The sequence below is a fragment of the Oryctolagus cuniculus genome, chromosome 5 (assembly GCF_051225735.1).
Source record: "Oryctolagus cuniculus isolate XC-2025 breed Fujian yellow rabbit chromosome 5, ASM5122573v1, whole genome shotgun sequence".
Taxonomy (NCBI): domain Eukaryota; kingdom Metazoa; phylum Chordata; class Mammalia; order Lagomorpha; family Leporidae; genus Oryctolagus; species Oryctolagus cuniculus.
Genome location: NC_142871.1, coordinates 151,893,043 through 152,462,162, shown reverse-complemented (window position 1 = coordinate 152,462,162; position 569,120 = coordinate 151,893,043). Strand labels below are relative to the sequence as shown.

Genomic DNA, 569,120 nt, shown 5'->3' with positions numbered 1-569,120 from the left:
CCAGAAGATGGAAGATCTTTTTCTCTCTCTCCCTCTCTCTCTCTCTCTCACTGCCTTTCAAATAAATAAATCTAGTTTTTAAAAGATAAGAAAAATTTTTGCATAATAAATATGTAGTACCTAAATAAACAATCAGCTCACAGGCCTCAGAAGCATGTCATTAGTAAATTTCAACCCTAGAAGAGAATGATACTTCCTGGGGTGACAGAAACAAAGGCAAGCTGAGTCACTTAGAGATGAGACAAGGCCGGCGCCGTGGCTCACTTGGCTAATCCTCTGCCTGTGGTGCCAGCACCCCGGGTTCTAGTCCTGGTTGGGGCGCCGGGTAGTAGTCCTGGTTGCTCCTCTTCCAGTCCAGCTCTCTGGTGTGGCCCAGGAGGGCAGTGGAGGATGGCCCAAGTGCTTGGGCTCCTGCATCCACATGGGAGACAAGGAGGAAGCACCTGGCTCCTGGCCTCAGATCGGCGCAGTGCCAGCCGTGGCGGCCATTGGGGGGTGAACCAATAGAAGAAAGACCTTTCTCTCTGTCTCTCTCACTGTCTAACTCTCTGCCTGTCAAAAAATAAACTAATTAATTAATTAAATTAAATGAGACAAGGGACCAGTGCTGTGGCACAATGGGTTAATCCTCTGCCTGTGGCACCGGCATCCCATATGAATGCCGGTTCTAGTCCCAGCTGTTTCTCTTTCGATCCAGCACTCTGCTATGGCGTGGGAAAGCAGCAGAAGTTGGCCCAAGTGCTTGGGCCCCTGATCTCATGTGGGAGACCCAGAAGAAGCTCCTGGCTCCTGGCTTCAGATTGGCACAGTTCTGTCCATGTGGTCATCTGGGGAGTGAACCAGCAGGTAGAAGACCTCTCTCTCTCTCTCTGCCTCTGCCTCTCTGTAACTCTGCCTTTCAAATAAATAAATAAATAAAAATAAATAAATCTTTAAAAATAATTATATGACTTTTTACTACAAGTATGTTTTTTGTCACTATAAAAGGTTTCTGGAGATTGGCGATCACGGAAATATTATTAATTTGTGAAAAGCTGACAGGAGTCCAGGTCAGCTTGCATCAGCCTCTGTAGGTCAAGCCGCTGAGGCCAATGCAAGAGTGGATCCTGACCAGGTCTATCAGTGTATCTGCTTCAGTCACTCTAGGCTCCAAGCGGGCCCCCTTTCTTGGACTTAGGTAAAAATAATGGGCGTTTGTTGCGAATTCCTAGGCACCACAAACCATTCTAAGCCTCTTTAAGCATTACCTCCTTGAATTCTCTCCACCAGCCTATGAGCTAGGTGCCGCTGTATCCTCTGTCTCACAGATGACAAAGCTGTGGCACAGAGACCTTAACTCACTCACCATGGCTGCAGAGTTAGCAAGTGGAAGGCAGGGATTAGAGCGGGATAGGGCTTCAGAGCTGTGGTGTTGCCTCCTGAGCTAAACGCACCAGGTACAGGTGGTGCAAGGCCAAATGAGGTTTGGAGGCTGCCAGGAAGACCCTGGGCCCACTTAGTACAGAGCTACACTGCTCGTTCTGCAGCCAAGAACACTCAGCAGCCGGCGCTGCAGCTCAACAGGCTAATCCTCCGCCTGCGGCGCCGGCACCCCGGGTTCCAGTCCCTGTCGGGGCGCCGGATTCTGTCCCGGTTGCCCCTCTTCCAGGCCAGCTCTCTGCTGTGGCCCAGGAGTGCAGTGGAGGATGGCCCAAGTGCTTGTGCCCTGCACCCCATGGGAGACCAGGAAGAAGCACCTGGCTCCTGGCTTCGGATCAGCACGGTGCGCCGGCCACAGCGACCATTGTGGGGTGAACCAACAGAAAAGGAAGACCTTTCTCTCTGTCTCTCTCTCTCTCTCTCTCACTGTCCACTCTGCCTGTCCAAAAACAAAAAAATGCTCAGCAAAGACCTGGCTGGCTCTCCTGGACCAAAGGCAGGGAGATCAAGCCCTTCCTCTGCTAGGTACCTTGTCAATCAACCTTATCTCATCCCTTCCTAACTTCAAAATTCCTTTTGCTTTAGAGGGGAAAAAGCTGGGGGTGGAAGCATGAATTGGTGCTGACGGCTTTCACTGTAGAACCCATTGTGGTTCCATGGGGAAGGGACCTGGGAAAATATTCGTTTGAGTGGTAAGCAGTTTCTCCTTACTCCAGACAATCCCAAACTCCAGGACATAGAAAGCAACCACGGATGGCCTTATCCAAAGATAAAATTCTTTATAACCCTGTTGGCATTCACCCAAACCCTCCACCCTTTTGTTCGAATAGAGGAGAGCAGCAGCAGTGGCAAAATAGAAAAGAATTTCATCTATGTGAGACTCTCCCCTGCTTCTGCGTCCCAGAGCTTGGTGGAGAAAGTTAGCCTGCAGAGAAGGGAAGCAGAGGAATTTGAGACAGAAGCCTGGAACCATCAATGAATGTGTTCATTCAGAGGACTCGGGGCCTGTGCGCCCTCTCTCCACGCTCCTGTGTTTGGTCAGCTGTGCCCTGCCTCTCTGCTCCAGACCTGGCCACCTCGCTTCCGTCCCTGGAGTCCAGTTCTTGTGCCAAGGAGCGCCTCTGATGTACTGCAACAGGGGGCGGGGCTAAAGGAATGGAGCAATAGCGTCAATGCCATAAGCACCCCACCCCACGCCTCCGTGACTCCACAGTGCCCTTCCCTTTCCCTGCTTGCTCCTGTGCGCTTGGAGAGTTACTGAGCTCTGTGTCACCAGCCATCCTCATTCACAGACCAGTTGCACCTATAGCTAGAACGATAGCTATAAGGCTATAAGCTACAAGGCAGGGAAACCACAGCCTTAGCCATGATCTCATTTTCCCACCTGGGAAATACACAATTCTGCTTTTTTTTAAAAAAAATCTATTTACATAAAAACGCATAGATAGGTAAAACATTGTATAGTTGGGTCCATTTGAGATGACCACGTGTCTGGACTGGGCTCACTGTTGGTGACATGTGAAAGTTGCATGGGCTAAACTGATAGCTCTATGTGTTACATGCTTTGTGGGGTTAATGTACGTGCTCACTTACAGCGAGTCCGAGGAGGCTCCCGCTAGAACTGGTCAAGTCCCCCTCTCCCCCCCTCCCCCCTCCCCCTCTCCCTCTCCCCCCTCTTCCCCTTTCCCCCTCTCCCCCTTTCCCCCTCTCCCCCTCTCCCCCTCTCCCTCTCCTTCTCTCCCTTACCTACAGCGTTGCAGTCATATTTCTCATTGAGTTCCCACCGTGTGGTAGATGTTGCCTTTACTTCATTTAACGTCTCTGGGGGAAGTCCAGCTAGCCCATCATTCAAAGGAGGGATCTGCAGCTCAGAGCCTGTTTACTTACAAAGCTAGTAAGTCACTACACGGACACTGGAATGCAGATCTGTCGATCTTAAACTCTGTGCTTTTAATCTTCACGCTATGCCACCAGCTTGCTTCCAGGACTCACACGAGACATGTTGTTTTCCAAATTAGCACTTGCCATGTGGACGGCAGATGGACCATTGCTTTGGCTCTGGGTCCAAACAGGCATGGAGGAAGCGGTGAAAGCTGGCCTTTCCCTTCCCCAGCGAAGCAGCACTGGAGGCTTCTCTTCCACCTGCCTTAATAACCCTTGTGCAAAATTCTGGAAGGCTGCTTTTTTAAACACCAGCTAAGTGGTTACAGGGAAAAAAGAGTAAGGTACGCTTTCATGTTAATCCCACCAAAACCTTTCCATGTGTGTGTTTGTAGATGATTCATCTCTGCCTGGTGGAATGCACTGGCTACTGCCTGCCATTTGTGGGTGATTTGCAAGAGGGCACAGCCTCTCGCATAGGACAGTGCATGAACAGTGTGGCTTTTAAAAATAAAACAAAAGACTGTCATGTTGAGGCTAAGAAACCAGAAACAGAATTCTCTATCACTTCAAGCAAGCAGTCCTCCACAGCTGGCTCCATCTGTGGTCCTTCTTCTTCCAGGCATAAACCCAGGGGCAGTTTGTTTCTGTGCTGGGGAGAATGGGTGGAGAGAGGAGTCGTTGCAACCTACAGATGGGTGCACCATCACAAAAGAGGGCGAAGAGGCTCAGTGTTGCTCATTACCTGTCACGCAGAGACGGACAATGTGAAGGGCTCAACTACAGATGAGAGTTGGGGATGGGAAGGAACTCATTCAAAACAATAGAGAAAATCCTATTAAACCTTTATCCAAAGCTACATACACCTCAACAGCAAGTGCCTTAGGCCTCAGCAGACGTTTCCAGTAGGTGAGGTCTGGTCTGCTTCGTTCTGTCACCATCTCCACATTGTGCCCTGAGATGCCCACGCTGCTCTGAGTTCTCGCACCAGAAGAAATCATAATGAGCGTGTATTGAGAATTTCCACATAGTTCCAGTTAACTCTTTTTATTTTATTTATTTTTTTTTGACAGGCAGAGTGGACAGTGAGAGAGAGAGAGACAGAGAGAAAGGTCTTCCTTTTGCCGTTGGTTCACCCTCCAATGGCTGCCACAGCAGGTGCATTGCGCTGATCCGAAGGCAGAAGCCAGGTGCTTCTCCTGGTCTCCCATGGGGTGCAGGGCCCAAGCACTTGGGCCATCTTCCACTGCAGTCCCGGGCCACAGCAGAGAGCTGGCCTGGAAGAGGGGCAACCGGGACAGAATCCGGTGCCCCGACCGGGACTAGAACCCGGTGTGCCCGCACCGCAAGGCGGAGGATTACCCTGTTGAGCCACGGCGCCGGCCCCAGTTAATTCTTGTTAACAACCCTCTGAGAGCGCTACTGACTTTAGCCTCTTTTGTGGATGAAGACATGGAAGGATGTGTGCCCAAGGTCACACAGCCAGTGGAATCTAAAATTTGAACCTCGGCAGTCTGACCCCAGAGCACACCCCACCAGCCTTCATGCGCGTGCAGCACTAAGGACAAAAAGTGGTCACATCGGGTGGGTGTTTAGCAGAGCAGGTGAGATGCTGTCTGAGACGACTGCACCCCTTTCCGAAGGCCCTGCGTTTATGTCCCACCTCCTCTCGCAGTTCAGCTCCTGCCCCTGCACACGCTGGAAGGCAGCAGATGATGGCTCTGGCATGTGGGTCCCTACCCCTCAGGTAGGAGACCTAGATTGTATGCCAGGCTCTTAGCTCCAGCCTGACCCTGCTCTGGCTGTTGTAGGCATTTGGGGAGTGAATCAGTTGGTGCAAGATCTCTTTCTCTCTCTCTCTCTCAAATAAACAAACAACAATTAAAAAAAAAAAAAAGGATCACACTTAACCCAAATGATGTCTCTGAAGATGGACTCTCAGACACTCTGATGCCTGGCGTGAGAAAATGCACAAATGCACAGAGGTTGGGTGGGGAGGCACTTCTTCCAGGGCCACAGGGTGGGGCTGATTGTCTGGTACATTCACAGGTCGTTGGAATCAGTAGACCCGGATTCTCAAGCAGCCACTGAAACTGTCATGTATTTACATGTTCAGGCGAGGGGTGTGTGGGTGGCTGGGTGGGGGGATGAATGAATAAAAGCAGTATTTTCAGGGAAACCTGCAAGCGCCCTCATATTGAAAATGAGGGGCCGGCACCGTGGCTCACTTGGTTAATCCTCCACCTGTGGCGCCAGCATCCCATATGGGCGTCGGTTCTAATCCTGGTTGCTCCTCTTCCGGTCCAGCTCTCTGCTGTGGCCCGGGAGGGCAGTGGAGGATGGCCCAAGTGCTTGGGCTCCTGCATCCGCATGGGAGACCAGGAAGAAGCACCTGGCTCCTGGCTTCGGATCGGCGCAGTGCCGGCCGTAGCAGCCATTTGGGGAGTGAGCCAACAGAAGGAAGACCTTTCTCTCTGTCTCTCTCTCACTGTCTGTAATTCTACCTGTCAAATAAATTAGAAAAAAAATGAGGTAATTAGGGCCCTGAGAAGGGAGGGGTGAGCCCAGAAGCGCTCAGGTGATGATCTGCTTGGCACAAGTAATTCCAAAGCTGCCGTTGGCTGGCCTGGAAACGGAACCCTGGGCCCAGTTCAAGGTCAGTAACAGCCCTGACTCCCCCTGTGGCAGCCACCCATCCACAGAGGGCTGCCGACTCTCAGGGTGCCAGGGAGCCCATGGGTGAATTCATAGCTTCCCATTCCTGCGTGGCACTGGGGAGGGAAGCTCCGTGTGCTGTTGAGTAAACACTTCTTTTTTTGAAGTGCTGATGACTTGAGTTCCCAAAACATCTCCATCCTGAATAAGTAGGTGTTCAAGAGCATAAGGTTCATAGAAAAGAACAGAAACTCAGAGCAGCCTGTCCGTCGGCACACCAGACCTTACTCTTTCCATCCCTCGGGATCTCAGTCAAAACCAGAAGGAATTTATTACACATAATTCCCCTGAATTTCTCATCTTTGAACAATAAGGTGGGGAAGTAGCATGTCTCATTTCAATATTTCAATATTGAAGACAACGTTTGGTCTCAATTGCCATTAATGTTTCAGATATAACTGTCTCATAAATGAGGAAAAAACTATCTTATCTGTGTCCCAAATCTCTTTTTTTTTTAACTTTATGTATTTATTTGAAAGGTCAAGTTACAGAGAGAGAGAGAGAGAGAGAGGGAAAGACAGACAAAGCTGTTCCATCCCCTGGTTCACCCCTCAAATGGCTGCAACAGGCTGAAGCCAGGAGCCTGGATCTCTATCTGGGTCTACTACATGGTTGTCAGGGTCCAACCACTTGGTCCGTCTCCTGCTACTCTCTCGGGTGTATTAGCAGGGAGCTGGATCGGAAGCAGAGCAGAACCCCAGCACCCATTTGGAATGTCAAGTGTCACAGGCAGTGGCTTAACCTGCCGTGCCTCAGCGCTGGTCCCCAAATTTCTTTGTTTTGAATTAAACACACACCTGCATTAAGATTAAAAAGGCGTACCACACGCAGGTGTTTGGTGCAGTGGTTAAGACGTCCCATATGAGAGTACCTGGGTTCCAGTCCCCACTCTGCCTCCAGTACCCACCCTGAGAGATGTAGCAGACAATAACCCCAGTGCTTGGATCCTACCACCCATGCCAGAGAACCACATGGAGTTCTGGGTTCCTGGCTTCTGCTTGGACTGGCCCCAGCCATTATAGATAGTTGGAGAGTAAACTACCAGATGGAAGGTGTGTGTGTGTGTGTGTGTGTGTGTGTGTGTTCTTCCCTTTCAAATAAATAAGGAATAATTTTTTAAAGCATACAAAAAAGAGAAAAAAATACATGTTCATTGCAAACCTATTAAAACATTCAGAGATGTTTCAAGCGAAAAACAGAAAACATTAGTCACCCAACCAAGCTTTTCCTTTAGGGATGGCTTATTTCCCACAAAATCAATGCCATGTTACACACGTTCAGGGGTTTTGTCACTCAGCACTGTACTTTCTAGTCAACTTTAAGGACCTAATTTAAATGTTTGCCAGCATTCCAAGAGACAAATGAACCACAATACACATAGGTCAGACATTTGGTTCTCAGCTGGCTTTCTCCGTTGCAAACAATGCCACAGTGGTTCTGTTTGCACCTGTTGTTTCCTTGTGAATTTCTAGATTGTATCAATAGGGATGAATATTTTTAAGATTCTTATAGCGGATAGCCACTTTACTCTTCAAAAAGTCTGGAACACTGCTGTTTCACGAACTATTGATACATTTGCTTCTTTTCTTTTAAAAAAAAACTTTTCATTGTGGCAAAATACATACAACACAAAATTTAGAATTTTTATGTGTACAATTCAGTAGTGATAATAATTTTGCATTTTTTTTTTTTTGACAGGCAGAGTGGACAGTGAGAGAGAGAGACAGAGAGAGAAAGGTCTTCCTTTGCCGTTGGTTCACCCTCCAATGGCCGCCGCTGCAGCCGGCGCACCGCGCTGATCCTGGCAGGAGCCAGGAGCCAGGTGCTTTTCCTGGTCTCCCATGGGGTGCAGGGCCCAAGCACCTGGGCCATCCTCCACTGCACTCCCTGGCCATAGCAGAGAGCTGGCCTGGAAGAGGGGCAACCGGGACAGAATCCGGCGCCCCAACCGGGACTAGAACCCGGTGTGCCGGCGCCGCAAGGTGGAGGATTAGCCTATTGAGCCACGGCGCCGGCTATTTTGCATTGTTTTAAAAACAATCCCCAGAGGTTTTTTTACACTTGCAATGTTTTTAAAAATTTATTTGATTTTTTAGAAAATTTTGACACATGGTACTGATATGTATGTATTGGGTACAGGGTGACATCTCAATACATGTTTATAATTGCAATGATCAGATCAGGGTAATTGCCATATCTACCACCTCATCTACTGTCTTTCTGTTGGGAACATTTAAAATCTTTTCAATTAGCTATCTTTTTTAAATACTCAGTTAAATGTTGTCAACCCTAGTTATTCTATTGGGCCATAGTGTACCTGCTAACCACCCCCTGTCCATCCTCCTCTTTATACCCTTCCCAGGCTCTGGTAGTTACTAGTCTACTCTCTACTTTAAAAAAAAAAAAAATTTATTTTTTTTTTATTTGAAAGGCAGAGTTACAGAGAGGCAGAGGCAGGGAAGAAAGAGAAGTCTTCCAGCCACTGGTTCACTCCCCAGATGGCCTCAATGGCCAGAGCTGTGTCGATCCAAAGCCAGGAGCCAGAGTCTCTTCTGAGTTCCCCATGAGGGTGCAGAGGCCCAAGGACTTGGGCCATCTTCCACTACTCTCCTAGGCCACAGCAAGCGCTGAATCGGAATTGGAGTAACCAGGCCTGGAACCAGCGCCCATATGGGATGCCGGCACTGCAGGCCTCGCCCGCTATGTCACAGCACCAGCCTCTTACTCTCTTTGTCTATGAGATCAACTTTGTAGTGTTCACATCTGAGTGAGAGCACGCAGCATTTGTCTTAAGGTGCCTGACTTTTTTCACTTGGCCTAATGTCCTTCTGTTCCATCCATGTAGCCTCCAACAACATGATATCACTCTTCTGTGCCTGAGTAATTTCCCATTGAACATAAATACATATTTTCTTAATGCATTCATCCGTCTGTGGACAACATAGGTTAATCCTGGATCTTAGCTCCTGCGAATAGTTCTGTGAGTGCAGCTGATCTCTTTGAAATACTGAGTTCCTTTCCTTTGGAAATGCATGGCAGTGGAGCTGCTGATCAGAAGGAGTTTTTTTCCAGCTTTGTCGAGGTATGATAAATACAAATGGTGTCAATTTAGAGTGCATAACATGTATACAAATATACATTCTGAAATGATCATTGCAGTCAAGTTAATGTACACATCCATCCCCTCAAATAATTACCTTACATCTCTCTTATCAAATTTCAAGCATATAATACATAATTATTACTTGTGGTCACCAGGCTGTGCAGTAGGTCTCCAATATTAACTCATCTAGTGTTGAGGGTTTACAACCTTCTCCCAGTCTCTCCCCTCCGCAACCCTGAAGCTCTTCTGAATTTACTGTTCATATCCTCTTGGTTATTGTGCTCTTGCGCTAGCTTTTTGTTTTGTTTTATTTTTCCTTTCTTTTTTACTGTACATGTTTTTGCTACTTTTTGTTGTTTGGAGGAAGAATTCTTTATTAAAGAATATTTCTCATTTGCTCTTATACTTGCTGTAAATCTCTGAATTCTTTTTTAAAAAGATTTATTTATTTATTTGAAAGTCAGAGTTACACAGAGGGAGAAGGAGAGGCAGAGAGAGAGAGACAGAGAGAGAGAGAGAGGTGTGTCTTCCACCTGCTGGTTCACTCTCCACTTGGCTGCACAGCCTGAACTGCACCGATCCAGAGCCAGGAACTTCTTCTGGGTCTGCCAGGCAGGTGCAGGGGCCTAAGGACTTGGGCCATCCTCTACTGCTTTCGCAGGCCATAGCAGAGAGCTGGATCGGAAGAGGAGCATGCGGGATTCGAACAAGTAGCCATATGGGATGCCGGCACTGAAGGCTGTGGCTTTACCTACTACTCCACAGCGCCAGCCCTGCTGTCTGAATTCTTTATGCTTTGTTTGACTATCAGAGTTAAAAGTTAGTAGTAGGGTGGGATTTCCAAATGAAGATCAGTCGGTGAATAGATAGACAATTTCAACTTTATCGACATTTGATTCACATCCCATACAAGTCACCAATTTAAAGTACATTCAAAAGTTTTTAGAATATTCAGTTATACAGCCGTCACCACCACCAATTTTAGAATACTTTCACTACTCCAAAAAGGAGCCCAGACCCATTAAGCAGTCATTCCCCAGTTCCCCTTTCTCCTTAGCCCTGGCACCCATTAATCCACATTTTGTCTCTATAGGTTTGCTTCCTCTTTACATTTCATGTCAGTAGAATCTACAGTGAGGGCTGTTTTGTGATTGACTTTCCTCGCGGAGCATAACATTTTGGAAGTTCAGCTACCACCCTATAGCATGCATCAGCACTGCCCACTTCTTTATTGCCTAGCGATCTTGCACAACATGACTAGACTACACTGTGTGTGTTCATTCATCGATGAACACTTGAGTCGCTTCCCTTTCTGGGCCTGATGATGAATGATGCTGCTATGAATATTCACACGCAAGCTTTGTGTGTGGATGGCGTCTGTACCTCCCTCGGGTCTCTACCGAGGAGAGAATCGCTGAGTGCAGGGGCAGCTGCTGGGGAACTGCCAAACTACTTTCCCAGAGCTGATGCTGCACTTGACATTCCCACCAGCCATGCACAGAGACTCCAATTTCTCGTCTCCCTCAATACTTGGGATTATCTGTCTCCTGGATGTAGCCTGCCTAGCAGGGGGTGAAACAGGATACTGTGGTTTTGATTTTCATTGTCCCAACGATTAATGATGTTGAACATCTTCTCATGGGCTAACTGGCTATTTAAATGAGTCCTTTGGAGAACTGTCTATTCAGATGGATTGAATACCTGTTTATAGATGCTGCCCTCCCTCCAGTCCTGCTCCGCCTCTCTCTCTCTCCTCCTTCCCCGTTCCTTCCTTCCTCTCTTTCCATTACTTTATTCTCAGATGTGTGCCATGAGACATTCCCAAGAGCTGGACCGTGCCGATGCCCCTTAACAGCGGAGCAGGTGCAGGTCCAGCACGAGCACTAGTCCATGGTTTTCGCTAATGTTTTCTATAAAGAAATTCTACCCAATAAAACAAAGTCATTATCCAGCATTTCATAATTTATTAGTAAAGCAGATTCCCCCTCTCCCTGCCCCGGGTGAAAGAGCTTTCCAAAATTATGCAGGCCAAGCCACCCATGATTCCTTTCCTAGCACAGCCTGCCAAACGGCAGGGGATTTATTGCCCCCTGCAGCAGGGCACTGTATGGCCAGAGAAAGAGCTTCATTTCTGGAGAGTGCTTTGCTATATTGAGATTAAAACGTCCTATCTAAGCTTCCACCTCCTAGCTCTGCTCCATGAAGCAACTGAACATCCCTTTGAAATACCATAAAACACCAAGGCCAACCCATGTATCTCAAGACCTCGGTCTCCCTACCCTCCTGTGCGATTTCTCTTCTGCAGGGTAAATATGCCTCCACTTGTCCCTCCAAGATGTCAGTTCCTGCACAGCCTTCACCAGGCTTCTCTGGATGGGCCAGTCCCCCGCTTTCCTAGGTCAGCGTGACCTCAAGATGGGAGGTGCGTGCAGACCAGGAGCAAGGAAGATGGGAGCCTTCTAAATCAGGCAGCTTAAGACACACTTGCTCTTTCTCAGTTGACATGTACGCTGAGTGTCAGTGCCACCTAAAATGCCTACTGGTTTGTCCTCCATGGATTGCTAATTAACTCCAAGGCTAGAGCCCTGCATATCTTTGTAGGATTGCAACACAGCATTTTGTCTTTACCCTGCTACCTGTCACCTTGCTGCATTTGGTTCCGCCAAGTAAAGATAATCGATGGTGATATTAACAACAACTTGCCAACATCTCTATGTTCGTTATTATTCCGTTGGAACCTCACAGATAGCCAGTGAGGTAGGTGCAACCACTCTCCTCACGCTATAACTGAAGAACCGGCAGCTAGCTTGCCAAGGTCATTACCTTGCACCTGGGTTTGCTGACTTTAAAGGGGAGCTTGCCACCTCCTCCCAGGGCTCTGGACTTGCAGCATTCCCACCGGAGAACCTGGCGAGAGCAGGCTCCATGCTTCTATCTAACTCAGAAGTTTCCAGATCACGGAGCCCTAAGGATTCTGGAGCTGCTTCAGGGGCTGAAGGGCACCCTCCCCAGAGCTAGCCCAGTCTTCAGTCAGAGCAATTCGACTGCCATCTGTTTCCTGGGATTTTCTCTTCACAATGCTTAGGAAGAAAAATACTGCTGCCAAAAATAAATGTGCAAAACACAATCCGAAACTATCGATCAAAATGGATAACAAGAGAGAGCCAAGCAGGCTGCATTTGCATTCAGCCAGTTCTTGCTAACCTGCTCAGTCATCCTTAGAGCCCACACATTGTCTCCATCTTGTCTATGGGCAGAGCCAAAAAGTGCTTGACCCTGATTTGCCGAATCCAGATCCAGCCTGTCAGCTGAGCTCTCCCTGGTCTGGGTCTAGTCGCTACACTTGCCAGCAGCCTTGGCTTCCTCTTCTGAGCCCTTATGAATCCCTTCAGGGGTCAGCCAACACCACCACATTGTCATCCTCAACAGCAGTGGGCATAGTGCTGTCACAGCTCACCTGGCAGGTGTCCCAGGTACTGGTCTTCTCATCTGGTTCTCGCAGGAGCCTCATAGATGAGTCCTGTCCTTGTCCTCGTTTCCAGGTGTGAAGCCAGCGTTTGGAGAGGTCAGGTAGTTTGCTCAGCGTCACACAATCCAGTGGTAAAGGTGCCAGGCTTCGAAGCCAGGCCACCTGCTGACAGTATGCAGCTGCCTCACCTCTACACAATAAACAATAGAATAGAAACGCCACTGAAATCCCTCCTGTCACCTCCCATAGAAAACCAGTACAGTATTTCCCCGGCTTGAGAATTCCCTCCCTTCTTCTGACTCCACTGTTCTTTCTGCACCCAAGCAGTTCAGTCATCCTTGCTTCTTTGTGCTCAGTACCCAGATTGCCATTCAGGAGGGTCTAGAAACTGTACACTGGTTGGCCTGGAGTCCCCCACAGGCTACTGATACAGCTGCTACTTCAGCACCCTCTTGGGCTCCTGTTGATACAGCTGCTACAGCTCCTCTCTCTAGTTGAATCCCCAGCCTCTGCCTACCGGATGCCAGCAGCACCCTCTCATTCTATGCCTTCCCAATCTTGACGATGGAAAATGCCCCACCTCTTCCCCCACCCACCCACCCCAGACACTGTCATGTGTCCCTGGCGAGCAAAATTTCTCCAGCTGAGAACTTCTGGTGTAGTAGGAAGCCTGAGAATTAGTCACAGAGTCGAGTTCTAATCCACAGGTCCTCTACCTGGAGGCAGGTGTCCGGAGGAGACAGTGCTTCTCCTGGGCAAGGAGGACTCCATCAAAGGAGACACTGACCACACCGAACGATGCTCTCCAGGACAGGAGAAGCCGCGCCTCCCTTTTTCCTGGAAGTGGCAGCTCAAGTCATTGTCAGATATTTGAAAGGGCAGAGAGGTCACCTTACTGTACGTAGCCTTGGTGTCTTGCAGCTGAGATGCGTGGCCCAGAGTGTAGGGTCAGAGGACTTGCGCTCCAGCCCCAGTTCAAGTGCTGGCACTTGGTCTCAGTCACCTAACTTCTTATTTTATTTTATTTTATTTTATTTTATTTTATTTATTTTTGACAGGCAGAGTGGACAGTGAGAGAGAAATACACAGAGAAAGGTCTTCCTTTTGCCGTTGGTTCACCCTCCAATGGCCGCCGCGGCCGGCGCACTGCGGCGGGCGCACCACACTGATCCGAGGCAGGAGCCAGGTACTTATCCTGGTCTCCCACGGGGTGCAGGGCCCAAGCACTTGGGCCATCCTCCACTGCACTCCCTGGCCACAGCAGAGAGCTGGCCTGGAAGAGGGGCAACCGGGACTAGAACCCGGTGTGCCGGCGCCGCAAAGCAGAGGATTAGCCTAGTGAGCCGCGGCGCCGGCCCTAGCTTCTCTTAAGCTTCAATCTCCTCATCCACTAAAGACAATAATGGAGACGCATCCCTTACGGGGTTATTTTGAGAATTTAATTAGATCTCATATTATCTCACAAGAAAACAACAAAAACGTTCTTTAATTCATCCTATAACTCTTGCCCTAGTGGAAGCTTACAGTCAGATGGAAGAGGGGCCAGTTATATGTTGCAAATGGATTTCTCGGATTCCGTGAGTCACCCGGGAATTGTGCACGGCCCGCGTTGGTGCCCTGGGCCGCGGCAGCTTCCCCAGCTGGCTCATCTCCATTGTCCCCTTGAGCCTCAGCTTCTCTCTAGCAGAGTGGAGGAGCTGTCCCCGTGGCCTCCAAGGTCCTGCTTCCTTTGCCCAACCGTGATGCTGTGGGTCCTTATAGTGGGCAACATGTCTGTACCTTTTATGCTGCGACTGACCATATCCTAGACTGAACTTCCTGAAATCCTTCTTCTTATTCCCCCACCCTCCTTGCAATGCACACAAGAGAGCTCTGTGAGCATGCGCTCACAGTGACCCCCCAACCTGCAGCAGGCTCCTTCCCCCCCCTCAGTGTTCTGAGCACTGGGGGACCTTGATGCTGGTTTAGGCTCTGCAGACTTTCTTCAAGCCTTTGACCATCCCCCCAAGAGGGTACCACTTCCCTGAGGGGACACAGCCCCGTGTTTGAACAGAAACTTGATCCATCTATAGAGCAGAGGGAGGAAGACTCCCTGGTCCCCGCCCAGTCTGCCACCAGGATATGGAGAATTCTGGAACCATCAGGGAGCGTGATGAGTCTGAAGCAGGCCCACCTCTCCACAGCTCCGAGTTCCCCTTAAAGGACTCTCCATGGAGAAAGACACGGATCTATGGAGCTCTTAATATGCACCAGATACAGTGCCTTCCAATGATCATGGCCTAGATACAAGTGCCTATTTAATTAGATACAAATTCTTTCCAAGGCCAAGTCCAGAGGAAGCCAGTTTCAACAGAGACTTCATCCAGCTCATTAGTTGACCCTAATGTCTCCCTGGCTGCGTAATGTGGGCTCACCTGGCAGCTCTGCGCCTTGGATCGAGCCTCGCTCTCCTGCCTCCTTCCCATTTAGACAGAAATAAACACTGGGATGAGCCTCCCACGTAATGTGACTTCACCATGCATAATTGCTGGAATGAAAACCTCCTGGTTGCATATCTGCACAATGCCAGTGATTACAGTGATTAAATCAATCAAGCCCAATTTCATAATCATCAAATGTATAATTTCCCCACTCGGCAGGGCCCTAACACGTGGCATGCCAGCTGTCTGGTACAGGAATCAAAAACACACGATTCAACAGAACGCGGTGGGGGAGCAGTTAGGGAATTTTCAAAATTTAATGCCATATTAACGAGGATGATGAGACGCAACAATAAGCCACGAAAATTTTATATTATGATGGTTAAGTATCTAGCGCATGATTTCCCTAGTGGTGACTTACTTCAGTGGATCAAGTATGAAAATACACCTCACTTCCCACTCTCCCAAGTAATTGCTCTACTGAATGTTTTATTCTCAGAAAGAATTGTTCAGCCAATTATACATAATAGGGAAGATTTTTATCAGCTAAAGCTTACTCCTGAGAACTAAGACCGTCCATTTAAGTTCTTTTAAAAGCACAGCCCTATAAAAATATGGGAGGCACATACACAGTTACGGGCATAGAAGGAGCTTTGCAGGATGCATTCGCTGCACTTCCGCAGAGAGCTTCCTGGTAGTCTGTCAGTGTCACGTGTGTGATGGCCGCTGCTCGTGAGGTCACAAGTTGAGGTCTTTGAGCACCACATTTAAGAGAGCAGACACTCAGATGAGGCTTTGTCATAGCCTCTGTTCCTTCTCCGTAGCTACAGAGGAGGAATTGTGCTGCTGGCAAAGGAGCAAGACGAGAGATTACAGACACCCAACGCCACTCTGGTTTTCCAGTGGGGCAATCATTTCGTTTCCTGCAGCCATCGCGTGCAGACCTGCTCCCGAATTCTCAGTTCCTCTTCTGTGATTGTCTGAGATCCTACAAATTCTAGAGTTTGGGACCCTTGCAAGACAGAGGAGGACGAGTTTGTCCCCACTCGTGTCTACACAGCTGTGAGAAGTGAATTAGAGAGTTACTGACTGGGATTCAGCAGAGCCCACGGAGGAGCTTCTACGGGGGCTGGCAAAGTCCACATTCTGAACCCAGGTGGGAATGACAACAGTGGTCACCTTATAAGAACTCATTAGCCACACACATGTGTGTGCTTGTAAATCTACATTTTTATTTTACAATAACACATTTTTTAAAGCTACCAATTTGTAGACGATTTACAAAAGAAACTACAGATGGCTGAGAAAGTCCCACCAAGACTTTGTATAATAAAATCATCAGATACAGACTATGAAATGACCATGTTCAATAGTGTAAAGAAACACAAAGGCTTGAATATATGTGTAGGAAACCTGGGACTATATAGAGCAAGCAAGCTTGAAAAAGAACCAGCTCAGTACTTCTGGAAATGAAAAATACAGCAATAAAATACAATGTCACTGGATGTTTTCATCAGCAGATTAGGCACTATCAGAAAAGAGATCTGAAGACAATAGTAAGAAGTCAGCTTAGAGAGACAAAGAAATGGAAAGTATGGGCCGGCGCCGTGGCTCACTAGGCTAATCCTCCGCCTAGCGGCGCCGGCACACAGGGTTCTAGTCCCGGTTGGGGCGCCGGATTCTGTCCCAGTTGCCCCTCTTCCAGGCCAGCTCTCTGCTGTGGCCAGGGAGTGCAGTGGAGGATGGCCCAAGTGCTTGGGCCCTGCACCCCATGGGAGACCAGGAAAAGCACCTGGCTTCTGGCTCCTGCCATCGGATCAGCGTGGTGCGCTGGCCGCAGCGCGCCGGCCGCGGCGGCCATTGGAGGGTGAACCAACGGCAAAGGAAGACCTTTCTCTCTGTCTCTCTCTCTCACTGTCCACTCTGCCTGTCAAAAAAAAAAAAAAAAAAAAGAAATGGAAAGTATGAAAGAAAAGTTAAAAGACATGGAGGATAGAGAATGAAAAGACAGGACAAGACAATATCCAGAATGTATGTGAAGATATATATATAAACTTCAAAAAGTTCGTAGAAAATAGTATTGAAGCTTAGTTTTATTTTGGTACAAAAACATTTTGAAATCCATGCATACATAATGAACTCTCAAATTTTATAAATAAGAAAATAAAAAAATTTTAAAGCAGCAAAGATTTGAGCAGCCGCATCACCAAAGAAGATATATGAATAAATACACAATAAAAAGATATTTAATATCATTAGTTACTAGGTAAGTAGGAATTAAGACCACAATGAGATAGCAATCCATACCTATTAGAATCATTAAAATAAAATATACTGACAGTGCCAAGTGCTGGTGAAGAGATGAAGAAGATGGGTATTTCACACATCGCTGGTGGGGATGTAAAATGATACAGCCACTCTGAAAATGAATTTCTCATTTCTCAAAACACCAAACATTCACTTAACACATGTTCTATTCATCACCGTCAGCATTTGTGTCACCAGTTCAAACCTGCGTACACAAAAGACCTGTATACAGATGTTGGTGAAAGCTTATTTGTAACAGGCAAGAACTAGAAACAACCACATCACCCTTCTAACCAAACTACGATATAGCCCAGCATAGAACACTACTCAACAGACAAGGAGTGTCTAGGAGCGAGTCCACTGTATCCTTCTCCGAAAGCTCAAGGAAACCTAGAGACACATCCCTGTTCCCTCCATGAGCCAGAAACCAGTGGAGCCTTCGCCAAGGAGATAGGCAGGAGAGGAGAGCCTCACCTGTATTGGCAGACAGAGGCCCAGTTGGCAGTTATGGCCTAGGTCCTGACCTCCCAACCTCCTAGCTACACAGACTTCCCCTCCCAGCCATGAGCAGTACTGGACACACACAGCCTTCCATGGGATGCTGCCCTAACACCGTGTAGTGTGTGGAGGAACAGAGAGGAATTGGGCAGTGCATTCCAGAGACCTCCCAGCCAGACAAGTCCAGCTTCCTCCCCCATGGAGAATGCAGTAGGGGTGAGGAGGACGGGAAACTTTTCCCAATGTGCTCCTCTGCATGGAAATCTAAAATCAAGGACAGAGAAGTTCCCCTACAACAGTGTCTAGCAGACTCCACCGCTGGGCTTCAACTTTTGCGTTCGTGGTCAACCGGAAGTGAAGCCCCCCCTTATGGAGAAAGAGATCAGTGGAGTAATTCTCTGACTACCCTGAGATCGTTCCCCCATTCTCACCATTCTCATTGACAGACAGCCCAGATTGTACTCTGAGAAAATTCTGACACGAATCAGAACAAGACATGAATCAGTTCCACCAGTCATGAGTTCAGTTTTGTCCTCCTAAAAAGATGTTGACGTCCTACCCTCCAGTACCTTATCTGGAAATGGGGCCGTTGCAGATGTGATGGGCTGAGTTACAATGAAGCCACACTAATCTGTATGACTGAGACGCTGGGAGAAGCCAGGTGCAGACGCACATGGAACGCAAGCCAGGGAAATGTCGGGCTGGCCGCCATCACCAGACGCTAGGAGAGAGGCGAGGACCGCAGTGCTCAGATGCCTTGAATCTAGACTCCTGCCTCCAGGAACAGGAGAGAATAACTTTCTGTTGTTTTAAGCTACCTGTTTGTGGTGCTTGGTCACAGCTGCCTTAGGAAATGAATACACCTCCGTTTCTCACCCTGTATCTGGGCACTTTCCCAGTGCAGCTCCTCGAGCGGCAAAACATCAGCACCTCATTAGGTGCGGGTTACACTTCTCAGAAATAATAACTTTCATAGCTAAATTCTGAGAAATCGGAAATTCATTGAATTGTTTATTCCCCCCCCTTCAGATATTAAAATGAGGAATTAATGCATTGGGAAATAAGTCAGAAAAATGTGGTGAAGAAATATAAAGGTGTTTCTTTCAACTTTCAGAAAGGGTCTATTTTAATTTCCATTTCACATTTAAGCAGCCTTTGGGATGGAAATGGGTCTAGTGGATATTAGTATTGTGTTAATTTTGACCTGTCAGCATATATCTATCCTGAGACCATTTATTTTTAAGGGGTACATATAAATTCTGCTCTGTTCATTTCAATATCATTTAGTATTTGCATCTGTGCATATTACCGAACTATAGTACAAAGATCATAGTTACTATTTAGAGTTCTATAGCATTTTGTTGTGAAACAGTTTGTTTATTCATTCCCCGATTCTTGGCACTAGGGATATTTCTCCATTTTTGCCCAGCATAAATAGCACACTCTGTGTGCATTTCTCTTTTGTTCTCTTTGATTATCCTTAGGTTATTTTCCAAAAGACATTATCCCATATCAAACTAATTTTTTAAGATTTATTTATTTATTTATTTGAAAGGCAGAGTTTATGGTGAGGGGAGACAGATCTTCCATCCACTGGCCCACTCCTCAAAATCCGCAATGGCTAGAGCTGGGCTGATCCAAAGCCAGGAGCCAGGAGCTTCCTCCAGGTCCCCCATGTGGGTTCAGGGGCCCAAGCACTTGGCCCATCCTCTGCTGCCTTCCCAGGTGTATCAGCAGGGAGCTGGAGTAGAAGTAGAGCAGGCGGGACCCAAACCGGCACCCACATGGGATGCCAGCATCACAGGCAGTGGCTCCATAATGCCAGCCCTGGATTTAAATATTCTTAAAGTTCCATTTGGCAACTGCATACTACTGAGTGTTTTTCTTCAACAAACTTAAAAACATTTTTTAAACTGGCAATATGGTCAAATAATTTATGCAGCTTATACTACATTTGTCCCCTGTCTGGCACAAGGGTAATTTCTCAAACATATCTGACATGTGAAGTCCCCTGGGGAAATAATTTGCTATTTGCATGGGGTGTTCACTTTGCTGGTACAGTTAAAAATTCGCCAAGCCGTTCTGCCACCTGTGTTGCAGACTCCCACACAGTGATATCAAGAGGAGCCTGGCTATTTTGCCACGGAGCTGAAGAAAAAGAGAGGCTAGGATTCGGTGTCTGCAAAGAAACCCAGCTAAATCCAACTCCCTTCAAACCTTTTTCTCCGTTGCATTTCTACTGCTCTGGTTGAAGCCAGCGCCTCCTCTCTCCCTGATTGTACCAGGGCCCCTTGGGCTTGCTCTGCCCAACACACCCTACTGATGCCCACGCTTGCTCAGCAGCCAACTGGACTCAACTCCCACTGAAAACACTTCAACGTCTCCTTGGATGTTTGGACTCTGGTTAACATTCCCGAAAGTTCCCCCTAGGGCCCAGGATGATGGGCCTCTTAGGACCCTCCCCAGCCTGGGACTTAGCACCCCATCCCCTCCCTCCCACCTCCCACTCTGTTCCAACCACTCTTCATTCCCTCAGCACTCAGTACACAGCATTCTCTCTCTTCTCCAGGCCATTGCACCACTGCTTTCTCCAGCCTAAACATTTCTACCCATGGCTCCCACTTCCCACACACCATTTCCCTCTCCAGTCTGTGTTCCGCCTACTCCTTCTCACACTGTAGCAATCATTTGGAAGTCACTGCCTCCCAAACTCTATCCTGACTCCCACGGCCCCATGAAGTGCTCTTGCTGCCACAGAACCCTGTACTTCCTCTATGATAAATAGCATGTATTACATATAATTGGACTTGCTATTAACTTCACCAAGCCCTCTGCACAGCTAGTTGACTTTGGGAAATGTAATCTCTCCACACTCCCTAGCCTTGTACGAAAAATGGGGATAAAGCATGGGGCATTATATATGCATCGTAAGGGATGACATTGTGGCGTAGCAGGTTAAGCCACCTTGCAATGCTGGCATCCCTGGTTTGTGTCCTAACTGCTCTGCCTCCAATCCAGCTTCCTACTAATGGACCTGGGGAGACAGCAGCAGATGGGTCAAAGTGAGGAGCCCCTGCCACCTATGTGGGAGGCCAGGATGGAATTCTCGGTTCCCAGAATCCACCTGGTCCAGTCTTGGTTAGTGTAGGCATTTGAGGAATGAACCAGAGAATGGAAGATTCATTCTCTCTCTCTCTCTCTCTCTCTCTCTTTCTCTCTCCCATCTCCCCTCCATCCCTCCTCTCTCTGTCACTCTGCCTTGCAAACAAATAATTACATCTTTTTAAGACATGAAGCACAAGTGTTTTTTTTAAAGATTTATTTTATTTATTTGAAAGACAGAGTGACAGAGAGAGAAGTCTTCTATCTGCTGGTTCACTCCCCAGATGGCTGCAATGGCTGGAGCTGCGCCGATCTGAAACCAGGAGCCAGGAGCTTCTTCCGGGTCTCCCACATGGGTGCAGGGGCCCAAGGACTCGGGCCATCCTCCACTGCTATCCCAGGCCATAGCAGAGAGCTGGATCAGAAAAGGAGCAGCCAGGACTAGAACTGGCGCCCAAATGAGATGCCGGCACTTCAGGCCAAGGCTTTAATCCACTGAGCCACACCGCTGGCCCAAGTGTTTTTAAATTGTTATAGACATCTCTAGATTCTTAAGTCCCAAGAAAGTTGTTTCAATCTTGCTCACTGTTTCATTCCCTATTAATGCTAATGAAAGAGTCAGTGTGTCAATCTACCACTCAAGTACATGTACAGATAACCCAAAGCTAATTCACACTTTCAAGACTCAATAGAGGGTGGATAAGAAATGAAACAGGTTTCCAAAGAAGGCAGGAGAAGACTGAAACAAAAAACGAAGGTAGCAGCTTAAATCAGTTGACAGATCATTCAGTGATTAAATTAGATACTTGTTAACCATTTGGAAAAGACTGAAGTGAGAATCCACTGATAGCCTAAACAAAGTAATTCCACATGCAAGTAGTACTAGAGAAACAAAAGATCCACAGGGAACCACACTGGATATTTGCTCCCGAAGGAGAGTAGATCGCCTCCAGCCCGGGGCAGACAGCGACATTTCAGTGTTGAAAGATCACTCTAGGCTGAGCGCGCTGGAAGGCAGTTGTTAAACTTCTGAAGGCAGCTGCCTCGGTCTGTCCCTCACCTCTGCCACCTACAAGGCTCACAGATGCAGAGCCTCTACAGAATGGAGGCTCTCGTCATAGTGGCATCTACACAGAGTATCATGGGGTTGGAGTAAGAATACTTGGACATCACCGATGATGTAGAATGAAGCCCAGCTCAAAGGTCTTTATAAAATAGAGTTCTTTTTTTTTAAACTTTTATTTAGCAGATATAAATTTCCAAAATACAGTTTATGGATTACAATGGCTTCCCCCCCCATAACTTCCCACCTACCCACTACCCTCCCATCTCTCGCTCCCTCTCCCATTCCATTCACATCAAGATTCATTTTCGATTATCTTTATATACAGAAGATCAATTTAGTATATATTAAGCAAAGATTTCATCAGTTTGCCCCCACATGAACCACAAATTGCCAAATACTGTTTGAGCACTAGTCATATCATTAATTCACATTGAACTACACATTAAGGACAGAGATCCTACATGGGGAGTAAGTGCACAGTGACTCCTGTTGTTGACTTAACAAATTGCCACTCTTGTTTAAGGCATCATCAATCTCCCCAGCCTCTAGTCATGAGTTGCCAAGGCCATGGAAGCCCTCTGAGCTCGCTGACTTTGATCTTATTTCGACAAGGCCGTAGTCAAAGTGGAAGCTCTCTCCTCCCTTCAGAGAAAGGTACCTCCTTCTTTGATGGCCCGTTCTTTCCACTGGGATCTCACTTGCAGAGATCTTTCATTTAGGTGTTTTTTTTTTTTTCCAGAGTGTCTTGGCTTTCCATGCCTAAAATACTCTCATGGGCTCTTCAGCCAGATCCGAACACCTCAAGGGCCGATTCTGAGGCCAGAGTGCTGTTTAGGGCAACTGCCATTCTATGAGTCTGCTGTGTATCCTGCTTCCCATGTTGGATCGTTCTCTCCCTTTTTAATTCTATCAGTTAGTATTAGCAGACACTAGTCTTGATACCATTGGTTGAGCTATGTAATTAACACACAATTACTCTTAGGTGTTTAAAGTTAACTGAAAAGTGATCCCTGTTAAATATAAGAGTGGGAATAAGAGAGGGAGGAGATGTACAATTTGGGACATGCTCAATCAGACTTGCCCCAAGTGGTGAAGTCAGAAATGTACCAGGGGATTCCAATACAACCCCATTAAGACTGCATGTACCAATGCCATCTCACTAGTCCAAGTGATCAATTTCAGTTCACAATTGACCATACTGATAGGTCTAAGAGTCAAAGGGATCATATAAAATAGAGTTCTATAAAAATGTTGTCACCTGGCTATCCCTCAGAGGTAGGCTTATAGGGATTTGGGTTTTTCTTTCTTAACTATAGTTTCTAATTTTTATAGGATAAGCATGCACTTCTTTTAAAATAAGGAAGAAAGGTATTTTAAACTTGGAAAAAAATAGTTTTAAATTTCATTGTTGAAGACTGTGTTTGTGTGAAAATCTTATGATCTATTATCAGAGAAATATGATCTATTATAAGAGAATAGAACATGAAGAATACCATCAATTGCATAAAAGTACCACTTGATGGACAGATAAACACAATCACGCATGTGAAAAACAAAGTATTTGCTACTTTAGCAGTAATTCTCTCTTACTGTTCGAGTTTCATGTGATTCCAATTTTCTCCCTTGTGTTTCCTTGAATTTCCTCAAGGTTTTTATTATTATTATTATTATGGACAGGATTACATATAACACCAAAAAAAATTTTTTAAAAAGAAGCAGCACAGATGTTGGGCAACGTACAGAGAGGATGTCATCTGAACAGAGGGGAGGCTAAGAAGGTACAGACTTAAAGGTGGGGGAGGAAAGCAGGAGTCGGAGAATTTTGTCTGCAAAAAGAGGAAAGATCCGGAGAGCAGTCTGAGCTTTGAGAGCCTTGGGAGGGCTGAAAGGGGCTAATTAGAGGTAGTTAGGGATGGATATTTGACGCCGTGGTTAAGATACAGTGTGGGATGGCCACATCCCGTCCAGTCCTGGTGGCACCTCCCATCCTTGCGTCCTGCTAAGGTAGCTCCTGGGAGGCAGCAGCCCATGTCTCAAGTCCACGGGTCCCTGCCATTCACGTGGGAGACCCGGACTGAGTTCCAGACTCCTGGTTTCCACCAGGCCCAGCCCTTGGTGTTACAGGCATTTGGGGAGTGAACCAACAGGTAGAAATTCTCTCTCTGTCTCTCTGCCTTTCAAATAAATGAATTTTTTTTAAAGATTCAAATATTTTTGAAGAAGAGAAGTTTAAAAATGTGCGCAGGGATGGAGGGTCTACTCTGCTGCAGAATCTATCCCAATAGTGTAATCGGCGAGACGCTCACCCCCATGCTCCGCAGTGCGTGTGCAGAGATGGAAACAGATGACTCCAAGGCTGGAGAGAGAGTGAGATTACAACAGAAGCAGGCCATACCCAGCACACGGTCTGGGGGCCGGGCACCAACACATTAGCAAGCGGTGGTTATTCCTGGCTCTTGGAACTACACATGTGGTTTTCTCTTCTTTCTCTCATTGTCTATGTTTATTTATTTGTTTATATATATTTGAAAGGCAACACAACAGAGACACTCCCCCAAATGCCCACAACAACCAGAGCTGGGCCAGATCAAACCAGGAGCCAGAAACTCCATCCAGGTCTCTTAGGTGGGTGGCAGGGAAGGACCCACCTCTTCCTTCTTGAGACTTATTTTCTTTTTTTCGTAATTGGTAGTTTTTATTTATTTTGATTAATTTTGGTCAAAAAATTGAGTTATTGAAAATGCAAACAATGCAAGGAAATATATAGAATTAAACTCTCCCCCCAAAGCTTATTAGCATTTTGATCAACGTCCTTTTCTTGAAGCGTGTCTACACGTACCTGGTGGAGATGCTGTTACCTGTGCCATGAACTGCTCACAGTCCTCAATATCTCTTTACTGTTGACTCAGGTCCACACACAGCACCTTGGAAAGATTTCCCTCGGATTCTCTGCAGCCTCCTTCTGTCCAAGATTCTCAACCACATTCTCTTCCTAAAGGACATAAATTACGTTAGCAAAGCTGGGAATCCTGAGGCTTGTGAGATGTTATTGGTGCCACCTGAGCTGTCCATCACATTGGAATGAGAAGCCACTGTTGCAGGCCGCCTGCACGGGTCCCCAGTGGGACTCTCTTAGAGTGAGCAGTCCCCCAATCACCCCGTCCTCGCCTGCCTGTGGTGTTTCTCAGCCTGGGCGCCACCACGAGGGTGCCCCCTGCCCAGCCAGCACCTGCCGAGAGTCACGATTTGCCAGAGACCTGAGCTGAAGACACTGACTAGAGCCACAGAAAATGTCCCTCAGTAGGAAAAGGCCAATGACTGAGCTCAGACCCACCTCCTCTGTGTGTGTGTGTGTGTGTGTGTTTAAGATTTAGTTATTTATTTAATTGAAAGGTGAAGTGACAGAGAGAGAGAGAAAGAGAGAGAGAGAGGGAGAGAGAGAGATCTTCCATCCATTGGTTCACTCTCCAAATACCCACAATAGCCAGCCAGACTGGGCTGGGCTGAAGCCAGGCTGAAGCTTCATCCGGGTCTCCCACGTGGGTGCAGGGGCCCGAGCACTTGGGCCATCTTCTACTGCTTTCCCAGGCACATTAACGGGCAGCTGGATACGAAGTAGAGCAGCCGGGACTTGAACTGGTGGCCTTATAGGATGCCAGCATCACAGGCAGTAGCTTAGCCTGCTGAGCCACACCCCCTCTGTGTGTTCTCAGGTGCTTGGGTTGAGTCCAGGTTGCCAGCCTCTTCGGAGGTAATTTTGCTGTAAAGCTGTGTATTATTGTTCTCAGCTGCCACAACAAAATATCACAACTGGGTGACCTAAACCCCTGCAAGTTACCTTCCTCACAGTTCTGGAGACTGAAGTCGGAGATCCAGGTTCCAGCGGCAGCAGGGGAGATAACTCTTCCACCTTAGGCTCACGGCCAAGGCCCCTATAATAACAGACTAACAGACTAACAGACTAACAGACTAACAACAGAGAAGCATGCAAATTTATTTCTTGGAGGTTTTACGTGACATGGCAGCCTTTGGAAATGAAGACCCAATGATCCAGGAAAGCCTGCGTATTCTTTTTTTTTTTAAGTTTTATTTATATATTTGAAAGGCAGAAATATGGAGAGAAGGAGGGAGAAAGAGAGAGAGAGAGAGAGAGAGAGAGATCTTCCATCCTCTGGTTCACTCCCCAAATGGCCGTAATGGCTGGAGCTGGGCCAGCGAGAAGCCAGGAGCCAGGAGCTTCTTCCGGGTCTCCCATGTGGGTGGTAGAGGTCCAAGGACTTGGGCCTCCACTGCTGCTTTCTCAGGCACATCAGCAGGGAACTGGATTGGAAGTAGAGCATCCGGGAGTCGAACCAGGGTCCCCACGGGATGCTGGCACTGCAGGCGGCGGCCTTACCCACTACACCACTGCGCAGCCCCAGGCCTGCGCATTCTTATGCTGAGGTGTGATGAGGAGCAGGCAGTCACACAGGAGGGCCACTGGATGGAGGGTTGTGTCCAGTGATAACAAACCGAGGGACTTGGCAAAGCTGTGTGTCCATGTTCTCCTCTGAGTCTCTGTGTCCCCAGAGACAGGGAGGGCACCTCTCATGTGAGGGAGGCAACCCACTTCAGAGATTATGTGGGGAAGGTGGGCTTGGTCTTTCACGCCTCCTGTCTTCCCAGGTGGCAAGGGGCCACACTTTGGGGCGGCGAGTCCCGGAGCGCATCAGAGCAGTTTCATTTTCTGGAAGGAGCTCCCTTCCCGGCTTGCAGGCTGCTCTTGTCTCTGTGCATCGTGGCAGAAGCTTTCCTGGAGCATGAGCTGGGAGGGAGGAGGGGGAGCACTCCGGTATCTCCTCTCATGAGGACCCTGTCGTAGTCTGTTCTCTGTTGCTGTGACAAAACGCACGCGACTGGATGCATTATGAGGAGAAGACGTTGATTTTGGCTCAGGGTTTTGGAGGCTGTGAAGTCCAAGGTCGGGCAGCCGCGTGTGGTGAGGACTCTGTGCTGCCATACATGGTGGATGGCAACAGCCTGCGTGAGGATGCTGAGCCGTGCATGCAGAAGGGGTCAAACACGGGCGGTGGCCTCACGGTGCAACAACCTGCCCTCACGGCACTAATCTGCTCTCGTGAGACCCAAGCCACACCCATGAAGGGGGTGACGCCCCACGACCTGAGTACCTCCCACAGGGCCCCCCACCTGTTGAAAGTCCCTCACCTCTCACTTCTGCACACCTGGGACCCAGCTTCCAGCACAGGAACCTGCTGGTCCTCTTCTGACCCCGTTTAACCTCAATCCCTTCCTTACTCCAAACGCAGTCACACTGGGAATTAGGGCTTCCTTGTATGAATTTGGGGGGGGGGGACAACCATTCTGTCCATTACTGGGCCTCGTGCTGCTCCTCGCCCTGATTCTCTACCCAGCACTTCCCCTGCAGCCCTACCACAGCAGCTGCACAGCCACTGCGTATTTACATATGCACGTCTTGCTTTCCAGATAAGAAAAAAAGAAAACTTTCATAACACAGCCAACACCCATTGTTTGTCTCTGTCCAGCACAACCCGATTATGGAATTCCGTTGTTAAAGTTTCAGCAGTGTTCTGCAATGTTTGGTAAAACAGCCCGGAGTTAAAATTAAGTTGCTTGAATTATAAATATGCAATTAAATAAATGATCTTTGAAACAATGTCAATGAACGCTCAAAGCTCATCAGTTTGTAACTGCTCCACTTTACAGCTATCTGTGCCCTAAAGGTTGTTTATATGCATTGTATGCATTTGCTGGAAACTATATGTAACGGTGAGATGCTGGACCTCTCTTCCCAAATTTGTGTTCAGTGACATCGTGTTAGTAGGATGAAGTCACTGTGGTGGGAGTATTGGCGGTATATGAACCAGTGATCACTGCAAATTGGCTCCCCTGCCCAAGAGCTAGTCAATTAGTCTTTATGAGCACATCAGCAGCCAGCATGAAGGGGAACCCAGTAAGTCCTGGGTGGATGGGAGGGCGTCAGATGGATGGATGGATGATGGATGGATGGACAGATGGATGGATGGATGGATGGGTGAATGGATGATGGATGGATAGGTGGATGATGGGTGGATGAATGGATGGATGAGTGGGTGATGGATGGATGTATGGATGGATGGATGGATGGATGGATAGGTGGATGATGGATGGATGATGGGTGGATGGATGGATGGATGGGTGGGTGGATGGATGGATGGATAAGTGGATGATGGATGGATGGAGGGATGGATGGGTGGATGGATGGGTGGACGGATGATGGATGATGGATGGATAGATGGATGATGGGTGGATGGATGGATGGATGGATGGATGGCTGGATGGATAGATGGATGGGTGATGGGTGGCTGGATGGGTGGATGGATGAAAAGAACACTGGGACAGGAGAAAGCAGGCACGATGTGAAGACAGGAATAATTAACGAGAGGATGTTGGCTGGGTGGGGCATTTAATATTCTGCCTCTTACCTAGCAACCTGCCCAGCCAACAACCTCAAATGTTTGTTTCCTTCTTTTCTGGGTTTCTCACATTGTGCAAAAAGAGTGCAATACGGTACAGAAAATGTGGTCATCCCATTTCCGAATTCTTTGTTGCTTCATCACATTTCAAAAGAGCGTGCATTTTTGCACTCTGGTTCAATCCGCTGGAGATAACGGTGTGGCAATGCCGGCTGCAGAATGCAGGAAGCCCCACAGTTGCCATTCACTACTTATTTGTGACTTGCTCAGTGGGAGGTAAGCAGGGGTGGAGTCGTTTTGTGGCAAGGTAGTCCTAACCACAGCTTCCGTTCCCATGTACCCTCTGATCCCAGTGAGCATGAAGAAAAGGGAACTTGGTGTCACTCCTCAAACTGCTGAAGTGTGTGTCAGCACCAGTGAATGTGCCACCCAGAAAAGGGAGCCTGGACTTGCTCACCAAACCTCTACAATGTCTCCCGCCAAGTTGTATATCCCTGTACCAATTTTTAATGCTTCTATTATGTGTCTTATACAGGTTTTTTTTTTTCAGTGCATTAAAATAGGAGAGGAACCAGGCAAAAGAATATAGCAATCGAAGCCTGAGGCAAAGGAATTGGAGAAACATTTATTATTCTTATAAACTCAATTGCTTTGGAATTCTTTATTAACTTACTCTCAGAGATCCTTTTATGGAAGTCTTATCTAAGTCCATACAGTTTAAAGACTTCTAGTCCATTAGTGGGCAGACAACAGAAATGAAGGCATCGATCCAACCATAAAACTCATGAATTAGCTGATTAATTTATATGAGAAAGTGTCTATGTGTCCTCTTTCACCAGGGACTGATAAGCTGGAGATGATTCCAAGTACTCAGGAAGGGGCAGGCATTTGGCATAGCTTTCAGGATGCTATGGGACACCTGCGCCCCATATGGGAGTGCCTGGGTTTCAGTTCTGGCTCCTGTCCCCACTGCATTCTAGACTCGCAGCTTCTGCATGTGGGAGACCCTCATTGCATTCTGGGATCCTGGCGTCAGCCTGACCCCTATTGTTGCAGGCATGTGAGGGGTAAGCCAGCAAATGAGAGAGTGTTCTATCTGTCCCTCTTGTCTCTCTGCCTTTCAAATAAATAAATGCTGCAAGTTTTTTTTTTTAAATGTAGTGTATGGGAGGATTACATAAGTGATATGCAAATTGGATACCATTTCATCCAAGAGACTTGAGCATCCACGGAATTTGATATCCACTTGGGTCCTGGAATCCAGTGTTCCTTCCTCCCTCCGATATTGAGGCATGGCTGTATTTTAAACTCTTGCCTTCACAAGTCCTTCCAAAGAGAAAATCCCTGGTCAGGGAGTTTTCTGGGCTCCGGTGGTCTGGCAGGGTGGACTGGCTTACAACCCGGCAGGTAAATGAGCCTCAGTCCTGTAACTTCAGGTCCAAGGCCTGGGCTGCAGAGGTCAGAGAACAGCAGGGAAGCCAAAAAGATCGGAGAACCCAGCACCAACACAGCCACCCCTGCTCACCCAGTCCTGTCCTCCTTGCACCTTAGGGGCTTTTGACCTGACCCTATTTTCCCTTTCTTTAGTCACCCCCATATGGATTTCCTGGTGTGGGTTTGCGGTGCTGACTCCCTGGACGCTCCCAGCGCGCCCCTGCCACATCCCATGTGCCTTACCACCCAGCCACCTGCTTTCTTGTTCCTAATTTCCCCTCAGTAAGTGGGGACAGCCATTCTAAACGCTCTTTCTCAGCTCACTAGGGCCTCAGAGAGCAACAACACATACTCTATGTTTCTTGATGGAAAAACATGTCTTTACTGGCATGAATATTGACATCATAAAGTAAACCATGACACCCCAGGAGTGTGCCCCAGGGAAGGTAAGACCCAGTGTTCCCAAGGTGCAGAAAGGACTGTGGGAGAGGAGAGAGGAGGGAAGAAAAGAGAATGCATTTTGCTTTCAGTACAGGCATTGCCAGCTCCCTCCCCTCACTGAGATACCTGGGCCAAACAAAAACTCTACAGGATCGGTATCATCTCAATCATAACACTATTTCTGCATGAAGTTTTTCTTATTAGATACAACCAATGAAACGAAAGAACCACTACTTGCTGCCATTCCAGAAAGCTTGGGTACTCTGCACCCTGTCCTGTGTTCATACCAGGGACATTTATACTATTCTATAAATAACAACCGAGCCACGTGAGTGCACCAGGCAGCTGATTGCACTTGCAGTGTTTCTGACATGAGGTCCTATCTGGGTTCAGCAGTGAATACAGAGGCCAAGTAGCCCTGCCCCTTCCCCGGGCTGCGGTCTCTACCACACCCTCTCAGTCTTTAACACCTCCCCTCTGTGGTACTTCCTTAAAACACTGGATGAAATTTTGCCAGGAAGGAATTCACCCAGCATACTGACATTCCTCCAGTGGCTACACCTTGTTGGGGAAAGGAGCTGCCATCCCCCAACATACACACACACGAACACACACACACGCACATACACACACACAATGCTTGCTTTCCGGCTTCTGATCTTGGGGGAGGGGAGCCTCTCCTTCATCAGATTGGCTCGTGAAGCCCCTGCCCATCACCACCATGATCTCCGTGATGGCAGAAGATGGGGGCTGATATTGACAGTGCTGTTGACGTCTGCGGAATCCACATTGGAAGAAGTGCACCTGTTGTGGGGATTGAGACCCCCACATTATGTTGTAGGGGGTTAAGAGCTCTGGCTGGGCTCAGAAAGACCCTCAGTTAGAGCTAGTGTAGGCTCTTATCTTCCCATATGTGGGAATACAACTGGGACATGTAGACAGAGGTGAACAGAAAGGTAGGATTTATTGAAAGGCAAAGGCATGGTGCACACTCAGACGAGAGTGGGCAGCCCCGAGGAGGAACTGCCTCCATCCAGACTGGGGTTGTCTTTTTTATAGCCTATGTAGTGGTGGTGCTTGGGGCAGGGCCTGATTGAAGGTTCGAAGGAGGCAGGGTTTGGGTTTGTGCAGCAGCACACATGGTGGTCTCCAGGAAGCTGTCCTGGTGTCTGGTGCATGACGGGAAGTGAACCTCAGCTTCATGATGAAGCGTCTCCAGCCATACAGGATCGGCTCGGAGGCTGACGGGATTTTGGTGGTGCACACGGTGTGGGTGTTGGCGGTCCTTAGCTCCCTGGACCTCACTGACTCCCTGTATTAGCCCATGTCACACCCACTCGCCTGTATTTGCCCTGCCCCATTTTCTCCAAGTTTCTCTCTTGATGTCCCAGCAGGATTGAGTCCCCAGAGAGCTGTCCCTCTTTCGCAAACTCTGAGCTTGAGGGTATCCTGAAAAGCACCAGACCTTTCACACCCAGGGACGGAGAGAAGAAACACACACCTTCCCGGGACCTGATGCTGTTTGCAAGGATTTGGGCTTATACCTTTGTGTAACACTTGGGTAGCCCAGAGTCACTGGAGAAGTCTCTGCCATGTTCAGTGCAAAGAGTTTTAAAAGCTTCAACCTTGGCTAATCCTCCGCCTGCAGCACCAGCACCCCGGGTTCTAGTCCTGGTTGGGGCGCCGGATTCTGTCCCGGTCGCTCCTCTTCCAGGCCAGTTCTCTGCTGGGGCCCGGGAATGCAGTGGAGGATGGCCCAAGTGCTTGGGCCCTGCACCCCATGGGAGACCAGAATAAGCACCTGGCTCCTGCCTTCGGATCAGCGCAGTGTGCTGGCCGCAGCGCAACCGCCGCAGCAACCATTGGAGGGTGAACCAACGGCAAAGGAAGACCTTTCTCTCTGTCTCTCTGTCTCTCTCTCTCTCTCACTGTCCACTCTGCCTGTCAAAAATTTAAAAAAAAATAAATTAAAAAAAATAAAGCTTCAACCTTGTTATGATAGCTTCATGAGATTTGAGCTCGGTTTTTGGTGTCTTGGTTTTTGCCCCGGGGGAGGGCACTTCCTGCTCCTCCCACTCAAAACCCCCATGCTTTTTGCTTCTTGTTTTCTTTCTCCTCTCTGCCCCAGCATCTCTCGGGTCTACACCCTTGTTTGTGAGTCTGGGTTCACTGCACTCAGCTGTTTGTGGTCTCTGAGAGGATGGGTGGCACCTCTCAATCTTGCACATCACACCAGAGAGGTTCTAGGAAAAGTAACCTCAGGTCTTATTTTGAAGAGGTGCTGGATGGACACACACAGACCAAGCAAGCCCTGGACTGCGCAACATACTCTCAGCAGGAGAGAGATTGGGAATGGAAAGATTTAATTATTTATTTGAAAGTCAGAGTTACACATAGAGAGAAAGAGGGGCAGAGAGAGGCGTCTTCCATCCATTGGTTCACTACCCAATTGACCACAACGGCCAGACCTGGGCTGATCCGAAGCCAGGAGCCAGGAGCCAGGAGCCTCTTCCAGGTCTCCCATCAGGGTACGGGGGCCCAAGGACTTGGGCCATCTTCTGCTGCTTTCCCAGGCCATAGCAGAGAGCTGGATCAGACGTGGAGCAGCCGGGTCTCAGACTGGCACCCATATGGGAAGCTGGCACTGCAGGTGGCGGCTTTATCTGCTTATGCCATAGCGCCGGCCCTTGAGCTACCATTTAAAATGGGACTTTTTTTTTTTAACTATGCAGAGTGATTAAGAACCACAAACTCCTGTGCAGTCATCTTAGAGGGACACAGAGCGGAGGAGAGGAAGCTGAGCTATACCTGATGCTCAGAGGTTTCTCCACGGTCAAGGGTAGCATCCAGAATCCAGGCAGTGCCTCACTGTTTTCCTGTTCTCTTTCCTTCCTCCTTCCCCTCCTCCCCCTTCTCCTCCATCTCGGGATGGCTTTTACTTTCAGCTAGAGAGAAGGGAGGAAAAGGCATCTCCATTTTTTTTTTTTTCTGAAGTTCAAGGCAGCAGGTGGAACTCTAAGGAACTGGAGAAAACTTGGACCACCCTTTTTCTCGCCAGCTTGGTGTTCTTTGGGCCACACTGTGTTCGGGAGGGGAGCAGCTTTTGCTGCTGAGTTCTTTAGAGGTGGACACTGAGAAACCCCTGCGGAGCTAACGATCCATTCAGAGTTCCGGAACCTTGTTCCCTCCTGGGCAGGACTGTCCCCCAATTCAGTAGGTAGGACCTTTGTGTCCCTTCTTTATTCTGTTGTGCATCTCAAACATTCAAGGAAGGAGGAGACTCGGGGTGGTGACAGCCGGTAGGCTAAGGAGGATGGTGACTTCCTGGCGCAGGAGTCTCCATTTCCTGCCTCCACACAGACCCACATGCATGCGGTCTTCCTGGGTGCCTGACAAAGCAGACTTGGCACTCTCTAAGGTGAGCAGAAGCCGGGAATGCGAGCTGAAGTGTCAGTAGTCAGGCTCGATCCAGGACCACAGCCGCCTCACAGCAGTTAACAGGTGCGGAGACTGAGTCCCTGCAGAGCTAAGGTTTCAAATGTCCCCCCACAGGAACTTTCCAGAATCACAGATGCAAGCAAAGAAATATTTTACTTCCAAAGGGGGAACATTCTGCCCTCCCTTCCCTCATGAGCTTGAAAACATCTTGAGGCCAGGAAGAATTGGGCCAGGAGATGAAGGGGTCACTACTGATAACCCAGCATGGGTTCAGTATCCCTTATCTGAACGCTTGGCACCAGATTTCAGCTTTCAATTTTGGTTTGTTGTGGGTTTGTTTGTTTGTTGCTTTTGTTTGCATTTTGGAATACTTCCACTTCTATAATGAGATATCTGGGGAATGGGACCGAAGTCTAGACAAGAACTTATGTTTCATATAAACTTTATAGGCATAGCCTGAAGGTGATTGTGTACATATTTTTAGTGTGCCTGCATTTTTACTTGAACCCCTTGTTATTGAATGAGGTAGGCCTGCTACCCGATGTTCACAAAGAACAATCTGATACCAAGGGCTGGCTGGGGCCGAATTCTCCTCTCCAACACAAGAAAGAATTCAAGGTGAAGGTCATCAAAGAAGCAAGCTTCATTTACATGCAAAACAAAAATATGTACTCAAGAAGGGGAATGGGCATACTCAAGATAAAGCTGCACTCGAAGAGGTTTGTGGCCATTCCTTTGTATGAGCTGTGGGCCTAGCGGGTGGTGTTTAATTAAATATCCACTAGGGATGGAGTTTGCAGTGGGACTCGGTGCTGCCTGTTTCCTTGCCCTTCCTTGGAAATCTTGGAAGTGTCATGGTGTCAGCCACAGTGATTTTACTATGACAGTAGAATTAGCTAAAGGTCATGACAAGGACACAGCTGGCAGCCATATTGGCTATTTTTGGTCAGTGCTGATTCTGAGCAGTATTTTCACAGAAACTACAGTTTTCTGCTGTACAGGAAGGGGGGAGGGTTGGCAGTGCGGGCAGGTCTGCACCTGCAGCGTAGGTGAGGTTGCAGCCCAGGCAGGGATGCTGGGAGGGTCCGGCAGCCTCAGCTCCTCTTTGCTGGCTACTGCCTTGCCCGCTTTGTCTTTCCCCATCAGAGACTTTCATCCGTTAATCTGTATGTGAGCCTGAGGAAGGAAAGTCCATCTTCTGTGACTTCTTCATGCTGCCTCAGAGCGTTGTCCCTTCCTGGCCAGGGAATGAGAATCCCTGGCTAAGTGGTCTAAAGAGTCCACTGCAGGAGCTAGAGGCCCACCACTGGTCACTGGAAATGGCTAGAATTCCTGGATGGTTATCATTTGTACATGAAATTGTTGAATTCTGAAAGAGATAAATTTGACAGGATAGGCACACACAGGGCGAAAAGGAGCCTGAATAAGGACCATATGAGAGAAGGGAGAACACTTGCTGCTGCTTCCCAGGTGGTAGAAGCCAAGCAACTGCATTACCAGAATCATGGAATTACTTGACTTGATTGTAAGTCCTTTTGATTTTTTCTTGCATGAGCCTACTGTCGTCATGCAAGTATAGCAGATGTTATTAATCACCATGCATCCTCTGCCCTGTTCCATCTGTAGGTAATCCAGGGTCAGTTAGTTGTCCATGACCACTTTAGCTGGGGAACCTAAAGAATCTTGTAGTTCCTTTAGGGTGTGGCCAACAGTCTGGGTTAACTTGCCCAAGACAGCAAATGTTCTCAAACTGGCCTCATGGTATACAGTACGACTTCCTCCTTTTGCCGTTAATGTGGGAAACTTTACTAAGTGGTTTTCCTGCCAGTGACAATTTCCCAAGGAAGATACGAGAAGAAGTAAGAAAAACACATCATCTGGGAAAGGCCTTAATATCTCTCTTTAGGGAGAAGTTTACAGTAACACAAAAATTCAGGTATCTGGGCTAGGATAGTAGCGGGATTTGGTACGAGAGAATAAAGTGGGATTACAATCTAATTTATGGCCCTGATGTTCTGAATCATTGATTGTTTCCCATTTGGTTTTAAAACTGGCTTAAGGGGATACTGCAAGGTACTGATATGGAACCAGGACTTCCGAACTGAGAAATTTATCAATCAAAATTTGGAGTCTCTGGCTTCTGCTTTTAAGTGGGCCTTGGTGTCAACAAGGATACCTTGCCTTGTCCATTGGGAGGACCATGATGGGGACAGCATGCGTGGGCCATCCAGATACACCCTGATACCAGACCCAAGGTCTAGTCTATTTTGATTTCAGTAGGGAAATTGTCCAAGTTGGGTTAGACATCCTTGAATCACCAAAAACTCTCGGGAAATGAAGAAATCTGCTATCGGCAAACCCGGGTCAAAGTAAATTGTGGGGAGCAGACCTTGACGTCACCTCCCATGATGTCACAGCTCTGAGGACAGGTGTCCCGAATGGGGATTCAGAAGAGCCAGGTGACTCATGTGCCATTTAGAACATTGGTGTTATTACTACCTGCAACATCCCAATTGCCCAGGGCTCCAGGACTGTGATGGCCGCTGTGTATGGGTTGTGGGAGCTGACTGAGTTCCGGGGCCCATCAGTCCATGTAAGTGCCCCCCCTTCAGAGCTGAGGGCAATCCCTTTTCTAGTGTCTCTCTTGTGTATGCTGGGGACAGGGGCCATGTGAGCTTTTCAGGTGGGGACATTCCTTGTGCCAATATCCTGGCTTCCCATACCCGAAACATTCTCTCTTGGGTTTTTCATCCATGGTTGGATACCCCCTGTGTTGGCCCTGAGGTTACAGCACACTGGTTACAGCCACTGTTGTCACATGGGCTTGCTGATTGCATGGTTGCTTCTCACCCTGGAGCCTTCTCACCTCTTCAGCCTTCTTTCCATTGTTAAAGACCCCAGTGCTCTATCTCGCACCTGGTTCATGGGAGTTTGCAATCCCATGTCAGTTTCTAGAGTTGCCTCTGAATTTCTGGGACTGCCTGACTGATGCCTGGTGACATGTGTACTCTCAAATGGAGTATTTCTTAGGGTCCCCATTAGTCGTGTCCCAGGTCTGCAGTCTGACCCTTGCATTCTGGGCCTTTCCATGGTTATGGGAGATAGTAACACTGTAGCAAAAGAAAATGGAGCCCCAAGGTCAATGGGAGAAGGTGTCAAGTGGTGTAGGTGTTGGAGCCAGGAATGTGATGATGGTGATATACCAAAAACACGAGTTCTCGGGAGCCAGAGGATGACAGAGGCTTACTGCACAGGGACCAAGCAATTCATCAGTAAATGTCATCAAATGTGTGATGGAGCACTCACCCATCCTGAAGGAGCAAAAAGCCTAGAGGCTTAAAAGATGTAAGTGAAAGAGAGGTTAAGCAACATTGAAAGCTCATGGCCAGATGGCAGTAAAAACAAGGACACTCTCCAAGCACTGCACGGCCTTGGAGCAAGTCTCAATCACTCTTAAAACCTTCTTCATGAAGGACCCAAAGATGTCCGATCTACATGGTGTCGGCACCCAGCCTTCTCATCTCCCACAGTCCCCAGAGGAAGTAGGCGTGGTTAAAGAGGTGTTAGTCCATCGTGGATCAGAAAGAAGAGAGAGAATACAACCGCTTCCTTCAAGCACAGGGAGGTAGGAGTGAGGAATTCCAAAGGCTCGCTGATGTCTGGGTGGACCTTCAACCCCTGCTTCCTCCTCACTGGCTCTGCACTGATGTCAGGGGGTGACTGCATCTAGGTTCTTGTCTCTGAGGCAAGAAAGAATTTGAGGGCTGGCGCTGGGGCTCAATAGGCTACTCCTCCACCTTGCAGCGCCGGCACACAAGGTTCTAGTCCTGGTCGGGGCGCCAGATTCTGTCCCGGTTGCCCCTCTTCCTGTCCAGCTCTCTGCTGTGGCCCGGGCGTACAGTGGAGGATGGCCCAAGTCCTTGGGCCCTGTACCTGCATGGGAGATCAGGAGAAGCACCTGGCTTCTGCCTTCGGATCAGCATGGTGCGCCAGCTGCGGCGGCCATTGGAGGGTGAACCAACGGCAAAAGGAAGACCTTTCTCTCTGTCTCTCTCTCTCTCACTGTCCACTCTGCCTGTCAAAATAATAATAATAAAAAGAATTTGAGGATGAGACACAGGGTGAAGGAAGATGGGTGAAGAAGCAAAATATATTCACCTGCGAAGCAAACGTGTACACTCAAAAAGGAGTACAGGCGTATTCAAGAGTTTCAGTTACCAAAGTTTGGAGCCATTTCTGTATATGATCTGGAGTCAAAGGTAGTGGTGTCTGTGGTGGGCTCTAATTGAGTTTTCATCAGGAGTGGAATTTGGTGCAAAGCTTCAATGCTACCCATGTCCTTGACCTTTTTTTTTGGAAATTTCAGAAGTGTCACAGTGTCAGGTATGTGGTGGGAGTAGGAGTGTCAGCCATGGTAATTTTATTATAATCACCTTCTAATTAGCTAAAGGTCATTGCAGGGATGCGGCCAACAGTCATGTTGGCTATTTTTGGCTGGTGCCAGATATAAGTGGCAGTTTTGCAGAAGCTGTGGTTTTCCACTGCACAGAAAGGGGGAGTGGCTGGGGTGGAGCAGGCAGGGATACAGGAAAGGATTGGCGACCTCAGCTCCTATTTGATAGCCGCCTCCCTGCCTACCTCACGTGACATCGGTCTCTGGAGAACAGAAAGGTTGGGTTGGTTGGTTTGTATGCATAGCTGGCCAGCAACAGAGGCATGAGGTATGACACCAATCTGCCTCCCAATGGGGAGATCGTGAGAAAGTTGTACAGATTGGGTAGAAAAGGCTGGTGCTTGGGAACATTGGCAAAGACAGTTCTGTTTGCGCATTGGAGGGGCGTGGAGTCAGGCAGTTTGTGGTGAAGTGTAGTGAGATGGGCTGCAGCCTCAGTGTCCTTGTTCAGTGTGTGCTCCCCTTCTGCAAGGGCTCTCACGTTTACATCAGCTGTGCTCCTGCCTCTCTTGTTCCACAGGGTAGGTTTTCCTCTTCTTCTTCCCAGATCCCTCTGCATCAGCGCCACTAAGTCTTAAACAGCTCTCTTTACAAAACACGAGCTATAAAGTGATCAGAATAGGAATTTAACCTAAGACACCCACATCCCGCATCAGGGTACCTGGGTCCAAGTCCCAGTTCCAGCTCCTGACGCCAGCGTCCTGTTAATGCAGACCCAGGGAGGCAGTGATGTTTGCTTAAGTAGCTGGGTCCCTACTAATTGCGTGGGATGCCTGGAATGAGGTTCTAGCTTTGGCCTCCTGGCCATCATGGACACTTAGGGAGCAAACCAGTAGATGGAGGATCTCCCCACCACCACCACCACCTGGAAGCTCTCATTAAAGCATAGGGCAGGGGAGGAGGGATAAGAGGAAACCTGATAAAGAGTCAGCTCGGATTCACCCTCACAGGAGCAGTACATGGAATTTTCCACCAGTGGCATCATGCCAGCATTCAGAAAGTTCCAGATTTTGGAGGGTTTCATATTGCTAGGCCTACCTTCTGTATGACCCAGACCCCCATTGGGCTCCCAATTTCCTTAGCTTCTCCCAAGGACCGCTGATGGCAGTGTGTGGCCTCCAGGTTCGGCTCTGATCCTGCTCTGCTCAGTGTGAAATCTGCAACAGGGATCCCTGACTGCCTAGTTTATAAAATCTAATGTAAATTTTGAAAAACGATGTGCCTTTCACAGATCTAAAAAGATGTTTAGCTTAAGTAAAATTTGGAAAGATATAATTTACAGAATGATAGATATAAATATCACCATTGGGATTTGGATATTTCTATTATTCCTTTTTCTTGTTGAATTCATGTTTCCATTTCATTTTCTCCATAGAATTTTTTTTTTTTGACAGGCAGAGTTAGACAGTGAGAGAGACAGACAGAGAGAAAGGTCTTCCTTCCGTTGATTCACCCCCCTAATGGCTGCCACAGCCAGCACGCTGTGCAGATCTGAAGCCAGGAGCCAGGTGCTTCCTCCTGGTATCCCATGCCGGTACAGGGCCCAAGCGCTTGGGCCATCCTCCACTGCACTCCCAGGCCACAGCAGAGCTGGCCTGGAAGAGGGGCAACCGGTACAGAATCCGGTGCCCCAACCGGGACTAGAACACGGGGTACCGGCACCACAGGTGGAGGATTAGCCTAGTGAGCCACGGCACCGGCCTGTCCCCCATAGAATTTTAACCTAATTGTTAAAGCATAAATAATTTCTATTGATAGAGGCATTTAACAAGAAAATAAAGGACCATTAAGATGTTATATTTTTTATTTTTCAAGACAATAAGAATTTCTACTTTAAAATCAGTTGACCAATATAAGACTGAAAGTAGGTCGGCGCCGCAGCTCACTAGGCTAATCCTCCACCTAGCGGCGCCAGCACACCGGGTTCCAGTCCCAGTCGGGGTGCCAGATTCTGTCCTGGTTGCCCCTCTTCCAGTCCAGCTCTCTGCTGTGGCCTGGGAAGGCAGTGGAGGATGGCCCAAGTGCTTGGGCCCTGCACCCCATAGGAGACCAGGAGAAGCACCTGGCTCCTGCCTTTGGATCAGCGCGGTGTGCCGGCCTCAGCGTGCCAGCTGTGGCGGCCATTGGAGGGTGAACCAACGGCAAAAGGAAGACCTTTCTCTCTCTCTCTCTCACTGTCCACTCTGCCTGTCAAAAAAAAAAAAAAAAAAAAAAAAAAACTGAAAGTAAAGTAGGTGAAACAAGTCAATATTCCAGAATGATTCCAATCTCATTAAAAATTGGTCAGGAAATTGATAGGAATTTTTTAGTAATGCTAAAAACATTTTTTAGGAATGCTAAATATGTCCCAGAAGGTACTGCTTTTACCATCACACAAAAAGATCCACTTCAGCCCAGGTTTGGGGCACTATCTTTTCTCATAATGTAAACATTCTTTTGTTCTTGGAAGACTTTTAGTGTGCTATTGTATTTCTCAGTAAGAAAAAAACTGTGGCTGTGTGTATGTAAACACATATAAACACATATATATTAAAAGTTTTTCTTGTAGCTAAATGGTTTTAAATTTTTACCCATATAGAATTATAAGTATCATTGATACACAATTGATCAAAAACTATTAATATATTACACATCTTGGTAAACAATGACCATCCTCCAGCATGAAATCACAATTTCATTGGAAATGGATCTCTTTATAAGGCGGATGGAACTGACTTTCATTCAATTCATTCATTTACCCTTGGGCGAATATTGCTCTTTGCCATGGTGAGGCAGGACTTAGTTGCATATATTCTTACATTTTATCTCTCTGTGTGTAAGCACTGAGAAGTCAAGTTTATGTTTATATAAAGTAACAAGTGAGAATGAAAAGAAATGTTTACCAATTAACAGTGTTACTTTTTCAATGTCACTCACTGCTAAGTAGATATCTTCTAGGGTGCAATATTAGTTTCCTTGTAACTTTTTTACTATTTTTATTGTTATTTTCTTAGTGATTGCCTTGAGGATTATAATTAACATCTTAATTTCCAACAATCTAGTTTGGATTAATCCCACTGTGATTTCAATTGCATATAAAAATTTTGATCCTCTATAGCTATACACTCCCCCACCTTTTGTGCTGTTATTTTGTCTAAAATACATATTTACACATGGTAAGCCAATGAACATAGACTTATAATTCTTGCTTTATGAAGTTTTAGCTTCTGTAAAGATGGAAGAAAAGAGTTCCAAATAAATACTTTCATAGTTTCTTATGTTTACCTGTGCAGTTACTTCTACTGGTGTTATTTTTTTCTTCAAACCACCACCTAGGATCCTTTTATTTCAACCTACATGTCTCCACTTAACATTTCCTACAGTGCTGGTGTGCTGGTAACCAACCGCCTCAGCTTTTGCACGCCTGGGAACGTATTCATTTCTCCTTCATTGTTGAGGGATGAGTTTGCTGGCTATAGAATTCCTAATTAACAGGCTTGGTCCCCCCACCCCCTTCAGGACTTTCAATGCCCTCTGTAGTTTCCAACGAGAAAGTGTCTGTTAGTCTTCTTGAGGCCCTTCAGCCTCAATAAGGAACGTTACTTTGCTCTTGAAGTGGTAACCTTCTCTCCGCTTTTTAGCCTTTGACACTTGGATCATGATTCCAGCTGTGGATTCCTTTGAGCTTCTCCTGCGTGGAGTTCCCTGAGCTTCTTAGGTATACAGATTAATATGTTTCATCAAATCAGGAAGTTTCCTCCATTGTTTCTTTTCCTTTTTCCATCCCCTTTTTCCTCTCTCCTTTCCTTCTGAGACTCCTGTTATTTATCCCAGAGTTCTCTGCAGCTCTGTTACTTCTTTTTTTTTTTTTTTTTAATTTATTTTATCTGAAAGTCAGAGTTACACAGAGAAGGAGAGGCAGAGAGAGAGGTCTTCCATCCTCTGGTTCACTCCCCAATTGGCCACAATGGCCAGAGCTGCACCAATCTGAAGCCAGAAGTCAGGCACTTCCTCCGGTTCTTCCCATGTGGGTGCAGGGGCCCAAGGGCTTAGGCCGTCTTCTGCTGCTTTCCCAGGCCACAACAGAGAGCTGGATGGGAAGTGGAGCAGCTGGGACTCGAACCGGTGCCCATATGGGATGCCGACACTGCATGCGGCAGCTTTACCTGCTATGCCACAGCACCGGCCCCAGTTACTTTTTTTTGTTTTGTTTTGTTTTGTTTTTGTTTTGTTTTGACAGGCAGAGTGGACAGTGAGAGAGAGAGACAGAGAGAAAGGTCTTCCTTTGCCATTGGTTCACCCTCCAATGGCTGCCGCGGCCAGCACACTGCGCTGATCCAAAGGCAGGAGCCAGGTGCTTCTCCTGGTCTCCCATGGGGTGCAGGGCCCAGGCACTTGGGCCATCCTCCACTGCCTTCCCAGGCCACAGCAGAGAGCTGGCCTGGAAGAGGGGCAACGGGGAAAGAATCTGGCGCCCCGACCGGGACTAGAACCCGGTGTGCCGGCGCTGCTAGGTGGAGGATTATTAGCCTAGTGAGCCACGGCGCTGGCCCCCTGTTACTTCTTCATTCTTTTTCCACTTCCATTCTTCAATCTGGATGACCTCAGTCAACCTCTCTTAAGTTTGCTGGTTCTTTCTTCTGCCAGCTGAAATCTGCTGCTAAGAATCTGTGATGAATTTTTCATGTTACTTATTATGCGTCTCCTTTTCAGTATTTCTACGTGGCTTGTGTTATAGTTTTTATCTTTTTACTGATATTATCTATTGTTGATACATTGTTCTCTTATCTTCTTTGAGTTCTATAGGTGTCGTTTCTTTTAGCCTTTGAATATATTTTTTAGTTTTAATTAATACTTTTTTATGTAATTGAGAGACAAACAGACCAAGAGCTCCCATCGTCTGGTTCATACCAGATGCTAACAACGAGCAGGACAGGGTCAGTACCACAGCCAACAGATCAGATCATAACCCAGGCCTACAGTGTGGATGGCAGGAGGCCAATTACTTTAGCTATCACTGCTGCCTCCCAGGATCTGCATGGGTGGGAAGCCGGAGGCAAGACCTGGAGCCAGGAATCAAACCCAGACACTCAAATGTGGGCCATTTAACCACTGGGCTAGCTGCCCACTGCCCTTTGTACATATTTTAAATAGAAGTTTAAAGTCTTTGTCTAGGAAGCTCAATATCTGGGCCTCTTCAGGGAGTTCTATTGATGGCTTTTTTTTTAAAGTTTCGTGTATGGACCATACTTACTTGCTTCTTGGCATTTCTCATAATGTTGTGTTGAAAACTAGAAACTTTAAATAATATAATATGGCAATTCTGCATGTTAGACAACCTTACATGTGCTTGGACAGCTAGATTTCTGAAAATATGTTGGAGCTTTTCAAGCCCCCATAAACATCTCATTCCCTATCCTTTCCCTTTAATCTTTTTGGTTAGCCCATTATTTGGCCTCAAACCCTTAGTTACTGCCTCAGGCAGCCACAGTGTTTGCCAACCCATGGCTCCAACCTTGCCGTAGGCATTGATTTTTGCTGGGTTTTTCTGTCTTGAGTGGAAGGATCGGTTTCATTGAGTGGGCTGTCACTCCCATTGTTTCAGTCCTGTTGAAGAAAAGCATCTAGGGCTTTGACAGGCTTGTCTACCTGCTTCCCTGGCACCTGCAGCCTAAAGATGGCCCTCAAGCCAAGGGAGGGGCAGAAAGGCTTCCAAAGGCCCTGGGAGTGCTGCTGTCGCATGGGGTCGCCACCTCTCTCAGCAACATGAGAACAGGAGCACTGTTAAAATCAAGTTAGTGGCGTCCCAGCTCTTTGGGTATAGCATTTTACATTTTATGTGCGTTTTTACTAGAAGTTTCCCAAAGATAAGATTATTTTTGGCTCTGCAGTTTTGTTTTGCTTTTTTTTACCTTTCTTTTTCATTTTTTATTCCAACCACTCTTCACAGTTTCAATTCCTCTGTCCTACTTTGTTCTCCTTTCTGTTTCTGGACACTTTACCCCTAATTAGTTCAGATTCTTTTCCCCCTGCTCTGAAGTCTGTATACATGGAAATCGGGTTTTGAAAAACACTCTTCGGGCCAGCGCCACGGCTCAATAGGCTAATCCTCCGCTTGCAACGCCAGCACCCCGGGTTCTAGTCGTGGTTGGGGCGCTGGATTCTGTCCCGGTTGCCCCTCTTCCAGGCCAGCTCTCTGCTGGGGCCCAGGAGTGCAGTGGAGGATGGCCCAAGTGCCTGGGCCCTGCACCCCATGGGAGACCAGGAGAGGCACCTGGCTCCTGCCTTCGGATCAGCACGGTGCGCTGGCCGCAGCACACTGGCCAAAGCAGCCATTGTGGGGTGAACCAACGGAAAAGGAAGACCGTTCTCTCTGTCTCTCTCTCTCTACTGTCCACTCTGCCTGTCAAAAAAAAAAAAAAAAAAAAAGAAAAAAGAAAGAAAGAAAGGAAAGAAAGAAAGAAAAAGAAAAGAAAAACACTCTTAGGGGGGTTGGGAAATTCTCCAGAAATAGAGAGAGAAGATGGTGAAGTTCCCCTGTGATTGAGTAAAAGCCCACAATGGAAGACATTTCCCCCCAATCAGGGCTTCCCCCTCTAAACACTTCTTCACAGACAGCGAAGCACACAGAAATGTTTCAAGTTAATATATAAATCAATGATCAGTATAATCTAAAATTGCATGCCACAAAATATTGTTCTATTGATTTTCATATGTTCAACACAGCACATACACAGTCACCTCTACACACACTAAAATCTTTTTGACTATACATGAAACAGAGGGGATACTTGCTATAGCTTGGATATAATTTGTCCCCAAAGATTCACGTGCTAGAGGCTTGGTCCTCAGTGTGGCAATGCTGAATCATGGATTCTTTAAAAAGTAGGGCCTGGTGCAAGCAAGTGGGTCACTGGGAGTGCTGCTCCGCTCCAGCCCTCAGCTGCCCTCACAGTGAGTAAGTTCTCTCCAGAGTGGACTGTTATAAAATGAGGCTACCATGTGCATGGTCACTTTGTGTATGAGACTATTTCTCTTTCCAATTTTTTTAAAGATTTATTCATTTTTTTGAAAGTCAGAGTTACACAGAGAGAGAAGGAGAGGCAGAGAGAGAGAAAGAGAGATCTTCCATCTGCTGGTTCACTCCCCAAGTGACCACAACAAAGCCATGAGCTTGGAAATCCATCAAGGTCTCCCACGTGGATGGTAGGAGCCATCTTCCACTGCTTCCCCTGTCACATTAGTAGGTAGATAGACTGGACGTGGAGCAGCCAGGACTTAACCCGGCTCTCATATGGGATGCCTGTTTCACAGGCAGCTGCTTAACCTGCCATGCCACAACTCCAGCCCCTCCCTTTCTGTTTCTTTACTGTGTTGTGATACAGCCAGACTGGCTCACACCAGAGGCTAACAGATGGGACCACCTGATCTTGTACTTTCAGTCTCTTTTCCTGGTAAGTACCAGGCCTCAGGGATTTTGTTACAGTAACAACAACAGCAAAAATAGACTAATGAGAGCACTCATTATTAATTTTATAATTTTATTTAAGAGTCAGAAAGATGGGGAAAGAGAGAGAGAAAACCCATTTGCTGGCTCTCTCCCCAAGAGCCTGCAACTTCAGGGCTGGGCTAGGACAAGAGCCAGAAGTTGGAAACTTACTCCGCATCTTCCATGCGGGTGGCAGGAACTCAGATACTTCAGCCATCACCACTGCCTCCCAGGGTCTGCATTAGCAGGAAGCTGGAGTCAGAAGCCAGAGCTGAAATCAAACCCAGGTACTCTGATGTAGGATGTAGGTGCATTAACCACTATGCTAAAAGCCTGGTCCCTTGTTATTATTTCTTTTTTAAAAAAATGAATGAATGAACACAGAAATAGGTGAGTCAATTTTCTGAAATCAAAAAGCTTTGCATTTCTTTGTGGTTCACAGAACTAACATGACACAAATTGGGCACCAACTGTTTAGAGAGTAAAAACTTTCCCATGTTGCTATGCTTCTGGCCTTAAAGGAGTTCTGTTGTGAAACTTAGCCCAGGTTGTCACAAATCAGTCTTTGATCAAAACAGTCGTCTCATACTTTTTTTTTTTCCTGCCACAATTACTGAAAAGCCAGATCCTTTGGTGACTGTTCCAGACTCACTCCTAATCAGAGCTACTCTCTGTTACCTACAACCCCCTTAACTGAGCACTGAGTTACCCAAGCTTTAGACTTTCATTTCTAGTATGGATGAAGGGAATCAAAATATGCCCTGTAAAATATGCCATGGCAGTACAAAGACCATTCTGAGCTGAAGGCAGTTGAGAAACAAGAAAAACTCTCTGTCTTCTTCTTTCCTGCATAAAATTAAGGTATAACTCTTCCTTGAGTTTCTATTTGTAAAGGTGTTCCCCTCTCTCACACCAGGAAGAATAACTCCCAACCACTGGGGATGACAGTGAATTCAATGAGCCTGCATAGCAACCCTTACTCACTATACGTTTCCTAGTCACTTCCTCACAATTTCACACCCCTAGGAGCTCACCTCCACATCCCACTTGCTTTATCTAGGCACTTCTTCAGAATTTATTACCCTTTGTCAAAGTAGTATATAAGCCCAAGTCTAACCACTTTGGGGGGGGGGGTTCACTTCTTTTTAGTGAGATAATCGATGAGCTTTGTATGTCTTTTCTCCTGATAATCTGCCTTTGGTCAGTTTAATTTGCAGGCTCTGACTATAGAACAGAAGAGGACAGAGGAAGACAATTTCCTCATCCACATATACCAGGACTAATTCCTAAGTAAGAATTATTGCTGTCTCATATTCAGTTCACACTAGAGCTTTCTTCCATGCATTTGATCATTATTTTCTCATTTAAAAATGCATGTTGATCAAGGACTATGCTGAGGGACAGGAGGTGTAAAATATAAGAAGAAACGGCCCCTACTCTCAGGCTGTGAAGGGCAGGAATGAATACGTAGCGAAATGAATAACTGACCGAGGGGAGGAGGGCAAGCATTTCTACTTGGAGATGTCAGAAAAGGTTTCACAGAGGAAAAAGGCCACGGGTTAAAGAATGAGAGGACATTCCCAAGTTGGTAGGACAGAGGGGAATAGGGGAGACTTCGAGGCAGAGGGAGCCACGTGAGCAAAGGCTGGGAGTGCTTGCCGGTGGGGACCTGCAAAGAGCTGCACACCCCTTTATGCTCTGCCTGTGTGAAAGGCAGGGTAGTAGTGCTTAGAAGTATAGACTTTAAGGAAGGCTCAAATCCCAGCTGCTCCACCATTTTTGAGCTGCATGACCTGAGGTAGGTCATTTCACCTCTTGGGTGAGGTTACATAGCACAATGATAGCTGTGCCTACAGCATAGGACTGGTACGAGAAACAAGCAAACCTGAGGCTTTTAGAACTGCGTCTAGCACGATTTTACTTTTTGTTTTCATTTTTCCCATTTTGAACATTTATGTAGACACAATCATATGATTTATGTTTTCATGTAACTACATTATGTTTTGTTTTGTTTTTGTTTTTTAACCTAGTGAGCCGCGGCACTGGCCAACTGGCTTTTGTTTTTTGTTTTTGTTTTTGTTTTTTTGGTAGGCAGATTGGATAGTGAGAGAGAGAGAGACAGAGAGAAAGGTCCTCCTTTTGCCTTTGGTTCACCCTCCAGTGGCCACCGCGGCCAGCGCACCGCACTGATCCGAAGGCACAAGCCAGGTGCTTCTCCTAGTCTCCCATGGGGTGCAGGGCCCAAGCACTGGGCCATCCTCCACTGCACTCCCTGGCCACAGCAGAGAGCTGGCCTGGAAGAGGGGCAACCGGGAAAGAATCCGGCGTCACGACTGGGACTAGAACCCAGTGTGCCGGCGCCACTAGGTGGAGGATTAGCCTAGTGAGCCGCAGCGCCAGCTCTACATTATGTTTTGAAGTTCATCTGTACTGATGCGTGCATCTGGAATTCACTCATTTTCCTTTGTTAACTCGTCGTGTGTCCGTGTCCTAGCGCCCTGGGGTGATCGTCGACTTTAAGGAACAAGGACTCCGGCTCTACATTCCCGGGCCACTTGTGATTGGTTCTCTGAGAGTGTTTGCTGTGTTTTCAAGATTGGAGAAGAGACTAAGGTTCTTGAGATTTTGTAAAAAGCATGGGGACTGACCATTCTCAATCTTCATCAAAGTTTCAACCAAAAAAAAATCCTCGCTTCCCCACGGGATGGTTGAGTTGAATAATTATAACTGGGTATCGCTGGGCACCACGTGCTGTGTCAGCTCCTTCACGTGAATTATCCTACTTTAATCTTCAAAATTAGCCAAGTGAGCAAGTGCATTTGTTGGCTAGGGCTGCCATAAGAAAGTACCGCAAACTAGGTGTCCTAAACAGAAATCTATCGTCTTGCAGTTCTGGAGACCGGAGGTCCAAGGTCAAGGTGTTGGCAGGGTCGGCTCCTCTCAAGGAATGCGAGGAGAATCTGTCCTAGGCTTCTCTCCTGCCTTCTGGTAGTCTAGCACCAATCTGGTGTTCTTGGCCTGTAGATCTTTGCCTTCCTCTTCAAACAGTATTCTCCCAGCATTTATCTTGTCTAAATCTCCCTTTTTATAAATAAAACCGTTATCTCAGATTAAAGACCCACCCTACTCCACTGCGGTTGATAGGCGATCATTTGATGAATTACATCTGCAGTGACCCTGTTCCCAAGTAAGCTCACATCCCGGGTTATGGGGGTTACGGCTGCAACAAATGATTAGGTGCAGAGAAAGTGGTAAGGACACTATTCCACCCATTCGAAGATAAGGAGACCTAGAGAGGCTATGTTAGTCAGTTGAAGTGGCTGGTGGGGGCTCTCAGGGTTCACATGGTACCTGTTGGCTCTGAGATGGGAGGGGAGGGAGATGCTGTGGACCTCCAAGAACCGCTGGGAAGCCACAGTAACCTGGACCATCGGCAGCTGCCTGTGGAGCTGTTAAGAGGGGCGGGGCAAACTCTGCAGTTAGACAAATCTGCATGATCTTCAGAAAGTTATTCAAGCTCTCTGAGCCTCATTACTTCCTCTGTAAGAGGAGACGATGGCAAACGCCTGATGAAGCTGTGAAGACTGAAGGACACAGGAGAACGGCTGAGAAATGTAACGAGGCTCTCACGTAGACACCTAGCGCTCATCCACCCATACAAAAAATGGACCGTGACCAACATCCAGATCCCCACATCCGGGGCCCTTTCAATTAACTTAATTTATGTCATTAAGTGCGATCTTTGACCAGAAACATTCAAGTAGCAATCAAGGCAGGGAAGGGTCATTTCCCAGTGGGGAGTGCTGCTGGTTTCTGGGGCCGGACGCTTCTTCCTGAGCCACTGTTCCATGCAATGCAGGAAGGTTGCCAACCCTGGCCCTCAGGCACCAACACAGCAAATTCTAGCAATGACCTTCAGTCATTGTGCAGCACCCAACACCACACACATTTCCAAGCTCTACCCCAAGGATGATTCCAGCCACGGCTAAGACCCATCGGACATCCCATCAGGACTCGAGCCTGCACCCTTTGGGAACCACACAATCATGAGCACAGGGACAAGTGCACTGTGGGTGCTCAGCTGGCACTAAGTGAGTGCTCTTGACTTCCTCTGGGGTGACGCCTCTCACTGCTAGACTTCTCCAGCCCCACCATCCACACCCTGCTCTGGGAGAAACCGGGGCAGTTTCCAGGGCACAGTTCCAGGAGGTGGGAATGGTCCCTCAGGTTGGAAGGCAGCACTGGGAGCCCCTTCAAAACCGTGCAATAAGTAAAGTTGCCGGATATAAGCGCCTTGGGACCACAGCTCCTTATCACCACCTCTATTTGCATTTCTTGAGCCTCTGAATCCAGGAGGTCTACACAACACAGAGCTCTGGAAAGTCCCAGCTGAAGCCACCACATCACGCAATCCTGTTTATACTGTGTGTGTAGACATTAGCATGGTACGGTCATGCCAGGCACTGGTACTCACGCGAAAGCTTAGTGGTGACTCCTCCCTTGGAGAGAAGCTGTTTTTTGAATTACATCTCACTCTTTCCCCTTTAACAATAAAGTCTGATGTTAATAAGTATTCCGAAATGGAAGGCCGCCATCCATTGATTTAATCAAGCAAATGAGTGCCTACCCAGATGTGTTAAATTTGGTTTAAACACGGTCAAGTTTCCAATACTCAAATGCAAGAGGTTAAAAGAGAAAGAAAAACACAACTATTACTGAGTGAAACAGAAACACTGCCCTGCGAATGCCGGCTGCAGCTGAGCATAGTGGCTCGCTTTACTTTCAGATAAATTGTCATTAAAGCAAAACCTAGATAGGAGAAATGCGAACCCCCTCTCCTTCAACGCTATCCATTGTGTTCAAATTCATAAGCAAGAAAGCGAAGAGCCAACCTTCCTCTTTAAGAAAATATGAAAGTTGGCGCTTTGAAACAGAATTCCCCGCGCTCACACTGTGAGTGATAACTGCATTCAGATCCAACCGGATCTGCAGCCCCTGTCCAAAACGTTCATTCTTCTCAGCAGTGAGAATTACCCCACCTGGCACTCACTCTTCAAAAGACTGCTCGTATGAATGAAACTGCTTTCCTGGGGCCCCCGTGCGGAAGCAGCCCTCCCCGCAGGGCTTGGGCAAGCCAGGGAGAGGAAGTCGCTGGGGAGGGGGCGCGGTGGCCAGCTGGGGCTGGGGCTGCCCTGACCGCGGGCTGCCTGTGCTCGCTCTCCTGCCCGAGATGCAGTCTCTCCATGCAGAGGAGCTCCTGCTGGACGAAGAGGATGACATTTTCGGGGAAGGTAAGCTCGTCTTTCTGGCAGGAGCCATTCAGGTCCTACTTTGCTCTGTGTTGACACCGCTGGAAACTTTTTGCCTGGCTTGGGCAAGGACTCCAGTGTTGTGAAATGACGAAAATCAAGCCTTCTGAGTGCGACAGGCATTGCAGGCATCAAGCTGCCTCCCAAGGACCACGAGGCAAAGGGGGGGGACAAGGGAGTGGAGTGGTTTCTCCAAATGCTTACTGTTAAAAGCATGACTTGATACATATTTACTTTAGATTGAAAGATAGTCCTAAATCTCTCTCCAGTTCCTCTCCTGTGTTGTCTTGTCTAACACCTTGAGGGATGCCTGTCACAGTGCTTGGTGTGCCTGCACTTCCCATCTCTTCCTCTCTCTCTCTCTCTCTCCCAATCTTTCACTCCCTCTCACTCTCTTACTCTTCCTTACACTTATTGACACCCACTCTCTATTAGCCGTTCCCTGCCCCTTTTCTCCCAGGCAGGGGTGCTGAAGCCTAGAAGCTTCCATGACACCCACTGGCACTATCTGATCATCCACTCTCACTTTGTTGTTCTCCCATAAATTGCCTCTGCAGTGGTATTTAGCTATGAGGGCTGCGATTTTGAGTGGCTGGAAATCCATGGCTGCCTTTTCCAATGCATTCCATGAGGCTGGGTCCCAGGCAAGATCTTTTCTTATATTTGGGACTGCGTAAATAATTGGGAATCTGGACTCTATGACTTCATGAATTTGGCTAATTTCCATAGGAATCCATTTAGGCATTAAAAAAATCTCTATCAAGTAAATATTTTAAAGGACCAGTAGTAAGTTTCTCTGTGTATATGTGTGTGTGTGTGATTAACCAAGTAATACAAAATCACTGAAGAACAATGAAAAAGTATTACATAATAAGAACTCCTTGTAATCTGGTTATCTAGAACATAGCTACTGTCAACAGTTCATGTCAGTCTTTCCATTATTTTGTTCCAGCCACAGATATATTGAAAATCATAATTTTAGATTTTATCACAAGTTAAGTAACTTGCAGAATGTCTGCTCAAGCCAGATTCTCAAGTGCATTGCTTTACTTTGATGGCAGGCATTTAGAGATATCATGACTTTGAAGTTTGATTTTAGGCTAAGATCTTCAGCTCTCTCTTCTCCCTGAAAATGTTTTCTCTAGGTTATACCCTCCTGGGCACTAACTCCCTGTAGGGTTCACAAGATGTTCCCACCTAGGATGGTAAGCCTGCACGAGTCAATTTGGTAATTATTCACCTGACCCTCCCTTCAGGCACGGGGTTCCAGGCCATGCAGCCCACATTTCTGCACACAGAGGGATTTTCTCCTTTCCACCTGGCTGTGGTGCTAAACAGCACCACCTACAGACTGAGGGGGCACTCTGCGTGCTGTGTGGCGCCACCCTGAAGGGAAGCATGGACACCTCCCCAAAACGGGCTTGAGCGAACTGTAGGACCCGTCTCCTGAACACTCCGGGTTAACAGCCACGGGGTGGAGTCCAGCTGGGAGACGGGGGCTGCCTGTACCACAAGGTTTCCTCAGTTGTGTATTGGGTCACTAATGCCTATCCCGTTGAACAGACTGTCTTCAGAGCAGACTCAGAATACGCGCATTGAGCTTCACTGTGAGGTGCATTGCCCCTTGCAACCTGGGCATCTCATTTAACTGAGTCCTAGAGATGATGGACAGAATCCTGGCAAGGCCAATATCTGGTGAATCCTTACACAGAGTCACAGCTCGTGTTGTCTAATATGTGGGCAGGCTTACCCGGCAGGCACCTGACCTTCAGTGTGTTCTGGGTGGGGTCACCTCCGGGGTGCATTGCCTGGGCTCTGTGCCTGGGCTCTGTCCATCCATCCACTCTGTGCCCTTACAAGGTTGTTTCATCTCTCTGTTCTTCCACTAAATTTGCACTAAAATGGGGTGCAAATTTCATGGAGCAGTGTGCTGATTACATGTTGCTATAGAGAAAGACTTTAGTATAATGTCTAAAATATGGCACAGACTCAAAAGATACGAATTTCTCCTATATTTACAAGTATGGGTTTATAAAATGGTTATGATTAAAGGGAATTCAGCATTTGTTCACATGTCTATTTAACGTAGTAGGTTCAAAGTAGGATTATAAGTAACTTTTCAGAGGTTCAGCATGATAGAGACACTGGACAAGCTGTTAGGAGCCGGGATTGTAACGGTGCCTCTGCTGATACACAGTTGTAGGTTCTTGAGGAAGTCATTTAACCTCTTTGAGCTTCATTCTTTACCTAAAGCAGAAGGGTTGATTATGCACTCTTTAAGAGCTCATTTTTTAAATTCCAGTATTCTACTTAATCTTTTCTGCAGTGTGACATATGAGAATACCTTTAAAAGTTATTGAAAAATGGAATTACAAGTGTAAAAATTTATGTGGGTGCAATTTTTAAAATGCATGCATACTTTTTCATGATATGCTTTTTCCACATTTTATGAAAAAAAATTCTACCAAAATAAACTCATACTATTATTTCATTCTTCGATGAACTTTTTGAGGTGCCCTTGGCTGTCTTCCTGGAATAATTCATGCTTGTCGTCTGTTTCATCTGTGCTTCTACTCACTTAATAACCAAGAAAACAAAAAGGTTTTGGTACAATGAGTATCTACTAACTCAAAGGACAATGCTCAGAAGCCTGTTATCATATGTATATATTATATAATATACATATAAATATCATATATATAACTTATTTTAGAATTATGGATGGCATAAAAATCTGGAAAGAAAAAATAAGTCACGCTCACAGTGTATTTTGTAACTGCCTTTCTGAGGTCCTGTTTGCATCAGCTATTGTTTTCTGTGGTTAAAGAAAATGTTGAGGTTCACAGAGCCAAGACGCATTGATGTGTAACTTTGCTCTTGTTACAGAGCAGGCTTGCGTACGATCAGAGAGAGAGCGACCGCAGACCTCAGTATTTATTCTCTCTCACTCTGTCTTCTACACGCACACCCCCTTAGGTTTGCTTTCCAAACCCCACTACCAACATCATCGTGTCATTTAGAAGATGGTTACTATTAAGGAAATATCCTCTTTCTTGGGAAAATGATCGATTTGATTATCAAGGTACTGAAAAACCAGCACTCAGAATCATAGGCTCTTCTCCCTTGTTGCTTCAAGCTTACCAAATTAAAAGGCTTTCATTGGTTTTGTTCTGTGTCATCTGGACAGCCAATCTGATACATATTAGTGGAAACAGCTGGATGGGTGAGAACGGGAATGAGAACTCTAACAATGATGAGGATCATCGTCATCATTGGAAAAAGAAAGAAGGGCCTTGCAGAGGGGAGGCCTCGGCCAGCTTTCCAGAACAGAGCAGAACTCATGTGTGGGAGGCAGCAGTTGGCCGCGTGCTGGTCAGTCAGTGTTTCAGCAGCCAGAATTTCCCCCTGGCACACGTTAAAGCTGCGACACAGTCTCCCAAGACACCCCAGTCCTCATCGCCTGCTTTGCAGCACTGCTCAGTCATCTGCCGTCAAGTGCAATGATTAGAACAATAAGACACCGCAAGTTCACAACATGTGTGCCAAGTATTTCTCAGGCTCTTATAGTCTCTGCACATTTGCATGCCTAGATCTTGCTCAGAAAGCCAAGGGGAGCTTCCAAGCTTCTGCCAGATCTTGGAATGCCCCCTTGCACCTGGCAGACCAACTAGGAACATAGAGTCCCCCTCCCCTGAGAGGGAAAACTCTCCCGGATGGAGACAACCCAGCAAGATGCAGCCAACTCAACCATTAGCTGCCTGATGCTCTAAGAAACAAACAGATGAGTGGAAAAAATGCCACTGCTTTTTAACCAAATCACTCCTTTCCCCAAACCAAGGAGTTAGCGCTCGTTCTGCTTCAGTGGAAACCTCAGCTCAGAAGGCGCGAGAGAACCGACACACGCCGATCAGAACTGGAATTGTAATTGGGGTAAACGCCTGCTTTTTGTCTTTCTTAGAAGACCGCTTACAAAAACCAAAGTACTAGTGTTTTTTAAAAAGAGGTAAATAATTATGTAGCCTGTCATAATCTGGTATATTTCAGTAGTGTCTACTGAATGACGTTTGCCCCTCCCAAAATTAAAAGAAGATAGAAAGGAAAGGAGAGAAATTCAACCAGGAGTCTGAGCAAAACCAATAAATCCTGGAAGTTCAGACTGACTAGGCGAGGCTCCACAGAAAGAGTAGAGAAACAGGATGGAAGAGCCCGGCCAGAGAGAGCTGGAGTGTTCTGTTTCTGCCGCGTTGTACATCTTAGATAAATGCAATCCTTGCTATTTAACGTTGTTGACCATTTCACAAAAATTACCTGGGGTTCTCCACTGCACCCAAGCAGTGGTTTTGGAGCAAGGATAGGGAGCAGCTGGTGTAGTTTCCTGGGTTGAAAAGAACTGACTGCTCTGCTTTCCCTCTTTGCCGGACTGCTTAGATCAGTTTCCACCCCTGGATTCCTGGATCAGCGCTTTGGTTGGAACTCATTTTCCTTGCTTTCTATGTCAAGTGGTGCGGAGCAGACACAGGCCTCCCCACAGTAATTCATGCCTGGATGACCTCTGCCTGGGATTACTGCAAAGCGTTCTCTTCCCATAGATGTCTAGGAAGCTTTCTTTGGCTGGTGCCAAAGAGATGGTGTCATTTGAGGGGCACAGACTAAAATAGCACGGTGCACCAAAGCTATGCAGGCTGTCGGCCACCAGCCCACCCCTCTGATTCACGCCCTCCGGCGACCTCAGGGTGACTTATTTATGTCAGAGCAATGCCAAAAGGGGCCCAATATTACAAGGAAAGCATTTCAAATGTTTATTTTTATATGTCTATGAGCAGCCAGCTAAGTCTCCATTTTTTAGGAACCTTCTAGAATGTGTCTTCTGGAGCCAAAAACTGAGAGAATACACACACCCATTGTATGTATGGCGATTTTAAAAGAAAAGAAAAAACGTGTCGTTATGGCTAAAACATTGAAATAAGTTATGAGGATTGCTCTTTCTTCTCCCTCCTTGATAGGAGCCACTTCACTTACTGGAGTCAATGTATTTATTAACGAAGGAAAAGTCATGTATCCAGTTAGCTGTGCCACCGGTGTTTTACTGTGTTTAGCAAGTGTCAGCTTGAACAACTTCTGATTTATTTTTGGATGGCTAAATTCTGCTTGTGACTGTTTGCTGAAAACTGTGATTTTAGCTAAGATTTTTTTTAAAGATTTATTTATTGAAAAACTGGGAGGGGGGGACAGAGAGAGAAAGAGAAGTCTTCCATCTGCTGGTTCATTTTCCCAAATGGCCACAATGGCTGGGGCTGGGCCAATCCAAAACCAGGAGCCAGAAGCTTCTTCCCAGTCTCCCATGCGGGTGCAGGGGCCCAAGCACTTGGGCCATCTTCTACTGCTTTCCCAGGCCATAGCAGAGAGCTGGATCGGAAGTGGAGCAGCCGGGTCTCAAACCGGAGCCCATATGGGATGCTGGCGCTTCAGGCCAGGGCGTTAACCCACTGCGCCACTGCGCCACAGTGCCGGCCCCTAAGATGTTTAAAATTGGGTTGATTTCAGAAGAGTTTTTAAAGGTGGAAAAGGTATCAGTTGAGCTGAATTCTGATGACTGTTTCAAGTCCCAGAAGAGGGACACAGAGAAGTTGGAAAGGAGAGGGGATAGACTAGAAATAAGTAATGAATTGACCTGCCCCGTGAAACTAGAGGGAAATGAAGCCAGAAAAGTGAGTGCTGGAGGACGCTGAGCATTCTCATGGCTCCTCTCCATTGAGTTTGCTCCAGGCTCCGTGCAGTGCTGTCTATGGGGAGGCTGAGTATGGATGTGGTTGGCTGAATGTCAGGGGAGTGGTCCCATAGCCTCTGCATACCCAAAGTGAAGGGGACACATGAAGAACCTGGACTGCTCCATGCCTGTTGATAGGCAAACCAGGCCTAGTGAGCTGACAACCCACTTGGTGCTGTGTAGACAGAACATATCCCGTTAATCAGATGGGATAGCCCTTTGAGAAGAGAAGAACCTCCCTGCTCACTTTTAGACATTTTTAAGGGGGAGATCTTGGCCCATGCTGGAGGAGAATCCAAAGGCGGATAGAATGATAGATTTTACTCCAGAAGGAAAAGGAATAATTATTTCTCTCTATTACCATCATTCTTTCACATGTGGACTTTCTGTCCCAGACTTTTCCATACCTCAACTTTGTGTCACAACTGCTTAAGGCGTAAGACACCTACGGAAAAAAAGTTGGATAGGGTATAAAAACCTTGCACCTTAAAATGGAAAATGTGAATTTTTGGGTGGGCAAGGTGTCTATTTTATCACTTGAAAGAGAGAATATGCTTGTATCAAAATTTTCATTAAAAGAGAACCTAGTAAACTGAAAAAAGACCCTGTAGGCATTTCATTTCCTTCTGTATTACAGAGTTAGCCCTAAAAAAATAATCATTTTTGCCGGCACCGCAGCTCAATAGGCTAATCCTCTGCCTGCGGCACTGGCACACTGGGTTCTAGTCCTGGTCGGGGCACCGGATTCTGTCCTGGTTGCCCCTCTTCCAGGCCAGCTCTCTGCTGGGGCCCGGGAGTGCAGTGGAGGATGGCCCAGGTCCTTGGGCCCTGCACCCGCATGGGAGACCAGGAGAAGCACCTGGCTCCTGTCTTCAGATCAGTGCGGTGCGCCGGCCGCAGCGGCCATTGGAGGGTGATTCAATGGAAAAAGGAAGACCTTCCTCTCTGTCTCTCTCTTTCACTGTCCACTCTGCCTGTCAAAAAAAAATCATTTTTAAATGAAAAGAAAAGAAATAAGTTCCTGCCTTCTGGAAAGTTACGTGGTTTGGTGCCACCTTTTCACTACACATTTTTCTTTCTTTCTTTCTTTTTTTTTTTTTTTTTGGATTGTTGGGAGTTAAAAGTTTAATTAAATATGTACATTCTGCAACTCAAACTGCATGGGAAGATCCTCCTCCACCTGGACTTAGAATATTTTAAATCGTTCATTCAGTGTATGAAGTAGTGAGCTGAAAACAAGAAGAAAACAGCCTACCTTTCAGGTCACAAGTGGAGCCAGCTGGCTGAGCTGTTCAATAGAATGTTTTATTCGTACAAGGCAGGCTTCAAAAAAGCCCCGAGAGAGAGCATTAAGTAAGAAAGCTTCCTGTGATGGGATTCTTTTCTATTCATAATAGCACAATGCAGGGGGGTGGTATTTAATGAACATGTGTAGCATAGCAGGTAAAGCTGCCGCCTGCAACACCAGCTCCCTGCTAATGCACCTGAGAAAAGCAACGGAAAGTGGTCCAAGTTCTAGGGCTCCTGGTACTCACGTGGGAGACCTGCAAGAAGCTGCTGGCTCCTGGCTTCATCCTGGCCCAGCCCTGGCTTTTGAGGCCATCTGGGGAGTGAACCAGCAGACAGAGGATCTCTTCATCTTTCTCTGTTTCTCCCTCTCTCTCTGACTTTCAAGTAGATAAATAAGTCTTAAAAAATGCATCAAGGATTCAAATATGCAGATGTGAGGAGTTTTCCAAAACTTGGTGGAAATGCATATTATGAAAAAAAATACATGGATTTCAATACTTTGTGCACCAAAATGAAATTATCTTTGAATTCCATTTTCCCAAGTTTTTCAAGTGCACTTGTATTATTTTTAAGAGGTTCTCTAAACTGTGTTCAAATAAACTACGTGACTGAAATGTTTGGGGTTGGGGGAGACTCTCCTCCAACTTCTGATGCATCCACTGAGGTGCCCAAGGACGCCTTTGGGGTGACATGTGCCACAGCCCCCTATTAATTTCCACTAGCATCTCTAAAAACTGAAAAATAGCCTAAAAGTTTAAATCGTAACATAAAGCATTTTCAAAAGCCTTTTTAAAGAAAATATTGATGTTTTAAGTAATCCGAAGTCTACAATATGAATAAAAAATTCGTGACTGTTCTTATTCTACAAACGGCTTCCAGAGAGGGGCCAGACCCTTTTCCCAGCCACATTGCTATCCTGAGCACTTTGCATACAGAAATTTTGAAGCCACTGTTGTTGTTTTCTTTTTTTTTTTTAAAGATCTATTTATTTATTGAAAGTCAGAGTTACACACAGAGAGAAGGAGAGGCAGAGAGAGAGAGGTCTTCCATCCAATGGTTCACTCCCCAATTCGCTGCAACGGCCGGAGCTGTGCCGATCCGAAGCCAGAAGCCAGGAGCTTCTTCCAGGTCTCCCACGCAGGTGCAAGGCCCCAAGGACTTGAACCATCTTCTACTGCTGCCCCAGGCCATAGCAGAGAGCTGGATCAGAAGTGGAGCAGCCAGGACTCAAACTGGCACCCATACGGGATGCTGGCACTGCAGGCCAGGGCGTTAACCTGCTGCGCCACAGTGCCGGCCCCATCACTGTTGTTTTTAATCTTTGATTTTTACCGCTCAGACTTCCAAACTAAGGAAAAGTAGCAATACAGCAAAAAGTTTCACCACAAAAGGCCTGGTTCAACCGACCAGTTGTTTGGTTTTAGGCAAATTGCCTAACCCCTCTGCAGCTTCAGTTTGCTTTTCCGACCCGGGAATGATGAGTGATGATGTGCTGATGGAGGTGATGATGATGGTACTGGTGATTGTGGTGGCAGGAATGACAGTGATGTGGGGTAGAGACATGGTCATGGCGGTGGCAGTGGTGATGGTGGAGGTAGTGGTGATGCTGGTAGACGTAATATGGTGGCGGCGGTGATTGTGGTGATGGTGGTGGTAGTAGCGGTGGTGATATGATGATGTCAGTATTGGTAGTGGAGGTGATGCTTATAATGATAGTAATAGTGATGGTAAAGACGACACCGATAATGCCCCCTCGAAACTTGCTGGTGCTTAAGGCAGATAATGATTGAGATCATTGAAAACTATTGAGGATTTAATACATAAATGTCATTCATTATTTAACTGTGATTTTTCTCAGCTGTCCCAGCCTCCCAGTTCCCTTCTTCTTCCCCTGGCCTTTGTCGCAAACGAAGAAGAGCTGGCTTAATCAAAGATACAGGGTTGCCTTCCTGGGAACACAGAGATACCTCTGGTTCATGAATTAGCAAGCCTGATGCCCATTTGACCAAGACAAGGCTTAGGATAACCCCACTGCTGGGCTCAGAATAAGTACCTGATTTCGTATCCATTGCCTAGTAGTTTAATCAGTCCGGTCTCCCTCTGACACTTCCTTGGATACCAAACAGCATTATAAGCTATGGCAGTGTTCTTGTAGAGCAGGGCCCCTTGCTTTGTCCAAAACTGCTGAAGATGAACAACTTTATCAGTCTACAAGACCTACTTCCTGGACAAATATTGACTTGCAGTAAATACATCCCAGTCACTGCCTGCCCTGTCTGCTTCACAACATTCTTCTAAAAAGGGGGATCTAAGAAAGACTAAACATTCTCTATGTTAAAACATTTCTAATCGATAGATAGCACCCACAGGAAACTTTAATTAAATATAGGGTATATGGCCGGCGCCGCGGCTCAATAGGCTAATCCTCCGCCTAGCGGCGCCGGCACACCGGGTTCTAGTCCCGGTCGGGGCGCCGGATTCTGTCCCGGTTGCCCCTCTTCCAGGCCAGCCCTCTGCTGTGGCCAGGGAGTGCAGTGGAGGATGGCCCAGGTGCTTGGGCCCTGCACCCCATGGGAGACCAGGAAAAGCACCTGGATCCTGGCTCCTGCCATCGGATCAGCGCGGTGCGCCGGCCGCAGCGCGCCGGCCGCGGCGGCCATTGGAGGGTGAACCAACGGCAAAGGAAGACCTTTCTCTCTGTCTCTCTCTCTCTCACTGTCCACTCTGCCTGTCAAAAAAAAAAAAAAAAAAAAAAAACAAAACAAAAACAAAAAAAAAAAAAAAACAAAAAAATATAGGGTATAGCATTTTAGGACAGTAATTAAGATTTTAAAGGTGGCCTCTACAATGGCCCCTCTTAGTGGTGTTTTGTTTTTGTTTTCACTTCCTTTGCTTTCTAAATATTTTCAATGGTTAAGCCTCCTAGAGGAAATCATGATAATCCATTTATGTGCATTTGTATGTAAATATATTAATTGCACACAGATGTACAGGAAGACAAGCATTAGTGCAGTTGCTCAATGATAATATTACATGAAACACAACAAATGAATAGAATCAACTCACTGTGAGTTAATCAACAAGTATTTACTTAGCGTGGCTCATAAAAGTTTTAAACTGTAAACAGCACCAGCTATGGTAGAGGGAAACAGGCATGGGTCAACTCAGAGCCTCCCCAGTCCTAGAAAGAAACTTCCCCTTCTGTCTGTGACAAGGCAGCACATCTTATCATTCACAACTCAGACTGCAATGCCAAAGACAGAAAAAAAAAAAACAACCTGTGGGTCTCCCCCCACCTTGACGCCATGCCCAGAAAAACAGGGGCTTATGTCTTTATGGCCCAACAGGAAATGCTGAGCCTGCAATCAGACAGTCATTCAATGGCTCTCCACATATCTTTAGCCTGCGAGTAACCACCGGTTTTACAGACATTTGCAATTGTTCGGGTGATCTTGATAGCTAACTTTGAACCCTAATTACACAAAGTGTTATCACATAGAAAAAGGATTCCATTTTCTCTTTAATGAACCATCATTACCAAAAGATGAAGCACTCAACTATTACTGTAAGTTGAACTTTGTCAATGAACAATATGTGAAATTTTGGTTTCTTTCTTATTGTATAACATTTTTATCTCTTGCTCTACGAAGCCAAAAATATTTACTCTCTGACTCTGTAGAGGGAAACCTTGCCTGCCTTTGGTCTAAGTCATCAGCTTCCAAATCATTTTGCTTCCTCTGATCCTTGTTCCTTAACCATCTCACTATCTCTTCCTCTAGTTCTTCCTCCTTTCAGGAAGAGAATGGTCTTATCGCTATTAAATCCACCCTATGGCAATTTTAATAATCTCTTAAGGAAAATAAATGTTCTGTTACATGGCTTTGTAATGCCAAGTAGAAGGCTAACCCAGCAGTGGACTGAGTTGGAGTGGGAAAGAAATCAAATTCATGGACGGGGAGAAACAGTAGGACCAAGGATCTGTTCTAAGTCAGCACTAGATTGGGTGGGAGAAGACAGCACCCAGGAAGTAGCCCTTCCCATGTATTCTCTGTGTCATTTCAAGGAAAGGGGGGCCCTTCTTCCCATCTGACCCTGCAGATGCACACATCTCTCAACTCTGCAACCCTTGGACCTACTCATGGTGAATGACTGACATGCGAGTGTGACCCCAGGTTGTTGTCCTAGCTTTTCCACACACACACACACACACACACACACGTTTCCCAGTTCACCAAGGAATGGTGGTACCGGGGTCTTAGGGAGCACCTCCCAAAGGAACCACAAATGGGAAGTGCATTACCTTTATGTTAGGAGATTACATAGGATTAGCAGAGCTTTGATCAGCCCCAAACCACACTGGCTCTTGCCCATTGCCCTGCGACTGTAAGGCAGAGCAGCGTGTGTCTGCTCAGCCTGAATATTAATTCCAGAACAAGGAACCCTTTTCAAAATCAACACAACAGGAGAAAGCTAAGAGCACTGCCACACCCCCTGCACATTTAGCGGGGGCCACTCAGCTCCTGGTTGCTAAGCATTAGAAGAAGCAGGAATGTTTAGCTCTCTCGGGCATCTCTGAGCAGTTCTAACTTGCTGGGGGTGGGGACTGGGGTTCGTGGTGGGGCAGGGATCCTGCTATTAAAGAGAGTTAGGTAACTCTCGTGCACTGTTGGTGAACTGCTACAGCCGCTGTGGAAAAGAATATGGCATTCCTCAAAAACTTACAAATAGAATGGCAATATGATCTAGCTATTCTACTTCTGAGTATCAAACCCAGCAGAATTGAAGAAGTCTTGGGAAGATGGATGCACACTGGATTCATGGCAACATTATTCCAAATGGCAAAAAGGTGAAAGCAAGCCCAGCCTCCATTGGTGGAGGACCAGATATACAAAACAGCACATACACATATAATGGAATGTTATTCAGTCTTGCAAAGGAAATAAACTTAGAGACATACTACAACATGGATGAAACTTGAGGACAAAATGTTAAACAAGCCAGTCACTTAAAGCAGGCACATTCAAAAAACAACAAGTAGGTGGTTGGTCGCCAGGGGCTGGGGGAATGAGTGGATAGGGAGTTGTTTAATGTGCATATAATTTCAATTTTGCAAAATTAAAGTTTTAAGGAGATTGATTACAGAACAGTGTGAATGTGCTTAATACCACTGAACTACACACTTGGAATTGCTAAGATGATAAATGTTGGTATGTGTATTTTGCCACCATTATTGCATGTGTGTCCACATTTTCTAGAAGGCATTTGGAATGGGCACAGCAAAAGCCAGGAAAGAACCAGGCTGTCCCTGAGAGCCTGCAGAGCAGCTGTTTCCCTTTAAGCCACGTAAGTCCAACAGGAGGGAGCTGAGGTTTCACAAAAGCCAGAAGTGGCTGTGGGAGCTGCCTCCAACCAAGGCCGCGCACGTCTGCACTCCCTTAGGGAGCCTGTGTGAGTATTGGGAATGGGATTCTTGCTGCTAACTCCTGCCCGGTTAGGAATTGGTTGGGGATCTCTGTGCAAATACTCTGAGGCTGGCACTCACCCCAGCTGTCTAAAGAAGAGGCTAACTAGAAGGTGTAACCCCAGCAGGAGCTTAAGAACTATGTACGGATATCTACTTATTTCTTCACCCGTTCGTTGAAGGGATATCTGTTGGAAGCCTGCCACAGGCTGGGATTCATTCTTTTCCGGCTTTTAGAACATGGCAGTGAACAGGGCAAAATCTCAGGCCTTGTGGAATTTTACTGCATTGTAGTGGAGGGAGCCAGACAAGAGACAACTGCGTACAAGGTCACGTGTTCATGAGAAATTTTACTGCAGCGTAAGAGGGGCAGGGATGGTGGGCTGGGAAGACTGTGTTGACAGATTCCCAGAGCCTTGAAGGTCAGAGTCTGGCCATCTGGGCGTGTGGGGAACATGCTCCGGGAACAGCAAGGAGGCATGGTGTGGCCGGTGAACAGTGTGGGTCCAAGAGAGGTAGGGCTCTGCCCTTCTAGCGATGTACAGGCCTCTGTGAGGACTGCAGTTTTCACTCCGTGTGAGATGGGGAGACCCTGGCCAGTGTGGACCAACTGATGTCATCTGATTTGCCTACAAAGAATCATTCTGATCAGTGTAACCAAAGACGGCTCTGTGGACTCAGCCTGGTGTCTGGAAGATTGGTGTTGCTCCTTCCTGACACAGGGCAGGCTGCTGGGGGAACAGGCATGGCTGAGGAGGGGGTGGCTGTGTGGGGCAATCAGAGCTCCAGTCTTGGACAGATCCAGTCTTGGATCCTTATAAACAGTGGGTAAGTTCAGAAAGTCCTGTTCTAAGTGGCCAGAGCAGGGGGCACTTGGGAGACATCTGTTGACATGTTGACTGCAAAGCAGCAGGTACACATGTGAAAATGATCCATAGACGTATCCCAGCCTCTGGGCGCTGGGTGCGGAACCTAAGTGGGCTGTTGCATAAGACCAGGAATCATGCGATACACTCTGCTCGACCCCATCGGAGACCGCAGGAGAGATCTGCAGGGAAGGGCGGGAAGCCTCTGGGCAGGCTCCTTGGAGGAGAACCTTTGAAGATGAGAGCCTGCGCCGCCTTGGGAGCAGGGTTACCACAAACACAAGAACCGAGCAAATGCACATGAGTGCTTACCTCCCTGTGCTCTCCCCGCACGGGGTGCTGTAGGCACCAAGCTCCAGCTCAATGGCTCTAAGGCTATGCACGAGGTTTGCAAAAAGCTTATGAAAAATGCCCATTGTGCATGGATTTCAAAAATGTTGTGCTCCCAAATCAACTTATATTTTAATTCCATTTTCCTTTAAATGTTGGGGTCCCCTCGCCCACTCATAGACTCTCAGCTAGAAGCAACCTAGAGGATTGTGAATACCCCCAACAGAAGGCAGGGTCAGCTCCATTACTAAACTCCCTCCCTTTCTGCCTTCGCAGGCTTCTGTGAGCCTCTCTGTCACACATCCATTTAACAGGCAACAGCCAGCAGGCAGCACATTTGCTTTTATTTTAACTCAAATCCCACAAGCCATGTCTTCCATCACTTTCTTTATTCTAATCCTGGAGGGGAAAAATTGTTCTTCCTCCTTTGTATTCTCAAAAACCATTAAAAGAACATGAACACACCAGCAGCTCTCCAAACCCTGAAATAGCCAGACCAATGCTGGTTTTTTCCTCCAGGCACTGGAGTTGAATAAACAATATATCCGCTGCCGACAACAGGGCAAGTGTGTTCTGAGTGGTGAAGAAGCCCGAGTGTCTGGGATTTGGTTCTGAGCAGGAGGCACATGGCCCACAGCTGTTGGACTTGGATCCTCTGTGGATGTGGTCCCGGGGCTGAGAGGTACTTGTCAGAGGGGCCTGTGTGCCATCACAGATCCAGCATCCAGGGTCATCAATCTGACTCAGCCACTGGCGTGTGTGCAGAGAACAAATGAGAGCAGGCGGCTCACTAGGCTAATCCTCCACCTTGCGGCGCCGGCACACCAGGTTCTAGTCCCCGTCAGGGCACCGGATTCTGTCCCGGTTGCTCCTCTTCCAGGCCAGCTCTCTGCTGGGGCCCGGGAGTGCAGTGGAGGATGGCCCAAGTGCTTGGGCCCTGCACCCCATGGGAGACCAGGAGAAGCACCTGGCTCCTGGCTTCGGATCAGCGCAGTGCGCCGGCTGCAGTGCACCAGCCGTGGCAGCCATTGGAGGGTGAACCAACGGCAAAAGGAAGACCTTTCTCTCTGTCTCTCTCTCTCTCACTATCCACTCTGCCTGTCAAAAAAAAAAAAAAATGCGAGCAGGCAGCCACTTGTGTCCCCCTACCTCCTCCCCGGAGCCCCTCGAGGCACTGTGGGGAAGGGTCAATGAAGGCTGAAGTAGAGCTTTGCATCCCCTAATCCCCACTTCTGCAGGGAGAGACAACGGATTCTGCCGCTGCCTACAGCCACTCTGTAAATGCAGCTTGGATTCCATGAAGGTACCTAATCCAGGATTGCTTGGAGAAGCAGCGCCTTTGGAGATTTGCTTTAACCAAAGCCCTTGGATGTGCTACTCTTGCTGAGAATTGTTCGCCTCCAGCAGCCTTTGCGCAGCTGACCTATTTTGAACGTGACAGCCGATTACGCTTTGGCGCGTGCATAATTCATTAGGTGCGAGAGCGCTGTCAGCGCGCTGATATTCCAGCAGCTTGGCTTGCCCGGCTAATTATGGAGGGTGACAGCGCCGCGTCCTGTTGTCACAGCTCGTACCAAAGCTGCCAGAACCGGGCCTGTGCGCGCGCACGGAGGGGAACCCGGGCCAGGGCCCAGCTCCTGCTCCTACCAAAGGCTTTGTGGGTAGAGCGAGCCGTGCTGGGGGAATTCGGTTTCCACTTTCACCTCTGCTAAGTGAAACCCTGCGCCCTCGGGATGGATCTTGTATCCAGGATCCCAACTGTGCATAAAACGTGGCTTCAGGGGGGAGGGGCGGGCTGAGAGTGGTGGGGGGCGGGGTGGAGGCGGCAGACCCTCCGCAGTTTGGGGGCCTAATGCTTCCCAGGCCTGTGCAGGAGGCCCCCAACCAGGAGCCGCGCTGTGGGAGCTCCTGGGACAGGAAGGTATTGCACAGCTGGCCAGGCCTCCTCTGTGGCCTCACTGTGTCCCCGAGGTTCAAGCTCTCTAGCTGCCTCTGACTTGGCCTGATCCTGCTCAGACCCCGGTTCCAGATGCGAACAGGGCTGTGAGGATTAACAGCCAGCAACCAAGTTTTAAGGAGTCAAGCTGCAAGCCCGTAATTCCTCCTAAAATCGCCTCCTTAAATGAGTGGGCTTCAAGTTTCTGCATTAGGGAGGAACTGACTTCTGGAACGATCTTTGCAAAGTTGGGGGGGGCAGGAAGAGGGAAGAAATTGAGCAGGAGTCCAAGCAAAAATATCCTTGGCCTAAATGGAAAGGGAAATGAAAATTAAAGGAGCTAGCTGTGGAAGAAATATTAAAAATATAAACAACTGCATCGAAGCACATTTTATTATTTTCCAATAATCAATAGGTAGTTATTAATGAGTATCAAATCGGGGCAGTGTCAGGGAGATTGGAGCAGGAATTTGGCCTAGTGGTTGAAATGCCACTTGGGACACACACCTCCTTACAGGAGTCCCTGGGTTCAAGTCCCAGCTCCAGCCCCAATTCCAGCGTTCTGTTCATGAAGACCTATCTCTGACCTACCATCTGATGGCAGACGATGGCTCAAGTAACTAGGTTCTTGCCCCCTTACAGACATAAGCCTCAGCCATTCTAGCCCCAAAGAAAGATAAAATCAGAATGCATCCCTTGCCCCTGAATCTCAGTTCACTCTCAGGCCCTACTGTTTTCACTCCACCTCCCCTGCATTCTTCCCCAGGTTCTCTTTTCCTTGAGACACCCTATGGGAGCCCCAAACTAAATTCCCAGTTCTCAGCTTGAGCCCGACCCAGTCCCAGCTGTTCTGGGCACTGGGGAGTAAACCACTGGGTAGAACACACTCTCTGCCACTCGGATTTCATTAGTTAATGAATAATTTAATAATGTTTCAAAATTGGAGGAAGATTTATGTATTTTGTTTGAAAGGCAGTTACAGAGAGAGATCTTCCATCTGATAGTTCACTCCTCAAATGGGGGCAACAGTCGGGGCTGGGCCTGGTAAAAACCAGGAGCCTGGAACTCCTTCTGGGTCTCCCACAGGGGTGGCAGGGGCCCATATGCTTAGATCAACTGCTACTGCCTTCCCAGGCTCATTAGCGGGGAGTTGGACTGGAAGCGGAGCAGCCGAGACTTGAATCAGAACTCCAATATATTGGGATGCCTGTGCATTGCTGTTGTCATGGGTAGCGGCTTAACCTGCTGCACCACAACACCAGCGCTGAGGAAGGTTTCTTTATAAAGAGATGACTTACAAAGGTGGGGGGCATGTCATAGGGATGGGGGCCAGGTGAGAGAGGAAGACGTTTCTAGAACCTGCAAGAAGAGAGCGCTGTGGAGATAAGGCTGCCCGAGGGAAGCATCCATCTTTTGTGGAGGTGCTGTTGGATGACCACAGTCCAGTGTTGTCTCTGATGCAAGAAAAGAGTTTGAGGTCAAAATGTAGGTAACGGTCAATGGAGAAGCAAGATTTATTTGCAAGCAAAGCTAAAGGATGCATTCAAGGAGTGCAGGCATGCCCAAGAGACAGCTGCACTCTTGGGTCCATCCTTTTATATGATCTAGAAAAGGCAGGGGAAGGGACCTTATGATGTGGTAGTTATGCTGCCACATGGGATGCCCACATCCCATATCCAGGTGCCTGTTCCCATCTCAGTCCAATCCGACTTCCTGCCGATAGGTCCTTGGTTCCCTGCCACCCGTGTGAGAGACCCAGATGGCATCCTGGGCTCCTGGCTTCAGCCTGGCCCAGCCCTGGCTGTTCTGGGCATCTGGGGAGTGAACCACAGCTTATATAAGATCTCTCTGTCTTTCCATCTGTCTTTCAAATAAAGAAATAAATAAATCTTTCTAGAAAGAGACAACGGAAGGACTTTATTGTAAAGTGGTAGTGAATTTGGACTTTTAAAAGCCTGTGTTACCAAGCAATTAGCACTGTGCACACACATGGATATTAATAGTATCCGATCACTTCTACTTCATTTTGAGTTATTTTATACTCACTTTAATATCTTCAGGCAATAATGCTTGTTGTTTAAATGTTGGCTGTTTCCACCCATGAGGTTCAGAACTCTAAGAGTTTATAAGTTAATATTTTACCACACGTTCTATCAGTCTAGAAAACTGGTTCCTCACATGGGATCTGAGGACCCCGAGGTCTCTAAGACCTTTTCCAGGAGTCCCCAAAGGCCTCAATATTTGTTAAAAGCACAAAATATTCCTGGGATAAAAATGTTTCAAAAAGGCTGATCTAGAATATATTATTGTATAAATTGGTCTTGAGATTAAAAAAAAAATTGGGGAACTACTGATTATGTTATGGCAGAAAATGGCCACTATGTGTAATGCAATAATAATGCCTGAAGAATCCAGTCTTTAAAAAAAATAGACTTATTTATTTATTTGAAAGGCAGAGTTACAGGGGTGCAGGGGAAGGTGCTCCCCAAATGGGCACAATGGCTGGGCTGGGGCCAGGCTGAAGCCAGAAGGCTGGAATTCCATCTGAGTCTCTCACATTGGGTGGCAGGGGCTCAAGTACTTGGGCCATTTATGCTGTTTTCCCAGAAGCATTAGCAGAGATCTGGATAAGAACTGGAGCAGCTGGGACTCAAACCAGCACTCTGATATGTGATGCTGGCATTGCAAGCCTCGGCTTAACCCAATGCGCCACGGTGACAGCACCACGAATCTGGTCTTGAGTTTCTAGAGAGGAGAGGACTATTTGCTCTATGTGGGGAGCATGTTACTTCCCAGGAACTTTGACAACTTGCTGGCCATCGTCCACCCACGCAGCCCTCCAGGTCACAGGGCACAGAAGTGAGAAGTGGGGGCACAAGTGGGGCTTAGGACTAGGGTAACTTGCCAGGGGACATAGACCTGATTTGGGCACATTCATTCCTGGGACATCATAAAATGCTAAGGATGTTGGCCAAACAAATTTCCCATTATGCAAGCAGATATGTATGATGTTGGTAAGGAAACAGCTCAAGACATCTGTCCCCTTGAGGGCCTTATCCTAGGCACCAGACACAGGCAAAGACAATGGATGGGGTCTTGTGCTCAACAGTTCAGAAAGCAGTATGTGAGCCCCGGCTGTCTCTTGTGTTGAAACACGCTTCTGCAGGTGCAGCTCAGATGCCCATAAATGCAGCCTCGTGTGCTTCCTTCAAAGGAAACAGCGACAGAGCCAGCAGGGCAGCGGCACTCTCATCCTTGCTAGTCAGTGCTTCCTATCCTTGACATTCATTGAAACAGCAGTCACTGCGCCATCGATGGCACAAGCATAGATGCTGACATCCAGGAGCTTATCAACTTAAGAGTGGAAGGGTTTGAAGTACCTGCAGCAGAAGGAAGGTGTGTGATTGGGGCAGCTGGTGGACAGGTATCACAAAGAAGACAGTGTCTGCACAGGGTTTTAGATGCCAGGCAGGACTTTTAGGGATGATCGCCGGAGGTAGAAGAAAACGTCATGGGTGAGGGTTTGGCAGAGAATTTCCAAACCTGCACGAAACATGGGAGCAGGAAACACTGGCTCCTGGCTTCAGCCTGGCCCAGCTCTGGCTGTTGTGGCCAGCTGAGGAGTAAACCAACAGTGGGAAGACCTCCGTCTCCCCTCTGTTACCTATATTTTTTTTAAGATTCATTCATTTATTTATTTCAAAGTCGGAGTTAGAGAGAAAGAGAGGACAGAGAGACCTTCCCTACATTGGTTCATTCCTAAAATGGCTGCAAAGGCCAGGGCTAGGCCAGGCCAAAGCCAGGAGCCAGGAGCTTCTTCTAGGTCTTCCACATGGGTTCAGGGGCCCAGGGACTTGGCCCATCCTCTACTGTTTTCTGAGGCCATAGCAGAGAGCTCAATCGGAAGTGGAGCAGCCGAGACTTGAACTGGTGCCCATATGGGATAACAGCACTGTAGGCAGTGACTTAACCTACTGCACCACAGTGCGAGCCCCTAAATAAATCTTTTTAACAGAAGGAAAAGAAAGGTGCAAGCAGCAATTGTCACATGACAGCCAAAAGGAAGTGTGTCAGGCAGGTTTTCTGAGCCCTCCATTGACAGATGAAAATGCAGAGCTGACAAAGGTGGGATTTTGCCCTGTGTTCCCCATAGCAACACTGAAATAGAATCACGTGTCTGAACTCAATCCAGCACCCTCTCCAGGACTGTTCCCTGGATATGTGGCAGGAGGAGCAGCGCTTAGGAGCTTAGGAGGGTGAGGATGCAACCTGACAAACTTCTCAACCACACTGCAGTGCAGGGTGCCGGGGGGAGAGGGCTTTATTCAGACCAGCATTTCCAGAAGTGCCTTCCAAGACGAGTGTGCCACAACCATCCGTGTGCCTATTAAAGCAATATGGGGGGAGTGGGTACTGAACACCTCCCTTATTTTTACTTTTATGTTTTGTGTTAAGAGGTGGAGAGACAAAGACAGAGAGAATACCCGTTCACTGGTTCACTCCCTCAAATGCATGCAACAACGGGGGCGAGGCTAGAGCCAGGGACTCCGTCTAAGTCTCCTGCATGGCTGGCAGGAACCCAGTCACTTCAGCCATCACCACTGTTCCCCAGTGTATTAGCAGGAAGCTGGAGTCAGGAGCTGTATCCAGGAATCAAGCCCAGGCAATCCAATAGAGCTTGCAGGCATCTTAACCGCTCCATGTCTGCTCCATAACTTCTATTCAACTCCTCCCAGGGTGACTCTTGTACACTTCATAACTTAAAAAGCTAAAATAGAGACAAGGATTTGTCAGAGCAGCAAATGAAGAAGTCAGTAGTCATGAACATGGTAGAGAAAGGAGTTCAAGAATCCGGGACTACCAGCAGCATTCCTGGGTCTCATTTGGCCGTGCATTTGGGTGGCCATGTGCCCAGAGAGGAAGGTCTCAGCATACAGTAGGGACTGAAATGTCAGCGTGTTAGGTCTGTCCACATGGATATTAAACACCATAGTTCCAAAGAGCAATTAGATCTCAAATGTGTGTGGTTGCCTCCCTCCAGAAGTCAGAATTCACCAGCATCACAGGCACGAGGTATAAACAGAAATATAAATGAATAAGAGTCAGGAGCTACAGCCGAATCTCTAGAGACCTTTCAATTCCCGCATCCACTTCCTGGTGGCTGTGGGTCTTCAGGTCTGTTCTGAGGTCTGTATACAGCCCTGAAGCTCTAAATCAGGAAATCAAATTGGTTTCACCTGGATGCTCTCCGGCTTCCATCTGATGAATGGAGCATTTACTGGCATTCCCTGATGGCAGAAAGAACAATCAGGTTGACAATCAACCAATAACTGGCTTAGCGAACACCCACTAGAGGAGAACAGGTTACAGATCAGTTATTGAACGACCATTTTCAGAGCTGGTGAAGTTCAAACACCTTGTTTTCTGGTACCAGAAATGCCTGTTACCCCAGCACTTCCTCTTTCAGGAGACACACCTTGCTTACTTAAAAAAAAGAAAATTTATTTTTATTTATTTGAAAGCATTACCAAGAGAGGTAGAGACAGAGAGGCCATCTGCTAGTTCATTCCCCAAATGGCTCCAACGACCACACTGGAGCTGGTCTGAAGCCAGGAGCTTCTTCCGGTCTCCCACATGGGTGCAAGGGCTCAATGACTTGGGCCATCTTCTACGGCTTTCCCAGGCCATAGCAGAGAGCTGGATTGGAAGAGGAGCAGCCGGGACTAGAACCGGCACCCATCTGGGATGCCAGCACCTCAGGCCAGGGCATTTTTTTTTTTTTTGACAGGCAGAGTGGACAGTGAAAGAGAGAGACAGAGAGAAAAGTCTTCCTTTGCCATTGGTTCACCCTCCAATGGCCGCTGCGGCCGGCGCACCGCGCTGATCCGAACCCAGGAGCCAGGTGCTTCTCCTGGTTTCCCATGGGGTGCAGGGCCCAAGCACTTGGGCCATCCTCCACTGTACTCCCGGGCCACAGCAGAGAGCTGGCCTGGAAGAGGAGCAACCGGGACAGAATCCGGCACCCCGGCCGGAACTAGAACCCGGAGTGCTGGCGCCACAGGCAGAGGATTAGCCTAGTGAGCCGCAGTGCCGGCCCAGGCCAGGGCTTTATAACCTGCTGTGCCACAGCACCGGCCCCAACACCTCGCTTACTTCCAGCTGTCCTCCCTGCCAGACTTCATGGATGGCCGAGGGTGGCTCCCAGCTGCCAGGCCCTCCCCCGCGGCTCCTGCCCACAGCAGAATGCCTGGCACCTGAAAGGCACCCAATTGCCTATTGAAATAATACCTACCATTTGTACTAGGGGTGTTTTCAATTAAGATTAATAAAGGGGAGATCCGATTTGTTACACTATCTCTTCTTTGGAAGGAATAGCTCCTTTGCAATGGCATGAGAGCAATGCAAGTCTGCCACATCAGGCTGTCCTCTAACATCTCAGACTCTCATGCCTGACAAGCTGTGGGCCTCACTCTTTTCCTGGAAGAGGTTAGAGGACCCGGCCAAAGCATCTAAATGCTCTGCTCAGTGACATTTCTAGGAGCTTAGACTCCAGCTTGAGGGCCAGGAGAACCTAGAAGGAAGTGAATGGCGTTGTAAGAGAGCAGAGACTCAGAGACATGAACCGCCAGGAGCACAAGGTAGGGGACCACACGGGAGCAGTGACTTAAGAGGCATGTGAAGACCTTAGGACCATGGCTCACTTGGTTAATCCTCCACCTGCGGCGCCGGCATCCCATATGGGCACCAGGTTCTAGTCCCGGTTGCCCCTCTTCCAGGCCAGCTCTCTACTGTGGCCCAGGAGAGCAGTGGAGGATGGCCCAAGTGCATGGGCCCTGCACCAGCATGGGAGACCAGGAAGAGGCACCTGGCTCCTGACTTCGGATCGGCACAGCGCCAACTGTAGCGGCCATTTGGGGGGGTGAACCAACAGAAAAGGAAGACCTTTCTCTCTGTCTCTCTCTCTCACTATCTGTCAAAAAAAAAAAAAAAAGCAACTTTGGACAAATCACTTCACTTCTCTAGGCTTTGGACCAGGCGAGCTGACAAGAGGCAAACAAAGCCCTTACAGTTACAACAGCCACTAGAAAAGACCCCAGAGACTGGAGGGGAGAGTAAGGGGGGGGGGGTGTACTGAAAGACCAGGGTGGTCAGGGAAGATCTCTGAGAAGTGCTCAGTATAGCCAAGGAGCTGACAGGAGGTGCTGGTGGCTCGAGTTGGTGGCGGGGGGCTGGGTGGGGGGGGACAGGAAGGATGCGAGGGGCTCATAAGCCTTACTGTGGAGTTCAGAGCTTTTTCTGGACTCCAAACGGGAAACCAAGGCAGAGTTTTCAGCAGGAGGGGATCACAATATAGTTCATATTTTTTAAAGATTTTTCTTTCTGTAGTGCAGATGGATAAAGTACAATTGGTCACAAATGTAGCCATTTAGAAGAACACTTGTTTATTATCTCAGGGTTTCTGTGGGTGGGGAGGCCGGACAGGGAGAGTGACTCCACAGCCCAGGTTTTGCATGTGCCCGGTCTCTGCCTTTGCCTTTTAGGTGTGTGAAGTTGATTAAACCGTGTCATCTTGGCCCAGTCACATTAGGTATTTTGAACCTTGGTTTGATTTCTCCATGTAGAAAATGGGAACAGTAGCGTCTGGTGCAGGAGTATAGTAATGAAGAAGTGACAGGACGCTTCTGAAGGATCTGCTCTGGAGCCAGGAACACGGAGCCAGTGAGCTGTGGTGTGGAGCAGTGGAAGGGGCTGGCTCAATAGGCTCGCGTAGTGGCCAGAAAACCCATCTGGGAAACATAAGAGGCACAGCTTTCCAGGCAGACTGGGGCATTCATTCATGTGGTCAACGGTTTGCAAGGCAGGTGTCCATGGGAAGACTGAGCTGCCCTGGCTGTCAGAAGCGATGATTTTGTAGGCTGGGAGAAGGGCAAGTGGTCGTTGGGAAAACCCGCTGTGGTAATGCATGAGGCCGGTCAGGCGCTGCCCAGGCCGAGGTCATGGTGTCAGGCAGAGGCATCCTGACCAGTGCGCGGTCCTGGTTGTTCTTTGCAGGCATCAAGCGGCCCCCGCCCCTTCCGTTGCACTCCTCTGAGAATAGGGCTGTGGTTTTTGGCTGCCTTGCGCAGGCCTGAGGACCCAGCCTCTCGCCTAGAGAGGGTGTCTAACAGCACTGATTCTTACTAATCCCCCAACAGAAATGACTGACTCCCAGCTTGCACCTTGCATTGCTGTGCTACCGAACGTATTCTAAATCACAATGCATCCCATACGATGGCTGTACCCATGAACAAACAGGCATGGCCCGGACCGCCTACCGAAGGGTGGGAGGCGGAGTCCGGACCGGTCCTGGGGTCCCTGTAGACTCCCAGTCCCATAGTCTCCACTGCAGAAGGCGCTTTTTAGGGAATGCTTTTGTCAGGGAAACCCATGCTTTTGGATTATGCATAACAATTCAAATCTATCAAAACAAAACAAAAACAGCCCTGCTTCTGCCCATCCTTATGTGTGTCCCTTCAAGTCCCAGGAGAGGGCCCGCACTCAGCGGCGCTCCCAACGGGGCTTCCGCGCGCAACCCTAGCCAGGAGCAATCCAATTCCCCGCGCCCCCCGCCCCGCCCCACCGCCGCATTGTTCCCCACGCGCGGCCTCCTGTGGAGCCCGTCCCCAAAGGCTGGCCCCCAAGGCCGGTCCAGGCCAGGTTTGCTCCCCGGCTCTCCCTCTCTGTACACCGCGCTTGCCCGCAGCGCAGAGGCCAGGCAGGGATCGCTCCAAACCGCGGTCCCGGCGGTCGCGGAGGAGCCCGAGTGCGCGTGACCGGCTGCAGGCGGCGCCCAGGCGCTGCAGCTCGCGCAGTCGGGCCCGAGCGGCTGTCAAGCAGCTGTCTCGGCCTCCTCCTCCCACCCAGAGCCCGCACGCTGACGCCGCGCGCCCGCCTCCGGACTGCCGGCTCACGCCCTCCGCCGTGCGCGCTGCGCGCTCCAGTCCCGCGGCCTCGCTGGCAGCTGCGCGCGGACGCGGGAGAGCCGAGCCGGGACAAGCCTCGCGGGACCCGACGTCTCCCGCGGCCCTCGCCACCCGGCGGGCGAGCTCGGACTGTCCGCAGAGGCGGAGGTGCGCGCAGCCCGGCGTCGCGAGGCACCCAGGCGTCTGCACGCCGGAGCCCTGCGTGTCCCCTGTCATGACCCGGAGCCCTCGTCTTTAGGTAGGTGCACGTTTTCATGAGCTCTTTGCTTTTGCTTACGACTCGGCGAGGTCTGTGTCCGCGACCTGGGGGAGCGTTGCCTGTCTAGGAACCCTTGGGACCGGGCGTCAGACCGGCAAGGCAGAGACGCGGAGCCCCCCAGAGCGCCAGGGGCGCACGCACTGTGTGCGGGAGAAACTGAGGGATGCTCTCGTGAGTGCAGGGCCAGCGGTGGTCGGAGTTGCCCGCGGCAGTGCTGGGGCCGGGAAGCGCCTGGAGAGGGGAGCCTGGACAGGGGTCTGGGTGTCCCCGTTCCCTAAAGACGCCCAGCAGGAAGGGTCTGCAGACAACCCCTCGAGGCCCCGGGGCTCACAGTCTCTGGGGTCTTCACTTGTCCTCCGGGCTGCCCGATTGTGCTCAGCGATGAACCAGCCCCTTCCTCACTATGTCTGATTTCCAAATTGGCCTCCTGTTGGGAGCCGAGAGGGAGGAGGAGGAGAATTGGAACAAGGGGCAGGAGAGAAGAATCGCATTGCTTGATGCCGACCTGAGCCTGGAAAGAGGTGTTGCGGGGTGCACCCGAGCGCGCGAACACTCTGGCGGGTGTCTGTGACGTGGGAGGGGGTTGGAGAGATCAGCGCCTGCAGCCCAGGCCCCCCCTCCCCCCCGGAGACCACGACCTGCGTGCCTTTGCCCAGACTAGCGCGCAGCGAATAGAGAGACCCCCGCTCTAGCAGGCTAGGTGCTGTCTGAAATTAGAGAGGCCAGCCAAGGCATTATATGTGGAAGAAGCACTGTGTGGAGTGACAGCTCCCTAAGGAGGAGAGAGCCAAGGGGAACCCGAGGGCTGCTTCATTTCTGTCCTGGACAAGCCTGCAAGAACTGGAGCGACTGGGAGCAGTGTTGGGGCTCCGTTTCTGAGAAAACAGTTGTGATTGTCTCAGGAAACACGTTGAGGCTGGCTTTCCTCCCTGCTCCCCGGTTCCTCTCTCGCTGTCCATATGCGTGGTAGAAGGTCTAGGATTGTGACAACCATTGCCTCCCTTCCCAATTGAGATTGTACTGGGCTCTGGCTACCCGCCTGGCATGTGGTGGGAGCACCTGCCCCATCCTTACCTGACGCAGTCATTTGTTCCCACAGGCACCCCAGGGCTCCTGCTGGTTTACTTCCCCCTCTTCCTCCCACTCCTCCATTGTGGAGGAGCCCCTCAGCGTGCCCACCCACAGTCTCCTTCCATCCTACTGTGACAGCTGCCGTCAAGGCGCTGGGAACTCTCGGAGAACTAGCGTCATCACACGGCTGCTCCCTGGCAGCCAGTGGCCGCGCTCCCTTCTGTAGGAACAAATCACAGGGGTGTGTACTCAGGGTACCAGCACTTGAGGAGAGGGCTCCCCAGCCCAGCCCTCGAGATCAGCCCCTGTTTCAGCTGCCCCTTCCGTTAAAGGCTTGTCCTGTCCCGAAGTGTACTGCATCTGAAAACCCAAACACTGGGGAATGTGTTGAGCAAAAACCGCGTATGTTGCTTCTCCTGAAGACCCCCCCCCCAGTTGGAGCTGCCTCCCTCTTCCTCAGCATGCTAATGTGAGATTTTACTGTGAATATTTTATCCTCACTAAAAAAATATATAAAGAAATACCAAGCACGCGCACAACAGAGAACGAACTGAAAACATGCACTAGGGACTTGTGTAGAATTCTGATTACCCAAACACACATTCCAGAAATGGCTGCTCTTCCTTTGGTTAACAGGAAAGTAAAGTTCTTTCCATTCCATTCCCAGAGTGACCTGGAAAAGTCAAACAGGCTTGGGAGAACATGTTTATGTCTATCCATCTTGGGAGCTACACTTCTATAAAAATGCCACTCTTTAGTATTGAACTGCATTGACATGAACCCCTACAGAGGGTTGCCAGCTGTGCTACGCTAAATCTGAGGTCAGGATGTTTGGCACAGCAAGGAGATGTCACTTGGGATGCCGTGTCCTACATCGGAGTGCCTGGGCCCATCTTCTGATTCCAGCTTCCTGCTAACGCACACCTGAGAGGCAGCAGGTGATGACTCAAGTGCTTGGGTCCCTGCCATCTGCAAGGGAGACTCAGACTGAGTTCTAGGCTCCTGGCTTAGGGCGGGCCCAGCCCCAGCAGTAGCAGATATTTGGGGAGTTAATTAGCGGATGGAAGATTTCTCTCCACGGCCACTGCCTCCCCACCCCGCGCCCCACGCCTTTCAAATAAACAAACAAAAACTGAGGTCACTAAAATGGAAACAGCCCTACTATAAGAAAGCTCCATAGTGTAGCCCTGATGCCAACCACACACCTGCTTCTAAATATAACCAAGCCACTTCTCAATTACATTTTGGGTAAATTCACAGATTATTGGTTCACTGCTGTCAGGAGACTAAACTGCAGACAAAGGCAGCTGTGGACTTTTCGGATTCATATTAAATGATTGCCTTCTGCCAACAGCAGTCCCTTGGGTTGAAGAGTTTGCAAACCAGTGCTTTATTTTATTCATTGCATTCAATGAGCTGGAAAAAAATTAAAAGCTGCCTTGTTTTTAGCTCTGAAAAGAAGTGAGAGGTCTAAAAGCAGATTCTTGCTGTTCTTGGGAGGAAGTGGTGGTGGAAGTGAAAGTCCATTTTATCTCCTCTGTGGGAGTTCAATGGGCCAGGGCTCCCCGTGCACTGGTGGCCATGCACAGGGCCTCGTGCTTGGGCTCAGCTCCTTTATCAGGGGTATTTTCATCTGCCAAGCTGAGCTCCATGAGTGGGGGGAGATAGACAGCTTGTGTTTGTGGCCATCCAACCAGAAAAGGATACCAGCTGAAAACAGACAATGAGGCATGGGTGGGGGTGGGGAGAGAGGGTGCAGCCAGCCCAGCCTCAGTCACCATAATTGGTTCCCCAAAGGCACACCTAGGTGTGGAAGGTCTCAGGAAGCGGTTGTCACGTGCACAGCCCACAGCACGATTAGGAGAAAGATCTGTTCAGAAAAGGAAGCCCCCTCTGGGTGCACCCTTTTCATCTGCCAGGAGCCTACCTTCAGACAACATTTCTCTCCTGTTCTTAGAGGCAGTCTCTCAAAACAACATTTTTCTCCTGAAAATGTTGTTGCATTTTGTTAGGCACCAGGGAGCCTTCAACAGAATCACTCAGGTCGTCATGTGCCTTGAGCGAATTACTCCTTCCTCTTGATCCCGTCTGTCTGAGGCCAGCTGATGCCTGGGTCTCAGTGGCCCAGGTTTGGGTCTGGTTTGGTGTAGTCACAGCAAGCTCATACCATGCGGCTCAGAAATGTTCCCCAACTCTAAGATGTTCCTGAGCATAGCAGAATATAGATAGAACTGTCTAGAAAAGGTCGCTTTGCCCATGGCCTCATGACCCTCAGGCTGGGCTACCCCTTTCCCTATAGAAACACAGAATGCCCACAAGAAAAAGAGCTGGCCCACATTTAGTTTATTGTGCATTGTTTACCTGCCACTGGCGAGGGCTGTGTGGAGATGAATGTTTTTGCATGTTAGCTACACTAATTAGATTTTTTTCACCAGTGAGAGCAAATGAGGTGCCATATTTCTATGCTGTGTTCCATAACAGCAAAAGGGGCTCTGTGCCAAACCAAGGAGAGAGGGGTTTAAAACAAAGGGAGTATTTTTCACACTGTTTGGTATTCTAAAACATAATAAACAGATTAGCAATCATTTTACATTCTCAGACGGATGTTAAGTCAAGTCTGCAGGGATTATGTAATTTAGAAGACTATCACTTTTTTATTCAAGTTAAGCATGTGTTTGCTAATTCTGGGACGTGGCCAAAGTTAGATTTCGTACTCAGGATAAATGTGTAAGATACCGACTATGCCTTCTAGGGAGCACAGACTGACAGAGGAGTAGGAGGTACCAGTTGTGTGGGGCAGTGTGTTCTGGGTGACCCCATGGCCTGGCTTGCCCATATATGTGCCTATCGTTGCAGCGTAATTATAATCAGTACACACCCCCGTCCTCCCCCCCAACACACACACTCAGAAGTGTTCAGGTTTGGCTGATTAATCTCAGGGCCACCCTGGAGAAAGGCCTATGGGAGATCAGAGGGAGGGGAAGGCTGTGCTGGGGTGGTCAGTGAGGATTTCTTTCTTGGGTCTGTTATAAGATTACAGACAATTGGAGGGGGAAAGGGAAGAGTGACCACACCAGAAGATACACAAGGCTGTGAGCCCCCTGAGGTGCGGGGAGTGCGTTTCATTCACAAGTGCATCCCATGGCGTGCGGGCCTCCTAGCCAGTGTAGGCATCCAATGTGAACCACCTGCCTGAGAACCGAAATTGACGGTCAAGGCTGCAGGTGGAGAAGTTTGGGACAGTGAGAAGAGTGGTCAGATGGGAACAATTATAAACCAGGGCTGTTCATTGACTGATGGTGCTAGAACAGGGTTGGACAATGGCTGTATCAAAAAACAACCTCTTGGGCAGACAGAAAAACATTTGTTAACTCCTCTTGTCCTTTGGGTTTATTGCTATTGGCCTTTACCTGGAGCTCTGAAAGTGATCTCTCTCTTCTCAAGCAGATTGATCGGGAAGGAACTGTAGTAACAATGACTCCATTCTCCAGTCTTGTCTCTTTGTCCTTGTACCGAAGCAGAGCGCTTGGAAGGAAGGCAGGAGGGAGGATAGTACCCGAGACATACAAAAACAACACACACGCGAGGAGCAAGGCTCTTTCCTCCTCCTAGTAGGAGGAATAATTCAAAGTGACAGTTTCCTGGAGCTAGTGCAGCTCCCATGAGGCTAATCCTGGTATGACACTTGATTTCCCATGGTGTGCTACGTATGAAGTCCTGGCATGACTTGGCCTTGGCCTTAACGGTGACAGTCTACCTTGCAATGAATGTGTACCCCACCAGGTGCCCGGCTGATAGGCGAGGTTGCAGAGTAAGCACCTAGGTGAAGACCCCAGGAGTTACCACAGGCTAGAAATCCTTGCATGGCAAACTCTACTTTTTGTTTACAACATTATTCGTAGCATTTGGCCACTTTTATATAATCCATATCCTCCCAAATCCTAATATAATTTATTGTTGACTTGATGATGCTTCATTCTCAGAAAAAAAAAAGAAAAATAGAGCTTAGGGGCTGGTGTGGGTGGCACAGTAGGTTAAGCACCAGTTTGAGTCCTAGCTACTCCACTTCCGATCCAGCTCCTTGCTAATGGTCCTGGAAAGCAGTGGAAGATGGCCCAAATGCTTGGGCCCCTGACACCCACATGGGGGAACCAGATGGAGTTCTAGGATTCTGACTTTGGCCTGACCCAGCCCCAGCTATGTTGGCCACTAGGGAGAGAACCAGAGAATAGAAGATCTCTCTCTCTCTCTCTCTCTCTCTCTCTCTCTCTCTGTCGCTCCATCTCTGTAGCTCTGCCTTTCAAATAAATCTTTTTAAAAATTGTGGCAAAATATCTGTAAGATAAAATTGTTTAAATGGAACTTAGAAAATACAGATACAGAGCTGGCATCGTGGCACAGTGGATAAAGCTGCCACCTGCAGTGCCAGCATCCCAAATGGGTGCCAGTTCGAGACCTGGCTGCTCCACTTCTGATCCAGTTTCCTGTTAATGCACCTGGGAAAGCAGTGGAGGATGGCTCAAGTGCTTAGGCCCCTGCACCCACATGGGAGACCAGGCTTTGGCCTGGCCTAGCCATCTGCTGGAGTGAACCAGCAGATGGGAGATCTCTCTCTCTCTTTCTGACTCTGCCTTTCAAATAAGTAAATAAATCTTTTTTAAAAAGAAAATAGACAGAGAATTGATGAAAATTGTGTTGTAGTAGTTATGCATTTGCTGTGATCCTGAGTCTCATGTATTCCTTAAAAAAAGAAAAAAAGAGAGATGGTGCTGAGATGATAAACACACACAGGGAATCCAACATTTGCCAGGGTTCTTGTACAGAGAACAGAATGTGAAAGGATAGAAGACAAACTGGCTTACAGAATTGTTGGGTCAGGAGACCAAGGAAACACTCTTGGTGGACCTTTCTAGAACAACTTCGAATTGGGCTATTAAGGGAACTGCTATGAGGCTACCACTACTGTGACCAGGAAACAGCCAACCAGGAAGCCACCACAAAAGGGAAAAAAAATGGCTGCCTGCAATGATAATAGGAGGAGAAGCATGCCCCCATCACCCCAAAGGTGTGAATGTCCCAATCCTTGCAATCTGTGGTCCTGTCACCTACTTGGCAAAAGGGACGTTGGCAGTATCCTGCCTTACCCAGTGAGGTCCCATCCAAGGACATCATTCATTGAGAGTGGAGAACCTTTCCCAGCTGTGGTCAGGGGGAACCGTGGTCATGGAAGAATCAGTGGTCTAGAAGATGCAATGTTGCTGGCTTAGAAGGTGGAGGAAGGGCCCACAGGGAAGGAATGCGGGCAAGCCCCAGAACTTGGAACAAACAAGGAAGCAGATTTTCTTCTAGAGCCTCTGGAAAGAACTCAGTCCTGTAGCACCTTGACGTTTGACCCTGAGCTTAGTGGCTGGCGTTTGTGGCACCATAGGTTAAGCACCAGTTTGAGTCCTAGCTACTCCACTTCCGATCCAGCTCCTTGCTAATGGTCCTGGGAAAGCAGTGGAAGATGGCCCAATTGCTTGGACCAGATGGAGTTCTAGGATTCTGACTTTGGCCTGACCCAGCCCCAGCGATGTTGGCTACTAGGGAGTGAACTAGCAAATGGAAGGTCTCTCTCCCTGTCTCTCCATCTCTTTCCAGCCCCAGGCTCTAGAAGAAAATCTGTCTCCTTGTTGGTTCCAGCTTTGGGCCATCTCCAGGACTGTGTGCTAATAAATGTGTGTGGATTTAAGCCACTAGTTTTATGGTCATTTGTTGCAGCAGCCATAGGAAACTGATACCCGTAGCCTCCCCTCCTCTCTCCCTTCAGACCTGGGGCAAGTGTGTCTGAAAGAGGCCCTGGAGTGCTAACTGTAGGGGATTCTGTGAAATGATTCTGGGGTTTCTCTGATGCTGGACGCCAATCAAGTAAATCCCATGCAGCTGCCGAGAGAGAGGAGAGCCATGCGGAGCTGGGGACCTGCGGTTGTCCATACTCCCTTGCTTAGGACTCTCAACCACCACCTGAGCTACAGGCCTGTGTCAGGACAGACTGGGATGCTGGGACTTTTAGGATGTTGATCAAGTGTTATGAAGTCATTAAGATATAACACAAGGGGGAGGGGAAAGAAGGTGGTATCAGAGCAGTTGCCTATTTTATCACATTAGAAGTTACTAAATGGAGATTAAGGAGAGATCATACTTAAGTATCAGTATCAGAGATAAATGTTGACTTTCTCCAGTGTAAGCCTTAACTGTTTAGAGTCTGTCCATATGATAGAGTATTTTTTCCAAAGATGGCCTCTACCGTATCTCCCACCCACATGATCTGATATAAGCGACTCTGACACTTTTCCCATTGAGATCTTGGGTCTGTGTTCCCTCCCCGCAAAATTGTAACTGTCTCTATCAGTAGAGAAAGGCTAGCTCTTAAATACCAGCTCTTAAATCTCAGCACCATGTAAGCTGTCTGGCTATCCCGAGACCACCGTGCTGCAAGGAAGCCCAAGCCAGCTGACCACATGGTCAGACTGAGACACAAGAAGAGAGAAGGGTGCTTGGGCAGCCCTGGGTTCCTGCAATTCCTAGATATCATCGGATGAACCTGCCTGGCAGAGCCCTGTCCAATTCTGACTCCCTGTTGCTGTCCTGGGCACTATATTTTGGGGTGATTTGTCACACATCAATAAATAGGCAGATGGGCCCGTGCAGGCAGATGCAGAAAGGGTCACCTAAGACCACAGTCCTGTGCTCTTCCTGTCACGTGTTCACTGGGAGGTGGATGACAGTCGTCAGAGGTAGAACAACCTAATCCCATGCCCATCTTCTCCTCTCGGATATTGGCTCATTCTTAAATTTCATGCCAGAAGCAGTCACACATTTGGATTTGTTTTTAGGCAAGGATTGAGGAAGTGGGATGAGTAGCTTGAGAAGGAGTTTCACACTGGCTGATCCAAACCGTGAATAAGCAGGAATCCAAATAACTTCTTTTTTTAAAGATTTATTTATTTATTTGAAAGCCAGAATTACTCAGAGAGAGGAGAGGCAGAGAGAGAGGTCTTCCATCCAATGGTTCACTCCCAGATGGCTACAACAGCCGGAGCTGCACTGATCCGAAGCCAGGAGCCAGAAGCCAGGAGCTTCCTCTGGGTCTCCCACGTGGGTGCAGGAGCCCAAGGACTTGGCCATCGTCTACTGCTTTTCCAGGCCTTAACAGAGAGCTGGATTGGAAGAGGAGTGGCCGGGACTAGAACCGGCGCCCATATGGGATGCCGGCACTTCAGGCCAGGGCTTTAACCCGCTGCGCCACAGCACTGGCCCCCAAATAACTTCATTTTAAAGTAGAGCCACCTCGCTGAGCTGTAGAGTCACCACCAGCCTTTACTTTGGGGAGGGCCACTAGGAGAGGGAGTGCGGTGTGATGGTGCTAACAGCAGTGACCTGCCTCAGCACAGTCTCCGGACCTGGTGGTCCTTGCGCCCCCACCCTCCCATGGTCGCCGCGGCCGGTGCGCTGCAGCCTGCGCACTGCGCTGATCCGAGGCAGGAGCCAGGTGCTTCTCCTGGTCTCCCATAGGGTGCAGGGGCCCAAGCACTTGGGCCATCCTCCACTGCCCTCCGGGGCCACAGCAGAGAGCTGGCCTGGAAGAGGGGCAACCGGGAAAGAATCCGGCACCCCGACCGGGACTAGAACCCGGTGTGCCGGCACCGCAGGCGGAAGATAAGCCTAGTGAGGCGCGGTGCCGGCCCACCACTGGTTCTGTTTTCTCTACCTGCCTCCTTCGTTTTTGACTTTGCTTTTTTTTTATTTTGATTTTTCATTTTTGTTTGAAAGGCAGAGTGACAGACATACAGATATTTTGTCTGCTAGTTCACTGCCCCAAATGTCTGCAACAGCTAGGGCTGGGCCAGGTCAAAACCAGGGGTGAGGAAGTCAGTCAAGTTTTCCATGCGGGTGACAAGGACCCGGCTACTTGAACCATCACCACTACCTGCCAAGATACATGTTAGCAGGAAGTTAGGGTTGCAGGCAGAGCCAAGACTAATCCAAGCGGGGCCTGCACCGTGGCACACTAAATTAGTCCTCCGCCTACGGTGCCTGCATCCCACATGGGAGCCGGTTCTAGTCCCGGCTGCTCCTCTTCCAATCCAGCTCTCTGCTGTGGCCTGGGAAAGCAGTAGAAGACAGCCCAAGCCCTTGGGCCCCTGCACCCACATGGGAGACGGGGAAGAAGCACCTGGCTCCTGGCTTTGGATCGGCGCAGCTCTGGCCATTGCAGCCATTTGGGGAGTGAAGCAATGGAAGGAAGACCTTTCTCTCTGTCTCTTCCTCTCACTGTCTGTAACTCTACCTCTCAAATAAATAAACAAAATCTTAAAAAAAAAAAAAAAAACTAATCCAAGCACCCTGATTTGAGATGAAGAGTGTCTTAACCCCTGCACCAAATGCCCACCCCTTCCTTGGCACTTAACTCTAGCTGCTCCTTGAGTGTAGATTTGAGGTCCTGTTGTGAAGAGTACCTAGTAATACTTTCATCTAAGACATAAGACTTTGTATTTCTGTGGGTTTTTGTGGTTTTCTTTTCTTCTGTTTTTTTATCATTTTTTTGATAGGCAGAGTGGACAGTGAGAGAGAGAGACAGAGAGAAAGGTCTTCCTTTTGCCGTTGGTTCACCCTCCAAGGGCCGCCACGACTGGCGCGCTGCGGCCGGCGCACCGTGCTGATCCGATGGCAGGAGCCAGGTGCTTCTCCTGGTCTCCTATGGGGTGCAGAGCCCAAGCACTTGGGCCATCCTCCACTGCACTCCCTGGCCACAGAGAGAGCTGGCCTGGAAGAGGGGCAACTGGGACAGAATCCGGCGCCCCGACCAGGACTAGAACCCAATGTGCCGGTGCCGCAAGGTGGAGGATCAGCCTAGTGAGCTGCGGCGCCGGCCTTGTGTGTGTGTGTGTGTGTGTGTGTGTGTGGTTTTCAATAACTTTCACATCCACTGTCCCATTTAAACCCTAGAACAACTCCCTAATATAACTTCAGTGTCCCTGATTTTACTAAATAGGAAACAAAATAAAAGGGTGACCTGGATGATTGTCCAAGATCACGTGCTAGTGTGTGCAGAGGCTGGGCTGACTCCTTCTCCAGGGTCTTCCCAGGCCAGGACAGCATTGGACCAAAATATGGCCTCTGGCCGGCGCCGTGGCTCACTAGGCTAATCCTCCACCTGCAGCGCCAGCACACCGGGTTCTAGTCCCGGTTGGGGCGCCGGTTCTGTCCCGGTCGCTCCTCTTCCAGTCCAGCTCTCTGCTGTGGCCCGGGAATGCAGTGGAGGATGGCCCAAGTGCTTGGGCCCTGCACCCGCATGGGAGACCAGGAGGAAGCACCTGGCTCCTGGCTTTGGATCCGTGCAGTGCACTGGCCGCAGTGGCCATTAGGGGAATGAACCAATGGAAGGAAGACCTTTCTCTCTGTCTCTCTCTCACTGTCTATAACTCTCTCTCTGTCTCTCTCTCACACTAACTCTGCCTGTCAAAAAACAAACAAATAAACAAACAAAACATGGCCTCTGTGAAGCCAGGATCCATCAGGGTCCTGAACTGTGGCTCTTCTCCCTTATTACCTGGCCAAGGCCCTTCCCTAGACACTTTCTTTTGCAAATGGAAACCTGGCCCTTTGGTGATAGAAGAAGGTCAGGAACTGTTCCCTTTCCAGACTCCCATGACATTACAAAAAAAAAAGTTTGCCCTTTGAGTTTTGTCATAATGCTCTTTGGCCCAAAATAGGATCCAAGTGGCACGTGGTCTTTCTTTTTCAAGGGTCATTTTTTTTTTTTAGATCCTCAATGTGTGTTTCTTCATATGAAGATATTTTCCAGATGTAATTTTTTTTCTTTTAGCTCTCTGATTGTCACAAAATGGCTCTTTCTCCTCTGGTAGAGGAAAATAACCAAAACAAGAAGAGACTCAGAGGTTACATTAACTCAAGAGGTTGCCTTCAGTGCGAATATACAGTGATTAAGCCAGCAGTATTTAAAAAAAAAAATACTGTGTGGATGTGACATTTTCCATTTAGGGACTAATTTCTCTCCTTTATAATCCAACTGTAGAAAACAAATCTGGTGAGCCCTACATGTTAGAAAAAGACCTTCCTTCTTTAGGTCAGGGTTGGGGAACAACAGCTGGCAGGCTGTATAAGGCCCACAAAATAATTTGATCTGGCCCTGCCAAGGCAGCCACAGGTGGGACTCAAAGTTCAGTAGCAGACGACTTTTTAATTGGATAATTTTGTATGACCTGGGCTTGGTGTTAAATATCGAAATGACCCTTGGCAGAATAAAGGTTTCCCCACTCCTGCTTAGGTAAATCCTGGGATCCTGAATGCAGGTACAGAAGGAATTGTTAAAAATGAATGCCAGTTCTGGATTACAGATGTGCGTCCATGTGTTTCGTATTGCATGTTGACACAAAGCCTCTTACGCAAGACCAGTGAGACCCCCAGTCTAAATGAAAACAGTTAACACAGTCATAGCTATCATTTAATAGCATTTCTAATGTGCCAGATCCACGGATGAATTCATTGAGTCCTCACGATAACCTGACGTGACCACTTTTATCATCTCCATTACGTCCATAAGAGACCTGAGCCCTCCGCGCAATTAATGAGAGGCAGAGCTCCGTTTTAAACCGAGGCCATCTGGCGTGAGAGGCCGGGCTGTGGCTGCGGATGTAAACACACGCAGACTCCAAATTCAGAACGGCAGTTCCCCCAGCAACTCCCAGCTAGGAGCCCGTTCAGTAAGCCCGAGTTCTCCCACGTAACGGAGCAGGGTGATGGCCGCCAGTCGTGGCTTGCACACTCCAGGCACAGCCTGTCCCTGCAGGCTGAGGTCCCTAATAATACAAAGGCTCGTTAGGACTTGTTTGGGACCCCAGAGAGGCTGCTTCACACTGTTCAGCTGTAGGTCCATCATTCTGCCAAGTCAGCATTGTGTCTGCAAAGGTACCCTCTTCTCTGGAAATGAGAGGGACATTTTTCCTCCAAAGAAGCAGTGCATCCTGATAAATAATGCCAGGTCACCGTCTTCCTCTGGGCAAATGACTCTCACAAAGCCCCAGACAGCTGAACAACTCCACAAAGGGGTGGGAAATGGAGAACAAGCAAACTTTAGCAAATAAAGGAGCTGTGCCTTCTCTTTTGCGAGGGCTGTTGTCCGATCCATGCCCACACTTAAGATAGCCCTTGATCGATCTCGTCTTGAATCCTGAATGTGAGAAAACAAGATTATTGTTAATTCATGCAGTTTTAATTCATGCAGAGGAGAACCATCCGGGATAATTACCTGCAGTTGAAGAAAAATGAATAGTGTCAAGTCTGGTCTCCACACGCATGGCTTACCCTTCTGTCTCTCAGAAAAGAGTTTAAGTGGCAAGTGATCTAAGCAGGAGGCAAAATTGCATTGGTGTGTTAAGCAGAAGTATTTTCCCTTTGATTTGCATCACAAATAGAGTTATCAGATTTGGACTGGCTAGATGTGAATAAAGTTTCCAGAAGAATAGCTGTGATTCACTGACTTAACTCATATGTGAGCTTTTCCAGAAGTGTCCGTTTTTCCAATCAGTGCAAAAGAAGTTATCGTCACAGGCTCTGTGTTAGCTTGAGAATAATTTCTTTCATGGAGATAATTCAATGGAAATTATTCTTCCCTTTATCAAGACTTGCAGGGGATTCACAGTAATGATACCACTGCTGGGTCTACTTTATCTCTGAACCTCTATAATTCAGTCAGTGGCTTCCAAGAACTAAAACTAAAACAACAGCTGGAAGGAATGATGGGGCAATGAATGGAGGTGGATGGATGTTGACTTGTGACTTTTGCTGTCAGGGCCTCTGTGAGCTCACGTGCAGGAGCTGAGCGAAGACTAAGCTTTGGGTAAAGCGGATGAAAAGATTGTATTCGGTGATGACGATTTGAGACAAGCTACAGTCATGTACAATAAAGAGAGAAAACTCGATATCAGAGGGAAAAACTAGAGAAAGTAAATACACTGACTTCAGAGAGTCAATGTTATGGCTGTGGTTGAGCAGTAAGCTTTGCTCTGAGCTGCCTTGCAACCAGGCAGATGGGAACAAAGTAAGTTATTGCTCTTGGATAAACCTACAAAATGCTGCCGTACGTTGGGGCTGGCGTTTGGCACAGCGGTTAAGATGCCACTCGGGATGCCTGCATTGTGTTTGCGAAGGTACCCTGTCCCTTTGAGTCACTGAGTCATAACCTCATACTCCTATTACTGGGCCAGCATTTATCATGCAAGACTTCAGTCTGCAACAAGGACTATTTGACTCGCAAAACGTTGCAAAGCAATTTGGTTTTTTTTTTTTTTATGAAGCTTCTATTGTGGAGGAAAGGCCATTTGTCTTTTTGTCCTTGACAATGGTCATGATGGTGTCAGGGGTCAGTTTCACGGGAGTTCATCCTTTGTGCTTCCCAAGTCTGACGTCCCAGAATCCTCACAATGTGGAGAGATGCGATTGTCAGGGGCCCCACCTTTCACAGGAGGAAGCCAAGCAGAGGGCATTGCTGCAAACAGAAGATCCACACCAGTTGTGTGACTGCAAACTGTTCATGTAACCACATACCACACACCTTGGTGTGTGTGTGTGTGTGTGTGAGAGAGAGAGAGAGAGAGAGAGAGAGAGAGGAGGGAAGGAGGGAGGGAGGGAGTTGTGTACTCTGGATTCTGCTCCCTGCTGGCTGTTTCTCTCCACCCTGTGCTAAAGACAATGGCTGTGACAATCTCTAAGGTTTTATGTAACTTAAGGCCCTCCACTAATTAAAGCTGCGATGGCACAAAATGGTGTCTAACTCTTGGGAAGGAGGTACCATCTACACGTGTGAAGTTAAGGTGTACTTTCATTTAGTAAGACAAATGCTCCCTTTAAAATAATTTTCTTCCTCTCTGGAAGAGCTAATGGAAACAGAGCTGGTAAACCCGACACTCACTCTTTCCTACTGTGAATATTAATTGCAGCACACAATAAATAACCCAAAATCCAGCTCTGGATGGTGGCAGAAGGGTAGGGGTGTGGCGGCCGCCTGTGTGCAGCCACCTGTCCACGCTGTGGCCCCTCCTGTCTTCGCCCTCGACACCCCAGGCTGCGTAGTCAGAGGGCATTTGTTTGGGCTTGGTCACCACGCTGCTGGCCCCCAGCTCACACACCCGTCCCAGGATATATTTTTGGAACACAGAAAAATCCTACCCCTCCCAGGGATAAAAACACATTCTTGCGTGAATGGATGTCATTTCTGGAAGACATTGCGTAGCTCACTGTCTGAATTCTGCTCTTCTCGTTGGATTAGACCCGACACCCACATTCAGTGTTCCCCATACATTCCATTCCAAAGTCCTGGGATGAGGTCTGAGAAACGGGCAGTGTGAATGGCATCCTTCAGAAAGAAAAATGTTCAGAGTAGCTGTTTGGGTGGGGTTGCAGAGAAGCTGACAAATCATGTCAACTCAGAAAAGCCTGCTTCATGGTAAAATACCCTAGGACTTTGGCACTGGAATAAACATATCTTTTAATAATTCCAATTGCCACAAACATTTTAAAGTACTCTCATATTTAATCCCCACTGCAATTTTTTTTAAATAGAAAGAACCAAATATTTTGGCCTCGTCTACAAATACTGTTTCTTCTGTATAGTTGAAGCCTACCTCAACTTACTATTTTTTTCTTCTTCTTTTTTTTTAAGATTTATTTTATTTGTTTGAAAGGCAGAGTTACAGAGAGAGGTAGAGACAGAGAGAGAGAAAGGTCTTCCATTCGCTCGTTTACTCCCCAAATCGCCACAATGACCCAGGCTGGGCCAGGCTGAAGCCAGGAGCCAGGCGCTTCTTCCAGGTCTTCCATGTGGGTGCAGGGGCCCAAGCACTTGGGCCATCTTCTGCTGTTTTCCCAGGCCATAGCAGGGAGCTGGATCAGAAGTAGAGCAGCCAGGACTTGAACCACTGGCACCTATACAGGATGCTGGCCCTGCAGGCTGGGACTTTAACCCACCACGCCCCAGCGCTGGCCCCCTCAGCTTACTATTTTAACACTCATTATATCTGAGAAAGTCCAATGCTTATAAATGAAAGCCCAAGTATATAATGAAATTCATAAATTCAACCTCCTTTTACAGGTTTTCCCCTCTGGGAGATGCACAGGAAGACTCACTGTAGGCCTTATAACACTGGAATTCACTTAATAACACAACATCTTTATCACTGTAACGAGAAAAGTGTGAAGACCCAGCCCCTGTTCTAAGCACTTTAAATTCTTTAATCCATTTAATTTGCACAGCAACCTGTGAGTTTGGTCTTTTTATCACTCCCATCTTACAGCTGAGGCATTTGAGTTCTAGTGAGATTTGGCAACCCATCAAGGCCACACACCCAAGCAGGCTGGAGTCTTTGGTCTCAGCACCCTTGGGGTGGTGGGCATTTGTTTTGTCAGTGTAGCATTGGAAAACAGGGGAACAAGTAACCACAGGCTCCAGTCCTGGAGCTACTTCCAAGTCCTCTGACAGTGGGAGAGTTCTTTCAAATGCTAAGATTCCCAGAACCATGCCTTATCTGCCACTAAACAAAATATACAGTTTTATCCTGTCTCTGGCTAATGTGCTTTTTTCAAATATTTTTTGTAGTGAACTCAGAACTTGAAGTTGAGTCAATTGACTTAAGAACACTAACAACTTGGTTTTTTATGTGTAGAAGAATGGGAAGTGACTAGGACTAAGACTACTGCCTACTGTGTGCATGGAGAAAAATTAAACCCATGCCCAGGACCACCCCAGATCAACTAAGTCAGAGTCTCTGGGGCTGATGCCTAGACAGTAATATTTTGGAGAAATCTCCCTTGGTAACTCTAATACTCCTCCAGCTTTGAGAACCCCTCAATTAGATGGTGCATTTTCTGAGTGTCTTTCTCAAGGTCCTGTCAATAGGAAGATGTAGAAGCCAGGGCATACGACAAATAGCATAGCTCACCCATTTATTGCTGTTGAATCTAAAATGCTCTTATTTGTGCCAGCATTTGGTGTAGCAGTTAAGGTACTGCTTGGGGCACCTGCATCCCAAATCGGAGTACCTGGGTTCAAGTCCTGGCTCCAACTCCTAGCTCCAGCTTCCTGCCAATGCACACACTAGGAAGCAGCAGGTGATGGCTCCAGTACATGGGTCCCAGATGGGAGACCCACACTGGCTCCTGACTTGAACCTGGCCCAGCCCTGGCTGCTGCTGGCATTTGGGGAGTGGTCCAGCAGATGGAAGATCTCTGTCTATCTGCCTTTCAAATAAAAATATATACAAATAACAAGAAACACAAAAAGCTCTTGCTACCATTACACTGTGTTGCTTAACCATTAACAAGTGCCTCATGGTGGGAAATGGTTATGGGATAAGGAAGTAAAGGCCAGGAGGTGGTGGTAGGATACCAGGACCTATTGATAGTGACGTGTGTTGGTCCTGGGACACTCTGAGGACTGATGGGCCCCCATGACAGGTTGATGGAAAGTCACATTAAGGAATGGGAAAATGAAACTAGTGGGGGAATTCTGTTATCTTGGTTGAAAGATGCTGGTGATGAAAAGTACAAGGCCACATGTAGGGTAGGAACCCTAGTTTTGGTTCCTGCTGACAGCCTGGTCAGATCAGCTGCCCACAAGTCAGTTTCCTTCCCTGGGTCCTGCCAACAGGGTGTAGAGGAGGTGTCAAGACATCTGCAAAGTGCACCCTGCAAACATGACCTGCTGATGCATCTCACTCACCCAAAGAGGTGTTTCCTTGAGGCCTCTAAGTGACATTTAAGATGCAAATAGCTGTGCAGCTCCCAAAAGATGAACCAGTGTTTCTGTTAACTTGGATCTCTAAGGGGTCACCAGCTGCACCTGGTAGCACCTGGTACCGAATTTTTGGCTGCTCCGTAGGGTAGCGGGGGGCCTCTGTCAATCGGCTTGAATGCATGTGTGACTCCCCTGCAGGGAGAGGATTTCCTGTTTTCATTTTTCATGGCCCACGTGACACAGCTTGGTGCTTCCTGTTGGTTCAAAGTATGCATTTGTTTCTTCAATTGCTGACAACCTGAGACCTCAGTCACCTTGTCTATGGTGAAAGTCCCAAATCCTGCCACAAGCCAGAGGACACAGGCGAAGTCTGAGGCTCCCCAACAGTTCCCTTTCCCTGCGGGTCTGTTGCACGTCCGGGAGAGGGGGTCTCCAGGCTTTGTTTACACAGATGTGCAGCTGAGGGGAGTGGAAAGTTGGGCAGATCTGGAATTTATTAAAGTCAGTTAATTTGACCACACTGGTGGTCAAATTGCAGGCTTCTTGTTTACTTTGAAGTGGGATAGAGTAGACCCACCAAGCTAAAAGGCCAAGCCAGGTCACCTTTTTTGGAGAGAAAACAGACAAGCTTCCCTTCGCCGTGACCTTGTCTTTATCCACACCGAGGTTTGAGGGCCTTCGTGACCGTCTTCATCATGCATCCCCAGTTCACGGTGAGCCGCGTGCTCCATAAGGGCATAAAGGCCAGGAACCAGCAGCCCTGGGACTGTACTTGCCTGCCTGGTGCCGACCAAGCATCCAGGTTCCTCTCAGCTCTGTGGGATGGCCTTATCTCAGCACTGGGCCAGCAGATACCCAACAAGTCAACTAAAGGTTCAGATACATCATACGTAATCGACTGAATGGGTAACAAGTCCCTGAATGTCTATCTGCCAAGGCAAATGTGATCCTAATTTTTCCATATTTGTTTCATGTATCCCTTTGGCTATTGTGGCTGGGAAGCACCTTCAGGCAGACCCAGAACTCATGCTCTTTTGCTCCTACATGCTCCAGTTTGCAATTCAAGAGCATGGGCATTGATTTTCTTATGTAATCCTAATGTCATTTCGTGCCTAATAAAATTAGTGATACTCCATTGGTATCACCTAATATCTAGTCCATATTAAAAAGTCCCAACTGTCTCAAAAAGACTTTTCAGTTGGTTTGCCATCATGAGCCAAAGCAAGATCTGCATACTATGTCCCTTGTATCTCTTGGCCTTCCCGAACACACACACACACACACACACACACACACACACACACTTTTTCTCATGAATAACTTATTTACTCAGTGGAGAGTCTGAAGCTCTGTGAAGATCTGTCCAGAAAAAGTCTGGTCCCTGCCTTATTTCTCTCAGGCTGTGCAAAGAATCCACGCTTGTCATTCTGCTGTGTATGACTTCATCCGGGCTGACATGATGAGCTCACAAGAAAATGAGTGAAACCGCTTTCTCCCCGGTGAACCAGAAAATGTACGGCCAAGACAGGTGCATGAGGGCACACAGAGGTCTTGGGGGGAAGCCTTCCAACACCTCACCTCATTTTTCTGCTCTATAAAAACAGATGGGACTCACCTCCAGGCCAGTTGGCTAAGGATAACCAGCAGGCAAAAGCATGGTAGACAGCTAAGAGTGGCAGCTACCTGACCAGCCTGCGAATTTGGTATGATTATAGGAGTTTTGGGTACTTGGGAGAGGCGACAAAATGACAGTGCCTTCTGGGCTTAGAGAACAAGTAACAGGACACTTCACATGTGCGTAGATGGCCTCTCGTGCATTCTTTTGACTTTGCCGTTGAGAATGTGCTGTGTGTTGATGGATCCAGACTTGGATGTACAGGCATTTGTTCTTCCTTCATACTAACTTGTACTTAAAGTCAAAGATTAGCTGGAGCTTTTGCCTCTTCCCTGTTTTTATCACTTCAAATCCTTTAAACAAAGCAAAGGTTAGCAAGAAATCATTTCAGAATCTTGGTGTACAGGCCAGTGCAGCCGTAGCTCACTAGGCTAACCCTCCGCCTAGCGGCGCCGGCACCCTGGGTTCTAGTCCCGGTCGGGGCGCCGGATTCTGTCCCGGTTGCCCCTCTTCCAGGCCAGCTCTCTGCTGTGGCCCGGGAGTGCAGTGGAGGATGGCTCAGGTGCTTGGGCCCTGCACCCCATGGGAGACCAGGAGAAGCACCTGGCTCCTGGCTTTGTACCAGCGCAGTGCGCCAGCCGTGGCGGTAAAAAGTAACATAATCTTGCTTTGTTGAAAACCTAGCCATTGATTTTCCCATAGCTATTTTATCTGCTTTGCATTCTGATGATAAATTACTTGTTTTGGGGCACCAAAAATATCTCAGCAGATGTTATGCATGTGGCCACCTCTTGGTATGCAACAGCCAGGACTAGCAATGAAACCACCATCCCCATTATAGCAGTTTAATTTGCTAAAATTACTATGCAGAGAACATGTGTACTGACCTTTGGGAAGCCACTCAACTTTGAAGCTGCTGGTAGAAGGTGGCACGTGCGAACTTGGCTCTGACTTCCCCGAATGACTCTGCCCCTGGATTGTTCTGCCTTGAACCCATTTGTGACAATTTTCTTCCTCCACTTTCTTTTTGGACAGCTGTTCTTTGTTCAGTAATAACTCACGTGACTTCCTACCAAACCCCTCGAGTGAAGGAAGACCAAGGTAAAATTGCCAAATTCTACCTCAAGAGACGAAGAGTTAAGCATGACCTGTTTCTCTCTATTAATACATGATGACTGGGAAGTGCCAGCATTCGGCTAGCTCATTTTCTCAGTAGAAATATCTTCCTATTTGCAACATGCTGAAAAAAATAGCTTAAGATGTTAAATTTAACAAACATGACTAGGCTTTTATACACACAACAGGTCACTGATTAGGAGAGCAGGTTACTCCATCAGTATCCCTTTAGCAATTATACATGTTCATGATAATTCTGAGAGTCTTCCTTTCTATAAAGTTAATTTTTATAAATGAATCATTCTAATAGTTAATAATAAGCAACTGCAGTCAACTGCAATGCCATCATTCCTTTACCAGCTTTTAAAACCTGCATGACACGGGCTGTAACCAAGAGAGTGAAATGTGGCAGGTCATGGAAAAAGCTCTGCTTCACATGTGCTACCACGGAGTACACACCGTGAATGATGCCATCTTCCCACGCGGGTCCTTGGCGCTTCCACCCCTCACCCCCGAAATGGCCTGTCACTTTCTTGAGGGCAGAAGGAAACCAAAACGCCAAGGCCAAGAACAGAGTCCAGGTGTTCGACCTCGGTGTCTTGACCAGCAGCCCCTTTTGAGCCCCCCCGAGCAGCACTGAAGACCCTCGCGTCTCAGCTCCAAGTCCACAATAGGCTGCCTGAGCGCTGAGCACGGGAAGTGCTGTTTTTAAGTGTTGTCATAACAACAGGAATGAAATGACGACTGTAACTGGAATTTGAAAGGATGCCTTAGTTTTAACGCTGTTGCTGTGCCTTTCTGTGACAAGGCCTTCACTGGGACCTCCCCCTTTGAATGAAGGCCACAATTCTATTATGTTACCATAACTACATCTGTCTTCAGCTGTACTTGCCATCCCATAATTTCTGGCCAATGCTCCATCAATATAGCTTGCTAGTTAGAATAGCCAGAGAGATATTCATTGACCAAACGAAAAATCTATGAGTTCGATTATGTAGGCCATATCTGAAAAGCTTCCATTTAAAATGACTTCTTACTCATTCTGCAAAAGAAAATATGGCAATCAGCCTTATTTATAAGGCTCAGTTCCTTCTTCTACCTGGCTGTCATGCCAAGATTGTTCATATGACACTGGGCAAGAAAATAGGCAGGTGGAGTGTAAAAATACCTCTCAAGACACTGTTGGGTACCTTCTCCCAGAACCTGGTGACTTTCAATTTAGGATTTTTGAAGTTGCAACTCAGTTCTTGTGAGAACAATAAAAAATATTCACTTAGGGGCCAGCATTGTGGCAGAATGGGTTAAGCCTCCATGTGCCACACCAGCACCCCATATGGGTGCCAGTTTGAGCCCCAGCTGCTCCAGTTCCTATCCAGCTCCCTGCTAATGCACCTGGGAAAGCAGGAGAGGATGGCCCAAGTGCTTGGGCCTCTGCACCCACATGGAAGACCCCAGATGAAGCTCCTGGCTCCTGGCTTTGGCCTGGCCCAGCCCTGGCCATTGCAGCCATTTGGGGAGTGAACCAGCGAATGGAAGATCTCTCTCCTTCTCTGACTTTGTCTCTCCCTCTCTGTAACTCTACCTTGCAAATAAACAACATTAACTCAAAAACAAAGATGCACTTATAAAAATGATCATTTCAGATGAGTCAGATAGGTGCAGAGATGCCGGTGTCGTGTGGAAGCTGCTGTAGTAACGCAGCAACAATCACTTTCAGCTCAAACGAGCGGAAGCTTCGGGGATCAGCAGCCTGCACGCAGCCCTTCCCGAAGGTGCTGAGTTTCTTGTGCATCTGAGTGTTGTGTTAGAACCTAGGCCAGCGCCGCAGCTCACTAGGCTAATCCTCCACCTGCGGCGCCGGCACACTGGGTTCTAGTCCCGGTCGGGGCGCCGGATTATGTCCCGGTTGCCCCTCTTCCAGGCCAGCTCTCTGCTGTGGCCCCGGAGTGCAGTGGAGGATGGCCCAAGTGCTTGGGCCCTGCACCCCATGGGAGACCAGGAAAAGCACCTGGCTCCTGGCTTCAGATCAGCGCGGTGCACCGGCTGCGGCGGCCATTGGAGGGTGAACCAACGGCAAAAGGAAGACCTTTCTCTCTGTCTCTCTCTCTCACTGTCCACTCTGCCTGTCAAAAAAAAAAAAAAAAAAAAAGAACCTAGTGATCAAGAAGTGAGAGCTGGTGATCCGCCTGCTTTTCTCCAAGCAGGATCAGCAAAGCTGTCTCCAAAGAACCATGTCCTCCGGGGACGCTTCCTTTTTGATGTGTGTGGGTTTTGCTGGGGGAGGGTTTAGTAGGTAAATTTACTTTTTCTTGCCAACAGCTTGAGCCTTCATTTAAGCATAAAATGCTGTTTCCTTCTGACCAAGAAACAGTTGGTCTTACGTCTGTGTGGCGCGTGCACCAAAAGAAGGGCTGCACGCCTTCTCGACTTTGCATTTTAAAGTGAGTTATGACATTAGTCAAAATCAACTCGGCCCCCCGAGAGATTGTAGAGAGCTTTTTTATGTCCCGAACCATTTCTCTTCTAATTATCAAGAGGCCAGCTGCTTCTCCCGCATTTATTTAATCCACCAGAACAGATGAAGAAACAGCGATTTCATTTTCCCCAGGGCAGAGGCAGTGTCAATTATGTAGAAGTTCCCTACGATTGGCTGTCCCGATGAAGAGACACGCTATTAACATTTCCTCTTTACTCCTCAGAGGGTTCAGCCAGACCCTTAAGATGGCTTCAGCGTTCTCTGCTCTCATTGGTTTGAGGAGGAATAAAAGAGAAAGGAGAGAGCAATGATGTCAAATTCCCTCTTCCCCGTGTGTTTCTCCACCTGGAAATGTGGCTGAGTTTATGATCAGCACATTCCATTTGCTTGATAAAAGTCAGGGATCTCTCTCCATTGCAAGTTCTAGTTGGTAGCAAAGCCAATTAGTCTGCACTGAGCCCTTTACATAGTATCTCATTTTTCCATCACAACAACCTTGGTGACTTACATATTATTATCTTTGTTTTATTGACAATAAAGATCAGGGCTCAGAGAGGCGATGTGGGTGAAACCTGGGTCAACTATCTCCATGGCCACCAACTTACTCCGTGGGTGGGCATCAGAGAAAGTTCAAAAGCCAGCTGGTCTCCACCCTCGAGGAGGGTGTAGCTTCATTAAAGGGATGAGATAGTCAGGAAGATCATTATCCCCATCAGCCATTCAAAATGTTGTTGTTTACAAGGTGCGATGCCTGTGGCTGAGCTGCTCAGAAAATGTTTCCCCAAACACTTGGCTTTTGCATCACATGATAGGAATGGATTGTAACCCAGTGAATGAAATAAGAATTCATGAGTCCATACTGATGATAAAAGACTAAATGAATGAATGCGTAAAAGGATTAGGGAAAGGTCGTCTTTACATAGGATGGAGCTCAAAGAGGACCCTTTTGCCTTCACCATGGTAATAGCTGATTGGGGCAAAAATCATCAATAGATGCTAAAAGAATCGTGACATTAGCATAGACTTCAAGTACCTCCTTACCAAATACTTACCAATTACAGTGGCAAAAATAGCAACTCCAGAGGACAAACTGGCCAACACCTTAACCAAAGGGTCAAAGTTAACATCACCATGGGTAGCTTAGCCTAGCACTTAAAATACCTGCATCTTGGGGCCCACACTGTGGCATAACAAGTGAAGACTCTGTCTGTGACACCAGCATCCCATGTGGGCACAGGTTTGTGTCCCTGCTACCCCACCTCCAATCCAGCTCCCTTCTGATGGTCTAGGAAAAGCAACAGAAGAGGACCCAGGTGTTTGGGCCCCTGCCACCCTCATGGGAGACCTGGATGGAGCTCCTGGCCCCTGGCTTAGCCTGGCTCAGCCCTGGCCCAGCCCTGGCCATCTGGGAGGTGAACCAGCAGATGGAGGATTTTTTTTCTCTCTCTCTGTCCCCCTTTAGAAGAAAAAAAAAAGATACCTGCATCCCACATTAGAGTAGCTGGGTTCAATTCCTGACTTTAGCTTCTGACTACAACATCCCTGCTAATGCAGACCCAGGGAGGCAGTAATCCAGTAATTGGATTCCTATGGGAGACCTGGGTTGAGTTCCCAACTCTCAGCTTTAGCTCAGCCCAGCCCCAACTGGGCAATTTGGAGTTTACCAATGGATGGGAAATTCTCTCTCTCCTTTTCCCTCCTATACCCTCTTTCTCCCTCCCTCACTCCCTGTCTCTCTGCTTCTCAAACAAAAGTAATTAAGAAGAAAAAAGAAAATAGTGTCACTAGCAATGGAGCCAGCTGACTCTTTGGGCCTCCGATGAGTGCGTCAAGGAGACAGCATCACTTACATGGTGACACAACTAGAACACAGGGCCTGGCTTATGAGAAAGCATTAGACTGACTAACCCAATGTGAGAGACATCCTGCCAAACAGCTGGCCTGAACTCTATTAAAATGTCAACGTCAAAGACAGAGAATGGCAGGGGAACTGCCCGGATTCAAAACTAACAGCACGTGAGAAGAGATGCAGTGTATGAGCCTGTGTTGGTCCTGGAATGGAGTTGATGAGACAATACCCAGAACAGTCCGGGGCCAGTTGGTGGAATTTGAACGAGGTCTGTGTATCAGATACTAGTACCGTGTTGATGTTAAATCTGTGATGGTCATCGTTGGTCTGTGGTGATGCCGTGAATGTCCCTGTTCTAAGGAAACACACACCGAGGTATTTAAGAGTAAATTTGCATCATATCTACAGATTACTCCTGGGAGGTGAGACATGTGGATAAATGTGTAGATGCAGATTCCTTTCAAAGGGTTTGGGGGGAAATAACACGTATGTGTGTATATATGAGGGGAAATTTAAAGTAAAGTGCAGCAGGTGTCCAGATAGGACACTGAGTGGAGAGCCGAGGAAAGCTTTTTGTACCTCTCTCGAGACTTTTCTGTAAGCTTCAAATTGTTTCAAAACGGAACAATTTCTTTCAATCGATTTTTGTTTTGGGCTTCCAATGTATCCATCTTTTTTCAGTCCCTGTCAATATTTTATAATTATCTAAAAATGTTTCTCTTCCAAAAGATACTCATTTCTCATTCCCCTAGTTTTCATCTGCTCAGCTTCCTCTGGATGACACCAAGGTTTTATCTTCTTTTTTAAGATTTACTTTATTTATTGGAAAGGCAGAGTTACAGAGAGAGAAGGGAGAGACAGAGAGAGAGAGATCTTCCATCTGCTGGTTCACTCACCAGAGGGCAGTAATGGCCAGTGCTGGGCCAGGCCAAAGCCAGGAGCCAGGAGTTTCACTCGGATCTCCCACATCAGTGCAGGGGCCGAAGCACTTGGGCCATCCTCTGCTGCTTTCTCAGGTGCATTAGCAGGGAGCTGGATAGGAAGTGGAGCAGCCAGGACTCCAACTGGCACCCACGTGGGATGCCGGCAACGCAGGTGACAGCTTAACCCACTATGCCACAGCGCTGGCCCTAGTGTTACCTTTTTTGTGAAACCTCCTGGCTGCTCCTGCCGCACTAGCTATGAACTCTTTATTATTTTTACTTATTATTAAGTGCTAGCTTTAATAAGCACCTAGCTCACACCAGGCCTTGTGTAAAGGATCACCGACCTCCTCTGAAATGCTGGTTTTTAGAAACAAACCTGGAAGCCGGGATTGGGAGCAGGCAAACAGCATGCACAGGGCCGGGCAGCTGTGAGCTGTGGAACTGAAACCAGGCCCTGTTGGTCTGACTTTCAGATCCACGTTCTTGTCATTTCTGCTCTGCAGCTTCCTTTGGAGCAGGAAGAACTAGGTACCATTTAATCTCTTTATTTCCTTTTTTTTAAAAAAAGATTTTATTTATTTATTTGAGAGGCAGAATTACAGGCAGAAAGGAGGAACAGAAAGAAAGGTCTTCCATCTACTGGTCCACTCCCCAAATGGCCTCAACGGCCAGAGCTGGGCTGATCTGGGCCAATCCAAAGCCAGAGCCAGGAGCTTCTTCCAGGTCTCCCACACATATGCAGGGACCCAAGCACTTGGGCCATCTCCTACTGCTTTCCCACACCATAGCAGAGAGCTGGATTGGAAGTGGAGCAGCCTGGTCTCGAACCAGTGCCCATTTTGGATGCCAGCACCGCAGGTGGAGGCTTAGCCCACTACACCACAAAGCCAGCCCCTCACTTTATTTTTGCATCCAAAATTGTCTCCCATGTGCTCTGTCTACAATCATAATGTCTTCTTCAATTATTACAGTGACGATTTTTGAAAGCAGAGCTCACTCTTAGGTTTGGATCTTGGACCACACGTAGCATACTGCGGGTAGTATATAACATACTTAATAGTTATGTGTTGTGTTGTTAACAGTCTTAGAAAACATGGAAAGAAAATCAATATCAGTCTACAGAGATTCTGAAAGTCATCTTCTTTCTCTTCCTTTGTCTCTTCCAGGCTAGTTGAAACTTAAGTATTCAGTATAGCAATCTTTGTGTGTTTTAGGCGTTTACTTTTTATAAAGTACTTCCTCTTTTCCTGTGGGTTTTTAAGTGAAAGTCCTGGCATCTACAGAGAGGGCGGGACCTCAGCTTAGAAGACATCCAGGTAGCCTTGTGATTGTGAGATTGGATGATGCTTTGACCTCAGTGGAAACTTCCAATGCTTATCCTTTGAAATGGGGAGGAATTACCTTCTTTATTCTACAGATAGAATCTGGGGTTCATCAGCGTTAGTTCATTCCCAAGAGGTCAGGGAGGTTACCTGACTTGGGTCTTCTATGTTCTTCTCTGAAGAGTGAGCTATGCTGAGTTGTTCTGTGAGTTTTTTCAGCCATTCACATCATTTGTCTTAGTCCATCAGCAAGTCAAGTATGTTTGTGTCACTTGGTTAGCAAACAATGTTGACAGCTGAGAAGCAAATATTAGCATTGCCTTGATTTATTTTAGAAGCAGCCATTTTTTTAAAAAAATAGCTAATGACAAATATATCTACGCTTTTTTTTTTGAAAGATTAGTCAACTGTTCTGTAATAGGTACCTTGGGACCATGTAATCAGCAGATACCTATTTTTAGGATTCATGTTAAATAAATAATCATTTAGCATGGCTGGCTGTTTACATCTGGCCCACACACCTCTTGCAGACAACTGAATCATATGTGGGGCAGCGTGAACACGATGGCTGTGTTAGGAAAGGAGAAGGGAAGAACCAAACCAGGCATGAAGAAGTGACTCAGAGAGCACAGGAGGCCAGCATGCTGCATCTGATGGGGCCTCGAGGGGAGAAGGGAGATCAATGCTCAGCTCTTCTGTCCAAGTCCTGAATTCTTGCCACTGCCTCTGGTGGGAAGAATGATCACTTTCCCCTCTGGAAATTGATAGTTGTTTTTTTTTTTTTTTAATCAACCCTATTGATATTAAATCCACATACCATAAAGTTTTCTCATCTTAAGTATACATTTTGAGTTCTAGTGAATGCATCCAGCTGTGCAGCCATCAACACAGCTTCTTGACCTGCCCCCAACCCTGGCCTCAGGCAAACACTTGGAGAAGGCTTTACCTTTGCCAGCCACCTGCCAACTGACCTATTAGTGCATTGTCTTCTCTCAGCCCTTTGGCCTCAGTCTCCCTCTGTAATTAACTGTGACAACCTTTGGTCTCCAGGTTGACATTCTATCCCCAAGGAGCAGTGCTTGGGGAGAACTGAGGTCTCCTTGCTAACTTCAATCTGCCATCCTCATGGGCCTTTCAGAATTACCCACTTATGTTCTTGATAAGAGGAGTTGGTTAAGTAAGGAAAGGAAAGCACTGTGTGGGTGAAGACAGCAGTGTCTAGCCTGGCGTGCTTGTTTTCATAATTTCAGGTGATTTGGGGTCCCGCAATCCACACCTGTTCAAATGCCCTTTCTCCTGGAGGAGGGGGGTTCCCTTTGCCTTTGGCGAAACTTACTTACCATATCTTAAAATCAGAAAGAAAAAGCACATGTGAAGCAGTTTGGTTAGTTTTCCTTTTATTTTCCAAAGAAGCAAATGGAATATGGAGTCAACTTAAGTATACTCTGTAAGATAATTTACAGTGTACTCTGAAAGATAATGTAAGGGAAAAAGCCCTTGACATGGAGAGGAAGGAGCTGAAGGAAATTCAGCTCACCAGCATTCTGCTGGCAGTTGTCTAGGGTTGATAGAAACATGTGGTTCCTCTCCCCACCCTCTCACCGTCTTTCTCCTTTCCTGTCTTTTCCCAGGGAGGAGAATGCTTTAACTTGCAAAAGCTAGTCTAGCAATTCCTGTTTCTTTCATAAGTCTCTCATGACTGTACTTTTTTTTTTTTTTTTAAGTTTTGTTTGCAAGGCTGAGTGTCAGAGAGAGACCTCCCATCCACTGGTTCACACCCCAAATGCCCACAACCCCTGGGGCTGGGCCAGGAACTACATCCACATCTCCCTCATGGATGGCAGGGACTTAGTCCTTGAGCCATCATCTACTACCTCCCAGGTGCATTAGCAGGACTCTGGATCAGAAGCAGAGATGGGACTTGATCCCAGACACTCCGATCTGAGATGCGGGTGTTCCAAGAAGTACCTTGGCCCACTGCATCACAACTCCCACCGCCAATATACTTAACTTTAATGGTCAGTAGCAAGTTTCCTTCCCAGTGACCCATTGGTTTGCTGGTTGCTTTATAGGCTTACCAGTGACTCCAGCCTGCCCATCCCACCTATCCCATGGTGGAAGTGCTGAAGATTGAGGACATAGACTTGCTCGCTCAAGCTAGCCAAACTCCTAAGAAAGTGTAAGCCAGAGTGCCCATCTATAAAAATGCAATGGGAAGTTGAACTGTACACAGACTGGGCTTTCCAAACATTTTCCCTTCACATTTATGACTTGCACTCTAGGCTGCATTGTAGAGCCTGCATTTTAGGACTTTCCCTATTCATCAAGCAGACCCCAAGGTGGATTCCTACCGCTTATTCTTTGGAGTCAGTTTATCTCTACATTTTCCAGGGACCTGTCCCTTTCTGTCTCTGAATTGCAATCATATTCCACTTTGGGTTTCTGCTGCAGTCAGAACATGTCCTCTGGCAGAGTAAGGAGGGGGTCTCCTGGTCCCTTGGTCAAGGTCAAGTTTTATCTGCCTCTGCCTCTGCCTCTGCCCCTCCCCTCCCATCTGCAGGCTCTGTGTGCTTGTCCCACACTGTCTGCTGATGTGATGGGCTACCTTCTAACTTGAACAGTCTCAAAGTGTCAGGTCAGGCAACAATGAACTAGTGTCCACCTATATCATTGTGATCATAATACAACAGGTAAAATCTTATTCTTGGAGCTGGCACTGTGGCATAGCAGATAAAGCGGCCACTTGTGGTGCCAAGGCTCAGGTTTGAGTCCTGGCTGCTCCACTTCCTATCCAGCTCTCTACCATGGTGGCCCAAGTCCTTGGGCCCCTGCACCCACGTGGGAGACCCAGAAGAAGCTCCTGGCTCCTGGCTTCGATCAGCCCAGCTCCAGCCGTTCTGGCCATTTTAGGAATGAACCAGCACATGGAAGACCTCCCTCTCCCTCTCTCTCCTCTGCCTCTCTCTAACTCTGCCTTTCAAGTAAATAAATATTTTTTTAAAAAAATCTTATTCTCATTGCAAAGGTCCCTAGCATGAGTTTAATTATAATTTAGCTCTGCAGACCCCAGAGAAGTTTTTTCGCTGTGTGAAGAGTCGAGGAGAGAAACCACTGTGGCTTCTGCACCAAGAGGTTCCACTTAGAACAGCAGAGGTCATGGAACTCTTGGCCAAGAGGCTTTGAATTCTTTCCAGAAAGATCCTGTCATTCCCATTGGTAGTGGCAGAGCAGGGCAGGGCAGGGTGGCTGCCAGGGGTGACCGCAGGGGCAGAGAGGAGCATGGGGCTTCTGCAAAGTGCAAAGCCGGGTGAGGACCAGACCTGCGCAGCTTCATTGCTCTCCTAACATGTGAAACCTCTCTGGAATTTAATGCACAGAAAGAGACGTTGGTTCTGCTGGAATTTTCGGAAAGATCAGGAGAGGACTCTGCCTCAGGGACCAGAAACACTTGTGAAAGCCTCAGAGATTCGGGGGGGGGGGGCAGTTTCTAAAGATGAGTTTGTTGTTTACGTGGAGTCTTGCTTGTTCGATGTTGTCATCGGAGAACCTTAACAACACGTGTCAAGTAGGGTGCCTACAGCCAGCAACACAGTCCACCTCTAGAAGTTTCACAAATGAAAATCATGGCAGTGTTACAAGGCTGGGCGCTCATAGGAAGGACTTCATGGGGGGAATCTAAATTGTCTGGTTTTATGAAAGTTACGGAACCTGATGCTATTCTTAGAAATCATCTCCTTTGCCAGACTTATAAAAACGCTTTAGTTGTTACCTAACAGGCAGTCTTGAATGTGAGCTGTCTCCTCTGCTCCCAACTCCGATTTCAAAATAATTTTTTGTATCATATGAATATATGACTGCATTTCCTCTATAAAAATTACTATAACGTAGAAAGCATTAAAATGTTCCTGACAGCCATTCAGTCCCACCTCAACACAGACCCTGTGCACTTTCAGCAATTTTATCTTCGTGTGCATAGTTGTACACGGGTTTATTTTTAAGCGTTCTGGATCATCCTCTGTTTTGCTTTGCTGTTTGTCGTGGAGATCTTTCTACATGGGCATGTTATTTTTAGCTGCTGCATAGTATTCCATCTCGTGGTTATGCCTAATATCCCGGCCATTCCAGCAATGTCTAGCATCATTTCCTGTTTCCATTAGAAACACTGAATGTGGTAAACACGCTGTATGTGCGTCTTTGTGCACGTGGGCACTTCTCGGGGGGAGATACCAGATGATAAGTGTGTTCCTTGTTTTGTTTTTTTTAAAAGATTTAGTTATTTATTTGAAAGGCAGAGTTACAGAGACAGATCGAGAGAGAGATCTTCCATTAATGGTTCACTTACCAAATGGCCACAAGGGCCAGGGCTGGGCTAGGCCAAAGCCAAGAGCCGGGAGCTTCTTCCAGGTCTCCAATGTGGATGCAAGGGCCCAAACACCTAGGCCATCTTCGCTGCTTTCCCAGGCGCATTAGCAGGGAGCCGGATCAGAAGTGGAGCAGTCAGGACTCCAACCATCGCCCATATGGGGTGCCACAGGTGGCAGCTTTACCCACACTACACCACAGCGCCAGCCCCATAAGTGTGTTTTACATTCTAAATAGATACTGCCAAATTATCCCCCAAGATTTTCATCCACTTCACACCCTGCGCTCCCAGCAGTGACAGAGTCTGCCATAATCCTTTCTCTGAGTGGAGGTTCTTGGTCCAATGGAGCACCTGCTCTTAAAATAAAAATGACTGTAGCATGAGAATGAACTCCTTCCTTAAAAATGTGGAAATTGGGGGTAATTCTTCTGGAAGCTGGCGAGAGAGCAGGTCGATGAGACTTCCTGGGAAGCCAGGGAGGAACGTAAACACAGGGCACTCCAGAGGTGGAAGTGGGGTGACCAAGAACATGAATGATAAAGATGGAAACAGAATTGCAAAATAACTTGCAACTGAAGAACCGCTGGGGGTGCTGGAGGAAGCGGGGCAGAGAACTCTTGCCCTTCTCAGCATCTGGGAGGATGGGGAGTGGGATGCTTGCCATGCTGTTGTACCTCTCACTCCAGTCGGCCCCAGCCCCAGCCCCCTCCTCCTATTTCTCCACTGGCAACTCACGCATGCGCATGCGCATGCGCATGCGCTGCTTGTTTTATGATTCTCCCTGGGCTGTGTGTCAGCGCCTTCAGGGGAATTGATGGCAGGATAGAGATCTCAGCCTAAGCCAGCCCTTGGCCAAATTCTTCCCTGATAGATAACGATCATTTCTAAGACCACAACAACAAAACAGAATGTTAGCAAAAGCTCTCAGCCCCAGCTCATTGCCCCGAGTCATCTACTTCACATGTAATAAGCTTAAAGAAAAGTTTCTGAGGGTTTCTGCCCTTCCCAAAGCATTTTACAATCTTAGGATCCTGGAGGAATTTGCTTTCTTCTTAGATTTTCCTACCTGGTAAAGGAAAACAAAAAGACGGAAGATGATTTCTCAATCTGGTACACACGTATAGGTTTTAATTCTTTAACTTTGCCAAAAGGGGCTTAACACTGAATGCCATTTTTTTTTAAAGCTGGATTAGATAAATTGTTGCAGACTATTTTAACAGAACTTTTAAGTTTGCAACCAAGTCACCACGTCTTTTTCTTATCTCTCTCTGCCTATCACTGGTGCAGCTGGTTGTGTAATAAAAAACTTCTCAGTGGTTCCCAGTCTTTGCTAAACATCAGACTCACCTGAGAACCTTTTCCAAAAAGTCTCCAGACCCAGATCAAACCCCATAATAATTAAATCAGAGTGCCCAGGGATGAGACTCGGGCACCCATAGTTTAAATTAACTGAGATGGGGGAAGGAATCTATCTGGTTTAAAATATATAATTTCTAGGAGGTAGAAGACAATAATTCAGTTAAATATTTTAAATATTCTAAGTCCTTTCCTATAACCAAAGAATGTCCATGATGCAATAGTCCTATTGAGTAATTTACAAAATGAGGTACAATACTAATAAGAGTTGCCACGCTGTGTAAAGTGGGTATTTGTGAACCTATTAAGGATGGAAAGAGCATGCATTGCATTGCTTTCTTGCTAGTTGTTAGAAGTTTGTGTGTGATCCCATGATCGCCCGCCCTAGTGTGCTTTTCCATCCGGGGGAAAGGTGTCCAGACCCCTTACCACCAGCAGAGAGCGCTTCGGGAGCCTCGAGAAGGAATCAGAGGAATTAGGGTTGTTGCTGAGGCTGGGGGTGGGGAGAACTACCCAGCGGGAGCCTTGTCTGCACCTGTGTTTTGTCTGGCCACTCGGGACTTTACTGCTCATACAGACCTCGCTAACTTTCAAAAATCTAGAGAGTGCGTCAAAAGTTAAGCTTCCCCTCCGCACTGCTGGGAGATTTGTGTCCCACCCAGATCAAAGAGCGAGCCTGTTCCCAGACCCCAGGCCCTGTGAGTCAGTACCTGTGCCCTGCAAGAATGCAGAGGAATCCCAGAGCCTCTCTCCTGGAGAGGCTGGGAGGGAGGGCGGGCGGGAGGGGCCATAAAAACCTGCAGCCGCCAGGGGGAGGGGGCTGCTCACCCTCCTCCCTCGGGGAAGTAGTTCCTTGCAGCCTCCTTCCTCCCTGAGCCTGCCGGAGGAGGGTGGGTCTCTCCCTTGCAGCTGGAGACCTGGCTGCTGTTGGTTTTCAGCCTCTGTTCCTTTCTCGCTGGCTCTGTCAAGGGCAATTGTTGGTGGCTCCTCAGTCGCCTCAAGGCTGTCTGCCTGGTGTGGAAGTCCCCCAGCCAGGCAGTAGCCTGCCTCCGCTTTCTCCTGCTAGCCCATCCTGCTCTGGACTGAAGTCACCAGTCAAGACAATGGTATGTGTGCTGACCCTGCCGGTCTAATGGGAATACGATTACCCCTTACCCTGCAGTTCTAGGGCGATCCAATCCCTTGGGGGAACTGACCTGGGGCTTCTGTCCAGCAGAGCTGTGGCGTTGTGTCTTGGCCATCTTGGCTGTCCCCGGGGCAGGGGGAGGGGGACCTTCACAAAAGCCCAGCTAACACCTGAAATCCGGGCTGTGTGTCTCCTGCACTGGATTTTCCTCCTGAGCTTTCTTCCCTCTCCTGCATCCTTATCTCACCTAGATTATCATGTCTTTTGTGACTGTTCCCTGTACCCTTCTCATTGTGCCTGGGCACAAAGCTTATCTTTCTAAAGACGGAGAGAGACTGCAAGTTGAAGTAAGTTCATCGCTCAAGGAGCCCAGTGTTTTCAGCCTTCTGATTTCTGAGTGTAGAATTCTACCTTAAGACCTGCGTGCTCTGGGTTGAATTTCCACTCAGGGCCTACCTGAAGCTCTGACGTGGCCTGTTTGTGTGTTTTTGTTGTTGTTGGATGGAGGTAAATATTGCAAATGTTTTCATGTTTTTGAAGGTAAAGGTAAACTTTGTTTAAAAAATTCCTGAGGGACTGATGATCTTGCGTGATTTACATTTAGTTCGGTCGAGGCAGGTGGGTCTCTGTTTTATTCCCAAGACCTGAACCTAACGAGCTGCATTTCGTGAGCATCTGAGAGGCTGACAACTCGCTTCAGCTGTGCCAGCCTGCTAGCGTTGCGGGCTGCACCTGCCTGTGTCACACCACGGGTTCTTCCCCTATCTTCCAGGACTGCCGACCAGACTCCCAGAAATCATGCTGGTAGGATCCCAGTCCTTCTCTCCAGGAGGGCCCAATGGGATCATCAGAAGCCAGTCTTTTGCAGGGTTCAGCGGGCTTCAGGAAAGACGGTCCAGGCAAGTGCTGTGTGTCCCCCCGGGGCTGCGGCTGGAGGGGTTCGGGCTGGGCGCATGCGGTTTTGCACACGTGCTGTGTAATCCCTTTCATGAGAAGGATGTGACACACCAAAACTTAGGTGCTGTCCTGTCTCTTCTGTCACTTAGCATTTCCCCTGCAGAGAAGGTGGCTGAGGGCTTAGGACAAGCTAGTGATGGGGTTTAGTAAACTTCCGCTCACCCCCATTCCCAGCTTTGGAAGCCCATTTTCCATTACGTTGATACTAGGGAGATCATGTCCGGTCGGAAGTTATGCCATGGGTAAAGACCGCTCTGTGCATAACTCTGGGAGCAGATGTCATTCAGACAGGGGCTGGAGAAGTTAGCCTTCCATCATTTAAACCTGGACTGGGGGGAGCTCAAGAGAGCAAGCCCAGGTAAAGTGGGTAACATCTCTGCAGAAGTCTCCATCTCTGTGATCCCATGTGGCTTACATGGTGGTAGCAGACACTGAAGTGACACCACCTGCAGGGAGCTTAGCAGGCACCTGTTGGTGTCACGTACCCTGTGTTCCCACCACTGGCCAGTGGACAGTCCGGCCAGGACTCTGGTTGATTCCATGTCTGTCTTATCACTGTCAGCTGCATCTCTGCCATGAGCAGATACTGAATTTTTGCAAGTTATACCTAAACATTATCTTTTATGAGAAGAAGCCTTGAAAGAAAGCCGTCAATCCAGCTATGTGCGCTTTTCTTTGGTGCCGTGCAGAATTAGCTATTTGGCATGCGTACAGCCCCTTAGCAGAAAAAAATTCATTCACATCCTGGTGGAATGTAGCAGACACTTGTCCCTGATGTTGCGTAGTGAGCATTTCCTGGTTTGATCATCTTCTGCCTGTTCGTTATCCACCTGGAACTGTTTGCCCTTGGCTTCCCAGGAGGGACAAAGGAACAGCACAGCGCCCAAGGCTGGGCTCTCTGAGTGGCCTCAGTCTGGCAGAACTTTCAGATTCCTGTAGTTAGCAAATATCAGGAAACTAAATGTAGGGTGGCTCAGCTGTGTGGCTGCACAAGGGATCGGCACCTTTCCCAAAGGACAGGAACAGGAACACAGGGTGGTTGAAAAGACATTTCGCTGGTCAAGTCCTTTCGGATGCCTGGGGCTCATGGTTTCTTGTTTCTTTCCGTAGGTGTAACTCCTTCATCGAAAATTCCTCTGCTCTCAAGAAGCCCCAGGCCAAGCTGAAGAAAATGCACAATTTAGGGCACAAAAACAACAACCCTCCCAAAGAACCTCAGCCTAAAAGGGTGGAGGAGGTCTACAGGGCCTTGAAGAATGGACTTGAGTAAGATCCGTGACCCTGACAGTGCACTCCCTGGGGAAAAGGAATCCTTTTTCCCTTCTAAAATCACCAGGGGGGGATTGGAGAAAAAGCTGGTCTTTGACCGCCATAGTGGGAATCTTGTTTTTGCACTATAATCCGGGGAAGGCTTAACTGAATCCTAACGATGTGAAAGTACGGTGACTACCCACATCCTATTTGTGACATTGACATTGAAGGGAACCCAAAATAGAAATGTGCTTATATTATGGATTGCGTTTTATTTAAATAGTGGACAGTCATGTCCATTCTAGAGATGGCCGAAGAAGGGTTTTTCTTTTCTTTTCTTTTCTTTTCTTTTTTTTTTTTTTTTTTAAAGAGAAAGCTTTATTTGAAAGAGGGTAAGAGAGAGGGAGGGAGAGACAGAGAGCTTCCATCTGCTGGTTCACTCCTCAGATGACTGTAACAGCTGGGACAGGGCCAGGCTGAAGCCAGGAACCAGGAACTCCATCCAGGTCTCGCATGTGGGTGGCAGGGACTCAATACTTGGGCCATTTTCTGCTGCTTTCCGGGCACGTTAGCAGGCAGCTGGATCGAAGTAGATCAACCTCAATGCCGACTGGCACTCAAGGGGACGCTGGCATTGCAGGCGACAGCTTAACCCACTGCACCACAATGTCGGCCCCCAGAGAAGGCTTCTGAAGCTTGCTCCCCCGCACATCTTAGAGGGATTGTATGCCCCTTCCCCCCAGGAAGAAGCTTTCCTGGTGTGTGGTGAGACATTTGCAGCCAGTGTTGTATAGTAAGACAGAGCCTGTGTGCCTTGTCCCCATCAGTTACTCTTCCGGACTTTCATCCTCACTGGGGTTCTCCTTGTGTACCAGCTGGATAGTAACAGATGCAACTGCTGCGCTTTTTTTTTTTTTTTCTTTTGACAGGTACAGTTAGACAGTGAGGGAGAGAGACAGAGAGAAAGGTCTTCCTTCTGTTGGTTCACCCCCCAAATGGCCACTATGGCCAGTGTGCTGTGCCGATCCGAAGCCAGGAGCCAGGTGCTTCCTCCTGGTCTCCCATGTGGGTGCAGGGCCCAAGCATTTGGGCCATCCTCCACTGCCCTCCCGGGCCACAGCAGAGAGCTGGACTGGAAGAGGAGCAGCCGGGACTAGAACACAGCACCCATATGGGATGCCGGTGCCTCAGGTGGAGGATTAGCCAACTGAGCCACAGCGCCGGCCCCACGCTGCGCTTTGAAATGCTGAAAGATGGGGGGACACCCCAAGCCCTACCCTTCCCCTTCGGGAGGGAAAGGTCATTCACGGCGGGTACGTCTTGGAGCTCATGGCCCCCCTTGTCTTTGCAGTGAGTATCTGGAGGTTCACCAGACGGAGCTGGACAAGCTGACGGCACAGTTAAAAGATATGAAGAGAAACTCTCGCCTGGTGGGTACCGTCCAGTCATTAGGATGCTGACTCAGCGGGGTCGGGGCTGAGTTTCTTCCTGCACTGGATGCGGTTGGGGCTGGGAACATTAAAGAGAAGCAGATCCGAGGGCCAAAGCATTGTCTGCATCCTGATATGCATTTTTTTTTAACTTTTATTTAATGAATATAAATTTCCAAAGTACGACTTATGGATTACAATGGCTTCCCCCACATACCGTCCCTCCCACCCACAACCCTCCCCTTTCCCACTCCCTCTCCCCTTCCGTTCACATCAAGATTCATTTTCGATTATCTTAATATACAGAAGATCAGCTTAGTATACATTAAGTAAGGATTTAAAAGGAAGAGGGAGGTTGGGCTTTCTTCTCAAAGCTTCTGTCTTTAATCCTTTTCAGTGTTTTTCAAGCCTGTTTTATGAAGATAAAATGATTTCTCTAAGGAAATGAAAAGTTGGAGTAGCATATTGTTAGTACATACAGAATTTGGAACCCAGAAGTCTCCAGTTTTTAAAGACTATGATAGGACAGTGATGTTAAGGAGGGAGTAGGGACTTGGAGGCCAGCTGTCCTGGGGCCGGTTTGATTATATATACATCGTATTGGGAACTTTCTCTGCTCTGAATTGGTGAGGGCTTGCCTGGTGGGAGAGGTGTTTCTAATGTCTGCTATTCTGATTGTGTTCAGTTTTGATGTCCTTGCACCTTAATGTTTCCATGCATCTGAAAGCCTGGGAAAAGCCTCCTTATACTGGGATTGCAGGTAGATGAGAAGAGCTGTCAAGGCTGCCAGGTGTTAGGTGCTGCTGAAGTTGGAATCTAAGTCGCCCCATCTGTGTGGAGCTCCTTGTGGGGTGGCCAGGTGGCCTTCAGAGCACTCGAGTGGCCCTGACCAGCAAATGTTCCTCCTTAGAGAATGATGGGGGAAGGATGGAGGGGCTTCTGCAGGCCCGGTGCCCCCTAGAACATCAGTAGAGAGACAGGTCTGTGTTTCCACATTATCTCAACCCTGCAAGGTTCCACTGGATTTTCTGACATTTGCTTCAGAACAGCAAAAATGCAGGTTATTTTAGAAACCAGGAAGAGTAGTTCTAGGGGCCAACGTCGATTTCGCTGTTTCCTGTGTACCCCTGTGTCTCTATTAATGGTAAGGACAATTTGGTGAGAGCGTGTTTTAATGCCGATATTCCTTTCTCTGTTTTAGGGTGTGCTGTATGATCTAGACAAGGTAAGTTTGCCTTCTGTGTTTCGGGGTGTCGATGAAAAAAAGTCTGCATTTTTGAGTAGATTCAGAGACAGCCATGTTGATGAAACACTGGTTTTTCTAATCCCAGAAAAACCTGTGCTTTGTCTGAGGTTGCAGAGTGACTACTGTGACCTGCAGACTCTGTAATGGGTTGAAGGTCACTTCCAGAAAGTGCCACTGGGTGGTAGGGTTTCTCGGTGTTCTGGTAACTTACTTCGCAGGTCTCAGGAGGCCCTCATCGGTGTTGTCTCTAGGTTTAACTATTGTATTTCATCAGATCTCACACATCTTTGAAAAATGCTTATCAGTTTATATGCCACTAAGAAAAAATTCCAGTTGAACTTTGGTAGTTCCTCCTCACTTAACATTGGTGTTTTATTGCTGCTCAAATTCTTTTAGACCTATTTAGACGTCGTGGTTTTGTTTGTTTGATTTAATGTATGTATGCTGCTGCTCTTTTCATGCCTTTCTGTGTATGCAATAACTTTATTTCCATGCTGAATCATAGTATATTCTTCTTAAAGACATTTTAAAGGCAATTACATTAAATGCACGTAATAACAATAATATTTATAACTCAAGGAGATGACACATGAATAATTGTGATTATCCTGAGCGTGTGCAGGCAGCTGTCTGCCCCTTGGCCAGCAGCAATTATAAAATGCACCTCAAGTTCAGAGTCACTAAAACGTGGAGGGGAAAAAATGTCCATCTTAGACCAGATAAAATATATAACGAAAAAATTTAAATGCAGTGCTCTTGCCAGAAATCCAGTGAATTCCATCAAATTGGCTTTCCTTTATGTTAAATACAAGGTTTCCAATAACTTACATTCATCTCTCAGAATTTTCATATTAAAAAAATACTTTGAGTAGATATTAGAGAATCTGAAATAGCAACAAATACAGGAGGAAGGGGAAATAGTTAGCATTTCCTGGTCCTTTTAAGAATGGGATAATAAGATATGCTCATAAGTCTAAATTGTCGAACTGTAAATGGCTGACCTGTCCAACTTCTTTTTAATTCCAGCAAATTAAAACGATTGAAAGGTACATGAGACGCCTGGAGTTCCACATCAGCAAGGTAACCGAAGCTCCTGTTTCGCCCTGTGTTTCTCCGTGTCTGACCAGTGCCGTCAATGGGCCTGTGCATCGCATCTAGTCTACGGAGGGTTTCTCTGGCCCCTGTACTGATGAGCGAGTAAGGCTTCCGACAGGCAGCAGAGCTGGAAAACACAGGCCAGACTCCACAGCGGTCTGCAAACATCTATTCGGTGCTTGTTGCAGAGCATGTACAGTCCCTGTTAGACTTAGGTATCTGGGTGGTGCTGTCAGAAATGAGATGGAGCCAAACTGACCCTACAAAATGTCATACTTGCCCGACTTTGCTCTCTGTACCACACATAACTTGGTGTCCCCTAAACATCTTCATGAAGCCTCTTGAGGACAGCCAGCCCTGTGCCCCCTTCCACTCATCCGCACATGGCATGGCTTCCAGGTGCCTTTGCATCCTTGTTGTCTCTGCACATGCACAGGCAGCCCTGAATAGGTAACTATTTCACAGGTGGTCCAGCCAGCCTAGTACGAAGGGGACTATCGCCCCTCTGTGCGAGACACTGTCAGGAGTCACCGGTGCAGCTTAGAGGAGATAGCCCTTTGTGGGCAGCTGAGTTACAGCACTAGTAATTCCTGGTCCCGTCACACCCATCGTCCTCCCTCCAGCTGCATCAGCGTGGGTTCCAGCAGGTGTACAGTCTAAGAGTTGGAAGCCTTGGGTTCTGGTCCCCCCACTCTGCTGCACACCCACTGGCCAGGTCATCCGTGGAGACTTTGGCTTACCCATTCTGTGAAATGGAGGTGGGGAGGTACATACGTTGGATCTCAGTGACCCCAAGAATCCTTGCTGGTTTAAAGTTCTGTGGTGATTTTTACATACTCAAGTCTGCTCCTTGGAGGACATATGTTATCTTAGCAAATCTAAAATTGCTCCCGTTTATGCCAAACTCAATAAATAAAACATGACACCCATTGGAAGGTATCTGTGTGGCAGGCAAGCTTGGGCAAAGTATTCTGTTTAGTTAATACTGGTTCTATGTTCTGCTTTTTTGAGTAGAAGTTGTATTCATCCGTCTTGTACTGTTGTTAGATGCAGTAGTCCCAATGGTTTTTACAGCTTGCTAGGGCTCTACGTTAGCACCTTACACTCAAGATTCCTAACAAATTATATATGATTAATGAGTCAGTTAATCAGTTTATTTGAGGAAAGCCACTGCTGACTTAGGACAAATGCTTGCCTACAAATGGTGTATAGGATCCTTTATTTTACAGTTTAACTCACTGGGCTAGGATAGGTCGGTACAGAAATGAAAACTTTTCTTTCAAGGCAAGATACTAAGTCATTAAAGTGACACCAGTGGCCTGGAGGGCTTGCCACTTTGGGATACCCAGGAATGGGAGAAAGGATGGAAGGCACAATGTCCCAGGAGATGGCGTGGGTGGACCAGCCTGGCCCACACTGGAAGAGGGATCAGCACTGTTTGTGGGGATCTTCCACATCGGAGCCATCTGCAGTGCTCATGTAAAATTCCAGGTGCCTGGCCCAGCCCCCACCTACTAAATCATAGGCCGTGGGTATCAACATTCTAACAAGCTCTCCAGGTGAGTCTCCACTTAGTTTTACAGCCTGGAGACCTTGCTCTAAGCCAGTCACCCAGCAAAAGATTTTTATCAGTAGCCTCCCTGAGTCTTGCTCCTCCCTCTGCATCACAGGTAAATCCTTTCACTCTGAGGACTTCACAGACTAATCTTTTCTGAGGTTAGGAGGTCCTGGTGGCAAGTTGAGTGAATGACTGAACTAAGTCACAACCAGAAATCCTCTGAACTGTGAGAATAATGTTCAGTCCCTTCATGCTCACAGTCTAAGCTCGGTGTTAATGAGAATTGGTTGTGGGGAGCTGCCAGACGTCGGCCTGCAGCAGAAGAGGGGGCATCCTAAACTCTGAAATGCAGTGTATGCATCCATGCCTTCTAGGTCCTACAGCCTAAGCCTCCTTATCAGGCCCAAAGTTTGTACTGAAATGAAAACACAGATAGGCCTAGGTGGGTAGCTGCCTCTGGGATTTAATGGGTTTCGTTTGGTTCTGCAGATGGCTGGTCTTAGTGTCCTTGTTATTTGCCTGAAAATGTCTCTAAGTTTACTGCCATTGGTGTCGTGTGCTGAGAACTGAAGGTGGTCTGAGACGATGGAGAGGGGCACCATCAGAAATGACTAAAAAACAGGTTTCCTTCAACCTCCACACTGTTGATATTTTTGCAGTCACTCTATGCTGTTATAGTAAATCAAAATAATGAAATACTTTGCATTATAGGGTGTCTAGCAGCACCCCTGGCTTCTACCTACTAGGTGCCAGGAGCCCCCTGGAGGTCAAAATCGCCCAAGGGTTGATTGAGAACCACTGCCTCGGAAGTATTAAGTGGTTATCAGGTTTCTATGATAAAGGGTGTGTTATGGGGCAGGCATTTGGCTGAGCAGTGACGCTGTGGGTTGGGACTAGCACATCTCGCCTCGCAGTGCCTGTTCAAGTCTCAGCCCCGTTCCTGAGTCCAGCTTCCTGTCCGCGTGCACCCTCGGAGGCTGCACTGATGCTCAAGTGTTGGGGTCCCTGCCACCATGTGGGAGACCTGGATGAGTTATTAACTTCCACCCTGGCCTCTGGTTTTGACCCAACCCAACCCTGGCCATTTAGGCATTTGGAGAGTGAGCCGGAAGATGAGGGTTGGTACCCTCATCCCTCCTCCCCCACCAAAAAAAAAAAAAAAAAAAAGAAATTAGTATTTTACTATTTTCAGGCATGAATGTAGATAGAGCAGAAAGAGAATTTTCATTGTGTCCACTTTTAAAATGTGTGATAATTTCTAGAGAAAATAATTCAGTTCTAAAAATGTTAAGTTTTAACAATTATTTCACCCTAATTTTAAGAGTAAAATAATTTTCATTTTTTCCTTATTGAGCCAAGAATTTACAAGAATTGTTTGCAATATATAACATCAAGTTCTTTATGACAATGCTGAATGCAGAGATAGAAATATCACCTGTGACAATACCTTGTAAAGTAATGATAGTCTAGTCTGTTCATCCTTGTGTGAAACTCCGGCAGCTGTCCCGGTACCTCAGAGCCCTGCGTAGCCAGATCTTCATTACCCAGCTCACAAGGGCCACGTCAGACCCACAAAACCCCCCAAGATCATTTTAAACAATGCCAAACAGAAAAAAATGAGATGCATTTTTACTTTCCAGTTATTTGAAAACAGGATCAAAGCATAATCTGTCTTGAGACAAGTGGATCATAATGTCTAAAACAGGGATGCTTGGTCTCTATTTCAAAAAACAACACTTGGGCACAGCAAGTAAGACACCTCCTGGGACGCCAGCCAGGCCCATATCCCTGCACTTGGGCTTGAATTCCAGCTGCACTCCGATTCCAGCTGCCTACCAGGGTGGACCCTCGGAGGCTGCGGTGTTGGCTCGGGGTTCAGGTACTCAGGTCCCTCCTTCCCACGTGGGACGCCTGGATTGAGTTTCAACTTCTACCTTAGCCCGACCCAGCTCCAGCTGTCCATCTGTCTGTCGGTGTGTCTCCCTACCCTTCTCTCTTTACCTTTTAAACAATAATTAAAAACAGTTACACGAGGTTTTCCCTGTTAAGTTCAGAAACATAAAGCATCTCAAGCACATAGCAATGACCCAGGGAGCATCCTTCGAGAGTGACAGTGTTTTTATTCCTGTTTCCTGTGTGGCTCTGGCAGGTAGATGAGCTCTATGAAGCTTATTGTATCCAGCGACGCCTCCAAGATGGTGCCAGCAAGATGAAGCAAGCCTTTGCCAGTTCCCCAGCCAGCAAAGCCGCGCGCGAGAGTCTGTCCGAGATCAACCGGAGCTTCAAGGAGTACACAGAGGTATGCTTCTGGCCCCGCCTGGTCTGATCTGAATTGCTGGTAACTGCCCAGGGCAAGGCGAACAGCAGCCCACAACCTCCTTCCACTGGCTAGCAGGAAAAGTTCCGGTGGCCTCAAAATATTGCAAGAGAGGCCATTAGCGAGGTTGTTTAAAATGGATGGGTTGAGCAGCAGTGCAGTGATTCGGTCATCTAAGTGCACTTGCAAGTATTCTAGTGTGTGCTATCCCCGACAGTTAAACAGTTCAGATGGTCAGAGCTGGGTCTCAGGAACCCTTCTGCATGCAATATGTGTGCGGGAGAAACTTGTATAGAAGGAGGCGAGATAAAAACCTGAACACAAGTGAGTTCCTCCCGATTTCTGACTCTCTGGAGCCCAAGCATCGGACACACAGAGATCTTCCCTCCCACCGGGGTCACCTAATGCCAGTCTCTTCCGTGAAACGACTGAATGATTAAAGCCGCCCTCCTCGCCATCCTGTGAGTCTGTTCGGAGGTCGCAGCTTGTGGATGACGTCACTGGCCTGAGGCAGGTCTGTCACATGATTCCCAGACGTGAGCGCCAGGCTCAGCCCTGGGACCGCAGGGCCTCCCGGTGACCTTTGGTGGGCCGGGGGCGTGTCTGCTTGGCACTGGCTCTCGTCTGAACCTGGAGGTCTCTCTAAGACCTACAGCACAACTTTACCTAATATTCCCTTCCCAGAATTATGTTTTCTCAATGCGTAAAATAGATTCCAAAGAGAAAAGTGATATGGCAATGGCTCTAATGATGGCTGAAAGTTCGAAGTAGTGAAAGATATAAATGTGTTTGTGTTATCCACAATAAATAAGGCAACAAGAAATGCATATGACTTCTCTCAGTATCAAAGTCACAGGTATTACTAATACTGCTATGGCTTTTTTTTTTTTTTATTATTTGAAAGACAGACTTACAGAGGTAGAGACAGAAAGCAAAAGAGAGGGAAAGAGGTCGTCCATCTGCTGGTTCACTCCCCAGATGGCCACAATGGCTGGAGCTGAGCCAGTCCAAAGCCAAGAGCCAAAGCCAAGAACCAGGAGCTGCTTCTGGGTCTCCTACGTGGGTGCAGGGGCCCAAGCACTTGGACCATCCTCAACTGCTTTCCCAGGCACATTAGCAGGGAGCTGGATCGGAAGTGGGACAGCCAAGACTTGAACGGACGCCCATACGGGATGCTGGTGCTGCAGGCCAGGGCTTTAACCCATTGTGCCACAGTGCCAGCCCCTGTTGTGGCTTGTTTTCTACATTCATGATAAGTAGAAGTGCTAAATTTCAAGTGAAAACAAAGCTGCGACTCTTTCTCCCCATGCTCACCCAAGTTTGTGGACATGCGAGTTGAGATTCTCTGTTTAGAGGCCAGCAGAGTTAACAAGACCTCATTTCTACAGGCCTCTGAAATCCAAAGAGCAGTTTCCAATTATAGAGGCTGTTCCCAGTACACAGGCAGATAACTGAGCAGCGGCTCCGTGTCCCAGAATATTTGCAGGTCACCTCATAAATAGCCACCCTTGGTCAAGTGCCAAGGATATGCGATCTCGGCTTTGCTCATAAACTCACAGTACAATCTGAGCGAGAGAGGAAGGGCTGCCTTAGAGGAAAATGCAGGGCAGGGCTTCTGTAGCTTCACACCGCACTTGGACGTAGACGCCAGGATTGCATCACCACGAGAGTTTGGGGCAAGATGGCTCAGGGCGCTTTTGCTTGTGCAGCAGTGTTATCAATGGCTGCCATGCGTGAGACAGAACCAGATTCTGATTATGCGTGTTCTCATCGGTTAACCTCGCTGCCCTGTACGTTTTTCAAAGATGCAGTGAGCGACCTTGACCTGCACACTGACGTAGTTGAAATTTCTGGAAACTCTGACCTGTTCCTTCACGGACCTGCCCAGCCCGCTGAGTAAATTGGTTTGCAATGTTAAGGTTGTTTTCAAAAGTGTTCAAGCTGCATGGGCTTCAGGCTTCAGAAAGTGTCCCCCAGCATGGCTACGCTATTGAGGTACTGAGAATTTACGAGGGAGAAAGGCGACCACGACAATGACCATTTGGAGCAGAACAAAAGGAGAAGTAAGAACTGGAATCTCTAGTCTTACAAAATCCATTCAGAAGAGCTCTGCACACAAAAGGAGGGTGGAATCCGTATCTGACAGTGCCGGCTGTGCTGTTTCTGGCCATGCCTTGGTCGGAGTGGCCACCCCGAGCCTCCAACCTCGATGGAAGCTAGCGCCACAGGAAAAGCCTACTGGTGCCACACAGGACCGTGTAGCAGAGCTGGCCTCCCAGTCTCCACTGGAAAACACTGTGGATACGGTGGGACAAGGGCTGGGACCGGGGGTCACATAGCCGACAGCCTGCAGGACAGTGTGGTCTTCTGGCTGCGCTGTTCCCTCGACTGTGGCATGATGGGAGAGGACCCTTGTCTGATGCACCCATCATTTTCAGGCACTGGGCACCGTAGCGGGAATCCTGCCTCCCTGACAGGGTTGGAACTGACTTCCTGTGTTCCCTCTGTCCCTACTTTGTATTAGGAAAAATTTCAAATGTGCGAAGTTGAAAGATGAGTAGATTAAAACCCACAAACCTAGATTTACCCTCTATTTGCTTTCCCTCTGTCTCATAACTTCAATTTTTTCTTCTCGGTCATTTGACAGGAAAGAAAGACATCTGTGACATTTCACCCCATAAATGTTTGAGTGTGGGCCTCAAGTAAATATTGTATATGCTTAAGATGTACAAATGATTTGGAATGTGTACGCATTGTGGAATGGGTACAGCAAGCTGACGGATAGCACGGATCTCTGAATAGTAGCCCATTAGGGTGTGTGTCTCCTGTAAAAACACCTGCCATTATCCCAAGTCAGGAAGCTAGTAATCATCCTACAGAATTCTCTAGTACTGGTCCATTTTCAAAGTTCCATTATTTGGTCCAATAATGTCTTTTTTTTTTTTTTAATTATTTATTTGAAAGGCAGAGTTAGGGAGAGACAGAGTGAGAGAGAGATCTTCCATCCACTGGTTCACTCCTCAAATGGCCACAACAGCCAGAGTTGAGCTGTTCAAAGCCAGGAGCCAAGAGCTTCTTCCAGGTCTCCCACATGAGTGCAGGGGCCCGAGGACTTGGGCCATCTTCTGCTGCTTTCCCAGGCCATAGCAGAGAGCTGGATCAGAAGAGGAGCAGCCAGGACTCGAACCAGCGCCCACGTGAAATGCTGGTTCTGTAGACCGTGCCTTAACCCACTACACCACAGCGCCAGCCCCAGTGATGTCTTTTCCTTTGTAGTTTATTGTCTTTCAAGTCAGGATCCACTCCAGGTTAAGGGTTGCTTTGGTTGTTATACCTTGTTAGTCTCTGTCTCGGATTTTTTCCCCCTCTGTGTGAAGCCCAGGCCAGTTCTGATGGAAGATCCCCCTTTCCGGATGTGTCTGTTTTTGATATAACTTGTTTATCCGTGCCCTGAATTACCTGTGTATCGGAAAGCTTGCTTGGACGCAGGTATGGGTGTCGTCTCACACACTGGGCTGTGCGGGAGGGCGGATGCCTCCCACTGTCCGTGCGATTACCGTGGCTGTAAAACGTTGTGGACTTGAGCTGCTGTGTGGAGGGAGTCCTGACGCTTCTCTCCCGTCCTCCTTGCAGAACATGTGCACCATTGAGGCGGAGCTGGAGAACCTGCTGGGGGAATTCTCCATCAAGATGAAAGGTACTTTTCCCCTTTTGCAGAACCTGTGGGGCCAGCCCTGCAGGGGTCCTTGGGGCGGGGGCACACATTATTGTTTTCCTTGCCAGGGCTGGTGCCCCGCATCCCAACACTTGCCTACCCACTTAATCCATTTATGATGAGCGAACCTTGAACATAAACAGAAGTAGAAAGAAATGAGAATGAATGCCATCAGATAGATTTAATCATCTGCAAGATTTTGCCACATTTGTCTCATCTGTGTTTCCCTTGATGGATGAAACACAGCCCAGATAGATCAGTCTGCTTAGTCAGACTTGAAGAAATTGTGTCCCCACCATCCTGAGGGCTGTCACGCTGTCCCAGCCTTTGTTAGTAACCTGTTCCATTGTCAAGGTTCCCCAGTTGTCTCGAAATGGTTCTGTACAGATGATTGCTCACGTGGGACCTGCACCAGGCGTGAGAACTTCAGTTGTTAGGTGTATCTTTGTGGTTTGTTTTCCCGTGAAACAAGCCCGCCCCTCTTTTCCTAACACTGCCTGGTAGAAACCTTCGTGCAGAATGTCCCATGTGCCAGGCCAGCCTGTTGGCATCTAGGCGGTGTCATTTAAATTGTTCCTTTCTCCCTTGTGTGTCTGTTACCTTCCTACCATTGCACTTCAAAGGGTTTCTGGAAAAACGGAAATGAAAAGTATATTTTGGTCCAGCAGTTTTTTTAAATCCACATGTAGTTTTTTCATAATAGGCATTTTCCATGAACTTTTTGGAGTCCCTGCCTCCCAGTTTTTGATCTTGCTGTTGAATCCCCCACTCTGCCTTCTCCCTTTCTGGCAATGCCCTTCTGGTGTTTATTCCAGAGAGTTCCCGCCCAGAAGCAGAGTGACCTATCCCCACAGCAGCTTCAGAACAGAGAGGCAGCCGGGTGTTTGGCAATGGAGCAGTGGCCGGGCGTGGTCAGAGTGACAGCTCGGGGGGGCCCAGTGGGCGGGGTGGGGGGAGAGGCAGCCAGCACAGAACGAGTGCGTTGCTCCCCCACGTGCCAGCCCCTCTGCAGCCCGAAGGGCCTGGGCTTGTGCATTTTCCTTTAGGAGGTTTCTCTGCAACTCTCCCTGGGTGACACAGTCACCCTCTCCTGGGCTTTCTGCCATGAAGGGCACCAGCAAGGAAGGCCTTTAAAGAGGGCTGCCCAGGAGAGCCTGATTTGGCAATGCATCATCTACCTCAAGTGGCTGCCTCCGGTGAGAACACCTGCCCTCCGCTTCCAGTTGGCCACTCCGTGCTCAACCCTGGCACTTACTACTGAGTCACGTCTCTGTGCGCCCTCGGTCTCCAGGTCCAGCCACCTCCTGAGTCAGTGGCTCCAAAACCACCCAGCCCCTCTGCCTCTTCCAAACAAACAGCCCACAGTCCTAAGCATGGGCCCTGGGCTGTTTTTGTTTGTTTTAAAGATTTATTTTTGAAGTGGAGCAGCCGGGACTCAAACTGACGTTCATATGGAATGCCTGCGTCACAGGTGGCGGCTTAACTCGCTGTGCCACAAGGCCAGCCCTGTGGCTATTTTTTTTTTTACTTTCAGGATGATGCTATGAGCAGCCAGGCTGTGGAACACACAGCAGCCCTGAGTTCATGTTGGGAAGATGCATTTCAGAGTAGCCTGAACAGTGGTTTCTCCAATTGATAGATGGGAACTGGGGCTGCCCACCAGAGGTTCATTGACTGCACCGGGAAGTCACACAGGAAGTTGGTGTACATACTATATACTGACAAGCTGAGACTGTGCCCTTGTATTCTGGGTCTTGGCAACCCCTGACTTCCTCCCATCACACCCATCCACACCAACTTCCCTTCTTGTCCCACCCCTAACACACAGACAGCTCCGTGAGGGTGGGCAGTGAGGATGGTGGAGACAATGGAGCGAGCACTTAGCACTCGGTTCACCAGGCTTCACCCTAATGCATGGTCCCTGGCCTGAGCTCCATGAAGTCCCATGGTGAAAATGGCTATGTGAGCCAGTAACCCTCTCATTCAACAACCCAATGACCCATTGGAACAGGGACCAGTAGTGTGGCCAGCTTGCTGTAGAAGCCAGAGGAACAGGTTGCCACCTGGCTGCCGGGGGAGGAAGGGAGCAGAGGAGGAAGGCTTCCCAGCGTCACTGTTGGATCATAATGAGCGGGGTTGTGCAGGTGGATGGACAGACAGCACAGGAACAGTGCTCACCAAGGGGGAAAGCATTGTTCAAAAATGACAGGAAGACTGGAGGGGCCAGAGCACTTGGCGAGACGAGACTTTCTAGAGAGTTCGTTGTAACCAGATTAGGAAGAGAGCCAGGAATCCCGTGGCGGTCGTTGGGGCTGAGGCTGAGAGATGCGGTCCCTTAGGGGAAACTGATTCACCCCTGCCCACCTGTAATTTGGGTCAAAAGAAGTTCCACGCGGTGTGGACATCCAACAGGCTATGCTGGAACCCCACAGCTCGGAATGCCAGTGAGCTGGGAAACCTGCATTGCTATGCCTGCCGATGACCCAATAGGGCCTGTAGTGGAAGTCTACCTACTGGCTCTTGTTCTAGAGTAGGAAGTGTGACTCTTAGAAAAGAAAATCACTGGAGAACTGGAGGAAAAAATGAGGGAGAATATTCCTTTTCATTTTTTGAAAAATTTGGAAGAGTAAGAGGGAAGAGTAAATTCTTACATCTGCTGGTTCACTCCCATATGTCAGCAATGGCCAGGGTTGGGTCAGGCCGAAGTCAGGAGCCTGGAACTCCTTCCGGGTCTCCTCATGGGTGGCAGGGGCCCAGGTACTTGAGCCATCAGCTGCTGCTTTCCCAAGTTCATTAGCAGGGAGCTGGGTCAGAAGTGGAGCAGCTGGGACTCAAACCAGCGCTCTGATATGGGATGCGGGTGCTGCAAGCAGTAGTACAGCTTAACCCATTGTGCCACGACGGTGACCCCAGCAGAGCGCTGTTCTGGCAGAGTGGTGCCTGAGCTAGAACACAAGGTCAGGCAGCTGCAAGCTGTGGCATCTGGGCCCTGCAGATGAGGCTGTGGGAGAGCCTTGCACAAGTGGCAGCACTGGCTTTGCTGGCTGTGGCTGGCTTGTTTCCTTACTGCTTTGTGTGATCAGAGTATCTGATGCCTGACAAGCAGTCGTAAGGTACGTTGCTTTAATAATATAAACCGAGCAGTGCAGAAACTTCAGTACCAAGTGCCTGTGTCCCATCTGGTTAGGCTCTTTAGATGTGAAATTTCTGCTGATTTTTTTTTTGCAAAGGGAAACAAACCTTCGAAAGATTTGCCCCTGGGTTCCCCTTTGCCAGGTCGGTTGCTTTTTCATCAGGCTCCCATTGTCGTGATGTGGGTAAACAGGCACTGGATTAATCCCAAACTAATTTGTAAAGGTTTTTAAAAAGCACTTTGGATTTTATTAGAATTAGCTCGTCTAGCTTTGGATTTGTAAAATCCAGCCATTTATGCTGCCTTTCAGAAGCATTTTTTTAATTTTTAATAAGCGTTTTCTAAAAAAAAAAAAACGTTAAATGCTCCAAAAATTATTAGTGAAAATAGGCTTCTTTAAATCTGATTTCAGTAAGTGGCTTGTTAACGTACCTATTAACAGTGAAAGCGTAGCTACGTGGGCAGGCTGGTGAGCTACTGCCACCTACTGATGGCAATGGTAACTACATGTGCATTTTGAAAGCTGCCAATCAGCCTTTGCTATCCTGGCAGAGTTCACTGTGGGCTCCATCCCCACTGTCCGAAACCATATTTAAACTCACGGAGAAGGCTGAGGACCAAGAACCTGTTTGTCACGTGGACACCTTTGCGTGCGAGGTCATCTCAGCACCCGCTAATCAAAATTATTTCCTCTCTGGCTCCCTCTGAAATCTCTGGCTAAGCTGGCAGGGATTCTTCGGGTCTTCTTGAATCTGTGTCAGTATTTGGGAGTGGTAGCTTCTCGCTTTAAAGAACATGGAGAGATACTCATCCCAAACTAACATCACACAGTCACTCCACGCAGCGCTAGACTTTAAGATTTCACAAAATGCAGCCATATGTTTGCGTGTATATACTGCCTGCCACATTAGTAGTCCTTTTCTCTTTTTTCCTTTTATCACAAAATAAATGCACTTTAAAAAAATTACAACTTATTGCCTGATACTTAACTTTCTCCATAATCCCATTCTATGCCGTAGTTTGGTATGCTTTTCTAGATTTTTCTTGCGGATACATTTATACAGAGTTGAGGTCCTATTTTGTCTAAGATTTTATACCTCGCCTCTGAGTGTACACTTAAAATTACAGTTTAAATATTGCCTTTTATTGCAAGTTCACTGTAAACATTTATGATAAAATTTTAATTAGATTTTATCATAAAATTTTATTGGTTTTTTCATCAGAAGATTAAAAACTGACAAAGATTCTCTCCCCCATTTTTATTAAAGTTGTTCCTCGACTAAACCTTTCACTCTTTGGGTCCCTGTACACGTTCCTGGCTTTGCTTCGTGGTTGGCACCCAAACCAGTGACAGAGGCTGGAGCAAGTGGTGACGGCGAAGCTGGGGTTCTGTCAGCCCCTTGCTGAGCCGCCTGCCCTCACCGTGTTCGTGGGACTCGCATGCCTCCCTCCCACCCCTCTGTGGCTGCTGGACAGACAGCAGGCATTGAGGCCCTGCTGAGTGCACCCTCCCCTTCCTTGTACCAGGAGGAGAGTCTGTGGCCCAAGCACTTCTGGCCTCTCCATGTCAAAAGAGACAGACTTTTTCTCTGAGTTTCAGTTGTGTGGGTAGGATGCTGCTCTCAGAAAAATACCAGACATAGCAGGCATTGGGCGTCAGATGCGACAGTGCGAGGGACACCCAGAGGCCCTGTCAGAGTGCCTGGCTTAGAGTCCTGGCTGCACTCCTAGTTCTTGCGTCCTGCCAATGTGCACCTGGGAGGCCGCAGGTGATGGCTCAAATACTCGTGCCCCCTGCCACCCACACAGGACATCCAGAATAAGTTCTGGGATCCTGGCTTTGGCCTAGCCCAGCCCTGGCTGTTGTGGGCATTTGAAGGTGTGTGTGTGTGTGTGTGTGTGTGTGTGTCTTTCAAATAATTTAAATTTTTATTTTACTTATATAAGGTGAACAAATTCCATGTACTTCATATATTCAGATTTAAGAGTATCATGATACTCCCCACCCATCTTCCTTCCTCCTCTCATTTTTTCTTTTAATTTCTACAATGACATACTTTCAGTTTATTTTATAATCACAAGCTTAACCCTGGACCAAATAAAGAATTGTCTTTCGAATAATCGAAAGTAAACAAATCACTAATCTTGGATCAGGAAGACCGGTTTATTTCCATGAGGATGTGCTGAGTAGATAAAGGACCACACCTTTCTGGCTGCAGTACCCGGCTCCAGGAGCCACCTGCTGCTCAACACCCCACCCCACCCCACCCTGCGTTTGCAACCAGAATGTCCTCTGGCCCCCACACAGTCCCAGCAGAGGCTCTGTGAGTCCTCACAAGAGACTGACGCTGGGTTTGAATCCGTGGACGTGCCCTGGGAGTGCCCGCAGAGGGGTGTTCCGGGACTCATGCCTCACTGCTCACTTGCAGGCCTGGCCGGCTTCGCTCGCCTCTGCCCCGGAGATCAGTATGAGGTAAGTGCCCGTGAAGGGCGGGGGCTGCACCTGGGTGCTTTGCTTTGCTTTGCGTTTTGTTTTTTTTTTTTTTGTTTGTTTGTTTGTTTGTTTTTTTTGGTAGCATTTTGAGCCAGTGAGAGGGTTTGGAGACTGGTAGGAGACCTTCACTGCTCTCACTTTCTGCCACACTCGCATTATCACCATTAGCTGTGGTTGCAGCATCAGTCAGGCTGATATTATTTGGGGGAAATACTTGAAGATGCACACATGGTGACCCTTGGTGCCTCATTCCTCCTCCTAAACAAGGCTGGGCATTCCCCTGTGTCAGCCTCACACAGGTTAACACTGCAACTTCAGCTCTTAGCCACCTGTCCCAATAGTATACTTTGTAGCAGGATTTTTTTTTTTTTTTTTTTTTTTGGATCCAATCCAGAGTCATGACTGAAGAGTAATGAAACTGTATTTAAAAAAAAAAAAAAAAAAGCCTTTAATCTTTCCTCCTTACAAAAGGAAACTGGCATGATACTGTCATAGAACCATCTCCTCCTCCAGAACCTTCTATGGTCCGACCCCTCTGGGGGTGGGGGAGGGTCTTCCCTAACATCCCAGCTGCCTGACCCCAGGACACCTGCCCTTCCTCTCCCCAGACGCATTAGGTTTTAGTCCTGATGCGGCACCACCTTCCTCATCTTGGTTTCTTGCTCCTGACTTCTCGGCAGGAGGTGGTTTAGCCAATGGTTTCCTGTCTCTGAGGAAGTGAGAGCGGGTAGAGAACTAGTTGCGGTGGCTGCCCTAAGGCTGTAGGACCAACCGGAGAAGCAACGGACAGCAGGGAGCAGGAGTACCCGGGGCCGTGACCTTGTGCTGGAGCAAACCTCCCTGCCCTCTGTTCGTAGAGGAGCAGGGTCTCTTCCCCTTTCGTCACAGCTCCTAAGCACCAAGAGAGAAGCCTGGGGGAGCGGAGGTGGGGGTGGGGGGAGCAGTGGAACGTGGGTGGGCCACGTGACGTCCTCTTCCCAGATTTTCATGAAGTACGGCCGGCAGCGGTGGAAGCTGAAAGGCAAGATAGAAGTCAATGGCAAGCAGAGCTGGGATGGAGAAGAGATGGTTTTCCTGCCCCTGATAGTGGGGTTCATTTCCATTAAGGTACAGGATTGTCATGGCCCTTGTTGGTCTTGCCTGGTGCCGCGGCTGCCCAGTTCCTCCGGGGGTGGGGGGGGCTTTTCCCATCACAACTGTCACCACCCCTCCATGCACACACTCCTCTCTGCACCGCACATTTTCCCCGACACAGCCACCCTTGCTTTCTCTACCAGGTCACAGAGCTCAAAGGGCTGGCGACCCACATCCTGGTGGGCAGTGTCACCTGCGAGACCAAGGAGCTGTTTGCAGCCCGGCCTCAGGCGGTGGCCGTGGACATCAACGACCTCGGCACGATCAAGCTCAACCTGGAGATCGCCTGGTAGTAAGTGGCAGCTTTGACTTCATCCCGCAGAAGCAGGTGCCATTGGCCAGTGCCACTCATCAAGTGGGTGCATGGGCCACCAGCGTGCCCGAGGCACTCGTTAGAACAGCAGGTGCTCAGGCCCGAGAGTGTGTGACAAAGCAGGTGACACGCACATGTGGCAGAGGGGCAGAAGCCTGGCTCATGGCGCCGCTCTCCTCTTCTGCTTCCTGTTCTTAAATATTGTATGCCACCTCCTTCCCTTTCTCTTTGCCTTTAAACATACACAACTAAATATGTCTCTCAAGTAAATTACTGTGAGAAGAATTAACTACCCAGGTTGAGATGCTGTGCCCTCGGCTAGGAACCTGATTCTCACTGGCACTCTGATTGCTTAGCACTCATTGTTTAAGATTTATCTATTTTGGAAGCCAGAGTTACAGAGGGAGAGACAGACACACACACACACACACACACACACACACACGCACAGAGAGAGGGAGAGAGAGGGGGGGGGGGTCTTCCATCTGTTGGCTTACTCCCCAGATGGCTGCAACATCCAGGTCTGGGTCAGGCCAAAGCCAGGAGCCAGGAGCTTCATCTGGGTCTCCCATGTGGGTGGCAGAGGCCTAAATACTTGGGCCATCTTCTACTGCTTCTCCCAGGTCATTAGGAAAGAGCTGGATTGGAAGTGGAGCAGCTGGCACACGAGCCAGTGCCCACACAGGATGCTGGCATCGCAGGCTACGCCACAATGCCGACCCCTGCTTAGCACTCCTTAGCTCATGTACTTCATGCTGTGCTGGGAAACTGTGGCTCTCCTTAGTTCCTCCATGTGCTAGTTATTGAAATAGAATATTCCCAACGCTCAGGAGATGTCCGTCAAAGGTTTCCCAGAGTCACCCCCTGAGAAAGGAAAGTCTTGATGAGTTATGAACTCGGGCAGTTCACCGTGTTTGGAGTTCTGTCCCTGGTGTGTTGCTGTCTTAATCCATTTTCAGTTTATAGCAAAATACCTGAGCCCAGGTAGTATACAAAGAACAGAGGCTGATGGGCTCACACTCCTGGAAGCTGGAAGTCCCAATGACATCCAAGCTCCGTTGAAGGCCCCATGGGAGATGGCAGAGGAAGGATCCGCGGAGCCCAAGCAGAGCGAGAGACTGGCTGGGGCCAAAGGCAGTCTCAGGAGTGCGGCCTTCCCAGCACACTGTCCCAGGGGCCTGCGGACCACCCACCAGACCCACCTCCTGACAATTCTACCACCCCCCAATAGCACCAGCCTGGGGATGCTCAAACCAACATCCAGACCATAGCACCCATTAATCAAGACGGAGCCCTGAACCCAACTCTCAACACCACTGCCCTAGGGGCCAAGTTTCCAACCCATGAAATTCGGAGGATATGTTGAAACCAAGTCAATGCGACGTGGTGATGGGAACGTTCGGGGTCTCCTTTACAAATTAGACATGTCCGTGTAGAAGCAGCGGAGCGCCAGCCACCTGGCCATTGGATGGTGTCCGCACTCTGCCCAGCCTTTCCCTCCTAGCCTGGAGACAGGAGGCCACTCCTCTTGTTGGATGAGCAGAAGCAGCTTCCCTGTGTACAGACCTCTGGCTCCTTCCCAAGCACGCAGGGCCCTCCGACACCTGGGATGAATGGGATCCTGTAGTTGAGTGTTTTCTTTGGAACTGAACAGTAATCTGCTGTCCTTTTACATTATTGCAATATCTGCCCTACAAAGTTCAATGGATTTTTTTTTTCTGCAGACTTCCCCCCATCTTACATTGGAGCAAGCATGCATATGTTTATGTTCATCCGCCCCACTCAGTTGCCCCTGGTTTGCATTTCTGTCTGTGTAATGAGATGCTTGCCTGGCCTGCAGGCCAGCGGTTAGAGGGGATCTGAGCAGATGTGCACACGTGAAACCCATTGTCTTGCAGTCCCTTTGATGTGGATGACACGGCGCCATCGTCCGGCGCAGGGAACAAGGCGGCGGCCCTACAGCGGAGGATGTCCATGTACAGCCAGGGCACCCCCGAGACGCCCACCTTCAAGGATCACTCCTTCTTCGTAAGTTCAGTGTGACTTAACCTGAGCTAATGCTTGCGACCCAAGATTGGCAGTGTGTAACAGATAGCGTCAGCGGTCGCCACTAATGCCTAGCCGTAGGATCCTCAAAGCTCGCCGTAATCTGTAATGCCCGTGGGAGGCCCCTCCGAGATGCCTTTGGCCCTGTGTGTCGGCTGGCAGAGCTCCTCTGTCTTCTCCCCTCACCCCTGCTTTGCCTGTGGCTTGGATGATCCCGGGTAGACGCTTCTGGGCGTTCCCTGAGATGAGTCTTTTAAAGCAGTGACTACGGTACTGGCCTCCTTGTGGGCATCAGAAACACTTGCTACGAAGCTAACGCGAACACGGTAACCTGGTTCTCTCCGCTAACTCCCTGTCTTGCTTTGGTTTCTGAAGAGGTGGCTGCTCCCTGGCCCAGACAAGCCCCGCCGGCTGTCTGTCTTGAGCACTTTGCAGGACGCTTTGCTTGCCAAGCTGCGCCGCAGCCGCTCCTTCAGCGACCTGCCCTCCCTCAGGCTCAGTCCCACGGCCGTGCTAGAGTTTTCTGTGAGTGGTGCCTGCGGCGGGGAGAGGGGGGTGATGTGCTTGACTTTGGGGCCGGTGCATGTCTGCCCAGCATGTCTCCTGTTTTGCCTTGCTGGATCTTGCTCGCTGGACAGTGGTGACAGCTGTCCTGTGCTGGATGGGACACGTGGCCATGCGTGTGACGTGGCTGTCCTCCTCTTCTCGTGGGCCCTCTGTTTGTGCCGTGGTTTTTCTCCACTGTGGCCGAGATCTGGGGTGACAGTGATTTTCGTTTTTGAAAATGACTGTTGCACTTTGGGTCAAAGACTATCTTATTTCAGAAAAGATAAAGGAGTTTATCACTGATATCAGCCCTTGGAAAACTGGTATGCAAGGAACTCAAAGGGATTAGCCCAATTTTACCACGAACCCTTTCCCTATAAAGAGGTTCTTGGTCTGAGTTTGTTGTGTTGCGTATTAATCCTGTAACACTTCAGTAAAGAAACCTACAAGGTGTCACCACTACACACACGCCTACATGTAGACATTTAATAAACTGTTCATCACAGACTTATAAAAGTAATCTTGGGATGTCCAAGTGGGAAAGGATTGAAATTATAAGGATACTTCAGAAAGTTCATGGAAAATCAATATTACAAAAACATGGGCTTGGATTTAAAAATTTTTTACACCAAAATTTATCCCTTTTTTTAGTCAATTGTTTCCTTTTTAAAAATTATTTATGTAGGCCGGCGCCGCGGCTCAATAGGCTAATCCTCCTCCTGCGGCGCCGGCACACAGGGTTCTGGTCCCAGTCAGGGCGCCGGATTCTGTCCTGGTTGCCCCTCTTCCAGGCCAGCTCTCTGCTGTGGCCTGGGAGTGCGGTGGAGGATGGCCCAAGTGCTTGGGCCCTGCACCCACATGGGAGACTAGGAGAAGCACCTGGCTCCTGGCTTCGGATCAGCGTGATGCGCCGGCCATGGTGGCCATTGGAGGGTGAACCAACGGCAAAAGGAAGACCTTTCTCTCTCTCTCTCTCTCTCTCTCTCACTATCCACTCTGCCTGTCAAAAAATAAAATTAAAAAAAATATATTTATTTTGAAAGCCAGAGTTCCAGAAAAAGAGAGACAGAAAGAGGGATTTTCCATCCACTCGGTCACTCCCCAGTTACCCACAACTGCCAACGCTGGGCTAGGCTGAGACCAGGAGCCAGGAGCTTCTGGGTCTCCCATCTGGGTGCAGGGGCCCAGATACTTGGATCATCCTCTGCTGCTTTCCCAGGCCATTAGCAGGGAGCTGGATCAGAAGTGGAGCAGCCGGGACTGGAACTGGAATCCATTTGGGATACTGGCACCACAGGGGATGGCTTTACCCACTGTGCTACAATGCTGGCCCCTTCAATTTATTTTCAATTTTTTTTTTTTTGCAAGGAAAAGAGACAGAGATCATTCATCTGTTAGTTCATTTCCCAAATGCTCACAACAGCCAGGGCTGGATCAGGCTGAAACCCGGAGCCAGGAACTCAGTCCGAGTCTCATACATGGGTGGCAGGGACTCATGGGACCCAAGCCCTTGAGCCATCTCTTGCTGTCTCCTAGGATGTGCACTAGCAGAAAGCTGGAATGAGAAGTAGAGTCGGCACTTGAACCCAGGAGCTTCAACAGAGGATGGGGGCGCCCCAAGTATTGTCCCAAGCTGTAACATCATACATACCCACCCTTAAATTTATCTTTTAATTTAGTTTCTCCACAAATTTTGAAAGTACCCCCATAATTGCATCTTATTTATTGAATCACAAAATGTAGGTGATAAAGACCAGGCATTTCAAAAGAAAATGGGAAGAATATGTAGGGGGAAGTACCCATGAAAACATGCCCCCAAAACAGTAGAACTGACAAAGCTGTGGGTGTAGCTATCAATGTATGTGTATTTTCATGCTTATAAGCGTGATTTGGAAGCTTGTGGTAGAGAATCGGTAGAGGTTTGATTGCATAATTTAAACAAGAGCGTGGCTAGAAAAAGCCTGGTGGCTTCCTGTGCCTGTGGATAACGCAGAGATCCTCAGAGAGGCCATCCTCATTGGCCACAGCCCACCCCTCTCCGTCCTCTCCTCCCTCTCCGTCTTCTTGCGAGCTGCCACGCCCTGCAATGCACCACAGCCTTTTAGGATCTCATGTCTTTGCTCCGTCTGGGAGGTACTTCCTCCGCATCTCCTCTGCTGCCCTCTGCCTCACCATCCTCCAAGGCTGCGCTTTCTCAGGCAGCACAGGGTGTCACGCCCCAGTGACAGCACGCAGCTCCGTGCTGTGGTGCACCTGCTGACCCACTGCTCCCGTGGAAGACTAAGCCCCTTTCAACACAGCATCTCCACTTTCTATAAATCAGCAGTTCCCTCTGAGTGGGTGCAAATTGGGTTTGAAAATGTGGGACTCCAGAGAGGTGGCTGGGGAGGGCTTTGGACATGGACCAAGGATCTTGGGCACTGAGTCCCCCAGCCAGTGCTACTCCGAGGTGTGCACCCGGAAGAGCAAGCAAGGCTGGGTGGGCGGCAGCAGGGAGAGGAGGACCAAAAAGTGAGGGAACCCCATGAGGAAGTCTAGCAGGTGGGGCTCCAGCCCTTGCCAAATTCCCCCTTTTATCTTTCCTGGAGACACAAGGTATTTGGGGAGGGGGCAGAGAGAGGAGGAAGGACCCTGGAAGAAACAGGCTGGAGGGGAAGTGGAGGTGCATCCTCAGGCTCCCAGCGGCACGGACAGGAGTCACTGACGTGGGGAACAGCCTCCATGGTAGGCAGGAAGGGCTGAGCCTACAGAGTTCAGGGGCGTGGCCCAGCAACTAAGCATTGTATCCATCCTGCAGCTAAAGCAAATCGCCTTCCGAGCAGACCAGAGTGGATGGGCTGGGTCAGACTGACCATGCGGGGATCTAGCAGCCTCAGCTCCAGCGGCCCTGGGACCGGGACACCAGCAGAGGAGGACAGAGGGTCTCTTGGTCTTTCTGTCACCCCCATTTCACTTGCTGCAGCCTTTTTGCTTGCTGGGCTTACACACTAGCACACTTGGGAGACTTTGTGATTTCGTGTGTTATTAAAAGATTTGCTAGCTTGATTCTTACCATTTACACTTGGCCCTCAGTATCCACGGGGAAATTTGTTCCAGGACCCCCGACAGACACCAAATCTATGGATGCTGTATTTACTATGCAAATACAGTGGGGCAAGATATGGGCGTATCACCCACGTGCAGCCTCCTGTTTGTTGCTTGCACAAATGTGCTAGGTTTTTCTTGAGAATAGCTGTGATTTTAATTTTGGACATATTTATGGGGTACAGTGTGATAATCCAATTCATGTATTCAGTGTTCCTCCCATCTCCAGATGATTATCCTACTCAGTGCAATGGATCAGCTATGTAAATAGCTGCTGTACCATATTAAGTAGGGAATGATGACAAGAAGAATGTGTATGTTCAGTGCGGATACTACAACCTTTTAAATTATTTTCAATTTGCCACTGATTGAATCCACAGACATGGAACCTGCCAATGTGTGAGGCTGACTAGATTTTAAAAATCTAATCTGGAAGCCAAGAAAACAGAACCGTTTTTGAAAGGGTTCATTTCAAATAGCTAGAAGACCTTGCACAAAACAACATTCCGCAGCCGGACACCGACCGCAGGGCACAGGAGGCTGCGTAGACGTTGTAACGCCCACATAAACGTGTGGTCTTGGTTCCTGGGGTATTCCTGGCCTGCCTCTTCAGAGCTGGGTGTGATGACACGGCCCAGGTGTCATCTGGCCACCCCGAGAGCCCTGAGGTCGCCCCCTGGAGGGCAGGTGTTCAGCTCGGTAATCTTCTATTGCCAGAAAAGTTCTATTGCTGGCATGGTTGCTAAGTTAATAAAACATTTTCAAGAGCTCAGCATTTGTGGGGAGAGAGTTTCAAGCGATAAACTTGGAGAAATTAAGTAAAACACAGTATCGTGTCTTTGGAGCAAAATCGCATGAATGAACAGGCTTCTAAGAAGCCTCACTCCCCCAAGTTAAAAAAAAAAAAGAACTCCCTCTCGGTCATGGGTTATAGCCATGGCCACCAATACTGTAGGATCCAAGGATTTAGGAAACAGGCACCAGTCCCTCCCTCCCATAATCTGTTGTTCTGAAAATGTGAAACCTAAGAATAGTGTCGTGACCTTTCATCCAGTGATTAATGGCTGCTTGCTTTTTGCCAGATGCATGTGCACACACACACACCAACAAATAAAATGTTCATGGGAAAGGCTCTGGGTTTTGATTTTGGTTTTCTCTGAATTGCTTTCTGCTTTGTCTGGAAATCAGCCATAGCAGCTGCAGCCTTTGCATTGAAAGTAATCCTGAGGTGCCTCTTGTCCACAGTCGAATCTGCCCGATGACATCTTCGAAGATGGGAAGGCAGCCGAAGAGAAAATGCCGCTGTCTCTCAGCTTCAGTGACCTCCCCAGCGGGGACTGCTCCCTCACCCCCGGCCCAGCAGGCTCTCCCCCGAGCCCCGGCCGGGCGAATCCCGAAATCACCATCACCCCTGCAGAGCTGACCCCGAGCGAGGACCCGGATGGCAGCGGCTCAGCCTCTGCCAGGAACTCCACGGGAGAAGGCTGCGGTCCCAGGCCCCGACCGAGGGGAGACACGAAGGTGTCCGAGCCGCCCGAGGCTGCCGGGCAGCTGGCAGGGGCTGCGCCCGAGCCCCTGTTCCTGCAGGATGCTGTCGCCCAGGCACTTCTGCGAGAGTCCGAGGAGGCCTCTGAGCTCAAGCCCGTGGAACTGGACGCCTTTGAAGGGAACATCACAAAGCAGCTGGTGAGGAGGCTCACCTCGGCGGAGGTGCCCCTGGCCGCCGAGAGGCCGCCTTGCGAAGGCTCTGTCGGGGGCGACTCGGAGGGCTCCAGGTCCTTTCTGGATGGAAGTCTAGAGGATGCCTTCCATGGGCTTTTCCTGGCCCTGGAACCACACAAAGAACAGTATAAAGAGTTTCAGGATCTGAACCAAGAAGTCATGCATTTGGATGATATTCTCAAAGTAAGTACCTCTTCAGAGAACGTGGGCTAGGTCCAAGGCCAGCGGATCTTTCCGGAAAAATCCCAGCCAATCACAGGATCAGCAGAGTCATTGCACTAGTGTTGATTTTTAACATCCCTGGGAATATTCATTTTTCACTTTCCTGATAGCAAGGGAATCCACTTAAATTGATTAGGGGTTAAATTATTTACTAATTAAAAAAAAATGCCTACACTTCTGCAGGCCTGGGTTTAATCATTGTAATCCCACATGGGAAATGCTGGCACAGAAGTTCCCAGACAGGGTCCCTTTTGGGGTGTCAGGACTCCCTGGTGGGCGACAGAGCCAGCCCGCCCCGGTGTGAAGGCCACGAGCATCCTTACCCGCTCAGCCCTGCCCACTAGAGGGCTCCTTTCTCCTGGACGTGGCCCACATCAGGGAGGCGGAGTCTCAGATTAATCACCAGCAGACAAGCATCTTTCACCCTCGAGGGGCTGGGACACCCCGAACTCCACCAGAGCAGTCTTCCCCAATCCACCGGAGGAGTGGGAGGGGCCGTCGGGGGTGGGGGCAGGCGGTCCTAATGAGCTCATTATTGCTACCTCAGAATGTGCGTCTCCACCCAACATACAGATTAAATGTTTTTTTTAAAACACCATAAGAAGATAGAGCTTTTGTTTTTGTCTCGAATCTCACTGCCACCTCTTAGATTCTTCGTTTTGCCACTCTTGAGTTGCACGGTCATATAGAAGTGAGCCTGGATCCTTTTCCTTGGGAAAAGCAATTCTTCAGGGTCCTGTTCTAGAAAATAGCCATGAGCTTTTGTGCCCTCCTGAGTGTCAGAGGCAGATCCCCACAAAGCCCGTCCTGCCTCGTGCTAAGAAATCAGCAAGGAACGCACCCAACTGTGCAGAGGACATTTAGTGCACGCAGGGCTTCAGCCCATCCCAGTGCCCCCTTGAATTTTCAGAAAAAGTTCCATCCCTCTCCTGCCCCCAGCAACAGGCAGTATCCTGTTGGCGATGCTTCTGCTTAAGTGCAGCAAGACACAATTCTGCAGGCCACAGAGCGGTCTTATTCCCCTAATTCCGGGGCCTGGTAAGGGCGGTGGGGAGGTTTGATCCTTTCAAAGCAGAGCTACAGAGGAAGCAAGGCTACTTCTCATCAGCCCCTGCCGATTGTGTTCTCAATACTCCAGGGGAAGATGATAGGCTGTGGGTGGAACCTTAGGAGGTGGGACTTCCCGCGGGAGCTTGGGCTTGGTGAAGACAAGCAGTGCCCCGATTCTGGGATTGGTTTTGCTCATTCTGGGAGCAGATTCCTTAGAGAGCTTGCTCCTGTCCGTCTTGGGACACTGAAGACCTAGCCACTTGGAATGAGAGGTGGGTTGGTGGTCAGCACTGGCCCAAGGACTCTTCGAACTTGTCTACTGGTTGTTTTTTATTTGGGGATGAACATTAGGGGGCAGGAATCTAGCAGTTCTGTTTCCTGAGGATTTCTGGTTACCTTATTTTTTAAAACATTTTATTTTAAAAATTTCAGATCCAAGTAGATGTGCCCATTTCCCAGCATCCCCAGTGATCAACTTGAGAACAATCTTGTTTCGTCTGTTCTACTAGTTGTCTTCCCCCTGGATTATTTTGGAATAAATCCCAGATATTGTGCCAATTTAATCTACGGTTGTACTCTTCTTTTTTGAACATAAAGATTTTAAATGCATTTTTAAATTCCCAATGAAAAATAAAGGCTTGGAGAAAAAAAGAAAAAAAACAAGAAAGTGTGGCATCTCTCTCTGACTGCCCTGGGTGCTGTCTGTCGGGTATGATGATGTTCTCCTTGGTGCCTTGTGCCTCTGCAGTGCAAGCCCGCAGGAAGCCACAGCAGGTCTTCCAGTTTCAGCCTCACAGTTGAAAGTGCTTTGGAGAGCTTTGATTTCCTGAACACCTCTGATTTTGATGAGGAGGAGGATGGTGATGAGGTTTGTAACATTGGAGGAGGTGCAGACTCAGTATTTTCTGATACTGAGACTGAGAAAAATAGGTAAGTCGGAAGTCAGTGTCTGCTTGTACCGCTTCCCCCCAATGCTGGCTCATTGTGGTTGCAGACAGAGGGGACCTGGTGCACATCTCCGGAAAGAGAAAAATGCCCTACAGGGGTGACCAGTTGGCTCACTTTTTATTGCCAAGTACAACTTGGCAATACTTCCCTCTTTGGGATTGCTAAAGAGAAACCACTTTTCTTACAAACACAGGGGAACATTTTGTGCTTGTACACACGTACATCTTGCAGGGGTCAGTGTCTAAAGCTTGACCCTAAATAATTCATTCTGAATTAACTAGGCTTACTACACTTCTGAAGAACTCTCACAGCACGGTAGATTTGGACCTGGTTCTCCCTGGTTTTTGTCTTATTTCTCGTGCTTTCGTTTGGCTGGGCTTGCTTTCCCTACACCGTTGTCTGTCTGTCTGTGTTCTTGAGTCTTGGCATGAGATTAAGCTCATCAGTGCACATGTCAAAGCCAGGTTTAAGCCCATAGCACGTGTTTCCCTTCAAATGTAAGAAGAGGGTGAGTGATGATGATTCTTTGCCAGATCTACAGCTTTTACGTGGAGAATTTGACCATATCTGGGCAACTAGGGAAAGAGGATGGAAGGGAAATATTACCACCTTCTGCTTTAGGCTTCTTGCATAGCCAAAGGACATTTTTAGAGCCAGAGCCTGGTTTTGTAACTTCCAGTGAAGCAAAAGAAACATGGGACATACTCACCTCCAGCAATTGCAGCAAAAGAACAGACCGATACTTTCCCAAAGGAGGTTGATGGGTTTCCCACCCATCTGTGCCTTCGACACACCATGACGTAAACAGACTTCAGAGTTACATTCAGGGTTTCTTTTTCCAAATATAACCAGGAAGAAGATGTGAGAATTTGCATTTGTCCTGTGCACTAATATGATAAAATAAATGTATGAAGTGTCATGTTTAAGTTATGCTTCTGCATTCTACTTTGAGGTTTTTCTAGCTTAGCTGAACCTGTGAGGTGCTTCTTAACAAAGTTTTTATATATATATTTGTTAGCTTACACTTCCATAATACTTCAAGGTCAGACATCCATCTAAATTTTTTCTTCCTGTTATAAGAAGCATTTAAACAATGAGACCAATGTAGCTGTTATACATTTTACAGAGTTCTGATGTAAAGTGTGTCTAATTCAACCACTCTTCCTGCATGAGGGATTTTAACAAAGTTCATGGAAAACCAGAACCGAAAAATGAGTCCATTTGGGGGCAAAATAATTGAAACCTATGCATACAAGAGTTCTTCAGAAAGTTCGAGGAACATGGATGTTACGAAAAAAAAATTATGCACGAGTTATCTTTTAATTCTGTTTTCCCATGATCATTTTGAAGTACTCCCTGCATGTCATCAAAGGCATTAGGAAAAAGTGTGTGTGTGTGTGCACGCGTGTGTGCGTGTGTTTATGTGTGTAATGTATCAGCTGCTACATGTTGACCACCAAGGTACATTGACCCCATGGAGCCAACCATGAATCGGAGCGAGGCATCCACAGCCTCTGAGCTTCAGTGCCTGATCTTGTTAAATTAGGGACAGTGGGGAGCAGAAGGCTAGCAAGCAAAGGTGCCAGGCCACTCTCATTAACATCCCTGCTGGGCACTCCTTCCATGTGTGGGGTGAGATGCTGTTCCCTCCCTCCCTAGCACACAGATTCAGGTTCAGAATCAAAGTAGATGGTAAATGCAGTGGATCCCTTATATAGGTAAGTGCCCATCATGCTATGTCTTTGGGGAGCTCAACGGTGGGATTTAACGCACGAGAGGCAGAACTGGGCAGTGCTCTAAATACTCGACACCACTTCCAGCTTCTGTCTGGAGCAGAACACCTTGGCAACTTTCCTTTTTCCCTTTTTCTTCAAGTAGCAATTGATCTGAGGCCAGGAAAAAGCCTTGACAGATTGTTTCTTAATGGCATTGCTCGTGGGAAACCGCAAATAGAGGACAGCCGAGTCCCAGAAAAATCTGGCAACCGACCCTGTCCGGGGAGCAGGAAGGTGCAGCAAGCAGAGAATGAGGGCGCTTTTTGAAGGCTTCTTGATGAACTTCATAAATGGTTCCTTACGCTTGAGAAGCAAAGGGAGACCTCTGAAAGCAATTTGTTTGTGTGGCCTTTGAACACTAAGCAAATTAGTGGCCAGGTTGAATTCAATCCTTTTTTTTTTTTTTTTTTAACTCTATTTTTTAAGATAGGTAAGGGAGAGACTATATTCAGCAGGTGCTATCGGGGTCTGGACAGGACACATCCTGAGTTAACCTGTGGTTTGTACGAAGAAATAGCTAATGTCTTGGCCGTCTTCCTGTCTTACCAGTTACAGGTCAGTTCATCCAGAAGCTCGTGGGCACCTTAGCGAAGCGCTGACCGAAGACACCGGAGTTGGGACGAGTGTGGCAGGAAGCCCTCTCCCTCTGACCACGGGGAATGAAAGCCTGGACATCACCATTGTCAGACACCTGCAGTACTGCACCCAGCTCGTGCAGGTGGGACTGGCTGATTCTGACCAGCAAAGGGGGCTTCCATTTGTTAGCTTTGCCAAGGAAATGAGGAGGAGTAAGAGAACAGTTTTGCTTTTTATTATTTTGTTTTTATTTATTCGAGTGAGCAAGAGAGAAAGAGCTCCCCTCTTCCTATTCACTCCCCAAATGCCACAACCACCCAGTCACGACTGGGAGCTGGCAATCCAGGTCTCCCACATGGATGGAAGGAACCCAGTTAGTCGCCACTGTCCCCCAGGTCTTCATTGGTAGACAGCGCGAGTCAGAAGCCAGAGCTGGAAATTAAACCCAGTCACTCCCGTGTAGGATGTGGGTGTCATAACTAGTCTCTCTCTCTCTCTTTTTTTTTTTTTTAAGAAAAGATTTATTTATTTATTTGAAAGAGTTACAGAGAGGCAGAGGCAGAGAAAGAGAGAGGTCTTCCGTCTACTGGTTCACTCCCCAGATGGCCGCAGTGGCCAGAGCTGCGCCAATCCGAAGCCCAGAGCCAGGAGCTTCCTCCAGATCTCCCACATGGGTGCAGGGGCCCAAGGCCTTGGGCCATCTACTACTGCTTTCCCAGGCCATAGCAGAGAGCTGGATCAGAACTGGAGTAGCTGGGACTCGAACTGGCGCCCACATGCTCTGCCCCTACCAAGCATCTCCCTGGAAGTCCTCCTTGCCTGGTGCTTTGTCTTCTCCCTATGCTTCCTGCAGATGAGATGTGGGACAATGAGCTTCACCGCCGCATACACAGATCTTCGAGGTCTCAGGCAGTTAAGGTGCTGGGGGAACCCAGCTGGCAGCTGTAGTTCTTGCCACGTGGCTGGTCAGCACCCCACTTGAACTCTCCTGTTGTCTGTTGAGATTATAACCATGATGCTTACAACCAGTCTGGCAAAAGGTTGCAATTCTTTCTGATGAAAGTGGACAAGATTTTTGTCTGCCTCCAGTTAGTCTGTCTTTACTGATCATTTGAAGTGAGACGGTTGTCACAGCTCACTGTGCTAAGCAAAACACCTGCTTGCCTACCAGAGTGAGGAAGGAAGTAGTTCCTTCTTTATGAGACCGAACAGAATTCTCTTCCATAAGGGATGAGTTGGCATGCATCAATGCCACGCTTCTCCCTACGCTGAGGCTGTGCCTGTAACATCTCAGCCCTTCTGTGGGGGAGGTCAAGGCTAGCAAAACAGACACAGGCTAGAGGAGTGACGGTTAGAAGCTTCGTTTCTCATTTGCACTCCTTGAATACGTGAGTTTACTTACTGATTTGCTATATAATTGCTGAGAGATAAAAATTGTCATCCAGTAGGAATCATAAAAGCTACAATTATTGTTGAAATAAAGAATTCATTTCTAGGGCCAGCACTGTGGCAAAATGGGTTAAGCTGTTGCCTGCAATGCCGGCTTCCCATATGACCGCTGGTTCGAGTCCTGGCTGCTCCACTTCCAATCCAGCTCCCTGCTAATGCACCTGAGAAAGCAGCAGAGGATGAAACTGCTGGGCCCCTGTACCCACGTGGGAGACCCAGCTGGAGCTCCTGGCTCCTGTGTTCAGCCTGGCTGTTATGGCCATTTTGGGGATGAACTAGAAGATGGAAGATTCTCTCTTTCTCTAATTCTACTTTTCAAATAAGTAAAATCTTAAAAAAAAAATACATTTCTATTGTGTGTACTTACATGAAAGACATTGGCATGTATATGCTGCACTCTGCTTCTGATTTTGAAAATCCTGTTTATTTTCAAGTCCGTGTGCTTAGTTGGCCATTATAGCCTCCTTCGTCCGCACGAACAGGTGACCAGATCTGGTCCCTAAGAGACACAGAGAGCAAGTGACTTTCCTTCCTCTCTTGTCTTCTGCCTCTACACACACAGTGAGACCACTCAGTGCTTACATGGCCGTGGGTAGACACCGAGCCTCTCTGGGCCTCATCTCCCTCGACTGTGAAAAAGGGGATATGGGTAGGATCCACCTCATTGGGTTGTTGTGAGAAATAACATGAATAATGCAAGTATAGCGTTCAGACTAGCAGCACAGGGTGAGCACCTGCTAACTACGAAGTAGCTCTAATGATAGTGAAGAGAACCGTACAATCTGCTTCTGATTTTTTCAGCTTGAAAACAAGGAAATAAAGCCATGTAAAAAAAAAAATCACTACAGTTGTAAAGCAAGTCTTCTGCTTACACACCAAGACTTAGCCTCAAAAGGCTCTCTGAGTTTTGGAGATCAGATTTACTGTATGTACAAGGAAAGACAGCTTTATAATAGCCATTCAGGTCTACAGCTGAGAAAATTCTAGAACTTATATAGGCATGAAAAGGTTGATAGCAACAAAAGAAACCACATCTGATTCCATCAGAGCTGTAATTGGCAGGGAATGAGGGCAATGTTGAGCTGCCCTGTGGCTTAGCACCACATGCAGGGAGCGTGAGGCTGGGTGGGGAAGGCTCTATTCACATCAGTGTGATTGTTAACTTTTTAACGTGATTATTAACTTTTTTAAAAATATTTATTTTGAAAGGCAGAGTTACAGAGAGGCAGAGAGAGAGAGAGAGAGAGAGAGGTCTTCCATCCACTGGTTCACTCCCCAGGTAGCCTCAATGTCCAGAGCGGAGCCAATCTGAAGCCAGGAGCCAGGAGCTTCTTCTGGGTCTCCCCCGCAGGTGCAGGGGCCCAAGCACTTGGGCCATGTTCTAGTGCTTTCCCAGGCCAGAGCAGAGAGCTGGATCGGAAGAGGAGCAGTCGGGTCTCGAACTGGTGCCCATATAGGATGCCGGCAGTGCAGGCGGCGGCTTCACCCGCTACACTGAAGTGCCGGCCCCGGGAATCGCATGATTGACACCATGGTTTTGTTTGTTTTATCAGCAAATTGTCTTCTCAAGCAAAACCCCATTTGTGGCAAGAAATCTCTTAGAGAAACTTTCAAGGCAGATCCAAGTGGTGGAGAAACTGGCCGCCGTCAGTGATGAGAACATAGGGAACATCAGTTCCGTCGTCGAAGGTGAGAGTCTGCCTGCCCCCCGCCCCGCCCCGCCCCCTGCGTCAAGGGTGACCCTGCTGTCCACGCCGCCACCTGCACCTGCTTGTTGCTTTGGAAGGAAGACAGAAAAGAGTTCTTAGGATGTGTGAGACGTCCCCATATTGGTTGGCCTTCTGAGTCAAACCAGAAGACCCGTGACTGTTCCTGTGGGGTCTCCACGGGCAGAGAGAGGCAGGCACTGTTCTAAACAGGGGCAGCTGCCAGTTCCCAGGCGGAGTGCCACACCTGCAGAAGCAGGTGCATTTCGCTTTAGGGCGGATGATCAGGGCTGCTCCGCCACGCCAGCTGCTGTCAAACGGGAGCAGCTGGGGAAAGGTAGAAATGAGCAGAGGCGAAGGCCCCCAGGAGGGAGAGACCCCAGTTCTGGGAAGAGCAGCGGCAGAATGGGCATGGGGACGGTGCCTTTGTGTGGTCTGGGCTTTCTTACATCAGATGTTCAGTGGAAATGCAGCCTTCCGCATCGTCTCTGAGTAAGCCTCGGGCTCCCGAGTACCCGCTCCGAGAAGGCACGAGTGACCTTGGCAGGGCCTTGGGAGTCACGCCCCCTCCCCTCCTGGCCCCCTCATGGTCACGGCCATGCACAAGTGGACTGTGGACCATGTGCCACCTGGCATAATGCTGTCTCCTCATTGCACTGTGCAAAGCCCTAGGCAGAGGGGAGAAGGCTCAGCCAACCACCCTGGCCACGTTCCACTCCCTTCAGTAGAGCGTGGGCCTCTGAGGCTGCACAGAGGACCAGTTCCTGGCCGTAACTTCCTTGCTCTTTGGCCCCTGGTCCCCCTCCCCCGCCACCCCAATGCTCGCTTCCTCTACTGTGTTTCTAACACCTGCCCTGGGCTGGGGGCTGCTTCTCTTTTCCAGCCATTCCAGAATTTCACAAAAAGCTGTCTCTGCTGTCATTCTGGACCAAGTGCTGTGGCCCGGCTGGCGTGTACCACAGCTCGGCTGACAGGATCGTGAAGCAGCTGGAGGCCAGCTTCGCCAGGACCGTCGACAGAGAGTGCCCGGGACTGGCAGGCCCAGGTAGGGACAACAGTGCTCACTGCCCGCCTGCAGCCGGGGCAGGGCACCCAGAGGCCAGCTCACTTAGATGTAAGAGAAGAAAGAGGTTGGCCAGGTTTTAAGCCATGGTATCAGTGGAGACTTTTTAAAAGCACCATGTATCAGTACAGCTGTTTAAGGATGTGGAGTTACCTCCTGGTGTCCACAGGACAAAATCTGCCAATGCCCAAGGCCCTTATCTATAACAGTGTAGAAGTCTAGTATCTGCTAACACTACCCGATAGAATAAATAAAGGGGAGAGTGATCCAACATGGGAAGTGAGATACTCAGCAGACTCATAGAATGGCGGATGTCCTAAATAGCACTCTGGCCTCAGAATCAGCCCTAAAGGCACTCGGATCTGGCTGAAAAGCCCATGAGAGTATTTCAGGCATGGAAAGCCAAGGCACTCTGGCAAAAAGATCTCTGTGAGTGAGATCCCAGTGGAAAGAACAGGTCTTCAAAGAGGGAGGTGCCTTTCTCTGAAGGGAGGAGAGAACCTCCACTTTGACTATGACCTTGTCTAAACAAGATAAGAGTCGGAGAACTCAAGGGGCTTCCATAGCCTTGGAAACTCATGACTGGTGCATAGGGAGATTATTGATGCCATAAACAGGAGTGTCAATTTGTAAAGTCAACAACAGGAGTCACTGTGCACTTACTCCTCATGTAGGATCTCTGTCCTTAATGTGCTGTACACTGAGGCTTAATGCTATAACGAGTACTCAAACAGTATATTTCACTTTGTGCTTCTATGGGGGTGCAAACGATTGAAATCTTTACTTAATGTACACTAAACTGATCTTCTGTAAAAAAAAAAAAAAAAAAAAAAGAAATTATCAATTCCCAACTTGACTCTCACTGGGATTAAACATGACAATAGGTCTGATCTGATTTCATCATGATTTAAAAAAAAAAATCATCTATTATTTTTCACTTTATGTTTCTGTGTGGGAACAAACTGTTGAAATCCTTACTTAAGGTATACTAAGCTGATCTTCTGTATATTAAGATAATCGAAAATAAATCTTGATGTGAATGGAAGGGGAGAGGGAGTGGGAAAGGGGAGGGTTGTGGGTGGGAGGGACGGTATGGGGGGGAAAGCCATTGTAACCCATGAGTCGTACTTTGGAAATTTATATTCATTAAATAAAAGATAAAAAAAAATAAAAAAAAAAAACAGTGTAGAATGTGCACAGAGCCTACACGTACCCACCCGTCTACTGTCAATCATCTCTAGATCACTTGTAATAGTAGTTACACTGTATTGCTTAGGCACAGGGGGAGGAAACCTCTAGCTTGAAGGCCAGATAAAACCCAGGAAATCACTGGGTGTGGCCCCGCCAAGGCAACCAAAGGCGGGACCTGAAATTCAATCAACACCGTAGCAGGCTGATTTTTAAGTTGGTCATTTTGTATGGCCCACGAATGATGTTGTAAATATTCAAATGGCCCTTGGCAGAAAAAAGGTTCCCCTTGTCTGGGGCAATAAAGACATGAAAAAAAGTCTGCCCATGTTCAGTACATGCACAACTGTTTATCAAATATTGTTGAGCCACGATCCGTGGAGCCAGAGATACAGAGATACGATCTGTGGACCAGAGATACGGAGTGCCAACTGTGGGTTTACTTCTTTCCCTAAAATGTCACCAACAGAGGAGGGTTGATAGTACAATCACTTTGGAAAAACTGGCGATTTCCACATAAGCTCAGTATACCCCTACCCTATGAACCAACAATTTTATTTTAAATATATGAAGGTAAATAAGTGGATGAATGATGATATATTCAAAAATACACTGCTGCTAAAAGCAACCGTTTGGATGAATCGCACAGACACTTTGTTGAATAAAAGGAACCAGATGCAAAATGTACGTATTATACAGCCCCATTTACGTGAAGTTGAGAACAAGCAAAGCCTTTACTGGATGTTGATAGAAGCCAAATAGATGATTAAGTCCCTGTGGGAGGGGGCGGGAGGAGAGCTATAGGGTGGGGAGGGGTGTAGGAAAACCTTACGCTGGTAGGCTTCCATACTTACATGGCCGTGACCTAGGTGTGCGACTGTGCAGAAGTCACCCGGCTGTCCACGGAAGCTTGCTTTTATACACTGCACGCTGTGTCATCCGCACAACACTACAAGACTAAAGAAAATATCAAATGAACAGCTGTCACGTTTCTTAGGTTGCTTTGTGTGTTTCCCTTCCACGTAGTGTTCCGAACACTCGTGTCCCAAATTCTGGACCGGGCTGAGCCTCTGCTTGCCACCAGTCTCTCCTCCGAAGTGGTCACCGTGTTCCAGTTCTACAGTTACTTCTCCAGCCACGGCGTGAGTGACCTGGAGAGCCACCTAAGCCAGCTGGCCAGGCAAGGTGAGACACCTTCTTTCCCAGCTCAGTTTGGAGTTCTCTCTGCTCTTTTGCATCAGGGCTTTGGGTGGTGGGAGCCTCGTGTTCTCAAGTCCGCTGCTGAGCTGGGAGTCGCCTGTTGGAGAAGCAGGCGCTTACTAAGAGCGTCTCCACCACTCAGCGGCGCTGTGCTATCTGTGGCCGCTGGAACATGATCCCATTCACTGTCATTTCTGTCTTTCCTTGCCGTCTTCGCCATTTGTAGGACCAAGCTTAGAGGCAGCAGGACTTTCTGCTGGCCTTGTTGGAGTTACTGTTACTGTTAGGCAGGGATGGGGATTTGGGAAGGCAGGCGGCGTGGGCACGGTGGGAACGGAAGGGGAGGAAAGGTGGAGAAGCAGGTGCAGGGCTGCGAGTCCAGGGAAGTGGAGAGCAGGCGCCAGTGTGACGTGGCAGGGAAACTCCTGATAGCCGTGTCCTTTGGCCCTCACATCCGAAATTTGCAGTAATATCTGTGTGGAGCAAAGACCTCTTTGGAACGGGCGCCAGGAGTGAGGGACTTCTGGCTCCCAGGCCTGGGCCCTCTAAGTCCACAGCGCCTTGAGTGTGTGGTTACAGTGATAGGGCAATGAGACGTGCTCTGTGGGGAGTGAACCAGCAAATGGAAGATATCTCTCTGTCTCTCCCCCTCCCCCTCCCCCTCCCCCTCCCCCCCTCCCCCTCCTCCTCCCCCCCTCCCTCTCCCCTCCCCTTCCTCCTCTTCCTCTCCCTCTCCCTCTCCCCGTCTCTCCCCCAGCCCCTCTCTCTAACTCTGCCTTTCAAATACATGAGTAAGTCTTAAAACAAAAACCCTAATTGGCTTTTAAAAAAAATCAATCCTAAGAATTTTTTTTCTTTCACTATAAAACAGAAAGGCCTTCATTACAGAAAATTTAGAAAATAGTGATGAATAAAGGGAAAAGTTCAAATTCTTCCTTTTCCAACTTTTAAAATTTATTTTCAGTTGAATATGCATAGGATTCAGATCTCAAAATTATGACTATTCCTTATATTTCTTATTTGACATTCTGGTCTATTTTATTACATTTTTAAAAGATTTTATTTATTTGAGAGGTGGAGTTACAGAGAGGCAGAGGCAGAGAGGTCTTCTCTCTGCTAGTTCACTCCCCAAATGGCTGCAATGGCTGGTGCTGAGCTGATCTGAAGCCAAGAGCCAGGAACTTCTTCAAGTTTTCCCATGTGGGTGCAGGGGCCCAAGCACTTGGACCATGTTCTACTGCTTTCCCAGGCCATAGCAGAGAGCTAGATGGGAAGAGGAACAGCTGGGACTAGAACTGGGGCCATATAGGATGCTGGCACTGTACACAGAGGCTTAGTCCACTATGCCTCAGCACCAGCCCCTGTTACATATTTTTGAAAGCACTTTTATTGATTTTATAGTATCCCTGCCATTTAATATATACTAATGTGTTTGATTCTATTGTGTTCTGAGTTTGTTAATTATACAAGATACTTTCTTGAGGAATGTTACTTAGGGTATTTATTTACAAATAAATAAATAAAGTAGTGAAATCAATAGCACATCCATAGAGGGGAAAATAGCAAATTGAAACAAAGAAAAACTAGATAATTTTTAAAATGTGCGCAACTGTCAAAGATGTTGTTTTATTGACAGAACATGAATCTTAGCTTCTATTTTCCCATCTGTACTGACCAGGCACACTCTCATCTCATTGTTGTGACTAAAGGATATGCAGGCTGGAATCTCATTAAAGATTCAAATGTATTCCTTAGTTGTAGGTCATGGTCAGTTAGTCCAAGTGGGACTTCAAAACCACGATGTTTAGATAAAATGATCTTGATATTCCAACCAATTAAGTGAGTTTCTCCACTAGTGCCTGGTTACTTAAGTGTAGACCTGGATCACCCAGAATTAGAGTTTTGCAGCATGGGTATGACTGAAAGACAGAGGGGAGACTACGCTGGATGTGTATATATAGATGTGAGATTGTAAAAATTTTTTACTTATGCTTTCTTCCCTGTATATTTGTACATTTGACTGTGCCGCTCATCTCCAGGTTTCTATATCCCTTGGGGATCAGAGATCCAGTTTCTTTTTTTCCCTATGTGATTTGCCTTCATATCATTGCTGAAATCACTGGTCCTTTTCCTAATTTGAAATGCTAGTGTGCCAGTCTGTCAGATGCACTTTATCACAGACCAGTTCTCCAGATACATGGGGTGTGTTACTCTACTTTCCTAGACGCTGGGGTCTCGCTGGTCTTTGGTTGCTTGTTCTGAGAATGTCACTGTGGTCTCTCTTCTCGGTGCCCCGCAGTCTCTGTGGTTCAGGCTCTGCAGTCGCTGCGAGGAGAGAAGCTGCTGCAGACTGTGAGTGACTCGGCTCCGGGCCACCTCCCCGCCCAGCAGGAAGTCCTGGGGACCTTGGCTGTGCTGCTAACCGGGGGCGATAGCGAAGTAAGCGAGGCTGTGACGCTGTACTTGGCAGCTGCTTCCAAGAATGAGAATTTCAGGGAAAAGGTAAGACGCTCCGTCGTGGTCATCCGTCAGAAGCTTACTTCATTTTCTATCGCTTGCTGTTAGCATCTTAGCATCCATCTTTGATAAAATAGTTGTCTTCTGCTTAGTGTGAATGTAAAAACACTTAAAGCTACAGAAATCCACCATATATAATCAAGTGCCCAGGAAGTTCAGCCCCCAGAGAACAGTTAGCAACTTAGTGTCTGTTCCTTCAGATTTTTTCCATATATGTGCTAACGTGTATCATTATCTTTCTGTTTCACAGCTGATTTTTCCAAATGTGGTTATTTTCCATCCATACCTAACCTATTGATCTGTTCTATTACGTGTATGAAGTAAGGCACAGCAGCTTGGGGATTTCTCATCATTTCTTAGTCCATGTTGGTGGGCATTTGTGTAGCTTCCAATGCTGATTAATGCCAAGGTGGACATATGTGTGTCTGTGTGCACACAGACATGTTTGGTGAGTAGTTTGGATCAGGCCATCGAACTGTTGGGTGAATGTGCTACAGTATTTTTTTAAAGATTTATTTATTTTATTTGAAAGGCAGAGTTACAGAGAGGCAGAAGTGGGGGAGGGAGGGGTCTTCCAACCACTGGTTCACTCCCCAACTGGCTGCAGTTTTCGGAGCTGGGCCAATCCGAAGCCAGGAGCCAGGAGCGTCTTCCGGGTCTCCCACGTGGCTGCAGGGGCCCAAGGACTTGGGCCATCTGGTACTGTTTTCCCAAGCCACAGCAGAGAGCTGGATCAGAAGTGGAGCAGCCAGGACTCAAACCAGCGCCCATATGGGCTGCCGGCACTGCAGGCAGCGGCTTTACCCACAGAATTTTTTATTCTAAAACTCGTCACCCATTTTGCCAGGAAGGAAGTGTTTTCCCTCAGCTTTAATGCAATGGACCGGCAGGTGTAACTGAAATCTACAGTTCCCACAGGGGGCCAGCAGGGGGCTCCTCTGGGAGCCCTTTACAACTCAAATCAGCTCCAGAGAATCACACATGGCCCCTTCTCGTCCTCGAAAAGAAAGCTCACAGTGCTCTACCCTTTCTAAGGCATCACCTAGGTTAGTGATGGTGAGATGTTCGTGTCTCAACGAGAGGAGACTCCATTCTCATGTCATCTGGGGCCAAGAGGGGGAACTTCCTATTGTTCTTTCCTACCAAGTCCAGGACTTTTAGTGGAATTGACTCAAAAGGGTGTTCTAGGGAACGACCTCTCTCAGCCCCACCGAGAAGAGGAGAGCGCTGAGCGCTGCCAGAAGCCGCGGACACACACCTGAGCGTGCAGGATGCTGACCCCAGGTCTTGGCAAAGCTCGGTGTTGGCGTGTGGCCGCTGTGACGACACAGCCCTTCTTCAGCTCCTCTGTGCAGGCCTTTTGCTTTTAGGACACGCGCCACGGGCTAGAATCTGTTTGTGGTCTCAGTCATCTGTCAAGTTTGTTCTCTTACACTCATGTTTTATGCGTAGCCTCCTCTGGGTGGCTGCTGGGCCCTAGCACTCTCTGGAAGGTTTCTGTGGACTCTGGAAAGAAAGGGAAAACGTAGTCTCTGCCCTCGAAGAGTCTGCAGTCTAGTCAGAAACACAAGACATAAGAATAACCGCCAGTTACTGTGCACTACACACCAGCACGGAGCTACGTCACTTGGATGCTGTTCCTGTGTACTACGCACTGGCACTGAGCTATGTCACTTGGCTGCTGTAAGATGAGCAGAAGGAGCCACCAATGATTGATCTTGGCGAAGGTGATGCACTGGTTAAGCTACAGGTTTTCCATTACTACCTGGAAGTGTCTGACCTTCAAAGCCTGACCGCTTTCCACGTTTCCTTAGATGAAATAGCCAAAGTTAACTGCGTTCAATTCTTGAAACTGTATGTGAAGCATAAAAGCAACGCAGAGATACCCAGGTGATGGGGCAGGCGTTTGGCACAATGATTAAAACACTGCTTGGGGTGTCCGCATCCCAAACCAGAGCCCCTGGGCTGGAGTGCTGGCTCTGCTTTTGGTCCAGCTTCCTGCTAATACACATTCCAGGAAGCAGCAGGCGATGGTGCACGAATCTGGGCCCCTGCCACCAGGTGGAAGACCCAGACGGAGATCCTGGATCCTGATTTGGGCCTGGCCCTGTGCCAGACGTTGCAGGCATTTAGGGAGTGAACCAGAACATGGAACATCTATCAGTCTGTCTCTCTCTCCTCTTGAACTTTTTTAAAAAATGCCCAGCTGGTGTTACTATAAACCTTCAAAAGCCATAGCTATTTGGGTCAATGTTGTGGCACAGCTGATTAAGCCACCAACTCGGGATGCTCACATCCCATAATAGAGTGCTATTTTGAGTCCAGCTACTCCACATCCAATCCAACTTGTGAATGTTTCTTGGAGGCAATAGATGATGACCCACGTACTCGGGTTCCTGCCCCACATGTTGGAGACCCTGATGGAGTTCCTGGCTCCTGGCTGCAGCCTGGCCCAGCCCTGGCTGTTGCAGAAATTTGGAGAGTGAACCAGCAAAAGAGGGGAAAGATCCCTCTTTTATCTCTCTCCCTGACTCTCTGTGTCATTCTGCCTTTCAAGCAAATAGATAAATAAATCTTTATAAAGAAACATAGCTATTAAAAAATACGAATTGTGTGTGTTGGTTCATTGCTTTATGCTTTCTTCTCAGCCAGGCAAGTAGTAAATATCCACTCTTCTCCAGCTGTGCTGTGTACTAACTGCTTCTTTCATCGTCCCACTTGACGGAGGAGATACTAGAGGGCTCTGCGTTGTGACAGGGGTTGTTGCTTTGCAAGTGCCTTGTATTGGTTTCCTGGAACAATCATCAGTCTGAATGGTGAGGCAGCCACCATGTCTCAGGCAACAGCTCAGACTAAAGCAAGCAGTGTGTTGCTCCCCTTTGGTGCCACTGTATATCTCTGCAAAACATAGGGAGAGGCAAAGCACTTTGTCTGGTTGTGCGTCCCAAGTCTTCACTCAAGCCAGCGGAGGGTCGGTGCTCTGCTCCAAATGCCAGTGTGACGCAGAAGCCATGTACTTGGGAATCCCTGTGACCATAAGTGAGCACAGTGCCCAGTTAGAAACCGTAACGGAGGGGTGCGGGTGGAGGACGCGGCGCTGTGGCACAGTAGGTTAATCCTCTGCCTGTGGTGCCGGCATCCCATATGGGTGCTGGTTCTAGTCCCAGCTGCTCCACTTCCGATCCAGCTCTCTGCTGTGGCATAGGAAAGCAGTGGAAGATGGCCCAAATGCTTGGGCCCTGTACCCCTGTGGGAGACCAGGAAGAAGCTCCTGGCTTCAGATTGGCGCAGCTCTAGCCATTGCGGCCATTTGGGGAGTGAACCAATGAAAGGAAAACCTCTCTCTGTCTCTTGCTCTCATTGTCTGTAACCCTGCCTCTCAAATAAGTAAATAAAAATTGAAAAGAAAAGAAAGAAACCCTAACAGGGTCAGGTAGCTCCTAAGAAGTTGACATAGATAGATTTTCTCTGTCACCTAGCATAGGAAGGTGCTACAAAAAGTTCATGTAAAAATGGAATTAAATAAGCTTATTTTGATGTCAAAAAATTTTGAACGTAGAGTTTTTTCATAATACACATTTTCCATGAACTTTTTGAAATTCCTGGTATTAACCCAGCACATAACAAATGACTAGTTGTTTGTACATTGGCAAAAATGAATTACTATCATCTATTTACACACATGCTTGGCTTGTAATATATGTGTTCCTGAAACTTAAGATACAGAAATGATATGGCCACCCAGGAGACCACGTTAAATGGATGTTGACTCTGCGTTTTGTGTAGCCATCATTGATGGGTTTTTCACCTCCAGGACCAGCTCTTATAAAGTGGAGGGACTTTACTACAGGGTCCCTCTGTGACCTCCCTAAGGGCATCCCAAGTTTACACTAAACCGAGCATTTAACCCTTCCTAAACCACACATTCTGAGACTTCAGTGGCATGTTTGCATTATAGGAGCGGCTTCGTGGGAATGAATGCCGGATGACTGGGCCTCAGTCCACGTGGGTGATGGGGGCTTTGGAGGGACTGATGGGAGCTGGGGCCTCAGGGGCAGCCTACCAGGTTCTGTTGGTAGGGCAGGCTCACCCCGTGTAGCCTCCCTGCTGTGGTTCCAGTGGGATTTCCTCCCCTTCTTTCTGCTCACCCCAAGGAGCAGAGCAAAAGCCAAGCCAGGGGGAGGTCCTCGGAAGCCAGAGCCAGGCCCAGCACAATTAAGAGCCAGTTGCTATTATTCCTATAATAACCTGTGTGGCATCTCTTAAACCATAAGTCCACGCAAAAATGTTCATAGCAATATTATTCACAATAGCCAAAAAGTAGAAGCAATCCAGATGACCCTCACCTGATGGATGAATGAATAAAACATAGTCTAGTCACACGATGGAATATTATTTGGCCACAAAAAAAAAAAAAAAAAAAGAATGGGGGCTGGCGCTGTGCTGCAACAGGTTAAAGCCCTGGCCTGCAGCACCGGCATCCCATATGGTCGCCAGTTCAAGTTCCCGGCTGCTCCTCTTCTGATCCAGCTCTCTGCTATGGCCTGGAAAAGCAGTAGAAGATGGCCCAAGTCCTTGGGCTCCTGCACCCACATGGGAGACCCGGAAGAAGCTCCTGGCTCCTGGCTTCTGATCAGCACAGCTCTGGCTGTTGTGGTGTTGTGGGGAGTGAACCTGCGGATGGAAGACCTCTCTCTCTCTGGCTCTACCTCTCTCTATAACTCTATATTTCAAATAAATAAAATAAATCTTTAAAAAAAAGAGAATGAACTACTGATACATGCTACAACTGGATGCTAAGTGAAAGAGAAAAATAAACATCACAGATAACAGAGGAGAGAGAAAAAAGAAACATAAAGGAGACCAGCCCCATGGAGACATGGGATTCCCAGCTCTGCAGCCCTTCCCCCTGCATGCCCCACACCCAGGGAGCTTTTGCTGCTTTTCACAAATAAACTTACTTTCCTTCTTGCAAAAAAAAAGAAAAGAAAGAGAGAGATAAATGATGGGCTGCACGTATGATTCTGTTTATGTGAAATGTCTCGAATTGGCAAAGCTGTGCAGACAGAGACTGGATAAGTGGTGCCAGGTGTTGGATGAAGGGGCTATGGGAGTGACTGTTAGTGGGTATCTAATGGTGCAGGTGCCTCCTGAGCATGATGGAAATGTCTGGAAGTAGGCAGGCAGTGATGGTTTGTGAATCAACTAAAAGTTGCATACTTGCAGGGGTGGGGAACTTTTTTTCTGTCAGGGACCACTTGGATTTTTATAATATCATTCGTCAGCCATAGAAAATGATCAACTTAAAAATCAGTCAGCTGGGGCCCTGCACTGTGGTGTAGTGGGTAAAGGCACCGCCTGCAGTGCCATCATTTCATATGGGTGCCGGTTCTAGTCCTGGCTGCTCTACTTCCCATCCAGCTCTCTACTATGGCCTGGGAAAGTAGTGGAAGATGGCCCAAGTCCTCAGGCCACTGTACCCGCGTGGCTCCTGGCTCCTTGTTTCAGATCAGCCCAGCTCCAGCCATTGTGGCCAACTGGGGTGTGAACCAGCGGATAAAGACCTCTCTCTGCCTCTCCTTCTCTCTCTGTAACTCTGACTTTCAAATAAATAAATAAATCTTTAAAAAAAAAAAAAAGAAAAGAAAAGAAAATGGCCCAAGTGCTTGTGCCCCTGCACCCATGTGGGAGACCTGGAAGAAGCTCCTGGCTTCAGATCAGCTCAGCTCGGCTGTTGCAGCCATTTGAGGAGTTAACCTGTGGATGGAAGACCTCTTTGCCTCTGCCTCTCTGTAACTCTGCCTTTCAAATAAATAAATAAAATAATTTAAAAAAATTTTAAATAGAGCTTTAAAAATCAAAAATAAAAATCAATAGAGGGGCCGGTGCTGTGGCGCAACGGGTAAAGCTGCCGCCTGCACTGCCAGCATCCCATTTGGGCTCTGGTTCCAGTCCTGGCTGCTCCACTTCTGATTTAGCTCCTTGCTGAGGATGGCCCAAGTGGTTGGGCCCCTGCACACAATGGGAGACCCAGGGAAAGCTCCTGGTTCTTTGGCTTCAACCTGGTTGGCCATTGTGGCCATTTGGGGAGTGAACCAGCAGATGGAAAATCTCTCTCCCCACCTCCCTACAGCTCTGCCTTTCAAATAAAGAAATAAAATAGTTATTTATTTCTTTACTTGAAAGCATCAAAGAGAAACATCTTCAGTCTTTTATCTTCTGTTTAATTCTCCAAATGGTCACAATGGCCGGGACTGGACCAGGCTGATGCCAGGAGCCAAGAACTCCATTCGGGTGTCCCATGTGGATGGCAGAGACTCAGGCATTTGGGTCATCTTTTGCTGCCTTCTCAGTGCATTAGCAGGAAGCTGGATTGGAAGAGGAGCAGCCAGGACTCAAACGGAAACTCTGATACGGGATGCTGGTGTTGCAAGCAGTGGCTTAACCTGCGATGCCACAGCGCTGATCCCTACAGCAATCTTTTTTGAGGGTTTACTTTGTTTTTAGTGCTGGTTTTCAGTCCTGGACAGGTGTCACCCCATTTAAGATTCACAGAGCCCTGGGAGTGGGTCTTACACCCATTTTGCATGAGAAGTTAATATTCATATGCCCAAAATCATATGTCCAGGGAGTTGAGATACAAATTGGAGATATATCTGCATATACAGATGGATACATATAAGTAACAACACTTAGTTTAAAAAACATAAGAGCTGCTGAGGTGGACCCGTCACAGAGGGAAATGGGGTGGGTGAAGTATGTAGGAAAAGAGCCCACAAGGGAAGAGGAGCCAGCTGGGTCAGAGACGCCCCTCAGGAGCACCTGTTGATGTCAGGTGGGGAGGGGGGCAGGCGGGAATGGGGCTGCTCCTGGCTGGCACAGCCACCCTGGAGGAGGAGATACCTTGTTGCCAGTGTGCTGGGGGCAGAGATACTGTGGGCATGGTCCGGGCATGAAATTGACACCTCAACAAGCCCCGCGGCCACGGAAAAGGGGTCCATCTCGGTGAACGCTGTGGTGTAAGAGACACCGTGGCACCGTTTAGTGATGCGTGAGAGTGTGCTGATGCGACTTGAGTTCTGCTTTTTAAAATGAAGAGAATTCAGGCACATAGCCCTAAATGCACAGGATGGTCTAATAAAACGAGTTAGCTCTTCCATCCCACCCCCAATTCTCTTCAAAAGTAATTCTTATTTTTTTAAATATTTATTTTTTTTGAAAGGCAAAGTTACAGAGATGAAGGGAGAAACATAGAGAAACCTTGAATCTGCTGGTGCACCCCCCAAATGGCCGCAACAGCTGGGGCTGAATCAGGCCAAAGCCAAGAGCCAGGAGCTTTCTCCAGGTCTTCCACGCGGCTGCAGGGGTCCAAGCACTGGGGCCATCTTGCGCTGCTTTCCCAGGCACAATACCAGGGATCTGGATTGAAATGGAGCAGCCAGACTTGAACCTGCACCCAATGGGATGCCAGCACTGCAGGAAGCAGTTTAACCCACTGCACCACAGGGCCGGCTCCATCATTAAGTTTCCTATGAACTACTAGGACTTACAGTGAGTTTTGTTCATCAGAATTCAGATTAAAGACGGGGACTACACATGCGATAAATCACTTAGGAAGAAATAGGGAAAAATTAAGAAACTTTACTGTTTAAAAGTTTGTTTATTTGAGACACAGAGAGACACAGGAGAGAGCAGAACAGCCAGGCCTGGGCCAGGCTGGAGCCAGGAGCCAAGAACTCAGTCTGGGTCTCCCATGTCGGGGGCAGGAACCTATCTACTTGGGACATCACCGGTTGCCTCCTAGAGTGTGCATTCATAGGAAATTGGAGGCAGGAGCCAGAGCCAGGTGTCAAACCCAGGCCCTGCATAGCGTAACTCTTTTCCATCTCTTAGTTTTCTTATGGCATCTAATGCATTCATTCCCTGTGGTTCCTGGAGGAAGCTCCTGGCTCCTGGCTTCAGCCTGGCCCAGCCCTGGTCATGGCAGCCACCAGGGGAGTGAGCTAGCGGATGAAAGATCTCTCTCTCTCTCTCTCTCTTTCTGACTTTCAAAATAAATAAATAAATCTTAAAAAAATATTGGATTATTATTTAGAAGGAGCAGGGGTAGAGAAAAGTTAAAAAGGTTAGATAATAGGTGCCAACATACAGGTGAGAGGAACGAATTCTCACAGTAGGACAACCATCATCCACAACAATTCATGATCTCCTTCAGCCTAGAAAGGAAGAGATGACTCCCATTACTTAGAAATAAGAAATGTTTCAGAAGGCAAAAATGCTGACTACCCTGATTTGATCATTACAGATTGTGTATATGGATCAAAGTATTGTATTGAACCCCATAAGTAAGCACAGGTTTTGCATGTCAACTAAAAATTTAAAGATCACATACTGTTAAAATAAAAGCATTCAGTCACTGTTGGAGGTTTGCTAATGAACCAGCTCATTCTTTTGAAAACCAACAAAGGGGGAAAAATCAATTTTTTTTAAACAAAAGCTAGAAATGCAACTTTCCATATCCCAACTTCATATTCTCCAGACTGTATGACTGGTAGACTAAAAGGGACCAGTTTGTTGAATACACAAATAGTTTCTTTTAATCACCATGAATTTCAGTGGCTTTTTTTTTTTTTTTTCTGAAAGCAGTGTGAAATGTGAGGTTTTATTCTGGATCTCTCCCAGGATGGAAACATCTCACAGGCTCGCTCCTTGTCTTTCAGGCCTTGCTCTATTACTGTGAAGCCCTGACCCAGACAAACCTGCAGCTGCAGAAGGCGGCCTGCCTGGCCCTGAGGAGCCTCCAGGTAAAGCCCAGCACCTGCCCTGCTGTCTTTGAAAGCACCTGTTACAGCCTTGGCGCTGTAGGTTAGTTCTCAGATCCGTTTCTGCCTTTAGGACTTTGTTCTGTGCAAGTCCACAAGGGACAGAAAACAGTGATGTTGTGCCAGAGCCCACAGGAGTCATTTGCCTTTAGTCCCGTATTAGGAATGGCTTATCTTGTCCCAAAGGAGAGATGATAATGTTGACTTCACCCATTTCTATTGTACACAACAAATAACAGGGACAAATACAATTTGCGAAGAACTGCTAACGTCCACCGTGCTGCTGAATTCTCAGGCCCCTCGCCTCAAACTCTTTTTTTAGGAAACAACTAACCAAGCTTAGTTGTGTCCGAGGGAGATTACTGGGCAGGGAGAGAGCTAGAATGTACAGGGAAACCTATGAGGCTGAGAAATCCCAGCAGGAAAGACTTGTCTATTCAACAGGCCAGGCTTAATGTTTGACCTGCCTATATCAGCAAAATAATGGGTCATCAGCCTGCAGAGCTGAATGAGCAGGCCACCCGTGAGAACTCGCTTAGGTCCTGGCTGGGCGGTGGGACAAGAGGCAGTGGGCCTGCAGGCCCCACAGAGCTGGGAGAAAGGAATTAGTGCCTCCAGAGAGAAAGTCAATGAGCTGTGAAGGCAAACAGCTCTGGGGAAGGCCGCATTCCCTGTGACTGGGTCCAAAAACTGCCTTCAGGTGGCCAAAAAAACCCACGCTGGGTACTGTTTGGGCACTCTCCTGCTGTGCGGTGTGCGTGATGGACTAAGTGTAGGTAAAGCCAGGAGACGGTGACCTGTGGCTTATAATGGACGGATGTGCTGCGGTGAGGAGGAGAGCAGGTGTAGACTCTGGCCTGACCCAAGGGAGAGATCCAGCTTCCTCCCCTTTGTCTCTTCTGCTAGAATGTAGGCCCCAGCTGCTGAAAGGGGCTCATGTAGCATGGTGTGAAAAACAGCAGGGCCCGGCGCTGTGGCACAGTGGGTTAACTGCCTGGCCTGAAGCGCCAGCATCCTGTGTGGACGCCGGTTCGAGACCCGGCTGCTCCACTTCCAATCCAGCTCCCTGCTAATGCAGCTGGGAAAGTAATAGAAGATGGCCCAAGTCCTTGGGTCCCTGCATCCACATGGTAGACCCAGAGGAGGCTCCTGGCTTCTGTCTTTGAATCTGCGAAGCTCCGGCTGTTGCTGCCATTTGGGGAGTGAACCAGCAGATGGAAGACCTCTCTCTCTCTCTCTCTCTGCCTCTCCTCTCTCTGTGTAACTCTAACTTTCAAATAAATAGATAAATCTTAAAAAAAAAAAAAAAAAAAACAGGGCAGACTCAAGATCCCCTCCCCCTGGGCCCATTAACCCTTGCCAATTTGTCAGAAAAGGTGATTACTTTTTTAATGAGTGGTGGCAGCAGGTACCCCCCCCTGTCGCTCCCCCTCTTCGTGGAGGAACAACACAGGACCCTGCGCTGTTCTTTCGTCTGCTCGGCCCTCTCCGGGTTTGCTGCTGGTTCTTCCCGGGTTGGCTACTATCCCTTCCACCTCCGTGGAAGGGCAGTTCCCCCTGGCCACATTCCCCACTTCCGCAGGGGAGCGGCACACCGCCGGCCGGGTCTCTCGGGGGGCTGCACAGGTGTTCCTTCAGCTAGATGTTCCCCTTAGATGTTCCTGGTGCATGCCGTCTCTCTCCTCCTTTATAGTCCTCCTCCGCCAATCCCAACTCGGCTGTCCACACGCCGAGTACGCTGCTCTCCTCCAATCAGGAGCAAGTCCTACAGTTTATTAGCTGAACTGGAGGCAGCTGTGTGGAAGCTGTTTACTTCTCTCCCAGCGCCATATTGTGGGAGAGCAGATGCATAGAATAAGTCTTAATTCCAGTAACTCAGTCCAGTCCGGATTGCTCCCCACACCCCCCTTTTCCTTTCCTATGTTCTGCCAGCCTGCCTGCCTCTTCGGCTCACCCTCTCCAACTAGAATGCTCATGATAGAACCGAGTCCTGCTGTCACTCTTCTGGGGCTTCCTGCAATATTATGCTCAAGATACAGACACCAAGTAAGACAAAAACTTGGGATTAAGTCCAGAACCCTTGACATGGCATGTAAGACTTTCTCTGATTTCTCCCTGCCGCCTTCTCCAATGTCTCTCCTGCCACCTCTGGCTTCTGAGTCCTACCACAGCTATTTTCCTGGTCTAGAATTTATTATTTTCTCTTTTCTGTACCCCAAATACTCCCCACCTCCTATATGTGCATAACATGTACCTTCCATGCATCCTAACCTAACCCTTAAGATATCAGAAGGCTTCCCTGCCTAGCAGGTTCCCATTCTTGTTACATTAATTATTCAAAGTTTTAACAATCTGTCCTTCCACTTCACTGTAAACTTTTTTTTTTAATTAAAGGTTTTTTATGTATTTGAAAGGCCGAGTTAGAGAGAGAGAGAGGCAGAGAGAGAGAGGTCTTCCATCCACTGGTTCACTCCCCAAATGGCCACAACAGCCAGGGCTGGGCCAGACCAAAGCCAGGAGCCAAGAGCTTCATCCAGGTCTCCCATGTGAGTGGCAGAGGCCCAAGCACTTAGCCCACCTTCTGCTGCTTCCCCAGTCATATTAGCAGGGAGCTAGATTGGAAGGAGAGCATCAGACTGGTGCCCATATGGAATGTCAACGTCAGAGACGGTGGCTTAACCTGCTGCAGCACAGTGCGGGCCCTCAGCTGTGAACTCTCGAGGGCCAGGACTGCGTGTAATTCATGGAGAAATCTCCTTGTGAAGGGGCTGGTTCGCAGGGTGGTCAATGAATGTGTGTAGAAGGGAAGACTTCCCATCAGTGTATAAGCTGAATGCTAGGGATTCTCTAAGTTTTTACTTATTTTTAATCAATGAATAATAATGGCGTGTATTTATGGGGTGCAGTGTGATTTTTGATATTTAGACAGGAGAACTGAAACTGTCATAGAAAGAATGGGTTATCCTGGAAAAGCAGTCACTGCACTCTCCTAAGCGTGGCGTCCTCCTAGAGAAGTGAGAAATTAACTGATGCTCAGAGCGCCTTCAATTACAAATCTAGGGCGACAGTGGTTGAAATGCAGTGCAGCCAGGAGTCTATATTTTTTAAAATTTTTTATTTTCATTGTATTTGAAAGGAAGAAAGGGAGGAAGAGATGCGGGGAGAGAGAGAGAGAGAGAGAGAGAGAAGAGAGAGATGAGAGAGAAGAGAGAGAGAGGTCTTCCATCCACTGGTTCATTCCAAATGCCTGCAACAGCCAGAGCTGAGTCAGGTGGAATCCCAGAGCCTGGAGCTCTGTCCAGGTCTCCCACAAGAGTGACAGGGACCCACATACTTGAGGCATCATCTGATGCCACATTAGCAGGAAGCTGCATCAGTAGTGGAGTATCCAGGACACAAACCAGGCATCCCGGTATGGGGTGTGTGTGTCCCAAGCAGCGATTTAACCATCTTACCAAACACCCTCCCCAAGGAATCCACGCTTTCAAGGAAACTCTCGGAGTGAACCTGACATTCCGCTGTGTGTGGGAGGCCCTAGGGAAGACGACTTTTGGAGTCCCTCCCAGCTAAGAAATGAAAAGTCTCCCTGATCCCCAGGCCGAAGTGTCGGAGCAGTAACCCTCTTTTCTGCCACAGGCTACGGAAAGCATTAAGATGCTGGTGACCCTGTGTCAGTCGGACACCGAGGAGCTCAGGAGTGTGGCCTCCGAGACCCTCTTGTCCCTTGGTGAGTTCTCTCTTTCTTTCTTCTATGTTGGTGGTGGTGGTGACTGTCCACCTCTGACCCCCTCCAAGGCAAGCATAAAGAAAAGCTTCCTGCGCCCTGTTTGAGCAGTGTTTCCCTCGGAGGCTGGTAACTCACGCCCAGAATGTCGGGAACCCCAGAGTGTCTGTCCCACTCCGGCTGCCCGTCCTCGCTGTCTAGACGCTGACACGGAGGTCACTCTGTCGGCCTCACTTTGTGGCTTCTTCAGTTTGTGTGCTATCTGGAACCCAGAATGCAGAGGTCAAACCCGAAAGTAGAGGCAACAGGAATCCAGGCTGGGTGGCCAGCGTGGGGTGGCACTCCCTACAAGACAGTGGCCAAGGGGCCTGGGATGTGTCTCCAGGACGTGCTGTAACCCCAAACCTCAGCCTTGCCCTGACTCCCAGTTCTCTCATGGCCCTCTGGTCTAGGCCCACCTGAGCTCTGACGCCCAAGGAAAGATCTGAAGTCTTCAATTTATTCTAGAGTGTCAGATGACCTTTCTCCTTCCCTTTTCTTTAAACTGGTTCATGCCCAGCAGGTTTCATACTTTGATTTGGGGACTTGGGAAAGTGGGGAAAGCCTTCCAAACTCTGCATTAAAAAGTATAAAAACTCTGCATTAAAAAGTATATTCGTAACAATAATTTTACTATAACCCTTAGAGTGTAAAAACTATACCCCTGCAAGTGTTTAAACATAATCCAGCCATTAATGCTATTTAGAAAAATGCTACCCTCTTTTGTAGTAGCTTAAGGAGGTGCCAGAGGTTCTGGTAGCATTTACAGTCGCCATGAAAATCCCACTTATTGTTAAGCCTTTTTTCTTATAGGTATAGGTTTCATAAGGCTTCATTCTGCTAGACAATTCTCATTCATTGCACAGAAATCTTAACCAGTATGTGTTTGTTTAAAGGATAAAATAGTTATTCCTCATGAAAGTATTTCAATATTTTAACCTAGGGATGTCCAATAGGTCCCTCTGTTAGGATGGGGATATTCTATACATGGTAGCTGATAATCACGAGTGGTATTCAAAAAGTTTGTGGAAGACAGATATTATGAGGAAACTATGCATGGATTATAACAGTTTTTCTTCCAAAATTATGTTGCATTCCATTTTTCCATGAACTTTTTGAGGTACCCTCATATGTGACTACTGACCACTTGAACTTGTCCACTGTGACTGTCTTTGATGGACAAAAAGCCGTAGACAGAGAAAGATTTTCCACCCACTCCTTCACTCTCCAGATATCCACAACCACTGGGGCTGGAGGAGACCAAAGTCAGGAGCCCAGATCTCCATGCAGGACGCTCACCTAAGTGGTAGGGACCCAGCTCCTTGAGCCATGGCCTACTGCCTCCCAGGGTGTATTCAGCAGGACGCTAGATCTGGACACACAGCTGAGACCCAAACCCAAGCTCTTCGAGATGGGACGCAGGTATCCCAAGCAGCCAGATGACCCCTCCAGATTTTTTTTTTTTTGAAAGATACATTTATTTGTTTGAAAGGAAGAGTGACAAAGAGGGGGAGAGAGAGAAAATCTTCCATCTGCTGGTTTACTCCCCAGATGTCCACAACTGAGCTGGATCCGCCTGAAGCCAGGAGCCGGGAACTCCATTCATCTCCCGTGTGGGGGTCAGGGACCCAGCCATTTGGGCCATTATCCACTGCCTTCCCAAGTGCACTAGCAGGAAGCTAGAGCAGAAGTGAATTAGCTGCAACTCCAGTGACCACTCCAAATGGGGTGCTGGCTTCACAAGTAGCAGCTTAACCCTCCCACCACCTTAATCTGCCCCAGATTTTTTAAAATCATTATTTTCTAAACAATTCAACTCTGTAACTTCATACCCAGCATGTACACTGTATTAGGTACTGTAAGTCTTCTAGAGATGAAATAAAGTAAACAGAAATGCAAATTATAGGGGCCGGTGCTATGGCACAGCAGGTTAACGCTCTGGCCTAAAGCGCCGGCATCCCATATGGACTCTCTCTCTCTCTCTCTCTCTCTCTCTACTTCTCCTCTCTCTGTGTAACTCTGACTTTCAAATAAATCAATAAATCTTTAAAAAAAAGAAATGTAAATTTTAAATGCAAATACTACCCCATTTAATATAAGAGACTTGAGCAGCTGCAGATTTGGGGTTATCTCAAAGGGGTCCTGGAACCCAATACCCACAGATGCCATGTGACAGCTGTAATATAAAATCCATGATTTTGCTCCTTTGCTAAAGCTCATTCATAATAATATGCTTCCAGCATTTCATGGGTCTTCTTTTTTTTAAGATTTATTTATATTTTATTTGAAAGTCAGAGTTACACAGAGAGAGAAGAGGCAGAGAGAGAGAGAGAAAGGTCTTCCTTCCATTGATTCACTCCCCAAATGTCCGCAACAGCCAGAGCTGCACCAATCCAAAGCCAGGAGCCAGGAGCTCCCTCCGGGTCTCCCACATGGGTGCAGGGGCCCAAGGACTTGGGCCATCTTCCACTGCTTTCCCAGGCCATAGTAGAGAGCTGGATCGGAAATGGAGCAGCCAGGTCTCGAACCAGCATCCATATGGGACGCTGGCGCTTCAGGCCAGGCCTTTAACTTGCTGTGCCACAGTGCCGGCCCCATCATGGGTCTTTGTCTTTTGTTTTCCTCCACAGTGAACTTTGGATTGAGCCAACTATTTCTGTCTTTGTCTCACTTACATTAAACGTGTGTCTCTGAACTTCACCTTCCCATTCTCTCATCATCAGAAATAGGAAGAAAATGGGACATAATAGTAAAGTTATTTACACATACCCCTCGACTGTGGCAGACAGCCGGTGCTGCGGGCAAAGCTGAATTAGTTGTTGGCTGTAGGAGGCACCACCATAGGTGTATGTGGCGGAGAGCCATTTTTAGCTGAAGTTTGCAAGTCTACATTGGCCTTTTGTCACTGATCATGTGGGTGCTGCAATATGTGGTATGTACAAGTAGAAGTTGAATGCTCTGAAGTCAGGGGCCAGCCGTATGGAAATCCCTCAGGCACTTAGAACAGAATCCATGTGGTCCCTTAGGTGTAAAGCTATTCTGTGGAATTATCCACATCAAATGGCCATAGGACTTCCTGTTCGGTTTCACACTCTAGCATTAACTCCAAAGTTCTTTGTTTGTTACCTAGAATACAATGACATAACTAAGAATAACAAAAGATAACTTTTCCTTACCTCAAGTTAACATAGAACAAGGTAGCCCTCCATACCTCCGTGTGTTCTGTGTGATGATCGGCAAACGTTAAACCGGAGTTGGTGTTCATGTCTGATGTTCTGTACCCAGGGGAAGCTGGCCGCCTGGCCTATGAGCAGCTGGACAAATTTCCTCGAGACTGTGTAAAAGTCGGAGGTCGGCATGGGGCCGAAGTGGCCACCGCCTTTTGATGACGCGTCCGCTCTGCCCGACAGCCGGCTCACCGCCTGGCCCCTGCTGCAAAGTGTTTCCAGCGTGAAGGGTTCGCCGCTGAGGTTGGCTGGAAATTGAACATGTGGCCGGAAGCCTTGTGAGTTCAGATTCACAGAACCGATGTACTTTCCCTTTGGCTGACAGCACAGGGCTGTGTGTAACTCAGTAAACGACATCATCGGTTGTGTCTACAGTACTCGATGCAAGTATTTACCGTCTTACCTTGATAGGTATGAAATTTTAAAATCGCCATCTTTGTACTTTTTTGGAAATTCTATAAGCTTGAAATAGTCACGCGGTATTTCCATAAATATCCAATGCCTTGCTGTTTGTTTTTTTTTTCTGTCGTGGTCTCAGGGTTGTGTGATCCCTTTAGTGACCTGATTTTACTTTAAATATGAAGCACAAAAAAAAAGAGAATTTCTTTAGACAAAAATTTGCCTGCAGAACCTGGCAAAATGGCCTACTGTAAGAGTGTAATTTTTTAACTTCACTGTTGTAAGCTCCCACTGTATCTTTTGTTTCTTTTCTTGATCTTGAAAATTCCAAACCTGTGTTTCCATTGTGCAACAAAGACAGGTAGACCTCCCTTAGGGAGATGACGTTCATACTCTTAAAAGCAAACAGGAAACTCAAAGCTTCGGCTTTATTTTTTTGTTTAATTAACAAAAGCCATTTTTTTATGATACTCTTACCTTAGAGGTATTTTGCTGCTAAGACAAATCAAAACCAAAAGCTGTGCATTCAGAAAACTGTGATACTCCTCCAGGCGGAAGAGCCTGGCTCTGAAGGACCCAATGGGGCAGGAGTGGAGGGTCAGTAAAAGTGGGCCCTGGCCGGCCCCGCGGCTCACTAGGCTAATCCTCCTCCTGCGGTGCCAGCACCCCGGGTTCTAGTCCCGGTTGGGGCACCAGATTCTGTCCCGGTTGCTCCTTTAAAAAAAAATAAAAGCGGGCCCTGCTTCCGGCGCTGAGCCAGAGGGGTGCCCTGAGGGATGGAGCCTGGCCGCAGAGAACTCACTCACAGCCAGGTGGGAGCCACTGGCCAAACAGAACAACTGCTCCTGGAACTGCTTCAGCGTCAGGGTAGCAAGTGCATTAAGCGAAGTGGAAACCGCCCAGTAGCTTTTCCTAAGCCACTTTTCTTCCTCTGAAGAGTATACCAGGTGAGGTATGCCAAGGTATTAAACAGTGTGCGTGACCGTAATTTAAACTGTGGAATATCAGCTGTTATCTCTGGATGTGTTCATATAAAATATCACTTGGATGTCATTTTAAATATTTACATTTTAGCAAGACTTTTAAAAAAGGATTCATTTCATTTTAAAGTGGGAACTGCTTGCCAAGCTTCTGGCAAAACAGTTCTTTCAACTGTGAAGTCATAATGTACATATTTGTATATTTATAAATATTATATATACACACATCTATGCTTCATTTTAAGGTACACTGTACAGTCCATAGTTGGTGTGTATAATTTGTGGTCTAAATGGTTGAAATGGTTCTTTTTATAGAAAGTCAAATCCCAGATGTTCCAGGATTTCTGTTTGGTTTGTTTCTGTTTGGTTTTTTAAAATTTTTCGAATATCGCATGCATAATTCCGTGACTTTTGTATTCACTTCTGCATATTATTTTTGGTTGATGGGTGCTTTTCGTTTTGTGGCATTTGTATTCATCACTCAATCATGGAAGTTAAAATAAAATTATTTTTGAATTACTATTCTCATGTGGAATCGGATGTATTTTTTTCCACACACTATTTAGGGACAGAGCAGGCCTTATTATCTCAACTTGAGTGTACTCTCCTCTTGAAATCCCTCCAGCTACAAATGGGGATAATAAATATTTTTTTTAAATGTCAGATTTCTTGTAAAGCTGTTTGCTGGAAAAAGAGCTGCGTTTCACAGTTGCTGTGTCCGTGTATGGAGACCCTAAGCTCACTGAGGCCAAAAACAGCCCTCACTTATTTGTCTGTTCCCAGGCCAAGATCTTACCACGCGCACCACTGGGTTCAGCTGCAAGTGTTTACCAAGAGACTCTTTAAGTACCAGTGATGGCTTTTATTGAGTCTGTGGCATATACAACTTCCCCTGTATCTTTTGTTGCTATCCTGCTTAGCTGAATTACCTTGGTTACCTTCAAAATTATAAAGTCAAATCATCAATCTAAATGCAGCATAAAACATCAGTGCTTCTCACTGTATCAGAAAAGCAGTTGACTCAGATAGAAAAAGAAATCTTTCTACCCTTGACACTTTCCTGGAGTCAATACCTCTTATTAAACAAAAACTATTTTTGATTTTTAAGGAACAATTTTTTTCTTTCTCTGGAATGTTCATCAGATCTCTTTTTTTCAAAGTGTATTTATATAGTTTGATTTATTTGAAAGGCAGAGCAACAGAGAGAAAAAGAGAGAGAGAGATGACAACAACAACCAGGTCTGGACCAGGCCAAATCCCTGAGCCAGGAACCCCATCCAGGTCTCCCATGTGGGTGGCAGGAAACCAAGTTCCTGGGCCATCATGCACTGCCTCCCAGGGTGCACATCTGCATGCAGCTGGATCAGAAAGGCAGATTAGCTGGGACTTGAACCAGGCACTCATCTAGGGAATGTGGGCACCTCAAGTGGCAGTTAGCCTGCTGCACCCCAACAACTGCGCCACTCTTTTGCTTTTGAAAGAATTTTAAGTATACCTTGTGTGGGGGGAGTGGACAATAGTTCCTGCTAAAAACTACATCTCCGGCTTCTCATTTATTCAGCAAGTATTGGAGCATATTGGCTATGAATAAGGGATGTGCCAAGGCCTGTGACTTCAGAGGTAGAGCCATGAAGAAAAGGCAAAAGGCAAATGAGCATGCCTGCCTTCACAGGGTTTCCATGTGGGGAGGAGGGGACAGTGCGACAGAGGGGATACTGATGCCACCAGGCCAGGTTGGAGGCGGGGAGGGCAGTCAGGAAAGGCCTCACAGAAAATTGCAGTTGAAGAACAACCAAAGAACTGATGGTGCAGCCACGTGGGTCACCCCTGGGAGGCGTGGGCCAGCCACAGGCAACATAAGTACAGAGACCTAGAGAAGGGGCCATGCCTGGTGTTGTGGATTTTCTACTTGCCACATTGTTAGAGCTTTTAATTTTAAAAATGAGAAATAAACTTCACTGATATATTTTGTTGAACGTAATATGTCTAAAAGATTTCCAAATGCAAACAGTATAAAAATTGCTCATGAGGCCGGCGCCGCGGCTCACCAGGCTAATCCTCCGCCTTGCGGCGCCGGCACACTGGGTTCTAGTCCCGGTCAGGGCGCCGGATTCTGTCCCGGTTGCCCCTCTTCCAGGCCAGCTCTCTGCTGTGGCCCGGGAGTGCAGTGGAGGATGGTCCAAGTGCCTGGGCCCTGCACCCCATGGGAGACCACAATAAGCACCTGGCTCCTGCCATCGGATCAGCGCGGTGTGCTGGCTGCAGTGCGCCGGCCGTGGCGGCCATTGGAGGGTGAACCAACGGCAAAAGGAAGACCTTTCTCTCTCTCTCTCTCTCTCTCTCTCACTGTCCACTCTGCCTGTCAAAAAAAAAAATTGCTCATGAAAGATTTTACATTCTGTCATTCACGCTAAGGCTTTGGACTGCAGTGCGCATTTCACACCTCCAGCACCTCTTAGTTCACTTAGCCACATTGCAGATGCACGGTAGTCACCTTGGCTAACGTTTACTCTACGGGAAAACAAAGGTCTAGGCTTCCCCAGTTGTCCTGGTAATGTCCTGTGTTTGTTTTTTGCTTTCTCACAGTAATATATTTGAAGAGTATAGACAGGGATATATTTTGGATGTGTTTTGAAAGTAGAGGGTTAAAGCTCTGGCCTCTGGTGCCGGCATCCCATATGGGCGCTGGTTCTAGTCCCAGCTGCTCCACTTCGATCCAGCCCTCTGCTATGGCCTGAGAAGGCAGTAGAGCTTGGTGGCCCAAGTCCCTGCACCCACATGGGAGACCCAGAGGAGGCTCCAAGCTCCAGGCTTTGGATTGACCCAGCTCCGGCTGTTGCAACCATATGGGGAATGATCCAGAGAAGGGAAGACCTCTCTCTCTCACTCTCTCTCTGCCTCTGCCTCTGCCTCTTGGTAACTCTTACTTTCAAAATAAATACATACATATTTTCTTTTTTAAAAATATGTATGTATTTATTTGGAAGGTAGAGCTGCAGAGAGAGAGAGAAGGAGAGACAGAGATCTTCCATCTGCTGGATGATAGAGTCATGAGCCTGGCTTCTCTCATCTAGGACATACAGCAAGAAAAACAAGACTCAAGGAGGGAGCCTAGGTTCACTCCAGTATTTAAAGACCCCAAAAAAGGGAAGCCAAGGAAAATGAAGAGGGGCTGCTAGAAGCAAAATATCTGAGAAGCCAGATGACAGAAGTGTGTCGAGGCCGGTGCCGTGGCTCAACAGGCTAATCCTCCACCTAGCGGCGCCGGCACCCTGGGTTCTAGTCCCGGTCGGGGCGCCGGATTCTGTCCCGGTTGCCCCTCTTCCAGGCCAGCTCTCTGCTGTGGCCAGGGAAGGCAGTGGAGGATGGCCCAGGTGCTTGGGCCCTGCACCCCATGGGAGACCAGGAAAAGCACCTGGCTCCTGGCTCCTGCCATCGGATCAGCGCGGTGCGCCGGCCGCAGTGCGCCGGCCGCAGCGGCCATTGGAGGGTGAACCAACGGCAAAGGAAGACCTTTCTCTCTGTCTCTCTCTCTCACTGTCCACTCTGCCTGTCAAAAAAAAAAAAAAAAAGTGTGTCGAGGAGAGGGGAGTGACAAATGCTGAAGAAGTGAGACTTGGATTCAGCCAGAATAAACACCAACTGTGAACCAAAGGGGAAGTTTCAGTGGAGCCAGGAGATTAAAATCCTATTTGGATTCCAAAAGAGAATGGAGGGAAAAAAAAGACATAAGATGGTCACTGTGGCAATTGCTTGAAGAGTCGTCCGACGAAAGGGAGCAGAGAAATGCAAGTGCAGTGCGGGGGAGGGGGAAGAAATATACGTGGTCAAGAGTTACTTTTTCCGGTGTGTCTGTTGATGATGCTAATAATCCAATTGAGATGGAGGAATTATTAAGACAAGCTAAGAGCATAAGCACAGCTTCCTGAATGGGGTGAACGGGCTGTCTGAAACCAGCAGAGAGGGAGGGGCTATAGGAACAGGAAGGAGCAGCATGGAGGCACAGGTGCAGTCGGTGGCGGATGCACTGGTGAGAGTTAGGGAAGTTCTCTTGTGATTGCTTTGATCTCACAAAAATGCAGTCCATCAATGAAGTAGGGAAGAACTCTGGATAACACACAGAAGAGGTGCCATCCTGTGAAACATCAGTGGAAAGAAGCACTTGCATGTTAGAACAGAGTAGAGGCCGGCGCCGCGGCTCACTAGGCTAATCCTCCGCCTGCGGCGCCGGCACCCCGGGTTCTAGTCCCGGTCGGGGCGCCGGATTCTGTCCCGGTTGCCCCTCTTCCAGGCCAGCTCTCTGCTGTGGCCCAGGTCCTTGGGCTCTGCAGCCGCATGGGAGACCAGGAGAAGTGCCTGACTGCTGGCTTCAGATCAGCGCGGTGCGCCAGCCGCAGCGGCCACTGGGGGGTGAACCATGGAAAAGGAAGACCTTTCTCCCTCTCTCTCTCTCAGGGTCCACTCTGCCTGTCAAAAAAAAAAAAAAAAAAATCGGAGTAGAGTGGGCCAAGGTGCCCAGATAGGCATGAGTCAGGAAAGCCGTGTAAGCTGAGGCTTTGTGAACCAGATGAACCAGAGAAGAGAAAGTAAAGAGAGTTTAGTTCAAACTGTAGATGGTCTTCTACGCTTAAGGCACGTGTTGCTTTCCCTAGGTTTGCACTTGTATGTTCCTCTCCACAGTGTTGCTAAGCAGTGCATTCTGGAGTTCCTGGCTGTTAAGTTCTGTTGCTGCTGGTGGATACCAGAAGCACCCTTGACCTTCACGCACAATGAGGAACAGCCAGGTTTTTTGAGTGTGGATTTGTGCTGCGATGGAACAGTGTTTTAGGGGGCTGTGTCACAGCCTTTGTAAATTCTGGAGTGTCTCTGTGAAGGGCTGTTTTGTTAAGAAAAAGGAGGAAGAGCTTATCCCTTCGTCTGAAAGTATTTTTCACAAAGAAAAAATTGTGCTCCTTGGCTGTACGTTGAAGGACAGTTCTGCATCCATTGAAAAGAGAGCTCAAGCCGCCCACAGAATTGGATTGTTGGCTTTCACAGGTACTGATCTTAACCAGCTGTGCTGTTAAGTAGGTGTTTCGGGAGCGGCTGTTTGGTGCAGCTTTTAAGAGGACGCTGGGACACCCACATCCCATGTCAGAGTGCCTGGTTTGAGTCCTGGTTACTCTGCGTTTGTAATCCAGCTTCCTGCCAGTGTGCACCCTGGGCACCCTGAGCAGCCGATGATGGCTCAAGGCCTTAGGTCCCTGACACCCATGTGGGAAACCTGGATTGATTGATCTTGTTCTTTTTCTTTCTTTCCCATTTCCCTATTTCTCTGCCTTTCAGATAAAGTTTTTATGAGCTGACATAATTCTAATCTCATGATAGGATGCCAATGCAGAGTAAAACAGCCTGATACATTACTACTGTTTAAAAAGTTTATTTATTTTTATCTATTTGAAAGGCAGAGAGAGAGAGAGAGAGAGAGAGAGATCTTCCACCTACTGGTTCACTCCTAAAAGGCCCACAACAAGCCAAAGCTGGACTCCCCAAATGGCCACACCAACCAGAGATGGGCCAAGTTAAAGTCAGGAGCCAGGAGTTTCATCCGGATCTTCCACGTGGGTGCAGGGACCCAAGCACTTGGGCCATCCTCTGCTGGTTTTGCAGGCACATTAGCATGGCTCTGGATCAGAAGTGGAGCAGCTGGGACTCCAACTGGTGCCCACATCGGATGCCAGTGCTGCAGACGGTGGCTTAACCTGTTGCGCCATGGTGCCAGCCCCAGCTGATATTTTTTGAAGTGGCAAAGTGAATTACTTGGATGTGGTTTGATGGACTCTAAGAATGGCGTCCATTAGAGAAAACAGTAAAAGGAGCAGTTGGTATCAGAATTGTTGGGAACCAAGGTGCACAAGGCTGGAGAGAAGACCAGAAGCTCAGGAGATACTCCCAAGCGAAGGATAAGTGGTGCCCACCCCGGCAGGTGGGGTTCCCATACACCCTCCCTTCCAGGGGTCTCTACCCAGCACCTTCCTGGCTAGTACCTTGACAACAGAGTTTGAGCTTGGAACCGCAACAATCTGGGGCTCAGGAATGTGGCACAAGTGGGGTTGAGGGCCAGGCTGGCGGTGGAAGGAAGAAAAAGCTGGTAAGGTCACACTGCTCCAGGTCTGCTCAGGAGGACGGGACAACAAGGGCCTGTAACAGCTCGTGAAAGCCACAGTTCTCAGTGTGTGCTGCGCTCTCAGCCTGTTGTGTCCTCCTCATTCCTTTATAACACCCACACATAAATAACTGTAGATACAATGTATACTCCTCAAATCAGGGGAACTAACAGTCCCTCTCCTCGCCAATGATTTGAAGCCTTGGAGCTCTTCTCCTCCAGTTCTTTATAAAACATAGAAGAAGCTGCTGTAAACTGTAGGTGCTGTGCTGTGCCAGGAACACTAGAACTTACTGCTCCTGTCTAACTGCTTTGGTTCTTGGTACCCAACCTCCCTCTCTCCACCCTCGCCTCGCCATCACCGTGCTACTCGCAGCTTCTGTGTGGTCAGTGCTCATCGAGCTTCCACGTATGAGGACGATCAGGGAGTGTTTGTCCCTGGCCACTGCTGCTCAGCCTTTGGCCATTCTCTTTGCTCCTTCCATTCTCCGCCTCCCCCCCACCCCGCCCCCGCCACCCCCTTGATGCTGGAGAACTGGGAATGAGACTCTGATGGCGATGTGCTGGACAGACTTAGCCAGGTTTTACACACCATGAAATACTCCAAGAAACGCGAAGAAAGGAACCTGGAGGGGAGGCTTAGGCAGGCAGTAACCACCCCATGCTTTGCACATCGCTCCTTGCTTATCAACACACAGGTTCTGTCTACAGCAACACAGGAGCAGAGGTAGGGAAGAGAGGAAAGTTCAAAGTCCCCACGCAGTCGCCTACCTGGCAACAGAACGTGAACACATAGCTCCAAGACATTGCTAGCCACTAGATACACCAAATACTTCTGGAAATGTGCGCGCGCTCTCTCTCTCTCTTTTTATAGGAGGACCCAATGCTGGGAAATTCGCAGCTGAGTACATGCCAGAAATAGCTTTCTTGTTGCAAGAGGAGATGCCGTCCAAATCAAAGATCCTGCTGCTCCAGAGCGTAGCATGTTGGTGTTACTTAAACCATGCCAGCCAGAGAAGTGCCAGGCATCTGCAGTTTGTTCCCATCCTCGTTAGGTTTTTCGAAAGCAATCTTGAGCCTGCTGTCAAAGGCGACACACAGAGCAACCTCCTCATTCAGTTTTGGACATGCTATACTCTCTCCGTCATGACATGCAATAACCTGTCTATCATGAAAGAGCTGAAAGACTGCAATAACCTAAAATATCATTTGCAAATGTTGGCTACTGAGAATTGGTCCGGATGGCCTGAAAATTTTGCGGAAGTGTTGTATTTCCTCGTTGGTTTTCACCGGAGTTAGTTTCTAGAAATCCAGTTGGGGGGAGCAGCTGTCTATACCCCTGTATTACCCTGGGAAGTTGAATAAAAGTTGAGACAGTATTCTGAAGTGTTTTCTGTTTTGGTTAAAGAAGTTCTGCGTAACTTTTCATACAGTGAACAGCAGTAACAACTTCTAAGAAGCACTGCTGTTTGAAGCATTCACACCACCCACTCTTATGGGAAATTAAGCCATCAAAGCATGTGTTATATACAGAGGGGACCAGGCAGAGCTGTAAAGTTACAGAACTGGAAGTGCTTCGGTCCCTGCCACCAGTGTGGGAGGCTCGGATGAAGGTCCAGGCTCCTGGCTTTGCCATTGCGACCATTTGGGGGCATGAACCAGCAGATGGAAGCTAGCTCTCTCCCTGTCACCCTGCCTTTCAAATACAAATACAAAAATCCTTAAAAAATTTAGAGAGCGGGAATATAATTCTTGCCACCTGTCATAAAAAAACATGATAGATTGACCATCTCCAATATCTACCATTAAAGCAGGAACCTCCTATTTTCTAATATATCTCCTAACCTGATTTAAAAACATCTATTTCACTATTGATTCCACATTAGAAAAAAAAGTCTATACTGGGTTTTCATATTATCACATTTATTCTGTTTTAATACACTTATTCAAAATAAAAAAAAAATCGGCTCTCAGCCTTTTGGCTAAGATCAAGTGTAAAAAAAAACTCATGGGGCTGGCATTGTAGCACAGCAAGTTTTTTTTTTTTTTTTGACAGGCAGAGTGGACAGTGAGAGAGAGAGACAGAGAGAGAAAGGTCTTCCTTTGCCGCTGGTTCACCCTCCAATGGCCGCCGCTGCAGCCGGCGCACCGCGCTGATCCTGGCAGGAGCCAGGAGCCAGGTGCTTTTCCTGGTCTCCCATGGGGTGCAGGGCCCAAGCACCTGGGCCATCCTCCACTGCACTCCCTGGCCATAGCAGAGAGCTGGCCTGGAAGAGGGGCAACCGGGACAGAATCCGGCGCCCCAACCGGGACTAGAACCCGGTGTGCCGGCGCCGCAAGGTGGAGGATTAGCCTATTGAGCCACGGCGCCGGCTAAGCACAGCAAGTTAAACTGCCCCCTGTGACAGCAGCATCCCATAAGAGTACCAGTTGGAGTCCTGGCTGCTCGACTTCTCATCCAGCTCCCGGCTAATGCACCTGGGAAAACAGCAGAAGGGTGGTCCAAGGCCTTATGCCCCTGCCACCCAAGTAGGAGGCCCAGTTGGAGTTCTTGGCTCCTGGCTTTGGCTGGGCCCAGCCCCAGCCATTGCAGCCATTTGGTGAGTGAACCAGTGGATGGAAGATTCTCTCTCTGTGCCTTTCAAATAAATAAATCTTTTTTAAAAAAACATAAAATTTTTAATTTTTAATTTAGTTGTTAAAGATTTATTTATTTGAAAGTCAGAGTTACACAGAGAGAGAAGGAGAGGCAGAGAGAGAGAGAGAGAGAGAGAGAGAGGTCTTCCATTCGCTGGTTCACTCCCCAAATGGCCACAATGGCTGGAGCTGTGCTGATCCAAAGCCAGGAGCCGGGAGCTTCCTCCAGGTCTTCCCAAGCAGGTGCAGAGGTCCAAGGACCTGGGCCATCTTCTACTGCTTTCCCAGGCCATAGCAGAGAGGATAGGAAGTGGAGCAGCCAGGACTCAAACCGGCGTCCATATAGGATGCTGGCACTGCAGGTGGTGGCTTTACCCGCTACACCATAGCGCTGGCCCCAAAACTCATAAAATTAAGTTCATGAAATGAGAATTCATTGGAAGAAGCATTACATAGGTAAACATTAGGGGCAATGGTACAGTTTAGAGGTTTTTACATGACAATAAACCAGGGCACCCACAAATGCCAAATCATAACCCAGTCCACCGGGCACTGTGCCCCACCTGTACATCCTTTTGGCTCTACGTATTTCAGGACGAGACTTCCACCTCCATATTTCGGGCTGAGGTTGTTTCCTGGCAACCTCCCTTGCTGCTCAGAAGGCCTTGGGGACCGGGGGCTGTGATGAGCAAGCATTTGGCCTAGTGGTAAGGACACCCTCCCACATCCCACACCACAGTGCCTGTGTTCCATTCTGAGCTTCTTCCTGATTCCAGCTTCCTTCTGATGGTGACCCATAGAGGCAGCAGTGATGGCTCAGGTATTTATGTCCCTGGCCACCCACCCACGTGAAAGATACGGATTGAAATTCTGGCTCTCCGCTTTGGTCCACTGATTTAGGCATTTGGGGAAGTGAACCAACAGATGGAATATCTCTCTGCCTCTCAAATAAATAAAATAATAAAATGGATAAATAATATGATTTTTATTAAAAAAAAAAAAAGAGGGGGAAGACTGGAAGTGCAGCGGAATGCACACTCGGTGGGAGCAATCCACAGCTCCACTGGTACAAGTTTGCAATTCCAAGGAGCGCCGTGTGCTCATGTTGCAGGGTGGCCCCTGGCTAAGTTTGGTCCATGTTCTCGTCTCCAGGTGAGAAAGAATTCAAGGGACATAGAAAGAGATGAGCAGGAAAGTATGACTTTTTAAAGTGAAAGTACATACTCAAGAATGAGTGTATGCAGGTTCGGGAGAAAATGAGCTGCAATCAACAAGGTTTGGGGCCATCCTTTACGACCTGGCGGCATAGAGGTGATGTCTGGGGTGAGGCTTCATGGACTATTCAAAGGGGGCGGAGTTTGGGGCAGGGCTTTGAACCCCACCCATTTCCACACGCTTTTTTGGTTATCTTTCAGCATGGTGTTGAGTGCATGATAGGAGTAGAAGCGTTAGCCATGGTAATTTATTTTTTGTTTTTTAAAGGCTTATTTATTTGAGAGGCAGAGTTGGAGAGATATCAGAAAAGAGAGATATCTTCCAATACTGATTCACTCCCCAAATGGCTGGGGTAGCAGGATCACCTGGGTGTCCTTGGGGGTGCAGGGGCCCAAGCACTTGGGCCATCTTTCACTGCTTTCCCAGGCCATAGTAGAGAGCTGGATCGGAAGTGGAGCAGCTGGGACTCGAACCAGCGCCCATGTGGGATGCTGAAGCTGCAGGCCACCGGCTTAACCCACTGAGCCACAGCACCGGCCCCCAAATCCCCTTTCTGTGTGCTACCCAACATCCCTTTCTGTGCACTGTCCAAATGCCCCTGCTGGGCACTGCCACAACTTTCTCCTCCTTCTGTGTACAGGAAACTTAGTTCCGTGACGTTGCAAACTCAGAACCATACCAGCAGAAAACAGCCAATACAGCTGTGTGCTGGGTCCCCGAGATGACCCTCAGGTGACCGTAACGTCATCATGTCATTAAGCCCAACACTCTCACCTGACGCTACTGATGCAGTGTAACTAAGTGGTTAAAGTTAGGTGGGCGTGGAACTCTGCAACTCTTGTGCCGGCAATGTAACCCGCTTTCCCAGGAGGCACCTGTTGCGGCCAGGACCAGAGCGCATGCTCGAACCCCACCCGGGTTGCATATCCGACTGGGAACCAAGCCCTTGCTTATAAATAGAGGCGGAAGTCGGCAGTGGGGAGGGGGGGGACTCTGCTTGCAGGTACTGCTCGCCTTGTGTCCGCTGCAGACGACTTGGACGGCCCTCCCCCGCGGTAGCTTGGAGGTACGGTTTTCAGGTTTTTTTGTTTGTTTCAGGTTTTTTGTTTGTTTGTTTACGAGCACTTCTTTGACCAACTCTGTTGGGTATTTCTCTGTGGGGCTGCCCACACTCGCATGCATGAATGTGTGTGTGTTACCTCTCTGGAAGATAAAGTCTGTTCCTGGGACCTTCGCTGTGGCATAGCCCGTTAAGCCGCTAAATGCCAGTTCGTGTCCTGGCTGCTCCACTTCCCGTCCAGCTCCCTGCTAAGGCACCTGGGAAAGCAGAGGGAGATGGCCCAAGTGCTTGGGTCCCTGCACCTACGTGGGAGGCCCGGAAGAAGTCCTGGCTCCTGGCCCTGGCCCTGCCCTTGAGGAGGAAGGGGAGTGAAGGAGCAGGTGGAAGCACTTGCTGTCTCTGTCTTTCCCTCTCTTCTCTGTAACTCTGCCTCTCAAATAAGCCTTCAAAAATTTTTTTTAAATAATTACATTTTCTGTTCCCATTCACAGATGGTATCTGTGTCCACTTAGTATTTCTACTTCTGCAGGAGGCAGCCTGGGATGGAAATTAATAAATTCATTGCCCACACTGATGCTTTTAGAGATTTCCCAAAAAGGCATGGAAATAGATGTGGCCCAAGCCCTGCCCCAAACTCTGCATAGTTTGAATATTCAATTAAGCCCCACTCCAGACACCACCTCCTATGCCTCCAAGACTGATAAAAGGATGGCCCGAACCTTGTTGATTCCAGCTCATCCTGTCGTGAGCTTGCCCACCCTCTTTCCCTTTAAATAAATCTTGCTTTCCTGTTCACCTTTCCCTGTGTCTCCTCCCTGAATTCTTTATTGTGTGGAGACCAGAAGGTGGGCCAAGCCTAGGCAGGGACCACCCACAGCAGGTGAGGCTCCTGTTAGAAGCCTGCCAGTCACATCAGGGTAACTGAGTTCTATTTCCGGCTTCAGCTCCTGACTCCAGCTTCCTGCTGATGTGCAGCAGAGAACAGCAGGGAAGCAGCAGCAATGCCCACGTAGGAGACCTGGCCAGCTCCAGCCGTGGTGGGCATTCGGAGAGTGAGCCAGCAGACGAGAGCGTCCTCTCCTCCCCGCCCCGCCCCTCCCCTCCCCTCCCTCTCTGTCCCACTCTGCCTCTCCAATTTAGGAAATTTTTGTTATATTTTTAAAAATCCAAATTAAATGCCAGCGCTGCGGCTCACTAGGCTAATCCTCCGCCTTGCAGCGCCGGCACACCGGGTTCTAGTCCCGGTCGGGGCGCCGGATTCTGTCCCAGTTGCCCCCCTTCCAGTCCAGCTCTCTGCTGTGGCCCGGGAGTGCAGTGGAGGATGGCCCAGGTGCTTGGGCCCTGCACCCCATGGGAGACCAGGAGGAAGCACTTAGTTCCTGGCTTCGGATCAGCAAGGTGCGCCAGCCGCAGCGGCCATTGTGGGGTGAACCAACGGCAAAGGAAGACCTTTCTCTCTGTCTCTCTCTCTCACTGTCCACTCTGCCTGTTAAAAAAAAAAAAAATCCAAATTAAAAAGGCAGGTAATACAGGCTCTCTCCCAAGAAGCAGTGGTCCCATGTTCCCTGCTGTTTATACTCCCAGGGGTAACCATCTGAACCCTGGCTGTTAGGTTTGTATTATTTAGCACCATATTTCTGAGTGACTCATACCGCTGTTTCTTTGCTGTTCGTCTTCAATTGTAGCATCTTTCTTTCTATCGCCTTACGGTGAACGAGGACTGGGCACCTCCATCTGTCCTCCCCTTCCTCTCTTAATTGTCACAACTGCTGATTGCAACACAGTTAGTTCAGTGGTTTTCATGGCTAAGTCCTATAGTACAGCGTGATTACATTTCCTTCCTGTACAACTCTGTTTTCCCAGGGTTTTGTTTATTTGTTTTTGTATTCCACATTCTCCGCCCTGTGTTTAACATCTCTCAACCACACACTGAGGAAGTGCTGGCTCCAGTTTCTTCTTCTTTTTTAAAGACTAATTTATTTGAAAGAGTTACTTACAGAGAGATCTTCCATCCGCTGGTTCACTCCCCAGCATGGTGCAAGGGCGGGGGCTGGGCCAGGCTGAAGCCAGGAACCAGGAGTTGTTTTTTTTTTTTTTTTTTTTTTTTTAAGATTTATTTATTTACTTGAAAGAGAGTTACACAGAGAGAGAAGGAGAGGCAGAGAGAGAGAGAGAGAGAGAGAGAGAGAGAGAGTCTTCCATCCACTGGTTCACTCCCTAGTTGGCCATAACGGCCAGAGCTGGACCAATCCAAAGCCAGGAGCCAGGAGCTTCTTCTGGGTCTCCCACATGGATGCAGGGGCCCAAGGACTGGGGCCATCTTCCACTGCTTTCCCAGGCCAAAGCAGAGAGCTGGATTGGAAGTGGACCAGATGGGACTCGAACTGGCGCAACATATGGGCTGCCAGCACCGCAGGTGGCTGCTTTACCCACTTTGCCGCAGCACCGGCCCCAAACCAGGAGATTCTTTCAGGTCTCCCATATGGGTGCAGGGACCCAAGTGCTTGGGCCTTCTTCCACTGCTTTCCCAGGTGCATTAGGGAGCTGGATTGGAAGTGGAGCAGCCAGGACTTGAACCGGTACTCATGTGGGGTGCTGGCACTGCAGACCATGGCTTAACCCACTATGCCACAGCACTGGCCCCTGTAGCTTCTTCTTGATGACAGCCCGGCAGCACTCAGCCCAGCGTCCTTTTGCCTTCCACACAGCGACCCCATCCATATTATAGGGGTCCCCTTTAGCATCCAGCAGCCCCCATTACCCTCTCATGTTGGAACCTCTGTTTGCTGTACAGTGTCTCTTCCTGGTTCATTCTCAAATTTGAATTTGGACATTTTTCAAGTACTTTCCTGAAAACAAATGGGAGGTAAGTTTTTGGAAAACTGTACTCCCAACTGTGTTGTTTCCATCACTTAATTGATAATTTGACTTCAGCCTGTCTGGAAGCAAGCGGAGCAGCAGAGCACACGCCCACGAGAGCCCTCAGGCTCAGAGAAGGGGGAAGGGCTGGCCAGACACTGTGTGTTCTTCTCAGTGTCACCAGTCAGGCACACCACCCACACAGCAGGAGGCCCTGAGTAGGGCAGCTGTAAGAGCTTCCTACTTCAAGAAGAAAACATGAAATAGGCATGAGCAGCGAGTATGCTACAAATTAGAAGCAGATATGGATTTGACCTAGCGGTAAGGCTTGCGCTGCCCGCCCAGGAGTGCCAGGGCCCAGCATCCAGCTCAGTGGTGAGGGCGCAAGTACATGGGTCCCTCCCACTCACGGGGGAGACCCGGCCCAGCCACCATTGTTGTAGGTATCTGGGGAGTACACCAGCAGGTGACTGATCTCTCTGCCACAGAAATGGATGGATTGATGATAGATAGATCTATGATTGATAGATACGATAGTGTAAAGAAGTGGTTTCTAAATCTTTCCAGAGATGTTCTGTGTGTATACAAGAAAATTCAGCACGCATCCCTTTCTTAGTCCTTTTAGTTTTAGCACATGGAAGCATTCTATACACAGCAGTGATTTATCTGCGATTTGGCTCTACATCTTAGAGTTCACTCATTCCTTTCTACTGCTGCAGAGTATCCCACTGTGTAACTGCACTATAATTTATTTAGCCAGTCCTAGAGTAGTGGATTGTTTGGTAGTTCGGAGTTCTCATAATAACTGTAAGTAATGTCATTGCACACATGTGAGATTGTATCTGTAGGATAAACTTCCAGAAATGGAAATGCTTAGCAATACCTATGTTTTCTTTTTTGTTTTCTTCTGTAGCCTGGATTGTCACTTTTGCCTCACCTTAAGTTTTCTTTCTCGTTGTGGGATTACATCTTTGTTGTTTGCTGTCCTTTTAATGGAGTTTGGGGATAAAGAGAAGCTAAATGTCTGTGTTCAGTTAGCAGGTTTAACCAGAAACCGCTGAAGGCCTGTCTTCTTGGCAGTGCTTTAAGAATCTGGTTAGTGGCCAGCGTTGTGCCATCCCATATGGGCGCTGGTTCAAGTCCCGGCTGCTCCACTTCTGAACTGGTGCACCTGGGAAAGCAGTGGAGGATGGCCCAGGTCTTTGAGCCCCTGCACTCACATGGGAGACCAGGGTGGAGTTCCAGGTTCCTGGCCTGGGCCAGCCCTGGCTGTTACAGCCATTTGGCAAATGAACCAGCAGATGGAAGCGCTCTGCCTCTCTATAGCTCTGCCTTTCATTTCTAACCAGCATTCCAATATACTTATATCATAATCGTTTATCCACTCACTTGCCAAGACATTTTGGATAGTACGATTAAAACTAATAATGTGTGAACCAGTCTTCAAGTGAATGTATGCTCTCATTTCTCTTGGGTCTCACACAATACCCTTAGGTGAAAAGGCTGTTGTATAGAATAACACTGAGTATTGCCACCAACATCACAGAATCTCAATGCTTCACATTAAAAAAAAAAAAGAGAGAGAGATATTTATTTGAAACAGTTACGGGGCTGGCGCTGTGGCGTAGCAGGTAAGGCTGCTGCCTGCAGTGCTGGCATACCATATGGGCACTGGTTCCAGTCCCAGCTGCTCCACTTCCGATCCAGCTCTCTGCTATAGCCTGGGAAAGCAGTGGAAGATGGCCCATGTCCTTGGGCCCCTGCACTCATGTAGGCGACCCGGAGGATGCTCCTGGCTCCGGATTGGCATATTGGCTCCAAATTGGCTTCGAATTTGGAGCTATGCAGTCCAAAGCCAGGAGCCAGGAGCTTCTTCCAAGTCTCCCACACGGTTGCAGGGGCCCAAAACATGGGCCATCTTCTACTGCTTTCCCAGGCCACAGCAGAGAGCTGGATCAGAAGTGAAGCAGCCGGGACTTGAACCAGCGCCCACATGGGATGCTGGCACTGCAGGCGGCAGCTTTACCTGCTATGCCACAGCACTGGCCCCACATTTTTTTTTTTTTAAAGATGTATTTGAAAGTCAGAGTGAGGGTGGGGTGGGGGTCTTCCACCCACTGATCCACTCCCCAAATGACCATGGCTGGTCCAGGCTGAAGCCAGGAACTCAGAGCTCCATCTGGGTGTCTTGTGGGTGCAGGGGCACAAGTTCTTAGGCCATCTTCCACTGCCTTCCCAGGCATATTAGCAGGAAGTGGACCAGAAAGAGAGCAGCTGGCTCTCCAGCATGGGATGCCAGCATTGCAAGCAGTGGCTTAACCCACAGCGCCACAACGGCAGCCCCTCAAAAGCTTGGTTTTTTGTTTTTGGTTTTGGTTTTTTTTTTTTTTTTTTGAGTCATTTGGGGTTTTTTTTGAAAGGCAGAGTTACAGAGAAGGACACAGAGAGGGATCTTCCATCCGCTGGTTCACTCCCCAAGTGGCTCCAACAGCCATAGCTGGACCACTCTGAAGCTAGGAGTCAGGAGCTGCTTTCAGGTCTCCCATGTGGGTGCAGGGGTCCAAGCACTTCAGCCATCTCCCACTGCTCTTCCCAGGCACATTAGCAGGGAGTTGGATCAGAAGCGGAGCAGCTGGGACTTGAACTGGTGCCCATATGGGATGCTGGCACCCAGGCAGCAGCTTTACTCACTGTCACAGCCACGCCACACAGTGCTGGCCCCAACTTCACATCCTTAACACTTAAGTCATTCTGATGGGTACTTGGCAGTACATCACTACACATGGCATAATTTCCACTTCCCTAATGGCAAATGTTAAGCATGTTTTCATGTGTTTGCCATCTACTTACTGGGTTCTAAGAGTTCTTTATAGATAGAAAACCCTTTGTTGGATGCTCTGCAAATATTTTCCCTGTAGTGTGGCTTTTGGTCTTTGTTATTTAGCCCAACGTATTGATACCATTCATGCTTTTGGTGTACTATTTAAGAAATCTTTGGTAGGACGGCACCGCAGCTAACTAGGCTAATCCTCCGCCTGTGGCGCCAGCACCCCGGATTCTAGACCCAGTTGGGGTGCCAGATTCTGTCCCAGGTGCTCCTCTTCCAGTCCAGCTCTCTGCTGTGGCCTGGGAAGGCAGTGGAGGATGGCCCAAGTGCTTGGGTCCTGCACCCGCATGGGAGACCAGGAGAAAGCACCTGGCTCCTGGCTTCGGATTAGCACAGCTCGCTGGCCGTAGCGGCCATTTTGGGGGTGAACCAACGGAAGGAAGACCTTTCTCTCTGTCTCTCTCTCTCTCACTGTCTAACTCTGTCAAAAAAAAAAAAAAAAGAAAGAACTCTTTGGTAAACCCAAAGTCACTAAGAATTTCTTCTACATTTTCTTCTAGAATCCTTTGTAATTCCCTCTTTTGTCCCTCGCTACTAAACCCTGGCAATACACTTTGGACGTTTTTTAGAAACACTGTTCTCCAAGTGAGTCAGTCTAGTCTACTTAACGCTCCTCTGACTCATCCTTGTAGCCACTCAGCTGAGTCCCCTTCCCAACACAGAACAGTCTTTAATTCCTTCTTTAAAAATTTAATTTTGTTATTAATTCTTTAGGTTAATCAAAAAATTTGCAGAGCTGCCCTGTGTAATACAGAAGCTATAAATTCCCCTTTGTAAGCACTTAGTTCAGGAACCATAATGGTTACTCATTTGAAAGGCAGAGAGTCTTCCATCTGCTGGTTCATGCCCCAGATGACAGCAGCCTGGGTTGGGCCAGGCTGAAGCCAGGAGCCAGGAGCTTCTTTTGGGTCTCCCACGTGGGTGCAGGGGCCCAAGAACTTGAGCCATCTTCCACTGCTTTCCCAGGCCACAGCAGAGAGCTGGATTGGAAGTGGAGCAGCCAAGACTTGAACCAGCGCCCATATGGGATTCTGGCACTGCAGCCAGCAGCTTTACCACTACACCACAGTGCCAGCCCCATTTAAGTAATCTTTTAAAGCCTGACATTGTTCTATTGCCAATTTACAAATTATTTATATGCTTCTCAGAATTTATTGTCCCAAAACTGTAACTCTCACCATGCCCCATATTTTGTCCTTATCTTACCTCAAGACTGTGAGACCTCTAATTAATCTCGAGTTCTCAGTAGTACAGATACATATGCTACACAGCATGAGGCGTGAACCATCAGCCACTCCCCCACCTCTTCAGTGTGTTCCCCCGCCCCCACTCTGCTTCTTGTGAGAACATTCACCACCACCCATCATTCAAGTTCCCAGAATGACCCCACTAGCTGGCCAATCTAATCGTGTCCTCTTGAGGAGTTTGATTTCCATGCTCCACTGCAATAGCTACTCAGTAAGAAACCTGGAAAAGGGGTCTGGGAATCAGTAGTGTTCACAGTGAACATCCCTGAACTTAGGGCAGGCGTTTGGCACAGTAAAGATGCTGCCTGGGGCCCCCGCATCGCTCGCTGGAGCACCTGGTTGGAGTCCCAGCCCTGCTCCTGACTTGGCTCCTGCCAGTGAATACTCTGGGAAGCAGCAGGTGATGGCTCGTGTGCCTGAGTCCCTGCCACACAAGTGAGACTCAAAATCTCAGATTTTGGCTCCTGGCTTTGGCCTGGCCCAGTCTTGGCTGTTGCAGGCTTTTGGGGGAGTGAACCAGCAGATGAGAGATGTCTGTTGCTCTTGTTTGCCTCTGCCTTTCAAAGGAATTTTTTATAATCAGGAAGATTGATTTCCCCTGGTTTCCTCCAAAACAGCAAAGAATTAGGAAAAAAGTAATAAAGCATAAATACAGATCTTTAGACTTATACTTCATTCTTCCAACACACACACAATGTTCAACAAGAGATTTAAAGTTTATTTATCATATACAAGTCATGTCTGACAACTGAGAAAATGCTATTTACATAAAACATCACAGATTAAAAATACATGGTATTTTTAATCCAATACAGTAGGGCCCCAGGAGTCAAACATCAGAGTTTGCTGGCAGAGTCTGCAGGATGTGGTCACTCTGCTCTAGAGAATGACAGCAGAGGTGAACTTCGGCAGTATGTTCCTCAAGAGTCACGTATTAGTGAAGTTCACGTTCACGTTCACGTTCACGTTCACGTTCACGGGTTGGTATCCGTGGAGGAAGACACTATTTCTTCAGCGCATGTGCCCGTTTCTGAGTCTTCCCCTTCAGAATCCTCCCCAGCTTCCTCTTCAGAATCGAATTCCTGACTATCCGGCGATTCAAAGTCATGGAGAGTTCTATCACTCAGTGTCTTTTAAATAAAAAAATAAATAAATAAAAGTGAACATTTTAAAACCCGTGTCCATTATCACAAGGCGATATAGCTGACCTTCAGTGCTGTCATGAGATTTTTCATCTTGCTCTTTTATAAATTGTGTTCTATCAGTCTCTATCATGCTAGATATTTTAGCAAAATCAATGTTCAATAATCTGCCAAGTTTTTCAATAAGCAGTTTCATAGTACAATGTAAATGAGTACTTTTACACCATCAAGAACCAGGTGTTCTAAATTTCCAATCAACTCTGGACCCCTACTTTTAAGGCAGTTAAGAGTAAGTGCGACCACAGTACTTCCAAATGAAAACTTTAAACATTAATTCCATCATGGCCCTAAAATGTCAAGGCCACAATGTGGCACCTGAAAAGTTTCAATTTGAAAAAACTTTCTTCTCATCAATAAGGTAGATTTTCTTAACCTTTAATACCTATTCTGTGCCAGTCTGGTACTAACAGTCATCAGGCCAGTTCTTCTAAACACACTGCCTACTTCCAAATCTTAGGGGCCAGCACTGTGCTGCAGCAGGTTGAACGGCTGCCTGTGATGCCAGCAAGATCCAGCTCCCTACTGATGCACCCGGGAAAGCATCAAATGGTCCCCTAACACACACAGGAAAGACCGAAATGTGACTCCAGCCTCCTGGCCTGACCTGGCCTAACCTGGGCTGTGCAGCAACTTGGGGAGTGAACCAGCACGTAGACGGTATCTCTGCCACTCTTTGAACTAAATAAATCTTAAAAATTAAATAAATAAATAAAACCACCAAACCTATTCAGTATACCAATTATGTTTTATAAACTCTTTTGCTTGACAATAAATATCCATAGCTAGCAGGCATCCAATTTTACTGTGTGAGTACTTTTCACAACTGTCCATCTATTCTAACTCATTTAATTCTCACAAGTCTGTGAAGCAAGCATTTTTACTCCCATTTCATAGATGAGGAAAATGAAGCCAAAAGGATAAATAACATTCTATTCAACAAAGTTAATGAAGACTCAAACCTAAGAAATCTGATTATAGAATCTGAACATTAATCATACTACACGAATATTAAATTACTTACCTCTATTACCTGTGCCATATACTGAACATGTTCTGCTACTTCTGCCAATTCCTTATTCTCCTTTTTCAAGCGGGCAATTTCATTGTCCTTTTGTTCAATCTCTTTATGAAGCTATTTAACAGAAAGTTCAGGTATTCAGATTTATATCCTATAAACCAAGTTACATGCCTCCAAGGACATAACTGGCAAGACACATGTAGCACCAAGCTGGCTCTGAACACAAGACTGATTTGTATGTTCACTCTGGTAACAGCTGCCTTTGCACGTAAGCTTAGGGCATGGGATTTGAAGCAGTAGCTAGGATGCCACTTGGGATACCTGCATCCTTTATCAGAGTACCTGGGTTCAAGTCCTCGTTCTGCTTCCAATCTTCCTGCCTGGGAGGAAGCAGATGACGACTCAAGTAGTTGGGTCCCTGCCACCCACGTGGGAGACCCTGATTAATTTTCTGGTTCCTGGATTCAGCCTGGCCCTGTCCCAGTTGTGGGCATCTGGGAAGTGAACCAGCAGACTGGCAAGTCGTCTTTCTCAAAATAATGATTAAAAAAAAAAAAAAAAAAGCTAACCTTTTGTTAGGCTAACATTAAAGCTAACTATAGCACTATAATCAGATTTGCTAAGCAGCAGGAGGAAAACAATCCAGAACAGTATTACATAGTACAAATTACACTCGGTACATACTTTCTCATTTTCCTTAAGTGTTTCGTAGAGAGCCTTCCTCCGGTTTTCTGCCACTTCTTTCCAATATTGAGAGGATGCATTTTCTAAAATAAATCAATGTTTTACAAATAACTTTAAAAAGTACTGTAAAGATCTAACAATTTTTTCTAAATTTTTCAAAATTTCTGACCTTACTCATTACTACCCATAATAATCATCCTTTCCTATTTTATTTCCCCTAACATTCCAAATACTTTAATACTTGAGGAAAATTACAACAACTACACTTATCTCTTAACTACATTGCAGAAATGATTTTTGCAACATTTATTTTGTGCATTTGTGTATTTGTTCAGCTCCATTTTTTTGTACACTGTCCTTGTGTCTGGGCTTGTTTCCCTGATTAGATTCAAGCTAAACATCTCTGGTGGGAATATTACGTAAATCTTGTATCCATGGAAAGCACAAGCTAATTTGTCCTAATACGAGGCTACTGGTTAAGATGTCATCTGCGTTCTCTCTTGGGAAGATCCTACTTGCCCTTAGTAACTAATAAATGATGTGTGGAGTATAACTTTTGAGTTTGTGTTAATATCTTGTTCTCTAACAACTTTTCGTATTAATTAATTCCACTGATGTTTCTTGCTTAAATCACCTCTGTAGGTGAAAAATAATGATTTCTCTGTTTTCGTAACTCCTTCTATATGTAGTAGCTGACATTATTCTGTAAAAAGAACTCTGCCTACCCCAATTTAAGAGAAAACTTCTGAGTACAGATTCATGTCCTTTTTAAATTTGATGTATTAGAATCTGTTCTTGACATTATTCATCTTGATGTTCAAATTCCTTCAAATGATTTTCTCCCTGCTCCCATGCATCATTTTTGTCTCTAGGCTTTTCAATAGTAGAGCCAGAAAATAGAATACTTTATATGAAAACCATTATTTATACGGATGGGCCCAATTCCAATTCAACAGAGTTCTTCCTCTCCTTCCTCATTCTCTACTTGTATTTCCATGCACCATATTATGAACCTGGCTCCCAGCATCAACGTATTACTTATGTGCTCAATCTTAAAATATGCACAAAACTTTTTTTAGAATTACCATATCAATGCCACTGCCAGCATCAAAGCTAATGGTCTGTCAGGATCCTTTGCAGCTCTTTAAATTCTAACACTATGACCATCCCACTGAGGGTCTGCAGAGTTCCGTGATCAGCTCTGAAGGGTAAACTTTTTTCACCTATGGCTTTATTAATAGGACTCAATTTTAACCATATCAGATATGAGTATCACAAATCTTATTGTTAAAAAACCTATTTCTAGGTCATGAACTTTACTTGTGTCTAATAAAACTTTACTAACTATACTCCCACCATGTTTCTATTGGCACCATTACTTCATATTCTTCTGGGATATTCAATTTTCTTACTCCAAATTCATTCCCTAAATATTTTTCTTCTGAAGACAATCTTTATATCTTATAAACCCTTACAAGGCAATTTAGTAACATAGCCACCAAATTAGCTACTATCACCTTTCTTAATATATCATATACATTTGTTTTTTGGGGTTTTTTTTTGTTTGTTTGTTTGTTTTTTGACAGGCAGAGTATACAGTGAGAGACAGAGAGAAAGGTCTTCCTTTGCCGTTGGTTCACCCTCCAATGGCCACCGCGGCCGGCACACCGCACTGATCCGATGGCAGGAGCCAGGTACTTATCCTGGTCTCCCGTGGGGTGCAGGGCCCAAGCACTTGGGCCATCCTCCACTGCACTCCCTGGCCACAGCAGAGAGCTGGCCTGGAAGAGGGGCAAATGGGACAGAATCCGGCGCCCCGACCAGGACTAGAACCCAGTGTGCTGGCGCCGCAAGGCGGAGGATTAGCCTAGTGAGCCACAGCACCGGCTATCATATACATTTGGATTTAGTCAAATGTTCATACCTGTCTAATTTTATACTGTTTATATATTTATAATCACAAGAAAAATTCATACTATCAAAATGTTCAAGCAAATATCATGCCCATATTCAAAGTTAAAGGCAGGGGGCTGGCGCTGTGGCCTACAGGTAAAGCCACCGCCTGCAGTCCCAGAATCCCATATGGGCACCAGTTCAAGTCCCAGCTGCTCCACTTCCGATCTAGCTCTTTGCTATGCCCTAGGCAGACAGTAGAAGATGGCCCAGGTCCTTGGTCTCCTGCACCCGCCTGGGAGACCAAGAAGAAGCTTCTGGCTCCTGGCTTCAGACAGGGGCAGCTCCGGCCATTGCAGCCAGTTGGGGAGTGAACCAGCAGATGGAAGACCCCTCTCTCTCTCTCTCTGTGTAACTCTGACTTTCAAATAAATAAATAAATCTTTAAAAAGTTATAGGCATAATTCACAATATCTTTTACCTTATATTCTTAAAGACAGCAATCATATATCTTTTCATACCTTTAACCATAAGATCAAATGCTTCTTGCGTGACTCCTTCAAGATTTTTGTTTTCACTGTGTTCTGAGACAGTAACAACTCCAGGACTGGAAGTCTTCGCTGTTAACTGGTCATTTCGATGTTTCCTTTTTGATAAGCCTTTGGCCAACTATAATGGAAACACCCATTCATCTCATCAACTTTGATTTAATTAACAAAATACTGAGTGGTTTTGTCATCTGTATATTACTGTGTACACACACACACACACAGCATCTTTGATCTTCAAAAAACTTACACAACTCAGAACTATCAAAATGTAAAGAAACCTAAGAATTTTGTTCCAGAAGGTATTTTGAATTATACTTGTATCAAAGACTTAGCTAAAATTATTTTTACTGTTTTTAAATACTGTGTAAGTTGACTATCCCTTATCCAAAGTGCTTGGGACCAGCAGAGTTTCATATTTCAGATTTTTTTAGACTTTGGAATATTTAAGATAAAACAAGATATCCTGGGGATGGTACCCAGGTCTATACATGAAATAAATTTATGTTTCATATACACCTTATACACATAGCTTTAATGTAATTCTATAAATATTTTTAGTGCTCCTGTATTTTAGTTGCAACCTATCACTTGAGGTCAGGTTTAAAATTTTCTACTTTTTGCATCATGTCAGCACTTGAAAAGTTTCAGATTTTAGAGCATTTCACAACTCTGATTTTGGATCCGGGACACTAAACCTGTATTTAAATTTAGTAGCACAGAGCAGCAGTGTTTTCAGTCTGCAAGTCTAGATCTGCTCATCTATGATTTCATCATTTACATACAGGGATAAATGAAAGAATCCAACATTTTGTTCTCAAAATATCAAACATTACTACCATGGTTAATTTTTAAATTACTGCATCAATCCAGCAGTACTAGACTTGTGTAAGTATTCACAGCAATTTTGAAGATCACAAATTGAAGAAATAAAACAAACTACTTCCATGGGGACATGTAATTATTATTCTTAAATTATTTCAAATTTCAACACTAGGTATTTCGGACCAAGAATATCTTGGAAATGTGTTTAATGTAGAGGGAGTATCATCTGCATACCACTCTAGCCCTGTAACACATACCTCATTTTCTCTTCCAACAAGAGATCCAGCGGCTGAAGGCTGAATCATCTTCAGCGTTCTTCTTGGGACAGGGCTATTCTAAAAGTGAAGATAATTCATTATTTGGTACTAAGTTGTTATAAAGTTGTCTAAAGTTAGTGAATTTCAATATAGATTATTAATCTTAAACCTACTATAAATTGAAAAGAGTAAACACCAATATTCTGCTATATAATTTTTCATGTATATGAACAAGCTAGCTTTACCAAGAAACTTATTTCCCAAAATTATAATAAAGTTTGAGGAAATTCTTAAGAATGATTCTTATCACCCAAGTTAGATACAAACAAGTACATTTTCTCATTTCAATTTATGCTTGCTATAATTCTGCCAACTAATTATATTTAAAAATATACAAAATTTCTAGGTTCTAATTCTCCAAACCAATTTAACAGGAACTGAGGAACTGTATTCTCTTTAAAAATTTAAAAATTCCAGTTTAACAGGAATATCTGTACTCTCTTTAAAAAGACCTTCCACACAGAAACTAGACAGGTATTCTGTTTTATAAAACTGAACATCATAACACTTGTAGCGTGAATTCATAAAAGAAACTGGGAGAAAAGGTTAATTATTTATACTGCAAAGTAATTGTTTCTCTAAAAGATTCACCTCAGACTTCTTTTTAAGTTTTAAATATTCCTGGAACACATGTAAATGTATTCACCAAAGTTACATAATTTTCAAGAACATACTTTTTTTTAAAAAAAGATTTATTTTATTTATTTGAAAGTCAGAGGTACACAGAGAGAGGAGAGGCAGAAAGAGAGACAGAGAGCCAGAGAAAGAATCTTCTGCCTGCTGGTTCACTCCCCAATTGGTCACAACTGCTGGAGCTGTGTCGATCCAAAGCCGGGAGCTAGGAGCTTTTTCCAGGTCTCCCACATGGGTGCAGGGGCCCAAGGACTTGGCCCATCTTCTACTGCTCCCCCAGGCCACAGCAGAGAGCTGGATAGTAAGTGGAGCAGCCGGGACTCAAACCAGCATCCATATGGGATGCTGACACTGCAGGTGGTGGCTTAACCCGCTACACCACAGTGCTGGCCCCCAAGAACATATTTTATACAAAACCAAGTACCCATGAGACACCCCCTCAATTGTTACCTGATTGTAGCAGATTTGCCTGAAGTAGACAACTTAAACATCAGTTTTTGATGCATACAAAGGAATCGAAAATGCCCAAGCTATTGTTTTAGAAAAAATATTGCCTTCTTTTAATATGTAAATACCTTCCTGTGTATTTACTAATCTGAAAGCTCCCTCTATTTTTACAAAAATCATTAGTTATACTGCCACCATGGGATAGCAAACAATGGTGAATACTCAAACAAGGTTAGCAAGAACATGACACCATACCAGCGTGAGAAAGTTACTGATTCCACACTGTACTTCACATGACAAGAGCTCACCTTTCCCACGGTAAAGCTTCTACTGCTGATTATTATCTAACTATTTAACTGAAGAACAAATGCCAACTACTGGGAGAACAAATATTACACCAACATTTCAGACATAATTTAGATTATAGATTAGTCAACAGTCTCCAGACAAACAGGAGAAAAATTAACCTTGGAACTTGAATAATACAAGCTATTAATTTATTTAAATGCTTGCTGTTAATAATGGTCAAAAAAACCAGTTAAGTTACTGCTATGCACAAAAATGACTATTTCTAAGACTTAACCTTTATGCATGTAAGCTTTATAGAATGTAGCCTAAAAAAAGAGTAAGATGATTATTTTCTGCATACTATGCATTACAATAATAGAATTTTGAAGCCTGAAGTTTCTTATATGGTAACGAGTGTTAATTTCTTTAGAAAGCAATTTGACTTTCCACTCACAAAAATGTACACAAGCAGCATACTGGGACACAGTTTTGCACATAACTGACATAGAATCATGGAATACATCAAACCTCAATTAAAATTCACTTTTACACATCTAGTTCTAGTCTGGAGATAAGCAAACTGACAACTACCTAACCCACCCATGGTCTCTTGGAGGCAGAATCAGAACCAAAGAGAACCCAGGTTCCCTTTTTAAGTTCTGTTGAGCTAAAAAACATTAGACTTTTTTTTCTTAAATATAAGGATCTGCTGGAATTATATAAACAGAGATTTGCTTCAAGCTTGCCCAGTGGAGAAAAGGAGAAGTAACAGAAGAAATTAGACTGGCTGTCCATTGATAAAACAGTCATGATTATACTACTGACTCCATTTTTTAATATTTGAAAATTTTCCATAATAGGTTTAAATAAACACAAAGCATAATAGAAAGAAGTTATCAAATTCAAAATATTATTTGAGAAAAATAATGTAAAGATCCTGGAAAATACCAAACAAAAACATTCTATGAAAAGCCACTTGATTCTATATATTAATGGCTTTTATTTAAATTTGCAAGTTGATAGTTACTAAAGATGGGGCCCAATTACCAGGATCCTCACAGTGTTTTAGTTCTGGGGTAGAACTCAGCTAAATTAAAGTTTTCAGAATCATAAATGTGGACCCAATCAAAATCACAAACTCAAAAATAAACCAACTCTTTTCTATTGTTATAAGAGTAAATATTTAGAATAAGATTTCTAGTGAGTGTAATACAGGAATTCAAAAGGCATTGTAAATAAAACAGGTTAGATGATAATATGATGTACTTTGAAAATGCGTAATATAATACAAAATGTGTCTCTGTGGTCAAAGATACTGATTCTTATGAAATATAAAAACAGAAACAAAGCAATAATCTTACATATAGAATATCCTAAAGAGTCTACTAAAAACCTATTAGAACTTATCAAGTTTGGGAAGGTTGCAGGAAAAAGATCAGGATATGTATTTCTATATGGTACCAATGATCAGAGAATCAAATTAAGGAACAACTCCATTTACAATAGCATAAAAAAGAATAAAATACCCAGGATGAAATTTAACAAAAGTAATGTAAAACACCAAAAGCTGCAGAGCATTGTTGAAAGAAAATGAAGAGTAAAATAAAGACATCTCATCCCATATAAGTTCTCTACTGTATAGTTGTCCTCTAAGTAAAAAGCCAGTAGCTCAAAGTTTATAGAAATTATAGTCAGGTTAAATTGGTCTAAATTATGCCAAAGTACTATTTTTTTAAAAAAGACTTTATTTATTTGGAAGTCAGAGTTAGAGAAAGACCTTCCATGCACTGGTTCACTCCTAAAATGACCACAACAGCCAGGGCTGGGTCAGATGGAAGCTAGGAACCGGGAGCTTCATCCACGTTTCCCACTCGGGTGGTAGGGGCCCCACGCCACAACACCAGCCCTACCAAAATACTTTTAACCACATGCTTTTAATCACAACAGATTAAAGTGATTCTATTACATACCTTTACAGTCTCCTGGATTCCTTCTTGTTTCTGCTTCATACTGGGATTCATTATAAAGCTGGTGAAGCACAAAAGACTAGTAATTAAAAAGCAGAATATGGGTTGCACCTGGAGGAGTCTAGATTCACTTATTTATAAACATCACACCACCACACAGCACAAGAGTCCTTCAGAAAGTTCATGAAAAACAGCTGAAAGGTAAGCTGTGGTGCAAAAAAAAAAAAAAATGCTTTAATCTATGCATGAGATCTTCAAAAGGTTCATGAACATGCATATTGTGAAAAAACGAAGCATGGACTTCAAACATTATGTGTTCCCAAATAAACTGACCTTAAAAAATTTTTTTTTATTTTGGCAGAGATCCAAGCATTTGGGCCATCTCCCACTGCTCTCCCATTCCATTAGCCGAGAGCTGGATCGGAAGTGGAGCAGCCAGGACATGAACCTGTGCCTGTATGGGATGCCAGTGACCAGGCAGCAGCTTCATCCGCTGCCCCACAACTCTGGCCCCTAAGCTTATCTTTTTTCTTTTTTTAAGATTTTATTTATTTATTTGAGAGAGAGTTACAGACAATGAGAGGGAGAGAAAGAGAGCGAGGTCTTTCATCCGCTGGGTCACTCCCCAAAAGGCCACAAAGGCCGGAGCTGCGCTGACTGAAGCCAGGAGCCAAGAGCTTCTTCCGGGTCTCCCACACAGGTGCAGGGGCCCAAGGACTTGGGCCATCTTCCACTGCTATCCCAGGCCATAGCAGAGAGCTGGATTGGAAGAGGAGCAGCAGGGACTAGAACCGGCGCCCATATGGGATGCCGGCGCCACAACACCGGCCCCCGAGCTTATCTTTTAATTCTGTTTTTCCATGAACACTTTGAGGTATCCTAGAATTACCCTTCTTCCTCTATACTTTACCCTGTCAACAGCTAAGGTGACTATAGTGACTCCTGGTATCTGCATCCTACACATACACAATAACTCTGACAGTAAAATATTCTCATTACAAAAGGAAAAGCGTGCATTTGAAACAAATTTACAAAACACGATGATGTCCAGGTTTAAATACAGGGCTCTCAAAGAAATGAGAAATCAGCATGGGGAAAAGCAAAACCGATTGCTTGGGTGTGTCCAAGTCCATCCGTAAAGAACAGCATCCGAACTTTACCGTCAAAGGCAGAGTTGAGCTGTAACAAACTCGGCTTTCGAAATAGTTTGATGCGAGTTAACAGGGGTCTAGGGAGATTACGCATGTTACACGTGCACGGAATGTGCACCCCACGATCTGAAGGAGTAACGGGCAAGGAAGAGGGGGACCTAAAGCCGTCCAGCGGACCGCCGGCCAGACTCCCTGCAGACCCGCCCCCCCCCCCCAGTGCCCCCAGCCTTTACTCGGTGTGCTCTGAGCACGCCCCCACCCCACCCCACCTTGCAGGAACACATTCCCAGTACGCCCTGGGACATGCACACTCAGGCGATCGGAGAAAACTTGTGCAACAACGCCTCAGGCGTGTGTGTGTGGCGCCGTCGGGATCCACTAGCGGGTCACGAGCAACGCTGGAAAAAGGTAACCCAACGGCATGGAACTGGAGGGGCTTCGTCAAACCCCTAGCTCAGGTGAGACATAAAGCGGGCTTTATGGGAGCCACCGATCATGTCTAACCCCTCACACGTTCACCCGCCCCCCGGCCCCTTACCTGCTGCTACTCTCTAATTCCTTTACACAACTAGAATAAAAGTCCAGCGCAGGGCCGGGCGCCGAGGAAGCGCCGAGGGGCAGGGGGGACCACTAACACCGACAGCAGCCACGATTCCAACCCGAGGGGCAGGACCCGCGACCTCCCCCAAGAGCCAGTGTGAGACGCCCAGGGGCTGCAGCTGGTACGGACAGGCCCAGGCGCCCGCCCACCGCGCCTCGGGGCCAATGGGGAAGGCGGGCAGCCGCCAGCCAGCCAATTGGAACGCGGAAGGGAGAGCGCGCCAAAACCGACCGGCCAATGGTGCGGGCCTTGTCCCACCGGCTCCCCAGGTCGTCGCCCCCGCTACCCCGCGATCGTTTCGCAGCCCTGGCACCCCTAACCCCCGCCGCCGTCAGAACAGAACACGGCCTCGCGCTGGCAGGCGCGACAGAGACTGACACGGCAGCGCACACCCCGCTCTCTGCCTCCTCACCTCCCGCTGCCTCTCTCACACTTACTGGGTGCAGGCGCACGACCCGCGTGGCCAGCGCACGTAGCTGTGGCGGCAGCGGCGCCCCGTACCAGGTTCACAACCAGTTCACGCCGGTCCCCACGGTCGCCGCAGGGGCTAGCGCGCGGCGGAATACCTCTACCTAGTCCGCGCCCGGACTCCCGAAGACCACGTGACGCTGACGCAAGGCGAGGGGCGGGGCTTCCGCGGGCCGGCGGATCCCCTGCGCCCGCCCTTTCCTGTGTTTGCGCCTGCGTCGTAGGCAGCGGCGTGTGCGGCGCGCCCATGGTTCCCTGGCGGCCTGCCCTCTGACCCCGCCCTCTGACCCTGCCCTCTGACCTTGCTGTCAGAACCAGATCTGGGACTTGACCAGCGGGACGAATCTCCTACCTGCCAACTCAACCCCGGAAGACTTCTGTTTGCAGGAAGCCCGAGTCACACGGACTCTGTGTTCTGTAGGTCGGTTTTGCGACTTGGGGATTTTGGCTGTCTTTGTTGTTGTTTTGCATTTTGCCCGGGATTGCAGCCCGAGCCCAGTTACTGTTGCCTGAGCAGGAATACCGACAGCTTTACTGCAGTCTGGCGGAGCGGGGACCTTCGCGAGGGCTGCGTCTAGGCTTTGTTTCCCCGTGCGAAGTTCTCGGGTGGATTTCTTTAGGACGGAATGCGGAGGGCGCCTGGGAGTCCGCTTGGGAGACCCTGAACGGTCCCTGGAAGGAACGAGAAAAGGGACCGAGCCCCTTTAAGAGAGGATAAAGTGCTTGTTTGTGCCCCTTTTACTGTCAGGATAGGCTAGACCGGATTACCAATCCCAGCCCCCTGATGGGGCTTTTATGCTGCCAGCGCTGTGATTGGTTGTTAGCTGTGTTCTGCTATTCCCCTGATTGGTTAAACCTGGAACCCGCAGTCTTCCCGGGCACCTCCTCCCTGGGAACCCCACTCCTGTCCCGCATCGTTCCCACCTGCCCTGGTGGAAAACGTGAGACAGGGACCCAAGGCCCAAGATCACTTCATTGCGTACTCATGACACGTGGGGCTAAGCACCGCGTTGGACAGTAGTTCCAACCCTGCGCTCCTGTGACTTTGGGGGTGCTCCACTCCCTGAACCCTGCTGCTGCCCCCTGCCTCCCAGGCCTGGTCTTCCCTTTGCACAGAACTCAGAAAGTTCATGGGAAGATGGAATGAAAAGATAAATGTATATGGTATAAAAGGTCCTTAGCTCCATGAATATAAGGGGACTTCAAAAAATATATGGGAAATGCACATTATGAAGAAAGTGAGGGGGCCGGCGCTGTGACTAGTGGGCAAAGTCTCTGCCTGCGGTGCCAGCATCCCATATGGACGCTGGTTCGAGTCCTGGCTGCTCCACTTCCTATCCAGCTCTCTGCTAATGCCTGGGAAGATGGCTCGAGTCCTTGGGCCCCTACACCCTCGTGGGAGACCCGGAAGAAGCTTCTGACTTCTGATTGGCCCAGCTCCAGCCATTGCAGCCATTTGGGGAGTGAACCAGGGGATGGAAGACCTTTCTCTCTGTTGCTCCCTCTCTCTGGTATAAATAAAATCTTTAAAAAAGAAAAAAGTGCGTGGATTTTAAAACTTTTTACACAAAAATAAACAATTTTTAATTCTGTCTTCCCTGAACTTTTTGAAGTACCCTCCTACAAAGCGTGGTTGTGTGGTTCTAGCTTTTCCAAGGGAGTATAACAAAATCTAAATTCATAGGATGGGTTTTGGCTAGCAGTTAAGAGGCCAGTTAACCTGCGTGTGTCCCACATCAAGAGTTCTGGATTTGAGAGCCAGTTCTGCTTCCGAGTCCAGCTTCCTGTTAATGCATTCCCAGGGAGGCAGCAGGTGATGTGGCTCAGGATCCTGCCACCCTGTGGGAGACCTGGATCGAGTGCTCAGTTCCTGGACATCTTGGGAGTCAACCAGCAGGTGGGAGCTCGCTTTCTCACATAACACTCTGCCTCATGAGTAAATAAGTAGGTTTTTAAATAACAAAATCTAAATTCAGGAAGTGAGCAGTCCACTGACTGAAATCTGATCAGAAGACTAGGTTTCCAGAACCAGTGTTAAGTGTTGTCTTTGAAATTGGAGACACCAGCCTGCCAAAACAGTAAATCTGACCTCCACTGTTCATTCATCCATTCGACCAGGAGCACTTGAAAAAGACCATGGAAGCAAGCTTGCTGATTTCCATAGAGCCAAAATGCAGAGTATGGTCCTATCATTAAAAACTGTATAGAAAAAGTGATTTTTTTCAGGTATTCTCTAGTAGGTGTCGCTCCCCGTCTTCGTGGAGGAACGACACAGGACCCTGCGTTGTTCTTTCGTCTGCTCGGCCCTCCCCGGGTTTGCTGCTGGTTCTTCCCGGGTTGGCTACTATCCCTTCCACCTCCGTGGAAGGGCAGTTCCCCCTGGCCACATTCCCCACTTCCGCAGGGGAGCGGCACACCGCCGGCCGGCTCTTCTCGGGGGCTGCACAGGTGTTCCTTCAGCTACATGTTCCCCTTAGATGTTCCTGGTGCATGCCGTCTCTCTCCTCCTTTATAGTCCTCCTCCGCCAATCCTAACTCGGCTGCCCACACGCCGAGTACGCTGCTCTCCTCCAATCAGGAGCGAGTCCTACAGTTTATTGGTTGAACCGGAGGCAGCTGTGCGGAAGCTGTTTACTTCTCTCCCAGCGCCATATTGTGGGAGAGCAGATGCACAGAATAAGTCTTAATTCCAGTAACTCAGTCCAGTCCGGGCTGCTCCCCACAGTAGGTAAAATATAAAGCAGAGTTCATATTGATTGTTACTTATTTCCAGAACTAAAATGCTGGGGCGGGGGGAGTGATTGTGTTTTATATGAAAATGGTAAGCAAACCAGAGGAGTAGAATCTAGTCTGATATCATTAAAAGTCTACAGAGTGAGAACCAGTGTTGTGGCATAGCAGGTAAAACCACCACCTACAACACCAGCATCCCATATGGGCACCGGTTCGAGTCCTGGCTACTCCACTTCCAATCCAGCTCCCTGCTAATGCACTTGGGAAACTAGCAGAGCAAGGCCGAAGCACTTGGGCCCTGGCACTTACATGGGAGACCTGGATGAAGCTCCTGGTCCCTGGTTTCTGCCGGCCCAGCCCAGATTGTTGATTGTTGTAGCCATTTAGGGAGTGACCAGTGGATGAAAGATTTCTCTCTCTCTCTCTCTCTCTCTCTCTGTCTAACCCTGCCTGTCAAATAAATTAATTAATCTTTTTTTTAAGGGCTATGAGGGGGACAGCATTGAGCATTGTGGGGCAGCAGGTTAAGTTGTTGCTTGTGGTCCCCAGCATCCCATATTGGAATGCTGCTCTGCTTCAGTCTTCCTAGCTAATGCAGCTAGGAAGGCAGTGGAAATGGCCTAAGTACTTGGACCCCTGCCATTCATGTAGGTGACCCAGATGAAGTTCCTGTCTCCGGAACTCAGCCTGGCCCAGATCTGCTGTTGCAGTCATTTGGGGAGTGAATCAGTGCATGGAATATTTTGCTGTCTTCTCCCCCACCCCCACCTTTCTTCTTGCCTTTCTCTCCCTGCCCCACTTTTTTCTTCTCCCCTTTCTCTTTCCCACCCTCTCTCTCTGGTGCTCTACCTTTCAAATAAATAAATCTTTCAACAAAAAAAGGCTACAGGGAAGGTGGAGAGGGACAAAGCATCATCTCCTCAAATCTGTATATAGTAAATGCAAGAAATTGTATTCTTTAAACAAAATAAATTTAAAAAAAATTAAAAAGGCTACAGAGGCACTAAGAAAACTGATCATTCTTCCAGATACATCACAAAGCCCACTTAACCAAATGTAATGTGTAGTTAGTGCTGATAGTATTGGTTAGCTTGGAAATGATGAAGAGAGATTTTTGCTTTCTGTATTTCAGTGTTTGAATTTGTTTTTATTCAGTATATACCAAAGGAGATGATGCCTACTTTAGACAAAATTATGAAGCTCCTATAAGCCAAGCAGCCATTTCAACAACTTAGGTTAGATGCCTTCTGCTTTGCTTGCTAAACGATCATCAAGTTTACTGGACAAATTAATTCAGATCTGGACCAGTGCTGCTATGCGGTTGGGTGGCCAGTACCCATTTAATGGCTGTTGAGCACTTGAGAAGTGTTAGTCTTCATCGGAATATGTTGTAATATACAATGTACACTGGATGTCAAAGATTTAGTACAAAAAGAGTATAACATACCTCCATCGTTTTTGAATTTACTGTGGCTCACATTTGTGCATTTTATTTCTGTGGAACAGAGCTACACTGATGTGTCATGATGCTCTTAATCCCATTGGCTGCAGCCCTGTGTGATAGCTGTTTTCACTTCCTTTTATCCAAGGCTGAATGACTAAATCCAGGGCTGGCATCATGGCGCATCAGGTTAAGCTGCCTGCGATGCCAGCATCCCATGAGTGCCAGTTCGAGTCTCAGCTGCTCCACTTTCAATCCAACTTCCTGCTATAGCAGAAAAGCAGCGGGAGATGGATCTTGGGTCCCTGCCACCCACACGAGAGACCTGAAGGAAGCTCCTTGCTCTTGGCTTGTTGCGGCCATTTGGGGAGTGAACCACCAGACAGATTCTCTCTTTGTCTTTCTCTAACTCTGCTCTTCAAATAAATAAATCTCAAAAAAAAGAAAAAAAAAAGACTGAATCTGAAGACCAAGATCCTACACAATTTGGCAGTGGCAGTGGCAGTTGGAGACCAGATCTGACTCCAAGTCCATACATGAAAGCAGAAGTTCTTTTTATTTCTTTTAAATGTCACTCCCCCTCTTCATGGAGGAACGACACAGGACCCTGCCTAGGCTTCATATCCGAGTCACGGCACCATTATGTCGCTCCCCGTCTTCGTGGAGGAACGACACAGGACCCTGCGCTGTTCTTTCGTCTGCTCGGCCCTCCCCGGGTTTGCTGCTGGTTCTTCCCAGGTTGGCTACCGTCCCTTCCACCTCCGTGGAAGGGCGGTTCCCCCTGGCCACTTTCCCCACTTCCGCAGGGGAGCGGCACACCGCCGGCCGGCTCTCTCGGGGGCTGCACAGGTGTTCCTTCAGATAGATGTTCCCCTTAGATGTCCCTCATGCATGTTGTCTCTCTCCTCCTTTATAGTCCTCCTCCGCCAATCCCAACTCTGCTACCCACACGCCGAGTACGCTGCTCTCCTGCAATCAGGAGCAGGTCCTACAGTTTATTGGTTGAACTGGAGGCCGCTGTGTAGAAGCTGTTTCTCCCTTCTCAGCACCATATTGTGGGAGAGCAGATGCATAGAATAAGTCTTAATTCCAGTAACTTAGTCTAGTCCGGGTTGCTCCCCACATTAAATATTTATTTGTTTATTTGAAAGAGTTACGGAGAGGCAGAGAGAGAGAGAGAAAGGTCTTCCATCTGCTGGTTCACTCCCCCAGATGGCCACAATGGCCGGAGTTGTGCCGATCTAAAGCCAGAAGCCAGGAGTTTCTTCCAGGTCTCCCACACGGGTGCAAGGGCCCAAGGACTTGGACCATCTTCTACTGCTTTCCCAGGCCGTAGCAGAGAGCCAGATCAGAAGTAAAACAGCCAGGACTCAAATTGGTACCCATTTGGGATGCCAGCACTGCAGGCGGTGGCTTTACCTGCTACGCCACAACACTGGCCCCGAAAGCAGTGGTTCTGAAACCGTTCCTTTCTGGAAAGACATAGGATCCTCAGGCCCCCAAACAGTAGGGGAATGTCTCCCAAATCTGTGCTTTCCTGTTGATTTTAAAGAACATTTTTTTTGTTGTTTTTTAATTTTTTTTTTTAATTATTATCTGCTTGAATGGCAGCACAACAGACATAGAAAGAAAGATCTTTCATCTGTGAGTTCACTCCCAAAATGCCTGCAAGATTTAGAGCTGGACCAGGCCAAAGTCGTGAGCCCAGAACTCATCCAGGTCTCCATGTGGGTGGCAGGGCCCATGCACTTGAGCCATCTGCTGCCTCCCAGGATGTATCATCAGGAAACTGAACAAGAACTGGAACTCAAACCAACACTGATAGAAGATGCAGGTGTTGTAAACAACAGCTTAACCCAGTGTGCCATGATGCCCACCCAACAACAAATTTAGGGAAAAATTATGTAAGGATCAGGAAGGAAAAAAATGTACTTATCATTTGATCCAGATTTTTCTCTTGGCAACCAGATAAAAGGGTATTTCAAAAAGTCAGTGGGGGAGCTGGTGCTGTGGCATAGTAGGTTAAGCATCCACCTGCAGTGCTGGCTTCCTATATGGGTACCAGTTCGAGTCCCAGCTGTTCCACTTCCAATCCAGCTCCCTGCTAATGGCCTGGGAAAGCAGTAGAGGATGGCCCAAGTGCTTGGGCTCTTGCACCCACATGGGAGATCTGGAAGAAGCTCCTAGCTTCGGATCAGCTCAACTCCAGCCGTTGTGGCCATTTGGGGAGTGAACCACTGGATGGACAATCACTCTATGTTTCTCCCTCTGTCTGTAACTCTGCCTCTCAAGTAAATAAATCTTTTTTTAAAAAAAAGTTAATGGAAAAAATGGAATTAAAAGATAATTTTATTTGGGTACCAAAAGAAAATTTGAAATCAGAAGCCAGTGTTGTTGTGCAGCAGGTTAAGCTGCTATCTGCAATGCCGGCATCCCATATGGGCACTAGTTCAAGTCCCAGCTGCTCCATTTCTGATGCAGTTCCTTTCTTATTCACCTGTGAAGACAATGGTGATGGCCCAAGTACTTGGGCCCCCGCCACTGATGTGGGAGTTCAGGCTCCTGGCTTCAGCCTGGCCCATCCCTGGCTGTTGCAACCATTTGGGAGTGGACTAGTGGATGGAAGCTCTCTCTCTTTCTCTTTGTCTCTGTAAAAAAAGTTTGAAATCTATGGATTTTTTTTAATAACATGCATTTTCAATGAATCTTTTGAAACCCCTTTGAATGCATGGATTTCTTTTTTTCTTAAGATTTATTTATTTATTTATTTGAAAGTCAGAGTTACAGAGAGGAGAGGCAGAGAGAGAGAGAAAGAGAGAGAGGTCTTCCATCTGCTAGTTCACTCCCAAATTGGCCACAACAACCCGAGCTGTGCCGATCCAAAGCCAGGGGCCAGGAGCTTCTTCCAGGTCTCCCATGTGAGTGCAGGGGCTCCAGGACTTGGGCCATCTTCTACTGCTTTCCCAGGCCATAGCAGAGAGCTGGATCGGAAGAGGAGCTGCTGGGACTAGAACCGGTGTCCATATGGGATGCCGGTGCTTCAGGCCACCTGCTGCTCCACAGCGCCAGCCCCTCGGATGCCTGGACTTCAAAGCTTTTTTGCACCATTTTCTGTGAACTTCCTGAAGCGCCCTGGTATTCGATGGCCTTTCTGCAGTAGAGACTCCGTGGGTGTTAATAGGCTTCCACTTATTCAGCAGAGCTCAGGTACACTCCTTTAATGCGATTTTACATTATACGATTTTTTCAAAAATTCATGGATATTTGTCTGCAATCTTTTTTTTTCTATAATCATCTAGCCCAGCATAGACACCATTGCTGCGTTCTGTTGGACTGTTTTGTCATATCTTGCTCAGCAGCATTTAAAATCAGTTTGTGTAAAGAGGAGGAAGGAAAGAAATCACAAAAATGTGTAATAATAGAAAAATAAGACTAAGACAGCATAATTTAAAGCATAATGATAAATGGAATTGCCAGTGAAAAGCAGAAGAACCAATTTAAATGACAGAGAATAAATGTAGCTTTTTAAAATTTGTCACTTACTGAAGCTAAACTAAATTCCCAAGTTCTACAGCCACATTGCAGAAATTACCTGTTGCATGATAATCTCTATTCTGGGAGAACAAATAACAATTCATTATAATCTTATTCAAAAGGCTCAAATAAGATCATTTGTAGAGCCATCTATTTTACCCAATTCCCCAACTCTGAATTATGTTCAAATAGTTTAATACAGGTTTTAGGTTTCCTGTGACACACATGGCTTGGGAAAAAAATGAGAGGAAAAAAAAAACCATCAAATTCAAGCAGTGTATCGGTAAGGATTTTTATTTGTAAAGTAATATTTTAGTAATAGACAATGTGAGACTGATTTTGTAGATAAGTCAGCTTTAAGATAAAAGACAGATGGCCGGCGCTGCGGCTCACTAGGCTTCCTCCACCTGCGGCGCCGGCACACCGGGTTCTAGTCCCGGTTGGGGCGCCAGATTCTGTCCCGGTTGCCCCTCTTCCAGGCCAGCCCTCTGCTGTGGCCAGGGAGTGCAGTGGAGGATGGCCCAGGTGCTTGGGCCCTGCACCCCATGGGAGACCAGGAAAAGCACCTGGCTCCTGGCTCCTGCCATCGGATCAGCGCGGTGCGCCGGCCGCAGCGTGCTGGCCGCGGCAGCCATTGGAGGGTGAACCAACGGCAAAGGAAGACCTTTCTCTCTGTCTCTCTCTCTCACTGTCCACTCTGCCTGTCAAAAAAAAAAAAAAAAAAAAAAAAAAAAAAAAAAAGATAAAAGACAGGAGTGTAAAATACCAAGAAAAATGACAAAACACAATAATGCAGTCATTGAGGAACATAAAGCTCTTACTGAAGCCATGGTAATTTTCTAGATGTTGATTAGACTCTTGGATGCTCTAAGAGTGAGAAAGCTAAGGCCAGTGCTGTGGCTCACTAGGCTAATCCTCCACCTGTGGCGCTGGTGGGTTCTAGTCCCGGTCAGGGCGCCAGATTCTGTCCCAGTTGCTCCTCTTCCAGTCCAGCTCTCTGCTGTGGCCTGGGAGGCAGTGGAGGATGGCCTAAATGCTTGGGCCCCTGGATCCACATGGAGACCTGGAAGAAGCTCCTGGCTCCTGGCTTCAGATCAGTGCAGAGTATCCACTTCTTTTTCTTTTTTCTTTTCTTTTCTTTTTTTTTTTTTTAAGATTTATTTATTTATTTGAAAGGCAGAGTTACACAGAGAGAGACAGAGAGAGAGAGGTCTTCCATCCACTGATTCACTCCCCAATTGTTGGCAACAGCCAGAGCTACGCCAATCTGAAGCCAGGAGCCAGGAGGTTCTTCCTGGTGTCCCACGTGGATGCAGTGTCCCAAGGACTTGGGTCATCTTCTACTGCTTCCTCAGGCCATAGCAGAGAGCTGGATGGGAAAAGGACAGCCAGATCTTGAACCGGCACCCATATGGGATGCTGGCACTTCAAGCCAGGGCGTTAACCTGCTGCGCCACAGCACCAGCCCCATGAGTATCCGCTTCTGACACAGTTTCCTGCTAATGTGCACCCTGGAAATCAGTAGATGATAACTCAAGTACTTGGGTGCCTGCCAACCAAATGAGAGACCTGGATAGAATTCCAGCCTCATGGCTTTGGCCTGGCCAGTTCTGGCTATCACAGTCATTTGGGGAGTGAATTAGCAGGTGGAGTATCTCTCTGCCTTTCAAATACAATAGAAAAAAGTTTTTTTTAAATTTTCATGCTAAATGTAATAAAGGTTTTTAGAAAAGAAATAATAGTATATATGCAGGAAACCAATACAGATCTTTTTAAAAAAGATTTATTTATTTATTTGAAAGGCAGAGTTATAGAGTAGTAGAAGGAGGAGAGAGAGACAGAGACAGAGACATCTTCCATCTGCTGGTACACCCCCCCAAATGGCCACAATGACCAGAGCTGGGCCAACCTGAAGCCAGGAGCCAGGAGCTTCCTCCAGGTCTCCTAAGTGGGTGCATTAGCAGGGAACTGGATCAGAAGAGGAGCAGCTGGGACTTGAACTGGCACGTATATGGGATGCCAGCACTGCAGGCCACAGCTTTACCCACTACGCCACAGCACCAGCCCCTACAAGACTGGTTAAATGCCTTAAACTATACTTGTAAAATAGTCTTCAATCTAACTGGGAAAGAAAGGAGCTGAGGCAACACAGATGAGTCTACAGCAAATCACTAGTCAGGCAGGGTACAGCTTGGGCTAAGAAGAAACTTCAAGTAGCAGAGTCAGGGGGGATAACACAGAGCCTGAAGCCAACCAAAGGCATCTTTGGAGCCAGATCCTTTCTAACCCTAGCTTAACACGTGTACTTTTCATATGATATTGCACGTATGCTTTTTACATTCATCAACATATAAACTCTGCTAAGTGAACAGTGGGCCAAAATACTAGGTGGCAGAATGACACATGCCAGGTACTGATTTGTGCTTTCAAGACCACTGGCAAGTTACAGAGGGAAGACTTCCCAGGAGTTCCACGCAGTCAAGCCATGGCCACATCTTTGCCAGCCTCACCCTCCCCGAATCCATCCGGATGATCCATACCCGGGGGAAGGAGGAGACTCTCCCTTGAGTGTTCTGTCTCAGAACTCAGGAGAGTAAAGAAAATTCTAAAGAATGTGCGTCACACAGAACAGGCTCTACCGCTCCACTGAGACGCAGCATCCAAGGGAGAGCCCACTTGTGCTGCTGAGCTCCCGACGTTGTTGGAGAAGTGGCGCGGCAGTGCTACTTCCGGAAAGTGCTAGGGTGCTGCGCCCATGATTTTGCCAGAAACCCACTCCCTGGGGCAGCAGAGGCAGCTGCTTACCAGAAGGTATCTCCTTGGAGGCATTCTGTGTTGCCTGTGGGAGCGTGTCTGGGAAGCCGCTGGCTACCGGATGCTGCAGACTTCCGCAACCACAGGAGCCTGTTGCTACAACACCATGGCACCCCAGGAAGCAAAACCTTTCTCCCGCAATGTCTGTCCAGCCCCATCTTTGACAAAGCTTCAGTGCCAGCATCAAAGAAAAATATATTTAGGGTGACCCACTTTCAAACAAGCAGACAGAAAGGATGAACTGGGCTCTGAGACACACAGGTGTCATTGATAACCCGGCTGCATCTTCAGTCTGCCACTTGCCTCTATGTCCTTGGATAAATTTATTATTCATTTTGACTTCAGTTTTTTTTTTTTCTGAAAATGAGAATGAGTGAAGTGTGAATGCAGTTCACAAAAAAATAAATCCAAATGTGCTTCAAACATATGAAAAAGGCTTTTTTTTTAATAGTTATGTATTTATTTGAAAGGCAGAGTTACAGAGAAAAAGAGAGATTTTTCCATCTGCTTGTTCATTCCCCAGATGGCCATGATGGCAGGGCTGGCCCAGGCTGAAGCCAGGAGTCAGGAACTTCTCCCCTGTCTCCCATGTGAGTACAGTGGTCTAAGCACTTGGGCCATCTTCTGCTGCTTTCCCAGGCGCACCAGCAGGGAGCCGGATTGGAAGTGGAGCAGCGGGTCTCAAACCAGCACCCATATGGGATGCTGACACCATAGAAGGCAACTGTACCCGCTAAGCCACAGCATCCACCCCACATAAAAAGTTTTCACTTCACTACAAAAGAGAATTACAAGTCAATATTGAAGTATTATTTCTCATCTATCAGGTAAGCAAAAATCTCCAAGTTTGTAAACAGGCAACCTCGGGAGGCAAGGTAATATCTCCCTCCAGACAAGAACAGTAGCTTTGACTTACTTGAAAGCTGTGACCCCTGTGGGCTGTGTCTTGTCCTGTTCCACATCCACTGTATGTGCGGGTGTCCTCACAGGCTCATCTGGGTCACTCCATGGACCCACGGACCTCGGGGAACTGGCCGAACTGACGCTCTGGCTGCTGCTTCTGCTGTGGGTAACAGAGTCCTTTGTCTCTGACCCAGGAATCGTGTGTCTTCTGCCAGAATCCACAAAACACGAACAGAACAGCTTTCTAACGTGAAAGTAGGGTAAAATCCCTCATGAATCGCGGTTTTCAACTGGTCTCATCCACAGAGAATTTTCCCCAACAGACTGAGCGTAGATGCGTGTGACTATGAACACAGTAGAGGCCAACAAACATAACTGTAAATACAACTGCTCGGCTGTTTCTGATGGGCTTCCCAGCTTAGATCCACTGCATCAAGTCATCTCAAGGTGACTTGCCTCTTAGCTTACTCAGCACTTTTTTTTTTTTTTTTTTAAGATTTGTTTGTTTATTTGAAAGTCCGAGTTACACAGAGAGAGAAGGAGAGGCAGAGAGGGGTCTTCCATCCGCTGGTTCACTCCCCAGATGGCCACAATGGCTGGAGCTACACCGATCCAAAGCCAGAAGCCAGGAGATTCCTCTGGGTTTCCCACGTGGGTACAGTCTAGTGCTTTCCCAGGCAGAGAGCTGAATGAGAAGTGGAGCAGCCGGGACTTGAACTAGCACCCATCATGTGGGATGCCGGCACTGCAGGCGGCATCTTTACCTGCACGGCCCCAAGCTTACTCATCTTTGTATGGTTTTCTGTCTTTCCCTTTAGTTGGGCTTTCAGCTACAATTTTTACTTGTCTCTGTGGACCTCAAGCAGACCCCTCTTCATTTTAATTGTTGCTGCTATAGGGGAGAAGTCAGATAACCACATTTCTTGAAATAACTATTAAACTAGGCAAAAAGTTCTGCTTGTTTATTCTCATTATCTGATTTTCAGTGATGTCTCAAATCATCAAGAGCAACTGATTTATGTGAATTGTTTTTTTTAAGATTTATTTATTTATTTGAAAATAAAAGTTACATAGAGAGAAGGAGAGGAAGAGAGAGAGAGAGAGAGAGAGAGAGAGAGGTCTTTCATCTAATGGTTCACTACCCAGTTGGCCGCAACAGCTGGAGCTGCGCCGACCCGAAGCCAAGAGCCAGGAGCTCCCTCCGGGTCTCTCACGTGGGTGCAGGGGCCCAAGGCCTTGGGCCATCTTCTACTGCTTTTCCAGGCCATAGCAGAGAGCGGGATTGGAAGTGGAGCAGCTGGGACTTGAACCAGCGCCCATATGGGATGCTGGCGCCTCAGGCCGGGGCGTTAACCCGCTGTGCTGCATCACCGACCCCATGAATTGGTTTTTAAACAGTGAATTTTTAAAATAAAATATGACTTTATGAAAATGATCAATGATTGGCAAAGACTTAGAGATTTAAACTTTTTTATCAGGAAATTTCATAATGGCTAAGTGATGTCTATCTTCAAAGTAAAGGGAGAAGAGTCAGTTTGTTTTGCTCACATGTTTGTTTTCATGCTGGGCTGTGTGATTCCAAAGTACAAGTGGTAGTCAATCAGTTTGGCTGATACTTTCTTTTCAAGCTCTTGTTTGTTTAAGGCAGCTTGAACTTTTAAGATTTCAGATCTTTTGACTTTTTGCCTTTGACACAAATGACTGCTTTGAAGCATTTATCTGTAGTTGGAAACTTACCAAAAAAGAGGCCTAGAGCAAAAAGTACCCCTACTCCCTTGCTTATCTTGAGTAAAATTATGGATTGCTTGAGAATAATCTTTGAGCCGGCGCCGCAGCTCACTGGGCTAATCCTCCGCCTGCGGCGCCAGCACACCGGGTTCTAGTCCCGGTCGGGGTGCCAGATTCTGTCCCGGTTGCCCATCTTCCAGGCCAGCTCTCTGCTGTGGCCAGGGAGTGCAGTGGAGGATGGCCCAAGTCCTTGGGCCCTGCACCCCATGGGAGACCAGGATAAGTACCTGGCCCCTGCCATCGAATCAGCGCGGTGCGCCGGCCACAACGCACCAGCTGCAGCGGCCATTGGGGGGTGAACCAACGGAAGGAAGACCTTTCTCTCTGTCTCTCTCTCTCACTGTCCACTCTGCCTGTCAAAAAAAATAATAATAATAGTAATCTTTGTGACGAGACGATCTTGGCATGATGAAATGCCACATCTTTTGGTGAAATTCTCTCAGCAGAAACCAAGGAGAATGTGACTGCAGACTAGCTAGAAGGGAGCTTTGTTCAGAGAATCCCGACCTGGAGGTTACACCCAGGCAGATCACAATCATCCAACTCCCTCTCGTCTGACGGTGAACATTCTGTGTCCCAGCCCCCAGGGTGAAGCTGGGCCTCTCTGCGCAGACATTTCTGGCAGGAATACAGAGCAGCCCTCTGGTGCCCTGGATCCTGACGAGCCAGCTCCGGGTCTAACCTGGAAGTCTGGCTGCTCGGCCTCGTCAGCACACTGCCTTCACATGTGCACTCAGTAATGTTTGTTTGTTTTAAAGGTAGAGAGACAGCTATCCCATCAGCTGAGTCACTCTTCAGATGCCCACAACTGCCAAGGCTGGGTCAGGCCCATGCTGGGGGCCGGGAACTGAATCCAATTCTCCCTCATGGGTGGCAGGGACCCAATTGCTTGAGCCATTACCGGCTGCGTCCCAGGGTACACGTTAGCAAGAAGCCAGGATCAGAAGAGCTGTAAAGACAAATCTCCCATACATAACAAATTCTGTCCCCAAATTGAACCTGAATTGGAGATTTACTGCCAGTCTAAGAAAGTAATGAGGACAGAGAAATATTTTAACTATATCATGAGGGTGCCATCTGCAGAAATCTAAGTGTAGGAAATTCTATAAGATAAGTAACCTGTTCTTTAACAGTTAAATGGCACCATGGAGGGCAGAAAAGCAGAAAGAAAAAATTCTAGAGTACAAAAAGAGACATGTTAGCAAATGTGATTATGGATTTTTGTTGAACTAACCACTGTAAAAAAAATTTTGAGGAAGAAACAGGTTAACTTTGAACACTGGATGCTTCATGATGTTGATGTTAGATGTAATAATGGCATTCTGGTTTTTTGGTTTTTTTTTTTTTTTTTAGATTTTATTTATTGGGGCCAGTGCCATGGTTCAGTGGGTTAAAGCCCTGGTCTGAAGCGCCAGCATCCCATAGGGGCGCTGGTTCTAGTCCCAGCTGTTCCTCTTCCAATCCCCCCTCTCTACCATGGCCTGGGAAAGCAACAGAAGATGGCCTAAGTCCTTGGGACCCTGAACCCACATGGGAGACCCAGAAGCTCCTGGTTCCTGGCTTTGAATCGAGTAAGTTCCAGCCACTGCAGCCATCTGGGGAGTGAACCAGCAGATGGAAGACTTCTCTCTCTATCTCTACCTCTCTCTGTAACTCTGCCTTTCAAACACATAAAATAAATCTTTAAAAAAAAAGATTTTATTTATGTATTTGAAAGGCAGAGTTACAGACAAAGAGAGGGAGAGGCAGAGAGAGAGAGAGAGAGAGAGGTCTTCCATCTGCTGGTTCACTCCCCAGATGACTGCAACGGCCAGAGCTGGGCCGATTTGAAGCCAGGAGCCAGGAGCTTCCTCCAGGTCTCCCACGTGGGTGCGGGGGACTAAACACTTGGGCCATCTTCTACTGCTTTCCAAGGCCAAGGCCATGGTAGAGAGCTGGATCGGAAGAGGAGCACGTACATGAACCAGCACCGGTATGAGATGCCAGCGCCATAGGAGAAGGCTTAGCCCACTGTAGCACTGCGCCAGCCACAGCATTCTAGTTTTTATTGTCATGGTTTTTACCTCTAGATAATATTAACTGATGGAATTATATGCAAATTTATTTGTAATAATCATTGAGGGAGGGTGGGGAAAGCGTAAAGCAGGCTTTCTTGATCTGGATGCTGTTGACACTTGGACTGGGTGTTTTTTTTTTTGTCATGTGAGGCTGTCCTGTGCACAGTGGGCTGTTGGGCAGTGTCCGTGCCCTCTACCCACTAACTACTAGGAGCTTTCCTTGCTGTGAACACCAAAAATGCCTGGAAGACATTGCCAAATATAATTTTTTTAAAGACAGCAACAAATGCTGGAGAGGATATGGGGAAAGAGTTTTTTGGGTTTTTTTTTTGTTGTTTTTTTTTTGTTTGTTTGTTTTTTGTTTTTGTTTTTGTTTTTTTTTTTACTTCTTTGAGAGCTAGAGTTACAGACAGAGAGAGGGGAAAAAGTCTTCTATTTACTGGTTCACTCCCCAAATGGCCACAACTGCCAGAGCTGGACCAATCCAAAGCTAGAAGCCAGGAGCTTCTTCCGGGTCTCCCACATAGGTGCAGGAGCCCAAGTACCTGAGCCGTTTTCCACTGCTTTCCAAGGCCATCAGCAGGGAGCTGGATTGAAAGTGGAGCAGCTGGGGCCGGTGCCGCGGCTCACTAGGCTAATCCTCTGCCTGCAGCGCTGGCACCCAGGCTTCTAGTCCCGGTTGGGGCGCCGGATTCTGTCCTGGGTGTTCCTCTTCCAGTCCAGCTCTCTGCTGTGGCCTGGGAGGGCAGTGGAGGATGGCCCAAGGGCTTGGACCCTGCATCCACATGGGAGACCAGGAGGAAGCACCTGGCTCCTGGCTTCGGATAGGCACAGCACGCCAGCTGCAATGCGCGGGCTGTAGCGGCCTTTTGGGGGATGAACCTACGGAAAAAGGAAGACCTTTCTCTCTGTCTATCTCTCTCTTTCTCTCACTGTCTAACTGTGCCTGTCCAAAATAAATAAATAAATAAGAAAGAAAGTGGAGCAGCTGGTTTATGAACCAGTGCCCTTATGGAATGCTGTCACTGCAGACAAAGGCTCAACCTACTATGCAACAGTGCTGGCCCCAATGATAAAGTTTTTAAAACATTAACTTTCAGAGGATTAAATGACTGGATAAGAACATAAGAAATACCATAAAATAACTATGAAACTTTAGCAACCACAAGTATTTGAACTCATTTATCTTTTCAAGTTTTTTTAATTTTAATTGACAAATTATAATTGTTTTGCACTTATTTTTTTGTGACAAAGTGTTTAATGTATGATAAGTACAGCTAAGATGTGAAATGGTGTAGTAATGGGTAGTAATGGAGGTTTTGGAATTTAAAATTCAAGTGATATGAAAGATATAGACAGTGAGGAAGAGAGACAGAGACAAAGGTCTTCCTTCCATTGGTTCACCCCCAAAATGGCTGCTACAGCCGGAGCTATGCCAATCCGAAGCCAGGAGCCAGGTGCTTCCTCCTGGTCTCCCATGCAGGTGCAGGGCCCAAGCACTTGGGCCATCCTCCACTGCACTCCCGGGCCACAGCAGAGAGCTGGACTGGAAGAGGAGCAGCCAGGACTAGAACTGGCACCCATATGGGATGCCAGTGCCACAGGCGAGGGATTAACCAAGTGAGCCACAGCGCTGGCCCCTGCACGTTGTCTTAAAATTGATTCTGTGTACCAAGTTAGGCTGCCACCTGCAGTGCTGGCATCCCATATGGGTGCTGGTTTGAGTCCCAGCTGCTCCACTTCTTTTTTTTTTTTTGTAAGTTTTTTTAAATTTTTTTATTTTTATTATTATTTTTTTTGACAGGTAGAGTGGACAGTGAGAGAGAGAGACAGAGAGAAAGGTCTTCCTTTTCCGTTGGTTCACCCTCCAATGGCCACCGCAGCCAGCGCATCGCGCTGATCCGAAGCCAGGAGCCAGGTGCTTATCCTGGTCTCCCATGGGGTGCAGGGCCCAAGCACTTGGGCCATCCTCCACTGCACTCCCTGTCCACAGCAGAGAGCTGGCCTGGAAGAGGGGCAAGCAGGACAGAATCTCTGTTGCCCCGACCGGGACTAGAACCCGGTGTGCCAGGGCTGCAAGGCGGAGGATTAGCCTAGTGAGCCGCGGCGCCGACCCCAGCTGCTCCACTTATGACACAGCTCTGTGCTATGGCCTGGGAAAGCAGTGGAGGATGGCCCAAGCCCTTGGGCCTCTGCACCCATGCAGGAGGCCTGGAAGAAGCTCCTGGCTCCTGGCTTCGTATCAGCTCAGCTCCAGCCATTGCAACCATTTGGGGAGTGAACCAGTGGATAGAAGACCTCTCTCTCTGCCTTCCAAGTAAAATAAATAAATCTTAAAAAGGGGGGGGGGGGGGGATGCATCCTGTATCAAAGTACCAGGGTCTGATTCCAGACTCCACCTCTTGCTTCCTGCTTCCTGCTAATGCAGACCCTGGGAGGTAGAAGTGATAGCTCAAAAAAAGCTTGGTTCCTCGGCCGGCACTGCGGCTCAATAGGCTAATCCTCTGCCTTGTGGCGCCGGCACACCGGGTTCTAGTCCCGGTCGGGGCGCCCAATTCTGTCCCAGTTGCCCCTCTTCCAGGCCAGCTCTCTGCTGTGGCCAGGGAGTACAGTGGAGGATGGCCCAAGTGCTTGGGCCCTGCACCCCATGGGAGACCAGGAGAAGCACCTGGCTCCTGCCATCGGATCAGCACAGTGCGCCGGCCGCAGCGCGCCAGCCGTGGCGGCCATTGGAGGGTGAACCAATGGCAAAGGAAGACCTTTCTCTCCGTCTCTCTCTCTCTCACTGTCCACTCTGCCTGTCAAAAAAAAAAAAAAAAAAAAAAAAAAAAAAAAAAAAAAAGCTTGGTTCCTGCCTCCCACGTGGAAGACCTGGTTTGGGTTCTGGCTTCAAGCTTCAGTCCCCCGACTACCCCTCCACACTCCTTTGCAGGCTTTTGAGGAGCAAACCAGCAAATGAGACCTCTTTCTCTCTCTCTCTCTCTCAAAGATTTATTTATTTAAAAGATTTTTTTATTTATTTAAAAGAGTTAGAGAGAGAGAGAGAGAGAGGTCTTCCATCCACTGGTTCACTCTCCAGCTAGCCGGAGGAGCCAGGAGCTTCTTCCAGGTCCCCACGCAGGTGCAGGGGTCCAAGGACTTGGGCCATCTTCTGCTTTTCAGGCCATAGCAGAGAGCTGGATCAGAAGTAGAGCAGCCAGGACTCAAACCAGCTCCCATGTAGGATGCCGGAACTGCAGGCGGCGGTTTTACCCATTATGCCACAGTGCCGGCCCCTCTCTCTGTCTCTCACTCTCTTGGTATTTCTATCTCCCTGCCTCTCTCTCAAATTAAAAGAAAAAAGAAAACTTGACAGCATACCTACGGTTGGCAGAATTCTAAAATACCCTCATTATCTCTGACCTCTGGTGTTACATCTGTGATTCAGTTATATAATAATGCAAAGGGGTTGAGATTTTATGAATGCAATTAATACCCCAAACTGGTTGACTCTAAATTGATCAAAAGGCAGATGAAGGGATTCAGGAAATAGCATCCCCAAATGTGTCACCTTGGTGAGCTAATCACTTCAACCTCATGGAAACAGCAGGTGCATTGGAGGGGCTTTCTCTGAATTTCCTCTGATTGAACGTAGATCCTTCAGATGCAACCTAATTGTCAGGAAAACCCCTCCCTGGGATCCTGTCTGTCAGGGAAGATCAACTTGCCATTGGAGGGAGAAAGTAGAATTTTACATCTGGTCCAGACAGGCAGGCTACTACCTGTATTCATCTTACTGCTCATCTCTCTTCTATAATCACTCTCTCTCCTTAGAGGACCTAAGTGGTCCCCCTTTTCTCTCTTAGGGACAGGGTATATAAATATTGTAGGTTACACTGGGTTTTTGATTTGTTCACATTTTCTTCATGTGATGGCCCTGTGTGTAATAATAAACTTTATGTAAGTTTTCTGTCCATTGTCAGTTTTTCACAGGCTCAGTTATCAAAGCTACAGAGTCAGGGTAAGGAACTCCAACCCTAGAGATTATCACGGTGGCCCTGGTTAGCAGTAGGGGATCTTTCGCTAGAAAGGTTAGACAGTTCCTGAGGTCAGAGACATTCTTTCCGTGCGATTGAAGAAGCAGCAGTCGTCCGTGAGTTTTACAGCCCCAAATAAATGAGCGGCCCCTACAATCTGAATAGGCTTAGCAGCACATTGTTCTCCTGTGGAGCTTCCGGATGACAGTGCAGCCTGGCCATCAGCTGTCCACAGCCCTGTAGGATCCTGAGCGAGCACAGGGCCCAGCTAAGCTGTGCTCAGACTCCTGCTGTACAAAAACTAGAACCAATAAGCACATCAAACAAAAATGTGTTTTGTGGCAATTTCTACACAGCAACAGAAAAGTAATAAAGCACTCTATTGGTGAGAATGGAAGACAAGCTCTCCTACATGGCTAATGGGAGTGCCAGAGGTTGAAAGTGCAACAGCAGGGAACTTGGTTATAACCGATAATGCATTTCTTTCTTTCTTTATTTATTTTTTTTATTTTTTTTGACAGGCAGAGTGGACAGTGAGAGAGAGAGACAGAGAGAAAGGTCTTCCTTTGCCGTTGGTTCACCCTCCAATGGCCGCCGCGGCCGGCGCACCGCGCTGATCCGATGGCAGGAGCCAGGAGCCAGGTGCTTTTCCTGGTCTCCCATGGGGTGCAGGGCCCAAGCACCTGGGCCATCCTCCACTGCACTCCCGGGCCACAGCAGAGAGCTGGCCTGGAAGAGGGGCAACCGGGACAGAATCCGGCGCCCCAACCGGGACTAGAACCCAGTGTGCCGGCGCCGCTAGGCGGAGGATTAGCCTAGTGAGCCGCGGCGCCGGCCCCGATAATGCATTTCTACAGTTGTACAACAGTACTTCTAAAGTTCATGGAAAGTTGAATTAAAAGATAAGTTTAGGGCTGATGTGACACAGCAGGTTAAGCTGCTGCCTGCTGTGCAGAATCTCATCTGAATGTCAGTTCAGGTCCAGGTTGCTCTGCTTATGCTCCAACTCCCTGCTAATTTTTTGGAAAGCTTTTATTTAATAAATATAAATGTCATAGGTACAGCTTTTGGATTATAGCGGTTCTTCCCCACATGCCCACCCTCCTACCCCCACTCCTGTACAACCTCCTACTCCCTCTCTCATCTCATTCTTCATTAAAGTTCATTTTTAATTATCTTTATATATAGAAGATTAACTCTATACTAAGTAAAGATTTCAACAGTTTGCACTCACACAGACACACAAAGTATAAAGTATACTGTTTGAAGACAAGTTTTACTGTTAATTCTCTTAGTACAACTCACTAAGGACAGAGGTCCTACATGGGGAGCAAGTGCACAGTGACTCCTGTTATTGATTTAACAATTGACACTCTTATTTAGGACATCAGTAATCACCCAAGGCTCTCATTGTGAGCTGCCAAGGCTATGGAAGCCTCTTGAGTTCACAAACTCCGACATTATTTAGACAAAGCCATAATCAAAGTAGAAATTCTCTCTTCCCTTCAGAGAAAGGTACCTCCTTCTTTGATGGTCCCTTCTTTCCACTGGGATCTCACTCACAGAGGACCTTCATGTAGGCCATTTTTTGCCACAGTGTCTTGACTTTCCATTCCTGAAATGCATTCATGGGCTTTTTAGCCAGAGCTGAATGCCTTAAGGGCTGACTCTGAGGTCAGAATGCTGTTTAGGGCATTTGTCATTCTATGAGTCTGCTGTGTGGCCTTCTTCCCATGTTGAATCATTCTCTCCTTTTTAATTCTATCTATTGTTATTAGCAGCCACTTGGTCTTATTTATGTGATCCCTTTGATACTTATTCCTATCTTGATGATCAATTATGCACTTAAAATGATCACTTTAACTAGTACCATGGCATTAGTACCTGCCAACTTAATGAGATTTGGAGTTCCACGGCAAGTTTTTATTTGTGTAAGACCATGGTAACGTGTGCCTCCCTCTCTTATTCCTACTCTTATTTCTTACAGACTCCCTGCTAATTAATACATCTAGGAAAGCAGAGGATAATGGCCTAAGATCTTGGGCCTGTGCTACCCATGTGAGAGACCCAGATGGAGTTCCTGGTGCCTGGCCTCTGCCTAGCCTAGCCCTGACCCTTATGGCCATTTTTGGGAGAGTGAACCAGCAGATGGAAGGTTTCTCTCCCTCTCTGTCTCTCCCTATATTTCTGTCACTCTGCCTTTCAAGTGAATAAAAATAAATCTGTATTTTGAAGAAAATATTTTAAATTTATATTTTAAAAAAGGACAAGGAGAGAGAAAGGTCTTCCATTCACTGGTTCATTCCCCAGATGGCCACAATGGCTGGGGCTGGGCCAGGCTGAAGCCAGGAGCCAGGAGCTTTTTCCAGGTCTCCCATGTGGGTGCAGAGGCCCAAGCACTTGAACCATCTTCTGCTGCTTTTCTAGGCCATTAGCAGGGAGCTGGGTCAGAAGTGGAGCAGCCAGGACTCAAACCAGAACCCATAGGAGATGCCGGCACTGCAGGCCACAACTTAACCTTCTATGCCACAATGTTGGCCCCAGTAAATACATCTTAATTTTAAAAAAAGGAAAGAAATTAAACACAGGGGCAGACATTTGACCTAGTGGTTAAGACACCACTTGGGGGACTGCTGCTATGGCACAGCAGATTAAAGCCCCAGCCTGTAGCGCTGGCATCCCACATGGGTGCTGGTTCCAGTCTAGGTTGCATCACTTATGATCCAGCTCTCTGCTGTGGCCTGGGAAAGCAGTGGAGGATAGCCCAAGTGCTTGGGCCCCTGCACCCGCATGGGAGACCTAGAAGAAGCTCCTGGCTTCGGCCTGGCCCAGCCCCAGTTGGCGGCTGTTTGGGGAGTGAACTAGCAGATAGAAGATTCTCTCTCTCTCTCCCTCCCTCCCTCCCTTCCTCCCTCCCTCTTTCTCTCTTTCTCTCTGTCTCTACCTCTCTCTGTAACTCTTCCTTTTGAATAAATAAAATAAATATTGAAAAAAAAAAGATACCACTTGACACCACTTGGAACTTCCATATCCCATATCAGCGTGCCTGCATTCCAGTCCTAGCTCTGCTCCCAATTCCAATTTCCTGTTAATTCATACCCTGGGAGGCAGCAGGTGCTAGCTCAAGTAGTTGGGTCTCTACCACCCATGGGAGAGACCTGGATTGAGTTGGCCAGTTCAGCCCTGGCTATTACAGGCATTTGGGGGAATGATATAGCAAATGGGAAATTTCTCTCTAACTCTGACTTTCAAATAAATAAATAAATAAATAAATATTTTTAAGTCCTAAATTTAAAAAAAAAAAATAAACAGGCTAAATCAGAAACTAATACAAATAGAGTATGGCTACCTAAGGAAGTGGCAGGAATCACTGGAGAGGTAGGAAAAGAGTGGCGGGTTGGCTCTGTGGCATCATAGGTAAAGCTGCCGCCTCCAGCGCTGGCATCCTATACGGGTGCTAGTTTGAGTCCAGGCTGCTGCACTTCCAATCAGCTCTCTGCTGTGGCCTGGAAAAGCAATGGAAGATGGCCCAAGTCCTTGGGCCCCTGCACCTATGTGGGAGACCTGGAAGAAGCTCCTGGATCCTGGCTTTGGATCAGCACAGCTCCTGCCTTTTCAGCCATATGGGGAGTAAAAAAAAATTTAAAAGGCTATTAGTACTTACTTATTTTGTTTTTTTTTAAATATTTATTTTTTATTTATCTGAAAGACAGAGTTATAGAGAGGCGGAGGCAGAGAGCAAGAGAGAGATGTCTTCCATCTGCTGGTTCACTCCCCAAATGGATGCGATGGCTGGAGCTAGGCTGATCAAAAGCCAGGATCCTGGAGCTTCTTCCAGGTCTTCCATGTGGGTGCAGGGGCTCAATGACTGGGTCCATCCTCTACTGCTTTCCCAGGCACATTAACAGAGAGCTGGGTGGGAAGTGGAGTAGCCAGGACTCAAACCAGTGCCCATTTGGGATGCTGGCACTGCAGGTGGTGGCTTTAACCACTATGCCACAGTGCCAGTCCCACCTTTTTCTAAGGACAAGAGAAATTCAAAGAAATCTTGAACTTTTATTAGAAATCTCCACTGACTTCATGATGAGTAGTGACTGCAAATACAGTGCCAACAGAATTCTTCCCGAAATAGTCTGTTTAGACTCAGTTTCAGAATGTTTATAACCTTATTCAAGAAATAGTCATAGCATGTCATCCCAGGAAAATTTTTCCTACTATCCACTAGATGGCAGTGCTACCTTATCTAATTAAAACCAGAACGCCGCCTCATCCAACAACCTATGTTAGTCTACGTTGAGCGAACTAGACTCTCATTAATGTCTATGTAATCTTCATCAAAATTTAAAAACTAGGAAATCTGGATCCTACTTCCCCACAAAAGAACTGTATTGAAGAAAACTCAGAATCATTGCAATCTTGGGACACCCAGAAGTCAGTTAGTCCCTTGCCTACCCCCAAAACAGACTCACCTCCTACTCTTATTATTATTTTTTTTTTGAGATTTATTTTACTTATTTGAAAGACAGAGTTAACAGAGATTGGTAGAGACAGGGAGAAGTCTTCCATTGCTGGTTCACTCCCCAAATGGCCACAGGACCGGGGCTGGGCCAGGCCAAAGCTAGGAGCCAGGAACTTCTTCCAGGTCTCCCACATGGGTGCAGGGACCCAAGCATGTGGGCCATCCTCTGTTACTTTCCCAGGCACATCAGCAGAGAGTTGGATCAGAAGTGGAGCAGCTGGGACTCAAATTGGCCCCCATTTGGGGGCTGGCACTTCAAGCCGGGGCTTTAACCCACTGCACCCCAGCACTGGCCCCTTCTCTATTATTTTTTACCTGCTTGGGAAAGATGACATTTCTCAAAGTTCTAGTGCAGCATGGAACATAAAATGGTTTGTTCATTTATTCTTCATAAAACGAGCAGTATTTGAGTGATCCCCACATGCTGAGCATTGGGTGGTTATCAGGGATCCCAGGGAACCACAGCCACAAAGCTACTGCCCTTGATAAGCTTATCCTTGCTTGCCTTTGGCCTTGGCCTTCCTGGGAAAATGGAAAAGTGGGTGCAGTTCCGGATGACATGGTTTCTTCTGCCCGTCTCAGCTCAACCAGAGGAAGAACCCTGTAAGACAGGGGGGCCGGCGGGGTAGAGCAGATGAGTGAAGTTACAAAGCAGTGTGGGAAATGCAGGGGGACGGGAGGGAGCTGTGACGCCCACCGGAGGGCAAGGAGCCCCATCAGTCTTAGGAGTGGTCAGGACGAATCTCCCAGCAGAAGCGACATCGAAAGTGACCTGCTGGGGACAAATGGAAGCTGGACAGATGGGATCAAAGGCGACATGGAGAGGTCACACAGATGGCTAAAGTCGGAGGGGGAATGGCAGTCTTGTGTGTCTGTATCTCCGGGGTCCAGCACCAATCAGGCCGAGCTAAAAGCCAGAGCTCATTCTCACCCTGACATTGACCTCTCGCTGTCCTCACTAGAGATGACTGAGGCCACTCAAGGACACTGTTATTAGGGCTCGGGATGAACTCTGAGGATACAAGACAGGCAGAGAAAAGACAGGAAGGGAGGCTGGGGAACAGCGCTGCGGAGGTGAGAGAAAGTGGGGGATGCCACAGCTCCGAGGTGAGTGTGTCAGAGGTCACCTGTCAGAAGTCAGGGCACCTCAGCAGGGCGGGAGTTCATTCCTTTGTAATGAGAAGAGGCCACTGGACTTGTCAAGAGAAGACCCAGTGGTGGTGGGGGGGGTCACACAGCAGGGGGTCCAGGGCACAGCAGCAGGTGAACCTGTGAGTCAGCAGGTGCAGAAAACTACAGGAACCTGGCAGTAAAGGGCGGGTCATATAGGAGACTGCCCAAGTGTGTGTAAAGGCTGTAGGGGAGGAGCGGGAGATGGGCAAAGGTTGAAGGTGGTGAGGGAGAGGCAGATAAGGCTGTGGAGCAAGCGTGGGAGCGAAAACAGGTGGTCTGGAAGAGGGACACCCAGAGAACAGTGAGCCTGTTAGACACCCAAGGCGAACTATTTTTAACACATACCCCAGTGTGTGAAAATTATTTTCAGAAACGCAATCAGCCCCTCGATATCTGTGGATTTCAGATCCTTGGATTCAACCAGCCATGGATTGAAAATATGAAAACTAAAATTGCATCTGTACTGAACATGAATGCACAGACTTTTTTCCTGGTCATTCATTATTCCCTAAACAATACAGCAGGGGAACTGGCGCTGTGGCGTAGCGGGTAAAGCCTCCACCTGCCGTGCCAGATCCCCTAGGGGTGTTGGTTTGAGTCCCAGCTGCTCCACTTTTGATCCAGCTCTCTACTATGGCCTGGGAAAGCAGTGGAAGATGGCCCAAGTCCTTGGACCCCTGCACCCATGTGGGAGACCTGGAAGAAGTCCTGGCTCCTGGCTTTGGATTCGCATAGCTCCAGTCATTGCGGCCATTTGGGGAGTGAGCCAGCGGATGGAGGATCTCTCCATCTCTCTGCCTCTGCCTCTCTCTGCCTTTAAAACAAATTTTATTTATATATATATATAAAATGTGTGTATACAGTATGATAACTAATTAAATAATATTCATAATATTCACATTGTACTAGTTACTGAAAGTCATCCAGAGATGAGCTAAGGTTCATGGCAGGATGAGCATAGGTAAATGCCAATACTATACCATGTTATATAAGGGACTTTGACGTCCTGGATTGTGGTATCCAGGGGGTCCTGGAACCGATCTCCCACACATGCTGACAGACAACTGTAATCATGAAATGAAAGGAATAATAAAGTTACATAAAGTAAATACAGAAATTAGCATTTTCCTGTTATTGAACCTTGTACACACAACTATATGAGTAAAAGAAAAAAATGTAGATTAAAAATTCCAGTAGAGGCATGGGCATTTGCCTAGTGGTTAAAGCACCAGTCAAGATGCCTGTCTTCCACTTCAGAGTTCCTGGCTTTGATCCCTGGTCTGGGCTCCTGATTCCAGCTTCCTGCTAGTGTGGACCCTGGGAGGCAACAGTGATGGCTCAAGAAGTTGGGTCCCTGCCTCTCAAGTGGGAGACCTGGATTGAGTTCCACCTCATGGCTTCATGTTCCAAACCCAGCCCTGGTCACTGAGCGCACCTGGGGAGTGAACGAGCAAATGAGAGATCTCTGTCTCTCTGCTTCTTAGATTTAAGGGGAAAAAAATCACAGTGCAAAAAAAAGAAGTGAGTAGTATGTTAATACTTGTGTACTACATGTAAAAGGTTCAATGCAGGGAAAATAAGTCACACCACTGAGGCAGACATGCTCTTGAGTCATTAAAAATGTATTTATTTGAAAGTCTGAGTTGCAGAGAGAGGAAGAGACAGGGAGAATCTTCTATCCACTGGTTCACTCCCCAGTGGCTGCAATGACGGGGGCTGGGCCAGGCCAAATTCAAGAACCTGGAACTCTGTCTGGGTCTCCCGTGTGGGTGGCAGTGGCCCAAGCACTTGGGCCATCTTCCATTGCCTTACCAGGCACATTAGCAGGAAGCTGGATTGGAAGTGGAGCAGCTGGATCTTGAACCAATGCTCATATAGGACGCCGGCACCTTAACTCACTGCACAGCAATGCTGGGCCCTGTTAAGGAATTCTTCAATGTTAAGCACTTAACAACGAACAAAGAAGGAATGTTGATGTCAGAAAATTTATTCAGGGGCTAGCGCTGTGGCACAGAGAGCTAAGCTGCCACTTGTGATGCCGGCATCCCACATTGGAGTGCTGGCTCAGGTCCTGCCCGCTACAGCCCAAGTGCCTGGATGCTTGTCACCAAGTTGGACATGTTGGAGACCAGGATGGAATTCCTGGCTCCTGGCTTTGGCCTTTCCCAACCCTGGCTGTTGAGGCCATTTAGGAAGTGAACCATTGGATAGGAGATCTGTCTCTACAGCTCTCCACCTGTCTCTGTCACTCTGTGTTTCAAATAAAGAATAAAAAAAAATTATTCAAATTCAGTAAAATACTTGAGTATGAACTAAAATTTGTACCTACCAAATAAAATATCACACCTGTCAGTTTCACGGGGTTTTAAAACAGTTTTTCATTTATTTGAAAGAGAGACACAGAGAGACATATCTTCCATCTACTGGTTTAGTCTCCAAATGCCTGTGACAGCCCAAGCTGAGTCGGACCAAAGCCAGGAAGTCAATCCGGGTATCCCACATGCATGTTAGGTTCCCCGAGTACTTGCGTCATCATCTGCTAACTCCCAGGATGTGCATTAGCAGGAAGCTGGAATCTGAAGTGGAGCCAGCATGCAAATCCAGGCACTCCCACGAGGAATATGGGCGTCCTAACTACTCAGTCAAACGCTTGCCCTATCTCACTGTTCTTCAGTCTAAATGCAAGTAAAAATTCCAGGACGTCACACATACAATGATAGGGTTGAGGTAACACCCTTACAACCACCCTGCTATCTTTGTCTAGTTAACACCTGGTGTTTAAAAGCAGAGCTACGGTACCTCAAGGAGTAGACACAGGAATTTCACCAAGGATGAACTTGGAAGATTCCACTAGAAACTTCTACTCTAGGGGCCGGTGCTGTGGCACAGTGGGTTAAAGCCCCAGTCTGTAGCGCCGGCATTCCATATGGGCACCGGTTCGAGTCCTGGCTGCTCCACTTCTGATCCGTCTCTCTGCTATGGCCTGGGAAAGTAGTAGAAGGTGGCCCAAATCCTTGGGCTTCGAATAGGCACAGTTCTGGTCTTTGCAGCCATCTCTCTCTCTCTCTCTGCTTCTGCCTCTCTGTGACTCTGACTTCCAAATAAATAAATAAATAATTTTAAAAAAAAAAAACAACCTTCTACTCTAGACCAACTGTATGTGAGGCTGGGCGTGATTGGGCCAGCTGTGTGCCAGCGTACTCTGAGTTTTCTTCTGGGCCAGCTGTGTGCCAGCATACTCTGAGTTTCCTTCCGTGTAGCATTCTACAGTGTTTATCCAGGCTGGAATAATAGAAATGTTCCAGTTCCAGGCTGACATGTGCATTGCCAAAACTCAACAGTAACTGCTGCGGTTGCGTAGTCTTGACCAGCGAATGACTCTTCAGTTAAGAGTGTTTTGTAACTCACTGTTTTTACTTTGCCACAGAGGGTTTGGACTGCCGTTTAATTTTGATAATGGGTAAAAATAGACCAACTGGGGCAGACACTTGACCTGGCAGTTAGGAAACCGCTTGGGATGCCTGCGTCCCATTTCAGAGTACTTTAGTTCAAAACCTGGCTCTGCTCCTGATTCCGGCTTCCTGAGAATGCCCACCCTTGGAGGCAGCAGGTGCTTGGGTCCCTGCCACCTGGGGGGGGGGGGGGGACCTGAATGTGCTTTCTCCTTCTGGTTGTGGCCTAGCCCATATCAGGCTGTCGCAGGCGTTTGGGAAATGAGTCGGCAGATGCGAGCTCTCTTTCTGTTCATCTCTTTCTCTCTCCCTCCCTTTCAAATAAAGTGAATAAATTTTTTCTTGAATAGAAAAAATAGCAGGCCAGTGGATCAGTTTTGCTTTGAAAGTTCAGCCCTCAGGGTCTCCCCCGCGTAGACTGTTGCCCCCTCTCCACTCAGGCTTCCATGCGGCAGAAGAAAGGCCAAGGGCAAGCTGGGTAAGGGTGGGCTTGCAGCTGAGGGGCGAGGGAGCCAGGTCATCTGCTAAGAATGAGGGGAAGTCGGCACTGGGGAAGCGAAGGCTCCTGCAGAGAGCAGGACAGAGACCCACGTGGAATTACACAGGCGAGATACGCTGGCCCCAGAATGGCTGCCCAGTCACTGTGGCTCCCAGAACTTCTAGAGTGAGATGACCCACAGGCCTCCGGGAATGGGCCAAACAACCAAGTGTTGCAGGGCTCTGCTCTTGTGAGCTGGATGCCATGTAACCAGGAGGCGGGTTTAGGTCTGTAGAAGCTCAACGTCTCTGCAAGCACCCCAATGATACGCAGTCCTACACGTCCATCAAAACGCCCCCTTTCCCCGGATCTACCTGCTACATCCGGGACCTGAGGGAGGGAGCGCCATGAGAATATGGAGATTAAGTTCCACATGGAGTTTATGCAGGGACCACAAAATTCCCAGGTGGCTTCAAGCGTGTAGAGGCGCCAACCCCTACCTCACAAAAGAGGCCGACATTGGAAGGAAGCTATCTCTCGCTCTCTTTCACCACGGACTAAGGCTGGAGGTGCTGCACAGAGACTCTCCCCCTCCCCCTCTCCCCCTCTCCCCCTCTCCCTCTCTCTCTTTCCTCCCCCACTCCTCCTCCCTTCAGGCAATCCTCTGCTCATAAGGGGTACTTCTTTATGCGGGGCAACCCACACTCGTGCATGTGTGTGTGTTCCCTTGTCTGCTATTGAATACATTTTAGCACTTTGTGCACCTTATACATGTCTGCACTTAGTTATCTTACCTTTGTGTAAGACAAGAGCCTGGAGTAAAATGAACACACCCATGTCCACATCAAGTTCACCTAAGCCTCTGCACTCATTAAAAGAGAGTGTCCTCTGATTTGAGGGAGCTCCACTGGGCAGAGTTCCTGTGGAAACCTCTCCCTAGGAGTGCGCCTCCCCGCAGGCTGGGGGCCTTAGCTCCTGGCTGGGGCAGCAGCGGTGGCTTCTGGAAAACCCTGCAAACCACAAATGATTCACTTGCTAAGCCTCATGATTGGGCTCCTCTCCTTGGTGTGGTCTATGGTTCTGCCCAGTGGAGGTCCCTTAAGCCCAGCAGACGTGGTTTGAAAGAGCTGCAGGAGAGGGGGCAGTGCTGTGGCGCAGTGGATAAAGCCGCTGCCTGCAGTGCCGGCATCCCCTATGGGTGCCAGTTCCAGACCCGGCTGCTCCACTTCCAATCCAGCTCTCTGCTATCCCAGAGCATAGCAGTAGAAGATGGCCCAAGTCCTTGGGCCCCTGCACCTGAAATTGGAGATGACCCCCTAAAATTTATACAAAAATGTGGCCCTTTAAGGTTCCCCAGAAGTGCTATCTGGGGTGCTGCATATGCTACTGGAATTTGGGGTGCCATACAATATCACCATATGCTTACTAATAAATCCCCAATATTAGTAAGCCCAAGAGAGTTCTTGCCTAATATTTAGAGAAGAATTCTAAATACCGGCACAGATAAACGAGGCAGCATGGCACATCTTAGGGTTTTATTTAGTGAGAAAAATGCATAGGAGAGTGAGAGCTTTATTAAGAGAGAGGTAAATCTGGGTTCATACCGAGCACCAGGAACCAGCCCCGTGGAGGAGCATCTAGGCCAGGAAGCCTAGGGTGGGTGGCCCGAAGGCCACGTGCCCTTGAGGCACGAGGCTACAGCAAGCCCCCTCCTGGCAAGAGGCCAGGGAAAAAGAGAAGGGCCAGACACACCAGCTTTTAACCCACTTCCAAAAGGGAGTGGTTAATTAACCTGATTGGCTGGTGGGCACTCAGGTGTGGCCAGGTAGGGGGATGAGGTCACACAGGGGCGTGGTGAAGGTGTGGTCTTCCAGCTCACAAACCTAATCGATTTTAACCTGTATGCCTGCCTACTTCACACCTATGTGGGAGACCAGGAAGAAGCTCTTGGTTTTGGATTGGTATAGCTCCGGCTGTTGCGGCCATCTGGGAGTGAACCAAAGGATGGAAGACCTCTCTCTCTCTCCGCTTCTCCTCTCTCTGTGTAACTATGATTTTCAAGTAAAATAAATAAATCTTAAAAAAAAAAAAAAAAAAGAGAGAGCTGCAAGAGAGCCAGAGAAAGAAAGGAAGGCACTCCAGGACCAAGGGTCCAGCAGAGGTGGACAACCACGGGAAAAGAACACATTTTGGACAAAATAAATTTAACAGTTTCTTTGAGCAAGGCATAATTTGCAAGGCAGGCAGCCTGAGCAGTAAGAATCAGGCCAGAAAAAGGCTGAGGAAAGCAGAAACCAGGGACAAAAAAGGATCAGTTGTTTCAAAGTAACTCTTGAGAAGATTAGAGCAGAGGCAACTTCCTTATCATGTTGGCTAACATTTGCTTGTTTCAGGTTTGACTGTTTTCTCCTCTTCCTCCCTGTCCTGCTTCCTCTGTCTCAGCTTACTTGGCTGGAGCGTTCAGGACTTTAGCACAAGTGACCCCATTTTGGTTGGGTCTGTTAGAGCACGATACAGGGGCTCAGTCCAAACCAGTGGCCGCCAATCAATTTAACAGCTATGAGTTCCTTTTGTTACCGGAGAAATTGCAGGGTTCTTGTCTTCGCACAAGAAAGAATTCAGGCGTGAGACAGAGAGTAGTGGGAGGTAAAATAGCAAGGTTTATTAGGGAAGGGACATCCATAAGGATGGATGGGCACCCCTCCAGACAGAGCCTGAGAGACTGGGGGGGGGGGGAAGGAGCGAGGTTACATGTTGAGAGGAGAGATTACACCTGGCCAGACCAGGTGGGCGGCTCAGCAGAGAGGCAGAGGGCAGAGAGCCCTGTCCGGTTGAGGCCGGGGGTTTTTAAGGAGATGGGTCTCTGTCTTCACACATTTCCTCCTGAAACAAAGAATTTTATGGCTGTAAATACTAAGAAGCTCCTATCTGAGTTTTCCCTTGAAGGTATCAGACAGGAGGAAGCCTAGCTGGCGCCATCCCGGGTTCAGAGGAAGGGTGAGCAGGACCCCCTAGAGAATGGGGATCAGAGCAGGGTGTTTGAAATGCAGATCCTGGGCTGCATCTGGGAGATTGTGGAAGATTCGTCAGGCAGAAGGGGCGGGGACCCCCACCTGGCAGGTTGTCAGGTAGAAGGGGCAGCCCAGTGTTCGCATCCTGCCCTGCCCCTGAAGCATTATCGGGATAACTTTGAGATGTGGATGCATATGCTGGACGTAGAAGTCTTCTCCGGAGGCCTTTGTCACACACACATAAGCTCATACCTAACTTCCTGCCTAACACTTTTACCAAAGTTTAGGATAATTCCTATTCTCTGACTTAGCTGGAGAGAGAAGGGGAATTATTGACCATTTTCTTTCAGAGCTTAGCAAGATTCTTTCTGTAAAGAGCGAGGGAGCAAATATTTTATGGCTTCTCTATTGATAGCCTTTGTTCATTTGTTTGTTATAATCATTAAAAAGATATAAAAGCCTTTCTTAGCTCCCAGGCAGCCCCAAACACGCCTTCGCCCAGAGTTGGCCTGAGCGTTGTATTTACGTTGGAGGCTTAACACCTCAAACTAAACGGAAATCAGAAGGAATGAAGCTTTAGAGATAGTGTAGCAGGATTCATGTACAGAGACAAGACACCAAGGCCTTGAACAGCAAGTAGTCTTTATTAGTTATGCTGGCATAAGGCCCAGGTGGAATTTCTTATCCAAAAGCCTGAGCCCAGAACAAAGAGGGGTTTTTCCTTATACATGGTTTTAGCCTTTGTCTCCCTTATATGGCTACATGCATACATTTGATTGCATATTCTTTTTATTTTATTTTATTTTTTGCAGAGAGACAGAGAGAGAGTTATAGACAGTGAGAGAGAGAGAGCAGAAAGGTCTTCCTTCTGTTGATTCACCCCCAAATGGCCACTACGGCTGGCGCGCTTCACTGATCCAAAGCCAGGAGCCAGGTGCTTCCTCCTGGTCTCCCATGCAGGTGCAGGCCCAAGCACTTGGGCCATCCTCCACTGCACTCCCTGGCCACAGCAGAGAGCTGGCCTGGAAGAGGGGCAACCGGGACAGAATCTGGTGCCCCGACCGGGACTAGAATCCGGTGTGCCGGCGCCGCAAGGCGGAGGATTAGCCTAGTGAGCCACAGCGCCAGCCTTGATTGCATATTCTAATGTTACATGGCAGCCATAGGAATTGATACAATGCGGCCCATGTGTAGGTAGTTACTAATGATGGTTTGTTTTTCACACACATACTGAGCTATCTGGCGAGGTTGAACACCATTGCTCTGTACTGACGAGCAGAGCCTGAAATGGTTCCATATAAGCAGACAGGGACAGCAGCTGAAGCACTCATAGGCAAGCGGATAGCAGCCACATCTCATTCCCAGGACAGACTCCTCCCTTATTCTTCTTCTGACCTTGGGAAGGCCTCTACCGCAGCTTCAATCGTGTCAGTTAGAAACACGTGTACACCGGCGCCATGGCTCACTAGGCTAATCCTCTGCCTTGCGGCGCCAGCACACCGGGTTCTAATCCCGGTCCGGGCGCCAGATTCTGTCCCAGTTGCCCCTCTTCCAGGCCAGCTCTCTGCTGTAGTCAGGGAGTACAGTGAAGGATGGCCTAAGTGCTTGGGCCCTGCACCCCATGGGAGACCAGGAGAAGTACCTGGCTCCTGCCATCGGATCCGCACGGTGAGGCGGCCATTGGAGGGTGAACCAATGGCAAAAAAGGAAGACCTTTCTCTCTCTCTCTCTCTCTCTCACTCTGCCTGTCAAAAAAAAAAAAAAAAAAAAAAAGAAAAAGAAAAAAGAAACAAGTGTAACGAAAAGACCAAGGCCTGCGGGGCCACAATAATGGAGTTACTTTCTACCACTTCAAGAAAGACCATTTTCTTGCAAAAGGACTGGATAAATAAGTTTTAAATGGGCACCTGAATGAAAAAGGAGTTCTAGTGGTAAGCAAGGTTCAGCTAAACAGGCTATGAAATGACAAAGGCAGGTATCCTCAGGTGCGAGGACAGTTAGGGCAGGTCGTTCAATTTCCTATTTGCTCAATGCATGTTTCCTCTTTCCAGAATTTATATATAGGATTGATTTCTGGAAAGTAGATTTCTAAAAATTCCATGAAGGGCAGCATTTAAAGGTGCTGCATGGGACACCTGCATCCATAATTAGTGTCTGGATGCAAGTCCTGTCTCTGCTTCTGATTCCAGCTTCCTGCTAACGCACCCCCTGGGAGGCAGCGGGTGATGGCTCCAGTACTGTGGTCCCTGCTACCTATGTGGGAGACCTGGATGGAGTTCCGGGCTCCTGGCTTCAGCCTGGCCCAGCTTTGGCTGTTGTCAGTATTTGATGAATGAACCAGCAGACAGAACATCTCTCTCTCTCTCTCTCTCTTCCTGCCTTTCAGATAAAAAATGAAAATAAATAATAAATGCATTTCTTGCTCTCTTCCTTAGCACTGCCTATGGAGATGACAGTCTTTTTTTTTTTTTTTTTTTTTTTTTTACAGGCAGAGTGGACAATGAGAGAGAGAGAGAGACAGAGAGAAAGGTCTTCCTTTTTGCTGTTGGTTCACCCTCCAATGGCCGCCGCGGCCGGCGCGCTGCGGCCGGCGCACCGTGCCGATCCGATGGCAGGAGCCAGGTGCTTCTCCTGGTCTCCCATGGGGTGCAGGGCCCAAGCACTTGGGCCATCCTCCACTGCACTCCCTGGCCACAGCAGAGAGCTGGCCTGGAAGAGGGGCAACCGGGACAGAATCCGGCGCCCAGACTGGGACTAGAACATGGTGTGCTGGCGCCGCAAGGCAGAGGATTAGCCTAGTGAGCCGCAGCGCCGGCCTGGAGATGACAGTCTTATCATCGTCATGGCTGTCCTCAGGCCCCTGTGAAACCCAAGATCCTCAAAAAAAAAAAAAAAAAAAAAAAAAAAAAACAACCAAGAAGTTCATCCAGCATCAGCATCAGCCAGACCTGTATGTCCAGATTAAATGTAACTGGTACAGACGCTGAAGTATTGACAACAGGGTGCAGAGAAGATTCAAGTGCCAGATCTTGATGCCTACCGCTGGTTACAGAAGAAACAAGAAAACAAAGCACGTGCTTATCTATATGAATAAGTGGATAAACACTACTTTTAATAGAGAGGCTGGCATTGTGGCATAGTGGGTTATGGCATAGTCTGCAATGCCAGTCTCCCATGTGGCAGTCAGTTTAAGTCCTGGCTGCTCCACTTCAATCCAGCTCTCTGCTAATGTGCCTGGGAAAGCAGTGGAGGGTGGCTCAAATGCTTGGGCCCCTGCACCAACGTGGGAGACCTGGAAAAAGTCCTGGCTCCAGCCGTGGCAGCCATTTGGGGAGTGAACCAGCAGGTGGAATATTCTCTCTCTCTCTCTCTCTCTCTCTCTCTCTGTAGCTCTACCTTTCAAATAAATAAAATAAGTCCTTTTAAAAAAAACTTCATAAAAACAAAAATTCAATAAAAATAGGCAAACAGGTTGATATTTTGACAAGAATAAATGTAAAGAAATGAATTCACGGTTCTGGTGCTGTGGCATAGTGGGTAAAGCCACTGCCTGCAGTGCCAGCATCCCATATGGGTGCCAGTTCAAGTCCTGGCTTCTCCTCTTCTGATCCAGCTCTCTGCTGTGGCCCAGGAAGGCAGTGGAGGATGGCCCAAGTCCTTGGGCCCCTGCACCCACCTGGGAGACCTGGAGGAAACTCCTGGCTCCTGGCTTCGGATCTGCGCGGCTCCTTTGCAGCCAACTGGGGAGTGAACCAGCGGATGGAAGACCTCTCTCTCTCTCTCTGCCTCTCCTCCTCTCTCTGTGTAACTCTGACTTTCAAGTAAATAAATCTTTTTATAAAAAAAATGAATTTAGATTTTTAAAAATTCTTTTTTTACAAAAACAGGAAAGGGGTGGCCAGGCTTGTTTACAGCTCATAAACATGACGAATCAAATTAGAAGCTTGGGGTAGGCATCAGTTGCGATGGTTGAGATGCTGCCTGGAATGCTCACAGGGTTTGAGTGCAGCTCCTCCAATTCCAGTTTCCTGTTACTGTGCACCCTGGGGTGCAGCAGGGATGACACAAGTACTGGGACCCCTGACAGGCGATGGGGAGACCCGGATGGCATCCTGGGTTTCTGGAGCAAGCCTGCCCCAACCTTGGCTGTTGTGGGCATCTCAGGACAAACTAGTGTATGGGAAAGGTTTCTCTTTCTGCTTCTCTCTGCCTTTCCTTCCTTCCTTCCTTCCTTCCTTCCTTCCTTCCTTCCTTCCTCTCCTTCTGCCTGGGCCAAATTTCTAAATTTCTGCTACTGAGTTCCTGTGTTTTTTATTTATTTAAAATTCTATTTTTTTTTTGACAGGCAGAGTGGACAGTGAGAGAGAGAGACAGAGAGAAAGGTCTTCCTTTTTGCGCATCGTGCTGATCCGAAGCCAGGAGCCAGGTGCTTATCCTGGTCTCCCATGGGGTGCAGGGCCCAAGCACTTGGGCCATCCTCCACTGCACTCCCTGGCCACAGCAGAGAGCTGGCCTGGAAGAGGGGCAACTGGGACAGAATCCGGCGCCCCGACCAGGACTAGAACCCGGTGTGCCGGCGCCTTAAGGCGGAGGATTAGCCTAGTGAGCCGCGGCGCTGGCCCATATTTATTTGAAATTCTATAAGCAATCTGAAACACATACACAAAAAAATTGTGCGTGTAATGTTTTGATACATGTATACTCTGTGTAATGTCCAATCAGGGTAAATATATTTATCTCTTCAAACATTTAATAATTTACTTATGGTAAACATTCAAAATCCTATCTTTTTCAGTTATTTTTATAAATAAGCATACAGTACAGTATAGTCACCTAGTATGCAATAGAACCTCACGATGTCTTACTCCTATCCAGCTGTAACATAGTGCCTGTTAGTGAACCATCCCCCACTCCCCTCTGTGTCTTTCCTTCTCCAGTCACTGGGCTCAAAATTCTATTTTTAGTTTCTGTGAGGTCATCTTTTTTTAGACTCCACATATGAGTGACATCATGTAATACTTATTCTTCTGTACTTGGGTTACTTCACTTAACATAATGACCTCCAATTCCATCCATATTGTTGCAAAGGACAATATTTCATCTTTTAAAAAAAAAAAAAAGATTGAGCTTTTTATTTGGAAGGCAGAGTGATAGAATGAGAGATTTCTGTCTTCTGTTTCACTCCCCAAATGCCTACAACAGCCACCGCTGGGCCAGGGTGAAGCCTGGAGCCCAGAATTCCATCCAGGTCTCCCTGTGGGTGGCAGGAGCCCAGAAACATGGGCCATCATCCAATGTTTCCCAAGAGCATTAGCAGGGAGCTGGATTGGAAGCAGAGGTAGAACTGGCATTCTACTATGGGATATCAGAATTCCAAGCAGTGACTTAACCCACTGCACCACATCGCCAGCCCCTTATTTACCATTTTTTGTAGTTGTATATATACACCACACTTCCCATTCATTCCTTAAGTGGGTAGATAATTAGGTTGTTTCTATTTCTTGGCTGTTGTGAATAGTGCTGCAATAATACCCACATTACAGGGTACTTTTGAATACTCCGTGAGGTAAGCTATGTAAAACATTTAGAACACAGCTCAATAAATGTTACCTGTTACTGGGCCGGCATCATCCCTTGTGGGTGCTGGTTCAAGTCCCAGCTGCTCTACTTTTTTAAAGATTTATTTGAAAGGCAGAGCCAGAGAGAGCGAGCAAGAGAGCGCAAGCGCCATCTTCCAAGTAGTTGCACTATCCTCTGCTTTCCCAGGCATTAGCAGGGAGCTGGATTGCAAGTGGAGCAGCTAGGACTTGAACCAGTGCCCATATGGGATGCCGACAGAGCCGACAGTGGCTTAATCTGTTATGCCACAGTACCAGTCCCTGTTCCACTTCTGGTCCAGCTCCCTGCTAATGTGCTTGGGAAAGCAGCAGAAGATGGCCCTAGTGCTTGGGCCCCTGCCACCCACATAGGGGACCTTGATGGAGTTCCAGGCTCTAAGCTTTGGCTATTGCAGCCATTTAGGATATGAACCAGTGAATGGGAGATCTGTCTCCTTCTCTCAGTAATTCTTTCTTTCAAATAAAATATTTTTTAAAGATTTATTTATTTACTAGAAAGAGTTACACAGGGAAAGAAGGAGAGGCAGAGAGAGAGGTCTTCCATCTGCTGGTTCACTCCCCAGTTGGCTACGATGGCCAGAGCTGCGCTGATCTGAAGCCAGGAGCTTCCTCTGGGTCTCCCACGCATATGCAGGGGCCCAAGCACTTGGACCATCTTACACTGCTATCCCAGGCCACAGCAGAGAGCTGGATTGGAAGAGGGGCAGCCAGGACTCAAACCAGTGCCTATATAGGCAGCAGCTTTACCCACTACTCCACAACACTGGCCACCTAAAATAAATCTTTTTAAAGAAAACTTACTGTTTTGGGAACTTTACACATGTTTGCATGTGTAGCTGTGTGACATTTTGTTTAATTACGTGTCTTAATAGAAAAGTGCACACTGGAACAGCCCTAAAAAGTATATACAGAAAAAATTCTCCCTCAATTATCAGTCCTTCTTTGGAGAGAACATAGAAATGTGTCTTTCAGGGTTGTGGGCATTTGGCCTAGCAGTTAAGATGCCACCTGGGACCCCTGCATCCATATTGGAGTGCCTGGGTTCCAGTCCCAGCTCCACTTCTGATTCCAGCTTCCTGCTAATGCACACCCTTGGAGACACAAGTAGTTGGATCCCTGCCTCTCTTGTGGGAGACTTGGGTTGAATTCCTGACTTCAGACTTTGATCTGGCCAGCCTGTTGTTGGCATTTGAGGAGTGAGACAAAGAATTGGAGCTCTGTCTCCCAGATTTTGAAAACAGTGTCTCATGTTTATATATAAAGGAGTACATAGGTGTGCCATGTTCTGCACTTTTGCTTTTCCTCCTCACCTACTGTGTTTCTCAGAGACTTTTCTACATCCACACATGTAGAGCTATTCCATTATTTTTAAAGCCATGTGGAACTTCTTTGTATAAGATATACCATAAATTTATTTACCCAGTCCTCAAAGTAAGGTCATTGAGGTCTGTGTTCAGTCTGTTTTCAAACAGTACTGCTTTGGACTTCCTTATAGCTCCACACTGGGGTCATAGAGTTTAAATCCCGGTGCTTCCACTTACTAACTCTGAGACCAGAGGCAAACGTCTTAGCTTCACCATACTGCCTCAAGTGTAAGATGCAGATAACCACAGCACCAAACTCATAAGGTTCTTAAAGGATTAAACGCACAAAGCCTTGCCTGTTGCTCATACATAGCAAGCACTCAACAAGTAAGAAATACTGCTGTCTTTTAGATTCTAGGTTTATATACTTGAGTTTATCTGTAGGGTGAATTCTTAGACCTGAGACTGAGCATCTACATAGGGCCTTTGAAGCCAAGAGCCTGGAACTCCATCTGGGTCTCCCACATGGGTGCAGGCGCCCAAGCACTTGGGCCAGCTGCTTCTGCTTTCCCAGACACATTAGCAGGGAGCTGAATCAGAAGTGGAACAGCCAAGTCTCCAACCAGTGCTCATATGAATGCCAATGTCATAGGCAGTGGCTTAACCTGCCATGTCACAACGCCAGCCCCTAGAAAAAAATCTTCAAAACATTTGACATGACTTAAAGTGAAATTGTGGGAGTGTAACTGGGACAGCCTAACCTTCACATCACTTGTTGAAAGCGTCATGGATGGAAGACTGTTTACAGAGCTGCGTGGAGGGTTCAGGTGAAGCACCCAACGACAGGCAACCCCAGGTAGTAGTTTCCATCAGACCTGACTGGGGAAGGTGAGAGCTTGTGCTGGTACATTGTGGAGTAGGGGCCGCCGGCTGGGACCGCCTCACAAGAGCCATGCACCTGGTCAATTGGAAGTTGGCAGCAAAGTATCAGAGATCAGCCCTCTGGGGTACAGAGCACTGTCGAGGCGGGAGTGAATTCCTAGGGGACTATACCAGCACTGAGGACATCTGAGCACTCTGTCAATGTCAAACAAACACCCTTGGATCTGGCAACTCCACTTCTGCGGCAGAACCCACCCATCTGGATCCACTCACCCCACACACAGAGAGCCAGTCACTGATAGCAGAGAAGCAGACTTCGTTATTACAAAGTGCAGAGCAAGGGGCACAGCTGCAAACACTTAACTCCTGGACTGCCCTGGGGTTAAGGGCAAGCAAGGGCTCTTAAAGATTGTGAAACTGGGGATGGGAGCTGCACGGTCAGCTCATGGGTAGATCTCTGATTGGTCCACAGTGTTTGTGGGCCTCCTCTGATTGGTCAGTAATATGTGTGCTTTTGGGCATGTTGATGCTGGCCAAGTGGACTCTGGTCAGGCTGAGGGTTATGTGCAGACTGTTGTCACTGTTTGCTCAGGGCCTAGTGTTCCTGGGGTTGGGGGAACCCTTAATGGCATGGTAGGTCTGGTGAGCTGGAGATACCTGTAAGGCACCATGCCCCACCTGCCACCACCCCATGTGTATCCTTTTTTTTTTTTTTAATTTTATTTAGGTTTATTTATTTATTTGAAAGTCAGTTACGAGGCTGGCACTGTGGCACAGTGAGTTAATGCCCTGGCCTGAAGCGCCGGCATCCCATATGGGCGCCGGTTCAAGTCCCGGCTGCTCCACTTCAGACCCAGCTCTCTGCTGTGGCCTGGGAAAGCAGTAGAAGATGGCTCAAGTGTTTGGGCCCCTGCATCTGCCTGGGAGACCCAGAAGAAGCTCCTGGCTTCAGATTGGCTCAGCTCCGGCCGTTGCAGCCATCTGAGGAGCGAACCAGCGGATGGATGACCTCTTTCTCTCTGCCACTCCTCTCTCTGTTTAACTCTGACTTTCAAAAAAATAAATCTTAGAAAAAAAAAAAAAGCCAGTTACACACAGAGAGAAGGAGAGGTAGAGAGAGAGTGTCATGGATTCCTTTCCTGCTTGCCTTCACCCCCACCACACAGCTTCTCTGTGGGGCCCCCCAACCTCTTAAGCGAGTGACAGCCCTGTAGTTCCCTGCACCTGCCGTGCGCTCTCCCGTCTGGTTCTACCCCACAGCCATTCTGACACTGCTCTCTAAGTCAATGGTGACCTCTCTTTAGCAAAATCCATTATTTTTCTGGTTTCTCATCTTCTTGAACTCCCTGCTGCATTAAAAAAAAAAAAAAAAGCCAACAACCTTTCTTCCCCATAAAATGCCATCTCCTTTGGCTTTTGTCCTCTTCGCTGACGGCCCTTTCTCCTCCTTCATCCCCTCTTGCTATTCCTTTACTGCACGTTTCCGTCTTTCACTCTTGGGTTACGTCATCCTTCCAACAGTGATTTCTTCTTTGCCAAAACAGGCCTGTGCTGTTTTCCAAGGACCCACCCACTGGTTATTTACTCTTGCCTATTTCACTGGTGCTTCGATGTTAATGTACTTCCCTGCTCAAACTGGCCTCACTCTCCATTTTCCTGCCCCTGGGCATAGTGGGTTTTAGTTACAACATTAGTTCCCTTGTGTTGCCATAATAATAGACCTGGGCTGGGTACATTAAAAAAAAAAGGGGGGGTTGGGGTTGTGGTACAATGAGTAAAGTCGCTGCCTACAATGCCACCGGCATCCCATATTGGCGCCAATTCATGTCCCAGTTGCTCCACTTTTGGTCCAGCTCCATGATAATGACCCAAGTACTTGGGTCCCTACACCCATGTGGGAGGCCTGGATGGAGCTCCTGGCTTCAGCCTGGCCCAGCCCTGGTCGTTGTGACCATTTGGGGAGTGAACCAGCAGCTGGAAGAGCTCGCGCCCTGTCTCTCCTTCTTTCTCTCCAAGTCAGACTTTCAAAATAAATAAACTTTAAAGAGACAGTGCGAAATCTGACTTCTCACTTATTCAACAAGTACTGGCAGTGTATATGATGGCTGTCTTTCTGTGTCCTCGCGTACTCCTCCTGTGCCTGTGTCCCTCCCTCTTCCTTTGAGGAATCCAGTCATTTGGACTGGGGGCCACTCTTGTCTCATTTCTTCATGATTACATCTTTAGAGGCTTTATCTCCAAATACTGTTGACTTCTGAGGTGCTGGCAGCTAGAACTTTAACATACGGATTTGGGTGGACACGATTCAGTCTATAACAATCACTCAGGCCAAGAATGTGATCATCTTCACTCATCTCTGTCATTTTTTTTAAAAAAAAAAAAAAGATTTAATTATTTATTTGAAAGAGATACAAAGAAGGAGAAAGAGATCTTCCACTCACTGGTTCATTCCCCAAATGGCCGAAACGGCTGGGGTGGGGCCAGGAGCTTCTTCCAGGTCTCCCACATAGGTGCAGGGGCCCAAGCACTTGGGCCATCTTCTACAGCTTCCCCAGGCCATAGCAGAGAGCTGGATCAGAAGTAGAGCAGCCAGGACTCAAACTGGTGCCCGTATGGGATGCGGGCACTGCAGGTGGAGGCCTAACCTACACCAGCACGCTGGTCCAACTCTCATTTTCTACCCACACGGTTCATCTTCTGGAATTCTCCAAGTGGCTAAGTCCATCTCCTTAGCTGCATGCTCTGTGCCATTTTCAGGCGTCAGTCAAGTGTAAGTGTCCTTGCCTAGGCTTTGTCAGATTTTTTTTTTTTTTTTTTTTTTTAGTATTTTAATCAGAGCAGCTTGTGTGCCCTGAAAACACATGAAGAAGACCAGCAGTCTTCTGCCCTCCGCCAGCCCCATTTCCCAGATGCAGACTTCATAGACTACACTTGAAAAATTCAAAAATGCGGGCCGGCGCCGTGGCTCACTAGGCTAATCCTCCGCCTTGCGGCGCCGGCACACCGGGTTCTAGTCCCAGTCGGGGCGCCGGATTCTGTCCCGGTTGCCCCTCTTCCAGGCCAGCCCTCTGCTGTGGCCCGGGAGTGCAGTGGAGGATGGCCCAAGTGCTTGGGCCCTGCACCCGCATGGGAGACCAGGAGAAGCACCTGGCTCCTGCCTTCGGATAGGCGCGGTGCGCCGGCTGCAGGGTGCCGGCCGCGGCGGCCATTGGAGGGTGAACCAACAGCAAAAGGAAGACCTTTCTCTCTGTCTCTCTCTCTCACTGTCCACTCTGCCTGTAAAAAAAAAATAATAAATTAAAAAAAAGCCAAAATCTGTGCTGCAAAAAATCGCCCCCCAACACCTGTTTCCCTGACCCAGGCCGTCTCTCCACAGGTCACCAACGTGAAACCGAGCCCCCAAATGTGCTTGGATGCAGATGCTAGATACCATCTGGCCCCAGTCTCCTATTCTCTCCCTCAGCTTAAAGTTGTTCTTCTCTGCCTTTTTTTTTTTTTTCTTTTGGACAGGCAGAGTTAGACAGTGAGAGAGAGAGACAGAGAGAAAGGTCTTCCTTTTCTGTTGGTTCACGCCCCAAATCTGCACCCAGGAGCCAGGTGCTTCCTTCTGGTCTCCCATGCAGGTGCAGGGCCCAAGCACTTGGGCCATCCTCCACTGCCTTCCCGGGCCACAGCAGAGAGCTGGACTGGAAGAGGAGCAGCCGGGACTAGAACCCCGGGGTGCCGGCGCCACAGGCAGGGGATTAGGCAAGTGAGCCGTGGTGCGGCCTCTTCTCTGCCTTTGATAACAGTAAAATTAACCGGCTCTGGGGAGTGGGACAGCTGGCTCTCCAAGGTCCTAACACTGGGCTCACGAAGTCCTTTGCTTTTCAAATAGATGAGCACCTTGATGTCTCAAGGGGACTTCTAGGTCCAGGCATGGAAATTTCAGGCCCAGGGCAAACAGTACCAAAGCCCACTTGGCCGTCATAAAAATTCCCTGTAGAGTACAGTACGGCTGACCAACCAGGGACTTGCAAATGAATTAAAGATGCGAGCAAACCCAATCACCCCTGTGACTCCAGCCACCCGCTCGTCACCCAGGAAGTCCAGCTAACAGCTGTCCCTCGCCTTTGTCCCCCTTATTTCTTGCTCCCCTCTGTGCATTGTCCTTAAAAAACACCGCAGCCCCCTCCTGCAGCAGGAAGGTAGTTCTGCAGATGTGCCTGTGCTACCCTCTTCATCTATTGTGGATCAAACTTCCCTTTATCCTCAAGCATTGTCCACATGAATTTGATGAGGCACCACGGACGAGGACTGAACTTTTGGTAAGCATTGTTGTTAGTTTCTTATGTATCTTGATCCCACTGATAGTTTTTGCCTATCCGGGAAATGGGTGTATCGAATCATCTGCCGCAGATGGCAGTATCCTGTAGATGTTGTTCTTCATAAGCATACTGCTGTTTTCACTTAATGAAAACAAACATTTTCTGAGCACTTTTTATTTCTAAAATTTTTTTCTTCTGGGAATGCTTTGCCTGCATCAAATCGTTTAATCCTCATAACAACTCCACATTTTACAAAGAAACTGAGGCACAAAGCTTGGAATTAGCAGAACTAGACTCTCAAACTCGGGTAGGCCAGCCCACAGAGCTCATGTGCTTGACCATGGTACCATGCTACTAAATCTTAGAGATGGATTTAGGTTTCCACGATTTTTAACGTCTTTTGTTGACTATATGTTCAGAAAAATATACAAATAGGGGCCGGCACTGTGGCGTAGCGAGTGAGGCCACCACCTGCAGTGCTAACATCCCAGGTGCTTCTCCTGGTCTCCCATGGGGTGCAGGGCCCAAGCACTTGGGCCATCCTCCACTGCACTCCCGGGCCACAGCAGAGAGCTGGCCTGGAAGAGGGGCAACCGGAACAGAATCCGGTGCCCCGACCGGGACTAGAACCCGGTGTGCCGGTGCCGCAAGGCAGAGGATTAGCCTAGTGAGCTGCGGCGCCGGCCGCAGAATGGCTTTTTAAAAGATTAATTAATTTATTTGAAAGGCAAAGTTACAGAGAGAAGGAGAGGCAGAGAGATTTTCCATCTGCTAGTTCATTCTCCAAATGGCTTCAACAACCAGAGCTAGGCCAGGCTGAAGCCAGGAGCCAGGAGCTTCACCTGGGTCTCCCACATGGGTACAGGGGCCCAAGGACATGGGCCATCTTCCACTGATTTCCCAAGGGCATTAGCAGGGAGCTGGATCTGAAGTGGAGCAACCAGCATTCCAACTGGTGCCCATGTGGGATGCCAGTGCTCCAGGCCACAGCTTAACCTGCTGCACCAGAGTGCCAGCCAATAGCAGAAATGTATGCTGTCACAATTCTGGAAATCAGAAGTGTGATATCAAGGGGACAGGACCCAGCTCTCTCTGGTCTCTAGCGAAGAACCTTCCTGTCTCTTCCTAGGTTCTCACAGCTCCGGGAAATCCGGTGTCTGCTCTTCCTTGACTTGTGGCTTCATTTCTCCAATGCCGCTTTGCGCTTCCGTGCCTTTCTCTCCATGTGTCTCTGTGTGTCTGTGTCCTCCTCGCTCCTTGGAATTAAAGTTTTTGTTCATTTATTTGAGAGAGAGAAAAACAGAGACAGAGAAACAGAGCTACCACCTGCTTGTTCACTTCCCAGATGCCCATAGCGGCTGGGGCTGGGCCAGTGCTGCAGCTCCCAAGGGCGGCTTGGCTAGACCTTGCGTGGCTCATCTCTGCACCCAGCATGTGGCCAGGCCCAGCAGTCACTGAGGTGGTCAACTTGGGTCAGAAGCCCACCCCTGATGTTGAGAGGTGAGAATACCTCACCAGAACCAAAAATGGGGCAGGAGTGGTGGCCTGAGACTCTTGGGAGGCAAAACAAAACAAAACAAAACCTGCATCCATTATTGCTAGTACAAAACAGCTTTATTTCGTCTTTACGCTAGGTTGATGGCTTAGCTGTGCATAACATTCTAGTTTTATGATAAAGTATTGAAAGCAAATTTGCTTTTTTCCCATTTTATTATGAAAAAAAGTGCAGAAAAGTTAAAAGAATTTTATTGTGGGGCTGGTGCCTGCAGCACTGGCATTCCATGTGTGCACCAGTTCCAGTCCCAGCTGCTCCTCTTCCAATCCAGCTCTCTGCTATGGCCTGGGAAAGCAGCAGAAGATGGCCCGAGTGCTTGAGCCCCTGCACTGGCATGGGAGACCCAGAAGAAGCTCCAGACTCCTGGCCTAGAATCAGCCCAGCTCTGGCCATTTCAGCCATTTGGGGAGTAAACCAGTGGATGGAAAACCTTTCTTTCTCTCTCTCTCTGTCTGTAACTCTGCCTCTCAAATAATTAATTAAATCTTCAAAATAAAAAAAATTTATTGTGAACACACATATACCTATTACCTACATTGTAAAATTAACATTTTCAAATCACATATGTTCATCTGTTGATCTTATTTTTATGCGTCTTGAGATCATTTGCAGTTATCACCACACTTTACTCTCAAGCACTTTAACATGCATATAATTACATGGAGTTCAATATTTTTCATTTGAATTAAAATTTGTACATAACAAAATGCACAAATATTAAGTGCATGTTTGATAAGTTTTGACCTTGCAACCCAAATCAATGTCAAGATACAGAACATTAACATCCCCACATAGCTCTTCACAGTAAATCTCCATGTCTATCCCCCCAGGTGTAATATGGCTCAGTTGTGTCCTTATAATTATTCATAAATTACTTATGCCTATTTCTTGACTTTTTGTGTTGGATAGGAATGTAGACATTAGCCTGTGCGTGGTAGAGGGGCTGAGGAAGATGGGAATTTTTGTGAGGTAGAATGAGGAAAAATGCAGAAAAAAACCTTGAAAGTGGACCAGCAGTTATACATTGAGTTCCAGCTTATTCCTGGGGGCAGCTTAGGAGAATCTTCCCTGCCCTCCACCAAAGAGGCTGTTAGTCTAATAGCACTGTGCTGATAAAGTCCTGGGAGGAGTTTCAGGAATTCCACACCCAGAAAGCCCTGCACCCAGGGGTATTCCAAAAGGGAGTGGGGAGGAGAAACTGGGCAGGAGAGGGGGCCCAGACTCATACCGTTGAGTCTGAATGCAGCCTGGCTGGGCACTCAGTTCTTTCCCGAGACACCTGCTTGGCCTTCAGGTGTATCCTTTTCATTAGCCTGCTAGCGTGCTTGCCGCTGCTCTCTGCTCAGCCAGAGTCGTCTTCTTGGGTGCAGACAAGAACCTCTGATCCTGTAACACGTGTAGCTGAATTCATACAGTATTTCAGTTTTTCTGAAAGTGTTCTGTTCAGCATGCTTTTGAGATTTAGCTATTTTTTTAAAAGATTTTATTTCTTTATTTGAAAGGCAGAGATAGATATCTTTTATCTGCTGGTTCACTTTCCAATGGCTGCAATGGGCTGGCCCGAAGCCAGGTGCCAGGAGCTTCATCCGGGTCTCCTACAAGGGGGTCAGGGCCCAAACACTCTGGCTGTTCCTACTGCTTTCCCAGGTACATTAGCAGGGAGCAGGATCAAGAAGTGGAGCAGCCGGGACTTGAATCTACGCCCAAATGGAATGCCAGCACCACAGAGGGCAGCTTTACCTGCTATGCGACAGCCCCAGCCCCAAGATTCAGCCATGTTATATTCTGTATCTTTTATTTTTATGAATACACCAGTTTATGTATCCATTCTCCCATGGATGGACATATGAGCTTTTTCTAGTCTTCAGGTACTACGAAGAAAGCTGCTGTAAATATTTTCTTTTTTAAAAAAATTATTATTTATTTGAAAGACAGAGCTAGAGAGAGGGAATCACTCACACACACACACACACACACACACACACACACACAGAAAGAGAGAGGTCTCCCAACTGCTGGTTCAGTCCCTAAGTGGCTGCAATGGCTGAGGCCAGGCCAGGCTGAAGCCAGGAGCCAGGAACTCCACCTGGGTCTCCCCGGCGGGTGGCAAGGGCCCAAGTGGTGTGGGATAAATAGACATGAAGTAGTTAATATTTAGGCAACATGGAACTCTTGTTTTGCTTCAGTGTAATGCTGTCTCTTAAACTGTCAATTTGATATGCACACCTTCCCAGAATGCACCTGTCACACCTGGATTTGAGACCAGGAAGCCTGCTGAGCCCCCGCCCCATTTGCATATCCAATTGGCGTCCTACCCCCTCCCTTATAAAAAGGAGTGGGGGAGAGAGAGCTGTGTCTCTGTGGGCCCTTCTTAGAGTTGCCGCTCTCCTTTGCTCTCTTTCCACCCCGCACCGCACTTGCAGGTCCTCATCCTGTTTTCTGTTTTACCACGGAACACACTCGGACTCTCCTGCATGCCGTCCCCCGTGGAGCTCCAACACACCTGCTCTCCCCCCCACCCCCCCTCCCCCTCTCAGAGAGGAGGGACGTTCCTAGTCACAGGTTCCATTTTTATTTTTTCTTTTCTCTCTACTTTATGGGTATATTTTTTAAAAATATTGGGGCCGGCACCATGGCTCACTTGGTTAATCCTCCGCCTGCGGTGCCAGCATCCCATATGGGCACCGGGCTCTAGTCCCAGTTGCTCCTCTTCCAGCCCAGCTCTCTGCTGTGGCCCAGGAAGGCAGTGGAGGATGGCCCAAGTCCTTGGCCACTGCACCCGCATGGGAGACCAGGAGGAAGCACCTGGCTCCTGGCTTCGGATCGGCACAGTGCTGGCCGTAGCGGCCATTTGGGAAGTGAACCAACAGAAGGAAGACCTTTCTCTCTCTCTCTCTCACTGTCTATAACTCTACCTGTCAAATAAAAAATTTTTTTTAAATATTTATTTATTTGAAAGGCAGAGTTACAGAGAGGCAGAGGCAGAGAGGTCTTCCATTTGCTGGTTCACTTCCCAAATGGCCTTAACTGCTGGAGCTGTGCCGATCCAAAGCCAGGAGCCAGGAGCTTCTTCCGGGTCTCCCACGCAGGTGCAGGGGCCCAAGGACTTGGGCCATCTTCTACTGCTTTCCCAGGCCATAGCAGAGAGCTGGATCGGAAGAGGAGCAGATGAGACTTGAACCAGTGCCCATATTGGAAGCTGGAACTGCAGGCGGTGGCTTTAATCGCTATGCTACAGTGCCGGCCCCTTTATGGACAATTCCTTGGCCCACTCCTGCTGGGTGTTTCTCAGTGTGGGGCAGCCACCCTCCCACCCTCACTGCCCAATAAACGTTCATATTTGCCCATGATTACAGCCTTGGTTGGTGTCTCTTCAGGAGGCAAGAACCTGAATCCAAAATTGATACATTCATTGCCCATGTGATAAGCACTTGGGCCAGCTTCCACTGCTTTCCCAGGCCTGTTAGCTGGATCAGAAGTGGAGCAGCCCAGGACTCAGCTGGCGGTACCTCTAAGGGCCATGATGCCAGCCGCCAATATTCTTTTTATTTTTATTTTTTGACAGGCAGAGTTAGACAGAGAGAGAGATAGAGAAAGGTCTTCCTTTTCTGTTGGTTCACCCCACCCCCCGCCAAGTGGCCGCTACGGCCGGCGCATCTGCGCCGATCCAAAGCCAGGAGCCAGGTGCTTCCTCCTGGTCTCCCATGCGGGTGCAGGGCCCAAGCACCTGGGCCATCCTCCACTGCCTTCCTGGCCACAGCAGAGAGCTGGACTGGAAGAGGGGTAACCAGGACAGAATCTGGTGCCCCAACCGGGACTAGAACCTGGGGTGCCGGCGCCGCAGGCGGAGGATTAGCCTGGTGAGCCGCGGCGCTGGCCAGCCACCAATATTCTTGTACATGGCTTTTGTATTCATAGTGTTGTAGAACAGCCCAAAAACTGGTTGGAGGAGTTGCTGTAGAACTCCCCGAACCAGATACCTTTGCCATACTTGAATAGCAAGCCAGACGCGGACAGCTGGGCGGTGAAAGAAAGTAGGAGATTTTTTTGCAATGCCCGGAGCAAGGAGTTGGGCAGCTGTCACTCAATTCCAGGGCTCGCTGAGAGAGAAAAGGTGGTGGGGCTTGAGCAGTTCCTGATCAGCTTGTGTGTGGGCCTTTCCTTGGTCCAAAGTGCGTGTGGCCTGCCTTTGACTGGTCAATAGAGGGGCCGTGAGGTTCTTTTGAAATGGCAGAGGTCTAGGGGTGGATTGGGTATTTGATCAAGGGCCTGTGAGGCTCTCGGCATAGAGGGTAATATTGACACCTTAACTATTGGGGTGATCCGAGTCTGTAACTCAGAACTCTGCTTTTACTCCCTGGGTCACTCCCTTAATTGACTGAGTTCATCTTAACTACAGATACCGGGGCTAGATAAAGTCTGCCTCAGAGGTATTAGCTCCAATAGCTTTCTTTATCTGGAATGAATACCTAGCAGTGAAGGTGCTGAGCCATAAGGCAGGTTTAGGTTTCACTTTATAAGAAACTGCCAGTCTTTTCCCTAGTGGATGGACCATTGTGTAGTCAATCAATAATGTTTGCGAGTCCTGGAGTTCTGGTTGCTCCACATCCTGGACAATATTTGGTGTTGTCAGTCTCTTACGTTTTAACCATTTTGCTGAGTATATAATGGCATTTCATCTTTATTTCAGTTTTTACTTCCCTGATATTGAATGATTTGGGACTTTTTTTCATGTGCCATTTCTCGATTTCTCTTGCTTTTATTGAATTGTTAGTGGAGATGAGTGGAATAAGTTCTTGTCTTTGCATAAGAAAGAATCCAGATGTGAGACGGTGACTGGTGGTCAGCAAGGCTGCAAGGTTTAATGGGGTTGGGCACCCATCAGAACAGATGGGCACCTCTCTGGACGGAATCTGAGAGGGCCCAGTCATCGAGACTGGGGAAGGCAAGGCTACAGAATTAGTGGGGAGAATACAGCGGACAGGCCTGGTGGCTTCTCAGGAGAGCCCAGAGCACAGTCTGTACTCAGATTCAGTCCTGAAACGCCCACAGCATTTGCAGTTGGGACAGGCCAAAGCCAAGAGTGAGAAACGCAGTCCAGGTCTCCCACACGGGTATCTGAGCCATGACCTACTGCCTTCCAGGGTGTGCATTAGCAGGATTGCAAGCAAACTTGGGACTTGAGCCAGGCAGTCTGATGTGGGATATGGGCGTCCCACGTGGCCTAAGTGCTGGGCCAATTGCGCCCCGTCAGTCTAATTTTTAATCCTTTGTGGGTGACCTGCTTTTCCCCCATTCTGGGTGCTTTCTGAATCTTCTGTCTCCTGATTACATCTAGTATTACCTTGTTTATTTTTCTGTATGCTCTTCCCGTCAGAAGATCCATGGCTATCTTAGCTCTGGCATACTGTCTTCAATGATTCTGCAGTAACTTCTATTTTTACATTTTCTCTGAGCTCTCTTTCTGGAACTCCTATTGGATAGTTCTGGGGCCAGGATTGATCTGCCATATTTTCTAATTTTTGTCTCTCTGTCTATTTGTAATGTCACGTTTCTACTCTTCTGGTGAGAGAATCTTATTTTAAGTTTCCACATGCTCTTTCTTGTTTGCTAATGGTGGTTTATTTGTAGCACCCCATTCTGATTTTATGTGGTTTTCATCTTCTAAAATATCTCTGAGAATACTGATTGGAGGTTTGAAAAATCCTTTTTCGGTTCCCTAATTTGTTTCTTCTGTAGTCAGCTTTTATTTTTGCATTTTTTTTTGAATGTAGCTGATGTCCATCATCCACCAATGACTTCAGGGTGCCTTTTTTATGCTTTTTTTAAAAAAGAGGAAGTGAGCTGATTTTGTTCTATGTGCTTCCTCTATGATTGCACACAGAGCTGGTTTCCTGCTAGTTCACTGCTCAGAAAACTGGAGAGGCCCCAAGAAGTCCCATGTTCCCAAGCGGAGCTTGCCCTTTAGGACAAAAGGGCAGGGAGTCAGAGAAAGCAGCTTTAACTGGTCACCAGCACTCAGCTCCTTATCTTTTAAGAGCATCTAGTTACCAGTTATGGCCTGTGGGGCCTCCTCTCTTTGTCTTTGTTGCCATGACCTTGTTCACTGAACTTGTTTACAGTTCTGATTGTCCACTGTGAGGGGAGACAGATACGTGCGTTCTTGCTGCCATCTTGAACCAGTGCTTTGTTCTATTTTATTATTTCCTGTTCCTTCTAAATGTTCATCATCTCTTGCAGTATTTAGGTCGGAATCTGCGCTGTCTCGTGGATGAACCAGGTTACTATCAACCGTCATGCCCTCAGCCTTTGGGTTTCCTTTCCCAGAAACTTCATTCTTGGGGACTCTGTTGTGGCACAGAGGAGTAAGCTGCCACCTGAGATTCCAGCATCCCATATGGGCACCGGTTCAAGTCCCGACTGCTCTTCTTCCAAATCAGTTCCTTGCTAATGCACCCAGGAGAGCAGCAGCAGATGCCTGAGTGCTTGGGCCCATGCCACCCTCATGGGAGATCTGGATGGAGTTCCTGGCTCCTGGCTTGGACAGCCTAGCCCTGGCTGGCCATTGCTGCCATCTGGGAAGTGAGCCAGCAGATGGAAGATTCCCTCTCTCTCCCCTTCTCTCTCTCTCTCTCTCTCTCTCTCTCACTGCCTCTGCCTTTCAAATAAATAAATAACTCTTAGAAATACTTTATTCTTTTCTTCCTTCTGTGTTCCCACATAAATCTAGTGAAATTCTCCCCAACTTTCAAAGCTTAACTAGGCCATACTTCCTCCATGAACCCCATATATTTGACCCCACATTCACTGATCTACTTATCTTACTAGTACTCCGCTCAGTGCCTGCCATTCACATTCAATTCTTTATCATAGGCTGGTATTCCTCACTCTTTTTATCTGCCTCTGCCTCTCTATAACTCTGCCTTTCAAATAAATAAATCCTTAAAAAAAAAAGTTGAGCTGGTAGAGTTCCATTTCAAACAGAAAGATGCTAATTCTTCTGTATTAAAGAAAAAAGTTGGCATAAACATTGACTGCTGAAAGCAGTGGTGATAGGCAGAGCCGCCAGAGTCAAGCAAGTGAGAGAAGAATGGGCAAAATCAAAATAGGAAAATGTGATTAAAGTTTAGTGTTCTCACAGTGAGTTCTCTGAACATTGCTGTTGGGGTTGCTTTTTTGTTGTTGTTGTTAATGTTTATTTTATTTATTTGAAAGACAGCGTTAGAGAGAGAGGATGAGAGAGAAATCTTCCAGCCACTGGTTTACTCTCCAGTTGCCACAATGGCTGGGGCTGGGCCAGCGGTGGCTTAACCTGACACACCACAACACTGGCCTCAAGTGTTACATCAGTTAAAAAGAAAAGAATACTTGGGTGTATCTCATCCATGTGGGATTCCTGGCTGGAGTTCCTGGTTCCAGCCTGGCCCAGACCTGGCTGTTTCAGCCATCTGGGGAGTGAAACTATTGGTAGAAGAGCTCTCCCTCTCTCTCTGTTACTCTGCCTTTCAAATAAATAAATAGACCTCAAAAAAAAAAAAAGTGTTGTCTGTTTTCTGCTCTAATGATCAGAGAAGTAAGTGATGCCCCCTAAATCTGAATGCCACAAAGCCCATTATAAACCATTTCCCTGCACACCTGTGTGAGTGAGCAGTAACCTCAGTGAAATCACTGAATGGGGGATTTCATTTCAGTTGAGTCCAGGGACTGGCAAACTACAACCTGCAGGACAACTGCCTGTGTTGGTAAAGCTTTGTTGGAACACAGACGCCAATGGTGTTTATATCCGGGTATTATCTAAGCTGCTGTCATGTTACCCCTGAGTTGAGTTGTTGAAACAGAGAGAGTATGACCTGCAGGGGTACTTACTATTTCCCTGTGAGGAGAAGTTTGCTGGGGAGCCAGCACTGGGCTTCAGTGGGTTGAGCTGCTGCCTGTGATGCAAGCATCCCATACGGGTGCTGGTTTGAGACCCGGTTACTCCACTTCCCGCTCAGCTCCCTGCTAATGCACTTGGGAAAGCAGTGGAAGATGGTCCCTCTCTTTCCTCTCTATATCTCTGCCTTTCAAATAAATAAATAATAAATTATTAAAAAAGAGTTTGCTGACCTCTGGTCTAGATAATTCTTCTACAGAAGTGGAAGTCTTTGGTAAATATCCTTACATAGGCACTGTGTACTCAAAAGATGTTGACAGTAGTCAGCCAGTCTCTAAGTACCTCTGTCTCTTCCTATTCACACCCACGTGCAGCCACTTCCATGCTGATTGATTTGAAAGAGCGCATGCGCAAGAGAGGAGCGCCAGAGCCAGAGATCTTTCACCTGCTGGTTCACTCCCCAGATGGCAGCAACAGCTTGGGCTGGGCCAGGCCAGGGCCAGGAGCTTCATCCTGGTCTCCCACATGGGTAGGTAGCAGGGGCCCAGACACTTGGGCCATCTTCTGCTGCTTTTCCCAGGTGAACTAGCTGGGAGCTGAATCAGAAGTGGAGCAGCTAGGACTTAAGCCAGTGCCTATATGGGATGCTGGTGCTTCAGATGGGGACAGTATGCCATAGTGCCAGCCCCTGAGGCATTCAGAGAGAGAGAGAGAGAGAGAGAGAGAGAGAAAGAGATCTTCTATCCACTGGCTGACTCCCCAAGTGGCTAAAACAGCCAGGGCTGGGTCAGACCAAAACCAGGAGCCAGGAGCTTCTTCCAGGTCTCCCATGTGGGTGCAGGGGTCCAGGGACTTGGGCCATCTTCTCAGGCTGTTAGCAGGGAGCTGGATGGGAATTGGAGCAGCTGGACATGAGCCAGAGCCCATAGGGGATACTTGTGTCTCAGGTGGCCGCTTAACCCACTGCATCGCCACAGTGCAGCCCCAGTCCACACATCTGTAACTGAGCTAAGTAATACTGTTGGATAATGATGGTAGGCACAAAGAATGAGAAGTGGGAAAGGAAAAAGGAAGAAAGAAGATAAAGGAGCAGTTTCAAAATAAACTTATGGAGATTGGCAGTGCGGCATAGTGGGTTAAGACTCTTCCTGTGCTGCCTGCATCCCATATTGGCACTAGTTCCTGTTCTAGCTGCTCCACTTCCTACCACTCCACTTCCCACCCAGCTCCTTGTTATGGTCTGAGTAAAAGCAGTGGAGGGTGGCTGAAGTGTTTGGATCCTTTCACCTATGTGGGGGACCAGGATGAAGCTCCTGGATCAGCCCAGGCTATTGCTGCCAACTGGGGAGTGAACTAGTAGATAAAAGCACACTCTGTCTTTCTCTTGCTTTTGCTCTCTCTCTCTCTCAACTCTTTCAAATAATTAAGTAAATCTTAAAAACATATGGTAGGGGTGTGAGTGTTCATCTGCAGGTTTGACTGGGTCTCAGCTCTGTGCCAAAGTCCACTACGAGGGCTGTTTACCTGGTCAAGCCTCATTTTTGAATCCTACAACTTGTTCTAGACTCTCAGGAACTGTTCATCTATCAGCCTGCAAATAAGTAAAGACTTCCATAATTTGGGTGTGCGTGAAATAGGGGGAGACTAAAGGAGAAAAGAATGAGCTGTCCCGACATCCCTAAATAATGGGTAAGCAAAGACCTCAAAATAAAGCCTCTCCTTTTTATGTCTTTTTTTTGTTTAGTAACATGTGACGTATGGGAGGTCTTAGTGTGCTAGAGTCCACAGCAGGAATGGTTCCTACTGGACCATGAATGTTTATTTGACTACATGATCATGGTTGTCTGAGACCGCAGATCTGTAGGCTGAACTCTGAAGGCCTGGTGCTGCTGCTGTTAGGAATAAACTGTTGAGAACCAGAAGTAGTTCTCTGGGTCCATGGAGTCAAGGCAAACAGCTGGTCTTTGTCGACGTCTTTCACATTTATTGAAGCAGTCATCATAAATGTGGCCAGACATCAAGACCCATGACTGATAAGCCTTAGAGCAACAAGGAAAGAACAAAATATTTGAGAACTCCTGAAAAATCTAGTATGCTTGTTGGTCATACATATGGGGTGGGGTGAGAATGTTGAGAAAATTAGATTTTTGTAAGAGCAGAGAATGTGTGTATGGATTTTTTTTTTAAGAATTTTCATTTATTTTCCTTGAAAGTCAGTGTTACACAGAGAGAGAAAGAGAGGCAGAGAGAGAGAGAGGTCTTCCATCCAATGGTTCACTCCCCAGATGGCCGCAATGGCTGGAACCGCACGGATCCCAAGCCAGGAGCCAGGAGCTTCTTCTGGGTCTCCCATGTGGGTGCAGGGGCCCAAGGACTTGGGCCATCCTCTACTGCTTTCCCAGGCCACAGCAGAGAGCTGGATCAGAAGAGGAGCAGCCGGGACTCAAACCGGCGCCCATATGGGATACCGGTGCTTCAGGCCAGGGCATTAACCCACTGCGCCACAACACTGGCCCTGGATGTTGTGTTTTGAAGGTAAGAGAAGACTGGTTCTTTTTAAAATACTGAAGAACAATTGTTAAATAACTGGCTGTCTTACTGTCACATACTTGTTACTGGGCAAAATCACCAGGCCCTTGCTGCTCACCAGTTGAACCAGAGACCGGAGTCAGCGAGAGGAATGAGTTCACTTCAAGAAGTCTTGGAGAAAGAGTGTGCTTCTCTGGTGTGCTTTCTCTGTCCCAGGAAGCCAGCAAATAGAGCTTTTAAAGAGAAAAGGTGTTAGGTTTTAGGATTTTAGGGCTTGCAGAGGCACAGAGATGACAGCTTAAAGCCAAAGAGACTTTTATTGTAGAAAGGAGGCAGAGATGAGGTTTGGGATAGGATTGTAGGCCGCCCAGGGAGCCGGTGGGGAGCTGACATTGAGTCTACTTCTGTCACCTTTTTTGGGAGGGGTCCTGTTGCAGAAGGGCCTGTTGGTAAAGCCACCCCCCCCCTTTTTTTTTTTTTACAATGTCTTGTTTCAGCAATTTGGCACATCCAGGTAAGGGGCTTTCCTAAGTAACAGACATTCTACTAGCCTTTAGATGGTCTGTGCTGTGGCTTAATAGGTTCTAATCAGGGGTAGCTGCAGATGGAGGTTAGAAAAAGACTCTAGTCGATTGACAGACCCTCAGGCTGTGTTCTTTTTTTTTAAATAAGATTTATTTTATTTTATCTGAAAGAGTTACAGAGAGAGGTAGAGTCAGAGAGAGAGAGGGAGGTCTTCTATCTACTGGTTCACTCCCCAAATGGCTGCAATGGCCAGAGCTGAGCTGATCTGAAGCCAGGAGCTTCTTCCAGGTCTCCCATGCTGGTGCAAGGGCCCAAGCACTTGGGCCATCTTCTACTATTTTCCCAGGCCATAGCAGAGAGTTGAATCAGAAGTAGAGTGGCCGGGACTCGAACTGGCATCCATTTAGGATACTGGCACTGCAGGCTGGGGCTTTAACCCGTTGTGCCACAGCGCCCACCCCAGGCTGTGTTCTGATGATGGCATCAGCCAGGTGGAGGCCTCCCAGCATGGAGCTCAACTGTCCCCAGTTCATGGCTGCATACTTTCTCTTTAGCTGGGTGTGAGGTCTGCCATTCCAAGCCATCTCCTCTCAGTAGCTCCTGAAATCCTCACGCAACCTTTCCTAATCAGTCACAGGCCATTCACAGCACCAGCAGCCGGCCCTTGTCAGCCAAGGCATGGAAAGGGAAGGGAAAATGCCTTCATCAGGTTACATATTTAGGCCAAGTAAGCACCTGCTTGAGTCATCCTTTCTTAACTTGGTATAAATACGGGAGATTGGGATGTGCAGGGTCAGCTTTCCTTAAGGTGGGAAGTTAGCCTAGGAGCCCTCCCGGGCTGGGCTGGATGTGTTTCTGCAGGCAGGAGGAAGGAATAGAATCTGTTGAAGTTTTGTTAAAAATGCTTCCTTCAGGAGCAGGAGGATATTTAGACCAGCAGTTAAAAAACTGGTTAAGATGCCCTTGTTCCACATCTGGGTTCCTGGGTTTGAGTCCTGGCTCGTGACTCCAGCTTCCTGTCAAAGCAGACTCTGGGAGGCAGTGGCGATGGCTCAAGTAGTTGAGTCCCTGCCACCCACATGGGAGACCTACATTGAATTCTTGGCTTCCAAAGTAGGCCCAGGTCAGCCCTGGCCTTTGTGGGCATTTGGGGAGCTCACCCGCAGATGGGAGATCTGTCTCTCAAACAAAACATTTTTTAACTGTAACTTCTTCATTTCAGCCAAGAAAATTTGACACATGTATCTAACAATGGAATTTAAAATCCCAGAGGGGATATAAGCAGATACTTTTAGTCAACACAGTCATCACTCCACAGATCCCATTGTGTTTGAAGCAGTTCAAGTAAGTTAGCAAAGCTAAATCTGGGGTATTTCTGGCTTTCATTTGAATTTTCTTGAGGAACTGTTACAGAGTGGCTTTTAAGAACTGTTTTCCTTCAGCCATCATTCCTATTTATACCCTTTGTGCCTCGTCGGGGAAAACAAACTCCAAATGTTTTCCTCCGTCTGGGCACAGTGCTGCTGTTTCCTGCCTCATCTCACCAAGAGCTGGCACAGCCCCATAGTCCACTAATTCATAGAATTTGCCCACCTTGGGGCTGGTACTGTGGCACAGTGGCTCAGTGGCTCAGTCTCTTCCTGTGGTGTTGGCATCCCATATGCGTGCTGGTTTGGGACCCGGCTGCTCCACTTCTGATCCAGCTCTCTGCTATGGCCTGGGAAAGCATTCAAGATGGCCCAAGTCCTTGGGCCCCTGAACCCACGGGGGAGACCTGGAAGAAGCTCCTGGCTCCTGGCTTCGGATTGGCTCAGCACTGGCCATTTAGGCCATTTGAGGAGTGAACCAGCCAATGGAAATCAGTCTCTCTCTCTCTCTTTCTCTCTCTCTCTCTCCCCCTCCCTCTATGTAGCTCTGCCTTTCAAATAAATAAATAATCTTAAAAAAAAAAAAAAAAGGAATTTGCTCGCCTTGCTGCCAGGTTACCCCCATCTTTGTTTTTATAGTAACCAAGACTTAAAACTCCATTGTTTCTTCAACATCTTCTCCAACCTGTTTTTTTTTTTAATGATAATTATAGTAGTGTAAAAATACTTCAAGGTGTCTTCGAAACAATACCAAACACAGAGGACACGAAAGTATAAAAAAAAAAGGTGCACTGCAATTTAAAACTAAAGGACACAAGAAAGTGAAAAAAAAAAAAAACCCAAATATTTGAAGTCACATTTCTGGTAGGGGGCTTATATCTAGAATAAAGAACTCCTACACTTCAATCATTTAAAAAAAATCCTTGAATTTAAAATATAGGCAAAAGCTCTCAGCAGACATCGCTAAAGATAGAATGGCCGATAAATACACTGGGGAAAGGCAAGCCACAGTCGCTCCAGCTACAGCGCAATCAGCAGAACTGCAACACGGGTGTAGAGAAATGGGACCTTCACACACTGCTGGAAGCAATGGAAAATGGTGCTTGCGAATGATTTGGAAAGCCAACTGATAGCTCCTCATGTCAACATGATAACTTGTCAACATTTAACTTGACATTTCACTCCAATAGAATTGAAAAATGTGTTATCTAGGAGATGGCTTTGTGGCACAGCAAGTTAAGCTGCTGCTTGCAATGTCAGCATCTCATATCAGAGTGCTGGTTCAAGTCCTGGTTGTACTGCTTCCCATCCAGCTTCCTTCTGGTGGTCCTAAAAAGGCAGAGCTGATGATGGACCCAGGGCTTGAGCAAGATGGACCCCGCTCCTGGCTCCAGTCCTGGCTGTTGCAGCCACTGGGGAGGGAGCCAAGGGGTGGGAGATATCTCTTTCTCTCTTTCTTGCTGTGCCTTTCAAATTAATAATTTTTTTTGACAGGCAGAGTTAGACAGTGAGAGACAGAGAGACAGGTCTTCCTTCTGTTGGTTTACCCCCCAAATGGCCGCTATGGCTGATGCACTGCGCCGATCAGCAGCCAGGAGTCAGGTGCTTCCTCCTGGTCTCCCATGCGAGTGCAGGGCTCAAGCACCTGGGCCATCCTCCACTGCCTTCCCGGGCCACAGCAGAGAGCTGGACTGGAAGAGGAGCAACCGGGACAGAATCCGGTATCCCAACCGGGACTAGAACCCGGAGTGCCGGCACCGCAGGTGGAGAATTAGCCTAGTGAGCCACAGCGCCGGCTTCAATTAATAAATTTTTAAAAAAAGAAAAGTAGGGACTGGTACTGTGGAGTAGCGGGTTAAGCCTCCACCTGCAGTTTCAGCATCCCATATGGACACCAGTTCAAGTCTGGGCTGCTCCACTTCTCATCCAGCTCCCTGCTAATGTGCCTGGGAAAGCTGCAGAAGATGGTCCAAGTTCATGGGCCCCTACATGCATGTGGGAGACCTGGAGGAAGCTCCTGGCTTCTGGGTTCAGATGGGCCCAGCTCTGATCGGAACATTTGGGGAGTGAACCAGTGGATGGAAGACCCCTCTCTTTGTCTCTTCTCTCTGTGCCTCTACCTCTCAAATAAACAAATACATCTTTAAAAGAGAAAGTAAAATACAACTATACAAAATTTTAAACAAATGTGCAGAACAGCTAAAAAACAACAACCTATTAACTGATGGATAAACAAAATATGCAATAGCCATTTAACAATTAAACATAAAAAGGAATTATTTATTGATTCATGCTACAACATGAAACTTGAAAACATGCTAGGTAAAGAAACCAGTCGCAAAATACCACATATTCAGTGATTTCCATTTATATGACATTTCAGGAAAGGTAAATCTACAGACAGAACTCAAATGGGTGGCCGCCCAGGGCTTGGAGAGAGGAAGGGGAAATGGTACAGGTTTTCTTCCTGAAATAAGCTGATGCCTGCACAATTCTGTGGCCACCTTAAAAACCACCAGATTTTCAAGCAGGTGAGTAGTATGGTACATGAACTGTATTTCAGAAAAAAGCTGTTATTTGATTCTTCCATGATGAGGATCACATGAAAATTAGGGCCAGTGCTAATGTTACGGGAAAACGGCGGCAGATAAGATATTATTGCCTAGGTTCTTTGTCTTCCGTGGAAGAATTGTTTCCAAGCGGACGAGCAGAGTTTTAAAAAGCAAGATTTATTAGTCAAAGACCTCCAGTCAGAGCGGAGTGGAGGGGGCTCCCAAGAGAGGAAAAAACCCGAAGTGGTCCCCGGAAGTGAATATTTAAGCACAATTTTGATTGACATTCAGTTACAAGGCAGGGACAAACACATCAAAAGACCTGACGCGTTACAGTCCTTTATGCTATCTGGCTTGCTCAAGATAAAACAACAAGCCATCCAGAAGGGCGGATAGGTAACTTGGAGCTCAGGAGGATGGAATGACCACTCCCTTGCTATTCTCATGGCAAATCTGGAAGCTCCCAAGGAGCGGGCAGGGGGCACTTCTGACCTTGCCAAGGGTAACTTTTGAGGGGGACATTTCCCACCCTCAATTTCCAGGCTGCCTATTACACCATCTGACTCTTCACACTATTTCTCTCTCCTAACCTTTTTTTTTTTTTTTTATTTTTCCTAAACCAGTGCCATAAACTACATATCTTCAGTTTTACCCAGGAGAGTTTCCCACTGTTATGTGATTGTGCAAATGAACCGTAGCAAAATGCGAGCTCTGTTTCTAGGTTGGAAATACCTTGGTTTTGGACGATTCCCACCACTCTACTGTGGTTCACGGGTGAAAAGGGTGCGTGCAGCTCATCTATTTTGCTGTCACCAACAGAAAGGCAGCAACTTGGGGACCCGGTGGACCTCTACCTTTCAACGCGGAGCTGCTAATAGAGGAGCCACGGGGCTGTACTTGGAGAAGAGACCTTTGTTGATGACTTGTGCAACTCCGTTTTTACCAGAACGTTAGCGCTCTCGAAAACCCACTCGACGCGATTCCTCCCCAAGGACGTTAGATCCGTGCTGCTGGGAGATCCTGGTGGAGAATGTCTGACGGTGGGGAGAAGCTCCTGCGGCTTCTCTCCCAGCTCGCAGAGCGCGAACCCCGCAAAGCCCGGGACAGCCTTCCCCGCCCGGGCACGTGGCGCGGGGCCGTGGCCTCAACGCCATCGGAGGCTGCAGACGCCCGGGGGCCGACCTCCAACAACCAAGTGAAAAGGGAACTTTCTCCACACACTTTCCTTTTCCCCGCCTCGCCCCGCCCTGGCCCTGCCCATCCCCCCCGCCACTGCGCGGCGTTAGCTCCGTTCCACGCCCCGCCCGAGCCCACATGGAGAAGATCCGGGACGAGGTGAGACTGCATCCGGGTGCTTTGCCAGGGCGGGTGCGGGGCGTGTCTTTATGACGTCAGTGGGAGAGGCGCCCCCCCCCCCTTCTGGAGACGGGGACCTCCTGACGGAGGGGGGCGGAGAGAGAGGCAAGGAGCCCCTTTCCCCGCCCACAGAAAGTCCATGATGGAGAAAAGGGGATTCTCTATTGTCAAACTCACTTTCGAGGTTGGAATACTAAGTAGAAAGGAAAAATTCAAAAGTTCACAATTTAAAAGTGTTTATAATATCTTCTCCTTCTGATATGATTTCCTCTTTTCTTGGTGGCCCTGCAGAGCTTTCCGCCTCCAGGCTCGCTTCCCCCCCACACTCCTGCACACATGGTGCAGTCCCGGGGTAGGCGCAGCCGCAGAAGGCTCGGGGCGGTGCCGGTGAGGGGCGGGTGACGCAGCGTCGCTCGCTGCCATTTTAAGTTGTTTGTTCTCGCTGCTTCGCTCAAACGCGACTCTGCCCCGGACCCGGGAGCCGCCCGAGTCCGCCGCCGCTTCCGCAGCCGCCGGTGGGGGCACGAGGCTGTGCCACTGCGGACGCTCGCCTTTTCTGCGGCCTTTCCCCCATCCGGTCTCCTCGGCCTCCTTTCCAGAGAGCGGAAGCCCGCCTGTTGGGGGGAGGAGAGACTCGCGAGCAGATGCCTGAACTGAAATAACTTTATTCCGGGGCGTCCTCGGCTGACAGGCCGCTTAGCGCAGGGCCGCTCCCTCCCCGCCAGCGCCGACCTCCCCCTCTTTTCCTCCTCGTTCTCCTTCTCTGTCCCGTCGCCTCCGTCCCTCCCTCCTCCTCCTCCTCCTCCTCCGCCGCTGCCGGCGCCGAGCCAGACTATGGGTCCCAGGCGGGGGCTACGCGGCGGCAGCAGCGCGGGCGGCCAGGCCTTAGCGCGCTCTGCAGCGGGCATGGAGGGGCGCAGTCGGCTGGTGGTGTTCTCTTGACATGGCTCCCGCCCGAGCCGCCAGCAGCGCCGCCGCCGTCGCCGCCTCCGCCGCCGCCGCCGCTCCGCCCGCGGGCTGCGGCTAGAGGCCCGAGAGAGCCCGGCCCGCCGCCCTCGGGAGACAGACCAGCGCCCCCGGCCGTGCAGACTCGGGAAACATGGTCTGCTCGACGTGAGCGCTCCTCCGGAGTCCGGGAACTTAGTTTTTTTTTTTTTTTTTTTTGTTGGGGGTGGGTGGGAGGGCGGGCGGGCTTACTTTTAAGAAGTAATTGCTATTAACACGATTATTTTCTTTTCTTCCCACTGGTCCTCCCCATTTACCCTCTCCCGCCTCCTACCCGGGCGGGAGTTGTTTCCACGATGAAATGAGTGCGAACCCGAGGGATCCTGTGTCTCCCGTGGTGCGAGTGAGTCGCTGCCGCTGAGGGCGGGGGCGGGGGTGGGGCCTGGGCGGTGGGAGCAGGTGGTCCCCGGGCGCCGCCTGGGGCTGGGGCGACGAACCCGCCACCTTGGCCCCGGCAATGCTCACGCCAAGATAAGACCGCACATCCCACCACCTCGCACGGGGACGCACTCGCAGGGAAGGCTCCCCTGGGGAATGTAGGGCTCACCGCAGGGCTGGGGGCGTCAGGATCCCGGGCGTGAATTAGGTCTGCCCACCGCCGGAATAACTTCACCCCGTATCACGTACCCCCCTCTCCCTCTGCCATCATGATTCTCCTTGGCAGCAGCGCTAGCAGCCGCCTGAGGGTGGAGACGTGGGTGTTGGGGAAGTGGGTCGTGACTCCGCTGTTTCTTCTCATGGCTCCCTCGGGCAACAGCTGTCCGCCCCCGGTATACACTGTAGTCGATTGCGGGGAAACCCTGGACCTCGGCCCTTCCTTCTCTGATTTTGCACTTCTCTCTTTGCTCACCACCAAGTGTAATCAATAACAAGCACTGACAATACATAGCAATAGTGAAATCTGAAATAACTAAGAATTAATTAGGTACTACAGCCATGGATCTGGCTGGGTAAAATCCAATTGGATATTTCAGTTTCATTCCCTACCCTGTTTTTTTTTTTTTTGGTGTTTTGTTTTTGTTTTCGTTTTGTGTTTGGAAGGCAAGGATCACATTCCCCCCCCCCCCCCGTTCCTTTTCTTTAGTCCCTTTTCTTAAAGGGGGGGATACGGATGGATTTTGAGGATTGGACTGGTGTGGTTTTATCACACACCTAAATCCTGATACTAGGCTTTTCATTCCCCCCCAAAGCCTTTATTTTGGCATTTGAGCCAAATGTGTTTTCCAGGAAGTTAGTTCAAGTATTTTCTCCTTTTCTTTCCTTCCTCCTCTTCCTTTTCCCCACCTGATTCCAAACGTTACTGTCCAGACATGACTGGACAGCGGCTTTTGTTTCTTGACCCTGTAATATGACAGTCTGCTAATATTGCCAGAAGGTGCAGTTTTGGGGATACAGTTGTGATTTTAGCTATTATATTAGCAGGAAAAAAAAATGACTTGTTTCTGTTGTACTTGAGTCTTAAGAAAAAGTGCCCATAGTTTAGTGACAATTTCCAAAGGCTTTAGTACCACCTGTATTTCAAAATGGGGGACCCAAACTCCCGGAAGAAACAAGCTCTGAACAGACTACGTGCTCAGCTTAGAAAGAAAAAAGAATCTCTAGCTGACCAGTTTGACTTCAAGATGTATATTGCCTTTGTATTCAAGGAGAAGGTAATTTAAAGTTCTTAATGTGAATTAGCACAAGTGGTTTTGTAAGTGTATATTAAGTTGTTACTCTTAAGTAATTACTGATATTAGGTTAAAGAGTGGTTGATAAAAGTTTGCTTTGTATGCTTTTATACCTTTACGGATAATTTTTTGACGTGAGCACAGTAGTTGAATGTGACTGTATTGAAGGTCCTTAAGTACTGGTTTGGGAAGATTTGTTTCCAGAGGTCAGGAGGATCCACTTGCAATTAACCTGGGGTGGGAAACTTTGTAAAACTACAGTAATTTGGAGTTACATATGAAGTTTTATAACTGAATGTAGAAATTATCTAATAAAAAGTATAAAGAGGATGGAGTATTAAATTGGAATCAAAATGTATGTTTAGGTCAGTCTATTTAACTTCATGAATCAGGTGCCTTTTATCATATATTTAATGAAATAGACTACACTTTAATTTTTAGGAGCAGTTAAATGCTGACATGGTTAATTTTGTGTTTAGAAGTTTGCATTTTTGAAAATTCAAATTGACCCAGAGAGGAAGTAATATTTTGGTCAGAGTTAGTTTCACAGTTAAATAGCAGATGATGACATGAGTAGTCAAGGAGAACGTGATAAAAGTAATATATTTTTTTGTGCGTGATTAAAAGGGACTGCTTAAATTGTCAACAAGACTCTCTGACATGGGGTTAGACTATGAATATAAGGAATTGCCACTTTGATTTTATGCTTAAATTATGACCTAGTTGTAGTGGTATGTATTTAGTACTTTTGGGAAGGCTTCTGGATTGTTACTTATTTGTAATTTTTAAATGTTATTTCTATTTAAGAACACTCTTGCTTGTTAGAGTTTGGCTTTTAAGATGATTTTAAAGTGAAGTGTTCTGGATAGGTTGTCCCAGTGGGTAGCAGCAAGGATTTTCTTACCCATTTTTTTCTTTTTTTAAAGCTAGTTGTCTGCAAAATTGAGATCAGATTTTAGTTGGAGATATTAACAAAGAATAGCTCTTAAAATCCGAGATGTAAGTGGTGAGGCTAGATCTTTACATTTAATCTATTAAAAAAAATACCCCAATAGTACTAATCTGTAATGCCTGTGAAAATCGTTTTCTATGAGTGAATAGTACCTGGGCAGTTACCCTAAATACTTCACAATCTGTCCTCCATTGTACAGAATTTTATAGGTGAGAATGTCTCGAGTAATTTTAAAACAATTTGGTGTACATTTTCCCCTCCTTTTCTTAAATTGATAACGTGTGGTTACACTCAGGAGATCCAGAAGATAATGTAAACTGGCCCACTTACAGGATAAGACAGTTGATTTGAGCAGCATTTTGTTTAAGCTGGCAAGATTTTAATGTAGCTGTATGCAGAACCAGTTAAATCATCCAAGGCTTCATCACTCAATTTTTTAAACTTTTCTTTTTAAGTCTTAGCAGTATTTCTTATATATTAAGAAGTGTTGTCTAAAATAAGTACTTGGTATAAATACCATAATAGTATAAAACTGAAATTAAGCATTCTGGTAATAGCCTGTTTGTATAAAGTTGTGGGTAGTGTGGGGGGAGAGAGAACTGTCTTAAGTATTTTTGGTGTAAAATTTAGATATTTCTAAGAATTTTGCTGAGTTAAAGTACTTGACCTTGTTAGTATGGACTGGGTGTTAAACAACAGTGTGCTCTCGGTGGGTTAATAACCTTTTTTTTTTTTTATTTTTTAGAAGAAAAAATCAGCACTTTTTGAAGTGTCTGAAGTTATACCAGTCATGACAAATAATTATGAAGAAAATATCCTGAAAGGTGTGCGAGATTCCAGCTATACCTTGGAAAGTTCCATTGAGCTTTTACAGAAGGATGTGGTACAGCTCCATGCTCCTCGATACCAGTCTATGAGAAGGGTAAGTTCTGTCTTTTTTTTTTTCCCTCAAGATTGATTTATTTAATTTGAAAGAGCTACATAGAGAGGCAGAGAGAGCTATCGAGGTCTTCCATCCACTGGTTCACTCCCCAATTGGCCACAACAGCCAGAGCTGTGCCGATCTGAAACCAGGAGCCTTGAGCTTCCTTAGGGTCTCCCACGCAGGTGCAGAGGTCCAAACATGTGGGCCATCTTCCACTGCTTTCCCAGGCCATAGCAGAGAGCTGGATTGGAAGTGGAATAGCTGGGACTTGAACTGGTGTCCATATGGGATGCTGGCACTGCAGGTGGTTGCTTTACCTGCTATGCCATGGCACTAATCCCAATAAGTAAAATCTTAAAAATAGAAAATTAATGTGAGATACCTGAACAAGAAATCCCTATAATAATTAGTGTTAGGGAGGAGGGCTTGAGATAACTGTGTCCTGATATAGAAAAGATTTATTGGCCTTTGAAAAGTAATATGCTGGGTAGGACAATAAAAAATAAGAACAAGATTGGAGAAAAGTGGCTGTCTGAGAACATATAACAAAGATAACATTTCATGGGCCAGTGCTGTTGTGTAATAGGTAAAGCCGCCGCCTGCAGTGCCAGCATCCCAAATGGACACCAGTAACAGTCCTGGCTGCTCCACTTCCCATCCAGCTCTCTGTTATGGCCTGGGAAAGCAGCAGAAGATGGCCCAAGTGCTTGGGCCCCTGCACCCACGTGGGAGACCTGGAAGAAGCTCCTGGCTTCAGATTGACGCAGCACCGACTATTACAGCCAATTGGGGAGTGAACCAGCGGATGGAAGACCTCTTTTCTGCTTTTCTTTCTCTTTCTGTGTAACTCTTTCAAATAAATAAATCTTGAAATAAAGCATTTCAGCTCACATAGCACAGTGATTCGTCTCGGAGGTTCCAAGATACCCTTATTAAATAGGTCCTGATTTTGAAGGGTAGAAATAAAGGTTTAATGACTGACAATAAGCCAGAACTTCAGTTCAGGTTTTCATCATGCACTGATGAATCTAGGTCTTGTGGGAGGAACATTTGGACCCAGTGACTATATGTGGATTCTGTGCAATATAAAGAAAATCAAAATTAGGCCATGAGCTCTTCAAATTACATGCAGTTCTATTAACATTACCTTTTCAGATGTAAAATGATATGATGAGCCTTTTGTACTTGTAAAAGGTTTCCATAAACTGTAGTTTGTGACATTGCTTGTTCCAGCTTTGTTTTAAAGTAATTTTTTTTTATTTCATTTTGTAGGATGTAATTGGCTGTACTCAGGAGATGGATTTCATTCTTTGGCCTCGGAATGATATAGAGAAAATTGTCTGTCTCCTGTTTTCTAGGTGGAAGGAATCTGATGAGCCTTTTAGGCCTGTTCAGGTATTTTATTCTAAAATAAGTGTAATGAGCACTTGACTAAGTGAAAACTCCTGGAATAGAGTTTAACTTGAGAAATTCTTTGGGAATACGCTCTGTGGTAATTCTTCTGAATGTTCTGGTTAAAGAGAAGAAAGCATATATAGATTATAGAATCTCTTGAGAGTGAGGTGATCCTAACTGCCTAGTGTGTCTTTGAAATTATGGCCACAGAAAACCTTTAGAGGGGCCCTTAGATGAGCTTCATCTTCGATGATGTGTGACCCTTGTTCCTATCACCACGTGGGCTTCTGAGATACTGTATTGTATCCTGGTTTTCAAGGGAATCTGAATATGGTCTAAATTGGGTTCTGCTGTTTTGTAGAAGTTGGTATGTGTATAGAACTGTGTAGGAGAAAAGTAAACTTAGTAGTAGTTCTAAAGATTTGTTTATTTGAAAGGCAGAGTTAGGGGGAGAGACAGATCTTCCGTCCTCTGATTCATTCCTCAAATGGCCACAACAGCTGGAGCTGGGCCTGTCCAGAGCCAGGAGGTAGGAGCTTACTACGAAAGTTATTACCAATATACCCTTCCACATATGTTCAGTCCAGATTTTATTTTTTACTTATTTTTTTTGAAAATTTACATTTATTTGAAAGGAGAGGGAGGGAGGAAGGAAGAAGGAAAGAGAGAGCGAGAGATCGATCCTCCATGTGTTGGTTCACTCCCTCAATGGCCACAACAGCCAGAGCTGGGCCAATCAGGAGCCAGGAGCCTCTTCTGGGTCTCCCACACGGGTGCAGGGGCCAAAGCACTTGGGTCATCCTCCACTGCTTTCTCAGGCGCCCTGGCAGGGGGCTGGATGGAAGTGGAGCAGCTGGGATGCTGGCACTGCAGGTGGCAGCTTTACTGTGCCAAGGCACTGGCCCCCGGTCCTCTTTTTTAAAGTACATTTGTACACATAAAGGAAAAAGCGATCTACCAAAATGTTAATTATGATCAGTTGTGGGTTGGGTGGGATATATACATATATATATCTTCATATTTTGTAATTTTACAATCAGGAAAATGACATTTAAGGACTCATTCATGCTAAGCAGATAGTAAAAGGCTTACTTTAAGATAACTGTTTACGGATGTGAAAACTGTCATCTGAAAAGTCAGCATGTATCCATCACCGTGAGGAGCCTTTGTGGAGCCTCTATGTGATGGATGTGCACTTGGTGTCCTCCCTGAGCACCCTTTATATTGTTGCTGGACATCAGCTCAAATAGATTGTCTTCTCAAGACTCAGCTGACTGCTTTCTAAAGATGATCCTGATGGGCTAAGTAGAGGTGAAAGTGTCATGTTTGTGTCTTCATGGATGGTGACTGATTGTGACTGTGCCACAGATGATAAGTTGTCTATAAAAGGAATGAAAGTGATAATGGAAATAGCATAAGAGCAGGACTTAACAAACTCTCTTTTACTGAACTGGTCTGCAGACAGTGTTCAGAATCCTGTTGGAAAAATGGTAGGTTCTCTTACCACTGTATGCTTGAATTTCTAATACTCTGTCTTTCCTTCTGGGGACTTAATAAGTCTTGTCCCAATTATTAGCATAGCTGAAGTTTGAGAGCATTCCCATCCACTGGTTCACCGTAAATGGCTGCAACGGTCCCCAGCTGCAGCCAAATGGTTGTATGGCAGGAACTCAGTCCACGTTTCCCATGTGAGTGGCAGGAACCCAGTCACTTGAGGTATCATGCTACTCTCGGGGTTTGTGTGGAGCCTGGGGATGGAGCCCAGACATACTCATGTGGAATGCAGGCATTCCAACCAGTGTCTTAACCGCTTGGCCAAATGCCCACCCCTGTGGCTCATGATTATAAGTTGACTCTTGGGCTTTTTTCTAATTATATACATTTAATTTTTGTAATAACAAAGTAGGTATGAGCCTCCTTTTACAGAGGAAAAAATTGAGACAGACTGGGCAAATAACAGGTCCAAAGTCATGCAGTTAGGTAGTGGCTAAGCCTGACTGTTAAACTCTAATGCTGTTAACTCTACCCTACGCTATGGAAAGTTCCCTGTAATTGTAAAACCTTAAAAACCTGGACTGAGGGGGTCGGCATTGTGGCGTAGCATATAAAACTGCTGCCTGCGACGTCAGCATCCCATATAGGCATCGGTCCAAGCTGCTCCCCTTCTGATCCAGCTCCCTGCTAATGCACCTGGGAAAGCAGTGGGAAACCAGGAAGAAAGTCGTAGCTTCAGCCTGGCCAGCCCTAGCAGTTGCCACTATTTGGAGAGTAAACCAGCAGATGGAGGGCCCCTCTCTCTAACTCTGCCTTTCAAATAAATAAATAAATTTTTTGAAAAAAATAAATAAAGAATATGGCCCAGGTGCTTGGGCCCTGCACCCCATGGGAGACCAGGAAAAGCACCTGGCTCCTGGCTCCTGCCATCGGATCAGCGCGGTGCACCGGCCGCGGCGGCCATTGGAGGGTGAACCAACGGCAAAAGGAAGACCTTTCTCTCTGTCTCTCTCTCTCACTGTCCATTCTGCCTGTCAAAAAAATAAAATAAAATAAAATGTGGACTGAATATATGTGGTAGGGTATATAGGTAATAACTTTTGTAATTTTAGAATTCAACAATGGTAAGTTAATATGAAAACTAATTTACTTGAAATAATCTAAAATAGTCATTCCTAAGTGTCCTTTGGGGGATTGGTTCCAGGCCTAATTTCCTGAAGCACTTTAAAATACAAATACTTCCATAGTGAGATTTAATAGCAACTGTAATGAAGATTGTAACTATCAAGTTCCTGTTGTATTCAGTATTAGGAACTGCTGGATGGTACTGTTAAAATATGTATCATCTTTCTCCACTAATACTGCTGCCAAGCTGGCTCTGCCTCTCACTGCTGGGATTTCCTTGCTTCATGCTGCCTTTTGAAGTGACGTAGAGGTTCATGGAAGACTTTTTGCAGTCTCACACAAACCTCTTTGCTGTGTTTACTGACTGCTCCCATCTACCCTGGTATTTACTTTACTGTTTTCTTGAACATTTTTTTTAAACATATTTTGTGGGGAGCAACTCGGACTAGACTAAGTTACTGAAATTAAGACTTATTCTATGCATCTGCTCTCCCACAATATGGCGCTGGGAGAGGAGTAAAAACAGCTTCTACACAGCTGCCTCCAGTTCAACCAGTAACCTGCAGGAGCTGATCCTGCTCCTGATTGGAGGAGAGCAGCGTACTCGGTGTGTGGGTAGCAGAGTTGGGATTGGTGGAAGAGGACTATAAAGGAGGAGAGAGACAACATGCACCAGGAACATCTAAAGGGAACACCTGAGGAACATCTGAGCAGCCCGAGAGAGCCGGCGGTGTGCCGCTCCCCCGCGGAAGTGGGGAAAGTGGCAGGGGGAACCGCCCTCCCACGGAGGTGGAAGGGACGGTAGCCAACCCGGGAAGAACCGGCAGCAAACCCGGGGAGGGCCGAGCAGACAAAAGAACAGCGCAGGGTCCTGTGTCGTTCCTCCACGAAGAGGGGGAGCGACAACATTTCTGTTTATATTAGTCCTTTTTTCTAGAATGGTATTTTCCAAATTAATCTGTCATCACTACCCTGAGAAAAATTACCTGTCCTTAAAGGCACACTTTTTTTTTAAAATTTATTTGAAAGGCAGAGTTACGCAGAGGAGAGGCAGAGAGAGAGAGAGAGGTCTTCAATGCACTGGTTCGCTCCCCAATTGGTTGTAGCTGCTGGAGCTGCACCGATCCAAAGCCAGGAGCTTCTTCTCAGTCTCCCAAGCAGGTGCAGGGGCCCAAGGACTTGGGCCATCTTGTACAGCTTTCCCAGGCCATAGCAGAGAGCTGGCTTGGAAGTGGAGCAGCCGGGACTAGAACTGGCTCCCATAAGGGATGGTGGCACTGCAGGCGGTGGTTTAACCTGCTATGCCACAGCGAAAATGCACACTCTGAAATCACCAACTCTGCTTTCACATTGCCTTGTCTTAATCTTTCTTCCAGTTGCACTTGGATAAGAACCCATTTTGAAGTTTCACAGATAGTGACATCTTACTCGAAAGCCTTTTTCCTTTTTTTTTTTTTTTCGAAAAGTAACACAAGGGGAGAGACAGATCTTCTATCCACTGGTTCATTCCCCAAATAGCTGCAATGACCAGTTGCTGGTCTGGGTTGAAACCAGAAGTCTGGAAACTCTCATCTAGGTCTCCCCCATGGGCCCCAAGTACTTGGGCTGTCTGCTGCTGTCTTCCTGCTGGATTGGAAGCAGAGCAGCCAAGACTCTGGCTAGTGCTCTGATGTGGGATGCTGGTGTTGTAAGTGGCAGCTTAACTCACTGTTCCCCTGCCAGCCCCTGGGAAGGTTTTTTTTTTTTTTTTTTTTTTTGACAGGCAGAGTGGACAGTGAGAGAGAGAGACAGAGAGAAAGGTCTTCCTTTGCCGTTGGTTCACCCTCCAATGGCCGCCGCGGCCGGCGCGCTGCGGCCGGCGCACCGCGCTGATCCGATGGCAGGAGCCAGGAGCCAGGTGCTTTTCCTGGTCTCCCATGGGGTGCAGGGCCCAAGCACCTGGGCCATCCTCCACTGCACTCCCTGGCCACAGCAGAGAGCTGGCCTGGAAGAGGGGCAACCGGGACAGAATCCGGCGCCCCGACCGGAACTAGAACCCGGTGTGCCGGCGCCGCTAGGCGGAGGATTAGCCTAGTGAGCCGCGGCGCCGGCCCCTGGGAAGGTTTTTGATGCAAGTTCTGCACCCTCTTCTCCCCCCATTTTTCTACTTCTTTTTTTCTTTAAAGATTTAATTTTGTTTTATTTGAAAGAGTTACAGAAAGAGGAGAGACACAGAGATCTTCCATCTGCTGGTTCACTCTCAAAAATGGCCCCAGTGGCCGGGGCTGGGCCAAACCAAAGCCAGGAGGCAGGAGCTTTATCCAAGTCTCACATGGAGCTGCAGGGGCCCAAGTGCTTGGGCCATCTGCTGCTGCTTTCCTAGACAAATTAGCAGAGAGCTGGATCGAAAGTGGAATAGCCAGGACTCGAACTGGCGCCCATATGGGATGCCTACATTGCAGGTGGAGGCTTAACCTATGCTACAATGCTGGCTGCCACCCCCATTTTTTCAGAGACGCTTTTATTCATTTGAAACAGAGTGGCCTCCATCTGGTTCACTACCCAAATGGCTGCCATGGCCAGGGATAGGCCAGGCTAAAGCCAGGAGCCTCATCCTGGTCTCCCATATTGGTGGCAGGGGCCCAGGTACTTGGGCCATGTTCATTTGCTTTTCCCAGGCATATCAGTGGGGAGCTGGATTGGCAGTAGAGCATCTGGGACATGAACTGGTGCCCATATGGGATGCCAATGTTGCCAATAGCTTAACCCGCTAGCCACAGTGCTTGCTCCATATAAGCCCTTTAAGGTTGAGAAAATCTTATACTTTTTAGTAGCTAATAGCATGTTTTAAATAAACTTGTGAAAATGCTAAGAATTTAGTATTGCAATTGTGTGAAAGTATAATTTCTCTATCGTTTTACATGCAAGTAGTATGTAGACATGTATATTTTATGTTACAGTTTATAAGGAAAGCTACTAGGCAGTAAAATCCAAGATTTCATTTCCAAATTTCCTACTTGTTCACATCATAAGGGAGTAAAAATTCTTTGAACCAGACGAACTGATTTCTACAGTCCATTTTTATCTCCATGTCAGATTGTTAAAGGTGTCTGCTCAGTTCTCCCTTGGTCTTCCCACCCATATTCAGCATCTGCCAGTGCCTACAGACATTTTGTGGGAAGATCAAGTTGATAATGTTAAGAGATGGAAAGCGTGTTCTTATCATAAGTCTTTGATAACTTAGAAACTTTAAAACAATCTGAGGCTGGCTATGGAAAATATACACATAAATTCTAAAACATTTGAGTGGTGGTGGGGGGAATGGATGTTTGGATGTCGTCTGTGATACCTGCATTCCATGTCTTAGTGCCTGAGTTTGAGACCTGGCTGTGTTCTCTGCCATTGTGCACCTTGGAGGCAGCAGGTGATGCCATGTGACTGAGCTGCCCATATGGGAGACCCAGATTTGTTCCAGGCTCCTGGCTCTGCCTGCTTGTTGGTATTTAGTGAATGAATAAGTGATGAGAATGTTCTCTTTCTATCTTGCTGCCTCTCAGATAATATCAGGGATTCCTGTGTCCTCAGAAGCCTGTTTATGTGAGGAGTGGAATATTTCACATGTGGATATCTCATTTAATCTTCTCAACTGTCCTGTGAAATAGACTAGAACTGTATTTTATAGATGAGACTAAAATTTAGAGAAGTTAAGGGATTTGCATAAGATCAGTGGTGAAGGATTCTAACAGTGTGTCTTCTAATGAAAGGAGGGTGGTGTCCTTGGGGTTTGAAGTGCTAAGGTGAGTGTCTTCAGCCGAGTAGGTTTGAAAATAGGATTTTATGAACTTCGGCTTAAAATCTTTGCGTATAAGATTTAGTCGCTTTGGTACAGATCTTAAAGAACAAGTTACATAATGGGAGTGTTACCTGATAGAACTTTCTGCAGGGAAAGCACACGTTTGTGGTTACATATAAATATTTTGTCATTAGGCCAAATTTGAGTTTCATCACGGTGACTATGAAAAGCAGTTTCTGCATGTACTGAGCCGCAAGGACAAGACTGGAATTGTTGTCAACAATCCTAACCAGTCAGTGTTTCTCTTCATTGACAGACAGCACTTGCAGGTAAGAATTTTTTTTTTCCTGACAATCACCAAGGAACTCATTCACAAAGCTTATTGGTTGGTAAACAGTTTTGTAAACTAGTTACTTGATTCTGTTTTGCCTGTCAGAACTGCATTATTTTTAGTTATTTACAAGAAACATTGTAGGCCTCAACCTAGAATGATTCTCAAACTTTGCTGTGTGTTAGAACTTACAGGAAAGTTAGGATCCCAGTGTACAGTGCTGAAAACCACTGCCTTTGAACTTTTCAACCTGGCATGTGCTCAACAGATAAACATCACCTGGGAACTTGTTAAAATTGTAGAATCTAATGCCCTACAGCAGCCTTATTAAAAACTGTATAAATTTTTGTGATGGCATTCAGTTCTCAGTTGATTTAAAAAACGAATGAAAAACTATGGAGCTGGTGGTGTTGGTGCAGCAGGCGAAGCTGCCATCCTCAGTGCTAGCATCCTGTATGGGCACTGGTTGAATCCTGCCTGCCTCGCTTGCAATCCAGCTCCCTGCTAATGCACTTGAGAAAGCAGTGGAAGATGGTCCAGGTGCTTGGGCCCTTGCACCCACATGGAAGATCCAAGCTCCTGGCTTCGGCCTGGCCTGGCTGTTTGGGGAGTGAAACAAAAGATGGAAGATGTTTCTCTGTCTCTCTGTCTTTCAGATATATAAATAAATCTTTTTTTTTAAAAAAAGTGAATTAGAATTTGATAGCTTCTTTGTTACAAGTTAATAACCTGGAGACAGCAGCATCATGTTACCATTCATTCAGCGTGAGTGCCTACACAGGGCCAGGCACTGCATGGCAGTGAAGTAAATATTAACTAATCCCTGTCTGGATGGATTCGTATCCCATCATGGGAGACTCAGCCATGTAACTAAAATATGGTTAGATGGTGGTGAGTGCTGAGAAAGAGAAATCTGGGTTAGAGGGATATAAACTTTCAAATACTGGTTTCTTTATGTCTTCTGGTAAATGCTTTTTCCTTTTTAATTGCTTGTAGTGTACTTCATTTGACTTTTTGAAAAACTACCTGTAGTAGGCAATTGAGATAGTTTTACACAGTTTAAAGGTTACTGACGTGATGGAATACACACCAGATTTTTAATCACAGAAGCTTTGATGATAGGTTTGCTAATATAGGAGAATTAAATTTCATATGTGTGTATTATGAGGTCGTTAGTACTGTATAAAATGGTCTAGTGACTTTGAGAAATTACTTTATTATCAAGGAGAGATCTTTTTATTTGTTAAGAACCAAACGGGCTGCTGTTGTGACATAGCAGGTTAAGCCTCCACCCATGATGCTGGCATTCCATATGGGTGCTGGTTCAAGACCCGGCTGTTCCACTTTCCATCCAGCTCCCTGCTAATGTGCCTGGGAAAGCAGCAGATGATGGTTCACATATTTGGGCCCCTGTACCCACATGGAAGACCTGGAAGAAGCTTCTGTCAATCTGCCCCAGCCCCGGCCATTGCAGCCTTTTGGGAAGTGAACTAGTGGATGGAAGATCTTTTTCTGTCCTCCTCTCTATAACTCTGCCTTTCAAATAAAAAACAAAACAAAGAACTTGAAAAGTAAACAGATTGAATCCTTTTGATGGAAAAAGAAAAAAAAAGCCTTTTAAGTTCTGTCAGCTAAAATTTGGGTTATGGGTAAGAGGACCAACAGTGTGTTTGGATTGTCCCAGTTTAGCACTGAAAGATTCAAGTCCTAGAAATGCTTCAGGCTCAGGCAAACTGGAGCAGTTTGTTGTAGATGAACTTGATCTTCAGTGTTTGTATTCTTAGTCCTCTTTCTTTGCTTTGTACGAAGATTATGTTCTTAATCTTTATGAGCTGGAGGTGTGTTGACATACTTGTAATTTATAGAAGAATCCACCACCACTTAGTCTATGAGGAAATGATGTTAGCACTATAGTCATTATATGAAGGGCTTTACATGTGTGGACTCATTTAATCCTTAACAATCTGAGGTAACCATTTTCATAGCTAAAGAATTAATTATAACTTGGTCAAAATCATTGGCAGAGATCTTGTGCTTTTTGTCATAATGTGAGCTCCATGATAAGGGCTAGTCCAAAGGATAGTCTTAAAGTGGTATAGTCACATGCCCTGAGTGGGCAGGGTCTAGTACAGAGGTAGTCTCTGATCAAATATCTCCACGAAATGTTTTTAACCCCAGTTCTTTTTGGCAAGTGCTAGTTTTTATTTTTTAATTCTGCATAAGTTTTCTAAGCATTTATTTAGTTTATAGTTAGCTTCCCTCTTTTTCCTGTATCTGGAGTGGTGCGATTGTCTTCCTAACTAGAGTGTGGGTAGGAACCCTGCTGTATCTCTTACTCTGAATGCTTTATTGTGTACCCTTAGTTGCTTAAATTCTGGGAATTTGACTTCAAGTGACAGTTACGTTAGTCTTGTTTAATATTTTTTTCCCCTTCCAGACTCCAAAAAACAAAGCTACAATCTTCAAGTTATGCAGCATCTGCCTTTACCTGCCACAGGAACAGCTTACCCACTGGGCAGTGGGCACCATAGAGGATCACCTCCGTCCTTACATGCCGGAATAGACTGACCAGCAAAATGGAGAAGATCAGAGAATGCAGCAGCAATTTTTTTTTCTTGTTTTCTTACCACTTTATTCTTTCAGCGTTTAAGGAAAATGGACTCATGCACAGAACACTATGCATTTTGAAACTTCATTCTGGATTTTTTTTTTAATCATTTGTATCTCAGAACTTAAACAAATTAGATGTCTTCTGCACGGACTGTGTGAAAGAAGATGCTTTGCATATTCGCTGCACTGCATCAGCATCTTGCGAAAATGTGAATGAAAGGACTATTGTGCACTGAATGCGTCACTGTGTCTGAAAGCACAAGGTGATACTCACTCTCGATGGTCTTCCCATTTGTCCGGGTTTTTGCCTCTGACATCTGTCATCAGTATTTAGAGGGCGAGAACCGATGTAACAGGTATAAATAACGTTTGAAAAAACTTAATAGCTTTGCTATAGTCACCGTTGTTCCAGAGCACTGTCAGATTCATTCTGATGACCAGAGTGGTTACAAAAAACAAAACCAAACCAACCATGGGAAAGAAATCTTAAGTGAAAAAAGCATCTCATTGTAGGCAGTCTTGCCTCATATCTTACTGGGCCATATTTGTTTCCTGGTACTCATGTATTTTTTTCCCAGATCTCTTTCCCTAAGTTGCTGTTATAAAGTATTCTGCTGAGTGTGGATGCAGTCGTACACATAAGCAGATCTGGAGTCTGAAGTAGCTAACGCAGCTATAAAACTGAGAAATACTTTCATAGCTGCAGAAACCATGATAGGTAGAGGACTTTGCTTTTTGGTTTTAAAGAGGAGATTTAATTACAAAGAAAATTCCAGTGATTGTGCAGAAATACTGGTTTCTACACCATTCTAAAGAAAAATGAGGGTTTTTGGAGTAGAAAAAGTTATAAAAGTTGGGATCTTAAATTGTAAAAAAAAAAAAAAAAAAACAAAACCATTGAGTGTCGAAGTTCTAAAAGCAGAACTCATTTGTGCAATGAACATAAGGAAAGACTACTGTATAGTTTTTTTTTGTTGTTTTGTTTTCTTTTAAATGAAGAAAGGCTTTGCTTAAGGGTTGCATACTTTTATTGGAGTAAATCTGAATGATCCTACTCCTTTGGAGTAAAACTAATGCTTACCAGTTTCCAATTGTATTTAGCTTCTGGTTGGAATTTGAAAAAAAATGAAAACCTAAATAAAATAGGTGAAAGTTCCCTGACTATTCAGGTGAATACACAAAGCTTGAAGTGGTAACTTTATTTCTCCAAGTCACGGTGAAACCATAACCTCAGAAAAACTTGGCAGTTGGGTTTGTATCCTCAGTAAGTACTTAAGAGGAATCGAGGATGTTTTGTCGGTTTTCAATAGTTGGCAGCCTTGCTTCACGGGAAAGAAAAACAGCTTTCACATACTTTCTGGTCAACTAAAATAATTCTTCAGAAGTCTTTCAAAAGATTTATTTATTTAATTGAAAGAGTTACAGAGAAATCTTCTATCCATTGATTCACTCCTCAAATGGCCACAATTGCTGGGGCTGGTCTATGTAGAAGTCAGGAGCTTGGAATTCCATCTGGGTCTCTCAAGTGGGTCCAGGGCCCAAGCTAAGCCATCTGCTGCTGCTTTCCCAGGCGTACTACCTGGTAGCTGGATCAGAAGTGCTCCAACCAGTGCCCATATGGGATGTTGGCCCCGGAAGATATTCAAAGTAACGCTTTGTACCTTTACTGTGGCCAGATGCTGTTCTCACTTCTTACCTTAATTAAACAACCCTGAAGGAAATAGGTGCAGAGGTTAAGAACTTGCCGAAGCTCAAGTCTTTAGTGGAGGATTTAAAACTAGCTGACTGGCTCTGGAGTCTAAGCACTTGGCCTTTTTTTTTTTTTTTTTTTTTTTTTAACAGGCAGAGTGGACAGAGAGAAAGGTCTTCCTTTTGCCGTTGGTTCATCCTGCAATGGCTGCCACGGCTGGCGCGCTGCGGCCGGAGCACCGCGCCTATCCAAAGGCAGGAGCCAGGTACTTCTCCTGGTCTTCCATGGGGTGCAGGGCACAAGCACTTGGGCCATTCTTCACTGCCCTCCCGGGCCACAGCAGAGAGCTAGCCTGGAAGGAGGGGCAACCGGGACAGAATCCGGTGCCCCGACCGGGACTAGAACCTGGTGTGCCAGCACCGCTAGGCAGAGGATTAGCCTATTGAGCTGCGGCGCTGGCCAGTACTTGGCCATTGTACTGTATTGAATTCCAAAAAAGAAATTCAGAAAAGTTGCATCACAAGCTCTTGTATTACCTGTATCCACATTGGTTTTCATTCTCTGTACTTAACGTATTACGGAACCATTTGAGGGTTTATTGATACATCACAATTCTAAGTAATAAGGATATCTTACAGAAAAAATACCAAACTTCAGGAGTATAACATTGAAGACTTTGTCATCCATAATCTAGTTTTACTAGTCCTAACAGTCTTGTTTAGGGAAAACATTTTAAAATCCTAAAATTGTGTACATTATCATTGCATTTAGTGGTCTTTTCCCGTTTAATCTAGAACAGCATTTCCTCTTTATGACCTTGACATTTTTTGGAGTAGAGTTTTTTTTTTTTTTTTAAGATTTAATGAGGCTGAGAGAATGGTCTTCTATCTGCTGGTTCACTCCCCAAATGGCTGCAGTGGCTAGAGCTGGGCCCATCCAAAAGCCAGGAGGTTCATCTTGGTCTCTCATGTGGGTACAAGGGTCCAAGTTGTCTTCCACTGCTTTCCCAGGTCATAAACAGAGAGCTGGATAGGAAGAGGAACAGCCAGGACACGAGCTGGTGCCCATATGGGATGCCAGCACCACAGGCGGAGGCTTAGCCTACTGTGCTGCATCTCTGGCCCCAGAGGTTTTTCCAACTTCATTTTGCATTTGAGTCATGTTCAAGATTGGTGTTAATGTCCCTCTCAAGTTAATATTCTAAAGCACTCTTCTGATGACCTGGCCCAGGTGTTATCCCATTTCTGCACTGTCTCCTTTAGCATTTGGGGGGAACAGGCAAATACCTGTGTCCTTTATCATGAGCTCCTGAAGATGATGAGACCTTTACGATGGTTGCAAAAATGGTGGTTTTCCAAATGTACCTCTCCCTTTATATTTCTTAGCATTTCATTGTAAGGAAGGAACTTCGGCCATTTATTACCCATTTTAACATTATGGACGAAGATTCTTTTTCACCTTGGGGCACAACTTGCATGCCAGTGTCATTGTTTTGAGCACTTCCTTTTGGGCATACACTATCATAACTTCTGCGCCAGCCTTCAGCCTGGAATCAGATTTTTCCAGGAATCCCAGGTACCTTTGAGTAGGAAATAGGAGAAGTCTAGATCTGGGTCCCTGAATACCCTGTTCTGTCCACTGTTCTTACACAGGCGAAGCAGAATTCAATTTTTAAAGGTCTATTTGAAAGGCAGTGAGAGCTTCCACCTGCTGGTTCACTCCCCAGATGGTTGTAAACAGGTCTGAAAATGGCCAGGCTGAAAGCAGGAGCCAGGAACTCCTCCTGGTCTCCCACATGGTTAGCAGGGGCCCCGGTACTTGAACCATCATCCACTGGCTTTGCAGGTACAGTATCTGGGAGCTGGATCAGAAGCAGTGCTCTGATACGGAATGCCAGCTGTGCCACATATGCTTGACCCCCATGGTAAACTTTTAGCTTCACTTCAAATTTATTTAAAGCTGCCTCCTTTCTTTCCAAGTCTAATTGTGAAATGTTCACTAGGACTTCCTGATACAGAAAACAAATATTGAAAGTGCCAGTCAACAGAACTTCGAGAAGGTGAAATATGTGAACTTAGACGTTCAATACTGGGGATGGAGAGTGAAGATCTTATGCTAGGTGTTAAGAGGGGCTAATAGTATTTTCCTCTAATACAAAAGATGCTGGCCAGTGCTGTAGTAAATTATCAAAAACATTGGGACCATTTCCTATCACTATTGTGCTTTACCTGAAACTTCCTTTAGGGTTACTTCAGGCAGTGTGGCGAAATCAACTTTTTTTTTTTTTTTTTTTTTTTTTGATTTATTTGAAAGGCAGAATTATACAGAGGCGGGGGGAGTGGGGGGTGGTTTTCCATCCACTGGTTCACTTCCCAAATGGCTGCAATGGCCAGAGCTGAGCCGATCTAGAGCCAGCAGCCAGGAGCCTCTTCCAGGTCTCCCACAAGGGTACAGGGGCCCAAGCACTTGGACAATCTTCTACTGCTTTCCCAGGCCATAGTAGAGAGCTGGATGGAAATAGAACAGCCGGGACTTGAACCCATGCCCACGTGGGATGCTGACAGTGCAGGCAGTGGCTTTACCCACTACACCTTGACACCTGGCGCCTCTACTTTCTAATATGGCCAATGGTTTATCTATTTTGGAGTCCCGCCATCTTAAGTTGAGGTTAGAAAGAAATGGAAATGTGGTGTCCCATTTTACAGTTGAGAGGCCCTAAAATTAAGGATTGGCCATTGCTATGACCCGAATATCTGCATTATAAAACTCGTCTGTTGAAACCCTAACCACTAATGTTATGTACTAGGAGGTGGGTTTTTTGAGGGGGTACTTTGATTTAATGCCCTTGTAGGAGACCCCATAGTGCTCCCTTGTCCTGCCCTGTGGGGGCAGCCAGAAGGTGGCATCGGTAAACCAGATCATGGCCTTCAATCCCACAGAAACTGCTGAAGCCTCGACCTTTGGCTTCCCTGCCCGGAACTGGAAGTTGTTATAAGCCACTGAGTCTATGGTATTTTGTTAATAGCAGCCTGACAGTAAAACAACCATCACATTTCTCCTTTAGCTTAGTATTGGACGTTAGCTTTTGAAGCAGGGCTTTTTTGGCCAGGGGCCATCTGAATATTTATAACATCACTCACAGGCCTTACAAAATTAACAGCTTAAAAATCAGCCTGCTACAGCTTTACTGAATTTGCAGTCCTGCCTGTGGTTGAGTTGGCAGGGCCAGGCCAAATGATTTTGTAGGTCTCATGGTCCACAGGCTGGATGGTTCCTACCCTTGTCAATTTAAAGTAATCTTAGAGTGGCCCTTCTAGCCGCTTAGCTTTACCTAAGTTTTTTCCTTTTTTTAACTTTTTTTTAATTTGAAAGTTAGAGGGAGAGACAGATCTTCCATTTGCTGGTTTACTACCCAAATGGCTGCAAAGGTCAGGGCTGTGCCAGCCCTAACTTAGTCAGCACTCTGAACTTCCTCCAGGTCTCCCATGTGGGTGGCAGGTCGTTTGCTGCTTTTCCCTGGTGCGTTAGCAGGGAGCTGGACTGGAACTGGAGCAGCTGTGTCTTGAACCAGCACCCACAGGGGATGCCAGCATTAAGGCGGTGGCTTAACCCAGTATACCACAATGCTGGCCCCTACTCAAGTTTTCGTAGCATTTTGAGCCTTGAATTTTGTACCCATTTATGCATATAATTAAAAAACAGAAGATGCTTACAATGAAACACAGACAGCCCACCACCCACTCTACTTGGTTCCTAGGTCCCATCCTCCCAAGAAAGTGTTTCTTAGCTACTTCTGTTGTGGTGATTTATTTCAGCATTATATTTGTTCAAGTCAAGTTTATATTTGATATTCATTGTTTCTTTAGGCTGCAGGCTGTTTTCTCAGTTTCCCAGGTGCTTTGTGTGCCTGCCTTGTGCTATTAATTTTCCCGTGGCCTTGCTGGTCAGATCGACCGAGGCAAATGCAAGTGTTCTCCCCTGCTTCAGGATGTGCGCTGTAATCAGTATATCTTCTCCTATTTTCGCAGGTGCCATGTACCTTGAAATGAAACAAATTTAAATACAGTGAATGGCAAAATTTTTTAAAAAGGTTCATTTGAAACAGCGACAGAGGGACACACACATAGCTCTCTTATCTACTACTTCACTCCCCAAGTAGCCACATCAGCCAGATCTGGGCCAGACTGAAGCCAGGAACAAAGAACTCCATCCTGGTCTCCCACATGGGTGGCAAGGTGCTTGAACCAGCATCTGTTGGCCTTTGCAGCGCAGTAGCTGGGATTCGAATTAGCACCTCAATATGGATGCCAGTGGAGGCTTAACCTGTGCCACAATGCTGGTCCCAATGGCAAATAATTTTTTTTTTTGACAGGCTGAGTTAGACAGAGAGAAAGGTCTTCCTTTTCCATTGGTTCACCCCCGAAATGGCCACTATGGCTGGCGCGCTGTGCTGATCTGAAGCCAGGAGCCAGGTGCTTCCTCCTGGTCTCCCATGCGGGTGCAGGGCCCAGGCACTTGAGCCATCCTCCACTGCACTCCCGGGCCACAGCAGAGAGCTGGCCTGGAAGAGGGGCAACCGGGACAGAATCTGGCGCCCCAACCGGGACTAGAACCCGGTGTGCCGGCGCCGCAAGGCCGAGGATTAGCCAAGTGAGCCGCGGTGCTGGCCAATGGCAAATAATTTTTAGAAGGGGATGTTGTTGTAAGCCCATTAGCAGCCTTCCTATGTGACTTATTTTATTACTAAAAATAGTTGAAGAAAACTTCTGGCTAACTTTTTGCACTATCAAATTGGAATGAGTGATCCTGTTCAGGTTCTATCTTAACCAGTCCTTCCATGTAAGTTTCTATTCTGATAAATATGAAAACATTTTTATTTCTCCCCTTTAAGTTTCTCACGTCATATTTGGGGCTAGTGGAGGACTTCACCTAGCTTTTTTCTGACTTCTTAACTTCCTAGGTAAAGCATCACTTGATGTCTATGTCTTGATTCAATAATTAGAATTTAAGCAATCTAAGAACTCAGTTTCTTTTTTGCTGTCCTGCGTACAATTTATAGTTTATCTTATCCAATGAGGTGATCCTACAGATACAAATTATTAAACTGGGGAGATCAAAAGGTCCAGCAAGGGGCTGTGGCGCAGCGGGTTAACGCCCTGGCCTGAAGCGCAGGCATCCCATATGGGCGCCGGTTCGAGACCCGGCTGCTCCACTTCCAATCCAGCTCTCTGCTATGGCCTGGGAAAGCAGTAGAGGATGGCCCAAGTCCTTGGGCCCCTGCACCCGCGTGGGAGACCCGGAGGAGGCTCCTGGCTCCTGGCTTGGACCGGTGCAGCTCCAGCCGTTGCGGCCATTTGGGGAGTGAACCATGATGGAAGACTCTCTCTCTCTCTCTGCCTCTCCTCTCTCTGTGTAACTCTGACTTTCAAATAATAAATCTTTAAAAAAAAAAAAAAATGGTCCAACAAAACAAAGAGGATGCCTGGATTGAACATATGATGTTTGGAGGATGGAGATGTGTTTCTGGAACTGTGGGACTTACAATACTGGTTATTTTAGCTGTGATATCTATTCCATCTATGAGTTACTCTTTTTGTTGTTGTTGTTAAAGATTTATTCATTTATTTGAAAGGCAGTGTTACACAGAGAGAGAAGGAGAGGCAGAGAGAGAGATTGGTCTTCCATCTGCTGGTTCACTCCCCAATTGGCCACAACAGCTGGAGCTGCGCGGATCCTAAGCCACAAGCCAGGAGCTTCTTCTGGGTCTCCCATGTGGGTGGCTCCAGCTGTTGTGGCCATCTGGGGAGTGAGTGAACCAGCAGATGGAAGACTTCTCTCTTTCTTCCTCTTTGCCTCGGCCTCTCTGTAATTCTGCCTTTCAAATAAAATAAATAAATTTAAAAAATTAGTTTACACACAATTTTGTTCCATATTTTGGTATATTTCATCATAAACACGCCAAAGGTGTTTTTGTTAATAAAATGATCACTTGATCATTTTGCTGATAAAAAAATTAAGGAATTAATATGAACCCCTTATACTCCTGGTGATGAATTGTGTACTTGTCTCTTGTTATCTGTGGGACACTGGTTGCAGGAACCTCCTGAATATCAAAATCTGGATGCCCGGTTCCCACATATAAAATGGCACAGTATTGGCATACAACCTCCATACATCCAGCCATATACTTTAAAGCACCTCTAGGTTATTTACAGTACCTAATAAAACGTAAATAGCATATAAATAGCTGTTCAATTGTCTTGTTAGGGAATAATAATAAGGAAAAAAGTTCTGCACTTTTTAAAAATGTTTACTCATTTTTATTTATTTCAAAGTCAGAACAACAGACTAAAATCTTTCATTACTAGTTCACTCCCCAAACACCTGCAACAGCTAGGGCTGGGCCAGGTCAAAGCCAGGAGTCAGGAGCTCCATCTGGGTCTACAGTGTTGGGTAGCAGGAACCCAAGTGCGTGAGCCATCATCTGCTGCCACCCAGGAGGAAGCATGAGCAGGAAGCTGGCTGGGAAGCAGAGGTGGGACCCCATCCCAGGCATTCAAGATGGGATACAGGCACCTGAAGAGGTGGCTTACCCTGCCACACCATAACATCCACCCCTCATATGCACATTTTTTAAAATGATTTTTTTAATCTATTTGAAAATCAGACAGAGACAGATCTTCCATCTGTTGGTTTACTTCCCAAATTCATGAAACAGCTATGGCTGGCCCAGGCCAAAGCAAGGAGCCCAGAACACAATCCAGGTCTCCCTCACGGGTGGCAGGGACCCAAGTTTCTATGCCATCCCCTGCTGTCTCCCAGGGCATGCATTTGTAGGAAGCTGGAATTAGAAGCAGAGCTGACACTTAGACCCAGGCACTCTGATATGGAACGGAGGTTTTTCCAAGTGAGATCTTAGCCACTGCGCCAAACACCTCCCCCAGTATGCACATTTTTTTTTTTTTTAAGTATTTTCCCCCTGAACTTGGTTGAAATCACAGATATGGAGCCTATGGATACAGAGGAATAATTACATATTTCTAAAGATGTAGTTTCTACCCACTTGTAATCTTAAATTGCCAAATTTACTTAGCTAACTTACATCTTTGGGGTGGGGGGATGAAGATGAATACAATGTTTAATTTCCTTAAAGTTTATGTTCCTGCTTAGAAAGCAAGGATAGGCTGGCACCGCAGCTCACTAGGCTAATCCTCTGCCTGTGGTGCTGGCACCCGGGGTTCTAGTCCCGGTCAGGGCGCTGGTTCTGTCCCAGTTGCTCCTCTTCCAGTCCAGCTCTCTGCTGTGGCCCGGGAGTGCAGTGGAGGATGGCTCAAGTACTTGGGCCCTGTACCCACATGGGAGACCAGGAGGAAGCACCTGGCTCCTGCCTTCAGATTGGCGCAGTGCACCGGCCATTTTGGAGGGTGAACCAACGGAAGGAAGACCTTTCTCTCTGTCTCTCACTGTCTAACTCTGCCTGTAAAAAAAAAAAAAAAGGCTGATGCCCTAATTTTCTGAATGTTTGTGACCGTTCCCCTTTAGTACGGACACATATACCATACAGTCAGCATTTGTATTTTGTTTGATAGTGTAAGTCATGTAGAAATGATAAAAAGAAAAGTCTACCGCGAGATGTGCTTAGGTTACATGCAAACACTGCACCATTTTATAGAAGGGACTCAAGCATCCACAGGTTTTGGTATCCTTGGAGGTCCTGGAACAGTCCCCCATGGAGACTGAAGATGACTGTACTTGGAAATTAACTCCTCCAGTTCTCGCTTGTAAGGCTGTGCAGTATCTTAGGGCAGATCTTACAGCTTAAGGACAAACAGCTAATTGAATCTCAGGTCCTGTGAAAGTTATGAACAAGTTATCTGGGCTACGTACGTTATGTTCAAGTCAACACTGACACCGGGTGCGCCTCTCTCTGTGCACATCAGCGCCACTGTTGATATGACGTCTACCAAGGTGGCTGTCAAGCCGCCGTGGAGGGTGCCCAATTTGTTGGTATGCTGCTCTTCCACTTTCATTTCACAAATCACTTTCCCAGGGGCAGCAGAGACCAGAGTCACCTAAATGTTAAAAAAAAAAAAGAAAAGAAAAAAGAAAAACATTTTGAACATTCATTCTGTGATACTAGAAAAGCCCAAACAGTCACTAGATTAAAACTGAAATCCCCCAAAAAAGTTGATTCAGAAATTCGGCGCCAAATAGCTCAGTTCCAGATGACCACCATTTATTGAGCGCTGTCATACGCCATGCACGTCAGGCACGTGTCCTGGGAATGTGCCGCTAGGTGACTGTCATTGTGTGAACAGTGCAGAGCGCGGTGATGCAGGCCTTGCTGGTGGCGCCTGCTGCACCTCTGGGCCGCAAGGTACAGCTGTCGCTCCTGGACCCAAACCTGTGCACCAGGCTCCTGTGCTGCGCGCTCTGAGCAGTCGTCATCAATGGTCTTTGCGTAGCCAGGCATAAAGAGGTACAGTGAAAACGTGGTGTGAAAGATAAAAATGCTGCGGCCGTACAGGGCTCTCACGTGAACAGAGCTCGCAGGGCTCGAGGCTGCTGGAGGTGACAGAACGTGAAGGCCAAGGACATGACTGTGCAGAGCTGCACACTTACAGACCCGCGTACCGGAGCTACACTGACTCCCAAAGTACTTCTCTTCCTCAGTAATAAACTAACTTGAGTTTTATAATACTTTTACTTTATAACTTCAAAACAAGTAAAACTCTCTGGTTCTTTTATAGTACCGCTTAGCTTGAAACACATGATAGAGCTATAATTTTCTATCTCTCTATCTTTCTTCTAGAAGCATTTTAAATTTAATCTTTTTAAACTTTTCTGTTAAAAAAAAAACAGACACACACACACGCATTAGCCCAGCTGAGGCCCACACAGGGTCCAGACTACGAGGTCTACTGCCATAGCTAGTCCCTGGAAGGCGAGCAGGGAGGTGACACTCTGGTGTTGCTGTCTCCTGGACACCCCCGTAGGGCCGGCCTGAGGATCCTGAGGAGGTGACACTTTTCAGGAAGTGTCCACTATGCTGGTTTTCTCCCCCCGCCCCGCCCCGCCCCCCATCATAGATTTACTGGTAGGCAGATAATGCACAGGGAACATTTCTCCGCATTCGTGAAAATCCTTCACATTTTCCAGCTTTTCAAGGAGCTGACTGAGGTCTGCGGAAGCTTCTGCTGCACTCGTCACTGTGAATTTCCATGGGGCTTCTTTCTCTTCTGCGTCTCCTCTTCGCCAGCTCTGTGTTCCCTGGGTGATAGGAATTTTTCAACTCCACTATATTTTTATGGGATCACCACCATGTATGTGGCCCATCACTGAGACACTGCTGTGTGGGATATAAGTATACTGTACAATAAAGAAGGGATAACTTCTACTTTGCAGATACATTCAGAGTGATCTATTTGCAAGGTCACTTAAAATGTGACAGAACTGAGTTAGTTCTAGGTCTGCCTGCCTTCACATCTCCCTGCTAAGTTAGAAAATCTCTCAATACACAGTTCCCTGAAGGCTCCCAATACAAAGATTCTGCAGATTTTATAAGTACACATTATTATTGTTTAACTCCACAAAAAGCCCAGAAGGAAAACAGAACCATGCAAAAAGCATCCAAAACAATTTTATGTCATGTTTTTGCACAACATGTAAATCAATGGAAAAAATAAATATTAGAGTAGGATATAGCCTGTTTATGGCAATAAATGATTTAGTCACGAGATGTCTTTATAAACTAGTAAGACACATCAAGCAGGAACAAGGTGTAAACTCATCTTACTCAGGCATTTGTGCGGGTCTTAAAATTATTTATTTACATTAATTTATTTGAAAGGCAGACAAACACAGAGATGGAGAGAGAGATTGAGATTGAGATTGAGATTGAGAGAGAGAGAGAAATTTTCCATCTGCTAGTCACTCCCCCAAAGCCCACATAGCCAGGTCAGGTTAGGCTGAAGCCAAGAACTTAGAACTCCATTTGGGTCTTACACATGGGTGGCAAGGACCTAACTACTTGAGCCATCACCTGCTGCTTCCAGGGTGCACATTAGCACGATGCTGGAATCAGAAGTAGAGCTGGTGGGACTCAAACCCCGCATTGTGAAATTGGACACAGTCATCCCAAGCAGTGTGTTCACGCAGCACCAAATGCCTGACTCTGTGAGGGACTTTAAATAAGGTTCTGACAAATTAACAACAAATGAGGCTTAATCCCTGCTCTTAGCGGTGGTCAGTCTAAAGAAAGAGACAAATGTAAGGAGATTTCAAAAAGAGGCCTCCGGGGCCGGTGAGGTGGCGCAGCAGGTAAAGCTGTCACCTGCAACGCTAGCATCCTATGTGGGTGCCAGTTTGTGTCCTGGGTGCTCCATTTCCAGTCCAGCTCTCTGCTAATGGCCTGGAAAAGAAGCGGAGGATGGCCCAAGTGTTTGGGCCTCTGCTATCCACGTGGGGGATCTGTTAGAAAAGCTCCTGGCTCCTGGCTCTGCCCTGGCTATTACAGCAATCTGGGGAGAGAATAAAATGGATGGAAAATCTATCTTCCTCTCTGTAGCTCTTTCAAATAAATAAATAAAAAGGGGGCCTCCACCTGGTTGATACCCTGGACTTCCCCATATAAGCAGCTGGACCCTCATCAGAACAAAGTCTGAATATCTGTATAATTGTCAATGGAATAGACTCATTGCTTTCTTTCTTCTTATTCTTTTTTTTTTAAGATTTATTTATTTATTTGAAAGGCAGAGTTACAGAGAGGCAGAGGCAGCAAGAGAGAGAGAGGTTTTCCACCTGGTGGTTCACTCCGCAGATGGCCACAAAGACGGAAGCCAGGAGCCAGGAGCTTCCTCCAGGTCTACTGCGTGGGTGCAGGGGCCCAAGCACTTGGGGCATCTTCGACTGCTTTCCCAGGCCATAGCAGAGAGCTGGATTGGATGTGGAGTAGTTGGGATTCAAACTGGCGCCCATATAGGATGCCAGCATCACAGGCAGCAACTTTATCTGCTATGCCACAACACCAGCCCCAATTTCATATTTTTTTTAACACACTGTAGCCTAACAATACCAAAGATAACCCAGGATCCTGCAGGGAAGTAGTGGTAGTGATTCTAGTCATGGCCAATTTGAGATAGGTACATAAAAGATCTTAGGGCAGGGGCCAGCACTGTGGTGGTGGGGTGTGTGGTGTAGCGGTTAAAGCCACCACCTGCAGTGCCGGCATCCCAGATGGGCATCGGTTTGGGTCCCAGCTGCTCCACTTCCAATCCATCTCTCTGCTGTGGCCTGGGAAAGCAGCAGCAAATGGCCCAAGTGCTTAGGCCCCTGCACCCGGGAGACCCGGAAGAAGCTCCTGGCTTCTAGCTTTGGATTGGTTGCGACCGTCTAGGGACTGAACCAGCGGATGGATGCCTCTGCCTCTCTGTCTCTGTAACTGCCATTCAAATATATAAATAAATCTTAAAAAAAAAAAAAAAGAAAGAAAAAGAAAATAGGCTAATACAAAGAATGTTGTGGTGGAAGATCTTAGGTATTGACCTGGTATCTGTACTAGGATTGACTGAATGAGCCTCTTCAACAGATCATTTCTGAGAGCATATTACCAGGTTCCTATGCTGGATCAAAATCATTCAACCAAAACCAAACTCCCATTGGGATATTATCAGCCAAATTTTAAAGTGTTTTTCCACTTGATTTGTTGACTTAAAAAATCATTTAAAGAATCTGTTAGAGGTTATTGGCAATCAGGATAGCACTGTTTCATATAATCAAAAAAAAAAAAAAAAAAAAGAAAGTGCAGTTTGCTTTGGTGAGGTGCTATTATCTATCAGAGTATTTAGTGAACCAGTGAGGCCACCGCAGGAGTGGGTAATGAGGAGACTTGAAGCAACAATATTGTACATCTCTTGCCTCTTTTTATTTAGTTGTCTAAAGATTTATTTATTTTACGTATTTGAAAGGCAGAGTTACAAAGAGAGACAGGGAGAGATCAGAGAGTGAGAGAGGTATCTTCCATCCACCTGTTCACTCCTCTAATGGCTGCAATGACCGGAGCTGGGCCAGACTGAAGCCAGGAGCCAGGAGCTTCTTGGGGCAGGGCCCCGAGCACTTTGGCCATCTTCCTCTGCCTTCCCTGGCACATTTAGCAGGAAGCTGGATCTGAAGTACAACAGCTGGGACTCAAACTGGCACCACTATGGGATGCTGGTGCTGCAGGCTGGCCTGCTCACTTGCCTTTTATACCGAGAAACATTATCCCTTCTCATTTTAACAAAAGCAGTAAGAATACAGATATTTCTGGGAGGCCATATACATCTTTATACCAATTTACTGTTTTTTTTTTTTTTTTTTTTTTTTTGACAGGCAGAGTGGACAGTGAGAGAGAGAGACAGAGAGAGAAAGGTCTTCCTTTGCCGTTGGTTCACCCTCCAATGGCCGCCGCTGCAGCCGGCGCACCGCGCTGATCCGATGGCAGGAGCCAGGAGCCAGGTGCTTACTCTGGTCTCCCATGGGGTGCAGGGCCCAAGTACTTGGCCATCCTCCACTGCACTCCCTGGCCACAGCAGAGAGCTGGACTGGAAGAGGGGCAGCCGGGGCAGAATCCGGCGCCCCGACCGGGACTAGAACCCGGTGTGCCGGCGCCGCAAGGTGGAGGATTAGCCTAGTGAGCCGCGGCGCCGGCCTCCCAATTTACTGTTTTAACAATTTACATCTAAAAATCCTGCATTTTAAAAGTGAGCATTTCTTGCTTTGAAAAATCTCTGGTGTTATAATAAATAACTATTTTTCATAAAATCACAATTATGGTTCACTGAGGTGACTAAAACCACACTAATGAAACATTTTCTTTTTTTTAAGTTATTTATTTATTTGAGGAAGAGGGAGGGGCAGAAGGAGAGAGACAGAGAGATCTCTATTTGCTGAGTCATTCCCCAAATGCCCACAACACCCAGGGTCATGCCAGGATAGAGCCCAGAGCCAGGACTCGATGCAGATTCCCCTTGAAGGTGGCAGTGACCTAACCACTTGAGCTACCTGCTGCCCCCCAGGGTGCATATCAGCAAAAAGCTGGAATAGGGAACGGAGCCCGGACTTGCATCCAGATTCTCCAACAGACAGTGGGTTATCCCAAGCAGTGCTTTAAGTGCTATGCCAAATGTTGGCCTTGGACATAAAGAATCATCAGGCAGACATGGAGAGGAAAAAAAAAAAACCAATCTATTTGATGCTAAAACATTGTGGAAGTTTCATGATTTGAACCAACAACTCAAAGTTCAGTGCAAAGACATGGCATATACTTAGAAAGGTCAGAGGGGCCAGCGCTGTGGCGTAGTGGGTAAAGCCGCCGCCTACAGTGGCAGCATCCCATATAGACGTCGGTTCAAGTCCTGGCTGCTCCACTTGCGATCCAGCTCTCTGTTATGGGCTGGGAAAGAAGTGGATGATGGCCCAAGTCCTTGGGCCCCTGCACCCGTGTGGGAGACCCAGAGGAAACTCCTGGCTCCTGGCTTCGAATAAAGGCAGCTCTGGCCCTTGCAGCCATTTTAGGAATGAACCAGTGGATGGAAGACCTCTCTCTCTCTCTCTCTGCCTCTCTGTAACTCTGCCTTTCAAATAAATAAATATTTAAAAAAATAAAGATTTGGCCAGCGCCACGGCTCACTAGGCTAATCCTCCGCCTGCGGCGCTGGCACTCTGGGTTCTAGTCCTGGTTGAGTGCTGGTTATGTCCTGGTTGCTCTTCTTCCAGTCCAGCTCTCTGCTGTGGCCCGTGAAGGCAGTGGTGGATGGCCCAAGTGCTTGGGCCCTGCACCTGCGTGGGAGACCAGGAGGAAGCACCTGGCTCCTGGCTTCGGATCTGTGCAACGTGCCGGCTGTAGCGGCCATTTGGGGGGTGAACCTACGGAAAAAAGGAAGACCTTTCTCTCTGTCTCTCTTTCTCACTGTCTAACTCTGCCTGTCAAAAAAAAAAAAAAAAAAAAGAAAGAAAGATTAGATATGAAAAAATTAATACTGTTTATATCGTTGACATGTTAAATTGATGACATGTTGAATATACAGTTACTTATATTACTAAAATTAATTTCACCTATTTCTCTTCTTTACATTTATATTGTATTCATTTGAAAGGCAAAGAGAAAGAGATTCATTCACTGGTTTATTTATCAAATGCCAGCAACAGCCAGGGTCTGGGAACTCAACCCAAGTGTCGCACATGGGAGGCAGGGACCCAACTACTTAAACTATCACCTGCTGCCTCTCATGGTGTACTGCAGCAGCAAGCCGTCACTCTAATCCAGGTGCTCTGGTGTCCCAAGTGCTGTCTTGTCTTTTTTTTTTTTTTTTTTTTTTTTTTTTTGACAGGCAGAGTGGACAGTGAGAGAGAGAGACAGAGAGAGAAAGGTCTTCCTTTGCCGTTGGTTCACCCTCCAATGGCCGCCGCGGCCAGCGCGCTGCGGCCGGCGTACCGCGCTGATCCAATGGCAGAAGCCAGGTGCTTCTCCTGGTCTCCCATGGGGTGCAGGGCCCAAGCACCTGGGCCATCCTCCACTGCACTCCCTGGCCACAGCAGAGAGCTGGGCTGGAAGAGGAGCAACCAGGACAGAATCCGGCGCCCCGACCGGGACTAGAACCCGGTGTGCCAGCGCCGCAAGGTGGAGGATTAGCCTAGTGAGCCGCGGCGTCGACCCCAAGTGCTGTCTTAAATACTACGCCAAGCACCCATCCTGCCGGCTTCTTTAACATGTGGCTCTAACGCGATCTATAATTACACTTGCGGCCGTATTCGCAGCTTGCTTTGTGTTTCTGTTGGATAGCGCCCACTCAGATACAGCACATACCATTCTTCAAACTTACTGCAACTTCTGAGAGTCTGCTCAGCGGAAGATGGGCCCCTGCACCTGCCTGGGAGACCCGGAGGACGCTCCTGGCTCCGGCCCGGTCCAGCTCCGGCCAGTGTGGCCATCTGGGAAGTGGACCAGCGGATGGAAGACCTCCCTTGTCCCCTGTCCCCCCCGTAACTCTGCCTCTCAAATAAATAAAAAAAAAAGTCTTTTTAAAAACTAATGGCAATCACCCACGCTCAGTAAGACAGCCTACGCATTCGTCCCAGGCGCTGCCCGCGCCGGACTCGCTGTCCCATCCGAGGGAGCCGCCAATACCTTGTCACACACTCTGTCAAAGCAGGGCGCGCTGCCCATGGCCTTCAGCACTTCCCGCACCGTCCGCGTCAAGGAGTTCATCGTGAAGCGGCGTCTGCCTCCCGACCTTGCGCCAGCACGAACCCCGCAGGTCAGCCAGGCGCGGGCCCGCGGAGGCGCAGGACACCCGGAGGACGGTGCGCGCGCCGCCCTCGGCCCCGCCCCCGCCCCCGCGGCTCGCGCATGCGCGTCCCGGCTCGCCCCAATCGCCCCCGGACCGCTGCCCAGCCGCGGAGCGCGTTTCCCAGCCGGGCGGTTGACGCGGCCGCGCCGGGGCAGTGCGCGCCTGCGCGGAACGGGGAGGCGGTAGCTGGTGCCCATTGAGGGCTTGGCGAAGCCGCGGCGGGCTGATGGAGCTGGAGGAAGGCAGTCCCGAGGCGAAGAGGCGGCGGCTCCAGTGTGCCGAGTTCGCCGCCGTGGCGAGCTGCGACGCCGCCGTGGCGCAGTGCTACCTGGCCGAGAACGACTGGGAGATGGAAGTACGCCCTCTCTACCTTCCTCCGCCCTTGCCCGCTTCGAGGAGCGCGCGGCCCACCCTGTGCCTTTGCTTTTCAGAGGGCGCTGGACTCCTACTTCGAGCGGCCGGTGGAGGAGAGCGTCTTGGAAAGCCGCCCCTCGGAGCCCGGGACCTGGTGAGAGGCGCGGGGCGGAGGGCGGTGAGGGGCCGCCGGGGGGCCGTGAGCCCCCTTGCTGAGGTGCAGAAGGAAACACCTGCGGGGTGGAGTTGGACTTGGAAGCGTGGGAGAGGCGTGAGCCAGAGGTTTCGTTACCGGACAGATGATCGGGGCCTTGGTGCGCCAGCCGGCTCACCATCAGGCAGCGTTTCGGGCTTTGTTCCGGCGATGGCCTGGGGGGGTCCAGGGTGTGGGGCAGGTGGACGTTTCCTGATGGGGAGCCCAGCGTCGGTCGGTGGTTTGCAGGTTTCCCCCGTGGCTGGGTCTGGGGGCTGCCATTCCAGCCGTCTCACTTCCGTGGGCTCCGGGGATTCTTAGGTAGACGTTACTGTTGGTAAGACTCGTCAGAGGCAGCTCACTGTATTCGTAGTTGGTTTTTGTTAGTTAAAATATGAAAAAGATAGGAAGGGAAGGTGCCGTTATTTTGATTACACTTGGAAACGGGTGAACGAGGCAAAAATCCTCTATGGAAGAATGGCTGCTTGACAGGGCCCCTGCTCCCTACTTTGTTTATCTACTTGCTCTCACTGGCCAGCATTTCAGAATGCACCTGCATAGGACCCGGACGCTGTGGCTTAACCGGTTAAGCTGCAGCCTGCAATGCCTGCATCCCACATGGGTCCGAGTTCCAGTCCCAGCTGCTCCACTTCCGATCCAGCTCCCTGCTAATGCGCCTGGGAAAGCAGCAGAGGACGGCCCAACAAAGCCCCTGCACCCACGTGGGAGACCGGGAAGAAGCTCCTGCATCCCGACTGGCCCAGCCCCAGCTGTTGTGGGTGTTTGAGGAGTTAAATATCGGATAGAAGACCTCTCTCTGTCTCTTTCCCTCTCCTCTCTCTCTAACTCTGCCCTTCAAATACATACATACATACACATACATACATACATACATAAATGCAAAACACACCCTCCCCTGTTAACTCCAGTGCACCCATCCCAGTGTCTCCATTAGTGCTGCTGAAGTCCAGAGGCCCTGTGAGTCCCTCTGCAGTTTGACCACTGCCTGGCTGTCCAAGTTCGTCTCCTGCCATCTTCCCTTTTTGGCCTGTCTTTATAAACATTTTTATTATCTGTGTGGAGCCGTTTTTCTTCCTTCTTTGCTAATAACGATGCAGGCTTCAGTTTAGACGTGACCTGTCTTTCAGAGAAGCTTCTCCTGACGTGCCAAGTCTGGGTGAGGCTCCCCTAGTCGGTGCTCCAGAGCGTTGTCCATGGCCTTGCCCGGTGACTTGGTGCACGCTGTAACTGTTCCACATTTTGTATCTTGCAGGCTGCCCGTTTGGTAGAGACAGCCTTGTATGTCGCTGACTTCCCAGTTGCTAAGTCTAACGCAGTATTTGACACATGCAGTCCGTTCTCAGTGAATATACACTGAGTGTGTATTGAAGTTCTCCCAGCTATGTGGGCAGCCTGTGCAGCTCCCTGTTGGCAGTGGAGACGACCTTCTCCCTTTGACCTCTCAAGCTGCCCTGGCTTCTGGAATGTGAAAGCCTTTTCCTAGGCTCCTGTCTCCCTCTGCCCTGCTGCTTTTGGGGAATTGCCCACCTGCCCACAGTGTCTTGTGTCTGGTCCTCATGTTGTAGTAGCCAGAGCCACCTGGGCTAGGAGGTGTCACCTAGTCCACGCCAGCCAGTCAGATCTCCTCTCCTTGGATTTTGGGGTTAGGAAGGAGAGAGGGAAGTTTGGATCTTCCTGTGGAGTAAGAACTGTAACATGTTAACATAGCATGGTGGGATCCATACTCATCCTCTGGTTGAGCAGGAGAAGAGAGACCATGGAGAGAATGAAGCAGAGAGAAGTCGATTTGCAGGATTGGGAGAAAGCACGCCTTGCCGCACATTGTCTTTTTTTTTTTTTTTTTTTAAGAGTTATTTATTTGAAAGTCAGAGTTAGAGATCGATCTTCTATCCACTGGTTCACTCTTCAAATGGCCCAAACAGGCAGGGCTGAGCCAGGTGAAAGCCAGGAGCTTCATCCAGGTCTCCCACGCGGGGCCCAAGCACTTGGGCCGTCTCCACTACTTTTCTGGGTGCATTAGCAGGGAGCTGGACTGGAAGTGCAGCAGCCGGGACACTTGTCCTTTCTGAAGCCTGGCTGCATTCCAGTACCTGCCCCTGATGGTTTCTGATCTCCTCCAGCCTACCTCAGTTGCCACTTGTTCCAGCAGACTGGATTACAACTGATAAATTGGAACAAAAGAGTAGATTCTCTGAAATGGGCCCTCAGTAAAAGTGTGAATGGAGTTGAGTCATGGCGACAGTTAGGAGCCCCTGATCCCAGAACAGTAAAAAAAAAAAAAAAAAGTGTTTGATTAGGCCATGGTCTGTTGTCTCAGAACTCAAATCAAGTGCCAGTGGGAGTGAGGCTTTTGAATTTTGTCCACTGTGGAGAGAAATGGGAAGGCTGGAAGATGTTTCCTAGGCCAGTGTTTTCATGGAGCAGAGCTTGATTCGATTTTTGGTGTTGGCTTTAACAAAAAACAGCAATAAAGAACAAAAGGAAATTGTTAGCAAGATACTATGACCAACAAATTCAAGCCTGCTCCATAGGGACTTTGTCTTAAAAGAGTGAGGCGGGAATCTCAGGTTGTTAGCAAAAGGTGAAATTGAACTGAAGGCGATTTAGCCCCTACATCAGAATGTATAGTATCTCTCAGGGGAGATAAGGGGAACCTTAAAATCGCTGTGCTGAATCTTAGCTGCATGTTAGAATTATCTGGGGAGTTAAATACTCTTCCTGTTGCACCGCTTCCCAAAGATTTTAACTTATTGAATCTGGAGTAGGGCCCGTTTGCTCCTCCTAGTTTTTGTTCTTTTTCTTTTAAAACCTCCTGAGTGTTTCTTACATGGAGCCAGCATTGAGAGCCACTCCCCTCAGAGCCCTGGACCAGCAGCATGGACACTGTGGGAGCTGCTTAGATGTGCAGAGTCTCAGGCCCCATCCCAGACCTGCTGAATACATTCTGGCTTTTTGGCTTGATCCCCAGATGGCTGTTTTCCTTTTTTTTTTTTCCCTGAAAGGCTGGGAGAGGGAGCTCTCATCCACTGGCTTACCCCACAGCAAAACTGGTAGCAGGAAACTCAGTCCAGGACTCCCATGTGGATGATAGGAACCCAAGCACTTGAGCCATCACCTGCTACCTCCCAGGATGGGGATTATCAAGAAGCTGAACTTGGGAGAACTGAAACTCAAACCCACGCATTCAGATGGGAGGCAGACATCTCAGCTGACGTTTTGTTAGGCCGGATGCCTGGCTCCCTCCTCCAGCAGCGATACAAAGGAGAGCAGAGCTGGGCATTGGCCCAGAAGCTGGGACACTTCTTTGGATGCCCTCATCTCATACTGCAGTGCTTGAATTTGAGTCCTGGCTTTGCTGTGTGCTTAGGCTTTCTGTTGGTGTGTACTCTGGGAGGTAGCAGGTGATGGTTCAAGTAGTTGGGTTCCTGCCATCCACTTGGGAGACCTGGATGGAATTCCTGTCTCAGCCTCAGCCTGACCCTGTTCTAGCTATTACAGGCATTTGGGGAGTGAACCAGTGTATGGAAGACTTGTCTTCAGCCTTTCAAATAAATAGATTAGGGGCTGGCCTGTGGTGCAGTGGGTTAACGTCGTGGCCTGAAGTGCCAGCATCCCATATGGGCACCGGTTTTAGTCCCAGCTGCTCTTCTTCCGATCCAGCTCTCTGCTATGGCCTGGGAAAGCAGTAGAAGATGGCCTAAGTCCTTGGGCCCCTGCACCTGTGCGGGAGACTCGGAAGAAGCTCCTGGCTCCTGGCTTCATATTGGCGCAGCTCTGGCCATTGTGGCCAATTGGGGAGTGACCCAGTGCATTGAAGACCTCTCTCTCTGTCTTACCTTTCTCTGTAACTCTGACTTTCAAATAAATAAATAAATCTTTAAAAATAGATTAAAAAACAATTTTTTAAAAAAGAATTATTATTTTAAGATTTATTTATTTTTATTTGACAGGTAGAATTATAGACAGTGAGAGAGAGAGACAAAGAGAAAGGTCTTCCTTCCATTGGTTCACTCCCCAAATGGCTGCCAAGGCCGGTGCTGTGCCGATCTGAAGCCAGGAGCCAGGTGCTTCTAATTGATCTCCCATGCGGGTGCAGGGCCCAAGCACTTGGGCCATCCTCCACTGCCCTCCTGGGCCACAGCAGAGAGCTGGCCCGGAAGAGGGGCAACCGGAACAGAATCCGGCGCCCCGACCGGGACTAGAACCCGGTGAGTAGAAGAAATTTTTAAGAAAAGATTTACTTATTTGAAAGCCAGAGTTACAGAGAGAGCAGCCATGTGCTCTCCAGAACATCACCTGTGACACTCCTCCACTGAAGAGCGTAGGGAGTGTGTTTACAGTCTCTAGGAAACAAATTGAGTTATAGATGGGCATCTTTTAACTGCAGAAAGGGTGATTTGTGCTGTAAGGTAAGGGGCTTAATGTGATAGACACTTATAAAAAATATTTATTTGTTAGGCAGAGAGAGAGATGGTGGGGGAGGGAGATAATTGGTCTTGCATCTGCTGGCTCACTCCCCAAATGGCTGCATCAGCCAGGGCTGGGCCAGGCTGAACTCAGGAGCCTGGAACTCCATTCAGGTCTCCCGCAGGGTAGCAGGGACACCTTTGTCAACTTCTGCTTCCCAGGTGAATTAGCAGGGAGCTTGACTGGAAGCAGAGCAGCTGGAACTCGGATTTGCACTCCAGTATTGGATGCCAGTGTCACAAGTGGTGGCTTAACCACTGTGCCACAATGCTAGCCCCTACATCTTTAAAATACAGTGTGTGAAAGAGAAGATTTGATAGAAATAAAGAGCTAATATTCCTTCTTCCTGGTCAAGGATCTAACATCTTTGACCAGGCATTGGAATCACCTGGCTTTTTCTCTTTTGTGGTAAGTCTTTGGGGGAAAAAAAAAAGTATAATATTAAGAAAGGAATTTTGGGGCGGATGAAAACAACAAAGGAGAGTTTTACATGTAAAGAAAATGACTCAGAAGATTTGTTTTTTGCTTCAGAGTGGGCATTGCATTCAGCTTGGCACTTAGATCTTGGCTTGTAAATACCATTCTTCACTGAAAGGAACAGGGCCTCTTAGAAATGACAGATAACAGGGGCTGGCGCTATGGCGTAGCTGGTAAAGCTGCCACCTGCAGTGCTGGCATGGCATCCCACATGGACGCTGGTTCGAGGCCCAGCCGTTCCACTTCCGATCAGCTCTCTGCTGATAGCCTGGGAGGGCAGTGGAGGATGGCCCAAGTCCTTGGGCTTTGCATTGCATGGGAGACCCAGAGGAAGCTCCTGGCTCCTGGCTTCTGATTGGTGCAGCTCTGGCCGTTGCAGCCAGTCTCTCTCTCTCTGCCTCTCCTTTTTCCTCTGTGTGGCTCTAACTTTCAAATAAATAAATAAATCTTAAAAAAAAAAAAAAGAAATGACAGATTACAGAGCAGGAGCAAGATGAATCTGGACTATCTGTGGTGCTGGAAAGTAATGGGTTGTCCAGAAAATGTTGGGGACATGCCAGAGAGACAGGGACCAGCTTAAAAGTCCCGTTCTAATTCCCTCCCCTGCACCTCCATGCCTCTGCCTCACAAACCCCCATCTATGATGAGATAGGTGGAGTGACAGGATAATTGATAGGAATAGATCATAATCTACAGAATAAAGTAACAATCCATACTGATACACACTTGTTTAAGGAAGAAGGGGACACTTCGTTGTAGCAGAATTCCAACTACTAGGTATAGAAAGCATGAGGATTTAAAGAAGTCATCAGTTGGGAACCACCATAGTAATTATTTCTGGGAAACATCAGCAATGGATACTGAAACTAGTAGGTAAAAATTTAATGAGAAGCAAAATGTGTACATAGTTGCAAAGTATACTTACCCATAAATCTCATTATAAAGGGGGAACTCATAAGTGAGGAATCTGGTTGACAATATGTTAACCAAATGATCAAAGTTAATATCACAGTTTTGGAACAAATCCATATTAGGCATCTCCGGGTAATTACTCAGGAGGACATATAAAGATACTTTAAAAAATTAGTGGTAAATTCATTTTATGGAAAACCGCATGGATTTAAACTTTTTTTTTAAAGATTTATTTATTTGAAAGAGTTATGGGGGTGAGGGTGAAGTGGGGAGGTGGAGATCTTCCATCTGCTGTGTGATTCCCCAAATGCCTCCAGCAGCCAGGGCTGAGCCAGGCTGAACCCAGGAGCCAGCATCTTCATCTGGGTTTCCAACCTGGGTGGTAGGAGCTTAAGCACTTGTGCCATCTTCTGCTGCTCTTTCCAGGCCATTAGCAGGGAACTGGATCTGAAGTGGAGCAGCCAGGACATGGACCAGTGCCCATTTGGGATGCCAGCATTGCACGTGATGGCTTAACCTGCTACAGTACAATGCCAGCCCTAATAAACTTATCTTTTACTTCCATTTCTCCATGATTTTTTAAAAAATATTTATATATTTGAAATGCAGTTACAGAGAGAGGCAGAGCCAGAGAGAGAGAGAGGTCTCCCATCCACTGGTTCACTCCCCAAATGACTGCAGTGGTCAGAGTTGAGCTGTTCTGAAGCCAGGAGCCAGGAGCTTCTTCCGGGTCTCCCACACAGGTGCAGGGGCCCAACCACTGCTTTCCCAGGCCATAGCAGAGAGCTGGTTCAGAAGTGGAATAGCCGGAACTTGAACCAGCGCTCATATGGAATGTGGGTGCTGCAGACTGGGGCTTTAACCCATTGTGCCACAGTGCCAGCCCCTGTTCTTTTGAAGTATCCTCATTCTTCAAAAAAATGCATAATCTGACTTGAATCACAAGAAAAGATCAGACAAACCTAAAGGTTGTTTGATGATTTTTGAAGGATATTCTGTTAAATACATAGCCTTTAAGCCTTTACTCCTCAAAAATGTCCAGGTCATGAGAAACAAAGATGGCCTGGTCAACTGTTACATACTGAAAGATACTGAAAGACAGCCTGCCGTCCACACGCAGCATGTGATCTGGGGCTAGGCCACTGTTAGCAAAAGTGCAGCAGGTCTTTTTTTTTGAAGATTGGTTTATTTGAAAGAGTTAGAGAGAGGTAGATAGGTCAGTCTTCGATCTGGTTGTTCACTCCCCAAATGTCTGCAATAATTGTGGCTGGGCCATGCCTAAACCAGGAACCTCATCCAGGTCTCCCCTCTAAGTGCAGGGGCCCAAGCACTTGGGCCATCCTCCATTGTTCTCCCAGGCTCATCCTTTCATTGGATCGGAAGTGCAGCTGCTGGGACTAGAACCGGTGCCCATTTGGGAGGCTGTATCGGAGGTGGCTTAACCCACTATGCCATAATGCCGGCCCTTGGAACAGGTCTTGAGATAGTATTGTATCAATGATAATCGGTTTGATAATCACTCAAGTATGTCCTTGTTTTTAGGAAGTACATACCAAAAGTAAGCAAATGTTTCAGAGTAAAGCATGTAAATGTTAAATAAAATATTTACATTTGGAGAATCTGGATGAATAGTGTATAAGGATTCTTTCTACTGTTTGCAGTTCTGAAAATCTAATTCCAAATACAGTTAAAATATTGGCAGTAAGTTTATTAAAATTACAAATGTAAAAATCCCAATTATTGAATTTGTGAATAGCTTCTACATTTGCTTGGTAATCACCTTTTAGTGATGTTTTGTGCTTTCACTCAGATGTCTGGGGCCTTGGTGGGATGGCAGATGGCAGATCAGACAGGACTGACTGAGTGCCACATGTGTGGCCCCTCCAGCCTGGCAGTCTCAGTGTAGTCAGCATTCTTACGTGGCAATTGAGGGTTCCCAGAGCACATGTTCTAGAGGCCTGAATGGAAGCCCATTGCTTTGTATGTCCAAGCCTCAGATGTCCCAAAATATCCTTTCTGGTATAGTTGGTTGGTCAGTTACTTGGACTCACTTTGAAGGGGAGGAATCTCAGACTGTACCAACCCAAGAGGGGACAGCAAGGAATATGTAATTGTTTGTTTCCTACCATGAGACATGATTTCAAATAGGATCTAGAACGAATGCAAATACATTTGTAAATCCTACATTTCTTAGTGTAATTTGGGGTCATTTTTTTAAAAAAGATTTATTTATTTATTTGAAAGGCAGAGTTACAGAGATGCAGAGGCAGACAGAGAGAGAGAGCTTCCATCCACTGGTTCATTCCCCAATTGGCTGCAACAGCCAGAGCTGGGCCAATCCGAAGCCAGGAGCCAGGAGCTTCTTTCGGGTCTCCCACACAGGTGCAGGGGCCCAAGGACCTGGGCCATCCTCTGCTGCTTTCCCAGGCCATAGCAGAGAGCTGGATTGGAAATGGAGCAGCTGGGACATGAACTGGCGCCCATATGGATGCCAGCACTAGTCGGCGGCTTTACTTGCTACACCACAGCGCTGGCCCCAGGGTCATGGTTTATAAGATTATTTTAGAGACACACTGAAGGCTGTTGAGTTGACTAAAGTGTAAATGAGCAAGCCTTTGGGTCAGAATCAATTTTTCCTCAGTTGTGGCTTTTGTTGTTCTGCAGGCAGATTATTTTCAGACTCTTGTTAAACTTACAGGGGCTGGCGCAGCGGCATAGCAGGTAAGCTTGCTGCCCGCAGCGCCAGCATCCCATATGGGTGACTGTTCAAGTCCTGGCTGCTCCACTTCCGATCCAGCTCTCTGCTGTGGCCTGGGAAAGCAGTAAAAGATGCCCAACTGCTTGGGCCCCTGGCCTGGAAGAATCTCCAGCCTCCTGGCTTTGAAATAGCTCAGTTCCAGCTGTTGTGGCCATTTAGGGAGTGAACCAGCAGATAGAAGACCTTTCTCTTTCTCTCTAACTACTTTCCAAATAAAATAAATAAATTAAAAAAAAAAAAAGAAATAGGGAAGAGGCAACATTTAAAAAAAATAACCTCACCTGTAAGATGAGGGCCTTCGTAATCCACTTACAAATTATTTTCCAAGTTTTGTTCTATTCTGATGTTGCCAGTGTTGACCTCACCAGCGAAGAAACAAGTGATTCCATTAGTTCTACAACCAGCCCAACTGAAAATACTCAGCAGGAAGATGGCAGCATGTTCTCGTGCATCACCTGGAATATTGATGGGTTGGATCTGAACCATCTGCAGGAGAGGGCCCGAGGAGTGTGTTCCTACATAGCTTTGTGAGTATTGTCACTTCTGGCTAGTAGTTTTCTAATGTTGTAGTGTCTCTTGTGTATCTACGAGTGATAGCCCAGCACCGCAGGCTTTACCGCAGGAGCTGGGTTCAGAGTCCGCCCCGAGAAGGATCTCAGTGACTGCCTCTGAGAACGAGATGGGGTTTGGGTGGAGAGGGAGCACTCGTGTTTATTAGAAGCCACCTGGGACTATGTATTCAACTCTGTGTTATGAGTTCTGCCATGCAAAGTCGCCCAGAAAGTCTGTTCCTGCCCCAGACTGGCTTTGCAGCTTCACTTAAGTTCTCTGGAGCTCAGCTTTCTTCGTTGTGGATAAGAATTTTCCAGAGGATTGTTATAGATAACTGTGAAAGCTTCTGCTGGAGTGTAGTACCACTCGCAGGCTCTCAGTGTCTTCTATTGTCAGTTGTTGCCATTGTTTTTTACTACAGTGTTTTGTGTTAAGTTGTATAGAAGATTCTCAGTTTATAGTCGTACAAGGTTAGTGTAAACATTGACTATCAGATACCTTAGAGATTTTGTTTTTCTTGTATGTCATGGAATTTCCTTCCTCTTGGTAGCTGAAAGTGAAATGGTATACCTGGTATTTACTATAAACTGATGTTTTCAATTAGGTACAGCCCTGATGTGGTGTTTCTACAGGAAGTTATTCCTCCATATTGTAGCTACATAAAGAAGCGAGCAAGTAGTTATGAGATTATTACAGGTAACAATTTTCTTGCTACTTCTTTTCCTTTGAAAAACAGATCAGTGAAAGAGATAAGTAGAGTCAGTCTGTTGGCACAAAAAGAAGAAAAACCAAATGAATAAGTTTGAGAATACTAAGCAAGGCACAGGATACTAAAAGAATTATAGGAGAACATTTTATACAATTTATTTATTTTTAAAGATTTATTTGAAAGGCAGAGTTACAGAGGCAGAAAGAGAGAGAGAGAGGTCTTCCACCCACTGGTTCACTCCCCAAGTGGCCACAACGGCTGGAGCTAGGCTGATCCAGAACCAGGAGCTTCTTCTGGGTCTCCCACATGAGTGCAGGGGCCCAAGGTCTTGGGCCGTCTTCTACTGCTTTCCCAGGCCATAGCAGAGACCTGGATTGGAAGTGGAGCAGCCAGGACTCAAACCGGTGCCCATATGGGACTCAAACCAGTGACCGCACTGCAGGCGGTGGCTTTACCTGCTACGCCACAGCGCTGGCTCTACATTTTATACAATTTAATGTTAATAAATGTGAGAAAAGTGATTAAAATAGATATTTTTCTGAGAAATTACTAACATTTGAGACACTTTTTGATTGAAGTTGTTTTAAAATTTTTTAATGTGATAATTGCATTGTGATTATGCTTTTTCAAAAAGTCTATGAATTTGTTTTAACCTTTTTGCACTGAATAACTTAGTTTTTAATTTTCCATTTATTTTGTTTTTGCTAAAGTGCATTTAAAGTGCCACTTTGGCCACATCTCATGGTTTTTATGTTTTCTTTGACTTTTGCTGTTACATAGTATGTGATTTTTTTTTTTTTTAGCTCTGATTTCCTCTTTAATCCAAAATTGCTAAGGTCGAGAATTCCCTCTCAGTCTGTGTGTGTAGGACTGCTCTTCTGCGTTCTCGAGCATTCTTTTGCTTCTCCTTTTAGAGTTTCTCGTTTTCTGAATCCCAGGCTTTCCTTCTGCCTCATTTTATTACAGCTCATTCTCTGGTTGCTTTCTAGAAGTAGTGAATGGGTAGTGAAGTTTTTGGATCCTAACATATTTGTAATTGGTTGATAGTTTGGCTGAACATAGCTTTCTAGGTAGGAAGTCATTTTTAGGGCATTGCTTCAGTGTCTTTTAGCTTGTGTTATTGATAATGATGTCTGCCGCTCATTCCTGTTTTTGCCCAAATCTCTGACGCTTTGAGGGTTTCTTTTTCTTTTTTTTTTTTTTTTAAAGATTTATTTATTTTACTTGAAAGTCACAGTTACATAGAGAGAGAGAGAGAGAGAGAGAGAGGTCTTCCTTCTGCTGGTTCACTCCCCAGATGGTCAAGACAGCTGGAGCTGTGCTGATCCGAAGCCAGGAGTTTCTTCTGGGTCTCCCATGCAGGTGCAGGGGCCCAAGGCCTTGGGCCGTCTTCTGCTGCTTTCCCAGGCCATAGCAGAGAGCTGGGTCAGAAGTGGAACAGCCAGGTCTCGAACCGGCGCCCATATGAGATGTCGGCACTGCAGACAGTGGCTTTACCCGCTAAGCCACAGCTCTGGCCCTAGGAGGGTTTCTTTTTCTTAACTGTAGCATTATTTTGTTCTTTTCTTTCTTTTTTTCCCTCTTGTTGATTGTCAGAGAGAGAGACAGATGAACAGAGAGACCACTCATCCTCTGGTGTACTCTCCAAATATCTGCAAAAGCCAGGGCTGGGCTGAGCCTGAAGCCAGGAGCAGGGAACATGATCCCGGTGTCCTGCCCGGGTGGCAGGAACCCACTCACTTCAGCTGTCACCACTGCCTCCAGTTTGATTCAGCAGGAGCCAGGACTGCAAATGCAGCCCAGCGTTCTAATGGGGATACAGGCCTCTTAGCCAGCAGGCTGTGTGCTGACGCCATTTCTCATCTACTGTGCTGTTCAGGGAGTCTCAGATCTGGAAAATTCTTTTTCTCACCTTCCTTCCTCTTCTCTCCTAGTTGTCTTTCTTTCTCCCCTCTATTGCCCTCCGTGCTCCTTTCATTCTTTCTTTTTCCTTTTCTCACTTCTTTCTTTTCTCTTTCCTTTTCTCCCTCCTTTATAATTCCTTTTCTCATCCCCTTTTGGGAATCCCTCTGTTAAAAGACCCTTTCATTTTCATGTCTCATTGATTTTTCATGTCTCTGTCCCACTTTCTTGGCAACTGTCTTGGTTTTTAAATATTATTTTAATTTCCCAGGCCTCCTGTTCATTTAATGTCAGGTTTTTTTTTATGGCATTTTCTTGTTTATGGAGGCAGTACCTTATCACATAGGACATTATTTTGTTAGTTGTTGGTTAGTTTGTTTTAGGTGTTAATTTTTTGTCTGCGTTGCTTTAATTTCTTCTTTTTGTCTGTGTTGGTTATGTCCTGCCATGTTGGACTTGTTGACTCTTGGTTCACATGTAAACACCAGGTATTAAAAAGCCAACGAGAGCTTAGTGTCCCCCAGCAAGGCCAGGTAGTACACCCCACTAGGGGTGGGTGAGGGATGATTGATTGTGGAGTAGACTGCTGCTTCCCCCGCTGTCCGTGTGTCGACGTGTGGACGCCCTTCATCTCAGGCCGCGCGGTTTCCCTACCAGAGCCCTCTAGCTTTCTGGGTTCTGGATACTAGGTGGCATGCTTGTTTTGCCTCCCTGCTGCAGGCAGCCCTCAGCAGGGGCTGAGGCTCGAGGAGACACACTTTTACGTCATCCCTGCTTTCAGTCCATTCCCAGCTCTCCTTCAGAGGCTGCTGAGTGGCTGGAGCAGCCACAGTTCAGTTTCTCCGTAAACCGCTTGTCTCACTCATGTGTGATCACCTGGATGTAAGGAGTTGGAGAAGACCCCAGGGAGATGCTTAATCCTATATCCAGTCCTTGAACGGACCCTTTTAAAAAAAAAAAAACCTCTCTCTCTCTCTTTTTTTTTTTTTTTTAATTTGAAAGCAGAGTTAACAGAGATTGTCCATCTGCTGGTTTACTCCCCAAATGGCCATTAATGGGCAGGACTGGGCCAGGCCAAAGCCAGGAATTCGGAGCTTCCTCCAGGTCTCCCACGTGGGTGCAGGGGCCCAAGCACTTGGGCTGTCTTCGGGTACATCAGCAGGGAGCTGGATCAGCAGCCAGATCTCAGGCTGGTGCCCATATGGGATGCCGGTGCTGCAAGTGGCAGCTTAACCTGCTACTCTACGCCAGCCCAGAACTGGCGCTCCTGTTCCTAGCTTGGCACTGTACCTTTTGTGGTACATTTGTGTTAACATTCCCCTCCTGTCTGTGGTTCTCCGCTACAGGCATTCAGGTGGTCTCCCTGTTCTGATAGGCAGTTACCACTTCTCCATCTGCGTCTCCTGGAAAACTGCTGGAGGCTTTCATTCACTGACTTCCACTCCTGTTCTCTGAACGCATGTCACTTTGTCTCAGTTCAAGGCTCATCTGCTGGGTGTTTTGCAGAAATTTCTTACTTGATGTTGGCCAGTATTTTTGGCACTTACATGCTTTTTTTATTTAATTATTTGTTTGAAAGGCAGAGTAACGGAAAAAGGGGGAGAGAGAGATTTTGCATCCGCTGTTTGACTCCCTAAATGCCTGCATAGCTGGGGCTGGCTGGGCCAGGCCACAGCCAGGAGCCATGAACTCCACTGGGTCTCCCACATGGGTGCCAGGAGTCCAAGTTCTTAAGCCATCTCTGCCGCTTTCCAGGTGCATTAGCAAGAAGCTGGGTTGGAAGCAGAGGAGCCAGGACTCCATCTAGCACTGCATTGTGGAATACAGGACATCCCAAGTGGCAGCTTAACCTGCGGTGCCACAGGACCCCACATTTTTATATTTCTTCCATATTTCCAGTTAAATATTCAGAGGGGGCAGGTAAACAAGTGGACTTAGTTTGCTTTCTTAGACTATTTTGAAATAACATATCTGTTGTCATAAAATCTTCAGGAGGGGAACTTGTAATAAGCTGAAAATACCTTGACCTTCTTAGCCTAAATTCTTTTCCACAACCATTTGAAGGTCATGAAGAAGGATATTTCACAGCTATAATGTTGAAGAAGTCCAGAGTGAAATTAAAAAGCCAAGAGATTATTCCTTTTCCAAACACCAAAATGATGAGGAATCTCTTGTGTGTGCATGTAAGTAATTTTTTAAAACTGACTTTTTTAAAAAAAAGAAGACTTTGTTTATAGTTCTATGGTGCTATTTTCTGAAAACCATTACCTTTAGATAAAAATTTGTTCTTTACATACAGATTGTTTTAAATAGTTTTAAAGAACTTTATAAGTTAACTTTTTACATACATTTTTAATATGGACACACTTGTAAAAATGGAGGTTTTTTTTTTTTTTTTTTTTTTTTTTTTTTTTTTTTAAGATTTGTTTCTTTGTTTGAAAAGCAGAAATACAGAGAAAGGAGAAAGAGAGATCTTCCATCTACTGAATCACTCACCAAATGGCCACAACAGCCATAGCTAGCTAGGCCAAAGCCCTGCCAGGAGCTTATTCTGGGTCTCCCATGTTGTAGGGGCCCAAGCACTTGGGTCATCTTCTGTTGCTTTCCCAGACACGTAAGCAGGAAGCTGGATTGGAAGTGAAGCAGCCGGGATTGAACCTGAGCCCACAGGGGATGCTGGCACTGCAGGCAGAGGCTTAACCTTCTGTGCCACAGCACTGGCCCCTAGAATTCTTTTTTTTAAAGAGATTTATGTATTTATCTGTCTATCTTTGAAAGACAGAGTGACAAAGAGGGAGAGACAGAGAGGTCTTCTATCCACTCGTTTACTCCCCCAGATGGCTGCAATAGCCAAATCTGGGCCAGGCTGAAGCCAGTAGCCAGGAACTCCATTTGGATTTCCCACGTGAGTGACAGTACTTGGGCCATCTTCTGCTTTTCCAGGCACATTAGCAGGGAGCACTCTGATATGGGATACTGGTGGGACCCGCTGAGCCACAGTGCTGGCTGCTGGAATTCTTATATATATATAGTGACATCCTACAGTGTATCTTTTTTTAAAAAAATTATTCATTTATTTGAAAATCAGAGCTACAAAGAGAGAGGGAGAGACAGGGATCAAGATCTTCTATCTGCTTTTTCACTTGCCAGATGGCCACAATGGCCAGGGCTGGGGCAGGCCAAAATCAGGAGCCAGGAGCTTCTTCTGGGTCTCCTGTGTGGGTGGCAGAGGCCAAGCACTTGGGCCATCCTCCGCTCCTTTCCCAGACCGTTAGCAGGGAGCTGGATAGGAAGTGGAGCAGCCAGGACATGAACCGGTGCCCATATGTGGTAATAGTGTCGGTGGGCATCAGCTTTACCCCATATGCCACAACGCTGGCCTCCAGTGTGAGTATGTTAACGGCAAGTTAGACAATGAGAGAGAGAGCTGGACTGGAAGAGGAGCAACTGGGACTAGTACCCGGCGCCCCAACCAGGACTAGAACCCAGAGTGCTGGCGCCGCAGATGGAGGATTAGCCTAGTGAGCCATGGCGCTGGCCTGTGAATGGTTCTTAATTGTTCACTTAACTCACAGTTTTGAGTACTTGTGTGCCAGGCCCTTAATAATATAACAGTAAATAAGAATCCTCTCTGTTTGCAGATGACTCATGGCTTTGTAGGAGGGAAATAATTGTGGTTTAATTGAGTTTGTCCAGTATGCTGTGGGAGTCCAGAGGAGGAGCTACAGATGGCCCCGGGACACTGCGGGAGGGCTGATGGTGGAGGGCTGGAGTGCTAAGGAGGGTGGTGCGTGCTAAGCAGTCTTCTTTGGGGGCAGGACTAGCACCCTACACTTCTCTGGATGGGCACAGTGCTGATTATAGTTTCAGTCTGGTAAATATAAACCAGTGGATCAAGAAGGCTGTTGATTTTGTTACCAGTGTTCAGCCTTGGTGGTCAGTGGGCTGTTTCGGTGATGGTAATTATTTATCCTGTTGCAGGCGAGTGTGTCCGGGAATGAACTTTACCTTATGACGTCCCATTTGGAGAGCACCAGAGGCCACGCCACGGAACGAATGAACCAGTTAAAAATGGTCCTAGAGAAAATCCAAGAGGCTCCAGAATCGGCTACAGTTATATTTGCAGGAGATACAAATTTAAGGGATCAAGAAGTGAGTGACAAAGTCATTTTAATGTTCATGGACAAGCCGGTGCCGCGGCTTAACAGGCTAATCCTCCGCCTGCGGCGCCGGCACACCGGGTTCTAGTCCCGGTTGGGGCGCCGGATTCTGTCCTGGTTGCCCCTCTTCCAGTCCAGCTCTCTGCTGTGGCCTGGGAGTGCAGTGGAGGATGACCCAACTGCTTGGGCCCTGCACCCCATGGGAGACCAGGAGAAGCACCTGGCTCCTGCCATTGGATCAGCGCAGTGCGCCGGCCGCAGTTTCAATGAAACTATGAAGGCATGTGACGTCATTGGCTCATATAAATGCCGTCTCCTAAACTTCAGACTAATGTGGAGTAGCAATTTTGCCTTGTTTTTACTTTTTGAGTTTGAAGAACTACTAACAGGAATAACTGTGCCCAGTAGGCATTTAGCCTTCTGAGTTTTGTCTTCTGCCCAAAGGTAGGACCCTATTCATGGCAGAAGACAAGAGACAAAGCCCAATCTCTCCAGCTGTATTGATATTTTATATTATACCAAAATGTTTTTACTGTATATCTAATTATTTTGTATGTGCAATTAATAATTGATATTCTGATTGAAATGCCATACTTAGATGTTGTACTAGCCAAGACAACTTTGTATTTTTTACTTAGGTGTTTTTAAGATTTATTTTTATTTATTTGAGAGAATTATATTGAGGGAGAGAGAGATCTTCCCTCTGCTGGTTCTCTCAAATGCCTGCAACAGCTGGGCCTGCGCCAGCAGCCAGGAGCGTCTAACAGATCTTCCAGGTCTCCACACGGGTGGCAGAAGCCCAAACATTCGGGCCGTCTTCCACTACTTTTCCCAATCCATTAGCAGGGAGCTGGATCAGAAGTGGGGCAGCTGAGACACAAAAAGCCCCCACGACACCTTTTTAAACTAAAGGGGAGGGGCTGGCGTTGTGTAGAGGGTTCTGCTGCCTGTGACACCTGCGTATGGTATGAGGTGTGGTTTGTGTTTCAGCAGCTTCACTTTCGATCCAGCTCCCTTTAATGCACCTGGGAAGGCAGCGGAAGATGGCCCAGATACTTGGCCCCTGCTGTGCTCGTGGGAGACCCAGATAGAGTTCAGGGCTCCTGGCTGTAGCCTGGCCCATCTCCAGCCGTTTTGATCACTAGGGGAATAAACTAGTAGATGGAAGATCTCTCTGTCTGTCCTTCTGTCTCTCTACCTCTGCCTTTCAAATAAATAATTTTTTTTTTAAATTAAGAGGCAAAGACTGTGTAAATCTTAAAGCGTATTCTTTTTCTTTCCAGGTTGCCAAATGTGGTGGTTTACCCAGCAACATTCTGGATGTGTGGGAGTTTCTGGGCAAACCTAAGCATTGCCAATATACATGGGATACCCAGATGAACTCTAACCTCGGCATATCTGCCACTTGCAAGCTTCGTTTTGATAGAATATTTTTCAGAGCAGCAGCAGAAGAGGGCCACATTATTCCCCGAAGTTTGGACCTCCTTGGGCTGGAAAAACTGGACTGTGGTAGATTTCCTAGTGATCACTGGGGCCTTCTATGCAACTTGGACATCATATTGTGAAAGGCTTTTCAAATACAAGTTTTAAATATTCTGAGCAATTTTGTTCAAGATTTTTGCAAATGTAATTTCTATCCGTCAGGAAAGGTAAGTTTAACATGGAGAAATTAAGATACTGGATCATTGTTAAGAAAAAAAAAAGCTGTGACTTATTTTTGTGGATTGTTTCTTCAGAATTGAGACTTAAATATTTATTTACTAAAGCATACCTGTGTTCAGAATGAAAGGGCACAAAGCCTGTTGGAGCTTCTAACAGCGCTCAGAGCTGCTAACTGAATTCCAAGCAAGGCCACCCTGTCTCGGGCCAGCCTTTGTAGGATTTATTTTCCCTCAATCAGGCACCAAAATACTAATAATTTTGAAGTATGTCTTAAAATAAAGAAGAGGTTACAGAATCCTTGGAACTGGGTCTGTTCGTTATAGTTCACATATTGAGACCCCCTGAAATGTAAACAACGCCGGCATCTGACAGCTGTCCTGTATCAGACTCCGTCAGCTGACAGTACAGTACTTAATTTGTACACTGTACGTTAGGCCTTATGATCTAACATCCCAAAGCTCTAATTCATGTTTGTAATTATGTTGCCCACAGAGGCAAAGTTAGACTTTGATTATTAAAATCAGTTTCATGTCCCCACAGGACATTATTATTTTTTCCTAAGAGAAAAATAAATGTGTACAGAGAAACAGGCTTTTGGGTTTTGCTACTTGTAAAATGGAAATGTTTTACAGAGTGAATAAAGAGTATTTTTAAATGTGCTTTAAAGAAAAAATTCCCCACAGAAGAAATGTGCTGTAAATAAAGAGTTTTATAGTTTGCTGATGTCTTTGTGTTCGTGATGGGATTATTTTTGCTAGCTCCACTGCCACTACCTCCCCTTTGTGCGGAAGAAAGCAGCTTTCTGTGTTGTTACCACACCATGAGTATCCAGAATACATCTGCGTTCTTGGTATTAAAAGGAAACTCAGCTGGAATCACTCAGATGAGAAATGAGAGAACCGTATTTTCATCAGGAGCACCATAATCAGAACGCCTCAGAAGGTCTGACTGTGTACAGAATATTCCCTTTGTGGCGACAGTGGACACGCTTTATGTTCACTGTGACTTTAATCATTAAACAATAAACAACTGATGGTAATTTTTAGTAGCAGCCCTTATCAAGGTGATTTCTGTAGGAAAGGGTGGTTCTGGCATAAATTGTCTATTCACATAAATTGTTATTCACTTAAGTTGAAGAACTGTATCTCACACCACTTTACAGGAAACCCCTGAGATCAGTAAAAGTGATAGGCAGCCCGGTGTATTCTGTTAAATAAGGATTATCACATTGTTTAAAACCATGAGAACATCATTTCCTTTATATATCTCAGAGCAGCCACATGAAAATCTTCCTGTCTGTGTATCATGATGCAGAGATCTTAGAAACTAGCTGTAAGGAAAATGGGAAAAATCAAACCACTTAAGATTATTCATGGGCAGTAATCCTCAAACAATGAAAGAATTAATGTACTACAGGTTGAGTATCCTTAATTTGGAAATCCAAATTACTCCAAACTCTGATAAATGTTGAAGGCCCATGTGACACCTGACCTTGCATGCTGGGTTGTAGTGTTAGGCAGGAAGTTAGGTATGAGCTTATGTGTGTGTGACAAAGGCCTCCGGAGAAGACTTCTACGTCCAGCATATGCATCCACATCTCAAAGTCATCCCGATAATGTCTCAGGGGCAGCCCAGTGTTCGCATCCTGCCCTGCCCCTTCTACCTGACAACCTGCCAGGTGGGGGTCCCTGCCCCTTCTGCCTGACGAATCTTCCACAATCTCCCAGATGCAGCCCAGTATCTGCATTTCAAACACCCTGCTCTGATCCCCATTCTCTAGGGGGTCCTGCTCACCCTTCCTCTGAACCCAGGATGGCGCCAGCTAGGCTTCCTCCTGTCTGATACCTTCAAGGGAAAACTCAGATAGGAGCTTCTTAATATTTACAGCCATAAAATCCTTTGTTTCAGGAGGAGATGTGTGAAGACAGAGACCCATCTCCTTAAAAACCCCCGGCCTCAACTGATGGGGCGCTCAGCCCTCTGCCTCTCTGCTGAGCCACCCGCCTGGTCTGGCCAGGTGTAATCTCCTCTCCACATGTAACCTCGCTCCCCCCCCACCCCCCAGTCTCTCAGGCTCTGAGAGATGTCCTTACGGATGTCCCTTCCCTAATAAACCTTGCTATTTTACCTCCCACTACTCTCTGTCTCACGCCTGAATTCTTTCTTGCGCGAAGACAAGAACCCTGCAATTTCTCCGGTAACAGTAGTAGATGCAGGATGGAGAAGGAGGAGGTATGGGTGTTTGGCCTGGTCTTTAAGTTGTTGGCTGAGACACCTGTGTCTCATGGTGGAGTGCCTGGGCTTGAGTCCCGGCTCCGACTTCTGACTCCAGCTTCCTGGTAACGCAGACTCTGGGATGCAGCCGGTAAATGGCTCTTCCGATTGTGTTCCCGCCAGCCATGTGGGAGACCTGGACTGAGCTCCTGGCTTCCAGCTTCAGCCCAGCCCAACACTGGCCATGGTGGCACTCGCGGAGTGAGTGAGTGCATGAGAGCTCTCCCTGCATCTCAATATTTTAAAAATGTAGGTGCACAAAAAAGATTGTACAAAATTGCCTTTAGGCTATGAGTATGCAGTGTATATGAACATGAATTTCATGTTTAGACATAGGTCCTATTCCTGCACATGCATACACGAATATTCCAAAAACTGAATGCTTCTGGTCTCAAGGAGTTCAGAGGAAAAAAAATCTGATTTGCACGATCTTGAGTTTTTTACTTTTAATCTTAAGTTTTTCTTGCTGACCTTTCCTCCCTTTTTAGAGAAATTCCAACTCAGAATCTTACATTTAAAAAAATGTATTTATTTATTTGAAAAGTAGAGTTAGAGATAGGGAGAGAGAGAGAGGGAGAGAGAGAGGTTTTCATCCTCTGGTTCATTTCCCAAATGGCCACAACGGCCAGAGCTGGACAGATCTGAAGCCAGGAGCCAGAAGCTTCTGCTGGGTCTCCCACAAGGGTGCAGGGGTGTGGGGGAGGCTGAATCCGGAGAGGCCTAGAGGAAACTTCCTGAGCCTACCTCCATTTGAAAACCTGTTTTTCAGTTTCAAATCCCTGGTGGCAAACAACCCAGCCCCAGGGTGCTTTTGCCTAATGATCATTAAGGAGGTATAATAGGGGTGGCTAAGACCCTTTTGCATCACAACACCCCACCCCTTGCCCGCATCCACTCTGTACCATCCGCTCTGTACCTCAGCTGTATATACACCTCCCTTTTACAATAAAGTGAGACCCTGCTTCGACTGGGCTCCCCACCACGTCTGATTGTCCCCCGGGTTTGGGGAAGGCTGAGTGGCGGCGGGTGGTGCACTTCCCCTCCTCGGTCAAGGCAAGCTGCGGGCAGCCTGCCTAATTCGCTGGCGGTGGCGAGGAACAGTCACCGCACAGGGGCCCAAGGACTTGAGCCATCCCCATGGCCATCGCAGGCCATAGCAGAGAGCTGGATCAGAAGTGGAGCAGCTGGAACTACAACTGGTGCCCATATGAGGCAATGCTTTCATTGGCATGATGTGGATGTACTTTAACCTTGATAATGAAGGGAGCGGGCGAGAGCCGCCCTAAAGGTGGCCTTGATAAGATAGAAAAACAGGAACTTCGACCCAGTACTTTTCCACTGACTATACTTCCTCACCGCTCAACGACCCCCTCCCCTTGTCCAAGCTTAACAAAGAAAGGAAAGGCACGTAGGGCACGTAGCCACCCGTAGCCACCCGTTTCTCCTCCTCAATGACCCCCTCCCCTTGTAGTTGCCCAATGAACTCACGCCACCCTATGGTATGCTAATTTTGTGGTTTTGCCCCCCTTAAAAGCTGTGTGAGATAACTGCTCAGGGCTCCTCTCTTTCTTGCTGCTTGCGGCAGCAGAGGGCCCATTTGCGCAAATGAAATAAAACTACCTCTTGCTTTTTGCATCGCCTGGTCTGGAGTCTGTGTTTCTGGGGTCGTCACAAAAGGGCACCACTTTGGGGGTCCTTCAATAAATCTCAGTTTCTCCCCCCTTCATCACGACTGATTGTTGCTGTGCAGACGTCCCAACTAATGGGTATAAGCCAGAGGAGACAAAATGAGAAAAGCTGTACTAAGGATACTTCACTACCCTTAGTCCCTACTGTAGCGTCTGGCACGGAGCAGGAACTCAGCGAATGTTCACTGAGCTGAAGAGAAGCAGCCTGGAGTCTGGGCCCCAAGGAGGCAGAATGCTTTTTTCCTGTGAGGCCAACATGGATATAAGCATCACACACACACACACACACACACACACACACACTCATACATACAGAGAGAAAGGTCCAGGACCACCGGTGACTTCATTTTGAGAGGCACTGGCGGCCTCTGGGGTGCCAGGTGAGAAGAGGGAGGAGGAAGTGCCTTGGGAGCTTCGGGCTCTGTTGGAGGATTCAGAGTCTCAGAAAGGGGAGGGCCGCAGCTGTTCCCAGCGTCAGAGGCATTTTGGGAGAACCCAGGGTTAAGGAGGCAGGGCTGGGGCCATGCTGAGTTGAAGGGAGGGTGGTGACTGGGGTTCCCGGTTCTGGGTGGGAATGACAAAGTGATGGGGGAGAAAGCAGCGATGATTCCAGGAGGGGCTTACACCCCACACGGCTGCGAAGGAGACGAGATTTCCTGTTAAGTTGGCCCCTGGCTCTGTGTCCCACCACTTCGGTCAAGAGCAGGACGGCTTTTTTTCCTATTTCATCCCAGCTGGTGTTCACTCTTTGAGTTTATTCTTAAAGGATGAATTATCGGCCGGCGCCACGGCTCACTAGGCTAATGCTCCACCTAGCAGCGCCGGCACACCGGGTTCTAGTCCCGGTCGGGGCGCCGGATTCTGTCCCGGTTGCCCCTCTTCCAGGCCAGCTCTCTGCTGTGGCCAGGGAGTGCAGTGGAGGATGGCTCAGGTGCTTGGGCCCTGCACCCCATGGGGGACCAGGAAAAGCACCTGGCTCCTGCCATCGGATCACTGCGCTGGCCGCTGCGGCCATTGGAGGGTGAACCAACGGCAAAAGGAAGACCTTTCTCTCTGTCTCTCTCTCTCTCACTGTCCACTCTGCCTGTCAAAAAAAAAAAAAAAAAAAAAAAAAAGGATGAATTATCATTTAACTCCCATAATCATCCTGTGTGAGTACCTGCAGTTGTAGCAGAGGCAGCAGGTAAACAGGGTTACAGACCTGGTCCGAGGCTCCGCAGTAGCTGGGCAGTGTCCTGGTAGAGGCTTGTTCCTCAGGTCTGCGACACAGCCCTACACGCTGCACTCTACCTCTGCCCTAATACTGCGTTTCCCTATTGCTGGAAGGCAGTAAGAACGCAGACAAGAGGCTTCCACGCACGTTTCCGGTGTGGTTTAGGTTACCACCAGCCGCAGGTGCAAGTGCATTCGCGAGGCACCTGGAGTCGGTCTGGCTCGAGAGCCGCACAAACAATGGAGAGCGTGACAAAGGGGCCCAGAGGGCTCCGCAGGGAGAGGGGACCCAGTGGCGGAGTCGTTGGCCCAGACGGCGCGCCCAGCTTCCAGGAGACGCCTGGCCGGGCGCATAAAGGCAAAGGGGTGGCGCGAGGGTGCGCCGCAGGCAGCCGGTCCCTGGGTCCCAGGTGCGGGGCGCGGAGCAGTGTGCGCGTGCGCGCGCGTCGCCGGGGCAACCGCGCGGGGAAAGGCGCTGAATCACTGGCGAGCGCTCCGAGCGCGCGCTGCGCTCCGCTGCACCTGCTCCGCCCGGGCTCCGGAGCGCAGCGGCGAGCGCCGGCCCTGCAAGGTGGGGTCGCGGCGTTGGCCTCGCCAGCTTGCGGTGGGTAAGGGACTGAGCGCGGGACCGTGCTCGGGTGGGGCGCGAGGGCGTGCGTGTGCGCGTGAGTGCGCGTGAGCCGGCCAGGAGGAGCAGGTGCGGCGGCGAGCGATGCTCCCGCGCGCGGCACCGAGCGAGCCGGTGTCAGCGTCGCCAGCGGCCCAGGTACGGGTGTGGAGCCCTGCCCCATCCTGCTGGCCAGGGCCGCCGCAGGTAGAGCCCCGGGCGCAGGCTCTCCGGGACACGGATTGACTGTTCTCTTAGCGGGGTGGAGTCGGAAAGTGGGGCGTCTTTGGCCAGCCTCGTGAATGGCATTTCTTAGACCTGGGGAATCATTGTCTTTAAACTTAGTCTAGAACTACATGCCTGGTCATTTCTGTCATTTGCCGAATGCATCGCGTGTCTGGTCTTAACTAATTGAAGCTTAACAACCCCTTTAAGGGCGTCCTCGCCATCCCTTTCCGTTTCTTGTAAGGAATGTCACAGATCAGGAGCATAAATCTGAAACTATGAGAGTCAGCGTTGTTAAGAGCATCTGTTCCCTTCATTATATGGAGAGCAGAGACCTTTGGATGGCTGGTTGGTTTGTCTACATATTTTTGTTTGTGAGTTCTGTGTTAGCGTTTCCCCCAGTGTTTGAATAGAGAAGCTGAGTGAGTATTTTGATAATGATAGAAAAAATAAATGAAGACAACCCCCCAAAATACAAGAATTCTTGAAGCGAATATTAACTGTTGACTGATTCCTGAAATGTGTATCAGTGTCAAAAATGCTTCATTCAATGAGCTGTAGGAAGATCATTAATAAGACTACTGAAGTTATGCCAGATGTAACATTTTATCTTGTGCTTATTGTTATCTTATTTTAAACTACAAGTGAGAAAAAACTGGAGGTTTCAATTTAGTTGTAGACTTAGCCATAGCGAAAGCTGCATGTCATTTGAGAAAGAAAAACGTAAGCATATCTAGACTTATTAGAAACACAAGTGCTGGAAAGACTCCACGCTGCTTTGCTCTAAAATGCCAAGGCAGGCACTTAACTTCCCTTCAGACTAAGGAAAATAATTCAGCCAGTGTCCAAACAGAGGCACTGTCTTTACAGTAGAACCGCAGGTTCCATTTCTAGGAGAGGGAGAGCCTTGCACTTTGCCAAGCTGAGAGAGGCAGCTTGGATTTGGTCTTAGAGTCACACTTGGTAAATTCCTTAACCCCTCCAAGCTCCAGGTTCCTCATCTAAAATGTAGCGATAAGAAAAGGACCTGCTGGATGGAATTCTTATAGGAGTTACATAAATTAATTAAGATACCTAAGAGCTGTTCATTTACTGCAGCAATATTTCAATAAAAGTTGGAATTTTCAGAGATGTTTTCAGGAAATATTTTCCATGTGTTCAAAATAATTTGGCACTAATCATAGAATTTCTTTGTTATGACCAAAGCTTGTTCTGATTTGTAATGTCAAGACATCAGGAAATACATAAGACTTTCCTTAAAGCAAATTTATAACAACAACAACAACAATAATAATAATAAATTATCATAATCATGAAAGCCTGTCAATTTGACACCTCTAGGAGAGAGTTTTGCTTTTCTGGATGTGAAATAATTGATAACTTATTGTTCTACTTGTTTTTTAGAACCTGCATTTTTTTAAAAAAGATTTATGTATTTATTTGAAAGTCAGAATTACACACATAGGAGAGGCAGAGAGAGAGAGAGAGAGATCTTCCATCCGATGGTTTACTCCCCAGTTGGGAGTAAATGGCTAGAGCTTCACCAATCCGAAGCCAGGAGCCAGGAGCTTCCTCTAGTCCTTGGGCCATCTTCTACTGCTTTCCCAGGCCGCAGCAGAGAGCTGGATTGGAAGAGGAGCAGCCGGGACTAGAACCAGTGCCCATATGGGATGCCAGTGCTTCAGGCCAGGGCATTAACCCGGTGCGCCACAACGCCAGCCCCAGAACCTATATTTTTCAATACTATTTATGTGAATTCAATAATGACAAATTATTTTCTCAGTAAACATGGTTTGGACCAAAATATCATCTGTTTTTGCATTATTTTGTGTGTTTTTTTTTTTAATTTTTTTTACAGTAGGTGTTTTCAGTTTCAGAGTCAAGTTCTTAAAGCAGTGGCCAGAAATACAGCGAGGTATGGTGTTGGAGGTTGAGGTCTGTTCCTGTTCCAGATAATACAGAATTGTCTGCCGGAAGGGTTCAGTATTTAAGCAATGCAGCTGGAATCAGGATAACTCGGACCTCAAAAGAAACTTTGTATGACCTAGGTCGCCAGAGCTGTGGGTCACCAGGGTAAATTAACACCAGTGTTTCTGCTCACAGACCCTAAGACTTACAGTTGCCAGAATGTGTTTTCACATGGTAATGGGAAACTATGGCTACCCCCTTCCTGGGATGAGCATCCTAAAAGTCCAGGATTGTGATTATATCCATCCTATCGTGTTTTGCCTTCATTGTTAAAGTGAGGTACAGGATATATAGATGCACTGTCTTATGTCTCAAAATAACTGTCTTGTGTCTAAAAAACACTGTCTTGTGTCTCAAAATAACCTCTTCTTGGGACCAGCGTTGTGGCAGGGGTGGGGGTGGGGTTAAGCTGCCACGTGCAGTGCTGGCATCCCATACGGGCGCCGGTTCGAGTCCCAGCTGCTGCATTTCCCATCCAGCTCTCTGCTGATGCTCCTGGGAAGACAGCGGAAGATGGCCCAAGTGATTGCACCCCCGCCGCCCCCGTGGGAGACCAGGATGCAGTTCTCAGCTCCCGGCTTTGGCCTGGCTCAGCCCCAGCTGTTGTGGCCATTTGAGGAGTGAACCAGTGGATGGCAGATCTCTTTCTCTGTCCCTCTCTCTCTGTAACTCTGGCTTTCAAATAAGTAAGTAAATCTTAAAAATCTCTTCTACTCACCGGGTTCTAGTCCCGGTCGGGGCACCAGATTCTGTCCCGGTTGCTCCTCTTCCAGGCCAGCTCTCTGCTGTGGCCCGGGAGTGCAGTGAAGGATGGCCCAAGTGCTTGGGCCCTGCACCCCTTGGGAGACCAGGAGAAGCACCTGGTTCCTGCCATCGGATCAGCGCAGTGCACCAGCCATTGGAGGGTGAACCAACGGCAAAGGAAGACCTTTCTCTCTGTCTCTCTCTCTCACTGTCCGCTCCGCCTGTCAAAAATAAATAAATAAATAAATAATAAAAATCTCTTCTATTTTTTTAAGGTTTATTTATTTTATTTGAAAGGCAGAGTGTCAGAGAGGCAGAAAGAGAGAGAGACTAAGAGAGAGAGAGAGGTCTTCCATCTGCTGGTTCGCTCCCCAAATGGCTGCAATGGCCGGAGCTGCACCGATCTGAAACCAGGAGCCGGGAGCTTCTTCTAGGTCTCCCACACAGGTGCAGGGGCCCAACGACATAGGCCATCTTCGTCTGCTTTCCCAGGCCATAGCAGAGAGCTGGATCGGAAATGGAACAGCTGGGACTGGAACCAGTGCCCATATGGGATACCTGCACTGCAGGTGATGGCTTTACCTGCTATGACACAGCGCCAGCCCCCCAAAATGTTTTCTTTTCAATGAAATTATTACCTTTGTCCTCTCAATCAGTATTATGAGAATACTTCAAAAAGTTCATGGCAAATGCATATCATGAAAAAACTGCATGGATTTAAAACATTTTTAAAAAGATTTATTTATTTATTTGATAGGTAGAGTTACAGACAGAGAGAGAGAGACAGAGAGAAAGGTCTTCTATCCGATGGTTCACCCCACAAATGGCTGCTATGGCGGGAAGTACGCTGATCTGAAACGAGGAGCCAGGTGCTTCCTCCTGGTCTCCCACGAGCGTACAGGGGCCCAAGCACTTGGGCCATCCTCCACTGCCTTCCCAGGCTACAGCAGAGAGCTGGACCGGAAGAGGAACAACCAGGACTAGAACCTGGTGCCCATATGGGATGCCAGTGCCGCAGGCGGAGGATTAACCTAGTGCGCCATGGAGCTGGCCCTGGATTTAAAACATTTTTTTTTCACCAAAATAAACTTATCTTTAAATTCTGGTTGTCCAGGAACTTTTTGAAGTACCTCATATTTGTACTTATGGGTTGCTGAAACATTTTATTAATTTGTTATCGTCAACCTCCTTGTTTTAAAGTTGCTAGATTTCCAAATTCTGGATGCCAGAAGCTCAACATTTTATGGTAGTGTGGGAAAGGACTTCTCCTATAGTATGTGTCATGTGCACAGGCTAACTGGTCTTTCCTGCTCACCTGGGGCTTTCCTGTACACCACTCAAATAAATAAATAAATAAATAAAATCTTAAAAAAAAAAAAAAGACACTGGTTAGGATGACCATTCCTGCACAGAGGGCCTAAGCTGGATTTTCCTTCCAGGCTTCTGACTCTCACTTCCGGTTAACGTGGGCCCTGGGAGGCAGCAGGTGATGGCTCAGGTGGCTGGGTCTCTGACACTCCCATGGGAGATGTGGATTGAGTTCCTGGCTTTGACTTGACCCAGTCCTGGCCACTGTGGGCACGTAAGGAGCAAACAAATAGAATGTAGCTCTCTCTCTGACTCTCAAATAAGAAAAAAAAATGCAGAATTTTTCTCAGGCACCACCCCAGACCTCCTGAATCAGGATCTGTAGTTTTTTTTTTTTTTTAAAGATTTATTTTATTTATTTGAAAGCGTTACAGAGAGAGGTCTTGCATCTGCTAGTTCACTCCCCAAATGGCCACAACAGCCAGAGCTGAGCCAGTCTGAAGGCAGGAGCCAGGAGCTTCTTTTGGGTCTCCCACGTGGGTGCAGGGGCCAAAGGACTTGGGCCGTCTTCTGCTTTCCCAGGCAATAGCAGGGAGCTGGATCAGAAGTGGAGCAGCCAGGACTTGAACCAGCACCCATATGGGATGCCGGCACTGTAGGCCGGGGCTTTAACCTGCTGCACCACAAGGCCAGCCCCAGGAACTGTAGTTATTTGTATTTATTGGGGTCTCACTAGACCCAAATCCAGTTCAGTTGAGTGCATTCTCACCTGGAGGCTGTGGGGAAGATTCGCTTTTCCAATTCATTCCAATTGTTGGGAGAATCCAGCCCCTTCCAGTGTAGGGCTGATGTCCCCATTCCGTTCTGGTTCTCAGCTCCTGTAGGCTGCAGTCAAGCTGTTTCCATGTGGCCCCCTCCATCTCCCAAGCCAGCAATGCCGTGTTTCATATATAGAATTTATTCTCTCTGTTACCGGCTACAGAAAAATCTCTGCTTTTTAAAGGCTCGGATAATAGGTTAGCACTACGTGGACAATCTCTCCATCCTGTTAAAAGGAATTGTTTATTTTTGATTTGAGCGGTAGAGGGGGAGAGGGAGGGAGAGAAGGGAAGGAGACAGAGGCAGAGAACTGCCGTCTTTGGGTTCCCTCAACAAAATGCCTGCAAGAGCCTCTGTCTGGGGCTGAAGCCAGGAGCCAGGAACTCACTCCCACGTGGGTGACAGGGACCCAGCGACTTGCACCATCACCTGCCTTCTCGCAAGGTGCATATTAACAGGAAGCTGGAATCAAGAGTGGACCCAGGACTTGAACCCAGCCACTCTGATATAGGATATGGGCATCCCAAGTGTGTCTTAACTGCTGGGCCAAATACACACCGCTAATCTCCCTTTCTTAGAGCCAACTGGCTGGTAACCTTAATTATATCTGAAAAATTTCTTCTGCCATACACTGTGTCATAATTGTGGGAGGAATCAGGGAATGACCATCACGGGGCCATCGTAAAATTCTTCCCAGGGGCTGGTGTTGTGCTTACTGGCATCGCTTATCAGAGTGCTGGTTCAAGTCCCGGAGGCTCCTCTTCCCATTGAGCTCCCTCCTAATGTGCCTGAGAAGACATGGAAGATGGCCCAAGAATTTTGGTCCCTACCCCCATGTCGGGGGCCCCGGTGGAGTTCCTGGCTCCTAGACCTGGCTGTTGTAACCATTTGGGGATTGAACCAGTGGATAGAAGTTGTATATTTCCGCCCCCCCCTCCCTCCTCCCTTTCCTGCCCCCTTCTCTGTTGCTCAAATAAATGAATCTTTCAAATAATAAATCTTAAAAGAATTCTGCCTGTTGCACCTGCTGAAATTTACTGCTTGTTTCCCCATGACTGCACCGTGAGCGCAGGAAAACTCATGTTTTAGTCTTCATGTGATTTTCTTTCTTTGGTCTTGTTACATCTAGCAATATTACTGTGTCTCACCCTGTATGGGCCAAATTGTTCTCTAGGACGTAGAATACATGACAGAAAAAGAGACTACAGCAGATTAAACAGGGTTCATTGTAGACTTGAGTTGTGGCCGAGCAGTGTGTGTTACAGGGGGTTTGCTGAAGGAGGGTCCAGGTTGCTAGAAGTTCTAGTCGGAACCATTTTGTTCATCTATGTATTTCTGACGGTTAGTGCTACGTTTACAACACGTGTCAAGTATATGCTTTCTGGAGAATATGCATCCCTCTATGGAACTTGGCTATTTTTATGTTTGCCTTTTCTTTGAATTCTTTAATTGTTTTAAATAAATTTGAAACTGATATTCCCCCTCATCTTCATTTTTTAAACTTAATTAAAAGTTCATTCACATTAATTGTTTTGCTTCTGTTTTGAGCATTGAAATAAATTCTCCTAATTGGTAATATATAGTTGTGATAGCGTTAAGTAGTAATTCCTATCCCATTGTTTTGTGACTATTAGTTTGTCATATAGCAGGCCCTAACAAAAAGTTATTTTGGCTTTTGTATTTTAGATGATTTTGTTTTATAATGAGTGCTAGAATCTATCATGGCTTTTTCTCCTCATTTCTCAAATATCCTTCCATAGTTTTGCCTATTTATTTTTTCAAGTGAGTATTTTTTTAGATGAATTATTTAAAAAAGATTTTATTTATTTCTTTAAAAGGCAGACTTGAGAGAGAGAGAGACAGGGAGATCTTCCATCTTCTGGTTCACTCCCCAAATGGCCACAATGGCGAAGGCTGGGACTGGTGCTGAGCAAGTCTCTAGCCAGGAGCTGGGGGCTTCATCTGGGTCTCTCACATGGCTGCAGGGGCCCAAGCACTTGTGCCATCCTTCGTTGCTTTCCCAGGCCATCAGCAGGAGCTAGATGGGAAGTGGAGCAGCCGGGACTCGAAACCAGCGGCCACACGGGATGCCGGCATCACAGGCTGCTGCACAGTCTGCCACACCACAATGCCGGCCCCTCGAGTGAATTTTATCAAGTCCTTTAATGCATTCTGTTGAGTTTTACCCCATCTTTGCTGCTTTGTTAGCCCAACATGTTGCTGTCTTTAACACGTGTTGTCTCTTTCTGCTTAAGCAAAGCTACACTCCCATTTATTCGTGTCTTCCAGGCTCTGTCCCAGTAGTTTAGACCTGTATTTGTTAAAGGGCTCTGTCAGTGCATCCGTCACCCTGGGCCTGCGCGATGCTGCTGGCCCTGCCAGGGACTGGCTCTCCGCTGAGTTCTCCTCCATGCCTGTGCGTGCAGGGACCCCGGAGCTCCCGTGCACTCTGCAGGTCCTCCAAAGCCTGCCGCTGGGGCTTCTCTTAGTTCCATGGGCTGGACGAGGAGGAGGCATCATGTGATCAGTCTCTCCCCATCTCCCAGACAATCTGACCCTTTGAAAGATGGAGAAAGAGGCCGGCGCCACGGCTCACTAGGCTAATCCTCCGCCTAGCGGCGCCGGCACACCAGGTTCTAATCCCGGTTGGGGCCCCGGATTCTGTCCCGGTTGCCCCTCTTCCAGGCCAGCTCTCTGCTGTGGCCAGGGAGTGCAGTGGAGGATGGCCCAGGTGCTTGGGCCCTGCACCCCATGGGAGACCAGGAAAAGCACCTGGATCCTGGCTCCTGCCATCGGATCAGCCCGGTGCGCCCGCCGCAGTGCGCCAGCCGCGGCGGCCATTGGAGGGTGAACCAACGGCAAAGGAAGACCTTCCTCTCTGTCTCTCTCACTGTCCACTCTGCCTGTCAAAAAATTAAAAAAAAAAAAAAAAAGAAAAAAGAAAGATGGAGAAAGAGGGTTTGAACGTTTTTCCTCCCGGCCGTTCCCGGCTTTCTCTTTGGCTCTCCCCAGCACCTGCTGACTCCTTGAGCCCTTGCTGTGTATAAAGCCCAGCCCCAGGCCACGGTCCCCTAATTCTGCTCCGTCTCCTGATGGGGAGTCATCCTACGCTGCCATGGTAGGGCTTTATGCCTGCTGCCAGGGAACTCCGCAGCGTGCCTCTGTGATGATTGGCACGGCTTTGCCAGAACTTCTTTTGCTTTATCCACTTTCAGAGGAGAAGGTCGGAGCGTGGAATAATAGTACTGAAAAACCGTGAGTGTTTTACCCTCTTGGTGTGGCTTCTGGCTATGTGCGTTTTCTGCATTTCCTGGGCTTTATCTCCTGGCTTATTGGCGAGGGTTTTGCAGCTTGGGAGCCTTTGAGCTACAGCGGTGAGTGGGACCACTGTGCATAGTTGCTAGCCTTCTGCTGGCATATTTTCTTTATTTTTAAAAAAATTTATTTTATTTATTTGACAGGCAAAGTTAGAGAAAGAGACACACACACAGAGAGACCACCTGTCTACTGGATTGCTCCCTAGATGGCTACAATAGCTAGAGCTGGGCCAGGCTGAAGCCAGGAGCCAGGAGCTTCTTCCAGGTCTCCCATGTAGGTGCAGGGGCCCAAACACTTGGGCCATCTTCCACTGCTTTCCCAGGCCACAGCAGAGAGCTGCATCGGAAGTGAAGCAGCCGGGACTCAAACCAGCACCCATATGGGATGCCAGCATTGCAGGCAGCAGCTTTACCCATTATGCCACAGCGCCGGCCGCTGGACATTTCATATAAATGGAACCATACAACGTGTGGCCTTTTGTCTGATTTCTTTTGCTTAGTATAATAGTGTCTAGGTTCAGCCATGTTGGAGAAGGTACTTCATTTTTTTTTAATTGCCAAATACTATTCTATTGTGTGGCTACATTCCATTATGTTTATCCATTCTAAAACTGATGGATTTATTTCCAGTTTTTATCTGCTATGAATAATGCTACTGTGAATGTTTGTGCACAGGTTTTCATGTGCATGTGTATTTTCAGTTCTCCTGGGTATATACCTAAGAGGGGAGTCGCAGCTCTGTGCTTTATCTTCAAAGAACTATGAAATTCGTTTTACAAAGCAGCTGCATCATTTTACACTCCCGCTAACAATGTATGAGGGTTCCAAAGTTCTGTACGTCCACACCAATGCTTGTCATTTTCTTTTTACTTTAATTATTTGAGAGGCAGAGAGACAGAGGGAGAGAGTTTGCATCCACTGGTTCACTCCCCAGGTGCCACATTAGCCAGGACCTGGGCCTAGCCTGACGCCAGGTATCAGAAACTCCATCCAAGCCTCCCATGTGGGTGGCAGGAACCCAACTACTCGAGCCATCACCCTGCCTTCCAGGGTCTGCGTTAGCAGGATACTGGAGTCAAGAGCCAGAGCCGGAAGTCAAACCCAGGCCCTCCCATGTGGGGTGAGGGTGTCTTTTTTATTTTTTATGTATTTATTTATTTGGAAGGCAGAGAGAAAGTGACTGACAGATCTCCCATCTGCTGGTTCACTCACCAAATGCCAATACAGCTAAGGCTGGGTCAGACTGAATCCGGGAGCCAGAAACTCAATCCAGGCTTCTATCTATGTGACGTGACATGGTTCTGTTTTATTGTCTTTCAATCTAGGATGTTTGGAGTTTACTCTTCCTACTTGTTCCGACTAGAACCTCCAGAACAATCTTGGAAGAAAGTGAAGAAAGCAGAAACCCTTTTCTTGGTCCTACGCTTAGGGAGAAAGCTTTTAGCCATTCACCATTACATATGATGCTTGCTATGGATTTTCATAGATCCTGTTATCAAGTTGAGGAATCAATAGCTATTTGAGAATGGGTAAATTTTAATATAGTTCTTTTTATAAACAATTTTTTAAAGATTTATTTATTTATTTGAAAGTCAGAGTTATACACACACACAGAGAGAGAGAGGGGTTCCATCCACTGGTTCACTCCCCAATTGGCCGCTATGGCCAGAGCTGCACTGATCTGAAGCCAGGAGCCAGGAGCTTTTTCTAGGTCTCCCACATGGGTGCAGGGACCCAAGGACTTGGGCCATCTTCCACTGCTTTCCCAGGACATAGCGGAGAGCTGGATGGTAAGTGGAGCAGCCAGGTCTCGAACTGGCGCCCATATGGGATGCCAGCACTTCAGGCCAGGGTGTTAACCCACTGCACCACAGCGCTGGCCTCAATAGAGTTCTTATAATCATGTATCCGTCACGATTTCTGCCCTGGGGGATTGTTCATTAGTGCACCCATCCCTAACAGATGCTGTGAAGGTACTTCTGCAATTCCTCTTGTTTTTGCTTTTAAAGCTTTGCATTTCACATTTAGGCTTATAATACATGTAAAATGTATTTCATAGAAAGTACTAACTCAGAGATGCCAACCCTGTCATCTATCAATTTTCCCAGTGCCAGTTGATAGCAATGTGGAAGGACGACAGGAGTTGTCCCAGGGTTGTGCACTGTATGGCTGCTCCAGCAAAGGGAGGGGGACTGCTGGACAGGGCAGGACCAAATGGCCACCACCCTGGGTCCTGTGTCACCCACATTGCATGGCACATAGCAGGCGGTCAGCAGGGACTAAGGACTTCAGTTCTGCTGTAGTTGGAACATTTGTTCCCCTCAGCCTAGCCCCAAAGTCTAACATTAATGGCACCAAGAGGGTAGAAACTTAATCCAATTATGGTGTTCAGAGTGGCTGCTTTCCCAGGCCATGGCAGAGAGCTGGATTGGAAGTGGAACAGCTGGGACTCGAACTGGCGCCCATATGGGATGATGGTACTGCAGGTGGCGGCTTTACTGGCTATGCCACAGCACCGGCCCCAGCGTCCCATATCTTAGTGCCAGTTCAGTCCTGGCTGCTCTGCTTCCAACTAGCTTCCCGCTAATGCACCTGGGAAGGCAGTGGAAGATGGCCCAAGTGCTTGGGTCCCTGCGCCCATGTGGGACACCAGGATGGAGTTCCCGGCTCCTGGCTTTGGCCTGGTCCAGACTTGGCTGTTGCAGCCATTTAGGGGATTGAATCAGGAGATGCATGATTCTCTCTCTCTCTTTCTCTCTCTCTCTGTGTGTGTGGGGATTGATTCTGCCTTTAAACTGGCTCTCATTTGGAATGCAGGTGTTGTAAGTGGTGGAACACGCAGTGCTGCCGCCAGTGGCTCGAATAAATAAATCTTAATAATAAAAAAACCTGCCACCTTCTGAGAACCACTAGTGCCGCTGCCATGGTGCACGATGCCACCCTCTACCAGGACTCCTGTAGCGTCTCCCACATCGCCTCTGCCTCTGCCTCGCCCTCCACTCTGGGCTCCAGGCGGGGGTCCCTTAGAGCTTCCCACCCACCTGAGAGCCAGAGGTCCCGACCCGTTCCCTGCTCCGGGTCGTCTCCTGCCTCCCTCCCCGACCTGCTCCTGCAGCACGCCCTCCTCCCGGCCTCTGCCTGGGACTCAGCTCAGCAGCCCGTGGGATCCTCTCCCTCTTCCCTCTGCTCTTGCAAGCTTTTGCCTATCTGTGACCTTTAATTCATCACTTGTGTCTTCAGCAGTGTCTTATCTGCAGCGTGCCCATCCACCGAGCTTTCAATAGCAAAAGTGATGGCTCTTGATTTTTACAAGTTGCACCTGATTAGGTTACTTTTCAAATCTTCCAGGATTTCTTTTAAAGCTGTACCTTACTACTTCTCTTATTTCTTTAACATTTTAAGCAGCTAATTTCATTTTTGTACTCCAGAATTCCATTACCTTAAACCTTTGGGGCCTGATACTGTTGTCTGTCTTTCCTGTTGCATTTCTCCAGGGTGCCTGTGTTTTATAATTTTGCACTGTGAGTTCGGGTTTGTCCGGAGTCGCTCAGGGATTGGGGAGTGTTCTTCCAGGAAGGATCTGTGGTCGCCTCTGACAGGTGCCCATGGCGCAAGCATTCTGGACCACTTTCAGTAGATTTCTCCCTTGGAGGATGGTGACGTCAATTCAGCAATGAAAAGTAGAGCCCAGAGCCATGGGAAGCAAATCTCAAGGGGGGAGTTTTTCTTCATACAGAGCCCGTAGCCAGATTTTTTTTTTTTTTTTTTTGGTGGCCCCCACACAAGGTTCTACCTCCTAAAGGCTTCTGGCTTTATAGGGTTCTCTAGTTCCTACTGCACACCTTGAATGTCACCTCAGCCTCTCTGCAGCACAGTCTGCTTCCCACCTGGCCACTGGCTCCCTCGTCCTCTTTGCCTCAGGGCATAGCCCTTGCTCTCTTATGAGCGCAGTTCCATATTTAAAAACATGCTTATTGTATGTTCTCCGCGATCTCGAGAGTTTCTTTAATCCATGCATAGGTAATACTATATTTTCAGTTTTTAAAATTTTTTAAGATTTATTTATTTGAAAGAGTTAATGAGAGGCAGAGGCAGAGAGAGAGAGAGTCAGAGAGGTCTTCCATGCACTGGTTCACTCCCCAGATGACCGCCACAGCTGGAGCTGAGCCAATCCGAAGCCAGGAGCTTCTTCCAGGTCTCCCATGTGTGTACAGGGGCCCAAGGACTTGAGCCATCCTCTGCTGTTTTCCCAGGTACATTAGCAGGGAGTGGATTGGAAGTGGAGCAGCTGGGAGTTGAACCGCCACCCATATGGATGCCAGTGCTACGGGCCAGGGCTTTAACCTGTAGCACCATAGCGCCAGCCCCCACCATACGATCTTTAGTGCTTAGATCATCCAAGTGTCTTCATGGTAATACATTATGGGGATAGACAATAATATTTAATCATACTCTGTTGTTGGACATTTGTGGTTTTATTTTATTAATATTTTGCTATTAACAAGGCCAAGTTTATTAGATTTTAAAAATTATCATTTATTACAAGATTAGATCCTTCTACTTCTATGGTATTAAGATATCAACTTGTATTTTAAAGGTTTATTTATTTTGAAAGTCAGAGTTACATAGAGAGAGGGAGAGAGATCTTCCATTACTGCTTCCCTTTCCAAATGGCTGCAACAGCCAGGGTTGGATCAGGCTGCAGCCAGGAGCCAGGAGCTCCATCTGAGTCTCCCAGGTGGGTGGCAGGGCCCCGGATTTGAGCCGTCTTCTACTGCCTTCCAGATGCATTAGCAGGAAACTGGATGGGAAACAGAGCACCTGGGACTTGACTGGCGCTCATATATATATAGGATGCCAGCGTTGCAGGTGATGATTTAACCTGCTGTGCTACAACACTGGCCCCCACAACAGTACACATGTGGGAAAGTAAGCAAATAACCCAATGAGAACTTTATTAACTGTAAGAAAGATAAGGGGCCAGCACTGTGGTATACCGGGTAAAGCCGCCTCCTGAAGTACCGGCATCCCACGTGGGCGCTGGTTGGAGTCCCGGCTGCTCCACTTCTGATCCAGCTCTCTGCTATAGCCTGGGAAAGTTCTCTGCTAGGACCTTGGACCCCAACACCTGCGTGGGAGACCCAGAAGAAAATCCTGGCTCCTGGCTTCAGATCGGCACAGCTCCAGCTGTTGCAGCCATCTGGGGAGTGAACCAGCAGATGGAAGACTTCTTTCTTTTTCTCTCTCTGCCTCTGCCTCTCTGTAAATCTGTCTTTCAAATAAATAAACAAACAGACAAAACTCTTTCAGACAAAGACGTATGATTATGTGGGCTTATTAGTGAAGAATATTTACATAGTGGTTGTAAAGTTACCCTATGGAAAACAGAAGTTATTTTAAAAGTGTACATTGCATTGTGTATAGGTTTTTGAAAATAAACTGTAATAAATAACCTTAAACATTCTGTTAGTGGGAGCAGTGTGCTAGTGTTTAAGATGCTGGTTGGGACATCTGTATCCCGGTCTGAATGCTTGGGGTCAAGTCCGGACTCTGCTCCCAGTTACAGCTTCCTGTTGGTGCTTATTCTGGGAGACAGCAGATGATGACTCCAATAGTTGGGTCCCCACCGCCCACCTGGGACACCTGGCTGTGTTCCCAGCTAGTGGTCTGGTCTCGCCATCTCTCCAAAAGTTGCAGGCTTTTGGATACTGAACCAGTAGATGAGAGCTCTGTATGTCTCTCTTTGTCTGTTTCTCTCAAATAAACCTTGGAATAAAAATTAAACTGCAATAAAATAAACTATTAAGTAAATTATCCACCTCAAAAATATCACGGTAAGGGGCTGGCATTGTGGCACAGTGGGTTAAGCCACCTGCTGTGAGTATTGGTTCCAGTCCCGGCTGCTCCACTTCTGATCTAGCTCCCTGCTAATGCACTTGGGAAAGCAGCAGAGGATGGCCCAAGTACTTGGGCTCCTTCTGCACATGTGGGAGACCTGGATGAAGTTCCTGTCTCCTGGTTTCAACCTGGCCCAGCCCTGGCTGTTGTGGTCATTTGGGATGAACTGGTGGCTAATGTGCTTCACAGGCACCTTAGCAGGGAGCTGGATCAGAAGTGGAGCAGCTGGGACACTAACCTGCACCCTTATGGGATGCCAGCACCACAGGTGGCAGATTTACCTGCTATGCCACAATGTTGGCACTGACTACAATTAATTTTTTAAAACCACCTCAAGAAGACCATACTGAGCCTTTAATATTGCTAATTGAATTTTTAACACATCCTCAATTTTGACACCATTTTTGCAAAGCCTTGTATCCAAACAGTATTTCAAGGTTGTAAAACGAGGTCTTAAGACATAAAGGTCTTTAATGTCCACAAAATCTTCAGTAGACTTGGAAAATGATAGATTTTCAGTTCTCCTAGAAGTCCTGCCTTGCTTAGAAGAGAGTTGCTTGTCCTATTTCCGACCTTATTTTTTCTTGAGTTAAAAGGGGCACTCTCCTTTTGACACCAACTACAGCTAGAACCAGAAACCACCACAGAGCTACGTGTTAGTCTGTGGCCGGGCACTTTGTAGAGAGATGAGGTGTCTTCAGCGCACAGTTGTGAGATTTGAGAGTGTGACACCAGCATGTGTCTGGTTCTGGCGTGCTCTCTCTGGCTGCACTGAGAGGGAGAAGGTCAAATGCTAAGGCAAAAAGCCTGAGGGACTCAGGGATCAGACACGGTCTTTCTGCACAAAGCAGCTCCGTGAGAGCTAACGCATTGCGTGAGACCTGCATTAATCCCGGCTCCGGGAGATGCCTCCCTGACTCACCCCCAGCCAGCACCTCTCACGCCTGCACACTGGGGCCACGCTTCTGGGACACGAAGCCTCAGGGACCATTGCAAACTAAGAGAAGGAGGGAGGCAGGATTCGTGTGCGTCTGTGTGAGGCGTGGTATGAGCTGGCCAGGTCTTCGTCTTGCATAGTAAGATGTAAAAGACAGTGTTCGGAGTGGAAAGAAATGAAGAAGTAATGATATGAACTCGGTGGTTTAAAAGGAAGAAATGGACAGAAAGGAGAGAGAGGAGAGTTGAAGTGATCGGTTCCGTCTTCAGGGTAGGTGTGGGGGAAGGGCTGAGGCCATGGAACTGCTGTTTGTAGCATGGCTTTGCCTTTAAAAGCAACCACTGTAAAAATATCACTGGACTTCGTCCCATTATCCAAAGTAAAAATACATGCAGCACACTCTCTCAGAAGGCTCCCTCCCACCTGGCCCACTTTCCTTTCTGCCTTCTCTACTCCTAACTCCTTCTCTTCTTTTATATTCTTTCAGGACATTTTTGCAACTAAGGTGAGTAGAAATGTATCTGTCCCTCTCTTCCTCATGAGAGAGCGTGCTGTAGACCCTGACCCTGGTCTTTTCTCACTCTGTCTAAAGCTATCGGTGATACCCGGGGTGACTCCCGCGGCACAGCATCTGGTTTACCCAATGCATTGTCATCTGCTGAGCCAGGCTTCTGCCATATGCTGCCACTGGACGCCTGGGCTCTGTCCAGCCTCTTGGTGCTATTCATAATGCTGCAGTGTGCCCGTGTCATTTCAAGTGTAAGCAAATAAAAGGAAGTGGAAAATGTGTAATATAATTTGTCAAAAATTCATAATTTGCGTGTAAATAGTGTATGTCACGGTGAGTTATTCAGAGGACAAGTTAGCATTCATGTATTTCTCCAAGCATCCACTCGGCAGATCAGAGCTCTGGCTCCTCCAGTTTCCCAGGCTGTAGTCACAGCCAGTCGAAGCCCGGCACTTGCCCTCACAGTGTGCTGCTGGGTGATGATGTCATTGTGAAGTCACGTGGCAAAGAGGAGGAATGACAGTGAGCGGTGGCTGGCAAGATAACTGTCATTCACTGTGCCACACCTCATTGCTTGTGTTTTCTGCAATAAGTAGTTATTGCCTTTGTAAATTAGAAGAATGCTCAGCTTTTGTTTTTAAGATTTTATTTATTTATTTGAAAGTCAGAGTTACACAGAGAGAGAAGGAGAGGCAGAGAGAGAGAGAGAGAGAGAGAGGTCTTCCACCCGCTGGTTCACTCCCCAAATGGCCGCAACCGCTGGAGCTGTGCCGATCCGAAGCCAGGAGCCAGGAGCTTCTTTCCATTCTCCCATGCAGGTGCAGGGCCCAAGGACTTGGGTCATCTTCTGCTATCCCAGGCCACAGCAGAGAGCTAGACTGAAGAGGAGCAACCGGGACTAGAACTGGCACCACAGGCAGAGGATTAACCTAGTGCGCCGCAGTGCCGGCTCCAGATGCAGATGCATAAGGTAGTGCATCGTGGTGGAAGGAACATATTCTCTGGTGTCAGATATACTCAGATGAGGTCCAATTTTTGGCAGCCTTAGCCTTTCTGAGCCTCCATTTCACCACGCATAAAATGGGGATGATAATATGTAATTGGGTGTTTAATTTTTTTTAGACAGAATTTAAAATAATGCATGGGAGATGCCAGGGACCCTGAAATAAATGGTGGTTTCTACGAATATTCATCATGCAAGCCGGGATGTGTCCGGAGGAGGGGCAGTGATACAACTTGGAGGCGGTGTTTGCCGGAGGTTAGCAGGTGGGCGACACCACTGGGAGAATGGGGGATGCAAGAACGCAGGAGGCGGGTGGGGGACGGACCTGAGAACACTGGTTCCTTCCATCCGAGTCAGCCTGGGTAACAGGCGTGCAGTCGGTCGGGGCCGCGAGGCACCTCGGGCCATTCCTGCTTAGACCTGTGATTGTTGGTCACAGCTACGGAGACTTTTCCTGAGATCAGAAGTGAACTGAACTGCAGTGAAATGCAAAGAGGACAGTGTGAGTCATGCATTTCTTCCTCCTCTCCACAGGATAGTTCTGGGCAAACCTCACCAAAAAACAAGGCAGTTAAGAAGTAAATAGCAGATTCTGGCTGTGGAGGATCCTGGCTGTCATCACATGCTGCAGGTTTTTTTTTTTTTTCCCCATACCCTGGGTTCCAGCTGGGATGAAAGCTGTTAGCCTGCTCAGAAAAATAATTTGGTTCCAAGTAACGTGCTAACTCCATTCCTTTGAAATAAAGATCACGGATTCAAAAAATCAAAAATTAAAATAAAACCCCTTTTTTCCCTGTGACTTGTTTCCTAGGTCTTTCCCTAACTTTGGTTCTTTCACTCAAATGATGGTACCTCCCGATGTCTCTTCTTCCGTTCGTCCTTCCATTAAGGGATTGCTGAAGGCCGCGCAGGCTCAGGTGTCAGCTGGAATCTGACCGACCAGTTCCTTCTGGGAGTGCAGGGCACCTGGCAACGCTTTCTCTCCCGGTGTTGTGTGCGGCCCTTCTCAGGAGAGACACACCCTGGCTGTGATACACAATATGAGGCATGTCCAAATCCTGCAGTCCAAAAAAATATTTGTTGCGTATCTGAAATTCACATTGAACTGGGAGCCCTGCATTTTGATTGGCTACATCTGGCCACTCTGCTCGTACCCCACCGCCCTGTGTTAGGTGCGCGGATTTCCCTGTCTGCCTGGCAGCTGTCTGGTGGTGTTTACCGGCAGCTCTAGGTGCTGTGTGGGTCTGAGTCTTCAGCGACCAAACCTAATAGCAGGAGCATCAGATTTATTTATTTTGAAAACACTGAAGCAGGGCCCTGATGCACAAATACAAAAAGTCAATTTTTTTTAGAGTCTCCACGTTCTCTCCCCATACCATTGTCAGATGCTAACAGCTGTGTATGCTCGAAGAGATGTCTTAAGCATTTGCAAGTTACGTCTTTATCCTGCCCCTTCTCATTTGCACATGCAACGGGTGTTACATACACTGCTCCTCTGCACTTGACTTTCTTGCCTCAGCAAAGGGGCTCCATGTATTTGTGCATCGGCACGTGAAGAACTTGCCTTTCTTCACAAACACAGGGATTCTTTTCATAGGAGCAGACTGATTGGTTGAACCAGTTTCCTGAGGACTACACATTGGTTGTTTCCGGGCTCCTTATTAATACAGTTTTAACATCCCTCATGCAGAAATGCAAGATGTTTGAAAATCAGAAGCTTTCTGAGTTCGGATGTGATGCTACAAGTGGAAATTCCCATATATTGAAACTTTGATTAAAGCACAAAATTATCTCAAATATATATATATGTTTATATATATATAAACATAAGTGAATTTCATTTTTTAAAGATTTATTTATTTGAAAAAGTTATACAGAGAGAGAAGGAGAGGCAGACAGAGAGTGAGAGAGAGAGAGGTCTTCCATCCGCTGGTTCACTCCCCAGTTGGCTGCAATAGCTGGAGCTGCGCCGATCCCAAGGCAGAAGCCAGGAGATTCTTCCGGGTCTCCCACGCAGGTGCAGGGGCCCAAGGGCCTGGGCCATCTTCTACTGCTTTCCCAGGCCATAGCAGAGAACTGGATCAGAAGTGGAGCAGCCAGGTCCTGAACTGGCGCCCATATGGGGTGCTGGTACTGCAAGTGGCAGCTTTACCCACTATGCCACAGCGCCAGCCCCAATTTCATGTTTCAACTTGAGTCCCATCCCCAAGAAATCTTATGACTACATAAAAATGTTGCAGAAACTGAAAAAAATCAGCAATCCGCAACACTTCCAGTCCCAGGCTGTTTCAAGGCCTCGCCCAGGCCAGCAGGCTGTGTGCTGATCTAGGCAGCAGGAAGAGGACAAGAGGAGGAGCTTCCCCAGAAGTACCCGGGACAGTTCCTCTTGTAGCGCACTGACCAGAGCGGAATCCTGAGACCACACTGAGCTGCAGGGGTGTGTGCGTGTGTGTGGGGGGGGCATTGGGAAATGCAGTCTTGTAGCTGGGTATCCTGGTGTCCCAACGAGTAATCCAGTTTTCTTACCAAGCAATAGAGGAGAATGGGCGCTGCACCAGCGGTCTCACTCGGTCCTTGTCTTCTCCTGTCCCTGGGAGCTCCCTCATTACTTGCTGGGTACATTTTGTGCTGGGCCCCTTTCCCACCCCATCTCTGGGTCACCTTGTTGCTACCTCTCATCCCTTCTCTCTCCTCATCCCGGAATCAGTGATGTCATCCCAGAATGCAATTGGAGTGAGGCTTCTCATGGTGGTCTGGGAGACGGAGAGGCAGTGAGGGTGAGGACGGGACCGGGCCAGAAATACTTACCCTACTCATCTCTCGGGATGTTTCAGAAAGCCTCTATGTCAGAATGCCCCTGTTAAAATAGCTAAGCCTTCCTTGAAGATGATAATTAGAATTGTATTCTCTCGTACAAAGGTCAGTTATGTTTGTTTTAGAGAAAAATAGGGAACAAAGATAAGAAAGGGAGAAAAAGAAAGCACTCGTTCTCACTCCTTTTTGCCTTGTGGGACTTTGCCTTTGAGATCTTTATGGATATAAAGTTGCACATGCGGAGTGAAGGCAAGGATAAATGGGCTGGCACTATTTCTATGTAACACTGTGAACTTGTTCAGCCTCACTTTAAAGTCCTATTTTGCCGCTCAGATGTAACTTTTCCTTTGATCAAAGTTAGGAAGCTAGGCAGGCTTTCCATGTGAATTCTTTAAAAATATTCTCCCCTTTAATGAGGACAGAGAAGAATAAAGAGATGGACAAAAAGCAAGCAGCAGGAGAGAACCCCGGTGTCTCAAGAGAACTGGGCCATACAGAGACTGAGTGATAGACAGGAACGGGTCTCAAGCCATGCAGGGCGGAAGTCCTCGCTTCCTGGGAGTTGGAGGAAGGGTGGGGGTGCTGAGGGGAGATCTTGAGACCTAGAACTCTGGAATGCACTGCCCTAAGCTGTAAAATGGGCTGGTAAGAGTTCCTGCCTCCAGGGATTTGTTGTCAGTGGACCAAGTAAGATGATATGGGGGTACTTCAACTAGTTGAAAATAATGGAAATAAAGATATGTTTATTTTGGCCGTCGCCGTGGCTCAATAGGCTAATCCTCCATCTAGCGGCACCAGCACACCGGGTTCTAGTCCCAGTTGCCCCCATTCCAGGCCAGCTCTCTGCTGTGGCCCGGGAGTGCAGTGGAGGATGGCCCAAGTGCTTGGGCCCTGCACCCCATGGGAGACCAGGAGAAGTACCTGGCTCCTGGCTTCGGATCAGCGTGGTGCGCCGGCCGCAGCGCACCAGCCGCAGCAGCCATTGGAGGGTGAACCAACGGCAAAGGAAGACCTTTTTCTCTCTCTCTCACTGTCCACTCTGCCTGTAAAAAAAAAAAAAAAAAAAAAAAAAAGATATGTTTATTTTGCTGTAGACAATTCAAGAATCTTGTGTTTTTTTTTTTTTTTTAAGATTTATTTATTTACTTGAAAATCAGAGTTACACACAGAGAAGGAGAAGCAGAGAGAGAGAGAGGTCTTCCATCTGCTGGTTCACTCCCCAGATGGCCGTAATGGCCGGAGCTGTGCTGATCCAAAGCCAGGAGCCAGGAGCTTCTTCTGAGTCTCCCACACAGGTGCAGGGACCCAAGGACTTGGGCCATCTTCTGCTGCTTTCCCAGGCCATAGATAGCAGAGAGCTGGATCGGAAGAGGAGCAGCCGGGTTTCGAACTGGCGCCCGTATGGGATGCTGGCGCTGCAGGGGGCGGCTTTACTTGCTACACCACAGCGCCGGCCCCTGTACTTTTTTCACAATATTTTCCAGGAGTTTTTGAAGGCTCCTTGTTTGTATGGATTTCAAGTATTTTGTACCAAAATAAACATCTTGAAATTTCATTTTCCACAAACTTTTTTGAAGTATCTTTGTATTTGTCTACGTGGAAGCATTATTTAACCCATAGGCATTCAAAGAACAAAGCCTCTAAGCTCTCAGGGCAGAAGGGACTCTTGATGACCATTGGTCTGGGTGCCTGTTAATGTGGGGGAAACGGAGGCCATTGTTTGGTTCTATTAGTGAACCAAGCCAAAGGCCTTCGAACGGGGAATAGGAAATGCTTTTGCGGCTGAGCACTGTGGGTCTGCATGGAGGTAATGACCATGGATTGCTTCTCAAGTACAATGTGGTTGTGAAGCTTGTACCTGCCAGAGAGAAGTGGGGTTGGGAGTTTGACCCATGGACTTACGCTGAGCTGCGTCTGCCCCCAAGAGGCACCTTGGCTTGTTTTGCCTGAAGGGGCTATGTGGTACAGCGGGGCCCTGCTCTTCATCGTGGGATTCTTGGCACACTCTGCCTCGTCAGAGATGTGATTCTGGGCCCAGCTCCTGGGCAGCTGAATGGAAGTTGGTCCCTAGTGCTGGCCACTCTTCTGCCTTTTGTCAACCTAAATAAATACAAACGGCAGACAGAGGGAGTCTCGAAAGAATAATGATACTCGGGAGCAGAACACAGGGCATTGCACCAGGAAGATGTGTGCTGCAGGAAACCACAGGTGTACTCAAAGAGGTTGGGCAAGGGCAAGTTTTTAAAGGCAAAAATGAGGAGATTTTGTAGCCATCATTTTTTTTAATTTACTTTTTATGTTATTTAATTTTTTAAAATCAAAGTAGCTTTCTTCATGACTCCTGTATGTGTTGATGTGGGTATTTGTTGGTTTAGAAGATCCTGCCAAGTAGTTTTCTGAAGCGCTCACAGCTTTGCTTTGGTTTTGTCAAAGGAGAACTCTTAGGCCCTGTAGGAGGCCAGAACACTCAGTGGGCTGGGGTGATAATGGAGCATTGCAATCCAAAGACTGTTGTCTGTGCCCAGAAATGGCGATATTACTGATCATTTCGATGTGTGATGGGTGGAAAATTCCGAGACTTGGCCACCTTGCTCATTCTTTTTTTCTTTTCTTTTAACAAATTATTTTATTTATTTGAAAGAGACTTAAAGAGAGAGGTAGAGCCAGAGAGAGAGAGAGAGGTCTTCCATTCTGCTGGTTTATTCCTCAAATGACTGCAATGGCCAGAGCTGAGCTGATCAGGAGCCAGGAGCCAGGAGCTTCTTCCTGGTCTCCCACGTGGGTGCAGGGACCCAAGGACTTGGGCTTTCCCAGGCCATAGCAAAGAGCTGGATGGCAAGAGGAGCAGCTGGGGCTTGAACTGGCGCCCATATGGGATGCTGATGCTGCAGGCTGGGGTTTAACCCACTGCGCCACAGCACCGGCCCCAACCTTGCCCATTCTTAAGCTTCTCCTTGCAGTGTGCTGCTTAGAGATGAGCAGAATGGAAGTCACTCAGGCCAGTCCCTCCCACCGTCTTCCAATGGTTCAGCAGTCGTCTTTGACCACAAACATCGGTCTGAGGCTCAGCAGGCTGGGCAGCTGGGCGGCTAGTCCTTTTTGTATACGGTTGTGGTGGCCTGGGTCACGTGGTTCTGGTGGGATCCTTTGTGATAGTTGATAGTGACTCCCAGGCATTCGTGGGTAAGAACCTTTCTCGTGAGCTTGCAAAATTTTATTCACTGACTTAGTATTGATGCAAAACTCCGTTTTGATTTGACAATGTGGCTTTCATACTTTGTTAGGGAGTAGTCCATGGCTGCAGATGGGAGAAGCCATCCCTTCTCTCCACGAGGGAGAGGGAGTTATTGGTGGCAAACTGTTTGTGGTACCACGTGTTCCTCCTCTGGGATTGTAGGCATGGTTCTCACTGCTTCTATCCTCTGCTTTACCTTAGCCAGGCTGGTATTCTGATGGCCTCAGTCATTTTTTTTTTTTTTAAGATTTCATTTATTTATTCAAGAGCTAGAGCTACAGATACCGAGAGGGAAAGGCAGGAGAATGGTCTCCATCCACTGGTCCATTCTCCAGATGGCAGCAATGGCCAGAGCTGGGCCTTTCTCAAGCCAGGAGCCGGGAGCTTCTTCTGGGATCTCCTACATGGGTGCAGGGGCCCAACACTTGCGCCATCTTCTACTGCTTTCCCAGACCACAGCAGAGAGCTGGATCAGAAGAGATGCAGCTGGGACACGAACCAGCACCTATATGGGATTCCGGGACCACAGGCAGAGGCTTAGCCTACTCTGCCGGAGTTCTGACCTGGCCTTGGTCATCTTGACCCACAGAAAGGTTACACCTGCTTCTTGACTTCACCTTAGGTCACCTGTCTTCAATTCCTACCTGGTCTCTTGGTCCAACTGAGTTAGACAATTCTAGATCCTTGGAAGCCCCCTTCCTTCTCCCAGGCGTTGGCCAGTGATGGTTCTAGATTGGGCAGCAGTGTTGCTCTGTGTGCACAGCAGTAGAACCCCCAGCCCAGTGCAGCCAGAGGCCGTCTCGTAATCTGAATGCTGATGAAAACTCAAAAGCCAGGTCTAGCGGTTCCGACACCCCTTTCCAGGAATGCTGCAGCCTGATTTTGTTTGCAGGCTCCTGTCCTTTCCAAGGCCCTCCTGCGCTCCCTCAGGCGCCACCTAGTTCTTTCGCAGCTAACGGAGAGACTTCTGTCCAGGTGTTTCCCACTGGTTTTCCTCCACGGTGCTCGCGGACATTGCTAAGTACACCACCATGTTTCTAGAAAGAGGGCGGGGGAGGAATTTTGTCCTCTCTTCAAAGGCTGTGTGTGCGATGGAGGGAGCAGGAATGCGGGGTGGGTGGGCCGGGAGAGGCTGGGGTGAATGGGATGAGAACCTGGTTTACCCCAGCGTACCAACTTGCAACTCAGAGCACGGTCTGGACGCTCCTCAGGAAACCCTTGTCTAGGTTTTTGGAGTATGAACTTGTGTGTTTCCTCCTGGGAGCCTCTGCTGTGTAACTAAAATAGCAAGTGCTTGCCGTCCAGGCCTCTGAGAACTGCTTTTTTTTTTTTTTTAGCCTTGGGGCAAATCCGTTATTTATTCATTCATTCATTATCATTACTGATTCATTTATTTATTATTATTGATGATCTTTATTTTTTATTTATGGTGCCTTTATTTCATTTTCTTTAAGGCAGAGATAATAATATTATCTGGGTTGTTGTGAGGATCACACTGAGAAAAGTACCAGGCAAGAACTAAGTGCTGAATTCAAGACTCAAAGATGATAAAATGCACTGTTATTTTAAATACCACTAAGGAAGAAAAAAAACTCGCTCAAATCAAGACACATTGCTTTCTTATAATCTAGAATATTTATCTATATAGAAAGAGATTTTTGGGAGGTGTAGATTTTTGTCACATATCACTCCTTTTTAAAAATTTATTTTTTAAGGAATATATATTTCGTAAGTACAACTTTAGGAATATAGTGATTCCTCCCATCATACCCACCCTCCCACTCACACTCCCCCCGCTTCTCCTCCTCCCTCTCCCCTTCCCAGTCCTATTCTCCATTAAGATTCATTTTCAATTAACTTTGTAAACATATCACTCTTGAGTAACAAGGAAGCGTGATACAAAGTATCCCTAATATCCTTATATTCTTAGTCCATTTCTGCCAAGTACCTTGTCAGTGTGGTTACTGACGTCCGAGTCTTTCCATAGGATGTTGCCTGTGCCATCACGTGGAGGCGGCATCTCTCAGGCGCACTCTGTGTTGTTTTGGGGTGTCCCTGTTACTCCCTGGCACCAGCTCTGTGCTGTTGATGGTCACACACAATCAATAATATCTATTTCCTCCCTGGCGCTTGGCCAGCTTCAGTTATCAGACATCCTGATATCGCAGATGGTAAAATGTGAAAATATTTATAATTGATGAAATACAGCAGTGTGCCTTGGCCCATGATTTCATAGGTCCAGGCATTGGGAGATCTGAATACACAAATAGAGCATGGCCAGACCATGTACAAGAATAGAAAAGCTCACTGGGGAAGCCAGCCTGCGCTGTCAGCCTTGCAGGGTGCCTGATTTCTGTCTCCAACAACAATCCACAAAGCTAAGTGATCACTGCTGTAATGGTCAGCCCCAGATGACCAGGAGTGGATTAAGGGACAGCTGCCCTATTTTTTCCCCCATTCTCAGCTTGCAACCCACCATAGACATCAGTTATGCTGCCCAACCCAGCCCCACAGAAGGGAGGGCGTCTGCAGCTTCCCGGGCCAACACCTCCAGTGGGGGCACACCCACTTCTCTACCTGCCTGCCTACCTCCACCACAACTCGAGTGATGGTGGCTGGCTCCCCTGCGATGACCTGCTCAGAACAAATAGCCTGGTTGTTCTCTTTGGTTGGTATCTGTTTATTTCCACGGCTTGTAAGAGGAGCAAGGGTGGATCCGTGTGTCTCTTCCCTTTGGGTGTGTGGCTGCTTGGCGATTGCACCGTGAAGTGGCCAAGACTCTCCCACTGCCGTGAGTCAGCGGTAGAAGTGTTGTGTGTTTCCACATTTCACTTCTTCTCTCCTTCCTTCCTGTCTGTTTTCTGTTTTTCCTCTGAAGTCCTTGAGGTCAAATCTGGCTCCTAAAAAGAGTCAAGGGAATCGTGGACCCAACGGCTGCCTCAGAAGCCTGCCATCGCCCGCTATGTGGGGCACAATGGCGCCCCCAACAGGTGCAAATGCACTCTCTTCATTGCTGCTGCTGGTGACCATGGCAGGTAGGAAACCCTTACTCCCAACACTCTGGTCTCAGACTCGAGCGTGCCATCTGGCAGACACATCAATCTGAGATGAACGAGCTGTGTGTCTGCTTTGCAATGGAATTATTTTTCCATAAAACAGGCATGAAAGGCAGATCTCAGGCATGAGTAGTTTTCCGGAAACAAGAATTCATGCTTTTTTTTGGTCGTCATGATTATTTTGTGGGAAAATAAAATTTCATTTAATATGTACAGGTGCATTTCAAAAGGTTCATGGAAAAATGGAATTAAAAGATAAGTTTAGTGGCTACACTGTGGCGTAATGGACTAAGACACTGCCTGCAGTGCTAGCATCCCATATGGGTACTGCTTCCAGTCCTGAGTGCTCTTCTTCTGATCCAGCTCTCTACAATGGCCTGGGAAAGCAGTAGAAGATGGCCCAAGTGCTTGGGCCCCTGCACCCATGTGGGAGACCGGCAAGAAACTCCTGGCTCCTGGCTTCAGATCAGCTCAGCTCCGACCATTGTGGCCATTTAGGTTATGAACTAGCGGAATGGAAGGCCTCTCTCTCTCTGGTTCTCCCTCTCTCTAGTTCTACCTCTCAAATAAATAGATAAAATATTTTTTTAAAACACAAGTTTATTTTGATGCAAAAGTTTTTTGAAGTCCATGTATAGTTTTTTCACAATATTTGTGACCTTTTGAAGACTTTTCGTAAGTATGGATATTAAACTTTTTTGAACAAAATAAACTTACCTTTTTTGAAAAAGATTTTTATTTATTTATTTGAAAAGCAGAGTTAAAAAATAGGGAAACAGAGTGAATCTTCCATCTGCTGATTCACTCCCCAAATGGCCACACTGACTGGGACTGGGCTAGGACAAAGCTGGGAGCCAGGGACTCCATCTATGTCTCCCACGTGTGTAGCAGGGACCCCAGCACTTGGGCCACTTTCCAATGCCTTCCCAGATGCACCAGCAGAGAGCTGTGTTGGAAGTGGTAAAACTGGGACTTGCCCATATAGGCTGCTGGAGTCACAGGCGACAGCTGAACCCCTTGAGCCACAATGCATGCCAGCCCCACAAAATAAACTTATCTTCTCATTCAACTTTCCATGAATTTTTTGAAGTGTTCTCTCATACTGGTACAAGTTTACATTTGTGTATTTAAAAGAATTGCATTGTACCTCTCTCTGGAAAGGTGGGACTCTCCTATTGTGAGTGTTTTCCATGTGCTCAGTTTGATTGTCGTGGACATGTCTGTGGCATAAAGCCCTTGGCAAGCACCATCTCCAGTGATGTCTGGCAAGGCTTGGTTGGTCAGGCCTCTCTCCACTTTTCAAATCTTAAAAAATCTTAAAAAATGCAGTTCCTTTTCAATTGACCTGTCATCAAAATATCCTGTGAGATTAAAAGAAAAAACTCAATGAACAAAAACAGTAAAGTAAAAACACGATGCTGTTCCATACGTGTGTGAGGAGCCGTGTATTATAAATAATATAATGCATGTGTGGAGAAGAACGTTTCTGGTAACTAAGTGGAGTGAAATTATCTGAAGAGAGAGGATGGAAGGATGCATGGATAGGTGGAAGAATTGCTGGCCGGATGGATGGGTGGTTAAGTAGGTAGATGGATGGGTGAGTTGGTGGATGCATAGATGGATGAGTAGGGGGCTAGATGATGCCTGGACGGATGGATTGGTGAGTGGACAGATGGATGGATGGACAGAAGTTAGATGAGTAGGTGGAAAGGTAAGAAGATAAATATATGGATGGGCAGTTGGATGGAGGGAGGGAGGGAGAGAAGGAGGGAGAGAGAGATGGTTGGGAAGGTGGAACATACAAGGATGGGTGGATGGATGGGTGAGTGTGTAGAGGGATAAATACAGAGACTGCTACTCTGGACAGACTATAAGATAGCGTAGTGGTCTTTCCATAGGAAACCCTGACTCTTTGCTTGCCAGACTGGCGATTCCCAGACGGCCACTTGCCGATCTCTCAGTCCGGAGTTCCTCCCGGTGACGTGACTTTGCTCCCTTGAGACCACCTTCTTTGCAGGTTGTGCCTGTCAGCAGTGCGGCAAGGGGAGGACGTACTCCAACGCCGTCATTTCGCCCAACCTGGAAACCATCCGAATCATGCGTGAGCCCCAGACGTCCCCGGTGGAGGACTGCACCGCCGCTTGCTGCGACCTCCCCAGCTGTGACCTGGCCTGGTGGTTTGAGGGCCGCTGCTTCCTGGTGAGCTGCCTGCGCCAAGCGAACTGCGAGCCCAAGAAGATGGGGCCCATCAGGTCTTATCTCACGTTCGTGCTCAGGCCTGTGCAGGGCTCTGCACAGCTGCTGGACTACGGGGAGATGATGCTGAACAGGGGCTCCCCCTCAGGAGTCTGGGGGGACCTGCCTGAGGATATTCGAAAGGACTTGCCCTTTCTAGGCAAGGACTGGAGCCTAGAGGAGATGTCTGAGTACCCGGATGACTACGGGGAGCTAGAGCAGGACCTCCTGCAGCCGGTCAGCAAGCAGGAGCCCCGAGGGAGGGCTGGGGACACTGGCTGGGGCCTGCTGCCCGGGAGCGAGGGAGGTTTCAACTCCTCTGCGGGCGACAGCCCAGCACCAGCGGAGAAGCCACTGGACCCTGAGCTCCGTGACCTGGACCCAGCACGCCGGAAACCCAACGTGTCAGCTTGGACCCCTGCCCCCAAACGCTCCCCTGAGAGAAGCTTGGTGACGACCCCATCTTCAGGAGAGGTGTTAGAGAGAGACAAGGCTTTTCAGCTCCAGGAACAATCCAGCAACAGCTCTGGAAAAGAGGTGTGTGTGTTTGGGATGGGCTAGGGGTGGAGGGGCTGAGTGTCGGTAGCCAGGCCTCTTTTGGCTGTGTGAGCACAGATGGCTGTCCCTTTAAGTGCACCTGTCTCAGGTGGCAGCAAGACAGGTGATGTCTCAGAGCCTTTCAGGAAACAAAACATCTCGTTCCTCTGCTATGTTCTCACGACCAGGCTGTTAAAAACAACAAACAGTTCTGCCTTCGAGTCAGCCACCTGGAGATGCCTCCACTAGTACGTAAGGGGAATGAGGATTTTCTAGACGTCCTTGGAGCCAGCACGTACAGCCAGTACAGAGGCTTTGAAAATCTACCATCTCAGGCTTCCCCAAGCCCCGGCAAGTGCTTAGGTTGCTAGGAAACCACCGTGACGTGGGGAGAGATGTGGTTAGGAGAGAATGGAACTCTGTGAAAAAGGCTGGGAATCATGTTGGAGCAGAGATAACAGAAATGATGGGGGGGGGGGAGAGGTCCACGTCTCAGTGGCAAAGTCTCAGGGGAGACAGAGGATGACAGAGGTGCTGAGAGGAGGGCCGCGTTGCAGAACTCGGAGGCTGCCCCTGTGGCCCACAGCCAGGGTGTGGGGAAGGAAGCTGGTTGCGGCTGGCTGTGGACTAGCAAAGCACATGGGAGTCCTTTGCGCATTTCTCAAAGGAGAAAAGCCTTGGCCGGCGCCGCGGCTCACTAGGCTAATCCTCCACCTGCGGTGCCAGCACACAGGGTTCTAGTCCCGGTCAGGGTGCCGGTTCTGTCCCGGTTGCTCCTCTTCCAGTCCAGCTCTCTGCTGTGGCCTGGGAGTGCAGTGGAGGGTGGCACAAGTCCTTGGGCCCTGCACCCCATGGGAGACCGGGAGGAAGCATCTGGCTCCTGGCTTCGGATTGGCGCAGTGCACCGGCCACAGCGGCCGTTGGGGGGTGAAACAATGGAAGGAAGACCTTTCTCTCTGTCTCTGTCTCTCTCATTGTCCACTCTGCCTGTCATTAAAAAAAAAAAAAGGCTTCGATGTTTCAGTGCCAACATTAGAATAAGAAGCGTACCAGATTGAGTTGATGGTACTCAATCCTAAAGAATTGCCAAAAAGATGACCAGAAAAATCATCTTTAAATGTGGGGAATGAGCAGAGGATCTTTTTCTGATCTTATGTTTTTCTGCAAGGTTTCTGTATATTTCTGTTCTTGTAATTAGGGTAAAGAATTTAATTACAAATGATCTGAAAGCGTTAAAGATGAGCTGCATTCTTTACTTGTATCAGCAAATATTCATGCTAACAAAGTTTATCCTTTTTCCTGTTACCAAATCATTTACATTCTAGCTTCTATAAATGGAACTATCTTGAATCAAGTTCTGTTGAAAAATTTTTGGTTCATTAGTTCTCTGAGGTTAGTTATAGTAAAAGATAATTATCAAAGAAAAAAAAAAGCCATGAATTGTGCAGACATAAAAGGAACATTTACTAAGGGTTTTATTTGACTCATTGAAAGAACTTAGTAGATACAGTTTTTCCACAAACACATTGATAGATCGAGAATATTAAATGAATTGCAAAAGAAGCATAAATGGGTTTTCTGGGGAGAAGGGGAGAGAGTTCTGTTGAATCTCTACCAGATGGGGCAGAATCTTCATGTCTATAGGCAAGAAAGATAAGAGGAGCTGGCGCTGTTGTGTAGTGGGTAAAGCTGCCATCTGCAGTGCCAGCATCCCATATGGGCGCCAGTTCGAGTCCCAGCTGCTCCACTTCCGATCTGGCTCTCTTCCATGGCCTGGGAAAGCAGTAGAAGATGACTCAAGTGCTGGGCCCCTGCACCTGTGTGAGAGATCCAGAAGAGGTTCCTGGCTCCTGGCTTCAGATCAGTGCAGCTCTGGCTGTTGTGGCCATTTGGAGAGTGAACCAGCAGATGGAAGACTTTTGTCTCTGCCTCTGCCTCTGCCTCTCTCTAACTCTGCTTTTCAAATCAAATAAATAAATCTTAAAAAAAAAAAGATAAGAATCAGATAAACTGGAGGGATATCCTGTAGACAATATGTTTTTTTTTTTTTTTTTTTACAGGTAGAGTGGATAGTGAGAGAGAGAGAGACAGAGAGAAAGGCCTTCCTTTTTGCCGTTGGTTCACCCTCCAATGGCCGCCGAGGCCGGCGCACCACACTGATCCAAAGGCAGGAGCCAGGTGCTTCTCCTGGTCTCCCATGGGGTGCAGGGCCCAAGCACTTGGGCCATCCTCCACTGCCTTCCCGGACCACAGCAGAGAGCTGGCCTGGAAGAGGGGCAACTGGGAAAGAATCCGGTGCCCCGACTGGGACTAGAACCCGGTGTGCTGGCGCCGCTAGGTGGAGGATTAGCCTATTGAGCCGTGGCGCCGGCCAATGTTATTTTTCTTTGAAACAGAAGTTTTCCCCAAGATACATAACATTTGTAGACAATCTTCCAGTAGATGCTTATGAACATTCGACACATAGCTTAATAAGAAATTTCCTTTTGTTCTGATGAAGTACGAAGTTTTGAATTAATGTCAGATACTAGGATTCTCCTCTCACCAGAAAGTATTTGAAATAGTCCAACTGTACTTGATAAAGGTGCCTAGAAAACTCAGTGGGGAAATAATCTTTTCAACATGTGGTGCCAGGATAACTGGAATATCCACATACAAGAGAATAAATTTAGATTCCTTAACCCATACCTTTTTAAAAAAAAATTAACCCAGAATTGGACCAAAATACCTAACTGTAAGAGTATTATTTAAAGATGTTTGTTTATTTCAAAAGCAGAGTTACAGAGAGGCAGAAGCAGAGAGACAGAGAGAGAGAGAGAGAAAGAGAGGGAGAGAGAGCGCTTCCATCTTCCAAATGGCAGCGTTGGGCAGAGCTGGACTGATCCAAAGCCAGGAAGGAGCCTGGAGCTTCTTCCAGGTCTCCCACTTACATGCAGGGGCCCAAGGACTTGGGCCATCTTCTATTGCTTTCCCAGAGAGCTGGATCGGAAGTAGAGCAGCCAAGACTCAAACCGGCACCCATATGGGATGCTGGCACTGTAGGTGGTAGCTTTACCTGCTATGCCACTGTGCCAGTCTCCTAAATGTAAAAGTTAAAACTATAAATGAGGAAAACATTAGAAGAAAACATTGCAATAGATGTACTGCTAGATAACAATTTCTTAGATAAGACATATAATTTTCTTTTTTAAAGATTTATGTATTTATTTGAAAGGCAGAAATACAGAGAGAGAAGGAGAGACAGAGAGATCTTCTATCTGCTGGTTCATTCCCCAAGTGGCAGCAACAGCTAGATCTGGGCCAGGCCAAAGCCAGGAGCTTCTTCTGGGTCTCCCACATGGGTGCAGAGGCCCAAGAACTTGGGCCATTTTCCACTGCTTTCCCAGGCACATTAGCAGGGAGCTGGATCAGAAGTGGAGCAGCTGGGACTTGAACCAGCACCTGTTTGGGATGCTGGCACTGCAGGCAGAGGGTTAACTAACTAACTTTCTTTCTTTCTTTCTTTCTTTCTTTCTTTCTTTCTTTCTTTCTTTCTTTCTTTCTTTCTTTCTTTCTTTCTTTCTTTCTTTCTTTCTTTCTTTCTTTCTTTCAGATTTATTTATTTATTTGAAAGTCAGAGTTACACAGAAAGAAGGCCAGGCAGAAAGAGAGGGAGCGAGAGGGTTTACCTGGTTTACCTTTGAATGACAGCTGTTCTTCCTGAGGGCTTCTCATGGTGCACATCCCCTTGGTGTCTCCTGGGTTCTTAGTCTGGGAGTTTCACCTTCCTGGCCTCGCCACCACTGGCTGCTGCAGTACAGAAGAATATTTTATTTTCATATTATGAGGCTTTCTCTTCTGGCACAGAGCAGTCAATTTAGACACTGTGACTGCTAACTCTGTAACTTCAAGGTACAGTTGGTACACCCTGGGTGGTATGCATAGAGGCCATTCGCTGTAGAAGCTCACTCACTCTTGAATTATCTGTCTTCAGTTACTACCGCCTTACAGGTCGTTCTAGTTGGTTCTGGCTGCTATTCCAAAATACAGTAAACTGTGTGGCTTTACCAACAAGCAGTTATATCTCACACGTCTGGGGGCTGGACGTCTGAGCTCAGGGCCCCTGTGGGGTCAGGTTCTTGGTGAGGGTCTCCTTGGTTTACAATCATTTTCTTTCTATGTCCTCACATTGAAGAAAGAACTCGCGAACTCTGGCCTCTTAGAGCGGCACTACTGCCATTGGTAAGGGCCCCACCCCATGCCCTAATCGCCTCCCAGTGCCATCCCACTGGAGGTTAGGATTTCCCGTGTGAACTTCGAATGGAACACACACATCCATTTGAATCCTCAGCATGAGAATTCGAGGACTGGTCTGTTTCATTTTTCTCTATCTTGAATGCTTGTGTGTTTACCTGTATGATTGTCCAGCCTTACATACCCAATAGACAGCAGAGAGAATATTTGAAAGAGATGGTCTAGGATTCCAGGGTTTTGTGATTTTATGCATGGTTTTTCAAACACTGCTGAATCAGGGTTATGAAGATGGTCAGTGACCTCGTGTTGCTTGAGTTCAACTGCTTTTTCCATACTAATTTATCCTTGTAATTGGTCTTGTAGGTGCTAATGCCTTCTGAGAGTCCTCCAACCAGTATGGAGCCCAGCTCGGCCCCATCAGAGAAAAGACCTGTTATTACCATCAGCCCCTGGAGCACAGTGCACAGCGCCCCACCGCTCCCCACCAGCGCAGTCCCCACTGGCTCCACTCTACCCGAGCAGCCCACCTCTCCTACCCTTGCTCCCGGGACAGGTGTAACCTTCAGAAATTACAGCTGTAAGAGATGTACTGAAAGCATGCTGTAGAATCGAGTCATGCTATTCTTCAAGCTTACTCACTCCTTCCAGACACCACTTTGAGCATCTGTCATGTGCCAGAAATAGTGCTAGGTTCTGGAGATAAAAAGGCAAATAAGACATTGCCTTCTCCCTCAGTGACTGAACACTGTAGGGGAGCAGACTGAGCAGCCCACTGGTGTCTCTGTACAGGGTGGTCAGTGCTGTGGGAGGCTGGGATGGAGCAGAGGGGGACAGCCTGACCTCCACCAGGGGTGGGAAGCCTTTTCAGAGGACGTGGTGTGTACAAAGAGCAGGCCGGCCAGCATGGGGCTGGAGCCATGTGTGGTGACAGTAGTGGCAGTGCAGGTACCAAGCACATAGGGGGCGCCAGGCACCGTGCCCAACACTTTGCATTGCAGGGGCATTCACACTCTCCCTGAAGGTTCGATACTTTCAGTGAATGCCATGAAACTGATGGTAGATTAACAGGAAAAAGAACACACACATTTGTTAACGTTCGTAACCACTCATGGGAGCTGTACACTCAACATGAGAATTGTAGAAAGGGGCAGATAATCAAGGCCTAAATGCTCTATTCCTAGAGAGGGAATCTGGGTCAGGCCGTTTTGGAGGGCTAACAAATTATTGGGGGTGGGGTGTGTGCTGTGGTGTAGCAGATTAAGCCTCTGCCTGCAGTGCCGGCATCCCAGATGGGTGCTGTCCTGGCTGCTCCACTTCCGATCCAGCTCTCTGCTATGGCCTGGAAAAGCGGCAGAAAATGGCCCAAGCACTGGGGCCCCTGCACCCACGTGAGAGACCCAGAAGAAGCTCCTGGCTCCTGGCTTCAGTCTGGCCCAGCTCTGGCCATTGAGGCTATTTGGGGAATGAGCCAGAAGATGGAAGACCTCTCTTTCCCTCTCTCTCACTCTGCCTTTCAAATAAATAAAATACATGTTCTAAAAAATTATTTTGGGGCAGGAGGGCAGAGACTGGTGTGAGAAGAGTTGCGCTGGGTGTAGGTGGCTTGGTTGGCCTCCAGTGTCTTCCTGTGATGTGAACAAGCTCAGCTGGAAGGCTGGAGTGAGATTTTGAAAGATCGTGTGTTTTGTGCCAAGGAATCTGCGCTTTGTTGGCTGTGTATGGAGAACCCCCAAATGGTCTCCAGCAGGGGTGCAGATTGAGCGGATGTGTATGGAGGAAATAGGGAGGGGCTGAACAGAGGCGAGAAGATAAAGCTGCAGTGAGAGCTTGCAGGGGTGGAGAGAAGAAACCAGACCCGAGAGGCAGTGAGGCAGCAGCATCAGGGGACTTAGTAAGAGGCAGGATGGAGGAAGAGGCTCGGAGGCGTGTGAGCGCACGGAGCTGACATTAGCTGGGCAGTGGGGCTGAAGAGGAGGCAGTAGGAACCATCGGGCTAGAGGTGACCGCAAAGACGAAGACCCAGCGACATTTGAGGCCACCTGGGTTGAGCTGAGGAGAGGACTGGGGGTGGGCTGTGTCCCTTAAAGTCAGCGTGGGTGGAGCTAGAAGAGCAGAAGGAACATGCAAAGCTGACTGGGCGGAGGTGCGGAGAGGGAGGAGGCGCAGAGCAAAGCAGGGATGTGGGGAGGGGTGGGGAAGCTGAGCAAACGGTTCCCCTCTGCTCTTCCAAGGTCTAGGCGGGGACCCTGCAACAGCAGACAGGGTAACGAGAGAAAAGCAAGCAGGAGTTTGTTATCGTGCCCCGCTCGTGTATGCCGCGTGCAGTCAGCCCCCCGTACACTATGTGGATTCTACTGACCATGACTGAAAAGCTCTTTAGAAAGCCATTGAGCCTGTGCTGGACACGCATGGGCTCTGCCCTGCGTCATTATTCCCCAGACAACACAGTGTGACAGTTACCGACGCAGCATTCGCACTGCACGGGGTACTGCGAGTAAGCCACAGACGGAGTCGACAGGAGGCCCTACATTGGTTCTGTGCAGGTGCCATGCCATTTCATACAAGGGACTGAGAATCCACGGAGGCTCATGTCCATGGGGCGTCCTGGTGCCAGTGCCCCGGATACCAGGGGACAGCTGGGTAGATGGGAGAAGCCCAGGGAAATGAGTAAACCTCAGACAGGCGGCCTACAGCTCTGGCTTCTGTAGCTCTTCGACTAAAGCAAAGAGGAGAGGGGGTGGGCAGGTGGCAGCAGGTGACCAGGAGAAGATGCTAAGTGGGAGTGGGGTTTGCTGAGCCGGTGCACGTGGGTGGTGTTTCCCTTGATCAGAGTCCTGGTCGTTTAGACTTCTTCCGGGTACAGAGCAGACACCTCACATACGGAGGTGCCCATTACTGCTGCAAATGTCGCTTCCGAAGTGGGAATTTCTGCTCATCTTCAGGGCGCCTCCTTGTCTGCTGTTGCTTGAAACCATCAGCCCAGAATCGTCCTCGTTACCAGATGCGCATTTGCAGTGGCACATTCTGGCCGACAGTCGTGTTCTGGGGTGGCATATTCTGGCCAGCAATCATGTTCTGGGGTGGCATATTCTGGTTCCCTGCAGTCCCACAAAGGAAGAAATGATTAAAGTGTCGGTGCCGCAGAGGCCACCGTGAGGCCGGTGAAGCTACCGTTCCATTTGCTAAGAAAGCAGTTATGGCCGTAGACAAGATCTAAGGGCCCATGTAGTTTGGGGATGACCCCCTCTACCTTTTGTATTTGCTTTGGGTCTCCCATGTGGGTGCAGGGACGCAAGGACTTGGGCCATCCACCGCTGCTTTCCCAGACACATTAGCAGATAGCTGGATCAGAAATGGAGCAGCTGGGACTCAAACCGGTGCCCATATGGGATGCCGGCATTGCAGGCTGGGTCTTTAACCCGCTGTGCCACAGCGTCGGCCCCCGAGTGTTGCCTTTCTCTGTGTAATGATTTCACAAATGAAATGAAAGTCCCATCAAGGCAAGCCTATAGAACCATGGTATGAACATATCGATGAAATCCTGGTTGTAGAGAAAGTCAAGGAGTGGCGCTCTGAGTGCTGACTTAGTAGCCACAGCTGACGTCCTGCTCCTGGAGTTCAAGTTGCCGTTTTATATCGTTGCCATTTTATATCCAGGCTGACGGGAAAGGTGGGGTTGCTATCAGAGCTGCGCAGTGCGTGACTAATGGCACAGAAACACTTGCGACTCTGCTCAGGCTTTTTATAACTAACCATACCCCGCACCTTGCTCGGTCAGTGGCAGGTGTTTCCTCGCAGTGTGTACTCTCGCGGGTGTGTGTGTGTGTGTGTGTGTGTGTGTAGGGGCGGTCCTCAGGCTGCACCAGCCAGGGCACAGTCTGGTTCCTCGCCAGAGGAACCAAGTGCATGGAAGACTATTACAAAAGCTCATGCGGCTTCAGTTGCTGAGTACTAAAACAGAGGCCTCATAGGCCAGCGCTATGACACCACTGCAGGATGTAATGCATGCAGTATTATTTCTAATTCACTTTCAGTGAAAGAACTCACGGTGTCTGCTGGAGAAAACCAGGAAATAACTTTACCCAACGCGGAAGTCCAACTGGAGGCCTTCGTTGTGCCGGCGCCCCCTGCAGGTGAGAGTTTGAACTTGTGCTGGCGCCCCCTGCAGGTGAGAGTTTGAACTTGTGCTGGCGCCCCCTGCAGGTGAGAGTTTGACCTTCCTCTTTTAGGATGTTCTTCCAGCGTCGTCTTCACTGGCTCCTTGCAACACGGAGTAGTTTTCACAGTACTGTGTGATGTCACCAACAAAGGTTCTACAGTGGAAGACAAGGCTGTGATGATCATCAGCGTCAAAGTGTACTGAAATGGTTTTAAATGGAGCAAGAGCAAAGCAAACAGAACACAGTAACAGCCTTTAGTGGGCCGGGATGGAGAGTCATACGTTTGTGATGGTGCAGAGGGGTGTATTATAGCGGGAGAGACTGCCCCAGGCAGATGGTGACGCATGAGGACCCACAGAGCCTGGGGAGAGTCGCTGGGATGAGGGAGGTGGCGCACACCCTGGGTAGGCGCGTGGACTTGGCTCCCAGGTCCTCAGAGTACCGCACACCAGCTGCCCAGGAAGCGTTGTTCCAGCATTCTTCCTCTGCTTGCTCCGTGCTCCCTGTTCAGTGACGTCCCACCAGACGCCTCCTCTCTGAGGTAGACGTGTTCTGATGGAGTTGGCTATGGCTCACTCAGGCCAGCTTCTTTATTCAGAAATGGTCGTATTTTGCATTTGCATTTTAATCCTCTGGGTGAGGTACCTCATACTTTACTGTTATATGAAAATGAGCAACCATTTCATACTAACACGGAGATGTTACGTCCAATTTTCTTTAATACACTCCCACAACAGATCAAGAGAGTGGAGTTCTCCTTGTCTTTCATTACAGGAGACGCAGTATGGTAGGTTACCCTGTGTTAAAACTTAACATGGATAATGTGGCTTTGCACCCTGAAAAGAGAGTCCGAAATGTTAATGGTGAGCTTAGGGAGGTTTTGGATTTTTAACTTTATATAGTTTTCCAAATTTCCTATAGGTATGTAAAATATATAAATATATGTTTTAAAATTAAAAGAAAATTTGTACTAAAATTATATGTGGTCAGGCATTTGGCTTAGTGGTTAAGATACTGCTTGGGTTGCCTGTACTGGATATCAGAGTGTCTGGGCTCAAGTCCCAGCTCCACTCCTGATTCCAGCTTCCTGCTAGTGTGCATCCTGGGAGGTGCAGGTGTCGGTTGAAGTATTTGGCTCTCTGCCACCCATGTAGGAAACCCAGATTGAGTTCTCTGTTCCCGGCTTTGGTCTGGCCCAACCCCAGCTGTTGTGGGCATTTGGAGAGTGAAGCAGCAGGTGGAAGATCCGTGTGTGTGTGTGTGTGTGTACAGGTGTGTGCATATCTCTGTCCCTTGCTTTCAAATATATAAAATAAATAATTCATAAATCAGAACCTTATTACTCCTCACTTGAGTGAAATTTGAAAGTTGAGTTCAGTGTATTTAAGGGTGGCAGTCCTGGAGGATTTAAGGTCATCATCGCCTTCCCTCTGTCTGGGTTCTGTGTGACCACTCAGAACTTATAAGCGCTCGTATTTCTGCTTTGCTCTCAGAAACAACCTACAACTATGAATGGAGTCTAATAAGCCACCCTGCAGACTACCAAGGGGAGATAAGACAAGGACACACACAAACCCTTAACCTCTCTCGAGTAAGTAACTGGGGGTGAGTTGTCTGTGATGGCTCAGCCCAGAACGCACATAATACCATCTTGCTGTTGCACTCAATGGAATGTGTTATGGCGAAGAGCAAAAGAAGGCTACAAACAAATCAAGGCTTGGCCGTGTCAGTCGGCGGGCAGGTGGTTGAGCAGGGAGGCTTCTGGGTGGCTTTGCTTTGTTTGAAGGACCTGGCAGAGCAGCTCTGGGAAAAGCAGCTGCTTGCCCAGTGATCCCTGCGGTGCCCCCGTTCTAACTCTTGTTCTCCTTGCACTGCTGGCGACTTCCGCTTGTCTGGTTCTCAGTCTGGCATGGTTCTAAGAGTTGCCCAAATTCCATTCCAGTCTGCAAATTGCTTCGCCTATCAAGTATGGCTCTCATCACAAGAGATGTAGGATGAATGCGCCGACTTAGCTGCTAGAGGTCTGGTCTCCTGCAGGGTGATTTTCTGTCTTCCTCTCCTGAGGCTGCACAGCTACGGTGCAGCGTTGAGCAGGTGTCACCCCCGTGTCATGGTGCAATGTGGGTGTGCAGCATCCCTGTATTATTCTGTCACATGGCTGTGAGTCACACCCCATGTTATTGTGCAGCATGAGGTATGCACACTCTCATGGCATTGAACCTCATTTCCCAAAGCGTGGTCCATAATCGCCAACAGCCAGCTGACCAGAGCTAGGTGTTAAAAATGCAGGATTTGGGGCCAGTGCTGTGGCATAGCTGCAAACCGGCATCCCATATGGGCGCTGGTTGGAGTCCTGGCTGCTGCACTTCTGGTCCAGCTCCCTGCTATGGCCTGGGAAAGCAGTGGAAGATTGCCCAAGTCCTTGAGCCCCTGCACCCGCGTGGGAGACCCAGAAGAAGCTCCTGGCTCCTGGCTCCTGGCTCCTGGCTCCTGGCTCCTGGCTTTGGATCAGCTCAGCTCTGGCCATTGTGGCCATTTGGGGAGTGAACCAGCGGATGGAAGACCTCTCTCTGCCTCTGCCTCTGTAACTCTGCCTTTCAAATAAATAAATCTTTTTAAAAATGTAGGTTTCTAAGGCTGACATTGTGGCAAAGTGGGATCAGCTGCCACCCACAACACTGGCATCCCTTATGGGCAGCAGTTCAGGCCCTGGCTGTTCCACTTCTGATCCATCTCCCGAGCAATGTGCCTGGGGAAGCAGCCGAAGATGATATAAGCACTTTAGCCCCTGCCACCCATGTGGGAGACCAGGATGGAATTCCTGGCTCCTGGCTTTGGCCCGGCCCGGCCCTGGCCATGGTGGCCGTTTGGGAGTGAACTAAGAAATGGAAGCGCTTTCTCTCTCTCTCTCTCTCTCTCTCTCTTTCTCTGCCCCTCCCCCCCATTTCTCCCTCTCTCCCCCTCTCCCCCCCTCTCTCCTTCTCCCCCTCTCCCCCTTTATCTCCCTCTATCACCCCCTCTCTCCCCCTCTCCCCCCTCTCCCCCTCTCCCACTCTCCCCCCTCCCTCTCCCTCTCTCCCCCCTCCTTCTCTTCCCCTCTCCCTCTCCCCCTCTCCCCCTCTCTCCCTCTATCTCCCTCTCCCTCTCTCTCCCTCTCTCCCTCAATCTCCCTCTCTCCCCCCTCTCCCCCCTCTTCCCCTCTCCCCCTCTCCCTCTATCCCTTCCCTTTCCCTTCCCCTCTTCTCCTTCTCCCTCTTGCCCTCTGTAACTCTGCCTTTCAAATAAATATCTTTTTAAAATGCAGACTTCCCCAACCCATGTTTAAGAACTGCTGCCCCCCGCTCTGCCATCTCATTTGAGCTCTGTAACTTGTCTAGGTGACTTCAGCACTCCAGGGAGCAGTTTCCAACATGTGACAGCTTCTTAGTTTTTATTTATCTGTTTAATTTGTTTGAAAGGCAGACAGGGACAGGAAGACAGGCAGAGACATCTCCCTCTGCTGATTTCCTCCCCAAATGCTTGCGACATCCAGGGCTGAGTCAGGAACTGAATCAAGTCAGCTACATGAACCATCACGTGCCACCTTCCAAGGCACGCAGCAGCAAGAATCTGGAATTGAGAGCAGAACCAGGACTTGAACCCAGGCACTCCGATCTGGGACACGGGTGTCCTAAGTGGCATCGTAACCAGTGCGGGTGTGGCAGGCTCATTACAGACCCAGATGGAAATCTCTCCTCTGTGCAACCTTAAGAGCCGGCTCAGGGGACATCTCTGCCTCTTCCGGGTACTGCACCTGTCACGTCTCTCGATGCTTACCTGTGTGACTTTTCTTTGTGTTACAGTTGTCAGCAGGGTTTTATGCCTTCAGAGTGGCTGTTTCCAGTGAAAATGCCTTTGGAGAAGGCTTTGTCAATGTCACCGTTAGGCCAGGTATGTCCACGGGGGGAAAGACCTCTTGTGATATAGAGTATCTCTGTTTTTGGTGCTCATGGCATGTGATATATTCCTTCTCTTTCCATTAGGCTCTGTTGTAGCGAAGAGAGGCAAGGGTTCTGTCTTTATTTATGTCTTTTTTCTAAATAGCTCTCGGTTCTTACTTGACAGCACCGTCTGTGGCTGCCAGCGCATGGCTGGCCGTTCCGAGCGCCTTAGCCTCCTCTGCCTGACATCGACCCTGTCAGCTCTGCCACCTCCTTCGCTCTGATTCAGCTGTACCCTAGGTGCAGGGCAGGTCACGCACGTTCACTGAGCAACAACAGGGTCAGAGGGAAAGGCAGCCCACTGCCTGCCCTTAGGTTAGCGCATTTGTGCATCTGAGAAACAGGTAGTTCCATGAGCACAACGTGGGCTGCCTTCGACCTCAGCACCCCTCAGTGGGACTGGGGGCGCCACCTGACCAGCTGAGATGCTAGCTCCACCCCCCCCCCCTTACCTGGGAGCTGCCAGCTCTGCCACCCGCGCATTCTGCCTGGCTGGTAGTACAGTGGAAGCTTGGTACAGTCAGATTCCAGATCAGTCGGTGCGAAGGCTGGGCAGTGCTCTGCAGTCACCCCTCACCTCCTGTGACCGACCCCTGGGTTATTACTGCACGTCTTCCCTGAGCCTGGGGGTGCAAATGTAAACCTCCGGACAAGTTCCTAAAACGTGCAGGGGGACTCCCAGGCTGAGACGTTCTCCACGGATGCCTGTAGTCAGCTTTTCAGAAGCAGTGGTTTTGTTTGGGTGACAACATACACGTGCGCGCGCACACACACAGGGTGTGCACTCAGCCCTGGCCTCTTCTCTGTCGCAGCCAGAAGAGCCAACCTGCCTCCCATGGCGGTCGTCTTGCCCCAGACACAGGAACTCATCCTGCCTGAGACATCCGCACTCTTCGACGGCAGCCGTGAGTACCTGGGCTGCTTTGTGGTTTTCCCTTGGGTCCTCCGAGCTTCCACAGGTGCGCCTCCTCCAGGCTGGGCGGACTCAGGGGCCAATGGACTGATACATGAGCATCTTTGATCTCAAAGTGCTCTGTTCCTTTGTCACAGCTTCTCTGTTCCATGTTCACTTTCCCTTCAGTAAAGTCTCATTTGTCCAGGAAGAAGTTCCCCAGGCTCCAGCTCTGGGAGTTGGATTTAAAACAATTACGGAAGACTCTCCTTTTGATGTTAGGGTGTATACTGAATAGCAGTTGGAAAATCACTTTAAACAATTCCTAGCAGGCTTACCATCAGTGGATGGAAGTGGGTAGCGTTGTATTTGTTAATTTTTCTTTAAAAAGATATTTATTTATTTGAAAGTCAGATTTTTATATATATATATATGTGTATATATATATATATATATAGAGAGAGAGAGAGAGAGAGAGAGAGAGATCTTCCGTCTATTGGTTCATTTCCCAGATGGCCGCAACAGCCAGGGCTGAGCCAGACTGAAGCCAGGAGCCAGCAGCCTCCTCTGGACCTCCCACATGAGTGCAAGGGCCCAAACACTTGGACCATCTACTGCTGCTTTTCCCAGGCCATTAGCAGGGAGCTGGATCAGAAGTGGAGCAGCCAGGACACACACCTGTGTCCCTGTGGGATGATGCTGGCATTACAGGCAGTGGCTTTACCTGCTACATCACACACCAGCCCCTTATTTGTTAATTAATTCAGTTTGTTCCTTCCAGCAGAGGTTATGTGGAAGGGGCCTCTGTGTAACTCCAGGTGTCCATGTGATGAGAACATTGAAAACATAACCATGTCTGACCTGTCTCAACTGAATGAGTGTACTCAGTAATGGCATTTTATGTGCATGGACTCCTAAAGCGAAGACTAGATCCTGTAGAGCTTGGGGGCAGAGCTGCAGAGCTGCAGAGCTGGTGTTGGGGAAGGGACACTTAGCCCTCCTGCTGCTCACCAGCAGCCTGCGTGTGCGTGGAGGTGGCTAACGGGACTGCTTGTGTCTGTTCACGTGGGGATGTCTGCAATACTCTGAACGGTGTCTCCACCAGGGAGGATGCATTTGATTCCTCTCATTTAGTGCCAGTTCGGTGTCATTGCAGGAAATGGTTCTGAATTATTAACCCATCACCTGAGCTTGTTCTTGCTTGAAAAGAAGGAGATGACGCTGGCTGCCATCCAGGTCATTTAGTCTGCAATTCTGCATGGCATCTTTGAAAGTTGAAACTTTCATTTAGGATAGGACTTTGCTATGGATTTATACCTTAATAATTCATATGGTAAAAGTTGTTTTATGGATTATAGATAAGCATCTCAATGTTTTATGACTGTTAGTTCAGATACATTTTAGAAGCCACAGTAGGATTAGCATTGCTGTATTGAGATGACTACGAGTAACGTTTCAGTGTGCTACTCTTTGTGGCTCCTGATTTTAAAAAGCAACAATGCCAGCCATGGTGCTCCTTACATATTTACGAGTAGGGGGAAACCTCACTCAACTGAATCTGCTGGAAATCCCAGAGAAAAATGTGGATAATTAATTGAGGGAGACATCAATACTTAATACCAGGGGACTTCAAAAAGTTCATGGAAAAACAGAACTGAGAGATAAGTTGATTTATAGCAGAAGATGGCACAATTGTTTGGGTCCTTGTTACCCACGTGGGAGACCTGGAAGAAGCTCCTGGCTCCTGGCTTCTGCCTGGCCCAGCCCCGGCCATTGCAGACATTTGGGGAGAGGACCAGAGAGCAGACGATTTCTCTCTACTCTCTCTCTGTCTCTGTCTCTCCTTCTCTGTAACTCTTTCAAATAAATAAATCTTTACAAAAAAAGGTAAGTTGATTTTGGTACAAAATATTTGAAACCCATACTTAATTTTCTCAAAATATGCTTTTTTTGGTGAACTGTTGGAAGAGCTCTTGTTCATATTCATTCAGATCTATGTAAGTATATAATTTCATATAAAAATGAATTTCAGTAAGCAGCTGTATGAACCGTGAAGCTTACGTCTCGCTGTTCCTACTCGTCACTCTGGTCTGTTTTCTCTTCGTGTTTCAGAAAGCACAGATGATGCTGAAATAGTGAGCTATCACTGGGAAGAGGTTGGCGGGCCTCTCCTGGGCCCCCAGGCCTCGGTGGACTCCCCGCTCTTGCACTTGTCAAACCTCGCTCCTGGGAACTACACGCTCAGGCAAGTGGCTCCCCGCCCTCCCTGGGCGCTGCCCTGCTGTGTCTTCCCCGCTTCTTCAACGTGATGCCTAGAAAACACCGCCGCTTCTTAGTCTGAGCAAGAGGCTGGGGAGACAGCTTTGGTTTCCGGAGGGTGTTGGTTGGCTGCCCCATGGACTCTGACATCCTCACTAACGCCTGTGAGTCGGGGGTGCCCGCTGTGCAGTCACTCGGCTGGAGTTGTCAGGATCGCGTGCAGAGAGCGCCGTTTTGCTCCGGCGAGTTGTGCAGAAGGTAGCTGGCAGCTTCCGAGTCGCAGGGAGATAGCTGTACGATCATCTGCTAACTGTCTTGTCTACCTTAATCTTTTCCTTTGCATAACCAAGGAATAGTGAACCACACATACTCCAAGTAGGAAATTCGGTGCTTGTTGGTGTGTGTGTAACTGGGAAGCCATCACCACAGTGCAGAGAATAAGCACTTCCAAGTGCCCACCAGACTCCTGGTGCCCCTTGGGGACCCCTCCCACCCTCTGCTCCCCACCCCCCACCCCATGACTGCTCAGCTGCTCTCTGGTTCTTTAAGCCGGTTTGCACTTGCTAGAATTTTCTATACATGGATACACTCTTTGTTTTCTTGGCTTCTCTCACTCAGCAGATGATTTTGAGATTTACCCACGCTGTCGTCTGTAACAATATTTTGTCCCTTTTCTTGTTGAATTGCAGCGCGTGGATGGACCACAGCTTGTTTATCCGTTTATCTGTTATGAACATTTGGGTCGTTTACAGCTGCGAGTGATTGTAGCGCGTTCGCGGCAGCTTTATTTGCACAAGTCCTTGCGTGGGCGCCTCTTTTCATTTCTGGGAGTGAGACGGCGGCGAGCATACACCCGGCGGTGGAAAGGCTGCGTCGTGCCGGAGTTTCAGCTGAGCTGCTGAACTCCTTCCCAAAGGGGCCGCCCCGTTTCACAGTTTCACAGTTTCACCTGCCCTGCGCAAGACTTCCGGTTTCCATGTTCTCGTTAACGTGTAAGTGGTCAGGTTTACACATTTTAGCCAGTCTGGTGGTTGCTCTGTCACTGTGGTGTGCTTTGCGTCTGCCTGGAGACCAGTGATCCTCAGCTTGTACTTTCAGGCTTCTTACCTTTCATTATCTCCCTCCTGCTGTGACACATACAGTCTGACCTTTTGCCCATTCTAAAAACTACAGTAGTTAGTTGTAAGAGTTCTATATGCATTCCACACAGGGCTTCTTTACTTGGCTATAGGAATTGTGGGTAATTCCTCCTAGTGGGTGGCTTGCCTTTTTATTTTCTTTATGTATTTTTCAAAAAGCAAAGATTTTGATTTTGATGCAGTAGAATTGTCCTTTTTTTTTTTTCCTGTCTCATGTGTCTTGCCTTTTTGTTAGCAGCCTTTGTCTATTCCAAGATTTCTAGGATTGTTTGTCTGGAATTTTTATGGCTTTAGCTTTTATATTTAGGTAATTGATCTAATTTGAATTAGTTTTTGTGTGTTATCTGGGATTTTTGAGTGTTGAATCAACCTTGCACTGCTGGAATAAGCCCCATTTTTTTTGTCATAACATCCTTTTTATATAGTATTAAATTCAAATTGCAAATATTTTGGTAAGGATTTTTTATCTTTGTTTATGAAAGATACTGATCTGTTACTTTGTCTTTTCACTGTCTTTGCCAAGGTGTGGTATGAAGATTATTGCAGGGGCCAGCGCTGTGGTGTAGTAGCATAAGCCTCCACCTGCGGCACCAGCATCCCATACGGGCACTGGTTCGGGTCCTGGCTGCTCCACTCCTGACCCTGCTCCCTGCTATGGCCTGGGAAAGCAGTGGGCTGCATCCTGGCAGAACTGCACACCCTCCAGCCACTCTTCCTGGTGCCGCCGTGATTGACCTGGTACTCAGTGTTTGCCAAGTCTTGGGAACACTGGAAAAGACCGACTGGCCTGAAGGCAGCCAGCTCTCAAGTCTGTGAACCTCCGCTGGCCCCAGTAGAAACCCAGTACCTCTAAGACCCTGATTCCACGTGCTAGCCACAAGGCAATTCAGCTCCTGAGAGACATCCTCCAGTTTGACCTTAAGGAATGCCCAACAGCTAGTCAGGTGCCTTGATAGCCTTACCTCCATATTGGGCACCCATAGGACAGCACCCTACAGGGTGTTCAGGATTCAGGAAAAGCACAGAATGATCTTCTGGAAAAGCCAGCAACCACATCAAGCCAGCCAGTGCCCTCAGTGTCTCGTGTACCCCTACAAAGCAGAGGCCTCCAGCAGAGAGAGACCCCCAAGCCACCTTCAAGAAGACAAGCTGAGCACTTTGTTTTTCTCTTCCCTAAACAACAGGGAACCTCAATTGAAAATCCTAGCTGGCCTCAGTATAAATGTGGAGAGTTCGAGCCAGAGAGCAGGAGCAGGTGGGGTCTTATTTCCAGATGAACAGGTTCCGGCGAGTGGGCTGACTTGGATGACCTGGACTTCAGTCTGTCCTTCACTGTGATTGATGTGCAAAGCAAGAAGAGACAGAGCAGGGCTGGCATCGTGGTGTAGCAGGTAAAGCCACTGCCTGTGATGCTGGCATCCCATAGGGATGCCAGTTTGAGTCCCAGCTTCTCCACTTGTGATCCAGCTCCCTGCTAATGCGCCTGGGTTTATAAAGCAATGGAGGATGGCCCAAGCACCTGCACCCACGTGGGAGACCCTGGCTTTGGTCTGGCCCATTCCCTGCCATGGTGGCCATCTGGGGAGTGAACTAGCAGCTGTCTTTCCCTCTCTCAGTAATTCTGCCTTTCAAATAAATTTTAAAATAAATCATTTTTTTAAAAGAAGAAACAGAGAGATTGTTGAGGTGGATTCGTTCTGAGAGGAGGAGTATGGCGGGGGCAAGAGGCACGGAGTCACCACACAGATCCCGGGAGAAAGCAGGCCAGAGGCGAGCAGCCTACAGACTCAATTTATTTCAGTTGGTACAGCAGCTTATATAGCCAAGGCAGCCAATCCAGTCAAGGGGTGGTTTATACCCTAATCAATCACAGCCTGTTGCCAGGCAGGCTCCATTGCCAGTGGCCATCTTGGCATGGCCTTCTCATTCCAGATGCTTTCTGCAGATTTGGGAGTGTTTTAGACCTGAAGCCATCAGGAAATAGCACCCTACCCAGGCTTCACATCAGAGGTGAGACACACTGGCCCTGGGATCTGCAGCCAAGCGCTCTCAAGACTTGCTTGGAATCATCATAAGAAATGGCATCCTGCCAAGCCCAGGCAGGGACTTCGTTCCATCAAATCCATGGTCTGGTTGTGGTTTGTCTGGAAAGCCTTCAGGGGCAGGATCAGGAACCAGCAAAACAGATTCAGTTGGTTCTGGCTCTACAAATTCTACTGGACTGACTAGAAACTACACCCTTCCCTTCTGGAGAAAGAAATGGGCCCTGCTCTGCAGAGGCTACACCTGGTACCCATCCCAGACCCTGCCCTGGTTATTTCCTCAGGGCTGAGAGACCTCACGCTGGGGCAGCCTTTGCCCCCCACCCAGCCTAGAAATCCCCCTGGGTTGATGCCACAGCCTCCAGGTGCCCAGGCAGGGCAAGGCTGGGCAGACTGGGCCTCCAGGTGCACATCTGGGTGATCACCGTCTCAGCAGTGAACTCCTTCCTGGGGGAAGAAAGTGGTGCATGTTCCCTCAGCCAACCAGATTCCACCTGCTGGAGTCTCAGAGCTGGAGTAGAAGCAAACCTTCTCTCTCTAGTTACCCTTCCGAACTGAGGCATTTCAGTATGCTTTTTTTTTTTTTAAAGATTTTAATTTATTTGCTTGAGAGGCAGAGTTACAGACTCACATAGAGAGGTCTTCCATCCATTGATTCGCTCCTCAAATGGCCGCAATGGCCGGAGCTTGGTGGATCTGAAGGCAGGAGCCAGGAGCTTATTCTGGGTCTCCCACGTGGGTGCAGGGGCCCAAGGACTTGGGCCATCTTCCACGGCTTTCCCAGGCCATAGCAGGGAGCTGGATTGGAAGTGGAGCAGCTGGGACTAGAACCAGCACCAGTATGGGATGCCGGCACTGCAGGCGGAGGTATAGCCCACCATGCCACAGTGCTGACCCCTCAATATGCTTTTGAAAAGTCTTTTTTTGATTTGGATGCAGTGCCCCTTTTTTGTGTAAGATTGTTTTATTCTAAAACTGTGTCTCTTTTTTTTTTCTTAAACAACAGTATTCTGTATATATGGGTTATAATTTAGCATTTTATACATCCAACTTTGCAATGGACTTTTTAAAGATTAAGTGAGTTTTCCTTTGTGGTGCAGTTTAAGGCTATGCGATGAAAGGTTAATGGGGTGCTGTTTAAGGTTCTGTGATAGGGGCCAGCATGGTGGCATAGCGGGTTAAAGCTGCCACCTGCAGTGCCAGCATCCCCTATGGGCGCCAGTTCGAGTCCCAACTACTCCACTTCAAATCCAGCTCTCTGCTATGGCCTGGGAAAGCAGTGGAAGATGGCCCAAGTGCTTGGGCCCCTGCATCCACATGGGAGACCCAGTAGAAGGTCCTGGCTTTGGATTGGCCCAGCTCTGGCTATTATGGCTATCTGGGGAGTGAACCAGCGGATAGAAGACCTCTCTCTCTCTCTCTGCCTCTGCCTTTCTATAACTCTTAATTTCAAATAAATCAAGCTTTTTTTTTATTTAAAAAAAAAAAACTATGTGGTAAAGGGCTGTTTACTACTATATGTGCAGATATTTGGGAAGTGGTTAAATTTTAAATGTGGCTCATTAGGTGCCTCAGGCTGTCTTGGATTGATGTTAGAAAAGCATTCCTCTGCTTTTCTTAAAATCCTGTCATAGATTTGAGTTTTTGGTACCACCGTGCAGTTCAGAAGGAACTGTTATGTAGTTCACTTTGTTCTCCAGATGAAAGAACTCCAAGTAAATATTTTTGAAATTTGTACAACTCCCTTTAGTGTAGCTGCAGATTACCAAACGAAAGCCCCGTCATGTTGTGCCTTCATAGTCCGTGTTCTCCCATTTTTGAAACCATGTAAGCACCCCTGAAAAGGATACCTTCACATCAAAGATTCTCAGCCTAAAGGTCAACACCATCCATTCAAATCACTGAGATAGATGACAAAAACAAGTTTGAAAGCCACAGAGAACTTTTTATTATAATCACTGAGATAGGATGTTTGCACGTGGCTCAGTTCTCCAGGCCTGGCTAGGGGAAGCCAGCGAATAATCTTCTGTCCCAGCTGAATTCTCAGGGCATTCCGGAGGGAGAAAGGTTTATGGCAGGGGCTCCCTTCATCTGCAGAGTCACAGTTTCCAGGGTCAGAGGCCGTTCCATTGAGAGTAGTGTTTACAGCGATTTGGAAGATGACAAAGCTAGTTTGGAGACAGAAAAACAGGAAAGCCCCCCCCCCCAATCTGTGTCTGTATGGCACATGTGCCCCCACTCATAGTCACCTTACAGGCGAGAGGGCAGTCACCGCAGGTGCGCGTGCCGTAATCCCCATAGTACATTGACGCACAGGCTCCCGGGTTCTAGAATAGAACAAGTTGAGCCCCTTAAAATGTTCGCCTTTTAAAGGTTAAAATGTGTAAATATAGCCACCTCCCTATGGTTCAACCTAGTAAGCTGGCAAATGATTGCTTTGGTGTGTTAATAATACTTTGCAGCCTGTGCAAATTACCGTGGCTTCCAAAGGCTCTAACCCAAAGTTAGGGAGTAATTTATGCTTTGGAGAATCTGCCTCCGAAATACAGTTGACGTAGCACTATGACCTTTTGGGGCAAGAGAACAGCACATCGCAGATGTGGATTTGTTAGGTAATTTTGTCCTGTCAACGAAGTAGCAGCAAAGCTTCAGAAAATGTATGTGCAAAGCACAACTTGAAGCTGAATTAATTTCTGCACTCTATTTTCAACTTGTATAAAACAGCAGAGGATGTTCTCAGAGATGAGTCCTGCACTCTGAGGTTGGTGTTCATTGTCTCCTTCTATATTTCTATATAAACAGGACATTGATCTGAAACCTTGCTGAGCTTTCTGGAAAGCTGGTTTGAGATTGTAAATAGCCCTTAGAGAAGCAAGTGGGTTGTCAATGCTTAGTTTTTATACTGTACCTTGTGTTAAGAGCATTCCTTTTTTTAAAAGATTTTTATTTATTTATCTGAGAGGCAGAGTTATAGACAGTGAGAGGGAAAGACAGAGAGAAAGGTCTTCCATCCGCTGGTTCACTCCCTAAATGGCAGCAATGGCCAGAGCTGAGTTGATCCGTAGATCCTCTGGGTCTCTCACGTGGGTGCAGGGCTCAAGCACTTGGGCCATCCTCCACTGCTTTCCCAGGCCACAGCAGAGAGCTGGATTGGACGAGGACCAACTGGGACTAGAACCGGTGCCCATATAGTATGCCAGTGCCGCAGGCGGAGGATTAACCTACTGAGCCACAGCGCTGGTCCCCATTCCTTTTTTTTTTTTTTTAATTGAAAAACCTAGTGACCTGGTTATTGCACATAGTAAAATTGATTTTGTAAAAGAAATTTGTCTATTCATTTAAAATGTTAGATATGTTCACGAAAGCTGTTCGTGGTCATGGTCATCGTATCATTTTTCAGTGTCTGCAGGATCTGTGCCATAGTTGGTTTTTTTTTGCTCCCAGTACTGGTGACTTCTGGTCTCTCTTTGTCTTCATCGGTCCAATTAAGGAGTTTGGTACTGTGTTTTATCTTTAAAACAACACCTGGCTACAGCCCCGTCAGCTTCGCATTTGTCTTTCATTATCCATTGACTTCTGTTCCTCATCATTCCTTTTCTTCTATTTATTTTTGATGCATTTTGCAATTCTTTTTCTCAGTGTTTAGAGTAGAATTGTAGGCATTTTAGTAATAGATCTTCCTTATTTTATTATGAAGCTTTCAAAACTATCATTTTTCCTTTCAGGACTTCTTAGGTGCATCGTCTCATTCCAGCATGTGGTACTTTCAACACCTCACATACTTCTTTAAGGATCTGAAGGTTCCAGAGGAGAGGCCTGTGTGTGTGTGTGTGTATGTGTGCACGTGTGTGCGCACACATGTGTTCATGGATTTTCTGAAGCTGTTAATGTGTGTGCATGCATGTGTGTGTGATCAGATGTCCTCTGAAGCTGTTAGTGTGTATTTGTGCGTGTGTGTGTGTGCATGAAATTTGTGTTTGTGTGTGTGCATGGATCTTCTGAAGCTGTGTGTGTGTGTGTGTGTGTGTGTGTTCTTGGGTCCTCCGAAGCTTGACCTGTTGGGAAACTCCCAAGGCTGATGGCATTCACCTTGACTTGACAGAGGCCCAAACAATTGCTCTCAGGTGTTTCAGATTTGATACGTGTCGGGAAAGCCTCCATTCCGTTTTTTATCTGCCTTGCTGGCACAGTGCTGGACATCGGGGTGGCAGCCGTCCGCTGCTGGGTAGCTGCTCAGAAGAGCCGGAAGCAGGGCTGCAAACAGGTCTTTGTGCGTCCACACCCATAACAGTGTCTTTCACAATAGCTCAAAGGTGGAAACAACCCAAATAGCCATCAACAGTAACACAGAAGGTGGAAACAACCCAAATAGCCATCAACAGCTACATAGAAGGTGGGCTCTACATACAGCGGAATGTTTCTCAGCCTGAAAAGGACTGTATGCTGCAGCATGGGGGACCCCTGGGAATAGTATGCTAAGTGAAAAGCGCCAGATGCCAAAGGACAAATATTGCTTGATTGCACTTGTGTTAAGAGGCATCAAGTAGAGGCCGGCGCCGTGGCTCACTTGGCTAATCCTCCGCCTCCTTTGCTGGCATCCCATATGGGCACCGGGTTCTAGTCCCGGTTGCTCCTATTCCAGTCCAGCTCTCTGCTGTGGCCTCGGAGGGCAGTGGAGGATGGCCCAAGTGCTTGGGCGCTTGCACCCACATTGGAGACCAGGGGGAGGCACCTGGCTCCTGGCTTTGGATCGGCATAGCTCCGGCTGTAGCGGCCATTTGGGGGATAGACTAATGGAAAAAGGAAGACCTGTCTCTCTCTCTCTCATTTGCTCTGTCAAAAAAAAAAAAGTTTAAAATTTAAAAGAGACATCAAGTGGTTAAACTCATTGAGACAGAAAAAATGCTATAGCAATTGCCAAGGACTGGTGGCTGGGAACCGGGAGTGACTTTTCAGGGGTGCAGAGTTTTATTTGGGATGATTAAAAAACTTCTGGAGATGAATGGGGGGTGATGGCTGTACTATAGTATCAGTATTTTTACACTGGACATGGTTAAATGACTTTTGTGTCATGCCTATCTTATCACAGTTTTTAAAAAATAGAGAATAAAGTCCAGCCTGCTCTGCAGCTTATGTTATTTAGAAGAGTGGATCTCCGAGGATCTGTAGGCTCAGTGCGGGCAGTGCTGTTTAGTTTTCATGTCCCAGCACGGCAGGTGCATCTCCACCTGGAGCAGATGCAGGTTTCTAGATGGAAGTAACAATGCAGGAGTGACAAAAGTAATATTTTATTATGTTGACAGTAATGCATGTCTGCCATAGAAATAAACATCAGAATAAACACAAGGGAGGAAATCAACTCTCATAATTCCACCACTTCACAGATGGGTGCTGCTGCTTAAAGTCCTTTTTCTATGCACGCATAAACTTAACATTTGTTCAATTATTTGGATCAAAATGAATAAGGTGTTTCACATACTACCTTCTATATTTCCTTTAACGTTTTCAAAGTTTTGTCTTCTGCATTAAAATTCTTACCTGTCCAGAAGTAATTACAGCTCATTCGCAGTTTCATTGGAGTGGAGAAATCTTGGCACTGTTGACCGTGGGGTCTCTCCTTGCCATATCTCTCCCTTACCAAGTTTTTCTAGGTGTGGGGGCCTCATTTTAGATTTGCTGGGTGTTGTGAATATCTATGCCATGAAATGTTTTTTAGCATCATGTTGGGTGCTGTGCTGGCATCTTGTAGTCTGTTAACAGCCCCGTTGTTCAGTGTTTGGGTGAATATCTTTATAGTTCAGCTGTAGGGTACATGTAAAAATTGCAGGGCCAGAGGTGTGTATGTCTTTAAGGTATTTGACACATCTTGCCTTGTTATTGACTACATCATGTCAGAGTGTTTTGTCAATAGAGACTTACGGGATTTTTCTGATATAAAAACCTAAGGGGGCTTTAGAAAGTAATTATTATTTTTTTTTTTTGACAGGCAGAGTGGACAGTGAGAGAGAGAGACAGAGAGAAAGGTCTTCCTTTGCCGTTGGTTCACCCTCCAATGGCCGCCGCGGCCAGCGCGCTGCAGCCGGCACACCGCGCTGATCCTGGCAGGAGCCAGGAGCCAGGTGCTTTTCCTGGTCTCCCATGGGGTGCAGGGCCCAAGCACCTGGGCCATCCTCCACTGCACTCCCTGGCCATAGCAGAGAGCTGGCCTGGAAGAGGGGCAACCGGGACAGAATCCGGCGCCCCAACCGGGACTAGAACCCGGTGTGCCGGCGCCGCAAGGTGGAGGATTAGCCTATTGAGCCACGGCGCCGGCTCAGAAAGTAATTATTAATAGTATTTCTCTAGTACTTTTTATTTTGGGGGGGAAGTAAGTTTAAATTTAGTGCAATGTACTTTATAAGGCACCTTTGAGTCATCTTTAATTCACCCGCCTCACTGTCTGATTGAGGCAGGTGACGGCTGCTGGCCCAGGAAGAGATCCCCTGGGGGCCGCACGGTCCTGACCGAGCCTGGAAGAGGAGGAGGAACCGGGTGTGGATCCGGTGGGATGGGGTGGAAGCCGTTCAGAGGCGCTGCACGCAGGCACCGCACACGTTTACCCACAGGAGCTTCCTCCCCGTCTAACTCTTTATTCCCATAGTGTTCAGCGCTGCTTCTAACTACCCTCTACCCCAGAGGGATGAGGTGGCCTGTTGATTTTGTCATTGTGTTAGCACTCAAAATGAACTTAGCTTGGGAGGGTCAGTGCTATTGCGCTCCTTGTGTAGGTTGAGCGTTGGTTTGTGTTAGAATGTGCCCCATCCTAACATTGCTTTGCAAAGAGTGTGTCCTGCAAACCTAATTATAATAAACACTCTAGGAAAGATTTTCCAAATTAAAAAGTTTGCAGGTGAAGATGTCTGAGTGAGTTACTGTCTGTCCATGTTCGGGCTGCAGGTAGAACGTAACACCTGCTACCATTCTTAGTCTCTCTCATTCCACAGTGTCTTCTGTGTCAGCTGAGGATGGTTCTTCACCCAGCATCTCAAGGATTAATCGGAAAGCTGTAAGGGTTGAATTCTAACAAGTGAATATGTCATGAGCCAAAAATGAAAAAAAAGTTACAACTGTGTGTTTTTCTTAGCTTCGTCCTCAAATTTCTTTCTCCCTGTGTTCTGAGTTGTTCTGATAACTGTACCCAGAGCAGCATAAGTGGACCTAGAATACTCTGCAATGTAATAGCTTCCTCTCTTTTTTGCAGGTTGACCGTAACAGACTCGGATGGAGCCACTAACTCCGCTACGGCAGCCCTGATAGTCAGCAATGCTGTGGACTGGCCGCCAGTTGCCAATGCGGGCCCAAATCAGACCCTAATTTTGCCCCAGAACTCCATCATTTTGAATGGAAACCAGAGCACGGATGATCACCAGATTGTCCTCTATGAGTGGTCGCTGGGTCCTGGGAGTGAGAGCAAGGAGGTGGTCATGCAGGCAAGTCCACCCTGCCTTCAAGCTTTGACCTGCCGTCTGTCTGTCCATTTATCCACCTAGTCACCCACTCAGCCATCCATCCACCCATCCACTCACCCACTCAGTCATCAAGAAGTAGCTTGTGGGTAGCAAGTGAGATCCAGAAAACCCATTTTACAGCATTGTCTGCTATGACTGTGAAAGCCCCTGAACTCATCCAGCCTCTACTTTCACCTCCCTTCCCCTCACCCACCTGGAAGAACACAAGTAACAGCCCATTGGTCCTGTTTTAACAACACTACCTTGAGGATGATTAGGAAAAAGCCTTACCCAATATCTGTTGGAGACATATCTTGGTATTGAGAGAAATCTTAGAAATGAGCTAACCTAAACCTCGTCATCAGAAAATTCTGTGTGATTTTTTTCTCTGTTTATACAAGCTTCATACTGTCCTGTCTACATCTAATGGTCTCTTTTCAAGAGCTTCATTGTAGCCACCTTTCGATTTGTTAAAGTCTTTATTTTGAATTAAAACTTTTTTTTCATTTTATTTGGAAAATAAGGCAGAGGAAGAGAGAGATAGGGAGAGGGAGAGGGAGAGGGAGAGGGAGAGAGATAGGGAGAGGGAGAGGGAGGGAGAGGGGGAGGGAGAGGGAGAGGGAGAGGGAGAGAGATAGGGAGAGGGAGAGGGAGAGGGAGAGAGAGAGGGATAGGGAGAGGGAGAGGGAGAGGGAGAGGGAGAGGGAGAGGGAGAGGGAGGGAGAGAGGGAGGGAATCTTCCATCTGCTGGCTGTGGCTGGTCTGAAGCCAGGAGGCTGTATCTGAATCCAGATCTTCCACACGGGTGGCAGGGCCCTCACTGCTTGAGCCACTTGCTGCCTCCCAGCCTGTGCTTCAGTAGGAAGCTGGAATTGGAAGGAGAACCAGGACTTAAACCCTGAAACTGCAACATGGGATGTGGGTGTCTCAAGCAGTGACCCAACTGCTGCACCAAATGCCAGCCCTTACTTGTTAAAATATATAAGTATATTTAAAGACATAACCTTTGTGTGTGTGTGTGTGTGTGTGTGTGAGAGAGAGAGAGAGAGAGAGAGTGCACGTGCGCGTGCGAGAGCTTTTTTTGCTTATTTTTGTGTGTATACGTGTATGACAATCAGAGCTAATTGTTGCTAGCTAGCTTGGAGTCTCTGAAATTCTGCTGTTATTTGAGAATTTAATTTGTTAAAAATATTTATTTATTTGAAAGAGAGAGAGAGAGAGAGAGGGAAAGAGATATCTTCCATCTGCTGGCTCACTCATCAGGCTACAATGTCTAGGCTGAGCCAGGCTGAAGCCAGGAGCCAGGAGCTTCTTCTGAGTCTCCCATGTGGTTAGCAGGGGCCCAAGCACTTACCATCACCCATATGGGATGCTGGTGTTGGAGGCAGCCCCTGAAAATTGAATTTTTTAAAGGATAAAACCTTATATTGTTAACTTCTTCTTCAAAGTCTATGTTACCAGACTAAGATAAGTTTCTAATTACTTTTTTTTTGAGAGGTGGAACAGAGAATAGGGGAGTGGCAGAGAAAGAGAGGGAGAGAGAGAGAGAGGAAACAACCCTACTGAGACAGGGCTGGGCCAAGGCCAAAGCTGGGAGCTGGGAACACAATCCATGTCCCCCATGTGGAGTGGCAGATACCCAACCACTTGTGCCTTTTGCCTGCTTCCTCAAAGGGTCTGCATTAGCAGGAAACTGGAGTGAGGAGCTGGAGCCAGGACACAAGCCTAGGACTCAAGTATGGCATGCAGTCTTTTTTTTTTTTTTAAAAAGATTTACTTATTTATTTGTTTGAAAGTCAGAGTTACACAGAGAGAGAAGCAGAGGCAGAGAGAGAGAGGTCTTCCATTCACTAGTTCACTCCCCCAACTAGCCTCAATGGCCGGAGCTACACCGATCAGAAGCCAGGAGCCAGGAGCCAGGAGCTTCCTCCAGGTCTTCCCATGCGGGGGCAGGAGCTCTAGGACTTGGGCCATCTTCCACTGCTCTTCCAGCCCATAGCAGAGAGCGAGATTGGAAGTGGAGTAGCTGGGTCTCAAACCAGTGCCCACATGGGATGCCGGCACTACAGGCGGAGGCCTCACTCGCTATGCCACAGCACTGGCCCCATGTAGTCTTTTTCCCTCCCCAGAAACCTTTTATCTAAGGAATATAAACTTCATGCATTTCATAAATACAACTTTAGGAACATAGTGATTCTTCCCACTGTACCAGCCCTCCCACCAGCACTCCCTCCCTTCTTCCTCCTCCCTTTCCTATTTCCATTCTTATTTTTCACTAAGATCTATTTTTAACTAACTTTATACAAATGAGATTAACTCTATACTAAGTAAAAAGTTCAACAAATAGTAAAAAAAAGTTCCTCAACAGTCGAGACAAGGGCTGTTCAAAGTCATTGCATCTCAAAGTGTCAATTTCACTTCCATAGATTACCTTTTAGGTGCTCTGTTAGTTATCACAGGTCAGGGAGGACATATGGTATTTGTCCCTTTGGGACTGGCTTATTTCACTAAGTATGATGTTTTCCAGTTTTATCCATTTTGTTGCAAACGACTGGATTTCATTTTTTAACTGCTGTGTAGTATTCCATAGTGTACATATCCCATAATTTCTTTATCCAGTCTTAAGTTGATGGACATCTAGGTTGATTCCGTGTCTTAACTATTGTGAATTGAGTGCAGTAAACATGGGGGTACAGATAACTCTTTCCTATGCTGATTTCATTTCCCTTGGGTAAATTCCCAGGAGTGGGATGGCTTGGTCATATGGTAGGTCTGTATTTAGATTTCTAAGGTATCTTCATACTGTTTTCCACAGTGGCTTTACCAGTTTACATTCCCACCAACAGTGGATCAGGCTACCTCTTCTATATCCTCACCAGCACTTGTTGTTTGTTGATTTCTGTATGGAAGCCATTCTAACAAGGTGAGGTGAAACCTCATTGTGGTTTTGATTTGCAGTTCCCTGATGGCTAGTGATCCTGAACATTTTTTCATGTGTCTATTGGCCATTTATATTTCCTCTTTTGAAAAATGTGTTTAAGTCATTTGCCCGTTTCTTAACTGGGTTGTTTGTTTTGTTGTTGAGTTTTTTGAGCTCTTTATATATTCTGGTTATTAATCCAGTTGCATAGTTTGCAAATACTTTCTCCCATTCTGTCGGTTGCCTCTTTGCTTTTCTGAGTGTTTCTTTTGCAGTACGGAAGCTTCTCAGTTTGATGTAATCCCACTTGTCAGTTTGGGCTTTGATTGCCTGTGCCTCTGGGGTCTTTTCCAAGAAGTCTTTGCCTGTGCCAATGTCTTGCAGGGTTTCCCCAATGTTCTCTAATAATTTGATGGTATTGGGTCATAGTTTAGGTCTTTATCCATTTTGAGTGGGTTTCTGTGTAAGATGTAAGGTAAGGATCTTGATTCTCATTTCCGCATGTGGTGATCTAGTTTTCCCAGCACCATTTGTTGAAGAGACTGTCCTTGATGCAGGGATTGATTTTAGCTCCTTTGTCAAAGATAAGTTGGCCGTAGATGCATGGATTGATTTCTGGAGTTTCTATTCTGTTCCATTGGTCTATTCATCTGTTTTAGTGCCAGTACCAGGCTATTTGGATTGTAACTGCCCTGTAGTATGTCTTGAGATCTGGTATTGTGATGCCTCTGGCCTTGTTTTTGTTGTATAAGATTGCTTTAATGATTCGGGGTCTCCTGTGTTTCCATATGAATTTCAGCATCGTTTTTTCTAGATCTGAGAAGAATGTCCTCAATATTTGGATTGGTATTGCATTGAGTCTGTAAATTGCTTTTGGTAGTCAGCACATAGTCTTAACCAGTGTCTTATCTGCTAGGCCACATGCCAGCCTCCTCATTGGTATTTGAGATGATATCAGATATCCTATTAAAACTCACTTTACTTTTGGTATTTCTGAAAGGTGCTTTTTTTTTTTTTAAGATTTTTATGTATTTATTTAAAAGTCAGAGTTACACACACAGAGAGAGAAGGAGGGGCAGAGAGACAGAGAGAGGTCTTCCATCTGCTGGTTCACTCTCCAGTTGGCCACAAGGGCAGGAGCTGTGCCGATCCAAAGCCAGGAGCCAGGAGCTTCTTCCGGGTCTCCCATGTGGGTGCAGGGGCCCAAGGACTTGGGCCATCTTCCACTGCTTTCCTAGGCCATAGCAGAGAGCTGGATTGGAAGTGGAGCAGCCAGGACTCGAATCGGCACCCACATGGGATGCTGACACTGCAGGCAGCAGCTTTACCCGCTTCACCACAGTGCTGGTTCCTAAATACAACTTAACTGGGCTTGTGGAACTTGAAAGAGCTGCGAGTCATCTAGATGGCCTTATGGAGTCCTTGCAGTGTGTGTCTGTGCCTGGCTGCTCACCAGCGCCATCTGTCTGCCCCTCAGTGCTGTGGCAAGTGCAGTGTTTGCTGCTTCTGCTGTGTTAGATATTCTGATTCCGAGGGACTGGATACAAAACAGGAAGATGCGATATTTTGTATTCCTTCTATTAAAAAGTCTCCCAAATTTTTCTTGCGTAGTTAATTGAGAATGATGTGCCCAAAGCTAACACTCCAGAATTCATCCACGTGTGCTGGATGTTTATCCAAAGCAGGTTGCCAAGGGCTGGGCTGCAGAGCTGCCCTGGCTGCCCCCACACCCTGTTTGGGACTCCCCCAACCTCTTGTTCTCCCCCCAAAGACCACGAAATCAGCCATGTGACTGATTGAAACGCCCAAGGAGGATGCTTTGCATTCGCTATGGCAGACAACGAAGAGCTCCGTGAACAGATCCCTTTGCCTTAGTGGGAAGCACGTGCCAGCAGCTACAGAGGGCGTGCTCCACGTGGGGACGGAGGTGGAGCCTGGGCGTTTCCTAGATCACGTGGCTGCTGTGGGTCATCAGTGGGGCGCAGTGGTCCATCCAGTTGCTAAGTGCCATGGCGTTCCCTTCTGTGGTGAGCATGAATGTTCACACAGCCACAGACAAGGGTGCTTTGCCTTCTGTGGTCAAAGTAGGGAAGAACCTTTAAAATAATTCTCAAAAGTGTATGCATGTCATAGAGTGGGAAGAAATATTTGTAAGCTGTTCAGCTGATGAGATTAAAGAACTCAAACCCAACAATCTCCCCAGTAATTCAGTTAGAAAATGGGCGAATGATCTAAGTATGTCTCAAAAGAAGATATACAAATAAATGATCAGCAAGTTTATGAAACCATCATGGAAAGGGAGATCAAAACTGCAATGAAATACTGTCTCTCCCCAGTTAGAATGACTATAAACACAGGCCGGTGCTGTGGCTTAGCGGGTTAAACTGCTGTCTGCAGTGCCGGCTTCCCATTTGGGCACTGGTTTGATTCCTGATCCACTTCTGATCCAGCTCTCTGCTAGTGTACCTCTCTGAAAGCAGTGGAGGATGGCCCCAGTACTTAGGCCCCTGCACCCACGTGAGAAACCCAGAAGAAGCTCCTGGCTTTGGCCTGGCCCAGCCAGCCCTGGCCATTGCTGTCATTTGGGGAATAAACCAGTGGATGAAAGTGTGTGTGTGTGTGTGTGTGTGTGTGTCTCCTTCTCTCTCTCTAACTCTACCATTCAGATAAGAGAATGGCTATAAACAGAAAGACAACAAATGCTGGCGAGGATGTGGGAAAAGGGGGCCCTCATACAGCGTTGATGGGAATATAGATCAGTGCAGCCTCTGTGGAGTACAGCGTGGAGTTTCCTCCAAAATCGAGAAATAAAACTGCCATGTGATGCAGCAGTCCCGCTGTGGGTGTGCATCCAGAGGGACGGGAACCAGGGTGTTGAAGAGATCCCTGCAACTGCCGTGTGTGTCGCAGCCCTGTTGATAACAGCCAGGGTGTGGAGTCGTCCAAGGGCTCCGCTGGGAGGAGGATGCATAGGGAGCGTGTGGTTCCGTATACGCAATGGAATAATACTCCGCCATAGAGAAGAATGCAGCCACAGCGGAGCCTGGGGCACACTGTGTGAAGTGAAGCACGTCAGCCCAGAAAGAAAACCACTGCCTGTTCCCACGTACGTGTGAAAGCTTAGGAAAGCTGATCTCCTGAAGTGGGGAGTAGACTAGTGATTATCAGACGCTGGGAGGGAGTGCAGGGAGAAGGGGCCAGAGGGAGGGTGGTTGATGGGCGCCAGGGCGCAGTTGGGTGGGTGGGGGTAATTTGTAATGATCTATAGCAGAGTGAGGTCACTGATTGAAAACAATTCATTGTGGAGCCGGCGCTGTGGCACAGCGGATTGATACCCTGGCTTGAGGTGCTGGCATCCCATTTGGGCGCTGGTTTGAGATCCGGCTGCTCTTCTTCTGATCCGGCTCTCTGCTGTGGCCTGGGAAAGCAGTAGAAGATGGCCCAGGTCCTTGGGCCCCTGCACCTGCTTGGGAGACCCAGAGGAGGCTCCTGGCTCCTAGCTTCCAATTGGTGCAGCTCCGGCCATTGCAGCCATCTGGGGAATGAACCATTGGATGGAAGACCTCTCTCTCTGTCACTCTCTCTGTGTGTCTCTCCTCTCTCTGTGTAACTCTGACTTTCAAATAAATAAATAAAAATCTTAAAAAAAAAAAACCAATTCATTGTGTGTCTCAGAATGGCTGGTAGGGTTCTGCATGTTCCCACCCAAATGGTAAATGTTTGAGGTGATGGATATTCTACCTAATCTGATCATCATATGTTGTATACATGCATTGAAATACCACATTGTACTCTGTAAGTATGTACAGTTATGTGTTAATTACAGATAAGCATACATATATTACATTCTCTTTAAGCACTGACAAAAAGTATGCATTTCAAATTTCAGAAGTTTTTGTTGTGTTGATACAGTTGAATTTGTATCAATTTTCTGTGTAAGCTCTTACAAATACACGTTGGTGTCTGTGTTGCGATGCAGTGGGTGAAGCTGCTGCCTGTGGCGCTAGTATCCCGCTTGAGCACAGCTTTAAGTCCTGGCAGCTCCACTTTAGATGCGGCTCCTTGCTAGTGCACCTGGGAAAGCAGCAGAAGCGTGGCTGAAATACTTGAGTTCCTTCCACCCCCGTGGGAGTCCTAGATGGAGTTCCAGGCTCCTGGCTTCAGCCTGACCCAGCCCCAGCTTTTGTGGCTGTTTGTGGAAGGTCTGGACTTCTTCCGGGTCTCCTCTGTGGGTGCAGGGGCCCAAGCACTTGGACCATCTTCTGCTGCTTTCTCAGGCAACATTAGCAGGGAGCCGCATCAGGAGTAGAACAGCCGCGTCTCAAACCCACGCCCATATGGGATGCCGACACTGCAGGCGGTACCTTTACCTGCTATGCCACAGTGCCAGCCCTGGCACTGTTTGCAACTTTAAAGCCTCATATATCTTTGCATTTTCTATTTAACATCTCTAAGCCTGCATCGTTCAGTGTATCACAGTGTGCACGGTCATCTTCCCGTAGGTGGATGCTTACATGGGTTCCGTATTTGCTGTTAGAGACGGCACTTCCGTCAGTGTCATGTATGAGCCTCCTTGTGCGTCTCTAGTGTAGATCCCGAGACGTGGGACTGCTGGGCTGAGGAATGCGCTCACTGGAGGAGTTAGTGGACTTGCCAGGCTGGTGTCCACATCAGCTGTAGTAGTTCACAGGGTACATGTGGATACATGATGGCCTTTTTTTTTTTTTTTTTTTTTTTTTTGACAGGCAGAGTGGACAGAGAAAGAGAGACAGAGAGAAAGATCTTCCTTTGCCGTTGGTTCAGCCTCCAGTGGCCGCTGTGGCCGGCGCGCTGCGGCCGGAGCACCACACTGATCTGATGGCAGGAGCCAGGTGCTCTTCCTGGTCTCCCATGGGGTGCAGGGCCCAAGCACTTGGGCCATCTTCCACTGCACTCCTGGGCCACAGCAGAGAGCTGGCCTGGAAGGGGGGCAACCGGGACAGAATCCGCTGCCCCGACCGGGACTAGAACCTGGTGTGCCGGCGCTGCAAGGCGGAGGATTAGCCTCGTGAGCTGCGGCGCCGGCAACATGATGGCCTTTAACTGGCGTCTTCCTGGGGACACACTCGTTGCCTTGTCCTGCACGATCTCCGTGTTCGGTGAAGTCTCATTTTCCATCGCGTCATACTGTGCACTTGCGCTGCTTTAATGTCTTCTTAGATTTGCATTTGCTGTTTCGTAGGGAGCGCAGACCCCATACCTGCATTTGTCTGCTCTGCAGCAAGGAGAGTACACCTTCCAGCTGGCGGTGACGGATTCTGCGAGGCAGCAGTCCACCGCGGTGGCCACCGTCCTCGTGCGGCCAGGTAGGTGAGACGGAAAAGAGACCTGGCCCAGGGACGGAAGCGGAGATGGCCGCTGAGCACTGGGCTTCAGATGTGCAGGACGGCTGGAGACATCAAAAACCGATTTGCTCTTGAGTTTTCAAATCTCGTCCTGACCATGTCTCTAACCCATGCTATGGGGGACAAAATGAGAGCCACCCTCGGCACAGATTCACCATGTGGACACCGTTCCACGTGTCCCAGTCTGCCAAAGAGCTGCAGGGGACCTGAAGAGGCTGGGGTTCAAATGCTGCCCGACTCTCACGCAGCCTGACTTGGGCAGGTGGCTTCAGCTCAGCTCACTGCCTGCCCTCAGGCTGCAGTGACCTCATGGGCACTGGGCCTTTGCGTGGCAATGGGATTTGCTTTAGGAAGTTTCTGTAAGAGGCCTGCCAGTCCCAGAAACCCTACCCAGAGTCCTGGCAGTGAGAGCAGACTCAACCTGGAGACAACTTCCCTGGCTCTTTCTTCACTTAATTTATTCAGCTAATGTGTGAAAAAAGTGCTGTTCGGGCTGGCGCCGTGGCTCACTTGGTTAATCCTCCGCCTGTGGCACTGGCATCCTATATGGGTGCCGGTTCTAGTCCCAGTTGCTCCTCTTCCAGTCCAGCTCTCTGCTGTGACCCAGGAAGGCAGTGGAGGATGGCCCAAGTGCTTGGGCCCCTGCACCCGCATGGGAGACCAGGAAGAAGCACCTGGCTCCTGGCTTCGTATCGGTGCAGTGCTGGCCATAGCGGCCATTTGGGGAGTGAACCAACAGAAGGAAGACCTTTCTCTCTGTCTCTCTCTCTCTCACTGTCTATAGCTCTACCTGTCAAGTAAATAAAATAAAAAATAAATTAAAAAGTGCTGTTCATGAGGCCCTAGGGCAGAGGAATTAAACAGGCTGCACTTGGCCTCAACCCAGATAGGGCTTAAGGGGGAGCTCCCACAGGTGATGTGGTCAGTGCTGGAGGAGGTGCCACAGGTGCCACAGGAGCCACAGAAAGGGGCTGTGCCTGTGCTGGGGGTGGCTGCCAGGAGCTCCTTCACGGGCTCAAGTTAGAGCAGGAGTGAGTTCGGTGGAAGACAAGGATGGGGCGTGGAGGGCGAGAGGAAGGCCTTTTAGGCAGACAGCACAGTCCTGGTGGAGGTGAGAGAGTCTGCATTCCCAGAGTTCCAAGGCATTGGTGTGACTGGGAGAGAGGGCCAGGCTGGGGTGTGGGAATGTCAGCGTAGGACTGGGTAGGAATTGGAATGACTCAGACAATCTGAGAGGGGCAGGGACCGTATTATAAAGGTTTCCTTTTTGAAGATGTATTTATTTATTTGAAAGGCAGAGCTAGAGAGAGACAGAGAGTGCGTCCATCCAGTTGTTCACTTCCCAAATGGCCACAACGGCCAGAGCAGGGCCAGGCTGAAGCCAGGAGCCAGGAACTCCATCTGGGTCTCCCACGTGGGTGCAGGGGCCCAAGCATTTGGGCCATTTTCTGCTGCTTTGGCAGGCCATTAGGAAGGAGCTGGATCAGAAGTGGAGCACCTGGAACTCAAACTCTTGCCCCTGTGGGATGCCAGTGTTGCAGGCAGTGGTTTAACTTGCTACGCCACAAACCAGCCCCACAAAGGGCCTTTAAAACATTTTTTTAAATTATTTATTTGAAAGGCAGAGCAAGAGCAGGAGTGAGAGCAAGAGTGAGTGAGAGAGAAATCGTCCACCTACTGGTTCACTTCCCAAATACTGGCAACCACAGGGCCTGCGCCAGGCTAAAACCAGGAGCCAGCAACTCCTCCTGGGTCTCTCATGTGGGTGGAGGGAACTCAAATACTTGGGTCATCCTTGCTGCCTCTCAGGGACATTAGCAGGAAGCTGGATAGGAAGCCGAGGCAGGACCCGATCCCAGGCACTCAGATATAGAAATGTGGGCGTCCCCAGTGGTGGTTCCACCTGCTGTCTGATGCCTGCCCCTCATAAATGTCCATGAGAGTTTTCTGCTGAGAGCAATGGGAATTCGGCGGCTCTTAGTGAGCAGTGACACAGCTCAGACGATGGGTAATGGCAGCCTTAGTTTCTGACTGTGTGACTTTTTTTTTACAGAAATTTTATTTTATCAATAGCAATATCGATGATACTTTGTATCTTTTATTTTTGTTTAACATTAAATGTTTTGAGCATATCCTGTGAACCAGGCATAGCAGGAGACACTTTTGCATTGATATCAGCTCCCTCCCCTCTTGTTCCTGCCTCTCTCTTCCTGCTCTTCACTCTGACTTTTGAAGGTCTTTAAAGAAACCACAGGGGGCTGGCGCTATGGGACAGTGGTAAAGCCGCCACTTGTCATGCCGGCATCCTATGTGGGTGCTGGTTCATTCCTCAGTGCTCCACTTCTGATCCAGCTCCTTGCTAATGGCCTGAGAAAAGCTTTTGAAGATGCCCCAAGTGCTCGGGCCCTTGTACCCATGTGGGAGACCTGGATGACACCCTAGCTCCTGGCTTCAGCCTGGCCCAGAACTGGCTGTTGCATCTGGGGACTGAACCAGTGGATGGAAGATCTCTCTCTCTCTCTCTCTCTCTCTCTCTCTCTCCCTCCCTCTCTCTCTCTCTCTCTCTTCCTCTCTCTCTCCCTCCTTCCCTCCCTCCTTCCTTTCCTTCCCTCCCTCCCTCCTTTCCTTCCCTCCCTCCGTCCTTTCCTTCCCTCTCTCCCCCCTCCCCCCTTCTCTGTGGCTCTGACTTTCAAATAAATAACTAAATCTTTTTTTTTTGACAGGCAGAGTTAGACAGTGAAAGAGAGAGACAGAGAGAAAGGTCTTCCTTCTGTTGGTTCACTCCCCAAATGGCCGCTACGGCCGGTGCGCTGAGCCGATCCAAAGCCAGGAGCCAGGTGCTTCCTCCTGGTCTCCCATGTGGGTGCAGGGCCTAAGCACTTGGGCCATCCTCCACTGCCCTCCCGGGCCACAGCAGAGAGCTGGACTGGAAGAGGAGCAACCAGGACTAGTACCCGGCACCCCAACTGGAATTAGAACCCCGGGGTGCCAGTGCTGCAGGCGGAGGATTAGCCAAGTGAGCCGCGGCGCCGGCCAGTAACTAAATATAAAACACAAAACACCACAGGCGTGCAAGTCAGAGAGCAGTGTTTCTCGCTGCTGTATCCGCAGTCTCACACTTGGAACATTCAACTCCTGGTTCTGCTCAAGGCCTGCAGTGTTTCTTCCCAGGACTCTCAAAGGACACTGCATGCTCTGGTGGCTGCCAGGACTGAATTACGGGTCCAGTTGCCTCAGGATCCTTGGTGGAAGGTTCTGGAACTCCATGGATACCAACATCTGCAAATGCTGAAGTCCCTTACATAAAATAGAACCTGTGCACATCCTCCTGTGTAGTCGAAGCCGTCCCTAGATGACTTACAATACCGTAGAGATGTAAGTGTCATGGAACACACTCCTAGGGGACATAATGACATTGCAATTAACTATCGACCCACACACAGCAGTGCATACACTGTAGCCTAGAGGAAGTTTCCCTGTGTGGTGTTCACACAAGGGAGAGATTGCCAGTGCTGTGTTTCTCGCACTGTCTCCCTACGGTTAAGACCCAACAAGAAAAGGCAAGTGCATGTGTTCAGTACAGACACATTCTTTCCCCCAAATATTTCCAGCCTGCAGTTGCTGAATCTGTAAATGCAGAAGCTGTGGGGTTGTTAGGCTGACCGCAATTGGGTGAAGTCTGGAGACAGGCGAATTTCAGACGTAATGCAAAGGGAGAACATTTTCTCACACTGTTTCTGTCATTCTAGAGAGCAACAGGCCTCCGGTGGCCGTGGCTGGCCCCGACAAGGAGCTGGTCTTCCCCGTGGGGAGCACGGCCCTGGACGGGAGCAGCAGCAGTGACGACCACGGCATCGTCTTCTACCGCTGGGAGCTGGTCAGGTAGCCTGTCGGGGGTCTGCAGCCCACAGTCAGCCTTGGCTTGCTGAGGAGCAGGGTTGAAGCGCCCTTCTAGAAGGAACCGAGCACGGGTGGATAAGGCAGGCGGCCGGCAGGGGGGCAGGGAGCTGGGGCAGGGGGGCAGGGCTGTCTTACCATGAGGCCCCCAGAGGAGCTGGGAAGCCTGTGTGTGGTCCTGTCTGCACTGCGTCTGCAGACTGGCGATGTGCGGGCTTTACTGCGTTCCACAACGTACCCTGAGCTCTGCACAGAAGGAGTGGATACCGATGTCCCCATCGGCTTGACTGGTGAGGTCGCATGGCTTCAGGTGGCCCAGACGGGAAGAGGTAGCTGGGCCTGTCTCTCCAGGTGTTCCTGCCACCACACCCACGACCCCTGCCACCCAGTAATGCCTCTCTCAGAAGACTGACTTTCTGGCCCGTGCCAGACCAGTGCCCCAGTGCAGGTGACCCGAGTTAGCTTACGACTCTCTAGATGGCCTTGAGGAGGGCAAGGTCACGCGCCAGCCATATTCAGGGCTTCTCTCTTGTTCCCTGCTTTCATGTCCTAGAGGCCCCAGTGTGGTGGAGATGGAAAATGTGGACAAGGCAGTAGCCACCGTGACTGGCCTTCAGGTGGGCGCCTACTGCTTCCGCTTAACGGTGAGAGACCAGCAGGGACTGAGCAGTACGTCCACCCTGACGGTGGCTGTGAAGGTGAAGAAGGGTGAGTGGTCTGACCCTGGTGGGGGTCTCGCAGGTGTGCAGCGATGTTGCTGGTTGCTTGTTTGTTCACAGCAGGCATCCGATTCTGCCTGGCCCGGAAAAGCCCGCCTTCCTGCCGCACTGGCTCGTTTCCTGTGCCCTTCTGCCAGGAAACAGCCTCTCTTTTCCTCTGTGGCCTTGACCTCCTGACAGCTTCACTCCGCCTCTGTGCCTGCGGCCAAGAGCTTTGCTTTTCTCTCTTCCCTGGAGATTCATGTTCTGCATTGTTCTTTTTTTTTTTTTTTTTTTTTTTTTACAGGCAGAGTGGACAGTGAGAGAGACAGAGAGAAAGGTCTTCCTTTTTGCCATTGGTTCACCCTCCAGTGGCCGCCGCGGCCGGCGCACCGCGCTGATCCGATGGCAGGAGCCAGGTACTTCTCCTGGTCTCCCATGGGGTGCAGGGCCCAAGCACTTGGCCATCCTCCACTGCACTCCTTGGCCACAGCAGAGAGCTGGCCTGGAAGAGGAGCAACCGGGAGAGAATCCGGCGCCCCGACCAGGACTAGAACCCGGTGTGCTGGTGCTGCAGGCGGAGGATTAGCCTAGTGAGCCGCGGCGCCGGCCCTGCGTTGTTCTTATTGTGTAGCTTGCGGTGCTGACCAATGCAGTGCTGCCCTGGGTACTCATCTCCTTCACTGTCTGCCCATTTGCGCGCTGCCTGAGGTCCTGGCTTTGGATTGTCTGTGTTCTCTGTGCAGCACCATGCTAGACGCAGGGAGAGTATGGGTGGGGGTAGGTTGGATGAGTTCATCTCTGGCTGACAATGATGTGTTGAAGTGGGGAGGAGGAAGTATGACGGGCTAGAGGGGCCCGTGTATGGTGCAAGGGCAAGAGCACGGGGGCTAGGGGAGGCTGCAGCCCCCAGCCGAGGCTGGGCCGTGAAGGTCACGGGTTAGAACTTTATCCTCTGGGCAGTTGAGGGAGGCTGAACCAGTCTTAGCAGCAAAGTGATATGGATTTGGATTGTTTTCAAGCCTTTGTAGACATTCTCAACTTGACATAAAAGAAGAGAGAGTAGTCTTTGTTTTTTTTTGACAGACAGAGTTAGACAGTGAAAGAGAGAGAGACAGAGAGAAAGGTCTTCCTTCTGTTGGTTCATCCCCAAGTGGCCGCTACAGCCGGCATGCTGCACCGATCTGATGGCAGGAGCCAGGCGCTTCCTCCTGGTCTCCCATGGGGTGCAGGGCCCAAGCACCTGGGCCATCCTCCACTGCACTCCCTGGCCACAGCAGAAAGCTGGACTGGAAGAGGAGCAACCGGGACAGAATCCAGCGCCCCAACCAGGACTAGAACCCGGTGTGCCAGCACCGCAGGCAGAGGATTAGTCTAGTGAGCTGCGGCGCCAGCCAAGTCTTTGTTTTTTAAGATTTATTTATTTATTTATTTATTTAAAGTGAGAGTTAGAGAGAGAAAGGGAGGGGTCTTCCATCTGCTGGTTCACTCCCCAATTGGCCACAATGGCTGGAGCTGGGCCAATTTGAAGCATGGAACCAGGAGCCTCCCCCCAGGACTCCTATGCAGGTGCAGGGGGCCCAAGGACTTGGGCCATCTTCTACTGCTTTCCCAGGCCATAGCAGAGAGCTGGATCAGAAGTGGAGCAGCTGGGACTCGAACCAGTGCCCATTTGGAATGCCAGCGCTGCAGGCAGTGGCTTTACCTGCTAAGCCACAGCTCCGACCCTAAGAGAGTAGTCTTAATGGAGCAGCGTATGCGCATCCTCTAGCCTCAGCAGCTGTCAGAGTTTTGCCAATCTTGTTGCATTTATCGATTCCTGTTTTCTTCTTGTTGGAGAATGCAAAGCAAACCCTTTCGTTATGTCACGTTGCCTCTCAGATTTGGAGATTAGTGAGAAGGCAGTGGTAACTGCCTGGATCAGCAATGAAATGAGCCCCATCTGAGGCCAACCAGAGACGAGGGGAAAGGATGCACTGGGAAGAGAGTTGTGCTCCTGAATTCTCGGGACTGGGGAGAATCCAAACCTACCAGATCCGGAGTTTGAGAGGAACGCTGTCCAGGATGATGGCAACACTCTTAGTTTCAGCTTGTGGGTGGGTGACGGGGATGGTGTGAAATCAGGGTCACAGCCGGCAGCAGCAGGTTTGAGGTATTGATTCATATGGGCGTGTGTTGCACCGGTGGCAATGGAGTGGCTGGACTGGGCTAGGTGCTGGGGGAGCGTCATGACTGGGGTCTGAGAGTGTGGCAGCCCAGAGGTACGGGAGGGGCTGTCTCAGGTTCTGGTTATGGAACTAACACCCAGGGAGGACCCAGACGGTGTTGTAACCGAGTGACTCACTTTACCCCCTGTCCACTTATGTGATTTCTGGCCTTTCTCTCTGAGGGGTTTTCAGAAAGAGTGGAAAATGCACATTTTGGAAAACCTATGCATGGATTGAAAAAAAATTATCACCAAAATAAACTTACCTTTCAATTCCACCATCCGGTGGGCATTTTGAGATGCCCATGTCCGCAATGGAATTAAGCCTCCCTGGCACCACATTCTACCTCCTCAAATCTCTCCTGGCTGGAGTGCACTGAATGCAGTGGGAAGTTGGCAATGGCCTTGATGGCCTCTGTTTCAGTCCCTGGTGTCGCTTCCCAGGATGAGAAGGGCCGGTGACCAGTGGCATGTTAATGGCAGCCTTGGGTCAATACCTGGTACCTTCTCCCCCTTTTTCTGTTGCCTGACTTGTTTTGAAGGGGCAGGTGGGTCCCTGGGCCCCAGCTAAGCCAGATGGTTTTGCCTCTCAGCAGCCTCTTCTCCAGACTGTGGTCTCCCCACTCACTGCACCCCAGTCCTGCCGCATTCACCCTGGCCCCTCCTTCCTGAGGCTGTTCCCTCGGCTTGGCCCTTAATTTCCTCCTTTATGCCTGACACAGGCAGAGGAAGGAGGGTCTGATTCGTTTTTACTCCAGTTCCTTCTCTTGGACACTCAAGATTTGGCAGTACTAGAAACTAAGATGTTTCTGTCTGTAAGCCAGGAGGCATAACCTGGTGAGAACTGACCCAGAGGATATTTTAAATGGAAAATATTTGCACTTTCTGATCCCTGGACATAAGTAAGGTCATTGTTTTCTTTTTTCCAAGGGCAAAAAACTGTTTTATGAGAAGAATTCCCAATGTGCCGGCTTTTACCTTTTTCATCCCAGTGAGAACCAGTTAAGCACAGAGCTTGCAGGAAGTCTGCAGGGGATCTTACAGGTGTCTGGGGCAGAAAGCAACGCCTTTGGAATATGTTAAACTTTCCTATCTGCAAGGTGGGGCGGTTGTGGGTGTTTGATGCCACGATTTCTATCACCAGCATCTTACATCAATCTCTTTGCTTTCATTTTTGCTGTATTTGACTTAGAAAATAATAGCCCTCCCAGAGCCCGGGCTGGTGGCAGACATGTTCTTGTGCTTCCCAATAATTCCATTACTTTGGATGGTTCAAGGTCAACCGATGACCAAGGAATTGTGTCCTATCTGTGGATCCGGGATGGCCAGAGCCCCGCAGCTGGAGTGAGTATTTACCAGGCATTGGCCCTGGGCCACTGCTATGTCTTAGTCAGCTCGGCTGCCACAACCAAACACCCCAGGCTGGGAGGCTTAGACAGTGGTTCTGGAGGCTGGGATAACAAGGTCAAGGTCAAGGTGAAGTCTCTCCTCCTGGCTTACAGACAGGGGCTCACCTTCTCACTGTGTCCAAGGCTAGGGAGTGTTGGGGGCAGGAGGGAGAGAGAGACGGAAAGGACTCTCTGGTCCCTTTCCTATAAAGACAATAATCCTGTAGGATCAGGGCCCCACTCGTATGGCCTCCTGGAACCTCAGTTACCTCTTCATACGTCCCAGCTCCAGGTGTAGTTCCACTGAGGGGTAAGACTCCAACAGGTGGATTGGGGGCCACAGTTCAGTCCACAGCAACACCTCTGTTTATTTTATTTTATTTTATTTTATTTATCTTTTTGAAAGCCAGAGTTACAGAGAAGTAGAGGTGGAGGTAGAGACAGAGAGAGAGAGAGAGAGAGGTCTTCCATCCGCTGGTTCACTCCCCAGATGGCCACAACAGTCGGAGCTGGGCCAATCTGAAGCCAGGAGCCTGGAGCTTCTTCCAGGTCTCCCACATGGGTGCAAGGGCCCAAGGATTATGGAACATCTTCTGCTGTTTTCCCAGGAAGTGGAACATCCAGGTCTCAAACCGATGGCGGCGCTGCAGGTGGCGGCTTTACCCGCTATGCCACAGCGCTGGCCCCAACACCTATGTTCTGACCCCGCCTCCACAGCCAGGTGCTCACGCCTCTGCACTGGGACGCCCTGAGGCTGGAGGCACTGGGCTGTTAGGCCTCAGCAAATGTTGAGGTGTTTTCTGACTTTCCTGACCAGGTTGTGGGTGGGTCAGAAACCAGAGCCTGGAAAACCATGAAGCCACGCCCCACAGTGCTTTACTCTGCACCTCACTTCCCCATCACCCCTGTCTTAGTCCATGTGGATTCTTTCCTGGTCACAAGCCTGATGTCAGTAGGGCAGGGATTGCTGGCCCATTTCACAGATTCAGAGAGTGAGATACAGGGACGGACAGTGACTTGGCCAAGGCCAACTCACTCCTCATTAAACCAACCTGCACAGACCTTGATGTTTAGCACCCGGCAGGCATTCCTCCCCTGTGGCTCACGGTACCTCGTAGGCTGTAAGTTGAGGATGAGAGGTGCAAGTATGCTCTTGTCCGTGTGCCCGAGGAGTGGTCCCTGGGAAGGTGCCGACAGTGCCTCATCCTTGGTGAGGCATCTTCAGACGCCGTGCTGTGGGGCTGGCCCTCAGCAGCATCTGTCCAGAGCACGCCATTCTTCTCACCCTTCTCTCCTGTGAGCAGGTTCAGCACAGGGTCTGGGGGATTCTTTGCTGATTCTTCGCAGCTTTGAAGCCCACAGAATGGGGACGTTCCTCCCCAGGCTCTTGGGTCATTTGGGAAGGCGAACATGACATACGGGGAGGGGACGCAGGGTGACGGCCTTGGAGAACTGTGTTGGAAAAGATGACCCTGAACACCTGTGCCTCACCCTCGCCAACAGCCTTTCCCCCTGTTGGTTGGGGGCACTTGTTTGCTTGCTCGTTCCTAGAATGGGCTCGGTGAGCTCAGCTCAGGAAATTCTGCCTGCAGAATTTGTTCCTGCAGGCGTTGTGCAGGGGAGAGGTGCTGACCAGTATCCCCGTGGTCCTCCGCTAGCCCTGCGGCCCCCAGCGCCTTCCTCCTCAGCCTCCCCTTTGCAGTAACACACGTATTCAAAGGATTGGCCTCAGAGGTGTGGGGTGAGCGGAAGCCTGGACGTTGGGAACTGGGGGTTGATGACCGCCCTGCTGCTCGCCTTGTTTCTCAGGACGTCCTCGATGGCTCTGACCACAGCGCAGCCCTACAGCTCACCAATCTGGTGGAGGGCGTCTACACTTTCCAGCTGCGAGTCACCGACGGGCAGGGTGCCTCTGACACAGACTCTGCCACCGTGGAGGTGCAGCCAGGTGCGTCTGTGGGCCGTGGCCGGTCAGCGCCAGGCTTCTCTGCGGGTAGCAGGTGTAACCCAGTGTGGGAGGTGTGTGTGCCTGGCTGCAGCTCTTGGCTGGGCCCACTTTGAGGACTTCTGTCCACTTGGTTGCAGACTCAGCCTTGTAACTAATATCTGGCAGCAAGCTTTTCTCTTCTTTTCTATTTAAAAGATGTGTTTATTTACCTGAAAGTCACAGTTACAGAGAGAGAAGGAGAAACAGAGATCTTCCATCCACTGGTTCCCAAATAGCTGCAATGTCTGAGGCTGGGCCGATCTAAAGCCAGGAGCCAGGAGCTTCTTCCAGGTCTCCCACATGGGAGCAGGTGCCCAAGGCCTTGGGCCATCACCCACTGCTTTCCCAGGCCATAGCAGAGAGCTGGATTGGAAGTGGAGCAGCCGGGACTCAAACTGGCATCCATACGGGATGCCAGCAAAGCAGGCAGTGGCTTTACCCACTACGCCACAGCATCAGCCCCGTGATTCTTTTTGCTTTTGTTTCCTGCTGGAAGACAAAGACCCCACCTGGAGTGGATGTGACTTCTGTACCTGGAGAGCTAAGGCAGGGTAGAGCTAGGGAGGCAGCCTTCTCCACCCCCACACTGGGGCCTGAAATTCTCTTTCTGGTGCTGGGGAGGGGCGTAAGTGATGCTAATTCAGCACATCTCGTTACCTCGTGGGACACAAACAGTAGACCAGGGACTGGGGCCGCACAAGGAAAAGGTGCTCTCGGGGGCAGCCCCCGTGGCATTTAGAGGGACTTAGCCGAGTCCTAAAACCCAAGCGCGAGAGTCCCAGTGGTGACATTGAGTCCTGACCCTGTGCCACCTGAGCTATCCACGTGGAATCGCCACCTCTGCTCTCTTCGCAGACCCTAGGGAGGGTGGCCTGGTGGAGCTGATCCTGGAGGTGGGCGCTGGGCAGCTGACGGAGCGGCAGAAGGGCACCCTGGTGAGGCAGCTGGCCGTGTTGCTGCGCGTGATGCACTCGGACATCAAGGTTCAGAAGATCCAGGCCCACTCGGACCTCAGGTAGGAGCCGCGTGCTCAGAGGCCATGGCCCCAGTGCAGCGGGCAGCTGCTCACGTGTGCACTTGGTTTCTTGCACAGGTTCCTGCACAGGCTTCTATCCCATCCCCTTTGTCCCTCGAAGGGCGGAGGTAAGCTCAGACCATTCTAGGTCCATCCGACAGGGCTCAGCAAATACTTGTCGATGGGGAATGTTCTGGATGAGGGGTTAGGGCATAGCGGAGGGAGCTGGGTTTGGCACTGCTATCGTCAGGGAGCATGCAAATGGCCTGGGGCACATGAAGAGCTGTCTCACAGCCTGACCACAGCCTGTCCCGTGTTTGTAGGGCTGAGGCTTCTCACTGTGTGATAAGCACCCTTGGTTACCATTTGCTTGAAATTTCAACCTTTATTTTCAATAAGATGTTTGTTTGCATTGAATTCGTGTTTTAAATATTTATTTATTTTTGAAAGTTAGAGTTACAGAGAGCAAGGCGGAGACCAAGAGAGGTCTTCCACCCACTGGTTCTCTCCCCACCCAGATGGCCAAAATGGCTAGTGCTGGGCCAGGTCGAAGCCAGGAACTAGGAGAGTCATCCAGGTCTCCCACTTGGACCATTTTCCACTTCTTTTCCCAGGCCATTAGCAGGGAGCTGGATCAGATATGAAGCAGCCGGGACAGGAACTTGCATTCATGGGATGTCGGCATCGCGGATGGCGATTTAAGCCACCACGCCATGACACCAGTCCCAGGTTTTTATTTTTAAATTCGTATACAGCACAGTCTGAGGTGAGAGGAGAGAGAAAGGATATACACGGAGAACCTGTCTTTCACAGGAACTCCACTTGCCAGCTGTGTTCAACTCTGCAACTTAGTTTTCCAGAGAACTGAAATTTACTTAGAAAAGCACCAGATTAAAACAGGTTCTGTGGAACTGAATCATTCATTTCCCTCCCTCATGAAATATCAGAGAGTGGCTCAAAGTCTTATCTACAGCCAACAAAACAAAAAATTTTTCTTTGGTGGATCGACAAAGTTGATAAAACTGTAGCTAGATTGACCAAGATAAATAGATGAGACTCTCATTACTAAAATCAGGAGTCAAAGAGGGAGTACTATGACTTTGCAGAAATAAGAAAGATTGTAAAAGAATACTGTAAATAATTATGTATCAAAAATTTAGATAACCTCGATGAAATGGACACATTCCTAGAAAAACAGGCTGCAAACACTCACTTGAGAAGACATGAACAGTCTAAATGGACCTGTAACAATTAAAGTGAATTCATAATCAGAAAACTTCCCACAAAACCCAGAACAAGATGGCTTTGTTGGTGAATTCTGCAGAACGTTTTAAGAGTTAACACAGCTCTTCCTAAATGCCTCCGTCCTGTCCGTTTTGCCCCGTCACCAAAATCTAGACAAACGCCTCACAAGGACACTAGCGAGCAACATCCCTTGTGAATATGGAAGCAAACATTGGCTACAGAATACCAGCAGCCAGCTGCACCCAGCAGTATATAAAAGGACTGATGTGGTCTTCATCCCCCAACTCACTGTGCGTGTGGCTCAACGTGTGCAAATCAATGAATACAATAAGCCACATTCATGAAGGGATCGTCCGAGCGGGCACAGAAAAGGCATCTGAGACAATTCAGTACTCTTTTGTGATGAAAACACTGTGGGTGTTGTGTCTCCCACCTAGAAGATAGGTTCAAGTCCATACCCCTGTGCCTGTGCACGTGGGCTTATCTGGAAATAAGAAAACATGTAATTAGTTAAGATGAAGTTATACTAGAATGGGGTGGGCTCTTAATCCAACATAACTGTTGTCTTTTTTCTTTTCTTTTTTTTTTTTTTAAAAGATTTATTTATTTGAAAGGTAGAGTTATGGAGAGGCAGAGGCAGAGAGAGAGGTCTTCCATCTGCTGATTCGCTGTCCAGTGGTTGCAATGGTCGGGGCTGAGCCAGACCGAAGCCAGGAGACAGGAGCTTCACCTGGGTCTCCCATGCAGGTGCAGGGGTCCAAGCACTTGGGGCATCCTCTGCTGCTTTTCCAGGTGCATGAGCTGGGAGCCGGGTAGGCAGCGGAGCAGCTGGGACTTGAACAGGTGCCCATATGGAATGCTGGTGCTGCAGGAGGCGGGTGAATCCACGGTGCCGCAGTGCCGGCCCCCAACTGTTGCTCTTACAAGAAGAGGACGAGAGACACACAGAGACATTCAGGGAGAACACGCTGTGGTGACAGAGGCAGAGACTGGAGTGATGCACCTGCAAGCCAAGGAGTGCCAGAAGCGAAGCGAACGGCCCTTAGAGGCCTCAGAGAGAGCTCTGCCCCGTGGAAGCTTTGGCCCTGGTTTTTCTGTGCCCTAGAACCATCCTAGGGGATTCTTCTTGTTTTCAGCCATCAGTTTGCAGTACTTTTTTTACAGCAGCCCTAAGAAACCAATATAGGTTTGAATAGATATTTCTGCAGAGGGGATGTACAAAGGGCCACTAGGCACATGAAATGATGCTCTTTGTTACAGCCATTAGGGGAATGTAAGAGAGAACCACAGTGTGATGCCACTTCACACGCACCAGGAAGGCTGCCCACATGGCCCAGCTCAGCCGAAGCTTCCACATCCAGGATTCAACCAAGCGTGGATTAAAAATATTCAGGGGGTCAGCGCTGTGGCATAGCGGATAAGCCTCCACCTGTAGTGTCCGCATCCCGTATGGGTGCTGGTTCTAGTCCTGGCTGCTCCACTTCTGACCCAGCTCTCTGCTATGGCCTGGGGAAGTAGCAGAAGATGGCCCAAGTCTTTGAGCTCCTGCACCCGTGTGGAAGACCTGGAGGAAGCTCCTGGCTCCTGGCTTTGGATTGACGCAGCTCCAGCCATTGTGGTCATCTGGAGAGTGAACCAGTGGATGGAAGACCTCTCTCTCTCCCTCTCTTTCTCTCTGTCCCCCTCTCTCTGCCTCTCCTTCTCTCTCTGTGTAACTCTGACTTTCAAGTAAATAAATAAACCTTTAAAAAATAAAAAAATATTCAGAAAGAAATTCCATCTGAACTGAATATATGCAGACTGTTTTTCCATGTCATTATGCCCTAGGCAAGACAGCCTAACAAGTGTTTATGTGGCATGTACACTGTATTGGGTATTGTAAGTAATCTAGAGAGAATTTAAAGTTCACAGGAGGATGTGTGTAGATTATATAAAAATACAACTGCATTTTGTGTAAAGGGCTTGAGCGTCTGTAGATTTTGGTGTCGGGTGGGGAGAGGGCTCTGGATCCAACCCCTCCAGGCCGCTGAGGGACAACAGTGGTCGGAAAGATCACAGCAAACGTTGGCAAGTAAATAGACACATTGGAGCACTGCTGGTGGAAATGTAAAATAATGCAGCCACTGTGGAAGACAGTCCCTCAAATGCTAAATAGTCCATTAAGTCCAAGGGAAGCCAAAAGCTTGCATATGAATGTGAATGTTCATAGCATGTATTCATAGTAGGCAAAAAGTGGAAACAACCTAAATGCTCATTAACTCATGAATGGGTACAGACATGATATATTCCTGTGATGGAATATTATTCAGCAAGAAAAGGGGCTGAAGCACTGGTACTTGCTTCCACATGGATGACATCATGCTAAATGGAGAAAGGCAGAACAGGAGGTCATATATTGCATGGTCCTTTATTTCTTTGAAAAATGGAGTTACAGAGGGAGATAGAGAGAAGTCGTCCATCTGCTGGTTCACTCCCCAGATGGCCGCAATGACTGGAGCTGTGCTGATCTGGAGCCAGGAGCTTCTTCCCAGTCTCACACATGGCTGCAGGAGCCCAACGACTCGGGCCATCTTCCACTGCTTTTCCAGGCTATAGCAGAGAGCTGGATCGGAAGTGGAGCAGCCAGGACTCGAACTGGCGCCCATATGGGATGCCAGCACTGCAGGCAGCAGCTTTACCCACTATGCCACAGCGCCCCGACTCACATGGTCCCTTTTATGAAATGTCCAGAATAGGCAAATCTATTTAGACAGCCGATGAAGTGGCTGTCAGGGACGGGACGGGAGAAGCTGCTCAAGGGTACGGCTGCCTTTTTGGGGTGAAAAACATGTTCTGGAATTAGATCCTGGTGATGGTTGTGCAACTCTACAAATACACTAAAAGCTGTTGGATTTTACTCTTTAGAGGGATCAGTTCTGTGGTACGCACGTTACGTCTCAATTAGAAGGTTAAAGGAAGGCCTTGTGTCAGTCAGCGTTTTGTGTAGCTGTGGCTGCCTGCACACATATACACTGCTCTTTGGATCTGTAGTCTCCCAGCAGCTCCTCTTGGAGCCCAGAGAGTTGCGAGTAGAAAGATCCAGTCTTTGGCCCATGGGTGGTAGCAGCCTGCCTCCCAGATGCCACTGGTCAGATGGGCCAGGGGACACGTCTGTCACCCCGTGACCGGCTGACCATGCGGCTGTCCCTCTTGTTGCCTCTGCAGCACCACGGTTGTGTTTTACGTGCAGAGTGGGCCACCTTTCAAGGTTCTCAAAGCTGCTGAAGTGGCCCGAAATCTACATATGCGACTGTCCAAGGAGAAGGCGGATTTTTTGCTTTTCAAGGTCTTGAGGATTGACACAGCAGGTACGTCCTCTGGGGGAATATTCCGAGAGAATCAGACTTGCCCATCATGGATAGGTCTTACAGAGAAGAATGATATAAACATTTCTTAAAAAGATTTATTTATTTTAAAGGCAGAGTTAGAGAGAAAGAGAGAGGGATCATCTTCTATCTACTGGTTCATTCCCCAAACAGCTGCAACAGCTGAGGCTGGTCCAGGCAGAAGCCAGAATCCTGGAACTCCCAAGTACTTGGGCCATCTGCTGCTGCTTTCTCAGGCGCATTAGCAGGGAGCTGAATTGGAAGTGGAGCTGCCAGGGCTAGAACAGGTGTTCGTATGGGATGCCAGCTCACAGTTGGTGGCTTGACACCCTACACCATGCCAGCTCCTATGTGAATGTTTTCACCTTAGCATCCAAAGACTTGTTTTGCATTTGTTTTTCGAATAGTTCTCCTGCAATACACAGTTGCCAATTACTCTTTGTTTTAGAAGGAAACTGGAGAACAATTATAGTCACTGGTTAAATTTGAAGACTACCAGATGCTCCTCAACTCACAATGGGGCTGTGTCCTAATAAACCCACTGTAAGGTTGAAAATGCATTGACCAAGGTGGGTCAGGCTAACCTACTTCCCATCCTACCTTTTTTTTTTTTTTTTTTTGACAGGCAGAGTGGACAGTGAGAGAGAGAGACAGAGAGAAAGGTCTTCCTTTTGCCGTTGGTTCACCCTCCAATGGCCGCCGCGGCTGGCGCACTGCGGCCAGCGCACTGCGCTGATCCGATGGCAGGAGCCAGGAGCCAGGTGCTTTTCCTGGTCTCCCATGGGGTGCAGGGCCCAAGCACCTGGGCCATCCTCCACTGCACTCCCTGGCCATAGCAGAGAGCTGGCCTGGAAGAGGGGCAACCGGGACAGAATCCGGCGCCCCGACCGGGACTAGAACCCGGTGTGCCGGCGCCGCTAGGCGGAGGATTAGCCTAGTGAGCCGCGGCGCCAGCTCCCATCCTACCTTAAACACACTCGGAGCGTTTATGTTCACCTATGGTTGGGCAAAATCACCTAACACAAAGCCTATTTGATGGTAAAGTGTTGAATGTCTCTTGTCACTTATTTGAATACGGGGCTGAGAGTGAAAGACAGAATGGTTGTATGAGTATTGCTTCTGCACCACGGTCAAGTGAAAAACTCCTAAATGGAGCCTTCAAAATTTAGGGGCTGTCAGTGTACTTACAGATAATGATCAAGGTCCAGAGTTTCATATTTAGCCTGTCAGAACAGTGCTAAAGACAGATAAGTGTCAGCGGTTGGGAATGGCGTGTTTATATCATCTGTTTACCTTGGACATTGCGCCCACGGCGTGATGATAGTGTCATGTGGCCTCTGAGATGGCTTGTAGGTGCAATCAGGTTGCCCCTCTTCCCAGCCTCTTGCCTGCCAGGTCTTTCGGTCCTTAAACTGGTTCATGGTCCCATGGTCCCTGTCCTCAATTGATGAGTGATCGTTTCTATGAGAGTTACAAGGGACATAATGAGGTTTGGTCAGTAAAATTTAATTTATTTCAGGTATCTGCTTACCTGCACACAGCTTTCTCCGTTATTATATAGAGTAACTTAATTTTAATAACTCATTTTGTTTTCTACCTAAAGGAATAATATTTATTTTTGTAAGACATTTGGAATACCCAGAAAGGAGTAAAAAAAAAATCCTCTACAGTCTAGGATTCCTGGTATCCAAAGATAACTTTTACAGACAAGGGTACTACAAAAAGTTAATGGAAAATGAAATTAAAAAAGAATTTTGATGAAAAAGTAATTTGAAATCCATACAAAGGATATTTAAAAAGTTCATGGAGACCATTTATGATTAGAAAACTATGCCTGATATGGAAAGTCATTTGCACCAAAATAAACCCATCTTTCAATGGCGTTCTATTTTTCCATGAATTTTTCGAAGCACCCTCATGTTCTGATCTATCTCCTTGTAGTTCCCCATCTCTAAACACAATGAATGTGATCAGGATCATTTGATGTGTATTTTGCATGTGTTTTCTAACTTCAAACCCTATTAATTATTTTCTCAAATCCTTTCCATTTTTTCTTCAGTGAGATGTTTTTGGCTGCATAGTACTCCACCTTGAACATGTTCCCATAATTATGGAATCGCTCCCTAGTCATGAACTTTAATTTTAAATAATGCTGCTATGTAGAGAAATTTCTGTGCATGTCCTCAATTGGATGCATTCCTAGAATTTATTTTCTGAGGTCAAGGGAGCTGTGTCTTTGCTACAATGTCAAGGCTGTTGCTCTGCGGTGTGGATTGGCTTTTTTCTCCCGTTTGCTTCCTGGTGAGATCGTCCATGAGGACGGTATCCCCAGCACCTCGGGGCACACTTTAAAAGGCTCTGAACTCAGTAAGATGCATCGGTGCAGGCGGATGCTGTTGAAGACACCGGGCAGCAGGCAGCAGGGCCCCTGCCCTTCCTCGTGGTAACCGGCACCCATGCCCTCTTTGCAGGGTGCCTCCTCAAGTGTTCTGGCCACGGCCACTGCGACCCCATCACAAAGCGCTGCATCTGCTCCCAGCTGTGGATGGAGAACCTCATCCAGCGTTACTTCCAGGGCGGCGAGAGCAACTGTGGTGAGTGATGGGCGGGGCAGAGGCTCCTACCTAGCTTGGCAGCTGCCAGGTATCACCCCTTTCCTTACCTGAAGCCAGGTGAGCCTGCTCACTTGGGCACGAGCCAAGATCTCCCACGGTCCCCCTGCGGAGGTCTGTCTAGGGCCCCAGAGTGGGGAGACCTTTTTCTGCCAAGGGCTGTTTGGATATTTAAGACATCATTCAAGGGCCGTACAAAATGATCGACCTAAAAATTAGCGTGCTGTCGATTGGTTGAACTTCGAATCCTGCCCACAGTTGCCTTGGCAGGGCCAGACCAAGCGAGTCAGTGGGCCTTAATGCAGCCCGCGGACTGGACCATATTCCCCCACCCCAGCAGGCTTTAACATACAAATTCCCCCCAAGGAAATTCACTCTAGCAGCATGGATCCAGTTCCCCTTGCTAGCTTTTCTGAGAAAGCGCTGTTTTGCTAAGGATCAACCATGACCCTGGGCGAAGGTGCTGGCTGGTGTGGACCTGCTGCGAGCAGAGGAAGAAGAGAATCTGGCCCCCTCTTCCAGGCTGTCTGCCCAAGCAGGAGCCAGGAATGGGTGTCACAGCCCCAGCAGGCCAGGCTGCTGCCTGAGGTCTGGTCTTGGGCTGAACTTGGGCGCAGGCTCCTTCTAAGGGGAGATTTGTGCCCGAGGGGATGCAGATAGATGTGCCCGGCAGAAGACACCATTGTAAGAGCCAACTGACGTAGTCCCATGTAATACGACACAAAATTTGAAATCAGCCAGCTCTGGGATCCTGATTCCTGGAGCCGACAGAACACACGGCAGAGGGAAGCCTGGCGTTCGTGGCCTGGGTTCTCTGCACCTGCACTCTGGGTGTGAAGCTGTTCCCACTGCTATCTTGCAAGGAAGCGGAAGGAACAAAGAGCAGGCAGTTTCCCAACGGCTCCCCGGCTCTGAGAAGTGTCTTCAGGCCATGGGCAGCCATGCGGTCACTTCGTTAGCTTTAATCTAAACCAGGCCAGAACCCTGTTGGCTGTTAGGGTTGTGAGTCGTGGGATTCTGGAATCAACATTTTGCTGCACCATTCATGCGCGTGTCTGAGGCATTACTCCCTGGTTGGTTCAGGCTATTTCAGTTCTGTTCTGAAGTCTGCATGCATTGTGTGTGCCATGAGGTGCCTGGGCCAAATGTGCAGGAAAAGGGCAGTTTCTTGAGTTCTGTTCTGCTACTGGCCTGGAACGGGTGCTACCAGCATCACGGATGGCCTTTGCTTCTAAGAGCTCAGAGTACTCATTGAGAACCATCAGAATAAAGTGGTTTTGCAAATAGCGAGTCAGTGCGTCCACTGTGGTGTTCCTGTCTTTCAGAGTGGAGTGTATTCTACGTGACAGCGCTGGCTTGCCTGCTCACCGTGATGGCGGGAGGCTTAACGCGGGTTTGCATCTGCTGCTGCAAGAGGTACGTGGTGTGCTCGCTTATTTCTTCCTGTGACATCAAAGTGTTTGCTGGGGTTTGTTCAACCACTAGGCTATCACCTTTTTATGACAACAAACTAGACTTTAATAGTGCTTTTTAATGCACTTCCCACCGCAAGGCAAACGTGCCCAGAGAACGGGAACGATACTACAGGCAGCTTTTTCCATTGGAGCGCTCTTACTTTCCAGGAGGTTCCATGGGTCTGTATCAAAGCTGGTGTTATTCTCCAGCAAGGTCACACCGTGTTCACCAGAACAGGACCTGAATGGCCTTGCAGGGTCCCTTAGAGGAGTGGGTGCTAGAAGCAGCTACACTGCTTCTTGGAACGCTGGAGTAGCCACGTTGGAGTGCCGGTTCGAGTCCTGGTTGCTCTGCCTCTGATCCAGCTCCCTGCTGAAAATGCACCTAGGAAAGTAGCAGAGGATGGCCCAGGTACAAGGGCCCCGGCACCTACATAGGAGACCTGGAGGGGGTTCCTGGGGGCCTGTCTCAAGCTTGGCTCAGCCCCAGCTGTTGGGACCATTTGGGGAATGAGCCAGTGGATGAAAAATCTCTCCCTCTCTCTATCTCTCCCTTTCCCTCTCTCTCTTTCTATCACTCTGCCTTTCAAGTAAATAAAAACACAACTTTAAAAAATTTTTATAAAAAGAAGTATCCTGGTACAAGCTGTAAGATTTAGTTATATTATTTTTTTAAAGATTTATTTATTTATTTGAAAGTCAGAGTTACACTGAGAGAGGAGGGGCAAAGAGAGAGAGAGAGGTCTTCCATCTGCTGGTTCACTCCCCAGATAGCCGCAACAAACTGTGCTGATCTGAAGCCAGGAGCCAGCTTCGGGTCTTCTGGGTCTTCCATGCAGGTGCAGGGGCCCAAGGACTTGGGCCATCTTCCACTGCTTTCCCAGGCCACAGCAGAGAGCTGGATCAGAAGTAGAGCAGCTGGGACTAGAACCAGTGCCCAAATGGGATGCCGGTGCTTCAGGCCAGGGCGTTTACCCACTGTGCCATAGCACCACCCCTCCTTTTTTAAAAACTATTTTTTAAAAGATTTTATTTATTTATTTGACAGAATTACAGACAGTGAGAGGGAGAGACAGAGAAAGATCTTCCATTTACTGGTTCATTCCCCAAGTGGGCTCAATGGCCAGGGCTGGGCCAGGTAGAAGCCAGCAGCAGGAATCGCCTCCTGCTCTCCCTCACGGGTACAGGGTCGAGCACTTGGGCCGTCTCTCTCTTCCCAGGCCACAGCAGAGAGCTGGATCGGAAGAGGAGCAGCTGGGACTAGAACTGGTGCTCGTATGGGATGCTGGCACTGCAGGTGGAGGATTAACCTACTGTGCCACAGCGCCTGGCCCCTTTGATGGGTACTTTCAGATCATCCTCTGTAGCACAGGACAAAGCACCAATGTAGTTTTCATGTGTTGTGGGGAAACAAACAAAAGACCATACTGGGTTGTTGCTAAGGAATTCTGGGAATTATGATTTTTGGTGCTATTTCATGACATCTTATTATGCTTGGATCTTTGAGCAGTCCAGGGGAAAACTGGCTCATCCAGGCTTTTTCTTTTTTCTTTTTTAAAGATTTATTTATTTGAGAGAGAGAGAGAGAGAGAGAGATCGTCTTTCCCTGGTTCACTCCCCAAATGACTGCAGCAGCCAAATGGCCAGGCCAAAGCCAGGAACCTGGATTTCCACACAAATTTCCCACATGGGTGGCAGGAGCCTAACTCCTTGGGCCGCATCCCCTGCTTTCCCAGGCGCATTAACTGGGAGCTGGATCAGAAGTGGAGCAGCCTGGACTCGAACCGGGACTCGAACCAGCACTCACATGGGATGCTGGTGCTGCAGGCAGTGGCTTAACCTACTGTGCCCCAACCTAGGTGTTCCTGAGTAGGAGTAGCTCGTGGAGACGGTTCCAGGGTCAACACACAGGTGAGGGCTTTAGCTAGGAGGGCAATAGTGGCCTGGCCACCACACTGCCTGTTTCTTCAAGATGCATTTCTGTAAGATGGCGTAAGTGCCACTGAGTTCTGGGGCGTCATGAATAAAAGATGCCAACTATGACTCAGCACAAGCAAAACGTTCTCCCTAGTGCCTTCTGGGTGTGTGTGTGGTTTTTTTTTATTTTTATTTTTTTATTTTGGACAGAGTGGACAGTGAGAGACAGAGAGAAAGGTCTTCCTTTGCGTTGGTTCACCCTCCAATGGCCGCCGTAGCCGGCGCACCGCGCTGATCCGAAGCCAGGAGCCAGGTGCTTCTCCTGGTTTCCCATGCGGGTGCAGGGCCCAAGCACTTGGGCCAGCCTCCACTGCACTCCCTGGCCACAGCAGAATGGCCTGGAAGAGGGGCAACCGGGACAGAATCTGGCGCCCCCACCGGGACTAGAACCTGGAATGCCAGCGCCACAAGGTGGAGGATTAGCCTAGTGAGCCGCAGCGCCGGCCCTATGTGTTTTCAATCCTGGCCCCTAGACACCTCTCTGAGAGCTTGAGTTGAACTTTGCGTTATTCCTTTCAGACGGAAAAGGACAAAAATAAGGAAAAAGACAAAGTACACCATCCTGGATAACATGGACGAGCAGGAAAGAATGGAGCTGAGGCCCAAATACGGTAAGGCCGTCTCCAGGGGGATGTCCCCCTGTTACCTTGGGTGAGCTGGAGAATGCCAGCTGCAGGTGGCGCTGTGCCTGGGAAGGGGTACGTGATGGAAGCAGCCGGCTGCAGTACCGGGGCTGTGCGAGCGGGGGCGGTAGCTGCACTGCGGCATGGATGGGTGAGGCATCTGCAGTGCCTGTTGGGAGCAGTGTGCCTGCCAGATGAGCACAGGGACGGGGGCGGCTCTGTTCCACTCCTGGTTGGAGGAGGTGGCGCTGTTTCACCCCAGCTGCTCCCCTGAGGTCTCCCGGACCAGAAATGCAGCCAGAGGACTGGTGCCTTCAAGCCTGTCCCAAGTGGCTACAGTAACCAGTGCTTTTTGCAGGAAATTGGCTTTCTTTACAAAAAATGCGGCTCCCTCTGCTTGCTGTCTGCTCGCACCCACCTCAGGATTGGCGGTGCGATCGCTCTCAAAGCTGGGAGATGCAAAAACGGGCCCAGGGCCAGCGTGGAGCACCTGCTCCCCCCGCCCCACGCCACAGATGAGGTGGGGGCCTGGAGATGGGACAGCAGTGACGCCCAGTGCCATTGCCTGCCTTTGCAGGTGCTCTCGGCCCAGGGGAGCCACCCTGGGGTGCAAGGAGTGCTGTGGGATACTGAGGCTGGAATGGCCGACTCTGTCTGAAAATGGAATTCAGGGCTGTGGCAGGAAAAGCTTCACAGGAAATCCAAATGGCACCTGTGTGCGGAGTTGAATGGCAGAGGTGTTGTCGCGTGACTTTACGCCTCAGCGCTCAGTGATACCGTCTGAGCCAAGACTAATATTTCAAGGTCGTGTCCCAAGCGTAGAGAAGCATCCTAAACTTAGACATGGACAAGCCAGGCAACATGGTAAAACTCAGAATTTCTTTAGGGACGTGAGGGCTTTATTTAAGGGAGAGGGCGGTCAGAAAGATGAACCGGGGGTTCCGGACCAGGAAGAGAGCAGATCGGGGCCACGTGCGCGAGTCCACAGGCTGGAGAAATCGCAAGGGCTGGAGTGGCCGCAAATACGTGCGGTGCGCAAGTGAACCGGGAGCGAACGGGGAGAAGCCGCCAAATGGCCACAGGCCTGGGAGCAGGGGCCAGGCCCAGGGCACTCCACGCCTTTTATTCACTTCCGAAAGGGGCGTGGTTACGTAGTCTAATTGGCAGGGGATGGATACAGGTGGGATCACACAGGGGGCGTGGCCTCCAGCGCCAGCTCTCAAATCTAATCCTATCTGCCTGCCCACATCAAAAGTGCTTTAGGTTGTGTGACCTTACCTGCCTCCTCCAGATACACTCCCCCTCTGCCCTGCCCCTCTCTACTCAGAGAAAGCCCATCTTCTGATGACCCAGGGTTGAAACCTGGGGCGCCGGGGCTCTGCCTTGCTCCCTGCTAGCCACCCCATCTTGCTTGTTTCTTACCCTACTTCCTCATCGGCGTCATCACCACCCAAGCTCAGAGCTTATAGTCCCAGCAGGAAGAATGATGGCAGGTGGCAGGTGTTTCATGTTTAGCATGGACTGGGTACCTGTTTGATTTTAATTCTATCCAAAACCCCATGAGGCATGTACTATGACTGTACCCATTTTACAGACAAGGAAACTGAGGCACGGAGCAGTTTAGCTGGCTGCCCAGGCCACAGCACGGTGTGTGCTCAGCGTGGCTGGAGCAGGCCTCCTGCATCAGGACCTGGGCACCCTCCTTTGGCGTGCACCGCCTTTGGCTTAGTCTGTTAGGCAGCTGTCACAGAATCCCACAGACGTTTGTTCCCCTGTTCTAGCAGCTGGATGTCAGACTCAGTGTGGTGAGGCCAGCTCCTCCTGGGGCCGCCTTCTCATCGCATCTCCCTCGGTGGAAGGGGCACAGCAGTTCCTGGGGGGCCCTTGTACAAGGGCTTTACCCCTCTGAAGACCCCACCTCTGAGCACGCTCGCTCCGGGGTCAGAGTTCAGAGCAGGGCTTGGGAGGGCTGCAGCATCAGGATCTCTGCAGGGACCTCTCAGCCTGCTCACTGTGGTTTTATTCACCTCTTAAAGCAACATTTTGTGCGATTCCTCTTCTCAGATACAATGCCCAGTCTAGGGTTGCCCCTGCACCCATGCCGTGTTTGTCCTGTGGTCTCTGGTTCATCATTTCCTGGACGCCTCTGCTTGCCCCACGGCCTCGCCCCACCTTGTCCTATTGTCCATGTCCCCCTCTTCCCTCGAACCCCATCCTGTGGGGAGCACAGCTGGAGCAGGCCCAGAACACGCGTGCTCTTCTCTCCTTCTGATTCCTGTAAGAGCCATTTCTTTCTTTCTTACCTATCAGGGGCCACCTTCTCATGGCTCCACACCTTACACCCCAAGCTAGACAACTGCAAATTCTTTGAGAGCCATCATCAAATCTTACACTCATTTCTGGCACCCAGAAATCAGATATTCAACCAAAAATAGCTGCTTGAACTGAATAGTCAAATCCCAGCCACTTCCATTTCTTGGCGCGATGGGCCCAGTGCTGGACTCAGAGCTTGGCTCATACTATCTCGTTTAATCCTCACTAGAAACACAGCAGGCAGACGTCTCATTCTCTCCCAGCTTCATTGATGAGGCTGACATGCCAGTGGAGGCTTCGTGCCCAGGGTCACACGGCTGGGGATTGTCGTAGGTGGGACAGAAGCTCAGGTGCAGTGCCCGAGCCTCCCTTCTCACCCACGGGATGCCCAGCGCCTTGCCGTGCTGGGGTGACTGCCTTGAAGGTGCCAGAGCTCAACACCACGCCCTCGGTGCCCCGTGCCCTGATTGACAGCTGGCAGGGAAGGCGGGACTTCTCCTAAGACGGTTCTGTCTGCCTCTCCGCAGGGATGAAGCACCGAGGCACAGAGCACAGCTCCAGCCTGATGGTGTCTGAGTCTGACTTTGACAGTGACCAGGACACCATCTTCAGCCGAGAAAGGATGGAGAGGGGGAACCCCAAAGTGTCCATGAATGGCTCTGTCAGAAATGGGGTCTCCTTCGGGTACTGCTCCAAAGACAGGTAAGGGAGCAGCTGGAAGTGGAAGGCCCTGCACAGGAACCCTGGAACCCAGGACCTCGATTGGCAGCGAAAGCTGTGAGTAGTGCAGCCTCATCCTCCCACAGTGGCCTGGACCTGTGCTCTGCTAATTAAAGGGCCTGTGTGCTCGGCGGCAGAAAGCAAAGCCAAAATACTGCTCCTTTAACTGGATTGCTTGCCAGTAGGAATGAGAACTGGGTAACGCTTCATGCACTTAAAAGACTGCCTGTCTTCTAGCTGGTACAATATTCTATTGCCCGTGTCAAAATACAGATGAACACCTGTTTCTATCTGTGGCTTCTTAGGAAAGACTCCCTTTGAACCAGGGCTCGGTGAGGGCCGAGTTTTCACTAGGTATCTGTGTGTACCTCTAGGGCAAGCTTTCCAAACACGGTTTCTCTTGTTGAGCCTGCAGTCGGACGGCTGTGTGTATGGAAAGGGGTTATTTGGGAGGCCTGTGTCACCCCTTGTGCAGCGAGCGTTCTGTGCTGACCACAGCATCCACGTGCTGTGTTTTCATTATGGTACTTGACTGGCAAGTGGCAGAAGTAAAAAGTTGATGTGTGTGATTTTTGTAAAACAGTTTCTTTGCTTATGCGTACGCCTTGTGCACAGCTAACCAGTTCAATGCTAGTTATGGCACTAGGAGGAAATGTGATACTTTTTACCCCAGTGTTTGGCTTCATCATCTCAGAATCTGCCCTTGCTAGTGCCCAGGGCTGCGTTGCTTTTGCGCACGCCAGGTGGCAGCCCGGGTATGAGCCTGATGGTGGAGAAAGCAGAAACCCCCTGCTTGAAGACTCGGACATACGCAGTGAGCGTACTCAAGTCGTCCTTAGGACCAGGAGAGTCCCTGTTCTCCGGTTGCAGAACGCCCTCTGCAGGCCTGGAGAGGTGCAGCAACTTGCCCCAGGTCCCAGCCAGCAAGTGGTGGCTCTGGGAACTGGGTGCAAACTTTATTTCAATGGAAGGATCCATGCATGCCACCTCCCCTCCCCTCCCGCCACTGCACAAAGAACCCTGGCTCTGGAGAGAGCTGGACCCCAGAATGTGGGGTCGGTCGGGCATTTGCAGGGCTTGCTGGTTGACATGTGCTTGCAGTCTCTGGTTTAGGTTCAAGGAAGGAAGGAGGATTCAAACCCACAGCGCTTGCGGGTTAAGCATGTTTATGTCTAAAGAACCTCCTGAAAAACATGCAATGGGATAAGACAATGGATGACCCAGTGCCAGCCGTGCTGCTCCCTTGGGCAGGGAGCAGGGGCGGCCCGGCCCCCAGGGACTGTGCTTTGTGTCTGGGTTTAGGTGCATAAGTGTATAATTTCCCCCAGGTGTCCGCAAGATGTCATTCCTAATATAACGCTATGAAATATATGTACTAACCTAAATAACGGCGTCTGGGCTTTCTGCAATGCGTAGTGAGATTTCAGGGAAAATGGGTTGTCTTCACGCTTCTGTGTGCAGGGATGGGGAACCTGTTTTTCTGCCAAGGGCCATTTGGACACTCATAACATCACCCGTGGGCCATGCAAAATTCTCGACTTAAAAAGAAGCCTGCTACAGATTGAATGACTTTCAAGCCTCACTTGTGGCTGCCTTGGCGGGGTTGGGCGGGGTGGGGGACAGACCAAACATTCCCCACCCCTGGGGGAGGGATTTCCCTTGAGGGTGGATCAGACACAACTGCCGGCCCCTGTTTTTGCACACCCCGAGAGCTCAACAAATGGGTGCGATGTTTTCAAATGGCTGAAACAAAGTCCAAAAAATATTTTGTAACACACGAACTAAATGAAACTCCTATTTGTGCTTATCAATAAAGTTTTATTGGAACACATCCATGTTCGCTGGTGTATGCTTTACTTAGGACTGTGTAATCGCTGAGTTGAGTAGTTTGCACAGGGTCTGTCTTCAATGCCCCCAAATGCTTACCATCTGGCCTATCAAAAAGTAGTTGCTGAAGGCTGGAGTAACAGCCCCTGCTCCCTGTGCCCTGAGAGCAACTGCACACTCCTAGCTCTGCCTGTCTCCTCTCTGCGCGGTTGGTGGCTCCCTGACTGTGGGATAGGCCTGGGGGTGCTGGGGGTGGGGGCCAGATTTCAAAGAGGGTGTACAGACCTCCAACTACATCCCCCAGTCTAGCTTTTTAACAATAATAAAGGCAACATTTTTTTAAAAAAGCTTATAGAGGAATAATTCACTGACAATAAACAACATGTATTTAAGGAGTCTGGTTTGATAAGCTTTTTTTTTTTTTAAGACTTATTTATTTGGGGACCGGCACTGTGGCATAGTAGGTTATGCCTCTGCCTGTGCTGCCTGTGGAGCTGGCATCCCATATGGGCGCCAGTTCGTGTCCCGGCCGCGCCACTTCTGATCCAGCTCTCTGCTAATGCTCCTGGGAAAACAGTGGAAGATGGCTCAAGTGCTTAGGCCCCTGCATCCACGTGGGAGACCTGAAGGAGCTGCTAGCTGGCTTTGGATTGGCCCAACTCTGGAACTCTGGCCATTTGGGGAGGAACCAGCGGATGGAAGACCTCTCTCTCTCTACCTTGCAAACAAATAAATAAATCTTTTTAAAAAGGGACTTATTTATTTGACAGAATTAGAGAGAGAGAAGGGGAGAGAGAGAGATCTTTCACTGGTTCACTCCCCAAATGCCCACAGTGTCTTGGGCTGAGCCAGGCTGAAGCCAGGAGCCTGAAACTCCATCTGGGTCTCCCATATGGGTGGTAGGGGCCCAAGCACTTGGGCCTTTTTCTGCTACTTTCCCAGGTGCATTAGCAGGGAGCTGAATTGCAAACGGAGCAGCCAGGACTCCAACAGGATGCCAGCAACACAGGCGGCAGCTGAGCCTATGGCCCCTGATTTGAAGAGTTTTGATGTGTGCACTCGCCTGTGGAACCATCACCACAGTCAAGATAAAAAACAGATGTCGAGGCCGGCGCTGTGGTGAAGAGGGTAAAGCTGCCGTCTGCAGTGCCAGCATCCCATGTGGGCACCGGTTCGAGACCCGGCTGCTCTACTTCTGACCCAGCTCTCTGCTACGGCCTGGGAAGAGGATGGCCCGAGTCCTTGGGCCCCTGCACCTGTGTAGGAGACTCAGAAGAAGCTCCTGGCTTTGTATTGGCACAGCTCCAGCCATTGTAGCCACTTGGGGAATGAACCAGCGGATGGAAGACCTCTCTTGCTGCTTCTGCCTATGCCTCTTTGTAACTCTGCCTTTCAAATAAATTAATCTAAAAAAAATGTCACCCCCAAACCTTTCCTCATGACACATCTTGTCTCTTTCCCCCCAGGTGAGCACTAGGATTAGCTTGAATTTCCCAGAGTTTATTATAAATGGAGTTGTTCCGCATATGACCGCTGTTGGAGCTTTGCCCCCTTAATCAAGAAGCTGCCCCTTTGCAAGCTGTCATGTGCTATCCATCAGCAGCTTTGGTGGGGCGGGCCCTTGCTGTAGCTAAGAAGCTGGAGGGGGCGTGGGCTCTCGGTGGCGAATGAGCTAAGTGGCTGCTAGTTCCTTGTCAGTCCTGTGGAGCTCCCTTAGTTTCCTGAAGACCCAAAGCATGCCCCAAATCTTGATCCCTGAGTGAGGATGATGTCCATTACTGAAACTATTTTTTAGGAAAAGCTTCCTTGGTGTAATGAGCTAAGCTGTTTCCTTAGCCCTCACCCCGGACCGCAGAACGTGCTGTGCCATGAGCTGATGGGGTTCAGTACGGCCACGAGGACGGGCCCTAAGCCATCAGACCGGTGGTGATACAGGACATGAGGACACAGAGGGACGGCCAGGTGAGGACGCGGGAGAAGACAGCATCTACAAGCCCAGGAGAGAGGCCTCGGCAGAAAGCAGCCCCGCTGGTTCTCGCACTTCCAGCCGCCAGACCTGGGAGGAAGAGGACTTCCTGTGGGTGAAACCCCTCAGGCTGCAGTATGGTGTCAGGCAGCCTTGGCAGACAAGGACACTGAGCTGGCTCTGAGTGAGGCCAGGACTGGGGCTAAGGCTCTCACTGGCGATGCTGGAGGGACGTGGAGCTGCTCCCTGGTGCGGGGTCCTCCCGAGAGCCCCGTGGCCTCTGCAGTCGTCCCACAGGGCATGTGCAGGGCTGCAGGGCCCTGTCCTGCTTACCGGTGTGTGCAGCGTCCATGAACTCACTCAGGGATGCAGACAAGTTTCTTAAAGAAGATGAGCAAAAGAAAATTTTTCCAAGTGACTTTCTTTTCAAAGCTGACTGTAAAGAGGTAGCAGGGGGGATTTCCATGGGGGGATGAAACAGTTCTATACCTTTCTTTTTTTTTTATAATTTAAAAATTTATTTATTTGAAGGGGAGAGTTACAGAGAGAGAAGGGGAGAGAGAGAGAGAGAGAGAGAACGAGAATATCTTCCGTCCACTGGTTCACTCCCCAAATGGTTGAAACAGCCAGGGCTGCGCCGATCTGAAGCCAGGAGCTTCTTCCAGGTCTCCCATGTGGGTGCAGGGGCCCAAGCACTTAGACCATCTTCCACTGCTTTCCCAGGCCATAGCAGAGAGCTGGATCAGAAGTGGAGCAGCTGGGACTTGAACCAGTGCCCATATGGGATGCCAGCACTGCAGGCGGTGGATTTACCTGCTATGCCACAGCACCGGCCCCAGTTCTGTATCTTGACTGTGGTGGTGCTGCACAAATCTACCTGCTGGGTAGACACATGAAAACTGGGGAGATCAGACGAGGTCTGCAGTAACAGTGCAGCTGCTCCCTCACTTGGGAAGGGTTGCGTGCCTAAGCCTGTCCTAAGTGGAACATGCCTGGGATGCCCCTGACTTCCCACACATCGCAGCTCAGCCACTTGCTGCATCGCAGAGCAGCGGGGTTTCCCCTCATGGCCCCAGGGATGGACGGGGGGAGCTGTGATCGCTGCCATGCCCGGCACCCCCAGGGAGGATCAAACCCCACAGGACTTACCCGAGAAGGAGGCAAATGCACACAACTCCAAGTGCAGTTGCTACCAAATGTGTATTAAGGTCTACTGCCTATTTTTGCCATTGTGTTAATTACGTATGTTAGCCACTGGGGGTAGCTGGGTGAAGGATATACAAGACTCTTATTTTTGCAACTTCCTATGAGTTTCTAATTATTTCAAAATAAAAGCTAAAAAGGTGTTGAAGGGAGAAAAGCCATATTCATTAGTAAAAGTGAAATACTAAGAGCATTTCTATTAAAATCAGGACTAACCCGGGAAAAAAACCCGCAAAGCCAGCATTTTTTCAAGTAACTGGTGCACAGGGCCTTGTGTGGTGAGCGGAGTGCATGTGAAGCCTGCATGTGAGCCCAGTCCCTGTCCCTGTCCCTGTCCCCTGCTTTGCAGGACTGAGTATCATCCCAGCAGGAGGAGAGCACACGTCCGCCGAGCCACGGGGGGGATGTGCTCTGCAGGTTAGGTAGCAGGCTACTCCTTCCACAGCTGACAGACCGTGACAGACAGGGTGGGTTACAGGAAAACCTGCAGGCCGAAGGTCAAAGGAAAGCATGGTGGCAGGGACATTGAGAGAGCTTTTCAAATTGGAGTTGGGAGGCCACGCAGGAGGCAGGACTTCCACCCGCTCCCAGGTGCTGCTCAGAGCATGGGCTTGGGTTGCCCGGACAAGGGCATCGTGCTCGGAGCCTCAAGACGGTTGTGCGACTCTTGTTTTTATGGACGTCTGTTTGGCTTATGCATTCTTTCCTTATCTCCTGTCTTGTCTTGGAGCCCCTGTTCAATGTTTCTGCAAACATTCCCTCCACAGGCACCTGCACTGCTTTCAACTCCGCCCTCCCTGCCTTCCTCGGAACTCTAATTCAGAGCTAGGTGCACCTGTGCCTCCGGACTGTAATTCCTGAGACCCCAAATAAAGACCTTTTGCATTTTCTGAGTTTCAATTGATCAGAAAGGTGACCCAACTCCAAGCCTGTTTCCCTTCATTTCTAAACATTACAGGCAAATAGGCTATGCCAGTGGCCAATCAACACTCTGAGACCGAGCAAGCTTCCCGGCCTTAACCAAGGAAAAACACATGGATTTTCTCTTTAATTTCATGTCAGCTCCGTCAGTAGGGAGCAGCAGCTGTAACAGGTGAGGACGTCCTGATAACTAGAGAAAAGATGACGGTGCATTTTGTTCTAAGAAGACGCCCCCCCCCCCCAAGTCTGTGAAATCCCACAAACTGAGAGGTAAGTAGCTAGTTTCTCCTGGTAACAAAGTCATTTAAAAAATCAAAAACGGGTTCAAAGACATGCATGAAATAAACGAGTAGCAAAAGGAGCTGTGCGTTGCCACCACTCCCCAGCAGGAGCCTTGCCCTGTGCAGGGTCTGTTGGTACAGGCGGGCTCCATCAGGCCATACGACAGGTCTTAAAAGACAAGAACACTAGACGAAAACAGGAGCTCTATGGTGGCTGCGGCTTGACTTCCCAAACTTGACTTGAAATTTAACCCCTCTCTGAGAGACTAAGGGGTGGGACCAGGTGCGACCCTTAAGAGACGATCAGGACTCTGCCCTGGCGATTGGATCGGTGGGTCAATGAGTTACCCCAAGCACCTGCGTGGTGAAAGCCGATTGTCTCCCACAAGCCTGTGATGTCCTGTGCTGCATGGAGATGCCAGCGAGATTCAGCCTCTTCACCTTGGACCAGAACCGTGGGCCAACATGAACCTCTTTTTTTTTTTTTTATAACCTCCTGGTCTGTGGCATTGTGATATTGGCAACAAAAAATGAGCTAAGACAATTACTAAAATTATACAAGTGTACCTTGCAAAGTTTGTGGACAAAAGGAATTGAAAGCTAGTGTGTGTGTGTGTGTGTGGGGGGGGTGACGCTGTGGTGTAGCGGGTAAAGCTGCCGCCTGCAGCGCCAGCATCCCATGTGGGCACTGGTTCGAGTCCCGGCTGCTCCACTTCTGAACCAGCTCTCCGCTGTGGCCTGGGAACGCGGTAGAAGATGGGCCACATGCTTGGGCGCCTGCACCCGTGTGGGAAGAAGCACTTGGCTCCTGGTTGGCATAGCTCCAGCCATCTAGAGAGTGCACCAGTGGATGGAAGATTCTTTCTCTCTCTCTGCCTGTCAAGTAAATAAGCCTTAAAAAATAAAGCAAGCAAGCTAACGTGTGGTGCGGGCATTGTGGTACAGTGGGGATGCCCGCGTCCCAAATGCGAGCGTTCAGGTCCAAGCCCTGGCTCTGCTTCCAGTCCCAGCTTCCTGCTAATGCACACTCTGGGAAGCAGCAGGTGATGGCAGCAGTGATTGGGTCCCTGCTACCCACCTGAGAGATCTGGATTGAATCCTGGGCTCTCTCGCCTCTCCCCCATCTCCCCTCTCTCCTCCCCCCTCCCTTCTCCCTGAAATAAAACCCAAGAAAAGTTAATGTGCAATTTCCATGAACAGTTTGAAGAGCTCTCGTACATATTGATTATATCTGCATATCAGGGTTTCAAAAAGCTTCTTCAAACTCGTCTGTGTTTAAAAAAAGCCTTGGAGGCCGGCGCCGCGGCTCAATAGGCTAATCCTCCGCCTTACGGCGCCGGCACACCGGGTTCTAGTCCCGGTCGGGGCACCGGATTCTGTCCCGGTTGCCCCTCTTCCAGGCCAGCTCTCTGCTGTGGCCCAGGAGTGCAGTGGAGGATGGCCCAAGTGCTTGGGCCCTGCACCCCATGGGAGACCAGGAGAAGCACCTGGCTCCTGGCTTCGGATCAGCGTGGTGTGGCTGCGGCGGCCATTGGAGGGTGAAAGGAAGACCTTTCTCTGTGTCTCTCTCTCTCACTGTCCACTCTGCCTGTCAACAACAACAACAAAAAACCTTGGGAAAACCCATGCCATGGGGAGTGCGGGGAAGAGAGGGGTTGAGCCAGCTGGAGCACATTCCTTAATTATGCGCCGCTGCTGTGTGCCAGAGAATTCTTGGTTCAGTTCAGCAAACATCTGCTGAGTGGGAACCGTGGGGCACAGAACTTCCTGGCTCCCAGCCCATGGTGCTCACTGACAAGCAGCCCTGTGGGAAGGAAGCACTGGTTACACACAGCTGAAGTGGTCTAATGCAATGCTATAAAAACTCACGCGACAACCTGATAAGAAAAACCAACACAACCAGACACCTTAACCCAGGAACAGGAAATTCTGTTAATTGATCGTTTATTAATGACACACACATAGATAGGATCTGCTGATGATACATTGATATACACGACCATCAAAAACTAGAAAAATAAGTCATGTGCACATGCTTAAAAAAGCAAAGTGTTCCTACGTTTCCTGCTACACTTATGCCAAGTTTTATCCCCCAAAGTATAGCATGAAACAATCACAGCATTTATTTTATTCAAGTAAAATGCTACCAAATATAGCCGCACTTGGGTAAGTAAAACACTAGGATCCAGCGTTCAGAGAGAAAAGTCACGTGGCACAATGTCAGGTTCAGAGTGTCGGCTGACAGTAATTTACATTGTGCTTCTCGTCTTTGTTTTCACGGAGTCTCACCGTAAGCATGAAGGCAGACACACAGAGAGAAACAGCACTTCACGTAAAATCTACTTAAAAACACTCACATGGTCGGGAAACAGATGCAGATCAGCTCTCCATAAGCCCTGTCTCGACGGGACCCAGTTTGAAAAGCGCTTCTTTAAGGCCCACAGACTTGTTGTTTGGGTGGTTTGATGTGAGTCGCGTGGCGATGGCTGAGCAGTTCCTGCTGAGACCCCAGGGTAGCCCTGTTGCTACACAGGTGCTCAGGACACAAAGTACTGCCCAGCAGTCGTGGACAGGTTGCTCTCTCCCTCCTGGTCTAGACCGGAGGCTGGCAAACTTTGCCTTTAAGGAGCCAAACAGTAAATATTTTAGGCTTTGCAGGCCACACTGCTGCTCTTGTCCAACTCTGCCAAGCAGTGTCATGTGAGAAGATGGACACTCCCGAATCCACCTCCCTGGACTGACAGTCACCCAAGGGCAGTGTCACTAGTGCTGGATTTCTGCCTTTGACCTTGGTGGTCAGCTGGTGTGACCCAGGGTGTGGCTGTATTCCAATACCGTTTTACTTATGGAGCCTGGAATCTGAATTTCATAGAATTCTCATGTATCATAAAGCACTGTCTTGTTCTTTTTCTAACCATTTGAAAATAGCACAGTTCATAGCTATCGTGTTGGACAACACCAGGTGCAGGTCAGACCTGGCCTGTGTGTGTGATGTAGTTGTCAAACCATGGTCTCATGATCCTTTTCCATTTTGTGTGTGTGTGTGTGTGTGTGTGTATGTAAATCCCATCTAACACAAATGGTTACCTTATTGAAAAATAACCAAAAAAGTTCAACTTAAAAACACTTCTCTGTCTTCCCACCACCGGGGAACATTTTATTAAACAATAAGCTGTTTCCTTTCCAAGTTTTAATTACAGAATTGATCAAGGCTATGGCCTTGAGCCTCTGGCCCTAAATTTATCTAGAAAACAAAATATGCAGGAAAACTTAAAATTGGTCACCAAAGTAAGGACTCTGTTCCAAAGTCAAAAAATATGTTTGAAAAATATCTTCTACACAGCTTAGCATGGCTGTCTGACTTTAAAAACTAATGCCTGAAATTCTGTATTCTTAATAGAAGAAAATGGACACACCCAGATTTCAAGTACTTAGATTAAAAGCCACCCAAGGATGACACCAGTAGAATAGAAATTGAGTGTCATCATGGCAGGGATGGGACCCCTGCCAGTGCTGGGTGGTGTCACCAGCAGGCAGGTGTCTGCTCCCCTCTCCCTTGACCTTGGTGATCAGCTGGTGTAAGCCAGGCCTCAGGGAAGCCAGCGCCAGCCTGGAGGTGCCCCTGTGTGCCGTCAGCTACTCAGCCAGCTCCCCAGTGGCTCATGGAGGGCTGCTCAGTGCTGTGTGGGGCTCAGGGGTGATTGTAGCCAGCACTACTTTCTTTTTCTTTTCTTTTTTTTTTTTTTTTTTTTTTTTTTGACAGGCAGAGCGGACAGTGAGAGAGAGACAGAGAGAAAGGTCTTCCTCTGCCGTTGGTTCACCCTCCAATGGCCGCCGCGGCCGGCGCGCTGTGGCCGGCGCACCGCGCTGATCCGATGGCAGGAGCCAGGAGCCAGGTGCTTTTTCCTGGTCTCCCATGGGGTGCAGGGCCCAAGCACCTGGGCCATCCTCCACTGCACTCCCTGGCCACAGCAGAGAGCTGGCCTGGAAGAGGGGCAACCGGGACAGAATCCGGCGCCCCGACCGGGACTAGAACCCGGTGTGCCGGCACCGCAAGGCGGAGGATTAGCCTAGTGAGCCGCGGCGCTGGCCACCAGCACTACTTTCACCCGCTATGTGGCACATCCACGGAATGAGAGTGGGGTCTACACACTGAGACTGGGGAAGAGGAGGGAGCTTCCTCTGTGCCCCTGTGGCCAGGATCGGCCTTTATCCCCGTGGGCATGGGTGACGTGTCTGGAGGAGCCTCGGACTTTCTTGGAGATTTTCTTTAAGAGTAAGAGCCAACGCTGGTCATGGGGTTTTTGTGTCTTGTGTGTTGTTTGCCTGCTGAACTGTCCACAAATTTTAGATTAACGCTGCCTGAAATGCAAGGCTCCATGCCCCTTCCGCAGGGTGGACTGGCAATTATGGAAATCCTTTTCCTTTTGGGGCTGCTGTGGTGAGCACAGGTGAAGGGGCAGCTCCACCCCCAGTGCACAGCAGGCCGCATACAGCCGGCGGGCAGGTGGGCCTGGCTTCCCTCGGCGGCAAGGCCCCTGCTGACGTGTGCAGGGCATCTGGGTGGCACGGCTCATAGCAACGATGGCTCCCTTCCCGACACAGGATCCCCATCTGAGGCTGAATAAGGCCTATGGAGGATGGTCACCGCCCACATGGGGTGGGAGGTGCTGAGTGGTGGGACCACAGTGACAGGGCTGCCCAGGGAAGGGGCCAGGCAGGGTCCCCCTGCGCCTGCCTTACTACCAGGCTACTTCTGCTCTCTATGATTACGCTCAGGCCCTCAATGAACTCCAAAGCAGACACTTTAGGATGATGAAGACTTCAAACGGAAGAGTGGTCCAGAAACCGGGCGAGGCACCGCTTCGCTCCCCACAGCAGCTCTGTGCTCTTTCAGAAGTGGCTAAACAAAAGCCTGACTTAGCCCCTGCAGAGACACCTCTGGATACACCCTGCCTAGCCTTAATGGTGAGCTGGCCATGTCCCCGCCCCAGCCCTCAGCCGTGCCCGGGGAGTCTCTCAAAGCCCCAGGGCCCACGTGTGGGGCCAACCCTTGCTCTAGAGATGGATGGGGTGGTGCACGGGCCCAGGGCGTCTTTCTAGGAACCCTGTGCTGGCCATCCTGGAGAGCCCAGCCGTGGGCACGCTGCGCACGTCGGCCCCTTGTTGGGAAAGCGCAGGGGTAGGATCTGCATCTGCTTCAGATTACAGGGACTGGATGAGTTCTAAAAAAGTCATCATTCCGAGAACCTACGGTTTCACAAAACAGGTGGCAGCTCCCCGTTCGTGCGGGCAAGCCTCCCTCTTTATTTTCCAGGGGACCGAGGACTCCTACAAGCCCCCGTGACACACGTACTTGACCTCCAGGTACTCGTCAATGCCGTACTTGGAGCCCTCCCGGCCGAGGCCAGACTGCTTCACCCCCCCGAAAGGGCACTCCACGGAGGAAATGAGGCCTTCGTTGACGCCGACCATGCCCACCTCCAGCTGCTCGGCCACTCTCCAGATCTGCGCTGGGTCTTGAGAGTAGAAATAACCTGTGTGGGGAGAAGAGGGCGCGTAGGGTACGCGTTGCATGAAGACCTCGCGGCCACAGCTGAGGGTGCTGCAGGCAACTCCTTGGTCACCCAGGGCCTGGAGTCCTCCCGGCTCCCACGCAAGCTGCTGTCCTTGGTCCTGCCCACGCCTATCTATCTCGATAACGGCCAGGTCATCCTTGGCCAGCACTCACTGTCCCTCATCAGGATGGTCACATGGCCTCCCCGGCTTCTGCGTCCCACTCTCTGATCCACCTGCAGGCTGTGGTCAGACTTCCCCACGACTTTTCTGCCCAAGCCTTTCAATGGCTCCTGACTACAAAATGAAGCAAAATTCCATAGTGGGCATTCAAACCCTAACATGGTTTTGATCAGTATTTTCAGCTTTGCCTTCTAGTGCTTCAGTCACCAGCCACCTTCTCCAAAGTCGCCCAGATTCTCCTCACTCTCCTCTGACCACCCCCAGTCCCTTCTGCCAACACAGAATCTTGCCCACTGTGCCGGTTCGAGTCCCGGCTGCTCCACTTCTGAACCAGCTCCCTGCTAATGTGCCTGGGAAAGCAGTGGAAGATGGCCCGAGTGCTTGGGACCCTGTCACCCACATGGGAGACCTCCACTGCTTTCCCAGGCCATAAACAGAGAGCTGGATTGGAAGAGAAGCAGGCAGGACATGAACTAGTGCCCATATGGGATGCCAGCGCTGCAGGCAGAGGCTTAGCCTACTATGCCACAGTGCTGGCCCCCCAAATAAGTAAGTCTTTAAAAAAAAATCCTGCCCACCATTTATAACCCAGTTCAGGGTATGGCTTCCTCAGGCCATGGAGAAGAGAAGAAAGAAGCTCCCAACTTGATGTTGTGGCAGCCCTGTGCAAGCCCAGCCTTACTGTCATGGAGCGCGCCACACGGGGTAAGGGACCCCATGCCACGCGTGCCTGTCCTCTTGCAATCAACAGCTCCCTTACATCCGGAAGGTGACTTCTGTAGAGCCGTAGCTGACCGTGGATGTCTCCATATCTTCTGCAGTGTTTCACTCCCTCTGGGTGCTAATACATGGTTTTCCCAGGGCTAGAGGGCATGTCCTCTGGCCACCTTGACCATCACCAAGCTGGAGGAGAGGCAGCCACCAGGGGAGGCCTCCCTGGCACTCACTGTCTCCACAGCTCCGTTGGCCTGGCATGCTCTGCCCTTGCTCCAGGGCTTCCTCCTGCCCCTGATCAGTCACGATGGAAGAGAAAGCACTTGGGATGTCTGGGCATTGAGCCTCTGAGAACACGGGCCTGAGGCAGTGGTTGTGATCCTCCACTGAGGACAATCTGTGCTCTCTCTTCCCCACACTGCACCCACGCCCAGCTCTAACCAGAATGTGTGTCACAGGGGATGAGCCTAAAGGATACACACTTGCACAAAACCACCTCTGCCACTTGGAGAGCAGCAAAACACACTCCGCTGGGGTTTCTGGGAACCCAGGGCAGCGTCTGGCCCAAGCTGAAGAACGTAATTACGAGTGTCGTTGAGTGAGGACGGGCACGCACCTGCTAACCCCACATCAGTGGCATTGGCGATGGCTATGGCCTCCTCTTCAGTATCGAACCTGCCAAAGTCAACACAGGTCATAAGCAAAATCTTTAAGGCGAGGAGTAAACCAGCTTCCTGAAAGAACTTGGGGCGCAGGGCTGAGCACTTGCAAATCAACATGGCAAACAGGAAAAAAGGCTGGCAAGTCGGGAAGAGAATACCAGACCAATCCCCTGGACAAAGGGATCACTGTTCTTGGTACCTACTAAGACTGACGCTACTTTAGAGCAAGCATAATGTGGTGGAAAGACAGCCGCTCAGAGGAGGCGGCTCCCTCACTTCCTACCCTCTATCGCCACCTAGGTGCTTGGATGCAGCTCTGGAATGTCTCTACCAGTTTATTTCAGGAACAAGACTTGAGTGGTAGTTTGGTTGCAAGCACCTGATTCTAACTTCAGAGATCTGCCAGCAGGGGGAGCAGCTGTCTCGCTGATTTTGCAAGACACAGGGGCTGAAGTGGCGGGGCCTGAATCCATGCCCACTGCCCCGCCAGGGCCTGAGTCCTGACACGGGAGCCTCCCAGGAAGAGACCACAGTCTTCCTGCAGATGTGATCAAGTGGCATTCCAGGCAAATAATTTTATTGTAACACTGAGGTTCTTCTAATGGTCCACGTCCTCAGTGGTGGAAAAACAGACGGTCTCAGCAAGAGGGTAACGAGGCTGGCACAGTATGTGATGACAAGGCTTTGTGATCCTGGACATAGTGGCACAGCCAGTCCCAGCTTCCAGCCTGCCCTGTGCTCCCAAGGCCAGAGATGTCAGAGAGCACACAGAGAGCCACAGCTCTTAGAAACCGCCATTAGCAACCAACACCAAAAGTGCAAGAACCCCTTGAGAACAAGAAGGTGGCTGGATCCTAGAGGGATGCAATAGTGTTAAGATGGGGAGAGCTGGGCGGGAGCTCCAGGGGGCCCAAGGAGCCTGGGCTGCAGCTCTCCAGGCACCCCTGGGAATTTTGGGTGATCCTGCCCACAGACGTGAGTCCCTGGACCCATGCTAGGTTGCTGTGGTGCAGTAGAGCAGCAGGCCCAGTGTGGCACAGTGAGAGACCCAACTGGTGTCCAAGTCCCCACTGGCATAGGAACTGCCCAGAGCAAATGCAGGGCCACTGGCAGCCTCTTCCCATTCTAGTGCAAAATACCCAGGAGCCAAGGCTACCTGGGCGGGGGAGTGAGTGAGCAGCGACACTGGGTTCTATTCCTGGAAGCACCCTCTCTGAGGCTCAGCCCCAGGCCTTCCCAGTGCCATCTAAGGTCTAAACTCCCGCCGGAGATATTTCAGGCCAAGGTTGCTAACAACTCAAAGGCCAAAGACAAGATCACGGGGAAATTACAAGACGCCCAAGGACTCCAAGAAAGACAACAAACACCACGACCTATGCTGGAGGAGGCAGAAACGTGATGGTCCTTTAAAAAGTCTGTGGAAAATAGAATTAAAAGTTTATTTTGATGCAAAATATTTCAAAGTTATGTATTGTCTTTCCACAATAGGCATCTGCCCCAAACTTTTGAAAAACCCCACATGTGTCATTTCAAAATTTGCACCAAAATCAACTCTTTTCCATGACTGGTTTGAAGTACCTTTGCAGTACAACAGAATAAAAATAGAAGGAAGGGACAAATATGCACAACAAAAGAAAGGAGAACTGCAAAGCAGGAGAAACCAACCAGAGAGATCAAAGATGCACAAAACAGGGGCCTTCGCTGTGGCATAGCAGGTAAAGCTGCCACCTGCAGTGCCCGCATCCCATAGGGGCGCTGGTTTGAGTCCCGGCTGCTCCACTCAGGATCCAGCTCTCTGCCATTTTCTAGGAAAGCAGTGAAAGATGGCCCAAGTGCTTAGGCCCCTGTACCCACGTGGGAGACCAGGAAGAAGCTCTTGGCTCCTGGCTTTGGATCGGCCCAGCCCTGACCACTGTGGCCATTTGGGGAGTGACCTGGTGGATGGAAGACCTCCCTCTCTGTCCACTGTGATCTAAATAAGTGATTTTTAAAAATCTCATTAATTAAAAAAATACCATAAATTGAACTCTGCTTTTCTGTTAACTCAGCACGACTCTGCCTCTCTGACCTGCCCACTCTTCCCCACCCACCCCTCAAAACCGCACGAGACTTCCTGGCCAGGTTGCCTTTTTCTTTCCTGTGTTTTCGCCCGGCTCCTCCTGGCTGAGTGATCTTACTTGATAACTGGCGCCAGGGGCCCGAAAGTCTCTTCCCGGGAGCAGAGCATGTCCTGGGTGACACTGCTGAGCAGGGTGGGCTCGAAGAAGTTTCTCCCCAGGTGGTGCCGCTTCCCGCCTGTCACAATGGTGGCCCCCTTAGAAACGGCATCATTCACCTGTTTCTCCACCTGCATGACGAGAAAAAGAATTCTTGGGAGGTCAGTTGAGGATGTCTGTCTGCAGGAAACTATGTGTGGTTTTCTTTTTAAGTAGGTTAAAGACAAGATGCCCTGGTTCCTTCCAGAGAGAGAGAACCACGCGGGCAGAGCTATACAGAGGTGATGAGAAGGCAGCAGGTGCACGGACAGTGAGGGCTTCATCCCTGCCCTCTGACCCTCCTGTGTCTGACCTTAGTTTGTGTCGAATGGTCTCACACTGTTGACCCCTTCCTGGGTGTGTTGCTCCCTTGTTTTCCTGGGATGTGCTCTCATAGCGCTCTGGGCTTAGTCCCGGTTTGTCGTCCTACACTGTTCTGATATAGTCTCAAGTATAGTTATGCATCACTTACTGAAGTATTCCAGGAAAGGCACTGTTCTTGTGTGACTATCCTAGCATGTACTTATACAAACCTAGATGGGATTGCCTAGGACACAGCTGCAGTGTGTATGTGTGTGTGCGTGGTGTAGCCTACCGCTCCTGGGGCCTTCATCAACACAACACCACAACATCAATGCAGCACAAGAGAAAAGGATGCAGGCCAGAGATGCGGTGAACATGATTCACACGAGGCTGCTGCTGGCGCAATAACACGGCATACTATTTCACAAGCAGGCATCCACTCTCGCATTATGACAAAATTTGGGGCTGGCATTAGGTATAGCAATTAAGATGCAACTTGGGGGCCAGTGCCATGGCACAGTAGATTAATCCTCTGCCTGAGGCACCAGCATCCCATATGGGTGCCGGTTCTAGGCCTGGCTGCTCTTCTTCCAGTCCAGCTCTCTGCTATGGCCTGGGAAAGCAGTAGAAGATGACCCAAGTCCTTGGGCCCCTGCACCCGTGTGGGAGACCAGGAAGAAGCTCCAGGCTCCTGGCTTTGGATCAGTGCAGCTCTGGACGTTGCGGCCAACTGGGGAGTGAACCAACGGAAGGAAGACCTTTCTCTCTGTTTCTCCCTCTCACTGTCTGTAACTCTACCTGTCAAATAAATAAATAAAATCTTAAAAAAAAAATAAAGAAGATGCAACTTGGGACATTCACATCCCAAATAGCAGTATCTTGGCTTGAGTCCCGGCTCCACTCCCGATCCCAGCTCACTGCGAATGCACATTCCAGAAGGCAGCAGGTGACGGTTCGGAGACTTGCGATCCTGCCACCCCCATGGGAGATGCACACTGAGTTCTGCACTCCTGGCTTCAGCCTTGCTGTTGGAGAGCAAACCAGTGGATGGGAGACAGCTCTCAAATCAATCAATAAAACAGAGTACACCATAACCAGTCATTTGCCATTGTTATCAAGGACTACACACTGTACATAATTGTACGTGCTATACTTTTATGTGTCTGGCAGCACGGTAGGTATGGTTACATCACATTCACACACTGCATTATGGTGGCTACGTTTGGGTAGGCGATAGGTTTTCAGCTCCATTTTTTCTTTGTTCTTCTTCTTCTTCTTTTTTTTTTTTTTTTTTTTTTAAGGTAAAGGGTTTATTGGGGGAAACCTGACAGACCAGAGGGAAGGGGCAGAGAAGGAAAAAGAGGGTCTAAGAGATCAAGAGAGAGCACCGGCGCTGCGGCTCACTAGGCTAATCTGCCGCCTTGTGGCACCGGCACACCGGGTTCTAGTCCCGGTCAGGGCATTCAGATCAGCGCGGTGCGCCAGTCGTGGTGGCCATTGGAGGGTGAACCAACGGCAAAGGAAGACCTTTCTCTCTGTCTCTCTCTCTCACTGTCCACTCTGCCTGTCAAAAAAAAAAAAAAAAAAAAAGAGAAAGATCAAGAACAGGAGCTCCACTTTTTCTAACGGGACCACCGTGGTACATGCAATCTGCCACTATTGGAACTGTTACTCAGTACATGATGTTGCTTTGAAACTGCTGTGTGGAAATGGCTTTATCTCTGAGTTTTCTTGCACCGTGTATTGATGTCTTGTCTTGTTCTCTACCTGGCTGATAATATCACTGATTACAGAATGCTGGTATAAAATAGTTTTCCCTAAGAACTCTGAGTGCTTCTCCACTTCCGTAGAGGAAAAGTCTGAGGGAAAAATGGATCTCACTCCTTGTGGGATAGCTCTGTCCTCTTCTGGAATCTTCCAAGGCCTTCTTTCATGTTCTGATGTACTGAAATTTTAGCAAAGTGGTTTTTTTTTTTTCATCTTTTGTACTTGGTAATTTTTAAAGTCTTTCAAGCTGTACAACTCTCTTCCCCATAGTTTTTTTTTTCTTTTTTTTTTTAACTTTTATTTAATGAATATACGTTTCCAAAGTACGAATAATGGATTACTATGGCTTCCCCCCCATACCGTCCCTCCCACCCACAACCCTCCCCTTTCCCACTCCCTCTCCCCCTCCATTCACATCAAGATTCATTTTCGATTATCTTAATATACAGAAGATCAGCTTAGTATACATTAAGTAAGGATTTCAACAGTTTGCTCCCACACAGAAACATAAAGTGAAAAATAATAGATGATTTTTTTTAATGATGATGAAATCAGATCAGACCTATTGTCATGTTTAATCCCAGTGAGAGTCAAGTTGGGAGTTGATAGTTTCTTTTCTTTTCTTTTCTTTCTTTCTTTCTTTTTTTTTTTTTTTACAGAGGATCAGTTTAGTATGCATTAAGTAAAGATTTCAACAGTTTGCACCCCCATAGAAACACAAAGTGAAATATATTGTTTGAGTACTCGTTATAGCATTAAATCTCAATGCACAGCACATTAAGGACAGAGATCCTACATGAGGAGTAAGTGCACAGTGACTCCTGTTGTTGACTTTACCAATTGACACTCCTGTCTATGGCATCAGTAATCTCCCTATGCTCCAGTCATGAGTTTCCAAGGCTATGGAAGCCCTCTGAGTTCTCCGACTCTTATCTTGTTTAGACAAGGTCATAGTCAAAGTGGAGGTTCTCTCCTCCCTTCAGAGAAAGGTACCTCCTTCTTTGAAGACCTGTTCTTTCCACTGAGATCTCACTCACAGAGATCTTTTGCCAGAGTGTCTTGGCTTTCCATGCCTGAGTTTTTTTTTTTCTTTAAAGATTTATTTATTTGAAAGTCAGAGTTACACAGAGAGAGGAGAGGCAGAGAGAGAGGTCTTCCTTCCAATGGTTCACTCCCCAGATGGCTGCAATGGCCGGAGCTGCACTGATCTGAAGCCAGGAGTCAGGAGCTTCTTCCGGGTCTCCCATGTGGGTGCAGGGGTCCAAGGACTTAAGCCATCTTCCACTGCCCTCCCAGGCCACAGCAGAGAGCTGGATTGGAAGAAGAGCAGCCGGGACACCCATATGGGATGCCGGTGCTTCAGGCCAGGGTGTTAACCTGCTGTGCCACAGCGCCGGCCCTTCCCCCAGCTCACGACATTCCCACCTGTTGTTTATTTGATCTCATTTCCCTTCATCTTCTTTCCTTCTGCAGCTCCTACTCCTGAGGAGGTGGCCCCCATCACCTCAGCTTAATTCTCATTCTTTTGCATTTCTCTACGTTTTATCTGTATTTTGCTTCAAACGTCAGGAGACCGCCTCAATTTCACCCCCATCTGAATTTCTTGCACCTGCCGAGTATTTAACTCCTGCAGACGTAGTCCTGCTTGCACTGCCCCATCCTCAGCACGTGGAGGTTCTTGGGCAATCCCTCTCTGCTCCCCGATTCACCTGCTGCCCTCGGGGTCAGGGTCGGCTGTGACTGCTGCTCCTGCCCCTCCTCTCCTGTGCACATGGCTGAGCCTCTTTCTGATGGAAGGACCAGGTGATACATTTAGGTGGGCGTGGGGTGGCCTCTGCCATTTTCGTCTGTCCACTGAATGAGGTTACTCAGCAACCCTTTCCCCAAAGGGCATGGCCAGGAGACCCCTGCGCTTGCAGCGGGTGCCCTTGTGGGTGGGCTGCTGTATTTGCTCAGAACAACCACCTCTGCTGTCCTGTGTGTACGGTGGTGGTGGGGAGGTGCTGTGGGAAGAGCCAGAAACCGTGCAGAAGCACAACCAGCCAGCTGTGTGTCTCCCCTCCTCCCCCCCCCCCCCCGCACACCAGCCAGTTCTAGAAAGGCCCCATCAGGACACCGCACAGGCTCCCTGGGCACGCCCACGTCTCCCACTCTTCTGCCTCTCAGAAGCCCATCGCCATCCATGGAGCAGGGCGGTCCTCCTCCCTCCTGCTTCAGCTCAGTTTTCTAGAGGCTTCCAGGAGAGAGGCTTGGCCACATTCTGTTGTCTGGACTTGCCCTTTATGGGTCCATGCACCCCACATCTGCAACAAATCCCCACTAGCTGGGTGCATATGCAGATATATACACATATATATGTATCTAATCTTTTAAGCTTTATTTGATAGGCAGACTTAGAGAGGGAGAGAGAGAAAGAAAGAGGTCTGGCATTCACTGATTCATTACCCAAATTGCCACAGCTGCCAGGGATGGGATGGGCCTGACTAAAACCAAAAGCCTGGAATTCCATCTGGGTCTCCCATGTGCATGGCACACGCCCGAGTGCTGGGGCCATCATCCACTGCTTTCCCAGGCGCACTAGCAGACAGCTGGATCAGAAATGGAGCAGCGGGGACTCGAACCAGCACTTTGATATGGATGCTGGTGTTGCAAGAGGGGGCTTAACCTGCTGTGCCACAAACACTGGTCCTGATTTATGCTTTTAAAATACTATTTAACTTAATAGGGGCTCACCTCCTGTCCCCAAAGAGAATCTGGTCAGCCCTCCTCTTGTCATATTACATAGGAAGTGCAGTGATGTTTCTGGGATCCACTCCATGGCAGTGAGAACCTCAACAGATTGTTGAGAAACAAGATGTTTACCTAACTTCTCTCCACTACAATAGAAAACCTGCAAGTATGTGTGCTTGACAGTCCAGCATACACTGCCATCTAGAGGGGAATGTTTGCATTTCACTTTGGGTTTCCCCGCTAGGGGGCAGCAAAGCACCATCACCGGGGCATCTTAAAAAACTCCAAAGCCCGGGACCTACCACAGACAAATGAACACCCATCTCCTCAGAGGTGGCCCCAGCATCTGTGTCCATCACGGGCATGTGGAGGCTGAGTACCACCCCCTGGGACTTGAACCCTAGTCCCTCTCACTAAACACGATCAAAGTCATTTATAAAATGCGAATGGTGCCAACATGAACCTTGATGCATTTTCTCTACCCAGAGGAGTCGGAGGTAATGCCAGACCTGGCCGCTTCCCCGCAGAAAGCTGACCTGCCTGCCCACGGCCCCTGAGCGCGGAGGTCGGCCAGGCTGCTTCCCACCTAAGCACTCACGCAGCTCTTGGTTGATTTTAGTTCCTCAGGTTCACCCAGCGGCTGGCTGCGTCTCCTTCCCTCTTTCCCACACACATTTTCCAGCTTCCAGGGTCTGCCCCATTCAAAACAGTCTGTTAAACTCCTTTCTATTTGTAGAAACTTACCTAGGGAACTTACAGGATGTTTCGTATTATTATCTTTAAAGTTCTTTGTAAGAACTCTTAAAAATATTTATTTCAAAAGCAGAACAACAGAGAGACACATCTCCCCTAGTAGCAGCCTAGAGATAACTCTTTATTCAACAGAGACCCTTCCCCAGCGGAGGAGCCCTTTGATTTTAGCTCCCGCAAATAAGGGACCACATGCGGTATTTGTCTTTCTGTGTCTGGCTTATTTCACTTGATATAATATCCTCCAGTCTCAACCATTTTGCTGCAAGTGATAGAATGTCATTTTTATAGTTGAATAATATTCCATTGTGTGTGTATATATTTATCTGCTTATCCATTTGTTCACAGTGTGTATAAATTTATTATATATTTATCTGATGATGGGCACTTCTGTTGAGTCCATATTTTGGCTATTGTGAACAGTGCTGCTATAAATATAGTGGAACAGCTGTCTCTTTGATACAACAATTTTTGGGTGTATACCCAGTACTGGGATTGCTGGATCATAGGGCAAGTCTATTTCTTTTTTTTTTTTTTAAGGAAATTTCCACACTGTTTTCCACAGTGGCTGCACTAATTCATATTCCCACCAACAGTGTATACGTGTCCCCCTTTCTCCACATCCTCGCCCTGCTGGGTTACTTCCATCAAGGATTCTTCCAGAAGGGCATTTTGTCATCCAGGGAAGAGTTATGACTGGCGCAGCTGCAAGTCCAAGAAGGGCCAGGCAAGCAGGGAAGGGCACTCGGGGCTGGAGGAGTCGATGACCAGACAGGGCCACTCGATTCACAGATTCATAGAAACTCGGCCCCCTCACCCCGCCCAAGGTTTCTCTATTTCTTCCACAACAGCCTTACTGGGCAGCCTACCAAAGTGTTTGCTGCTTAAGTAAGTTTTGGATATCGAGGCACTGAAATTAACACAACCCAATGAACTTACCTTTTCTACTGCTTTTTCATTAATTAGCGGGCCTTGCGTGGTTCCCTCCTCAAATCCATGCCCTACACGCAGAGTTGTCTTCATTGCTTCAGCAAATTTGCTCACAAAGGAATCATGAATCCCCCTCTGCACCAGGAATCGGTTTGAGCAAACGCAAGTCTGGACAGGAGGAAAACAAACCCAGAGAGTCAGTTTCTCGGGAGCCGTTGACCCATCCAAGAGACAGGAGGCAGCCCCACGTCTCTGCAAAGATGCTTCCCCGGGCAGCTTGTCAGGCGGCCAAGCTGGCCCAGAGGGAGACACCCGGGGGAGAGGTGTTCCTCTCCACTCCCTCTACAGCTGTTGTCCATTTGTGGTTTAACAAGTTAGCAAGTATGTGTGTGCAGAGCAAACAAAAACACACCCAAGTTCCTACAGGTGGCTTTCATTACAATACAAACAGGAAGAAAAAATAGCCTGCAACTCTGCAAGGACCTTTGAGAGCAGAGGCTGGGGTGTGTGTGTGTGTGTGTGTGTGTGTGTGTGTGTGCAAACTCTACCTTACATCCTTTACCTGAAACCTTCCAGGTGTTGTGAGAATCTGACATTTCAGTAATGGACACAGGACCCTTCCCGCGTGCAGCCTAAATTACCAAAAAGGCCCTTGCTTTTTCTTCTAATTATTTCTAATTAGACCATGTATGAAGAAATTTTGAAATATAACCCATTATATATAGCTTCTTGGCCTTTTGGCTAAGATCAAGCGTGAAATGGAACCCGTCGTGGGAGACCACTGATGGGTTTGCTGCTTGTCTTTTTCTTAATCTTTCCTGGTTGCAGCACGTCTGCACACTTTTGTGCCCTGTGCATTTATTTCCTTCCTCCCTCCCTCCCTTCCTTAAAGATTTATTTATTTATTTGAAAGGCAGAATGACAGAGAGAGGTCTTCCATCCACTGGTTCACTCCCCAAATGACTGCAATAGCTGGGGCTGGGCCAGCCCAGAGGCAGGAGCCCGAAGTCCCTTAGGGTCTCCCACTAGTGTGGCAGGGGTCAAGTGCTTGGCTCGTTTTCCACCCCCTTCCCAGCACAAGAAGAAGTGGAGCAGCTGGGACGCACACCTGCTCTCCGACATGGGATGCCAGTGTCTCAAGCAGCAGATTCATCCATGACGCCACAGTGCCGGTCCCCTTTCCTTGGCTTAAAGCAACACATCCCAAGGCTGTGGCTTTACAGCATGCCACAGAAGGTTACAGATCTTGGCATTTTTGTAAAAGGAACTATACCTGGGGCCGGCCCTGTGGTGCAGCGGGTTAACGCCCTGACCTGAAGCACCAGCATCCCATATGGGCGCCAGTTTGAGACCCAGCTGCTCCACTTCTGAGGAACCATACCTATACCTGAAAAACCAAGTTTACTGAAATTATACGAAAAGGAAAGAATTAATTACTAAAGGCCAAAATAAAGAAGAAAACTATTTAATGTCTTACACAACATTTCATTTTTCCCCACAACATAACCTTTCAGGAGTATTTATTCCATTTCTGGAAAGCATTTAAAATCGTTTGTTGTTGATACTTTTAAGGCAAAGGATTTAAAAATACTTCGTAAGTCATCAGGATCTTGGCAGCTTGGATAGGAACTGGGAGACAGGACTCTGGGCTTACAGCGCCAGTACTCTGGCAGAGTTGGGACAACAGCCGGTGCATGGTGACCAACCACTCGTCTCTTAGTCTTTTGCAAGTTGCTGCTCATTTGCAAGATGCGAGGGACGCTGTGGTGACTTGGAAGGTCCATACCAGACTGGCTGCTCCACGGTTTGCTCTGTAGATGTGAGCTCAGCTCCTCTCCCTTGGGACAGCTTGGACATGCGTGGTGTGCCCGCTGCTGCCAGCTCGGCCCTCGCCCAGCACTCTGCTGGCCTGGGGTATGTCTCAAAGACAGTCAGGTTTCAAATGTTTCTAGGCACCACCCTCAACACTTTCCCACCTTCTTGTCCTTAAGTCTGCGGACCTCATACCCTGGCTGTTCAGGGCTGCTTTGTGTCTGAGGAGAAAAGCCTAACGAGGGGAAATTATGAAAATACAGTCATCCCTCTGTACCCGTGGGCTCTGCATCTCTGGATTCAACCAACCGCTGGTCAGAAATTATTCCTTTCAAACTCATCTGTTCTGAACATTACAGACATTTGTCAATGTGGATAAGCATGGCCTACGTAGAGTTTCCGTGTGTTAGGTGTGCTTAGTAATCCAGATGTGATTTACTACACGCAGGAGGATGTGCACAGGTTATACGCCAATCCAAGCACTGTGCCAGCCTCCTAGGAGGAACTGGGGCACCCCAAGATTTTGGTATCTGAGGGTATTCTAGACCCAATCTCCTATGGAAACCAAAGGGTGACCATAGCCCAGTCCGAAGTGTAGGGGAAATAAGAGGGAACAATGTGATGAAAAACTTCTGCTGTTGTGGAAATTCTTCGAAGCCACAGATTAGATATTTTCCCTGTATTGGGACTCTCCAAGCCTAGTGTAGCCACTAGCAAATATTCAGGCAATTGCTGAATATTTGCTGAAAGAGTGAACAAATAAAGAATGGACAATGGATGGGGACCCACAAGTTTCCCTCCAAGAGATGAGTAAGGCAGTGGAGATAAAAGCCAGCGCTTTATGAAATGTGTGTGCACATATAGCCAAACCCTGCAAAAACCCCACAGGACTCACCTGGCCGGCGTTCCTAAATTTCGATGCCATGGCCCCTGCTACAGCCTGCTCCACGTTGGCGCTGTCAAACACAATGAAGGGAGCAAGGCCGCCCAGCTCCATGGAGACCCTCTTCACAGAGCTGGCTGCGTGGCGCAGGAGGATCTGTGGGCAGAGGAGGGGACCTGTGAGCACTGAACCAGCCACCCGGATACCCATCTTCATTTGAAACAAACGCCCGGGGCCAGCGCTGTGGCGTAGTTGGTAAAGCTCCCGCCTGCAGTGCCAACATCCCATATGGGTGTCGGTTCGAGACCCGGCTGCTCCACTTCTGATCCAGCTCTCTGCTATGGCCTGGGAAAGCAGTAGAAGATGGCCCAAGTGCTTGGGCCCCTGCACCCGCGTGGGAGACCTGGAAGAAGCTCCTTGTTCCTGGCTTCGGATAGGCGCAGCTCCAGCCATCGCGGCCAATTGGAGAGTGAACCAGTGGATAGACGACCCCCCACCCCACCCCGCCTCTCCTCTCTCTGTGTAACTCTGACTTTCAAGTAAAATAATTAAATCTTAAAAAAAAAAACCAAAAAACCCAAGAGTAAAGAAAGCAGGTGTGCAGCAGTATGTAGGGGGCGACACTTTGCATTACAAAAGGGAGAAATGAGAATATATATTCATACGATTATGATCTTCAAAAAGTTAATAGAAAACACATATTATATTCAATTTTGAATTCTCTGAATTCTAATTTCCATGAACTTTCTGAAGTATGCCTGTATTTGTTTGTAATGATGAAATCCCGAGAAAATAATAAGAAACTAAAAGCACTGACTTGACAGAGGTGGGGGAGGCATCAGGGTGACTTCTCAAGGTACACATGTTAACACATGTTCACAGGTGTTATACTGGCCTGACTTCTGAACCATATAAGTGTACTTCCAATTCAAAAACATTATACCACAGGCTTAAAAGCCACAAGATAGAGAAGAGGTAATAAAATCACCCAGAATCCCACCACCCATAGCTCACCCCTGATCACGGGTTAAGGTGCATTTATCTAGAACTTGGCCACACAGGTTCATGTACACAGTTGCCCCTCCATGTCCCTAGGTTTGATCTCTGCAGTTTCAACCAACTGAAGATAGAATATATTTGAAAAAAAAAAAAATGCTTTTCTTGCTTGTCATTATTCCTAAATAATATGGTATAACATTTTAAATGGTATTAAGCATTATAAGTCATTAGGGATGATTTAAATTAGAACATGCATAGGTTGTGCACGAGTACTACACTATTTTATGTAAGAGGCCTGAGCATACGTATATTTTGGTATCTACAGGGATCCTGGAACCAGACCCTAATGGATAAGGAGGGACAACCATATGTATTTCTTTAACAAAAGAAAATGGGACTGTATGATTATAGTTTTTTTTTAAAAAAAGATTTATTTATTTGTTTGAAAGTCAGAGTTACACAGAGAGAGGAGGAGGGAGGGGTAGGGGGAGGGAAATGGGAGGAGGAGGGGGAGGAAGAGGGAGGAGGGGGAGGGGGAGGGGGAGGTCTTCCATCCGCTGGTTCACTCCCCAATTGGCTGCAATGGCCGGAGCTGTGCCGATCCAAAGCCAGGAGCCAGGAGCTTCTTCCAGGTCTCCCACACGGGTGCAGGGGCCCAAGGACTTGGGCCATCTTCTACTGCTTTCCCAGGCCACAGCAGAGAGCCAGATCAGAAGTAGAGCAGCCGGGACTCTAACCAGCGCGCATATGGGATGCCGGCGCTTCAGGCCAGGGCGTTAACCTGTTGCGCCACAGCGCAGGCCCCATGATTATAGTTTTATAACCTGCTTTTTCTTCCCACTTAACCATATGTCTGGAGTACTTCAACATGTTCATAACATTTTATACTTTGCTACTTTAGTGTAACACTATAATGTGAAGGTCCTCTCATGCCGGCTCCCATGTGTCTAGAACATTCTTGCATGGGCTGTTCTACAGTGTATTCACCTAGCCCCTAGCTGTTGGACATTTAGATTGCTTTCAATTACTTGCCTTTAAAAACAACACTGCAATTATTCCTCCAGGGTAAGCTGGTAAAGCTGATGACTCAGTATACAGCTATAAGGCATTCAAGGCCTAAGAACGCTGCTCAGGGATGTCCAGGTGTGGCTGCTGATGGGCCCATGTGAGATAGTTCAAGTTGAACAGACAGTATTCACAAGGCCAGGTTTGCTCTAGGACAGCCACCCTCCTAAGTTACAGGTTTTGTAACGGGGTTCTGGGTAAAAACTCAGCATGGCTGGAAGTGGAGCCTAAGCCAGCACTTCTCTGTATGCCCAGAGGTTAATATTCCAGGCATGAAGTAGCAGCCGTGAGCTTCTCCATCAACGTCATTATCCAACTAAGGAGTACACGTTTTAAGATGAAAAATATGTCTTCATTGGACTCAACATAGCTATTTAATTTTGAATTTTTTTAAAAAAGAATTATTTATTTATTTGAAAGGCAGAGTTACAGAGAGGCAGAGGCAGGGAGAGAGAGGTCTCCCATCCGCTGGTTAACTCCCCAGATGGCCGCAATGGCCGGAGCTGCGCCAATCGGAAGCCAGGAGCCAGGAGCTTTTTCCGGGTCTCCCATGGGGGTGTAAGGGCCCAAGGACTTGAGTCATCTTCTTCTGCTTTCCCAGGCCATAGCAGAGAGCTGGATCAGAAGTGGAGCAGCTGGGACTTGAACCAGCACTCATATGGGATGCCGGCACTGCAGGAAGTGGCTTTTACACGCTACACCATGGCTCCGGCCCCTCAATTTTGAATTTTTAAGAACTGTTATCTGCCACTGTCTTTTCCTGCACTTGCTGCCCTGTAAAATAGATCCTTACTGTCCGGTCACTTGATCTCGCCTTCTCCATGGCATCTGTTCTCCCACATTCACTTGCTCTGGGTCCTCGGACAGCGCCCCCTACCGGCTCAGTCTCTTCTTCCCCGTGACCTGGGCTTGCCCTGACTTTGGCTCCAGCTCTGCCTCATGACATCCTCAGGCACTCAGCTTCCCAAGACAGAGTGTGGCTGGCCAGGCCCCCATCTCCATGCATGGCCGCTGTGGCAGGCCACTGGCCAGCCTCGGGACCCTCTCTCCCTCAAGCCAGATGCCCACTCTTGGCGCAGTTCTCAGCTGGGGAAGAGGCGAGGCATCGTGTGCCGTAAAACACTGGACAGGGCCTGTCAGAAGGGGCTGAGGGCGAGTGGGCACCTCCAGAACTGGCTTCCTGCAGCTGAGAGGCAAGAAGCTGCAGCCCAGAGCAGGAGTGAGGCCGCCAGTTCTCGGTGACAATCAGCTTGGGAGAAGCCCGGGACAGGCAGGCTGCTTATTCCTTGTCCCTTTGAGTCACCAGGCAAAGCACAGTCCTGGGTAAACAGGGGCAAGGCTGGGCCCGGCGGGCAGGTGCACCATGGCTTCCTGGACGTGTCAGGTGACGCACCTGCGGAGGGAACCAGGCGTCGGCAACGACAGCCTGGCTGTCCCGGCCCAGCCTCCTGGGAATTTCTCTGGCAAAGATGCCCTGACACTCTCCACCTGGCCGGCCCCTCTTTTTCTGCAAACCCTTCATGGTCACATTTTGAAGCCCTCTGGGTTAGTCTGCCGGGTAGGGGGTAGGGGCGTGGCAATCTATGGCTCTTAAAGGTGCCTATTTTGGTAGAAGCCAGTGGCAGGATTCCAAAGCAGGAGACGATAGCACGCAGCCAGGGTAATGGTGAGGAGTTCCAACCATGGCATCGCTCCTCCCTGCTTCCCACGGTTCCTAAAAGCGACCAGCATCACACGGACTTTTAGATGAGATTTGTGTTACTTTCATCTGCTGTGTGTGCCCATGCACGTGTCTAGCACATGCCTACGTGCAAATGTTCGTATGTGTGTATGTGCATACATATGCAGGCTACCAGGAAAAAAAGCGTACCATCCAGGGAGAAGCCCCTTAAACAGAAGCGTTTTGTTCTTTTTCTATTCTGAACATTTTTGAAAAATATTTATTTAATTTTATTGGTAAGGTAGAGAGAGATAGCTATCTCCCGTCTGCTGGTTCACTCTCCACATACCTGCTGGGGCTGGGCTAGGCACCTGACACGCAGGGACCCACGCCTCTGTGAGCCATCCCTGGTGCCTCTCAGGGGAGCATCAGCAGGTAGCTGGAGTAGAGAGCTGAGCCAGGAACTAGAACCCAGGCACGCCAGTATCCCAAGCGGCATCTTAACCACTACCCTAAACACCCACGCCTCTTTGAACATAAAAAAAGATAAGTAAAAATCTACTCACAGAAACATAATCAAGTTTTAAGGGTAGAACTTTTCAACATTGAAGACAAAAAACCAGACCTTCCAATTTCTGCATCTTTATAGTAAACAAATTTTTGTTCAATTCTGACACCCATTTCAACATCAAGCATGTGTTCCTAGAAGCACTAATTCTAGGTTATGAAATACGCAGTCCAGTATTATAGAAATATCTATGCAATGAACAGCTTTTCAGCAACTTCAGGCACAACAAATAATGGGGAAAGAGGGGCCAGTACAGTGGGGTACTGGGTTAAGCTGCTGCCTGCAGCACCAGCATCCCACATGGGCACTGGTTCAAGTCCCGGCTGCTCCACTTCCAGTACAGCCCCCTGCTTATGTGCCTGGGAAAGCAGTGAAAGCTGCCTCGATAGCTTGGGCTCCTGTACCCATGCAGGAGCCCAAGATGAGGCTCCTGACTCCTGATTTTGGTCTGGCCCAGCCCCAGCCATTGTGGCCATTTGGGGAGTGAATCAGCAGATGGATGTCTCTCTCTCTCTCTCTCTCTCTGTGTGTGTGTGTGTGTATGTGTAACTCTGCCTTTCAAATAAATCAAATAAATAAACCTTAAGTAAAATAAAATGGGAACACAGTGAGACCCTCGCTGCCCAGCCCCCTTGGTATGGTCAGGCAGGAATCCAGGTGATGTCTCCTAGGGAACACCACCCAACACGTCACTCGAAGATGAGCTGACATTTCTCTGACAGTTACTCAACACTCCAGGAATCGTTCTACACTGGCGCGGGAGATGAGACAGTGTTCTACTGTGTGGAGAGGAACTATAGGACAACGTTGATTTTTGTTGAGGCTTAGCTGCGTACCTTTCCCGTGGCGGTCGAGCCAGTAAAGGAGATTTTGGACACCAGAGGGTCGGTGCAAAGAACTTCCCCCACTTCCTTGGCCTTATTCCGAGAGCAGGGAATGACGTTGTACACGCCTGGAGGAATTCCCGCCTGGTTTGCAAGCTAGAAAGAGAAACAGCCAACACGCGGCCGCAAATCACCAGACTGAGAAAAACAAGAGAAACAGATGTTTAGTTCACAATGTGATGGGAAAATGTCAATCAATGGTGACAGGGTAAGAGTACAGTTGTAACTAAAGTAAGATTCTTATTAGTGCCAATGTGATGTTGCACAGCATTAAAATATCTTAGAGTTCCAATGCCGCCTTCTGCTCAAAAAAAAAAAAAAAAAAAAAAGCAAAAATCACCAAAACATTGGAAACATTGGATTTCTTTCCCAAACGAGTCGGAGGAGGTTCCAAGAACAGTCATCCGATTGATCTGTAGACCTGAAAGAATATTTAGTGAGCACCTACTATGCGCAGGGCAACAGGGCAAAGCTTTTGCAAGGGTCACTTCCCAGAGTGACTAGAGAAGGGAGGTGTGGGAGATGGAACCCAGCAGAGAGCGACACAGCCAGCCACCCCTAGCTGCCTGTGCTGGAACCCAGAGCTCCTTCCTGGGGGGATGCTCATGTCTGAATGCCATTCACACATTCCATAAAGCTGATGGGGATTCTTGAAGATGGCGGGGGTCACACTCTTTGAGTCCCCCTCCTCGTAGAAACAGCAATTAAAGAGCAAACCCCAAACAGCCAAACAGCAGTGACAATTGCAAGACGCTAATAAGAAACATGGACACAACCGGATGACAAGGTACCTCCACCACCACAAGTCACAAGTGGGTGGGCCTACACCCCCTACAGGAATGGGACCTGTGTGCCAGCAAGCAGGGCAGTAACATGGGGCTGATAACACAGAAACACCCCCCACACACACCCCCCACCCCCCTCCCCTGCTCCGAGCCCACAGGTGTTCAAGGACCTGATAACAGAGAACGCCAAACAGCCCACAGGTGTGCCAGCACCCAACTAACAGCACAAACAAGAGCGGCTGCAAGTGGGAGGCGAGGCTGTCCCAGCGGAACGCCGGGAGGGAGTGGAGCCAGGCCATGTGTGTTCCAGGCGAGTCACCTCCCCCACACAAGAAAGCTCGAGAAACTCCAGTGAAGGGGAGAAGCCGCCTCTCCCCAGCCTCCTTCCAAGGGCTCAGGAAACCTGACTTCCCATGGAAACAGCCTACCACTCAGGAAAACACTGAGGCCAGGTTCCGCACAAAGTGTTTAAAGTAAGAGGCAGAATCATATCCCTGCAGGTAACAAAGCCCAAGCTGTACCTCAGTATCTCAACACGAGATGGGCTGGGGAGAGCATCGCGCCCAGACACAGAGGAACAGAACACATCAGCGTGAGAGAAGTTTAGAAAAGAGGTGAGGGGACACAGGAAAGAGAAAGAAAAGGAAAAAGTCGCTTCAGAAAGGCACAAACACAACATACAAAACCTTAAGGAAAAATTGAGGCAAAAAGGAAGATCATTTCAAACATTGAGCTGAGATGGGAAGAACGCAAAACCAAATGACACAAAGGGTTCAATTCAATGATGCAAGACTTCCTGAGGAGGAAAACCAAACCCAGGCTGAAGAGCAAATCCTGGGAACTTTCTGTAGATTTAAAAAAAAAAACAAGATGTAAAAATACACATTGAACAGGTTCATCTCTGTCGCATTAGCCAAAGCAGTCATCACAAAGTAGTTGTTCCGGTTCTATTGCGAGGCCTATTTTTATCTTATAGATTTTATTTATTTGAGAGACAGTGTTACAGACGTAGAGGGAGGGAGAGAAAAAGGTCTTCCATCTGCTGGTTCACCCCTGAAATGGCCACAATGGCCAGAGATGGGCTGATGTGAAGCCAGGAGCCAGGGGCTTCCTCTGAGTCTCCCATGTGGGTGCAGAGGCCCAAGCACTTGGGCCATCTTCTGCTGCTTTCCCAGGCCATAGCAGAGAGCTGGATCGGAAGAGGAGCAGCCGGGACTCGAACCAGTGTCCATATGGGATGTCAGTGCTCCAGACAGAGGATTTAACCCGCTGAGCCACGGTGCCGGCCCTTAGGGCTATTCTTTACAGTAGAGGGAAAAAGTCACTCCCCAGTGTCCAGGCAAAAAAAAACAAACAAAAAACAAAAACAAAGTTGACTGATAAAGGAAAGAAATGTAGGTCTTTTCAAAAGCAAGAACTAGGGGCTGGGGAAGCAGCAGAGAATGGGCCAAGTACTTGGGTCCCTGCACTCATGAGGGAGACCTGCAAGAAGCTCCTGGCTTCGGCCTGGCCCACCCCTGGCTGTTGCAGCCATTTGGGGACTGAACCAGCGGGTGGAAGATCTCTCTCTCTCTGTCTTTCCCTCTCTCTGTCTGTAACTCTGCCTCTAAAATAAATAAAATCTTTTTTTAAAAATCCCCCATTCATTTTTTCCCCCTAAATAGAGCAAGATTATAACATAACACCACGGAGCATGAGATGCCAGCCAAGAAGGAGGTCCCACAACTGTTTCTGCTTTGGATTAAAAATCACGGAGTTTGTTGGCTCTGCAGCTACAGGGGAGAGAGGCTCACCTCGGCCAGGGCCAGGGCAGAGAAGGGCGTGTCCTCGGCAGGTTTCACCACCACGGTGCAGCCAGCTGCCAGGGCGGCCCCCACCTTGCGGGTGATCATGGCGCTGGGGAAGTTCCACTGGGGTCAGAAGAGAGAGGAAGCGTGTAAGGGAAGGACCGCCTCACTGGTCCCCAGGGTGGCAGGTCAAAAAGTCAGTCAACAACCCCCACCTTGCATAACCTGGGCTCCACTGAACAGGTGAGCTCTCACAACACCTGCCCCTGCCAGGTGGCGGAACTGGGGAGATAAAGGCCCATAATGACAGGAAACATGTTTGGGGCAAACACGGTGCAGAATCCTTAGAACAAGGGTCAGCCAGAGAGTTTTTGTAAAGAGCCAGAGAGTGTTTTAGGTTTTGTGGGAGGTGTGGCTACCACCACAACTACTGAACCTTGCAGTCGTGTTGTGAGAGCTGACGTGGACAGGAGGTCCACAGTGGGCTCCTGGGAGGAAACATTAGCAAAGACAAGAAATAGCAGACGACGGAGAACTTCCTTCTATGTCCATGTTTACCGTTATCTGTAGGCACCTGCGTATCTGTCACAGCAGTATTTTATCTTTCTTCCACAAACACTTGTATAGCGCTTGTTCTGTGTCATACATTGTTCTAAGCATGTTAAAAATTATAACAAATACTCTGGTTTCTCTCCAGATCGTATAAATCTTTTGCCTTAAAATTATAACTAAATGGTTCTCACAATTCAGCAAGGTTCGTATTATCCTCAATTACAGGTTTGGGGGAATGGAGATGGCACAATGAAATCATGTGCCGGAGGCCACACAACCCGTAAACAGTGAATTTTGAGTCCAAACCAGCAAGTCTAGGCAGTGTGTGTGTGGGGGGAAAGGGGCATGGATTCCACCTGTTAGGACGCACAGTAGGAAGCATGGCCTTGAGCCCATGGCCTTGAGCTCCGCCGGCAGAGATGGGACCTGGCAAAGGTGGGCCCAGGAGTGCCGGTCACTGAGACACTGGGTGCCCACAAGTACACTGCAGCCCCGTGCAGGCACATCCAACGTCTTATTTCTCAGCCTTTCGACTTCTAGAAGCTGGCCCAGTGACCAATGCGTTTGCAGCTGCTGCGAAACATAAATTAAGGATAAATTTTTCCCTAAACTATGATGCAATTAAAAAAAAAACCGCATCCTCATATCTGAAGTCTTTTGAAAAATGATAAATATCAGATCTTTTCAGTGGTGCTGGGCAGGCCTGGGAAGAGGCCCCTGTGCCAAGTCACAAAAGCCCCTGGCTTGCTTCTGGGGGCCACCTGCCTCCAGGGCTCCAGCAAACACGAATGCCCACTCACCACGCCACACCCAGCACTGTCTCAGACAGCTCCCGAGAGGGACCAGGAAACCCAGGACAGGTGACAAGCCTAACAGGATGAGCACACCTGCCCACGACGAAGACGTTGGTCCTGCCTGTCTATACAACCTCCTACCCTGGGATCTCGAAGCTCCTGCCATGCACGTACCGGTGTGATGACCGCGGCCACACCTATGGGCTGCTTGAGGACCAGGGCCCGCCTCCCCTTGGTGGGAGTAGCGATGATGTCACCGTAAATGCGCCGGGCTTCCTCGGAAAACCACTCCAGGAAATGGGCTGAGTAGAGAATTTCTCCCTGTGCCTCCTTCAGTGGCTTCCCCTACGTGAAAGCAAAAAATGCGTTATTACCATCTACCGCTAGAAGCCGGGCTGGGCTGGGCTCTGCAGCGCTCACGGCTGCAAGGAGACGTGCAAAGTCTCCCGTGGCAAAACCCACGGGGCTGCTGGGCAGTTTCTAACTTGGACGTGGGACTAGGAAGGCAGAATCAAGAGACAGCGTGGCTGTGCCACCGGTGCCACAGGTGTCTTGTGCACTCGCAGTATGTTCACAAATCGGGAGGCGATGTCTACACCTGCGTCTTCTAGTTGTTTTCCCTTCCTTCTGATCTCTCCCAAAGGTGACCATGGTGTCAAATAATTTCTTACACCGGTCGAGGAATAATTGATACATTTAAAAAAAAATCACAAGAGCAACATTTAAAAAAAAAAAAAAGCACCTGTGGGAAAAAAAAAACGATGAAAAAGCAGTGTTCCTGCGGTTCCAGATGCGATCTATGTTTGCATGTTACTAAAGGATTAACTAGAACATCAAACTTCGGAGAACGTGAGTGCCTGGCACCAGTGACTGGTGTCAGATCGCAGGACAAGGAAGGGCGGCTCTCAGCGGCTCTCAGGGGTGCCAGCCGGGACCTTACACTTACGCTCTCAGCGGTGATGACTTTGGCAAGGTCGTCCTTATTTTGTATCATTAAATCGTACCAGTTCCGAAGGAGCGCACTCCTCTCCTGAAAAAGAAGGCAGGCAGATGGGCAATAAAGCATAGACGGGGAGGGCTGGCCAGCTGCAGCCTGCTACCTTACTCGCCCTGTGGTCCCGTTCTTGGCTCAGGGCTCAGGGTAACTGACAAAGCACAGGGGTCATTGCCAAGGCAGCCACAGGTGCTACTCAAAACTTATGATCTATAGCAGGCAAAATTTTACCTTGATCATTTTGTATGGCCCGGGAATGACGTTGTAAATATCCAAGGGACTCTTGGCAGAAATGAGATTCCCCACCCCTGAGCGACGGGATGCCCAGAGAGCTCACCAAACATCACTTCTGGGTGTGTGTGTGTGACGGTGCTTCTGGGAGACCCACCTTTGAACCAGGGGGCTGAGCAAGACAGATCCGCCCTCAGCCACGTGTGTAGGCTTCAGCCAATCCGCTGAGGGCCTGAATAGAGCGACAAGGCTGAGGAAGGGCGAATTTGCCCCGTATGCGAGCTGGAATGCCCATCTCTTCCGACCTTGAACCTCAGGCCTCAGACACTGGCACCCCTGGCTCTGGGGCTTACAGACGTGGACTAGGGCTCCTCCACCTCCAGCTCTCCTGGGCTGCTTGCAGACAGCAGCCTGTGGGACCTCTCAGCCCCTGTTGTCCTGTGGGGCAATGTCACAGTAAATGGCTTCCTATATATTTATGCACAAAGCTGCTTCTACATGTTCGTGGAAAAATGTAATTAAAATATGTTTATTTTGGTGCCAAACATTTTTTTAAGACTTATTTGAAAGGCAGAGATGGGGAGAGAGAGAAAGAGAGAGAGAGAGAGAGAGAGAGAAATATATAGAGAGGTCTTCCATTTGCAGGCCCACTCCCCAAATGGGGCTAGGGCTGGGCCATGGCAAAGTCAGGACCAAGGGGCTTCTTCTGGGTCTCCCACATGGGTGCCACTTGGGCCATCTTCTACTGCTTTCCTAGGTGCATTAGCAGGGAGCTGGATCAGAAGTGGAGCAGCCGAGACTCAAACAGGCACCCGTGTGGGATGCCCGCATTGCAAGGCAACCTTAACTCATTATGGCACAGCACTGGTCCCACTAAAATTGTTTTAAATCCATGTAGCTTCTTATGGTAGGCACCAGCTTCTCTTAAAGCAATATTCCTCCAGTAAGTACACCTGTTTACCCCTGCTCAGTGCACTGTCAGAGAAGAATCCGACAATCACAGCCCAGTGTCCTGCAGGTTATCCTGCACGCGAGAGGAAACACTGGAATCCAGAGAAATAAATGCCAGAGGACTTCCAAGGAAAACTAGAATTAAAAGATAAGTCTGTTTTGGTGCCCCCAAATTTGAAAACTTGCAGGTTTTTCCTAATACACATTTTCTGTGAACTTTTGAAGACCCCCTCACGTGTGCACACAGGGTCTGCTCCACACTGAGCCTGAGAAAGGAGAGAGAACCATGAGACAGCGTGGGATCTGTGAGAAGCAGCAGTAGATTCTGCCTGCGCAGGCAACACAAGGTCCCAGCTGAACACAGACACCAGAGGAAGCCGGAAATCGCCCGAGTATGCAAAGTACAAGTTGGGCTTCTGAAAGCATAGACTTGTCCCATAAAGAAATTTCGACAGAGACAGACATCAGGGGAAGCGGGAAATTGCCCGAGTATGCAAAGTACAAGTTGGGCTTCTGAGAGCAGACTTGTCCTATAAAGAAACTTCGACAGAGACAGATGCGTGCAGCGAGGGAAGACAATGTGAGGAGACACCCGGAGAAGACGTGTTCACAAGCAAGAACCTGCCCTCACGGCCTCAGGCTGAGGCTTTCCGTTGCGGGTTTAGCCTCCTGATCTGAGACAATCATTTCTGTTGCTTCAGCCACCAAGTTTGCAGCGTTTTATACTGTGCTGTAGGAAACTCAGATAGAGGCTCCGACTGACAATGGGGTAACGTCCTGATAAACCCATCGCAAGAGGGAAATCCTAAGTGGGGCCGGGGCTGTGGCACAGTGGGTTAAGCCTTTGCCTGCAGTGCGGGCATCCCATAAGAGTGCCGGTTCAAGTCCCAGCTGCTCCACCTCCCATCCAGCTCCCTGCTAATGCACCTGGGAAAGCAGCAGAGGATGACCCAAGTGCTTGGGTCCCTGCACCCACGTGGGAGACCTGGAAGAAGCTCCTGGCTCCTGGCTTCAGCCTGGCCCAGCCCCAGCTGTTGTGCCTATTTGGGGAGTGAACCAGCAGGTGGAAGACCTTCCTCTCTGTTACTCTCTCTCCTCTATTTATATCTCTGCCTTTCAAATAAATAAATTTTTAAAAAATATATCATACGTGGAAAACGCCCTGAAGGCAGCCGCCCTCCTGTGTGTCCCAGCTCAGGAGCACTAGCACTGCAGAGCGGCCGTGGGTTCCCTGCAGGGCCACGGGGCTGCCCGGGAGCCGCACTGCCCAGTGTCACCAGACGGGATCAGAGCACACAGGAGCAGTGCGGGAAAGAGCCCACTTCCAAGGACGGCTTCTGCTGAACGTGTACCCCTTTCACACCCTGCGCAGCCTGGCTGAGGGCTGTGGATCTGCATGACACTCAGGGTTCACAGAGGTGGACAGCGACAGAGTTACGCACCCCCCACCCAGCTCCCTGGTGTGGCCAGCAGGGAAGGCTGGAGGGTGACCAGCAGGCCTCCCTCTGCCAGTTCCACTCTGCGCCCCTGCCACAGCATGAATCAGAAATCTACTTCCTAGGGCCATTGAAAGGACTCCACAAAGCACATGAGCAGTACCAAGGGTGGTACTTAGCCGTGGAGGGGGCAGTAATGGCCTTCAAAGATGACCACGCCCTGACCGCTGCACCGTGACTGTGTCACTGTGCCTGGCAAAGGGATGAAGTTAGGCTGTTGAGGTTGGAACGTTATTGTCAATGAGGCCTACCCTGATAGGGCCTGCTGGTGCCCCCAACCCAAGAACCCCCAGAACTTCAGAATGTGACTGTATTTGTAGAAAGGTTCTTACTAATTTTTTTTGTTCTAATTAATACTATTGGTTGAACTCTGTAATTAACACACAGTTATTCTTAGGTGTTTAAATTTAACTGAAAAGTGATCCCTGTTAATTATAAGAGTGGGAATAAGAGAGGGAGATGTACAATGTGGGACATGCTCAATTGGACTTGCCCCAAATGGTGGAGTTAGAATCATGCCAGGGGATCCCAATACAATCCCATCAAGGCGGCATGTACCAATGCCATCTCACTAGTCCAAGTGATCAATTTCAGTTCACAATTGATCACACTAATAGGTCTAAGAGTCAAAGGGATCACACAAACAAGACTAGTGTCTGCTAATACTAACTGATAGAATAAAAAAGGGAGAGAACAATCCAACATGGGAAGTGGGATACACAGCAGACTCATAGAATGGCAGATGTCCTAAACAGAACTCTGGCCTCAGAATCAGCCCTTAAGGCATTCGGATCTGGCTGAGAAGCCCATGAGAGTATTTTAGGCATGGAAGGCCAAGACACTCTGGCAAAACAACAACAACAACAACTAAATGAAAGATCCCTGTGAGTGAGATCCCAGTGGAAAGAATGGGGCCATCAAAGAAAGAGGTACCTTTCTCTTAAGGGAGGAGAGAACTTCCACTTTGACTATGACCCTGTCAGAATAAGATCGAAGTCGGCAAATTCAAAAGGCTTCCATAGCCTTGGCAACTCATGACTAGAGCCTAGGGAGATTACTGACACCATAAACAAGAGTGTCAAATTGTTAAGTCAACACCAGGAGTCACTGTGTACTTACTCCTCATGTAGGATCTCTGTCCTTAATGTGTTGTCCAATGTGAATTAATGCTATAACTAATACTGAAACAGTACTTCACACTTTGTGGTTCTGTGTGGGTGCAAATTGATGAAATCTTTACTTAATATATACTAAATCGATCTTCTGTATATAAAGATAATTGAAAATGAAATCTTGATGTGAATGGAAGGGGAGAGGGAGCGGGAGAGGAAAGGGGTGCGGGTGGGAGGGAAGTTATGGGGGGAGGAAAGCCATTGTAATACATAAGATGTACTTTGGAAATTTATATTTACTAAATAAAAGTTTTTTAATAAAAGGTTCTTAAAAGAGGTAATTAAGGGGTCGGTGCTGTGGCACAGCAAGTTAAAGCCCCAGTCTATACTGCCAGCATCCCATATGGGCCCCAGTTCGAGTCCTGGCTGCTCTACTTCTGATCCAGCTCCCTGCTAATGCGCCGGGGGAAGCAGCAGAGGGTGGCCCAAAAAGAAGCTCATGGCTCTTGGTTTTGGATCAGCTCAGCGCTGGCCATTGCGGCCATTTGGGGAACAAACCAGCGGATGAGAGACCTCTCTTTCAACTCTTTCAAATAAATAAATATTTAAAAAGAGGTAATTAAATTCAAATGAGGTCATTTGGGGTGCACTAATCCAATACAACTATCTTCACAAGAAAAGACGATTAAAGGGCTGGGCATTGGCACAGGGTTAAGAAGCTCCTTACCCTTATCAGAGTGACTGGGTTCAAGTTCTGCCTCTCCAGCTTCTGGCCGAGTGCATGCTGGGAGGCAGCAGGTGACAGCTCAAGTAGTTGGGCCTCTGGCACCCATGTGGGAGACCTACCCTGAGTTCCCGACTCCCAGCTTCGGCCTGACCCGGCCGGCTCCAGATGTTGCAGCCTCCAGACATGCGGAACAGTGACAGCTGGAGCCACAGCAGCCTGCAGGACTGTGGCGGCAGTCCTAGCTGAGTAAGCACCCAACCATGCCCTTTATGCCGCACCTGGCCGCTTCCCTGCGGGCCCACCTTCTCCGCTAGTTTCTACTTCTTCCCGTCTTCTTGGCATCCATCCCTCTGACACCGATTTGCTTAGGTACTGCGCACATGTTTGTAGTTCGGATCTCTGCTCTGTCCCCCAGCCCCACGTGAGCTCCCAAAGGGCAGAATCTTCACTGTCCAAACTGATGTATCCCAGGCACCCCCAACAGGGCAGGGCACACGGGCAGGTGCTCCCTCAACAGCTGAGGGGTGAAGGGAGGCCAGGACTCTGGGTCTTGTCCTTTAGATGGAGGGCTTTGACGGGTAGGGCAGGAAAGGATTTCACTGGGTTGACTCTAGGTATTATAATAATAAATGAGAAAGGCCGGCGCCGCGGCTCACTAGGCTAATCCTCCGCCTAGCGGCGCCGGCACACCGGGTTCTAGTCCTGGTCGGGGCGCCGGATTCTGTCCCGGTTGCCCCTCTTCCAGGCCAGCTCTCTGCTGTGGCCAGGGAGTGCAGTGGAGGATGGCCCAGGTGCTTGGGCCCTGCACCCCATGGGAGACCAGGAAAAGCACCTGGCTCCTGGCTCCTGCCATCGGATCAGTGCAGTGTGCCGGCCACGGCGGCCATTGGAGGGTGAACCAACGGCAAAGGAAGACCTTTCTCTCTGTCTCTCTCTCTCACTGTCCACTCTGCCTGTCAAATAAAAAAAAAAATAAATGAGGAAGAAAATGTCTTCCATAGTTTTATTCTTACTCTATCCTCCCTCTCTGATGGCGCCTACAACCGCCCCAATTCTCTAGCATTCGCTGTCAGTAAATGGCATCTTTTATCCTTTCAGGTGGGGGAAAACCTGGAGGACAGTCCAGGATTTGTCCCCCCCCCCCCCCCCCCCCCCGTGAGGACCGCATGCTGCGCGTGCTCGCTTCCCCGGCCACCGCAGCCTGCACGCGCACACGCGCACACGCTCACACTCAGCTCACTACTGCGCCCCCTGCTGGACAGTGCCCATCAGGAGGCTGAGGGCCGGCCGTGTCCCCGGCGCCCGGCACAGGCTGGGCACCAAGGCGTGCTCCAAACATCTGTGTCGATCGCCTCCTGTCTTGCGTGGGGCTCCTCCTTTCTGCACTGTGTACCCCGGGAACTGGGGCGAACAGGGCTATCAGGCGGCTGGTTTCACTTTGGGGCAAAGCTCTCTCAGTTCCCGGCCCGGCCGGCCCTTGCCCGCTCCCCCGGCGCGCGCTCTCACCTTGGCCGAGACCCCCCTCCAGCTGCGGAAAGCTTCGTAGGCGGCGCGCACCGCGGCGCGGGCCTCGGGCACCCCGCAGTCGGCCACCGAGCCCAGCGCGGCGCCGCTGGCAGGGTCGTGCACCGGGAAGGTGGCGGCGGCCGGGAGCCAGCGGCCGCCCACGAAGCTGTCGGTACGCAGCAGCCCGGCGGAGAGGCCGGCCAGCCCCCGGGCGTAGCAGCGGAGCTGGACCAAACTGGCTACGGGCCGCCGGCAGCCGGCGCGGGGGCGGAGGCGCGGGGCCCAGCGGCACCGCAGCCAGGAGCAGGTCGCCATGGTGCGGGCGGCGGCGGTGACGGCGGCAGGAGACAGGCAGGCGGGTGCGCGCCCGGGAGCGCGGGCGCCGGGGAGGCGGGGATGCTGAGCAGCGCCCTCTTCCCGCCCCTAGCGAGCTGCACCGCCGAGCTGGAGCGCTACGCGCAGGCTGGGGCCGGGGTGGGGGAGTCTCTTTGCAAGGTGCACCTCGATCCCCGGTGCCCCGTCGGGTGCTTCTTGGGCGGCAGCTACTCCCGGGCGCCCGATGGCCGCAGGGTCTGTGTGCGGCCGGCAGAGGCGTCCCGAGGCGCCAGGGCGGCCGGCGCGCTTCTGGGCATGTGTCTGGTCCTCTCCATAAGTCTGGGGGCCGGGCGGTACTAATGAATAGAGGCGCCCTTGGAGACACATTCCGGATCCGAACTCAGACCCCGGTGCCTGCAAGCTGCGGGCCCCTCGGCGGATCACTTAGCCTCAGTCCTCGCACGTGCAAAATGGAGCCATTCCTGCCCCCCGAGGCTGCTGCGCCATGAGTCTGGATGCTCAGCGCAGTGTCTGCGTTCCGTTCCGTACCGTGCGTGTTCACAGTCGGACCGGCCGGCCGCGGTCGAGCCTGGAGTAACCGGAACGTTTTGTCCAAGCGGAGTCCACCCAGGTATGAGGCTCGAGCGTTCTGTGATGACCACTGCGCCACGTCCCCCGTGCGTCCGACAGCTAGACCGCGGCTACCACTCGGGAAGCAGCGAGGCGGCTTCCAGGACCAGGGGGATGGAAGCGAACGCTGAGCGCCTGCGTCGGAAGCCCAGCCCCATGCCCTGGTCAGCCGTAGCTCGCAGTCCCGGAGCCGAGAGTGCCCTGCTGGCTTCTCCGAGCGCCGGAGCCCGTCCTCTGTTTCTACGACATCTTTGCAAAAACGCCGAAGCAGTGATTTCCCACTTGGCAGCGTCTTGTGCTGAGTCCGAGCCGCTCAGCTTTGGGGCCGGTCCTATCTGGTGGGTAGCAGTGGTAACAGCAGGAGTTAGTCTTTTTGGTGTGGATTTGCTGTCTGGTTCTGCGTTCCGTTGAAGCCAAGGGGGGAGACGGCGAGGCCCGAGGTGGGCGCTCCCGGCTCAGGGGCACTTGCCTGCAGGGGGAGCGCTATGGCAAAGCTTACGGCTGAGGTCTCTGCAGCGGAGGGAGGCCGTCTGTCTTGTTCCAGAATGAGAGTTCAGGTTGTTTCACACTTCCCACCTGGCTCATCTGTTAGGCCCAGCAGGTAGGACGCGCAGGGCCCAGAATGTTTAAATTCTTTGAAAATCGGAAGGGAAAACGCAACCCCAAACTCTTAGGTAGAGTATTGGGATATCGCCCTTGGTACCAGTGCGGATGTAAAGTGTGAGTCCTGTGTCTGCGTTTTATGAAGGAAGGGACCCACAGAGGCAGGAGGACCTGGGGGCTTAGGAAATTTACAACGTGGTCCCCTGCAAGCCTTCAGAAACCTCCTGACCCCTAGGGACGGAGGACAAGACTGCCCGGTGACGGGGGCCTTTCCCCTCCGTTCTCTTTAGTCTGCCCTCGTCCTGGGCACCCCACATTCCTGCCTTCCTCACCCCATCTGTTCTTGCGACCCTGTGATGACAGCAGCGTGTGGGGTGTGTGTCTGAGTGAGCTGGAATTGTCTGCTTTATCTCCAACGTTTCTGGACATTAAAGACGTATCACATTGATCTGCACAAAGAGACCTGCACTGTAACCTTTCATTTTTCATCCACTTTTGCTTTACGCACATCCCTACGTTGCTATGGAACATGTGATACCGACTGTTGATTATTTAAAATTCAGTGAGGCAGTCAGTTAGTTGAAATCTGCTGTGAATCTTTTGGAGTGGGAAAACTTTAAAAGTTCTTTAGGGGTGGATGGGTCAAGTGTGTGTGTGTATGTATGTGTGTATGTAGTATGTACATACTTTACTGACCACAGAGGCAGATAGACCAAGGTCTCCTATCAGTTGATTCATCAGTTGTTGTGCCCCCAACATCCAGGGTTTGGTTGAAGCTGGGAGCTAGGAGCTCCATGCAGGTTTCCCATGTGGGTATCAGCTTGAGTTCTCGAACGTCACCTGCTACCTCTCAGGGTCTGTATTAGTGGGTATGTACCAGCATACGGAACCCAGGCTCTCTGATAAAAGGATGTGGGTATCCACCCTAGAAGATGTCTATTGAATGATAAGCACCAACATATAATGAGCACTGACTGTGTGCCAGGCTCTCTGTGTTCAGCTCTTTGGATGTACTTATCCATCTAAGGTAGGTAGTGTCGTCACTGCAGGTTGTATAGTGGCGTCCCAGATGAAGAGACAGACGCAGAGGTTTCAGTAACTTACACAACGTCACTGAGATAGAAAGCAGGTCCCGGGACTTGGATCCAAGGGAAGCTCATGGCTCTCTGGCGCTCAAGCCCGTATCCCCTCCCCCCCACCTCCTGGAAGCGGCCACGTGTTTACCTCTCAGCTTACGTCTGTATGTGCAGATGATCTTTAAAGGCTAAACATTATCTCGTAGCAAAGCTACCTGCATTAGGAGAGGAGGTGTGGGGTAGAAAGCAAAGCATATCACCTGTCAAAGTTTCTCAATGTCACAAGCTGTATTTTAATCCTTTAAATCATATCTTTGATGTTTTCTTGGTTACAAAATATAAACTACAGAGAAAATCAAGTAGTGTTGTTACATAAAGCCCACACTCAAACATCACACCTGTCCTATGACTCGGATAACATGAAGTCATGCTGGACTTAATGCGTAAGGAGAAATTTAGGATTTCTGTCTTCGCTGCTTTTTTTTTGGATGGATTGGTTTTATTCTAGCTGGTTTCCAAGTGGCATTATTGTTGTTATTTTTGCCTTGGCACCTCTTCTACTATTACCATTGGTTCACGATTCGTGGGTGTTCTGAGTTGAACATTTTTAATTGCCACCAACTTGCTATTGCCACCACCTGCCCTGCAGGCTTCCGAAGGTGTAGCTGAGAGGAGGAGACCCAAAGGCCTTGGCAGGCGGAAGGGCCTGGAAGCCTGCACATCCCAGCAGGCCAGGAGGGCACACTCTGTGGGGCTGCTGGCTCCTGTCATGGCATGTGGGGCAGTCAGTTCTGGAAGCTAGTTCTCTCTCTCTCTCTCTCTCTTTTTAAAGAGAGCAAGAAAGCTCGATTTCTATGTGAATTTCCTCAATTAACCAAGTTGGCCTACTTTATAAAACACCGTGTTAGCCAAACAAAACACCTCCGCTCGTAGCCTCTGGCCTGAAGGTATTCAGAAGCAGCCGGGGCCGATGCCTTCCAGGTTGGGGCAGCCGCGGGATCTGTTTCCTGGGGCCTCGCAGCTGGCCACGACGAGGTTACCACTGGATTGTTAGCCAGCAGCTGTCTCCAATCACCCCCTTTGCTGCGGCCTTCCACTTGGCTCACCTGAGGGTCAATACCACTTCCTCCCACGTGTTCAAAAGCTCCCTTCTTTTTAATGTAGAACGTGAGGCTGTGTGGTCACCATCCTTTCCATGCATAGCTTAGCCTAGTTTTCTGCCGTGGATTTAGCACTCTGGATTGGCTGTTTCATGACAGGTATATCCTGAACCTAGCTTTTCCCAAACCCCTGCTTCTCAGCCCTGATCAGCCCCACCCCCGCCCCTCCCAAGGGGCCTCCGGACCTGCCTGGGCTGCAGACCTGAGCCCTTACACCAGGTCCAGGTGGCAAGGCCCTTGTTAGCTCAGCCCAGGTAGCAGGCCAGGAGTAGCAGCTCTTGTGTAATCCCATCCAAGTGTTGCTATCTGTTGCCAAACACGGAAAAGCGGAGCCGGTGCCAGCTGATCACCATAAAAGCTTTCCCAACACTCCACTTGGGAGGCGGAGGCAGCAGGGCGGCTGGGAAGTGTGTGGAAAGGACTTGAGACATCCGCCCTTGGGAGGCCGAGGCTTGATATGCTGCCTATCAGCGTGCACAGGTGAGCCTGTACTTGAGAAAACAAAATAAATGTAGAGAAACCTTGCTTGTATCTGCATTTAGATTTCCTGTGGGCAAGGGACATGGCGATCAGAAAACGCCAGGCTTCCAGCTAGAGGTCTCAGTTGATTGTTTTTTTTCCCCTCCCAGGAGGACAGAGTTTGTTTGTTCTGGTGAGGCTAAACAGAAGCTGGCCAGTTGACTTCATTGGAAAACGATGATATTTTGAAATGAGGTTCGGTGTCCCACGCCGGTGACCTGTATCCGGGGAAAGCAGTGTCTGGGTTCTCGGTGCCAGCACAGCTCCGCGCATCCGCACGTCCCCCAGGCGTCCGAGGGAGTGAGCATGGCTGCTGTCCGGCTGTGGCCTGGTCTGCTGGTGGTGCTGGTGTCCCTCTGCTCCCCAGGCTCGCCGTGTGGCCTTTCAACACACGTAGAAATCGGTGAGTACGGGGGCCTCGGGTTACTGAGAGGACAAGAAATCTGCCCAAACACGGGAAGGCAGAGGTTTGAAAACCTGTCGCGTTTTTGATACCAGTGCCCTGGGTGCACAGAGCAGCCTGATGGTGGGGCGTGGGAACAGTGGTGTTGGGAATCAGCCAGGAATGGGGGGCTGCTGGTTAGGGCTGGTGGAGGGGCAGATAAGCGAGAGAGTTGAGGGGGTCCCCTCAGGGTGCTAGGTCCTGAGTGTGTTTCTGGGCGGGGAGGGTGGCCGAGGAGCTTGGTAGAGTAGAGGTTGTAGCAGAGCAGAGCTGACAGGCTGGGGAGAGGAAGGGCTGGGATATGGGTAGTGAAGTGACACCTTGGCAGGAGAGACTCCATTTTGGAGCACCTGAGACTCCATCTTGAGAAAGCTACTCCCCTCCCCTCCCCCCCGATCCTGGTCTGAAACTATGATTTAAAACACTCAGACAATAGCAGTCCACTACATCACATTTGCAAACTGCATCATACTTGGCAAAGCCTAGAAACCCCCTGGCACGATGGCTCCAGCTTAAAACAGATCGACTACACCTGGGTTCATGTCACGATTATAACAAATAGTTAAAACCGTAGCTGGTGTTAAGATTATAATTAATATTAGTTTTGTGTAGGCTTTAGGTTAGCTTGGCCCCGGTAACCATGTATTCCCCGGCCACATCTTAGCAACTAGTTCCCTTCCCGTCTCTGTGGTTTTTGCCTTGTTGCTTTGGGCTTCAGGGTCGAGGGTTCTTTAGGGCATCAGCCCGCTCTCTACTGCCGGGAATAAAGGATCATCAAATTTTTATTTATTTTTTGATATGCAGAGTTGAGAGAGACAAAGGTCTTCCTTCCACTGGTTCACCCCCCCAAATGGCCACTGTGGCCAGCCCACTGTGCTGATCCGAAGCCAGGAGCCAGGTGCTTCCTTCTGGTCTCCCATGTGGGTGCAGGGCCCAAGGACCTGGGCCATCCTCCACTGCACTCCCGGGCCACAGCAGAGTGCTGGACTGGAAGAGGAGCAACCGGGACAGAATCTGGCACCCCGACCGTGACTAGAACCCGGAGTGTCGACGCCGCAGGCGGAGGATTAGCCTAGTGAGCCATGGCGCCAGCCAACCATCAATTTTTTTTTAACTTTTATTTAGTAAATATAAATTTCCAAAGTACAGTTTATGGATTACAATGGCTCCCCCCGTCCCATAATTTCCCTCCCACTCACACCCCTCCCATCTCCCGCCCCCTCTTGGTGCTCCTCTGTTTGTACTCACTCAGGTACAACAGTAGAAAGGAGAAACCTACTTTCTCCTATTTCCAAGGATAGGCCTCTCCACACCAAGGGGCGTGTGTGGCCGTGGGGGTGGGTGCCCGACTCAAACTGGAAAGGTCCTTGCTTCAGGGAGGTCGGAGAGGGGGGCGGTTTGCATTGGCGGTGCCCATGGTGATGGGAGGAGAGGAAGACAGAGGGGACAGGTCTGTGCCACTGACCCCAGGGCCAAAGCAGAGGCCTCTGTTGAAGTGGATGGAAACAGTAGGTTTTTAAATTTTTTTCAACTTTATAGAGGTACAATTGACAAGTCAAAATGGCATAAATACATGATGTTTGTATACACATTGTGAAATGCTGACCACAATCAAGCTAATGTATCAATGCTAATCCTGTGTACCCATTACGTAATGACTTTTTTGCAGTTGTGGTGAGAACATTTAAGCTTTACCCTCTTGAGCCAAAGAATTTGGTCCTTAAATCAAGTATATTAGTAACTTTAAGGTTACACAATAATTTATCGAGGTTCTCTTTCCTGTTTGGACACGTGCAAAGTAAACCAATTTAATATAATAAGCTACTACTCAATCCACTTGTTCATTTCCCAAATGGCTGCAATGGCCAGGGCTGGTCCAGGCTGAAGCCAGGAGGCCAGAGCTCCTTCTGGGTCTCTCACATGGGTGGCAGGTGTCTCCCACATGAGTGCAGAGACCCAAGTCCCCAGGCCATCCTCCGCTGCCCTCCCAGGCACATTAGCAGGGATCTGGATTGGAAGCAGAGTAGCCCGTTCACTCCCCCAAATGGCAGCAAGGGCCAGAGCTGGGCCAATCCGAAGCCAGGAGCTTCTTCTGGGTCTCTGACATGGGTGCAGGGGCCCAAGGACTTGGGCCATCTTTTGATTTTCCAGGTACATCATCAGGCAGCTGGCTCACTAGTGGAGCAGCCGGGACTTAAACCAGCGACTATTATGAGATGGCGGCACTGCAGTGGCTTTACCTGCTGCACTGTAGCACTGGCCCCCAGTTCTTTCATTGTGCTGGTGAGGGAAAATGATGCTAGAGAGATCCCAGCTGCCTTGTGAGGCGGCCTGGCTTAGAACTACTTGTGCTGACAGCCGGTTCCCGTGTTGAAAGGGAATCAGACCCAGCTGTGCTGTTGACAGATGTGTGAGTGATTTACTGTATCTCAATTCTTCACGAAGTGAAGGGGTTGAACTGCTGATGGGATTCTAGCGTCTTCCAGCTGTAAGCTCTGTGGAATTGGTGAAACTATAGAAGTTGAAGAGAAACATAAATGGAAATAGTCAACTTTTTTAATCGTGAGAGCTTAAAGATGCCACCTAAGTTTTAATAAAACCAGATAGTTGATTGTCTTTTTTCAATAGGTACCAAATAAAGGTTCTAACAAATATTTACTGAAACCTATATGAAGGTACCTCCGAGTTCATGGAAAAACGGACGTTAAAAATGTTTATTTTGGTGCAAAGTATTTTGAAATCCATGCATAGCTTTTTTATATTACCTATGAACTTCTCCATAACCATGTGTATGTGAATGTAATTAAAGGAAATGTCCAAAGAATCTGATTTTGATCTATTAAAAACACCTGAGAACTCCAACATTTAGATCTTTGAAATACTGAGTGGAAGGTTGGTGTCTTCGTGAGCTGGAGCGGCCCCTCCCAGTGGTTGGGTGTGGACATCACTGGAGTCCAGTATGTAGACTCCACGTGTGGACTGACTGTTGCTCATAGCAATGCTTATTTCAGTAGCGGGCTCTATGTCTTTGTCTTGTGAACTTAAAATTTGTTATTTACAGGAGAGATGAGGCACCCTTTTGAATATCCTGAGGAGCAGAAGTCTCCCTCTTGGCCTCTGAGGGCTGGGAGGGGGCAGCTATCAGTGGAGAGGGGGGCCTTCTGAGGTGGTCTTGACCTTCCAGAGTGTTCCAGTGTTGACAAAACTTTTGGGGTTCATTGGTTTAATCATGGCTTAGGCCTTGCCTGTAATTTCTGCTTGGGTTTATCTCCCTCAGTTCTGAGGCAACATGGTGATAAGTTTGTTTCTAGAATCCCTTGTGTCCACCACCATGCTAGTCACTGACAGGTTTGTTGAACAGCAGCAAATACATACAAAACCTGTTGCTTAATTTTGCACAGGAGAGAACTGAAGCCTCGAGTGGGTGAAATGACTTACAGGGTCAGACTCGGGTCACAGACTGATTCAGAAAGCTGAAATCACTGTGCACATTGGCAGTGTGTGTGGATTGTCACAACAAATACTGTAGACCTCTCATTTTGCCTAATAAAAGTTCCAAGTGTAGACTCACTCCCCACCTGTTGGACAGTTACGACTGTAAAACCATCTCCCTTTGAAAGTGGTCTCTAACAAGTTCTGCTTCCAGTTGTGGTTGACCTGTACTGATCGACATATTTATTTTCTCAGGACACAGAGCTCTGGAGTTCTTCCACCTTCCAGATGGCCGTGTTAACTACAAGAAGGTATAAAGCTTAACTTTTCTTCAGTTTCTTGGGCGTTGTTCTCTTGGTAGTCCTGAGAAAGATTCTAACAAGTGTTCAATTTTACAAGCAACTTTTCTATCTCTATAGAGCATGGATAATAGTTAAGTTGTCTGCACCTCCAGATGCTACCTGAACATTTTACATATAAAATGTAGATCTTTAAAGTTTAATACTAAATATTTTAGATGCAATTGGTTAACTATGAGCATAATTTGAAACATCTAAGAAGGATTTTTTTTAAAGATCTATTTGAGAGGCAGAGTTAATAGACAGAGGCAGAGAGATCATCCTCCATCCTCTGGTTCACTCTCCAGATGCCTGCGGTGGTGGAACAGGGCTGATCCAAAGCCAGGCGCTTCTTCCTGGTCTCCCACATGGGTGCAGGGGCCCAATCACCTGGACCATCTTGCACTGCTTTGCCAGGCCAATAGCAGGGAGCTGGACCTCGAACTGGTGCCCATATGGGATGCTGGTGCCACAGGCAGAGGCTTAACCTTCTAGGCCACATCACCAAGGGAAGAAGGAATTTTTTTAAATGGGATTTTTTGTTTTGAGAAGTTACTCTTGAAATGAGGGTCCAGTCCGTCACTGTGTGGTACACAAAGGACCTCACCAAGAGAAGGATATCTTTGGGTAGTGGTATAATTCTTGGTAGGACAACCTGTTGGCTCACCTTGACCCTCCTTTATGCCAGTCCATTCAGATCCTAGCATTATTTCCAATTACACAGCCAATAAAATGTTGGGAAAAGACCTGTCCTGATGTTTGAGAGCAGTTAACGTTCTCTCATGAGACCTGAATTGGATTGGGTTGTTATGGGACAATCCAGTGTCGAAAGCGGGACAAGATAACAGGAATCTACCACTTCCTCAAAGCACATTGAACTGTTTGGCAGGCAGGCAGGCAAGCAAGTTGAAACAATGTAACCAGCCCTGCAGGAAAAGAGCATTTAGATCTGATTGACCTTGACAAAGTATGCCGAGAAGGGAGGATTAGCAGGAATAGGCCCAATTCATCATGAAAATGGTCAATCGTGAGTATGTGCGGTGTTCACCCCCTCCCGCCCCCCATAGAAGCATCCAAGCTTGTATTAGTGATGTGTTTAAACCATGCTAATGGACTCCGACATCCCTCTCCATGTGGTCATCATTGGAAATGGCCAAGTGTCTTTGAGTCCTTACATGTCTCCTTGCAACTTAGACATTTGGAGATAATGGATCGTCACGCTTTGAAAAGGGACTTTGACTATCTCCATCTGGGGTGGCTTGGTCGCTTCCCTCTCTCTCGGCTACATCCTGTCTCTTGGGGAGCTCTGGATTGGGACTGAGATGACAGGGGGCAGTGGCCTAAAGGCGGCCCGCTGGCTGTCCAGAGCCCCATGGGCGGGTGGAGTCCAGGCAAGGTCTGCACGTTGAGGGCCGGCGTTTGGTGGGGTCAGGGATCATGCAGAGGTGGCTGCGTCAAAGACTCCAGCGTACACTAACCAACTTAATACGAACGTTGCGTAAAGCTCAGAAAAAGCAGCTTATTAACTTGGGAGAACTGGGAACCACGCTGAGCTCCTATTAGTGGCTGTCACTGCCCCGATTGTCCCTCCCTGTCTGCAAGGATGACAGTGTGGTAGGTGCAGTCTGAAGTCAGCAGTGACCATGCCTTGGCCGGTTTTCTCGGCCGGTTGTCTCTGTCCAGTGTGTTTTAACTATAAAACTGACAGAAGCTCATCATACAACACCAGTCAGTGGTAACTGATACAGTATTAATATCTTGTTTTTATATCACTCCAGGCATACTTTTTTTTTTCTTTTTTTGGACAGGCAGAGTTAGACACAGAGAGAAAGGTCTTCCTTCTGTTGGTTCACCCCCCCAAATGGCTGCCATGGCCAGCACTGCACCGATCTGAAGCCAGGAGCCAGGTGCTTCTCCTGGTCTCCCATGGGGTGCAGGGCCCAAGCACCTGGGCCATCCCACACTGCCTTCCCGGGCCACAGCAGAGAGCTGGCCTGGAAGAGGGGCAACCGGGACAGAATCCGGCGCCCCAACCGGGACTAGAATCCAGGGTGCCGGCGCCGCAGGCGGAGGATTAGCCAAGTGAGCCATGGCACTGGCCTCCAGGCATACTCTTTGCAGTTACTAGCACTCCCTCCTCTCCATTAATAAAACATGCGCTTTACACACCATCTGATAACTTGCTTTCTTTCAGTTAATGTTACCAAGATATCTTTCCTGGTCAATAGATGAAAAACCCCAGAATAATTTTTTTTTTCAAGGTTTGAGAGGGAAAAACAGGTTTTCTATCCTCTTGTTCATTCCCCAAATGCCTGCAAAGCCAGGTGCTCCTTCCGGGTCTCCCATGTGGGTGCAGAGGCCCAAGCACTTGGGCCATCAACAGGGAACTGGATTGGAAGTGGAGCAGCCAGCGCTCATGTGGGATGTGGTTGTTACAGGTGGCAGCTTTACCCACAGTGCTGGCCCTGGCTGGCTGGTATGCTCGCTGCGTCTTCTATCTAATCTACCATCTCCTGTTACTCTGTAAAATGGATCATAACGTGGTTTTGCCTAATGTTTCCTCATGAGTAGGCTCCCGCGAAAGTTAGACTTTTGGCAGGATCTTAGAGGACATGCAAATGATGCTGCCTTCTTGTAACATCAAAAGGCGTGCAGTGACAATCTGTCTCACTTCTGGTGAGAGTAATTTTCGATGACTTTCAGTTTCTTTTAATGCCTTCTATTTCTGAGACTTTCTATTAGATTATTTAACTACTTGATCTCCTGATTTAATGGAGCATTAAGCCCTTGACTATAATGTTAATTAAAAATGTTACTTCAAAAACTTAAGGAAGAGGGAGGATGGGGGAGAATATTATTGTATTAGAACTCTACCTATGAAAAATTTCAAGCTATCCCATAATTATTCATAGAAGCATTTTTATATATCCTGTTGTCAAATTTCTCCTAGTCTCAGCATTCATGTCTTTTTTTTTTTTGCATGATATAATTATTTGTTACGGTTTATCTCATCCCCACATTCTTTCTACATTTGTTAGCTGGCATTCTGCTGTATGGTAGTTTCATTTCTCTAACTTTTACATATTGGTATTATATTCATGGAATCCTCTTTTATTCAGTGGCTTATGATACATTACTGTTTATCTTGATGCTGAAATTGTCCCAGATTTGGCTTCAAGTTCACTTCCTGTCTCTCTGTATGGATAAAGCCATACATTCATAAGAAAATACAACACCCCAGGATTTAATCTAGTGTTCTCCATATCCTTCTGTTTAACCCCTTTCTCCAAAAGGGACCTGGCTTCCCTGATTATCAACACATTTACTTACACGCTTAGTTGACTTGATGTAAACAATTTCTTTTTTTGAAGACTACACATTTTTGCTTTACCTAGAAACCTTTTACTTAAAGTATATAAACTTTCATGCATTTCAAAGATCTAACTTGAATATAGTGGGTTTTTTTTCCCCCTACACTACCTGCCTTCTCACCCTTCTTCCTCCCTCCTATTCCCCCTTTTTTTTTTTACTAAGATCTATTTTCAGTTGACTTATAGCATGTAATCCATTTCTTGGCCATTACTATCAGCCCTGGCATGGTTGGCTTAATCCATTTTGTCCAGAAACAAATGAAAATGACCGACAAATGGAAGACGTGTATATGATGTGGAAGAGTATAAGAAAAACTAATTTCTCCTCTGTTCTCAAACCACAGTGACGTAGACGACTGGGATCCCAGTGTGGAGACTCCTCCCTACTAGTAATCCAACAGTCACTTCTGCAGTGGACAGCACCGGGGTTCTCGGGGGCCACCTCCCCTAGGTGGGGGGCTCAGGCCCAGGACTGCCCCCATTTCAGCCCGGGTTTCAAGTCCAGGCTTCTGGAGCTTCTGCTCCACCAACCAAAACTCTTTCCTCAGTTTTTTTATTTTTATTTATTTTTGACAGGCAGAGTGGACAGTGAGAGAGAGAGAGAAAGGTCTTCCTTTGCTGTTGGTTCACCCTCCAATGGCCGCCGCGGCCGGCGCACTGCGGCCGGTGCACCACGCTGATCCGATGGCAGAAGCCAGGTGCTTCTCCTGGTCTCCCATGGGGTGCAGGGCCCAAGCACTTGGGCCATCCTCCACTGCACTCCCAGGCCACAGCAGAGAGCTGGCCTGGAAGAGGGGCAACTGGGACTAGAACCCTGTGTGCCGGCGCCGCAAGGCGGAGGATTAACCTATTGAGCCACGGCACCGGCTTTTTTTCAGAAGACTTATTTGAGATGCAGAGTTACAGAGAGGGAGAGACAGGTCTTCCATCTGTCTGCTGGTTCAATCCCCAAATGGTCACAATGGTTGGAGTTGGGCCTTTCCAAAACCAAGAGCTCTCTTTTTGGGGTGCAGGGGCCTGAGCACTTGGGCTGTCTTCTGCTGCTTTCCCAGGCCCACTAGCGGGGAGCTGGATTGGAAGTGGAGCAGACAGGACTCAAACCGCTGCCCGTGTGGGGATATCCGTGCCGCAGGCTGAGGCTTAGCCTACTAGCCACGGCGCCGGCCCTTCCTTCCTCAGATCCAGTTAGTGTTAGAGTGGCTCACAGAACTCTGGGAAACGCTAAGAGTTGCCGGTTCATTAGGAAGTATATAGGTCAGTGCCAGGTGAAGGGTAACATCGGGTGAGGAAGGGCCCGAGTCCAGGAGCTTCTGTCCTGGTGGAGCTGGGGTGCACCACCTCCCCGCATGTGGTGAGCTCTTAGTCACTTTCCTGTAGCCTCCAGTGCTCGGCGCTCTGAGCCCCATCCTTGGGGGTTGTTATGGAAACGTCTCATCACAAGGCATGACTGAAGCATGGATATCTGTGCCAACGTGTGATTGGACAAAAGGTGAATGATCCGACCCCAAGACCGAGTGGGAGAACACAGCAAGGCCCCTCTGTTCAGGTTCTCCTTGGTTTCTCCGTACAGCACTCCTCCCTCCGCCTCTGCCTCCTCCTCTCCCTTGAGTAGGGTGGGATCTGTTCTGGAATGGGGTCTTAGGATCACCTATCAAACTAGCTGGATCAGTGAATTTCTTTATGGCCAGCACCAAGACAGGGGAAGATGAGGGTTGTTAAGACCTGCCTTGGGGAAGAAAATTCTAGTTTCTGTGGCTTACACTGGGAGTTATGGACCAGGAACTGTGCATGGAGCCCCAAATATATTCTAGCTAAAGGTAATAGCCTTAAATGCTCATGTTAAATTTCTTAAAGTACCTTCAGATTTGCTCTTAGACTTAGTTTTTATTCTTTTTTGTCTTTGCCAATTTAGTAGGTAATATTGACATTTTATTACAGGATTAACTGGTATTTTAGTTACTACTGGGGTTAAGACTATTCTGGAGTGTTTGTTTCCCATTTCTATCACTTCTTCTGTGAATTGCCTATGTCTTTTGTTCATTTTTGTATTACAACAGTTATCCTGAAGAGTTAAGACTGCCTTATTTATTAAAATATTAGTAATTAGCCTACTAATTTATTCTTATAGTTGGCTTTTTTTTTTTTTTGGTAAGGATTTATTTGCTTGAGAGGCAGAGAGGTTTTCCATCCACTGGTTCACTCCCCAAATGGCCACAATGGTCGGAGCTGCTTCTGGGTCTCTGGCATAGGTGCAGGGACTCGGGCACCTGGGCCATCTTCTACTGTTTGCCCAGGCCATCAGTGGGGAGCTGGATCAGAAGTGAAGCAGCTGGGACATGAACCAGTGCCCCTATGGGATGCACCACAGGTGCATGCTTAACTCACTAAGCCACAGTGCTGGCCCCAGCTGTTTTCCTTTAAATTTGTTTTTGGAGTTTTCCATACAGAAATGTTAAAATCTTTAAGGGGACCATTCTCTTACAGGATGCTACTTGCCTATGTCTTTTACAGTTATTCACTCCAGTTTCTTATTAAATCAATGGCTCCAATCTTGGACACGTCACTTCCTAATTCATCTTGCATGTACTTTGGCACAAAGGATAGTAACTTGTTGGTGGTAATGTTGACTTCCCATCAGTGTCGCCTGCACGGAGCATCTGGCAACCTGTGCCAATGGTGTGATTGTTGCTTTGGGTTACACCAATGCCATTTGTCAGTTACTCCATGCGTTGTGCATCTCTGTCAGGCACTAGGTTGTATGTCCACTCAGTCTGGTTTTGTACTTGTCATTCTGTTTCATGGATTCCTGCTTTTTTGGTCGCAATATGGTATCATTTTTATTTCTATAGCTTAAAAATACACTCTGACCACTGAGGGATACATTCTCCTGTGGTATTGTTTTCCCTGGCAGTGTCCCGAGTGTTCTGCATGTGTATTCCTCACAGTTTGCGAAATTGTTTTCTGTTGAATCTTGTACCCACTCTGTGAGGGGTTCAAAGTCAACAGGTCAGCATAGAAAGTGCTCAGAACAGTGACTGGTAAAGCAAATGTCCAGCCAAGTTAATTATTATCTTAAAGTGACAAAAGTCCGACTCAGATTGCAGAACAAATTGAATGTAAATCAATTTGTTGATTTATGGAAATGACAGCCCTGCAGTAGAGCTAGACCTGGAGTTCTAGGTGGTGCCCCACTTCTTCATGGGCAGGCACCCACCATCCCAGGGCTCCACCTCAGAGTTAACTGTCCCAAGTGGAAGAGGGTGTCTCCCCCCTTGTTCCCTACCCACCTCGGGGGAGTGCGTCTTGGAAGAGGCTAACTGAGCTAGCCTTGGTCATGTGTCCATACCTGAGCTAGACAGTGGGTGGGGTGGAGCTGCTGCCCACTAGCTTGGGGGTCAGCTCTACCTGGTCAGCCTGGCAGGGGTGCCCCTGGAGAAAGTGGGTCTGTCCCCAGAAGGAGGGTCATGGGGTGCTCGTTGGAAAAATGAAACAAAAACCATGTACAGCTTACATTACTAGCAAGTCATAATTAGGAAAAAAGAATTGTATTGACTTTGGCCATGTTACATCTATTAGAGTTTGGCAGATCCTGGAAACCCCTCTGGTCACATAGGCAGAGAAGGGCTTACCACCAAGAATGACAGAGTTGACTCTGTACAGATTGAGAGCTGGTGGAATGGCCAGAGGGAACTCCCAGGACTACACGTGGAAGAGGCCTGTGATGGACCCGTGGCCTCTACATAGATGGACGACCTGGCCCATTGCCAGCTCCAGGTCCACCTTGTTGACTGTGCCTCAGGAGCTCTGTCCCCTGTGCCAGGATGCTCTAGCAGACCGGATGTCCTGCTTGCTTGGGGGGACTCGGGGAGTTGAGTCACGGTGGAGGCTGGGCTGCAATGGCCTTGGGTCATCGTCTTCTGGCCTGTAGAGGCTGTACCGAGAGGCATGCGGTGCCAGGGTGGGACAGACGGGACCAGTCAGCCAGGGAAGACATTCCAGAGAAATCCCCTCTTTGTCGCTCCCCCTCTTCGTGGAGGAACGACACTAAACCCTGCCTAGGCTTCCTATCCGAGTCACGGCACCATTATGTCCCCCCCCCCCCGCCCCCGGTCTTCGCGGAGGAATGACACAGGACCCTGCACTGTTCTTTTGTCTGCTCGGCCCTCCCCGGGTTTGCTGCTGGTTCTTCCCAGGTTGGCTACCATCCCTTCCACCTCTGTGGAAGGGCGGTTCCCCCTGCCACTTTCCCCACTTCCGTGGGGGAGTGGCACACCGCCGGCCGGCTCTCTCGGGTGCTGCACAGGTGTTCCTTCAGATAGATGTTCCCTGGTGCATGTTGTCTCTCTCCTCCTTTATAGTCCTCTTCCACCAATCCCAACTCTGCTACCCACACGCCGAGTACGCTGCTCTCCTCCAATCAGGAGCAGGTCCTACAGTTTATTGGTTGAACTGGAGGCAGCTGTGTAGAAGCTGTTTCCTCCCTTCTCAGCGCCATATTGTGGGAGAGCAGATGCATAAAATAAGTCTTAATTCCAGTAACAGTCTAGTCCAAGTTGCTCCCAGTTGCTCCCCACACCTCTTCTCACATCCTTTTACAAGGAAAGCCTTTAAGATTTCGATTATACTGTAAATTAAAAGTACTACCTCAAATTTAAACCCAATAAAGTAATTTTTTTAAAAGGAAAGGATGGGGCTGGTGCTATGCCATAGTAGGTTAAGCCCCTGCCTTTGGCACTGGCATCCCGTATAGACACTGGTTCAAGTTCCGGCTGCTCCTCTTCCAATCCAGCTCCCTGCTAACGTGCCTGGGAAAGGAGTAGAAGATGGCCCAAGTGCTTGGGCCCCTGCACCCACATAAGAGACCGGGAAGAAGCTCCTGGCTCCAGATTGGTCCATCTTCGGCTATTGCAGCCACTTGGGGATTGAACCAGTGGATGGAAGACCTCTATCTTTCTCTGTCTGTAGCTCTGCTTCTCAGATAAATGAATTTTTAAAAAAAGTTTTGTAACTCTCCAAAAAGCACAAGGACATAATCTTGGAGTGAATCACAGGTGGCAACTATAAAGGGGTATGTACATATAGAGGTTGCATATCTACATACATGAAATTAAAAAGACACATTAAAGATAATGTGTTCATGAACTCTCGGAAGCCCTCATGTGCAGCTGTACTTTTCTCACTTCACTGTGGGTCATTGACAAGCTCATCAACAGCTCTGGGTCAGAGAAATAGCATTAAGGAAATCCCCTTCTACTGGGTGGACAGAGAAAATGAAAGGGATACAATTTAAGAAGGTGATTTTAGCTACTTCCTAATTAGTCTGTTTGGTATGAAGAAGCTGGAGTTACATATTCTAGTGTGTTATTTTGGACACCAAGTGAATTTTTATCACTTACGTACTTGGGCCTGCCTTCTCGCCTGCATTCTGTTAGCACGCCTGTAGTCCTGGCGTCCGATCGACGGAAGTCAATGGGGCCTGCATTTCCCAGGCTGTTGACCTTGCTCCCTGAGCCCTGTGTTTCCCTCTCCCCAGCTACTTCTAGAGCACCTGGATGCATATCAGGCGGGAAGTGTGTTTCCTGATTGCTTCTACCCCAGCATCTGCAAAGGAGGTGAGATGACACTCTGCAGTCGAACCACCTGCTCTCGGTGAATAGGGAGGGTTATTGTCTAAAAGTGTATACAACACGGTTTTCCATTACTTTGATCAGTGATGTTGTCCACATAGTTGGATTTTCCGTGTGGTGAAAACTTACCTGCCTAAGTGCAGATACTCGGAAAGTTTTAGTGTTTGGTGAAAGCTGGTCCGAGTGTCCTTACTTGATTTACTACTTTGTGGCATAAGGGAAAACATCTCACAAAAGACAGGAAGGAGTGGCTTTCTGTTCTTCCATCCAGGTTCTTAGCAGTGACCTTGCAAAGCTCCTTTCATCCAGAATCTCGGTTCCCTTTGCTGCAAGGCAGCGATGATGTTGACTGCCTCGCCTCCTCACCGGGTTGTTGTTGGCATGAGGGTATGGGTTCAGGCCAGTGTTCTGCAAATCTAAGGTAGCGTACTCTGTAAAGTGGGCCCGTGGGTTATACCAGCCAGGGCCCCAGCAGGCCACAGAAGGCAGATCTTCAAGCTGCACAATTTATGGGGTATTAAGGTGTGGATGGACATAAGGAATTGCAAAAGGTAATGCAGGAGGCCAGTGATTCTTGGAGCTGTGGCCAGAGAGAGATCTACATGGAGAAGACTGCTCATTAGGAACAGGGCCCTCCGCCCAGGCATGCAGCCACCCACCACGACCCCACAGAAGGGGCGCTGAGACCAAGCACCCCAACTTCACTCTTCCTTTCCTCTGAGTTCCTGTTCACTCTCCCCATTGGCCAAACGCAACCCAGCAAAGAGGACCAAGAAGCCAGTTGTAGCAGGTGTCCTTGGTCCCCAGACGGAGGGATCTGGAGAGGTGATGGAAGCCGTCCAGCGCAGGGTCACCTTGGGAGCATTTCTGGTGTTGGGGTCGTCAGCTGAGTACATTCAGTTGATCAACTCTTGAGGGTGGTTGTTTAGGATCCCAGGCTTCTAAGCTTTCATACTTTTCTCATAGCCATAGGATTTTTTTTTGTTGTTGTTGTTTTCTTCTTTGTTAACTATCCTATTGTTTTGCCTACATTTCGTAGTTGTCTTTCTAACAGATTCTAGTTTTTAGCATTTTCCAAACCATATTCATGGGGGCTGTATTATCTTGATGTTTGAACAGTCCCTTGAGACATACAAAAGAAAGCAAAATAATTTGTTCATCTGTTAAATTTGAGAAACATTGCTTAATGTATGCCACTTCTAGACACAGACACAACACACAATGGTCAAAGTTCTGAGTGGAGAAGTCGGGCAAGCTGATGTTTCTCATGATTTTATAAAGCAATAGGCACTTTGCTGTGTGATGTGAAAGGTAAGACCAGTGTGTGATTGACAGAGGAAGTGACTGGAAAGATACAATACAGGAGTCCCTTGTGGTCACTAAACACCGAATCCTCCCAGATGTTGTTAAATTCACCTTCATCTCAAGTGTGTATAATTCATTAATCTTTTTTCCCATTGGCAATTCCCTTTTACTGCAGCTTTTGAAAACGCTTAACTTTCTCAGATACTTAGTGGCCAAAGGAAAAGCTCTACTTCTGTACCAGATCCTCACCAGTTGGATTGCAGTCTGTAATTACAGTAACAAGGACAACTGGTCTAAACAGGATCAGAAGCAGGCCTGGCAGGCCTTGGCTTGGGACCTTGAGCCTTAAAGGCAGTGGCTTTGCTGGCTGGTGTCCCAACCTCCTGGCCAAACTCTAGTCCCAAGAGATGTAATCAAAACAAAATACAACAACAACGACAATAAAAACAAAGAACACAAAAGAAATCTAAACTTAGTCTTAGGGCACAGACATGGGAACGCGCTCACCTGGCCACAGGTAACCCTAGCAGCGCAGGCTCTCATCTCTTCCACTGTAGCACCCTTGGCATCCACCAGGGCCATACCCGTCCCAGAGTCATGGCTGGCTCGCCTGCTCCGGGGCTCCCCGTGGACATCCCAAGGGCTTGGAAGAAAAGGGCACTGAGAGAGAGCGGCATAGCGGGTGGTGCTGGGGTGGGTTTGGTGGAGGTCCTAATTTTTATGGAAGAACTCGGAGCCCTGCTTTTGTTCTGTCAGGAAAGTTCCATGACGTGTCTGAGAGCACCCACTGGACACCGTTCCTCAACGCGAGCATCCATTATATCCACGAGAACTACCCCTTTCCCTGGGAGAAGGTAGGTGACGGCCCTGGTCCTGCCAGCTCCTGTTTTGTGCCTAATTTACTGTGCTCGGACTTCTCCCCGACTCTGAGAGGCTGTTAAATGCAGGGCTTGGGTTATAGCAGGTGGCTAATTGACTCTTCACTATGTTATTAAAAAAATGAAAGTTGGGGTATGCCACTCGGTCCAGTAGTAATTAACCTGAACGTACTCCCAGGGTACTGCAAAACATTACAACATGTCCTCTGTAGTTTTTGGTAACTAAACTGCAATGTACTTGCCTCTAGTAGTTTGTCAAGTCTCAAGGGAGATGAAATTGCGTTTATGAAAATGTCTGCAGAGTTCTTGTTGTTGGAAAATAACCCCTCACATGTCGGTGGCCTCTGATCTGCTTGCTTGGCAGGACACGGAGAAGTTGGTCGCTTTCTTGTTTGGAATCACCTCCCACATGGTGGCAGATGTGAGCTGGCATAGCCTGGGCATTGAGCAGGGGTTCCTGAGGACAATGGGAGACGTGAGTTCATGGCTTCATGGCTGATGGCTGTGCGGGAGTGGTGCTGTCCTTCTCAAGCTCAAAAACGGGCTCCTTTGAAACCAAGGAAAATGCTAGGTTCTTCAGAAAGCAGGTGTCACTTGTGGGAACAAGACTGCTTGCCTGAAGCCATGGTTGGCTAGAATTCCATCTCTTCCATTCATCCTTGTAGTCCGCTTGCCCCTGGGTTAAGATCATCCATGGGAGCAGACAACTGATGTCCATGCAAAGAGGTGGTAGGTGTGCTGCTTTTAAAGTCCCTGGCAATATTTGATAGGTTGTATGTTTTATTCAAGGTCTGTGTCTTCATAAGCTTAGGAACACTTGCCACTCGGTTCTGTTTAAAAGTAAAACTCCCCTTTATTCTGTTTTTATTTTTCTTTGTAATTCTCTGAATGCACGTGCTTTTTAATGAAACGGAAATTTGTTATCTTGAACTTCTGGGAGGCCCTTCTGGTTGGTAACTAGTGTTAATTCCGTTAGAATAGAGTGTATATAAAATCTGGTCCCGGTCTGAACTTCGACAGAAGAACCCAAGGAATTGGAGATTTTTGTGTACCTGGGAGGCACAACCGCCCAGAGTAGTTTAAGTATCAGCCAACTCATGGGTGAATATCACTTTTGGGTAAAGTGTTTTTTAACTTGTAAAATGTTAGCTTGAAACCTGCGAGCGTTTAGCGTGCCTCTCCAGCGCCCCACCCCGTTAGGCTGTCGGCACCCCGGGTGCTGGGTGTGGGAGAGGGCCGGGCCGTTGTCTGCGATCTACACATGATTCTCTTTCTTCCTCAGATTGACTTTCATGGCTCCTACCCCAAGGCTCATTCGGCTGGTGATTTTGGTACTGTTTGTTTATATCTGCCAAATTTTCCCCTGGGATGGTTTTACTTCACATACAATGAAATCACTATTGAACTTTAAATGTTTTTTTGAAATGTTTTGCTGGTAGCCTATAGTATCTGTTTGAATATTACAGTTCATTTAGAGTACATGCATCCCTCATGTAACAGATGTATTCCTAGAAAGTTGCGTCTGTTTTTTGTTTAAAAAAATTCGACATTTAATGATTGTATCATAATTGTAGAAACACTTTACTTTTTATATTGAATTAAAATTCTAGCTAGTGTCTCTTAATTTAATATTTTGTCTTTAAATTGCTAAACTCTATCATTTTTTTCTATTAGGAAGTTACCTTTACACAAACTAGGTTTAGAATGAGATGTATTTAAAAATCTTTATGGTCTGTCTTAAGATACAAAAATATTGCCTTTGTTTATATGGATTCTTTATTAATTCCTATGCTTTACTAGCTAACATTTTTAAAAGATTGCTTTTTCTTAGAGGTGTATTTGAACCTAAAACAGCAAACAGAAACACAATGAAGTGAAGAGCTAGTAATCTGGTTTATGAGAGCTGTGTTGGACGTAGCATGCTGTGTTTGTCACTCATCCATCCAATGTCAACATTTTTCTCACTGTAGGTGGAGATGTATTGAGCCAGTTTGAGTTTAATTTTAATTACCTGGCACGACGCTGGTAAGAGCCATGTGTGGGACTTCGATCCTTTTCCTTAGAAAATGTAACTTACAACACACTCTTCTGCATTTGTAAATGTTTAAAGTGTTCTTTAAAGGACACATAGTTGTATACGTTTGTGGGATAGAATGTGGTATTTCAATACATGTGTGCGGCGTGTAATGAGCAGATAAGTGAGTTGAAGGGGATGCTAATTGCCCTTATTGTATCTTTGTGAGAATGTTCAAAGTCATCTCTTGCAGCTATTTTGAAATACACAGTATGTCATGGTTAAATATCATCACCCAGCTGTGCAGTAGAGCAGTAGAACTCCCATTTCACTGCAGCTGGGTACCTGTTGACCAACCCCTCTCCACTTCTTCCCCTTAACTTGCCCCTGCCCTGGTAATCACCTTTCTGTTCTCTAGATGAACTTTTTAAAAAACTCCACATATGAATGAAGTCAGGAGATACTTATGTCTCTATGACTTTTTGATTTCACTTAGCATAATGTTATACAGCTTCATTCATGTTTCTGCAAATGACAGGGTTTCCTTATTGTGGTGTAACGTGTGTGTGTGTGTGTGTGTGTATGTATGTGTGTGTATATATATATAATCACACTCTTTTTTTTTTTTTTTTTTAATTTTTGATAGGCAGAGTGGACAGTGAGAGAGAGAGACAGAGAGAGAAAGGTCTTCCTTTGCCGTTGGTTCACCCTCCAATGGCCGCCGCTGCAGCCGGCGCACCGCGCTGATCCGATGGCAGGAGCCAGGATCCAGGTGCTTTTCCTGGTCTCCCATGGGGTGCAGGGCCCAAGCACCTGGGCCTTCCTCCACTGCACTCCCGGGCCATAGCAGAGAGCTGGCCTGGAAGAGGGGCAACCGGGACAGAATCCGGCGCCCCGACCGGGACTAGAACCCGGTGTGCCGGCGCCGCAAGGTGGAGGATTAGCCTATTGAGCCACGGCGCCGGCTCTAATCACACTCTTTGCCCGTGAATCTGTTGATGGATCCTTGGGTTGGTTCTGTGTCTTGGCTACTGTGAATGGTGCTGCACTAAATATGGAAATGTAGGTATCTCTCTGATACTGACTTCATTTCCTTCTAGTACATATCTAGTAGTGGGTTGTTGGGTCATAAGGTTTCTTTTTCACTGCATTTATAAATTTTGAAAAGTAAAATTGTAAATTAGAATAGTCTAAATAGACTCTTAATTGTGAAATGTTCCAAGCATATAGAAGAATGTATACTTATAAAAAAATAATGTGCACCTGCCTAGCTTCCACCCACCTTAAGAAATAGAGCATTACTGACATCTGAGAAGCTGCTTAACTTCCCTCTTTAATCATATTGCCTTAACTCCTATCAGGGTAACCATATTCTTTGCTTTCATGTTAATCATTTTGTTGCTTTTCTCAACAGATTTACTATATACAAATGTACCCGTATGCAAATTATTGCATAGTTTTTCACCTTAGATAAATGGAATTAGTATATAATCTCATATTTTTACAATTTTTAAATATTTATTTACTCAAAAGGCAAAACAACACAGGCACACACAGAGATCTTCCATCTGTGTGTTCATTCCTCAAATGGCCACAATGACCAGGACTAGGCTGGGCCCAGCTGAAGCCAAGAACCTGGAACTCTATCCGAATCTTCCATGTGGGTGGCAGGGGCCCAAGAACTTGGAATATCTTCCTCTACCTGTCCCAGACACGTTAGCAGTGTGCTGCATCAGAAGTGGAGCAGCAGGAACTCAGCCCGGCACTTACTATGGGATGCTGGCATCACAAGCAGTAGCTTAATCTGCTGTACCACAACACCCATCCCTATTTTTCAGAATGAAGTGTTGATGTGTTGTGTGGTCCTCCATTGTATGAATGTACCAATGCACATTATTTCATTTTAACACTGATGGACATAGGAGTAGTTTTTACATGTTATGCTTTATCCATGGTGTTGCTATGAACATTTTTCAGGCATACATTCATGCAGCAGAAGGGGACAACACCAAAAGTAGCTTGCTGCATCATGGACTTAGGCATGTGTAACTTTACTTTTTCAAAATGGTCTTCTCAATTATTCATGTGCCTTACCCCTTCATAGAATAGTTCTGCTTCTTTTGCATTCTCTAATACCTGATACTGTCCAACTAATTTTCACAACCAGTTTGTATATGACATCTCATTACTTTTTTTTTTTAAGATTGATTTATTTGAAAGGCAGAGTTACAGAGAGGGAGGGAGGGAGGTCTTCCATTTGCTGGTTCACTCCCCAGATGGTCACAGTGGTCAGAGCTGTGCCAATCTGAAGTCAGGAGCCTCCTCCAGGTCTCCCACATAGTTGCAGGGGCCCAAGGACTTGAGCCATCTTCTACTGTTTTCCCAGGCCATAGCAGAGAGCTGGATCAGAAGTGGAGCAGCAGGCCTCAAACTGGCACCCACATGGGATGCCTGGCACTGCAGGAAGTAGCCTCACTGGCCACACAGCAGCACCAGCCCCCTTATTAAGATTTTAATTTGAATTTCCTAGATTATTAATGAGGTTGAATGTTTTTTCCTACTTTATTAATCATTTGTGTTTGATTTTAAGTGAAAAACTATTTGAGTTTTTAGCACAGTCTTCTATTGGGTTGTTTGTCCTTTTTATTTTTATTTTTTAAAATATTTAATTGAAAGAGTTGCAGAGAGAAATCTTCTATCCAATGGTTCACTCCTCAAATGGCTTCAATGGATGGAGCTGGTCCAGCCCGAAACCAGGAGTTGGGAGCTTTCTCTGGTTTCCCATTTTGGTGCAGGGGCCCAAACACTTGGGCCATCTTCCACTGCTTTCCAGGCACAATAGAGAATGGGATCAGAAGTGGAATAGCTGGGACTCGAACCAGTGCCCATATGGGATGCTGGCATAGGAAGCAGTGGCCTAACCCACAATGCCAGTCACTTGTCCTTTTTATTGATTTGTGGTATTTTTATACAGCCTGACTTTTAATCTTTTGTCAGTTTGTCACTTGTTAGCAATGTCTTTTGATGTTTGTGATGAGTCTCTTATTTAAAGGTATGTATTTAAAAACAGAATTTAACTTTAATGTAGTCCAATATATCAGTCTTGTCTTTGTGATCTGTACTTTTGATGCCTTATTTAAGAGATCCTTTCTTATCTTGAGGGCATGAGGTTACTATGCTGCATGGTTTTCTAACCTTTTATAATTTCACTTATTCACTGTCTTTAAGTTTTTATATATTCTTGACTATACCTGAGCAATATTTATTTTTTTAAGATTTATTTATTTGAAAGAGTTACAAGAGAAGGAGGGAGGTGGGGCGGGGGGGAGAGAGAAGTCTTCATCCACTGGTTCACTCCCCAGTTGGCTGCAATGGCTGGAGCTGTGCTGATCCAAAGCCAGGAGTCTGGAGCTTCTTCCAGGTCTCCTACACTGGTGCAGGGGCCCAAGGACTTGGGCCATCTTTTTCTGCTTTCCCAGGCCATAGCAGAGAGCTGGATCAGAAGTGGAGCAGCTGGGACTCGAACCGGTGCCCATATGGGATGCCTGCACTGCAGGCAGCGGCTTTACCCACATGCCACAGCACCAGCCCCAATACTTAGTTTTAATTATCATAACGTTATGAGGGTACTTCAAAAGGTTTATCAAAAAATGGAATTAAAAGATAAATTTATTTTGTTGCAAAAAGCTGAAATTCGTGCATAAGATGGTTCTTCAAAGTTCATTAAATGCATGTTATGAAAACCTGGGTGAATTTCTAATATTTTTACACCCAACTAAACCTATCTTTTAATTTCATTTCTATAAACTTTAAACAGTACTTGTGTATAAAAACTTGACTTCTGTGAGGTCAGATCTCGCAGCTTGCCCTTTCTCCTTCTAAAAAATAATTTGCCATTCTCTGCCTTTGCTCTCTCAAACAAAACTGAGAGTCTTGACATGTTTTGAGGAAACCCTTGTTGGAGTTGGTTGAATTTAGAGATGAATTGGAGGATAATTTATAATTTTCCTATGTCAAGTTGTCTTACTAATGTTTTATAGTTTTTGTTTTTTTACTTAAGTCTTTAGTGGCTTTCCAGGTTTATTTGTTTTCCTACCAACATCTTAAATATTTTTACACTCAGAGATGTTAACTTTTTATTTGTGGACATACATGATAACTTCTTAGTTTTATTTTCCAATTGATTTCTAGTATATAGAAATACAAGTGAATTGCTATTTCTGATTTTGCATCTAACAACATTGCAAAGCTATCTTATTCTGATAATTTATCTGAAGATTCTCTGGAATTTACTGTAAACTCAAAATTTATAGCCTGTAAATTAGGCCTATTTTTCCTTTTTATTTTTATACTTTTATTTATTTTTTATATAACCACACTGATTTCTAGAATACAGTGCTGGGAGGAAGTGGTGATACTGAACATGCTTACACAAAGAAAATGCTTTCAAACTTTCACTATTGTAATGTTGCTACAGATGTTTGTGGATTGCCTTTATCAAGTTATTTCTAGTTTGCTAGTAGATTTTTTAAATTAAAAACTTGTTTATATGTTTGATTAATGTGTAATAGTTATTTACTTTTATGGGATACAGTGAAATATGTTTTTAAAGATTTATTTATTTGAAAGAGTTCCACAGAGGAGAGGTGGAAAGAGGATGGAGAAAGGATGGGTCTTCCATCCGCTGGTTCACTCTCCAATTGGCTGTAATGGCTGGAGCTGTGCTGACCCAAAGCCAGGAGCTTCTTCTGGGTCTTCCACGCAGGTGCAGGGGCCCAAGGACTTGGGCCATCTTCTGCATTCCCAGGCCATAGCAGAGAGCTGGATCAGGAGTGGAGCAGCCAGGACTGGAACTGGCACCCATATGGGATGCCAGCACTGCAGGTGGCAGCTTTACCTGCTATGCCACAGCATCAGCCCCAGTGAAATATTTCAACAAATGCACAAGTATAAACTGTACAAATCAAGCAATTAGCATTTCCGTTTCCTTATTTTTGGAGCCTCCTACCTATTCTCTTCCAGTTCTTTATGTAACATCTAATACACTATCGTGAACCACTGTCAGCACTGTGCTGTGAAGCAGTAGAGCCCTTTACCAGGTCAACTGTATTATATTTCATTTTTGAGATGCAGGATAGAAGGAGAGACTGTGACACAGAATGAGAGCTTCCATCTAATGGTTCATTCCCAAACTGGGGCTGGGCCAGGCTAATCTTTTTTTTTTTTTTTTTTTTTTTTTTTTTTTTTTTTTGACAGGCAGAGTGGACAGTGAGAGAGAGACAGAGAGAAAGGTTTTCCTTTTGCCGTTAGTTCACCCTCCAATGACCGCCATGGCAGGCACACCGCGTTGATCCGAAGCCAGGAGCCAGGTGCTTTTCCTGGTCTCCCATGGGGTGCAGGGCCCAAGTACTTGGGCCATCCCCCACTGCACTCCCAGGCCACAGCAGAGAGCTGGCCTGGAAGAGGGGCAACCGGGACAGAATCCGGCACCCGGACCGGGACTAGAACCCAGTGTGCCGGCGCCGCAAGGTGGAGGATTAGCCTATTGAGCCACGGCGCCAGCCTAGTGAATGATCTTCTTAATGTGTTTTTGGATTTGATTAAGCAGTGTTTTGTTGAGGATTTTTACACCTATGTTCATCAGTGCTATTTGTCAACACTTTTTTTCCTTTCTCATTGTGTCCCTATCAGGTTTTGGAGTGCAAGTAATGCTGGCATTGTAAAAATGAAAGATAACTCTTTAAAATGCAATTTTTTGAATAGTTTGAGAAAAATTATTCGGTAGAATTCGGCAGTGAAGCCATCTGGTCCTGGAATTTTCTTTGTTGGGAGACTTTTATGACTGATTCAATCACATTACTCGTTATTGATCTATTCAGGTTTTGTCTTTGTGGTTCAACTTGTGTAGAAACTTTTCAATAGGTTTTTCAGTTTATTGGTATATAGTTCATAATAGTTCCTAACGATCCTTGGTGTTTGTCTTTTCAGTTGTATCTCCTTTTTAATATGTGCTTTGATTTGAGCCTTCTCTTTTCTTTTAGTCTAGCAAAAATTTTTATCCGTTTCTTTCCAAACAACCAACTCATCATTGGCTTTTTGTATTCTTTAAAATCTCTATTTGATTTATTCTGCTTTAATCTTTGTTATTTATCCTACTAACTTTGGATTTGATGCTTTCCTTGCTTTAAAAAAATGTATTTATTTGAAAGTCAAAGTTACACAGGGAGAGGGGAAGAGGGGAAGGGAGTTGTGAGGAGGGGAGAGGGGGAGCTGAGAGAGGGACAGAGAGGGCTAACTTCTGTCCGCTGGTTCACTCCCTAGATGGCCATAAAGGCTGGGTCTGGGCCAGGCCAGAGCCAGTAGCTACTTCCAGGTCTCCCATATGGCTGCAGGGGCCCAAGGACTTGGGCCATCTTTCTTTGCTTTTCCCAATCCACCAAGAGAGCTGGATCTGAAGTAGAGCAGCCAGGACCCAAACCCAGGCCCATGTGGGATGTTGGAGTCACAGACAGAAGCCTTACATGTGCTATGTCACAATGCCAGCCCCTTCCCCCTTTTTAAAATTTATTATTATTTTTTATTTATTTGAAAGGCAAGGTTACAGAGAGAAGGAAATGGACAGAGATCTTCCATCTGCTGATCCAGCCCCAGCCTTTGCAGCCATTTGGGGAGTGAACCAAGCCAGAGCCAGGAGCCGGGAGCTTCTTCTGGGTCTCTCACGTGGGTGCAGGGGCCCAGTCACTTGGACCATCTTCTACTTTCTCGGGCACATTAGCAGGGAACTGGATGAGAAGTAGAACAGTTGGGACTTGAACAAGTGCCCGTGTGGGAGGCCGGCATTGCAGATGGTGGCTTTACCTGCTGCACCACAATGCCAGTCTCCTTGAGATGCATTGTTCAGTTGTTTGAGATCCCTTTATGTTTAATGTAGGTATTTACTAACATATACTTCCCTCTTACGGATGCTTTTACCGAGTCCCATAAGTTTTTCTGTTGTGTTTCCATTTTCTCTTTGAAGAATTTTTAGATTTCCTTTTGATTTCTTCATTTGCCTGTTTATTCAGAAGCATGTTTAGTTTCTATGTATAATTTTAAAGTTTATTGTTGATTTCTAGTTTTATTCCATTGTAAAAATACATGATAGGATTTTGATTTTTAAAAAATTTGTTGATGTATTTTGTGGTTTAATATAGCTTATCCTAGGAATGTTCCATGAACGGACAAAAAGAGTATGCGTTTTGCAACTGTCGAATGAAAAAAAATAATGAAACATTCTGAAAATGTCAGGTCCATTTATATTTGGTTCATAGTGTAGTTTAACTCTGTATGTTTGCTGATTGTTTTTTTATGAATGATCTGTCCAAAAGTGGGGTGTTGAAATCCCCACTATTATGATATCAGTACTTATTTCTGCCTTTAGATCTAATGTTTGTTTTATAAAACTAGACTTGTAATCCTTATCTTCTTGTTGAATTTATCCCTTGATCATCCTATAAAGCTCTTACCTCTTTTTCAGTTTTTCTTTTTTTCAGTATTGTATGTTTTTTAAAGATTTTTTTGAGAAGTAGAGTTACAGACAGTGAGAGGGAGAGACAGAGAGAAATGTCTTCTGTTCACTGGTTCATTCCCCAAATGGCTGCAACAGCAGGAGCTGCGCCAATCTGAAGCCAGGAGCTTCCTCTGGGTCTCGCACGCAGGTGCAGGGACCCAAGGAGTTGGGCCATCTTCCACTGCTTTCCCAGGCCGTAGCAGAGAGCTGGATGGGAAGAGGAGCAGCCGGGATAAGAACCGGTGCCCACATGGGGTGTTGGCACCACAGGCAGAGGATTAACCTACTGCGCCACAGCACCAGCCCCCATAGTTTTGTCTTAATGTCTGTTTTGTCTAATGGAAGTATAGCTACTCCTGTTTAGTTTTGGTTTTGGTTTCCATTTTTATGGAAGATGCTTTTCCATCCTTTGATTTTTTTCAATCTCTGTATGCCTGTCCTGGTGAAGTGAATTTCTTGTAAGCAGCATATTGTTGATAGCTGGGGATATTTTTTCTTTTTTCTCTTTTGTTTTTGCGTGTGTGTGTGTGTTTTCATTCAGCCAGTCTATCTTTTAACTGGGGAATTTAATTCATTTCCAGTCAAGGTTATTAGTCTTGTCATGTTGAAAAATGTCTTTGTATATTTAATATCCTTTTTTTTTTCTAGTGGGTCTTATGCTTTCACATGTTTTCATGACGGTAGTTCTCTTTCTGCGACTGCGGCAGGTGGGACTCCCTCAAGCATATTTTGGAAACCTGGTCTAGTGGTGCTGAGTCCCCTCAGCTCTCACCTAGAAAAGTCTTTACTTCTCCTTCTCTGATGAAAGCTGACTTTGCTGGGTATAGTATCCTTGGCCGGCAGTTCTTGGCTTCAGAACTTGGAATTTAGCATCCCCTTTGCCCCTGGCCTTGCAGGTTCTGCTGAGAAATCTGGTTCCTCCTTCGCTGTGACTTGATGCTTTTCTCTTGTAGACTGCAGAGTTGCTTTGTGTTGTACTTCTGTGAGTTTGGCTAGTCTGTCCATTGCCAGATAAAGACAGGCAGGTTTATGGGCTCTGCTTGTCGGGATGTTAGGTTTGTTTCTAGGTGATACTCATGCCTAGCACGTGGCCTTTTGTGTTCCTGATGGAATGCATTGGGTGGGGGCTCTCTTCTGAGATGGATCATTTTGGGTAGACCATACGCTCCGCCCCGTCTCCTGCACACACACAGCCTTCATGCCCCAGGACTGGGCAGGTGTCCCCCCCCCATAGGCAACTGACTTCTCACTTGGTTGTACCCTAAGATAGCAGTGGAGGATCCTTTCTCTGCCAAGGGCCCCGGATATTTACAACATGATTTAAGGGCCATAAAAATCATCAACTGAAAAATCGACTTTGTGTGGATTTACTGAATTTTGAGGCCTGCCTGTGATTGTGACTAAATGATTTATAGGCCTTACATGGCCCAGAGGCCAGGCATTGGCCACCCCTGCCCCAAGGCATCCAGTTTGTTCGTTTTCAGCCTTTGGAAATTTTTTGCCTTCTTGTTAGTTTTAGTGATTCATTTAAAAATATTTGTATTTTGTCTAGACTTTTAAACTTTTTTTAATTGAGAGGGCCATTCTGGTGCTCTTATAAAAGTAAAAAAAAAATCTCAATTGCTTCTTATAAATGTACTAAAGTCAAATTTTATTGGCTGTGATGGTTTTATAGTCCCAGGATTTTGAAATTAAGATACAAAAAAGATTCAGTAGGAATCTAATTGCTAAGATACTGCTGTTCTTCAAACTGAAGAGCTGACACCTGTGGTAGGACTGGGTATCCTTTTCCCTACTTAGCTCGGGTGCTCTAAGATGAGGATGCTGGGAGGAGGAGTCAGTTTTGGTGTTAATGATACTTGAATGATTCGGTTGAAAAGAACAAAAATACTGTGCTCCTTGAATTCACAACATTAAACACCCCTTTTATACCTGGTAGTTTCCTATCTTTGAGATGATTAAGATACCAGTTGTCATTCTGTACCAACTTTTTCGTGCCTTAGTTTCCTTTTTTGGAAAAATGAGATTATAGTAATACTAACCAAGGTCAGCATTTGGCATAGCAGTTAACACATTGCTTGGGATGCCCACGTGTGCTGTCAGAGTGATGGTTCTATTCCTGGTTCCAGCTTCCTGCTAATGGGTGCCTTAGGAGGCAGAGGTGATGGCTCAAGTTCTTGGTCCCTGCCACCCGTGTGGGAGACCAAGGTTGAGTTCCTGGCTTCTGGCTTCAGCTTGGTTCATCCATGAGCATTTGGGAAATAAAGCAGAAGATCTGTCTTTGTACTTTTCAAATAAATACAACAAATACATTTCAAAACAGAAAATTAACTCCTGGAGTCATTTGTAGGATTAAATGAGTAATGCATGTGTTGGCCTTTACATGGGGTCTGGCATATAATCGTGGAATAATGGTGGTTGCTGTTTGTGTTGTTATCTTCAATCAGAACCACACTTCTTATTCTGATGCATCTCAGGTATGTGCCCGTCAAAGACCTACTGGGAATTTATGAGAAACTCTACGGTAGAGAAGTCATCACCAAGCAAGTGATTGTTGACTGCTCATACCTTCAGTTCTTGGAAATGTAAGTGTGACCCAGAGGAAATTTGTGCCTGATCTTACCGTGACTTGGTTAGCACACTTGCCATGTTTCAGTTTCCTGAGTAGCTTTTTGGACCCACGGATTTTGCTTGTTCAAATGTGTGGTGGCAGGATAGTGGAAATGTGTGTGCGGAGGTTTTTGTTCATTGCTTGATTCATGTCTTGGAGGCAACTGCTACTCACCGTCAATTGACTGCTTGTCCTGCAGGTATGGTGAGGTGCTGGCTGTTTCCAAGGTAAAGGCTTTGTTCTTCTAAATCTTATTGGAGAAGATTGCACCAGTGCCAAGAACAGCATCTTCCTTACATCTTCTTCCCTCTCCTTCGGCCATAGCTTTATTCCACTTACTCTACGAAGTCTCCGTTTCTGGTGGAACAATTCCAGGAGTATTTCCTCGGAGGGCTGGATGACATGGCGTTTTGGTCCACTAATATTTACCGTGTAACAAGCTTTATGTTGGAGAACGGGACCAGGTAAACTGTTACTCAATGTCTCAGACCGATTTCTCCCTGCCTGTGGCTCCATGGCCAACAGATCTATCAGGTTTTTCAGCTGATCACATCACAAAGTGCTTTCCTGATCTATTCAAGGAGGAAAAGAATAGAAACTCAGTCATCTTAGGAAAAAAACCAGTTTCCTTCACTGATGACTGATGTGTCATGTCTTAGGGACAGAGAAAATATTGCAAAATGAGTGGCTTGTGGGAAATGGCTCAGCCAGGAGGTACTCGGCCTCCATAGCAGGTGTCCCATCTGCTTCCCTGGGGAGAACCCAGGTGGGGCTGGGTGCAGCTTCTCCGTCCCAAGTAGTTCCATGCTGCAGGCATGGTTCCTGGAGTAGTTCCTCTGCCTGCCTCTGGACTGGCTCCTCTGAGTTCAAGGGCTTCAAAGGTGCTTCACCTGACATGGAAAAGACAGGAGCAAACAGAAACCCAGCTAAAGCTGCCCCCACACTGTGGGTGCACTTGGAAGGCTAAGCCTGCTGTGGGAATCTGGCATCCACCCCAGAAGGGTCAGCAGCCTCACCTCCAGGCCCCTCTTTCCTCCTCCTCGGTGAGCTCGGGGCCCTGGAGGCCCTGACCAAGTGCTGGAAAAGAGGGCAGGCTGGGCTCGCCCCCACTCCCAGCCACAGTGGTTCCCATGCTGTCACAGAATTACTGGACTATATGCCTGAGGGAGCTGAGGTTTCTCTGAGAACCCATTTCCAGCCATTCTCTCATGCATGCACCATCCAACACTGCATTGTCGAACAATGTTGGAGACAGGGTTAGATAAGAAGCATTGTGGCTGGCGCCGCGGCTCACTAGGCTAGTCCTCCGCCTTGTGGCGCCGGCACACCGGGTTCTAGTCCTGGTCGGGGCGCTGGATTCTGTCCCGGTTGCCCCTCCTCCAGGCCAGCTCTCTGCTGTGGCCCGGGAGTGCAATGGAGGATGGCCCAGGTGCTTGGGCCCTGCACGTGCATGGGAGACCAGGATAAGCACCTGGCTCCTGCCATTGGATCAGTGCGGTGAGCCGGCCGCGGCGGCCATTGGAGGGTGAACCAACAGCAAAAGGAAGACCTTTCTCTCCTTTCTCTCTGTCTCTCTCTCTCTCACTATCCACTCTGCCTGTCCAAAAAAAAAAAAAAAAAAAAAAAAGGCATTGCAGGCAGTACCTTGCACAGGAATGGGTAGAGAGGGAAGCTGAGACCACAGAGCCCTGAGATGAACACTACACACTGGGTGGTGCTCCTTTGCCTGTATTCAATTAATATCAACCTTAATTATATATTGAAACAAAATTCCTTTTGGTAAGTTTTTCACTTGGTACATAGTAAACTTGTCTGTAAGACTCAGTGATTCACAATTTAGTAGGGGGAAACAAACCTGAGCATCCTTTTTAATATGGAAAAATTAGGGGTACATGAAAAAGTTCCTGGAAAAATGGAAAAGATAGGTTTGGGGTAGACACTTGGCTGAATGATTAAGCTATTGTTTAGGACATCGGAGTCCTACATTGAAGTACCCCGGATTTGATTCCTGTGTCTGACTCCAGACTCCAGCTTCCTGCTAATGCAGACCCTGGGATGCAGTGGTGATTGGGTTCCTACAACCCGCTTGGGAGACCTGAATCAAATTCCTAATTCTGGCCCCCGGCTGTTGCAGGCATTTGGGGAGCAAACCAGCAGTTGGGAGCATGTTCTTTCTCTCTCTCTCCACCTGTCAAATGCATAAAAATCTCTAAGTTTCTAAATTTTATAATTTATAAATGTATACATAAACATTTTCTAAGTTTTGCTATAAAAATTTGGAAATCCATGCATAGTTTTTTCATACTATGAATTTTCTGTGAGCTTTTTGAGGACACTGCATACATTTCAAGTCAATTTCCAAGCCCTCCTGTAGTTGTGGGGGTCCAGGTATCTGCTAGCTGGTTGTGGAGTAGAAAGGCTTTGGAATACGAGAGCCCTGCCACTCAATGCCTGAGTTATCTGAAGCAAGTTGTTAGCCCTCCGTAAGTCTTCATTCCTCATCTGTAAAAAGGGGTAATGATTCTGTCTTTACCAAAGGGTTGTTTCGAGTGTAAATGAGATTAAATCACTCTTGTAAAGGCTTTGTCATGTAGTCGGCACTTAAGGAATGTTGAATAGTAGTAGTATAATTGTTAATAGATGACAGGTAAGCTTCCATTGGAAGGATTTGTGGCAAATGGCTGTGTTACTGTGAGTGACCAGCATTTATGTGTTTGTCATCCACGTATACTGATCCTCAAGCTGGAGGATCTTTTTAGGTGTTTGTTTTTGGTTTGTTCTGCAAACCAAAGCTCAGAATAGGTGTGTAGCTGGATCTTGTTCCTTCTCATCATTTTTTCCTAATTAAAGAATGTTCCTTGTCTCTTGATCTCTGTCCTAATTTACCAAGGCATAAAATTGCATGAATTGGCTGCTTGTTTTCATATAGATACAAAGAAAACTTATCAATTTATGAAAATTTACAGGAAATTTGGAGAAAGTTCCAAAGAGAATGCAGATTTATGAAACAAAGTTACATATACTTTGTAAAAATGTTTATTTACTTTGATTTTTTTAAGATTTATTTATTTATTTGAAAGAGTTAAACGGAGAGAGGAGAGGCAGAGAGAGAGAGAGGTCTTCCATCTGATGGTTCACTCCCCAATTGGCTGCAATGGCTGGAGCTGCGCTGATCTGGAGCCAGGAGCCAGGAGCTTCTTCCAGGTCTCCCACACAGGTGCAGGGGCCCAAGGACTTGGGCCATCTTCTGCTTTCCCAGGCCATAGCAGAGAGCTGGATCAGATGTGGAGCAGCTGGGACTCAAAACAGCGCCCATATGGGATGCCAGTGCTTTAGGCCACAGCGTTAACACACTGTGCCACGGCACTGGCCCCTATTTTCTTTGATTTTACTTGAAAGGGGTAGGTAATGGAAGGATGGAGGGAGAGAAAGAAGGGAGAAGAGAGCAAATGAACATCTTCCATCCACTGGTTCACTACCCACATGTTTGCAATAGCTGGGCTTGGGCCAGGCTGAAGCCAGCAACTCCATCTGGGTCTCCCCGTGGGTGGCAGGGACTCAAGTACTTGAACCATCACCTACTACCTCCCAGGTGCATTAGCAGGAAGGTAATTGGGGAGTATAAATATTTTCTTAAAAACAGGAATTTTGCTACTTACTAACAAGTTATTTTCCAAAGCTGATTCTGTCACTTAGAAATCCTGGTGTGGTTTTCTAGAGGAACAGTGAGCGATGATAGTCCTATCACCAGACACAGCTCTGCTTGTCACAGCACGTGTCTACAGGTGCAGCATTAAACTGAAGCTGCGCTTGAATTTGGTTAGGAAGAGGGTTCAGAGGACCTTCCCCTCACCCGAGTGCTGGCCCCAGGAGAGACACCAGCAGGAAGTTTGTCCTTAGCGTCTTCCCACCTTTTTTGCAGAATTCCCTTTCTTTGCCCCACGTGTTTCATTTTACTCTCACACCAGGGACCTCCAAACACCTTCTTAAATGCAGCCCTCATTTCACAATGGTCCTCATGCCAATTCCCCACCCTAAAAGCTCTGCTCAGAGTTGGTGGAAGCCCCTATTGGAAAGCGTTCACACCTAAAAAGGAGATACTCCTACTGAATTACTGAATTCATGGGATTTTTAAGGATGAAATTGAGAAATGCAGGCATACTTGGGTCTGAACAGGCACAGCTGTGCACAAGGTGATGTGGTTAGAACCTAGTTTCTTGGACAGTCTTAGTAGACAGTAGGAGAGAGGCAGGCAGCAGGACTGCCTGTGCTCCTGTGACACTGTCCATAAGCTCCTAGAAGGTCACTTGAGGCCTTTTGGAGGTAGGTGGAAGTGTACTCTCAGATTCTTGTTAAAATTCACACTTGAAGGCACGGAAATACCTAACTCACTGTGTTTCCCCAGGGCCTGTTCCCTTCCTGAGAATCCTCTGTTCATTGCATGTGGTGGCCAGCAGAACAATACCTTCAGGTAAGTGGATTCTGAAACTGCTCAGGAAAAAGAACATCTCGCCCAGAGGTGCCTACAGAAGTCGAGAGCATGAGATCTGCAGACAGACAGGTGTAGGTTCCAATTCCAGCTGTGCCACTAGCAGCTGTGTGATTTTTAAACAATTCCCTTGGCTTTGAGTCACAGCTTCCTCCTTCTGCAAAATGGAAAAAAAAAAAAACCTGACATTCCTTGAATCAGAGTGAGTATGGATTGTGTGCAATGTGGAGATCAAGCAATTAACATATGAGGGGACTTCAGAAATTTCATGGAAAATGCATAATACACACAGTCTCTGCCTCTGTGACCCCAGCAGTGGATGCTGTCTCTCAAGGGAGCACATTCCATCCTTAATAAGTCTTTTTTTCCAAACTCATTTATTTGGTACCTTTTCAGTTCCTTCACGTAGGCATTGATTATTATGGACTGCCTTCTTAACGCTGCTTTTGCTGTATCCCATAGATTTTGGTTTGATGTATTGTCATCTTCATTTGTTTCCAGATATGTTTTGATTTCTCTTGATTGCTTCTATGACCCATTGCTCATTCAGGAGCATGTTGTTTAGTCTCCATGTGTTTATGTATGTTTTAGAGAATTTTGAGTTGTTGATTTCTAGCTTTATACCATTGTGGTCAGAGAAGGTGCATGGAATGATTTTTATTTTTTCAATTTGCTGAGACTTGCTTTGTGGCCTAGCATATGATCTAACCTAGAAAAAGTTCCATGCACTAATGAGAAGAATGTATATTTACCCCTGTGGGGTGAAAGGTTCTGTAGATCTCAGTTAGCTCCATTTGGTTTTTAGTGTCGATTAACTCTATTGTTTCCTTGCTGATTTTCTCTCTGGTTTGATCTGTCCATTGCTGAAGTCCCCCATTACTACTGTATTGGAGTCTATGTCTCCCTTTAGGTCTAACTTTTTAAAAAGTAGCCAGGTGCCCTGTAACTGGGGGCATATACGTTTATCATAGTCACATCTTCCTGTTGGATTGATCTGTTAATCATCACATAGTGCCCTCCTTTTCCTTTTCCTTTTCCTTTTGGCAGAGTTAGAGACAAAGGTCTTCCTTCCGTTGGTTCACCCCCGAAGTGGCCGCTATGGCCGGCACTGCCCCGATCCAAAGCCAGGAACCGGGTGCTTCCTCCTGGTCTCCCACACGGGTGCAGGGCCCAAGCACTTGGACCATCCTCCACTGCCTTCCTGGGCCACAGCAGAGAGCTGGACTAGAAGAGGAGCAACTGGGACTAGAACCTGGGGTGCCAGTGCTGCAGGCGGAGGATTAGCCAAGTGAGCCATGGCGCCAGCCCATCCTTCTTTTTCTCTTAACAGTTGTGTTAAAGTCTAGTTGTCTGATACTAGGATGGCTACACCAGCATTTTTCTGGTTTCTGTTAGCATGGACTATCTTTCTCTAACCTTTCACTTTCAGTCTGCAGGTAGGTTTGTTGGTGAGATGTGCTTCTTGTAAGCAGCACATAGATGGGTCTTGTTTTTCAATCCATTCAGCCAAGCTGTGCCTTTTAACTGCAGAATTGAGGCCATTTACATTCAAGGTGACTATTGATAAGTAACGACTTGGCCCTGCCATTTTATGTTTATAATTATTCCTATTGTTTACTTTTGATTTCTTTTGTACTTCTACTAGTGGATTTTCTGCCTTCTCATTCTGTCATAATGGTGGCCATGTTTCTGTTTATCTGTTTGTAGCACATCCTTAAGCATTCTCTGTAGGGCTGGACAAGTTTTGACATTCTTTCAATTTCTGTTTGTTATAGAAGGTCTTTATTTCACCTTCAACTCATAAATGTAAGATTTGTGGGTTGACAGGGTTTTTTAAGACATGGACTATTTCTCACCATTCCCTTATAGCCTGTAGGCTTTAAGATGAGAAGTCAGCTGTGAGTCTAATTGATGATCCTCTGTGCCATTTTTCTTGTGGCCACTTTAGAATCTGCTTTGTGGAGAGATTGACTACAATATGTCATGGTGAAGATCTTTTCTGGTCATGACTGATAGGAGTTCTATGTGCTTCCTTTATTTGAACATCTGTTTCATCAAATTGGGGAAGTTTTCTGTAATTATTTCACTAAATAGGCTTTCTATTCCCTTTTCTCTTTCCATTCCAGGCAAGTACTCCTAAGACCTGTATGTTTGAATTTTCAATTTTCTTTTTTTTTTTTTTTTTTTGTCTGACTGTAAGATAGATTCCCAAGATTCATTTTCTAGTTCGGATATTCTTTCCTCTGCCTCAACAACTCTGCTGATGAGATTTTCCACTGCATTTTTTATTTGATCCGTTGGATTCTTAATTTCTAAAATTTCATTTTTATTTCTCTTTATATTCTTGATTTCCTGGGAAACATTTTCATTCATGTCTTGTATAGTTTTCTTTAGTTTCTGGATTTGCTTCTGATTTTTTAAAACAATTGTATGATTAACTTGCTAAACTCCATTTCTGGCATTTGATCTCTTTATCTTTGCATTCTAACATTGAAATGTTATTGTGTTCCTCTGGGAAACTCATGGTGACTTCCCTATTGTTGAATTTTTTTTTGTTTTTTTTGCATTTTTGGAGTTTTTAAATTTTTCTTCTGTTGAGTTTTATTTTTGGGGGGGGTGATGCTTCTGTGGCTTCCTGTAATATCTGCCCTTTTAGTGAATACCAGGAGGTGTGTGGTGGGGGTGCCCTGGGGGCTCTAGGGTGGGACCAGTTTCCAGGGTAATGATTCCCAGCTATGCCCAGCAGTTTTTCATGTAGTCACCTAGGTCCCAAGATCTCGGCACCTGGGGTCCCCCAGACACTGCTCTTAGTGGGCACTGCTCTGTTCCTGGTAGTTGCCGAGCCATTCCTGGTTGATCAGAGACAGTGGGGGCTGTGGGCTGTTCCCTCCATTCCTAACTCTGGATCACACACTGTAGTCACTGGCTTAACGCCTGCCAGCTCTGCGTTCAGGTGCGCCGTCTCAGTGGGCTGTGTGTGCGTGCCTGCAGGCTTCCCTGGTGTAGTCCTGATTTCAAATGGCATCTACCCTCTCTCTGCCTGGTCCCGGGTCCCGGGTTTTGCTTTGCAGGGAGGTTGGTTTCGGTCAGCTGCCTTTCTGCCCTTCCACTTGGACTTCAGGTGACCACCAGCAACTGCTGGCTCCCTGGGTTCTCATCTGGACTTGCGCTATGCTCTTGCAGGTTCTAAACCCATAGATTGCTGCTGTCCATTCTGCCCACACCATCTCCACCCCTCCTTCGCCCCCCATCCCCCCCCGCCCCCAAAATTGCGGCTGGCTCGGCTATCCCCGTCTCCAGTTTTCTGAGCTCTTTGGGTACAGGCCATCACTCACCGCACCGATTCAAGCCGGTTCCTCTCTTCCTGTGGGCTCCCTGGGTGGTTTTCTCATCTAATCTCCATGGAGCGTATACCTCCTACGCTTCTCCTCCCTGTTTCTCCCTAGCCCTGCGAAGCATGGTGCTCCCTGATTCGCCATTTTCCAATTAGTATCCTTAGTCTTATCGAGTTTATGCACAACAACGCTGAGAAAGACTGGGGAAAAGCCGTATCTTGCAATTTCTCAGGAAGAGGGCAGACCTGACCCGTACTCTTAACAGCTGGAGCCAGAACTGGCCACCAACCATTCATTCACTTAACCGTACTGTTAGTATTGTCCATAAATATTTTTTAGTGAAATATACAAATAATAAGGTACCATGTGAGTCGTTAGGTGCCAGGATGTGGTTCAAGCCCTGTGACCAGCAAAGACAAAGAGAGCCCTGCTCTCTCTTAGGGCAGGTGCCCAGCTCGTGCTGGGCCCTGCACAACTGATGGTGGATACTGCTGAAGATTGGGGAGGAAAAGAACCAGGACCCTAATCCAGGCACAACAAAGTCTCCCTGGACTGGTGATGGTTCAGCTGGAATATTTAAGGGTGAGCCAAGGTTAGGTTCTCAAAAGAAGGTAGTGCCAGGAGAGGCCCTAGGGATACTGATCTTAGAGCTTCCCATCTTCACCATCGACAGAAATTGTGCAAATAGGGTTCAGTCAGCCCTTATTAATTGATTTGAAATGGGTAAGCGCTGTTCTTGTTCTGGTTTTTTTTTTAAAGATTTGTCTTATTTGAAATGCAGAGTTAGAGAGGGAGAGACAGAGATCTTCCATCTGCTGGTTCACTTTGCAAGCCACTGCCACAGCCAGGGCTGGGCCAAACTGAAGCCAGGAGCTTCTTCAGGTGTCCCACATGGGTGCAAGGGCCTAAGCACTTGAGCCATCTTCTGCTGCTTTCCCAGGTATATTAGCAAGGAGCCAGATCAGCACTGGAGCAGCCAGGACTGGAACCGGCACCCATATGGGAATGCCAGCATTGAAGCTGGTGGCTTTACCAGCCACGCCACAACGCCAGCCCCTCGTTCTGTTTTTAAACTGAACAGAACATGCCAATAGCCTGCCCCCGCTAGTTCCTGCACAGGGCCTTGCGTTCCCTTCTATCACCCACTTCTGGATCAGTGTGAGGTCTGACTGGCTGCCCGAGGTATCTGCTGTGCAGGCTGGTTAGAATATCTGAATGTGAGAATGTCTGCCATATAAATGATACCAGAATATCTTTAAAGATAATTCAGTATGCCTGTACCAGTGGCCCTGACCTCCACCCTAGCCGTGGACTTGTTGTGTGTAATGTTGCAGTCCCTAATGCTTTAGTAATCTGGAAGGAATTTGAGCCTTTTTTTCCCTACCCCATGCCGTGGAACGTTGAGGCTATAGAAGACGAAGATAGATTATCAGATAGAGTAGATTAGACAGCTTAGGTGGATTAGATAGGTAATCTTTTAAACCTTGGAAATATATTTACTAAAAGATTTTGTGGAGTCAGTTTTTCTATAGTTTTTTGTGATACTGCTCCTTTAACCTTCAGATGTGAAAGTTTTATGATCTTGGGGCTGGCGCCAGCATCTCCTGTTGGAGCACCGATTTGAGTCCTGTCTGCTCTTGCTTCCAGCCTAGCTCCCTGCTATTGCTCCTGGAGAAACAGTGGAGGATGGCCCCAGTGCTCGGGGCCTTGTCATCCCCCTGGGAGATCTGGAGGGAATTCCAGGATCCTGGCCCAGCCCTGGCCATTGTGGCCATTTAGGAGTAAACCAGCAGTTGGAAAATCTGCCTCTCCCTCTCTGTGTCTCACTCAAATAAATAAATTTTAAAAAGGGATTTTTTTAATGGCCCTTTAACCTGTGACAAGCTTGACACTATTTTTGAATTTAATTATTCAAGGGATTAGTTATTGGCCCAGTCTTAACCATCTTCTTCCTCTCTTTCTCCAACAGCTCAAAAGCTGTGAAAAACGATTTCCATAGGAATTTGACTCAATCCACAACTAAAGATATTAGAAGGAACATCAACTATACTGAACGAGGAGTGTTCTTTAGCGTAGACTCCTGGACTCCGGTGAGAATTTTCTGCTTGGAGCAGAGGGAGGACACCTCGTTTCTTGTGACATCCTGTTTTGCAGTGACCCTGTGTATTCAGTTGCTCATGGAAAGTCGCCTGTGCCTGTGCCAGGCCAGCAAGTACCCTGGCCTCCTGTTGTGGCTTATTTCAGAGTCGCCCTGAGTCTTGAGTCCAGACCTCATTGCCTCTGGCGGGTCTGTTGGAGCCCTGGGTGGCTCTGGGCACTGAGCCAGCCCTACTTTGGCCTTACCTCAAGTAGTGTCAGCACCATTGAAGGTTCGCTGTACACAGCCCCGGGCGGAGGGATGCCACTGCAAGCAAAATTCATCCCTGGGCTCATCTGGAGTGAAGACAGTGCACTGGGGGATGTAAAGCGAAAGAGAAATGGACCCCAACCTTTAGAACACTTAAGTAGGGGATGACAAATACAGAAATAACCATTGTGTGGGTAGAGTATAATAAATACGATGGTGGGCTGGTGGAATGGATAAGGAGAGAAATTTTTGCCTTGGAGACAATCAGAGTGGGCTTTGTGAAAGAGGTGGTGTTTGAGTTTGACCAAGAGCAGTAGTTAGCGTTTGATCAGTGAGGGAATGCATTTCTGGTAGTGAGTTGGGAAAGTTTCAGGATGTTTGAGTAGTTTCGTTTGGAACACAAGACCGGGGATCTAAGAACGGCTTGGGAAGGGTAAATGGGCACTGCGTTAGGTCAGGCTCTTAAAATCAGAAGGGTTCAGACCACACAGTGGTGACATCTGTAAGGGTGGACAAGAGTCTACACAGGACCAGCTGCAGGGGCCCCGCACTTGGTTTAATGCTCTGTCATCACTGGCTTAAAATTCTTACCATCGGAGCAGAGGGCTCTTTATTTATGTCTTGTACTGGGATCCCCAAATTACGTTGCTGGTCCTTGACCTGGAAACCTCCATCAAAGCACCTGTTGGTGTCTTACTGTATTTAGATTTGTCTCCTTTATGAAAAATTGAGTTCTGTAAGGAGGGAGCTCCTATTCTCGATGCCTGTCTTGGTATCTGGGTCAATGAGCGAGCTAGAATTAAGCTCTGGGGTGTACAATCTCTTTGCAGCCTGCCTGTAGGAGTAGTAGGGGAGGAGCAATGGTCTCGGGTCCTGCACTACCCCCTGGCCTGGGCTCACCCAGCCACCTCGTGGCTCTGAGCTGATCTGCCCTGCTTTGGGGCAGGCCTGGGAAGTTGTATGGTCTTGGGTCACCCTTGGGTAGACGTAGAGCTGCATCCCTGAGACTTGGGTGGATTCAGTGCTGCCAGCCTGCTTAGGGTCACTCCAGCCTGCACGTGTGTCTCTGCAGTAAGCATGTTAAGGACATTGAGTATCCTGGGGGAAGGGGGAGATGGGGGAGGACTGGTTGTCACCCACATTCTTCAATGTACAGCTCCCAACACCCTGCAGATGATCTCTCATGCCCACCTGGCTTTTGGAGGCTTGGGCTTGAAGCAGCTTGGTGTGGTTTGGAGGTTTTTTTTTTCTTTTTCTTTTTATAGGCAGAATGGACAGTGAGAGACAGAGAGAAAGGTCTTCCTTTTCCATTGGTTCACCCCTCAATGGCCACTGCGGCCAGCGTACTGCACTGATCTGAAGCCAGGAGCCAGGTGCCTCTCCTGGTCTCCCATGCGGGTGCAGGGCCCAAGTACTTGGGCCATCCTCCACTGCACTCCTGGACCACAGCAGAGAGCTGGCCTGGAAGAGGAGCAACCGGGACAGAATCCGGTGCCCCAACCGGGACTAGAACCCCAGGTGTTGGCACTGCAGGCGGAGGATTAGCCTAGTGAGCCACGGCACTGGCTGGAGGGTATTTTTAACAACCTAGTGTTTTCTAGCTCATTTGTTTGGAAAATAAAAGGTTTATATACACAAGTACAATGATTGTCATAAATTGAACGAACAGCATTGTCTTTTCTAAAAGTTCAGTCTGTACAAATAGTTTTGCTTGATTAGGTTCTGCAAATCGGTAACCTAAGAGGTTTGAAGTAAGACCCAGCTAACTCTCTAAAGCAGTTTTAAAAAAGATTTTGAAAAGTCACCAGAAAACACCCCAACATGGAGTTAAGGGAAAGGTTTCTCACTGGGTGGGGGAAACCGGACAGGCCAGAGGGAGAGGGCGCGAGAGCACGCCCTGTTAGTCTTGCAGGGGATAGGGAAGTAGAAGCAGCGAATCCTGTTGGGGTGGGGCTGGAGCTGACACTTGTGGTTGGACCATTTGGTCACCTGACTCCTAGCCAGCCAGGCTGGGCTAGGACTGAAGCTTACGGTACAAGGTGGTAGCAGGGGCTAGAGCCTAAGATGGCGCCACAGGTAAGAAGCACCATTATTGTGTTTGAAAGAGTTACAGCGAGACAGGGAGAGACAAGAAGAGATATCTTCCATCTGTTGGTTCACATTCCAATTGGCCATATCAACCAGAGCTGGGCTAGGCTGAAATCTGAAGCCAGCAGTTTCATGCTGGTCTCCCATGTGGGTGCAGGGGCCCAAGCACTTGGGCCATCTGCTGCTGCTTTTCCCAGACACATTAGCAGAGAGCTGGATCAGAAATGGAGCAGCCAGGACTGGAACCAGCACCTATATGGGATGCTGGCGCCACAGGCAGCAGCTTTACCAGATCTGCCACGGTGCTGGCCCCTACTGAGCCATTCTTGACTCCCTGGGCTGCATCCCTCTTGATGGTGCTGAATGGCCTTTTGATGTGCTGTTGAATTCTGCTTGGGGATTTTTACATCTCTGTTCATCAGGGATAATGGCCTGTGGTTTTCCTTGTTGTAATGAATCTCCTTTTTCAGGATTCCTTATCATTCGCGTACCAAGCTTTGGAGGAGAGAATTCGGACCATGTTGACGGGCAGCTCTGGGGAGCCGCTGAAACACATCACCAGCCCCTCAGCATCTTACTACCTGTCATCGCCCTATGCGAGGCTGGGTTGGTATGTGTGCGTGTATCTCACTTGTTGCTGTGTCTGTGTGTTACTCTCATTCAGTCATTCAGCATATTTATTTGTTTGAAAGTCAGAGTTACAGATAGAAGGAGAGGCACACAGAGAGAGAGGCTTCCATCCGCTGGTTCACTCCCCCAGTTAGCTGCAAAAGCCAGATCTGAGCTGATCCAAGGCCAGGAGCTTCCTCCAGGTCTCCCATGTGGGTGCAGGGGCCCAAAGACTTGGGCCATCTTCTACTGCTTTCCCAGGCCATAGCAGAGAGCTGGATTGGAAGTGGAGCAGCCAGGACTTGAACCAGTGCCCATATGGGATGCTGGCACTGCAGGTGGCAGCTTTACCGGCTGCGCCACAGTGCTGGCCCCTCATTTAGCATATTTTAAACAGTGTCTGTCAGCACCCGATTTCCCAGTCAGTTCACCATCAACAGAAGCATTAGTGGACAAGTTATTATACGGTGAAAGGATCTCCTTAAAGTTAGTCAAATATGCTTCACATGCAAGATTTCACTTTGACGGCAGGAAAGCCTTAGAGTATTTGTAAAGCTCAGACATACTTGGAACTCTATTGCCACAGTGTTTTTTTTTTTTTTTTGCAGTCTAATGACCTTAGAAAAATTTAATCAGATAGTTACTTTAGTGGTTTGGATATTGTAACTTGACATGGTAAAAGCCATGGTACCCCAGGATAACCTTACAAACAGAAAGTTAGAGCCCAACAATGTGCAAGTAACTGTTTTCGGGAGATTTTTGTTGAAATCAGGCTTCTTGAATCCCATTTCCTCCCAACAAACAGCTGACCGAATCTTTCCTTTTTAAGCCACTCATGCATTCAGCTCCAGCCCAGGCTGCGGGAGGCAAATGTTCCCTCCGCACCATTCACTCCCTTGGGACTGGCAGCTCCTCTTGACTGCCTTCCTGGGCTGGCAGCTGTACCAGGACAGCCGCCCAGGGCCTCTGCCACCCAGCGCCAAGCCTCGGGGGTGCAGAGAGCAGCTGCTGCTCTGTTGGGGGGTCTGCCCCACCTTCCCGGCACCCCAGCTTTCAGAAACTACACTTCCCTTTTGCTGTCTCCTGAATTTGTTCCTTGTGCGGCTGCATAAACTAGAATAAACAGATGCCTTTGGGCCTTGCCAGCCCCAGTAGTGGCATGTGAATCATGGACCGTGTTTACCCAGATTTGTAATGGGTAGGTCATGGGACCTCATTTAGGGGACACTCGCTAAACATATTGGACGCTTGACTTGGTCTAAAACAAGGCACCTCTGTGCTATGGTAAGAATAAACAGGGTATGTGACACGAGCGGAACTCTGATGGGTAGCAAATTGAAATGGGTTGAGCAGATCAGAAAGCAGCCCGTGCCCTTTCCTGGAGGCCTTGGCTGGGCGCAGTTGTCCTGTCTGTCCTGACGCACGGCCTGGGTTGTGCTTCGGCTGCACTGGGAGTCACACGGAGCACTTCATGCCCTGGGAGACCACTTCTCAGCTGCTCTTGTTCTGTGGCACAGGAATGCCTACGGGCCTTGATTCACCCGTTTTTGTTTTGTCTTCCCCCTCGGAGAGAGAGGCTGTGAATTGCACAAACAATACAGGCTCAGGGGGAGTAGTCAGCGGTGGTAAAGTGAGAGGAGTGAAGACTCTGGATTCTAGAAAGGAAAGAAGCAGGAAGTATAGCTCATAGTGCTCACTGGCTGGAATGGGTGCTCTCCTCTCCCCCAAGGACAATGGTCTCTGCTGACCTCAACCAGGATGGATATGGTGACCTCGTGGTGGGGGCCCCAGGCTACAGCCGCACTGGCCACATCCAGATTGGGCGTGTGTACCTCCTCTATGGCACCGACCTGGGCCTGCCCCCCATCGACCTGGACCTGGACAAGGAGGCCCACGTGATCCTGGAGGGCTCCCAGGTGAGAAAGCCTCTCGTATTCTCTCTGCTGGGGCTCAGAAAGCCCCTGCCCACGTGTCTTGGCAGATTTTCCAGGCTGAACGGGTGCCAGCAATAGGAACAGTCACAGTAGCTAACAGCTGGTGGCCCACATGGGTGTGCACTGTTCATTTGAAAAATCCTCATGTCATTGACTTCGTCCCACCACTAACTGCGTGTTCAGTCTGAGGCCTTCCATAAACAAGTGTGCTGCTGAGGACTGCGTCGAGTGGTCAGTTGGGTTGTGATTTCTAGATAATACAAAACCTCTTAATTCTTGCTTTGTAAACATCTTGGATTCACAGAAAACTTGTAAAGGAAGCACAAAGAGTTCTCTGTACCCATCACCAGGTTGTCCCTACATTAATATCTTAGATAATTATGGTATACTTGTCCAACATGGGGGAAAAATCGGTTTTTTCACTAGTAATGAAGCTGCAGACTTTGTGCAGATTTCATTCCTTTGTTTTAAGTGGCTATGCGTCACCAGGGAAATCCACAGTGACTGTACACACATTCCTCGTGGGACCGGAGCACTGATTCCTATTGGGAATATTAGGGTCCCAGAAGGCTTTCCAGACATCAGAAGCAATGGTCCTTAAGAATAGCAAGGAAGGGCTGGAGCATGGGGTTCTCGCGGCGACACTGGTCTGGCACTGCACGGTGTGAGTGTGAGCCATCCAGGAAGGAAGCCTGGACTGGGGTTCGATTCTGGTTCTTGTCCCACGCAAGCCACTTGTGTTTTTGCTGTGAAGTTAATGCTATAGCAGAGATAACATCTTTTCAAAACAAGTACAGTGGTGCGTGTTCTAGCGTAGGCTGTGGAAACGGGCAGTGGCCATCATTGTGGGGTCCCCCAGTCTCAGGGGCTGTCCCCTTTTCTAGAGAATTCCATGCACCCATTCCTCTTGCTTCGTGGTCTCCACAAAGCTGTTCATATCAAACCTTTGGGTGGATCTAATCCTCTGGAATCACTCAGATGGGAATATGAGAGGCAGCTGCTTCCTGAGGATGCTAACCTTGGGCAAGGAGGGAGGTGGCTCTGGGCCCTCCTCCTCCAGTGGCCTGGAAGATGTCCGGGTTCAGGTGTGGACAGGAGAGGCGCCCTTTGTTCCAGCCCTGGGCTGGTGTGAGCTCCCTCAAGGAGTGTCTGCTTGGGAATCCTGCACTCTGGGAGTGTCTGGCTGAGTGGCAGGAGGATGGCACAGCTGTAGTTTTGAAAGAACTCGTCCTTGGAGCAGGCCTGGCCGTGGGTCTCTACCCTGCCACAGTGTGCCTGGAGTCCCTGGGGCGATCAGGTCTTGTTTATCAAGTTCCTGTCTTGTGCAAGGGGCAGTGCTCGGAGATGCCACTGCACATGGGGTGGAGAGATTGGCCAAGAGGTCCCAGACGTGGGCACCGGGCGTGTGTGGTACGTGGCATGCATCACCCTGTGAGTCTGTCAGGAATGTCCCAGTAGAACTGCAGAACCTAGCGAATTACTTGGAGGCGTAGACTGATCCTGGACAGCGTGAGAAGAGAGAGCTGGAAAACCTACCCGGGGAGAAAACCATCCCTGCACAGAGCAAGTTTCCCGTCTGTAAACTGTGACAGTGGGGCAGCAAGCAGCTGCCCTAGTCCATGGGAAGTGGCCGGAGCAATGCCTCCCAGTGCACCCATGGGGTTGCTGGCCAGAGCGGGAGCCCCAAGGGCAGGCTTCTGAGTATCTGAAGTGGTACCTAGTGCAGCTGGGAGACTGAATTTGAAAGTTTATGTCGTGGTATTCCGTGATGGTCACTGGCAGCGGCCAGCATGGCCCTGGCACACCCTGAGTGCCCGTAGATGTTGCTGGGGCCCCACGGTGACTGTTTTGGATACTTTTGAAGATGAGTGTGGTGAGGTCCGTAGGGGTGGGTGTGCACAGGACCATATTCTCCCAACCTGGAACTCAAAAAGGACCGGCTCAGTGCTTCCTGGGCAGCCTGAGTACCTGGACACCCCTGGGGCAGGACCCCCAGCCGAGGCGTTGTGGGCTCCAGGCTGCTGTGGTCCTGGGTGATGGGCAGGCCCCTAGCCCTGTCCAGCCCAGGGAGTCTGGAGTGTTATTCCCAAGGCTGGGGCTCCCCCCCACCCCTGCCCTGCGAGATAACCTGTGTCTCTTCAGCCTGCAGGTCGGTTTGGCTCAGCCTTGGCCGTGTTAGACTTTAACAAGGACGGGGCGCTTGACCTGGCTGTGGGTGCACCCTCCGTGGGCTCTGAGCAGCTCACCTACAGAGTAAGGCTACGGGAAGTGGGAGTGGGGGGTGGGAGGGGAACTGACCAGTAGCATGGTGCATGTCCCCAGGCAGGTGAGGGGGACAGACTGGTGTATTTGAGATCAGAGGTACAACGGGCTGGGTGGGGAAGGCTTCGTGGGAGAGATGGGAACTCAGCCGGGCCTGGCAGTGGGCAGGGGTGAGTGAGGCTTCCTGCAGAGGCACTGCGTGTCCGCTGTGGCAGCTCCTGAGCGACACGAGAGGGAGGCAAACACGGAAGTGACGGGATTTTTAAAAACTTGACTTCAGCCCGCAGCAATGCGTAGGATGGGTGTCTGTCCCTCACTGTGCTAACTGCAGGGGAAGGGGATGGTTATTTCCCGGTCGGTCCTCTGTGCTTTGCCCTTAATTGGGGTTTCTGAGTCGCCTCCTGAGCCTGATGCTCTCCGATGATTCCCCTGTCTAGGGTGCAGTGTACGTCTATTTCGGTTCCAGACAAGGAAGGATGGCTTCCTCCGCTAACGTCACCATCTCTTGCCAGGTAGGTTTACTGCTTGGTCAGACACAGATCTTAGACCTTGCTGAGCAGGTGTTGAGGATGTAGGTAGGAGAAACCGCATCCCACAGGGGAGTGCTGCCTGCGTTTGAGCTCCAGCTCCTGACTCCAGCTTCCTGCCAACAAGGACCCTGGGAGGCAGCAGGTGATGGCTTAAGTCACCGGGTTCCTGCCACTCATGTGGGAGACTTGGATTGAGTTCCTGGCTTCTGCTTCTGCCCCAGCCAGTCACTGTGGGTGTCTGAGTAGTGAACCAGTGGGTGGGAGCTTTGTCTTTCTGTAGTTCTTCAATAAATAAACTTTAAACAATTCTTTAACGCAGAGCTAGGTGCGTCCCAGTAGCCTCTGGGGCTGGGTGACGCATGCTTTCCTGGCTTCCTCTAAAGGACGTCTACTGTAACTTGGGTTGGACACTCCTGGCTGCAGACATGAATGGAGATGGTGCCCCTGACCTTGTGATTGGCTCTCCTTTTGCACCTGCTGGAGGGAAGCAGAAGGGGATTGTGGCTGCGTTCTATTCTGGCCCCAGCCAGAGTGACAAAGGTAGTGCCTCGGGGCAGGGCGGGGTGGGGTGGGGGTGGAGGGATGGGTGGAAACTAGCTCTGCTCTGTGTCTGTGACAGCTCCTCTTGTGTGAGGCTTTGTCTCTCTTCCACGTTCTGTATCATTTCACCAAACTTGCCTAACCATCGCTTCCTCGCTCAGGTACTCTGACAAGTGACGTGGATAGAACCACAGGGTGCAAAAAGTGGCCCGATGCAGAGGGCACCGCTAGGTCATCTCAGAGTCCCTCAATGCACAAGAGAAGCACCTGGGACCTTAGGTGTGCCCCAGAGCAGGGTCATTGCAAACAGCATCCTCCACCCCACAGAAGCGAGCTCCAGAAATGTGTTCACTTCTGATGTTGGAGTCCTGGGAAGCCATGCAAGAGCCCAGCAGGAACCAACTCGTTACGTGTTTGCCTAAAAGAGGAGCCCTGTTGGCGCCGGCTGGCCTTCTCACTTAGAGCCAAGGGGCTGGCTGTCTTTCCTAGGGGACCTGGATGTGGAGGCTGCTGACTGGAAGGTGGCAGGGCAGGAGGACTTCGGCTGGTTTGGGTACTCCCTGCACGGTGCCAGGGTGGACAACAGAAGCTTGCTGCTGGTCGGGAGCCCCACCTGGAAGAACGCCAGCCGGTGGGTGCTGGTGTCGGGTGGGGACCAGCGAGGACGGGGCACAGAGGCTCGCTGTGGTGGGGCCCAGGGAGTGGGGGGTGTGGGGAAAGGGGTGAAGATGTCCTCGTCCTTCGAGGGGAGGTGACGGCTCTCGGGCAAGGTTGCAGGTCTGGTAAATCAGCGTATGCCTTTGCTCGGGTGGCCTTACAGGACCACAGAAATGTAAATGTTTATTATCTCACTGCTGTGGCAAGTCCAGTGTTAGGGTGTCCGCAGGGCTGGCTTCTCCTGAGGTCCCTGTCCTAGGCTTCGTCTTCTCCCTGTGTCCTTGCAGGGTCGTGTCCTATGTGTGTCCTGATTTCCCCTAGTGTGAGGGCTTCAGTCCTACTGAGTTAGGGCCCAGCCCAGGGACCTCATGTTAACCTGATCGCCTTCCCTGATAGGCTCGCATCCAGAGGACCTGGGGTTCAGCCTGCAACGCAGGGATCTGGGGCGGGGGGCACAAGTCAGCCCCATCTGCATTTGCTGTTGGGAGGCGGGCAGATGGGTGTGGCCTCGCTGCTGGGGTTTTCCCTCCATAGACCCCACAGGGCCAGAGCCACGATCCTGGGATGGACAGCGTGGGTGAGGGAAGGGAGTGTATCTGATTTTTCCCTCCAGCCTGGATGTCTGGCCAGCTCGGTCCCCTGTGCTTCCTTCTATGTCAAGGTTCTTGGTCCACAGCCATGACGAGAATAAGAACCTGGGCCGAGTGTACGGCTACTTCCCACCCAGCTACCAAAGTGAATTTACCATTTCTGGAGATAAGGTACGGCGGCCCCTCGGTCCCCGCCAAGAGCAGACGCCCCAGAGAACAGTTCTCAGGTGTAAGGTGCTGATCTGCCACGTTTCACAGGCAATGGGGAAACTGGGCACTGCACTGTCGAGTGGCCACGTGCTGATAAACGAGACCTTGACCCAGGTGCTGCTGGTCGGGGCCCCAACTCACGGTAGGTCATCTGCCTGTACGCTATACTTCCTTTCGGTCATATGGGACAATGTATGAGACCTGGAGCCAGACAGAGCTGGGCTGAAATATTCCCATGTTTCCTTAATGGCAAATCGAATAACTTAAGTCGTCATCTGCCAAACACAGATGATAGTGCCCATGTCGGGAAACTTGTTGAAAATGACTCAAAAGGAACTCGGCCTCTATCCCTTTGGGCTTGGAGCTACAGTAGACTTTCATAAGTTGGTTCACCAGGAATAGGTCTGCTCTAAGCACACACCTTACTAAACCATTATTATATTTATTTTATGGCAACAGAGTTTCAAAAAAAAGACATCAAAAACCAACTGCTTTCTAGATTTTAAAAGTGAATTATGCAAGAAAGATAAAATCCCTTTCCAAGATGTTTAAAAACCTAAGTTCATACATAATTTATATACAAAGTCTTTCATGCATTAAGTTAAAAGAAATAACAGTGCCATTTCGGTTTAACCCAGCTATCCCCCATGATAACCTCTTACAAAATACAAGAGGGCACAACCAGGTTATTGCCATTAATGTGTCCACCAGTCCTGTTCACATTTCACCATTTGTAATTGAATTTCACTCAAATAATTGAGGGGGCCCAGGACTCTCATTAAATACTTCTTTAAGATCTATTTTATTATTTATATGAAAGAGTTACAGAGAGGAGAGGGAGAGAGAGAGAGGTCTTCCATCCACTGGTTCATTCCCCAGTTGGCTGCAATGGCTGGAGCTGCGCTGATCTGAAGCTGGGAGCCAGGAGCTTCCTCTGGGTCTCCCACGCGGGTGCAGGGGACCAAGGACTTGGGCCATCTTTCACTGCCTTTTCAGGCCACAGCACAGAGCGGGATTGGAAGTGGAGTAGCCGGAACTCGAACCAGCACTCATATGGGATGCTGGCACTGCAGGCAATGGTTTTACCCGCTACGCCACAGCACCGGCCCCTAAATACTTATTTTTTGAAAAAAATTGTTTTAAAGAGTTAGAGGGACAGAGATCTACAAGAGTTCTTCCTTCTGCTGGTTCACCCCCCAGATGACCTCAACAGCCGGAGCTGAGCCGACGCAGGAGCCAGGAGCTTCTTCCTATGTAGATGCAGGGGCTCAAGGACTTGGGCCATCTTCTACTGCTTTCCCAGTCCAGAGCAGAGAGCTGGATCAGAAGTAGAGCAGCCAGGACTTGAACCTGCGCCCATAAGGGATGCCGGCACTGCTGCCAGCACCAGCAGGGCAGCCCCTGGTTTCTGGGTTTTATCACACATTCCTGAACACCCACTGTTGCCAACATTGGATACTTGAGGCCGGCACCATGGCTCACTAGGCTAATCCTCCGCCTGTGGCGCCAGCACTCTGGGTTCTAGTCCCGGTTGGGGTGCCGGTTCTGTCCCAGTTGCTCCTCTTCCAGTCCAGCTCTCTGCTGTGGCCCAGGAGTGCAGTGGAGGATGGCCCAAGTGCTTGGGCCCTGCACCCACATGGGAGACCAGGAGGAAGCGCCTGGCTCCTGGCTTCGGATCGGCACAGTGTGCCGGCCATGGCAGCCATTTGGGGGTGAACCGATGGAAGGAAGACCTTTGTCTCTCTCTCTCACAAACTCTGCCTGTCAAAAAAAAAAAAAGACACTTCTGAGAGCATCGTGGGGCTCTGCCATTGAAACAGTAGCTCCCTCGGCCTAGCAACCCATGCCGTGTCTCGCAGGTATCACTGCGTTACCTGTGCAGATCCGAAATGGCTCCAGCCTCCTTGTGAGTTCGCAGAGCACATCAGTGTGCAGTGTGGGGACTGCTGTGGGAGTGTGCTGAGGATGTTGGTGACTTTATCTACTTCCAGGGGGACCCCCGAGGGCGCTGGTGTGGGTCTGAAGACACGGGGAGCTAGCTCAGACAGGCTCATCCCTGTCACCTGGCTTTGTCTCAGCAGAACACTGGGTTCAACTAGCCACTGAATACACAAACAGTTTTAAATATTGTGTGGGGATCTTAAGGTGCTGAATAATAACTACAAATACATTCAGGTGGCCAGCGCCGCAGCTCACTTGGCTAATCCTCCGTCTGTAGTGCCGGCCGGCACCCCGGGTTCTAGTCCCGGTTGCTCCTCTTCCAGTCCAGCTCTCTGCTGTGGCCCAGGAAGGCAGGGGAGGATGGCCCAAGTGCTTGGGCCCTGCACCCGCATGGGAGACCAGGAGAAGCACCTGGCTTCTCCATCTCTTTGTCTCTAGCAGTGGTCAGCTTGCCTTGATTCTTTTGTGCTGACGAAGCAGAGTTACAGTTCAGAGAGATGGTCGTAGGAATTAAGGCAAAGTTTATTAAAGGACTCTCCAAGGGAGGGGGGCCAGTTGAGAGGGATGTGGCCCTCTGTTCCCCTGGTTTCAGGCTTTGTCCCGGAAGTGCGAGGGGTGTTGACTGGCTACATGGCTGTGATGCTCGTGGCTGTCATTTCTGATTGACACCTGAGAATTGCTGACCTAGGGTTCTGTCTGCATGTGGCTTCCCAGCATGCATTAGGAATACCCACGGTGGGGCAAGGGTGACGGGAAGACAAAACTGCCGTGCTCATTACAGTATAATGATTGTATAATGAAGCGGTGTCACTGTGCATGTGTCACCATCTAGACTTCTCTGGTTTGACTGCATTCCCATCTCTGTAAAGTGGGTCAGTGAGGGTGGGTCCTGGCGGTGACAGCAGGAGGAGGGTCTGGTGGCCCCTCCCCAATCACTCGTGTCTAATCAGCTGACATTTTGAATAATAGCTAAAAGTTTAGAAATGGCCTAGATGTGGAAAGAAGCAGATTATACAATGTTATTCTCTGAAAAGATCTCCGTTTTGGTCATGATGTACATGGTTGTCTATCTCGCTGTCCAGAGGGAAATACATGCAAATATCTCTCTGCTTAGAGCACTCCCCATGCCTCTAACAAGGATCATGTGTAAAAGGTGCATTTAGTTCCGACTGCTGCACTGGGACCTGGAAGGCCATGCGGCGAGTGGACGTTTGCTGTTTTACTGAGTCCTAGGCATGACCTCTCGTGATAGCGAGGTGACCTGCTTTCCTGCAGCTGGGGGAATAGGGCCAGTTGGGGAAGATGCGTCTGGGTTTTGCAATAGCTGTGTATTTTCTGCTGCCACTGGAAGAAAAGTCAGACTTTAGAAACAATGAAAAACCCCTGCTCGTGGGTTTACACAGCCCCTGGCCCCCAACTCCAAGAAACCCCTAGTGGTTAGTATTTGCACAGAAATGCAGAACTAGCTTGAGGTCTAAAAATAATGGCCCCAGCTGGGAAGCACAGCGGGTGTGGAAGAGATTCTAGGTTGCAGTGGCAGCCTGGGCTATGGGACTTCAAAGCCTCACTTTGAAACACCTTTTAAACGCCAGAGATCTTCTGAGCTACTGTTATTACTCAAAAGAGACACAGGAATGCTAAGCCACTGCCTTGGCTTTGTTTCTCGAAGTAGGTGCTTAAGATTTTATTGCCAGCACTGTCCATATTTACAGGGTGCGATGTGATGGTGTGCACTGTGTCACGGGCATCCTTGTCACCTTGTCTGTTTATCATTGCGTTGTGGTCAGAGCACTGCAGCTGCTGTGGAATACAGCACATTGTTGGCTGGAATACAGTTGTTGGTCGCTGGTGTCAGCCTGCTGTGCGGTTACAACACCCACACTTGTGCCTCCTGCCTATGCTTTGCACCCATCAGAACGTTTGCTTCTGAACAGCCGAGTGGGCCGGATGAGAGAACGTGGTCCAAGTTTTCTCATTCTTGCCCTGAAGGCCAGACCTCGGGCTTTCTCCAGGGTCCTCTGTGGGCAGCGGCACCCGTGCCCAGGTGCGTCCTGCAGTACACAGTTTCCAGTCACACCAGGGAGCTCAAGTTCCTTGCAGGAAGCACGAAAGGGAGAGAATGATGATTTTTCTCTTGTTTCAGCTTTTTTGAATACTCTGGGTTTTCCTCCTGAACTGTAGCTACTGCACTCTCTTAGCACACATATTGTGCTCAATCCACTCTTCACTGTATGTCAGAAAGCCCAGGATCGGGCTGTGTAAACTCCTGTTTTTTTCCTTTCTTTTATTTCTCCATTCCCTTTCCTCCCCTCACCTCCAATCCTTTTTTCTTTTTTTTTTTTAAAAGATTTGAAAGGCAGAGTGACACACACACACAGACAGAGATATCTTTTATCTACTGTTTCATTCCCTAAATGACCACAACAGCCAAGTCTGGGCCAGCCAGGCTGAAGCCAGGAGCTTGGAACTCCATCCTGGCCTCCCACATGGGTGGCACAGGCTGAAGCACTTGGGCCATTTATTTTAAAAGATGTATTTATTTACTTGAAAGGCAGATAAAGAGAGCAGAAGCAGAGACAGACAAAGAGGTCTTCCACCTACTGATTCACTCGCCAGATGGCTGCAACGGCCAGAGCTGTGCCAATCCGAAGCCAGGAGCCGCTTCCAGGCCTACACAGGTGCAGGGGCCTACTTGGGCCGTCTTCTATGGCTTTCCCAGGCCGTAGTGGAGAGCTGGATCAGAAGTGGAGCAGCTGGGACTCAAACCGGCGCCCATATGGGATGTTGGCACTGCAGGCGGCAGCTTTACCTGCTATGCCACAGCGCCGAGTTGTGCCATTTTCTGCTGCCTTCCCAGGTGCATTAGCAGGGAGCTGGATCAGAATCAGAGCAGTTGGGACTGGTACCAGAGCTCTGATAGGAGATGCCAGTGTTAGAAGTGGTGGCTCCACCTGCTTTACAACACTGGCCTGTTTCTGACTGCCAGCACCGACTCTGCTTTGGGTCCCTTGATTCTCCTAGTGGACACCTCAAAGGCACAAGTGAAAGCTGCCTCAGTTTACGCACAGCACTAAGTAGATGCGGATGTGAGCCCGTTCCCTCACCACCCAGTGCACCTCAGAAAGCCTTTTGGAGGGCCTCCAACCTCCATATGGTGTTTGGTTCTGATTTCATGTCTGAAATCAAAGCTGCATCCTAATTGAGCCGACAAGCAAAATCCTACTGTTGTTCTGAATTTACGGAAAATTCATTCATTCAAAAACATGTCTGAGTACTTGAGTAGAATTCAGCAAAGGGCTGGGTAGAAAAACGAAGGCGGGGCTCGTGGCTATGAACGGACGGTGTGATGTAAGACACGGTGAACAGGGACCAGGGCTGTCCCTGGTGAGCAGCACTGACTAGACCAGGAGCTACCTGCAGAGGGTGTGAGCAGGGGAAAGGCAAAGGGTGCGGAGCGTGTTGCCAGTTCCAGGCAGAGAGCACTGTGGCCCACGGAACGGGCTGTGGTTTCAGTTCAGCACAGTTGAAGTGTGGATGAAAAGGGGAAGTGGCCTGAAGTAGGAGCCAGGTCACGTAAGGCCCTACCGAGAGCTGGGGCCTCTTCCGAAGTCCAGTGACATCTGGATTTGTCAGGAGAGCGACAAAGGCAGTTTGTGATGGCTACCAACCAACAGAAGGGTGTGTGGAAATGCAGCAGAGGATGAGTGGGGGGATGAACACCTGTTGGATGGGAAGTCGCTGCGCTTCTGGCGTTTCCATCTCGGTGCCCAAGGTAGCTGTGCTTTGCTAAGGGCCAGAGTTCACTGGGGGTCCTGAGTTGTGGTGCATGAGCCAAAGCAAGGATGGGAGTGGGGGCTCCGAGTCTCACTGTCATTCTGGTGATGCCAGGAGGGACTGTGGTTTGTTGCAGATGACGTGTCCAAGATGGCATTCCTGACCATGACCTTGCACCAGGGCGGGACCACTCGGATGTACAAGCTGGTGCCCGATGCACAGCCTTCTCTGCTCAGCTCCTTCAGTGGGGACCGGCGCTTCTCTCGGTTTGGTGGAGTTCTGCACTTGAGTGACCTGGATAATGATGGCTTAGGTAAGACAGGAACCTTGCTTTTTGCCAAGAGTGGAGTCCCTTGCTCAATGGACCAGTCCCCTCGCTGGACACACCAGGCCCTACCCTTCTAATTGACGGCCAGCGGCCCAAGGGCCTGAGATAGATTCTGAGTCAGATAGGCCCAGGGCCAGATAGACGAGAATGAGCTGCACTCTCTGAAGAGTTGCTGTGTTAATTGTTATGAACAACAAACAAGGAAATGAGCACCTCTGACTTGGTCAGAGTGAAGTCTGAGCTAATTGCTGGCGGGTGGGTTAGGATCAAGGAAAGGGTGCCTGTGAGGAATCGGCCACTTCCTTCCCCCAGCTTTTCCTGTTTACAGATGAAATCATCATGGCAGCCCCGCTGAGGATAACAGACATGACCTCGGGCCTACTCGGCGGGGAAGATGGCCGGGTGTACATATACAATGGCAAACGGACCACCGTGGGTGACATGACAGGCAAATGCAAATCGTGGTTCACACCATGCCCAGAGGAAAAGGTACAGTGCTCCCTGCACTTTCTGTCACGTTGGGAAAAGATGGCCGTTTGCTGGTACCTGGCTAACTCGGGTCCCCTATAACTCAAAACTCGGAGGTCCTGGGGTCAGGACACAATCACTTGCCCATAGTTTAGTGGCCTCACCTGCCTGCAGTGGCCTGTGCTCCTGCAGCTGATGGGCTAATTGGGAATCGCTTTGCTGCTGCTTGGTTAGACACCTACGCAGAAGAAAACAGGCCAGGCCAGGGCGCTCTTCAGTTTCTTGTTCATTGCTTATTCCTTTTCTCGAGTTTCCTTAAGTTGCCTTTCTTGTACCTAAAACATTTTGGTCCTTATTTTGTAAGTTTTAAAAATCACAAAAGTAATGAAGGTTTACTTGTGAAAATTTTAGGAAGTACAACTTCCTAAACTAAAAATCGCCTGCTAAGAATTCCACTTTGCAATGCTATTGCCTATTAACCTTTGGAGTGTGTCCTAGTAATTTTTTTAAAGATTTGTTTATTTGAAAGAGTTACGCAGAGAAAGAGATGTCTCCCATCCCGATGGTTCACTCCCCAATTGGCTGAAACAGCCAGAGCTGCGCCAATCTGAAAGCCAGGGGCCAGGAGCTTCTTCTGGGTCTCCCACGCAGGTGCAGGGGCCCAAGGACTTGGGTCATCTTCTGCTTTCCCAGGCCACAGCAGAGAGCTGGATTGGAAGTGGAGCAGCCAGGTCTTGAACTGGTGCCCAAATGGGATACCGGCACTTCAGGCCAGGGCATTAACCCGCTGTGCCATGGTGCCAGCCCCAATATTCTTCCTATGAATCTAATTGCTCCTACTTTTTGTGCATTCACTATGGGTATGCTAAGCACTGTCTATAATTTAGTCCACATCAAAGCCGTGAAGTGAGTGTTTTGCCCATTTACAGAAAGCTAAGACTGCAGAGGAAGGTTTGGAAATGGCAGTACAGGGATTTGAACAAAGATTCATTCTAAATCTGTTACCTATTACACTTTGTGTGAATTTGTGCATGTTTCACATACAATTTTGCAAACTGACTGAGAGCTCTTCCATCTGATGGTCCATTCCCCAGATGACTGCAGTGGCCAGGACTGGGCCAATTCAGAGCCAGGAGCTTCTTCCAGGTCTCCCATGTGTTTGGGGGGGCCCAAGCATCTGGGCCATCCTCCACTGCTTTTCCCAGGCCACTAGCAGGGAACTGGATCAGAGTGGAGCAGACAGGTCTTGAAGACGTGTCATATGGGATGCTGGTGTTGCAGACAGTGGCTTTACTCACAATGCCAGCGCCTGTAAATTGGTTTCTTACCTAATGACACATAAAGAGCATTTTCGTTATCTGGCATTCTCATGCCATATAGTATTTACTGGCTGTCTGGTGTTTTACCTACAGCTAAACTACAGTTGATTTGGTCCTTTCCAATTTTCACTGCTACAAAGATGTTTATATGTGAATTTTTGTAACAGTTATGGTTTTTCTGAGCTCTATTCCTATAAGTAGAATTTCTGGGGTCAAAGGCATGCAGATCTGTATGGCTAATCCAGAAGAAAGGTGGAGTGTAGCAGTATAATCAAAATTAATCAAACGCCACAGGAACGGTAGGAACACTGTTACTAGTTGTGATCCATTTGTTCTTTCTTTCAGGCCCAGTATGTACTGATAGCTCCTGAAGTAAGTATCTCCTGCAGGGCAGAAGACGGGAAAACTGGCATCAGGTTTTATCTTAAACTGATAGTGAACTTTTCAGGACAGCCACATTCTAACAGAGGCCTATGTTTCACAGGCAAGTTCAAGGTTCGGGAGCTCCCTGGTCACTGTGAGGTCAAGGGCAAAGGTGAGCACAGGAGGGCATTTCTTTGTTTATATTTGTTCTTGATTTGTCTAATTCTGCTTGTTTTTATGGTCAGATCAGAATAATTTGTGACATGAAACTTACATGACGTTTAAATTCCAGTGTGTGTACATAGTTTCACTGTACAAGGCCACATCCACTTGCCTGTGCAGTGTGTGTGTGGCTGCCCCAGAGCCCGTGGCATGTTGGCTGAGGCTTCAGAGAACACTTGCTGGCCCCTGCCCTGTAGGACAGGCACTGCCACTGTTCTGCTGTTCTCCTCCTGATTTTCAGTGTTTTAACTCTAGAGATGGATACACGCATTCTAGTCGGTAGTTTGTTTTTACCTATTTTGTGTCTTCCCAGACAAGAATGTGCAGAGCTATCTACATCTAATGGCTGCATGGGAATTTACTGTATGGATACAATGTTTACTTGTTCCGTTCACATTCTTATAGGCTATTTTTTTTTTTTTTTACTATTGCAGACAATATTGTGGTGATCATTCATGTACCTGATCTTTATGCATAGCGCAAATGTCCGCACAAGAATCTTAGGAGTAGGATTGCTAGGTTACAGGGTGTAACACGCATTATATTTTGATAGATACAGAAGACTAGAGTTTTAGTTCAGAATATACATCTAAGCCACTGATTGCTTGACATCTCTCATAGCCTACCACAGTTTTCTACAAGAGCTTATGCAAAGTTCCTGCTCTTGAAAACAGGATTTGTGCATGTGTAGGGTTAAATGCTTAAGAGCACTTGGACCATAAAGTATTAACTGTAGCAAGAAGGCCCAGGGAAGACTACTAGACGTGCCTTGGGTAGGTGCTGTGTACCCTGGGCTCCTTACAAGAATTGTGGTGAAACTGCCCCCTAGTGGATAGCAGTTCAAGTTGGCCCATTTACACTAAGTCTGAAGTTCAGAGTTAGCCACTCAAAAAAAAAAAAAAAAATTTCTTTAAGCTCATGGGAGGAGTCTCAAAAGGCCTGTTTACAAGGATACTTTAAATCAAACCTGTATTTAAACTTTTATTTTCCAAAAATTAAGATATAATCAAGCACATACACATATAAAACCACCATATTTACACAACTTGGAGACAGTAATGGTACAGATGATTTAGCAGTGGTGTACAGAAAGGACACTTAATTCATCTACTCAAGCCAGCAGGCTCACCTGCTGCACCACAGCACTGGCCCTGACACTGAGGTATTAAAAGGTAAACCAAGCAAAGAATCTGATACATGATAGAGGCTCAGTAATTTCCAGTTATTACAGATCTTATTACTGGATCACAGCTGTAGTGTTCAGAGTTAAATCAATGACAAGCCTTCCCAGCCTGCTCGGGCCCAAGCCCAAACAGTGTAAGCCGGTGTGATCACCCACACCTCACTTACCAGCCTGCATTCAGAGTAACTTCGCAGTTCCTGAATATCCAATCCACCCATGACGTATGAAGACCTTACTACATCTGAGGATGTTTAAAAACTTGCAGCAGGCTTTGGAGCAGTTCTGGAAGTCCTGAAATGTTCCCAGGAGCAGGGGCGAGGTGGAAACACATCTCCAATAGCCAGCCCTGGGGAGGTCCTTCTCCAGATAGGTGGTGTTTAAGATTTGAAAGAGTTACACAGAGAAGGAGAGGTAGAGAGGTCTTCGATCTGCTGGGTCACTCCCCAACTGGCCACAATGGCTGGAGCTATGCCGATCTGAAGCCAGGAACCAGGAGCTTCTTGTCTCCGACACAGGTGCAGGGGCCCAAGGACTTGGGTCATCTATTGCTTTCCCAGGCCATAGAGAGCTGGATTGGAAGTGGAGCAGCTGGGACTCGAACCAGCACTCACATGGCAGCTTTACCCGCTACGCTGCAGCACCAGCCCCTCCAGATAGGTTATGTTCCACCATCACCAAGGATCTAAGATAAGAAGGATCTGGTGTGCTTTCCCTTCCTGTGCAAGGGAAGGGACTGGCGTGCATGTCCTGAGCTGTGGTGTCGAGCAAAGGGAAAGAGGCGTTTAAGTCTGGGATCTGGCTGGTGTCTCACTCACCTAGTACTTCCAGAGCATTGTAGGACATGACATACGCCACAACTGAACCATCAATGCTCTGTATTGTGTCCCTACAGAACCAAGTTGTCATTGCTGCTGGGAGGAGCTCTCTGGGAGCCCGGCTCTCTGGGGCACTTCATGTCTACAACCTGGGCTCAGACTGAAAACTTCACTCCACTTTGCCCACACCCATTCCCTCATTTCCAGCCGGTGAGGAACCTGCAGGGTGGGTGTTTGATGGACGGTACAGCATCCAGTGGAGCTGTGGGAGATCCTTGTAGAGGCAGAGGTTCTTGGGAGTAGACACGCAGCAGCACCTAGATGCTCTGGGACTAGGACACGGTAACCACATGATGGCCCCGGGAGCACAGGAAACATACACTCTGGTCATTCAAGTCCTTTCCTGAAGTTCCCATCTTTGCTTCTCTCCTAGCTCAGTCCACGTCCCTTTGTACAACCTCTGTATACGATTCCGCCTGAAACCTTTTAAAAAACACAGTGGCCCATTTTAGCAAAGTATAATAGAAAGCTTAGTCTATAGGAAAAGACTAAGGGCCCAGGAGGGGAGGTGGGGGTAAAGGTGACCTCCCCCTGCGGTAAGAGATCCGGTCCTTTCTGAATGAGGACTCCTCTGCTTTCTGAGCTCTATCCTCCTCCAGAGGCAGCGGCTGTAACGGGCGCTGAGCCTCCTGCCTCTCTACTAGTTTCATGTCAGCCCACGAGGCCCTTTCCTGCATTTGGTCACTTTGTGCTGCACCAACAGAATTCAAGCAGGAAGGAGACCAGGTCTGAGGGAGTGGGGCGGGGAGGAGGGAAGCAGACCCTGCCTTGTTCCCGGCTGTCTGCAGGTCGGGTGACTTCATCTGTCAGTCTGGCAGATTTAAGGGAGAAGAACGGATCATGAGGTTCGTCTTCACTACACAGGGGCAGGCATTACTGTCTGCTGCCTGGTGAAATGATAGGCAGGTTCTCTAGAAGCAGAGACGGGAGGAATCCAGCTGAGGAGCAGAAAGTGAAACCAGACCCCCGGGAAAAGCTCCCGTGATGTGAGTACAGCTGGGCAAGAGCAGCACAGGTACACGCGCAGGTTGCACCTCCTGGTCTAGCTCCCTGTGCCACAGGGAAACCCTATTTTTGTCTGGGTACCAGGTACTGGCAGTTCCTGTTGGTTATTTTTTGGGGACTAGAAATCTCTCGGCTTGATTTGCTCACAGGCTGAGAAGTCCGGGCTAAGCCTTTCCTGAGAAGTCCTATGGTGGTGGAAGAGATCACTGTTTTCATGCTGCACTAATGACGGAGCCCAAGTTTAACAGGATCATTATTCAGAATGTGTAACTTCAATGCTAAACACAGCAAGTATTAGGTGGAAGTTAAAATCTATAGAGTTGCAAACCAATCTTCAAGTCTATAGGATATTTACCTGTCATACTAACACAAGTGACATAAACTATACTTCTGTTGAAGGTCAGCTTATATGGCAAATATGTAAAAATCTAGCATACCAGGATGATTATGCTGATTCCACTAACTGCAATGGAAATACCTTATAGTTTGATTTGTGTTAATGAGAAACTAAATGTATGTAACAGTTTTAAGTTAAAATTCTTTATTTCAATTTATCAGACATTTGCATTTTCTTGGTACTGTAACAACTTTCTTCAGGACTGGAATCATTTTATGTCTGCATAACAGGATGAAACTAAAAGGATAAAGGTAAATCCTAATTTTAGTGTGACTTTATTACCTCAATTCCAAGGCTACATGCAACTCTGGGAATAAGTTACCAAAATAGCTCTAATATGAAAGTGGTTAGTGTCCATCAGTTTCTGTGAACACAATCCTCTGAAGGCACAACAGGTACCACTGGAAAGTCCTCCAAGATGAGAGCAGTCTGAAGAGGGCTGTCTCATACTGGTTGGTATTTTACCACCCTGTTTACAAATAGCCGACGTGTTCAGTCTACTTTACCAGTGAACTTCCTCTCTTGGAGCACTGGCTTTATTATGAGAACTTTGCTGTAAAAAGTATCCAGCAATCACCCATTAGCTGACATTTTGAGATCAGACTTGATCTAACTACCTTCAAATATGTTGCAAACCAACAGGAACCATGAGGTAGTTACACATTTGCCCTTTTACTAACAGGACAAGGCTCGACTCAAAACTGTCAGTAACAACAAAGACAAGTGACCAGAATTGCTCAACTTCTGCCCTTTGGGATTCCAAGAACCCAGTCCCCTTGCAACAAGTACCCCATGCAGTGCAAAGTGCTCCCTCTCTTGTAAATTATTTTCTTTCAAAGCATCACAGTCCCAACACCACGGGCTAATCAGGATCCCTCACACCTGAGTTGTTTATTACTGAAACATTGCTAGTAGGAGAGCTGCTCCGGCCACTTTCGGAGGCACATTTCACTCTGTTGGTATTTGCTGGACAGTAAATATTAAGTAGGTAGCAGCTGTCAGACTTACCAATATGAGCCATCTGTTTAACAGTGAAAAGGTGAACGCTGTAACCCTTATCTGCCCTCTTGTTTCAGGAGGGCCATCTGTCAGCTTCTGAGGTACAGACAGCAGCTGGGGTATCTGCGTTTTCCTTCCCTCAGGCACTGAACACAACACAGATGCTTCAACTTTACATCCCAAGGTTCTAATTAGAGCAAATCAAAGAGGGCTGAAATTTGACTGGGATTCACCATATATAAAAAAGGAGGCAAATAAAGCTTTTCAGTCACCTGAGGGTTAGGCAATCACACCAATATGACTCCTTGCATGGACCAAGAACTAAGGATCCTGATCTTATAACTACGAGTTGGCAAGTTTCTAGGCTTTGTTCCACAGGAAATGGCACTTTTCTTGCTGTGTATAAATGAAGTCCATATAACTGACTGTTCTTGTGTTGAACTAATCTCTCCATGACTCACATCAATAAAAACAATTTTGCCTTTTTACAAGGTAAGCACTTTGCTCATAATTCTGAAAAATGCAATCATTTTTCTATCCAATAAGAACTGTTGTAATACCTTCATCATTAGACATACATACCAATGATTTCCTTCCCTCCCCAAAGTGTCCAACTCCATCATAAAAGTATCAGAAGTTTTGTGACTACCATAAAGTGTCCAGATCCACCAGGCCAGCTGTTCCTAGCGGTTTGTAAGGATGTTCCTGCTTGATCCAAGTCCATCAGGCCTGAGTGTGCTTCTCATTTCCATCCTTCTATCAGCCAGAAGAGTCTTTTTAGGTAAAGAGGCCATCTAAATGAAGCAGGAAAATCAATTCAGGTTTGTGCTTTTAGCACAGTAGTGTCATCTTCAAGTACAAAGATAAGAGAAAGGTAAACTCTGCGTCTTTTTTTTTTTTTTTTGACAGGCAGAGTGGACAGTGAGAGAGAGAGACAGAGAGAAAGGTCTTCTTTTTTGCCGTTGGTTCACCCTCCAATGGCCACTGCAGCCGGCGCACCGCGCTGATCTGATGGCAGGAGCCAGGAGCTTTTCCTGGTCTCCCATGGGGTGCAGGGCCCAAGCACCTGGGCCATCCTCCACTGCACTCCCTGGCCACAGCAGAGAGCTGGCCTGGAAGAGGGGCAACTGGGACAGAATCCGGCGTGCCGGCGCCGCTAGGCGGAGGATTAGCCTAGTGAGCCACGGCGCCGGCCAACTCTGCGTCTTAATGAGGACACTAAATGACTTCTATGTTTCAGTTGTAACCAAACTACAATAATTTTCTACATAAAACATTAATACTTCAAAACTTGTTCAAGAAAAATGCAATTATGGAAGAGCTTCATATGGATTTCAAAATTATGCACAAAAATTCCATTTAGGCACAGACTTTTTGATGTACACTGTACATGTTATTTCGCTCAGTGATGCTATGCACAGTACTTAGATGGGGAAACAGGTTTAGAAAATTAAGCAACTTGCATGAGATCACAAAGCCTACACAGGAGAAGCCAGGTTGACTTTGGAGCCCATGTCAGTCTTCTGCAATACTCATACCAGAGGAGGCAAAGGAGCTTCCAGCTGTCGTCCGAGGAAGGAGAGCAGACGCCTCCAGATGAGGCCGCTTCCCATAAACATGATTCCTGTAATCAGCCAGAACACTCTATGGTCCTACAAGAGAAGAGTCAGTTTTAATCACAAGGAAATTTTTTAAGGCACCTAAAAACTATTACTGCCCTGGAGTTTAAGCCTTTTATAATTTGTACAGCCCCTTTTCTATAGAAAGGGATTAGGGCCTGGATGGCACCCAATCAGAATATATCAGCAGAAAATACGATTTTTGGTCACATAAAAGCCAAACTCAGTTGCTTATATTCTTTCCAAACGGAGCTACAATACCCAGGAAACCAAACATCCCAGAATGGTTTAAATGGTCAAGGGAAAGGACATAGAAGAAATTGTATCATAATACATTTTTGTCTATGGATGCTATAAATTTACTAAGGCCATAATGAACCCAGTAAGTATGGGAAGTTAACATTTTTTCCTTACTATTTTCAGTAATTGTATTTTCACATACAGAATCCTAGAACTTAAATTTCATCTTGGACAGGAATCCCACACACAGCTGGTTACCATCATGGCTTGGATAACTTAGATAATCCATCAGCTCTCACTGATACAAACTCTTGCTATGAGCAGATTTCTGCTCCCTTTTAACATGAAGGCAGATGTTACACATGAGGTATCAGAAGGTATTAACATGAGGTAATTGTTTTTAGATGGTGAATACATTCCTAATTATCTAAAATGAAGGTCCCGAGTTTAAGATTTTATCTGAGAGGGAATTACAGAGAGAGAGAGAGACAGGATTCACTCCCCAAATGGCCACAATGGCTGCAGTGGGGCCCATCTGAAGCCAGGATCAAGGAGTTGCTTCTGGGTCTCCCACACGGGTACAAGGGCCCAACTACTTGGGCCACCTTGCACTGCTTTCCCAGGTCATAGAGAACTGCATCAGAAGACGAGCAGCCAGGACTGAAACCTGCACCCACGTGGGATGCAGAGGCTCAGTGCACTACACCAGGGCGCCAGCCCCAATTTCTTATAAAAATTGTTTTGGCTGGCACCGCGGCTCACTAGGCTAATCCTCTGCCTGCGGCGCCGGCACCCCAGGTTCTAGTCCTGGTCAGGGCGCCGGATTCTGTCCCGGTTGCCCCTCTTCCAGGCCAGCTCTCTGCTGTGGCCCGGGAGGGCAGTGGAGGATGGCCCAAGTCCTTGGGCCCTGCACCCGCATGGGAGACGAGGGGAAGCATTTGGCTCCTGGCTTTGGGTCAGCACGATGCCAGCCGCAGCGGCCATTGCAGGGTGAACCAACAGAAAAGGAAGACCTTTCTCTCACTATCCACTCTGCCTGTCCAAAAAAAAATATTCTGTTTTGGGCATTAAGGCATATCATCTAGAGTCACTGCCTGCAGTGCCAGCATCCTGTATGGGCACCAGTTCAAGTCCTGGCTGCTCCACCTCCCTGCTGACAGGCCTGGGGAAGCAGCAGCAGATGGCCCAAGTGCTAAGGCTCCTTCTCCCATGTCAGACCCAGAAGCTCCTGGTTTCAGATTGGCCCAGCTCCGGCGGTTGTGTCCATTTGGGGAGTAGACCCGTGGATGAAGATCTCTCTCGCCCCATCTCTGTCACTCTGCCTTTCAAATACAAAAATCTTTAAAAAAATTATTTAAATACAATAAAATACACATAGATTAATTTTTACTGTAGATTTGTAGTGAACTAGAGACTCAGTCAAGGAATGCCAAAATGTGTTAAGATTCAGAAGCAAGCCACGTTGGAGGCCAACCAAGCTGAAAACTGCATGAGCCATAACCCAGCAGAGTGAACCCTCTGGAAGGTCTGTGTCCATCTCGCAGTCCTAGGGCCAAGGCCTCATCTACAGCTCAAAGTCCCTGCTTTCTCTCCCCACTGCCCACCCTGCATCATGAAGTCACGTACCTGGCCTGCCATACAGGATGTTCTGGAGGCTACAAACACACTGAAAACATGCCAGCCCCAATAGGACGATCTGAACATTAAGCTGTCAGTAGGCTCTAGTTCACTGACTAAAATGAGAGCCCACAAATGCAAACTGACACAAATGAATAATAAGGGAGAAAAGGTGAAGTTCTCTTTTGCATACAATGCCAACTATTAAATGTACATAGGACAGCCATGTGGTAACCATCAGAGTATGGTTACTGAGTCAGTTTTGCATCACGTAGTGGATGCTTACAATACAGATGAACTCAATGAACAGAACTTCTACAGTATCAGTTTGTACCGGGTACTTCAAAAACTCTAGAAAAATAGAATTGAAAGATGTAGCTATTTCACAGTGCCCATTTTCTGTGAACGTTTTGGAAACCCCTTTGTAATATCCCTAAGGAAACTTTATTCCAAAAAGGAAAGAGTGACCTACAGGACATTACATTGGCAGCCAATACCTTAACCAAATGACAATGTAATTAAAGCCATTACTGCTAGTAATGGGACAAACTGACACCATGTCATGTGACCACAGAGTCACAACAAAATGCCCAACCAGGAAACACTACTGGAACACTTCCCTCAAGAACATCATGACTGCAAGGGACAGGAGAGCTGCTGTGGATGACAGGAGACTAGAGAGACCCGACAGCCACAGGCAACACGTGGTCTGAGACTGTGACAAGTGTTATGTGGACACGGGCAAAATCTGCAAACAGATGGGAAAATACAACGACTTTCAGGGTCATCTTCCCGAATTGATAACTGCACTAATGTTATAAGAAGGTACTGTATTCTTAAACACATACTGGAGTGATGGAGAGATCCAGATGGCAGAACAGGGAGGGAGCGTACTGCTCTTGTCTAAGGGAAGATAGTTTAAAAAAAAGTGGGGAGAGTGCAGTCTCAGGGAAGAGTTAGGGAGAAAACAGCATCGGAACGTTCATGCAAATCAGAGGGACACTGTGGACCTACATGGAGGGTGTGGATGGACCCAACTCAGGATCCCAGCAGCACTACCTTTGGAGTGAGGTTCAGCAGCCCAAGCCATGATGATAAAGCTGCAGGGAGAGCCTGGTAGAGACAGTGTACCTGCCTACCTAGGGGAAAAAGTCAGGGGCACATTTCTCTGACCGCCCTGTACTGGCATCCTGTAAGAAGCTGAGCGCAGACGCCATTCTACACATACACAACAGCTGTGCCAGCTCAAGTCCACGTGCCCAGCAACCAGCCGAGCAGAGATACCCGAGTCAGGCCGGGAGAACTGACAGGGGGCTGGGCGCTCATGGCTGTGGGAGGTTTGTGTGCCAGGACGCTGAAAACACTGAGGCTGTGGGAGAGCGCAGGGTGTGGCTTGGACTGTGGGCAGATCCACACACTCAGGGCTCCCTGACTCCTTGGTGAGGGTCCTCGACTGCACAGATCTTTTTTGTGGTCCTTTGGGCAGCACGGATGAATTCTGTACCCACTGCAGCTAGCACCCTGGCACTGGTCTCCTTTGAGGAGAAGAGGTAGGCGTGAGACAATGAGAAGAGAACATTAAAAAAAAAAACTCCCCTCTGATAAAAAAATTACCATGTCCAACCTGGGGGTCAACTTGGACACTCCCTTCCCTCTGGGACACTGAACAGAGCCCGCTGGCCACACCCACCACATGCCTCTGGGTATTCACTGAAAAATCACTAAGCCACTGAGGCATAGTCCAAACATAAAAGCCATGACAGGGAAAAAACAAGAAAGAAACCAACAAGTATTTCTACAAATGCTGAATAATAAATGCAGCAATTGAGGAAACAAGAAAAAGGAAAACAACATGATGCCCCTAAATAACACAACACCTCAGCACTAGAATGTGAAGATGAAGAGACTGAAGAAATGCCAGAAATGGAATTCAAAAAATTGATCATAGGATTACTTAGAAGTAATCAGAAGCAAATCCAGGAACTAATGAAATCTCTACATGACATGAAAGAAAATTTCTCCCATGAAATTGAGATCTCAAAGAGAAATCAAAGTGGAGGGATTAAGATGGTGGAATAGGGAGGGAGCTAATGCTCTAGTCTAGAAGATAGTTTTAAAAAAGTGGAGAGGGGCCGGCGCTGTGGTGTAGCGGGTAAAGCTGCTGCCTGCAGTGCCAGCATCCCATATGATGAGTGGTTTGAGTCCCTGCTGCTTCACTTCCAATCCAGCTCTCTGTTATAGCCTGGGAAAGCAGAAGATGGCCCAAGTCCTTGGGCCCCTGCATCCACATGGGAGACACAGAAGCAGCTCCTGGCTGCTGTCTTGGGATCAGCACAGCTCAGGCCATTATGGCCATCTGGGGAGTGAACCAGTGGATTGAAGATCTCTCTCTCTGCCTCTGCCTCTCTGTAACTCTGTCTTTCAAATAAATAAATAAATCTTAAAAAAAAAAAAAAAAACAAAAAACAGTGGAGAGTGCAGTCTCAGCGAAGAGTTAGGGAAAAAATGGCAGAGGAAACGACACAAAATAGAGGGACGCTGTTGGACCCACACAGAGGGTGTGGACACGCACAACTCAGGACCCAAGCAGCCAAGAACCTCATCACCAGCTCTGGAGTGAGGTGAGGCCAATCTGCAGCAGCCCCAGCCACTGGCGGTGAAGCTGCAAGAAGAGCCTGGAGGGCATCTGGCTTGGAGCCCTGTGGGGCACAGTGTACCTGCCAAACTGGAGAAAATAAGGGGTGGGGGGGGTGGGGGGAGGCACACTTCTCTCTCCCCGATCACCCTGCAACAGCATCCTGTAACAAGCTGACAGAGGGTGGGAGCCATTTTGGACATCCATAACAGCTGAGCAGACTCGTGTCCATGCACACAGCAACCAGCCAAGTGGAGATGCCTGAGTCTGGTGGGGAGAACTGACAAGGGGGATGGGTGCTTCTGACAGTGGGAGGCTCGTGTGTCAGGACTGTGAAAACACTGAGGCTATGGGGGAGGGCTCAGGGTGTGGCTGGGACTTTGGGTTGTAACTGTGGGAGTCTCCACACACTCAGGACTTCCTGGTTCCCTGGTGAGGATCATTGTTACGGAATCTGTGCTTACACTGAGGACTTCACAGATCCTTTGTGTGGTTTTTGTGGCAGCATGGATGAATATTAAACCCGCTGGGGCTAGTACCCAGGTACTGTCTCCTTTGAGGGAAAGTGAGCTGAGACTATACCAACAGAGCAGAACAAATCCTCCCCTCGGTGAAGAAGAAAAAAAAAAAGAGATTTACCACATCCAGCCTGAGTGTCACGTTGGACACTCCCTTCACCCTGGAGCACTGAACACAGCTTCCTGGCAACACCCGCTACACACCTCTAGGTATTCACTAGAAAAGCAGACACTCCACTAATCCACAGACGCATAGTCCAAAGATAAAAGCCAGCACAGGGCTGCAATAAACATGTAAACTGGTAAAGCCACTATGGAAGACCGTATGGAGATTCCTCAGAAATTTGAATATAGTCCTGTCATATGACCCAGCCATCTCACTGCTGAGAATTTACCCAAGGGAAATGACATCACCAAATGAAAGTTATCTATATCCCTCCCATGTTTATTGCAGCTCAATTCACAATACCTAAGACTGGAGTCAACCCAAATGTCCATCAACTGAAGACTGAATAAAGAAATTATGGGAGATGTACACCACAGAATAATACAAAGCAGTAAAAACAAAAACTGAAATCTGTTTGCAAAAAAATGGATGAAACTGGAAATCATATTTAGTGAAATAAGTCAGTCTCACAAGGACAAATACCATATGTTCTCCCTGATCTGTGATTACTAATTGAGCACTAAAAAGGTAATCTATAGATGTGAAATTGACACTTTGAGAGCCAGTAACTTTGAACAGCCCTTGTCTCGACTGCTGAGGAACAGTTTTTGTTTTCTTCATACTATGTGTTGAACTCTTCACATAGTTAATCATGTGTATAAAGTTAATTGAAAATAGATCTTAGTAAAAAAAACAAGAATGGAGCCGGCGCCATGGTTCATTTGGTTAACCCTCCGCCTGCGGTGCCAACACCCCAAGTTCTAGTCCCGGTTGCTCCTCTTCCAGTCTAGTTCTCTGCTGTGGCCCGGGAGGGCAGTAGAGGATGGCCCAAGTGCTTGGATCCCTGCACCCACAGGGAGACCAGGAGAAGCACCTGGCTCCTGGCTTTGGATTGGCGCAGCTCTGGCCGTTGTGGCCAACTGGGGAATGAACCAGTGGATGAAAGACCTTTCTTTCTCTCTCCGCCTCTCCTCTCTCTGTGTAACTCTTTCAATTAAACAAATCTTTAAAAAAATGTATGAAGTTTGTATTAAGGCTTCTGGGGGAAAAACACATACTGAAACATTTGAGGTGAAGTAGCATCCCATCTGTTCTGTCTCAAATAGTCAGAAAATATGTATATTTAGAATGGTGAAGCAAATGTGTAAAGTCTCTGATTAAAGATTGCAAGAGAGCTGACTAAGTCTTAGAACTTTTCTGTAAGTTTGAATTATCTTAAAGACCAAGTTTTTCCTGTCCTACACTATTATACACATTGATGCTAACAATACAGGCATAAAACAATTGACATTCATGGATTTCAAGAGTGTTTCAGGTATTCTTCATGAAACTGAGACATGAGTCACCTGTGATGCTGATGAGGCACTGCCCTGGCCCTCCTGAGCAAGCTTCACTCGCTTACTCCCTTTAGTGTATGTACCTCCCAAATCCAACACTTTGCATCTGCTACATCCCTCAAATTTACAAGTACCTGCTGCAAGGCTGCAAAAGATCAGAAGCTCTCTGAGGCAGACTCAATACTTGCTCTTTTGGTTTTTTAATGCTCTGATAAAATGTGAAAGAAAACCAAATACAGTACATTTGTTCATTCACCTCATGTGTTTTTCAGTGGCTGTTACACACTTAGCACTCATCACTCACTGAAGTTCTGTAGCCACAAATGGCCAAATTGCGAGGGTCTGTGGATGTATCCTTTGCAGATGTCCAGAGCTGCCCTATGTGGCACAGAACATTCTGGTGAATGCTCAAGTCTGTAATGGTCTCAGTTAGGGATCAAACCTCCAAAGGTTCCTGTTGCTCTGTAAACAAATACAAACCTGTGTGATGCTCCACACAACTCACATCTCATGCTGGTCTCTCTCTGACCTCATTTCCCACCAGGTGCCATTCAACTCAACCTCTTCTAACCTCTCTGGTTTTGCTGCTTTCCACAGGTAGTTTGCCTCACCCTGCCTGTCAGAGCATTGTAGTTCCTTCTGCTTAGAACCCTCCTCCCAAGACCTCCCCATGTTCTCTTTCTCTACCTGCCCTGACCACTGACTATCTATGATGCTGCCGTCCACCACCTGCCACTCTGTACCCCTGACCTGGCTCTGCCTTTCTTTGTGGCCCTTATCACTTAACATACTTCATCCCTCTCCTCAAAGAATCACTGGCCCTAAAGCAGTGCTAAGTGTGTAACAACAACTGAAACACACTTGAGGTAAATGAATGAATGTACTCTATTTGGTTTTCTTTCACATTTTATCAGAAAGAGCATTAAAAAACAAAACAAAAACAAAAACAAAACAAAAAAACAAAAGAACAAGTATTGAGTCTGCCTCAGAGAGCTTCTGATCTTTCCCAGCCTTGTAGCAGGTACCTGTAAATTTGAGGGATGTAGCAGACATGCAGTGTGGGATCTGGGGGGTACATACAACAAAGGGAGTAATTTTAACTGTACGGCTTGGGGGAATAGCCAGGGAAAGGACACATCAAATTGAGGCCTCAAACGTAAGGAGGTCCTACCCAAGCAGAAAGGTAGGAGCTGAGGACAGAGAGGTGGAAGCAGTGAGTCTGGGACAGAAACCAAAGGAGCAAGTAACTACGGAGCTGCAGATAGAGGGAGAAGATAAGCAGAGACAGGACAAGCCCTCAGATTCAGGAGGTTTCAGATTTTTATCTTTAGCCTGAGAGCCCCTGACTACTTTTATGCGGAAGAGTGACATATTCAAGTTTGTATATCTTTTAAAGAAAGTGGTCCTGATGAGAGATAATGTGGTTAGACTGGGGCAACAGACAGCAGACCTGTGATATGACTGTGGCCCTAAACCCAGCACCTCAGGGGCTAAATGTACATTCAGAGTCATTGCTAGAAATCCAATAATAAGGTCTCTGTGGAATGCAGTAAGCCAAACAGAACAAGTCTTTTAGTTGAAATCCTAACTCTGTAATTTTTTTAGCTCCATGCCTTTAGACAAGTTTATTAAATTTTCTGAGCATCAATTTTTTCATCTATAAAGTAAGGATAAAATATTTACTTTGAAGGAGTTATGATGATTGAGCCACTTAAGTGCATAGACTTTAAAAACAGGGTGGATGTTTTGTACAGTGGTTAAGATGTGGCTTGGTACCTCTGTATCCTGTACCAGAGTGCCTAGGCTTGAGTCTTGGCTCCGCTAATTCAAGCCTCCTGCTAATGCACACAATGGGAGGCAGCCCTGTGGTATCTCAAGTAGCTGGCTTCTCTGCCTTCAAGCACCTGCCTTCAGCCCAGGCCAGCCCTGGCTGTTGCGAGTATGTGAGGACCTGGTGCATGAGAGATCTGTCTCTCCCTCTCTTTCAAATAAATAATACCAATTAATTTTCAAAAAGATCTAAAAAATAAACACTCTTCACTGACACTGCTTCAGAGTTCAACACTGGGTTATCAAAGCTACCCCATGTGTCACTACAAGTATTGGAAAACAAAGCAACCTAGGCTAGACTCTTACTTATAATAGGTTCCAAACATATGGCCTGAATTGTGAGACACAATATAAATTCATTTCACAGGTTAGTCTTTTAAAAAAGAAATCTATTGAAAACTGACCTTCAAAACAATAAAAAAAAAATCTCCAAGTTACTGAAATAGTCCTTTCTTACCTCTTCAAGGGAAGATTCCAAATTCATTCCAAAAGCAACTCCCATGAGTCCAAAGAGTGAAAGAGAGAAGGTTCCCATGGTCAACTGCAGGTTCAATCTCATCATCACGTTACGGTGGCTGGAGAGAATTCTTACTCAGATCAGAAGGGCCACTACATACAGCAGATTCACTAAATCATCTAATAAAGGCCACATTAAATTTACACCTTCAAAAAATTTTTACAGTAGCTGTAGATGATGATGGTATAATTCCTTCCAAAATGTGATTTCCTTGTAAAAAATTATTTTTAAAAAGATTTGAAAGTCAGAGTTACAGAGAGACAGAGAGATCTTATATCCAATGGTTCACTCCCCTGATGGCCTCAATGGCCAGGGTTGAGCCAAAAGTTTCATCTGGATCTCCCATATGGGTGGATGGGTGGCAGGTACCCGAACACTTGGGCCATTGTCTGCTTGCTTTCCCCAGGCCATGAGCAGGGAGCTGGATTGAAGTGGAGCATGAAGGACACAAACTGGCACCCGTAAGGGATACTGGCACTGCAGGTGGCAACTGTACCTGCTACCCCACAATGCTGGCCCCTTAAATAATAATTTTTTTTAAGAAAATACCTACGGACTGCCTCCTTACCTGTCCAGGTTGATGAAAATGATACTCTGTGAGTCATCGATCAGTGCCCTGAGTTCCCGAGCTGCATTGGAGAGATCCTCAGCCAGGCGGTAGTAGTTCTCCAACAGCAGCTCCATCTCCTCTGCATGGTCAATGCCAGCGCTGCTCTGCTCACTTCGATGGAAAGAGTAAGCCTAATTAACACACCTCCAGTAAGTGCATCCTACATTAATACCCAAACTTCCTGGGTTAGTGTGTAATATTCAGCCACCAGTGAAAAACCTACTGCCTTTGTTTTCTATGGTTGCGAGTGAGGCCAGTCTGAGTGGCTCTGAAGCTGATCCCAGACGCTATCCAGACAAGTCCAGAGGTTCCATCCTCCTACAGGCTAGTTAGCGTCAACCGATGAGACTAACACAAATGCGTGCTATCACGCACAGGTAAATCCAGGCATGTGAATGCTGATGAATTAGGGCAAATCCAAAACCACTATCTGGTAAAACAAAACCAAGACAAAATGCACAAAGGGCATTTCCCTTCCATGTTATGTATATAACATGCTGTTTCCATTTATGATGAAACATGTTTTTGGAATGATATCAGTATCTGCTTTATTTTCCCACCAAACCAAAGATGATAAGGCAATAGGGTATCCTGTACAAGACAATTTGATCAAAAGGCCTATTAGAGACAAATCAGCTGAAGTAAGGCAACTAAGAATTCTAGCGTTTAGATTTCGAATACTGTTATCTAAATCCTATCTAATCAACTTCTCAAAATATTGAAAAAATCTGTATAGGTCATACAAACTTTATATAAGGATCACTATTAATTTCTGATTCTGCTCTACAAAGTATTTTGGGTATTTCAAAAGTAAACATTAGGCAGAGTAAGATAGCAGCTGCTGAGTCACATCCTGAGAGACATCAATTTGACGGCTATTCATGTACACAACTATCTTTACAAGAGCTGAAGGAGCCAGGTGAGATCCCACAGCGCCTGGCATTGAAGCAGGCAGAAAGAAGTTGCCTGCACCGCCTTTTCCCAAACTCCTGGCAGCACAGCGTGGAAAGAGACACCTCCTGCTGGGGGAAGGGAGAGGAATTAAGTCCAGGTGCAGTCACCAGGCCTGCCATGGTGAGACCCAGTGCTGCGCAGAGCCCTTTAGCCCCCATCTGCAAGTCAGGACCCATGGACTGAGCCTCTGGAACTACGCTAGCCAGGTGGCCGAAGGACAGCCTCCAGTTCCCCTCCCCAACCTTAGCCAGTACAGCACTTAGGAAGACCCCACCCAGCAGGGAGTGGGGCAGGAAAGTGGGCACACAGATACACAATGCACACAGCATCTGCCATTCTCTCTCTCCAGACCAACCCTGAAATGAGAAACTAAAGACTGAGCAGGGGGTCCCCGGCAGTTCCCACTCATGCCACAGACACCTGAGGAATTTACTCCTGGAGAAGCCTGCGGTTCGTGCAGGCCCTGAGTCAGTGTGGGGCACTTCAGGGTCATCACACCACTGCATGGCCCGGGAGAAAGCCCAGCCTACAATGCCTCTCCCACTCCCTGCAGGCTCTTTCTGCAGTTATCCTGAGACCCCACCCCACCTATCTTATTCAGAAGCTCCACAAAACTAACTTTGTGAACCAGCAGGGAGGCCCTACCCACCCTCCCATAGTCTGAGGAAGAACTTGAACAGCACACTTTGAGTCCCTTGGCCCCAGAGGTCCCCAGAACACAGCTGAGCGGCCCATCCATGCTCCTTCAGCCCTGAAAACAGCTGTGTGGCTCCACCTACCCCCTTCGGCCTCAGAGGCCCTAGGATGCAGGCAAGTGGCCTCAGCAATGTACCTACAGCCCTTGGGAAGCAGCTGGGCAGACCTCCCTGAGCAGGTTGGCTTCTGAAGTCCAGTGAGTTTACCTGTGCAGGCCTCAGACGCTGACAGCCCTCCCTCTGAGGTGCGGCCTCTCCCAGGTACACAGAGGTGGTTCCACACTCACAGTAACCTGCAGAAACTGACAGAAGCTCTACACTTAGAGCTGCCATGAACCTGCCCTGCCTAAGGAAGCTGCACCCCAACTGGCCAAGTGCAATCCACAATGCATGCAGCCTAGGCCACTGAGACATCAGCAGATATTGTCAATAGTGACTTCAGCTGAAGAAGCTACAGGGACACTAAAGTGCCCACCTGGAACCAAAGCCAACACAGCACACCTAGCAACACCCTAACAGAAAATCTTTCACTACAAAGGTCACCTGTGAAACTGATTGAAGAAGTGATCCAACAGATGCACAAAAACTGATGTGGGGTGCAAGAAGCATGAATAAAGAAAGTAACGTGACAGCTCCAAAGGAACATAGTAACTCGCAGCAACAGACCACTGAGAAGGGAAGTTGGTGAATTGTCCACGAAGAATCAGAAACAATATTAAGAAACTTAGAGACACAAGAGAACACAGACGATTCAATGGCATAAGGGAGACCATTCATGATATGAATCAGAAGTTTATCATAGAAATCATAAAAAAAATCAGAAACAGAGTTAAAAAACTCAAAGTAAAATTAAAAATACAGCTAAGAAATCAACAGGATTGGGTAGAAAGAAAAATTTATGAACTTGACTCTTTTTAGAAAGACCAAAATCAGTAAGTACAGGAAAAAAAAAAAACAGAAAAATGAAAAGTCTTTGAGAGTGGGCAGATTTGCCTTATGGGTATTCCTGAAGAAGAAAAATAAAAGGCCAAAGAAAATCTATTCAGTGAAACAACTGCTGACCTTTGCACATCTTGGGAAAGATACAGACATTGAGGCAGGAAGCCTGAAGGAGCCCCAACCAACTTGATACCTCCCTGCAACCCCCAACCCAAAGATTCTCTCCAAGGCAAACTATCAAAAACAAAAAACAGGAAAGGCAAAGAAAGAATTCTAAAACAAAACAAAAAAACCAGCAAGAGAAAAGCAGCAAGTGATTTTAAAAGAGTCCCCATTAGATTAATGATAGATTTCTCAGCTGAGACCTTATAGGACAAGAGAGAAATATTCAAAGTTCTGAAAGAAAAAATTTGCCGGCATTGTGGTGTAGCAGGTAAAGCTGTTACCTCCAATGCTAGCAACCCATATGGGCGCCCATTCGAGTCCCAACTGGCTCTACCTCTGATCGAGCTTCCTGCTAATTGCCTGGGAAAAGCAGCAGAAGATGGCCCAAGTGCCTGATCCCCTGCCACCCACATGGGAGACCTGGATGAAACTCAGGGTTCACGGCTTTGGCCTGGCTCAGCCCTGGCTGTGTGGCAACTTAGAAAGTGAAGCAGTAGATTGAAGGCCTTGTGCTCTCTCTCCCTCTCTTACTCTAACTCTTTCAAATAAATAAACACAAAATAAATAAACAACTGCCAGCCAAGAACACTATACTTAAGTTATCCATCTCACATGAGGGAGATTTTCCATGAAAAAGCAAAATGGAAGGAATTCACCACCTGACCATCCCTACAAGAAATGCTCAACGAGTCCTACATCAGGAGCAAAGGGATAACTACTACCATGAAAACAGCAGGAAGTACAAATCTCAACAGAACATAAGAAAAAAGTGATTCCTATTTTTGCTTTTTTCTAGATTTGACTTGCTATATATTCAGTTAAGCTTTTTTCCTCCACCTGTATTAATTAGGACTATATGAGTAGCTCTGTATTTTTCTTCTTGTACTCAATAAGTTTCTACATCAGGATTATGTTAGTCTCTTAAAATGAGTTGGAAAGCATTTGATCCTTCTCTATTTTGTTTAAGAACATATTACTGGGGCCAGCACTGTGGCGTGGTGGGTAAAGCTGACACCTGCAGTACCAGCATCCCATATGGGTGCCAGTTCATGTCCCAGATGCTCTACTTCCAATCCAGCTCTCTAATATGGCCTGAGAGAGCAGTAGAGGATGGTCCAGGTACTTGGGCCCCTGCACCCAAGTGTGAGACCTGGAAGAAGCTCCTGGCTCCTGGTTTCAGATCGGCTCAGCTCCGGCCATTGTGGCCATCTGGGAAGTGAACCAGTGGATGGAAAATTTCTTTCTCTCTCTGCCTAACTCTTTTAAGTAAAAAATAAATTTTTTTAAAAGAAAATATTATTGTGCTATTATTTTTTATTTAAATCCTTGGTGGAATTCAGTGAACCTATTTAAGATTCTAGTTATCTCTGGAGGAAGATTTTAAAAAATATATTTCATTTCTTACATACATACAGGGCTATTCAAAAAATTTTTTCTTCTATCTGTTTCCTGATTGTGTTTTTGAAGAAATATATGCATTTTACTCAAGTTGCCAAAAATCAGTGAATTCACTTAAAATATTAATAAAAACAGTTCAACCTATAATCTAATCTTGTTATTTGGTATATGTCCAAAGGGAAAGAAATCAGTCTGTCAAGACATCTACATGCCCATGTTTACTGCAGCACTAATGACAAAAGCCAAGACATGTAATCAACTAAGGGATGAAAAGAGAAAATTATACACAAATCCAACTATTTAGCCACAAGGCTTAAATCCTGTCATTTACCACAACATGTAAGAACCCAGAGCAGTGTTCTAGTGTTCTTTTCCACAGAAGGGTCGCTATAGTTAACAATCTACTATATACTTCAAAATAGTTAACCATGTATTATATACTTAAATAGCTGGAAGAGAGGACTTTTTAATGATTTTATCAAAATGAGTGATGTCTGAGAAGACAGATATAATCAATTTAATTTTATAATTACACAACTTACATATGTACCTATCTGATGTACATATGTACATCAGAATGTATCCCATAAATATGTATAGTTACGTCAATCAGAACTTAAAATATAGAATGATACTAAGGGAGAAACAGGGATATACAGAGGCAGAAGATAACACTTTAACCTTTACATGTAACATGATGTCTATATTTGATAAACATATATATATCAAGTTTTTATTAAAAATGTTGTCCAAGAGGGCCAAATAAAGGTATCCCGTGTTCGTCTCCTCCTTCAGAGAAAACTGTAAAAACAAGTAAATAACTACCTGTTGTGGGGAGCAACTCAGACTAGACTAAGTTACTCGAATTAAGACTTATTCTGTGCATCTGCTCTCCCACAATATGGTGCTGGGAGAGGAGTAAACAGCTTCTACACAGCTGCCTCTCGCCAACTTGACAAGCTGCAGGAGCTGCTCCTGATTGGAGGAGAGCAGCGTACTCAGCGTCTGGGTAGCAGAGTTGGGATTGGTGGAAGAGGACTATAAAGGAGGAGAGAGACAACATGCACCAGGAACATCTATCTGAAGGAACACCTGTGCAGCCCCTGAGAGAGCCGGCCGGCGGTGTGCTGCTCCCCCGCGGAAGTGGGGAAAGTGGCAGGGGGGCCCGCCCCTCCACGGAGGTGGAGGGGCGGCAGCCAACCCGGGAAGGACCAGCAGCAAACCCGGGAAGGGCAGACAAAAGAACAGCGCAGGGTCCTGTGTTGTTCCTCCGCGAAGAGGGGGAGCGACAACCTGTAGAGGCGAGTGCTTGAGGGAGAACACTGTAATTCAGCCAGTGAGACATGGGAACTCCACAGGGCAGAGAGGCCTGGGATGGCAGCATAGAGAGACGCACCGGCAACCATGCCCGCAGCCCACAGCCAGGGTGAATCCCCAGTGCAGGGGAAAAGTAAAAGGAAAGCCCCAGCAGACCCCATCTCCAGGGACACTGGCCATCGGCAATCTTAGCTACAGGAAGGATCCACAGTTGCCCACGGGTGTGGAGTCCAGCAAGGGGAGCTGCCTGGAGCACAGGGGAGCCGTGCTTCTGAGAAGGAACTCCCAAAACACTGGCTATGGCAGTGTGACTCTAGAGACAGGAGTCACTGTCAGAATCCACACTGCCCTAGGGGACAGAAACCCCTGCATATCTTGCCCTCTGGGGCTCCAGATACTCCAGCACACAAGCGAAAGAGACTGCAGCCAACTAGACCTAGCAACATCGTCTCTGTGCCAGAGGTGTCCTGCCACACACCCGACAGAGGTGTAGCTCAGTAGGGTGGGTCCTGCTCCCAGACTGCAGGAGCAGGGCTGCTTGCCTTCGAAGACTTAGGGCTGTCCCTTCACACTCCATCCTTTCCCACCATGGCAGTGCACACCTGCCCTGGACTTAGCCCTAACCCCATGACAGCTCCCTTCTCAGGTCCACCCTGGCGCTGGTGGGAGAGGAAAGCCACGCTCACCCACCCTGGACTCGGGCCCAGCTGCTGCCGCCAGACGTGTATACCCCTTCTGAGTCTGACAGCAGTGATCCTTCACTCAACCCTCGCCACTGTCGCCATCAACTGCAGTGCAACAAGAGAGGAAGGCTGCACGTCAGCATCAAACTAGAGCTGAAGCCCACGCAGCCCACCAAAGCAACACTCAGACACGTTCTTCAGGAAGAGGCCTTCGATCCATGAAAACCGCCCTGTAGAAGTGAGACTCCTGATCCACCCAACGTCCAAGTATCAACATAGGGACATAAGAAGTATGAAAGGGCAAGGCAGCATGACACCCCAAAAGGACTCAAACAATGCTTTAACATCAGACTCCACAGAAAGGGAGACGATGCCTGATAAACTATTCAAAAGAATGAGTATAAGGACACTCAACATGACACAAGAGTACAAACTAAATTAGGAAATCAGTGCACGAGTAGAATGAGAAATTTTGAAAAAGAACCAAACAAAAAAGTCACAGAAATGAAAAACTCAATTAAGTCAAATAAAAAAACACAGCTTAAAACCTCAATAGACTAGATCAAACTGAGGAAAGAACACCTGAACTAGAATGTGAGTCTTTTAAAATGTTGCAGTAAGACCAAACAATATAAAAAAAATGAAAGTACTAGAAAAAAAAGAGGGGACACACTTTAAGAGATTGCATATGCAATGATTTTTCTGGGTACAACTCCAAAAGCCAAACATAAACTAAACTAGACAAACATGACTGTATCAAACTAAGAAGCTTCTGTACAGAAAATATCAGACAACAGACAGAATGGGACAAAACATTTGAAACTATGCATCTGACTCAGGATTAATATTCAGAATACATAAGGAACTAAAAAAACCTAACAGCCAAAAACCCACACTATCTATAAAGAAATGGGCAAAGGATCTGAATACACATTTCTCAAAAAAAGAAATACAACTGGCCAGTGAATATAAGAAATGCCAATATTATTATACATCAGGGAAATGCAAACGAAAAACACAGTGAGAAATCATCTCATACCAGCTAGAAGGGTTATTATCAAAAAGACAAATATTGCACGTTCTCTCTCATATGTGGATGTTTAAAAAGAAATTGATCTGAACTTTGAGCAGTGATTCCCAGAGGCTGAGAAGAGGAGAGAGAGAGAAGACATATGGCTGTTGGCTAACAGGTACCAAATACAGTTAGACAGAAGTAACGAGTGTCAGTGCTCACAGTACGGGGGTGACTATGGTTCATAACACTATAACACACACTGTATAGAGAGGGAGCTGGTAGGCTGGTAGGCTCTGGAAATGAAGGCGAGTTGCCTGATGTGATCGGCTTCTGCTGTGTTGCACTGAAACACTGCCCCTTACCCCATAAAAATGCACACACATTATATGGTAATGAGAAAATTTTTTAAATAATTAGGAAAAAATATGTGTCACTAAGTTCAAATGCTGATATTCAACTACCCAGCTGGACAATGTACATGTACTATACTCTGCCAGAGTTACTCTACCCTGATCTGACCATTCCATACTGAATACATATATATATAGCATTATAATGTATTCCAGAAATAGGTACAATTAACACATATCACCACATATCCATTAAAAATAAATATATATATAAGAAAGTGAGCATTAACTTGAGTGTGCACAAGTGAGTAAATGATTTCTAAATTCATTAGAGACTAAAATATGTAAGACCGGCATTTTAAAATCAGACCAAACTTAAGAGAATTTATGTCCACACCCTACACATCCTGCTTGGTCCCATACTCTCCCTCCCCAATGTCAACCTCTCTGTTCCTCTGCTCTACCTGCCAGGTAAGTTACTATGGCAGACGTGTGCCAATCTGGTGGCCAGTCTTTGTAGATAAAATTAACTGTGTGTAGTGTCTTTATATTTCAGCCCAGCACAGCGCTAAGGATGCAACCAACATGCACTGGAAATCTTGTAAAACTGAATGAGACGCACAGGGAGAAAGCAAAAACAATGAGGACGGAAAACGTCTATATTCTCTAGGAAAATCATCCAGCAGAAGAAAGGACAGAAAATTCACCTAAAGGAAACAGCACGAGTATACTTACAACACTTGTGGGTCACTCCATTTTGTCAGACAGAGCTCTTCCAGCAGCTCCTCCTCATCCAGGATCTCCAAAATCGACTCTTTGAAAATTTTAATGTCTGTTTCTAACTCTGATAGGCTGTAAGAAGCATTATGCAGAAATGATCAATAGTATAAACTTGTAAAAACATTTCACTGTTAGTATAGTGACTGTTTGGGGGTCTTACTAAGCGGATCCACTTATACATATACTCATGGCAAACACTACTTTGTAAAAATTTTTTATATAATCATGCAAATTAGGAATGAATTCCCAAACCACAACTAATTGGTAAGATTAATCAGTATAAATTTCAGCATTCATTTTAATCAATAAGGTAGTGATAAGATAAAAAGCTACTGATTCAAGAATTTTAACTGTTAATTCCAGAAGGGATTTTAGGAGGTACAAATCCTGAATGCACGTTTATTCAACTGATGATATAAATTAAAACTCTGCTTTTAAATTCTGGCATGTATTATGATTTAAAAAAACAGAACTTGGGCCATGGTGGGAGAGAAACTGGATTGAATTTGCAGGAGCCATTCACACTGTAGTTTAGACAAGTGACTTAAACCTCAGCTCTCTCACCTTCAAAATGGGGACAACACCAGCTACTGAGCAGGGCTGCTGATAGGATGAGATGAGATTACACGTGGAAGAGCCTTAAATGGCATTTCATGCAAAATCTTTCCAATAAACACTAGACTATGTGCGCCTTTTAGCTCAACTTCCCAATCATGCTACTTTTTCACTTTAAAAAAAAGCAAAGATTTATTTATTTGAGAGGCACAAATAGATCAATTAGAGGCAGAGACAGAGAAAGAGGTCTTCCATTTGCTGGTTCACTCTCCAAAGGGCCACATGATGGCCAGGGCTGAGCTGATCCAAGAGCTGGGAGCTTCTTCCTGCAGGGACACAAACACCTGGGGCCATCTTCCAGCTGCATTGGAAGTGGAGCAGGTGGGACTTGAACCAGCGCCATATGGGATGCCAGTGCTGCAGGCGGAGGATTAACCTACTACGCCACAGCACCAGTCCCCTACTTTTCCACTTTAGTGAATTGGGGCCAGTGTTGTGACAGAGCAGGTTAAGCCTAAGCTTCTGACACTGGCATTTCATATTGGGGTACAGGTTCAAGTCTCGGCTGTTCCACTTCATATCCATCTCCCTGCTGATGCACCTGGAAAAGCAGAGCAAGACACTCCAAGTACTAGAGACCCTACCACCCATGTAGGAGACTTGGATGGGGTTCCTAGCTCTTGGTTTCAGCCTGACCCGGTCCTGGCAACCAACAAATGGACTATCGCCTTCTCTGTGTCCCCTTCACTCCTCCTCTCTGTCACTCTTTCAAATAAATCACACACACGCACACACGAGTGAGTGAAAAGAGTGGTGACAGAGACAGAGAGAGATCTTCCTAATTGTCTGCAATAAGCAGAGGTGGGCCAAGCCGAAGCCAGGAGTTTCATCCAGGTCTTCCATAGGGATGCAGGGGCCCAAACACTTAGGCCATCTTGTGCTGCTTTCCCAGGCACATTAGCAAAGAGTTGGATTGGAAGTGGAGCAGCTGGGACTTGAACTGGCACCCATATGGAATGCCAGTGCTGCGGGTAGCAGCTTTACACACTATGCCACTGTGCTAGCCCAAATAAATACATACATACATACATGCCAAGTATGACAATAAAGACATTGTGACTAAACCATAAAACAAAACATCATCATTAGCAAGACTTTTTTGTTTTAAAGATTTATTTGAAAGGCAGAGTGACAGACAGGCAGAGATTTTTTTTTCTAATCTATATCTGTATCTTTCATTCACTAGTTCACTCCCCAACTGGTTACAACAGCGAAGTATGGGTCGGGCCAAAGCCAGGAATTTTTTTTTTCTTTAAAGATTTATTTATTTGAAAGAGTCAACAGAGAAAGGCTGAGCCAGAGAGAGAGGCCTCCATCCGCTGGTTCATGCCCCAGATGACCGCAATGGCCAGAGCTTAGCTGATCCAAAGCCAGGAGCCCCCACGTGGATGCAGGGCCCCAAGGATTTGGGCCACCTTCCACTGCTTTCCCAGGCCATTGCAGAAAGTTGGATTGGAAGTGGAGCAGCCGGGACCCGAACCAGTGCCGACACTGCAGGTTGGGGCTTTAATCCATTGTGCCATAGCACCGGCCCCAAAGCCAGGAATTCTATTCTGATCTCCTACATGGGTGGCAGTGGCCCAAGCACTTGGGGTCATCTTCCACTGCCTTTCCACGTACATTAGCAGAGAGCTGCATTAGTAACACAGCAGCCAGGACTTGAACTAGCACTCTGATATGGGATGCCAGTGTTGGAAGTGGTGTCTTTACCAGCTGCACCACAATGCCAGTCTCCGTTACTTCTTTAAAATAAGGAACTTTACTATTTATTCACAATTTAATTTCATTATTTATTATTTCCATTTTTTGATAAATAGAGATCTTCCATCTACTGGTTTACTCCCCAAATGCCTACCAACAGCTAGGTTTGAGCCATGCCAAACCCAGGAGCTCAATCTGGGTCTTCCAGGTAGGGGGCAAGGACTCAATCACTCGAGCCATTACCTGCTACCTCCCAGAGTGTACATCAGTAGGAAGCTGGAACTGGAACAGTCAGGACTTCAACTTAGTTACTCTGATCTGGGAAACAGATCAAGCTGAGCCAAATGCCCCTTCTCACCCTCCCAGCTGGTATTTTAGAATAGGCAATAACGACACTAATTTTTACCTAAATTTATGCTAAACATTTCACTGTTAAGATTACGGACGGGGGGCCGGCGCCGCAGCTCACTAGGCTAATCCTCCGCCTAGCGGCGCCGGCACACCGGGTTCTAGTCCCAGTCGGGGCGCCGGATTCTATCCCGGTTGCCCCTCTTCCAGGCCAGCCCTCTGCTGTGGCCAGGGAGTGCAGTGGAGGATGGCCCAGGTGCTTGGGCCCTGCACCCCATGGGAGACCAGGAAAAGCACCTGGCTCCTGGCTCCTGCCATCGGATCAGCGCGGTGCGCCGGCCGCAGCGTGCCAGCCACGGCGGCCATTAGAGGGTGAACCAACGGCAAAGGAAGACCTTTCTCTCTGTCTCTCTCTCTCTCTCACTGTCCACTCTGCCTGTCAAAAAAAAAAAAAAAAAAAAAAAAAGATTACGGATGGGGCTGGTGCTGCAGTGTAGCAGATGAAGCTGCAGCCTGCGATGCCAGCATCCCACATGAGCGCCAGCTGCTCTGCTTCCTCCCCAGCTCCCTGCTAATGGCACGGGAAAGGCAGTGGAAGATGGTCCAGGTGTATGGGCCCCTGCCACCCACATGGGAGACCTGGTTGAGGCTCCTGGCTTTGGCCTGGCCCAGCCCTCGCTATTGCAGCCATCTGCAGAGTAAACCAGTGGTTGGAGTATCTCTCTCTGTGTCTCTCCCTCTTCCTCTCTTCCTGTAGCTCTGAATTACAAGTTAATAGATGGATATTTATTTATTTATTTTAAAAAGACTATTGAGAGAGAAATTTTAAGACATCTGCCTGTAACTCCCACCTTAGTAAGTAAATCATACTTACCTTTTGCCATTTTGCAGTAAGACGTGCAGTTTGCTTCTGTCTATAGAAGAGTGTTTGGGATCCACTAGAGCTTCCAGTGTCTCAAGGATCAGCGGCTGCAAAACGCTGAGTTTCCCCTGCAGAGTGTTGATCTGGATAACAACACGACCTTTCATGAGGATTAGAACACTCAGGGACAGCGAATTCTGATGAAATACAGAAACCTGTACCGGCCAGAGACGGCGGCAGCACTTGAGCACGCGTCAGTGCTGGAAGGCCTGTTCCAGATGCCTCAAGAGCTGGATCTCCTGAGTTAGAGCAAAGCATGAAGGCATCACTGTGCTCAGATCTGGTTGTCAGGGAATCACCCTCAGACACCCTCAATCCTCCTAAGACAGCGGTTATGAAAGGAATTGGGGTTGGGTCTATTAAATAAAACCTGCCATTCTACAGTTAAAACAGAAACTTTGTACTTTGTAAACAATACCTATATTTTTTGTAAACAGAATATGGTGCAAAATACCTATCAACAAATCTCTTTTGAAAATCACAAGTGTGGGCCAGCACTGTGGCAGAGTAGGTTAAGTCTCCACCTGTGACCCTGGAATCCCCCATGGGCACCAGTTCAAGTCCTGGCTGCTCCACTTCCAATCCAGCTGCCTGCTAATGGCCTGGGAAAGCCGTAGAAGATGCCCCAAGTGCATGGGCCCCTGCACCCTTGTGGGAGACCTGGAAAAACTCCTGGCTTTAGATCTGCCCAGCTCCAGCAGTTACAGCTATTTGGGGTATGAATCAGTAGATGGAAGATCACTTTAATTCAGACTCTCAAATAAATAAAGTCTTTAAAAACACTCTTTCTTATTTAAGTTAACACAGACATGGTTAACATTCAGCTGAAATGCACTGATACAGCTATAATAGTTGATAAAATACTGAAATACTTCCGTACCAGTTGGCAAACAGCATATTATGGGAATTAAATAGTAAAATTACTGACAAATTCTGTCACATAGTGGTTTTTGTTTTTTAAATTTATTTATTGTGAGGGAAAGCCAGAGAGAGACACCTCCCAGCTACTGGTTCACTCCCCAAATGGCACAACATCCTGGTCTGGACCAGGCTGAAACCAGGAGCTGAGAACTCCATCCTGGTCTTCCATAAGGTGGGAGGGGCCCAATTATTTAAGCCATCTCCCACTGCCTTCCCAAGAGCATTAGCAGGGAGCTAGATTAGAAATGGAGCAGCCAGGACTCAAATTGGAGCTCATATGGGATGCTGGCATTGCAAGCAGCAGCTTAACCTGCTGAGCCACACACAACACCAGCCCCTCATAGTGCCTCATTCAGAAGCACAATTATTGTGAGGCTAAGGGGCTTTGCTCTGGAAAGTGGAGTCTAGAGTCAGGGTGCCTGCGCAGATGTCTGACTTCCTGTACTGAGTGGCTTCCTGGTCAGGAGACCTTGAATGTGAGGCAAATATAATTCGTTAGTATCCAAAAGAGACACTGACCTTCTGCCACGCAGGCATGGACTCAGGCAGTGGCCAGGATGCTACGGAGGGTCGCTGACAGCGTGCCTGTGAGGTCCCTCAGGTGCATCTGGGGAGTTTCCTCTGAAAGCCTACCCCTCCCGAGGGTTGGCTGGCCTTCGTTAATGTGTAAAAACCTTCCCAGGACCCCGCTTAATGGCAGAAATGTGTTACTCCCACTGACAGCCTGACCTCCCTCTAAATCTTCCCCTAACCAGTCTCCAAAAAGGAGCCCCAGGTCAGCCCGCCCCTTTGCCTCCCACCTCCACCTACTCCCTCACTGAGAGTGCGCTCAGTTCTGCCCTGGCAGCCTGAGTTCCTGAGAGCTTACCCAGCCCGTGCAGCCTGCCATTGCCCACGGCTGGCACCTGAGGAGGGAGCCTAGCCACCTATTCCCTCAGCAGAGCCAGGCAGCCAAGAGAGGAGGGCACCAGGCTCACCTCATGTCCCCTTTACCCTCAGCTCCCTCCACCCCTTGGTTAGGCTGCTGCTTGAACCAGCTCCTGCATGCAGCCAGCTCCCCAGTACACTACTCTAACAGGGGACAGAAAAGGTAAGGAAGTGTTTTCGGGGGCCAGGAAAGCAGTGAACCTCCCTGTTCAGGGCCCGACAGGATCCCCTGACAGCCAATGACCATGAATTTAACAGGGCAACCATTAGATGAATTCTGTATGGTCTCTATCAATCTAAGTCTCAGAGAACTAATTTAGCTTCCTTGAAGATCTGTACAAAGAATGGGCTGATGATTTAATATATTTATCATGTGTAAGTATTGCTATAATATAAATTTAGAAAATAAAATGGAATGCTTTAAAAATGTATGTTTATTTCTATATTTAGGATATTAAGTACTTACAGTCACCATCCCTCAATAAAGGTGGCCAGCTTGAAATGTGCTTCACTCAATGTTCTACTCAGTATTATACCCAGGATCTTTAGTTCTACATGCTCGGGTCAGAACGTTTAAGAATCAAGTCCTTTCTTCATACAAGACCTTTAGAGAGATTTTTGACGGGAGGATGTGGCTAGGGAAAGCACCCCTGGAGCAGTACTAATGTGTCTCAATTACATTTCAAAAGCAGAATATGCCAGCAGCTAAATAAAGAAAGGCTTGTTGCAGGGGCATAGCCTAGCAGTTAGGAAGCCTGCATCCCACACTGGCGTGCCCCACTGTAGCTTCTGGTGAATGCAGAACCCTGTGTGGCAGCAATGACACCTCAAGTAACAGTTTCTACCACACACGGGAGATTTGGGCTCAGTTCCTGGCTCCTGGCTGTGGCCTGGTCCCATTCCAGCTCTTGGGGGATTTGGGAAGGCTCTCAAATAAATAAATACAAATACTTTTTCTTAAAGAGGCTTACCCAGTATTGCAAGAGTGCTTCTATAGCTCTGAACTCAAAGGGTAATGGGTATGTGACAAGTTGACCGTCTCCAGCCAGCTGCGAAGGAAGTTCCCGGAACAGCCACTGCTCTAAATTGAAGTTACGATAATCCAGTATCAGAAGACACTCTGGAGTTATGACAGCTTTCACATACTGTAAAAAAACAAAAACAAAACTACGTATTTAAAGACACAAACATGCACATACACACATTAGGTAGCTGCAGAGCTATAAGAAGAAATCATAGTAGAGTTTAACATTTTATTAATTTTGGATTAAAACTAAATCAAATCAGTGTTTAATTATTTGAAAGGCAGAGTTAGAGAGGAGAGACAGAGAGAGATCAATCTTCCATCTGCTGGCTTACTTTCCAAATGGCTGCAATGGCCAGGGCAGGGCCAGGAGCTTCTTCCAGGTCTTCCACAAGGGTGTATGGGCCTAAGGATTTGGACTATCTTCTACTGTTTTCCCACGCACATTATCAGGGAGCTGAATCAGAAGTGCATCAGGCCGGCGCCGCGGCTCACTAGGCTAATCCTCCACCCAGCGGCACCAGCACACCGGGTTCTAGTCCCAGTCAGGGCGCTGGACTCTGTCCCGGTTGCCCCTCTTCCAGGCCAGCTCTCTGCTGTGGCCCGGGAGTACAGTGGAGGATGGCCCAAGTGCTTGGGCCCTGCACCCCATGGGAGACCAGGAGAAGCACCTGGCTCCTGCCATCGGATCAGCGCGGTACACCGGCCGCAGCGCACCAGCAGTGGCAGCCATTGGAGGGTGAACCAATGGCAAAAGGAAGACCTTTCTCTCTGTCTCTCACTATCCACTCTGCCTGTCAAAAAAAAAAAAAAAAAAAAAAAAGAAGTGCATCAGCTGGGTCTTGAACTGGTGCCCATAGAGGATGCTGACATAGCAGGCAGAAGCTTAACCTGCTCCGCCACAATGCCAAACCTCTATGTGTTCATTTTTTTAAAGGCATTTTTTAAAAGAAATAAAAGCTAAAATATATGTTAGTGTAACTCACTCTCAGTAGAACTGAGATTACTAGTTATATATTAAAGATTTCACTGCAATCACAAGAAAAACAGAGAACAGAAAGAACAAGGTAAGGTCCTTCTGAGAAGTTAGATGGCCCAAGTACATGCCACTTGCCACCCACGTGGGAGACCAGGACACGCCACCTGCCACCCACATGGGAGACCAGGATAAAGTGCCTGGCTTTGGCCTGGTCCAGACCAGGCTGTTCTGGCCATTTGGGGGATAAAGTAGCAGATGGAAGCTCCTTCCTCTGTCTCTTTCTGTTGCTCTGCCTTTCAAATAAACAAATAGTTTTTGTTTTTGTTTTTGTTTTTTTTTTTTGGGACAGGCAGAGTTAGACAGTGAGAGAGAGAGAGAGAGAGAGAGAGACAGGTCTTTTTTTTTGTCGTTGGTTTACCCTTCAATGGCCGCCGTGGCTGGCGCGCTGCAGCCGGCGCATCGCACTGATCCGAAGGCAGGAGCCAGGTGCTTCTCCTGGTCTCCCATGGGGTGCAGGGCCCAAGGACTTGGGCCATCCTCCACTGCACTCCAGGGCCACAGCAGAGAGCTGGACTGGAAGAGGGGCAACCGGGACAGAATCCGGCGCCCTGACCGGGACTAGAACCTGGGGTGCCGGCGCTGCAAGGCGGAGGATTAGCCTATTGAGCTGCGGTGCCAGCCCACAAATAGATCTTTTAAAAGGTAGAAGACAGACCTTTATTTTTAAAGGTTTACTTAGTTTACTTATTTGAAAGTCAGATCTACAGTGAGAGAGGAGAGACAAAGAGAAAGATCTTCCATCCACTGGTTCAATCACTAAATGGTTATGGCAGCCAAAGCTGGGTCAGGCTGGAGCCGAGAGCCAGGAACTTCAATGGAGTCTCCCATGGGGGTGGCATGGGCCCAAATACTTGGGCCATCACCTGCTGCTTTCTCAGGTGCTTTGGCAGGAAGCTGGATCAGAAGCAGAGTAGCTGGGACTAGTACTCTGATATGGGATGCCAGCACTGCAAGCAGTGGCTTAACCTGCTGTGCCACAATGCCAGCCCCATAGACAGGCCTTTAGATAAGATTTAGTTTAAGATTAATCCTTATTAGTTTGGCTCAAATAGGAAAGTTTCCTTTTATTAAAATAACTTGAAATTGTAAAGATAATACTAATGCTCTAGTTGATACCAGTAAGAATTATAAATATCCAAAAAGACTGCTGGGGCCAGTGCTGTGGCTCAGCAGCTTAAGCCACAACCTGCAGTACCAGCATCCCATATGGGTGCTGGTTTGACTCCTGGCTGCTTCACTTCTGATCCAGCTCCCTGCTAGTGCATCTAAGAAAGCAACAAAAGATGGCTCAAATGCTTGGGCTCTTGCACCCATATGGGAAACCAAAAAGAAGATCCTAGCTTCAGCTTGACGCAGCCCTGGCAGTTGTGGCTATTTGAGGAGTGAACTAAAGGATGGAAGATCTTCCTCCTTCTTTCTAACTCTACCTTTTAAATAAATAAATAAATCTTGGGGCCGGCGCCATGGCTCACTAGTTAATCCTCCACCTGCAGTGCCAGCATCCCATATGGGTGCTGGGTTCTAGTCCCAGTTGCTCCTCTTCTAGTCCAGCTCTCTGCTGTGGCCTGGGATAGCAGTGGAGGATGGCCCAAGTGCTTGGGCCCCTGTACCCACATGGGAGACCAGGAAGAGACTCTTGGCTTTGGATCGGTGCAGCGCTGGCCGTAGCGGCCATTTGGAGAGTCAATCAATGGAAGGAAGACCTTTCTGTCTCCCTCTCTGTAAACTCTACCTGTCAAATAAATAAAAAATAAAATAAATCTTAAAAAAAAAAAAAAAAAAAGGAGAGACTGCCATCTTTCATGGTAAAGAATAGATAAAGGGGGCAAGCACTGATGGACAGCAGGTTAAGCCACTGCTTGCAACATCCTATGTCAAAGTCCAGTTTGAGTCCACTTCTAATCCAGCGTCCTAACGTACTGGGGAAGGCAGCTGAGGATGGTTTAAGTCTTTGGGCCCCTGCCACCCACACAGGAGACCTGACTGGAGTTGTTGACTTGGCTCTGGCCAGGCCTGGCCCTGGCTGTTGTAGGCATTTGGGGAGCGAATCAGAGGATGGAAGAGCTCTATGTCTCGCCCTTTCTCTTTCTCTCCTTGTTGCTGTCTTTCAAATAAATAAATACATTAAAAAAAAAAAAAAGATTTATTTTATTTGAAAGGCAGAGTTACCGAGAGGCAAAGGCAGAGAGAAGTCTTCCACCCACTGGTTCACTCCCCAGATGGCTGCAACGGCTGGAGCATCATCAATCCGAAGCCAGGAGCTTCTTCCAGGTCTCCCACGTGGATGCAGAGGCCCAAGGACTTGGCCCATCTTCTACTGCTTTCCCAGGCCATAGCAGAGAGCTGGATTGGAAATGGAGCAGCCAGGACTCAACTGGCACCCAAATGGGATGTCACCACTGCAGGTGGTGGCTTTACCTGCTAGGCCACAGTGCCGAGCCCAATAAATACATCTTAAAAACACACAAAAAGTAAAAGTAGCTTACAACCACTGTATTCGAGACACAGAAGTTAGAGAGGATTTTTTTTACATTTTTCCTTACGGTTTGTGAAAATTTCCACACAAAGTTGAAAGATTTTATAGTATCATACACCTGCTATTTAATTATTACAATTAGGATTCTACTAAATTTGTTTCATCAAATACCTGTTTATCTCTCCACTGAAGAGGAATTATTTTGAAGGATGCTAGCTACTAAAAACAGCAAAACACTTGGGAGAAGACTGCTTCTATTTTAATTATTTTGACTAATTATGGATAAACAGACAAAAGTTTGTCATGAAAGACTTTTTAAGAAAAGCAAGGGGCCGGCGTTGTGGTATAGCAGGTACATCTGCCATCTACAACACTGGCATCCCATATGGGCACCAATTTGAGACCTGGTTGTTCCACTTCTTATCTAACTCCCTACTAATGCTCCCGGGAAAGCAGCGGACTATGGCCCAAGTGCTTGCGTCCCTGCACCCACATGGGAGACCCAGAAGAAGCTCTAGACTCCCAGCTTCAGCCTGGCCCAGCCCTGGCTGTTGCAGCCATTTGGGGAGCGAACCAGCAGATGGAAGATCTCTAACTCTGTTTCAGATAAATAATAAAGTAAATCTTTGAAAAAGGAAATTCAAGTCCACACCCACCACAAGGCCAACAGCATTGAGACTGGTGTCTCCTTATCTATTTCTCAACCCACCAAAATAACAGATGTTTGCATTAACTCTGAATCATGAGGCAAAGTTGATATCTGAGGGTACTTCAAAGAGTTTGCAGAAAATGGAATAAAAAGTTTATTTCGGTGCAAAAAAATCTTTTAAATTACACATATACAGCTCTGAGTCAGCAGGGAAAAAGAAAATATAAAAATCAAGATTTAAATTAATGGTTATGAAATTTGATGGCTATTTGGAAAGCGTTCTTGACTATTTGGAAAACGTTCATTACATATAACTGTATTCCACTGAAAATACACCTAATGTAAATCAGTATTCTCTTATAATTTCAGACACTAGAGACTAAATTCAAAGAGAATGAAGACCACAGTCAGAGCTTTTCCAACATAAAACAAAGCAGTGTTATGCCTGTTAAGCACATGTATGTAACCCATTTAAAATGAGTTCTACTTATACCAAATGGTAAAATATTCTGTGTTCCACAAAGGTATTTTTTTTTATCCTCAAAGTACTTTCAATGAAGAAATTGATCACGATAGCTAAGAAGTAACTTCTTAAGTGGAGAACTATGGATAAACACGACGCCATTACCTCCATCCTCATAATAATCCTATTGTTTCTGGTTGTGATGCTCATGACGTGCTGGAATCTCAGATCTCTGGCTTGAAGACCCAACTCTTGGTATAATTCAGTTTTCTTCCTTTCTATAAAAGAAAAAGAGTAGGCAAAACTAACAAATTAAAAGGTTTAGATCTTTATGTAGTTTCCCACCACCATCAAGACGATTTTCTATTACCAACAGAAACAAAAGCTGTAGAGTCACTTTTACCTAAAAAAAAAGTTCAGGCTAACTCTAGTTATTCCTTCCCCTTCTTCTGCAGAGATCATAAAATTTCTCTGTACCCACAAGGCCCCTGGGGGATCAGGACAACCTACAAGAGCCATTTCTAGCTCTTCAGACAGGTCACCTTTCTTGAATATGAACTGTATACAAATACATTTTTAACTTTTTCTCACAATATTATCTTCAAGACCATAAATATGTGAACAGGTGAGTTCAAATTTCCTTGTTCCTGGACTATGTAAAATGACAACATTAGATCAGTTCTCACTCCAGATTTTCCCACCTGAAAATTAACAGAACATGTAACAGATGAGAGAAAATGAAGACATTAAACTGATGATAGTCTCTGTAAGTACTGTCGAGCCGCGCCAGTGACAGGGCTGCAACAGAACAACCTGAAGAGTGAAAACCACAGGAAATACCCTACAGAGACCTTGGCATCGGCAGGAACGGGAACACAGGGCTGGAAAGTGAGGGAGGCCTGAGACTGGAATAATCTGAAGCCACACAGTAAAGTGACGCTGCATAGCTGTCCACAGACAGCACTCAGTGGCGGAGCCCATGTGACTGCCATGCAGTCCTGGGTCCCTCCCCATCTTTCGTCACTCACATCAATGGCAGTGGTAGCAGGGGACTCTGCCTTAAACAGGCTTCAGGGGAATGAACCTGGGGAGGAGGGCAGGGAATGGGAGACACACAGAAGAGAAACCAAAGGGGGAAAGGACGTGTTCCTGGGCTCCAGTCCCACACGCCACACTGTCTTCAATATCCTCTTAGAGCAAAAGGGGCTTCTGCCAGTCTGAGTGCTGCCAGTTCCAATCAGGCTGATGGGCACTCTGGGAAGAAGGATCTTCAACACACTTGCACAAAGACTTTTCTATCAAAATGCTACAATTTCCTGATTTCCATCAGGTTCACTCATTCACTGATTAAAAAAGTAATTCAGAAGGAAAAAAAATATACTTACCAAAAGAAGTAACATTTCCCTCTTTGTCAAATTTTGTCTGTAGATAGAAACAAAATATTATTTTATCTCAAATTAGTATACCATAAGTATGTGGTATTATGACCAACAGCTCCAAAATTTTGAAACACAGAAATAAACCGTAACTTTCTTTAGGTCAAACTTAAGGGTTATATAAATCCTTTTATTCTTTGCGAGGACAAATCTGACCTGCATTAACTTTTTCTGTTCTGGTTTGTCTAGAAATCTGATGGAGAACCAGGTGTCCTACTAGGTAACACTGCTTACAGTAAAAGTGACCACTCACTGGTGGACTGCACTAGACAGAGTATGAATGAGATACAGGCTCCAGGCGGGAAGCTACAGCTCTGCCCTCTCCTGAGAGCAGCTGCCATGTACCTCATGAGACCAAGGAAGCTGTGCCTCTGAGACAGACTGAAGAGACACTGACACTATACGGCAAGGGCTTCTAAGCCCAGGTGGATCTCACACCCATCTTGGGGGATCTGAGCTGTCACTCAGAGGACACAGAAGCCATCAAGAGTATATACCTGGGGCCAGTGCTGTGCCGCAGCAGGTTAATGCCCTGGCCAGAAGCGCCGGCATCCCATATGGGAGACCGGTTCTAGTCCCAGCTGCTCCTCTTCCAGATCCAGCTGTCTGCTGTGGTCTGGGACAGCAGCAGCAGATGGCTCAAGTCCTTGGGCCCCTGCGCCTACATGGGAGACCCATAAGAAGCTCCTGGCTTCGGATCAGCACAGCTCCAGCCATAGCGGCCATCTGGGGAGTGACCCAGCAGATGGAGGATCTCTCTCTCTCTGTCTCTACCTCTCTCTGTAACTCTTTCAAATGAATAAAATAAGTCTTAAAAAAAAAAAAAAAGAGTATATACCTATGCTGTACTGCTTATACTCCCTGTCCTTTAAACTTTTGAGTAGACTGGGACAAACAGTGGCCAGTCTTACAAATCTGAATGTCTACCTGAGGCTAAGATGTCACTCTGGTGGGCACTACAGAATCAATAAAGATTTATAGAAAAGGTCTCTGATAGCTGGGAGATGCAGAAAAAAAACGCACCTATTTTCTGGGGGGGGGGGGGGGATTTCTGAAAGGTTATCCAAGTTGCCAATTATTTACTGAACCTATGTGCTGGGGTGTGCTAATTACTACTAAATATGCATTTTCTTCATTAAGACCTATAGGTGTAGTACAATACAGGTCATCTGTTATTACCACGGAAACAAACATACACTACATCAATAACACAGTGAAAACCTACAACACAAATTTTAGCTTGCCTTTCATTAGCAAAGTTAATCAACATGAACACGTAATTACAAAACATGAATGTTAAAGGGAATTTACATTGAAATTTTATTTGCATAACACAGATGAGCTTTTTAAATTTATTTCACAAATGCTTATATCCATGCAGAAAATTGGGAAGTAAAGATACGTAAAATAAAATATTTTAATCATATGAAATGAGAAATTTTAGAGAAAACCAAATACTAAATTTTTTTTTAAAGATTTATTTATTCGAAAGTCAGAGTTTCATAGAGAGGAGAGAAGGAGAGAGAGAGACAGTCTTTCATCTGTTGGTTCACTCCCCAGATGGCGGAAACAGCTGGAGCTGAGCCAATCTGAAGCCAGGAGCCAGGAGCTTCTTTCTGGTCTCCCAAGCAGGTGCAGGGCCCAAGGACTTGGGCCATTTTCTACAGCTTTCCCAGGCCATAGCAGAGAGCTGGAATGGAAGTGAAGCAGCCAGGTCTCGAACTGGCACCCATATGGGATGCCGTCGTTTCAGGCCAGGGCGTTAACCCACAGCGCCACAAGGCCAGCCCCTAAATATCTTTAAGATGTTTTCCTAAGCTGCAGGGCCGTGGCACAGTGAGTTAATCCTCGCCTGCGGCACCAGTTCTAGTCCCGGCTCTGTTATGCCCTAGGAAAGCAGTGGAAAATGGCTCACATCCTTGGGTCCCTGCACCTGCATGGGAGACCCGGAAGAAGCATCTGGCTCCTGGCTTCAGATTGGCACAGCTCCAGCTATTGTAGCCATGTAGGGAGTGAATCAACAGAAGGAAGACCTTTCTCTGTCTCTCCATCTGTCTGTAACTCTACCTCTCAAATAAATAAGCAAAATCTTTATAAAAAAAAAAAAAAGATGTTTTCCTATAAAACATGATATACATACTTCTTTGCTGTCTCTCAAGTTACTAACTATACATATTAAAAAATATCTGCATCTCAGTATTTTATGGAATTTTTTTGATATTTTAAAAAAGATCATACAAGTTATGGCTTTTTAAATTGTTTACTTTGTAATGGGCTCAGTTTCCAAACAGCATCAGCTGATTCTCCTAAGTGTTTTTGGTAAACAATAATCTCATCTGAAATATTTTGTTCAACTAAACTGCTAACTCTTCCAAGAAGTGAATAAAAGCCATACTTTTTACATGTAATTCTGGTGGTTGCTTTGTATAATTTACAAAGAAAATTTCTCATGTTCACAAGCTTAAATAATTAAGACGACTACAAATACTGGATGTTTAAAGTATGCATGGTACTATTAAGGATTTTACAAGTATAAATTACTTTCATCCTCACAATAATTCTATCAGACAGGCTCTTCCTAATCTATATATAAGAAAACCAATGCATGAGGATGTTATCATAACTTGCCCAAGTTCACCTAATTAATATAACAGACAGAACTGAGATTGTATGGCTCAGAGCAACCACAATTAAATGCCCACAAAAGAAGTTGCAAGAAAAGTACAATCAACTGCTATATAACCTCCACCTGGAAGCATCTTGCCCCCAAAGTGCCTTCTCTCTCCCTTTAGGGGTTAAAAAGAGAGAGAGAGAGAGAGACACACACACACACACACATACATGTGTGAAATTCACATTGTTTTATTCAGGCTTTTTTTTTTTCCTGAACCATTTAGAGAAAGTTCTAGAGCTCACGACCTTCAAGCACACCGTGCTGCCCTCAAGAGGCTTAACTTCCTGCAGAGCGCAGGTTCAAGCCCCTGTGTGGGTAAAGGCTCGAAGGCGTCTACACAGACTCCCGGGAAAAGCTTGAGTGATCAAGTAGGCAGCTGAGGGCGACTGCAAGGACCTGGGCTAGAATTTCCAACGCTCCATGGTCCGCACTGCTGAGGCCCGTCTGGCAGGCGCTCGGGTCACTGGCAAAGCACCACGCACAACGCGACCGGTCATGATTCACTACCCAGCAAAAAGCCGGTATCTCGGCCAACAGAGCGACCTGGGGAACGTGTGCAAAATATTTTCTGCAAATTCCGAAACGCACTCACCACAGTGAACACCGGGGACACGCTGGCTAAGGTGGCTTGAGAGGCATCGGAGGTTCTAAATCGATGTATTTCACCTGCAGGGCCAAAAGCAGCATTTTAATATCTGCAGACGATTATCTTAGGTTTCACAGGGAGTGGCTTTTTAAAGCAACGGTGAGGCATTAGAATTATTTATGCATTCCGACCATCCTCTTCCCGTTGACATTTTAGTGCCACGTGGATACATACCCATTAAATCAAGATTGCAAGAAAATGTCTCATCTTTTCTTGCACGATTTAAACAGGCTCTCCCCATGCGTTATATTAGTAGATACATTTGAGAAAGCCGAGAACCAGATTTCGCGTCTTCTCTACAGACTTCATAGCGAACGCTTATGAAATAACCAGTGCACAGAGCGAACACGGAGCTGTTCCTATCGCGGTCACGAGGCTCGCAGCAGCCAAGGGCAGTGGGGGAGAGGACAGAGGGCTGCGCGGGTCAGCAGCCGGCAGGGCAGAGCGCACAGCTGCCTCCCAGCCGGGGACACATACCGCCCGCCCCGGGCACCTGCGTGAGGCGACCCGACGCGGGGCGAGGCTCGCGAACCCGCGCACGGACACCGCGCGCCGTCCTACACCCGCGCGGGGACCCCGCGCGCGGCCCCATGGCTGACCGGGAGCACAGTGGCCGCTGCCACCCCAGCGGCGACCCCGAAGCCGCTAGCGGGAAGCCGTACCTGCCGCGCGGAGCCGGCGGGGCGCGCACAGCGGAGCGGCCCGGCTCCGTCCGAGAAGGTCGGCCGTGCGGCCGCAGTAGACAACGTGGCGGGACACCGGAGCCAGCCCCAAGACCAGGGTGCATGAGGTCCGCCAGGACAGGCTCCGCAAGCATGCCATGGCACTGGAGCGACGAGACGGGAGCCAGACCCCGGCGCTTCATGCCGGACGCTGACGGCCGAGTTCCCACTGCGCTACCCACGACCCGCGGCTGCGGCCGTCGCGTGCAGCGCCTGCGCACAACTTCGCGCGGGGGGGCGCATGCGCAGTACTTCCTGCGCATGCCCGAAGGTGTCTTCCGGCGCGCCCTTGTGTCCCTTGGCCAATGGAGTTTGCGTACTGCACTTGACCTGTACTGTATATACATGGGGGCGGGGGGAGGGGGGGGGAGTCGGGGAGTTCGGCCCTAAGGCCTTTGATGGGATTAGGTCTGCGTGAAGTGCCGATTGTTCCCTTGAGATAATTGGTAAATGTCAAAATGAAAAAGCATAGGGCCGGCGCTGTGGAGTAGAGGATAAAGCGGCCGCCTGCAGCGCTGGCATCCCATATGGGCGCCAGTTCGAGACCTGGCTGCTCCACTTCCCATCCAGCTCTCTGCTGTGGCCTGGGAAAGCAGTGGAAGATGGCCCAAGTCAGCTCTCTGCTGTGGCCTGGGAAAGCAGTGGAAGATGGCCCAAGTCCTTGGGCCCCTGCACCAGCGTAGGAGGTCTGGAGGAAACTCCTGGCTTCTGATCGGCACAGCTCTGGCCGTTGCCACCAATTGGGGAGTGAACCAGTAGATGGAAGACCTCTCTCTCTCTCTCTCTCTCTAACTCAAATAAATAAATCTTTAAAAAAATTTCAAAACGTGTATCATGCTATGCAGTTTCTGGAGTATTTTCTTTTTTTTTTTTAATTAATTTATTTATTTGAAAGGCAGAGCTACAGAAAGGGAGAGGCAGAGAGATCTTCTGGCTTCTGATTTACTCTCCAAATGGCTGGCCTGGCTAGGCCTGGGCAGGGCCAAAGCCAGAGTCTAGGAGCTTTTTCTGCTCCAATATGGATGGGAGGGGCCCAAGCATTGGGTCATCATCAGCTGCTTTCCTGGAGGCATTAGCAGGGAGCTGGATTGGAACTGGTGCAAGGGGACACAAACTGGCACCCATATGTGATGCCTGCTTTGCCGGTGGAGGCTTAACCCGCTAAGCCACAATGCTGGCCCTGGAGTATCTTCATGCAAACGAAATCTGCAACTTGATAGTGAGGAAGCTATGACGATTCTCAAATCACTGAAAGTTTACTGGTTTTTTATTAAGTTTAATGTGGCAAAATAATAGAGGTAATATGGAATGATATACTCATTTTTTCTAATTTAAAATGGGGAACATAGACAAGATTTATGTGGTTATATTTATGTGTTTTTTAAAGATTATTTGAATGTCAGTGTTAGAGGAAGAAGAAGAGGAAGAGGAAGAGGAAGAGAAAGAGAAAGAGAAAGAGAGAAAGAGAAGTCTTCTACCTGCTTTTTCACTCCCCTACATGGCTGGCAATGGCCAGAACTAGGCCAGGTGGAAGCCAGGAGCAAGGAGCATTATCTAGATCTCCTACGTGGTTAGCAGGGACCCAAGCACTTGGGTCATCTCCCACTGCTTTTTGCAGACCATTACCAGGGAGCCGGATCAGAAGTGGAGCATCTGGCACATGAACCAGCACTCATTGGGATGCTGGGGTCACAGGCGGCAGCTTTACCTGATATGCCACAATGCCAGTCCCTTGCTGTATGTTTAATAAAAGATAGCATTCTCTGTACCACCAAGAAAGAGGAAACCATGATGATAGTATGCTTTTTCAGTGTATCAGTTTTGGAAGACATATCCCAATTTCAGTCACTAACATGAAATAAGGGAGTCTTAGATTGACTATAGTATATGAACATAGTTTAAGAACATGAGCTAATAGGTTTATTGTCTCTTCCACAGTAGTAATACAAGGCACACGCAGCTTTTATGGACTTGCAATTGCTCTCTGTCTGAACACGGAACTAAGGGGACCCAAGGAGAAGCATGTGTTCTACAGGATGTGCTGGGGTAGAGTAGGAGGGCAGCAGACAAGGAGAGTCTTCACAGAAGGGAGGGGTTTGACTTGGGCATTGGGTATTCTGGAAATAACTGGCTGCTTATTTTCATTTAATTAAGAACTTCAGGAGCTGGTGCTGTGGTATAATTGGTAAAGCTGCTGCCTGCACTGCCAGCATCCCATATAGGCACCATTTTGACTCCTGGCTGCTCCACTTCCAAACCAGCTCTCTGCTGTGGCCTGGGAAAGCATCATAGGATGGCCCAAGTCCTTGGGCTCCTGCACCCATGTGAGAGACCTGGAAGAAGCTCCTGGCTCCTGGATTTGGATTGGCACAGCTCTAGCTGTTGTGGCCAACTGGGGAGTGAACCAGCGAATGGAAAACCTCTCTCTCTCTCTGCCTCTCCTTCTCTCTCTGTGTAACTGTGATTTTCAAGTAAATAAATAAATCTTTAAAAAAATAAACTTTAGTGATGAAATAACCCTTTCAGAAACATTACATATATTGAGAGAGACATTTCTTTGAGAAAATATTTGGTAAATCTTTTTTTTAATATTAGGCGGAGTTAGACAGTGAGAGAGAGAGAGAGACAGAAAGGTCTTCCTTCCGTTCGTTCACCCCCCAAATGGCCACCACGGCCGATGTGCTGCACCAATCCAAAGCCAGGAGCCAGGTGCTTCTTCCTGGTCTCCCGTGCGGGTGCAGGGGCCCAAGCACCTGGGCCATCCTCCACTGCCTTCCAGGGCCACAGCAGAGAGCTGGACTGGAAGAGGAGCACCGGAACTAGAACCCGGCTCCCATATGGGATGCTGGTGCCGCAGGTGGAAGATTAGCCAAGTGAGCCACGGCACCAGCCCCAGTAAATCATTTTTTAAAAAGACATTCCCCCCAGCACAACAAGACAGCTTTGTCGAAAGGATCTTTGCAAAGCCTTAGGAAGGCTCTGTAATCTGCAGACACAGGACCTTGTAAGTTATAGCAAGGATTTGGAAGTTAATTTGAGAAGAGTGGGAACCGCTGAGGGACTTTGGCAGAGGTAATAGTCTAATTTATGTTTAAGTGGATCACTCTAGGGGAAAGAGACTACAGAGAGGCCAGTGTGGGAACAAAAAATGGTGATATGATGCTGGTTTGTGGTAGGTTAGAGAAGGAAGAGATGGGCTTGGTATTATATATCAACATCTGAGCTGACTGCAGATGATATAATAAAAGAAAGAAAGGCATAGAAATTACTCCAAAGTATTCAGCCTGTGCAGCTTGCAATGGTGGTGGTGGGGGGCGTGTGTGTGCAGGAGTGATCACATGGTGAACCAGGAAGCAGAGAGAGAGATGCAGGAAGCACACCAAGCCTACAACCACTCGTTCCTGAGAACTCCCCTCCGAGCACCAGCCCCCAGTGACCTGAAGACCTCCCGCCTCTCAGTTGTCACACTTAGATCAAGTCTCCAACGTAGTCCCTCAGCCACCAGTATTCATCCATTAACTGAACATAAGACTTTGGAGTTCAGATGCCTGCATGACATCGATCTTTGGCAGGCCCAGAGCCAGATCCCTGCTCGCCCCTTCCCTTCCTGCTACCTTTTAATCTCCAGATCTACTGTTTCGTTTCTTTTCTTTTTTTTTTTTTAAAGATTTATTTTATTTCAAAGTCAGAGTTACACAGAGAGAGGAGAGGCAGAGAGAGAATGAAGTCTTCTATCCACTGGTTCACTCCCCAGATGGCCGCAACAGCCGGAGCTGTGCCGATCCAAAGCCAGGAGCCAGGAGCTTCTTCCCAGTCTCCCAAGTGGGTGCAGGGGCCCGAGGACTTGGGCCATCTTCTACTGCTTTCCCAGGCCATAGCAGAGAACTGGATTGGAAGTGGAGCAGCCAGGTCTCGAACTGGCGCCCATATGGGGTGCCGGCGCTTCAGGCCAGGGCGTTAACCTGCTGAGCCACAGTGCCGGCCCCAGAGCTACTGTTTCTTTCTCTGCTGGAGCAAGATGAACCTACTGTCTAGGTGGAGCAAACCTTAGAGCTGACTCCCACTGAGCGCAGGCTCCCTTCGTGGGGGACTCTCTAGTGGCCGTCTAACCTGCCCTGCCCCGTCCCGGGGCTGTTTGGCTGCCATTCCCTGGATAAGGGCAGAGCTCAGATTGCCAGCATTCTCACTCCTGTTATGCCGCTGTTTTGGGGCAGGAGCATTTTTTTTTAATATCCCTATTGTCAGGTCTACACCCCAGGGTTCACGCAATTACTTCTCTGGCAGGAAGCTGGTATGGCTTGGTCAAGTGTGAGTCTGTGAGCTCTTCAAGTCTTTGGGTAATCTCAGGAAGCCTCTGTCAGTGCGCGTGACATGAGCAGCAGGTAACCCCCCTCCTTACCTCTAGATGGTGGGTGTGTGTTGGGGGGGAGACTCATACAACACAGCCTTTTCCATGTCTTCCATATAACACCTGCCCCACTTATTCAGTCTTTCAGTCCTTTTCTTTTTTCTTTCAAGATTTATTTTATTTATTTGAAAGACAGAGTTACAGAGAGAGGTAGAGACAGAGAGAGAGGTCTTCCATCCCTGGTTCACTCCCCAGATGGTCGCAACGGCCAGAGCTTCGCTGATCCGAAGCCAGGAGCCAGGAGCTTCTTTCTGGTCTCCCATGTAGGCGCAGGGGCCCAAGGACTTGGGCCATCTTCTACTGCTGTCCCAGCCACAGCAGAGAGCTGAATTGGAAGTGGAGCAGCCGGGACTTGAACCGGTGCCCATATGGGGTGCTGGCACTGCAGGTGGCGGCTTTACCCACTATGCCACAGCGCCGGCTCCAACACTGTCCATTCTTTTACATCTCTTTCATTCATTAGTTCATGAAGTCACTAATTTCACAAGTAATTGTTGAGGATAAATCATATGACAAATATTATTCCCTGCTTGCACAAGGCTTAAATTCTCCTACAAATTCATGGCCCCAGCACTGCTCTCCATTATTTTATATTGTTACTCTCCAAGTAATTATCATAGCCGGATAATTACTTTCCTTAACCCGTTGACCCCCTCTTATTTCCCCTATCATCCCCTATAAGTGTTTACTGGAATCCACAAATCCCTTACCCAAGCCAACTGATATCTTTCATCAGAGAGTATACCCTTCTATCATGTAAGATGCAAAATAATTTTACAGTGTCAGGAAGTAAAATGAAACAAATCAAAATCAAATAAAACATAGTTTTATATTTTCCTCTAATTTAACTTCTCTAAATGCTGGTGGTCATAATTTTTTAATATCTGGGTTTAGAATTTAAATCAAAGCTCTATTCCCCACATTTTTGGGTCTTTAGGAGAAATTAATTCTTTTCTTTCAGGACCTCAGCTATATTTCTGTAAAATAATTATGTATTCTGGTTATTCTTCATCCTTTCAACAAATATATTCCAAGCACTGTATTTGGCTCTGGGAGTACAAAAAAAGAGAGATGTTGATGCTTAGCTTCAGGGAACCTCCATATCAGAGACAGACGTGAAAAACACGATTGCACAGATGCTTATTCAGCTTTGCTTGTGATGAGTGCTATGAATGAACAGTGTGGGTTCTATCAGGACTTCTGGTAAACTCAACGTGGAGGGCCAGGGAAAACCTTGCTTAGCATGCGGGGTTTGGACCAAAACTGACAGCATGCATGAGCATTAGAGGAAGAGAGGGGCTGAGAAGCACTCCTAGCAAGAGGAACTCTGCGTGGGAAGACCGGTGTTACTGGAATCCGGAAGAGCACTCAGAGGTGCTGTGCACAGAGCAGGGAACTGATGCCAGAACTGATTCTCGATGTGGCTAATGAGTGAGCAGGGGCTGGATGCGCTTGGCTTTGCCAGCCCGGGTAAGGAGTTTGGTTTCATTCTTTGAGAAATGGGGAAACTATTATCTTTTTTAAAAAGATTTTTTTGTTTATTTGAAAGGCAGAGAGAGAGTGACAGAGAGAGAGAGAGAGAGAGAGAAAGAGAGAGAGAGAGATTGAGAATTAGTCTAGGACAGAGACTCTAAGGCACACCAGCCAGCACTACGGGGTAGAGTAGGAACCAGTGATGGAGATGGAGAAAGGAAAGGGGTAGGTCCTTGGTCTGTCCCTAGCGTGAATTAGCCTAAACGGTAGTAACTCCCAAGAAATAGTGGAGTTACCCTGAAAGCACAGTTTTTGACATATTGTTGGGACAGTGGTGGTTAGGTTGGTTGTCTTAGGGGCTGGAAGTTACTACAGCTCTGCTTTTTACTAAGCAGGGAGGAAACTTGTGATTTCCTTGATAAAAACCTGTGTGTATAGTTTTTGGATGTTTGTGTGTATTCTGAGAAATGTCTATTTCAGAACATTTGCCTATTTTTAAATTGGATTATTTGAGGGCTGGCATTGTGGCGTAACAGGTAAAGCCGCCGCCTTCAGTGCCGGCCATCCCACATGGCTGCTGGTTCAAGTCCCAGCTACTCCACTTCTGACTCAGCTCTCTGCTATGACCTGGGAAAGCAGTAGAAGATGGCCCAAGTCCTTGAGCCCCTACACCCGCATGGGAGACCTGGAAGACGACCCTGGCTCCTGGCTTCAGATTGGCGCAGCTCCGGCCATTGCAGCCATCTGGGGAGTGAACCAGCAGATGGAAGACCTCTCTCTCTCTGCTTCTCCTTCTCTCTGTGTGTAACTCTGACTTTCAAGTCATTAAATAAATATGTTTAAAAATTTGGATTTTTTGCTGTTGAATTATTTGAGTTCGTTACATATTCCAGAAATTTATCCCAAGTTGAATGTAGAGATTGCAAATTCTGCTGGGTGTCTCCTGACTCTGTTGATTGTTTCTTTTGCTGTGCAGAAGCTTCTGAGTTTGCAATAACCTCATGTATCTGTTTCCCCTTTTGTTGCCTATGCTTTTAGTCCTGTGGGATAACAGTTGTCTACATGTCGCTCCCCCTCCTCGTGGAGGAACGACACAGGACCCTGCGCTGTTCTTTTGTCTGCTCGGCCCTCCCCGGGTTTGCTGCTGGTTCTTCCCGGGTTGGCTACCGTCCCTTCCACCTCCGTGGAAGGGCGGTTCCCCCTGCCACTTTCCCCACTTCCGCGGGGGAGCAGCACACCGCCGGCCGGCTCTCTCGGGGGCTGCACAGGTGTTCCTTCAGATAGATGTTCCCCTTAGATGTTCCTGGTGCATGCTGTCTCTCTCCTCCCTTATAGTCCTCTTCCGCCAATCCCAACTCGGCTGCCCACACGCCGAGTATGCTGCTCTCCTCCAATCAGGAGCAGGATCAGCTCCTGGAGGTCATCACTCAAGTTGGTGAGAGACAGCTGCGTAGAAGCTGTTTTCTCCTCTCCCAGCGCCATATTGTGGGAGAGCAGATGCATAGAATAAGTCTTAATTCCAGTAACTTAGTCTAGTCCGGGTTGCTCCCCACATCTACATTAATCTGCCACATTTTCAAAATAACTAGAAAAGTCCGAAGGTTCCCAGCACATAGAAATGATTAAAGTTTGAAGAGGTCAGAACCCTGATTTGATCCTTACATGTTATTCATAGGTATTGAATTATTCTACGGTCATAAAATCCACACAAAACCAGTGCAAATCCTCAGGGTTGGCATGGAGGGAAGGTTGTCAAGATGGGCTTCCAAGTCTGCCTCTGGATCCCTCCAGTGTTTCCCTGGGGATTCCTTGCTGCTGTCACCACTGTTGGCAACTTATGGAAAGTTCTCCTTTTATTTATTTATTTTTATTTGACAGGTAGAGTTATAGACAGTGAGAGAGACAGAGAGAAAGGTCTTTCTTCCGTTGGTTCATTCTCCAAATGGCTGCAACAGCAAGCACTGTGCCGATCCGAAGCCAGGAGCCAGGTGCTTCCTCCTGGTCTCCCATGTGGTGCAGGGACCCAAGCACCCGGGCCATCCCCCACTGCCCTCCTGGGCCACAGCAGAGAGCTGGACTGGAAGAGGAGCAACCGGGACTAGAACCCAGTGCCCATATGGGATGCCAGCACCACAGGCAGAGGATTAGCCAAGTGAGCCATGGCACCGGCCCCAGAAGTTCTCCTTTTTAAACTTCTGGATTGAACTAGAATATTTATTGAGCTTATAAGCATATACCAAGCACTGTACACATACTGCAAATGACAAACTGGAGAAACAAAGTCAAACAACATTGCTTTATGGCTTTTCTTTTCCATACTTACCCTCTGAATTGCTGTTTTGTTTTTTTTTTTAAGATTTATTTATTTGAAAGTCAGAGTTACACAGAGAGAGAAGGAGCGGCAGAGAGAGAAAAAGAGAGAGATCGATCTCCCATCTGCTAGTTCCCTCCCCAAATGGCTGTTGCAATGGTTGGAGCTGTGCCAATCCAAAGCCAGGCTCCAGGAGCTTCTTCGGGTCTCCCATGCAGGTACAGGGGACCAAGGACCTGGGCCATCTTCGACTGCTTTCCCAGACCATAGCAGAGAGCTGGATCAGAAGTGGAGCACCTGGGACTTGAACCGATGCCAATATGGAATGCTGGCACTGCAGGCAGTGGCTTTACCCACTATGCCACAGCGCCAGCCCCTGAATTGCTGTGTTACTTCAGGGCAAGAATTTTCAACTTTTTGTTTAATATGAAGGACCCTACGTCTTATTCCCCCCCTGAAAGGGTCTGGAAATTCTTCTTTTTTTTTTTTTTATTCTTCTTTTTGACAGGCAGAGTGGACAGTGAGAGAGAGAGACAGAGAGAAAGGTTTTCCTTTCTGCCATTGGTTCACCCCACAATGGCCACTGCAGCCGGCGCATCGCGCTGATCTGAAGCCAGGAGCCAGGTGCTTCTCCTGGTCTCCCATGGGGTGCAGGGCCCAAGGACCTGGGCCATCCTCCACTGTACTCCCGGGCCACAGTAGAGAGCTGGCCTGGAAGAGGGGCCACCGGGACAGAATCCGGCGCCCCGACCGGGACTAGAACCTGGTGTGCCAGCGCCGAAAGGCAGAGGATTAGCCTATTGAGCCAGCCGGCCAAGGTCTGGAAATTCTTGCCACATTGTATCAGATGAAATGAACGACTTTGTTATAACAAGTGTCTACATAGTTATTCCTTTTAATGAGCCTAATATATTTTATTACAGAGAAGAGTTCCATTGTTATTGGATCATTTATTAAATGTTAAAAATAGATTTCAGACTTCTTATTTCACAGAGCCTTGGGATTTAGGGATTACAGGCTGAGCATCTTCAACCTAAAAGATCATTTTCCTCATTGGTGGAGGGAGGAGACCATTAGTCTCTTTCCTCTTTCTTCCTGTTCCCAGAGCTCCTTGCACAAGCTGGCATGCTTCTCTAATGCAGATATTCATACTACCTGCAGCTAACATAAACAACCCCATTCTATTAGTATTTCTCCAAGAAATAAGATTATCCAAATTTGTATCTCATTGTGGCTATCAACCACAACACTCAAATGCATTTTCTATTTTGACAGTGAGTAAAACATAATCAGTATCTTATAGCCCTGAATATACAGCAAAGAATGTAATTAGGCAAGAGACTGAATTCATAAGAGTGATACTTCCTGAATTTCTGATCCTATTGCTGGAATTTTAGTGAAAATATATTTGGGTTTGCATTTAGTAAATACAATTTATAAAGCTTCAGGTTATACTGTGTATGAAAAGGATCATAGGATTTTCTTTTTTGTCAGGGTTTTTTTTAAACTCAATTTTCTTGATATTTCGGTACAAATAACTCTTGGGGAAGAGAGGTACATTGTTAGGTGTTTAAAAAGTGCTCCTGTACATTATAAGATCTTTAAAAACATCTCTGGGGGGTCAGCATCATGGTGTAACAGGTAAAGCTTCTGCCTGCGATCCTGGCATCCTATATGGGCACCAGTTTGTGTCTCAAATGCTCCACTTTCTACGCTGCTCCACTTCCAATCCAGCTCCCTGCTAATGGCCTTGGAAAAGTAATGAAAGATGGCCCAAGTGTTTGGGCCCCTGCCATGCATGTGGGAGACCTGGAAGAAGCTCCTGGCTTCAGCCTGTCACAGCCCTGGCTACTGTGGCCATCTGGAGCGTGAACCAGTGGATGGAAGATAGCTCCCCCACCTTCTCTGTCACTCTGACTTTCAGATAAATAAATAAATCTTTTAAGAAAATTTAGAATCATCTCTGACCTTCACTCACAGGTCCCATTAGCACCTCTTCCCTGAGTTATCTGCAGACATTGCCAGTGTGTTCTGAGGAGCAAACACACTCCAGGTCAATAGCCACTGTAATTACAGAGAAAGATCCACAAAACCCACTACCATTTTTTCCCTTGTAGAATATAAATCTCTTTAAATGTTGATATCCACAAGTGACAGACATTAAGACTGCAACACTGGGGCCGGCGCTGTGGCGCAGCGGGTTAATGCCCTGGCCTGAAGTGCTGGCATCCCATGTGGGCACTGGTTCTGGTCCCGGTCCCGGCAGCTCCTCTTCTGGTCCAGCTCTCTGCTGTGGCCTGGGAGGGAGGAGATGTGCCCGCATGGGAGACCTGGAGGAAGCTGCTGGCTCCTGGCTTCGGACCAGTGCAGCTCCAGCCGTTGTGGCCATCTGGAGAGTGAACAAGTGGACGGGAGATAAATCTTTAAAAAAAAAAAAAAAAGACTGCAACACTAATATTACTAGATACCAGCACTGAATTAAATTTTTCTTTATGCTTTTATGACTGAAAAATGCACTCTGATTTATGTGCACCTATTATCAGTGTCTGTTATCCCAAAAAGAAAGGCCAGATTTTTGGAGCAGCTTCCTTTTTTAAAACAGCACCTCCTGTCTCAGTGCTTTTCTCTGGGGTCTGAGTCCAGGATCCACCCGAGGTTTGCAAGGGAGAGCTTTTCCTCTTTGCGAGGATTTTTGAAGAATCTGGCCACATGAGGGAGCACTATTCCTAAGCTTACTTATTTACCACTAACTGGTGCTACATAGCTTGCCAGAGTTAAATGATGCAGGGAACTCCTACTTTAGAAATCAGAAACTCAGGCGGGTTACACAGTGACAACCTAACCACATCTCCATTTGTACACTTGAAGCTCATGTTACTGGCCATGGCATTTCTTTTTTTTTTTTTTTCAGTTACAATTTTTGAAACCTGTGGTGTCAGATAGCACTGTCGCACCATGTAGCAGTTTTGAAGACTTTCTCAGAATAAAAGTGTTAAAACTAACATCCTCTATTTTGAAGAAAACACATTGTATATGGGGCCAGTCGATAATTGGTGAGATCTCTATCTATAGCACTGACAAATATAATGAGAAGGTGTTGAATACAGGGCAGTGCTTTTTTCTTGTTATAAAGATTTAGCTTTTCTTTCTTTTTTTTTTTTTTTTTTTTTTTGACAGGCAGAGTGGAGAGTGAGAGAGAGAGACAGAGAGAAAGGTCTTCCTTTGCCGTTGGTTCACTCTCCAATGGCCGCCGGGGCCGCGCTGATCCGAAGGCAGGAGCCAGGTGCTTCTCCTGGTCTCCCATGGGGTGCAGGACCCAAGCACTTGGGCCATCCTCCACTGCACTCCCTGGCCACAGCAGAGAGCTGGCCTGGAAGAGGGGCAACCGGGACAGAATCTGGCACCCCGACCGGGACTAGAACCCGGTGTATCAGCGCTGCAAGGTGGAGTATTAGCCTATTGAGCCATGGTGCTGGCAAGATTTAACTTTTCTTAAAATGTTTGAGATGTCAACTTGTGAAGATAGTAGACCTTAGCAAGTGTATATTTGTGCACTTTAAAAAATAAATATGCGTGCATTTCATACTGTAATATGCTTGAAACAGCTATAGAGAACAACCAGGAAATCTGATGGAAAATCATGGTTTTTTTCTAAAGATTTATTTATTTATTTGAAAGGCAGAGTTGCAGAGAAGGATAGACAAAGGCAGAGAGAGAGCTCTTCTATCCGCTTGTTCACTCCCCAGATGGCCACAACGGCCAGACCTGCACAGATCTGAAGCCAGGAGTCAGGAGTTTCTTCCAGGTCTCCCACACAGGTTCAGGGGTCCAAGGACTTGGGCCATCTTCTACTGCTTTCCCAGGCCATAGCACAGAGCTGGATCGGAAGTGTAGCAGCAGGCCTCAAACTGGCACCCATATGGGATGCCGGCACTGCAGTCAGTGGCTTTACCCGCTACACTACAGCACCAGCCCTGGAAAATGACTTTAACACCATTGAGATCGGGAACACAGAGTTATGCAGAGTCAGACTTTGTATGACATGGTATACAATGCATTAGATTTTACCAGTTAATGCTTTTAGAAGCCCAGCCCACACATGAAGCCAGGTCAAGCCAGGTCCACATGTGTCTCTTCTAGGATCATGGGAAAAATAATTTAATTTCATTTTCATGGGAGGTTGGAAGTGATTCTAGGCTTTCCCCAGTTTACCAGACAGTGCAGTGAAGTTTTCAAAGTGATAGAGTGTGTGTCTGTATGTTTTAATATAACCCTAATGCCCAAGGAGAGGTCCCGGGGCATCCAAGTTTCAACATACGACAGCAGAGACTGAATTATCCAGGAAGGGCAGGGGATGGGTTCCAGCTCTGTGGGTGAAGAGACAGCTTTGTTTCAACACTTCTTACAGGAAATGCTTCTAAACTATATTCTTATGTTCTATACCAGTAGATACTGATTCTTCTGTAAGCTGGCCTGTGTTTCTAAGTGTAATTTCTTATTGGCTAATACTTTTGACCAATAGGTCTTATGTAAGGCACATCTTGATTTCAGAGATTTAAAGATGTGGGGAGGGGCCAGTACACAGCAGGTAAAGTCACCAATAGTGATGCTGGCACCCCACGGGTGCTGATTCCAGACCTGGCTGTTCCACTTCCTTCCTGCTAGTGAGCCTGGGGAAGCACTGGAAGATGGCCCAAGTCCTTGGGCCCCTGCACCCACCTGGGAGACCAGGAAGAAGCTTCTGGCTGTGGCTTCAGATCTGTGCAGCTCCAGCCATTGTGGCCATCTGGGGAATGAACCAGCAGATGGACCAACTCTCTCTCTGCCTCTGCCTCTCTGTAACTGTCTTTTAATCTTTAAAAAAATGTGGCTGAGAAATGATCAAATACGTTATAAAACTAAAGGGTTGAAAAATGCTATATTGTACAATCACTGAGAATTCCGTAGTTTATAATTAAATTTGAAATTGATATAGGTAGTAGAAAATATTAAGTTATCTAGCTTTACTAATACTATGCTCCTGTGCTAGTTATGGTCTTAGTGATTGAAATAAATGTTTAAAATTAGAATTTCCAAACTTTGAATGAGTATCATAGTTCATTAAAGCAGCCCTTCCTATTAATTCCAGAAACTGGACTCCAGTTAACTAATAACCTCTATATCAGTGACATAATTTCCTGCAACATTGTTATTTTGTAATGGTTAACTTCTCCCTTGGCTGTTCACAGCAGGGGGTAGTTTTCTTTCCTTGGTCTCCTATTAATTAGAATTCACTGGAACTTAAAAGTCATTTTACCCTAAAATACAACAAAACAAGACAGAAAACCTAGAGATCCTGAGAGATAATACTGTTTCACTTCGGTAATTTTCAGTGAACTAAGAAAAATCCTTGGAAACTGCTGACTAAAAGACTGATAGTTCAAAGTCGGCATCTAAAATATCCGCAGTTGTAACATCACAATGATGATGAAGCCAGACATGAAGCCATCCAAACACACTAGTTGGTGTTAAAGGTTGGTGAGAGTCTTTTGAAATTAAAAAAAAAAAAAAAAGATAAAAAACTTTGTTAGGAAGCTGTGTAGAATTAAGGTCAGTAGAGAAATTTCACCTGTTGGTAGTGTGAAAACATAAGAAATTCCTGGATTATTTGAAACAGGTAAATCCAGTTTCATTTCACTCTTCTATGGCTCAAGATTTGAATTACAAAAGGATTAGCATAGCTATAAAATTAGCAAACTCAGATTTGCATTTCCCTAATTTTCACTTTAATGAAATCTGATAATAATTTGGAGAGGCAGCAAACCAAATCATAGATCCAGGGCACTTTGAATTCTTTAGGGGGCAAAAAAGGCATTGACTGCTTAATTTGCTTTGGCTGGATTTCTTTGTTTAAACAACGCTTCTGACTTATGTAAATGAGATATTTATACCTGCTTCCTTAATGATTGTGCAAATCAATGATTGGGAACTGAGAGAAAAACAAAACCCAGTCTGAGGGTAGTTTGAAACTGTTCCTGAGGCATTTGCCGGGGTTTGTAGGGAGACGCAGAAGAAAATGACTAATAGTTTTATCAATCCCCAATGTAAGAATTTTGCTCCTGTAGAGAATGACAATAATAATTTAATTGTAAGTGAAGGGAATGGAGGATTGCCCCAAGTGTTGAATGGACTTTGATCTTAGGTTGCCTAGTGTCAACAAAGTTATTTTCTTCTTCTTAGCAGGACTGTTAAATCACCATGCAGGAGAAATTGCTTTAGTTTTCTAGGAACCAGCGCTGTGGCATAGTGGGTAAAACCACCCTTTGCAGGGCCGGCATCCCATTTGGGCGCTGGTTCCAGTCCCGGGTGCTCCACTTCCGATCCAGCTCTTTGCTATGGCCTGGGAAAGCGGTGGAAGATAGCCCAGGTCCTTGGGCCCCTGCACCCATGTGGGAGACCAGGAGGAAGCTCCTGGCTCCTTCTTTGGACTGGGCTAGCTTCAGCTGTTGTGATCATTTGGAGAGTGAACCAGAGGATGGAACACCTCCCTCTCTCTCTCTCTCTCTCCCTCTGCCTCTCTGTGACTCTGCCTTTCAAGTAAATAAATAAATCATTAAAACAGGTTTTCTGTTCAAAGAATCAAAGTATCACAACAACTCCTTGTGAGGGAGAGTAAATTGTGCCACCAATGGAATCACTCAAAGAGGAGTTTCCACATTGCACCTGTAGGCAGGTGGAGTCAGCCCAACGGCTCCTCAGACCTCTCACAGAGGTGGACATCGCTGCAGAGGCATCTCCTTCAGATTCCGCTCCTAAGTGAGATCATGCAATATTTGTCTTTTTGCAAATGTCGTAATATGAATTTGCTCTGGGGGTCTGATGTACAGCGTGGTGGTAGCGATAGTCTATTGCGTACTTGCAATTGGCTGAGGGGAATGTGTTCTTACTACACACACACACACACAACAGTTAACTGTTTGAGGTGATAGATTTGTTAATTATCTTGGGTTGTGTTAACCACGTCACAATGCATATGTCCATATCAAATCGTCCTGTTAAATATAAACAATGTTCACACACCTCAATCAAATAGGTGTGTGGCAGGGGGAGGAAGCCATACAGACAATCTGTTCTGGGCCTCATCATCATCACTGATCAGTTCTCACAGGGATTTTGGTTCTCAGTTTCCAGACACTAGGGTGTGGAACAGAGCAAATCTGCGAAATGAATTCTGTGTATTGCAGCAGATCAGATCAAAGAGGGAATGAATCGGTGACCACCGGACTCTGGCCACCAGCTACGTCTGCCTCTGCTGGCTCATTTAAAGCTCCTAGAGACACTTGATGGAAGGGTTTCTTCATTCCCCACCAGCTTGGAGGTCATCTTCAGTCCACCCTAAGCCCTGGAGTCGCATCTGCTTTCATGCAAATGAAGCACATTTACATAACTAATTAATAGAAACCAAGAGCTCTTTAGAAGAATGTGTAAAATAAAGGGGTGGTGATTGGCTAGAAGTAGCATCCCTGAGATCGCAAAGAATGGCTGCTACAGGCTGCCCTGTGTCCCTCAACCTTCCCATGTTGAAATCCTAATCTCCAGGACCTCAGAGTGTGACGGTGTTTAGATATAGAATTTTTTTTAAAGATTTATTTATTTATTTGAAAGGCAGAGTTACAGAGAGGCAGAGGCAGAGAGAGAGAAAGGTCTTCCCTCCACTGGTCCACACCCAAGATGGCTGCAACAGCCAGAGCTGGCCAGTCCGAAACCAGGAGCTTCTTCCAGGTCTCTCACGTGGGTGCAGGGGCTCAAAGACTTGCACCATCTTCTACTGCTTTCCCAGGCCATGGCAGAGAGTGGGATTAGAAGTGGAGAAGCCAGGACTCAAACCAACACCCATCTGGGATGCTGGCACTGCAGGCCGGGGCTTGAAACCCGCTGTGCCACAGCGCCAGCCCCTAGACATAGAATCTTTAAAGAGGTACTGGGTTAACATGAAGCCGTTAAGGACTGATCTCACTTACATGTGGGGCTAAAAAATGGATTGACTTTTCACATGATGTCTGCCTCGGAAATCAGGCGGTCTGAGGAGCTTTTGGGCTGACTTCCCAAACCTGCAGGACCACCAGAAGCAGAGATGCAACACTCAAACTGGAGAGGGACCGCCTAGGTTGAATTTGCTACAGAAGTGCTTTCGAGTATAAAGGACGCCTCCCAGTGGAGCTGGCCTTACATGAGGTAGCTGGGTCTCCACAGGCACTCACTGTGGGTCAAGGTGAGGGGGCAGTGGGGGAGAGGCTGGGGAGGATGATACAAGACCAGCCCCTGTCTGCTCTCAATTTAATAATGGAGCCACATGTGCTGCACACAGAAGCCAGGGGACCCACAGAATCACAGGCACTTAGAGGATGAGGCTGGGCACCCACAGCGCCCCTCTCAGGTAGTGATGTATCCCACTTCAAGACTAAACTCAGGGACCAGCACTGTGGCATAGTGGGTAAAGCAGCCACCTGCAGTGCCGGCATCCCATATGGGCGCCGGTTGGAGTCCTGGCTGCTCCACTTCCGATCCAGCTCTCTGCTAATGTGCCTGGGAAGGCAACAGAGGATGGCCCAAGTCCTTGGAGCCCAGCACCCATGTGGGAGACCCAGAGGAAGCTCTAGGCTCCTGGCTTCAGATCGGCCCAGCCCTGGCCATTGCGGCCATTTGGGGAGTGAACCAGGGGCTGGAAGACCTCTCTCTCTCTCTCTCTGCCTCTGCCTCTCTGTAACTCTGCCTTTCAAATAACATATCTTAAAAAAAAGTGCAGACAATTGCATGTTGACTTAAAAAAAAGACTAAACTCAGGCAGGAGCCTTTCTCCCTGCCACGTTGTGTTCTTCTGCCTGACTTCAGTGTGTGTCCTGCAGGCTGAGTGTCCCTCCTCTGGAAATCTGAAATCCAGGGCCTGCGTTGTGCAGTGGTTAGGCTCCCACTATGATAACAATGACTCCTGGCAGCTCCGTTTCCAATCCAGCTCCTTGCTAATTCAACCTGGGAAAGCAGCAGAAGATGGCCCAAGTGCTTGGGCCCTTGCCACGCACATGGGAGACCCAGATGGAGTTCCTGGTTCCTGTTTCCAGCCTGCTCCAGCCCTGGCTGTTTCAGACATTTGAGGAATGAACCAGTAGATGCAGGATCAATCTCTCACTTGCTTGCTCTGTCACCCTATTTTCAGATAAATCTTTTTTTTTTTAATTTATCTATTGATTTTTGACAGGCAGAGTAGACAGTGAGAGAGACAGAGAGAAAGGTCTTCCTTTGCCGTTGGTTCACCCTCCAATGGCCGCCGCGGCCGGCGCTGTGGCTGGCGCACCACACTGATCCGATGGCAGGAGCCAGGTGCTTCTCCTGGTTTCCCATGGGGTGCAGGGCCCAAGCACTTGGGCCATCCTCCACTGCACTCCCTGGCCACAGCAGAGAGCTGGCCTGGAAGAGGGGCAACCGGGACAGAATCCGGCGCCCCGACCGGGACTAGAACCCGGTGTGCCGGTGCTGCCAGGCAGAGGATTAGCCTAGTGAGCCGCGGTGCCGGCCTAAATCTTAAAAAGAAAAAAATGGAAATCTAAAATGCTCAACAATCTGCAACTCTGAGTGCCATGGTATTTGGGGTTTCGGGTTTTCAGAGGTGCGATTCTCAATGGATAAACTCCATGCAAATATTTCCAAATAAAAAAAAAAACCTCCAAAATTTGAAACATATCTCATTCCAAACAATTCATAAAAGGGCTAGTAAATTTAATCTTTATCTAGAATGTATCATTCTCATCTGGGTACAAGAAGAAAGATTTATCTTAAAACATAGCAGATAATCTTTATTAGGGTCATAGTATGTACTAGGTACTTCTCTCCTACACATTCAATGTCTCCCTTAATACTGTATAAGTAGGTTTTCTTACCCATCGAATAGATGAGGGAGCTAAGCTTAGAAAAATAAAGGACATAGGAGACCCTGGTGACAGCTATTAAGTGATGGAACCAAGATTCAAATCCAGGTTCAGGTATCATGTCTAAATACAACAGCACAGCCGATCTGTTTTCTGCATAGTGACATTTTCTGTAAAGCAATTCACGCCCCTGTGAAACAGAGGCAGAGCCTTCCTAGGTTAAGAGATTTGAATAAGTTGACAAACACACTGCAATGTGTGTGCATTTTTAAATAGAATGTATCTCTTGTCAGCAATTTCTTAATTTGTCTCTTTATAGTAAACATCTATCATTACCCGTGAACACTGAGCAAGTCAATTTCTGAGGTCAGATTCTGGAAAAAAAAAAGCCCCTTAAAGACCACCTGACTTTTGGTGGCATCTACGTGCTGCATGGTACAGACAACGTGCAACCCTTCAAGGGCACAGTTTTGTTCTTCATGCACTTGTGTGGCAGCCACACAGTCCGCCTGGCACCCCTTCTCACTCCAGTGAATCTGACGGTGCTGGAAACCTCGGGCAATATTTTCTTCCTTGCTGTGAAATAATTGTCTGGAGACAGGCGAATCCTCCAGGTGGCTAGTTAAATGCCTCCAGAAGCCCAGGGCATCCACGATTCTCTCTGAGGATTCCTGTAGTTTACAAGTGGCCTTGTTGGTCCAAGAATCTCTTTAATTGGCTTCTTCAGACTGGGGTCTCCACAGTGGCAGTGCTGCAATTCTAAAGCAGACGTGCTGGTGCCTCGTGCCTCTGGGTGAAATTCTCTACTGCAATGATATTTCACATAGTGTCTCACTTGTCTTTCACAGTGTTCCTGGGATCTGTCAGTTTTTTGTGCCTTTCTCTCTCTCTCTCTCTCTCTCTCTCTCTCTCTCTCTCTGTGTGTGTGTGTGTGTGTGTGTCTTGAATGCTTGTGTTTCTAGGTCTGGCATAAAATCGATTGGAATGGATAAGCACAGCTTACCAGGCTCCTGAAAAGCGTGAGTGCACCCCTCCCCACACCCCCAGGGAATGAGCTCCTCACCCTCCGTGCCACTCCTTTTGGGGCTGTTTCCCGCCGAGGCCTCCTGGGAAGCCAGGTGCTGTCACCTGAGCACTGTCAGCAAGGTGGGGGATGCCATCTCCTGCCTGGCTCCACTGCTGCCATCCACGCTGGGGTCCTCGGGGCCAGGGGCCAGCGCTAAGGCAGCCCTGCTCCCGGCGCCAGCGTGCCAGCCGCCTCTCTCACTTTGTGCTGCACACATAGTCCAAGAAAGGGCTGTTTGCACCTAGTGCTTTGTGGGATTTAGAGCGATGTAGTCATTTCAGGTTTTGCTTTCACCATGTCCAGTTCTTCACTAATTCATGGAGATCAGGAGCTGACAGCTCACCCTTTTCCAGGGCCCGAGGCTCTGCAACTGGGAGGAGTTTCCTTCCCTTGCCCTGCCCCCTCCCCCCCTTTGTCCAGGAGATGCCTCAGTGTTTCATAAAAACACATTCCTGGTGAGTTGGACATGCTCAGATGTGTGCGAATCCCTGTAGTAGACAGAGCTGCTGGGACTCACACCAAGCCCTCTTCCTCCCTCCCTCCCTTCCTTCTTTCCCTACTCCTCCCCTTTCTCTGCCTCCTTTTGCACATGCACACAATATGCACCAGTTGTATGCCTGGCACTGTTGTTAAGCATTTCAGATAGAGCACCAACAAGATGGACTGGACATTTGAGACAGTGACAAGTGCTATGGCCAGGACACAGAGCAAGGTGCTGTGACAGTGGCCAAGGCCAAGTTGCATGGGATGGTGAGGGAAAGCAATGGGGTGATATGGGAATGGAGAGAAACATCCGATTATACGAAAACCTGGCCTTCTATACGGAGGAAACAGCAGCACCTGTATCTCTATTTCTATTATGCGTCGGAATCCAGCTCTGCCAGCTCCCCAGCCTTGAAGGGTAAGCAGCAGCCCTCGAGGGCACTGTGAAGAGACCTGGGTGAGGGGCCCCTTCCCACAGGCCCTTGGCTGCAGAGGGCCTCCCAGTCCCCACCCTGGTCACAGCACATGCTAATGGGCCCCCAGGTGCATGCTGTGCCCGGTTCCTAACCTTGTACTTCAGGGAGCGGAGCCTCAGGGAAATCCCAGCCTGGATGCAGAATGGAGCTGCGGAGAAGCCGGTGGGAAGCCCACCCGCAGATTCCCGGGAATCCCACTTCCACCTGCTCAGGCTGCTGGAGAGGAGGAGGAGGGATCTCCGGTCAGCCCCAGCATCAGAGCGGAGTGTGAGCCCTGGCTTCCCCAAGACGGCCAGGCGCTCAGGGGCGCTGCCTCTTCTCAGGAGACGTGGGTCACCCCAAGCTGGGGCTCCTCTCTGGCAGCCTCGTGGATTTTTCTGGCTGTCCAGGTCCTCCCGGATGGCCCTGCTATTGATATACAGCTGACCTCTTCTGCAAATCCCCTACTGACCCCTGCCCCAGAGATGGCCATTTGCCTCTGTAATCCCTCATGCTCTGTCATTAGGCCTCCCTCTGTCTCCTCCCAGCTCTTCACTGCAACGCATCCAGACAATTCTTCAAACCCACCTCCTCCAGGAAGCCCTCACACACTGCTACCACTCTCATTAATTTTTTTTTCTGAACATCCACAACCACCTAGACTCTTCTACACTCTTCTTCTCTATTTCCTTAATGCCTTCTTCCTATCTCTTTCTTTCTCTCATCCTTCCCTCCCTCATCCTACCCTACCATCCTCCCATCCCTCATCCCTTCCTTCCTTCCCCATCTCCCTCCATCTCCCTTTCTTCTTTCCAAATAAGAACTAGTGGATTCATCCTCTTTTTGAAAAAAGTCTGTTCTAATCTTTTGCCCATTTGAAAAATTGAGTAGTTAGGCTCCCTCCCCCTTGAGTGTTGAATAGTTACTTCTTCAACACCAGTGGCTAGACGATCTAACTCTGTCTCCATGCCTTTCAAAAATAAAATGAAGGTAAATTTAAAACATTTAAACATTTAACGAGCACTTATAAAGATGAAATTGTATCTTTCTGGTGAATTCTCTTTGTCATTAGGAGAAGATCTCTTTTCTTGCCAATGATGCCCCTTTCCTTACAGTCTCTGCCGTTGATATAGCAATCCCAGCTTTTCTCTTGGTTAGCATTTGCGGGGTGTATCTGATATATATTTTTTCATTCCTTTGCTTTGCTGTCTCTTTATTTTTTAAAATAAAATTTATGTAACTAATAATTCATCATTTAATTCATTTTAAATATACACAATTTTTAGTGTCGTCACAATATTTTATAATCACCAGCACTATTTGATTCTAGAACATTTCCATCATCCCAAAAGAAATCCTGAACCTTCCAAACCCCCCCCCCGGTAAACAAATCTGTCTTCTCTCTCTGTGTCCCATTCTGGACATTTCATATCAATGGAATTATTCAACATGTGACCTTCACTGTCTGGCTTCTTTCAATTAGTGTAATATTTTCAAGATTTACCCATGCTGTAGGATGGATCTGTATTTCATTCTTTATGGCTAAATGATATTCCATAGAACGAATCTCCCACATTTGGTAGAATGACACTGTTCATTAGTTACGGATATTTTAGCTGTCTCCATTTTTTTGGCTATTATGAATAATGCTTCTATAAACATATGCTCATAGCATGTGTTCTGTATACATTTGTGCGTGGACAGATGTTTTCGATTCTCTTGGATATATGCCTAGGAATAGAATTTCTGGGTCATATGAACTATCTCTAACTTTTTGAGGAATTGGCAGCTGATTGCAAAGAGGCTGTATGGTTTTCATTGCCCCCAGTAAGATGAGAGTTCTAATTTTTTAATATCCTTACTGAAGCATTTTTCCTGTTTTTTTTTAAAGATTTATTTATTTGAAAGGCAGAATTACAGAAAGAGAGAGAGAGAGTGAGAGTGAGAGAGAGAGAGTGTGTGTGTCTTCCATCCACTGGTTCATTCCCCAAATGGCTGCAATGGCCAGGGCTGGGCTGATCTGAAACCAGGAGCCAGGAACTTCCTCTGGATCTCCCACGTGGGTACAGGGGCCCAAAGACTTGGGCCATCTTCTACTGCTTTCCCAGGCCATAGCAGGGAGCTGGATTGGAAATGGAACCCATATGGGCTTATGGCACTGCAAACGGCGGCTTTACCCACTATGCCATAGCGCCAGCCCCTTCTGTTATTTTTAAAAATCTAGTGTAGCCTTCGTAATGGATGTAAAATGATTGCTTCTATGTCCTTTAATTAAAAAAATTATTTATTTTTAAGTCAGAGTTACAGAGAAGGAGAGACACACAGAGAGAAAGATCTCCCATCCACTGGTTCACTCCCCAGGTGGCCACAAAGGCCAGGGCTGAGCCAGGCTGAAGCCAGGAGCTTCATCTGAGTCTCCAACATGGGTGGCAGAGAAACAAGCACTTGTACCATCTTCCATTGCATTTTCCAGGCCGTTAGCAGGGAGCTGGATGGGAAGTGGAACAGCTGGGACATGAACCAGCTCCCATACTGGTTGTTGGTATTGTAGGTGGTGTCTTCACCCACTATGCCACAATGCTGGCCCCTCTGTTAATTTTTGAGTGCCACTTATAGATAGCGTAGAGTGGATCCTCATCCCCCTATGACAACATTTTGTTTTTACTTGATGCATTTAATCCATTTTCTTTCATGGTGATTATTGAATTAATCCAATTTATTTTATCACGTGATTTTGTGCTTTCTCTATGTCATACTATCAAAAAAAATTTATGTGTCTTTGTATTAATAATACTTTTTTGTTTATTTCATTTACCCCCATCTATCAGTTTTGAAGTTATATACAGAATGTCATTTTTAAAATTAATTTAAAACTTTTTCTTTTTTATTTATTTGAAAGGCAGAGAGATAGAGGGAGAGAGACAGAGACAGAGAGAGCTCTTCCATTCTCTGGTTCACTCACCAATATCCACAACAGCCAGGGCTGGCTCAGGCCAAACCCAGGAGCCAGGACTCCATCTGGGTCTTCTACCTGAGTGGCAGGGATCCAGGCACTTAGGACATCACCTGCCGCCTTCCAGAGTGCACACGAGTAAGGACCTGGAACTGGAAATAAGGTTGGGATGTGGGGACTCCAAACGCCATCTTAACTGTTCTGCTAAGTGTTCAGTGTTCACCCCTCTATTTTTTAAAATAGAAATTTTAACATGCATACATAACAATATCTCAGCTTATCTGTAGCTTATGCTTCCCCAACAAAGACTAAAGGGTCGTACCCTACTTACATTTGATCCCTTTCTTCCCCATTTGTATGCTATTATTTCTAGCATTTGAGTTCTCTATGTATCATAAAT

At 47.8% G+C, this 569,120-nt stretch overlaps 10 protein-coding genes, 3 long non-coding RNA genes and 1 pseudogene across 41 annotated transcripts in view; 8 read left to right on the top strand and 6 right to left on the bottom strand.

Moving 5' to 3' along the window:
- Positions 1 to 168,329, top strand: part of RIPOR2 (RHO family interacting cell polarization regulator 2) — a 229,014-nt gene extending 60,685 nt beyond the window's left edge. Inside the window, exons 1-23 of one of the 11 annotated variants that reach the window (XM_008262486.5) lie at positions 50,804 to 50,978; positions 109,654 to 109,780; positions 110,949 to 111,104; positions 112,441 to 112,519; positions 113,721 to 113,744; positions 114,792 to 114,845; positions 118,568 to 118,717; positions 122,369 to 122,432; positions 128,013 to 128,056; positions 129,059 to 129,184; positions 129,355 to 129,503; positions 131,423 to 131,552; positions 131,946 to 132,095; positions 136,446 to 137,105; positions 138,943 to 139,124; positions 141,467 to 141,635; positions 144,496 to 144,631; positions 145,532 to 145,693; positions 147,926 to 148,084; positions 150,399 to 150,601; positions 159,337 to 159,420; positions 163,075 to 163,165; positions 166,487 to 168,329. In XM_008262486.5, the coding sequence (XP_008260708.4) occupies positions 50,918 to 50,978; positions 109,654 to 109,780; positions 110,949 to 111,104; positions 112,441 to 112,519; positions 113,721 to 113,744; positions 114,792 to 114,845; positions 118,568 to 118,717; positions 122,369 to 122,432; positions 128,013 to 128,056; positions 129,059 to 129,184; positions 129,355 to 129,503; positions 131,423 to 131,552; positions 131,946 to 132,095; positions 136,446 to 137,105; positions 138,943 to 139,124; positions 141,467 to 141,635; positions 144,496 to 144,631; positions 145,532 to 145,693; positions 147,926 to 148,084; positions 150,399 to 150,601; positions 159,337 to 159,420; positions 163,075 to 163,165; positions 166,487 to 166,587 (3,261 nt within the window). In that variant the 5' untranslated portion in view covers positions 50,804 to 50,917 and the 3' untranslated portion in view covers positions 166,588 to 168,329. Of the gene's footprint in view, positions 1 to 50,803; positions 50,979 to 75,503; positions 75,848 to 108,544; positions 108,862 to 109,653; positions 109,781 to 110,948; positions 111,105 to 112,440; positions 112,520 to 113,720; positions 113,745 to 114,791; positions 114,846 to 118,567; positions 118,718 to 122,368; positions 122,433 to 128,012; positions 128,057 to 129,058; positions 129,185 to 129,354; positions 129,504 to 131,422; positions 131,553 to 131,945; positions 132,096 to 136,445; positions 137,106 to 138,626; positions 138,758 to 138,942; positions 139,125 to 141,466; positions 141,636 to 144,495; positions 144,632 to 145,531; positions 145,694 to 147,925; positions 148,085 to 150,398; positions 150,602 to 159,336; positions 159,421 to 163,074; positions 163,166 to 166,486 lie in introns of those variants that run through there. The other 10 variants (XM_008262488.5, XM_051855015.3, XM_051855014.3 and 7 more) reach the window with 10 other exon arrangements.
- Positions 168,330 to 171,934: 3,605 nt separating this feature from the next.
- ARMH2 (armadillo like helical domain containing 2) lies at positions 171,935 to 175,319 on the top strand. Its single transcript, XM_008262490.5, has 2 exons — positions 171,935 to 172,844; positions 174,827 to 175,319. Exons 1-2 carry the CDS (start codon positions 172,619 to 172,621, stop codon positions 175,249 to 175,251), a joined length of 651 nt encoding a protein of 216 aa, XP_008260712.3. The 5' UTR covers positions 171,935 to 172,618; the 3' UTR covers positions 175,252 to 175,319.
- Positions 175,320 to 186,554: 11,235 nt separating this feature from the next.
- On the bottom strand, positions 186,555 to 198,612 carry GMNN (geminin DNA replication inhibitor). Of its 7 annotated transcripts, none has more exons than XM_089333349.1 (7): positions 198,252 to 198,612; positions 195,683 to 195,758; positions 192,285 to 192,362; positions 191,176 to 191,323; positions 188,762 to 188,844; positions 188,081 to 188,191; positions 186,555 to 186,987 (listed from the first exon to the last, which is right to left on the bottom strand). In XM_089333349.1, exons 2-7 carry the CDS (start codon positions 195,731 to 195,733, stop codon positions 186,832 to 186,834), a joined length of 627 nt encoding a protein of 208 aa, XP_089189475.1. In that variant the 5' UTR covers positions 195,734 to 195,758; positions 198,252 to 198,612; the 3' UTR covers positions 186,555 to 186,831. The 7 variants fall into 7 exon arrangements, with proteins under 7 accessions (XP_089189475.1, XP_008260714.3, XP_089189473.1 ...); XM_008262492.5 differs by having other exon boundaries at positions 195,683 to 195,740; positions 198,252 to 198,391; XM_089333347.1 differs by lacking the exon at positions 198,252 to 198,612 and adding an exon at positions 197,844 to 198,150 and having other exon boundaries at positions 195,683 to 195,740.
- Positions 197,102 to 199,440, top strand: LOC138849706 (uncharacterized). Of its 3 annotated transcripts, XR_016234256.1 has the most exons (3): positions 197,102 to 197,288; positions 198,212 to 198,320; positions 199,242 to 199,440. It is a non-coding gene; the product is annotated as an uncharacterized LOC138849706 (long non-coding RNA). The 3 variants fall into 3 exon arrangements; XR_011388781.1 differs by lacking the exon at positions 197,102 to 197,288 and having other exon boundaries at positions 198,054 to 198,320; XR_016234257.1 differs by lacking the exon at positions 197,102 to 197,288 and having other exon boundaries at positions 198,181 to 198,316.
- Positions 199,441 to 229,444: 30,004 nt separating this feature from the next.
- On the bottom strand, positions 229,445 to 238,174 carry LOC149126793 (uncharacterized). The gene is made up of 2 exons (XR_016234258.1): positions 237,896 to 238,174; positions 229,445 to 229,690 (listed from the first exon to the last, which is right to left on the bottom strand). It is a non-coding gene; the product is annotated as an uncharacterized LOC149126793 (long non-coding RNA).
- Positions 238,175 to 252,601: 14,427 nt separating this feature from the next.
- Positions 252,602 to 259,944, bottom strand: LOC138849707 (uncharacterized). The gene is made up of 2 exons (XR_011388782.2): positions 259,063 to 259,944; positions 252,602 to 254,119 (listed from the first exon to the last, which is right to left on the bottom strand). It is a non-coding gene; the product is annotated as an uncharacterized LOC138849707 (long non-coding RNA).
- A 169-nt stretch (positions 259,945 to 260,113) lies between these two features.
- Positions 260,114 to 276,147, top strand: C5H6orf62 (chromosome 5 C6orf62 homolog). 2 transcript variants are annotated; one of them, XM_051855012.3, is made up of 5 exons: positions 260,114 to 261,034; positions 264,059 to 264,235; positions 265,511 to 265,633; positions 272,219 to 272,353; positions 274,793 to 276,147. In XM_051855012.3, exons 1-5 carry the CDS (start codon positions 260,993 to 260,995, stop codon positions 274,916 to 274,918), a joined length of 603 nt encoding a protein of 200 aa, XP_051710972.1. In that variant the 5' UTR covers positions 260,114 to 260,992; the 3' UTR covers positions 274,919 to 276,147. The 2 variants fall into 2 exon arrangements, with proteins under 2 accessions (XP_051710972.1, XP_002714269.1); XM_002714223.6 differs by having other exon boundaries at positions 260,114 to 262,343.
- Positions 276,148 to 280,446: 4,299 nt separating this feature from the next.
- Positions 280,447 to 291,964, bottom strand: ACOT13 (acyl-CoA thioesterase 13). The gene is made up of 3 exons (XM_002714224.6): positions 291,822 to 291,964; positions 284,543 to 284,727; positions 280,447 to 280,694 (listed from the first exon to the last, which is right to left on the bottom strand). The coding sequence occupies exons 1-3, from the start codon at positions 291,900 to 291,902 to the stop codon at positions 280,538 to 280,540; spliced, it is 423 nt and encodes a 140-aa protein (XP_002714270.1). The 5' UTR covers positions 291,903 to 291,964; the 3' UTR covers positions 280,447 to 280,537.
- A 107-nt stretch (positions 291,965 to 292,071) lies between these two features.
- On the top strand, positions 292,072 to 310,874 carry TDP2 (tyrosyl-DNA phosphodiesterase 2). Its single transcript, XM_002714156.6, has 7 exons — positions 292,072 to 292,339; positions 292,416 to 292,492; positions 301,520 to 301,693; positions 302,323 to 302,414; positions 306,394 to 306,512; positions 308,311 to 308,481; positions 309,773 to 310,874. The coding sequence occupies exons 1-7, from the start codon at positions 292,211 to 292,213 to the stop codon at positions 310,052 to 310,054; spliced, it is 1,044 nt and encodes a 347-aa protein (XP_002714202.2). The 5' UTR covers positions 292,072 to 292,210; the 3' UTR covers positions 310,055 to 310,874.
- A 5,065-nt stretch (positions 310,875 to 315,939) lies between these two features.
- Positions 315,940 to 406,363, top strand: KIAA0319 (KIAA0319 ortholog). The gene is made up of 21 exons (XM_089333351.1): positions 315,940 to 316,091; positions 341,587 to 341,743; positions 343,782 to 344,536; positions 349,133 to 349,322; positions 352,804 to 352,902; positions 354,423 to 354,520; positions 356,772 to 356,859; positions 357,722 to 357,814; positions 359,914 to 360,046; positions 370,482 to 370,710; positions 378,870 to 378,993; positions 382,782 to 382,914; positions 383,483 to 383,637; positions 387,026 to 387,177; positions 389,031 to 389,169; positions 390,064 to 390,223; positions 394,673 to 394,815; positions 397,305 to 397,427; positions 398,771 to 398,861; positions 401,396 to 401,487; positions 404,340 to 406,363. The coding sequence occupies exons 1-21, from the start codon at positions 316,038 to 316,040 to the stop codon at positions 404,516 to 404,518; spliced, it is 3,387 nt and encodes a 1,128-aa protein (XP_089189477.1). The 5' UTR covers positions 315,940 to 316,037; the 3' UTR covers positions 404,519 to 406,363.
- On the top strand, positions 360,197 to 362,868 carry LOC138849764 (serine/threonine-protein kinase ICK pseudogene; annotated as a pseudogene).
- A 6,294-nt stretch (positions 406,364 to 412,657) lies between the features above and the next one.
- ALDH5A1 (aldehyde dehydrogenase 5 family member A1) lies at positions 412,658 to 446,563 on the bottom strand. Of its 4 annotated transcripts, none has more exons than XM_089333344.1 (10): positions 446,251 to 446,563; positions 439,316 to 439,399; positions 438,544 to 438,714; positions 437,030 to 437,146; positions 434,404 to 434,547; positions 429,288 to 429,431; positions 426,590 to 426,748; positions 420,023 to 420,192; positions 417,800 to 417,858; positions 412,658 to 416,267 (listed from the first exon to the last, which is right to left on the bottom strand). In XM_089333344.1, exons 2-10 carry the CDS (start codon positions 439,361 to 439,363, stop codon positions 416,062 to 416,064), a joined length of 1,218 nt encoding a protein of 405 aa, XP_089189470.1. In that variant the 5' UTR covers positions 439,364 to 439,399; positions 446,251 to 446,563; the 3' UTR covers positions 412,658 to 416,061. The 4 variants fall into 4 exon arrangements, with proteins under 4 accessions (XP_089189470.1, XP_002714203.2, XP_089189471.1 ...); XM_002714157.6 differs by lacking the exon at positions 446,251 to 446,563 and adding an exon at positions 445,387 to 445,787; XM_089333345.1 differs by lacking the exons at positions 420,023 to 420,192; positions 446,251 to 446,563 and adding an exon at positions 445,387 to 445,794 and having other exon boundaries at positions 415,987 to 416,267.
- Positions 446,118 to 510,207, top strand: GPLD1 (glycosylphosphatidylinositol specific phospholipase D1). Of its 4 annotated transcripts, XM_008262505.5 has the most exons (27): positions 449,512 to 449,650; positions 449,800 to 450,092; positions 453,819 to 453,874; positions 462,806 to 462,884; positions 464,961 to 465,058; positions 465,447 to 465,557; positions 466,365 to 466,413; positions 467,053 to 467,107; positions 477,123 to 477,230; positions 477,456 to 477,483; positions 477,581 to 477,720; positions 481,662 to 481,727; positions 487,050 to 487,170; positions 489,986 to 490,125; positions 491,854 to 492,040; positions 494,201 to 494,311; positions 494,758 to 494,832; positions 495,234 to 495,390; positions 495,880 to 496,021; positions 496,709 to 496,808; positions 496,896 to 496,989; positions 502,699 to 502,875; positions 503,219 to 503,379; positions 505,023 to 505,049; positions 505,162 to 505,212; positions 507,338 to 507,470; positions 508,475 to 510,207. In XM_008262505.5, the coding sequence occupies exons 2-26, from the start codon at positions 449,996 to 449,998 to the stop codon at positions 507,422 to 507,424; spliced, it is 2,517 nt and encodes an 838-aa protein (XP_008260727.2). In that variant the 5' UTR covers positions 449,512 to 449,650; positions 449,800 to 449,995; the 3' UTR covers positions 507,425 to 507,470; positions 508,475 to 510,207. The 4 variants fall into 4 exon arrangements, with proteins under 4 accessions (XP_008260726.2, XP_008260727.2, XP_008260723.2 ...); XM_008262504.5 differs by lacking the exon at positions 449,512 to 449,650 and adding an exon at positions 446,118 to 446,332 and having other exon boundaries at positions 507,338 to 508,978; XM_008262501.5 differs by having other exon boundaries at positions 507,338 to 508,978.
- Positions 508,850 to 545,905, bottom strand: MRS2 (magnesium transporter MRS2). 4 transcript variants are annotated; one of them, XR_007923038.3, is made up of 11 exons: positions 545,610 to 545,905; positions 544,894 to 544,967; positions 541,577 to 541,613; positions 540,357 to 540,469; positions 535,512 to 535,685; positions 532,645 to 532,775; positions 529,062 to 529,178; positions 520,769 to 520,921; positions 520,141 to 520,258; positions 511,185 to 511,373; positions 508,850 to 510,515 (listed from the first exon to the last, which is right to left on the bottom strand). XR_007923038.3 is itself a non-coding variant. In XM_002714158.6 (11 exons), exons 1-11 carry the CDS (start codon positions 545,767 to 545,769, stop codon positions 510,405 to 510,407), a joined length of 1,302 nt encoding a protein of 433 aa, XP_002714204.3. In that variant the 5' UTR covers positions 545,770 to 545,905; the 3' UTR covers positions 508,850 to 510,404. The 4 variants fall into 4 exon arrangements, 1 of the variants encoding a protein (XP_002714204.3); XM_002714158.6 differs by having other exon boundaries at positions 511,260 to 511,373; XR_016234254.1 differs by lacking the exon at positions 520,141 to 520,258.
- Positions 545,906 to 569,120: the final 23,215 nt, after the last annotated feature.

Coding starts and splice junctions, on each gene's coding strand:
- ARMH2 (XM_008262490.5), top strand. CDS start 172,619: ATGGAACAGTGTTTTAGGGGGCTGTGTCACAGCCTTTGTAAATTCTGG. Junction 172,845..174,826: donor TGGATTGTTGGCTTTCACAG/GTACTGATCTTA, acceptor CTCTTTTTATAG/GAGGACCCAATGCTGGGAAA.
- GMNN (XM_089333347.1), bottom strand. CDS start 198,148: ATGGGCGCGCCGCACACGCCGCTGCCTACGACGCAGGCGCAAACACAG. Junction 191,324..192,284: donor TTGTTGGAAGAGAAAATGAG/GTATGTGTTACA, acceptor TTTCCATTATAG/TTGGCCAAAGGCTTATCAAA. Junction 186,988..188,080: donor ATATGGCACAGGTAATAGAG/GTAAGTAATTTA, acceptor TTTATTTAAAAG/ACACTGAGTGATAGAACTCT.
- C5H6orf62 (XM_002714223.6), top strand. CDS start 262,215: ATGGGGGACCCAAACTCCCGGAAGAAACAAGCTCTGAACAGACTACGT. Junction 262,344..264,058: donor CCTTTGTATTCAAGGAGAAG/GTAATTTAAAGT, acceptor TTTATTTTTTAG/AAGAAAAAATCAGCACTTTT. Junction 264,236..265,510: donor GATACCAGTCTATGAGAAGG/GTAAGTTCTGTC, acceptor TTCATTTTGTAG/GATGTAATTGGCTGTACTCA.
- ACOT13 (XM_002714224.6), bottom strand. CDS start 291,902: ATGAACTCCTTGACGCGGACGGTGCGGGAAGTGCTGAAGGCCATGGGC. Junction 284,728..291,821: donor TTGACAGAGTGTGTGACAAG/GTATTGGCGGCT, acceptor TTTAACATTTAG/GTGACTCTGGTCTCTGCTGC. Junction 280,695..284,542: donor AGTGTTGACTTGAACATAAC/GTACGTAGCCCA, acceptor TTTCATTTCAAG/GTACATGGCACCTGCGAAAA.
- TDP2 (XM_002714156.6), top strand. CDS start 292,211: ATGGAGCTGGAGGAAGGCAGTCCCGAGGCGAAGAGGCGGCGGCTCCAG. Junction 292,340..292,415: donor AGAACGACTGGGAGATGGAA/GTACGCCCTCTC, acceptor TTTGCTTTTCAG/AGGGCGCTGGACTCCTACTT. Junction 306,513..308,310: donor GGAATCTCTTGTGTGTGCAT/GTAAGTAATTTT, acceptor ATCCTGTTGCAG/GCGAGTGTGTCCGGGAATGA.
- KIAA0319 (XM_089333351.1), top strand. CDS start 316,038: ATGCTCCCGCGCGCGGCACCGAGCGAGCCGGTGTCAGCGTCGCCAGCG. Junction 341,744..343,781: donor GCTGCTGGTGACCATGGCAG/GTAGGAAACCCT, acceptor CCTTCTTTGCAG/GTTGTGCCTGTCAGCAGTGC. Junction 344,537..349,132: donor GCAACAGCTCTGGAAAAGAG/GTGTGTGTGTTT, acceptor TTGGTCTTGTAG/GTGCTAATGCCTTCTGAGAG.
- ALDH5A1 (XM_002714157.6), bottom strand. CDS start 445,701: ATGGCGACCTGCTCCTGGCTGCGGTGCCGCTGGGCCCCGCGCCTCCGC. Junction 439,400..445,386: donor GGAGGGGGGTCTCGGCCAAG/GTGAGAGCGCGC, acceptor CTTCTTTTTCAG/GAGAGGAGTGCGCTCCTTCG. Junction 434,548..437,029: donor CTGCCCTGGCCCTGGCCGAG/GTGAGCCTCTCT, acceptor TTCTCTTTCTAG/CTTGCAAACCAGGCGGGAAT.
- GPLD1 (XM_008262505.5), top strand. CDS start 449,996: ATGGCTGCTGTCCGGCTGTGGCCTGGTCTGCTGGTGGTGCTGGTGTCC. Junction 465,558..466,364: donor TCCTGAGGACAATGGGAGAC/GTGAGTTCATGG, acceptor TTTCTTCCTCAG/ATTGACTTTCATGGCTCCTA. Junction 496,809..496,895: donor TTACCATTTCTGGAGATAAG/GTACGGCGGCCC, acceptor CACGTTTCACAG/GCAATGGGGAAACTGGGCAC.
- MRS2 (XM_002714158.6), bottom strand. CDS start 545,769: ATGGCATGCTTGCGGAGCCTGTCCTGGCGGACCTCATGCACCCTGGTC. Junction 544,968..545,609: donor CCGCCGGCTCCGCGCGGCAG/GTACGGCTTCCC, acceptor TTGGCCCTGCAG/GTGAAATACATCGATTTAGA. Junction 540,470..541,576: donor GGGAAATGTTACTTCTTTTG/GTAAGTATATTT, acceptor TTTCTTTTATAG/AAAGGAAGAAAACTGAATTA.